Source organism: Pseudorca crassidens, chromosome 8, assembly GCF_039906515.1.
Source record: "Pseudorca crassidens isolate mPseCra1 chromosome 8, mPseCra1.hap1, whole genome shotgun sequence".
Classification (NCBI taxonomy): Eukaryota; Metazoa; Chordata; class Mammalia; order Artiodactyla; family Delphinidae; genus Pseudorca; species Pseudorca crassidens.
This window is the reverse complement of record NC_090303.1, coordinates 101438176-101918769: the sequence shown is the minus strand read 5'-3', so window position 1 is coordinate 101918769 and position 480594 is coordinate 101438176. Positions and strand designations below refer to the sequence as shown.

At 47.3% G+C, this 480594-nt stretch overlaps 3 protein-coding genes, 1 long non-coding RNA gene, 1 other non-coding gene and 1 pseudogene across 21 annotated transcripts; 2 read left to right on the top strand and 4 right to left on the bottom strand.

Moving 5' to 3' along the window:
- Positions 1–7207: 7207 nt before the first annotated feature.
- GALNT11 (polypeptide N-acetylgalactosaminyltransferase 11) lies at positions 7208–62000 on the bottom strand. 5 transcript variants are annotated; one of them, XM_067747526.1, is made up of 12 exons: positions 61809–61998; positions 39796–40128; positions 36544–36667; positions 34690–34856; positions 32661–32786; positions 29975–30224; positions 15206–15323; positions 13680–13871; positions 13072–13290; positions 11562–11666; positions 8151–8288; positions 7208–7923 (listed from the first exon to the last, which is right to left on the bottom strand). In XM_067747526.1, the coding sequence occupies exons 2-12, from the start codon at positions 40088–40090 to the stop codon at positions 7792–7794; spliced, it is 1866 nt and encodes a 621-aa protein (XP_067603627.1). In that variant the 5' UTR covers positions 40091–40128; positions 61809–61998; the 3' UTR covers positions 7208–7791. The 5 variants fall into 5 exon arrangements, with proteins under 5 accessions (XP_067603627.1, XP_067603629.1, XP_067603628.1 ...); XM_067747528.1 differs by having other exon boundaries at positions 13719–13871; positions 61809–61997; XM_067747527.1 differs by lacking the exon at positions 61809–61998 and adding an exon at positions 61277–61391.
- A 3346-nt stretch (positions 62001–65346) lies between these two features.
- Positions 65347–191001, bottom strand: GALNTL5 (polypeptide N-acetylgalactosaminyltransferase like 5). 2 transcript variants are annotated; one of them, XM_067747504.1, is made up of 11 exons: positions 190312–191001; positions 186044–186119; positions 139322–139417; positions 132823–133123; positions 125492–125612; positions 118293–118459; positions 115288–115410; positions 93021–93270; positions 87488–87605; positions 69491–69640; positions 65347–65743 (listed from the first exon to the last, which is right to left on the bottom strand). In XM_067747504.1, the coding sequence occupies exons 4-11, from the start codon at positions 133118–133120 to the stop codon at positions 65600–65602; spliced, it is 1371 nt and encodes a 456-aa protein (XP_067603605.1). In that variant the 5' UTR covers positions 133121–133123; positions 139322–139417; positions 186044–186119; positions 190312–191001; the 3' UTR covers positions 65347–65599. The 2 variants fall into 2 exon arrangements, with proteins under 2 accessions (XP_067603605.1, XP_067603606.1); XM_067747505.1 differs by lacking the exons at positions 125492–125612; positions 132823–133123; positions 139322–139417 and having other exon boundaries at positions 189757–190999.
- On the top strand, positions 83666–84242 carry LOC137228679 (tRNA-splicing endonuclease subunit Sen15-like; annotated as a pseudogene).
- Positions 191002–191098: 97 nt separating the features above from the next.
- PRKAG2 (protein kinase AMP-activated non-catalytic subunit gamma 2) lies at positions 191099–467933 on the top strand. Of its 12 annotated transcripts, none has more exons than XM_067747491.1 (17): positions 191130–191894; positions 270583–270654; positions 276293–276572; positions 364904–365115; positions 409028–409097; positions 429007–429113; positions 445437–445518; positions 446547–446605; positions 450155–450200; positions 451927–451981; positions 452979–453105; positions 455759–455924; positions 456241–456278; positions 460698–460844; positions 463586–463679; positions 463975–464065; positions 467356–467933. In XM_067747491.1, the coding sequence occupies exons 1-16, from the start codon at positions 191781–191783 to the stop codon at positions 464022–464024; spliced, it is 1719 nt and encodes a 572-aa protein (XP_067603592.1). In that variant the 5' UTR covers positions 191130–191780; the 3' UTR covers positions 464025–464065; positions 467356–467933. The 12 variants fall into 12 exon arrangements, with proteins under 12 accessions (XP_067603599.1, XP_067603592.1, XP_067603593.1 ...); XM_067747492.1 differs by having other exon boundaries at positions 191131–191894; positions 429010–429113; XM_067747496.1 differs by lacking the exon at positions 191130–191894 and adding an exon at positions 241675–242518.
- On the bottom strand, positions 358008–358140 carry LOC137229633 (small nucleolar RNA SNORA68). Its single transcript, XR_010945785.1, has one exon. It is a non-coding gene; the product is annotated as a small nucleolar RNA SNORA68 (small nucleolar RNA).
- Positions 455759–473058, bottom strand: LOC137229486 (uncharacterized). Its single transcript, XR_010945698.1, has 3 exons — positions 472786–473058; positions 471034–471073; positions 455759–461812 (listed from the first exon to the last, which is right to left on the bottom strand). It is a non-coding gene; the product is annotated as an uncharacterized lncRNA (long non-coding RNA).
- Positions 473059–480594: the final 7536 nt, after the last annotated feature.

Genomic DNA, 480594 nt, shown 5'->3' with positions numbered 1-480594 from the left:
GTACCACAGTTTATTTATCCGTTCACCTACTGAAGGACGTCTGAGTTGCTTCCAAGTTTTGGCGGTGACAGATAAAGCTGCTGTAGACATCTGTGTGCAGGGTTTTGATCGTATGATAAGAGTATATTTGGTTTTGCAGGACTGCCGACCTATCTTCCAGAGAGGCTGCCCCCTTTTGTGTTCCCACAAGCGGTGAATGAGAGCCCCTGTTGCTTATCTTTTTTAACATCTGTAGAATCTCTAGTGAAGCTGCCACTCTCACGACTGATGCTGGTAATTTCTCTTTTTTTTGGACTAGGGTTTTAACAGTTTGATTAATATTCTTGATCCAGCTTTTGGTTTCATTAATGTTTTTTTCTTTCATTCATTTCCATCCTAATATTTAATATTTCCTCTGCTTCTCTGCTCTTCTAACTTGCTCTTCTTTTCCTACTTTAAAGTGGAAGCTTGTCATTGATTTTAAACTTTTATTCTTTTCTAATACAGCCTAGTTTGTAAAGTTTCCAAGTACTGAGTTAGCTACATCCTACAGTCTTTGGTATGTTGTGTTTTCATCTTCAGGCAGCTGAAAATAGCCCTTTGATTTCTCCTTTGACCTACAGAGTATTGGGAAGTATGTTCTCGGTTGATTTTCAAATATTTGAAGATTTTCCAGGTATTTCTTATTGGCTGATTGATTGATTGCCGCACCGCACGGCTTGCGGGATCTCAGTTCCCCAACCAGGGATGCAACCCAGGCCCTCAGCAGTGGAAGCGCAGAGTCCTAACCACTGGACCACCAGAGAATTCCCCCAGGTATCTTTTTATTACTGATTTCTATTATTGTTATTGATTGCTAATATAATTTGCATGAGGTGAATTTGTATAAGTCTGTATAAAAAGTTTATGGGCATTTCTTTAGTATCCTGGAATATGATCTCTGTTGGTAAATATTTCATGTGTACTCGAAAAGAATGAGTATTCTATGTCAAGTTGGTTAATAGTACTGTTCAGGTTTTCCATATCCTACTGTTTCATCCAGTGGTTGGATGATGTATGTTGATATTTTGAAGTTGTGCTATTACGCATATAAATGCTAGACATTATTTCCTCGTAATGAATTGACACCTTTATCGTTATGAAACGCTCTTTATCCCTAGGAATATTCTTTGCTCTGAAGTCTCCTTTGTCTAATATTAATATAGCCACTCTAGGTGTCTTCCAATTGGTGTTCAACAGGCATATACATATCTTCCCATCCTTTCCTTTTTAATTCACTCGTGTCGTCATCTTCAGAGTGAGTGTCTGATAGGCAGCATATAGTTGGGTCTTGCATTTTTATCCAATCTAACTGGGGGCACTTCGACCCAGTTACAAAAAAAAAAATTATTTTTTATTGAGGTATAGTTGATGTACAGTGTTATATATAAGGTTCAGGTGTCTGTGAGTCGGTTTCTTTTTTGTTATATTCACTAGTTTGTTTTATTTTTTAGATTCCACATATAAGTGATATCAGAGTATTTGTCTTTCTCCGACTTATTTCATTTAGCATAATACCCTCCAAGTACATCCATATTGTTACCAATGGCAAAATTTCATTCTTTTTTGTGGCTGAATAGTATTCCATTGTGGGTGTGTGACCACACATCTTTATCCATTCACCTGCTGGTGGACACTTAGGTTGTGTGCATATCTTGACTATGGTATATAATGCTGCTATGAACATTGGGGTGCATGTATTTTTTCGAATTAGTGTCTTTTCTTCTTCAGATACATGCCCAGGAGTGGGACTGCTGGATCATATGGCAACTCTATGTTTAGTTTTTTGGGAAAGATCCATACTGTTCACCATAGTGGCTGCACCAATTTGTGTCCTTACCAACAGCAGTGGTCCCCAACCTTTTTGGCACCAGGGACTGGTTTCATGGAAGATAATTTTTCCATGGATGGCAGGTGGGGGGATGGTCCAGGCGGTAATGCAGGCGATGGGGAGCGGCAGATGAAGCTTTTGCTTTGATTTGTAAATACCGAAAAGTCCTTGCATCCTTGAGATATATCCCACTTCATCATGGTGTTTGATCCTCTTAGTATACTGTTATTTTTTAAATTAATTAATTAATTTATGGCTACATTGGTCTTCGTTGCTGCACGCGGGCTTTCTCTAGTTGCGGCGAGCGGGGTCTACTCTTCGTTGCGGTGCATGAGCTTCTCATTGCGGTGGCTTCTCTTGTTGCAGAGCATGGGCTCTAGGCGCAAGGGCTTCAGTAGTTGTGGCGCACGGGCTCTAGAGCGCAGGCTCAGTAGTTGTGGCGCACGGGCTTAGTTGCTCCGTGGCATGTGGGACCTTCCCGGACCCAGGCTTGAACCCATGTCCCCTGGATTGGCAGGCAGATTCTTAACCACTGCGCCACCAGGGAAGTCCATGTGTTTTTCTTGATGAGTCTGGCTAAAGGTTTATCAGTTTTGTTATCTTTTCAAAGAACCAACCTTAGTTTCATTGATCTTTTCTATGTTTTTTTTTTTAGTCTCTACTTCATTTATTTCTGCTCTGATCTTTCTTTCCTTCTACTAATGTTGAGTTTTGTTATTCTTTTTCTAGTTCCTTTAAGTGTAAGGTTAGGTTGTTTGAGATTTTTCTTGTTTCCTGAGGTAAGCGCCTATTGCTGTAAACGTCCTTCTTAGAACTGCTTTTGCTGCATCCCATAGATTTTGGATCACTGGGTTTTCATTTGCCTCTGGGTATTTTTTTTTTATTTCCTCTTTGTTTTTTTCATAGATCCAGTGGTTATTTAGTAGTTTATTATTTAGCCTCCACGTGTTTGTGGTTTTTGCAGGGTTCTTTTCTTGTAGTTGATTTCTAGTCTCATACTGTTGTGGTTAGAAAAGATGCCTGACATGATTTCATTCTTAAATTTGCCAAGGCTTGGTTTGTGGCCTAGCATGTGATCTATCCCGGAGAAAGTTCCCCCATGCACTTGAAAGAAAGAATGTGTATTCTGTTGCTTCTGGATGGAATGTTCTATATAAATCTGTTAAGTCCATCTGATCTGTCATTTAAGGCCAGTGTTTCCTTATTGATTTTGTTTGGATTATCTGTATATTGATATAAGTGGGGTGTTAAAAGTCCCCTACTATTGTTGTGTTACTGTTGATTTTCCCCTTTACATCTGTTAATATTTGCTATTATGTATTTAGGTGCTCCTATGTTGGGTGCATATATGTTTACAATTGTTAAATCATCTTCTTGAACTGAGCCCTTGATCATTATGTAATGTCCTTCTTTGTCTCTTGTAACAGTCTTTGTTTTAAAGTCTATTTTGTCTGATGTAAGTAGTGCTACTCTGTCTTTGACTTCCGTTTGCATGGAATACGTTTTTCCATTCCCTCACTTTCAGTCTGTGAGTGTCCTTAGATCTGAACTTAGTCTCTGGTAGGCAGCATATGTAGAGGTCTTGTTTTTGTATCCATTCAACCACTCTGTGTCTTTTGATTGAAACATTTAGTCCATTTACATTTAAAGTAATCATGAATATGTACGTTCTTATTGTCATACTGTTTTTGTAGGTCTTTTTTGTTCCTTCTTTTGTTTTTCTCTCTTGTGATTTGATGGCTATCTTTATATATGTATGTTTTCAGTTACTGATCTCTCGATTTCAAATGCATTTTAACAGTCCTGCATTTGTACTCCCCTCCCCTCATGATTACTGTTTCTGACGTCATATTCTGCACCTAATTATTTTGTGTATTCCTTAACTGCTTATTATGGATATAAATGATTTTACAACTTTGTCTTTTAACCCTAACTTTGTACATGGGTGATTTCCTACCTTTATCTTTGCCTTCACTGATGAGCTGTTTCGTTTCATAATTTTCATGTTTCTAGCTGTGGCTTTTCCTTTTCTGCCTAGAAAAGTTCCTTTAACATTTCTTGTAAAGCTGGTTTGGTGGTGCTGAACTCTTTCAGCTTCTGCTTCTCTGTAAAACTTTCTGATTTCTCCATCAAATCTGAATGAGAGTCTTGTTGGGTAGAGTATTCTTGGTTGTAGGTTTTCCCCTTTTATCACTTTAAATATACCATGCCTCTCCCTTCTGGCCTGCAGTGTTTCTGCTGAAAATTCAGCTGGTATTATGGGAGCTCCCTTGTAAGTAACTTGTTGCTTTTCCCTTGCTGCTTTAAATATTTTCTCTTTAATTTCTGCCATCTCAATTACAATGTGTCTTGGTGAATTCCTCCTTGGGTTAACCCTGTATGGGGTTCTCTGTGCTTCCTGGACCGAGATACTTGTTTCCTTTCCCAAGTTAGGGAAGTTTTTGGCTATTGTGTCTTCAAATATGTTCTCAGCGCCTCTCTCTTTTTTCTCCTTCTGGAACCCCTATAATGTGAATATTAGTGCATTTGTTGATGCCCAAGAGGTCTCTCAAACTGTCCTCATTTCTTTTCATTCTTTTTTTCTGTTCAGCACCAGTGATTTCCACTACTGTCTTCCAGCTCATTGTTCCTCTGTATCATTTAGTCTACTGTTGTTTTTGTTGTTTTTTGTTTTTGTTTTTGCGGTACGCGGGCCTCTCACCGTTGCGGCCTCTCCCGTTGCGGAGCACAGGCTCCGGGCGCGCAGGCTCAGCGGCCATGGCTCACGGGCCCAGCCGCTCCGCGGCATGTGGGATCTTCCTGGACCGGGGCACGAACCCGCGTCCCCTGCATCGGCAGGCGGACTCCCAACCCCTGCGCCACCAGGGAGGCCCCGTTTAGTCTATTAATTCCTTCTAGTGTACTTTGCATTTCAGTTATTGAATTCCTCATGTTAGGTGGTTCTTTATATTTCCTCTGTGTTAAAAGCTTCTAGCTTCTTGCTCTGTGCACCCATTCTTCTCCAAGCTCCTTCATCATCTTTACGACCACTACCCTCAGCTCTTTTTGGGTAGGTCGCCTGTCTCCACGTCACTTAGTTCTTCTTGGTCCTCTGTTGGGAACATGTTCCTCTGTCACCTCCTTTTGCCTAATGTCCTATTTGTATGTATCTTGTAGGTTGGTTACACCTCCCAATCTTGGTGAAGGAGCCTTTTGTAGGAGATACCTATGCGAGCAGCACACTCCCCTCTCCTCACCAGAGCTGTATGCCTTGGGGTTTCCCCCTATGAGGGCTGTGTGGGTCCTTCTGTTGTGGCGGGCTGACTACTGTGGGCAGTCTAGTAGGCTTGGCCCTGCCTTGTGCAGAGGCTGCTGGTTGACAGGGCTGAGTCGCGAGGTGTCTGGCTGCAGACTCCCTGGGGCTGCTCCCTGCCCACAGGTGGGTGAAGCCAGGCCCTGGGGTTAGTGCCAGCCTACGGGTGGACAGAGCAAGGTCCTGCAGTCTGGTTCCAGGGCCCAGGAGTCCCACAGCTGGTATCAGATTGCTGATGGGTAGGGCCAGTTCCTGACAGTTGGCTGCAGGGTCCAGGATGTCCTGAAACTTACGTTGGCCTGCTAGTGGGCAGGGCCAGGGCCCAGCTAGTCCCAGGTCAGGATCTAACCTGCTAGTAGGTGGACTGGGGCCGCAGGCTGCAGGGCTTTGGTTTTCTTTTGGCTGGTGGATGAGGCTGGTTCTGAGGCTAGAGCAGGCCTGTTGACGGGAGGCACAGGGGCCCAGGGTCTTTGACTGGAGGTTCCCGGGTCTTGTGCCTGCACACTGGTGGTGGGGCCAAGTCCTGGGCCCTCTGGTGGGCAGGGCCATGTCCAGGGGCAGCCAGCTCAGGGGGTCTTAAGGCAGCCTGTCTGTTGGTGAGTGGGGCTGTGCCTGTGCCCAGACTTAGCTGCCTGGCCTGAAGTGTGCCAGCACTAGTGCCTACAGGCTGTCCTGAGGCTAATAGCCTAGAGGGAGGATTCCAAAATGGTGCTTACCAGCACCAGTGTCCCCACGATAGAACTAGCTGCCAGAAATGGCTGCCACCAGCATCTGTGTCCCCAGGGGGAGCTCCAGTTGCCTCCTGCCTCTCCCAGAGACTCTGCAAGATCAGCAGGTAGGTCTGACCCAGGCTCTTTCCAAATTATGCTTCTGCCCTGGGTTCCCGGAGCATGTGAGATTTTGCATGCATCCTTTAAGGGTGAAGGCTGTACCTCCCTCAGCCCTCTGTGACTCCTGAAAGCAAGCCCCCTGGCCTTTAAGCCAACTACTCTCTTGGAGCTTGTCTTCCCAGTGTGAGACCCCCGGGCTGGGGAGCTCAACGTGGGGTTTGGACCCTTCACACTCCTTTCATAGGACCTTTACAATTGTAGTTAGTTATTCTCCCGTTTGTGGGTCACGCACCCAGGGTATGGGACTTGACTGCAATGGCGACTCCATCCCTCCTACCTGTCTCGTTGTTTGGTTGTAGTAGCTCTTTTCTGGTTGGTAGGTTCTGGTCTTTATCATCAATGGTTGTTCCGCAAATAGTTGTAATTTTGGTGTGCCCATTAGAGCAGGTGAGTTCAGGGTCTTTCTACTTCGCCATCCTGGCCAATCTCCACCTAACTTAGGAGCTTCCAAGGTGCCACGGGGGCTGGACTTCGTTTCCAAGAGTTGAGGGCCCTCACGCAGGTCGTCTGACAACACTTGGTGAGGCCGTGCGGACACAAGTCAGGGTCAACTGGACCCATTTACATTTAATCAAATTACGTTTAATGTGATTTTGTTGTATTTAATCATCTTGCTTTTTGTATCCTATATGTACCACCATCTGGTCTTTAAAGTTAAATGACAGACAAAATGTTTAGTATAAATACGAACAATATATTATTCTCCAGCATGTTTCAAATTGGTACTTAAAACTGCTTTGTGTGTCCAGATAAAATAACTGAAAAAATACCCTATGAGACTATGTCTCCTCTGAGATGTAATTTTGGTGGGAAAAAACTCACTTTATATTAGGACATTTACAGTATATACAGATGATTCCTAAATTTATATCTCTAACTGAAATACATCTTCTGAAATCCTGACCTCTATATCCAAATAACTTTAACACCTATTTAACAACTCTACCTGGGTGTTTCACAGGTAACTTTAAAGTATTCAAATTCACATACGTTCAGCTTCAGACTCACACAGTTCAAGCTAAGAAACTGAAACATCCCTAAGGTTCGGGCTGCTACCTACCTGTTACTGGTTCATCAGCCGAATCCCTGTGCATTTCTTACCATGTATCACGTACGTAGGATAACTCAGACCAGAGACCCCAATACAAAACGAAAGAGAAGACAAGAAATCCTAGATAATTAAAAGGATCCTTTATTGTAAATGTATATAGTACCATAATTCATCAAAATAATTTATAATAGTTAACTCTCTTAAATATAATCTTATAAATGATGCCTTCTGAAGTTAAACGTAATGTGGATTCAATCAGTTTATTTAAAACTATTTAGAACATGGTATTAGAAATTTAAAAAAAATTAACTGTCATCTACAAAATCTTCTAAGAAAGGAAATCATGACAAGTTCCTGATCAGATAAATGCCACTCCATTATTTAAGGGGATTAAAAGGAAGCATAAATAAATTTGAATAGACATGTCAATTTCCTGGGCTTTATCCTTCTATACAAACCTGACTCTTTAGAGAGTTAATACTGCATTCTGGTTTCCTACCGTAAGTAAGAAATTCCTTAACAGCAGTTGAGAAATGACCTGAACCTCTTGGTGAACCATACTTCTTCACCTCCCGATGGTCCCTCGGGGCTGTGACCTCTACTGTGGCTGCTGTCTCACCTCTGCTAGGGTCCCAGGCGTCTCCGTGTTGAGGCGTCTCCGTGTTGAGGACAAGCGTGACAAATCGCCGTTCCAGCCACAGTGTCCACCCTAACCTTCCAAATGCCACTGCTGTGACGAGGAGCCATCACAGATGGCCATGGCGACAAAGCCTCTGCGACTCAGTGGATCGACCGCTCTCAGGCACTGTCCAACCGACACCTGGTACAGCCGATTATTCCTCTGAAAATAAAGTGGTGGCAAGAAAAAAATACCACCAGTTACTTGCTTTAAGTTAAAAAACTTATTGCCAGAATATGGTAGAGACAGTAATCTAGAAGAGACGTGGAACATTTCACATTACTTACTTATTTGCGGGATGCTACAAACTCAGAACAACCTTCTACAAGGTAAGCAGGACATGAGCCCCTCTGCCGAGCTCCCTCCCTCAGCCTTGTCTGTCTCCTCACCCCAAAGGTCCACTGCTGGGATCCTCCTGACCCGTGGCATTTCATGAGTCGTGGGGGGTCTGATGAGCGAGTCTCTGACATATCCAGGCAAAGGAGATTGTTTAAAACCAATTCGTGCTCTTCATTATAAATCCAAATCTAAGGAAGAAAATGAAAGATCAAAACCTCAAGTTTTGCTTCAGATTCTGAAAAGCAGACGGCACGACACTTCACACATTTGTGGAAGAAGGGATTTATTTTGTATGGTCTCTTGCAGCAGGAACAGACCAGCTTAGAGAAAGTGAGGTGCAATTCCAGGAAGAAATGTGAGCAGTGGCTGAGTTAACTTAATTGACTGTATTTGAGCACAAGATTGTAGATCTTCCCCAATTCCAGGATTTCGCAATTACACAATGCTTTTAATTCTCACACTGTGTAGAACTGAAGGAGCCCAGTGAAGCGGCTGGTTTGCCTTCTGTACAAGGAAAACACATGAGGCTATGATTTTCATATTTCCCTCATCTGTTGGGCAGTGATGACTGTGCGTAAGCTGTCATATCCCATCATCCTGTGGAACAGTATACTCTATTCCTGGCTCATAATAACATTTGCACTGAGATTACAATTTCATTGATGGCCCCAAAGCAGGATTCTCCTTAGACGTGCAAATGATCTTTGAGGATAGTTGTCTTTATGGTGTCTCAGATTATTTTCAAGAACAAAGGCCTGAAACTGGCTGAAATGGCCAAGTGCAATGAATAACTTTATTCTCCAACATGCACCATCACTAAATTGAAAAGGAAAACATTTTCTCCTATCCTCTGAATTATTTTATTCATTACTGCTTCTACCTACAGGCCCAAGACGTATGTGTGCTGCCTCTTGGTACAAAGAGAAGGCTCCCCATTGGCGCCATGACAGCCCCAGTAAACACAGACGCTGGTGCTTTATAATCTCCACACGTGGCTCCGAGCGCTGGGAGTGCGCCACGTGTGACTGAGGAAATGAAATAAAATTACCAATCCAACAGCCACATGTGGCTAGGGTGTAAGTGCAATTCTGTGCAGTCACAACATAGTACGGACAGGAGAGTGTAACTCCATCTCCTCAAACCTCTTGCAGTTTCTGGAACAAATTTCGCCAATCTCATCCTACCACAACCTAAACCACCAAAACCTCACTACAATTTAACACTTCCATGTCTACAACACTGACACCTCTCGCACCCAGACGTGGCACAAAACCCTCTTTAAACCATGTTTTCCAGTATGTTAACACCTTAGATAGCGTGCATGAACTCTCCTAGAAATAAGATGTGATCTATGAAATTTCAAAGGACACACTCTATCCAAAAAGGGCCCAAGTGTTCTTTTCATTCTTGAATGACCCCGTCCACCACTCAGGTGGAAACGTAAGTAAATGAAGCTTGCTTACTTACGACATGTTCTGAGCATTACAGTCTTGAGGCACTACAACTAGGAGATTAGACCAATGTTAGGTTATGCTATTTTATCAGATACAAAGCAGTTTGCAATAAGTTTTCTGCTTATTTTTAGGTTCACTTAATATCGCTGAAAAGACACATAAGTTGAGAATAAATTATTTGAATGACATGAATTGAAATTGTGCTGTTTCCTCTGATGAACTACTAAAAATAAGTTAGGAAAACTCAATTTCACAGAAAACTCTACAAAAGATATTCTGATTCATCCAATGCAGATTTAATGTTCTGGGCCAGAAAGAAGATGCATGTCCTTTGCCATTTCTAACAAATTCATATAGCTTTCAATTAATTCTATATAACTCAAATTCATTCTGTGTAACTGTAAAGTACAAATAATGCTCTAAACAAACAAAATATTACTATGACAAACAATGACCAGAGGTAGGGAAAATGTACAAAGGAGACCACAACAGTATTAGATAGATGATCTCTAAAATCTCTAAAATCATTCCCAGCGTAAACAACTTAACTTCAGCAAGTGGTGCTGGGAAAGCTGGACAGTCGCACGTAAATCAGTGAAGTTAGACCACTCCTTCACACCATACACAAGACTTAAATACAAGACACGATACCATAAAACTCCTAAAAGAGAACACAGGCAAAGGCAAAACATTCTCTGACATTAATTGTACCAATGTTTTCTTAGGTCAGTCTCCCAAGGTTAAAAAAAAAAAAAGCAAAAATAAACAAATGGGACCTAATCAAACTTACAAGCTTTCTGTATAGCAAAGGAAACTGTAAGCAACGAAAAGACAGCCTACAAACTGGGAGAATATATTTGCAAATGATGTGACTGACAAGGGCTTAATTTCCAAAATATACAAACAGCTTATACAACTCAACAACAACAAAAAGAAACAACCCAATCGAAAAATGGGCACAAGGCCTAAACAGACATTTCTCCAAAGAAGACATACAGATGGCCAACAAGCACATGAAAAGATGCTCAACGTTGCTACTTATAAGAGAAATGCACATCAAAACTACAATGAGGTACCACCTCACAGTGGTCAGAACTGCCATCATTAAAAAGTCTACAAATAACAAATGCTGGAGAGGGTGTGGAGAAAAGGGGAACCCTCCTACATTGCTGGTGGGAATGTAAACTGGTGCAACCACTATGGAAAACAGTAGGGAGGTTCCTCAAAAAACTAAAATAGAGCTGCCATATGATCCAGCAATCCTACTCCTGGGCATATATCTGGAGAAAACCATAATTTGAAAAGATACGTTGCACCCCAGTGTTCATAGTAGCACTATTCACAATAGCCAAGACATGGAAACAACCTAAATGTCCATCAACAAATGAATGGATAAAGAAGATGTGGCACATATACATAATGGGATACTACTCAGTCATAAAAAAGAATGAAATAATGCCATTTGTAGCAACATGGATGGACCTAGAGATTATCATACTAAGTGAAGTCAGAAAGAGAAAGACATATCATATGGTATCACTTATTTGTGGTATCTAAAAAAAAATGATACAAATGAACGTACCTACAAAACAGACACAGAACAGACTTGCGGCTGCCAAGGGGGAGGGGAGTTGGGAGAGGGATAGATTGGGAGTTTGGGATTAGCAGATGCAAACTATTATATAGAGAATGGATAAACAACAAGGTCATACTGTATAGCACAGGGAACTATATTCAATACCCTGTGATAAACCATAATGGAAAAGTATAACTGAATCACTTTGCTGTACAGTAGAAATTAACACAACATTGTAAATCAACTATGCCTCATTAAAATAAATTTTAAAAAGCAAACAAAAAACCCCAAAACAATATAATTTTTAAAAAGTCAGATTAAAATCTTGATGTCTGCCCCTCCCTCCTCAAGGCTGACTGCCAGCAGCTTCCCTTTCCTTCATTGAAGGACACTGTCCATGGACTGGCTGAGAGCCCAGAGGCCTGACTCACCTGATTTGGGTCACTGTAGTCACATGCCTTAAGCACTACTAGGCCTCCTTTCTGACTTGGGCGGCCCTGGGCTGCCAGACACTTGTGGGTCTGGAGGTGATAGAGCTGTAAAAGAAGAGATTGCTCTTGACAAGCTGGTAGGTATAGAAAGACCAATGTCAGAAGATGCCTTAGAATGCTAGAAAAGGAGGTTTTAGAGGAAATATGAAAATATTATTCCAGAGGTATGGATTCTAAAGGTCATAAAAAGATAAGCATTTTTTATTACTGAATTCTAGCTTTAGCACATAGGAGTATCACAATAGAGACTTCAAGGTTATAGGCAATTTTAACAATATATGCAGGCAGTGTCAAGTAGAAATTCTACCTAAAGATACAAGTTTACTAATCTACTATAGGGGAGGAAGGAAATTAAATACCATCGCTCCACTAAAATACCTTAAAATGAAACTCAGGAAATAAGAACAAAAGGCACAAACAGACAGTACGTAATTAAATATACATACCTAACTGGAGACAAACATTAAAAATGCCATAGGAATGCCAAAGGTGAGATACATAAAAGAAGCAAAGAGCATCGAGTCTAAGTAAAACGATTAGTTTAAATATTAAATGTGATTAGATATGCAAGGCAAAAATAATAATGGTAAGGGATTTCAACTGTATGGACATACACGGGTACCTATTTTTACTTAAAGAGAAAACACCTAATAATAAGAAACACCTTGATGACTTTTATAAGATAGAACAACAAGATAGGAGAAGGCTCTAGGCTTAATTCTAGCCACTTAAGAATTGCTGGCATTGTGAAAGAACCAGGAGAGGGATGCCTTCTTTATAACAAAAGGGAAATTCGGGCAACAATTACAATATCTACACTTTCAGGAAGCAAATTCTAAGAAATGATTCAAGAAAAAGGTATGATTTTATGGCTAGACATCTAAAATTGAAGTGATATTATAAAACTGAAGAAATTTTATAAGAACCAAAAAGGGAATATCTAAAGAATTGCGGTTGATCAATGGGTTTCTGCTAAGCTCGGATGACTGCTCAGGACGTCGGATGTAAAACCTGACTTGGTACCACCACTTAGACCCTGACCACCCTTCTTCCCTTCCTGTCTGCACTCAGTTCCAGAGCTGAGGCCAGCAGTATACAGCTGCCCCATTTCTCCTTTGTTTTCCTTTTTGGACTGGTCTTTAACAAGTGACTTTTACACTCACTCACATTGCCTTTATTTGTATACTCACATTTATAGCCATCCTCTTGGAAGCCAGCACGTAACTTAGAGAAGCCATGTTCTCTTTAACACAGGCAGGTAAAGGATCTTAATATAAACAGGAAAGATATCAAAATTTCTAAGGTCTTACACCTGAGTAGAGGAAATTCTCCTAAAAGGAATATAATGGAAGGCAAGCCAGGGGCTATCCTTAAATATTTTACGTCTACAATGTCATTTATTATATCACACAACATTTAATGAAACATTTTGCTAGGATCACTTTCTTACCCTTCCACGTTGGAGGACTTTGGGGCGTTTTGGCCCTCTATTGATAAAAATGGGTTGCTGGGGTTTGGCATTGGACCCAGATATCTGCATCTCTGGGTAAATATTATCCAAATACCATTTAAATGATTTACAATTCAACTTCTTCCTCAACTCAACGCGCTCACTGATATTTCCATAGCTTCTGGTTCTCAGATCAGGTCTTAAGGAAAAATACTGCTCCTGAATTTAAAAATGAAAAATAATAGATTTTTTTGTTTAAATGAATCACACCTCAAAAAAGCCATTACAAAGAAAATACTGAGAGCTGCATATGGCAGAAGAGGAGGTGGGAAGGAATACAATGTGCGCAGGGTCTTGACAGGGGAAGCAGGGGGACTGGGTCAGAGCAAAGCCCAGTGAGCAGAGGAGCCAGGCTCTGTGGGAGTCACAGGAGGGGACAGGAGGACAAAGAAACTGAGGAGAAGCACAGTTTCTTCTGGTGCTGGCGACTATATTACCTCTCACAGACTAGATGCTTGGGAAATTTAAAAAGCAGTCACAACAAAAATGAGTGAAAGACTGGGTGAAGAGAAGAGAGAAAAGCAACCAAAGCCAACGGAGTTACTAGCCTTATCATCCATCCTTCTCGGTGAGAGATTTAATCTCACCTTATACTCATCCAACCAGACATGTGCCAGCCGCAGGGAGTTGTGTGTCATGGTGTCCTGGCCCTCTGGAGAGCCATATGGTCTCCTTTTCCGGAAAACGTGTCCAACTCTAGAGCAAGGGATGATGAAGAGCTTACCTCCACACATCCAAATCTGGTCAGAAGCAGAATATGTGTTAATGGTTCCTCACAGTGCTGTGAAATCGATGCACGAATTTTCATGAAACAGGTGTTTGTGAAACCTTGCAAGAGGTTTTATCTTATTAGATATAACTATTCAAATAGAATAAAGTCAAAGTGTGTATTTTAAAAAAATTATCCGTCTTTACGATTAAAAAGAAACAAAACTCTAAAACATTGCAATATTCTTTTACTACCCTGTGTCTAAAATTGTACTTACCATGCGTGTCGTTTTAACACATCAAGGAAGTTGACCTTCAGGACTTAGGGACAAAGAATGCTTACTCATCAATCCTCTAATCTCAGTTCTACAGGTACTTTCTCATGAAACACATACAAACATACACACACCATTTTTTAGAAAAAAAAATTTTTTTATAAAATATACAGAATAACTCTAGATTAAGATTCAGATCTTAGTTCTGGTCTAAATTTTGCCCTTGACTGAGCTACTTTATATCGTTATTTCAATTTTTATGAGACTCAATTACCTTATCTACAAAGATTGAACTAATAATATCTATTATACCTTGCAACTTTCAAATTCTAAAGATTAAGTAGGAAAATACATTTGCAAAAATACGAAATGGCATATGCACAAGGTATTAGGGTATCTGAACGGGGGGGGATCTGTTAGGCAGACCGGGAGATGGGAGGCGGGGAGTGGGGCCCTCTGCTGAGAGAGAGAAATCTGAATTGTTCCCTTGCCCTCTTTCTGCCTTTTCCAAAGACCGTCTTACCACCACAGCTGAGCCACAGACCCCACCCACAGCTGTCATCTGCCCAACCTTAGCCCCTGGAGGGAACGGTATATATAAAGGGTTCAGTAACCTATACGCAGGTGTTGATATCATTTATCTTATCAGCTGGGCTACTCCTGAAAGTGAAATGAGGAGCTATTAATAATCTCTCCAGGAGATCAGGTATGAACCAGGATGGTCTCGCGCAGTCAGGAAAATCTGATGACCCCAACTATATATATCTAGGGTTATCAAATAAGATTAACAAATGGACAAAGAAAGAACAAAACTCTAGATTAAATGCACATGAAGACTTCTTAATACATACCCAACTATTCATTACAACTATCACTTTTAAATTCTTACAAAATAAATGCAAGGCTTCTTATAGGCTTTTGATATTTTGAATGGGTATTATCCACATTATAGATTGTGGTAAAGTAGTATTCATTAAGGAAAATTTGTTAATAAAGACAGGCAAAGAGAATTTACAGAAAATATGGGATCATGAATGAAAATTATATTCCTTGCACACAGTTAATAATCAAGCATGCAAAAAAAAATTTACCCGAAATGATATTTCTAAATTTTCTCCTCCCCAGATATCCATGCCACTGTCATACTGTCCAAGTTCACTGAAATAGTTTCTGTTCATGGCAAACAATCCTCCAGCCATTGTAGGTGACCTAGAAAAGGAAAACAATTATCGTATCAATTCTGTAGTCAATTATCTACGTTCTTGTTTTAAAAAACTCAGAGCAGCTTTAGAACATTACTAATAGAAACTAGATTAACTATTATGAAACATTTTGTCTGATTTATGAGGGAATGAGCTGGACCCCATAACTTAATTTTCTAGATCGCAGTCCCAGGCAAATGAAGGCTACTTTTCTAAGTATCACAAGTACTTCTAAAAATTGATTATAACTACTGTTGACAGAAATCCACCTGAATTATTTAATTCCTTCAACAGTCTCATAGAGCCACGGGGATTAAAAACTGGGCTCCAGGGCCTGCCAAGGAGAGAGCAGACAAACGTCTCACTTTGAATTGGACTCAAACATGTGTTAGACCAGTGGTTCCCCCAGACATTTTTAGCTGTCACAGCTGTGGAGGAGGGGTGCCACTGGCATCTGAAGGGTAGAGGCCAGATATGCTGAACACCCTGCAACACACAGGGCAGCACCCGCAACGGAGAGCTCTCTGGCCCTAAAGGTCAGTCCTGCCACAGTCGAGAACCCCTGTGTTCCTGAGAACTGACGTGGACGGGCTCCCCAGAGCCTGAGGTGGCTTCCAATGACCTCACTGGCCGAACCGCACCGGGGGCGTGGCGTCTAGTGTTCTGAGCGGCCTCCCAGAAGACAAGCCAGTCTCTGCAGGAGAAAACACCGCCCCAGGATGAACGTACCTCCATAATTTTTCATATACAATGTCCAGCATTAAACAAAAATAAACAAGCAAACTAACAAATAACCAGGCAATCAGGAAGATAAATCACATGAAAGAAAAAAATAAGAGAAACAATCTACAACAGAAACAGATGTGCAGGGGTTTCAGATAACAGAGTTATCAGGCAGAGACTTTAACTGTTCAATATGTTCAAGCATAAAAGACTGAGAATTCGGCAGATAATTAGATGCTATCAATAAATGAACCAAATTTATGCATCCGAAAGACAGTTCTGACAAAGACAGAAAAAAAGTCAGCAGCCAATGAGAGATTACCTTCAAAAGAAAAAAAATTAGTTGTTGGCTTCTCACCAGAAACAGTGGAAGCCAGAAGGTTCTTGAATGATACCTTCAAAGTCCTGAAAGAATATACCTGCCAGTCTAGAACTGAACATCAAGTAAAATTAGTCTTCAAAATAATGGTGAATCAAACAAAAAAGTAAACAAACCCACCACTCTTTCCCCAACTTGATCCATGAGAGTCCCCCTGCCCTCCCCTCTCTGCCTTTGCAGTTGATCGTTCCTCCCTTTTCCCTCAGCTTGAAGCATCTATGTCCAGTGTCTGTGAAATGATGTTTTATCTGTGTCTCAGGATAAGAAACGGCAATCATTCCACCAGGTGCTGGAAACTGATTAGCTTTGAGGCAAGGGTTTCTAGGGCCACAACTCAGGGATGTGTATTTAATTACAGGGTCCCCAGAAACCCCTCTCCTGGCTACCACAAGCAACGGCTTCTTTTCTGGTCTTGGGAGCCAGACCTGGACTGTTACCTCAGAGGCAGGGGCCCCAGAGAACACGCTGGGGCTTCCTCTTTGGCCACAGCTGGGCTCCCTTGAGACGTGAAGACTTCTGGCTGTCCTGCAACATGAGCCACAGCGACCCCGGCTCTACCAGCTCACAAGGTGCCTGGTCCCTCTGCCTAATCCAGTCCCCCCCTGAGCCACAGCCTGCTCAGGAATCAGTGGCAGCCTGTGAATCAGGCCAGAGCTTGCTTCAAGCCCAAGAAAAAAGCTGTCTTACTGGTGGAGGCTGGCCTTCCAAATCCTGGAGCCAGCCCTGCCAGCCAGGGGTCATTTTTGCCCTTTGGTGACCACTGTTTTCTTTCTCTGAAATATCTTACAATAGGTGATAATGTCGCTGACTCAAATTTCCATGAAAAGGAAAAAAAAAAAACTACCTCTTGAGTGACGTCCTGGTCTGTTCCTCTCTGAGGAATCTTGTGGGAAAAGAATACTGTTGCTTCTGCTCTGTCTCCACGTTTCTGTTGGGAAAGAAACGCCACCTGCCCTGGGGTGTTGGTGTTTCTGTCTGTGTTGCCATCCCAGCCTGCGGTAGGGGCTTGCGTCTGCGCTGTAATGTCTGTATCATGTCTGGGGAGTCCTTCCCACCTGTCCAGCCAGGGGCTACAACCCCTTGAAGAGGCCTCCATTTCCTTCCGATGATCCAAGGCACAGAGAACACCACCTCCCATGACCCCACCTTCAGGAGCTGTGGTGGCGCATGCATCCATGAGCCTACCCCTGGGCTACCTACCTGGGGCCCACCTCTACCCACAGTCCTGTATAGGAGTTGAGTAAACAGGATATCTCTGAGCCCCTGTCCCCAAAGGGCCGGCCAAGGGCTGCCCGCCAACCTGGCTCCATCAATCCTGCATGACCAAGTGATAGCTGGCGGGCTCTGCTACCCAGGCCCTCTGTACCTCCTACCCTGCCATCTGGCAAGGGATGGGCCCTTTTCTGTGAACTGACAACCTGTGGAAATGTGACCAATTAGTGTGAAATACATGTTTAGCAAACGTTAGGTACTGTAGTTGAACCAATAAATGTGAATCCTTCTGCACGCACGCACGCACACACACACACACACACACACAAAGCGTGAAACAAAGACATTTTCAGAAAGAGAGGAATAATCACCTGAAGGTCCAACCAAAAGAAATACTAAAATGTGTTCTTTAGTCAAAATGAAAATAAATCCTAGATGGAAGCTTGCAGATGCAGAAAGGATAAAAAGTGACATAAAAGGGGAAATATGTGGGTAAACGTAAATGAATAATGGTTACATAAAAAAGTCTTGTAGGGTTAAAAAAAATACACACGTGGGACTTCCCTGGCAGTCCAATGGTTAGGACTCCAAGCTTCCACTGCAGGGGGCCCGGGATGGATCCCTGGGTAGGGAACTAAGATCCTGCAAGCCGTGCGGCATGGCCCAAAAGTACAAAAACACACACCACACCACCACCCCCAAACACGTGTACATTTCAGCAATATAACTTGAAGGGGGATAACTGGAATATGAACATTCTGATATCCTTGCATTGTTTGGAGAAAATACCAATCTATATTACACTTTGATAGGTCAAGTATGAAGGCTGTACTTTCTAAGGTAACCACTAACAGAACAGTAGGTAAGAAACTATAATGTCTAATAATGGGTGGCAGCTGGGAACAGAATAATTGGAATTCAGGCCAAAAGCACGTAAAAGCAGAGAAAACAGAACTTAGAACAGACAGAAAGCAAACAGTACCACTGTAACCATAGACACAAACATGTAAGTAATCAACTAAGCCCTAATTAAAACACAAAGTTTTCCACACAGGCTTCAAAACAAAACAAAAGCAACTACATGCTGCTTACAGGGACACGTATAAATATGTGACCACAGGAAGACTGACAGCAAAAGGGACACTATTCTAGAAGTACAGAATTAAATACAATTCATAATGATAAATGGTTTCATCACCAGAAGATTTAATAATTCTAAACTGTCATGCATCTATTAACAGAGCCTCAAAATATATGAAGAAAATATATAAAGAACTACAAGGAGAAACAGACACACAATTGTAGTGGGAAATTAATATACCATTTTCAATAACTGACAACACGTGAATTAAAAATTAATAAAAATATAGAATATTTGAACAACACAATAAACGACCCAACAAATACAGCATCTCATCCTTAACAACTGCAGAAAACACAAATTCTGACCACAGTATAAGCTAGGATTAAATAACGACTATAAAGTTTCCGTATGCCTGTAAAATAATAAATGCACTGCTAAATAACCTACAGGTCAGAGAAGACATAACAATGAAAATATTTTGAAATAAATGACAGTAGGCCTCTGCTTGTGACCTGGGCCTCTGTTTGTGACCTGCGGAGAAGGGGAGAGGCAGCACGTTGAAAGGAGGGCCTCTGCAGTGTGGAGTTCCGAGTTTGGAGGTTATTACAGAGTACTGAGCAGAGTCCTCTGTGCTATACAATACACCAGAAATACATCTACACGTGGAGCAACTCCTACAGAACACCTACTGAACGCTGGCAGAGGACCTCAGACCTCCCAAAAGGCAAGAAACTCCCCACGTACCTGGGTAGGGCAAAAGAAAGAAAAAACAAGAAAAAACAGAGACAAAAGAATAGGGACGGGACCTGCACCAGTGGGAGGGAGCTGTGAAGGAGGAAAGGTTCCCACACACTAGGAAGCCCCTTCGCGGGCGGAGACTGCGGGTGGTGGAGGAGGGAGCTTCGGGCCGCGAAGGAGAGCACAGCAACAGGGGCGCGGGGGGCAAAGCGGGGAGATTCTCGCACAGAGGATTGGTGTGGACCAGCACTCACCAGCCCGAGAGGCTTGTCTGCTCACCCGCCGGGCCGGGCAGGGCTGGGAGCCGAGGCTCGGGCTTCGGTCGGAGCACAGGGAGAGGACTGGGTGTTGGCGGCGTGAACACAGCCTGCAGAGGGTTAGTGCGCCACGGCTGGCCGGGAGGGAGTCCAGGAAAAGGTCTGGAGCTGCCGAAAAGGCAGGAGACTTTTTCTTCCCTCTTTGTTTCCTGGTGCGCGAGGAGAGGGGAGTAAGAGCGCTGCTTAAAGGAGCTCCAGAGACGGGCACGAGCCGTGGCTAAAAGCGCGGAGCCCAGAGACGGGCGGGAGACGCTAAGGCTGCTGCCGCCGCCACCAAGGGGCCTGTGTGCGAGCACACGTCACTATCCACACCCCTCTTCCGGGGAGCCTGTGCAGCCCGCCACTGCCAGGTTCCCGGGATCCAGGGACAACTTCCCCGAGAGAACGCACGGCGGGCCTCAGGCTGGTGCAACAAATGTCACGCTGGCCTCTGCTACCGCAGGCTCGCCCTGCACTCCGTGCCCCTCCCTCCCCGCGGCCTAAGTGAGCCAGAGCCCCCGAATCAGCGGCTCCTTTAACCCCGTCCTGTCTGAGCAAAAAACAGGCGCCCTCCAGCGACCTACATGCAGAGGCGGGGCCAAATCCAAAGCTGAGCCCCTGGGAGCTGTGGGAACAAAGAAGAGAAAGGGAAATCTCTCCCAGCAGCCTCAGGAGCAGCGGATTAAATCTCCACAATCAACTTGATGTACCTGCATCTGTGGAACACCTGAATAGACGAGGAACCATCCCAAATTAAGGAGGTGGACTTTGAGAGCAAGATTTGTGATTTTTTTCCCCTTTTCCTCTTTGTGTGAGTGTGTATGTGTATGCTTCTGTGTGAGATTTTGTCTGTATAGTTTTGCTTCCACCATTTGTCCTAGGATTCTATCCGTCACTTTTCGTTTTTTTAAAAAATTTTTTTCTTAATAATTAATTTTAATAACTTTATTTTACTTTATCCCCTTTCTTTCTTTCCCTTTCTTTCTTTCTTCCTTTCTTTCCTTTCTTTCTCTTTCCTTCCTTCCTTCCTTCCCTCCCTCCTTTAGACAACAAATTATCCCAAATTGAGGAGGTGGGCTTTGAGAGCAAGATTTATGATTTTTTCCCCTTTTCCTCTTTGTGTGAGTGTGTATGTGTATGCTTCTGTGTGAGATTTTGTCTGTATAGCTTTGCTTCCACCATTTGTCCTAAGGTTCTATCCGTCCGTTTTTTTTTAATAATTATTTTTTAATTTAATAACTTTATTTTACTTTTACTTTATCTTCTTTCTTTCTTTCTTTTTTCCTTCCTTCCCTCCTCCCTCCCTCCTTTCTTTCCTTGTTTCCTTTTCTTCTTTCTTTCTTTCTTCCTTCCCTCCTTTCCTTCCTTCCTTCCTTCCTTCCTTTCTTTCTTTTTTCTTTCTTACTTCTACTAATTCTTTCTCTCTACTTTTTCTCCCTTTTATTCTGAGCCGTGTGGATGAAAGGCTCTTGGTACTGCAGCCAGGAGTCAGTGCTGTGCCTCTGAGGTGGGAGAGCCAACTTCAGGACACTGGTCAACAAGAGACCTCCCAGCTCCACATAATATCAAACGGCGAAAATCTCCCAGAGATCTCCATCTCAACACCAGCACCCAGCTTCACTCAACGACCAGCAAGCTACAGTGCTGGACACCTTATGCCAAACAACTAGCAAAACAGGAACACAACCCCACCCATTAGCAGAGAGGCTGCCTAAAATCATAATAAGGCCACAGACACCCCAAAACACACCACCAGACGTGGACCTGCCCACCAGAAAGACAAGATCCAGCCTCATCCACCAGAACACAGGCACTAGTCCCCTCCAACAGGAAGCCTACACAAGCCACTGAACCAACCTTAGCCACTGGGGACAGACATCAAAAACAACCGGAACTACGAACCGGCAGCCTGCAAAAAGGAGACCCCAAACACAGTAAGATAAGCAAAATGAGAAGACAGAAAAACACACAGCAGATGAAGGAGCAAGATAAAAATGCGCCAGACCTAACAAATGAAGAGGAAATAGGCAGTCTACCTGAAAAAGAATTCAGAATAATGATAGTAAAGATGATCCAAAATCTTGGAAATACAACAGACAAAATGCAAGAAACATTTAACAAGGACCTAGAAGAACTAAAGATGAAACAAACAACGATGAACACCACAATAAATGAAATGAAAAATACTCTAGATGGGATCAATAGCAGAATAACTGAGGCAGAAGAACAGATAACTGACCTGGAAGATGAAATAGTGGAAATAACTACTGCAGAGCAGAATAAAGAAAAAAGAATGAAAAGAACTGAGGACAGTCTCAGGGACCTCTGGGACAACATTAAACACACCAACATTCGAATTATAGGGGTTCCAGAGGAAGAAGAGAAAAAGAAAGGGACTGAGAAAATATTTGAAGAGATTATAGTTGAAAACTTCCCTAATATGGGAAAGGAAATAGTTAATCAAGTCCAGGAAGCACAGAGAGTCCCATACAGGATAAATCCAAGGAGAAATACACCAAGACACATACTAATCAAACTGTCAAAAATTAAATAGAAAGAAAGCATATTAAAAGCAGCAAGGGAAAAACAACAAATAACACACAAGGGAATCCCCATAAGGTTAACAGCTGATCTCTCAGCAGAAACTCTGCAAGCCAGAAGGGAGTGGCAGGACATACTGAAAGTGATGAAGGAGAAAAACCTGCAACCAAGATTACTCTACCCAGCAAGGGATCTCATTCAGATTTGATGGAGAAATTAAAACCTTTACAGACAAGCAAAAGCTGAGAGAGTTCAGCACCACCAAACCAGCTTTACAACAAATGCTCAAGGATCTTCTCTAGGCAAGAAACACAAAAGAAGGAAAAGACCTACAATAATGAACACAAAACAATTTAGAAAATGGGAATAGGAACATACATATCGATAATTACCTTAAATGCAAATGGACTAAATGCTCCCACCAAAAGACACATATTGGCTGAATGGATACAAAAACAAGACCCATATATATGCTGTCTACAAGAGACCCACTTCAGACCTAGAGACACATAGAGACTGAAAGTAAGGGGATGGAAAAAGATATTCCATGCAAATGGAAGCCAAAAGAAAGCTGGAGTAGCAATTCTCATATCAGACAAAATAGACTTTAAAATAAAGACTATTAGAAGAGATAAAGAAGGACACTACATAATGATCAAGGGATCAATCCAAGAAGAAGATATAACAGTTGTAAATATTTATGCACCCAACATAGGAGCACCTCAATACATAAGGCAAATACTAACAGCCATAAAAGGGGAAATCGACAGTAACACATTCATAGTAGGGGACTTTAACACCCCACTTTCACCAATGGACAGATCATCCAAAATGAAAATAAATAAGGAAACACAAGCTTTAAATGATACATTAAACAAGATGGACTTAATTGATATTTATAGGACACTCCATCCAAAAACAACAGAATACACATTTTTCTAAAGTGTTCATGGAACATTCTCCAGGATAGATCATATCTCGGGTCACAAATCAAGCCTTGGTAAATTTAGGAAAACTGAAATTGTATCAAGTATCTTTTCCGACCATAACACCATGAGACTAGATATTAATTACAGGAAAAGATCTGTAAAAAATACACATGGAGGCTAAACAATACACTACTTAATAATGAAGTGATCACTGAAGAAATCAAAGAGGAAATTAAAAACTACCTAGAAACAAATGACAATGGAGACACGACGACCCAAAACCTATGGGATGCAGCAAAAGCAGCTCTAAGAGGGAAGTTTATAGCAATACAAGCCCACCTTAAGAAACAGGAAACACCTCAAATAAACAACCTAACCTTGCACCTAAAGCAATTAGAGAAAGAAGAACAAAAAAACCCCAAAGTTAGCAGAAGGAAAGAAATCATAAAGATCAGATCAGAAAAAAATGAAAAAGAAATGAAGGAAACAATAGCAAAGATCAATAAAACTAAAAGCTGGTTCTTTGAGAAGATAAACAAAATTGATAAACCATTAGCCAGACTCATCAAGAAAAAAAGGGAGAAGACTCAAATCAACAGAATTAGAAATGAAAAAGGAGAAGTAACAACTGACACTGCAGAAATACAAAGGATCATGAGAGATTACTACAAGCAACTCTATGCCAATAAAATGGACAATCTGGAAGAAATGGACAAATTCTTAGAAATGCACAACGTGCCAAGACTGAATCAGGAAGAAATAGAAAATATGAACAGACCAATCACAAGCACTGAAATTGAAACTCTGATTAAAAATCTTCCAATAAACAAAAGCCCAGGACCAGATGGCTTCACAGGCGAATTCTATCAAACATTTAGAGAAGAGCTAACACCTATCCTTCTCAAACTCTTCCAAAATATAGCAGAGGGAGGAACACTCCCAAATTCATTCTATGAGGCCACCATCACCTTGATACCAAAACCAGACAAGGATGTCACAAAGAAAGAAAACTCAGGCCAATATCACTGATGAACATAGAAGCAAAAATCCTCAACAGAAGACTAGCAAACAGAATCCAACAGCACATTAAAAGGATCATACACCATGATCAAGTGGGGTTTATTCCAGGAATGCAAGGATTCTTCAATATATGCAAATCAATCAATGTGATACACCATATTAACATATTGGAGGATAAAAACCATATGATCATCTCAATAGATGCAGAGAAAGCTTCTGACAAAATTCAACACCCATTTATGATAAAAACTCTCCAGAAAGTAGGCATAGAGGGAACTTTCCTCAACATAATAAAGGCCATATATGACAAACCCACAGCCAACATCGTCCTCAATGGTGAAAAACTGAAAGCATTTCCACTAAGATCAGGAACAAGACAAGGTTGCCCACTCCCACCACTCTTATTCAACATAGTTTTGGAAGTTTTAGGCACAGCAATCAGAGAAGAAAAGGAAATAAAAGGAATCCAAATTGGAAAAGAAGAAGTAAAGCTGTCACTGTTTGCAGATGACATGATACTATACACAGAGGATCCTAAAGATGCTTCCAGAAAACTACTAGAGCTAATCAATGAATTTGGCAAAGTAGCAGGATACAAAATTAATGCACAGAAATCTCTGGCATTCCTATACACTAATGATGAAAAATCTGAAAGTGAAATCAAGAAAACACTCCCATTTACCACTGCAACAAAAAGAATAAAATATCTAGGAATAAACCTACCAAAGGAGACAAAAGACCTGTAGGCAGAAAATTATAAGACATTGATGAAAGAAATTAAAGGTGATACAAATAGATGGTGAGATATACCATGTTCTTGGATTGGAAGAATCAACATTGTGAAAATGACTCTGCTACCCAAAGCAATCTACAGATTCAATGCAATCCCTATAAAACTACCAATGGCATTTTTCACAGAACTAGAACAAAAAATTTCACAATTTGTATGGAAACACAAAAGACCCCGAATAGCCAAAGCAATCTTGAGAACGAAAAACGGAGCTGGAGGAATCAGGCTCCCTGACTTCAGACTATACTACAAAGCTACAGTAATCAAGACAGTATGGTACTGGCACAAAAACAGAAAGATCAATGGAACAGGATAGAAAGCCCAGAGATAAACCCACACACATATGGTCACCTTATCTTTGATAAAGGAGGGAGGAATGTACAGTGGAGAAAGGACAGCCTCTTCAATAAGTGGTGCTGGGAAAACTGGACAGGTACATGTAAAAGTATGGGATTAGATCACTCCTTAACACCATACACAAAAAAAAGCTCAAAATGGATTAAAGACCTAAATGTAAGGCCAGAAACTATCAAACTCTTAGAGGAAAACATAGGCAGAACACTCTATGACATAAATCACAGCAAGATCCTTTTTGACCCTCCTCCTAGAGAAATGGAAATAAAAACAAAAATAAACAAATGGGACCTAATGAAACTTCAAAGCTTTTGCACAGCAAAGGAAACCATAAACAAGACCAAAAGACAACCCTCAGAATGGGAGAAAATATTTGCAAATGAAGCAACTGACAAAGGATTAATCTCCAAAATTTATAAGCAGCTCATGCAGCTCAATAACAAAAAAACAAACAACCCAATCCAAAAATGGGCAGAAGACCTAAATAGACATTTCTCCAAAGATATACAGACTGCCAACAAACACATGAAAGGATGCTCAACATCATTAATCATTAGAGAAATGCAAATCAAAACTACAATGAGATATCATCTCACACCAGTCAGAATGGCCATCATCAAAAAATCTAGAAACAATAAATGCTGGAGAGGGTGTGGAGAAAAGGGAACACTCTTGCACTGCTGGTGGGACTGTGAACTGGTACAGCCACTATGGAGAACAGTATGAAGGTTCCTTAGAAAACTACAAATAGAACTACCATATGACCCAGCAATCCCACTACTGGGCATATACCCTGAGAAAACCATAATTCAAAAAGAGTCATGTACCAAAATGTTTATTGCAGCTCTATTTACAATAGCCCGGAGATAGAAACAACCTAAGTGCCCACCATTGGATGAATGGATAAAGAAGATGTGGCACATATATACAATGGAATATTACTCAGCCATAAAAAGAAACGAAATTGAGCTATCTGTATTGAGGTGGATAGACCTAGAGTCTGTCATACAGAGTGAAGTAAGTCAGAAAGAGAAAGACAAATACCGTATGCTAACACATATATATGGAATTTAAGAAAAAAAAAAAATGTCATGAAGAACCTAGGGGTAAGACAGGAATAACGACACAGACCTACCGGAGAACGGACTTGAGGATATGGGGAGGGGGAAGGGCGAGCTGTGACAAAGCGAGAGAGAGGCAGGGACATATATACACTACCAAACGTAAGGTAGATGGCTAGTGGGAAGCAGCCGCATAGCACAGGGATATCAGCTCGGTGCTTTGTGACCACCTGGAGGGGTGGGATAGGGAGGGTGGGAGGGAGGGAGACGCAGGAGGGAAGAGATATGGGAACATATGTGTATGTATAACTGATTCACTTTGTTATAAAGCAGAAGCTAACACACCACTGTAAAGCAATTATACCCCAATAAAGATGTTAAAAAAAATGACAATAAAAAATGATATATCACAGTTTGTGGGATGCAGCTAAAGCCATGATCAGAAGAAAATTTATCATCTTAAATACATGTATTAGAAAAGAAAAAAGGCTAAAAATTTTAAAAATCTAAATATCCAACTCAAGAAGTTAGCAACCTTGATATAATAAAAGTGAAACAGCTTACAGCCGAAAGGGGAGAAAAAGTGGAAAAAAGGAGAAAGCGGTGCTCATAGCCTCATTGTTCAAGGAAGAATGTCAAATGATGCCGTCGAAAGTCAACAGAACGGGGCTTCCCTGGTGGCGCAGTGGTTGGGAATCCGCCTGCCAATGCAGGGGACATGGGTTCGAGCCCTGGTCCGGGAAGATCCCACATGACGCGGAGCAACTAAGCCCGTGCGCCACAACTACTGAGCCTGCTACTCTGGAGCCTGCAAGCCACAACTGCTGAGCCTGTGTGCCACAACTACTGAGCCTGCATGCCACAACTACTGAAGCCCGTGCACCTAGAGGCCGTGCTCTGCAACAAGAGAAGCCACCGCAATGAGAAGCCCGTGCACCGCAGCGAGGAGTGGCCCCCGCTCGTTGCAGCTAGAGAGAGCCCACGTGCAGCAACAAAGACCCAACGCAGACAAAAAAAAAAAAGTCAGAACAAGAAACAGATTTTTTTTTTTAAGTATCAAAAGTAACCAATACAGTAACTAAAAACTCATCCTACAACAATAAAGGGAACATGGGAGTGATGTAAATGAGCTAAATCTTCATTTTTCCAACAGAGAGGCCTATAGTTGGTTTTATGTTGAAAAGAGGACTATGCATATAATTTAGAGTTCAGGAAGTAAGGAATGGAAGACCAAAACTAAAAGTGGTTAAAAGAATTTGCCTCTGGGGAGAAGGACTGAGAATGGGGAGGGAGGGTTAGAGCCAGCCACTTCTCATCCTAAGTTGTTCTATACTGTTTGACTTATTACTGTGAATATATGTTTTTGATTAAAAATATTAAAAATTAAACAATGAAAAACAAATACCCATGAAGATGATGAAATAGGCAAAAACTGGCCACTGCCCTGTAACTACGAATGAGAACACATGTAGCAACAGTCCAAGGAACTTTCTCTTGCACTGGCAAAGGGAAGCTGAAAATGGGGTCAGTGCTCCTGTCTGCCTCCAATCACAGTACGTGAAGTCGTGGAGCCCAGAAACATAGAGCGACAGTCCCCAGGTGCAGCCCTGCTCTCCTGAGAGATGTGCTCCAGCATCTAACTCCCACCTGCAAGGCTGGGGAGCAGAGGGTAGAGACCCGCACTGAAAGCCCTGGTAGGAAGAAGGGTTACAAGCACGTGAAGACTAGAAGAAAACTGAGAGCTGGGTGTGCTTTTTTCACGGACTTCACAAAGAACTGCAACAGGTTCTCTCACAAAGCCTGAGAACAGGAGACAACCCCACCCTGCCAGGAGAGCACCTCAGCCACCTGAGCTGGCCCAGCTCTCTATCAGCCTCCCCTCCAAGTCTGGTTCAGATGAAAGGAAGCTGGCAAGTACCCAAAGGCTAGCTGAGGAGCCAATGGCGTTCTAGTCGCCTGAGGTGTGGGGAAAACGTTATCAACTAAAGGTGAAGACAGGCATGCCTATGACTGGGCAGTTTCACTCCTGTAAGCTAGAAGCCATGAGTAAGAATGCTGACAACAGCACTACTTGTAAGGTGGAAAAACGACTGAAAACAACCCAAATGCCCTGCCCACAGTAAACCGGATAAATGTTTTGATACATGATATAACAGAATATTATACAGCAATAAAAATGAATCAACTATACAATGCAGCACAGAGGCTTTTAAAGCAATACTGACTAAAAGAAGACAGTGATGAGTCCCATGGCTTCCTTTACATGAAGTCCAAGAACAGGGAACTGGACTACATTACATCATTTAGAAATCATACATGGGGGGTACAACTCTCCAGGAGAGCAGGGAAATGATGAGTGGGTCAGGGTAATGACACCTCTAAGGACAAGGGCAGGGGCTGTGACCAGGGAGGGGTATACAGGGGGCATGTGGGTGCTATTTCTTGACTTGGTGGTACTTTCAGTGTTCACACTATAATCATTTATTAAATCGTATGCATGTATACATATATACTTTTTACATATGCTATTTTTTACAGTAAAAAAGTTTTAAAAAGGGACTTCCCTGGTAGTCCAGTGGTTAAGAATCCACCTTCCAGTGCAGGGGATGTGGGTTTGATCCCTGATTGGGGAACTAAGATCCCACATGCCATGGGACAACTAAGCCCACACACCACAACTACTGAGCCTGCATGCTCTAGAGCCGGTGCACCACAACTAGAGAGCCTGCATGCCTCAACTACTGAGCCCATGCGCTCTGGAGCCTGTGTGCCACAACTAGAGAGCCTGCGTGCTGCAACTACTGAGCCCACATGCTCTGGAGCCCGCACGCCACAACGAAAAGACCCCGCGTGCTGCAACTAAGACCCAACGCAGCCAAATAAATAAGTATTTTTTAAAAGCTGTATTAAAAAAAAAAGTTTAAAAGAAAGAGTAGGTCTAAGAACTTTAAAAAGTACAAATACAGACAAACGTCTCTGAAATCTACGAGAAATTTAAAAGAAAACAAAAATAAGGAGAAATAACATATAAGAGATTTATAATATGAGAGAATACGGATGAAAATTGAAAATAATTCACATACAATGACTCAGTAATTGTACGAGTGGGAATCCATCCTAAAATCCTAATTATAGAAAAGGCTTATGTATTAAATGTTCTTCACAGTACCACTCACACTAGCAAAGAACTGAAGATGTGTTAACGACCAATGCAATAACCATGGTATGTGATATAAACAACACAGCACAGGGGGTCCTCCCAGGCTATCCTATGCAACAATTATCTCGGGATATTGTTGACTTCTTCTGCTTTTCTCACTAAGATATAAATCCTTGAGGGCCTGGACAATTTCTTATTCATAAATCTTTCCTTGGGACTTGGCAGAGTACGTAAAATGCGGTAAGCACTCAAAAATTTTTAACGGACAAACAAGTTAAGCCAACACTTTTGCTTCCTGCAAAGAAAAAGGAATTATCTTTGAGTATGTTTCCTCTTTCGGGAATTTTTCACACATACAGGAGAAATCTTACTTTATTGGTGCAGTAGCTCCGTCTGTTCCTCCGAGCTCAGAAAGGGGAACGAGGTCCCATTTGAAGTGCAGCCCCCAGTTGAATCCTCCCCGCACCACAGGGGACGAGCTGTAGGCCAGCGTGTCAGCGCTGATGATGTCGATCACCGGGCACACCACCATTTGCCGGTCCTCCCGGATGGCAGCCAGCAGGGGCTGCAGCCACATCACATTCACCTCACAGTGGCTGTCCAGGAACACCAGGACTTCTCCTGGGGAGGCAAACAATAGGGGCCCTGAGAGCTGCACCACACTCAAGTTAGGTATGGCCACCAGTTCAAGTGCGGATGCATTTACAGGTGTGAAAGGTAACTGCCACCCTTCCAGCCCAAACTATTAAACCGGTACTCAGAAGTCTGTTAGCCAGGAATTCTGTCTGAAGTGCACTGCTATGATTGAAGAACATATGCAAACAATATGCACAACCTGTGAAAAAATTTACATATTCTCCTCAGTAAAAAGATTCAAAATCTCACAGGAACAATTCAGTTCTCTGGACAGCCAGGTATGGAGTGTGGTGCAATGACAGTGGTCAGCTGTGCGTACTTTTAGTACAATTATTGTAATGGAAATATTTATGTTTAGTATGTATTTCCCTGCCTTAGTAAACAGAGATTAGAGAACGTAACTCATTCTCGCTGGTGACACGGACACATGACCCCAGTTATCGATTATGGCTACAACAGAGCGATTCTCAGGAGTGAGAGAAGCGTGCAGCCCTCTCATCACGTCAGCAACACAGCTCCCTTCTCCTTGGATTCACCACTTGACTGCCACGCACTCATTTCTTTTCCTTCCATTTCCCACCCTTCCTTTCTAATCCCCCCAGTCTCATCAGCCACGGGATGCTCTTTTCTTCTAGTCAATAAAATTAAAATCGTAAAGGTTTTATCATGCATTTTTAACTCCTCTTGATACATGTGAGGAGTGAGGGTTTCTTTGATAATCCCAAACTTCTTTGATAACTTAATGGTTATTCTGAACAGCTGAGAAACTTAGAATCTCATCATCAGACAGCATTATTATTTTTCCAAACGTTTATCCATGAAATGTATTGATACAGATTTTATGTGAATTTCATAAAGCACCGGATGCATCCTATTCCAATTAACAGTAGCAGAAATACCTCCAGCAAGAAAGTCCTCCAGGATGACAGTGACTTAGTCATGTCCTTCAAGGCCTCCTGTGAAGGACTTTATGAGGATGTAAAGAGCATACAGCTCACCAGATGTCATTCAATACAGAAAGGCAGAATGTTCAACCTGTACACTATTCAAGTGAAGTGAGGTCAATTCAATCAAGTTTCCTCTGAGGAGAAAATGTATAATAGCTTTTTTTAATTCGAAAAATGTTACTTTTTCAATTAAAGACAATTTAACTAAATGAGGTAAGATAATAACAGTCACATCGAACCTGAGATTGATTTCCCAAAAACTGGCTTATTTTTTGACAGATCCTAAACTATATTTGAACAAGGACCAACAGATCATAAAGAAAAAAACTACATGACTGGGCTTCCCTGGTGGCGCAGTGGTTGGGAGTCCGCCTGCCGATGCGGGGGACGCGGGTTCGCGCCCCAGTCCAGGAAGATCCCGCATGCTGCGGAGCGGCTAGGCCCGTGGGCCATGGCCGCTGGGCCTGCGTGTCCGGAGCCTGTGCTGCGCAACGGGAGGGGCCGTGGCAGTGGGAGGCCCGCGTACCGCAAAATAAAACCAAAACCAAAAACAAAAACTAAATGACTATTGTTACCTGAAAAACAATAAACTCTCAGTAATAATATACTATAACAGTACGATGTTCTGTGACATAATCTTGCCATTCCCTACAAATACCCCACAATTTTCTATCTCGTGCCTTCAATACGTCAAAATAGACTCTAAAGAAGAAATCTCGCCTTGAACTCAATCTGCATATGACTGCAGACTGGATGGAGGGGAGCTACTTCTCATTTTTTGTTAATTGCTCCTGTTCACTGCAGGTTTAAGAGAAAGGAGGGAAGAAGAAAGATTCTAAAAATGAAGTCACAGCTAAACCCAGCGAATGGGACAGTGGGTGTACAAGGAGGGGTGGTGGCAGGAAGCAGTGCCAACCACTTAAACCCCAGTGACTGGTTATCTTGAGGAGAGCAGTATATGGGAAGGTAGGAGATTTTTTTTCACTACTGGGGAACGCCCCCCCAAAGTTCTGGAATTTTAAAATTATCTTGATTATTTTTGCCATATCCAGGCATCACCTGCAGTATTAGATACCTAATATTTTTAAACAAATTCATTTGTTTTAACTGAAATAAATGTATTTTAAAAGGAAAAATTTTTATCAAGATCATAAATGAAAATTAGGATCACCAACCTTCCATAGAGGTAACCGTAAAACGAAATACATTTGAATCAATATAATGTAACTGAAGAAAAACCAGAAAGGCAGACCACTGAGGACTCCAGAGTTCACCTCCTTGGAGCCTGTGCTTTGGGACAACCGGGTTGGAGTTATGGAAAGGCCTTTCCCAAACTGAACAAGCCTCACCTTTCCTGCTGGCAGTGCCCCCTAAAGACACCATTTTTCAGAGACTGACGCAGGATCAGGAGGGCAGGAGACTCAGAGCCCTCATCACTCAACACCCACCAAGAAAGGCCAGCGGGAAGTTCTACCTGTTGCGTGGGCTGCTCCAATCATTCTTCCTCGAATCAATCCCTCACGTTTTGTATTTCTTATTACTTTAATCTTTCCAGGGAGGTATTTTTGGATGTATTCATCTAGTTCTCCTTTCACATCGTCTGAAAATGAAGAGTCGCACAACTGTTCAAACCACATGAGACATATGCACAGACATTTTGCAGATTCTCTAGAGTCGTGGCTGGCACTTGCGACAACAAATTTTTAGGCAAATATAGAATCTTCTTCTGCTTTATTTTAAAAGAAGATCATAGCTTATCTTGGAAGGAAAAAAATGAGGGTTAAGAGTTGGAACACTAGCCTAAAGGAATAGTTACTTAAGTTATAGACTTATCTGTATTTCCATAGCAACTAACACAACGCTTTGCATAAAGAATGTTTGAAATGAGTATGTTGAGTGAATGAATGTTTGGCTGACTGCATATAAATCATATTTAAAACAAAATGATATGTAAATATCTTTTGTTTCAAAGTGATTTATTAAGTCCTACTCCATTTCAGAATAGTTGAGAAACAACTTCTATTTCCCTACCAAGAATTATATAACAGCAGCAGTAAATACATTCTTTTATTAATTTAGCACCTTCCATGGGCACTAAATATTTTTTAAATTCTAGCTCATTTACCTTTAGATTTCATAATAACTTCAAAGATCATATAAGATAATTAAATAAATAATTCTTTCTATAGTTAGTATATAAACCATTGTAAATGATCATGAATTTTCCCTTTTAGAAAATATACCAACAAAATGAAAAATACAGGTTTACTTAAAAAAAAATTCAACACCATAAATTCTAGAATTATACTACTTAGCCAATCTTCTACTTGGTCCAGACTCAAATTCTTGGTTTTTTTAATCATTCATTTTTGAAATTCAATTTTTTTCTATTTCTCCTATGAGATTTCAATAGTTACCAGGGTTTGAGAATTTGCACCCACTGGTCTCAGTGTACATTTCCTCATTTTGTATACTTAAGTATACTTGCATACCAATTCTGTTGTTGATATATAAGAGATGCTTAATAAACCCTTGAGTTGTGAAAAAATATGTAATTGACATACAATTTATCAGTGTATCTCTGCAGGTTACTGTAATGAAAATAGCAGAAGGCTTGGAGTTATGTAGACCAGGGGTCTAATTTCAACTCTACCACTTAACAGCTACAGGATCTTGAGCAAATTACTTAATACTTCCTCCTCTGTAAAATGGGGATACAACCTCTCTCACAAGGTTGAGGACAGCCCTCCATCCTGCTGTGTGTACATGAAATCACTTTTAGGAAGAGTCTATGTTGAATTAAATAAGGGTCTGAAGTATGTACTGAATCATAAAATACTGGCCTTCAGAGATCATCTAAGAGCTATCAGAATGCAATCCACCTTATCTAGAGACAGCTGATATAACAGACTGATGAGATAAACGTAAGCCAAAGCATTATGTCTAGTTAAAAAAGCCAATCTCAAAACGTCACATACTGTATGATTCTGTTTATATAACAACCTTGAAGGGGTGATGGAGCAGTGCAGTCTGTACCTTGACAGCAGTGGTGATTACAGAAATCTACTCATGGGATAAAATGACAAATAACTGTACACACATATTATACCAATGTTAAATTCTGGGTTTTGATATTGTACTATAATGATGTAAGATGTAACCAATGGAGGAAACTGGGTGAAGGGGTACACAGGACCTCTTCGTAACTTACTGTCTATCTATAGTTATTTCAAAATAAAAATACTCTTTTAAAAAGGTAAGCCAAGGGAAAAATTTCAAGGGCCAAATTTCGGTAGCACAGTTTGAAAACAGATTACAAAGACAGTGCAGTTTCTTTGAAATTACCCTATAATCAGGCATTTAATTGTGGTTGGCTCTGTTGCAATTGCGTGCATGAGGGTCCTCCTATCCACTAAATACTGAACGGTCAGCTCTGCTGATGTGGTCAGCACGACAGTGAACAACTGCATAGATCCCACATTGCCAATTACAATAGTCCTTACCGAAGTCACTGTCATCATCCACGAGGATAATTTCGTGAAGAAGCCGGGCTGGCGTGCGGTCTAGGACGCTGTGCACGGTCCGGAGCAAGGCAGAAAAGGCTTCGTTGTAGAAACAAATAACAACACTAGCGACTGGCAGATCCGTCGGGTAAGACCTGTCTTTACATCTGTGAAGACGAATATGGGAAAATTCTGACATTTTAAAAGCTCAAATGTTTTAGGTTATTATTCACTAAACATTAACTGTCCCCTTGTTCGGCCTCTTCCTTACACTATTAACAAGTTTTTAAAAAGCATTTAAGATAACGTGTTTTCTTTTTTTTTTTATATCTTTATTGGAGTATAATTGCTTTACAATGGTGTGCTAGTTTCTGCTTTATAACAAAGTGAATCAGTTATACATATACATATGTTCCCATATCTCCTCCCTCTTGCGTCTCCTTCCCTCCCACCCTCCCTATCCCACCGGGTCACAAAGCACCGAGCTGATCTCCCTGTGCTATGCGGCTGCTTCCCACTAGCTATCTATTTTACGTTTGGTAGTGTATATATGTCCATGCCACTCTCTCGCTTTGTCACAGCTTACCCTTCCCCCTCCCCATCACAATGTGTTTTCTTATTCAAGAGTTTTACATTTGTTAATGATTTCTCCCTCCAGTACCTGCAACTCCGCTTATTTTTAGGTCGTTTTAAAAACTTGAATTTTTTTTTCTTTTTTGGTACATAAAAATGTTTTTACTAAAATCACTGCGAGTTTTTAATGCAGTACTCATAAGCTGATGTTCAGTTTCTTCTCCTCAAAGAGGTTTCAAAAGGAAATAATGGAAATGTGAAATTCTGTATTTGAAAATTTTATTTTTTGCCCAATAATAGAAAAAGATTTGAGTAAACTATGATATATATCAGGATAATGGAAGAGCTTCCATGTAAGCAACTATTTGATAAAAAGGATTAAGTGGCTTTAAGCAGCCACAAGAAAAAACCCCACTAACTTAAACAATAAAATCTGGTATTCCATGCTCTTTCGCATGGCATACAAAGCCTTGCAACGTCTGGGCCCTGCCCACCTCCAGTTTCTTGCCATTCCTCCACTACAGGCAAAGTGAACTGTTTCAGTCCCTTTGACAAATAGTATAATTTTATGCCTCGATCTGTTCCCTATATAGGGTAAAACCTTCCCTTACATCACTGCTCAGTCATCACCCTCTATGAAGCCTTCCCTGGTCATTCTGGTTTGGAGGACCCCATTTCACCAACTCCTATCACAGCCCTCATTCTTGTGTAACTGCAATTACTCACTTCTTTATCTACCTCCCCTGCTAGACTCTAAGCCCTGTGAACCAAGAGACTATGTCTTATTTTGTTTATTTCCAGGGCCTAATAGAGAGTCCAGCAAACACAAAATGTGCTGAAACAGATCTGTGGAATGAATGACTGACTGACCATATGAATGAAAAGCCTTTGAAGAAACAAAAATAATGAAAACAGAAAAGTGAGATGATGAGTAGAATTCTTCACTGATATTAATTCCTTTTCGCCATGAATCCAATAAACAAACATTTAAAATAAACTTATGCTTGGAAGGTTATTTAATTATATGCAGGTAGCACCTCCCTCCTTTTTCCCACGATTTTAAATTTCAAAAGAAACACAGCAAGCTCTAGAACTTTGTCAGTACAATCTCAGACCATGTGGCTTCAAGCATAGTATGAGTGGAAATCTGTCTTAGGTTTTCTAGTATCCTGAATAATAGGCCTAATTGCAAAATATTAACACCACCCCCATGGCTTATTATGCTGGCACTAAAAACACTGTGTTATTAGAGTGATTAGCAGAAACCAATAAGGAACATACGCTGCATTCCTTGTATCTGGCACATCTCTATGGTAGCCCAAGCGGTTACTAATAAGCATATTGAAGGCATGTTTCTGATACCCCAAGTCTCTCAACTCCTGATCACGTTCATTAAAAATCATACCTGCAAAAGAGTGACGTCACAGTCAGTACATTAAATCTGGAAAGGAATGCTACAGTTACTGTTATATTATGATCTTAACTTCTTATAACCAGGTAATAGCCATGTTTCTCAAATCTAGTTTGTCTCCATTTTCAAAAAAGTAAATTGAGGTTTAAGGTCAAATTTTTATCAGTTTAGCTCAAAAAGCAAGTGTACCTTAACCATAAATGACACCTGCTCACTAGCCATAATCTTAAGAATATTTTCAAGAGAAAAACTTACCTATGACCAAGAAAAAAAGAGACTTAATGATGATTTTTCCATAAAAGCAATAGATTATAGAAACCCATATGGACCTCAACAGGCCCCAATTAATGCAAGGTTGTTTTTGGTTTTGTTAATTTTTGTCTAAAAAAAAAAATTTTTTTTTTTTTAACAGCAAGTTTTTATATGAACTCCTCCCCTAAAAAAATTATACTACTGATAAACCTTTCTATAAAGTCTCTGGTAGGAAAGTCCTCCACAGATCTAATCAAGATCATTATAATTTAACATCTTTGCTCTAATATTGCCAGAAATCTCACCTTCACCAAGAACAATAAAGCCTCCTCTTGCTTTCTCTTTGCCACATAAAACCTTTAGCCTCTCCTCACAGAATGACTCCCTTGTAACAGCATTTCTGAAAATCTGGTCATGGAAAACTAATTCCACTGGACATTAATAGACGTTAAAAAGAAAAAAAAGATTTCACAGTCAAATAATTCAGGAAAAGATTGGATTTTAAAAGTCAAGTAAGGGAATTCCCTGGTGGTCCAGTGGTTAGGGCTCAGCACTTTCACTGCCGGGGGCCCAGGTTCGAGTTGAGCAGGTTTCTTTTTTTTTTTTTAAAGAATATTGTTTTATGGATTCCCAGATGTGAGGGGATGAAATACAGAATGCAGTGCTTCCCCAATTATCTTATTTATCCCTATGATTTCTTCTTAGGGTTTTACAGTCTTTGATCCATTCTGAGTTAATTTAATATGACATGAGGTAAGGGTTCAACTTCATTCCTTTGCATGGGGGTATCTATCTGTCCCCGCACCACTGGTTGAAAAGACCATTCTTCCCACATTAACTGCTCTTGGCACCCTTTCTGAAAATCAACTGACCACAGACGTTACTTGTTCTCAGGTATTACTGACCATAGATGCTACTTGACCACAGATGTCACAGAGTGTATTTTCAGACTCTCAGTCTATCCTTTGATCTACTGATGCATATCTATTCTTATGCAGTATCACACTGTCAGGACGTTTTGAAATAGAGAAGTGTGTGTTCTCCAGCTTTGTTCTTGCTCAAGACTGTTCCGGCTATTCAGAGCCCCTTGCAAGTCCTTATCAATTGTAGAATCAGATTTTCCATCTTTTCAACAAAGGCCATTGGGATTTTGATAAGATTTACATTCAATCTGTGGGTTGCTTTGGGTGGTACTGACATCTTAACAGTATTTAGCATTCCATCCATGAACCTCTTTCCATTTATTTAGGTCTATTTTTATTTCTTTCAATAGTGCTGTGTAGTTTTCAGTGTACAAATCTTAGACCTCCTTGGCTATATTATTCTTAAGTACTTTATTCTTTCTGATTCCATTGTAAATGGGATTGTTCCCTTAATTTTACTTTTGGACTGTTTATTGCTAGTGTCCAGAAATACAACTGGTTTTGGTGTGTTGATCTTGTACCCTGTAACTTTGCTGAATTCATTTATTCGCTATAATATTTTTTGTGATCTTTAATAAAGAATTTAGTTTTTCAGGTAGGTAATTTGGGTTTGTCACTTCAAATATCTACAATTCTCTCACTACTTCTTTCACAGGCAAACAAAGTCCATTCAAAATGGTAAACCCAGGGCTTCCCTGGTGGCGCAGTGGTTGAGAGTCCGCCTGCCAATGCAGGGGACACGGGTTCGTGCCCTGGTCCGGGAAGATCCCACATGCCGCGGAGTGGCTGGGCCCGTGAGCCATGGCCGCTGAGCCTGTGCGTCCGGGGCCTGTGCTCCGCAACGGGAGAGGCCACAACAGTGAGAGGCCCGCGTACCACAAAAAAAAAAAAAAAAAGGTAAACCCAATGTTACTTCTTTATAAAAGTTTTACAAAAATTACTATAAACAAAAAAACTAGAAATTTTCCCATTAATGCTTTTAAAATGTCCAAATGGCTGTTTGAAAAAGATTAGAAGGTATATTTTATGAAAACTAAAGTAAGTATTAGCCTCCATTTCCTCATATAATTTTAAATATGTTCAACCTCCTGTATTAGGAAGTGATTAAATCCTAGGAACTGATTTTATTCTTTGAAACTATGAAGTGAAAAAAAATCTGTTTTAACATTTCCTTTATATTCTGTGGATCTTTCAATCTCTCAGAATCTCTTACTATATCCTTTTACTCTTAAATTACTTATTATTTGATGTGTCAATGAAGATCAAAGTTCTTTTTTAAGTTTTAAAGACAAAGTTTTAAAGGGCTCATTTACCCCTTAAAATAAAATTTGCTGAAACCAGGACTCTAAAATTACAGTATTCAGTCTTGCTTCCAAATTGAACAGAATATAATTTCTGAAGAATAAAAAAGTCTCTATTTTATAAACTCCTGTATTTAATAAGTATATTCCGGCACCTGAATAATTCTTATAAGTAGAAATCTTATTAGATATAAGTAATCTCAACTTATTTCCAAACTCAAAGGTTTATGTTCTGTTTTAATTAACTCTGCCTTTCAAAATATGTTAAATACGGTCACTTTTGAACCATTACTTTCCCTTATTAGATAATGCTAGCAATTATAATCCTTCCCCATAGGTTCCACTTTCTCTCTAGCCACTTAATTTTTCATTCTTTCTTTTCTTTTCTTTTTTTCCTATTCTGGACCTCATTAGTTTCTCCCAAGTCCTCATAAAATATTGACGTCAGAACTGGACAAAACAGAATATAACTCCCTACTGAGTCTGCAAAAATCATACGACCTCAGCTAGTTCATGAATGAAATAAATCAGTGCAGAAAAAATGTCACATTTCTAATTCTCTGAACAATACATGATTTAAAGAACAGTTAAACTTCCAATGAGAAAATACTTTGACATACTGCTAGCAAAAATCAAATACACTTACCCAGTTCAGAAGAGAATTTCATGTTGCCTCTTTCTGGATCTTCAATATGATTCTCTATCAGATCATCAATTTTGTTTGCTTTGAACTGTGATTCTAACACTTGACTTGGACCTCGAGTGAAACGGGGATAAAATTTTTTGGGGAATGGTCCATGGGGCCCAGACCCCTTGATGGGCACATTCTTAAGTGGCTGAGTCACTTCACTGAAGTTGAAATAAACAAAAAGCAAAACTGTCCAGGCTGCAGATGTAAAAAGGCATCCATAACAGAAATATCGAACTGTGACACTTCCCATTATAGACCTAGCATAGCTGAAGGCCCATTTTCAGTTTCCTAAAAGAGAAAGATAAATATGTTAGACACAACAAGACACTTCTAAATCAACTACCAAGTTTATGTTCAGTTTTCCAACCTACCAAATAGCACTTCTAAACAATTTACTTAGGACCCCTATGCATACCATTAACCAACAGCCAAATATAAGAAGATATATATATGGATAGCACTGAATAAAAAAATAAAGGGATTCAACAATTAAAACCACAAGCCAACGTGTTAGTACTCAGAAAACTAACGGCAGCAAGATAGCTGACTTACTCATTTGCCCATGTTAATGGATACTTCTTCACCTTTGTTCTGAATTGCTTTCAGTATGCTAATTTTTTTTCAGGTTCTAACTTTTCATAAGGAAAATACAAGTACTACATGCATCATGATAGTATATCTAAGGTCCCTTCTAATTGTAAAATTATAAGACTAAATCTTTTAATCCAAGGATATTAAAATCTGTTATTAAAAATAAGCAACTTGAAAAAATAGATTCACTTTCCAAAGACTAAACCTGCCCTAACGTCCACTCTAGATTCAACAGTTACATTTCAAATTTATAACTGAAAGAGTTCAAATAATTATATTTTCCCTCTCCTTATGATGTCTTATAAACAATATGGCATCGAACAGCAGTTTTTTCCTAAGCTTTCTGATAATATCTGGTCTTCATGAAGGCCTCACACAACCTCCTGAGGAATTCTTTGTAAAGAGCCCAATGCACATATAAAATAGTTTCACTGAACACGAGGGCAGAGAAACCCTATTTAAGTAATGTATATACAGAAAAAATCTACAAAGCAATACTACTTATCCATTACTTCTTATTTCTATAGTATGAAATAATTTAAAAAATAATATTATCATGCCTCCCAAATCAGGACAAAGCAAATCAACATCAGTAAGCTCCAATTCAAAAATTAAGCTGTTTTGGGCTTCCCTGGTGGCACAGTGGTTAAGAATCTGCCTGCCAATGCAGGGGACATGGGTTTGAGCCCTGGTCCGGGAAGATCCCACATGCTGCGGAGCAACTAAGCCCGTGCGCCACAACTACTGAGCCTGTGCTCTAGAGCCCGTGAGCCACAACTACTAAAGCCCGTGTGCCTAAAACCCGTGTTCTGCAACAAAGAGAAGCCACCGCAATGAGAAGCCCAGGTACCACAATGAAGAGTAGCCCCCGCTCGCCGCAACTAGAGAAAGCCTGCGTGCAGCAACAAAGACCCAATGCAGCCAAAATAAATAAACAAAATTAATAACAACAAAATAAAAGTTAAAAAAAAATTAAGCTGTTTTGTTTGTACAGTTATGCTGTAAGCCCAGAAGGCAGTAAATAGCTCAATTTCTTAACGATCTGCCAACCAAGAACTATTATATATTTCACTACCTGTCAATTCAAAAGCTCAAAAAAGAAAGAAAACACCACCACCACCATCCAAACAAACAAAAACTCCCACTACAGTAATACCAAAGGGAAATGACTACAGTACAAAAGGAAAGTCAGGTAACAATGAAAGTACTGTCATGCCAGCTGTTAGCACTTTTAAAATTAAAGACAGGCACAGAAAAAGAACTTTATTTGGAAGTAGAAGAAAATGTTGAATGGAGGATTCAAAACAAATGAAAAATCAAAAGTTGCAACTTTGCAATAGAAATGTTGCAGAAATACAGACTAGAAACATTTAGGTGAAACATTAGATTTCAACTAAAACAGGCATTATAACTTCCTAAAATATTTGCTTGGGGGTAGGAAAAAAGCAAACAACCAACATCGAAAACAAAAGCACTAATTCCTCAAAAGGCCATGAAATTCTTTAGTTCAAGACTAACTGCACAGGCTGCACTGATGCCATAAAGAACTGTGCATCTGAGGAGCCAATCGCTTCTTCAGCTATCTAAGAAGATTTATATTTAGATTGTTTTCCTCAAATCACTCCAGGCCTTCCCAGTTCAACCTGGCCTCCTTGACCCTGAACGCAGAATGGACCAAGAGAGAAAGTCAGCCAATCCCTTCTCCAATCACAAGAAGCCAGACGATGCTATTCAAGGGCTATTCCATCAAGCGGCTCTGGAAGACAGGTGGACACTGACATTTCGTTCACATCCTTCTTCTTTATCCCAAATCCCACCACCATGTTGGGTGATGTCCAGAATCCTTCAAAACCCTAGTTTCCAAATGTCTTGATTCATGTCCCTCCTACAACCTTCACCCACATTCTACTTAAGGGACCCTGCCCCTACTCTTGATTTTATCATCATCCACAACTGATCGACGAACCTCTTAAATATTAAATGAAAACCTCACTCTCTGAGCACAGTCCTGACTCCCCAGCTGTGTTGTTCTTACCCACACTAGCATCTGTCCCCTGGTATCCGCCTGGTTGGCTTCCAGAGCCCCCGTGTATACCAAAACCCACAGACGCTCAAGTCCCTTACTGGCCCTCTTTATCCACGGGTTTCACACCCAGGGATTCAACCAACCACAGATGGCAATTTCTGTCCGCGGTTGGTTGAATCCACAGATTCAAAACCTGTGAAATACGGAGGGCAAACTGTATTATTTATTGAAAAAATTCCACGTATAAGTGGACCCAAGCACTTTAAACCCCTGTTGTTCAAGGGTCACCTGCACTACTATTATTAGTTACTCTTCAATCTCACTGCAGGCACTCAACCTTTCCCTTCTCTCAAAGCTTATACTTTGTTTCTGTCCCCAGCCACATATCCCTTAAGGACTTTACTTCCTTCCCTACCCAGTTTTGAACACGATGTTGGATAATATTAGAAAGTGGTAAGTGCTAAGGAGAAAAAATAAAGCAGGGAAGAGTGATATGAAGTAGAAAAGGGTATGTGAAATTTTAGGTAGATGGTTAGGGAAGGCCTTACCGAGAAGGTGATATTTAGACAAGGCCTGAAGGAAATAAAGTAGTGAGTACTGCAAATACCTGGGGAAGAGCTGTAGAGCAAAAGCAAATGCCCTCAAGAACTGGGGTCAGTTTGCATCCTACAGACCACATGCTGTGATCACAAGACAACTAAGCTGAAAACCAATCAATGACAAAAAGATAACCAGAAAACTCAAAAAATGTCTAAATGGAAATTAGAAGCTATTTAGAACTAAATAGTTGAAAATGCTACTTTTTGAAACTTGTGAGATTCAGCAAAAGCTAAATTTATAGCCTGGGATGCTAATGTTAGAAAATACAGACCACAAACAATGAATTCAGAAAAACAGAATAAGCCCAACAAAAGTAAAAGAAGGAAACAAAAACAGTTACATCAGGAATTAACAGGAAATGAAAATGAGACAAGGTAATAACAAAGCCAAAAGTTGGTTCTTTAAAAGATCAATAAAATTAACAAAGCACTGGCAATACTAATCAAGAAAAAAAGAGAGGAAAAAAAAGATAAAGAGAAAGCAGGAATAAATAATACCAAAAATGAAAAAGAGAGCATAAATATAGATGTGGATTAAAAATAAAAGCATTGTTCATAAATTTAAGTGGAATGGATAAATTCCTAGAAAAATGTAAATGCATAACTAAGACTGGAAAATCAGGAAACTGGGATGGCTGTACTAGTCCTTTTGAATATTAAACCATTTCTAGATAAAAAATTTCTAGACAGTTTTACAAGTGAGTTCTATCAGACATTTGAGGAACAGATGAATAGTCTCATACGACTGCCTCCAAAGAACAGAAAAAGAGGAAATGTGCTCTTGTCTCACTTTCTGAGGCTATTATCATCCTGGTAACAAAACAGGGACAGTATGAGGAAGGAATATTAAAGACAATCTCTGACAGATTATGAAAATCTTAAAGAGAACACTAAAACTGAAACAAATAATGTTTTAAAAAATGAATACATATGAACAAGTTATATTTACTTCAGGAATACCAGGCTGGTTCAATATTTGAAAACCTATTATTATCTACCTTAAAAAAAATTAAAGGAAAAAATGCATATGATTTGGTCAGTGGAGGTTATAAAGAGCTTATTAAAATTCAACACTTAATTCTTAGCAACTAGGAATAGGGAAATCCTTAATCTGACCAAGAGCATCTCTAAATATCTTACAGCAAAAATGATACTCAACGGTGAAATGATGAAGTCATTTTCTTTAAAAACAGGGACAAGATTAGGATGCCCACCATAAATATAATATTGAAGGCAACAGTTCCAAAATACAGGAGTCCCTAGAGTGTTTATTACAAATGCAGATTCCCGGGGCTCTGTGCCAGATGCACTAAACAAGAATTTGCGGAGGTAGCACTAAGCGGTCTACAGCTTTAACAAGCTTCCACAGTTAATAGGTTACCTGTGACGCAGAGACAGATTGGGAACCAAACAACAGATAATGAAAAGACAAGATTAAGTTCTAATCCCATTCTGTCACATACTGGCTATGCAACTTTGGAAAAATTACCAAATTTTCTTAGCCTCATTTTCATCAACTGTATTCCAAGTTAACAATACTGTCTATCTTACTAGATACTTAGAATTAAATGAAATACTTAGAATTATGTAAGATAATATTTGTAAAGCATCAGGCACAATGGTTAGCGCACAAACACTGATTTGCACGGGACCAAGATAATCTCCATAAAAACTGTGGCTACCTTTTGTGGCTGCTTCTTTGCTCACTGTACTCCCTTCACTTAGCATAGTGCCACAATAAATGGCACATAGAAGATGCTGGAAAATATCTACAGAATGAAAGAATATAGGACAAATTCAACACATGTTAACTTTTTCCTCCTCATTAGGTCTAAATTTAAAATATAATATTAAACGTATTTGTGACCATCTGTTCCTTACAATGACCTACAAGTCCCTAATAGTCTGACTATATCTCCGACTACTTCCCTCCTCATTTATTTCATCCTAGAAACTGGTCTCCTTATACGTCGCTAAATGTATTAGGGATTATGCGTTGGTTCTTCCCTCTGCCTAGAATACTTTTCACCCCAGCTAAGTTCACCTCTATTGAATCTTTACTCAAATATTACCTTCTCAACAAAGTTCCATCTAGACTACCATATTTAAAACTGCAACTCAACTGCCAAACACCAGCACTTCCCATCTTCCCTACTCCATGCAGCTTACCACCTTCTTACATACTACATTAACTCCTTGTTCATTACATTTATTATTTATTATCTATCTCCCCCCGCTAGAATGTAGGCTTCATCAGAGCAAGTTTTTTGTCTGTTTTATTTCCTACAGTATCCCCTGAACTTATAACAAAATCTGGCACATAGTAAACATTTAATAAATATTTATTGAAATTAAAGAAAAGATTACTGTAATATGGTTATCAATATGCTTGTAAAATACGGGATTTCAAAACAAATGTTTACTATCCTGTTTGAGCCAAGCAATACCTTAATGCTACACGTGGAGATCATGACTACTTTATGTCAACAACAGTATGACAACTGGGCAGGACAATAGCCATAATTATTATTAGAAAAGGTACAAAAAACAACAGGCTCTCACTGTCCAATTTCACAAATTAAATAAAGCTCTTTGTGATAAAACAGGAGGCTACTTTCTATTTTGTTCACTGCATGATGTTAGGCTACCTCTTGACTGCCAGCACTTATGGGCAAAATGAAAAAGTTTTATCCTGAAGACCTCACCCATAAGATTTGGCCAACTCTGTCCAGATTCTTCACAGAACACCCCCAGCTCATCCTCTCCACAACAACTCAACATCAAGAGTCCTTGTCCTGAACTGTAAAATGTATTAACTTTCAACAATTCTATCAGGTAAAAATTATTATTTTTTTCAAGCCATATTATGGTAATTTTTTTAGAGAAATTGTTTTATGTAGTGAATCATTATACTAAATTAAGGAACCTATAAAAATGAGAGGAATTTACAAAATCAGGTCATTTTTTAAATATAATTAATCATAAATCTTCAGAAGCAAAAGACTTCAGAAGTCCTTTAGACACAGGTCAAGAAGTTAACAACCAAATATAAAAAAAGTGGAAACCAATCAGATGCCTGTTACATAATAAAGTAACAGGTCCCTAACTGCTTAAGAAATTAAAACATCCAAACAAAAATCAAAAGGCTGAAAATTTAATCTAATCTATGCTAACAAATAATGAATCCAGCATCTACACAATAAAGTCTTTTTGCTTCGTACTGTTTGCCATTCTTCCTATATACCCATGGCTTCAACATCCAAGACATGAAAACCTTTAAAAGGAGGGTCAAAGCAAATATTTAAGGTTAGTTAATACAAAACAACTAGTAACCAAACACTTTCAATCATAAACTTAAATAGTTAATAAAGCGAAAACTTCAGCAGTTAGATATCAATGTAATATATTTTTTAAAACTCAAATGAATAAAAGACTAACCACCTGTTTACATGAATTTGCAGTGAGACAAGATGGTATGGTTTCATGTTTTCTCTAGCCATGGTCTGGGAGCTGCTCAGGAACAGGTGCCTTGTAAGCTAAGAGTCAGGGTTTTGCCAGGGAGGTACAGAAGAAGAATGCGGAAAGGTATATGCAATGTGCTGATTAGAATGACAAACCACAGATTTAAGCCAGACAAGGAGAAATGAGAGGATAAGGAAGAATGAAGCAGGATGAAAAAATGTGGATGGGCCAATGATCAGAGATTCCGGTGTGGCTGAATGATTGCTGGAGTTATGTTACCAAAGAGAGTGACCTGGAAAGACTGAATGTTGTGGTTGGAAAATGAGACGCCAACACTCAGATTCTGGAGAGGTACAGTTAATGACAGAAGAATCCTTTCCAGATACGCGGACTGGAGATATACCAATGAACAATTTGCCTATAGTACAAGCATTGTTATACTTACTATAAGCAAACCCCCTTAAGGACAGGATCATTCCCATCTTTCCAAACCCATTATGTTTAGCACAGTATCTAGTGTTAACAATTAACAAATAACTATATAATTTTTAAGGTGTATTTCTGTTCCAAAAGAAGTTACAGGACACTGTTTAGATTCTGTGCAACAAGAAATCTTAGACAAGAGTATAATATGTAAGCAGAGCACATCCTGGGAAATCAATGTTTACTCTGAAGGAAGAGGAGGAGAGGAGGAAGACAGCTAAGCAGTTTACAGACAGTTTCATTGTCATTTTTTTTACTGAACTATAACTGACTTATAATATTATATTAGTCTCAGGTATACAACAGAGTGATCCGGTATTTTTATACCTTACAAAATGATCACCACGGTAAGGTATCATCTGTCACCACAAAGTTATTACAACACTATTGACTATATTTCTTATGCTGTACATTGCATCCCTGTGACTTATTTACTTTATAACTGGAAGTCTGTGCCTCTTAATTTCGTTACCTATTTCATGCATTCCCCCACCCCCCATCCTCTCTGGCAATTACCAGTTTTTCTGTATCTATGAGTCTGTTTCTGTTTTATGTCTGTTTGTTTTCTTTTTTTTTTTTTTTTGCCGTACGCGGTCCTCTCACTGTTGTGGCCTCTCCCATTGCGGAGCACATGCTCCGGACGCGCAGGCTCAGCGGCCATGGCTCACGGGCCCAGCCGCTCCGCGGCATGTGGGATCTTCCCGGACCGGAGCCCGAACCCGCGTCCCCTGCATCGGCAGGTGGACTCTCAACCACTGCGCCACCAGGGAAGCCCTGTTTTCTTTTTTAGATTCCACATATAAGTGAAATCTTTCTTTGACTTATTTCACTTAGCATAATACCCTCTAGGTCCATCCATGTTGTCACAAACAGCAAGGTTCCATTGTTTTTTAATAGCTGAATAATATTCCATTGTGTGTGTGTGTGTGCGTGTGCGTGTGTGTGTGTATCTCACATCTTCTTTATCGATTTATCTATCAGTGGATACATAGGTTGCTTCCATTTCTTGGCTATTATAAATAATGTTGCAATGAACACAGGGGTGCATACATCTTTTCAAATTAGTGTTTTATGTTTTCTTCAGAAAAATACCCAGGAGTGGATCTGCTGGATCGTATGGTGGCTCTATTTTTAATTTTTTGAGGAACCTCCACACTGTTTTCCATAGTGGCTGTTCAAAAACCAAGGCTTTTTTGCTACCATCAGCATCTACTGTTACACCAAAAATGCTCTGTGGCAAACCATTAGGTCACAAAGGTCTAAAATCTCATGAGATCTCACTGAAGTTAAATTCCTGCATCATTATCAGATCAGAGTGAAGGGTATTTCTCAATAGCACAATAGTTGAAGCTAAGAAGACCCATTTTGAGATGCTTTTCACAGTCATCTTCTAGTAACAAAGAACACAGTGCATACCCACTGCTACTCAGTTACGCTCCACAAAGTAGATTATGCACAGTTCACTAAGACAATGCCTATTTTACAGTGTCACTCTACAGATACTTAAAATCATTCCATTAATTTTCCAATCATAGCCTATTAAATGTACTAAATGATCCAACATTTTTCTTCTGAAAATCATTAAATAATCCTAAAGAAAAGGTTAACACTGGGAACACAGTAGGAGCTTTACATGCCAGACACCATGTAAGGTGCCGGGGATTGACACTTCAAGTTCTGCTATTATGCTAAAAAATCAGAAAATACATGTGTTGAGAAGCCGGAGCTGGTGTATTGAATTTAAAATGCTGAGTGAGGGGACCTCCCTGGTGGCGCAGTGGTTAACAATCCGCCTGCCAATGCAGGGGTTCGAGCCCTGGTCCGGGAAGATCCCACATGCCGCGGAGCAACTAAGCCCGTGAGCCACAACTACTGAAGCCCGCACGCCTAGAGCCCGTGCTCCACAACAAGAGAAGCCAGCATAAGGAGAAGCCAGTGCACAGCAACAAAGACCCAACGCAGCCAAAAAAAAATAAAAAGATGCCCTGGGGAAAGGCTAAGTGGGAACGTAGGACAGGCACCCTAAACTCAAGCCCTGATCTGAATGTCTAAACTCCGGGTGTGAGTAGAGTTATCATAGTGTAAAATGCCTACGCAGCAACTCAGAAAAACAAGTTGTTTTCCTCAAAAGTTGTTTTTCTCATCACAGTGCAGATGAGCCAAAAGTTAAAAATTAAAAAACCCCTGAAATCTCACCACTATTGTTTTGCTGTAAATTCTGCTAGCTGTTTTTAATCTTTCTACACTAGCCATAAAATGTTATACTGCTATTTGCAGTTACTGAAAAATAAATTTAATAGATTATGATTAGCAGCATTATGGATAATGTTCTATTTTTCTTCATTTAAAAAGAAATACAAAGAATATGTATTTTTTTAATAATCAGGGTAAAAATTTTCTTAGGAAAAAATTGCCTTTCCTAACTTAAAAGTATAAGAACAAATTTGGAGAGGATTAAATAGTAGAAGGCTTCAAACAAAACATATGGCCTTTTCTTTTAACCTCAGAAGCAAAGGGATTTTAGCATACTTAAAGAAAGAAATATTTTAATTCCATTAATTTGTCAAAAATTTGAGAATAAAATTTGGACACTAAACAAATATTCTAACAGCATGATTTGAAAAACTGGTTTTTCTCTATAAAACATTATCTAGTCTGAAATTAGCATGCCTCTTTGAATATCCATCTTTTTTATTTTTTACTACAAGGCTAATGAGACAATTCAGTTTAACTGAATGGGACAGCCCCCATTTTCCTTCCGTACAAAACAATTTTCATAACATTTAATGAAGTTTAAAATGTCTCTCTTTAAATGTGAAGTATTTACCTTTCAGTAGTTTCTAGCTACTTTCTGATCAGTATACTCTATATTCCAAAGGGTCAAACAGCAAACATTTGTTAGCTTTTTCCTTCAGAGAGACACGTTCATATTTTAACTCAGCTGTAGTCATGTAAGGACAAATACTGATTTACAACACTGCCCTTCCTACATACCCTGTGAAATTACCAGGTGATGACAACACAAAAGTACACATGATTCTTTCTCATTCCTTATCTACTCTGAAGACTAGAAGGAAATATAGTTCATAATTATAAATAAGGCAATTACTGAATTAGGAAAGGTTCAGAGCAAATTCCAGACATCATATGCTCCCTGAGAACAATCCTTTGACCTCTGATATTTGTGAATCTCCTCTCTATAAGAAAATCAAGAAGCATAAATACATGTAACTGTCTATATATTATACCTCAAATGCAGATGAAAACCACATGGTAATACTGACTGGAGGTAGAAGCAAATTTAATTAAACACTAAAGAAAAGAAAACTAAAAGGATAGACAATATGACAAAGTACTTAAAATATCCAAACTCAGGACACCTGTTTGGTCAGTGAATGTGGGCTGGTAGAGGCTGACTATAAGTAGAAAGTAGCAGCTCTCCCTGGTTAAGACCTGTGGCAGAAAATAAGGAGAAAGTGACCACAGCCTCATAAGGGCCTCCGCAAAAACATGTACATCTGTAGTCAGAAGCCAAGTAGATAAAAGAAGCAAGAGAGAAAAAACATAAGCGTGGTGGCAAGTGGCGAGGCATGTCCCCCACCTGAAGCAATTCAAACTCAAAAACCGCAAAAGCTGTTGACCAGCCTCCAGACTGCAACGTCTGACAGAGGGGCATAAAATGAAGAGTACATAAACACAACCCCCCAAACTATAAAACTGTTATTTCTTGTTCCCTTTCTGCCCATAAAAAGGGGGATTAAACCAAAAGTACATCAGATAAAGATGAAATAAATGAACAAGAAAAAAAATGGTTGCTAGAAATAAGTGTTCTGAAATATCCAAACACACACAATACAGACAGCATACATACATCCATGGTCAACATGGCCTCCTACAGCCAGCTTTGTCCTAGGGTCCAAAGACATACTAGCGGAGCTGACTATCCTTAAACCATGGCTATTGAGTGTTTTATTCTGCTAGCACGTCACGAGCCTCTTGGGGTATACAGTGCCAACAAAGTGGTTTATGTACATTAGTCAAATATGCAAATTAAGACTAACAAAACTAGAGCAAAATACTAGTCCACGGTGTAAAATATAACAGATAGGGAAAGAACAATGCTTATCTTTCTCCCTCTTGATTTTAGAGAAATTAAGTAACGTGCTTTAAGCATACAGAGCTAGTTAAGGGGAGAAACTGGATTTGAATCCCGGTGATCTGATGTCTGCCCTGTGTCCTTTAATCACTTTGTAATACCACCTGGCAAGGAACAGACCAGTGATTTCCTATTTGCCACTCTTTAAAAAATATATCATCCAGTGATTTTTTTAACATAAATTTATGTTTCCCACAAGATTCAAGATATCAGTAATTCTCCTCCCAAGCAAGAAGTTCACCTCTCTGGATTTCTATCATCTCCTAAAATCTTGGCCCAGTAATTCTTTACTATTTTGTAAATTCTCAGACTTTTCAGGAGCATCAACTAGCTTGAATGAAGTTACCCAGTCTGCCATTACCAGAAGCACAAGCACAAGGGTTATGTTCTAAACTGTTGCTTTGGGGGTTTTTTTTCAATTTTTTTTCAATTATTTTCTTTTGGCCACACCACGCAGCTTATGGGATCTTAGGTCCCCAACCAGCAACTGAACCCGGGCCCTCAGCAGTGAAAGCATGGAGTCCTAACCAATGGACCTCCCAGGGAATTCCCTGCTTTTGTATTTCAAAGTGAACAGGCTAGGTACTACCAAAAAGACACCGTCAGCAAATCATAATGTGACAGAATCTTCGGCCTTTTTCAGAAAACTCATTTCTGAATGCAATCTACCACCTCAAGAGGTTTAGAAGGCTAACAACTCTAACTGGCAAACAACCAATTTCCACCCTAGCTCATCCTGTTGAATCACGCTGTAGGAAATCAGTACAGCAGACAAAGTCATTTGCCCATCCTCTCGAGCCTTACCAACCTGCACAGGTAGGTCTGACTTCCAACTACCAGCACCTGCAGCTCCAGCCTCTGGAGCCCATCTGCCCACCTGCAGGGTGGGCCCACAAACATGGGGCAATGTGTCCCTCCCAAAGGGCAGCCCTCAACAGCGGACTGGTAAAACAGGCCAGCTCCTTCCCACTCTCCCCATCAGATAACTCTCCACCTGCAATTCTACATGAGCTCCCAGTGTTCCCCCAGCATGATTAAGCTTTAACTGCCCACAGCGGAAACTGGTTTAAAAACATGCCCTTTACTGGCTGACTTTCCTCCCTCTTGCTTCCTCATTCCCATACTGGTGTGTCCTGGGATTACTCACAAACAATTTGGATTTGAATTTATATCTCAGGATTTGCTTCAGGAGGAACTCAAACTAACAGAATCAGGTTTCTGCAGATAAGGGACAATTTGCCAAATTCTTACATGTACTAATTTTTTATTTCTAAATAGAAAATTTAATAAAGACTGAGCTTCTATAGCTTTTGTTGACTATAAAGTACAAAATAATGCATACAAAAAGCTTTCCTGAAGAGTTGCAAGATATTTTTATACTTGCAAAAAAAGAACATTTCAAAGTGATAAGCTTTTCTAAGGAAATCAAAAGCTATCAGGAAATGTAGCTTGAAATCATTGTTAATCAGCTGATAACTACGAAGTATCAGATTTAGCCTACATAATCAACTCTAGATACAACACCAGCTGTCCTGAACCTATGTATGTATGTAGTTCACTCAAGATGATAACAAGTCATAAAGTCTAAGTTGAAAAGCATGCTTTCAGCTCCAACATGAAAAGGGCTTAGAAGGCATCACTTCCATCCTTACAAGAACAAACTGAAAATCAATGACACTTTTGAACCCGTCAGAGAACTAAGGTTACGGGACAAACTACCAACCAAAACCTGGAGACACAGCTGAGATCTGCTTACCTGGAGCAGAAGCTGCAGGAGCTATAAACTGGTGCTGGAGACTAGGTGCGAACTGGCGTGAAAGTGAAAAACTGCAGGGATGCAGATTGGTTTTGGTTTTTTTTTTTGGTGGGGGGGGCGGTTCCACACTTTCGTGGGCTTTACCTCCAGGAATCCCACCATGTCTGCACTGTGAAGGTGAAGACCTCGTGACCACAGCAGGGAGGGGAAGAGTAATCACTGCAAAACATGAAACAAGCCCAGAGTTTCCTTCCTAACAAAATCATATGCTCCTGGGGAAAAGACTGCCAGAGCGTTCTCCAGATTAAGAAAAGGCATTCCTCAGCATTTTACTTTGAAAAGCTAAAGGTGCTTTAAGTGGCAGTTGAATGAAGTTCCTGGAGGGAAGATTCTGCATCTAGCCAGCACTTGCTACATGGCAGCTGCTCACAACTTCATTCAAAGGACTTGAAACTCGGATCTTTGCCTGTTTCCCTCAAATGCTGACTTTAGCCTATCGAAGCACCACAGATGAAGTGACTCCTTTGACAACTGAAAATAAAGGGAAGAACTATGCAGACCAGGTGCCTCACACAGGGCTTGGCACCCAGGTGATGAATAAGTGTTGGCTGAACTGAACGTCTTCCAATCAAAGGCATTTGAGATGTGCTATTCATATTCTACAAAATAGCTTGAATTATTTAGAATGTCAAAACGGGAAAGGGCGTGTGGCAAGTTAAGGAAATTAAAGAGAAATGGGGTATAAATGGAATACTAAACCTTTGAAATTCAAAATAAACAACCTGGTTATAAAAAAAAAAAAAAAGAAAGAAAGAAGGAAAGAGCATTCCTCCCACTCCAGCCCCTCCAAGCCTTCCAGCCAAACCTAAGGGGGGAAACGTAGTCAACAATGGTGAAGGCTTCCAGAAAATAGACTGGGAACTCTGCAGCTACGGAAGGGAGTACATTACAGGGAGGAAAAAAGCTACAACAATGGAGAACACTTGTGAAGGTCAGAGACATAGGCTGAGATTTAATTGGAAGATTGCAGAACTCTTACCCTCCCTGACACTTTTTACCATCACACCAGCAGGGCTCCAAATACCGGTGGGTTACAGCTGAAAGAGATGCAAGACACAGACTCTCTCTGGGGAACGGTGCTTAGAAAACCCCAAAGTCAAGAGGGCAGAGATAAACAAGGGCACTAGAAGAATTTGAAGCCTCTGGCACCTGTAGCTAAGCAAACATTAAACACTGCCAAACCCCTATTAGTTCCTATTACCTGATATATGTCAGTCTTTCAAAAGCAAAAACAACTAAAAAATGCAAGGCATAATAAAAGAGAAAACAGTTTGACAAGACAAAGCAATCATCAGAACCAGACTCAGATGACACAGATTTTGGGATTATCAGACAGATTTTGAAATATCTGTAATTAATATGTTAAGGGCTCTAATGGAAAAAGACAACATGCAAAGAATAGAAGTGAAACAGGCAGGAAGGAGGCAGGGCACAACCTCTGAAAGAATGACATAACCTAAGGACATGACATAAACTGATTAGAACCAAATGGGTCCAAGATGGCAAACAAGTCGACTTTTTCCACTAGACCTTGAGCCTCAGTATATGCTCACATCAGCAAGCTAAATGACACACCCACAGGCACCATGACAGTTCCAAGACTGACCATAAGGATCAAAAAGTGGGCAGTGGCCCAGTTCCTGGAAATCCCCACCTCTTCCTAAAATAGCTGGAATGCTCCTCCCCCTCATTAGCCTATGAAATTACCCACTCCCATACCCTGGTGCCTTTCTCACCTTCTGAGATGGCCCACACTCTGTGGAGTGTGTTTCTCTCTAAATAAACCCACTTCTTACTTATCACTTTGTCTCTCACTGACTTCTTTCTGCGATGAGACATCAATAACCTGAGCTTCATTAAGTCCTGAAACCAGGTGTGTGATCTCAGTTGGAAGACTGTGGGTTTTGGCTGGGTTCGAGTCCTGGCCACGTGGGTTCAAGTCCCAGTCTGGATTCGAGTCCCAGCATGTGGGTTCCAGTCCCAATCTGAGGTGCACACTTTCAGAAGGATAATGTAAACAGATGGAAACTGTAAGAAACAATCAAAAGGAAATGCTAAAAACCAAGAGCACTGTAAAAGCCCTTTCCACGGGCTCATCAGAAACTCCATACAGCCAAAGAAAGAAGCAGTGAGTTTGAATACAGGTCAACAGACACTCTGCAAACTGAAATGCAAAGAGGAAAAAGAATGGAAAAAACAGGACATCCAAAAACTGTGGGACAATTTCAGAAAGTATAACATATACCCATTATTAGAATATCAGAAGGAGAAGAAAAAGAAAAGGAAATAGAAGAAATATTTTAAATAATGGCCAAGAACTTTCCAAAATTAATGACAGACCCCAGGAAGCTGAGAGAACACCAAACAGATTAAATACCCTCAAAAAGCCTCATGTAGGTATACCATATTCAGAAAATCAAAAGACAAAAAATCTTCAAAGAAGTTACAGAGAGTGAAAAACACCTAACTACAGAGGAAAGAGTAAGAATTACAGTGGACTTCTCATCAGAAATCATGCAAGCAAGAAGAGAGCAGAGTGAAATATTTAAAGTAAGGAAGAAACTCCACCACCACTTTACAATTCCATATCCCTCGATATTATAATTCAAAAGTGAAGGAGAAATGAAGGCTTTTTCAGACCAAAAAACCTGAGGAATTCATCGCCAGTAGACCTGTCCTGCAAGAAATGTTAAAAAAAAAAAATTCTTCAAGCAGAAGGAAAATGATACAGGTCAGAAACCTGGATCTACATAAAGAAGAGCATCAGAGAAGGAATAAATAAAATGAAGATAAAGTCCTTTATTTTTTTATTCTTAACTGACCTAAAAAACAACCATTTGTTTAAAGTAATAATAGTAACAATGTATTAGATGATCATAGCACACTGGTAAGTGAATGAGTGACAGCAAGGTCACAGCGGTGGGAAGCACAAATTGGGATTATGCTATTAACAAGGTATCTATATGACACATCAAGCAATATGGTGTTACTTTAAGGCAGATTCAGGTTAATTTAAAATGCATACTGTAAACTCCAGGGCAATCACCAAAAAAATTTTTAAATACGTATAATTGATATGCTATGTGGTAGGCAGAATAGTAGCCCCCCAGGAATATCCACATTCTAATCCTCAGATTAAGGCAGCAGACAGAATAAGGTTGCTAATCACCTGACCTTAAAATACAGAGATTATTCGGGATTATGCGGGTGGGCCGGAGGTAATCACAGAGTCCTTAAGTATGGAAGAGGAAGACAAAAGAGGAGATAAGAATGATGCAATCTACTGGGCCCACTACTGCTGGCTTCAAAGATAGAGGAAGAAGGCCTCGAGTCAAGGACTGTGGGTGGCTTCTAGAAATTTAAAAGGGCAAGGAAATTGATTCTCCCTTAGAGCCTCCAGAAGGTAACATAGCCTTGCCCACACCTTGAGCTTAGCCCACTGAGACCCATTTCAAACCTCTGACCTACAGAACTGTAAAAGAAATTGTGTTGTTTTACACCACTGAGTTTGTGTTCTTTTGTTACAGCAGCAACAGAAAACTAATACATTCTAAGAGAGGAGATAGAGTTGAATCATATAGAATGCCCAATTAAAAGGAAACAGAAAAAAGCAATGAATACAAAATAGTTACAAACATGGAAGATAGTTACTCAACTATATCAATAATCACTTCAAATGTGAATGGTCTAAAAAATACAATATCAAAAGAGAGAGAGTCACAGTGGACAAAACAAGATCCAACTATAAGTTGTCTACAAGCAACAAACTTTAAATATAAAAATTTATGTATGTTAAAAGTAAAGGATGGAAAGCTACACCATGCTAACACTAACCAAAAGAAAGCTGAAGTAACTATATTAACTTCAGACAAAGCAGACTTTGTCGGGTAATTAGGGATAAAGAGGGTCATTATGTGATAATAAAGAGGTCAATTCTCCAAGAAGACATAACAATCTTGTACTTGTTTACACCTAACAAATGAGAGGGTATCAAAACACGTGAAGCAAAACCTGAGAAAAATGAAAAGAGGAGATAAATCCACTATTATAGTTAAAGACTTCAACAACACTGTCAGTAATTGACAGATCGAGCAGACAGAAAATCAATAAGGAAATAGATGACCTGAGCAGCACATCAATCAACTTGATCTGACATTTAAAGAAAACTCCATCCAACAACAGCTGAAAACATATTCTTCTCTAGCCCACATTCACCAATGTAGACCATATTCTGGGCCATAAAACACACTTCAACAGATTTAAAGGAACAGAAACCATACAAAGTATGTTCTTAGACACAGTGGAATTAAACTAGAAATCAGTAACAGAAAGGTTAAAAAAAAAAAAAACCCCAGATATCTGGAAATTAAAGTCTCAAGAGAAATTTTAAAATATTTTGAACTAAATGAAAATGAAAATACAGCTTATTAAAATTTGTGGGATGCAGCAAAAGTAGTGATTAGAAGGAAATTTATAGCATTAAAATGGATTTGAGTTCAAGACATGAGTATGAACCCATGTTTAGCTTAACATGTTAGCTTTAGATACAGATGGTTACACATATACTTCCATATATGTACATATATATGTCCTTGCTTGTCAGATGAGAGGGCCTAGAAGAATGACACCCCAAGTGACAACAAGCATACCTAGTGCCCAAATCTTGGGGTATTTTTTAATAAATTTTATTTATTTATTTATTTTTGGCTGTGTTGGGTCTTTGTTGCTGAGTGTGGGCTTTCTCTAGTTGCAGCGAGCAGGGTTTACTCTTCTTTGTGGTGCACGGGCTTCTCATCACAGTGGCTTCTCTTGTTGCAGAGCATGGGCTTTAGGTGTACAGGCTTTGGTAGTTGTGGCATGTGGGCTCAGTAGTTGTGGCTCGCCGGCCCTAGAGCGTAGGCTCAGTAGTTGTGGCACATGGGCTTAGTTGCTCCACGGCATGTGGGATCTTCCCGGACCAGGGCTCGAACCCATGTCCCCTGAATTGGCAGGCGGATTCTTAATCACTGCACCACCTGTGATGTCCCCCAAATCTTGCTTTCTAACAGCATTCTCCAATAAAAAGAACCAAAGCTCCTTGAAGAAATGACTGACTCTAGGACGGGGAAAGGAAATATACGGAAATATACCAGATGAGCCTGAAGTACCTTGTAGTGCCAGAAAGTAAGGAAGTACCACAAAAAAAACAAGAAGAAACCCACAATGATGGGGGTATGTCAGAGGAACAGGTGGAACCAACTGAAAGAGTTTACAATGGCCATAGCTAAAACAATTTGAGCAAAAAAATAGTGGTATTGCATTATAACCCAAAGTATAAGATAAATATCCATGAGTTCATAGTAATAGGGATTACAGATGGAAAAAGATTGAGCATTAATAGGTTATTTAAAATCTATTAATTTTCTTCATGTCTGAAATTTTCCATAGTAAACCTTTTAAATATATATAAAATAAGTGTATATATATAAATGTGTTTATATATAAATGGGTGTGTGTGTATATATGTATATGTGTGTGTCTGTGTGTGTGTGTGTGTGTGTGTGTGTGTGTGTAGATGTAACCCAACAAACAAACGCTCCTTTGACCTTTACACTACCGTTTTGGGTTCTGTATGTATGTTGGTTTCTAGGGGTTATAATGTGCTTACACGACTAAGTTCTCCACTAATTTTGGTCCATGGACACAGATTCTAGTAGTCTGTCCTTATGAGTTTTGTGTGTATTTGTATATATTAAGTATTTTCTCCTCACTTCTGCTTCCTCCTTATTATTTAACAGAAGATTCATAGGAGATCAACTTAAAAATTTAGTCTGTAGATAACAGAATGTTCACATGGAAATGCACGTTGTAGGCTGTGTATAGATGCAGAGTATCAGAAGGGTGAATTGTACCAGTGAAGTTAGTCTCCTAGCTCTAAGTCCACTCTCTATACTCCAGTGGCTCTCAGCCAGAGCCTGAGATATTTGGCAATGTCTGGGAAAACCAGGACACCACCGGGGTCTTTTGGTAATGTCCAGAAATATTTTTGGTTGTCACAGACTGGGGGATCCTACTAACATGTGGTGGGTAGAGGCCAGGGATGCTGCTAAACATCCTACAATGCAGAGGACAGTCCCCAGCAATGAAGAATTATCTGGCTCAAAATGTCAACAATGCCAAGTTTGAGAAATTCTGTTCTGTAATGCTGGGGCTGGGACTCTACATATAGCATTTTTCCAACTACAGCTGACCCTTGAACAATACGGCAGGGAGGAAGAACAACCCTCCACGCAGTTGAAAATCTGCTTAGACAGTAGGCCTTCCATATCAGAGGATCTGACCAATCACAGATCTTGTTGTACCGTAGTATTTACTGTTGACCAAAAAATCTGCGTATAAATGGACCTGTGCAGTTCAAATCTGTGTTGTTCGAGGTCAGCTGTATTGATCAATGAAACAACCTGGATGAACTCGGAAATACACAGGAAAAAGTCTTCAGTCTCAATAATTAGTAAAGACATGCAAATAAAAATAAGGTACTATTTTCTAACTCAAATTAGCAACATTTTCAGTACTCACTGAAGTACATGTAGTTAAATGATACAGTTACCCGTGATGAAAGTCATAAATTGCAGGGCCTTTTTAAAAAGCAGTTTAACAATGGCATAGGAGCCTTAAAAACCTTTATACACTTTGGTCAGTAATCCCACTTTCTCTAAGAATAAAAATCCTAAAGAAATAATAAATCAAGTGAAAAACTGGGTATATCCTAAAGCAAACTCTAAAAAATTCCATAATAAAGATATAAATAAACCACGGTATATACAAACAAGTACAAAGGCCAAATTAATTTTATATGAAAAACTTGAAGGAAATGCCTTATAGAAGTTAAGATTTAAGTTTGACTTTAAGACTTCAATGGCCAAAAACTGAAATATCTCAAGCAGAGAGCTGAAGTCCTGAGAAACTGCAACATTTGTTTTTAGTTTTCCAAACAGAATACCAAGTAGGAAGGTTGGCTATAATGAATACACACAGCTGGTTAAGGCTAGTGGAAGGTGATTAATTCTATGAGGACAGGCTGGGGCTATGACCCTGAGGATGAGAATTAACTTGTTCTGCATGCAAAAGGAAGCTAACTCATGTCTTTAAGCAAATACACCTTAGGAAGAAAATTCCAGGAACAGTGTGTAAAATGGTTTGGGACAGAGGAAAAAAAAAAAAATCTAGAGCCAGGGAGGCCAGTTAGACTCACCCAGACACATGTAAACACATGTTCACAGCAGTGTTATTCACAGCAGCCAAAACACAGCAACAACCTAGTGTCCATCAACGGATGAATGGATAAACAAACTGTGCTACAGCCACTCCGCAGAGTATTAGCCAGCCATACCCAAGAATGAAGTCTGAGAGACACTACGGCATGGATGAACCTTGAACACATTAGATGAAATAAGCCAAACACAAAAGGGCAAATACTGTACGATTCCAATTCTGTGAGGCCTCTAGAATAAGCAAATTCAGAGACAGAAAGGGCTGGGAGGAGGGGAAATGGGGAGTTAACGCTTAATGGTTTCAGAGTTTGTGTTTAGGGTAAGGGAGAAACTTTTGGAAATAGCGGTGATGGTGACACAATACTGTGAATGTACTTAGTACCTCTGAGCTGTACACTTAAAAATGCTTAGAACAATCAACTTCACGGTATGTGTATTTTACCACCATAATAAAAGAGTAAAAAAATAAAGAAAAGTGAAGATAGAACTCAAATTGCAAAGAACAGCACAGAAATTGTCAAGAGGCAGGAGCGGTGTGGACTACTGTTTCATGACGTTTAATTTGAAAAGCTCTACTGATAACATTAAGGGTAGAGAGAGGTTTTCTGGTTTAGATCTTTCTCAAGGCAGAGTAGACCTTAACATACGGTATATATCTAGGATATCTAGATAACAGCTAAGAGTGTCGTTAAAAAAAAAAAGTCTGGCCTAAAACTCTTATTTGGGGGACGAGAGTAGCATCACAATATTTTATTGGCGCACAGCAGTATGAGAAGCATTTCAAAGTTATAATTTCATCTTACATTTGGAAAACCAACCAACCAACAGCTTTCCTAGCACGAAGTAAAAAGGAATGCTGGACCAAATCTTCTTCGATGATAAAAACACACACAGCTCTTCCATCATGGGCATATTAATATCACTCAAACGGTGAAATCTACCAGTAATGGAGGGTGGAGACTTGATATTTTTATATTTATCCAAACGGCACGTACTTTAAGAGGCTGGGAAATTGTGCAAGACAAATAACCCAATTTCTTCAACAAATACCTTGCAAAGAAAAGGGAAACTGAAGATGCTCATCCACCGAACGCCACGCAAGGACCCGCTCAAATCCTGAGCGGCACAAACCAACCACTAAAAGAACAATTAAAAAAAAATTCCTTTAAGGAAATGTGAACACTGCCCGAATACCGTGGAAACTGAGGGCAGGATACCAGCGAAGTTTTCGCTCTAGTTTCTATACGTTTCGAAAATTTCTGCAACCATTTTCTGGGGCATTTTAGCAAAAAGCGCCGTGGGGCGGGGGAGTGGGTCTTTCTCACGCCGCCCGCGGCCGCCCCCCGCGAGCCAGGCGCCTCCACGGCCCACCCCCGGCCTCCAGGGCCGCGTCGGCTCTGCCAACGCCCCACACACTCCCGGACGCCGGGCCAGCGGCCAGAGACCCCGCTGAGGGCGGCGGCCCGGGGCGAAGCCTCCGACTCTCCGGGCGCTCGGGCCGCGGCCGCTCGCCTGAGGCGCTGAGGGGACGGACGGAGGCCGCGCAGGCTCACACGCCGCCGCCGGGCCATCCGCTACTCACCCCGACGCCGGCAGCGCAGGACCCCGGCCTTTCGGGACTCGGGCTGTGGCATCTTCGCTCCCGCCACGGCCCGGGTCCGAGCCGCATTCGCCGCAGCGGGCGGAGCTGCCGGCAAGCAAACGCAGCAGCGGGCGCAGCAAAGGGCACACCAGCGCCCCCAGCGCTTGCCCACTGCCCGCGCCGCGGCCTCGGCCCGAGCGCGCGCCCGCCGGGGCCACGTGACGGGCGGCCCCGGCCCCGCGCGTGACGTCACCGCCCGCTGCGGGCGCGTCGCGGCCCCCGGGCTCCACACGTTCCCGAGGCCCAGCGCCTGCGGGTGGGCTCGGGGGTCGGTCGCGGGCGGCCTTCGCGTTTTTAACTCTTACATAAATGGGCTCATTGAAGACAAATTCCTTAAACATACTGAAAGATGTGCGACCCCGCTTATGATAAAAGAACTGTAGGTTAAAATGTCAAGGCTTGGCAGAAACTGTGATAAAACCTCACGGGTTGGTGGTAAGGGTGGGAAAGTACAGCGCGCCCGCAGAGCAGCCGCAGGAAGGCACATGGGGTCACGGGGGGCTTGCTAGAAATCCTGACTCTTCAGCCACCTATCAGTAAGCAAAGGATGTTGCAGCCATCAGGCCATGACCATTACAGCCCCCGCCCGCCCGCCCGGAGGTAACTCAGGGTGGAAACGGGCTGTCCGCTGCCAAGCCCCCAGCCACTGTGGCCACCCCCAAATGGTGCACTGAGGATGGGGAAGAACAGGATCCTGGCTCTGGTTGGTTAGGGTGCATAGCAAAGAAATGATCTCAGTACGCCCTGGCTCTTGCAATTCCCATGTATAGGAAAGCACTAAATTCCTTAACTTGCGTTTGATTTTCTTTAACAGTAACCTTTGATGTTCAGACTATCCGATCTTCGTTGCGAAAACTCCTATCTATCCTGTCTCCCCCACCTTACCTCTTCAGAGCAGTCCCGCAGAGCTACCTGAGAGGCTGTGTCCCAGGCTTGAGTCCTCGGTTTTGTCTGCCAAATAAAACAGAATTCTCAACGTTTAGGTTATGCATTTTTTTTCAGTCGGCAGGCCCCATGCCAGACGTACTTAAGTAATCAAAATATGCGTTTTACCGCCGTGGCCAGGTGATTTATGTACACATCAAAGTCTGAAATCAGTGTCCTAAGGTGCAGTCAGTGCAGGAGACCGGCCATTGCTCCACCTTCACCCGACCCTTGTCTGTGTCAGACATTTTATTTGCCATTCTGATGGGTGTGGAGATCTGTTTCTAGCTGTTATTTTAAATGGGTTCATACTGTCCCACCAAATTAATGTACAGTCGTACCATTCCAGAAATTGAAGCTTTGGGTTAGCTCCAATTTTTTACCATTAGAAAGAATGACATGAATATGCTTTTTGCAGTGTAGCATCTAAACCCGGGGTCTTTGAGGCTGGGCATAGGCTAGTCTATGGGCTGTGTTCATCTATCCCTAGATACAGTTGCCAGAGGAAATATAGGAGGCTTAAAATTTGAATTTCAGATAAAAAAAAATTCACTAGCATGTCCCATAGAATATGTGGAATATACTTTACTAAGATATTATTGTTTATCCAAAATTCAAGTTTACCAGGGCATGCTGTACTTTTATTTGCTAAATCTGGCAACGCTAACCCTGGACAAGTTTTAAACTTAGTTTTCTGTTTTATGATATGGTAATAACAATAGGAACTATCTTGTAAAGTTGTGTGGATGACATGAGATAATCTATGCAGAGTACCTACCAGGGGGTATGAAACATAGTGAGAGCTCAGTAATTGTTAGCTCTTATTTTTATTTCATCTCGGTGTGTCTTAGGATAAATTCCTGAAAGTATGCTTTCCTTACAGAATTCTCTGGCTAATGTAAGGCTTGTCCAAGTGTTTGGTCATACCCAAAACTGTTGTGTGAAAAGCCTTGAGCAGGTGAGCAGATACTTTCTCAAATAGCTCCAGGATACAAATCAGATTTTAAAATTTCTATACAAAACCGTAATTGCCACCTACGGGCAAGTATGGGTTTCCTTTCAATCACACCAAGTACTTGGATGTTGATTCTGATTTGTTTTCTATTCCAGAGTCAGCTGAAACAATATTCTAGAGGAGATTGTTTAAGCAACATTCTACATCGCTTCTAAGACTTATTCATGCTATTTAGGACCTGGACTAAATTACATTAAAAAACTAAGACTGAATATTAGGCCCATGGCTCTAAGAAAAAGAACATTTTTCTTTTGGCAAAGCTGATATTTACATCCTTCTTTATGCTTACCAAACAAGAAGATTCTCTGAATTTATACTACAATTCTCTTTTCTCCTTCGGCTGCAGAAATTTTATTTTGTATTTTACTCTAATTTTAATGGATTCATAGGTTTATTACAATCAATTTTTTATTACTTTCTAGAGCAGCTAAGGTATAAACATGGGCCCAGAATATACTAATCACGTGGCAATTACTTTGTGCTGCCAGATTGACCTTTTAAAAGCTCAATCAAGTTACCCTGGCCATCTGTAATATTTGGGCACAGGTTTTTCCCATCTCTTTCCAGCAACAGATTTTATAGAGTACTTTGCCAAATACATGGGTATAATGACATTATAAACTGGTTCTTTTTTCTTTACATTGTATATATTATTTCAAAGAACACAAGCTCCATGAAGGGAGGGATGTTTACCTGCCCCATTGTCAGCTGCATCCCAGCACCTAGAAGGACACCTGGCCTGAGATGACCATTCAGTTGTTGATTAAATGAGCATAATAGATGAGTCAAGTCGTTTTCTGCTGTAAAAAACTAGTTTATATTTTCTCCAGCAGAAGCTATGATTTAGTGATTCTATCCTAAGCCTCCTCCTTTTTACTCCTTTCAATGTATTCCTTCCCTCATTTTCTCATTCTCTTCGTTTTGTGAATTAAATATATTTTTCACTTTTCTAGCTGCCTTCACCAGGGTGAATGCAACAGCCATCCCTCTAACCTGATAGAAGTACTTTAGACACCTGGGAGTGTGTCCACACAGGATGGATATTGAACCTAGTTACCTCTTCCCCAATCCCAGCTAAACAGTTTTCTTGAGTCATGTCGAACACAGATTATCAACAAGGCACACAAGCCAAGAAGTGTCAGGAGAGCTGAAGGCCAGAGCCATAGGAGGGAACACACGTGAAAAAGGCAAAACCAGAAGTAGGGAAGAGGGAATGTCTCCAGTTAACTGAAGGGCCAACAGAAACAAACAGGGAGGCTGGCCTGGAGAGCTGGACCAGGACACCCAGGCAAGTGACTGGACATCAGAAACTCAGGAACCCAACCAAGCAATGTGTCAAGGCCAGAATCTACACTGGCAGCAAGAAAGGAGCTCAATACAGTTGAATGGACCAACCAAGGCTCTCTGAGAATGTCTTTCTGGGGAGGTCACCAGCCCAGGTCACCTATCTGGAGTAGGAATTGAGTTGACCAAGAGTTGAGCAGTCCTTACGGTCTACCAGGACGAAGTGAGCTTGGCAAATAACTGGAGATAACACACTTTATCTCAATCGATTTTATGACAGCCTTAAGGGTGTGACAGCATGCATTTCTAATGCTTAAGGTCTTGCCACCCCAGAAATTTAGTGGCAGAAAAGGCACTTCTGTTGTAGACCATTCTGGTTGTACTTCTTACTGTAGTTCACATAATTTCATGATGTTCCAAACATGTTCTCTTCTCCATGTTGAAGGACTAGGGGAATTTTTAACGCTTTATTCATGAAAATGATTGGTTTTCCTTTCATGAGGCTCTCTTAAGAGGTCTCCAGTTCCGGGAAGACAGTATCCAAATACCACTGAAATGACTTGCAACCCAATCGTTTCCTTAATTCAACACGCTCACTAATATCTCCATAGGCAAGATATTTCAGATTAGGTCTTCGTAAAAATACCTGCTCCTAAATGGAAAGAGAGAGTCATTAAACCAGACAAATTTTTGGTAATCAAATCATGATATCTAACATAGCAGTATGTATTTTCATCTGAACTAAAACAAAACAAAACAACAACAGAAAACCTTCCCTCTGTATGGGGAGGGCAGAGACACACATAGGAGCTGGGACTCACTCACCCCACATATATTCACCGGATGTGCTGTGACAGACCACGATGAAAGTAGCGTAGAGGGACTCAGCAAGTCTAAGTCCTGCTTCTCAAGAGTTCTAGAATCATAGCCGCCTATTGTAGTGTTTCCCCTTTCTCCTACTCTCTCAATGATACTCAAGGACAAAAGCCCTCACTCCCCAATCACTATCAACACCTCCATGGTTTCAGAAATGGGGGTTGGTGACGGCTAAGGGCAAATTGACTCTGGAGGAAGACAACCTGGCTTCAATTTCTGGCTCTGCTATTTATTAGCTATGTGACCTTGGCTGCCACCCTCATGAGACTGTGGTGAGGACTGAACACTTTCATACGTGCAAAGCTCTTAGGAGACTAAGGCTGGCACAGAGTAGGTGTCATGTCAGTGTCGGCCATTATTATCACCACACCTGGTTAGTCTTTTCTGCGTTCTTGATTTAAGGAAGCACCAAGTATGAGTGTCTAATGGACTCAAGCTCTGCCATGTTAAAAGAGGTATTCTAAGTAGACCAAAGCCTCCTTGAAAGCAGAACCTTTGTATTTTCATCTGTGTATTCCCAGTGCCTGGTATATAGCATAGTAATATTGTTGAATGAGAGGAGCTTGCTTACCCAAATTAGCATAGTATGGGCATGCCATGTTGGATTCTCCCCAGGGATCTTTAGGTCTTTGCCATCATGTCTTGCCACTCCTAGTTCCCCAGGGGGGATTGGTGCAGAGAATGGGCCTGAGGGAGGGTGTCCTCGTTTTGGAGTGAAGGCAGAGAAGACCTTAGCCAACATCTCCCTGTCCAAAGCCTGTTTTGCCCAATGACATTCACTCAACTTCCCAACATGCTGTGTCATACAATCCATTGATTTTATGCCAAACATTACATGCTTTTTATATTAGATGGAACTTTTGGTAACTATATCCCCCATGAAATTCAGTAAACTACTCAGTCCTAACTGTGTTCAAGTCAACCATTTAAATGTGACCTCTGGTCACAGAAAAAAAAAAAAAGCTTAAAATCTCTCATAACTAAAGAAATGCAATTTTAAACAATGAGATATCATTTTTAACCTATCAGATTAGAAGAAATACAAAGTTTAATTAAAACTAGGGGTGGAATAGTTGAGGACCATTTGGACATTATTCATCAAGATTTAAGATGCACTAACTCATGGTCCACAAGTTCATGTCTTCAGATTTATTCAAGATATAGCTGCACAAATGTGCAAAGAGATACATGTAAAGGATGTTCATTTTGGCACTGTTAAGGAGTAACAAAAAGCCAAGATGATCAGAATGTTTATCTCTGGGGGCTATTTCTGAATGGAATCAATTTTAAGAGATCCATTCAAAGGAAATATTTAAAAGGACGACATGTTTATCTGCTCTGATTTTAAAAGACTTTGAAAGTATGTTTTTAAATTATACTAATAAATGGAAAAATTACAACAAAATATTGCTGCTCAAATCGAGTTAGGTAAAAGAAAAGGATATATACTCGTGTGTATGTGCATGTTAACAGGAAACTATAGACAGTAATTTAGTGGTGGCTTCTGAGGGGTGAAACTACGGGCTTAGAAAGTTTACTTTTCACTTCATGCTTTTCAATACTGTAAGACAAAAATGTGTATGCGTTACCTTTTTAAAAATATTTTTTTTAAAAATCAGGAAATATAATAAACATACCAAAAAAAGCACATAGAATATAAATGTGCACCTTAGTGAATTGTTGAAAAATCAACCCCAGAAACCCTAAGTCAAGAAATAGAACATAATCAGCATCTCAGAGGCCCTTGCCTTTCCTTTCCTGATCATAATCCTTTCTCTTAGTTTTTTTTCTTTTGTTTTTTTTTTTTTTTGCGGTACGCGGGCCTCTCACTGTTGTGGCCTCTCCCGTTGATGGAGCACAGGCTCCGGACGCGCAGGCTCCGCGGCCATGGCTCACGGGCCCAGCCGCTCTGCGGCATGTGGGATCTTCCTGGACCGGGGCACAAACCCATGTCCACTGCATCGGCAGGCGGACTCTCAACCACTAGCGCCACCAGGGAAGCCCCTTTCTCTTAGTTTGAAGTGCTATCCTGATTATGTATTCATTTCTTTGCTTTTCTTTCTAGTATCGATATCTAATTATCCACACATAGATTACACGGTTTGATTTTTACCTGTTTTTAACTTTATAGAAATGGAAAAATACAGTATATATTCTATTGTGTTTGGCTGCTTTTGTCCACCATTATATCTTTAGGATTTACCTATACTGTTGTATGTATATTTAAAGTTGATTAATTTTCATTGCTATATAGAATTATATCATTAAACATATCATATTTATTCATTCCACCCCTGATGAATATTTGGGTTGTATTCAGTTTTGGCTAACACAAACAATGCTGTTTATAAACATTCTTGTTCATGTGTTCTGGTGCACAAAAGCATGCTTTCTGTAGTGTATATACAGGATGGAATTGCTGGATCATGGGATATTCATGTCTTTTATTACTTGATATTGCCAAACTGTTTTCCAAAGTGAGTTTGTAACAATTAACACTCCCACCCAGTGTCTGAGACTTCCTGTGCTTACCAACACATGGTCCTATCAGACTTTAAAAATGTTTTGCCATGTATGTAGAAATATGTAGAAATATCTCATTGAGGTTTTAATTCATATTGCCCTGATTACTCAACAAATTGAGTATTATTACAATTTAAAATAATAAAGAAATATTAGATCAAGACCAGGACATATAATATCACAGAGAGATTCTTACATATTTCTACCCATGTATCTGAAAGGAGGTCTTGTTGTTACTGTCCAAATTTGTTTGAACTTTCAAATTAAAATGAAGCTGCATCTATATGTTCTCTGTATGTGCATTCTAAAGGTCCCGGCAAGGGGCTTAAACCATGGGGAGATGCACAAATGAAGGGGCCTGGCTTTGATGTAAAAATCTTTGACTGTTGGGCTTCCCTGGTGGCGCAGTGGTTGAGAGTCCGCCTGCCGATGCAGGGGACACGGGTTCGTGCCCCAGTCCGGGAGGCCGGAGCCTGTGCTCTGCAACGGGAGAGGCCACAGCATTGAGAGGCCCGCGTACTGCAAAAAAAAAAAAATCTTTGACTGTTAGAGAAAAAAGGAGCAGAGGTTCTTGTGTGGTCCCCAGACCAGCTGCAGCCGCATCACTTGGGAGGTTGGTAGTGGAGGAAGAGAATCCAAAATTCGCCCATGGGAATGGGGGCAGAGAGAGGTATTTGCCGCAGATGGGCAATCTTTGGGGGAGGAAAACAGATCTAGGGGGAAAAAAAAGCCTTCTCGTGTTGGTTGATTTACTTCTGAGAAACTTGAGTTTCCTTAGAGATTTTAAAAACAAAAAAAAAGAGTAAGGTGCAAGTGCAGCAGCTTAAAATGAACAAATTAAGAATAGCATCTGAAAATGGGTGGGTGAACAGCTGAAGGGTTGCCCTAATTTAAGGAAAAGTACAAAAATTGGTATCTAGAAAGCAGCAGAAGGCTTCTTTGGAGCCAGTCCCTCTCTGTACTCTCACTCATCTTTCCAAACCAGGGACACATCCTTCACCTTGTATTCATCTAGCCAAACGTGCACCAGTCTGAGATTATTATACGCCAAGGCTTTTGCAATTCCAGTGTGGTTTGCAACGTGTTGCTTATCAATATGTCCTACTCGAGAGCAGGGGAGTATAAAGAGTTGGCCTCCACACATCCAGATCTAGACATAAGAAAAATAGAAAACATATTAATGATTAATGAGTGTTTGCTAGTAATAGGCAACTGCTGAACTAAAACAAAAATAACAATAGCTAACATTTATTAAGTTTCTTATTTCATTTGATCCTCGCAACAACCCTGTCGTGTAGGTACTGTGATCATCCCTATTTTACAGATGAAGAAACTAACACATACATTGGTTAAGTAGCTTGCCCAGTGATATAGTGGCAGAGCACAAGGTTCAAACTCAGGAAATCTGGCCCTAGAGTCAGTGCGCTGAATACCAAGTGATCCTGCCTCGCTTATACATGACCAGTTCTGATACTGATTATGTATGAAGACTGACAAGATATTTTATCTTAGGATATTCTCAAACAATATTCTGAGAGTAACATTTTCTGAGGTGATTAAGTATTGCTGGATATAAGCAAGTAATAAGAGAAATAGCAATCATGGCTGAATTCAGTTATTCATCTTTTTTGTACTTAAAACACTTTAAAACACTTATTTTTAATAACTTTTTATTACACAAAAGCAAAATATGACCATTGAAAAACTAAGAAATGTAGAAAAGCACACAGAAAAAGGTAAAAATAACTTTTTGTTTTAACACTTTGTCAGTCAATATTAATCCAAGTATGTATGTGTACCTACATAGATACACAACATTAAGATAACCTGCTTTTCTTCATTTGATATTATGTGAAGTTACTTTAAAAGTCTTGTATTGAAAAAAAAAAAGTCTTGTATTGTTGGACATTTTGGTAGTCTTTGATTTTTATTATTATAGATAATACCACAAAAAATGTGCTTGTAACACAAATCTTATGTATAGTACACTTGCATGACTCTTCTCTTTACTTTAATTCAGTGATTCTTGCATGGTCTCCAGACCAGCAGCATCAGCATCACTAAGGAACTTAGAAATGCAAATCCTTGGGCCCACCCAGACCTACAGAACTAGGAAGTCTGGGTCTGGGGGCACAGTAACCTGTATTTTAACCAGCTCTTTAGGTGATTCTGATGCACACTAAAGTTTGAGAACCACTGTTCTAATTGATCAAGGTAATATATCCCAGTTTTATAGATATTTTCTTAGGTGGATTCACCTAATCATTTAGGGAACAGTAGTAGGAGAATAAGACTCATTGAAAACAATACTCAGAAGTATTATGGTGAAATATATCACTCAGATAGTCAGAAAGGATTATGTTAAAGAAAATGGAAAAGCAGAACTTCTGACATAACATGAGACCTACTGACTGGTGCAGCCAACCTCTAGAGTTCTTTAGAAATACCCAGAAACATCCCCACAGAATGTCTAGAAAAATATCCATTGAATTCCTTCTCTAAAATGGATGGCTCAGTAGAAAAACCCTGAGACCAAAAGTCCAAAGAATTAGGTTCTTTTATCATCTCTGCCACATGCTTATGATCAGACGTATCCTCTCTGACTCTCATTTTCATCTGGAATTGAGAACTAAATAGTTGCTCATTTAAGCTACCACTTGGGGGTGCTTTGTTATGCAGCAAAAGCTAACTGATACTAGCCACCTATAATGTCTTATTTTCTTTTTTTAAAGTGAGAACTTAAAGAAATTTGGAAAATCATTAATATCTGTTTAATAATTAGAATGGATACAGAAGTATCTATTATTATTGGTACATTCTTACATGTTTGAAATGTTTCTGTATTAAAAAAAGAAATCTGGCTATGAGTATAGAATAGAAAACAAAAGTCAAGTAACCAAAGTGATAAAGGAGGAATATAAGTAAAAAATGTATTTAAAAACTTTCTCAAAAATCAAATTGAGGGAAGCTATTGCAATGTAGCCCAGTGTTCATAGGACCCACAAAGTTGTTCTTTTCTTCTTGATTCATTCTCAAAGGGAAACATGATCCATCTGGACGTGCCTTTTGCTCTGTTCTTTAGGTGATGGTCAGCTTTCTTTCTCAGATATACTGCTGGAAGTAGTCTGTCCAGCTCCCAGTTTCTATTATTATTATTATTATTGGAGGAGGAAGAGGACGACAAGAAGGCAGAGTATCCCATTAAGAGTTAATATAGTGTAGTGGTACACAGCACAAACTCTAGGGCCACTCAGTGTGGTTCAAATCCCCTAAGAGCTGTGTGATCTGGGGCAAGTTACTGAAGTTACTCAACCTATTTGTGTCTCAGTTTCCTCACCTGTAAAATGAGAATAATAACAGTACCTGCGTCATGGGATTGTTATGAGCATTAGAAAATCTGATACTTGTAGAGTGCTTAGAGTTCGTGTTTTGTAAATGAGAGTGTATCTCTGTTGTAGTGAAGTGTGGTAGACTGCAAGTGTGGTCACAAATGCTTTTCATTCTTACATGCATACTTAATTGCAATGTAACTGTACTTCATTCCATCAGGACGTGAGGTTTATTTCTCCATCTCTTGAATCTGGTCTTGGCCGCATGATCTGCATTGGTCAACAGGACATTAACAAACGTGATGCGAACGAATGCCTGAAAAGTGTTTGTAGCGCTTTGGGACTTGCCTTCTCTTGCTGCTCTTGGGAGCCTTGTGACCACTTCACTGTGAATGAGCCTCTCTAGCCTGCCTGACAATGAGAGACATATGACCTGGTCATTGCCACTGTTCCACCTATTCTTGGGCCAATGTCCACATATGTAAAGGAGGCCATCCCCTATGAGCCAGCACCAGCTGAGCCTCCTGATGAGCAGAGATGTGTAAGCAATACCAGTAGAAACCAGCCATCCTGGCTAGGACCAAAATAACCACTTTAGCAATACAATGAATTTTGAGGACTTACAACTGATTGTTGTTTTAAGCCACTGTATTTTGGGACAGTTTGTTATACAGCAAAAGCTAACTGATACATGAGGGAACATATTTCTCTTAACCAGTTTTACTCATTAAGTAAATAGGACCTCCATCCACTGAGTTGCTCATTCCAGAAACTTGGTGTGATAGATGGAAATACTGTTCAGCAATATTATCTCACTCTCCATCCCTCACTAAGGGGTGGAGTATATTTCTCTGACACACTGACTTTGGGCTTGTCCATTTGACATGCTTTGACCCGTGGAATGTGAGCAGACACGATGCCTGTGGAGGCTTTAAATACGCTGTGTGGTTTGGCTTGACTTTTGCATTCTTGCTTATCAACATGGGAAGAATATGCCCAGAGTTGCTACTAGAATGATGAGCAGAGCTGACCAAACTCAGAGCCCAGAGCCCAGCCCTGCCAGTGTAAATTCCGAGGCAGAGCCATGCTGGCCAACACAGAGACACAGGAAAGAAAAAAGCAGAGGCTTCTTGCTCTAAGCCAACCAGTTTTGAGCTCGTTTGTAGCAAGCATCATCGTGGCATTAGCTGACTGATCATTGGGTTGTCCATGACACCCCTTTCTCTCGATAACCACGTAGCTGGTCAGTCTCTGGGTTCTGTCCATTCTACTTGTAAATATGCCCGGAATCTGTCCAGTTCTTTCTGTTGCCGTTGCTACTGCTCTGGTTCCATCCATTGTCACCCTTTGTCCAGGTTATTGTAAGAACCTCCTGGTCTGCCTGCTTATCCTCCACTATGAAAGCCTCCACAGCCACTGTCACTGCCCTGCTTAAAACATACCAGTGGCATTTCATTGCACGTAAGACACATCTAAATCCTTACAGGGTCCTGCAGAGTCCTGCCCCTGCCTCCCTCTCCAGCTTCATCTTGCTGTTCTCTCCTCACTCATTCTGGTCCAGCCTCACTGGCCTTCTCCACTGACACATATGGGTTGGAAGGCTGTCCGCTTTCCAAGTCAGTGGGCAGAAACTGGGGCACTACTGAGTCTCTTCTTACTCTTTGTCTGTAATCTGCATTTGTGAGGGGAAGCAGGGGTGCATCATGCGACAAAGCCAGGGTACGAGTTTCTCAGTCAGTCTTGCTGGCCTCACAGTTATGGGGGTGTCTCCCAGATTCAGGCTGACTATTCATTTTAATTTCTAGTGGGATCTCATCTTTTCCAGTCTCAATACATATCTTAGTAGAAAGTTAGGAGAGGTTGCTGCCCAGATACCATTTTAAATTAGAACTCTGGGAGAGCTGTAGCATAAAAGGAGAGGAACGAACATTGACTGGGAGCACTTTAGGTGGCAGAAGCTGTGTTAGATGCCTTATGCCCATAGCTGCGGTGAATGTACACGGTACCACTGCAAGGTGTCTATTATTCTGATCGTTTACACGTGGGGCCTTTTAGACTCCTGAGTGGTTCAACTACTCAGCAAATATTTCTCAACCACTTTTTACATAGTCAAAGTACCAGGTGCTGAGAACGCATGTTGAACAAGTCAGATCTTTCCCTGCCCTCGTGGAGCTTACAGCTGGTGGGAACACACAACTGGCAGGGCCCAGCACAGAATAAAAATGGGGTCTCAGGTTCAAAAAGTATTCAAAGTGTCAAGATGGCAACAGCAGAGCCTTAAGCCAAGTGTGGGGTTCTTCTAAACATGGTACCATGTGCCACCACCCAGGCTGCCTGTCTACACAGCCTGCCCTGCACACACAGACAGGAGACAACTGTGACACAGCACAATAAGTGCTGTCATGGGGGAAGCATGCATAGGAGGGGAATGGATCCCAGACTTGGGTGTGTGTGTCTATGTGCGGGGGGCAGGTAAGGAAGATAAGGTCAAGAAAGTCTTCCCGAAGAAATTACATCAAAGCTGTAGCTATGGATTACGGCGGTGGGGAAAGAGGAAAGTGAACAGAGGCAGGTGATGATTTAGAGGTAGAACTGCCCAGATAAGGTGAGGTCAACGTGGGGCAGGAGAGGGAGTGTGGAGTCCAGGGAGGCTCTCCATGGGGGACGTGTGTGCAGATAACTGGTGGGGTGGGGGAGAGGTAGCATGTCATCCACTCATAGAGGGAACATGGGAGGAGGAATTTGGGTTTAGCATACCTGTGGGACACCCCTGCCATGGTAACTTGTAGGCGATAGACCACACGAGCTTATGACTCAGGAGAAGGAACTGGGAAGGAGCGAGAATTAGTGTCATCAGCATCCGTTAATCATGGGAATGTGATGTGGATGAGGTTATGGAGAAGGTGGAGAGAACAGAGAAAGAGGGGCTTGGGGAAACCCCTTAGGGGTGGAAATTCCGTGCAGATGGGCCAAGAAAAGTAACCCAGGGAGGCAGTGGGGAGCCACGGTCCGAGCAGGGGGCTGGGTGCTGAGCAACTTGCCGAATCCTCTACTGTGTCAACACAGGACAATTGCCTTCAGCCTTTCTCTACTGCAGGCGTGTGGTTTGCTCTCAAATCCCAGCATCCAAGGGATGCAGCAACCTTGGGCCGAATCCGAGCTGGCACCCGTGTCTAAGAGGCTCAGTCTGGAGGGTGAGGTAGGGCAGGGCCCCGGTTCCTGCAGGAGTGTATCTTGCCCCTTGGGGGACACCAGGATGGAACCCTGGGGCAGTGTGGCCAGACACAGCGCAGGTTGTCTGCTCTCTCAGGGAAACAGAAATGCTAATCTGGAGCCTGGTTACGAGGCCTATTCCGAGGTTGGGAGTGAAGCTGCAGCTCCGTGGGCACCCAGCGAGTCATCATGTTCCACGAGCAATGGCAACACTGAGCTCAGGTCAACTAAAACAAATTCAGGGCATTGGAGGCTTCCAATATATGGCCAGCCTTAGAGAGAAGTGACTTAGAAACAGGGTAAACCCGAGCTGGGGGGCGGGGGGGGGCTTAAGATCTGAAGTTGAGTAGATCATACAAGGCAGGAAGCCATAGGTTTGGAGCACACTACTTATGATTGCTGTGAGTTTGGGCAAGTCACACTACCTCTCTGTGCCTCGGTTTCCCCGTTATAAACAGGAGATGATGCTGGTACCTACCTCACAGGTTTATTATGAGGATTAAATGAGTTAACATCTGTAATATTTCAGAGCAGTGCATGTCACACATAATAAGAACTTGAAAATGAAATACATTTTTATCCTTTACATCTCAACTTAAATGCCATTTCTGCCGAGGCAGACACACACCTCCCCTAAGACAAGGCTAGGTTCACCTTTTATATGATCTCACAGTATTCTGTATTTCCCCTTCATTGCATTTATCAGAAATAAAACTAAATAACTACTCATCTCACTCTACCCCAGATATTGATAGAATGGAAGCTTTATGTCATTCGAAACCACTTTTGCTTTGAGTGCTACTGTGTTTTAGCACCCAACACGGTGCTTGGCATGTGACAGGTTCTCAATAAATACTGCTGAAGGAGTGAATGAATGAATGAATGAGGATTGTGTCTTCTGAATGTCCAGCATGTGGCACAGCCTGATGCAGGAGGTGCTCCTTAAACGATGGCTGTGTTGAACACTGAACTTAACTAGAACACTCAAGAGAGCCCTAAACTGAAACGAGATTTGGGTCTGACCACCACACAGGTGTTAGTCACAGCCATGGGAGTTGATGTAGGTATATTATGAAAAGTATTAACAAGGGGACAGCACAGACGCTGGCCGAAGAGAACAGAGGAGCCGCCACAGGTCCTGGTGGCCCTGCCCTGCCGGGTGCTACCACTTTTGTTTCTGGGCCATGGGAAGGCTGAGATGCGGAGAAGGGAGGCGTGATGGGCGGCAGGTGGGAGGTATTTGGCTGGCTCAGAGTAGAGGTTCTTTCCCATCAGATAAGGAAAGAGTGCACTAAGTTAACAACAAGCATGGCTTCACAGGTGCAGAGCGGCTACATTCAGCCCTGAGCCCTGAAGAGCACGTGGGGTAAGAAGAGAGGGTTGACAAGGGAAGCAGTCTTGGGAGCACCCATGTTTAAGAGACACACAGGAGAAATTCCTGTAAAGGAGATTGAGAACAGCTGAGCGATACAAGGTTTTTTTTTTTTTTTTTTTTTTTTTTTTTTCCCTTGGATTTTGCCCTAAAACCCAAGAAAACTTCTGGAAAAGACTGGTGTACCATGTCAAATGCTACAGTAACCTCAAGCACACGGAAGACCAAAAGCCATCCATTAGGGACACGAATATGAAACTGATGACAGTGCCGTAAATGATGTCAGAGGAAGGATGCTGAGGGCCTCCAGGATCCGATTTACTGGAACGAAGAGTGAGAAATGAAGTAGATGCAGGTGTAGCTGATCTTCCCTTAGGAAAAACCAGGTTACTTGGGTAGAGAGGGCTGCTGGTGTCAAGAGAGTGCCTAGCTATTTATTAATTTACATGTTTGTTTATGAAAAGAGAGAGCCAAGCATACTTAAAACGTATGAAGGGGCCATTTGGAATCAAGTAACTGAAAATATTGAAGCAAAGATAATGAGTGCACTTGAGTAATAAGTTTGCTGTTATTTGCTGTCTGGAGGGAAGGTAAAGCCAAGATAAGGAACACACTCACTTTTTTTTTTTTTTTTTACTGTATGATATCACTTGTAATGTGGAATCTAAACAATAATACAAATGAATGTATATGCAAAACAGAAACAGATTCACAGACAGAAAACAAACCTATGGTTACCAAAGGAGAGAAGGAGTGGGGGAGGGACAGATTAGGAGTGTGCGACTAACATATGCGAACTATTATACTATATATAAAATAGATAAGCAACAAGGATTTACTGTATAGCACAAGGAATTATATCAAATACCTTGTAGTAACCTATAACGGAATATAATCTGAAAAAGAAAAACTGAATCACTATGCTCTACACCCCAAACTAATACAATATTGTCAATCAACTATACTTCAATTAAAAAAAAAATTTTTTTTAATGGTGGAATTTTGAATCCCCAAGATTTTGTTTCTTTGATTAGAAGTCAGTATTTTTCTGAAATATTTATTGTTCATTAGTATTTCCTTTAAAAGTCTTAAAATTCATTTATGTATATAATGCAACACCATTCAAAACCTTAGGGATTGATTTTGAAATTGCTGAAGTGATTGAGAAGAACAAATTACACTTAGAAAATTCTGAAAATGAAGAGGAACAAGGGACTCACTCTACCAATTAATAGACTTTATCGTAAAGCTACAGAAAATATCAGTGCACGTGATTGGCTCAATAACTAGCAAATGGATCAGTTGAACACAGAAAGACCTAAGTATATATGATTATTTAATTTGTTAAATGTGTCATGCCCGTTTCTTTCTCTTCATAATTGTCACTTGATTAACAACTTGAAAAAAATGCAGAACTTTAACTCCTATCATGCACCAAAGTCTAAATGTAGTAGAGAATTAAATATAAATAATGATGTCATAAAACTATCAGAAAAAAATTATATAAAAAATGATTGGATTTGAGAATTATAAAAGTTAAAAAGCAAACTTAAAGCAAATATTTTACTTGTTTAAAAGCTTTTAGTATTTAGCCTTTTACCATTATATAATATCTATTTTCTGTTTATTGCTTTTAATCTTAAACGCCAATTTTATGTTAATATTGTCACTTCAGCGTTTCTGGTTTTGTTTATTCACCTAGTATTTTCTTTTTTTAAATTTTATTTAATTTTTAAATTTTTAAATTTAATTTTATTTATTTTTTTATACAGCAGGTACCTATTAGTCATCCATTTCATACACATCCGTGTATACATGTCAATCCCAATCCCCCAATTCATCCCACCCCCACCCCCACCCCCCGCGGCTTTCCCCCCTTGGTGTCCACACGTTTGTTCTCTACACCTGTGTCTCAACTTCTGCCCTGCAAACCGGTTCATCTGTACCATTTTTCTAGGTTCCACATACATGCGTTAATATACGATATTTGTTTTTCTCTTTCTGACTTATTTCACTCTCTATGACAGTCTCTAGATCCATCCACGTCTCAACAAATGACCCAATTTCGTTCCTTTTTATGGCTGAGTAATATTCCATTGTATATATGTACCACATCTTCTTTATCCACTCGTCTGTTGATGGGCATTTAGGTTGCTTCCATGACCTGGCTATTGTAAATAGTGCTGCAATGAACATTGGGGTGCATGTGTCTTTTTGAATTGTGGTTTTCTCTGGGTATATGCCCAGTAGTGAGATTACTGGATCATATGGTAATTTTTGTTTTTTAAGGAACCTCCATACTGTTTTCCAGAGTGACTGTATCAATTTACATTCCCACCAACAGTGCATGAGGGTTCCCTTTTCTCCACACCCTCTCCAGCATTTGTTGTTTGTAGATTTTCTGATGATGCCCATTCTAACTGGTGTGAGGTGATACCTCATTGTAGTTTTGATTTGCATTTCTCTAATAATTAGTGATGTTGAGCAGCTTTTCATGTGCCTCTTGGCCATCTGTATGTCTTCTTTGGAGAAATGTCTATTAGGTCTTCTGCATATTTTTGGATTGGGTTGTTTGTTTCTTTAATATTGACCTGCATGAGCTGTTTATATATTCTGGATATTAATCCTTTGTCCGTTGATTTATTTGCAAATATTTTCTCCCATTGTGAGGGTTGCCTTTTGGTCTTGTTTGTAGTTTCCTTTGCTGTGCAAAAGCTTTTAAGTTTCATTAGGTCTCATTTGTTTATTTTTGTTTTTATTTCCATTACTCTAGGAGGTGGATCAAAAAAGATCTTGCTGTGATTTATGTCAAAGAGTATTCTTCCTATGTTTTCCTCTAAGAGTTTTATAGTGTCTGGTCTTAGATTTAGGTCTCGAATCATTTTGAGTTTATTTTTGTGTATGGTGTTACGGAGTGTTCTAATTTAATTCTTTTACATGTAGCTGTCCAGTTTTCCCAGCACCACTTATTGAAGAGGCTGTCTTTTCTCCATTGTATATCCTTGCCTCCTTTGTCATAGATTAGTTGACCATAGGTGCGTGGGTTTATCTCTGGGCTTTCTATCTTGTTCCATTGATCTATGTTTCTGTTTTTGTGCCAGTACCATATTGTCTTGATTACTGTAGCCTTGTAGTATAGTCTGAAGTTAGGGAGTCTGATTCCTACAGCTCCGTTTTTTTCCCTCAAGACTGCTTTGGCTATTTGGGGTCTTTTGTGTCTCCATACAAATTTTAAGATTTTTTGTTCTAGTTCCGTAAAAAATGCCATTGGTAATTTGATAGGGATTGCATTGAATCTATAGATTGCTTTGGGTAGTATAGTCATTTTCACAATATTGATTCTTCCAATCCAAGAACATGGTATATCTCTCCATCTATTTGTATCATCTTTAATTTCTTTCATCAGTGTCTTATAGTTTTTTGCATACAGGTCTTTGGTCTTCCTAGATAGGTTTATTCCTAGGTATTTATTTTTGTTGCAATGGTGAATGGGAGTGTTTCCTTAATTTCTCTTTCAGATTTTTCATCATTAGTGTATAGGAATGCAAGAGATTTCTGTGCATTAATTTTGTATCCTGCAACTTTAGCAAATTCATTGATTAGCTCTTGTAGTTTTCTGGTGGCATTTTTAGGATTCTCTATGTATAGTATCATGTCATCTGCAAACAGTGACAGTTTTACTTCTTCTTTTCCAACTTGTATTCCTTTTATTTCTTTTTCTTCTCTGATTGCTGTCGCTGGGACTTCCAAAACTATGTTGAATAACAGTGGTAAGCGTGGACATCCTTGTCTTGTTCCTGATCTTAGAGGGAATGCTTTCAGTTTTTCACCATTGAGAATGATGTTTGCTGTGGGTTTGTCATATATGGCCTTTATTATGTTGAGGTAGGTTCCCTCTATGCCCACTTTCTGGAGAGTTTTTATCATAAATGGGTGTTGAATTTTGTCAAAAGCTTTTTCTACATCTATTGAGATGATCATATTCTTCAATTTGTTAATATGGTGTATCACATTGATTGATTTGTGTGTATTGAAGAATCCTTGCATCCTTGGAATAAATCCCACTTGATCATGGTGTATGATCCTTTTAATGTATTGTTGAATTGTGTTTGCTAGTATTTTGTTGAGGATTTTTTTTTTTTTTGCGGTATGTGGGCCTCTCACTGTTGTGGCCTCTCCCGTTGTGGGCACAGGCTCCGGACGCGCAGGCTCAGCGGCCATGGCTCACAGGCCCAGCCGCTCCGTGGCATGTGGGATCTTCCCGGACTGTGGCACGAACCCGTGTCCCCTGCATCAGCAGGTGGACTCTCAACCACTGCACCACCAGGGAAGCCCTTGTTGAGGATTTTTGAATCTATATTCATCAGTGATATTGGTCTGTAATTTTCTTTTTTTGTAGTATCTTTGTCTGGTTTTGGTATCAGGGTGATGGTGGCCTCCATAGAATGAGTTTGGGAGTGTTCCTTCCTCTGCAATTTTTTGGAAGAGTTTGAGAAGGATGGGTGTTAGCTCTTCTGTAAATGTTTGATGGAATTCACCTGTGAAGCCATCCAGTCCTGGACTTTTGTTTGTTGGAAGATTTTTAATCACGGTTTCAATTTCATTACTTGTGATTGGTCTGTTCATATTTTCTGTTTCTTCCTGGTTCAGTCTTGGAAGGTTATGCATTTCTAAGAATTTTTCCATTTCTTCCAGGTTGTCCATTTTATTGGCATAGAGTTCCTTGTAGTAGTCTCTTAGGATGCTTTGTATTTCTGCAGTGTCTGTTGTAACTTCTCCTTTTTCATTTCTAATTTTATTGATTTGAATCCTCTCCCTCTTTTTCTTGATGAGTCTGGCTAATGGTTTATCAATTTTGTTTATCTTCTCAAAGAATCAGCTTTTAGTTTTATTGATCTTTGCTATCATTTTCTTTGTTTCTATTTCATTTATTTCTGCTCTGATCTTTATGATTTCTTTCCTTCTGCTAACTTTGGGTTTTGTTTGTTCTTCTTTCTCTAGTTCCTTTAGGTGTAAGGTTAGATTGTTTATTTGAGATTTTTCTTGTTTCTTGAGGTAGGCTTGTATAGTTATAAACTTCCCTCTTAGAACTGCTTTTGCTGCATCCTATAGGCTCTGGATCATCGTGTTTTCATTGTCATTTGTCTCTAGGTATTTTTTGATTTCCTCTTTGATTTCTTCAGTGATCTCTTGGTTATTTAGTAACGTATTGTTTAGCCTCCATGTGTTTGCGTTTTTTACATTTTTTTCCCTGTCATTGATTTCTACTCTCATAGTACTGTGGTCAGAAAAGATGCTTGATATGATTTCAATTTTCTTAAATTTACTGAGGCTTGATTTGTGACCCAAGATGTGATCTATCCTGGAGAATGTTCCATGCACACTTGAGAAGAGAGTGTAATCTGCTGTTTTTGGATGGAATGTCCTATAAATATCAATTAAATCTATCTTTTCTATTGTGTCATTTAAAGCTTCTGTCTCCTTATTTATTTTCATTTTGGATGATCTGTCCATTGCTGTAAGTGAGGTGTTAAAGTCCCCCACTATTATTGTGTTACTGTCGATTTCCTCTTTTATAGCTGTTAGCAGTTGCCTTATGTATTGAGGTGCTCCTATGTTGGGTGCATATATATTTATACTTGTTATATCTTCTTCTTGGATTGATCCCTTGATCATTATGTGGTGTCCTTCCTTGTCTCTTTTAACATTCTTTATATTAAAGTCTATTTTATCTGATATGAGTATTGCTCTCCAGCTTTCTTTTGATTCCCATTTGCATGGAATATCTTTTTCCATCCCCTCACTTTCAGTCTGTATGTGTCCCTAGATCTGAAGCGGGTCTCTTGTAGACAGCATATGTATGGGTCTTGTTTTTGTATCCATTCAGCAAGCCCGTGTCTTTTGGTTGGAGCATTTAATCCATTCACGTTTAAGGTAATTATAGATATGTATGCTCCTTTGACCATTTTCTTAATTGTTTTGGGTTTGTTTTTGTAGGTCCTTTCTTTCTCTTGTGTTTCCCACTTAGAGAAGTTCCTTTAGCATTTGTTGTAGAGCTGGTTTGGTGGTGCTGAATTCTCTTAGCTTTTGCTTGTCTGTAAAGCTTTTGATTTCTCCATCAAATCTGAATGAGACCCTTGCCAGATAGAGTAATCTTGGTTGTAGGTTCTTCCCTTTCATCACTTTAAGTATATCACGCCCCTCCCTTCTGGCTTGTAGAGTTTCTGCTGAGAAATCAGCTGTTAACCTTATGGGAGTTCCCTTGTATGTTATTTGTTGTTTTTCCCTTGCTGCTTTCAATAATTTTTCTTTGTCTTTAATTTTTACCTATTTGATTACTATGTGTCTCGGTGTGTTTCTCCTTGGGTTTATCCTGTATGGGACTCGCTGCGCCTCCTGGACTTGGGTGGCTATTTCCTCTCCCATTTTAGGGAAGTTTTCGACTATAATCTCTTCAAATATTTTCTCTGGTCCTTTCTCTCTCTCTTCTCCTTCTGGGACCCCTATAATGTGAATGTTATTGCGTTTAATGTTGTCCCAGAGGTCTCATAGGCTGTCTTCATTTCTTTTCATTCTTTTTTCTTTATTCTGTTCTGCAGCAGTGAATTCCACCATTCTGTCTTTCAGGTCACGTATCTGTTCTTCTGCCTCAGTTATTCTGCTATTGATTTCTTCTAGTGTAGTTTTCATTTCAGTTATTGTATTGTTCATCTCCGTTTGTTTGTTCTTTAATTCTTCTAGGTCTTTGTTAAACATTTCTTGCATCTTCTTGATCTTTGCCTCCATTGTTTTTCCAAGGTCCCGGATCATCTTCACTATAATTATTCTGAATTCTTTTTCTGGAAGGTTGCCTATCTCCACTTCATTTAGTTGTTTTTCTGGGGTTTTATCTTGTTCCTTCATCTGGTACATAGCCCTCTGCCTTTTCATCTTGTCTGTCTTTCTGTGAATGTGGTTTTTGTTCCACAGGCTGCAGGATTGTAGTTCTTCTTGCTTCTGCTGTCTGCCCTCTGGTGGATGAGGCTATCTAAGAGGCTTGTGTACGTTTCTACACTCACTTTTTAAATATGTATCATTCACAAAATCGATTCTATTCTCAGACACAAGAATGTGCTTATTAAATTACGAGGTCCTGAAAGGGGGACTATTTCATATGCTTCATTCTCAGAGAGCAATGCAATAAAATGAGAAATAATCAACCGATCAATAAAAAGCACCAGAGGCATGGCTGTTACAAAAATAATGCCTGGGACGGCAGGGTATGGAGGAGTGCGGTGAGTCCCAGCTGACCGCGGGCTGCAGCGATGTGCGCCCGGGCGATGATCACAGCTGCGGCGCCCCCTCATGCGGCGCCCCCTCATGGGCCCCCAAGGATGCCTGGATGGGCACACACTCTAAGTATTTAGAAATGATGGAATTAGATATAGGAGATGCCACCCAAGTTTATATAGCATATTGGTTTACCTGGACCTCATGGAGAGTAAAAGTTGGCACATGAAGTAAACTGTGTGGGATTATCAGATCTCCAGCTCACCTGCCTTCTTGGTACTGAGAAGGACAAGGGTTACAGACAGTGGTGCCTACACCCGTCAGTGCTTCCCTCAGCCATAACAGGATAAGGGAGATCTTGAAGGCATCTCGAAAATTGCAAGGTGATCCAGATTTGCCGATGTCTTTTACTTCCACCATAGTGGAGTCTGACTCCACAATAGTCTGTTACAAACCTACTGATGGATTTATGCTGCCAGATCCTCAGAATATTTCCCTTAGAAGATGACACCTATACTTCCCGATGCTTGCTTTATTCACACAAGATTGGATTGAGACCCCTCAGCCTGATTCATCTTTTATCTCAGACCTAGTCAGGGTTGACTTAGCTGGGCCCATTCCATAAGTTTTCTTTTCAAGAATAAAACTTTCCCAGATAGAGGAATTAATTTTATTGAAAAATACAGGCTAGTTGCTCTAGAACTTTCTCATCTGGAGACAGTTTAATTATAGTTGTATACAAGTTTATGCCTAGGGTGTGCTCAGAAGGGTAGAACATTGCTGAGGCTGCTACCTCTTTCCATTACTCAACCCTCTCAGTGCCATTTGGTCGCTACAGCTAGCCTGGAGTGGCATTTCATGCACACTTTGACACCCGGAGAGTTTCCTTTGTCTGCTTTTTCATCCCCAATAGAAAGTATTCTTTCAACTGCTTTTTTTCATGTTGCAATTACTGTTACTTCCCTCTTTGGTTGACTTTAAATCAAAACTAAAAATATCCTTCTCCAGAGTGTAAAATTCAATGTCTAGATTAATAGGGACCAGAGAATTGCTACCTACATGAGTACTGGGTCTTTTTTTCCATTCTTATTACCACCACCTGTACTGTATCATAGCTAGAATATTATAAGGGAGATAGTAGGGGACAGTGTTAATCTTAAAAACATCTTTCTTAAGTAGACCCAGGTTTTCCACCTTTGTTAATACCTCCCAATTAAGTTGCCTAAAGTATAAACAATTATATGGAAAAGATATTTCAAGTGACATTTTGGGGAATATAATAGTCCAAATTATAAATGACTTAAAAGTTTAAGGCAAGGCTGAGCAAAATTTTTCTGGAAAGGGCCAGAAAGGAAATATTTTAGGCTTTTCAGGTCATATAGGCTTTCTCACAACTTCTCAGCTCTGCTGTTTGTAGGACAAAAATAACCATAGACAGCATCTAAATGAATGGATATGGCTGTATTCCAATAAAACTTATTTGCAAATGCAGGGCCATAGTTTGCCAACCACTGGTCTGGGGAAATAGTCAATAAACATATATAGCTAATGAATGGTGTGTTATGTATCCATTAAAAATTAATAATGAATATACTGAAAAACATGAGAAAATATTTAGTAACAAAAAGCAAGATACAAAAGTGTATGAATGCATACGATTATGGCTATAAATAACACACCAAGTATATAATAAAAAGATGACAAAATAAATTACTAACTGGTTAAAACAGGATGGCAGGGCAGGAAATGCATGACTTTGTCTTTCTTCAATATTTTAGTTTTTCTCTATTTGTATTATAATAAAAATGTTTTTATAATAAAAATAAATTTTATAATAAAAATGTTTTATTTTTATAATAAAATGTTTTTATAATAAAAGTGTTTTAAAATAAATAAATTTTAAAATAAAAAAATGTTTTAAAATAAATAAATAAATAAATAAAAATAATGCCTGGATCAGAAGGGAACAAATGAGTAGGGGAAAAAAAGCAATGAAAATAACAAACTTACAGGATACTGCCAAATAGGGACTTGAAGGAAAAATATATTGCTCTAGATATTCCTATATTCAAAGTAAGGTATCTGAAGCATTATGAGAGAAGACTGTGCTTAAACTAACTTTAAAAAAATGTAGAAAGTAGCCAGCCAAAAGAAGGAAGAGGGAGATAAAATCCAAAGCAGAAAAAAATTGGAAAAACACAAAAAGCAAATCTGGTGAACATCTTAATACATGCTAAGAGAAACGCAGTTCAAAGTATAATCGCTGCAGATGATTTCAGAGAGTATAAAGAGCAGTTAGCAAAATTAAAGTGGAACAATAATGGCTGCCACTTAGCAGCGCCGATAAACTCTTATCTTTACAACAACCCTGTAATAGAGAGAATTTTTTTCTTCATTTTACTTGTAAGGAAACCAAAGCTCAGAGAGAATAGGAATTTAGCCATAAATGAAGCTGTTTTCTCTACACCCAGTTGTCTCTGTTGGAAAAAGAGACAAAGCAGAGAAAAGGGAGAAAAGGATGTGAAGGGCAATGATGGCGAGCTCACAGCCCAGACTTTTATGCACAGTTCAAAATGATCATTATAAAAATCTATTAGAATTCAGTCAAATACAAAAAATTACCTATGATTAACATATGATAAACGTTTGAATAGCTTAGTATTTTCTTCAGACTCTCCAGGAATATCTACTTTGTACCTTATTCTCCACCCCCATTACTTCATTAAATTTCTTTTTTTTTTGGCCACACCATGCGGCTTGCGGGATCTTAGTTCCCCTAGCAGGGACTGAACCCGGGCCCTCAGCTGTGAAAGCAGGGAGTCCTAACCACTGGATCACCAGGGAATTCCCACATTAAATCTTTATAAAATTCTGAGAATGGCATTTTTACTTATTCCTGTTTAACAGATGAGGAAACCGAGAACTAGAAAAATGAATGACCTGCCAAGGATCATATAGCAAGTGAGTGGTAGGGCTGAGCCTCACCCTAAGGTCTAGTGTTTCAATATCATAGGATTTTTTAAAAAATTAAATCTATTATTTTTATTGAGACATAATTTATACACCACCAGAAATCCACGTTTCAAAGGCTACAACTCGGTGATTTTCAGTATTTTCACAAGGTTGTACAATCATCACCACCATCTAGCTCTGGAATACTTTACTGCCCCACAAAGAAAACTGGTACCTGTTAGCAGTCACTCTCCTCCCCCAGCCCCTGGCAACCACTAATTTATTTTCTATTTCTATGGATTTGCTTCGTCTGAACATTTCACACAAATGGACTCATAAATATATGGACTTTTATGTCTGGCTTCTTTTACTTACCGTGTTTTCAAGTTTCATCCCTGTTGTAGCAGGTATCTCAGGATTTAAGAGTTAGGAGAAAACTTATTAGACATCTTCTACCAAATCCTCTCACTTTACAGATGGAGAAACTGAGACTTAACATACCCCATAAATTCAGTGACACCCAAGTCCCCTACCTCCTAATCCTGTGTTTTTTCAACACACTACTAATACCAAGACAATCAGAATAATAAAAAAGAGATTCCACAAACAGATAAAAATATCACATTAATCTGACATACCATATATTAGAAAAAGCATAGGTAAGAAAATCTGGTATCTTGTTAAAGGTTTTGCATTTCTGTGAGGAATCCCGTAAATCATTTACTTCACGCGACACCTGAATGGCGCCAGATGCTTGTGCAGGGAAACAGGGTGTTGTGGCCACAGCATATTACAGGACTTGAAGTTAGATTTTACTTTCTATGTACAAAGGTAACTATTTAAAACAAAAAGTCTTAATTACCCTTAGTGAAAGTTCCAAATTTTCTCCTCCCCAGAGATTCATGCCCTTGTCGTACTGTCCGATTTCATTAAAATAATGCCTATTTATAGCAAAAATTCCTCCAGCCATTGCAGGTGACCTAAAAAGGACACACAAATATTAAATTTATTCCATAAATTCAGTCATTATGGATTTTGGCCAAAGCCATATTAAATATTAGTGATAACAGTTAAAAACTAGAAAACACCCATACTAACTAACACCAAAATTATCTTAATATACATTGAAGTATGTAAAATTACTAAGGTAAAGTCACAACTACCACAAAACAGGCAACAATAGCTTTAACTTAGCTCTCGTCAAATTCTGTAAGCAATCTATTCTAAAACGTTGTCTCGGTGACAGGGAAAATTTTCTTTAGTATGTGAGCTTCCCACAGCGATGATGATTGAATTGGGTAGTGGGAATTTAGAGATCTCCCTTTCTAAAGGCATTAAGTGAATTGCCATATTTACTTCTGGGAAAACCATAATGTTACATAGCATCTTTTTTGGTGGGCCAACAGCAGAGCCCAATAATACCAAACTATGTAGTTTGAAAATAATTACAGATCCATTCATTCATTGTTCCAAAAAGTCTATGTAAAGCCACTATGATGTGTTAGGGATAAATTAGTTAATCAACAAGCAAAGGTGGAAGTAGGGAGACTAGTTAGAGGTTGTGACGGTCCCAGAGGAAGATGATGGCCTCTTGGATAAGGGTATAGCAATGAAGGAGATGAGATGTGGCTGAATTCTGTATAGGTTTTGAAGATGGAGCCAGCAGACTTGCTATGGGTGGGATGTGCAGGGTTGGAGGAAGTTTGGCCTGGATAACCTGGAAGATAGCGTTACCAGGCACTGATTTGTTTGTTTGTTTGTCTGTTTTGACCGCGCTGCAGCATGTGGGATCTTAGTTCCCCAACCAGGGATGGAACCCGTGCCCCCTACAGTGGAAGCGTGGAGTCCTAACCGCTGGACCGCCAGGGAAGCCCCTAGAGTTACCATGCACTGAGACGGGGAATGCTACGGTAGAACGAAGTTTTTGGTGGGAAGATTCAGTTTTGGACATATCTGAGGTGTCTGTTCAGCATGAAAGTGGAGATGCCAGTAGGCAGCTGGATAGGGGAGTCTGGTGTTCTGAGAGAGGTCGGAGCCTGAGAGTCACCAGTATAAGGTGGATGAGAAGCAATGGGTGAGCGAGGGGAGGTGAAGAGGACAGAGCCCTGGGCACCTCAGCAGTGAGAGGTCGGGGAGAAGAGGAGGAATCAGCAAAGGGCATGGAATAAACCAGCGGTGAAGTAGGAGCGAGAGCTGGGGGCTCTGGTGGTCTGGAGGCCATGGGAAGAGTGCCCGTCAAAGAGGAGGGAGAGGCCAGCAGCATGGACACGGCTGACAGGCCACGTAAGACTAGGACTGAGGACTGGACACGACAGTGTGAAGCTAGTGGGGAGGGCAAAGCCTGACTGCAGTGAGCTTAAAGTCGAGTGAACTGTTTAACAGAACTGGAGAGAGTGATACCGACGACTCTTTCTAGGTGGTTTAATACAAAGGAGAGAAAAGGAAAGGGGAAATGGCTGATAAAATAAAATCATTTTATTTTTTTATTTGTGAGAGAGAACAGCATGCCTGTAGTCTGCTAGGAGTCATCCTATCTGGTAACTGGACGAAGCTGGTCCCTGCATGTCCCTCTCCCTGGGGGCCACGAGTGTCGTTGGTAGAAGCTTAAGGCCACGATTTTCCTTGCTTGTTCTAAGTTTCACCCACCTTTTATTTTTGTCATTAGAACTATTGTAAGTAGGGGAAAAAATATATCTTCAGATATGAATGCTAATTCATGGCTAATACCTAAAATTAATTTTTTTCCTTTAACTCTTTAAAACAACCTATTTTTTCTTACATATATTATTATACATTATAATTGTATTATAACATATCATATGTATAATATATATTCCATATGTAATATATACATATATAATCACACAATTGGTATTATACTGATTTTTTTTAATTGAAGTATAGTTGATTTACAATTTTGTGTTAGTTTCTGGTGTACAGCAAAGTGATTCAAATAGACATAGGTATATATTATTTTTCAAATTCTTTTCCATTATAGGTTATTACAAGATACTGAATATAGTTCCCTGTGCTATACAGTAGGTCCTTGTTGATTATTTGTTTTATATAAGGTAGTGTATATATGTTAATCCCAAACTCCTAATTTATTCCTCTCCCACTTTTCCCCTTTGGTAACCATAAGTTTGTTTTCTATGTCTGTGAGTCTGTGAGTCTGTTTCTGTTTTGTAAATAAGTTCATTTGTATCATATTTTAGATTCCACATTATACTGACGTAAGTTTTTTATGGCCTGATTTTTTAAAATTTAACATATTGTGAGAATTTTCCTTTTTAGTTAACTAGCCTTCAAAAATTTTAACTCTATAATATTCTACAAAATATGAATATACTTTTTTAACCATTTCAATATTGAACATTTATGTTGTTTTGATTTTCTTACTAAAATAAATATTGATACAATATATATTTCTGGACCTATCTCTCAACTCCTTAAAGATAAATTGTAAGAAGTAGAATTATTGCATTAAAGAATAAGAATATTTATAAAATTTTTAATTTATATTGCCAAATTTTCAAAAAGCATTTACAAATGTATATATACTAACAGTGTATTAGAGTTCCAAAATGTTACTTTTCAGCAACTGACTCTTAGAAATCCAATTTCCAAATTGAATTTTTACAGCCTAAAAAATACTTAAAATGTGAGATACAGAAATATTACAAAAATTATAAGTCAATTTTTTGGTAAATGGAATATTTCAGCTACTTCTTACTAAAAGTAACTTCATTTTAGATTACTTTGAGATGAACTCAAAAGATTGATGTTTTATTTTTTAAGTTTTTAGTAAATCATGATTTTTACATATTAAGTTTTATTTAAATGAAGTATAACTTTGTTCTTTTTCATCCTGAAGTCTGTAACATTAACAATAGCTACCATTTATACTGATCCCTTCCTCTGTGTCAGGCCTTTAGTTATGTGCTTTACAAGTATTGGCTCATTTAAGGCCCTCAGTAATCCAGAGAGGTAGGTATTATTATTATCATCATCATTTTACAGATGAAGATACTGAAGCTGAGAGAGGTAACTGGCCCAGCTAAGGGCTGCCTTTTTTTTTTTTTTTTTTTTTTGGTCGCACCTTGTGGCATCTGGGATCTTAGTTCCCCGACCAGGAATCAAACCTGTGCCCCCTGCCGTGGAAGCGCAGCATCTTAACCGCTGGATCACCAGGGAAGTCCCCTAACGGCTGCCTTAATTCACAACTCCAGGGATGCTAATTACCTATAGTCTTTGTGAACAGTGCCTTCTGGAAATATGCAGTGCACAGCCTGTGCAGCTGTACATGGCAGCCCTAAACAGCTAACAAGTGATGGCTGGGGCAGAGGAAATATCAGAGTCATACAAAGTTATGTCATACGAAGAGTCATTCGAAGTTATACGAAGGAATCTGCATGTTATCCTAAAGGCAGTGGAAAGACAATAAGCAAGACGGGTGACATGTGCAAAGTGGGGTTTCAAGAAAATTAACGTAGCAACAGAGAGATGGGAATGAAGAGGAGGAGCTGTAGGCCAGACTGTCCCTTAGGGTGTAGAGTCTAAGCCTGGAGCAGTGATGGCTTGGGCCATGAGGACTGTCAGAGAGATGGACAGATGTGATATGAGAATCATCACACAGGACGGGTCTCCTGGAGCTGGTTAATCACTGGATTAGAGAAGGCAATGGGAGATCTGGAAGATGGCTATACGGAGTTCATATGTGGTCATGCTTAATGGCTGCATAATCCATTACAGTTCTGGCATAAAGTATTGATACTATATGATTTCCCAATCATTCCTCCCAATTCTTAGATAGTCTTTATTTCATCCTTGATTTAAGAGGTCAGTTTGCTTACTAAGAGTAGGGGTTCAGGGCAGGGGCAGCTCTTGGGATTAAGGGAAGTACTAAAGTGGAATGGGAATACCCACTTCTGGGAATGAGTGGATAAAAGGATTGCAAGGCAGCATGGGGCTGGAGACCATCAATGTGCAGAAGAATCAATTCACATCTCTTAAAGGAACAAAGGAAATAGATGGTGGAATTGAACCAGGGTTGGAGCTTTGCAGGGCTATCGTGGCAGAAGTGCAGTGGGATGTGGCAGAAGAGAAGAGAATTTATAGATCAGAAAGTCTAGACCACAGAAGCAGAAAGAAAACTGTGAGGGGTAAAAAGAGAAATCAAAGAACTGGACATCTTGATGATGTCCAAGGGTGGGCGTGGGGGGAACAGAGGAGGAAAAAGCCAGGAGGGTCCTGGGTTGTGGCCAAGGAGAGGGATAAGTGGTAATTTAGAAGGTGAAGATCCAGGGTATGGCTGTAGGAATAATATTAAATATCTAACATTTATACAGTACTTATTATGGACAGATACTGTTCTAAGCTTTGATATATGTCATTTAATTCTCATAAGAGCCCTGTGAAATACTGTTATTCTCCAGACATACAGATAAATAAATAAGGTGCAGAGAGGTTAAGCAACTCATTCAAGATCACACAGCTCTAGCTAAATTAAAATAGAGGCAAAGATCAAGGACTTGCTAGGCTATGGTGTTAGAAAATTGACTCATGTGGTTTGTAAAACAAAGAGGTTAACATTAAAGGAGAAGTGAGCCTGGTGTCAAAAGTTATCAGTAAATGTGGGGAGTGATCTGGAGGAAGTCTCTTGAGAAATAACCTCATAAGTGCAGTTAGAAGTCATAACATTCAAATTATTCTCACATTTAGAAATATATTTTCCAAGACTGATATTCCAGGAAAATCACATTCATCTCAACCTATAAAATTACAGATGGAAGCACTTGGATAAATATTTTATACATGAATTTGGCAAAGACATCGACTTTTTCTGGGCTATCCACAGTGCTAGTTTTTTTTTTTTTTTTTTTTTGCGGTACGCGGGCCTTTCACTGTTGTGGCCTCTCCCGTTGCGGAGCACAGGCTCCGGACGCGCAGGCTCAGGGGCCATAGCCTCACGGGCCCAGCCGCTCCGTGGCATGTGGGATCCTCCCCGACCGGGGCACGAACCAGTGTCCCCTGCATCGGCAGGTGGACTCTCAACCACTGCGCCACCAGGGAAGCCCAGTGCTAGTATTTTGATCATTGATAAACATGCAACTTGTTCCTGAGAACCAAGTCCACATTTTAAAGCTGGACCTCTGAAATCAAAGGCATACTAACCATGGTGGTATTCCGAACTGAGGTGAGATGCTCATTCCCAGTGAGCGAAACTTAAAGAAACAAAACCTACCACATTCTATTATTACAGACTTTTAGAAACAAGATAAATAATAAAATATTTCTCTTCATTAAGCTCATGAAATCAAAGTCATAATCTCTGAAAGCTTCCCCCTGCTCCCAACACCTACGTGCTATTTTTCCATTACCAGAAGAAATCTCACCGGATAGGTCTAGTAGGCCCTTCTGGTCCATCCATCTCATAAGAGAAAACATGATCCCATTTAAATTGCAGATACCAGTTGAAAGCTCCCCTGACAACAGGAGAGGGCTGGTATTCCAGGGTCACATAATCAATGACATCTATCAGTGGACACACCACCATTCGGGGGTCCTTGGCAATGGCATTCAGCAAGGGCTCCAGCCATACTTTATTCACTTCGCAGTGGCTATCCAGGAACACCAGAACATCCCCTGGGGAGGCAAGAACAGGCGAGTGTTAGTGCATGTGTAGGAAACACCCGAATCAAGGCGACAAGCATTTGTCCAGCATTTACTATGTGTTTGGCTATTAAGGTGCTTTCAGCTTCACTGGCAGGAGACAAGAAACACATATTTTATATTGTACCAAAAATGCAGGACATCATGTGCCACAGATACACAGAAGAAGCTGGTGAACTGTGGGTAGAGAGGAGTCTGGGGAAAATTCTAAAGAAGCAGATGGAACTGAGCTGACCTTCAATTTTAAAATGTCATTTTATCTCAGCCTTGATTGATCAACCCAATGTTGCAAATGTTTACTGCAAGGAAACCTTCCTTGGTACTTAGTTTGGTGCTTGAGATGCAAAGATGCATAATTATTTTTCCTCTTGAATTCAAGCTTTAGTGAGGGTCTATTCTGCTTTGAGAACATGGGAAAACCTGGCATGGCCAAAATAAAGAATATGTGTGTTAAAATATATTAGGTGGTCTCAAATTAGAAGGGACCTCAAAACTCAGGTGCAGAGGTTAGACTTTTTCTTGTAGCCAACATAAAATCATAGGAACGTATGAAAACATCCTATGTTTAGATCAGAAGACTTAGTATTATTAAAATGTTTTATAATCTCCCAAATCAATCTACAGATGCAATTCAATCCTTATCAAAATCCCACTGGTTCTTTTTACAGAAATTGATCCTAAAATTCATATGGAAAGGCAAGGGATCCAAATTAGCTAAAACAATCTTGATAAAGAAGGACAAAGTTGAAGGATTTCCTGCTGTCAAAACTTACTAAAAGGCTACAATAATCAAAACAATATAATATTGGCATAAGATACTTATAGACCAAAGGTATAGAATTAATGGTGCCGAAATAAACGAAGCATCTATTGTCAATTGATTTCTGAAAAGGGTACCAAGACAACTCAATTGGGAAAGAATCATTTTTTTCAATAAATATCCTGAGACAACTGGATATCTGCATGAAAAGAATGAAGTTGGACCCCCTAACTCATACCAAACACAAATGTTAAGTCAAATGGATAACAGACCTCAAAAGGTAAGAGCTAAAACTATAAAACTCTTAGAAGAAAACAGGCATACATTTTACGACCCTTGAGTTAGGTAATGGTTTCTTAGGTATGACACCAAAAATACAAGCAACAGAAGAAAAAACAAACAAACAGGTAAACTGGACTTCATCAAAACTAAAAACTTTTGTGGTTAAATAGATACCATGAAGGGCTTCCCTGGTGGCGCAGTGGTTGAAAGTCCGCCTGCCGATGCAGCGGACATGGGTTTGTGCCCCGGTCCGGGAAGATCCCACATGCCGTGGAGCACCTAAGCCAGTGCACCACAACTACTGAGCCTGAGCTCTAGAGCCCACGAGCCACAACTACTGAAGCCCACATGCCTAGAGCCTGCGCTCTGCAACAAGAGAAGCCACTGCAATGAGAAGCCTGCGTACCGCAACGAAGAGTAGCCCCCACTCGCCACAACTAGAAAAAAGCCCACACATAGCAACGAAGACCCAACTCAGCCAAAAATAAATAAGTAAATAAATAAATCTATAGGGAGGACTGGTCCATTCCCTGCCATTGGTTACAAAACAGAGCAGGCCCCAAGACTTCTCTGCTCTCTTAGGTTAACTGGAAGTCTTATTAGACAGCGGAAGTTGAAAACAGTCTCAATTCAGCAATTAGAATTTTCAGGCCCCTGTTACAATCCAAGCTTCCCTGCCTGCATGCAGAACCCACCCCCCAACCAGGTGGCCCTGTGGGAGGGTCACTTGCCTTTGCATTAAATCTTCTTAGCTCTTCCTTACTGGTCTCCTTCCCCAGCTTACCCTCTGTGGTTTCAGACCTCACTAAAGCCAAAGGAGGGTAAGAGACAAGTGAATGGGGCAGGGAAGTTCTTTCTTGGTGAGAGAGCAGGGTGCTCTGAGCTGACTCCTTCTATTACGGTGTGGCTGCACGGTGATTTTGAGGACCACCCCCCTTCCCATCCCTGGTAGTCTCTTATCTGCAGTTCCCATAAACTGGGCAAATGCATTCTATCCGGGTGGTCTAGACTCCCACCTCAGCAACTTAGGGTCCTGTGTTCGACCTCTAGCTTCTCCTCTGCTGAGATCTGTCCATCCTTCTAGATAGCCCCATTGGACATGATCTAAGATGATCTTTATTGCTCTCTTACCCAAACATCCATTGCCTGAGCAAACTCTTGCCATCAGAACAGATACTAACACTGAAGCAAATGTCCTTCGTTCCGTAGCTAGCCACAGCCCTTCTTCTGCCCTTTTGATTCTCAGGTGAGAAGCCAACAACCATTCATTTCTCTTCACCCCCAACAGGTTTCTGGTTTTGTTGTACTGATGTCTGAGGATGTGCTGAGCCCCCAACACAGGAAATTCACATCAAGTTCCTCTAACCAGGATTTAGCAAGCAGCTTTCTCTAAAAATCATCTCTAACTCTAACGATCTGATTCAGTGTAGCTGAGTTTGCTTCTCAGATATCTATTTTGAAATTTCTTTATGGTACTGTGTCCGACAACTCACTTTGGAATATAACATCTGTTGTCTTCATGCCTCAATCAAAACTGAGCTAAAAAGAGCCCCATTTTTAAACATATATAGTTTTTTTTTTTTTTTTTACTGTTGGCAGCACACACACTGTTCAATTAACACTTTGCATTTTTCACTTAAAATAGCTTCTATAATATTACATAACACAAACATTTTAAAATCATGTCGGCTAATTTGATAGGTGAAAAATACCATCTGTTTCTCCAAAGAAGATATATAAATGGCCAACAAGCACAAGAAAAGATGCTCAACATCATTGGTCACTAAGGAAATGCAAATTAAAAACACAGTGAGGTACCACTTCATATCTACCAGGATGGCTAGAATTAAAACAAGACAAAAAAGACAGAAAATAACAAGTGTTGGTGAGGATGTGGAAAAATTGGAACTCTCATACGTTGCTGGTGGGAATGTAAATGGTTCAGCTGCTGCGGAAAACAGTTTGGCAGCTCCTCAAAAAGTTAAGAAGAAGTACCATGTGACACAGAAATTCCACTAATAGGAACATATTAAAAAGAATTCAGGGACTACTTCCCTGGTGGAACAGTGGTTAAGAATCCGCCTGACAATGCAGGGGACACGGGTTTGAGCCCTGGTCCAGGAAGATCACACATGCCACAGAGCAACTAAGCCCATGCGCCACAACTACTGAGCCCGCAGCCCGCGTGCCTAGAGCCTGCGCTCCGCAACAAAAGAAGCCACCACAATGAGAAGCCCACGCACCACAATGAAGAGTAGCCCCCGCGTAAGGTTCGGAGCCACAGAGGAGAGTGTAGCGACAGGGGTGCAGAGGGCAAAGCGGAGAGATTCCCGCACAGAGGATCGGTGCCGACCAGCACTCACCAGCCCGAGAGGCTTGTCTGCTCAGGTGCCGGCTTCTGTCGGATCCCAGGGAAAGGGCTGGGGTTGGCGGCGTGAATGCGGCCTGCGGAGGGTTGGTGCACCACGGCTAGCCCGGAGGGAGTCCGGGGAAAAGTCTGCACCTGCCGAAGAGGCAAGAGACTTTATCTTCCTTCTTTGTTTCCTGGTGTGCGAGGAGAGGGTATTAAGAGCGCTGCTTAAAGGAGCTCCAGAGACGGGCGCGAGCCGCGGCTAAAAGCGCGGACCCCAGAGGCGGGCATGAGACGCTAAGGCTGCTGCTGCCGCCACCAAGAAGCCTGTGTGCGAGCACAGGTCACTCTCCACACCCCTCTTCCGGGGAGCCTGTGCAGGCCGCCGCTGCCAGGGTCCCGGGATCCAGGGACAACTTCCCTGGGAGAACGCACGGCGGGCCTCAGCCTGCTGCAACGTCACGCCGGCCTCTGCAGCCGCAGGCCCGCCCCGCACGCCGTGCCCTTCCCTCCCCGCGGCCTGAGGGAGCCAGAGCCCCCGAATCAGCGGCTCCTTTAACCCCGTCCTGTCTGAGCGAAGAACAGACGCCCTCCAGCGACCTACATGCAGAGGCGGGGCCAAATCCAAAGCTGAGCCCCGGGAGCCGTGAGAACAAAGAAGAGAAAGGGAAATCTCTCCCAGCAGCCTCAGGGGCAGCGGATTAAAGCTCCACAATCAACTTGATGTACCTGCATCTGTGGAATACCTGAATAGACAACCAATCATCCCAAATTGAGGGGGTGGACTTTGGGAGCAAGAAATATTATTTTTTCCCCTTTTCCTCTTTTTGTGAGTGTGTATGTGTATGCTTCTATGTGAGATTTTGTCTGTATAGCTTTGCTTTTACCATTTGTCCTAGGGTTCTGTCTGTCCGTTTTCTTTTTTGAGTATAGTTTTCAGCGCTTGTTATCATTGGTGGATTTGTTTTTTGGTTTGGTTTTTCTTTCTTTCTTTTTAACTACTTGAAAAAAATTTTTTACTAATTATTTTTTATTTTAATAACTTTTTTTTAAAAAAAAATCTTTTTCTTTCTTTCTTTTGTTCTCCCTTTTATTCTGAGCCGTGTGGATGAAAGGCTCTTGGTGCTCCAACCAGGCGTCAGAGCTGTGCCTCTGAGGTGGGAGAGCCAAGTTCAGGACATTGGTTCACCAGAGACCTCCCAGCTCCACGTAATATCAAACGGCAAAAATCTCCCAGAGATCTCCATCGCAATGCCAAGACCCAGCTCCACTCAACGACCAGCAAGCTATAGTGCTGGACACCCTATGCCAAACAACTAGCAAGACAGGAACACAACCCCACCCATTAGCAGAGAGGCTGCCTAAAATCATAATAAGTTCACAGACACCCCAAAACACACCACCAGACGTGGACCTGCCCACCAGAAAGACAATTTCCAGCCTCATCCACCAGAACACAGGCACTAGTCCCCTCCACCAGGAAGCCTACACAAGCCACCGAACCAACCTTAGCCACTGGGGGCAGACACCAAAAACAACGGGAAATACGAACCTGCAGGCTGTGAAAAAGAGACCCCAAACACAGTAAGTTAAGCAAAATGAGAAGACAAAGAAACACACAGCAGATGAAGGAACAAGGTAAAAACCACCAGACCTAACAAATGAAGAGGAAATAGGCAGTCTACTGGAAAAACAATTCAGAATAATGATAGTAAAGGTGATCCAAAATCTTGGAAATAGAATAGAGAAAATGCAAGAAACATTTAACAAGGACCTAGAAGAACTAAAGAGCAAACAAACAATGATGAACAACACAATAAATGAAATTAAAAATTCTCTAGAAGGAATCAATAGCAGAATAACTGAGGCAGAAGAATGGATAAGTGACCTGGAAGATAAAATAGTAGAAATGACTACTGCAGAGCAGAATAAAGAAAAAAGAATGAAAAGAATTGAGGACAGTCTTAGAGACCTCTGGGACAATATTAAATGCTGAACCACCATTCAAATTATAGGGGTCCCAGAAGAAGAGGAGAAAAACAGAGGGACTGAGAAAATATTTGAAGAGATTATAGTTGAAAACTTCCCTAATATGAGTAAGGAAATAGTTAATCAAGTCCCGGAAGCACAGAGAGTCCCATACAGGATAAAACCAAGGAGAAATACGCCAAGACACATATTAATGAAACTATCAAAAATTAAATACACAGAAAAAATATTAAAAGCAGCAAGGGAAAAACAACAAGTAACATAAAAGGGAATCCCCATAAGGTTAACAGCTGATCTTTCAGCAGAAACTCTGCAAGCCAGAAGGGAGTGGCAGGACATATTTAAAGTGATGAAAGAGAAAAACCTACAACCAAGATTACTCTACCCAGCAGGGATCTCATTCAGATTCTACAGAGAAATTAAAACCTTCACGGACAAGCAAAAGCTAAGAGAATTCAGCACCACCAAACCAGCTTTACAACAAATGCTAAAGGAACTTCTCTAGGCAGGAAACACAAGAGAAGGAAAAGACCTACAATAACAAACCGAAAACAATTAAGAAAATGGTAATAGGAACATACATATTGATAATTCCCTTAAATGTAAATGGATTAAGTGCTCCAACCAAAAGACATAGACTGGCTGGATGGATACATAAACAAGACCTGTATATATGCTGTCTACAAGAGACCCACTTCAGACCTAGGGACACATACAGACTGAAAGTGAAGAGATGGAAAAAGATATTCCATGCAAATAGAACTCAAAAGAAAGCTGGAGTAGCAATTCTCATATCAGATAAAATAGACTTTAATATAAAGACTATTATAAGAGACAAAGAAGGACACTACAGAATGATCAAGGGAACAATCCAGGAAGAAGACATAACAATTGTAAATATTTACGAACCCAACATAGGAGCATCTCAATACATAAGGCAAATGCTAACAGCCATAAAAGGGGAAATCGACAGTAACACAGTCATAGTGGGGGACTTTAACACCCCACTTTAACCAACGGACAGATCATCCAAAATGAAAATAAATAAGGAAACGCAAGCTTTAAATGATACATTAAACAAGATGGACTTAATTGATATTTATAGGACATTCCATCCAAAAACAACAGAATACATTTTCTTCTCAAGTGCTCATGGAACATTCTCCAGGATAGATCATATCTTGGGTCACAAGTCAAGCCTTGGTAAATTTAAGAAAATTGAAATCGTATCAAGTATCTTTTCTGACCACAAGGCTATGAGACTAGATATCAATTGCAGGAAAAAAATCTGTGAAAAATACAAACACATGGAAGCTAAACAATACACTACTTAATAACCAAGAGATCACTGAAGAAATCAAAGAGGAAATCAAAAAATACCTAGAAACAAATGACAATGATAACACGACGACCCAAAACCTATAGGATGCAGCAAAAGCAGTTCTAAGAGGGAAGTTTATAGCAATACAATCCTACCTTAAGAAAGAAGAAACATCTCAAAGAAACAACCTAACCCTACACCTAAAGCAAATAGAGAAAGAAGAACAAAAACAACCCAAAGTTAGCAGAAGGAAAGAAATCATAAAGATCAGATCAGAAATAAATGAAATAGAAACAAAGAAAACAATAGCAAAGATCAATAAAACTAAAAGCTGGTTCTTTGAGAAGATAAACAAAATTGATAAACCATTAGCCAGACTCATCAAGAAAAAAACGGAGGAGACTCAAATCAGTAGAATTAGAAATGAAAAAGGGGAAGTAACAACTGACACTGCAGAAATACAAAGGATCATGAGAGATTACTACAAGCAACTATATGCCAATAAAATGAACACCCTGGAAGAAATGGAAAAATTCTTAGAAATGCATAACCTTCCAAGACGGAACCAGGAAGAAATAGAAAATATGAACAGACCAATCACAAGCACTGAAATTGAAACTCTGATTAAAAATCTTCCAACAAACAAAAGCCCAGGACCAGATGGCTTCACAGGCGAATTCTATCAAACATTTAGAGAAGAGCTAACACCTATCCTTCTCAAACTCTTCCAAAATATAGCAGAGGGAGGAACACTCCCAAACTCATTCTACGAGGCCACCATCACCCTGATACCAAAACCAGACAAAGATATCAGAAAAAAAGAAAACTACAGGCCAATATCACTGAGGAACATAGATGCAAAAATCCTCAACAAAAGACTAGCAAACAGAATCCAGCAGCACATTAAAAGGATCACACACCACGGTTAAGTGGGGTTTATCCCAGGAATGCAAGGATTCTTCAATATACGCAAGTCAATCAATGTGATACACCATATTAACAAATTGAAGGAGAAAAACCATATGATCATCTCAATAGATGCAGAGAAAGCTTTCAACAAAGTTCAACACCGATTTATGATAAAAACCCTCCAGAAAGTAGGCATAGAGGGAACTTACCTCAACATAATAAAGGCCATATATGACAAACCCACAGCCAACATTATTCTCAATGGTGAAAAACTGAAAGCATTTCCACTAAGATCAGGAACAAGACAAGGTTGCCCACTCTCACTACTATTATTCAACACAGTTTTGGAAGTTTTAGCCACAGCCATCAGAGAAGAAAAGGAAATAAAAGGAATCCAAATTGGAAAAGAAGAAGTAAAACTGTCATTGTTTGCGGATGACATGATACTATACATAGAGAAACTTAAAGATGCTACCAGAAAACTACTAGAGCTAATCAATTAATTTGATAAAGTAGCAGGATACAAAATTAATGCACAGAAATCTCTTGCATTCCTATACACTAATGATGAAAAATCTGAAAGTGAAATCAAGAAAACACTCCCATTTACCATTGCAACAAAAAGAATAAAATATCTAGGAATAAACCTACCTAGGGAGACAAAAGACCTGTATGCAGAAAACTATAGAACACTGATGAAAGAAATTAAAGATGATACAAATAGATGGAGAGATACACCATGTTCTTGGATTGGAAGAATCAACATTGTGAAAATGACTATACTACCCAAAGCAACCTACAGATTCAATGCAATCCCTATCAAACTACCAATGGCATTTTTCACAGAACTAGAACGAAAAATTTCACAATTTGTATGGAAACACAAAAGACCCCGAATAGCCAAAGCAATCTTGAGAACGAAAAATGGAGCTGGAGGAATCAGGCTCTCAGATTTCAGACTATACTACAAAGCTACAGTAATCAAGACAGTATGGTACTGGCACAAAAACAGAAATATAGATCAATGGATCAGGATAGAAAGTCCAGAGATAACCCCAAACACCTATGGTCACCTTATCTTTGATAAAGGAGACAAGAATATACAATGGAGAAAAGACAGCCTCTTCAATAAGTGGTGCTGGGAAAACTGGATAGCTACATGTAAAAGAATGAAATTAGAACACTTCCTAACACCATACACAAAAATAAACTCAAAATGGATTAAAGACCTAAACGTAAGGCCAGACACTATCAAAACATACGCAGAACACTCTATGCCAGAAATCACAGCAAGATCCTTTTTGACCCACCTCCTAGAGAAATGGAAATAAAAACGAAAATAAACAAATGGGACCTAATGAAACTTCAAAGCTTTTGCACAGAAAAGGAAACCATAAACAAGATGAAAAGACAACCCTCAGAATGGGAGAAAATATTTGCAAATGAAGCAACTGACAAAGGATGAATCTCCAAAATTTACTAGCAGCTCATGGAGCACAATATCAAAAAAACAAACAACCCAACCCAAAAATGGGCAGAAGACCTAAATAGACATTTCTCCAAAGAAGATATACAGACTGCCAACAAACACATGAAAGAATGCTCAACATCATTAATCATTATAGAAATGCAAATCAAAACTACAATGCGGTATCATCTCACACCAGTCAGAATGGCCATCATCAAAAAATCTACAAACATGGGTTTCCCTGGTGGCGCAGTGGTTGAGAGTCCGCCTGCTGACGCAGGGGACACGGGTTTTTTCCCCGGTCTGGGAAGATCCCACATTCCGCGGAGTGGCTGGGCCCGTGAGCCATGGCCGCTGAGCCTGCGCGTCCGGAGCCTGTGCTCCGCAACGGGAGAGGCCACAACAGTGAGAGGCCCGCATACTGAAAAAAAAAAAAAAAAAAAAAATCTACAAACAATAAATGCTGTAGAGGATGTGGAGAAAAGGGAACCCTCTTGCACTGTTGGTGGGAATGTAAATTGATACAGCCACTATGGAGAACAGTATGGAAGTTCCTTAAAAAACTAAAAATAGAACTACCATATGACCCAGCAATCCCACTACTGGCATATACCCTGAGAAAACCATAATTCAAAAAGAGGGCTTCCCTGGTGGCGCAGGGTTTCCCTGGTGCGCAGGGGTTGGGAGTCCACCTGCCGATGCAGGGGGCACGGGTTTGTGCCCCGGTCCGGGAAGATCCCACATGCTGCGGAGCGGCTGCGCCCGTGGGCCATGGCCACTGAGCCTGTGCGTCTGGAGCCTGTTGCTCCACGACAGGAGAGGCCACAGCAGTGAGAGGCCCGCGTACCACAAAAAAAAAAAAAAAAAAAAAAGAGTCATGTACCACAATGTTCACTGCAGCTCTATTTACAATAGCCAGGAGATGGAAGCATCCTAAGTGTCCATCGACAGATGAATGGATAAAGAAGATGTGGCACATATATACAATGGAATATTACTCAGCCATAAAAAGAAACGCAATTGGGTTATTTGTAGTGAGGTGGGTGGACCTAGAGTCTGTCATACAGAGTGAAGTAAGTCAAAAAGAGAAAAACAAATACCGTATGCTAACACATATATATGGAATCTAAAAAAAAAAAAAAAAAGATCATGAAGAACCTAGGGGCAAGACGGGAATAACAATGCAGACCTACCAGAGAATAGACCTGAGGACGTGGGGAGGGGGAAGGGTAAGCTGGCTCAAAGTGAGAGAGTGGTAGTGTATATATGGACATATAAACACTACCAAATGTAAAATAGATAGCTAGTGGGAAGCAGTCACATAGCACAGGGAGATCAGCTCTGTGCTTTGTGACCAGCTAGAAGGGTGGGATAGGGACAGTGGGAGGGAGGTAGTCGCAAGAGGGAAGAGATATGGGGACATATGTATATGTATAACTGATTCACTTTCTTATAAAGCAGAAACTAACACACAATTGTAAAGCAATTATACTCCAATAAAAACGTTAAAAAAAAAAAGTTGCCCCCACTCGCCGCAACTAGAGAAAGCCCATGCGCAGCAACAAAGACCCAACGCAGCCAAAAACTAAATAAATAAAATAAAAATAGAAAGAATTGAAATGTATACATGTATACGCATGTCCACAGCAGTACTCCTTACAATAGCCCAAAGAAGGAAACAGCCCAAATGTCTACCAACAGATGAATGGAGAAACAAACTGTATATATGCATACAATGGAATATTATCCAGACATAAAAAAATGAAGTGCTGATGCATGTAGATGAATCTCAAAAACATTATGCTAGTGAAAGAGCCAGACATAAAAGGTACGATTCCATTAATATGAAATATCCAGAAAAGTAAACCCAGAGGCAGGATGCAGATTGTGGGTTGCCAGGGGCTGGGATATGGGGAAATGGGAAGAAACTGCTTAATGGGTGTGGGGTTTCCTTCTGGGGTGATGAAAATATTACAGAACTGCATGGGGTGCTGGTTGGACAACATTGTGACTATGCTAAACATCCCTGAATCGTTCATTTCAATCTTATGTTAAGTATATATCTCACCTCAATAAACAAATAATATCTGGTTAATTTTTAAAAATTTACTGGTGAGGTTGAACTTTTTTTCAGGTGATTAGCCATTTGCAAATGAAATGTTTATATCTTTTGACCATTTAGGTATGGGAGTCATGGTTTGTTTTTTTTTAATGGTTTGGTGTGTACATTTTACATTGTAAGAATATTAACTTTTTATCTGTCTTAGTTATACTATTTCCCCAGCCTATTGTTATTTAATTTTATCATTTTTTACAGTTTTTCATTTTGTGTAGTAAGCTGTTTTTACCTTTTTTTTTAAAGGTATAATTGACATATTAATTTCAGTTGTACAATGTAATGATTTGATACTTGTATATATATTTCAAAATGATCACCACAGTAAGTCTAGTTAAAATCTGTCACTATATATAGTTACAAAAAATTTTTTTTTCTTGTGATGAGAACTTGTAAGTCCATTGGGTTTTGTTTGTTTGTTTGTTTGCTTTACGCGGGCCTCTCACTGTTGTGGCCACTCCCGTTGCGGAGCACAGGCTCTGGACACGCAGGCTCAGCAGCCATGGCTCACGGGCCTAGCTGCTCCGCGGCATGTGGGATCTTCCCGGACCGGGGCATGAACCCGCATCCCCTGCATTGGCAGATGGACTCTCAACCACTGCGCCACCAGGGAAGCCCCAAGTCCATTCGTTTTAAGCTTTGAAATTTCTTCTTTGTAGAACGGGTAAGTATTAATCTGTTTTCTTTTTCTGTTTAAAAATTTCTCTTATAACAACTTAATGGTTTGACTTTTAAAAATAAAATTATTAATCCAGCTAGAATTCATTTGGTGTCTCGTATAAAATGAAGATGAAAATTTTTCTCAAATAACTAATTGTTTGAGGGCCATTAAAAAAGAACCACAACAAAACCCCCAAAAATGCCTTTCTCCCATACTAACTTGCGGTGTCCTCTTTATCATATATAGCGTACATACACTTGGCATTTAAAGATTTAAATATTTTCAACTTTGACAATTTGAATGACCCAGGAAGACCACAAATATAGTATTATAAATTGCAAAATAATTAAAAATTATACTACATGTAAAGTAATATTGAGTTTTTCTGAGTACTAATTAAATTACAAAGCATGTGGGAACAAGCTACCTAGCCCCTACATTTCAATGAAACTTGATTATTTTTCACTCATCCTAAGGCATTTTCTGGGGGAAACTTACACGCTTTAATGAGAGCAAAGGGGTACTGGGGTCCCTCCTGGCTGCTTCCCACACTTACAAGAATATTTTGTGGGAATGTCAAAATATTTATTTAAGTTTATTGCCAGGAAGTGGAGCAGTTGTTTGACTTCTGTTGGCCTCCGGAGTTATAGAAAGGATTGCTCTATTTATTGTTTATAGAGAGAACCTACATACAATCATCTGTATCTTATCTAAAACCCCGTCTTCCCAGATTAAACCAACTTCTCTCCTTAGGATCTGAAATAACTGAAGGGCATGAGGTTCAATCTGGCTGATAAAGGAACTTTCCCATACTTCCTTCCAAAAAAATATTTGTGGAATGTTCAAAACTGAATTACTCACTGAAGTTAAAAGTTGGGAGATATATTCTTCATCTTTCCCTGAGTGGAAGCTTCCTTTCTGCTTTCCTGTAGCAATCTATTTGCACAATTTCTCTAGGGATTGTGGTTTTGCAAGGTTTGTTACCCTATTTTTAAAAAACAACAAATGCTGTATCAATCTCACTCAATATTTTCGGTCTTTTTCTCCTCTTATTTCATTTTATTTTCTGCTTTTCTTTAGTTTCTACATTTTTACATTTAAACATAACTCATTATATTTATTTTAAATATTCTCAGTTTGGTCTCTAAAGCAATCATTTTTAAGGTCTTACATATTTTCACTTTTATTAACCTACATAATATGTTACTGCTCTCTCTTTTTTTTTTTTTTTTTGTATTGATGTTTAAGAATGTGGTGTGCAAAATCTAGTTTGGGGGAATTTACAGAGAATCTCTTTGTGCTTAAGTGTTTGATCAGTTTTTGTACAATATCCAAACATTTCCATTTCATTCACACTATAAATCTGTTAAACATAGCCATTTGGATTTTGTAAAAAGCAATTAAGTGACTATGCTATTTGAATTTCTCTTTTTTTTTTTTTTTGCTTGCTTGCTATGTTTCCATGACCCGGTAGTGTGATGATACTGTTTACTGCAATGGAAACCAGAATTTGTGGGTTTGAGTCCTGAATTATGTAACCTGGGACAAGTCTCTGATCTGTTAGGGAGATTAGCTTCTCTAACTGGGAAATAAGGCTGGTGAGTTCTAAAATCTCCAAGAGACTTTCCACTGGGAATGATCTATATTTTCATTACTTTTGCTCTGTATTTCTCCTAGTTTTATATTATGTATTTTACCATTTTGAAGCATGTAAATTAAATATTTATGTTTTAATTATTTATACTGATCACTTTCTAATAAGCATTTGTTTAATACTTAATGCTTAAAAAAAAAGTGTTCATAATTACCTCATTCAATCATTCCAACAATTACATTAGTTAGATATCTTTGTTCCCATATCATGGATTGGGAAGCTGAGGCTCGGAGAAGTGGCTTGCCCAAGATCCCGTAGCTGGTAACTGGCACCTACCAAACTTGAAACCATGGCTCTGGTTCGAAAACCAGTGCTCTTTGTATTGCTCTGTGTCACCTCCCTTGGATGTTTGTGGCGGAGAGTCAGACACTGCCCTCTGCACGGCTGCCTTTGGAGAAGCTGCTCAAGGGCCCCTCTACCCAAAACCATGTGACCCCTCTGCTCCCACCTGCAAAGCTTCCCGGTCAGCCTGAGCAGCTGCAATTCCAGAAGCAGCTGAACTGTCAGGAAGTCAGATAACTACCACCCTCCAACTCAAAGTCAAGCACCTGCAGAGGGGTCTCTTTCTAGATATATTAGTGTTCTTTACATAAACTTAGTGGCATAAAACAACAAAAATATATTCTCTTACAGTTCTGTAGGTCAGGTATCCAACATAGGTCTCCCTGGGCTAAAAAATCAAGGGGTTGGCCTCCTTTCCGGAGGCTCTAGGGGAGAAGCCTTTTCCAGCTTCTAGAAACTACGCACATTCCTTGTTCCCTTTCATCCATCTTCAAAGCCAACTACAGTGGATGGAGTCATCACGCACATCTCTCTGACCCTCTGCCCACAGCCTGGAGGGTCTTCCAGTCTTAAGGGCTCATGTGATTAGAGTGAGCCCACCTGGATAATCCAGGCTCATTCCCCATCCCAAGGCCCTTAACTTTAATCACATAAGGTAACATATTAACAGGTTTGGGGGATTAGGACGCCTTCTTTGGGGAAGGGCATTATTCCGTCTACCGTATTTAGGCAACAAAATCATCTCATTCTGTGTGAATGTCAAGCAACAATGCGAGCTCTCAACGGCGTGTTAGATTTTGTTAACCTTTTGCTTTTAGGACCGCAGTTGAAATCTACACCCCATCTCTGCCATCTTGGCGGCTTGCTGACCATCCAGGCCAATTCAGTAGAAGATACTCCATTCTCACCCCCAGATTGCCCTGTATTTATTCCCCCAAACTTCTTCTTCCACTGTGGACTACCCTTTTACCCTTTCCACAGTTCTCTTATTTAAAGTGAATTTCCCTACACTAAGTTTTTTTTCCACAAAATTCTCCTACAGATCTTCCTGCCTTATGTAAGCCCGGACTCTCCCTAGAAGATGCTATTTCCCCAGCAACATTCCTGGTAGAAAGTTCCTCCTTTTCCTCCTTGACTGCATGAATCCTTGGGTCCACGGCAACATCGGCATTTCCCAGCTACTTATGGCTGCCTCTGAACCATAACATTTCTGCTCCCACGCAAAAAAACAAAGTCCCCTTTCCTTTAGATTCAGGCCATCTGATTATAGATTCTCTTTCTCACCTTGTCTCCACTTTGCAAAACCCTCACCTTCTAATTCTCCCTGATGGAATTATGCCCCCAGTTGCTGTCATTTTCCTTCCTGCCCGAGGGCACAGCACACGGCTCATCACAGCTGTCTCAGCTACTGCAATTTATTTATTTACTTATTTGTTTATGCTGCCCCATGGCTTGTGGGATCTTAGTTCCCCGACCAGGGATCAAACCCGTGCCCCTTGCAGTGGAAGCGTGGAGTCTTAACCACTGGACCGCCAGGGAAGTCTCAGCTACTGCAATTTAAGGGCAACTTCAGTCATCACGTGGGCAGCAGCACCCACACAGTTGAGTAGACACGTAGCCATGAATATTACAAAAAAAAATCCATCAGAGGAAGGATGACAGAGAGGAATAGGGGCTTGCTGTATTTTTTTTTTTTTTTTTGCGGTACGCGGGCCTCTCACTGTTGTGGCCTCTCCCGTTGCGGAGCACAGCCTCCGGACACGCAGGCTCAGCAGCCATGGCTCACGAGCCTAGCTGCTCCGCGGCACATGGGATCTTCGCGGACCGGGGCACGAACCCGCGTCCCCTGCGTCGGCAGGCGCACTCTCAACCACTGCGCCACCAGGGAAGCCCGGGGCTTGCTGTTTTGTACAGGGTGATTTCTCAAGGCCTCTCTGATAAGGCAACATGTGTTTACAGAGAACTGAACGAAGCGAAGTAACAGGTCAAGCAGGTGTCCGGAAGAACAACATTCCAGCGGGGGAGAATCACACGCAAAGCCGCTGAGATAGAAGTATAGTCGGTATGTTTGAGGAGCAGCAAGAAGGTCAGTGCCGCTGGGGTAGAGCGAAGGGGAGGTGAATAAGTGATGAGGTCAGAGCAATAGCGGGGAACGAATCTGAAGCCTCTACAAGCGATAGAGTGACGTCATGAGAATGCGACTATCAGCTCCTCGGGAAGCTAACACAACTCTAAACCTGCAAGTACACGTTAGCATCGTATGAAAACCGATTACCCATGTTCAATGGGTACACTTTATTTTATGTAAATTGTATCTCAATAGAGTTGATAAAAAATTTTAAAAAGGAATAAATGTTCATGGACAGCACATAGGAGACGCTAGATAAATCCTTGATTGGAGGAGTGCATACATGAATAATTAATGAGGGGTCACCAGCTCTTGCCTGACCTGCCCACATCCCAGGATCGCACAGTTTCTAATCCGGGCGCAAAGCCTAGCCTAGGCAGCCTACATCACAGGGCAGGGGGTGGGGGGCAGCAAATATAGACTGATAGATATAGCAAGCACTGACAAAATTACTATTTATGTCAAGTCAAATTAGATGAATAAGAATACAGTGTATCTGACCAACAAAATTAGATATATATAAAACCTACAGCCAAAAAGAGAAAATTTATTCTTTTCAAATACACATAGATGTTTTGAAACTCTGACCCAGCTTTAAGACACAAAGGAGATCGCAACAAAACAACAGACCAGAAATTCTAACCATGATACACTTAAGCTAGTAATCAGCAATTAAAAGACAATTTAGAAAAATCCCTTATGTTTGGGGACTTCCTAGTAGTCCAGTGGCTAAGACTCTGTGCTCCCAATGCAGGGGGCCCGGGTTTGACCCCTGGTCAGGGAACTAGATCCCACATGCTGCAACTAAAAGAGATCCCACATGCCGCAACTAAAAACCCCACATGCACAACGAAGATCCTGCGTGCTGCAACTAAGACCCGATGCAGCCAAATAAACAAATAAATAAAATAAATGTTTTTTTAAAAATCCCTTACGTTTGGAAACTTTAAAATTCACTTAAAAAAATACCTGGATTACAGAGGAAACCAAAAATGATACCAGTGCCTGGATAGTTTATAGGCCAATTTTATGTAATTTTCCAAATATCTACATAATCTGTCTTATGTAGATATTCAGAAAAAGGAAAAAGAGGAAAAACCATACAGTTCATTCTATGAGTCTAATAAAGCAAAGTATCAATGTAAGAAAACAGTACCAAAAAAAAAAAGAAAATTCTAAGCCTCTCTTAATTTTGAACATAGATGCTGTGTGTGTGTGGGGGGGAAGGGATGGAGAGGAAGTGAGATTATGTATAAAAGGAGTGGGTGTTGTAAGATATTAACATCTAATGAATCTAGATGAGGGTATAGAAGTGCTCTGTGGGTTTGAAAATTTCTAAACTAAAAAATTAATAAGACTTCTTCTCCTTAAAAAAACACAACTCTATGGCAGTGTTACGGGTTGAATTATGTCCTCCCCAAAAGACATATTCAAGTCTGAACCCCTAGTGTCTCAGAATGTGATTTTATTTAGAAATAGGGGGTTGCAGATGTAATTAGTTAAGATGAGGTACTACTAGAGTAGGGTGGGTGCTTAATCCAGTATGACTGGTGTCCTTAGTCACACAGGGAGAAGGGCCATGTGGCCAAGGGGACAGGGACTGGAGGGATGCTGCTGCAAGCCAGCGACTGACAGCCACCACCGAAAGCTGGGAGAAACAAGGAAGGACCCTCCCCTACAGCTTTCAGAGAGACCACGGCCCTGCTGACACCTTGATTTTGGACTTCTGGCCTCAAGAATTGCGAGGCAGTAAATTTCTCTTATTTTAAACCAGCTGGTTTGTGGTACTTTGTTATGGCAGCCCCAGGAAACTAATATCGGTAAATACAATATTTAAGTGAAAATTTAGAATTGTTCCCATTAAAGTTAGGAATAAGGAAAGGATGACCTACTATCTCCACTTCAATTCAATGTTAGAGAGGAAGAGGGAAAATTGTCTATTTTCAGTTGACAGAAAATTCAAGAGAGGGACTTCCCTGGTGGTGCAGTGGTTAAGAATCCACCTGCCAATGCAGGGGACACGGGTTTGAGCCCTGGTCCAGGAAGATCCCACATGCCGAGGAGCAACTAAGCCCGTGTGCCACAACTACTGAGCCTGCGTGCCACAACTACTGAAGCCCGCACACCTAGAGGCCGTGCTCTGGAACAAGAGAAGCCACCGCGATGAGAAGCCTGCGCACCGCAATGAAGAATAGCCCCCGCTCGCTGCAGCTAGAGAAAGCCTGCGTGCAGCAACGAAGACCCATTGCAGCCAAATATTAAAAAAAAAAATTTTTTTTAAGTATCTCATTCCTATATACCAGTAATTAGAAAATGCAACAGGAAGATCCCAAATCACAATTTAAAAAACACAAGAAACCAAGATAAACAGGAATAAATCTTTGCACATGGTATCTATGGAGAAAATGACAAAACATTATTGAAAGAATGTAAAAGTAGATCTGAATAAATGTCCATGAATGGGAAGACATCATCAAAAAGATATAAATTCTCTCCCATTTTAATCTATAAACTCCACGCAATTCCAGTGAAAATCTCAATAGATTTTTTGTGGAACTTAATGGGATGATCCTCAGTTAAGACGATTTTGCAGCATGACATGGAAATATTTGACCTACAAGTTATAAAAACGTCTTATCAAGCTATCCTAATCAAGAGAGGGTGTGATTAGCCTTAGAAATACACAAATACAATAATAGAGAGAAGAGAGAAGCCAGAATTAATGCAGGAATATACAGATGTAAGTGATAGAAGTAGCACTGTAATCTATGAAGAAAGACTGCACTATTTAGTGAATGGCATGGAGATAACTGGTTAGCCATAAAGGATAAATGACGTTAGATTCTTACCTTACACCGTTCCCAGAACAATCAATTCTAGGTAGATTAATAATATAACGTAAAAAAGCAAAATTTAAAAAAATGTAGAATATCGTCATGATCATGGAATAAGGAAGAATCTCTTAAAACAAGACACAAAAATCATAAAGAAAAATATTGATAAATCTGATTTTTTTTTTTGCCTGCATTGTGTCTTCGTTGCTGCACGAGGGCTTTCTCTAGTTGCGGCGAGCGGGGGCTACTCTTCGTTGAGGTGTCCGGGCTTCTCACTGCAGTGCCTTCTCTTGTTGTGGAGCACGGGCTCTAGGCACGTGGGCTTCAGTAGTTGTGGCGCATGGGCTTAGTTGCTCCGTGGAATGTGGGATCTTCCTGGACCAGGGCTCGAACCTGTGTTCGCTGCATTGGCAGGCGGATTCTTAACCACTGTGCCACCAGCGAAGTCCTGATTGTTTTATTAAGTTAAAGCTAGTTGCTAGTATAATAAAACTCCAAAATTTGTAATGGCTCAAATGCAGTCAAAGTTTATTTCTACTCATTTAGTAGTCCAAGGCAGGCTCCTGATTGAGGGGAAGCTCTCCTCCACGGGGTCACTCAGGAACACAAGCTGATGGGATCTCTTCCATCTTCAACCCATGCCCTCCAAAGTCACTGCAGTCAGCTCCACCCTAGTCAGCCAGAAGGGGGAATAAAGTGTGGAGGCAGATAAACCAACTTCCTACAAGCCTTGGTCGGGAAATGTGGTTGAAATATAGTCACAAGGCCATTCCTACTGAAAGGAAGTCAGGAAAGCCCAGGGTAGCTCTGTGTCCACCAAGAGGAAGTGGGTTTTTTGGTGAACTTCCGTTCAACATAAGACACTATCCACAAAGATGGGAAGGTCAGCCACAGACTGGGGAGTGATATTCTCGGTGTATATAATACAGGATTCGTTATCATAAAGGCACCTCCGAATCAGTAACAAACGGACAACCCAATCGAACAATTGACAAAGGATAGGAAGAGACCCAATTCACAGAAAAATCTATAAAAAAATCTACAAAAATATGAAAAAACACTCCACGCTGCTAGTAATCGAGGAAATGCCAAGAAAATAAAGGATACCGTTTTTTGACCAAATTTGGCAAACACTAGAATGATTGGTAACAAATAATCCAGTGTCGGCTAGGCTCAGGGAGAGGGCCCTCTTACACCCTGGGATGGAACTGTGAACTGGTACCGTCTTTTGAAAGACAATTTGGCAGCATCCATCAGAATTTAAAGTAAGAATTCCGGGCTTCCCTGGTGGCGCAGTGGTTGCGAGTCCGCCTGCCGATGCAGGGGACACGGGTTCGTGCCCCGGTCCGGAAAGATCCCACATGCCGCGGAGCGGCTGGGCCCGTGAGCCATGGCCGCTGAGCCTGCGTGTCCGGAGCCTGTGCTCCGCAACGGGAGAGGCCGCAGCGGTGAGAGGCCCGCGTATCGCAAAAATAAATAAATAAATAAATAAATAAATAAAGTAAGAATTCCCTTTTGCCCAGCAGTTCCACTTTTAGCAATTTATCCCAGAGGCATAAGCATTCATTCCCACAAAGGTATATGTACAAGAATTGCCCGTACAACTTTTCTTTTGAGCAATAGTAAAAAGTAAAGATCACCAAATGACAAATGGCTAAACAAATTATGGCAATCCGTTATGGAATCCATATGGAATACCATACAATGCAGTAAAAGAAAAATTGAGGTAAGTCTCAAGTATCATCATGGGAAAAGTTCCAAAACATTAAATTGAAATTAAAAGAGTAAGTCTCAGAACAAGAGAGATAGGACGATTCCATATATTTAAAAATCCTCACATCTATGTGTGCATGTGTGTATGTGTGCACGTGTGTACATACATACACACATGTATATTAATGCATAAAACCAAAGTTCTGAAAAGATACATGCCATGCAGTTTTAGTGGTTTATGTTGCGTTTTGGACAATTAATACGTATTATCTGTGTAGTTAAATGAGAGAAGGTCTCAATCAGGCCAACATAGAAAAAAAGAATCAGATCTTGCTTTTATTTGGCCTTCTACTCAATAAGGAAATAGCCTTGCTAAAGAACAGAGACATTTCCTCAGATTGCCACATGGCCTGAGGAAAGACGCTTAAACATTACCCATCGTCTTTTGTCCTAGTGTAATATTCTGCAAACAACCCTCTGATCATTCGGGTTTCCAGGAAGCTTGAAAGTCAGAATGCTCGGATTCCCCTCGGGACTCAGTCCACTCCCCAGGAACTGCCCTTGGCGAGGATGTGGCTGCCTGGTCCAAAGCGACGCCCCCTCCCTGGGGGGCAGAGGGTGTCCTCGTCCCTGTCTGGTCCCCTTACCTGGGCCAGGTGGGACCTCTCTGCACCGCTCCTGAGTGTGCTGCTCAGACCTCCCTTCAAGAGAACCTGCCAGGGGGAGTGGGGCTGACAGCTTCCAAGGCTTTGGGATCTTCTGCAGTATACACACCAAGGCCATGCCCTCCCAGGGCTCCCAGCCAATCACTAAGCACACTGCGGGGGGGGGGGGCAGGCAGGGGATGAACAAGAGCTGGGCCACTGGGGCACCCATGCAGGACTCCTCCAATGGGCGGTCTTTGCCCTGGGGCTCCCCACCAGCCCCTGGGAGCCTTTCTGGGAGCCACGCAGCAGACTGAAGGGCTTGCAACCTTCCTTTCTTTCCCTGCCTCTTTCCACAGGTGTCAGGCCAGAAGCTTCTGGTCCACGCTTTTCCCTCTCCCCTTTATCCTTCACAGACATTTCTCCGTAAACACGCCTCCCATTTCGTCTTGGCCTCTGCCTGCCAGAGGCCCTGAACTGACACCCTCCTAGCTTCAGAGTTCCCCATAGGTCGGCAGCTGCATCACAGCCCCAACTCTCCCCATAAAGTCTTGCTTTCCGCTCCCCTTATGTGGTTCCCAAGAGCGCCCCAGTGGGTTCCCTGCATGTATTTAAAACTCCATCCCAGAGTTTGTACCTGGGGGAACTCATCCTGCGACAGGAGGCTGACATTATGACCCCTGCAAAAGAATATCCTCTATTTGAAATAACGAATTAACGTTTTGAAGCAGAATCTTCTCAGAGTCAAAAGAAGATTAAAGACTCATATGGCTGAAATATATGGAGACGTGGAGGGTCTCCACGAGGATGATTTCCATACAGACAGGAAGATCTCTGTGATGCAGACACAGGGTCATGTTCCCAACGACATGTTCATACCTGAAGCACATGATGCTCCAATCAGCCTTGCTCGAATCAGTCCCTCTCTCTTTTTGTTTCTTATTAATTTAATCTTTCCCCGAAAAATTTCCAGGTGATAGTCCAGTTTCTCTTTCAAATCATCTGGAAAAAAAGTCAACACTTGACAATTGTAAACTATAAGTACAGAAATTAAACCAATTTCCCACAATTTTCATTGATTCCTAAAAACTATGCTATTCCATAAATGTTCTAACCTTAAAAGAAAATTTTATCAGACGAACATGCATAAAATGTGAACAAAACGTGAACAAAAAGGGATTCAGCATCGAAATCAACTGCAGACATCCTTCTGTGTTTCTAGTGAAATACCTCTATTTTAATAAATCACTATTAAAATTTTAATAGAAAAAGCATGAGTTATGACTCTTTGGGGCAATTTGGCTTTATTATTAATAATCGTGCTCTTAACTCTGTAATAATTCCCAGGGAGGTTATCACACCACTCGAGTCTCAGTTTCCTCATCTGTGAGAAGGCAGACGTACCATATTCCTTGCAGGTCTGCAGTGAGAGGAAGAAATCCACGACCCAGCACAGAGCCTGGTACCTAACGGTCACTCAATACTTGGAGGTTAATATGAAGTCTCTGGTGAGATGGATACAGATGCCTCAGAGGTTTAAACTCCTAAGTCCTAGGAATCTGGATCAGGAGGCTGGGGCGCAACAGAAGCAGGTTCACTGCAGTCTCGTCAGAAGGAGGGATCTCTTTCCTTGTCTTTAAGAAGAGTGCCAGGGCCCTGCTCAGAGGCAGACTGCAGGCCGCACAGCTTTGCTTGCAGGGTAGGGGCAGTGTCTCAGCTCAGATGTCTGCAAACCCCTCCCAACATCCGGGACCCAGAGGAACTCTGTGCGGCAGACCTAGGAGTAAATAAGGCCGTTCTGGCAGTGGTCATTGCTGACATGAAGTAGAGGGTTTGGGTCCTTCAGAAGATGGTCATGTCGTTGGCTTGTAGTCGAGAGGTACCAGGACTATGAGAAAGGTGGACAGTAGCAGGTCAGCTCTGGACATGCCTCTCGTGTAACTCAATGGGGGCAGGTGTCTGGGCCCCTGACCCCTGCTATCCCAAGCTGAGGAACTCCATCAGCAGTACCAACTGCTATGAGCTAGAAAAGACTAGCTACAGTTGAAGAAAGTTCTCCTAAGGCCCACATGAAATCGTTGTGGATTAAAGCAGGGGTACATCAATCCTGAGCTTCATCAGGACACAGAACACCCCATTTCCTGTTTGAGGTTCTGTGTGGGTCCAAGACTAAGCTCCTTGGTGGGGTGGGTGAAATGACCACCAACCAGGTGACCGTGGATCCAGGAGGAGAAGCAGAGTGTCCGGTCCAGCAGTCCAACCATCCCTCAGCCATGAGCAGTGAGTCCTCTGATGCCTAAAGAACATCTGAGGAACCAGGTATGTCTCTGAACTCCTGACATAGATCTGAAAGGCTGTGGGAGGTTCCTTGGTCATCCTGGAATTGCATCTCCATGGCAGGATCCTTGTCCTTCTGGGTGAGAAGTTAGAACTCCACAGTCCAGCAAAGATCCCACCCAGCTCCCTGCTCATGGCTTTACTGGGGCCTTCCTGCCCCACACATGGCCAGATGTGTTGCTCAGGGTACCGGTCAGATAAGGAAGCTGGCCGTCCCTCCACATCCCCTCCTAGGCACAAGACCAGAAATAAACAGTACTGGACCCCTCTGATCTGTGTGGCTCTCACACAAATAATGTCATACGTGATAGTGCCTGGCCAATGAGTGGAACTCCTAAATGTAGCTGACATTAGCTTGAGTTCCCTTTCACTTTTGAGTTGACGCATCTAGTTATTTCTCCGAGGTGAACCTCCCGGGACACCTTCTTTCCTTCCTCTGCCTGTTCCTCTTCCTCCTGTTTCTCCTCCTCTTTTTCTGTCCCGGCCCATAGTGGGTCAGATTCATGGTGGATTAGGTAAACTGTTAGGAAGAAAACTCATCCAATACAGATACATTGCTTCCATGAGAAATGCACCTCACAGGGAACCTGCAGACTTCAAAGAGCTTATCCTTAATCTGGGCCCTCCTGGCTTGCCTGAGGTTTGTACAAAGTTGTAAACTAGACAGCTAATCTCAGATGCTAAATGGAGTTAATCAGATTTTCTTCTACTGTCACAGTTCCTTAAAACCAGTGAACATGGAGGAATAAGCCATTAAGTGTAGTTGGCGTGATTAGAATTCTTTCATGTAAAGTACCTAGATTGTGTCATTTCCCTGCATTAAGCCTTGGAATCGTTCCCCATTTTCTCCAAATAAAATTCAAACAATGCCTTCAAGAGGGGCTGCCTTTTTACGTTTCTGGTTTCAGGCCTACCCCCTCCCTCCTAACACTATACTCACACATAATCTACATCAAATACACAACTATTCCAAACTCACTATGTTTTCTCTTGCCTCTGGGCCTTTATAATGCCATTTCCTCTGCCTAAAATACTTTTTCCTTCCTCTCCATCGATATAAGCCCAACTCAGCCTTCAGACCTCAGTTCAGAGAGCACTTTTTTTAAAAAAATTACTTTATTGAAGTATAGTTGATTTACAATGTTGTGTTAATTTCTACTGTACAGCAAAGTGACTCAGTTATACGTATACATATTCTTTTCCATTAGGATTTATCACAGGATATTGAACATAGTTTTCTGTGCTATACGGTAGGACCTTGTTGTTTATCTATCCTATATGTAAAAGTTTGCTAGATATCACTTCTTGAACGTCATGCGTGACCTTTAAAGACCAGCTTGCCCCTACATTTGTCTCATGGAAGCACTAACCATTCCATTAGCCCAACTCCATAAGGACCGGGACCGGCTCTCACATCGCCACGAGTGCACCAAAATGCCTGCCTCAGAACCCACCGGAAAATGTTCTTTGTATAAAATAACTCAAGTGCCACAGAGATAGCGCTGCCTTCAAAGTAGGTTAGACAGATGATTAGCGTCCTGTCTTACCAAATTCACTCATGTCATCTACCAAAATAATCTCTTCAAGGATATGCTGTGGAGTGAGAGTCATGACACTGGACACTGTCCGAAACAAGGCATTAAATTCTTCATTGTGGAAACAAATGACAACGCTGGCAGTAGGTAGGTTGGATGGGTACCGTTTTTTATGACACCTGCAGGCATAAGCAAGAGGAAGAAAACGATTCATCTAAAAGCCTTAGATGTTTTGAGGACTCATTCAAACACCTTTCTTTATTCATATTTTTTCCTCTTTATTCCTTTAATCAATGATTATGATAGTAAGGTGACAGTACATTTAAAATACAAAAATTAAGATACAAAAATTTCTTTAAACTTTTTATGTTGTTCTAATATTTTCTAAATCATTCCTCCCTTCTTAATGCCAGTAATAATTGCTTTTTCCTGAGACTCTGCTTTGATAATATTAGTTCTGTTTTGAACATAGTATAAACACAAATTATTCCTATATTTTGGTTTCTATCATAAAAACGAATTAATAAGCTTATACGCACTGAAAGTTTCAAATTAACTTTACTGTTCTATCTTCAAAGAAAACCTATGTGCTGTTCTTACATTTGTGTAGTCTATTACAACAAAGAAATGTAACGGACATGGTGTAATTAGATTTCTTCCAAGGCTTTGACAAAAAATGTTTTACTATTTTTTTGTGCACTTGAGAGAAGAATAGACCCTGAATTCTAGTAATATTCGTTTTTAGCTGTTAAGTATTGTTTGGATTGCTATATTATTTGGTTGTGTTTTGAAATATTTTGGTTGTAAATGACAAACCCACTGGAACTAGCTTAAGCGTAAGAAAGAGATTCACTGTAAAAGGACCCAAATGTCCCACAGGACCTAGCCAACAGGCAGGAACCTGGAGCCTCCAAGAGCAATTCTAACCAGAGGCTTGAAAGCCACCTGGACATGCTCCATTTCTGTTCTTGTCTTTACATCTGGGAATAATTATAATGATAACAATAACTACATCAACCTACCTCATAGGTTGTGAAGTTTCAATGAATTAATATATGTAAAATGCTCAGGTCAGTGCCTTGCAGTCAGTATTCTACAAGGCTCATTACATGACTCTTATTCTCTCTCTGCAACCTGGCTTGTTTTCCCTCCTTTACTCCACAGAGTGGGAAATGCGGCTGACGCCAGTGTGTCCTACAGTCCAGCATCCAAGGAGAAACTGCTAAGACTTCCCCCTTCCCCAAAATTCACAGGACAGGATTCACTGGCTCAGTTTGGCTTAGGTGCCCATCATGGCCAGATAGTGGGGTCAAAATAGAAAGTCACTCCACGCACTGCCGCCGTGTGAAAAGGGCGCAGTGGGTAGGAAACCCCAGGGAAGGACGTGCTGGGCAGGCAGTCCCACAGGGATCCTGGACAGACTTTCAGGATATTTATGGATTGATGTCACCTTGGAAGAAGAAGACCTTGTGCTGGTTAACATTTTTATCCAAGAGTAGATGAAGATATAGAAGGCATGCTTACCGGGTGGAAATGGACTCGTGCTTCAAGGAATGAGAATATGAGATGACAGAACCAAGAAAAGACCTGAGAGGATGGGAAAAGGGGGCGAGTGCTGTAGGCTGCACGTGACCTAAAACGTCAGGTGGGAAAATGTCGCCTCACAGAAACAGATAGGATTAAAAGGCTTGCATTCCAGTAGGATCACTGTGTGACCAAAGAGCAAGTAGATGAGACACAGAGACAGAGAGGATGCCTCCAACTAGAGAGAGACGGTGGTCCAGGGTGAACTCAGGCTACTCGGATCAATCTCTAGGATTACATTCAGTCCTGGGTATATCATTTTCAGAAAACTATAAACTGAGTCCCTTCGGAGGAATGGGACAATGATATTGAAGGAGGCTGAAACCACGTCACACGTGGTTACATCCCTAAGAGAAGCCTCATGTGTATGGGTTTCTCTAAAATTAATTGATAGGGGCTTCCCTGGTGGCACAGTGGTTGAGAATCTGCCTGCCAATGCAGGGGACATGGGCTCAAGCCCTGGTCCGGGAAGATCCCACATGCCGCAGAGCAACTAAGCCCGCACGCCACAACTACCAAGCCTGTGCTCTAGAGCCTGTGAGCCACAACTACTGAGCCCGCGGGCCACAACTACTGAAGCCCGCGCACCTAGAGCCCGTGCTCCGCAACAAAAGAAGCCACAGCAATGAGAAGGCTGCGCACCGCAACGAAGAGTAGCCCCTGCTCACCGCAACTAGAGAAAGCCCACGTGCAGCAACGAAGACCCAATGAAGCCAAAAATAAAAAAAATTAAATGCTAAGAGAATAATTCACAATTCATTCTACAAGGCCAACATTACTCTATAACAAAACCAGACAAGGACAGTCAGGACAAATACAAATTCATAGCCCTCACGAACACTGATATAAAATTCCAAACAAAATTTCAGCAAATCAAATTCAATAATATATAAAAAGGATAATGCATCATGACCAAGTGGGGAATAGCCCATAAATATAACCTCTGTTTAACACTAGAAAATCAACATAATTTACCATCTTCACAAACTAAAGATACACACATCTCAATACACAGAAAAGGATGTGACACAATTCAACAGCCGCCTGGTGAAACAATTCTCAGCAAACTAGGAATAGAAGGGAACTTCCTAAACCTGAAAAAGAACATCTATGAAAAGCCTAAAGATAACATCATACTCACTGATGAAAAGCTGAGTGTTAAGAGCAAGAGCACAGCAAGGCTGCCCAATTTCACCTCTTCTGTTCAACGTTATATTAGAGGTTTTAGCCAGTGCAATAAGAAAAAGAAAAGCACGCAGACTAGAAAGGAAGAAGTAAAAGTGCATAGGTCATGCCCATCTACATAGAAAATCCAACAGAGAAATCTTTGTGATCTTGGGCTAGGCAAAAGTAAATTTAAAAATAGAATAGGGCTTCCCTGGTGGCGCAGTGGTTGAGAGTCCGCCTGCCGATGCAGGGGACACGGGTTCGGGCCCCGGTCCTGGAAGATCCCACATACCACAGAGCGGCTGGGCCCGTGAGCCATGGCCGCTGAGCCTGCGCGTCCAGAGCCTGTGCTCCGCAGCGGGAGAGGCCACAGCAGTGAGAGGCCCACGTACCGCAAAAAAAAAAAAAAAGAATAAAATTAAACAATTGAACTCTATCAAAATTAAAAACTTCTGCTTTTCCAAAGGCACTGTTAAAAGAATGAAAAAACAAGCCATAGACTAGGAAAAAATACATGTAATCATCAATATGATAAAGATCTTATACCAAAATATACTAAAAAATTCTCAAAACTCAGTAATAAGAAAACAATCCAATTTTAAAATGGGCAAAATTTAACTTCAATAAAGAAGATACACAGATAGCAAATAAACACATAAATAGATCTCAACATCATTAGACATCACGAAAATGCCAATTAAACCACAATGAGATCCGACTACACGTCTATTAGAATGGCTAAAATTCAAAATACTGGCCATACCAAGTGTTGACAAAGATGTGGAGGAATTGGAAATCTCATTCATTGCTGATGGGAATGTAAGATAGTACAACTACTTTAGGGAAACGGCAGTTTCTTTAAAAATTAAACATACACCCTAAGATCTAGCCATTCCACTTGCAAAATATTTACATAAGAGAAAAAAGAACATCTGTTATGCAAAACTTGTCTTAAGAATATTCATACCAACTTTATTTGTAATAGACAAAAACCGGAAACAATCTGTCCTATCAACAGATGAATGGATAAACAAATTGTAGCACATCCGTACAGTAGAGCGCTACTCAGCAATAAAAAGGAGCTCCTTGCGACAACATGGCTAAATTTCAAAATAATTATGCTGCATAAATTTTATTTATATAAAATTCTAGAGAAGAAAAATGAGCCTATAGCTGAGCAATCTCATTCCAGAAATCTTTACTCCATATATACTAACATGAGGGCATGAAAATATGTGTACAAGAGTGTTTATTACATCATTTTTGAAAAGTTGAAAAATTAAAAACAACCAGGATTTCTATTAATGGGGAAACTGTATATTTATACAATGGATAACTGCTCTCAAGTGTTAAAATGAATGAGGCAAATTTTATGTGTAATGCTTTGAAAAAGTTCTCCACGATATGTTGTTAAGTTAAAAAAAAACACATTATAAAATATAAAAAGTAAAGCCCATTTTCATTAAAATGATATGATTATATTGTATGCTTACTGTCTACTTATAAATATGTGTATGTGTCTATAAATTCTGGAAGGATATACACTAATATCCTGACAGTGATGATCTCTCTGTGTCAAGTGGGGGGAAAATAGTTAGGTGACACCTTATGCATTAAGACAGAAGAAAAATCCCTAGGATCATGTGTGTTTTTAGTTTCCCTTTTTATGCTTTTTTATATTTTCCAGGTTTTTCACAATTAACATTTAAAAGAAATCTGCACCTTTATTAATTACAAGAGGATAAATGGTAATTTTACTGTGCAGAAAATCTGACAGTCGTTTTAATCAAGTGATCAAATTAACTTCACCACAAGTCACTTCACCAGTAATGGGACAAAGAGACATTGTGTGCCTTTTAATACAATGTGCTGAGAAGGATATGACATTCTTTCCATGGTATTCCTATCAAAAATGCATGACCCGGATTTGATCACAAGGAAACATCAAACTCAAATTGAGGAGCATTCTACAAAATAAATGGTTAGATCTCTACAACTGTCACAGTCGTGGAAGATAAAGACTTAGGAACAGTTTCAGATGAAAGGAAACTCAGGGGACAGGAACCCTGCACACAGTCTGTAGTCCTGGGTTAGATCCTTCCAGAAAGAGGACGCTAGTGGGTTAAGTGTAAAAACTTGAATACCGTCTGTACATTCGCTAATGGTATTGTATTGTTAATTTGCTGGTTTTGTTTATTGTTCTGGTTCTGAGGGTATGGACGATGTTAACATTTGGGGAATCTAAGAAAATGCTAGGCAGGAATTCTATGAAATATTTTTGCAACAATTTTGTAAGTCTGAAATTATTTCAAAATTTAAAAGTTGAGAAATAAATGTAATTGGAAAACCAATCAACAAAAAATCTATTCTTCAAAGATTTGTATCAAGTATTTCTCTAGTTCAGTGAAAATAATAATATGAATTTTAAAGTAAGGCAAAGCTGAAATGGAGGGCTTCCCTGGTGACACAGTGGTTGAGAGTCCGCCTGCCGATGCAGGGGACACGGGTTCGTGCCCCGGTCTGGGAGGATCCCACATGCCGCGGAGCAGCTGGGCCCATGAGCCATGGTCGCTGAGCCTGCGCGTCCGGAGCCTGTGCTCCGCAACGGGAGAGGCCACAACAGTGAGAGGCCCGTGTACCGCAAAAAAAAAAAAAAAAAAAGTCCATATTTCCTAAAGCAATCTATAGGTTCAATGCAATCCCTATCAAAATTACAACGGCATTTTTCACAGAAATAGAACAAACAATACTAGAATTTGTGTGGAATTACAAAAGACCCCAAATAGTCAAAGCAATCTTGAGAAAGAAGAACAAAGCTGGAGGACTCACACTCCCTGATTTCAAACTATATTACAAAGCTATTGTAATAAAAACAGTATGGTACTGGCATAAAAAGACACATAGATCAATGGAGCAGAGTAGAAAGCCCAGAAATAAACCCACACATATATGGTCAATTAATTTACGACACAGGAGCCAAGAATATATGATGGGGAAATAACAGTCTCTTTAATAAATGGTGTTGGAAAAACTGAACAGCTGCATGCAAAAAAATGAAATTGGACCTCTATCTTACACCATACCCTCAACTTAACTAGAAATGAATTAAACAAATATAAGACCTAAAACCATAAAACTCCTGGAAGAAAAGATAGGCAGTAAGCTCCTTAACATCAGTCTTGATTTATTTGGATCTGACACCAAAAGCAAAGGCAACAAAAGCAAAAATAAATAAGTGGGACTACATCAAACTATAAAGCTTCTGCACAGCAAAGGAAACCTTCAACAAAATGAAAAGTCAACCTACTGAATGGGAGAAAATATGTGCAAATCATATATCTGATAAGGGGTTAATACCTAACATATGTAAAGAACTCATACAACTCAATATTGAAAAAAACAAACCAATCTGATTAAAAAATGGGCAGAGGATCTGAATAGACATCTTTTCCAAAGATGACATACAGATGGGCAACAGGCACATGAAAAGATGCTCAGCATCACTAATCATCAGGGAAATGCAAATCAAACCCACAATAAGATATCAATTCACACCTGTTTGAATGGCTCTTATCAAAAAGACAAGAAGTAACAAGAGTTGGTGAGGATGTGGAGAAAAGGGAACCCTTGTGTGCCTTTGGTAGGAATGTAAATTGGTGCAGCCACTATGGAAAACCAGTATGGAAGTTCCTCAAAAAATTAAAAATAGAACTGCCATATGACCCAGCAATTCCAATTCTGGGTATTTACCTAAAGAAAACAAAAGCACTAACTCAAAAAGATACATGCACCCCCCATGTTCACATTACAGCATTATTTACAAGCCAAGACATGGGAGCAACCTAAGTGTCCATGGGTGGATGAATAAAGAAAAGGTAATATATATCTATATAGCTATACTATATGTTATATATCTACATCTATATCTATATATATAATTCAGCCATAAAAAAGGAGGAAATCTTGCCATTTGCAATAACACGAATGGATCTTGAGGGCATTATGCTAGTGAAACAAGTCAGAGAAAGACAAATACCATATGCTCTCACATGTAGAATCTCAAACAAACAAAACACAACCCGCCTCCCCCCCCCCCCAAAAAAAAAACAAGCTCAAGATACAGAGAACAGATTGGTGGTCACCAGAGGCAGGGGGCGGGTGAAATGGGTGAAGGAGGTCAAAACGTACAAACTTCCAGTTATAAAATAAATGTCACAGGGATGTAATGTATAGCATGGTGACTGTAGTTAATAATACTGTATTGCATATTTGAAAGTTACTAAGAAAGATCTTAAAAGTTCTCATCACAAGAAAAAAATCTTTTTTGTATCTATGTATAGGGACCGATGTTAACTAGACTTACTGTAATGATCATTTTGCAACATATACAAATATCAAATCATTATGTTGTATATCTGAAACTATGTAATATGTAAAAAAATATATAAGGAGGAACATACATTTTATTCCTGGTGTCTGGCACATCTCTGTAGTTGCCCAAGTTTTTACTGATAATGGAATTAAATCCATATTTTGAATATCCATGAATAAGTTCTGGGTCCAAATACTTAAAATCCTTACCTGCAAGAAAAGGTATTAGTCACATAAGTATAGGTTTACTACCATCACGTTGATAAAGGACAATAACAACCATATCCTGAATTCACTCCTTTTATAACATGTCAGAGTAGTTTCCCTGGAACCGAAACTACTCCCAGATGACAAGGTTAAAATCAAAGTATTCACAGAAATCAAAGCAGATTCCTTAGCAAAGTATGAACAACAAGCTACTCTAGAGTCATTCAGTTTCTCCAGAGAAGGAAGTGCTCAGCCTCCTTGGTCCCATCATGATTTGCAACTGTCGTGTGAAATTATATTAACTGAGGGATCTAGGGAAGGTGGGAGAATGGGAGCTGAAGCCCCTCTCCCAAAACTCCGTTTGAGAGAATAATACAAGATGACAGAGGATAACCCAAACCTATCAGTCATAGCAATAAATGAAGTTGGCATAGATTTCCTGTTAAAAGATAAAAAACTCTTAGATGGTAATAAAAAACGAAATGTAACCATAAACGATAAATAAGATGAACTAACATGGTTAAAAGCGAGAGAACGGTCAAAGACTACAGGAGTCAAAATCATTTTTAAAGCATAGAATTCACGGGAAGGACAATCCAGGTCATTTATACTCACAATAAGTCACAGTAAAGGTTTAATAGTAAAGAGCTTGTAGACATCAAATAATGCTGCAACAAAATACTTAAAGAAAAATTGTTCGAAATATCAATATATGTTGCCACAAACGAACGGTAATGGAAGTTTTTCAGAACAACTCTGAATCAGACAAAAAGTTAGAAACTTGAATAACGTAATTAGTTAAGTTTCCTTAGTAGATTTTAGGTTGTGCTTTGTTTTTGAGAGAATAAACTTTCTTTTCCAATGCCCGAAGGGTGTTTTCCAAAACTGGTATAAATTCTATACTGGATATAAAGAGGATTCCCATCAAAAAGTGACCCCATTTCCCCTCGGTCTTCTTTCTTACACCTAAAAACTCCTTGGCTCTGAAAGGCGAGTGTAAGGAGGCAGGTTGCCTGGGAGCCCCAGGACAGGGGCAAGGACATGGTGGGCTCCTGATTTCTTTGTTGCCTCCCGTAAATCCCAGACAGGGGGCTGTCAAAGGCTGCAGGTGGAACCACTAATGGGCACAGACAAAACAAGCGCCAGGATAAGCCTGTTCCTCCAGCCACAGGGCCAGGAAAAAGGACAACTAACCACAGAAACCCTCTGGCAGCACCCACTCTAGTCCAATCAAGCACCAACGGGAGAACCACACCACCCCCTGTTGGCTCCAGTGGGGAGAGCAAGGAGCGCATCCACCTCTACTCCAAGGGAACAAGGGGCCGTGCTCCTCTCCCCTCAGCATAACCTAGCCTTCCATCCCCCTTCCTGGCAGAAGAAGGCAGTGTTCTGATTACCTGTCTGGATGGTGTGGGTGGGCTGAGCAGGGAGCTGGTCTTCCAGAAGCCTGCCTGGTAGAAGCAGGTGGTGCTCTGATTCTCCCTAAGGTAGTGTCTTGTCAGTGGCGTGCTGAGCCTCCAGTCCCACCTGGCAGCAGCAAGGCTTAACGACATGGTGCAAGGTGAGGCTAGTCACTACGCCATGTACCCACTGCCCCTCATATCCATGGGGGCCCGGGGAGAGCTGAACCTCCACCCTCAATGGCAGCAGGTTGTGCAAAGCAGGATAGTTGATACTCTGCTTACCCCATCTCCTGACCCTGGCATCAGGGAGGCCCACTGGGGAGCTGAACTCAGAGACAACAATGTCATGCAAATCAGCGCCCATTTCCCCAATGGGGCTGCTGAACGTCCCCTCCACCATCCACAGCGTGGCAGTGCCCACGCTCCACGGTTGCCAGGGTGGAGTCGGCAGGCCCAGAAGGAAGCAAACACACCCACCCACCTGGTCCTTGTGCTGCATCTTAACAGAGGTCGGCCTAACAAAGAAGCTTAAACAGGACCCAGAGTTTCATAATCTCCAAAATGTCCAGGATACAATCAAAAATCTCTCGTACAAAGAACCAGGGAGATCTCAAATTGAATAGGAAAAGACAATTGACAGATGTCAATACCAAGATGAATCAGAGGTCAGAATGATCTCAGATCCTAAAGCAGCCATCATAAAAATGCTCAGAAACAGAAAAAGGGGAAATCTCAGCAAAGAAATAGAAGTTATAAAAAAGAACCAAATGGAAATTATAGAACTAAAAATAACCTAATAAAAACTCGCTAGATGGGCTTAATATTAAGTAGAATAGTGGTAACAGAATCCACCTACTCTGAGCAATGGAGAAAATAGACTAAAAAAAAAAATGAAGAGAGTCTCAGGGACCTGTGAACTAACAACAAAAGAGCTAATATTCGTATTATTGGAGTCTCAGAAGGATAGGAGAGTGAGGAATGAAAAAGTACTCTTAAAAAATAATAGTAGAGGGCTTCCCTGGTGGCGCAGTGGTTGAGAGTCCGCCTGCCAATGCAGGGGACACGGGTTCGTGCCCCGGTCTGGGAAGATCCCACATGCAGCGGAGCGGCTGGGCCCGTGAGCCATGGCCGCTGAGCCTGTGCGTCCGGGGCCTGTGCTCCGCAACGGGAGAGGCCACAACAGTGAGAGGCCCGTGTACCACAAAAAAAAAAAAAAAAAAATAATAGTAGAAAAGTTCACGAATTTGGTGAAAGATGGACATCTACAGCTTCAAGAGGCTGAGGAAACTCCCAAGTAGGATACACCAAAGAAATCCATGCCACATCATAATTAAGCTTCTGAAAACTCCAGACGAAAGAAAACCCTCAAAAGCTGCAGATGGAAAGGAGGCAGTACTCACAGAGGAGAGATCTGAATGTCTGTGGATTTCTCGTCTGAATCGTGGAGGACAGAAGGAAGTGAGAAAACATTTTCGAGTGCTGAACAGAAAGAACTATCATCAGCAAAGCCTAGGTCAGCAAAAATATCCTTCGGGAATCATGAGAAAAATAAAGATACGTTCAGATGAAGAAACACTAAGAATTTGTGACTAGCAAACCCACCCTCAAAGAATCGAAAAAGAAAGTTCTGTAAACCAAAAAAGGAAAATCATAGCAGATGAAGGGTTGCAACCTCAGAAAAGAAAAAAGAACATCCAAAAGGGTAAAAAATATACTAGCCTGTGCTCGTGAGTTTCTTAAGTCTCACTCAGTGATTGGAGCAGACACTACAACACCATCTGATGTGGTGATCCATGTACACGGAGGAAATGCTGAAGACAATCGTATTTTAAAATGGAGGATGCTAATGGACTTTGCTTTTTACGCTTTACTGGAAGTGGCAAAACATTGATTCAAGGAGACCTCAGTGAGTTACATACGTATCATGTTAATACCTAGAGCAACCACGAACAGAGCTACACGAAGCAATACATTAAAAGAATACTGGAAGTAAATCAAGACGGGATTCTGACACATGTTCAGGTAACTCACAATAAGGTAAGAAAAGAGAACAGAAGAATGAGAAATGGAAGAAGCAAACAAAAAAATAATAAAATGGCTGACTTAAACCTTAACGTATGAAAAATTATATTAAATGCAAATGATCTAAATATATCAGTTAAAGACATAGACTGTCAGAGTGCATTAAAAAATATGCTCTGGGCTTCGCTGGTGGCGCAGTGGTTGAGAGTCCCCCTGCCAATGCGGGGGACACGGGTTCGTGCCCCGGTCTGGGAAGATCCCACATGCCGTGAAGCGGCTGGGCCCGTGAGCCATGGCCGCTGAGCCTGCGTGTCCGGAGCCTGTGCTCCGCAACCAGAGAGGCCACAACAGTGAGAGGCCCATGTACCGCAAAAAAAAAAAAAAAATATTCTAACAATATGCTGTCTACAAGAAACTCCCCTCGATGTGATGTAGGTGGATTGAAAGTAAAAGGATAGAAAAAGATACATCTTGCAAATAATTTTAAAAGCAGGACTAACTACATTAATGTCAGATAAAATAGACTTTAGAACAAAGAAAATTACTAGAGACAAAGAGAGACAGTATATACTGATAAAAGATCAGCCTACCAGTAATATATGATGATCCTAAATAGAAACATACCAAAAAAGAGTCTCAAAATACATGAAACAAAAACGCATAGGGTTGAAAGGAGAAACAGACAGACCCATGATTATAATTGAGCTCTTCAACACCCACTCTTAGCAGTTGTCAGAACTACTAGCCAAAAACTCAGCAAGGATACATAAGAATTGAACAATACAACCAATCAACCGGATATGACTGAGATTACATATACATAAAACACTTCCCCTAACAATACTGGAATACACATTTTTTTTCAAAGTATCCATGGAGCATTCACCAAGATAGGCCATATCCTGGATCATAAAACAAACCTCAAAAAAACCCTAAAAGAATCGGAATCATAGCGTATATTTTGTGACTACGGCGGAATCAAACTGGACGTCAATTATAGAAAGACAGAACATTATTCAAAACACTTGGAAATTAAACAGTCTATTTCCAAATAATCCAAGAAGAAAGTCTCAAAGGGAATATAAAAATACACAGAATGGAATGAAAATGAAAATTCAACATATTAAAATATGTGGGATGCAGGTAAAGCAATATTATTAAGATATTAATTCTCCCCAGACTGATCTATAGACTCAATTCAATTCCATTCAAAATACCAGCAGGCTTTTTTGTAGAAATTGACAAGCTGTTTCTAAAATATATACGGACAAGCAAAAGACCTAGAGTAACCAAAACAATTTCTAAAAAGAATGAGAATAGCGTTCAGAAACAGATCCAACAAAAATGGCCAATTGATTTTTTAAAAATAAATATATTTATTTTAGGCTGCATTGGGTCTTCTTTGCTGTGCGTGGGCTTTCTCTAGTTGGGGTGAGTGGGGGCTACTCTTGGTTGCGGTGCGCGGACTTCTCATTGCGGTGGCTTCTCTCTTTGCGGAGCATGGGCTCTAGGCGCACGGGCTTCAGTAGTTGTGGCACGCAGGCGCAGTAGTTGTGGCTCACGGGCTCTAGAGTGCAGGCGCAGTAGCCGTGGCACACGGCTTAATTGCTCCGCAGCATGTGGGATCTTCCCGGACCAGGGTTCGAATGTATGTCCCCTGCACTGGCAGGCGGATTCTTAACCAGTGTGCCACCAGGGAAGCCCTGGCCAATTTATTTTTGATAAAGGAACCAAGATGGCAAAAGGAAAGTTTTTCAACAAATGGTGTTGGATCCATATGGAAAAATGAACTATGATCCTTACCTCACAGCATCACAGAAATTAATTCAAAACGGAGTTAATGTAAAACCTAAAATTTTAAAATTTCTATAAAAAAAAGACGATAGAAGGAAATATTTGTGAACTTGAGGTAGGCAAAGATTTCTTAGATAAAACATAAAAAACATAAACCACACAAGAAAATGTGATAAATTGACCACAGAAATTTAAAATCTTGCTTCTTGAATGAAACCACTCGGAGGAGAATGAAGATGCCCGGCATGGTGACTCTAGTCAGCACACTGTTTTATATACTTGCAAGTTGCTAAGAGAGTATACCTTAAGTTACCTCTTGAAGTACTGAGATAACTTTTATCCTTTCCAAAGAAAATGTAATGAATAATAATGGTGAATTATGTGATTATAAATAATCTTGTTTTCAACTGTAGAAATTAGAAAACATTCTCCTCTTGGAATATAAGAATAAATTGTATATTAACAGTAAAAAAAGAAAAACAAGAAAAAAGTTATCATCACAAGAAAAAAAATGGTAACTATGTGTGATAACGTATATTAATTAAATTTATTGTGGTAACCATTTTGCAATATATACATATATAAAAATCATTGTGTTGTACACCTAAAATGAATACAATGATATATATCAATTATATCTCAATTAAAAAAAAGAGAGAATGAAAAGACAAGGCACAGACTTGTGCAAAATATTTGCAACTCACAAATCAAAGGATTTGATACCAGAATATATTTTAAAAGTCTTAGAAATCAGAAGACAGACATCCCAATTTAAAAAGGGACAGAAGACTTGGAGAGACACTTAACAAAAGGAGATGTACGTGGGGCCATTAAGCACATGAAAAGGTGTTCAAAATCCTTAGTTGTGGGGAAATGCACATTAAGGCCACAATGATACCATTACTCACCCATTAGAATGGTTAAAATCTAAAAATCTGACCATGTCAAGTGTTGGCCAAACCTGGAGAAAATGCAATTCTCATCCACTGCTGAAGGAAATATAAAATGGCACCCTTCCTTTGGAAACCGGTTTGTCATTTTCTTTACAGTTAAGCATACAGCTACCATATGACCCATCCATCCCATACCTAGGTATTTACCTGAGAGAAACAAAATATGCTTATACAAAGACTTACATGTTAATACCCATAGTGGCATTGCAATTCATTCCAGAATAGCTACAAATATATTAAAAATACATACTATGGGTCTTCCCTGGTGGCGCAGTGGTGAAGAATCCACCTGCCAATGCAGGGGACACGGGTTCAAGCCCTGGTCCGGGAAGATCCCACATGCCGCGGAGCAACTAAGCCCGTGTGCCACAACTACTGAGCCTGCACTCTAGAGCCTGTGAGCCACAACTACTGCAGCCCACGTGGCACAACTACTGAGCCCACGTGGCACAACTACTGAGCCCACGTGGCACAACTACTGAAGCCCGCGTGCCTAGAGCTCGTGCTCTGCAACAAGAGAAGCCACCGCAATGAGAAGCCTGCGCACCACAATGAAGAGTAGCCCCCACTCGCCACAACTAGAGAAAGCCCGTGCACAGCAACAAGCAACAAAGACCCAACGCAGCCTAAATAAATAAATAAATTTATGTTTAAAAAGACATACTGTATTTTTCTTAAAGAAAATACATAAAAGAAATGAGGAAGATCTCTAAGGAGGAGGAAGAATTGGGGTGAAGTTTTTACTGTACCTATTAAAATTTATTTCTTTGAAACACAGAAAGCTATCTGAAACAGATACAGCAAACTACATAAAAATTGTTAAATTTAGGTGGTAAATATATACAAGCCTGTTTTATTATTTTCTCTGTGTGTATGTGTGTGTGTGTGTGTGTATGAATATATATGAATATATCTGAGAAATATTTCATAATTTAAAATTGAATTGCTCTAAAAAAGGACATTCTCTCACTCTTCCCAGTTATTAAATTTATGGTATATTTTCCCCTTAAAATGGATAACAGAGGAAATCAAAATACTTACCTAATTTTAAAAATGACTTCTGTTCTGTAGTTTCATCTTCATTAGGCCTTTTGACTCTTACATAAGGTCTTGGTATTTGCACTGAGCCATGTGTAGTTTGCAATTTCTTCCCAAGGGACCAAATTAATGGCTTTCCTTTCTCCTGGATCTTCTTCTCCTCATTCTTCACAGGATTACGGTGAAAATAAATACTAAAGATGGCTGTCCAGATCCCAAGTGTCAAGGATCCATAGAGTAAACATTGAATTATAACATTCCTCATTGTAAACCTAGCATTTTTGAAGGTCCATTTTAACATTTCCTAAACCAGAAGGATTTAAGAGAAGCTGTATTAGCTATTTTGATGGTTTAGAGATCATCGACTTGGCTTAAATTCAATTTACAGTGCTTTAAAAACAGGATTATTTTGATATCAGCGCTTATCATATACTTTGATACGAGAAAGTGTATCCTTTAAAAAAACTCTTAAAACTGATATTCATCAGATTTCTTAACATGAAAATGTATAACGTGCTTATAAAACATACACTATCATTTAAAGTCATTGACCCAGACTCCTGAGATCAAACTAAAGCAAACAATGTGAAAGAAGGGTTTCTCATCCCTTCCACCTTCTCGACGCATCTAGGAGTGATGGCACAGGTCTCTGTTTTAAAAAGCTGATTTGACACTAATCAGACTGTTAGAAATGTAAAAACATGCACTATCCCATGGTGGAAAGAAAGTGGGCAGTGAGAAGTGCGGACCCCCCTGATGGGACTGTGAAATGGTACAGCCACTCTGCAATCTCTGCAGGTTGCATCTATACATAGGGAATGTGGAAGTAGTTCCCTCCCTAGAAATACACCCCAAAGAGACTCTCGCCAGGAGACATGTACAAGAACATTTACTGGAGTCATGTTTGTGGTAGAAAGTAGATACAACTCTAGTTTCCCTCAACAGAAGAACTGATAAACTGAGGCTGTTCATTCAGCATTGGAAATGAACCTACTGGAGCGACACGGATTAATATCGTAAAATCTAAAAAACATAATGTTGCACAAAAGACAAGTAGGGTATGATGTTACCTATATAAATTTGGAAAACACGAAAAGCAGTGCAATTGTTTATGCGTACGCTTGAGGGTAGCAAATGTTAGGGGAAAATACCATGCGTGTGCACGGTCTACACAAATATAGGAAAAATACAGGATAGTGATAACCTCTGTGTGGGAGGGCGTCAGGAGGAGGATAAAGAGCTCGGACTGTGTCCTTAATGCTTTTTATTTTGGTCGTGGGTTGTGGGATCTTAGTTCCCCGACCAGGGATTGAACCTGGGCCCTCGGCAGTGAAAGTGAGGAGTAGTAACCACTGGACCGCCAGGGAATTCCCCTTAATGCTTACTTTTTAAAAGTTCTGAAGCAAATATGGCAAAATGAGGAGGTTTGATAAAGCTTGATGACGTGCACACAGAGTGTTCCTGACATTCCTCTCTGTATTTCTCCTATGTTTGAAATATTTCATAATTTATCCAAAAAGAAAGTCTTGAGAGGCTTCCTTTAAAGTTGATAGATTGAATATGTGTGTCTGTGTCCTCTCCCTCCTGACTCAACTGTGAACAAAAATGAAGCTGAAAGCTCTCCTGGGAAAAGAGTGGTAGAGAGAAAAATGCACGGCGATGTCAGTACAGGTTTGGAAGACACACTATTGGCCGTGTGACCATGACTTGGAAGGACAGAGGGAGTCACGGGTGGGCGGAGCGAGGACTCTGAGACAGATACGCGTCTAGCAGATCCCAGGGCAGCTCAGGGTTTGGAGGCCCAGGCTTGTCCGGGGGCATGAGGGGAGGCTTTGGAAAAGGTCACATGCTTCCATGCAGAACAGTCGGCTCTGGACACCCCTCCCTGCACAGAAAAGTCAGACAAGAGTCTGGTAATTTCTTCTCTGGAGAAATGGGACTGCAGAGGCTCAGCCTCCACAGAAGGAAGCTTGAGGCTGAGGTCAGGGGAGTCACCTGGCTCTCTTTCCCGCTTCACGCACAGGATCCCAGCAGCCAGGCTGCTCAACCTGAGGTAGGAGAGGGGAGAATTATTCTGTGATGAGAAGACAGGCCCCAGAGAAAAGCCCCCCTCACAGTGAAGCGTAAGGGGTGCCCAAGAAAGCAGCCGACCCCCCACGTGTCACTGTGAAGACAGGACACCTGTGGGAGGGGGTGAGCCCAACACCCAGAGGTTCCCGACAGCGTGTTACAGTCTCACTTTTCCGCTGGAATGGAATGCTGTTATGGACTGAATTGTGTCTCCCTAAATTCATGTGTTGAAGTCCTAACTCCCAACGTGACGGTATTTGGAGATGGGGTCTTTAGTAATGAAGTTTAAATGAAGTCATTAGGGTGGGCCCTGATCCAACAGGACTGGTGTCCTTATAAGAAGGGGAAGAAACACCAAGGGTGCAGGCACAGAGGAAAGGTCATTTGAGGACACAGTGAGAAGCTGGCCGTCTGCAAGCCAAGGAGAGAGGCTTCAGAAGACACCAACCCTGCTGACACCTTGACCTCGTACTTCTGGGTTCCAGAATTGTGAGAAAATAAACGTCTATCGTTCAAGCCACCCAGTCTAAGGGACTTCGTTGCGGTTGCCCTAGTAAACTAGTACAGACGCCAAGGACTGGCTGAGGTGCTTGAGGGAAGCCTTCAGAAAGAAAGAAAATACAAATTGAACCAGAAAAGGGGAACAGCAAATGAGAGCTTTCGAAACATCAAAACACTGATTTTGATTGTTCAGAGAGAGCTAAGAAGACATTACATTTATGAAACCAGAGAAGCAGGCTTGAAAAAGGAACACTTAGAGAACAAAAAGAGGCTGCTGAAACTTAAGGCATGATCGCTAAAATTAAAAATCATCAGAAGGTTGTTAAATAGCATGAAAGGAATACTCTGGAAGCACAAATAAATGAGAAAGAGGGGAAAAAAATGAGAGATGTGATATTTCATTCTACGAAGTATCGATATAACATCCAACTAGTGCAGAGGGTTCCAAAAGGTGATCAGAGAAAAGAGGAGAAAAGCATCAAATAAATAATACAAACATTTCCCCCAGAACTAAAAGGGCCCATAGGATGGCCAATGCGGTCGATGCAAAAAGATCCTAAAAACTTCCAGAGGCAGGAGAAACAGGTGACATATACGAGAAGGAGAAGCAGAATGAGATCAAATTTCTCAACAGCACTGTTGGGTTCTGAAAAACTGCAGAGAAATGGCTTCAAAATTCTGTTAAATGATATTCCAGCTAGATTTCTATATCTAGTCAAAATTTAATAAAGCTTGAGAGTAGAATAAAGATGTTTTCAAAAACAAATTACACTCCTTGCCTTCCTTTTTGGGAAACTATGTGTGGATTGTAAGTGCCAACAAGACAAAGAATAAACAAAGAGCACAAGGACCCAGGGTAGTGGATTCAACCCAGGAGAGACGCAGAGCAGTCTCGGAGGGCAGGTGTGAAGTGGGCTTAGGGTGCAACCAGCAGAGATTGGAACAGAAGCTGGTGTTGAGCTCCGGGCGCTGCACCCCTACCCCACAAAGGAGATGGGTCCAAAGGATATCAGATTTGATGAATTATTTGGGGGTGGGGAAGTGCAGGTAGATGATCTCTATGATGGTAAAAACTAAGGAACGATATTGATAGAGTGATGAAGATGTAACCACTGATAACTGTATTAACCAAAAAAAAAAAAAAGTCACATAGATTTATTGGAAAATAAGCTAAAAAACATAGAAGCCATGTAAGAAAAATGAAGTCGGTGTATAATATAGATAAACCAAGAAAGAGAAGTCTGAGAATATTATTTAAAATGTGAAGGTAACCGTCATAAGAAACAGATTAAAGAGTCTCTTGTTTTTAGGGAGTTGAACTGGGGTTGGGGTCAGTGTGGGAATTGGGAAGGGCCTGCTGACTTTCTTTTAAGATTTTGTTTTTATTTTATTTTTTATACGTATGTATTACTTTGATAAACGTTTTTGAAGCAAAGATTTTAAAAAAAAGATTGAAAATGAAAACAAAATGTGAAAATAAATCAAACAGCATCAATACTGGCAAACACGTGAACATAGATGCTCCCATCCCTGTCCCTTTAAGTCCCCTGATGTCCTGACTCCTGGGAAAAGTAATCAGTGAAACGAGTCTCATGCTCTCCAGGTCCCTCCTGGGTCCAGGTCCCTCTGGCATGGGTTTTCCTTCTCATGCTCCAATTCTTCCCAAGTGACTTCCTGGCACTGGAACATTTAGCATCATCTCCCACTTTTACCCTTTCTCGGACTCGAGGGAAGAATCTGGCTTCTACAGTTTTGACCTTGGCCCTTCCCTAGGAACAAGCTTGCACATCCACTGTGGTTCTTACTGCTCTTGTTCATGTAGGAAACCCATACTGCTCAACAGAACCCAGTGGCCATAACGGCTCCACGGCCTCAAACCACCAGAAAGAGACCTGAACACACCTGGGCACAATGCCTTAGGCAGTGGTGGGCACCTGTTCCCCCTACTGCCAAAGGCTCACAGCCAAGTCCATGCCCCAGAATGACCTCTGGCTGAGGTAAGCTGCTTTGCCCAAGGTTCCCCCTCCCTGAGGGAACTCACGCTTAAAGACTGGTCGATGGGTGGAAGCCTCTTGTCTCACTTTGGGATGACTCTGAAGGCCCCTCCGGCCCAGAGTTGCCCACGGGACTGGCAGGGGCCCCTCAACCACATCACACTCCAACCTCTTCCTCTGCTTGACCCATTTCCCTCACTTTGGAAAGCCAAACCCACGTCAATAAAGTGCTTCCATGCAAATCTCAGAGTCCGTTTTCTGGGGAACTCGAACTACAAGAGTTGGTAGTAGGAGTGGTCCTGGGAAACGGTCTAAAATGGGGTTTAGGGGCTGGGTCACCCTTAGCTGACTTCCCTGAGGACCCACTGCTGGTGGAAAGGCAGCATTCTGATAGCCCCTTAATGAAGCAGTTTCCTCACTAAAACTTTGCTGTGGTGACCTGGGGTGGAATCCTGGCGGAAAGGAGTGTTCTGGTTGGCACATTTGAGAGATGAGGGCAGGGACTGGTCACCACAAGTACCACGGAATCAGGATGGTTGTAGTTGAGGCTGTGGACGCAACTGAGAAAAGTAATGGAAAGCTGAGGGTTATTCGTCCCCCATTTAAGGCAAAATATCTGAGTCCGAGGGCCTCCTTAGCAGGGTATAAAAAGACTCATCCCTACAACCAAAGGGCAAGAAAGCAGGGCTTGATGAGGGCAGCTGAGCTGCAGGGAAGGGAAGGTTGATTCTCACCTTGGCTAGTGTCAACCCAGGAAAGGAGGGAGACCGAGCCTCGGGATGGGAGTGTATGGGTGGAGACACGCCGGAAACCCCAGACCCACCGGACACTCTGGACCCACAGCAATGGCCCCTCCTCTCCACGAAAGGCTAGCTCTCCTCCTCTCCTTGAAAATAACACAGCGGCCTCCGTTTCAAAAGGCAACACCTGCCCTCCCTCAGGGTCACCTCTCAAGTCCGCTCCTGGCCACCAGGTTAGTAACGAGGACAAAGTCATAACATAGCTTGGCCGGGAATGTGTGAGGCCCCCTCTGTTCTCCCAGAACTGCAGGGCCCAGGCGTCACCACCCACTGGAGTCAGAGGCCTGTGCCTGGGCTGAGTCCTGAGGATGCTCGGTAAAGGGAGGGGACATAAAGCTGGATTCGGGAGAGTTTATCAGTATGGGAGCGTTCCCCTAGGACACAGGATCTAACGTCCTGACAAAGATCCTGGTTGCACAATAAAGGCTCATTGACTGAATGAATAACACTCTAAAAACGAAATATTTAATTATGCAAAGAAAATGTATCGAATGTGTAAGAGAAGAAGATAAGTTCTAACTAGGGGAAATGGATGGAGTAAAAGAACTGAAAAGAGAATGAAGCTGTTTTAACATATTACCACCACATCTTCCTATTAGTGTCTAAATTTTGAGAGACATCTGTTTTGATTTTCTCCAAAACCCAAAAGCAATTAGAAACTAGTGAAAGAAGAAAATAGGTGAGGGGAGGCCACCAAGTTTACTATACAAAACATACACATGAATTCGTATGATAGAATTATTACTGAAAAATAAAATAAATCCATACTCTAGAAAGATTCTACCATACTAAGAAAATTTGGGAAAGAATAGATACATGCATATGTCTAACTGAATCACTTTGCTGCACACCTGAAACTAATACAACACCGTAAATCAACTCTACTCCATTATAAAATAAAAATTTTCTTACAAATTAAAAAAAAAAGAAAATTGGGGGAAAATTTTCTTTAGATATGAACACTTATAAAAATATCCCTCCCCCCCAAATTTCTTATTTTACTAATATCAGTTGTCTTATTTTGCATTTTCTTAAAGCAGAGCTCCTATTAGTTCTCTGGAATATGCACCTCATCTCTCCCCCTCCCGCCCCAACACCCTCCCCACACTCCCACAAAACGCAGAAAACCTCTCCTACCCAGAGATAGATCCCGCAGCTCTGTGATTGGCTCTTCGACTCTGTATTCTCAGAAGGAAACCATGTTCAATTATTTCCTTCACTAAAACTCATATGCTAGAAAAATACAGAATTAAGTTGTTAAAAAATATTTCAGTGATGATTTGTATGTATAGCAAACAAAATTTTAAATGCATTCAAAAAAAAAAAAACCTGAGAGTTAATGAAAAGAATCCAGTAAAGCAAAAAAGAACGCTGCCGGTAGTCACTAACACATGTGCACACGCACACCGAGAAACCAAAGCCCTAAAATAAATCTGGATTTACAGTCACTGAGTTTTAAAGTGTTCGTTTTTAGAGCCAGGAAAACATGACCATGCTTTAGATAATGTCACAACTAATTTTTCTGCAAATAATCAGTATTTGTAATCCCTTGCTTTCCAAGAACAATCTTAATACCGATCTCCATACAAGATCTCTGACTTTCTGATACTACCAAGAGTTTTTTTTTCTATTTCGCTTTTTGAATAAGTAATACGTTCTCTTTGTATAAATCCTAAGAAGTACAAAGGGTGTATGTTTGTGGTATACACTGAGAATTGGCCCTGATTTTCAAGAACTAAAGTTATTACGATGCCCAGTAAGCCTCTAAGGTGGCATAACCCAGCCCGAAAAATCTGATCTTCTTAATCCTAATCCCCAGAGCCAGCATCCCATTCAAGATTCCGTGATTTGATGCACTGCTCCCACTGATTCTAGGTGGAAGGACAGCCCTCCCATCTTTGTTCCCACTTTTCAGCAGACTGAGTCCAGCCACATACCACTGAGAAAACCACTGGCTGCTCTCTAGTTGTATTCTCCAAGCTGAGTCATAGGCGGAATTAGGCAGGAGTCTACACTGAATGATCTGGAAGATGGAATTTTTTCCTGAATGCGCTCTGAGCAAATAACTTGACTGTGCTGGGTACCCTGCCCCGCATGGCAGGGCTCAAAACACAGGCGGCCCCAGGCTAACTCACAAAGCCCTGTGACATCACACAGCTCCTCACCAGCCCCAGAGGCCCCTGCCCGGGAGCTCCAATCAGCGGGCAGGATCCAGGAATTCCAAAGTTCAAAGGGTCTTTCCAGAAAGTCTTAGAATTCTCTCTCCTCAGCTGAGGAAATAGGAAAAACCTAGCATTGGGCAAGTCAAAATCCTAGCCTTCTCTAGGGCAAGCCTTGTTTTTGCCTCTTCTGAAATAAACTTAAGAAAACAAAGAAGTTTTCAGAATACCTCAAGAGACAGAGATAAGCCAAAGAGTTACTGGCTGCCTTTTTATTTCTTACCCTGTATTACTCAACTTTAGATATTAGTACCTGAATTCAGCCAAAGGCTAGCAAAATTTCTTCTTTCTTAACGTGTCTGAGCAGATCCGACCCTCCCCCCATGAAAGGGGCTGACTCAGTGTTTTGCCTGGGACCAGCCATCTGCTGGTATGTGAGAGGAAGGGAGTGGGCTGCGGTTTTGACACCTCTCCTGGGGCAGATACGACAGCCAGTTATAAACCTCCAAGCATGACTTCCAATCTCCTTCAGACAGGCTCTAAGGGAAGGTGCTTTTTTGTACTTTTATAATAATATTAAAAGGTAAGTTTTTATTCATAGTAGCCCCCAACTGGAAACAACCCTAATGCCATCAACAGGAGAATGGATAAATTGTGCTTCTACAGGTAACAGAACGCAAAGCAGCACTGAAATGACTGAGCCACAGAGCCACACAACAGGATGAATGCCCAGACGTGACACTGATAGAAGCCAGACACAGCCTATAACCCTAATTCTATGAGGCTCTAGAAGAGGCAAAACTAATCCAGAGTGATGGTGGTCAGAGTGGTGATTACCTCTGGGAGGGGGCGGGAATGCCTGCTTCTGAGAGAGGCCCAGGGTGAGCCTTTTATAGGGCCGGACACGCCGTATCTTCTTGATCTGAGTGAAAGCCTCACAGAGCCTACATATGCAGTCACTGGGCTGTTCACTGAACATTGTGCCCTCCACTGTGTGCATGTTATAGCCTCACAGCCTGAAGGAAAAAAAAGTGAGTTGGCCCCAGTTTTGGACAAATTTATCACAGGAGTTTTGCAAGCATTGCATGGTTGGTTTGTTGTAATAAAGTCAAATCTTTCCTTCTGAGAAAGGTGCACATACAATAGTTAGAATTTTATTTTATTTTTATTTTTTATTAAGATATAATTCACATAACACAGAATTCACCCTTTTAAAATATAACAGTTCAGAGGTTTTTTAGTATGTTCACAAAGGTGTGGGACCATCACCACTATTTAATTTCAGAACATTTTCCTCAGCTCAAAGAAACCCCATAACACCTGGCAGTCACACCCATTTCCCCTTCTCTCCATCCTCCATCAACCACCTATCTACTTTCTGTCTCTGAGAATTTACTTATCCTGGACCTTTCATATAAACAGAATCACACAGCACGTGGTTCTCGCATCTGGCTTCTTTCACTGAGCATCGTATTTTCAAGGTTCGCCCACACTGCAGCACATGTCAGTACTCCATTCCTTTTTATGCTCAAATAATAATCCATTGTATGAAAATACCACATTTTGTTTATCCAGTCATCAGTTGATAAACATCTGGGTTGTTTCCACTCAGAATGGATCAAAGACCTAAGTGTTAAGAGATAAAACTATAGGACTTCCCTGGCGGTCCAGTGGTCAAGATGTTGCGCTTCCACTGCAGGGGGCCATGGGTTCGATCCCTGTCGGGGAACTAAGATCCCACATGGCACACGGTATGGCCAAAAAAAAAAAAAAAAAGAGAGAGAGAGATAAAACTATAGAAACTCTTAGAACAGGGTAAAAGCTTCATGACATTGGATTTGGTGATAATTTCTTGGATATGACACCAAAGTACAGGCAATGAAAGAAAGATAAATCGAACTACCTCAAAATTAAAAACTTATGTACCAAAGGACACAATTAAGAGTGAAAATGCAACCCACAGAATGAGAGAAAATATTAAATAAACACCTATAAACCATACATCAGGATTGTCCATAGGAGTAGAAAAAGGGGACGTATTTCTCCACCACCTCCTGTTTCTAGTGGGTGAAGGTTTGTTCGCTCCGCCATGATTCTGAGTTGGGTATTCACAGCACTAAGGGGACAAGGGGGACAAAAGGGACCAAAGATGAGCTCTTCCGCGTGCACCAGCATGAATCAGTCGGGCATCATCACAGAACCAGTCACCTCCACAGTGGTGAGGGCAAGAGTATAAGGAATGAGGCAGAAGAGGCGCCCCATACAGGAGGCTGTTAGGAATTGTGTCACATAAACCGGGAGTAGGCAGAAATGAGCAAGCCAACCTTCACTTTTCTTCTCAAATCTCCAGCCTCCCCTCCCTCCTACCCTCATTCTCAGCTGGTGATGGCAGAGAACAGAGAAGCACTCAGATGAGAACTATTGGGTTGGCCAAAAAGTTCATGGTTTTTCCGTAAGATGTTACAGAAAAACCAAAAGAATTTTTTGGCTAACTCAACACCTCATTTTCTTTCCCTACCACCTATTCCGCCAACCACCAATATTTGTATATATACTCTCTGCCTTTTCTCTGTTAGAAAAGGAAAAATGTCCCTGCTCTCCCTGGAGGCAAACCCACTGTTATACTCAGAATCCCATCCTCTTGCCTTCTCAAGGGCTGACCTCAGACTTACGTTTGTCTCATCTTCCTGCATCACCAGTTTCTCCCTCTCCAATGAATCTTTTAGACTGTCACCAAAAAGAACACAAATAACAAATGTTGGTGAGGATGTGGAGAAAAGGGGACCTTTATGAGCTGTTGGTGGGAAATGCAAAAAGACACATGCACCCCAATGTTCACGGCAGCATCATTTACAACTGCCAAGACTTGGAAGCAACCTAAGTGTCCATTGACAGATGAACGGATAAAGAAGATGTGGTATATGGGTGTGTACACACACACACACACACACACACACACACACACACAATGGAATACTACTCAGCCATAAAAAAGAATGCAATATTGCCATTTGTAGCAACATGGATGGACTTGGAGGGCATTACGCTAAGTGAAACAAGTCATACGGGGAAAGACAAATACTATATGAAATCACTTATATGTGGAATCTAAAAAATACAGCAAACTAGTGAATATAACCAAAAAGAAGCAGACTCACGGATATAGAGAACAAACTAGTGGTAACCAGTGGGGGGTGGGAGGGGCAATATAGGGGTGGGGGAGTGGGAGGTACAAACTACTGGGTGTAATAAGATAGGTTCAAGGATGTATTGTACAACATGGGTATTAGAGCCAATATTTTGTAATAACTGTAAATGAAGAATAACCTTTAAAAGTGTATAAATTTTATTTTTTTAACTTACAAATACCCTTCCTTGACCCTTTGTCCCCTTCCAGCCACTGTTCTCTTGGAAAATCTTGGAAGAGGTCTCCATGGGCACTCTCTCCATCCCTCACATCCATTACTCCCTGCAGTAAAAGTTACATGAGGTCTCCAGGCTGGCTCTCCTCTCATTCCTGGGCAAGCAGGAAGACTTATAGCCCTTAGCAGTTTAGAGGGGCCATGCTCCTTGTTCTGGCCAGACGGCTGTGGTCCAGGGGATTTAAGAGTGAGTAAGAGGTCCCCCCCCACCAGCTCTTTTCCTGAAGAGCGACCTTTGAAGTCTGCTAGATGGCATAGCTACAAGATGGAGGGTGTAGATACCACAAGGTATAGTTACAAGATACCGGATGCACAGGAGGCCTAATTTAAGCAACATATGAACATTTGGGTTAAGCCCCTCAGACTTCAAGGGTGCTCTGTTATCCCTGCCTAATCTAATAATACTCTTAACTATACACTCTCCAAATCGACCTGCTCAGTCTCCTATCCCTACCACTTCGTTAGAACACTCTCATCCAAGTCACCAACGAACACCGGCCAAATCCAGTAGTCACTGTTATGTCCTCATCTACTGGCCTCTCAGCAGATACCGCAGGGTTGGTCACTTCCTCCTTTTTGAAACAGTCTCTAAACTTGGCTTGCCTGAGCATACTCTCCTTTGGTTCTTCTTCGCTGGAGTTTCTTCTTTTTCTCAGCCTCTAAAATCGGAGCGCTGTGGGGTTCAGTCCTGGATCCTCTATTACCATTTATTTGCACTTTGTCCCAGATGACCTCAGTGATCCTTAGAGAGGAAATACCATTTGTGTGCACTGACACCCCAATTCATACCCCCATGTCCTACCTCTCCACCGAGTCCTAATATTTATCCAACTGTCTAAGCATCTCAAACTTAACAAATCCAATTAAAATGAAACTTCTAAGCTATAATAGTCTTTGCTTAGCCCATGGCCACCCAGCTAGCGGTTACATTCTGACCTCCTCTAGGTCCCTCGGGGCTTCTCCTGGGTGCTTCTGGATCCTCGGAGTGGGTGTGAGTCATAGGCTGGAAAGTATTCCTCCTTCAACCAGAACATCTCTGCCTTTATCTGATTAGCTTCCACTTAAGGCTTCATTTGAGGGAAAAAAAAATTCCTCATCTAAGAAGCCATCTGCAGAGCCAGTGAACAATTACATGATTCCGGGGCTTCCCTGGTGGCGCAGTGGTTGAGAGTCCGCCTGCCGATGCAGGGGACACGGGTTCATGCCCCGGTCCGGGAGGATCCCACATGCTGCGGAGTGGCTGGGCCCGTGAGCCATGGCCGCTGAGCCTGCGCGTCCGGAGCCTGTTGCTCTGCAACGGGAGATTCCGTTCAGTTTGAAAAATGCCAATATAAGCTCTCTGAGCCTCAGCTGTCTGATCTCTAAGCGGGGAGAGTAGTGTTGACCGCCTAGGGTGGCTGGGTAGGTGAAGTATCTAGAGGAGTTTTTAGGCACATTGTAATTAGAAGAAAATCCACAAGAGGGGAACCGGCGAACAATCAGGGAAGGGCCGTGTAATAACACTGAAGGACGGTCTTTCCAGGGAAACTGGGTAAAGGTCTGACATAAAGTTTGGTTGAGCTATTATCACGGGGATGCTTGCTGTCCATTTATTGCAAAACCAGTAGTAGCTGCCGATGGTGCTTTCCTACCAGCCTGTGAGCTCCAGGAGTGGAGAGGTTATTTCTTATTAATCTTGGACTCCAGCACACAGCTGGGAATCCTGCCCTGAATCTGGGAAACAGCAGTGTGATGTGAAGTGGAGGGCGCCCACTTCTACACCTGCAGGGAAAGGATGCTAAAGAAGCCAAGGTGCAGGACTTCCCTGGTGGTGTGGTGGTTAAGAATCCACCTGCCGATGCAGGGGACATGGGTTTGAGCCCTGGTCCAGGAAGATCCCGCATGTCACGGAGCAACTAAGCCTGTGCGCCACAACTACTGAGCCTGCGCTCTAGAGTTCGTGAGCCACAACTACTGAGCCCAAGTGCCACAAATACTGAAGGCCGTGTGCCTAGAGCCCGTGCTCTGCAAGAAGAGAAGCGACCACAATGAGCAGCCCGTGCACCGCAACGAAGAGTAGCCCCCGCTCGCCACAACTAGAGAAAGCCTGCGTGCGGCAACAAAGACCCGACGTGGCCAAAAATAAATATAAATAAATTTATAAAAATAAAAAAGAATCCAGGGTGTAAAACACTGTGAATCAACTCCACTTCAATAGAAAAAATAAATTAAAAAACCGCTGTAGAGCAGAAATTAACACAACCCTGTAAATCAACCCTACTTCAATGGAAAAAATAAATTTAAAAATTGCTGTACACCAGGAATTAACATAACCCTGTAAATCAACTCTACTTCAATAGAAAAAATAAATTTAAAACACTGCTGTACAGCAGAAATGAACATAACCCTGTAAATCAACTCTAGCCAAATGAAGCTAGTTCCCCTGGATAAGTAATACCAAAATTGCTTTTGGTAGACGTTAATCATTGGCCTCTTGGTGAAATGATCAGTTTTGTCTTCAATTACTCAAAAAACATAAAACTTTGGTTCTGGGATGCCCAAAACATCTGCCTGACAAAGATGCTCTAAAAATGAGAATTACATAAACTCTAGGGCCTTAGGTCAATTATTCAAAATATTGATTATTTAATAGAAACAGTCTATTTGAAGCCTTTTGATGTTGGTAGCTTGGTTCACGTGCCAAATAATAAACTTTTAAACAGCATTATTCACAATAGCTAAAACATGGAAGTAACCCAAGTGCCCATCGATGGATAAGGGGATAAGCAAAATGTGACATGTCCATCCAATGGAATATTATTCAGCCTTGAAAAGGAAGGACATTCTGTCAATATCATAGAGAGAGTCAAAATCATAGAGAGAGTCAAAATCATAGTCAAAATCAATATCATAGAGAGAGTCAAAATCATAGTCAAAATCATAGAGAGAGAAAGCAGAATGCTTGCCAGGGGCTGGGGAAGGAGGAGGGGAGTGGGAAATGAATTGTTGAGTTTTACAAGATGACAAGAGTTATAGAGATGGACGTGCTGATGGTGGTACCACACGATAATAGTATTTTATACCCCTGAACTGTATACTTAAAAGCGGCTAAGAGGAAAATTTTTATGCGCATTTTACCACAAATAAAATTGAGGAGAAAAAGTACCTTAAGGTGATTGATATCCTTTGACTCCTGCTAAGAAAACATCACCCTCACCCACTGTGCTCCTCGTGTGCTTTTTAAAAAGTGGTTTCATTTCCACACCGCACTTTCTGCTTCCTGTCGACGTCCTGTAACACTTGTTAACTTTCACTTCGGGTTTGCTTTGACTGCTCTATTTTGGATGTCATTTTCTTTTTAAGTAAACATTAACCACTCTAATCCATATTTTTGACTTAGTAAAAACAAAAGCAAGAAAACACCATAGCACTTGTTTCCCTTTAATTCAAGTAGATGTCCAGTATGAGATATGTCAGGCTCTGGTGATTTTTGGATTACTTTACTCCCTCTCTCACTTAAGAATAAAAGGGGGAAGTTTTATTAGAAAATACACAGAGCCATGTGCCCCAAAGGACTAGGTCAAACCTACAGGGTGCACACAGCTCCACAGGAGCACAGAAGCAATTCATCGCTCCTTTGGGGGCTGAACAGAGAAGAGCTGTAGAATACGTTTCCTCCTTCCTCTTTTCTTCCACCCGACTCTTATATTCTCTTGGTTCCAGTCAGATACAGGCACCACCTTCTCGCACTGACATGCAGGTCAGCTGCTCCAGGAGGAGGGTGAGACAGAGATGGCTTTCTGCAATGACCTAAAATGATCACTGGTTCCTAGTAATTGAAAGGAAAACTAATACGTGATTTTAAAAATAAAGTTTTCCAATACCATCTTCTAACAGTGAAGTCTTAGGGATCTAGATGCCTTTCATTTTTGTTTTTCTCACTCCCTTCTTACTACCTGTTCATTTTATTGTTTTTCCCTATTTATCCCTTAATGTAAATAGACTCTTTTGTATGTATGATGACTTTCACATACATATATGTGTGTATGTATATATATATATAACTGAATATATATAATATATATTATATATATAACTGAATATATATATATAACAGAATATATATATTCAGTATATATATATAACTGAATCACTTTGCTGTACACCTGAAACATTATGAATCAACCATACTTCAATTTAAAAAAAAAATCCCAGTTGGGAATCAAAACGCGGAAGAGGGCTACCTGGCATCTTGAACATCATTATTGAAATCTATAGCACGGGAAAAACGAACCCTCCTACGTTGTTGGTGGGAATGTAAACTGGTACAACCATTATGGAGAATAGTATAGAGGTTCCTTAAAAAACTAAAAACAGAGCTACCATATGATCCAGCAGTCCCATTCCTGGGCATATATCCAGAAAACACAAAAACTCTAATTCGAAAAGATACATGCACCCCAATGTTCACTGCAGCACTATTTACAATAGCTAAGACATGGAAGCAACCTAAATGTGTCCATCGACAGATGAGTGGATAAAGAAGAAAGAATGAAAAAATGCCATTTGCAGTAACATGGTTGGACCTACAGATCATCATACTAAGTGAAGTAAGTCAGACAGAGAAAGACAAACATACGATATCGCTTACAGGTGGAATCTAAAAAAATGATACAAATGAACTTATTTACAAAACAGAAACAGACTCATAGACATAGAAAACCAGCTTAACGGTTACCAAAGGGGAAGAGGAGGGGGAGGCATAAATTAGAAGTTTGGGATTAAAATACACACATTGCTATATATAGAATAGATAACCAACAAGGACCTACTGTATAGCACAGGGAACTATATTCAATATCTTGTAATAGCCTATAATGGAAAAGAATCTGAAAGGAATATATATATATATTTATATTTCAATAAAAAATTTTTTTAAAGGTAAAAAGAAAAAGTAGTACAATCCTTTTGTGAACGATTTGGCAACATGCAGAGAAGCTGAAGTAAACCAAACACAACGAGCCAGCAGTGCGCCCAAGAGAGGTTCACACGTATGCAGGAGGCAAGCAGAAGACTCTCTGGTACAGTACTGTTTGCTGTGAGGAAAGCGCCAAACAATCTGAATACTTCAGAATAAGAGAATTGGTAAACATATGGTGGTATTCATACAAGCGACAGAATACAGAAGAGAATGACTGACTTGGAGCCACAAAGATAAACTTCAACAGCGTAATAGGAGAAAAGCAGATTGCAAAAGAAAACCACCAGCATCATAACGTCCTCATAAAGCTAAAAAAAAGTAAAATAATAATTTGTATTGTATTTTTTTAAGTTAATTTCATTTTTTTATGGAGGTAATTGTGGATTTACAATGTTGTGTTAGTTTCAGGTATACGGCAAAGTGATTCAGTTATACATACATATATATCTATTCTTTTTCAGACTCTTTTCCCCTGTAGGTTATTACAAAATATTGAGTATAGTCCCCTGTGCTATACAGTAGGTCCTTGTTGGTTGTTTGTATTGTATTGATACACATATAATGCAGAGAAGTATAAAAGTATGTACAGGAGTAATAAATACAAATTCAGAATAATGGTTACCTTATTCTGTGTGTATGTAGAGAGGGATGTACAGAGGGGTCCTCAACTGTATCTACCTTATTTCTTAAAAGATCTAAAGTAAATATGGGGCAAAATGGTAAGATTTGATAAAGCTAGTGTGTGGGTGCATGGGTATTTTTATATTATTCTCTATACACTTTTTATAAGTTTGTAATATTTTGTAATAAAACCAGTGAAAGGTCCTATTCAACTCATAGGATTCACAGAAATCGATTCCTTATAATCCGTAAGATTCTTCGTCATATCTATTAAAAACAATTGCTGTTTTATTTCATTGATGGCCCACAAGAGGGAGACCTAGAACGATTCAGGGACCAGATGAGAAATGTATATAAAGACAACTGGCATCTTGGGGAGCGTGGCCGGAACCCCGCGGAAACCAGGGTCTGTCGAGGCTCTGTCTGGCCTCTGTCTAAGGCAGGACAGACACATTCAGAAACCTGCAGAGGGCTTCCCTGGTGGCGCAGTGGTTGAGAGTCCGCCTGCCGATGCAGGGGGCGCAGGTTCGTGCCCCGGTCCGGGAAGATCCCACGTGCCGCGGAGCGGCTGGGGCCGAGAGCCATGGCCGCTGAGCCTGCGCGTCCGGAGCCTGTGCTCCGCAACGGGAGAGGCCGCAACAGTGAGAGGCCCGCGTACCGCAAAAAAAAAAAAAAAAGAAAAATCTGCAGAGCAACCACTCATGGTAAAGAAGACACATTGCAGGATGCGGTCCTAAAGCGAACGGCGTTTTTAAAAAACACAATTTAACGAGATGTTTGCAGAGCGAAGAGCACGCGACAGCAAGAGGAAACTGGAATAACAGTGCAGGCAAACGTGGGGGCCCACAGTGTCCTCTGGAGCCTGTGGCCAGGTGCTCGGGGTCTGCTCCCCTGGAACAGCACAGAAAACCAGAAACTCCTGCCGCTTACCCAGGGAACACAGGAGAACTGCTCATCTACCTGTTTCTACCACAGCAGCTAGAAACAATACAGCTAGTGATAAGCATGGCTGTCCTATAGCTGTAATTTAAATTTACCATTATGAAGACCCCCTTTAAGATTTAAACTATGTATGATGACTTGCAGTTTTTTCCATTCATATTTCTGCTACTTACTTTATTCATTTGCAATTAGGTGCCCAAGGGTTTTAGTAAACATTGTGGAGGATACATACATTGATAGTCTCTTCACTGGGATCTTGGTAAACCATTACTTCTAGCCGTTACTAGTTAGTGCCTCTTCACCTGTGGGAGGGCAGGGACTCCCTAGTTACCCCAATAGCAATCTTATCTCCAGCAGCAAACGGTCTGCCTGCTACATCATTGGCACTCAAAACATGTTTGTTAAATTAATCTATAGCCAAGTGTCCGTCGATAGATGATGGATAAGCAAAATGCGGTCTATGCATAAATGGAATATTTTTCAGCTTCCGAAAGGAGGGTATTCCTGGTACCTGCTACAACATGGATGAAACTGAGGGCATGAAATAAGCAAGGCACAAAAAGACAAATACTGTGTCATTCCACTTCTATGAGATACTAGAGTCATCAAATTCATAGAGACAGGAAGTAGAATGGAGGGTGTCAAGGCCTGGGTGGGAAGTGGAGGAGGAATGGGGAGTCAGTGTTTAATGGGGACAGAATTTCAGTTTAGGGAGATGAAAACGTTCTGCAGATGATGATGGTGATGGTTGTACAACCTTGTGAATATACCGAAAGCTACTGAACTGCACACTTAAATATGGTTAAAATGGTCAATTTCATGTTATGTATATTTTACCACAACTTAAAAAATATAAGGAAAGAAAATTAATGCAATAGAAGGGACATTGGAGAGGGTGAAATTCCCTCTGTTTAGGGTGGAAAGGCTCTGGGTGGTTCTAAACTAGATCAGTGGGTCATCGTGGCCCCATGGTGGGATCCGCAAAGCAGTGTGATTTGGGGTGTATCGCCTCCTCAGGGGGTCCTTCCGGAGGGAGGAGGGGACGGTCTGGAGCTCTCACCCCACCCCTCCCCCCAAACTCAGGAACCTGAGTCTGGCTCAGGGTGAAGCACACGGGTCCTGCTTCCCCCAAACACAGCCCCCAGGGGTCATCGTTCAGCTGAACACCAAGAGGAGAGGAGACCAGCAGAAACCAAGGGAGAGATGCAAGAAACCACCTCGCGAGTTGAAGTGTCACAAGTGAGCGGGGTCACAGAAACCGCCAAGCAGCCCGAAGGGTAGAGAGGGAAGGACAGAAAGGCCTTTGTGCCGAAGCGCGTATTGTAACTTTCTTCCCGCCGCCCAAACCTTCCCCGGCAAGGTTCCCAGCGGCACAGAATCACTGGTCACACCTGAGGAAGAATGGGTAACAGGGAGGAGACAAGAAAAAGAAACAAAGAACATCTGCAGGAAGAGTGAAAACCTAGCACATCTTCATCTTAAGAGACAGAAGCTGGCTTCTGCAACCCATGCTTCCGTGACTTGGATGTCGCCCCTGAGCCAGGTCCTAGCTTCTAGGACGCAGAACAAAGCGTCCTCAAAGGGAAGTTTATCACAGGGAGAAATCACAGTCCTCCAGAATTCTCAGAAAAAGGCGGCCACCTGCCCAATCCACTGGGAAAGGGTTTTTATTACACAATCATGGAATAACTATGACCCGAGAGCTGGCTTTTATCCCACGCGTCAGGCTGTTGCCCTATGAGGTAAGAGAAAATATGCGTATATATTGGTCTCTGCCCTGGGTTCCCGACACAAAGCTCCTAAAACCCTTGGAATTCCCTGGGTGATAGCAGTGATTAGAAGTTGGGAATATTCAGCCCCAGCTCCCCTGAGAGCACCCTCCTGAGAGGGCAGACAGGCTGGAAATGCAGTTAATGATCCATCATGCCTCTGGGATGAAGCCTCCATAAAAATCTCCAAAGTGTGGCATCTGAAGAGCCTCCAGGTTGGTGAACACGTGGCGGAGGGCTCAGCAGCCCTGCATCCCTTCCCATAAACCTTGCCCTTTGCGTCTCTTCCATATGGCTGTTCCCGAGCTGTGTCCTTTCACCATAAATCGGTAACCTGGTAAGCAGAATGTTTCTCTTGAGTTCTGTGAGCTGCTCTAGCAAGTTAATTGCACCCAAAGTGGAGGGGTCATAGGAATCACTGATGGGCCAGAAACACAGGTGAGAACCTAGACTGTTGTCTGAGGCAGGGACGATCCTGTGGGACCAGGCCCTGAAGCTGTGGGATCTGACGCTATCTCCGGGTGGCTAGTATCAGAACTGAGCTAAACTGTAGGACACCCAGCTGGTGTGGCAGAGAATTGCTCGGCGGAAAAACCCCTACGTGTCTGGGGTCGGAAGCACTGTGAGTGTGGTGGGACAGAGGAGACAGACTGAGGTTTTCTAAAACATGCCCAGAAAGAGAGGGGGACCTGTCTGGCTGCCTTTGGAAGTATGGGCTTCATACTGGGGGGGTCCAGGGTCTCCACCCGAGACATAAGCAACCAGAAACCAGGAACAGCCACTGCCGTGACCGGCCCCCAGTCTTGACGCCTCCTTGGAGATTTAGGTCAAATGATACTTCTTGGTAATGCCTCCCCAACTTCCAGAGTTTGCTTTCTGGCCTCTGTTGCTGCTGGCGTGTTTTTTGTAGTTGCTGCACCAGCAGCTACCTTCCCGGGCTTCTGTTTGCCTTTTCCTGTCAGTCCCCCCCGCCCCCCCCACCCCCACCCCACGATGGACCACGGCTTCCCGGGAAAGCTCTGGTGTTCCTTCACCTCAGGGACCATGGAGCTGAGAGCCTGGCGGCTCAGTGAATCTTGCCGAATGAACCAATGAATGAATGAGAACCGAAGGAGTTAGATTCTTCGATCAGGAACCCGAGAAAAGATCATTGTGTTATGAGCATCACGTTTGCATGATACACCTGGTAGCCAGGAGAACTGGAAATAGGAGAGGTGGTCCAGTTCTTCCTGTCTATCCCCGTATTTGTTCTTTAGGCAAAAGCAGTGCTTTGTGCCTTGAATTTCAGCGGGATTTGCTCCTTTGAGTCCTCTCGTGTGACACACGCTTCCCCAGCTCCCAGGCCAGTCTGAGGAAGGACGCTGCAGGATGTGAGGGTGATTACAACAAGCCCAGCAACCAGACCTTTGGATCCAAGCCTCGTCCAGAAGAATCCCAGGCATCTCGGTGTCCAAACGGCTCCCTGCATCTGATGGGCCCGGGTGGCACAAACATTCTCCCTTCAGCCCTTGAAGAGAGAGCTGTTCAGAGGTGCAGGCTCATGCGGCTGGGGCACCACCGTCTGCATTTCCCTACACCGACCCCCTCGTGGTGCTGTAGCTCAGAGGTGCACAGCCTCCATTCAAGGGGCAAAGGCACCCAAGAACCTCTAGCACAGAATCAAATGATCTTCATTATAACAGCACTTTGAATACACAGACATAAAGGGCTCTAAGTTTACAGAAGTTTGAACTCCTGTACTTTCTCCATTAGAGAAACAACTTTACAAACTAAAGCTCAAAACAATATAAAGCCACGTTAATTTGATGTGAGGGACGATGCTCTTTGGCTAAACCAGACCTCTAATGTTTAATAGCAAAAAAAAAAAAAAAAAAAAAGCAGCTTTAGGTATGGTTTAATGTTTAACCTGCTTTAGTATTTCTGGCTCTAATACTAATGTGGAGGATGCTTTTCTTGTATCAGTATATTGCACAAAATGTCACTATTAACTGAAAGCCTTTGAGAGCTGGTTCAGGATTGTCAGACCTCGTATTTAACCAAATTCTGCCAGGCAGAATTTAAATGGGATGTTATTACAAACCGTAAAACTGTTGCTCATATAACAATAGAGTTAGCACGAGGCTATATTGAATTGTACCTTCAAGAGGTATCTCATTTAATATTGTAGGAATCAGGAACAGGAACTAATCACTAAAACTGGTTATTAATGCCCACAGAAAGAAAAAGACAGTTGTATTGTGGGCACAGGTTGTTGAAGGAAAGCGGCGAAGGCTGGAAGTGAAGTATTCGTGTAAGTTCAAGAACGGTCTGGCCATAACTCGAAGTTTCTTGCTGTTGCGTTCGCTTTGTCTTCAGGTCAAAGTATCCAAACTGAGAGGAAACCTCGTTTTGCTCAGAGACGCAGCTCCTCACTGGGCTTCACTTGCTGCAAAGCTTTATCAACCCGTTAAGACTCCTGCGGCCCTTTTCTCAGGAGCCCTTCCCTCCACCATGGGCATCAAAGTTTCAGTGGATTCATCAGTCAAGAAAGTGACCCTTTTCGTATGAAAACGGCTTTCGACTGCAAAGTATCACGGCAAGAGTTTTAGCATACCAATTCTAAAATAATTTAAGATGCCGACAATATGATTTACCCCAAGTCCTGTGTGTTGGGGGACAATTTCAGGGGCAGGACACAGGCTTCTAATCAAATCTTATCCAATGTCCCCCCGTGGAGAACAGCACCCCAATGCCCTCCTTGGGGTGTGCCGTAGACTGTGTTACCGACAGTGGGGTCCGGCCGCTCGCCGCTCAAAAGCCAATGAAGAGACAAGGTTGGTGGTAAGGGAAGTGAATTTTGGATACTGGCACCCAGGGACAGGGAGGACAGACGCCTGTCAAAAGGCCGACGCGCCCCCACTGACAACCAGGGGGCAAGAGCCTTTATAGGCAGAAGGAGGGGGCTGCGTGCAGAAATAGCGCAGGCGGCTCTGACAGGCATCTTGCAATTGGCCCTGCGGTGGTCTGATCAGCGTCATCTTGGTTGTTTTAAGTACAGTTAATCTTCAGTTCCAGGGTCGGTTTGTTCCCATTTCCTTGAGGCCAGTTTTCTCGGAACTGTGGCAGCTTATGTCATGGCTACAGGCTGGTCATCACGTTAATTTCTTCCACCTGGTGGGGGTTTCCGTATCTACAAGACAGCTCACAGGACAGGGCTCAGAATATTATCTGTAGCCCTTGAGGAGGAACTGAAGGTCCTTGACTTTGCTTACTGACTAAACTATTATTGTTTTGTCCTATTTGTTTTCCTTTGCTTCTGTATCTTCTCACTTCTCTGATTAAACCTGTTCCTCGGCTAAAGTTTTTCCACAGACAAAAAGCAGGTGGACAGCATGAGCAGGGGAGGACCCTAGGGTCCTGCTCTGCTTCATTTGTGTCCCCCCCAAATTCATAAGCGGAAACCGAGTCTTGCAGTAGTAAATTAGACACTTTTTGGACGGAGATTCCAACACTGCCTGGTACTAACTTTATCCCCACTGTGATGATATTGCGGGGTGGGGGGGGCTTTGGGAGGTGACTAGGTCATGAGGGTGGAGCCTCAGGCATGGGATCGGTGCCCTTGTAAAGAGACCCCAGAGAGCTCCCCCTCCCTCTCTGCCACGTGAGGACAACGAGAGAAGACAGCGGTCTGTGAGCCAGGAAGTGGGCTCTCACCAGACACCAAATCTGCCGGCACCTCGATCTGGGGCACCACAGCCTCCAGAGCTGCAAGAAGTAGACATCTGGCGTTTACAAGCCCCCCAGAGTGGATCTGCCCAGAGCAGCCGAGGGCAGTCTTCTCCTGTCCCTGCTCCTCGAGTGGCCCCGGCTGAGCCGGATCAGGCGTCCCCGTCACCACCTCCCTTGCCCAGATCTGCAAGACGTGGGAGAATTAACGTCCCGATGCAGGGAGACATGTCTGTGAGGCACAGGGACAGGCCGAACAGTGCAGAGCCTCCTCCGCAGCCCCCCAGCACAGGTAAGGCCATGTGTGCCTTCCCAGGGTCCCGTGCAGAAGGACTGCCCGTCCAACAAGAGAGGGTCGCCTTCCCGGCGGCTCAGAGCCAGCAAGAAGCTCCCGGAACACTAGACTTATGTAAGTCCCCTCCCACTGCCCCAGTTAACAGTAGTTCAAGGATCTTTGCTGTGTACAAACCATCCAACTCTCAGAGGCTTGAAACAACAGCCGTTCAATTAGCTGGTGTGATCCTGCAGGTTGACTAGACTCGGCCGGGCGTCCACTTCCACGCAGCCTCCGTCAAGGCAGCGGCCGGTGGGCCTTCGGGAGGGCGGGCGGAGCCAGGATTCTGGGTGGCTCTTCTCTAGGCCTCTCCACGTGGCTTCTTCACATGGGTTTGCTTATGCGCAGCAGACTTCTCCCATGATGGCCCAGAGGTCCTGGGAGCACAAGAGAGGAGGCCCAGGTCTGCTACGGCCCAGCGCTGGAACACACAGCATCATTGCTACTAAGTCACAGGAGCAGCCCAGGTGTGGCACGGGCAGGGCGACACGGGGTGTGGAAAACGGGGGGTGGGCGGAGACTGGAGCGCGGAGAAGGGGAGTCCCTGGTGCTCACAGCTGGTGACAGCTGGTATCCTTGCCAAGATTCAAGTTCCAAACTCAGGTCAGCCTAACTTCAAACCCACGTTCTCAATGACTGCCAGGCTGGTCGTAACCCAGGACCTAAGAAGAGAGGGGCGGAGGCTAAACCAGTGTCCAGAGAGCTCAGGCCATCCTGCACTGAGGCTCACAGCCGATGCTGGGTCCACTTTTAAAACAGATTTTAGTTGTGCTCAGAGAAACAGGAAGGAGTGGGAGGCCCCCTGCCTGGGACAGATGGTGAAATGTAACAGATGAAAACACAGAGCCGCTGAAGTCTTATCTGGCTTCTATCCTTTCAGGGACCACGGTCTTCAAACCATGAAGGGCAGAACACACGCCAGCCTGACGGAGGCTGCATGACACATCAGACTTTGAGTCAGAAGACCTGGGGTTTGCCAAGCTCTACCCCGACCAGCTGCTCTAATGGGACCAAACCACACCCACCCTCTGAGACTGTGGCCTGGTTCCTAAGAAGAGAGGAGAAAAACAAGCCCGCAGGGTGTTCTGAAGGCTGAATGAAACGATGTGAGGATTAAGGAGGTATCCTGGATCTCCCACAGAGCTAGGCTCTACCAGGTTAACTGGGTCCACCTGAGGAGATCTTATCCTGTGACATGTTTTCATACTGCAAGCTTCATGATCAGATAAAACAAGGGAAAATTTGCTCCCAGCTTCAAATTAAGAGCTGGCCGGGAGTCCGAAATTTTAAGCTGGGAGCAAATTCTCACTGGTTATATCAGGACAGTTAATGGATTATGGGACCCTTGTTTCTGTTAACCATTCCCTTCTGCTAAAGTCTGACTCCTTCAAGGCTAATCTCATTCTCATCTCAAATTGCATTTCACACTTTCAGAGAGATGTTCTATTTCCGCTGGCCCGTCCTCCAAGTGAGCCTGGGGGCTTCCTGGCCGCCCTGCAGGGCGGCCACAGGACACTAGCTTTCTCTCCCAGTTCTGTGAAGCTGCTTGCAAGTCTGCTCGGCCCTGTGCAGCTGTCCTCTGCTTGGTTTCTGGGCCTCTAGCGGGCAGTCAGGATTTACAAACGCCCTGAAGCCAGGAAGGCGGAATTGAATGTCAGGCTCACTTCCCTACAGACCCCCTTTCTCTGGGTTCTCGGCCCCTCAGGTCCTGGCAATGGGCTTCCTTTCCTTTGCCTTTTATTTCCTACCATTTAGGGGGAAATAAGATCAAGGAAGCCCTATTTTTCTTGCACTCACGCGATTCCACTGGATTCCCGCCGGCTGCCCTGGCCTCCGGGTTCCTTCGGCCCTCAGCTCCTCCCCAGGTCGGCCACCCCATCACACGGCCAAACACTACCGCTTCTGAAACGTCAATCTCAGACACACACCGAGCATCACCTTTTTTTTGGCTTGCGTGATCTGGGACTTTAGTTCCCCCACCAGGGATCGAACCCGGGCCCTCGGCAGTGAACGCACGGAGTCCTAACCACTGGACCGCCAGGGAAGTCCCCTGGCCACCACCTTCTATCACAGCCCACTCGCCTGTACTCCTGTGTCAACAACTGTCCCCCCAGATGAGTCCTCTAGTCCGCAGCCCTCCTCTCTCCCCTTCCTGGCACCCCCATCCTCCTACTTCCCTGCTTCGAGGGGCCTAGATTTCACCGTAACTGCTCCTTTGGGAACCCCCAACCCCCCTGCTCATTTCTCCTTCTGCTGAAGCCCAACTAGGATCAAACCCAGCCACCCCTCACCTACATCCGCTGCCTGTCATCACCGGAGGGACTGCTGAGCACACTCCTTCCACGTCGATTGCCAGTGGGCCCTGGACCAGCCTGACCCTCACTGCTGGACGCTGCTGCTGTGTCCACTTCCCTCTCTCTTAAGTCACACTTCACAGCTGTGCCTCCTAAAATCTGCCCTATCCTCCCCCCACTTCCCCACTCTCACCAAAATCGATAGATGAAATACAGGCCATCAGATGGGAACTTGTCATCTTCCCAACACCAGTCCCATGAGGTCCCTCTGCACCTGCACCAACAACATCCCAAAGGTCCCTCCTGTCACAATGATCGGCCCGTCCTGCTCCTCTGAAGCCCCCCTCCCCAAGTGTACGGGATGCTGGGCCCTCATGAGCTCACGGACCCCACTCCTGACGGCACCCCTTCCCTCCTGCGTTGCCAACTCCCCCCTCAGGTGAACCCGGCTGCCCCCCATCTTCACACAAACATCTTCACGCAAACATCTGCACGCAACCTCACACATCCTTTCAGCCTCCCCTGACGCCATCTCTGCACCCCACTTCCAAGTCTCAGAAAAAAGATGTCTCTACTTGCTGTTTTTTGTTTTGTTTGTTTTGTTTTGTTTTGTTTGGCCATGCTGTGCAGCTTTCGGGATGGGGATCTTAGTTCCCCAACCGGGGACTGAACCCGGGCCCACGGCAGTGAAAGCGCTGAGTCCTAACCACTGGACTGCCAGGGAATTCCCATCTTCTTGCTCCGTCCCCACGCCGCCTTCAACCCAATCTAATTGTGCTTCTGCCCTACCATTTCACTGAAAAGAGTCTTTTAAAGTTGCCCATTATTTCCATGTTTCCAAAGCCAAACGGTCCACCATCTGTGAGCAGTGCGTGGCGGGGTTGATCACTCCACTCCTTTCCTGGAACAGAGCCTCCCCTGACTCGTGGGACAGCCCTGGCCGTGCTCTACTCCGCCCTCCTCACCAGGCAGCCCCTTCTCCTCTCCGTCCTCGCGGCGTCAGGACCCAAAGTTCTGTACCCATCAGGTTTCTCCTCTGTCTGCACCCTTTCCCTGGGTAACTGTCCTGGGTTGAAAAGCGTCCCCGCAAAAATTCCCATCCTCCCGGAACCTGTGAACGTGGCCTTATTTGGAAATAGGGTCTTTGGAGATGTCCTCAAGTTCAGATGAGGTCGCGCTGGAGGAGGGTGGCCCTAACCCAATGACTAGTGTCCCTATAAGGAGAGGGAGATTTGGACAGACACAAGGGAGGATGCCCAGTGATGAGAGGGCAGGAGTTGGGAGTGATGCTGCCAGCCAAGGAACACCCATGATGCAAACAACTGACCAGGAGCTCCAAGAGCCAGGAAGGGCCCTCCCTTGTAGCTTTCAGAGGGAGCACGGCTGTGCTGACACCTTGATTTCAGATTTCTGGCTTCCAGAACTGTACGTGAATACATTTCTGTTGCTTTGAGCCGTGCAGCTTGTGGTACTTGGTTACGGCAGCCACAGGAAACCAATTCAGCAGTCCTAGCCAGTCCCGTGACTCCATCCACCATCTCTGCCCGGCTGATTCTGAAACATCTAACTCCAGTCCAAACCTGGTATCAGAGTCCCATACAGGACTATTACCTGACCATCTGCTTGAGTCGCCTCCTGGATGTCAAAAGGCACCTCAAACTTAACATGGTTAAAAGAGAATTACTGAATACCCCTAAATCTGCTCCCCAAGAGTCCCCCTATTTCGTAAATGAAACCCATGCAGTTTCTCAGCCCTATCTCACTGTTTTCTTGTATCTTTAGCTCTACCATCTTTAATGCAAAAACCTTAATCCAGGCCACCATTATCCCTCAGGTGAACCATTTTCACTCAAGTGAACCGTCATCCCTCCCCTGGACCACTTCCTGTGTCCCAGCTTCTGCTCTTACCCTGCATGTACAGGGCATCCCCATACAGCCGTGGGGGTGATCGTTCTGCAGAGAAAGTCAGATTTGGCCACTCTCAATACCCTTGCAGTAAAAGGCAAACCCTTTATGAAGGACCACAGGCCCCGTGCTGCCACCTCCTGCCCTCCCCTGGTCTTTTCTCTGTCTGCTGACTAGCCTAAGCTCATTCCACCCTCGGGGCCCGGGGATTTGTCCCTGTTCTGCTCCCCCAGGGCATTGCTGGCTTCTTCCTCCTCACTGCTCAGGTGTCTTCACGCTGCCTGACCCCAGCAGCTGAAGCTGCCCCTTGATGCCACGTTGCTATGGCGTCTTCATAGACCCTGGGCACGTCTGAAATGATCTTTACTTGTTTACTTACTTCAGCCATTCTCCCTCTGCTGGAATGATGCTTCTTAAGGACAGAGACTCAGCTTTGTTTCTGTGGCATCTCCACCCACTAGACCAGGGCCTGGGGTCTGTTGGATAGAAGGTTCTCCACATTTATGTGTTCACTGATGGATAAAGTCCATTATGAACAGACAGTATGGAACCAGACTTATCTCTGAATATATAGTTCCATCTGAAGAACAGAAGGAAAAAAATCTCTGCTTGTACAGTGCTTTCCCTGGACTTTGACCTCAAGAAGAAGTGCTTCCTCTGAGAGCCTCCAAAACCAACAAGATAAAACCCAGAGCTGTACGCAGTCAAGGGCATGACTGCCACGTCTGGTGGCCAGCGCGTGCAGCCCACACCTCGCCCACAGCGCCAGGGACGGGGGTAGAATCTCTCAACAAGGGGGCTCCTCCTCCACGAATTAAACCCTCTCTCCTGGGTCACTACCTGGAATTTACAGGGTTCTCAATGTGTACATAGTACTCTGTTCCATTTTATGGACAGCTGCGAGGTCTACAGCAAACATACACACTTAGATACAGACGTCGAATCAAGAAACCTGGATTTATTCCCAGGTTGGCTTCTGACTTTTGTGATTTTTTTTTATAAAGGTCACTTGATTTCTCAATGCACCTGGAGTAAAGCTTGCCCTTGCTTTACAGGGAGGTTGCAAAACCTAAGGAGGCTGTTCCTGAAATGTCTTAGATATTTACAATCACAGGATGTACTTTTAGTCTCCCCTATAGTATCACCAAAGATGTCAGTATCACCAAAACCACTTTATAGGAGAGGAAACTGTGGCAACCATAATATGATCTCAGGCAGGAGTGGCCGTGGGCACCCCGTCAGCAGGTAGGTAGTGCAGGGCTTTGTACTGATCAAGAAGGCTGGTGGCAGTAAATAGGACCTCAGGAGTCCCTTACTCTGGCAATGCATCTTCAGCCGTCCACACCCAAATTTGGGGATATAGTCACGATGCATCCCTCTTCCTGAACAAGCCCTGCTTGTTTATTTTTCTGTAGGAGTCTCCCTTTGTCGCTTCCTTTTCATTCCACATATGGCTATTCTCTTCTCTTTGCTGCATTCCTGGACGTCTGAGGTCTCTGAAACAGGATATATGGAAGTAATGGGTTCCCTGCCTGCAACCTATTGCTTCTATATATCCTGCCCGTTACCACCAAATGAATATTCCCAAAATACTGCTTGGTGTGCTCCTTCCCTGCTCTAAAACTTTCTATGGCTCCCCATCACTTAAAGAATAAACTCCAGACTCTTTACAAATGACCATAATCTGGAAGTGAGATTGCCTTTCCTACTTTATCCTATTTCTCCATCTTGGACAGCCTTCTGCCTTTACGCACCTGCTCTGCCTATGTTTCTCTCTCTCCTCTCTTCTCAATGGCCCTCCTTAACTCCACCCAGATGGTACTGGTCCAACTTGTACTTCAAGATCCAGCCAATAACAACCACTTCTCGCCTCTCAAGCACCTGCAACTCCTCTGAGAGTCAAGCAGGCAGCACCTCCTGTTATGAGTGTGTGTGTGTTCCCCCCCCAGAAAGATTATAGCTCTTTAAAAGGAGACATGGCGCATTATACAGTATTTCATCGATTCTCAGGCACATCTCTTTTGGCATTTTAACAACTGTGAAATCAGGATACATGTGACAGTCGACACGTGTCCTAGTTTAACTGCCAGGGGCATTTCTTTCTCGACGGTAAATAAAACAGTGGTCTGCCAGGCAACACACTGTGTCTTGGGTTCAGTGCTTCTTTTGATTCCCTGCAGCTCCTAGCATGGGCCTTGCACACAGAGGGTGATTTTTACAAGTCTTACTGGTTTGCTTGATGAGTGGGTGTACCTTCAGGTGACCGGCGCAGGCACAGGTTCTGGATACGTGAGAGCCACACCGGCCTCTACAAAGCGCCAATGCTTCAAACCAGAAACACAAATGACAGCCAAAGGGAGCAGGGATTGGGGGCTGCGGCTCAGGCGCGCACGTACTCAGACCAGGCACCTGCCATGGAGGGAGTCACAGAAGGATGGGGACACCCCAGTGGGTCGTGTCAACCAGGCAGGACAACAGATTGGATGCAGCTGCGATGCTGCCCGAGGAGTCCCCCTGGGAGACAGGCCAAAGTCATCCAGATTCACCTCGGTCCAGGGAGGCCAGAGGAACGTGTTAGCAAGACGCAGCACGTGGCTCCACGCTTCAGGGTTGGTTAACAAAGCCCCATTCTAATACTCAAGAAGCCATTAAATGGATTGCTATTGTCATAAAAGGGGACTCGGTGATGGAAGGTTTAGGAGAGAAACAGGCCTAAGGAGGAAACGTCCTCTGCTGGGGGATGTGTGTTGGACCATCATCTGTGCGGAGGGAGGATGCTCCGTGCCCCGCCAGGTATCCCTGAGCTACCTGACGCAGTGCACCTGTCCTACTTAATGAGGTCTTTAGTAGGTGCTGCCAGTGGTGAAAGTTACTTGAGCAATTCTTTGAACAGTAACAGCTATTATTCATAGTACTTTATAATTTACAGATATCTTCACGTCCACTGTTTTCTTTTGAATTTTAAAAAGAACACTTTATGGTAAGATTTTGTTAGCTCCATTTTACAGATTCAGAAACTGAGGCTCAGAGACGGAGCAGAGGAGAAAGGCAATACGGTTTACGAACACCTCCCGGTTTTCTGGGCACATTGGGAACCTCACTTCGTTTTCACAGCAAGCGATTTTGATGCTTCTTATCTCCATGGTTTAGAGGAGGATGCTGAGGTCCATAAGCCTGGCTTGCATGATGGAAACAGGCCCTGTACCCTGGCATCCAGACTCCTTCAGATTCCTTGCTTTTTCCCATGAACATACTAGGCTCCATACATTGTTCTGGGGACACAGAGGCACAAAAAAGGACTGAGATGTGCTCTCCGGCTGCTGGGCATGGTCTTCAGACCCTGGGCTCTCTGTGGCTTCCTGGCTACGTTTGGGTCCAGAGTCGCCCTGACCACAGGCACGCACCACACGGCCCCTCCCTTTCTGGGATCTTGCTGCCTCCCCGGCCCTGCTGCTCAGGGAAACACCCTTTCCAACCTGGAGGGAAGCCCTGTGTGCCTCTACTTTTGGCCACGACATCATGTCCACAGCCCAACGGACTTTAGCTTTCTCTTCCCACTCTGTCCCATTCCAACCCCTGAAGCAAAAAGTAAAAAGACAGATTACCTCCCTAAGTGGGAGAAAGGAAAGGGGGAAGGAGAATGTTGTGGGTTAATGGTGTCCCCCCACAAAGACGTGTCCAAGTCCCAGTCCCCTAGCTCAGAATGTGGCCTTATTTGGGGCTTCCCTGGTGGCGCAGTGGTCGAGAGTCCGCCTGCCGATGCAGGGGATGCGGGTTCGTGCCCCAGTCCGGGAAGATCCCACATGCCGTGGAGCGGCTGGGCCCGTGGGCCATGGCCGCTGAGCCTGCGTGTCCAGAGCCTGTGCTCTGCAACAGGAGAGGCCACAGCAGTGAGAGGCCCGCGTATCACAAAAAAAAAAAAAAAAAAAAAGAATGTGGCCTTATTTGGATATAGGGTCATTGCAGATGTAATTAGCTAAGATGAGGTCACCCTGGTCACCCTGGAACAGGGCCGGCTCCTGATCCAATGTGACTGGTGTCCTTATAAGAAGATGGCCGCGTAAAGATGCAGACGCACAGTGAGAAAGCCACGCGAAGGTGGAGGATTGGGGTGATGCACCTACAAGCCGAGGGATGCCAGAGGGTGCTGGCAAAGCCCCAGAAGCGGGGAAGAGGCCAGGAAGGATTCTCTGACAGGCTGCAGAGGGAGCACAGCCCTGCTGACGTGTTGATCTTGGACTTCTAGGCTTCACAGCTATGGGACAATAAATGTCTGTTGTTATAAGCCAGCCAGTTTGTGGCAGCCTCAGAACACAAATTCAGAGAGGTTTAGAGGTGAATGCCTCCAAATACTGCCCCTGCCCCCAAATCATGAACAAAAGACCAGAAACTACTAGAGTCACGAGCAGTTGATTAGAGGGGCACTCGATCTGGACTTTGAAGAAGAGGTTAAAGGTGAATAAAAGAAGAGTAACACATCAGGGAGGGGACGGAGAGGGCTTTGGGGGCCAGAGGTGGGGCTGTGCTTCAGGGAGCAGAGGTGATGAGGCTGGACGGGCAGGGCAGAGCCTCAAATGCTGGAGGTCTCTAGACTGGTTGCTTTAGGTGCTGGGAAACCAAGTTAGGTTTTAAAGCTGGGAACTGCTATAGTAAAAGCAGTTTTTAAACAAAATGTAGTGGAAAGAAAGAAGTGCTCTGAAGTTAGCACCAGGTTCACATGCTGGCCTCCCCACTCACCAGCTGTGGGCCTTTAAGGAAATTGGTTAACCGCTCTGGGAGTTAGGTTTTCTCGGGCTATAGGAAGGAGATTGAAGGAAAATTCCTGGGAGAGACATGTTTTTCAATACAGTTTTGGATCTTCCCAAATCCCCAAGTAACAACAGGCAGAGCAACAGGATATAAAAAACAAAACCCTTTGCATGACATTTACCAGCTGATTAGGTGCCAGGGTGTCTCCACGAACTCCAAAATACAAGCAGCTGCAACAAACCACGAGCGCCACAAGGCCTGCACGGTATTAGCATCTGCGTGGGAGGATGCAGAGAAGTAACAACAACAGGTAGAAGCCGGCAGACCGATCTGCAGACAGTGGCTGAAACTGGGAGAGGTTCAGCCCATTTTAATAGAGAAGGTGAGGCTCGTGCAGTAAAACCTCAAAGGGCTGGATCCGTCCAACTCTGTGAACTCTTGAAACCGGCCCACCAGGGCTCCTTTCCCAGATAGGGTCCCACGATGAGGAGAAACAGCTTGGAGTAAAATCAAGATAGAGCAGCACGGTGATAACAGAAGTGAAGAAGAGAGAACGTCCAGATAATTGAGAGCCGAGCCAGTACATGTCCTCAGCAGGCTGCCCCATGAAAACAACAGAAGGATCTCTGTTATGTTAAAAAAAAAAATAAAAGAAGCTATTAGCACTAAGCCTTCTCATAAAAGTTCAGGAAAACTAACTTCATATAAAAATTAACAGCAGAAAAATATCAAGGTCAAATCTACTCATACAAAGATACTATTTAGAAAAAGAAGAGGAGTAGAGTAACATCCATACAAACAGTGCACAGGAAAAAACGTGCTCATGGAACGGGGCAGCGCTGCAAAGCATGGTGCTCGTTTCCTATTGGTGCAGAGCCACTCACCACACAATGAGCCGCTTAGAACATACTGGTTACTCTGCATTTTCCATGGGCCAGGAGCCCAAGCACAGGACAGCCGGTCCTCCGCTCAGCATCTCCTGAGGCTGGAATCAAGGTGTTGGCTGGGGCTGTGGTCTGAAATCTGAGGCTCAGGGTCCTTCTCCAAGCTCACTGGTTGTCGGGAGGATTCAATTCCTTGTGGTTGTAAAGCTAAGATCTTTGGCTTCTAGAGTCCCGCCTGCTGTTCCCAGCTACACAGCTCTCTCCAAAACATGGAGGTTTGCTTTCTCAAGCCCAATAGGAGAGTGTCTCTGCCGCTTTGAATTTCTCTGACCTCTAGATTCTCATTTAAATAGTCTCCTGATTTAGGTCAGGCCCACCTAGTATACTCTCTCTTGATTAACTTAAAGCCACCTGATGAGGAATCTTAATTATATCTGAAAAACACTCTCATCTTTGCCATGGAATGCAACCTAATCACGGGGATTTATATCACTTCCTAGTCCCAGGTCCTGCCACACTCAAGGGAAGGGGATTATACATGACATGCACACCATGTGGCTGGGCTCTTGGGGGCTAGCTTTAAAGGTAATTCTAAAAAAGCTAAAAGATGCTAAGAAAATGATACAAGATGAAAAACAACATAAATCAAAACTGGAAAATCTCAGAAATGAGTTGACAGAAATTAAAAAAAACTAGAAATAGAAGAAAAAAACATCTTAGAAATGAAGACTAAACTTGAAGAAACACAAGAATAAATAAAGGCAACAGACAATGAAAAAAAATAAAGACAGAAGGGAAAGGAGGGAAGATTTAAAAATCGAAAAAGGATAAAGATTTGAGATTGTGACAGTATTGAAGATAGACAACGAAGATCCAGCACATGACTAACAGGAGTCCCTGAAGAAGAAAAACAGAGCAAGGGATCAGAACAAATACTAAAAACTATAATTCAAGAAAATGCTTCTAAAGAAAGATTTAAAATTATGTATTGAAAGAGAACACAATGTACCTGGGAATACTGACCCATAAAGATCAACACCAAAGCATATTCTAGTAAAATTACAGACTTCCAGGAAAAAGAAGGAATAGACCTGGAGTATCTAGATAAAAAAGACAAAGTGACTTATCAAGAATACTGAGTTATATGGCTTTTCAGCAGTGATGCTTTCTACAACGAGAGTAACATATTTGAGAAGGAGATGAGCCTCCCTAACAGACAGCACCTGCATCACCTGGCTGACGTGACCATCAGATAACACACAGTGCCTCCTACCACATGGAACAAGTTCACTGTCAATGCACGTTATAAAATGTTATTTACAAAAAACAGTCTGGTGGCTATATGTAGCATGGGCTTCTCTCTGCCTTGCTTCTCGTATTCTGTTTCTCAGGAGTGGGAGAAAATGTCGAGATCAGGCCAGGACTTGATTTCCCAGCAGGTAGGGGCAGCTGTGGGGGAGCACTGAATGGGACCACCCACCATTCCTCAAGAACAACTTAAACCTTACGACAGTTCATCATCCTGCTGAGAACAAATATTTCCCCCACTGGCCTGTTTCAACCCCTGGAACACCACAAAATAAGCCTGTTCCCTTCTCCATCCTGTAGGTGCCCAGGTAAAAGGTAGGTCTTAGATTTTCTCTATTCACCATCTTGCCCTTCCCAGAGGAGGTGAAGCAACAACCAGACTTTCCAAAATGTGGAAACAGGAACAGGAACACACTGATGCTGGGTGGGGTTGCTAGGCAACAGAAGCCATGCCTGGTACAGCCTGCCTCCTCCTCCTCCCCCGCCTCCTTCCCCCCCCACACACACACCTCTTCCTTTCACCCTGCTACAGACTAGTACTAATAATCATAACTAACATTTTTGGGTGCTTACCAGATACTGTTGCAAATGCTTTACATCAATGAACTCATTCATTCCTCACCACAGCCCTATGAGGTAGGCACTATTACTATCTCTGCTTTATGAATAAGATACCAGGAAACTTGCTCACGGTCATATGAGTAGTTAAATGGTTGAGCTAAGATCCAAGCCCAGGCTCTGGGAGTTTGGCTTCAAAGCCTGTGCGTTTCATTACCATCTTCTTGCGGTGCGCGGGCTTCTCATTGAGACGGCTTCTCTTGTCGCAGAGCACGGGCTCTAGGCGCGCGGGCTTCAGTAGTTGTGGCACGTGGGCTCAGTAGTTGTGGCTTGCGGGCTCTAGAGCGCAGGCTCAGTAGTTCTGGCACACGGGCTTAGTTGCTCCGCGGCATGTGGGATCTTCCCGGACCAGGGCTCGAACCCATGTCCCCTGCATTGGCAGGCGGATTCTTAACCACTGCACCGTCAGGGAAGTCCCAGAGGTTAGGTATTGACGTAGATTTGCTGTCGTCAGGACTCACAACCAGGTGGCTCTTACTGGCTAAATATGAGACAGGAAGCTAAACGGGATGGAGATTCCAGGAGCCCGATCCTTACCCACAGTCTCCAGGTTGGGAAATGGGGCCATCACTGCCCATGTGATGAACCTGCAGGAGCTTGGAGAAGGCTCAGCTTTAAAAAACCTCCTCACCTACCCACATGGCTAATGCCGAACTCCAGCATTAGAATTCTTTAAAGGTCTGCTTCCTGTTCCCGTTTTTACTCGTCATGTTAGTGATGCAATATAGTTTTTTCACTGAGCCCACTGGCGGAACAGGGAGGAGCCGAACAGGGAGCAGTCTTCCGTCCTTGGATGAACAGCCTGGAGCTCTTTCTTCAGCCTTCAGTCCCTGGGACACTGTTGTCAGGAGGCAATTCAGGACAGAAGAGCGAAGAGCCAGGGACTGCTCTGGTGACAGTGCCCATAAGGCAACGGAAAACTGGGAGGTGGGAGGCCAGAGTGGAAAAATGAGGCACTGTGGGCTGTTTACTTAGCTTTTATTTTTACCATGGTTATATGCAAATATAACTTCAAGGGTCAAATCGGTTACAAAGTCATTGGACAAAGACATTAAAAAAAAAAACAATGCTCCCAACTTCCTCGAGACAGCAACTACTTAAAATTGTTTTTTACCTGATTCTTAGGTATTTGCCTGCATATCACGTATCTCTGTAGGCTTTTCAAAGTTAAGATGCCCCACTTTTATAACTGATCCAATTCCCAAGGTTGGATATTCAATGACTGTTGAAAGAAAGAAGGACCTGGTGCCACAGTTTTTAAAGCGCTAAACGTGGAGGCCAGTGAGCTCATAGTAGCAAAGCACTCAACAATCATCTAAATGACGGCCCTTCATTACTCAAAGCTTTCACAGCAGGTTTCCCCGGAGCAGACCTGAAATATTCAAGGCAATTTACCGGAAATGTGTATTTAAAATTCTTTCTGAAAATGTTGCTTTTTTTTTCATATTTATAATATCACTTGTGGTAGTATTTGTAGTATCTGGCCTGGGAATACCCCTGGGAGACAGTCTTCGAAATACTACGGCAAAGCAAAGAGGATAGCCTGGAGCACAGGGGCAGAGACCCTCCCTGCAAAGTGTGCTGTATCCTTTAACACTGACTCTCCACATTGCAGGTTCAGCTTCATTAAAATGCAGACCCCTCTAGGAGGCAGGAACCCTGTTCCCGCAGAGCTGATAATGACTTTCCAGCAGTCCTTCCACAGATTAATTTTAATGAAAGAGAAGTGCATGGGTTCCCACCAGGATGTCTATTTCATCTTCCTGGGATCCGGGGGTTTCCTGTTCTCTCCTCCCTTCCCAATCCCGTAACTCACTTTGGAAGGAACTGGAGAAGCAGAGCTAGCCTGTGGAAGTCATTTAACAAGAGCACCTTGCCAACCACGTTGTTGTATAAATTATATAAATCATCATCCAGGATTGACTATGTCACAATCATCATCTCCTACATGATTATTTGGGGTTCCATTGACCTGCTTGCTTCCTATTGACCCATGAGTACATTGTTTTTATTATTACACTGTGTAATTATCTACTGTCTGCTAAAGAAAGTCTCCCCTCATTACACATTCTATCCCCCCAGACCATCAATGGCTTTTCTCCTGTATTTATTCTTCTGGAGGAACTTTAAAAGGACTCATTCCAATTTCTGAAAATCCTGTGAGGGGTGATGATTAGATTCTATTCACTTTATATAGGACTTCGGGAGGTGACGGTGGCTTTATGACAGTGCATCTCCCTTTCCACCAATGTGACCGCCATGCTCTGGAGATGTCTTCAAGTCTCACTGAGGTTCTGTCACTTCCTTTATGCAGGAGCTGCACATTGATTTTTGTAAATCACGTCTTCCTTCCCTTTAGTTTTCCAGCTGGTTTCCTCTTATGTTAAGAAAAGCACTAAGTTTTGAGTATTTTCCAGTCACTCACTTCATGGGATCCCGTTACTAGTTCTAAGCATTTTCAGTCGATTTTAATTTGTTTTCTCGGTTGCTGATTATATTATCAAACAAATTCCTGTCTTCTTTTCAAGATTTATAATGCTTGGTTCATTCAGAATTGAATGAGAATACTTCTCTTGTTTCAGTGATTTTGTTAGGGATGTTTTATTATGTTAAGGAAAAGAACATAAAAAAAGTGAAGCGACGTTTGATTATTGTTTTACTATGGATTTTCTTTATTCCGAGAATTATTCTGGATTTTGTTCAGATGAAGACTTTGTAGCCAGACTTTGGTGTCAGGTCCCATTGAGCACGTGGAACACAAAATGCTGTGCGTCAGAAAGACAAACCTATCAGTGCATAAGAAGGACTGACATTTAAACTTCCAGGAAATTGCAACCGTTTGTGGCATCAATAGGAGAGCGTATGTAAATTAGATTATTCCAGGTGACCCTGGACTATTCCAGGTGGGATGAATGGCATGCCCCTCAACCACCGTTCACGCCCGTCCCTGCCCTCTCTGTGCAAGCCTAGTTGTGGTGACCACATTTCCCAGGTTCCCTTGAGCCCTAACTCCGCACTGGCCTGGCCAACGGAGGCCCTGGAGGAGGAGGAGAGGCCAGAGGCAAAGGGAGGCCAGAGTGTTTCTCCCCCTCATTCTCTGCCTCCTGGGGTGACCCTGGAAGAAGCTGCATGGCCTTATTGGCTCCACTCTCACTGAACAGCCCTCCTTTGATGGCCAAGCGACAGTCAGATGGCCCTGGTTTGGGGGATTTTGGTAGAATCACCTCAAACCACCTCTCCTTCCATTGGAGGCTAGCCCTAAGGGCGGCAGCAGTCAGGGAGTCAGGGTGGGCTTCGCGGGCGTTCCGGCCGTGCAGGTGTGCGGGGTACCGTGCTGGTTTTGATGCTCTATATTAAATTCTCTCTGGCTAAGGGACTTCCCTGGAGGTCCAGTGGTTAGGACTCCGTGCTTCCAATGCAGGGGGCGCAGGTTCGACCCCTGGTTGGGGAACTGAGATCTCACATGCCGTGCAGCATGGCCAAAAATAAACAAATAAAATGAAAAATAAAGTGGCTCTTCCTAAAACAAAAAAATTCCCTCTGGCTGAAAGCCGGGTAGTGGGCCCTGACTAAGCTCGTCACCCCGGTCTGTGTGGCTCTTGGGAGCTCTCGGCCTCCAGCCTGGGTCCCTGACCTCTGCGGCTGGCTTCTGTGCACACTTCTCTGTTATCCAGGTGTGAGCGGGCAGGCAGTCTTGAGTCCCAACACCAGGACTGCTCCTTTCCAGATCTACCCGCTTCTCTACACCAGAGGGCTCGGAACAACAGCTGTGAACCCATCCTCCCTCCTCCAAGCTCCGCAGCCTGCCGGGTGCCCGGCCAGGCTTTAGATGGGCCTTTTCACAAAGCACTTGGCACAGGGAGCGGCCCGGGCTTTGGAAAAGGCGATGGGCTCTCCTCGTTACAAAAGTCGTCCTGATGATGTGCTGATCCCTTAAGTTTTTCTTGCCAGCAGCTTAACCACGACAGTGGAAGCAAAGCCAAGTCCAGTTTTTCTCTGGATGTCAATCAATTCCTCTCCATGGTCCCTGACATCGCCTTTGCAGGCCGTTCCTCTTCCTCTCTGTTCAGCTAGAGGAAGAATAACCACTATAGTGGGTAAGAGCTTGGGTTTAAATCCAGGTCTGCCACCCACTAACTGTGTAGCCTTGGGCAAATTACTTAACCTCTCTGTGCCTTAGTTTTGTCACCTGTAAAATGGGATTAATAGTAGCACCAACTCTTCCCCAGCTTCAGATCTCCCTGACTCCTCACCTCCAGACAAAACCCAATGCCTCGGTGTGCAGCCCAGGGAGCCCCCCTCCCCGTCTCCGCTGTGTCTGGAGCACCCGCTGTCTGCTTCTGGGCAAGACAGGTGCACACACTCGACCTTCCTTGGTTCCCAGAACAGATTTATTTATTTATTATTTATTTATTTATTGCCTCTACGTACAGATGAGGAAAGCAAGCTTAGATGGTTAAGAAACGTGCCCCAAACCTCAGCCGGTGGGAGGGAGAGTTACGTCAGCAGTGTCTGCAGGACCCGAAGTCCTTCGTCCACAACCTGCACCCTGAGGTCTCCACGTGCTCCAGGCCAAACCAAACTTGTTGCAGCTTCCAGAACATTCCATGCTGTTTCCTTCCTGTTTTTTTGCCTACACACTGTTCTCCCTGTTGCATTTTGAGAATTATGAGTAAGCGAGTTTGGCAAAAGCAAGTGGTGTGGACGTGCGAGAGCACGGAGAGTAGACAGGAGGGTGGAAGCAAGGGATGGCGTGAGGCAATCCAAGCTGTATTTGGGTTTTTGAGACGGGGCGGGAATACACCCCCGTGCCCTCCCGTTCCTGAAGGGGGCGCTGTGGCTTTCTACTTGGGATCAGGACACCAAAACCTGTGGTTTCAGCATTTCAGGCTGAGGCTGAAAAGTGCATACAGCAGGCCTGCATCTCATGGACTTAAACCGGGCTTAGCCTGGCACAGAGCCGTTGTCATGGCGACACATCATTACCATGGCGCTACTGAGAGTGGGAATAACCGCCCAGTCACTGACCATCGATCTGCACATCTTTTGTGTCTTCCCCTACGAAACATTTCCCTTCAAGGCAGGTCCACACATGAGAAACCACTTCAGGCTGACGAGAGTCAGAACCCCCAGCATAAATCTATCTTCTCTGCTGGGGCCAAGGGAAGAAATGGGGAGAATTTGCTACCAAAGGTGGCTTATGACAGGGGCCTAACAATTTACCTCCCAGGAGCCCGTGCCCCTGCCCCGTGGCTCAATTTCAAATCCCAGTCACTGATATTCCCACTTCACCTCCCAACTTCCTGATGCTACCTCAGGCCTGGCTTCTCCAGGGTCTGTCCTCACTCTACCTGAGAGTAGAGCTCTGAAAAAACAGTTCCCACAATTTCACAAGTCTTATCGTTTATCCCAACCATACTATTATTATCATTAATGATAAGACTATCATTATTATTACTATTATTACCCTTCCTTCAAGGCTCAGCTCCAGTTTTCAGGAAGCACTCCCTGCACTAAAAGTTAGTAATACTACTTGTGGACCCTAACCCAGGTCTTCTTCCTCCCTTCCTTTTCCCCCAGAGCTCTTGGTCTGTATCACATTTACTCATTCAACAAACACTTATTGACCATCTACAAAGTGTCAGGCACTGTACTAGGTTCTGGACACTGAACAGAATAAACGTCTGTTTGCATACAATAAACACAATACGTAAGTAAACTACGCAGTGTATTAGGAAGGGAACATACGCCAAGGAGAAAAATGAGCAAAGAAGGGAGACGTGGAATGCCCAGCAAGTGGATTTCAGTGTAAAAAAGGTGGCCTAGGAGGCGCTCACTGAGTGCATTAGAGCGGAGAGCCAGAAGAAAGGGGAAACTAGATCACTGGGATTTCAAGAAAAATGACATTGCAGGCAGACAGTAGCCAGTGCAAAGGCCCTGAGGCACAAGGGCGTCTGGCCTGTTGAGCACAGCTGGGCGCACAGCCGGCTGGACCGAGGTCAGGAGCGAGTAAGTGGTGGGAGATGAGGCCAGACAGGAATGGAGGTCTTGTAGATCACTGTGGGTCCACGGGCTTTTGTGTGTGTGAGATTGGAGACTTTGGGGGTTTGGGGCAGAGGGTCACTCTAACTGATGTTTTGAGAATAGATCACAGGGGCTGGGGGTGGAAGTAGAAACCAGTTACCAGGTGACAGATGATCCAGTTTGGAGCAGACTGACACTAAGGAGGTGGTGAGAAGGGGGTGTTCTGGCTGTGCTCTGACGGTAGGACCACCTGGATTTGCTGATGGGATCGGAAGTGTGTATGGAGAAAACAGGCAGAGACAGCTCGGTTTCTGGCTTGAGTAACAGGAAGGCTGGCAAGGCTGTGGTGAGAAGGGAAGACGGTGAGGAAGAACAGCTTAGCGAGCGGGAGGAGGGGGACTTACACTCGGGGGTGTTCAGTTTGAGACCTGCATCTATGAGACCCACAGAGGAGACGTCAGGCAGGCGTTTGGATCTGTGCGTCTGGAGTTCACAGAAAGAGGTCCAGACCAGAGGCATCGTCATGGGACTCATTAGGGAACCGATGATTTCTAAAGCCACAAGACAGGATGAGCACACAAGGGAGAGGAGGTCCCAGGATGGAGCCTTGGGCCACCAGCATGAGTAGATCAGGAGGGACAGTTACGGAGACCAGGAAAAATAGCCATGGAGGTAGAAGGAAAGCCACAGCGTGATGTCAGCAGGGGAAGGAAGTGCTTTGAGGAAGAGGGAGACAGTCAGTGCTGCCGGGAGCTGAAGAAGATGAGGCTGGGGACCGAGGTGATTCAGAAACATGGCAGCCCAGAGCTTCAGGGCAGTGTTGGCTCCAAAGCCAATTGCAGGAGGGTCTGAAGAGGAAAATCAGGGGAAAAGGGGGGACAATAAGGCTAGCCAGCTTTTTGGAGGGTCTTGGTTGGAAAGGGCGTTAGACAAGCGGGCAGCTGGAGGGGGACCTGGTGGGAAGGTGGCGGTAGTGAGAGCGGCCGGGAAAGCACATTCCTGGCGGGGCTGCAGATTCCCAGGAGCTTCAGGTCTCCCGATGCCTGGGTAGGACTCCAGGCCGATGAGGTCAGCATCTTGGGGGCCCCTTGTTCTTTTTTCAAAAGCTTGTCAGGTGATTGCAACCTGTAGCCAAGGTTAAGAAACAACGCACTAGAAACGTTGACGGAGTGGGAAAGGGAGGGAGTCATTGCTTGAGTAGAGGACGGGGCGTCTGGTGAAAAGAAGAGAGTGTCTTTCATGGGGGGAGTGGGCCTGGTGTGCCTCTGTGGGTGTCATCGCCGGGGGGAGCGTGGTGGGAGTTCCCTTCTGAGTGTCCCTTTTTCGGAGAAAGAGGTGAGAGGTTATCAGGGGGAGTGAGAGCGGAGGGGACAGTTGGAGGCTCGAGGAGGGTGAAAGGAGAGAGAAGGCACCGGGAAGTGTCCCGTGGTCCCAGGCAGCACCTTTAAGGGCCTCTTAAGCTTGTGGTCAGTAACTGAAAGTGCGACCACTCAGCCTGGTGACCCTCTCCCTGCAGCGCCACGGTCTGGGCACCTGCTCTGGGGCCAGCAGACCCGACTGAAGTCCTGGCTCTGCCACGTGGTGCTGTGTGGCCGTCTTATTTAATGTCCCGCAGTCTTCATTCCTTTGCTGTGAAATAGTGACAGGACCTTTCGCCGAGGAATGTGTTAGAGGTGAGAGGTCATTGCAAGCACCTGGTCCCCCTTAGGCACATCGTCGTCATAAACGTCAGCTCCTGCTGTAATGGCCAATTACTTCCGGACGGGCTGCAGCCTCTCCAAAGAGCCTGGCTGATCTCCTCTTTGGACGGCGGGGCCTGTGCTTTCTCCTCCGTGTCCATCAGAGAACATGTTATGTGCCGGCCACATGGAAATCACTCGGTCAATAAATGCCCTTGGCAGAAAAATTAACTACTTCGTGAGCATTCGTCACGGTATAAGCTCTGAGATCACTGAAAGTAAGAAGACGGCAAAAGCAAGGTGCAGGTACAGTCTGTTTCCCCAGCCCAGGCAGACCTCGGAGATACTGCAGGGTGGGTTCCAGAGCACATGAAAGCAAGGTATGCCTGTATTCTCTCCTCTACGACCCTCCCCATTTAACTACTGGGATTCTGATCATCTCTGCAAAGTTATAAATAAAATGCATGGTCCACACGTCTTCTACTTACAAGAAAAACATCAGTTCACGTACAACAAAAGCACACATATAACACGGCCATTAAAAGAAGGATGAGAAACGTGACTGGACAACCTGACAGGGGACAGACCAGAGACCCCACGGGGAGCCACGCGTCTTCACGCTGGGCTTCCTGAGGTTGAGCAAGTGCGCCTGTTTGAAGACAGCACTCCCGATTCTGCAGGCGGTATCTTCATCTGGCTGAAATGATTTTTTTTCTCTCTCTGTGTTTCAGAAAATGGCACGTTTTCAGAGCCCTTTAAGACACAGCTTCCTCTGGGCTGGGAGGTGGTCGCTGGTGACAGCACAAGAGCCCGGGTGCTTTCACTCTCTGCCCCCAAAGCCCACTAATGGTGAAACAGAGACGGCTGGGGGCCCCCTATTCCTGGGCTAATAAGCAGTGGCCTCATGGGAAAGGGGTGCTGACTACCCTATTGCCGAAGGGTAGGAAGGAGGTGAAGGTCAGGCAGGTATCAGGGGCCCTGCCAGCCAGCTTCCAGGTCTGCCTGAAGCGTAGGGCTGTCCCTGGTGAGGAGCCGCAAAGACGTACGGGGAGAGGCCAGCCTGGCACCATTCAACGGGATGCCATGTCCGCCGCAGATTCTGTGATCAGAGGGTCAGGGACCCCGGGCTGAGCCCCCCACCTGCTCCCACGCTGTCAGCTCGTGGGCCTTTGCTGCTGCCCACGGGCCCCTGACATGTCCATTCCAGCAGCACAAAGAAGCAAAGCGTGACATCGTCGTGCAAGAATGTGGGTCCTTCCTCCCACGGGCTTCTCTGTGCGTGGGACCTAACAGTGATGATAAGATGCTCATATTAGTAGAGGGCTTCATGCCCTACAAACTGCTGTTACATGTACTTCCTCCTTCAGGTCTCAGAATAACGGGCCAGGTGGGGCACACGCCCACTGTCCAGGCGAGGAAGCTGAGGCAGGGGCGGCCCACGGTGCCAGCAGGGTGGGGGTGGACAGGGGGCCTCAAATCCAGGACCCAGCTTGCTCCGGGGAGGGGTCGAGGCAGTGTGTCAACAGCCGGCCGGCAGCGGAGGGGGCCAGGGCTCGCGGGCTCAGCATCTTCCTCACTGGAAAGGGGTGATTAGAGCAGAGGTCCTCCGAGTCCCCCGGGTTCTGACGCCCCGGGATCCTGTGACAAGGATTATTCTTACACACTCAGCTCACACGTCACAGGTCGGGATGAGTTCTCGGGGAGGCACCGTGCAGCCATCAGGCGCCACGAGGGCACAGCTCTCCCCGCGACCTGCCAGGTTTCACGGTGTGGCACGAGGGCCGCTAGTTCTGTGGCCTCAACTGGAGATGAGCCACATTGAGCCCTCATTAAAGTGGAAGCTTATGGGTATAAATGCAGCTATGGTAACGTCTGATGCAAATTTACATGTGGAACGGGTCCCCCCTGTCTCTTTTCCCTGCATTAACTTTCACGTGGCAAGGTCTGGAATCTAATTTTCTTTTTCTGCTGAGAGCTGCTAAAGGACTGGGGGAGCTTGAGGCTTGGGTGGGTGTAAATTCTGCTCAAATCCCCAACTGACTGTCTTCTTGTAGTTTTTGCTTTAGTCCGGCTGGTCAAATCACAGACGGTCAAGGCCTTTGAGACAGAGAGACTCCCGACATTCACGACAGAACGCGGCAAAGTTGCTGTCCGTCTAGAGTTGGGAGATGGATGCAGTTGGGTCCCAGACAGCTGGTTTTGTACGAGGCCTGCACCCCGGAGGTCTGGCTGCCGTTCCAGGCAGGCCCTAAAGACCGCGTGTTGAGGCCTGCTGTGTGCTCGACTCTGAAGTTGGAGGTTGACTCCAAAAAAATTAAGTCAGTCTTGAAAAAATACAACAGATAAACCTTTCGGCAAACAATAGGAAGCAGCAGTTGCCTAAAATCTTTTTTTTTTTTTTTGCGGTACGCGGGCCTCTCACTGTTGTGGCCTCTCCCGTCGCGGAGCACAGGCTCCGGACGCGCAGGCTCAGCGGCCATGGCTCACGGGCCCAGCCGTTCCGCAGCATGTGGGATCTTCCCGGACCGGGGCACGAACCCGTGTCCCCTGCATCGGCAGGCGGACTCTCAACCACTGCGCCACCAGGGAAGCCCTGCCTAAACTATTTTTATGGAGCAAGGTAAGATATACAAGTGCATCCAACAAGGGTTTATCATTAAGTGCTAAGGGGCGTGGCACAGCCCATAAGTGAGGGCCTGGGTTGAGCGATAGGGCTCCAACATGTCTCTCTGGGGCCACAATTCAACCCACACAGCCTGCTTATGGTCACAGAGCCCATAAGAAGAACCCACTGTGGCCCAAGACCAGCTGTAGCAAGGGGCACTTACAGTCATCCCACCCTCCCTCTTCTTCATCCCCCTAAGACAAGAGGCCCAAGGAACCACGGGGCAGCTGCTCCCCAAACAAGCGCAGAGAGGTGAGCTTGTGCGGTACAAGGCGGGATGCAGTGGCCATGGAGGTGACACCCAACTCTCCTTCCAAAGGACCTGGGCCAGAGGCACCCCTGATGGACAGCTCCAGACCCCCCCACCTCGGGGTCTCCACTGCGTTTGTCCCGAGGCCACGCTTTCCCCAGGCTGTCCCCACGGAGTGACAGAACATGTGGGGTTCTAGAGCTGCCCGTCCCTGCTGGTCAGTTTTCCTCTGACTGCTGACTTTTGCTTGGAGACTCCCCAGCTGGTCTGGTCAAACTTTCTCGGAACCGTGTGGCCTGAGGCTTTTCCCACCCAAACCTGCCTTCCCACCCTCCGTCCACAGGTGTCAGACCTACACCCGGCCTGAGGCTCTCCCCGCCCACCCCTGCTCGTTGCCTTGTATCCTTCGCAGGCATTTCCCCCCTTACACCTCTTGCGTGTCTAATCCCGTCTTGGCATCTACCTCCCCAAGGATTCCAACAGAAACAGGAGCCTCTGAAGTTGTCCGTTTCTTTGTACGAAAGGGAGAGAGAGAGACGAACTGAGTAATCCCTGGGATGCTAGTAATGCCGCCTGAGACAGATCCCGTTTTTCATTAATAAGGGTCAGGGAGAGCACAATTCACAGGCTACTGAGATGTGGACAGAGACTGTGATAAAGGAATTTCACTTTGACCTGCAGCAGAAATTCCCACTGGATTCTTTGTGCCTCTTCTATATACTAAGGATTTTGCTTGGTACTTTCACAAATATGCCATCATGTTTACTCACATTGAGACTTTTTGCTCTTTGCACCTCACAAACTGGCCCTAAATTAATTTTAAAAATAGTTCCCAAATATTTGAGCCATGGGAAAATCATTAGACTAAATATAGAGCTTCCCAATGGACTATTATAATACCATTATTTGTGTCTGTTACCTCGCTCTCAAGGAGAGTGGAAGAGTGATGGAATACAAGGCAGGGTATTTTGTGATCTCATGTAGCCCTAGGACCAGCCATTTTGTGAATCTGAATTTACAAACAGAAAGAGATATTAGGATTAAAAAAAAAATGAGGATGTGAGTAAACCAGAGGAAAGTAGGTTCTTTTGCATCAGATCTTAGAAATTCTCTGAACTAGCAATCTGACCGTTTCTATCAGCTCAACAACCTTGTTTTCTTCTCATTACTCGGTCCATCCCCTAGCCTGGAGGTATCTGGTTACAGTACCACGGAAGTTTAACCAAAAATAAAGAGAACTGAATTATGCCTGTCAAAGCAAATGACCAGCATACACTTGATGGTGCTGGGTCTTAGCTTCTGTAATCACTACTTTTTTCTTGCTCAGGTAACTTGAAAAATTACTAAGGGACATCAATAATCCCAGTCATCAGTATACTTTAATCAGGCTTTCTCCACTTACAAAGGGAAAACTTCTCCTCCTATAGAAGATTTACACACTCCAATTCCATAAACACCCATCATAGATCCTCATCTGAACCCCCATAGTACCAAGAATACCCAATGCCTCTGCTTGAGTTGAGCCTCTGAAAATGGCCCTGGCAACCCACAAGCACTGTTTGGAGTGTTACAACTGCCGAGACTTGCCTTCCTGCAGATACTCAGAATGGGCTTGGGGATATATACCCTGGGGCTGCAGGCCCTCTGAGAGATCCCAGGTCATGAGGGCCAGGGCTACCTGACCACAACGAGGAACGTGTCAGGGGTGGCCGAGGGGCAGAGAGGTTGTGCTGTGACAGCTAAGTAACAGGTACTGGTATTAGTTACAAACGCTGCTTACACAGCCTTCCTTTGCTCCCCTCCTCCCTTCCTGCCTCTCTTTTCCTCTCCTCACCTTGTTCTACAAAGAATAACCTACAGGGGGACCAAAACAATACAACAAGATTAAGTTAATTAAAAGTGAGAAGTCTGTCAGTGAGGACTCTTGCCTCGCAAGAGACAGAAATCCAGCTCTATCTTAAGAAAAGACACAGGGGGAGGGAGGAGGAACTGGTCTTAGGGACAATGGGGACCAAGGCTTCCATGTTCTCCCCATCCTACTTCTCTCTCAGTGCTGTGTTCAATCTCTCAGGCTACTGTCCTTCAATCGGGGTCAGCTCCAGTTAGAATCCCAGGGAAGGGCTCTGATTGGCTGCCCAGGACCACTCCCCCAAGAGGGTGCTTATGATTGGCTGAGCAGGTGGGCAGGGACCAGAACACTGAGTCAGAGGGGCTGCCTCTACCCCCTCAGCTGCCCCTGGACCTATGGCAACTTTGGAACAGTGCTTCTGGGAAATGAGCTCTCCTCTGGGGTGGACGTCACCTCTGAGGGCAGGCCAGATGGACTTGAGAAGGTTACAGGGCGTGTGCCCAGGAAATTATGGACTTTTTGCAATTTTCCAGAGGAATTCAGGAAAGCAAACAGCACTGACCGTGCCACTGCCATGTGCCTGCTTTGGGGACTGACATGGAGAAAAGAATGGAACTTTTTTTTTTTTTGAGGCTTTAACGTTTTTATTTAGGAAAAGACTGAATCTGAAACTATAATGGTTCAATCTAAAGCATCCCTTTTTCAAGTGGAGTCAATTTATGTAAAATATTTTTTCTTGTCTATAAAAAACAAACTGAACAGTATTTTGATTATGAGGAAATACAGACATGTACTTCATAAAAGAAATAGGATGCTATCTATCATAAAAGAAATAGGATGCTCTTTCCCTTCCCCTCTTGCATCTCCCATGCATGGGGCTTACACTCTCCCAGGCATTCTAATGCCTGCATTTCGAGGTGGTTACAAAGTTGCCTGCAGATACTCCACCAGGGAGTGGCAGAGGCAGGTCTGACTCCAGAGGCTGTGCTCCTCCCACCCCTCTTCCCTAAATATGACCGAAAACCCTAGTAGCCATAAAAAAACAAATCGATAGAACAAACTATACAAAAAGGAGCCAATCTTGCATGAAAAAAGGGCAAGATAAATGAAGCCAAAAGGTCAATAAATAGACTGGGAAGAAATGTTTGCAACCCACAGTACTGACAAGGGGCAAATTTTTGCAATATATATGAAGGGTTCCTACAAAAAGACAAGGCAGGAGAAAGGACAAAGAGCACAGACAATCACAGAAAGGGAACCCTGAAGGAAATACGAATGTACAAAGCCATGTTCATCCTCATTCATAACATGAAAAAGGCACAGTAAAACTCCAATGAGACACTATTTTCACCTAACAGGTTGGAAAGTATCACAGAGTTAGAAAATATACTGTATTGGAGAGGGCCTGGGCAGACAGGCGTGGGCATACACTGGTGGTGGGAGCGAAGACCACTCAACCTCTGAGAAGGACCAATTTCCGGCCTATGGAAATGAACCAGGTACACACGCTCTGCCCCAGCAGCTCCCATCACGTGCCCTCAGACCCCTGCCAAATGTGTGAAATGACGTACGTGCGAGCCAGCCCTGGAAGCGGCCTAAATTTCCATCAGGAGGGGACAGCTCAAATACACCTAATGTAATAAATAATAAATCATAATCACGACAAATCGTGTAACGTTTATACAACGGGATAGTATGCGGCCGTTCCCAAGGACGACGCAGCTCCCTGTCAGCAGATACACACAATCCTCCAGACGCGTCCCCGAATTAGAAGCCACACACGGTGCTCTCCCACTTGTGGGGGGAAACGTCTGCACGAGCCACCCTCCCACTCTCCTGCAGGAGGCTGCACACCTTTCCCCTCTCCTCAAACCTCCCACACCTCTCCCTCCATCCGCTGGTGGCATCGTTTCCTATCCCTGAGGAAACCTGAAGTGGTCAGGAAGACCCCACTCCCTGCCCGCAGGCCCGCGTCCTCCCTCTGCCCCTCCTGTCCCACGATGGGCTGTCCTCTACTGGCACGCCTCACCCCTCCGGCCTGCCCCAGGATTTCGCTACTGAAGTTTCTCCTTCTCTTTTCTGCATCCTCAATTCCTTCCCCTGACGGTGACAGGGTCATGACACTGGCAGATGAACATGCTGTAACATCCCCCTCCTTAAAAATGAGACAGCCCTCTCCCGACCCACATTCCTCTCTTGCACTGCCCCGTTTCTCCGCTCCCCTGTAAGCGAAGCTCCCGGGAACAGCCGTCCGCTTTGTGCCACGTCCACTGCCCTGTCCCTTGTGAACCCGCTCCACAGGGCTGCTGCCCCGGCCACTCCTCGCCCATGTCAAGGCTGCCGGGGGCTCCATGTCACCAAACCCCACGGTCATCTTTTTTTTTTTTTTTTTAACTTTTTAAAAAAATTGAAGCGTAGTTGATTTACAATGTCATGTTAGTTTCCGGTGTACAGCAAAGTGATTCAGCTATACATATACACGTATCTATTCTTTTTCAAATTCTTCTCCCATTTAGGTTATTACAGAATATTGGGCAGGGTCCCCGGCGCTAGACAGTAGGTCCTTGTTGGTTATCCACTTTAAATATAGCCGTGTGCACCGCGGTCATCCTGAATACTCTTGTCACTCACAGAGCACCTACTACTCCTTCCCTCCCCAGACACTCGTCTGGTGGTCTCTGGATCCACCTCTCTTGGCTGTCTTCCTAATTCACGGCTGCTCCTTCGTGGACCCTTTGCTCACTCCTCCTTACCTCCCCAACCTCTACCCGGGGTGGGGGCACTGGTGCAGTCCTGACACCTTCTCTTTGCTGTCTACACTCGTACCTGGCTCTCTTCGCGTTTCATGGCTTGAAATGCCAGCCTTTGGTCGATGACTTCCAAATGCATATCTCCAGCCAGATGTCTCCCCTGTCGTTCTGGGATTTTCCCTCAGGTGTCTGGCATCTCAGATTCACTACAGCCAAAAGCAGACTCTCTACCTCCCAGCCCCTCCCGGGAGACGGGATCGTTCCACTTGCTCAGGCCCAAAACTTCAGAGCCACACAGGGCACTCTTTTCTCTCAGACCCCACATCCAATCTATCCGCAATTCTGGGGATTCTGTCTTCAAAATATATTTGGAAGCAACTACTCACCACCCTGCCGCTCCCCCCGTGGTCGGAGCCACAGTCGTCTCTGGCTTGAATGGCAGCGATAGCTCCGCACTATGCTGCCCGGCTCCCTATTTTCACTCTACAACCTGTACACATGACGGCCGGGCTGACCCTTAAAAACTCAAACTCAATCTTGTCCTTCTTCTAGTTGACATTATCCCATCTCACTCAGATAAAAGTCCCCAAACACTAGTCCACCTGTCCTCTTGCCACCTCTGGCCACACTGCCCTCCAGACCCTTCCTAGCAGCCTCCTCCCCAGCTCTGCACCTCGTTCAGCCCCTCAGAGCCGCCAGATTTCTGCTCAAATGTTCAGGGTCAGAGCCCTAGTCGGGGCGGCCTGGCAGAAGCTGGGCCCGTGGAGGGAGGGTCTGTCTGGTGGAGTGGGAGCCACAGGGGAAAGAAACACTGCAAGATGCTGCCCCAGGAGAAACAAGGGAAGACGAAATCCCTGGGGTCCTTCCTCTTCCACTCCTCCAGACCCCAGTCTCCCCGACTGTCTCCCACTGGCCAAACCTGGCCAGACACCAGTTGGCCAAAGATCCTGGGACTGCAGTTCCTGGCAACACAGAGCAGGCAGGACAACAAACATCTGAGAGCAGAGGCAATGACCCCCCAAAGAGCACCCCCACTAGAAAGAGCAAGTCTCCAGACAGGCTGAAAAATCAGTCCCTGGTGAAGGAGTGATTAAACAACACAATGCTCTAGCTGTATCCCATCTTAGACTTGCAACGATAAACAAAAGATTTGGAACCAGCCATCCTGTCCTATGGAGATGTAGGGTCTCCTTGAAGCTCGGCTACAAAGAGCTGCTCTCCTGGCCTTCTAACCACGAGAGTCACAGACAATGCGTCGGCCTCAGCGTGTGTGCCCTGGAGTCTTGGCTGTGAGCCCGCACTGCCCCAAGCCTGCACTGCATGCCAGGGCTTTGGGAGAAGCTGGTGCACCCACCTCCACCAGATGCTGGGAAGTCCTGGACCATGGGTGAATACGCTACAATGGCAGGAAAATGTTCTCTCAGGCTGGTCAAAGAACAATGAACACTGTAATTACACCTTATTTTTTGACCTAGAGGGTAAAGAGCCACAATGAGCGGGGAGAGGAAAAACAAGCCAGGCCTCCGGCACTGTGATGCTCTTGGGAGCGTGTGTTGCAATGAACTAAAATGAGCTGACGCACAGCATTTTAGTCAGAAAATCTCTCTCTCCCCATCCTCTCCCAAGAGCTCATGCAATTCTTAGGAGTTATATTTAGGAACATTTTACAAAGTGCTGTTCTGACCCACATGGCACAGGGAGGGTTGTCAAAAACCACTATGTCCTTGAGAGCCTACTGCCTGTCCGTCCAGAGCCCTTGAACGGAGCCTCTTGTGGGCTCTGTCTGTGCACCAAGTGGGCACTTATCAATTACAGTATAAAGTGCTAAGGTACAAGGACGGGAATAGAGGCTAGCAAGGTCGAGCATGGGTTTAACTCTGGGTGTGGCTGGGCCCTCGTGGGAGGGACACTCTGAGAGCCGGGATGACAACTGTGCATGTTCAATGGGGCTCAGAGGTCAGCAGATCCAAGTCTGTACACACCTACAAATCCAGGACATGACCTGGTGCTCTGCTCCCCAAACGTGGCCAATCCCTAGGAACTGTAAATATATTTTTTCTGGAATCTTGTTGAAAAGCTGTAACTGGCATTCTTTTTTTTTTTTTTTTTTTCTTTTTTTTTAAAGTATACCTTTCAGCACTTTTTTTTCCCTTTGGCCACACCACACAGCATGCGGGATCTTAGTTCCCTGACCAGGGATCGAACCCATGCCCCCTGCAGTGGAAGCGTGGAGTCTTAATCACTGGACCGTCAGGGAAGTCTCTGTAACTGGTATTCTCAAGGCCAGGTCTGGACATCACACAGAGGGGTGGTAACGACGGTGCTGGTAAGCGCCCTCCCGTACAAGTTCACGTTCAGTTTGAACGGCAATATATGAACTTTGGGTCCAGTCTAACAACCAAAGTAATTTTATTCGTTGGGAAATTACTACAATTAATGTGCAATATTTAATCACGTCTGAAATAGACGGGTGAGAGGTCAGGAAGTCAGTCATGAGCCATCGTCAGATAACAGTGGTACGTGTTCCAAATTTCCCAGAGTTCCTCTGTCTGCTTCTGGCACGTTCAAAGCTCAGAACTAAGTTGAGAACCAACAGACACAGACCTCTAGTCAAATCCTGCAGCCCAGGGAGCCCAAACCCATTACCCGGATGGGAGGTTATATAGAGCAGCCATTGGTGGAACCAAGGACTTTCCTCCCAACTAATGCTGTTTCTGTGTTGATTACCCTCAGTCAAGGAAGGGAGCATAATGGCTGGGATTACCTATCCTTTTATTTAGCAAACCGACCCCTCCCCCTGCCCAGTGCTGGGTGGCCACACAGACCCTGCTTGCTGAACCTGTCATTCTTTAGAACTGCCGGGTGTGTGTGCAGACACAGAGCTGATCAAGACAGCAGGCTACTCTCCAGAGAAAAGATGGGAATGACAAGTCTGCCCTTGGGAGAGTATTGCCACAAGAGTTTACCTTTACCTTAATCCAAAGTACTTCTTAGATTCCATGATCGGGACTGCCTCGTGGTCAACTGGTGTTATGGGTGAAGAGCAATCTGGAACACAGAGAGAGAAGTGGCTTGCGTGGGTCCCCCCCCCACCCAGAAAATCAAAAGGGACCCAGGAAAGGGCTGTCAGGAGAGGTGCTGGTCCGGAGCACCTGCCTCCACTTCCCCCCATGGATGGGTATTCATGGTTCCATTTGCACCAGGGAGCACAAGCTGTCACAAGGTTACACAATCAGTGGCCAAGTTTAAAGGGAGATAAAAACCGGAATGTGACCCTCAGTCTGGTTTTCATGATTAGATAACACCCTCTTCGCTTGATAGCCCAGGAGCTATCAGAGCGTTTACAGAGTCGAGTCCAAGCCTCATGGTTTCCTTGTCCCAAGAGTTGCTTTCTTGCACAGAATTGAGTCACTGGTGTCCTGACTACATAGACCACTGTTTTCCCCTCAACTCTATGTCACAGGCACAGAGACCAAGGCAGCTAAGATGTTCAATCATTTGTCCAAGGTCACCCTGACAGAGGTTCCTCAATAATGCTGTCAGCCTTGTGCAAAGCTTTTCAAAAGGAGGGGCCGCATTTTTTAAATGTCATTCCAGAGGACACAACAAATTAAGATCAATGGACAGAAGTTAAATGGATTACAAAGCACTCTGACAGCTAGTCTCAGTTTCCCTCATCTGTAAAATGCCTAGGAGAGTTTTCTTAGGGGATTTTAATAGAAATTAGGTAAGATAATTAATATGAACTACCTAATATAACGTCTGGTATGTAATAGGTAATCAAAAAGTTAATTCCTTTCTTCTTCCTGACAGTGGAACATATCACCACTGAATACAGGAATTCACCAGACACAGATGTCTCTCTACAGACCCTTGTTCGCCAAGATTCCTTCTAACTGTAACATTCCAAGTTTACAGGGCAGACTTTAAATCTATGAGCGCAGCACAAATTCTAAGACTTTCTAAGTTGTCAATGCTCTACTAAGATGACTCATGGTTTCCAGAGTCATTTTCATTTACATGGGATATTAATAGACAAAATGGGGGAAAAAAAGGGGGTGGGTGGGTAGGGACTAGTTAATCTAGAAAACTAGGCTAAGTGAAATTCATCCTGTAAATTCTTAATCCAGGGTTTCATTTATGTTGACTGTTGTACTCTGTGTATTTCACTTCTCTACCAGATTGTAGGTCCTCAGTGCAGCATTTTAAATGGTCTTCTCTGAATGAAGTGCTGCCCTGGCTGGGAAAGAGCTGGCACCATCACAGTGCACCAGTGTGATGACCAGGAGCCCTGGCGGGTACATCCAATGTCCAGGGGATGTTAGTCTGGGGTGTTAGTGGTGGTATAGCAATTACACCAACACATGCGTGGTATAAAACAGGGTTAATAACATCCTCTGCCACAGATGTATTGAAACACCCCAGCAATGGCACCTAGTAGGTGCCCTATATCGGTAACTCTATGAGGAGCCTAGACAAATGATGCCCCAAATGGACACATCTTCAAAACACCCCTTTCCCCTGAGAACCTCTGTCTTAAACCATCTGTGGGGAAGGACCAGGGGTCTTTTGTTTGCTTGTTTGTTTTAAATGCTCAGTTCATCGCGAAATGATACTTTTGAAAGGTTCAATTAAAAAAGGGATTCCTAGAGCAGTAAAATTACACAAAGAGGCACAAGATACAATCGGGACAAAACACACGTCCCCATTAAAGAGGCCTTAGAAATCTTCTAAATGCCATCCCACTCCTCTTACAGATGGCAAAATTGCTCACAGCCACACCGCAGATCAGCGGCAGTGCTGGGAGAGGACTGAACTCATTCTCTTGGAACGTGGAAGCTGGTTCCCTGACAGCCCACGGTCCTGGCTAAACCCTACTTCTCATCCTTCCATCAATCAGAAGGACAGGGCCACACTAGGGTGAGCCAAAATGAGGCCCTTGCCCTGGGTGTGAAAGTTAAGGAGTTGCCCCCAAATCAGTCATGAAGATAAATAATATTTCAATGCAATATTTTGTATAGGCAAGGCTATGCTGTGATAACAAGTAAATATCAAAATCTCAGTGGCTTTAACCCAATTCAATCAAGTCCAATTCAAGTTGAGTTGCCCTCCTCCATCTTACTGGGTGCCACCTGAAACACGTGACCTCCAAGATCATGTGGTCTCCAAGATCATGGTGGGAGGGGAAAAGGGAAATGGGGCAGACATACTAACTCTTCACTGCTTGACCCAGAAATACTACTACTAATGCTACTCGCATTTCATTGGCCAGAATTAATTACACATTCCTATCCTAACTGCCAGGGCACTGGAAAATGTAAACAATCATATAGATATTTGGTGACCACTAAGAGCCTCTGCTTGATTTGGGGGGAAAAATTATATCTATAAACTTCATTTTATACCCCCCAAAAAATCATAATTTTACATAAAGATGGGATTGGTAACAGTGCTAAGCTGAGCAATATTGGAGCCTGAGGAAAAAGGCAAATTCAGTAACGCTGTCTTTATTCAAAATTTTTCTATTTTGTTCAGCATATATTTGATTGCATTAGTTTTGCAAAGGGAGTCATAGGTCAGGGCATTCAGAAACAGTAGACCTCAGGGGTCATTACAGAGATGCTGTGGCTTGGGCATGCCACATTTAGCTACTCGCTAACTGTGCAGGGACTTCCCTGGTGGTCCAGCGGTTAAGACTCCACGCTTCCAATGCAGGGGGCCCGGGTTCGATCCCAGGTCAGGGAACAAGATCCTGCAGGCCGCAACTAAGAGCTTGCATGCTGCAACTAAAAGATCCCGCGTGCTGCAACTAAGATCCAGCGCAGCCAAATAAATAGATAAGTAAATATTAAAAAAAAAATAACTCTGCAGCCAGGTGAAGGAGAGAAGGGGTTTCGGAGGGCATCCCAACGCAATGTGCCCCCTCCATTCTAAGACTTCACTGCTTGGAAGATATATGATCAATGTATTAATATTTTTTCAGAAGGAAAAAAAATGGCTGGTAAACTTCTTCTGACCCCATCTATAAGAAACACACAAATTAAAAAAAAAAATTAACATGTGGAACCCCCAAAAAGGAGAGGGCTCTTGAAATGCAGGCAATATGGTAAAATGTTTTGATTTAAGATTCCCAGGCAGTAAAGTCTGCACTCCAACAAAACAAACTCAGAAAACAAATGAATCTTATTAATGAATGATCAGGCATATTTACTCAAATCAACTGACAAAAGTACCTATTCTAACAATCGCTAGACGAGGCCCTTCAACCATGACAGGCCTCAGGCAAAGCGTTCAGTGTGCGAAACAACAGCGGCTTCCTCATTCTGAATCCGTCCCAGGAGGGGCCTCCCAGTGGCTCCCGGACTTGCCCTCCTGGTTCTCCATCTCTCCTTTTCAAACCCGTTCTCAGGAAATGGAGTGATTTGGATGCCTTGGCAAGTAATCATTGTGATAGGGATTAAAACATCAAACTGAAGAGATGAAATTTAAATGACGGTTGGGGAGTCATTTTGAATGAGTAAGGGTGGGCTTTATACCACGTCACATAGGCTGAAGGTCCACCCTTTTCTCCTTCTAACCAGTGTTTGTAGCATTTAGTGAAATAATGCAGTCAGTCTCCCTGAGTCTCCTGAAATCCTCCTGCAGGCAGCCAGTTAGAAAAAGGTCAAAGCAAGAAATGCCACACCTGTGGGGCAGGGATGGCCACTGGGTTTTTGAAGCCAGGTGCGGTCCCCTCCAGAGCACTGCGACCTTCTGTCCAGAAAGCACTACTCCGGGACCAGGAGGGTCTTCAGTCTGGCTCCATTCTGGACTGGAGAGCCGGGAGGAGGAGGAAGGCAAACCCACCAGAAACCCACCCCTCTAAACCGCGGCACCACCCAGACCGCAGGAACTCGGACGGGAGAGGGAAACAGGGAAGATGGCTGAACCAGGGTTCCTCCTGGCTGGGTGGGGGGCACCGCCTAAGGGGCGGCCCTGAAAGCGGGCTCACCCTTCTCCCCAGGAGAGAACTGTGCATATCTCCGCACCTGGACAGGAGTGAAGGCCACCTCCTCACAGACCCCAGGGCGTTCCCAAAGCGACCTGTGTCCCGTTCTTTCTCGGGTGGCCTCCCCGCCCCACCGATTCTGGGGAGCAGCAGCGCTGACGTCAGCATTCAGGTTGTTCGAGTGACTTTGGGGGCCACTCTATCCTCAGAACCTAGAGCAGGAGCGGAGACGACTCCCGACCGAGCACTCACCTTACTCCCAGCCAGGCATGCAGGGGGCTGGCGGGTGAGGGTCGCGCCATCCTGGGGCCCACCTCGGCGGGTGGGGGGGCGCACCGCCACCCGGGAGAACGCCCCACCGGCCCTTGGCTACGGGCGGTGCCAGACGGGCAACGCGGTGGCTGAGACCGTGGCAGCACGTGGGGGACTCGCGCGGGGTTTACCGCCCTCTCCTCCACCTTTTCTTCCGCAGTCTTAGGAACCCCGCGTTCACGGCGGCGCCGGGTTGCTGACTCCGCGCCCGACACTTACCGCCGATCCCCTGGTGAACCTAAGCAAAGCCGGGTGGGGTGGGGTACGGCGGGGTGGGGGTGAAAACCCGCACTCTGCCCGCTCTCATTGCGCATTCAGGTCCGCACGCCGCGGGGGAGGGCCCCGCGCCGCGGTTTTCCGAGAAGCACGTGCGGGTCAGCGCGCATCCCACAGAAACCCGCGCTTCCGCCGCGGCCGGGTCTGCGGGGCACAGGGCGCGTGTGCGTGTTTCAGGGGGTGAGGCATAAACAGACACTGGGGGACGGCATGAGTCAGGAATCATCTCGGAGCGAGTCCCGCGCCGCCGCGGCCGCAGGGGGCGGCGGGGGTCGGCGGGCGGAGCGGGAGGGCGCGCCGCACGCCGCGCACTTCCTGTTCGAGGCACGCCGCCGTCCACCGCCCCGCGAGCCTGCGTCGGTGCCAGGCCCGGCCCTTCGTTGACCCCTCGGGCCCTCGGGCCCCCAGGCCGCGGCGAGGCGGCGGCACGGAACGGGCGGCTGCCCTCCGCTCCCCGTGGGGCTCCCGCACGCCCTCCGGCCGGCAGGGCGGCCGCCAGAACTCGTGCTCGCAGTCGAGCTTCAGCCCCGTTGCGAAGAGTGTTAGCGCTTGCACCTCCTCTTCCCCTCCTCCCTCCCTCCCTCTCGCCCAGAAAGGAGGACGGACCTAGTTCCAGGCTGCGGGCTGGTTTATTCTCCGGTGGAGGGTCATATAAACATACAAACTGTCTGGCTCTCGCCAGATTTTCCACTTAGGCATAGGCATAGGAGGGCTGCTTCCCAAATTGCCGTGTTTAATTGCACCTGCCTTTCTGATTACCTCTGGGAATCTGTGGGAGGAGCCGAGAGGGTGGAAAATGTTGCTTCGCTTTGCAAAAGGAAGAAAACTTTGTCACCCAGCGGGAGACCTCTGCCACGCGTAGCCCGGCGAGAGACCAGAACCAGGACAGCCTTTGGCTTTGATTTCGCATCCGAAGAGCCCGTAGGAGGAAGAGGACACGTGAACTCGGCGCTCCCGCCGACCGCCACCCCAGCTCCACCTTCCCTCCCCGCGGAAGTCCCCACGCGCTGTCTTCAGGGTGCAAGGACAGTAAACAGCGCGTGCGGCTCACGGCCGACGGCTGGGGCCGGACTGGGAAGGAGAGGACCGAATTCCAGGAACGAGTCACCCGGAATTAACTTCTGGTTAAAGTTATGGGAAGCGCGGCCATGGACACCAAGAAGAAGAAGGATGTTTCCAGCCCCGGCGGGAGCAGCGGCAAGAAGAACAGCAGCCAGAAGCGGCGTTCGCTGCGAGTGCACATTCCGGTGAGTCCCACCCCGCCGTCCCCGGCCCCCCACCCTCGCGTCGCTCCGACCCGGCGCGGAAGCGGTTAACGCGGGACGCCCCGCGCGCGCCGTGCGTGCCCCTCCTGTCACTTCGGGCGGCTTGGGGAAGGGTGGAGGCGCAGGGCCGAGCTGGGCCGCTGTGCCCGGGCTCCATCTCTCTTCCCACCCGCGTGCGAACGGGGCGCGGCGACCGTCTGCGGCGGGGGCGTGAGCTGCGGGGCGGGCTGTGCGCAGCACGGGATCCCGCCGGGTGCGGGCGCTGGGGCGGGGGCGGAGGGGCGGTGCGTAGCGTTGTTTTGTTGAAAAAGGACAGTGTGGACTGCGCTCCGGAGAGGTGGAGCCGCGCGCCGCAGCCCGAGACTGAGGGGAGGGGCAGTGGGTGGGGACAGCGGGGGAGGGGGGCGTTGGCTCAAATGGACACTCCCTGCTCCCCAGTTTCCCTCGGGTGACTCTGGGCCGGGGGCTGGAGACTCCTCTGCAGCCGGCCCCTTTGCCTGACCGTGGGAGCACCTTTCAGGCCCTTGGGGGCTCGGGACTGCCTAAGGCGTGCAGGGCCCTCGCGAACTTCAGCCCTGGCCACGCCGGCAGCCGGCCCGGACTTTGGCGACATCGATCGGTCTGCTGCTTGACTTTGTCCAGCTGGAGGGAGCGGCGGGCGGGGTCGTGCGCCCACCCTGCGCTTTGCCTGCCCAGGTAGCCCGTGGCCCCCAAAGCCTTCCCTAGCCTCCCCGTGGGGGGACGTGCGGCGCAGCCCTTACCTGCACCGGAAGGAAACCCCCAACTGGGTCACACCCCCCAACCTTCACCAACCAAGTAAATGTACACACACACATACACACACACACACACACACACACACACACGAGGGCTCCATGGAAAATGCAATTTTGATCACGGATGAGGCTCTTGGGCACAGGTTGGGGGTGCGCGGTGAGTCCCACCCTCCAGGGCTGTCTCCGATGACACTTGTTAAAGACACCTCCTTAAAGCTAATCCTTCCTGACAGCAGCATGGGGCCTGGGGGAGGGCAGCTGGTCACGCACTTTCTGCTGCGAACCTCCTTAGGCACTTCACTCCTGTGTTCGTTGACCGCAGTTCCTCCTTCCCAGGCCTGTGTGCACACATTGGCCAGGAAGGGTAGGGAGCCCCGGGAGCCCCAGACACCTGATGGGTACTTTAGGGAGCAGCCCCAAGTGGCGAAGGGTGGCCAGCCCTCCCTGGCAGGGGAAAGCTCAGGGAGCAGGTGACTGGACGCCTGCCTGCTGTGTGACCACCAGGGGGATGACCCAAATATGCAGGAATAAGCATTCCTTTGAGTAAACATTCTATATGAAAATGAGATATTCCTGTTTACATTGCTAATGTGAGACATTTTAAGCCATGTTTGTAAATAAAAAGTTAGACACGGGCTTCCCTGGTGGCGCAGTGGTTGAGAGTCCGCCTGCCGATGCAGGGGACACGGGTTCGTGCCCCGGTCCGGGAGGATCCCACATGCCGCGGAGCGGCTGCGCCCGTGAGCCATGGCCGCTGAGCCTGCGCGTCCGGAGCCTGTGCTCCGCAACGGGAGAGGCCACAACAGTGAGAGGCCCGCGTACCGCAAAAAAAAAAAAAAAAAAAAAGTTAGACACAGGTACTCCTGACCTCCCTCGGCAGTCGTCGCTTGGCTGAGCCATTTAACCCCTCAGCTTCTCCCATTTGTCAAACAGATAATAATTCTGCTTTGCGTACCTTTCAGGGATGTTGAAATAAAATAACCCCTGAGAAAGCTCTTACTAATACGAAGTGTTATATGAATGCATGGCTATTACATCTACATCGGAGCACCTAATTTAAAAGAGAGAGAAAAGAAAATGACATTGCCCAGTGCCCAGGCCATATCGTATTTACGTTTGGTGAGGGTCTCAAAGAGGAGTATGTGTGGGGTGCTCTCCAGAGGTGGTGTAGGACAGAATCCAGAACCCGGAAAGGGAGCGCGCGGCCAGGCTGTGAAAGCGGAAAAGCCACGGTATAGTCAGAATACTCCGACCCGCCTTCCTGCTGCTGGTGATGTCTTTGGCTGATTTAGACAACGTTCTTGGCGTGATGCAGCCCTTACAGAAGGTTCTGTTCACTCAATTATTCCACGACACGTGTGCTGTGCTGCTTGATGGGGAGATCCAGGGGGGAACGAGACGGGCTCTGTGTCCACTCTCACAGGGCTTGCGTTTGCTGGGGGGGGGTGGGGACCGAGGGGGTCTCCTCACTAACCAACTAGTAATTACCTGTTGATCCTTGTGCTGGGCTGGGTGAGAGTTACACTCTAGCTGGGAAAATACAGCATTCAGACAGATGTTAGCAGATGACCCAAGGGCACAAGGTGACCAGTGCAGGCAGTACCTGCTTTCAGAGGGGAGAGAAGGGAGAGGCGGCAGTACATGGACATGTTCAGAGAGGCATTAGACCCGGAGGTGGTAGGCAGGACAGAGACATGGCAGGGGTTACCCCTGCCAGGGAACCAGCTTGAGCACCCCCATGGAGTCGGCGAGTTGGAGGACTGCTTCCAACTCCAGGGAAGAGCCCCTTTTCATGGAAGAAAGCGTTCGAGAATCAGAGTAATCAGAAATACATCAAGGTCAGATCAAGGAGAGCCTTGAGGTTGGATCGCATGATTTAGCAAATAAAAATACTAAATGCGGGCTTCCCTGGTGGCGCAGTGGTTGAGAGTCCTCCTGCCGATGCAGGGGACACGAGTTCGTGCCCCGGTCTGGGAAGATCCCACGTGCCGTGGAGCGGCTGGGCCCGTGAGCCACGGCCGCTAAGCCTGCGCGTCCGGAGCCTGTGCTCCGCAACGGGAGAGGCCACAACAGTGAGAGGCCCACGAACCGAAAACAAAACAAAACTAAACTAAATGCCCAGTTAAATTAGAATTTTAAACAATGAACAACTTCTTAGTATATGAATGTGCCAGGCACCATTTGGGATAAACTTATACTAAAAAATACCCATCGTTATCTGAAATCCCAGTTTAACTGGCGTCCTGTATCTTCTCTGGCTGCCCTCCCTGGAAGGTAGGCCCGGGGATGAGGATGTCCCCTGAAGCCACTGAGAAGCTGCAGTAGACGCTGTTGGTGCCCTGTCCCGTGTGCCCGTAGCCCACCCAGCGTTCTCCACAGCCTTGCTGGACAGCTCCGCTCCACACCACAGTTCCTCACTGTGTCTTTCTTGCTCCTGAAGGAACCCTCCTGAATAGGGGCAGTTTGTTCAGCCTGAGTACGGGCTGGGATGGAAATGCTGGGATTGGGATGATGCCCTAAGGGGCAACCCTCAGGCAGGGAGGGGTGCAGGTGGGACTGTTCCCCAGCCTCCCTGTCCCTGGGGTTGATGGTTCTGACATGGGCTCTGTAGGATGTCTCAGAGGGTTGCAGCAGGGCCCAGCCCCCGTTGCCCACAGTGGTGGTCCGATCGTCAATAATGCACCCTTTCTGGTTGTTCTGACTTCCCTGCCTCACTTGCCCTGCTCCCTGGGATAAATGACTGAATCTAAGTTGTTGTCTCACTGTTTTGGGCCGGGGGGGGGGGGGTGATTTAAACTAAGAAGCAATTAAAGGTGACGAAAACAATGCTTTGTGAGAACTCGCTAGCCTGGTGACAGCATGCGCCAGGACATTCGGGATTCTAGAGAGTGACTCCTGGAGGACACTGGCCTGGCGGTCCCGTGGGTGGGCTCATTCGGTGGCGTCCAGTGCCACTCACAGTGGTGAGGCCTCCTGGGACCTCCAATGTCCAAGCAGCTTGTCTTTTTACTGAATTGGATTGTGTCCTTTTTGGACACGATTGGACTCTGTCTCCACCCCCATATCTGGTGCATGAACAGAACCATGACCAAGGATGTTGGGGGGAGTCGTTGCAAACCTTCATCCTAGGCTCTGATTATCTTTAACCATCTTCACTCTGCCTTCCTACCAATAGCGCCTGCTGTGCCATGAGACACCAGAAAAGAGGAATCAGTTTTAGGGGATACACTAGGGACTTGGGTGACAGCGGGTAGTGGAGACCCAGAGTTACTAACTAAGGTAACTTATTCGTTGAATTCTGTCGTAGGGAGAATGGCCCTTGGGCCTAATGGAGGGTGTAACCTTGCTTGATTTTAATCTCAGCTTGGATCACCTTTATGGGAAACCATCTCGGATCTTGTCAGGGGAAAGAGAAGGAGAGGAGGGGAGGGGAGGGGAGAGGAGGGAGGGGAGGGGAGAGGAGGGAGGGGAGGGGAGAGGAGGGAGGGGAGGGGAGAGGAGGGAGGGGAGGGGAGGGGAGGAAAAGGAAGAGGAAAGGCTGAGTGCAGGTTCCTTTGGGGTTGCACTGGGCCTTTAAAAGTAGTGAGATGGGCATAGTGTTCAGAGTCCTGGTGAGTTGGCACCTTGCCTGGGTTCTCTTTCCTCAGCCTTCATCTGTACGGTAAAGTGGGAATAATAATCAAGGTGGTGGGAATGCTTTTAGAAAACACCTCATTAGAAGTCTAGCTGTGTGTGGCGATCTGCTAGCACTTTGCCAGAGAAGCCATTGCTGGGAGTAAGCATGTTCTTTCCTCCTTTTTGTCCGAGAAAACTTATTTTCGCTATTAATGCTGAAATTCATGTATCTTAGACATATTTTAGTTGATGACTGTTGGCTGGGTCGTTGACTGTATTGTTGGTCTCTGGAACTCTTCACAAGCCAGTGACAGAGCAGGAGACCAAGGGGGCAGGGAGGGCTTTGGAGAGAAGGACCCGCACAGGAGCCCGTGGGGACAGAGGCAGCTGGAGGGGGTCAGACTCGATCCGAGGTCGTGGCCCAATATTTACTGCTGGCAGAACGCACAAGTCCCCAGGCCTCTTGGGAGAGGTGCTCCAGAAATCCTTCACCGTCCCTGGAGACAACCTAAAAATAGAGCTAGGGGCAGCTGGCCGGTCCCAGAAGGTTGTGGAGACACAGCTTGGCTTGGTCCTGCCACTAGGGATGCCTTTGCTTGTGGTGTCTCCGGAGGGAGGCCTCACGCTGCTGGAGGCCCAGCGCCCTTCACCTTGGCGATGGGCCGGTGACCAGTAGCCTCCATCCAATCAGATCTGCTCTGCTAGGGCAGTGCATGGTGGGAGGGGCCATCGCCCGGATGTGGGTGGGGATGAGAGCTGCCTTTCTGCCCCCAGGGACTGGAGGACCCAGTGACAGCAGTGCTCACTGCCCAATACACCATCGAAACACCCTGGAGTGAAGCCTCGGTGAAGAGAAAGGGGATGCTGGGCGGCACAGTGGGGGTGTCAGTTTTGACCTTGGCCTTGACCTTGGTCAGTTTGTACCCCTTGAGCAAGATTTGTTGGGTTAGGGTAGTGTTTTTTTTTTTTTTTCCTTTTGTGTATGGCTTTTTTTTTTTTTTTACATCTTTATTGGAGTATAATTGCTTTACAATGGTGTGTTAGTTTCTGATTTATAACAGTGAATCAGTTGTACATATACATATGTTCCCATATCTCTTCCCTCTTGCGTCTCCCTCCCTCCCACCCTCCCTATCCCACCCCTCCAGGCGGTCACAGTACGGTAGATAGCTAGTGGGAAGCAGCCGCATGGCACAGGGCAGTGTTTTTTAAAGTGCAGTTCGTGGACCAGCTTAAGCAGAACCACCCGGTGTTTGTTTAAAATGTAAAATCCTAGGTCTCGGCCCAGAGCTGCTGAATCAGAGTCTCTGGGGAGTGGGATCTGTGGTTCTTTGTTTCTGGTAAGTTCTCCAGGTGACTCCTGTGCCTACAGGGGTTTAAAAAACAATTGATTTCCAACTGCCTCAGCGTAACACTGATCCGTTCTTCTGCCCCGGTGAGTTACTCCATCAATCTGTCCATCCACCCATCTAAGTATCCGTGTGTCTGTCCATCTATCCATCTGTCTCTCATCTGCACTTTTTCAGCTGTCATTGAGAAGAGAGATCCTTGGCTGCTGTTAAACAAAGGTGGAATATTTCTGGCTCCCAAATAAAGATGAATGTCCAGATAGGCCCCCAGCCTGAGTAACCCAATATGAAGCAGCCTGTTAGGCCTCACTGCAGTGTTTCTGGACTTAGCCCTTCCGTGGTTTGGTGCATCTTGGGTGCCCTGAGCACAGGTTCTTAGTTGCTGCACAGCATATAGCGTCTTCCCAGACCAGGGCTCGAACCCATCTCCCCTGCACTGGCAGGCGGATTCCCAACCACTGCGCCACCAGGAAAGCCCTCTTGTGCTAAATTCTTAAAAGAAGTGATTGTGTGAATCCTTCTACGAAAAAACAAAGATTTTATATATGTACGTATCTTCAAGAGTTTTGTGAAGGTGCGGAAGTGTTTTTCCTATAGCTCTTTCTAATAATATTAACCCTCAATAAATGTTAACTCGAAAATAGGAACCTATAACTTAGTAAAAGGTGTCTAAGTTGATGTGGCATTTGAATATCTACAGGAGAAATCTGCAAAAGGGCCCAGAGTATGATACTGGGACCTTCAGGAGTCAAGGTACTCAGTGATAGAGCCCCTGGAACTCTCCTGTGGCTCCGGGGTTCACAAAGGAGGCCTGGGTGCCTCTCTGCAGCTCGCAGAGCATGGCTGACAGTGCGTGGGCTTCCTGCAGCGTGGACATTGCATACTGGCTGAATGCCAGTTAAACACAGTCCAGTGCTGGGCAGGCAGAGAACAGATTTAGGGGTCCCCTTCCTTGAAGACTCTACCTGCAGACCATGCACAGACCAACGTGGACCAGCTCACGTAGTGATCTAAGCAGAGCACATTCAAAACTCGTGGATTTGCAGAATCACGTCCAGTGACTTTGGGCGTACATGCAGGCTGGATTCCGTCTCATCCTCTTGTCCCCACTTTACAGATGGCCCAGCTGAGAACAAGTACGTTCCCCGTTTCATGGTTGGGTGACACTTTATTCAAGTCTAGCCTCTGCTGCCCTGTGCCCACTCTCCCCCAGGACCTGTCTGTGGAGGGTCCAAGATCCTTGTGTAAACCAGGCTCTGAACACTGCATAGTGGCCTAATGATAAATGCGACCATTTACATTCGGGATCATTATTGCACCAAAAGGACGTCGCTAGCTGAGGTTCCAGAAGCAGAAGCAGCAGCCCAGGACAGTGTGTGTTCAATGTTATATCTTTCCACACATCATAAACTCTGGTTCTCAGTGCTTCACAAGTATCTTTCCCTGCCTGTTTTCTTTGAACTGCCCTTCCGAAATAAAACCCAGCAAAACTATTCTGTTGCTGATCTGCACTCAGGGGTTTCCCTTTAGACCAAAGTATGACTCAGGAAAGGACTTGGAAGCACTTCTTACTTGCCAAGGGCTTTTCACCTGCTCACACTTCCTTCACTTAACTTCGACATCAGTTGTGTCCTCTGAAACCATCCAGACAAATAAATGTGCTCTTACATGATGCTGTTTCTTGTCTAATTTCTTCTACTTTTCCTGTCTTGGTATATTCAGCTCACTGCCAGCGCTGTCTATTTCTGGGCACTATTTCACTTTTATGGGGCTGCTCAGGTCACCGAACAGGCCACAGACCCTTGGAAGAGCTGGGTTAGAATCCAGCCCTCTTCTCCCCCAGTCTCCTCCACCCACCCCGCTCTGGCCCAGAACAGTGATTATGAGTACATGTGAATGCCTGTGACTCCCAGTTCTTTCCAGACAGTAACCAGCCTGTCTTGATATCCCAGGACAGCGAACCGAATGTCAGAATGTGGTCAGTGTCTTTAAAATTTGGGACAAAGGCCGGTGAAGTGCTGCGCAGCCGAGTTGAAACAGTCCTTAATTTGCTTGGTCAATTGACCGTGACCTTGCTGTCAGATGGGCAGAGCCACATGGGAGTGAAGCTATACCCCCAAGGGTTAACCACAGGGAATTCTTAGAGAGACCCCACTGCAGGGTGTGTGCAGCTGAACCAGAGGAAATGGTTGAGGGTTAATCAGCCGGGCTTCCCCTCCAGCGGAGGAAGGTTTCTCACGTGTGACTGGTTTAGCCCTGCATCGGAATGGTTAACCCAAATCTCATCTCTTTGTTCTTCTACCTACGTTGAAAATAATTTGATCCCCATCCTTTCCTTCCTGTTGACAGGAAGCCCTTCTCTGCCAACTCATGGCTTGTCACAGACCAATCAGATATCATCCAGGCTCTGGGGCTCATGCCAGGGCCTCTGTGTTTTGATATACTCTGACCTGGCAGCAAAGTTGCTGATGAATGTACAACAAAGACCAATTTGCTCTTGGTCACCCCAGGAGTCCAGCCTTTTTTCCATGCGGCTGAGGCCGGGTCCTAGCTGTGGGAGCCGTGCAGCCCTGCCAGCCTCCTGCGGGGGCCCGGCGGGGACTCGGTGCAGAGCCAGGCGCAGGTGGCACTGGGGTGACCTCCGCTGGTGCTGGGGTTGCAGGAGTAAGGACACGACAGGGCCGGAATTTTAGGAAGTGGGGCCCCAACTACTCAGTTTGTAAAGAAGTGGAGAGCTAGGTTGCTGGGACCGTGTTTACAGTTGGCCACCTTTAGAGCTGGGACTGGGAAACCTGTCAGCTCATTTATGTCTGTTTCCCAGGTCCTGTGCTAGGTGTTGAGGATACAAAGGTGAATAGGGTCATGGGCTGAACTGTGTCCCCCAAAGCTATGGTGAAGTCCTAACCTTTGGTACCTGTGAACGTGACCTTATTTGGAAACAGGGTCTTTGCAGATGTCATCAGGTTACCATGAGGTTAGGCTGGGTCCCTAAACCAGTATGACTGACGTCCTTATAAAAAGTGGGAAATTTGGATACAGAGACACAGAAGGAAGATCACGTGAAGACAGAGGAGAGACTGGAGTGATGTTGTCATAAGCCAGGGAACCCTGGGGCTACTAGAGACTGGAAGAAGCAAGGGAGGACCCTCCCCTGGAGGTTTCCAAGGGAGTGTGGCCCTGCCAGCACCTTGATTTCAGGCTCTGGCCTCCAGAACTGTGAGAGAATTTCTGCAGTTTTAAGTACACACGGCTTGTTTGTGGTACTGTGTTACAGGGGCCCCAGGGACCTCATACGACAGGCTCCCTGCCTGCACAGCACAGCTGCGGACTGTGATTATTCCGATGCGGTTCCCCGGCCGCATTCTTGTCCACAGGATATTGTGTAATGAGCACCCTAGCAGTTCAGACGCTGCTCGACGGGTAGTTTTGTTCATGGTGGCTATGACCGATCCGTACTACTGATGATCAGATACTCTCTGGGACGCCATGTTGTCATCAGATTTAGCTAATACTGATGGAGCACTTGCTCCAGGTGCCAGGCGTGTGCTTAGGTAAGCTGTCTCCGTTTATCTCCAAAACGACCCTGTGAGATACTATTATTGTCACTATCGGTGTTATTATCCTTATCACAGAGAAAGAACTTCAGGCCGTCCACAGCTCACAACTATTGTATTCCAACGTGCAAAGAAAGTTCTGGTGTTTAGTTGGGTTTTCGATGTCCCTGCTCTGCCCTGCCCCAGCCCCAGGGTTTGGATGCCCGTGAATGGTCCAGGCAGCCTGGGGTGGGAGGCAAGACTGCTGGGCAGGACAGACACCACCCCGGTGATGGGCACGCAGGAGAACGAAATACCTGGGCTGGCAAGCTGCCTTCCAGGGGTTTGCCCTTGGGCTTAACCAGGTCTCTATTTGCTTCCTTTTGCATGAAGGACATTGCAGGCTGTTATTTGCCCTCATCTCAAAGATAAATAATCTGCCTTTTATAGTCATAGGTCTTATTCTCTAGCTCTTTCTCAGTTTTTGTTTTTTAAATAACTGAGCATTAGAGTGAACACCAAACCAGGAATCAAGAAATCTTGCGCTGAGTCCTCTGTCCCACGACTGCGGGGCTTCTTCTTACTGAGTTACCAGACATTCGCCAAAAGCCCTTTCTTTGTGTGCCAAGCGCCAGGCAAGGCTGAGAGTAAAACTGCCACCGGGAGGGGCACGGCCCCCACCTTCACAAGGCTCAGAGTCTCCAGGGGAGCCGTGGCACAAGTCACCACATCGGTTCATTTTTGCTACCAAACACCCCCAAAACAGTGACTTAAAACAGCAAACATTTGGGACTTCCCTGGCGGTCCAGTGGTTAAGACTTCACCTTCCAATGCAGGGGGTGCAGGTTCGATCCGTGGTCAGGGTGCTAAGATCTCACATGCCTCGCGGCCAAAAAACCAGAGCATGAAACAGAAGCAATATTGTAACAAATTCAACAAAGACTCTAAAAATGGTCCACGTCAAAAAAAAAATCTTAAAAAAAACCCATTTATCTTCCTCAAATACATATACTGTATAATAATTAATAATATTAATATAATAATCAGTGTATTAATCTTGTTACTATATAATTATATTATAATTATGTGATATTGTTATATATAATTATATATAATATATAATTATATATAACATAATACACACAGATATATATAATTATATGTAATATATTACATGTTATATATTACATTATGTATTACAATTATAACATTAATTATAATCGTTAAATATTACTTTCTAGTAGATACTTACTATATTAAGACCTTAAACAGGTTGACGTATAATTAATATTATGTTTAATAACATATTATCATTAATCACGTAGTTGCTAGATAGTAATTTTCTATGTCATATCTGTAAGCGAGAGGATTGCAGTCTAAGGTCTCCACCGGCTCAGGCACCATGATTGTACGGACACTGCTTCGTCCCAAGGTCGGGTGGGCGTCGAGGGGCTGTGAGCGAGGGGGGGAGCCCAGGTCCTCCCGAGGCTGGCATGTGGTAGGCCCCCCACCCTTTCATCACTGAGGGTGGATGCGCATCAGGGGAGCCGCTGTGCCCTTGGGGAGAGGCCAGTGCCAGGGGAACGGAGAGGTAACTTTTCACCACTCTTCTTTGCTCGTTAAGTGTATTCTGAGATTTCTGAAATGACCTGAGGACACAGGTAATAGAATATTCTCGGCTCCAAGACACAGGGAAATGCTGGGCCACAGTACCAAACTGGGTTTAGGGAGGAACCTGGCCGGGAGTCTTCCCGCCAGGTGCAGAAGTGGCCTGGAGCCTGCGTGGTAGCCTCCGGGAGCAGAGATGAGGCCGCCTCCAGAGTCACGTGACTGGCCAGTGGCAAAGCAGGCAGGAAAACTCGGGTTTTCTCCTCGGGGGAATGTTGGGAAGACAGGAGACCCTTTCTGGTAGGCGGGCATTCGTGGCGCAGGTGAGGAGGGCTTCTGGGGAGCCCAGTCTGCCTGGCCCGCGTGGTGCTCTGCAGAGCTCTGCACCTCGGCTTAGATCAGAAAATGATTTCAAAGCAGCTCCGTTTTGCACTGGCTCGAAATCAAAGCTGTGGGCAGCGGTGAGCCATCGTGGAGTCCTTTCAGCGCGGACCCAGGCTCCAGGCTTGCACTGGCTTCCGCACTCCATCCACACCCGCCTTCTCTAGACGTGGTGACGACAGTTTTCAGGGAAGGTTCAGAGCACAGCTCCATAGGCTTGGCGTGCGGGCACTGCGTTTATGACCATAATAAAATATGACTTAAAGTCGAATGGACATATTTGGTTATATTCCTCATTTAATGATGATTTGCCTCTGAAACGATCTTTGTTACCTTCACCTAAAAATTATTCTTAGCCAATGATTCTGTGCCTCTAGCTTTGGTCCTTCAGTGGTGGGGGAAGGAAAGAAAGCCAGCGGGGCAGAAGGAGAAGCTGGATGGTGGAGGGGTCACAACTGGCCTCAGCTGACCCCCTGGAACTGGGGTGGCCCTTCAGAGTTGTGCCAGATGGGGTGAGTGGGGGCCGGACCCTTGTCTCCTTAGTTAGAACATGTGCTCCTTTGAGGATGGTGTGCCTCTATATCTTCCTGTCCCAACCCCAGGGAAACCATCTCCCATGTGAGCAGCCCTCACGTTGATGCCAATAATGATGGAGAGAAAGTGCAGAAGACAAACAACACCGCGGGGAAGGAAAACAATCTTTGAGAATCCAGGTGCTTAGTTAACTCTACGAACTAATTCCAAAAAAGCTGGGTGAATCAGCTGTTTACAAATCTTACAGGAGTCAAAGACGGAAAGAGAAAAGTTTCAGATAAACCATGTTTTGTTGGTTCGATGAAAGGGTCATTTTCAGGAACGCTACTGTGTTAGTTGTTTTTTCCCCTCCATCTCCTACCTGGGAAAGTTATTTGGGCTTTTTGCTCAGGCTAACTGACTAGTTAGAACATCATAAATCTGGCAGGAGGTATTCTAGATGACACAGGAATCCTTTGAATAGAAACGGGACTAGCGCCTGGACTGAAAGATGCCAAGCAGGCAGGGAGGGAGCGGGTGGCGGGTGGGTCCAAGGCCAGGCACCAGCCCCTCGGCCTCACGACCTTCGAACCATAGGAGGTGGGAGCATCCACCCACTGCGGCGACAGTCTGGACCTAGCTGTCATTTGTGCTAGGTTCTGGAGAACAGAATCGTTTGTGGGAGCAGGGAGAACATGAGGGTTTTCACCTGCTCTGTAAAAGGGGGTGGTGGTGGAGGGCGGTGAGTTTGGGTGTCAGACTTCAAGTTTGCAATTCTCATGCCGTCATTGCTTCTGTGTCCACTTGGGCAGTTTACTGGTGCTTCCCGAGCCTCAGTTTCCTCACCTGTAAGATGTGGACCAGAGTCCCCACTTTGCCCACTGGGCTTGGGGGAGAATGAGATGAGATCCCTGGGTGAAAGCAAGAGGGTGGTACCCTAGGAGTGCTGGTTTCCTCTCCACTACAAAGGGGCCCGTGGGGAAGCCCGTCCTGAGAATATAGCTGTGGCTCCCATACCACTCCAGGGTTTCTGGGATGGTCCCACAGTAGCAGAATTTCATTCCTTTCAGTGCAAGTGATTCTTTAATTGTAAATTCAGTGTAAATTCCTCTTTATCCCTTGTGGCGCTTTGGCTGAATACGTTTACAGATTTGTTCCGCAGGTGTCCTTACTCACAGTGAAACAGTCCAGAGGGCTAAAGCCTTGACCCCAGAGTGAAAGCCAGTGTGAGCCCCAGGGCTTGAGAGGTAGAGCCTTTAACCGACTGTGGTTGGAAGTGGCCTTTGCCAGGAACTTGAAGGCCAAGTCTTGGGAGGGGGCGCTGCTGAGAGTTGAGTGGTGGGTGTGCACATGGAAACCGGCAAGCTCCACCTGGGAGCGGAACACCCCTGGGGACTCCCGCAATCTCTCCCACCTCCCCCGCCATGTGCCTCGGGCCTGCAGGGCCCCAGGGAAGTCGCTGGCTCTGGGGGGGTCGTGTGCTCCCCTGCGTTGGAATGTGACAGCGCAGGAGATGGTGCTGAGCAGGTAGCCTTCTGGGGTTAATGCGTGTCTGTCCTCACCCCCTTGGGCAGCTGCCACTTAGGCTCTCCTGGGGATTTTGCACCTCAACTCCAGAGAGTGAGTGTTGGGGCTTTTGTGGGGCTGGGGTCTGGTCTGGGCTCCCTTTGTGCCTCTGTGTCCTCAGCTCGTTCCAGTATGAGGTGGGACCTACGCCACCTTCCACAGTCAAGGCCTTGGGCGCCGTGGGCCACTCTTGGGTAGAGTCTGTGCTTCTGTTTCTCACCCCCTACAGCGCAGGGATGGACTGGAACGCTGCAGCTAGGGCGGAAGGGGGGAGAGCCAGCGACAGAGCCAGGGAAGGGGGATGGGACGGAGGAGGGTGCGCAGGCAGGGAGTGGAAGTGGAGGAATAAAGTGCGTTTCTGCAAGGGCCAGTGATCTCTGTCCCAAAGAACGAAGGGGAAACACTTTCCGGCCTGTGTTTTTGCCCTCCCAGCTCCGCAGGCACCACCCCCCCACCCGCCCAAAGCTGCTGACAGTGCTGGCTTGTACCCCCTGCCTGCCTCTCTGGCCTGGGGGCGCCTCTCAGGCTGCTAATTAATAGTTCTTATTTAGGGAGGGATGAGAGCCTTTGATGGGGGAGATGGAGCCTCATTAGGGGTTGGAAGGGCCCTCCCGGGTCTAGCATCCCATGATTTTGTGATGCCTGCCGACACTGCAGGTGCCCACCCACTGCCTGCCCCTCCCAGCCATCGGTCCCGGCAGGCAGGGCTGGGGGCCACCATAGAAAGAGTCTTGGACTGCATGGCAGAGGGACGTAATCCCAGTCCCACGTGCCCCAGCTTCATTGACTCGGGCAAAGCTCAGAGCCCCGTCTGCTACCACGAGATGACTGCTGTCTAAGTGGGCGCGTCGTTCAACACGCTGCGCCCTGGACTGGTGAGGGAGGGGGCCGCACCCCCTGGTGCACTACGTTAGGCCACCGCCCTTACCTGGAACAGAAGAGGGTCAGATGGCGTTGGTTTGAAAGGCCTAGAGGATTTCATACAGACCCCAAGGAAACAGGAGGATTCCTTCCCCAGATGGCATCTTTCTCCCACGACCCGGAGAAGGAATCTGCCTTCTGCAGGAGGCTGGCAGGTCTCACAGGCCCACGCAGCCAGCCTGCCCAGCGTGGTCGCCGAACAAGTGGGGACGCAGGTTAGGGGAGGTGAGTCCACTCCGCGGGTTAGCAGCTGAGCAGGCGCAGGAGAGACGCACAGAGTGTCACAAGCCCTCAGCTTCTGACGGAGCCAGGACAGCCCTGGGCCGGCGGCCCTTCTGGACACGAAGCTTGGGTGCCCGGGGCAACCTGCTCCCCCGTCCAGCAGACCTCGCCCTGCCAGCCCTGCCAGCAGCTTCCCTTGGTGCGTGGGTGAAAATCCTGGAGAAGGGCCTGGCTCCGCCTTCAAGGTCAAGATCAAGATTGACTACTGCTGCCTTGTTTTCTTTTGTTTAGAGAACTATAGGTTTCCAAGGGGAGCGAGCAAGCTCACACCTCCTCCGCACACAGCTCTTCCCGCTGAGAGGCTGGGAGCCCGGGATGGTGTCCGTCTTGGTCTCGCTGGGGGCAGCGTCTTGCGTCCTCCATCCCCCCACCAGTGCAGCTCAGGACCAGCTTTGTTGCTGGGTCCCAAGTGAGTGTTCACTGGTACCAGTGGGATCAACATCCCCGGTGGTGCAGCAACACTGCCCCTCACCCGGTGTCCTCGCCCTGCTGGAAGCCTCAGGGGCCTGCTTCTCCTGAATCCTGTCCTGTGACCGACGTGAGAGACGCTGGCCGGCGTCCAGCCCCTCCTCAGAGGATGCTGGTTCTCCGAGCTTTCTGTGGTCTGAGAGCAGCTGAAAACTCCCCTGGGCTGGCGGGGGCCGGGACGGGCTGGACCTGTCGTTTGTGCCCTGGTCTTGCATTAAGTGGGGCTCCTCTTCTACTCCCTGGACTCCTCAGGTGGAATTTCTGTTCCGTTACCTTTCCTTAAAGCAGCCAGCGTGTCCCACTCAGCAGGCACTCCCTAAACACTACCGAGGTGGCTTCTACTGAGGTGACTTCGGTTTTGCAGGTCAGACCAAAGCTTCTCATCTTTAGAAAACTCTCGAGTCACAGGAATGGCCAAAGTGAGTTACGACATCACCTTGTCTCGCAGCAGCAATGGCGTCGGGCGTTGTCATGGTCCAGGACCACCGAGGAGGCAGGACTTCTGTGCCCCTAAATCTCCCCTCCATTCCACACTCCCAGGGAAGGAGAGGGGAGAAGGGGAGGGGAAGGGGTTCTTTAGAATCTCCAAGTTGGGAGGGACGTGGGTATTTAAATGTCCACCAAGGACCACCTAGTCCAATCCCGAGAAGGTATCGTTAAAATACTTGGACTCTGAAACGGCCGGAGGCTCCCAGACACACATACACGCAAATGTCAGATAATCTCCTTACTTCCTGAAGCTACAAGAGGTGTCACCTTCAGCCGCCTTCTCACCAGGTGTCCTGTGCTGGGCTGCTGGAAGAGCAGACTTGGGTGGGGATGGTGACGTGTACTGGAGGTGGTGGTCACACGCAAGGGAGCTTTGGGGTCGACTCCTGGGAGGAGGGGAGGAAGCGGGGGGTGGGGAGGGGCTGAGTGGCGGTGCCCTCCCAGCCAGGGCCCCGGTCCACACTCCCAGGTTGTGCTGGGTTGGTCAGTCACGCATCTCACGAGTGCGGCCCGGCCTTGGGCGGGGTGGCAGCCTTTGGCCGAGGCAAACCTTGAAAGGGGGGCAGCGGGCGCCGTCTTTCTGTAGCACCGCCGGCAGCCGGGAGCAAGCGCTCATCCCTGAAGAGGACCCTCCATGGAACGGGGTCACCTGCTACCCTTTGTCTCCTCCATCCCTTCCTGCCCAGCGATGAGAAACATAGGTCCGAGTTGTGCTGGAAGAGGTAGTCGTGTCCACCTCCACTGCTCCACCGAGGTGGCACCTGGTCTTTGCGATTCTCAAGGTCAGCCTTGAAGGGGAAGAAAGAGGAACGGTGACTAATAAAAAGAGCTGATATTCACCGAGCCGGCACGCCCAAGCACGTGTGTGCGGTGGCTTACCTGAGCCCCACCTGTGAGGTGATGCCCATTCTCCAGGTGGGAAAACCTTTGCAGCAGAGGCCAGGCTCCCAAGCCCGAGCCACCTGGCACCTGAGTGCCTGTGCAGAACCACCGTGCCCCGCAGCCAGATGGTGCGGGCAGGCAAAGTGGCCCCTGAGGACACGCACGGAAGGCGCGGGATATTTCCCTCCAGCTGTTGTTCCAGGCTGATCGCAGACCATAAGTCTGCGGTCTTGCATCTGCAGCTCCACCTTGGGCACAGCGGCCCCATGACGGGCGGACCCGCAGCTCTGTGAACCTCGCTGGTCTGCAGGGAGCCAGCAGCAAGCAAAGACGGGTCCTGAACGTCACCAGCCAAAGGAAGTGGCTTCTCCCTCCTCTGAGTCCTCACGTTGATTTGCATGTGACACCGTGCTTCCCTGGTCCTCCTGGCTCTGGCCAGGCCCCCACTTAGCCACCTGCACAGCCTCTGCTTTCAACCACCCTTCATCTGCAGCAGACGTTCTTTCACAGCAATGATCAGACCTTGGCTAATGGAAACTTGGTGGGTCTTAGGGTTTTTTCCTCATGTTGCTTTCCAAAAATTCTGCTGGTTAGTGTCTTTGGATCCCTAAGAGACCACCTTTCATGGAAAACTGAAGGAAGTAGACTGATGCCCAAGACGCTTGGCTGCAAACAAACAGCTTCTCGTCGTCTGTTTTCCTTTTTTTTGGTCTCCTCCCTTGCATCTCTTTTTTTGCTTCTTGTTTCCTCCTGTTTCCCTGCCCTCTATTTCTTCTCATCCTTTGTTTTGTTTCTTCAGAACTAGATTTCACCAGGCTTGAAAAACCTGCTCTCTGACCCAGTTCCCTTGCCTGTGGTCACTGCCCCGGCCAAGAGGCACCAGCCGAGTCCCTGTGGGGACACTGCCCCTGGTGCTTCGAGGTTCGTCTGCTTCTTCTCAGACTGTGAGGTCACCTTTGAGTGGAATCGTGACATGTACGCTCACCAGACAGTACGTTAGGTATGCCCAGCACCACAGCAGCCTCCGTCACATGTTCTATCATTTAACTCTTCATCAACTCCGCCTGGCTCATGTTATTGCCCCCATTTTTACAGTTGGGGAACCTGAGGCTCAGATACACTGAGCAATTTGCCCAAAGGATGCAGTTGGTGAGAGCAAGGCCAGCGTTTGAAGCAAGCGTGGTTGTCTCCCAAATTTATGCTCTTTCCCCTGCAAGATTTCTTCTCACTCCCCCTCCGAGTCCTAATGGGGTCGGGGTCTGGAAGGCAGAAATGCCTAGTAAGCAGCTGGCGGCTCTAGGAGGCCCCGCCGCTCGCTGGCAGACGGACGTTCCTGTGCCCCGTGTGTGCTCCGAGGACCCGGCCTTGTAAAGATTGTTCCGACGAGCTGGGCTTTGGGACCTGGGTTTCCCACCGTGTCCTTGGCATCCCCGAACCTAAGTTGCTTCATTTGTAGAATAGCAATGAGAATATCCACCTGAGGCTGGTGAGAGAATTAACTGACATCAGAGCACCTGGCATGTAGCAAACCTGAATGAATTATAAAATGTCTCCTCTTTACTTGTTGGCTGTAATGCTGGAGAAGCCCTGAGAGAGCAAACCGTGTAGCGGGGCCTGCAGGGTGGGAGGGCTGAGCTTTGGGTAGAGCTCACGCCAGGCCCACCCTGCTTGGGTTTTCTGTAGCTACTGGTTTTCCTTCTCATAATAATATCTTTCATCTTACTGCATTGCAGCATCCTTTGGGTAATGAAGACAGGTGTAAATAAGTATCACTGGGACCCGATAAATTCTATTTACGCAAACAAGCAAATCTCCTTGGTCCATATTTGGGGGGGGGGCGTGGGAGCTGGGCCCGTTCACAGTCCTTTTTATTTCTTCCGCTTCTTCTTCCCCCCTTCTGCTCCCACCCCTCTTCCCTGATGGCACGTCCCACACGCACCTGATCCTCCGGCTGTTTCCTTGGCGAGTACGTCCCACCGCCCAAAGTGGGGTTTGTGGACCGTGGGTATGTGTGCGGTAGGGTGCGGACGGTGGGGTGTAGACAGTGGCGCTGTGTGTGGTGGGGTGTGGACAGTGGGGTCTGGACAGTGTGCGTGTGGACCGTAGGATGTGGATTGTGAGCGTAGAGCGTAGGGTGTGTGAGCAGTAGCGTGTGGACGGGGGGTGTCTGGAACCCCAGTGCACAGCCTCAGTCTGGGAGGAGCAGAGTCCCACGGCCATCACGAGCCGGGCGGAGAGACCGTGTCCTGCTGGGACCCTGTCCTTTCTTGCAGTGTGCCCTGCACGTCCCCTGGCTCCGTGGGATTCTGTGCTCTTGGCTCTCCCTCGAGGCAGTGGTTTGGCAATCACAGGAGGTGGGACAGGAGGACAGACGGTCCTTGTGCACCGAGGGCAGGAGAATGTGCTCTGGGCCCTGGGAGCCAAGAGAGGTGAGTCTAGTCCCAGCTCGAAGCTGAGATGGGTTCACCTAACCGCCGTGGATCTCATTCTAGAAGGTCTCTAAGGCCCCATGAAGCCCTGGGGCTCAGGCATTGGGTGGTTGTCCTTCCTCCCCTGACAGAGGCCGGATTCCCCTGGCCTGACCCTTGCAGGGAGGGGGCTGCAGGGTTGTCACATGGTTCTGCCTCCATAAGTCCGTGACGTGAGGGGTGGGACGCACACAGGCACTCACAGGGGCCTGTGTTTTGAGCAGGGGCTCTCCAGGCGCTGATGGAGGTCGAGGACCGTGTCCCCCTCAGCCACCTGGAGGGGGCTCCAGCCACCCAGGCACACATGCTTCTTGAGCACAGGAGGGTGTGTGTGCGTGTGTGTGTGTGTGTGTGTGTGTGTGTGTGTGCGCGCGTGCGCGCATGTGGAGAGAGAGACACGTAGACACAGACATGCAGGTACAGACTAGGACGTGGAGAATGAACCGAGTTTAATTTTCTGGAATCTGCACCTTGAATCAAGCTCCTTGTTGGTTCATTTGTAATAGGATCTTTAGAGGAATAAGTGACAGTGACCCTGGGGACAGGACCCTCCTTTATGATCCAAGGTGGGCGTGGCATCGTAGGATGATACGTGAACTGGGGTAAAAATAAGTGGATTCGCCTTTGGGTTTGCGGCTAATCACCCAGGTGTCCTCAGGCAGGTCGCGGGGCCTGGGCCCAGATTCTGCTGTGGTTTGGGGGCCGGAAGTGTCGTGGTTTAGCAGAAGAGCCTGGATTTGGAGTGGGACTATCTTGGTTTGAGTCACATTCATCCCTTCTCATTTTTGTGTCCTGTTTCCTCTGTGGTAAAAGCAGTTGATAATATTAGGTTAAACCATAGGAAATAGCCAGTATTTCACCATTGTTTTCGAGCCCTGGTCCAGGAGGATCCCACATGCCACGGAGCAACTAAGCCTGTGAGCCACAACTACTGAGCCCGTGAGCCCGCGAGCCACAACTACTGAGCCCACACGCCTAGAGCCTGTGCTCCGCAACAAGAGGAGCCACCGCGGTGAGAAGCCCGGGCACTGCAATGAAGAGTAGCCCCCGCTCGCCGCAACTAGAGAAAGCCCGTGCACAGCAACGAAGACCCAACGCAGCCAAAAATAAATTTAAAAAAAATGTATATAAGGGGCTTCCCTGGTGGCGCTGTGGTTGAGAGTCTGCCTGCCAATGCAGGGGACACGGGTTCGTGCCCCGGTCCGGGAAGATCCCACATGCCGCGGAGCGGCTGGGACCGTGAGCCATGGCCGCTGAGCCTGCACATCCGGAGCCTGTGCTCCGCAATGGGAGAGGCCACAACGGTGAGAGGCCCACGTACCGCAAAAAAAAAAAAAAAAAAAAAAAAAAAAAATGTATATAAGAACCATTTTTAAACAGTTAAGTTTCCAACCAAGAATTATTTTATTGGCAACCCTGTCATTTTGATTTTTCCCCCGTTGCTGAAGCAGAGCATTTCTCTTCCTTTTTCTGGACTCTTTCTGGAACCCGGCTGCAGCCCTCTGCGTCCCCTTCATCCAGACGTGGGGCCCGGGGCACAGGGCACGGCAGGCCGGAGCCCTCGTCAGCCTCATTGCAGTCATCACCTATTTTTTAAAAGTTGAAGAGAAAAAGTAGTCATGTCATCACCCCCCCGGTGCGAGCTCTGCGATGGAGACACGAAGGAGTGACCGAGGGCGATTCTGGAGATGCTCCGAGCTCGGGAAGCCCTTTGAGGCAGCCGCCCACCCTCTGAGGGTGAAATTAAATGTACTTCAGAGCTGGCACAAATGGTTCAGAGCCCCTGCCTTCCCGGGGCACCCGCTGAGCCATGGCCAGGCCTCCCTTCTCACGTCACATCTCACCTCCTGGTGGCCACTGATGCTGAGTTGGGGCCCCCTGGGGCCCTGAGATGGGACCGAGGGAGAGCCCGGGGCCCTGGCTTCCTGGGAAGGGGGGGTTGAGAGCTGAGCAACGCCTACCCTCCTGGTCCCATACTCCTTTGGGGGGGGTAGCACTTCTAAGGCGATGGCCTGACGGCAGGAGCCTCAGATCTCCAGGGTCAGCATCTCCACTCCTAGGACAGAGTCTTTATCCCATGAGCTGGCTTCTGGGGACGCCAAGCCTCAGCGACCCTAGTGCATCCCATAACCCATGATGCAGTGCGTCTCAAGTACCCTGGGACTGGGCTGGGCCCCGGGAGCCGCAGTGGAGGAGGGGGGCTCCAGCCACTCCCACCCCTGGGGCTGGGGCTCCAGTTCAGGAGCCTCAGTTCAGTCCGATCCGGCCCCCTTGCAGTCTGCAGGCTTCGTGTGGGTGCTCGGGGTCTGGGCCATCCGTCCACTCCCAACTGTGGACAGCCGCTTTGAGGGAGGCGTTCTTCGAGACACAGGGGAGGAGAGGTGCAGGAGACTGGCGAGGCCCGGCCTCCCTTTTCGGTCTTGCCCCACGGAGGGCCCAGTGCAAGGCTCCTCTGAGCTGCCTTGCGGCTGTGCCTGCTGCCCCTCCTCCAGCTGAGGAGAGGGGAGGCCAGCCCCTGACCTGGGCGGATGCGGAGGCAGGCATGGCCCCAGCTCCCCTCATACCCACGGCCCTGGGGTCAGAGGGGTCTGAGGAAGGAGTGCGTTAGAGGTGACCAGACTGAAGATGCCCTCAGTTCACAAAAGAGAACCGTGCAGAGTAAGACCTGTGGGTGTGAGGTGTGGAGGAGGACCAGTGGATAGGAGGGCTTCCCATCCCTTTTTCCAGAAGCATCCACGCCAGCTCCTTCTGGCACAGGAGACCTCCCAGCGTCGGCAGCCCCAGGAACGTGCTCCAGGCCTGTCTCCTTTAGGGCTCCACGGGGTGCCAAGGGTTAATGGTTAATGGTTTGACAGTGATGATGAAACCAAAAGCCTGTAATTTTTGCTGAACAGGGGAATACGGAAATTTCCATTTGCAGCGGACTCTGGAGAGAAACATAACATCAACATCAGAAAAAAACAACTCGCCCACGACTGAGCTGTGGTGGTGCACATCTCAGGGCCGGCCGGGCCGAGACAGAGGCAGAGGAGCAGCTGCCGTTGCAAAGGCAAAGACTGCAAGGGGGACGAGTGTTTTCCAGAAAAGGGGAAGCTCCTTGGCAAAAGCAGAAGCAACTCGTTTGCCAGAGGCCCCAACTCATTGGCCTCAAACGGGGAGAACTTGTTCTTAGCAAAATGCCCAAGTGCGTTATGACAGCAGGAAAACTCACTCTGGCTCCGGAAAGCTGTGGGTTGGCCTTTCACAGGAAGAGGCACCATTTATTGTCATAAACAGGCTGAACTCTGGCATTTGCTAAGTTTCTTTTTCTTTGCTTTGTGTGTGTTTGTTTTTCGATATTTCCCTACGAGGCCATTAGAAACCTGTCGGATGACGGTTGTCTTGGGGGAAGGGTCTCAAATACAGACGTGAAAGCTCAGAGAAGATAAAGTATTTAACAAAATTCCTGGCTATCGTTCCTGGAGGGACTTGGAGTCGATCTGATCCCCCCTCACTTCTCAGGGTGGAAGCAGGTGGAAGTCATGCCCTTGGGAGGCTGAGAACCTGGCCTGAGGTTGAATGGTGACAGCTCCCCGAGGATTCTGTGAGGTTGTCAGCAGCTGCGAGGGGAGGGGTCAGACCTCACGCATCTTCCCTGTTCTTGGCACCAAAGGAGACACTGACTCAAATTGATCATCCCTCTGGCAGATAACCAGGCGAGGTGGATAGATGGGGTGTGTGTGAAAGGGGCTTTTGGGGGTGCACAGGATGGTGGGGGGGTGAAGGAGTGCAGGACATCTTAACGGTCTTGGAATCCGACCACCCGAGTTCAAGTCCAGGCTTAGGATGCCTTTACTGAGCGCGCACTTGGGCTGGTGCACCCGACCAGGCCGATCGCTTCCAAGCCTCAGCTTCTTGCCTCCAGGTGGAGGGAAACCCCACTTTAGGTGACTCTGAGCACAGGACAAGTGACCTTTGGCCTACTGTCCATTCTTCCCTTTCCAAGATGAAGTAATGTGTTCACTGATCATTTCTTCGCAAGTTAAATAAACAGGCGAATTTGGTCCCTTCCTCCAGGACAGACCTTCCGGTGGTGATGTGGGTTCTCAGCCTCACGGGCACAGCCCACCCAGGACCTGCCCACCGCCCTGCAGCCCAGCGGTGCCCCTCTCTACAACAGCTACACTATCCTGTGGGAAGCGGCAGGGTGCTGGGGGATGGGCCTGGAGTGGGTTCCCCGGACCAGAACACACTCAGCAATAGTAGGTGGGAGGGGCTGAATCCTGCCCGCCCCCAAAATATGTCCCCGTCCTTGCCCCTGTGAATGTGGCCTCATTTGGAAAGAGGGTTGTTGCAGATGGAATTAGTTAAGGTGAGGGAGCCCCTGATCCAGGGTGACTGTTGTCCTTATGAGAAGAGGAGAGAGACCCACACGGAGGGGAAGCCACGTGAGGATGAGGCAGAGATTGGGGTGATGTGGCCAGAAGCCAAGGATGGCCAGCAGTACTGGAAGCTGGAAGAGGAGAGGGAGGATTCTACCCCCAGGTTTGCGGGGAGCCCTGCCGACACCTTGATCGTGGACTCGCAGCCTCCAGAGCTGGGAGAGAACACATTTCTGTTGCTCGAGGCCACCCTGTTTGTGGCTTTGTTAGGGCAGCCCCGGACCATGAATAGAACAAGGTTTCACGTCCATTTTCACCTCCTTTTTTTGCTCTCTGGTCCTCTAGACCGAGACAGAGACCTGGAGAAACTGAGGCTTGGAACGCCTGGACCATGAGCTCCCCCCACCAGGCTTCTCAAGTCTTGAGATCACTTGGATTCTCGCGGACGGGAGGGCCCGAGTTGAAGGAAAACGGTACCTTGCCAGTTGCCAACACGGCGCCCAGTGTGGGAGAGCAGTCTGCGCAGTCAGAAACTTTCCCCGAAGACGCCTCGTCAGGAAACCCTGTCCCTAAGCAGCTTGTCTCCAGGCCTGAGAGCCAGCAAGTGGGGAGTGTGCCTCGCCCCCACCCAGCGCAGTATCAACACCCGTCTCCATCGCAGATCACAAAGAGCTTCCTACACAGTTCTTAATTTTTGTTCAGAACTCCCCGAAGAAACCCCTGGGAAGAGGGCCTGCGGGGAGCAGGAAACCTGGGCCCTGGGCCTGCCCGGACCAGCTCTGCACAGCCGTGGCCCCCTCCCTCCCTCACCTGTGACAGGATGTGAAGATCAAACGGGACGAGGGGTGCAGGCTGAATTCGAACTGACTCTTTAAAGTTATTTATTTTCCTCTGTTTTGTTTTCTCATTTCTAGATCAAAGCATGTAAGGTGTTTGTCCAGGCTTTCTTCTGGGCGGTCGGCGCACACAGCTGCGTCCCTGGGCCTGGGCTCTGACAGCTGGGGCCCCGCAGAGGGCCGCGAGGCTGCAGGCTACTGGCTGCAGGAGAGCAGCCCTGACCTGGGCTGTAGGTGCTCCCCCTGCAACCCATCTTGATCTCACCGCGATGCTGATCTGCACCTGCTTTTCTCTTGACCTGGAATCCATTGGAGGGAAGCATTGCGTGGCAGGGCAGGGGGGTGGGGGTGGGGGGGGTAGGGTGAAGAGGCATTTAAACAGCCTCCTGGTGCTGCGGGCGGGAGAGCACTCGGCACTTTGCCCCTTATAGTTACCAGATCAGCTTCTCCTCACCTTGGGAGAAAAAAAGCCATCTGAGTCTTCAGAGGATGAGCCAGGCCGGGGACGGGGATGGAGATGGGAAGGGTCCAGCGGAGGCAGAGCCTGAGCACAGCCCTCCACGGACAGAGCTGATAACGGGAGGGAAAGTCACCAAGGATGGACTCGCCTAGCTCATGTGTTCACCGGCAGGCCTCCTCGCCCCAGCCAGTTAGCCCTACCTCACCTCGGCCAGAGGGGGCCCACCGGCGGCTCCGGGGCTCCCAGGGGTGCTTTGCCAAGGAGGAACATCCCTGCCAGCCCCAGCTCTGCCGCCCAGTGCATCTGGCGCGTGGCCTATACGATGCTGCTGTGTGCCCCGCGTGACACTAGACATCCAGGGGTGCCAGCTTAGGGCCACGGTCTTCCTGCAAGGTCCCAGGCGTTTCATTTTCCATAACGATTTCAACCCGCTTTCTTCCTTGCAGGCATCCTTGCTCTGCACACAGCAATCCCCTCCCCAACCTCTTACCCCCATGTCCACTTTTATTATTAGGCGCCCTGGTGATTTTGCTGAGAACAGTTTTTTTTTTTTAATTTTTATTGGAGTAGAGTTGATTTACAACGTCGTGTTAGTTTCAGGTGTACAGCAAAGTGAATCAGTTATACATATACAGGTACCTACTCTTTTTTAGATTCTTTTCCCATATAGGTCATTACAGAGTATTCAGTAGAGTTCCCTGTGCTATGCAGGAGGTCCTTGTTAGTTATTGATTTTATATATAGTAGTGTGTATATGTCAATCCCAGTCTTCCAATTTATCCACCCCCCTGCTCCCTCCCTGGTTACCGTAAGTTTGTTTTCTATATCTGTGACTCTGTTTCTGCTTTGCAAATGTCTAGGTCCATCCACGTTGCCGCAAATGGCATTATTTTGTTCCTTTTTATGGATGAGTGATATTCCACTGTATACATGTACCACATCTTCTTTATCCATTCCTCTGTCGATGGACATTTTGGTTGTTTCCATGTCCTGGCTATTGTAAATAGTGCTGCAGTGAACATTGGGGTGCATGTATCATTTCGAATTAGAATTTTCTCCAGATATATGCCCAGGAGTGGGATTGCTGGGTCATACTGAGTGAAGTAAGTCAGACAGAGAAAGACAAATCCCATATGAGATCGCTTATATGTGGAATCTAAAAAAAAAGGTACAAAAAACCTAATTTACAAAACAGAAATAGAGTCACGTGCTGAGAACAATTAAATAAGCAGGTGGGGACTCACATTTGTGTCATTAAAACACGAAGCCCCTTGCAAAAAAACTGACTCCCGTTCCCAACTGTGGGCTCCAGTGGGCCCTCCTCCTTCTATGACCACGGCTCATGGATGAGTCGTGGAAACACCCTAGGGAAAAGTCTAAATATGTAAAATGTATCAGAACATGCTGTTTATTGATACCTGTGGTGATTATAAGGGTAGGATTTATTTTACAAAGATAACCGGAAGAATGCTCAGTTACGCATACACGCGTATACACATACGTACATACACACGTACACACACGTACATACACACGTACATACACGTACATACACACATACACACATGTACATATACACACACGCGTGCATCCATACACGGGCTGAAATGCCGTCTCCCTCTAGTGTGCTGAGTCACTTGCCCTTCAGGGAAAGAGAGGCAGCATTGCAGGTTAGGCTCGTCCAAAACTGCAGCCGTTCACGCCTGTGCAATTTTCATCCCATCTTAGTACTATTTTTAAACCTAAATCTATATTATTTTTTTAAAAAATTTATTTATTTATTTGGTTGCGCTGGGTCTTAGTTGCGGCAGGCAGGCTCCTTAGTTGTGGCACGTGAACTCTTAGTTGCGGCATGCACAGGGGATCTAGTGCCCTGACCAGGGATCGAAACTGGGCCCCCTGCTTTGGGAATTCGGAGTGTTCACCACTGTGCCACCAGGGAAGTCCCTAAACCTATTCTCAAAAGAAAGACCCTAAGACTAGCGGAAATGGAAAACCACCATGGTAAAAACAGATATGTAAGCGCTGGGTAACTGGTATCCATCAGGGTGTCACCTGAAACCATCTCATGGGCTTCACTATTTTGTGCCTGAGCTGGGGGCCTCTCTCCAGAGACCCTGGTGTCCTCCGGCCGGAGGACAGCTCTCTTCTTTGCTCTGATGGCCACACATGTGGCTCTCGGGAGAATCCGCCCCCAGAGTGAAGGGACGGGGCCCTGAGCAGAGACTCCAGGGTGCTTGTGGTTCCAAGGAGCAGATGAACTTGGGCATCCTGAGGGCAGGATCCCTTGGGGTTTTGGAAGGAGCCTGACCCCTTAGGTGAGTCCTTTTTCCCACCACAGTGTTTTGGCAAATGCCTCCCCACTGCCTCTGCCCCCCCCACCTTGGTGATTGGTGACGGGCCCCCTCCTCCATCTGTGAGGAAGGCCAGGGAAGCAGGCAGAAGTCTGAAATGTCCCTCACCATCTTTCCTTTTTTATTTCCTTCTCACCTCTGCTAAACCCCAGTAACTGAATATTCCAGAGTCTCCCAAGCGTGAGTTGTCCCTGACTCTCTCTTCCAAGGTGCAGGTTTCCAGGTGGGCCCGTCGCACCTTTGTCCTTCCTCGGCAGGTGAGGGCAGTGCTTCCCAAACAGGAGCATCACCTGGAGGCTGGGGCTCACCCCCAAGTGCTGGTCCAGTAGGTCTGAGTGGGTCCGAGCATTTGCTCTCCCGGCAGGCTCCCAGGCTGCTGCCGTTACTGCTGGTCCAGGGACCACAGTTTGAGAACCACTGGGTTGGGGGTTGAAGAGGCGCCGGAGTTCTTTTGCAGCTCTTGGTTCTGGTCGGCTTATTCGTCCAGAACACATTGTCTCCATTAACGATTTAGTCATCTGAGAAGGAAATGATTTGAGGCCTGGCCAAGGCAGGCACAGATGAAGAGCAGACGCTCACAGAGGAGGAGAGGTCCATTTTCATCCCAGCAGGTGAGGGGTTAGGAGCAGTGATGCTGCCAGGAAGGAGACTTGTGGGGCAAGGACACGGTTACAGCCAGGGGACAGGAGGGAGGGCGCAAACGCCTCTCGCAGCCCCGCACGGAGAGACGTCAGCTTGCTGTCACCACACAGCAATTCCTGTGCCAGCCGCTGTCCTTCACCGCACCCTGGGGGACTGTGCCTGTCCCCGTGTTATGGGGGAGCTCAGATGACGCTTCAGGGTTCACCTGCCAGACCGCCAACTTAGGCCATATAACCCAAGAGGGAAGTACATATATTTGAAACAAAAGTTTCATGAAGCGAGACCGGTTTGTTTGTCCCACAGATATATTTTTTAATTTATTTATTTTTTTAAATTAATTAATTAATTTTTGGCCACATTGCGCGTCTTGCGGGAATCTTAGTTCCCTGACCAGGGGTTGAGCCCGAGCGCTCCGCAGTGAAAGCACCGTAGTCCTAACCGCTGGACCGCCAGGGAGTTCCACAACAGGTACTTATTGAGCGTTTAGCTGGAGCCAGGCACTGTTTTAGACGCTCCGATCGTCAGTGAACAAAATTGTCAGAAATCCCTAACTCAGGAGCTCACATTCTAGTGCAGAAAAACAGTCAATAGCAAAGGTAAATGTATTTCAGACTTTAGACTGTGACCTACAATAGCCGTAACAACAATAATAACTTACACGTGTTTAGTGCTTGCTTTGTGCCAGGTGCTGGGGCATTTTCTCTTTTGTCCTATTTCATTTTTAAAAAACTGCAGGGGTGGTGGTGGCCCACTTGAAATAACTTTATGATCCGCTGATGGAGAGGGCTGGCGTCAGAAAGCCGCTGAGCCGTCGGGTGGCTTCACCTAGGTGGGGGGCCTTCTTAGTCTCATTCTCCTTGCCCCTCTGTCTGGCCGCATCCTGTCCCTCCTTCAGGTCCCAGGTCCTCTCTGACTTCCAGCCCACTGACTTCACAGAATGACAGGCGCTGAGAGCTGGAGAGGTGTTGGGGGGGGGGGTGACCTTGTGCAATCTCACCATTTTACAGAAAAGTAAACTGAGGCCCAGAGGTCACCGGGAGGCAAAGTAGCTGGTCTCTGAGGTGCTGCCTTAACTCCCAGACCTGCCCTTTTAGCAGGGCCCCACTCCACCCCTGGGCTTGTCCATCCTCCAGAGCGTAAGACCAGCACCCCCCCACATTCTTAGGAAAGACCTGGGGAAGTGGAAGGGTTGATTTCTGGGCTCCGTCTTCCCTGACCTCCCTCTGCCCGCACCCCCCAGCAAGAGTCAGGAGGTCCAGGACCAGACCTTGCGGTCTGAGTTGTTGAGAAGTTTCCCAATGATTGTGTCCATGGTGCCGGACGTGCGGCCAAGGCTGCAGGTTGGAGTGCCCGTGTGGGTGACGGCCGCCCCTCCACTGCCTCTCCATGGCCGCTGTGAGCCTCCCTGGGGCCGAGTCTCCTGTCCCCTCCTCAGGCTCCCCAGCCCGGCTCTGAGAGCACCCTCGCCTTTGATCATGACTCAACAGCAACAACAACAGATGGAGGTGTGAAGGGGTGAATTTCCATCTGCTCTTAACCCCGCAGGCTGCAGTCCAGGTGTTTGAACTGGGTCCAGATCCTCCTGACCTTCAGCCTGCTGACTCCTAGTGAATTTACTTTTTTAGTTTGTTTGGTTATAAGTGGTTTCAAGTTCAGTGTCAGCTTTCTCGGGAGGCCCCACCCCACTGTGGCTAGAGACAGGCTCTGTGATCCCAGATCTGGAAGAAGGAAAAATCTGTTCACCCTCTTTGGAAGCGCACCAGCCAGATATCACTTCAGCGCTGCTCCAGAAATGATTTTTTTCTTTTGATGACATAGTTTATTGAACTCTGGGGAACATGACAACAGGGCAACACAGTTGAAAAACATAGCAACAGCTCAGCCTCAGGATCGCTCAGCCTGACTTTGACACCCCTTCCACGGCACGGTCCTTAGGGTCGGCAGCCCCCCGCCGACACCCCCTGGGTTCCTTTCAGGAACCCCAGAACTAGAGTGAGGTGTCTGGTGTGTCTAAGTGTCAGAACTGACCAAATGAAATACGGCCCTGCTGCTGGGTTCCATTGGCTCTTCTGTGCCAACCTGATGGTTTGTCTTAGGTTCTGGACAGGTGGCCCATCGTGCTGTCTGTGGACTGTGTGTGTGTGTGTGCACGCGTGCGCGTGTGCACGGGCTCCCATCACAACTGGTAAGTACCCAGGGTGTTGCACACTTACGTTCATGCAGGTATAGACACCTGTGTGCGTGCACGAACGTGAAATCCTTTGCACCCGTGTATGTCTGGGTTTTAAACGCCGGTGTATTGGCTCGTGAGCCTGCACGTATGTGGCCAGACTTGAATGAGACGTGAGAAGGAACAGGTTTGTGGACAAGCGTCGTTTTCTAGGTGGGGAGACTGAGGCCCAAAGAGCTGGGGCACGAGTTGTGCCCAGGGCTGCAGACAGCGCCTCCTTGGCTGCAGACTGAGAAGTCCCCGCCCATGGCGCTGCCACGCCTCCTGCCTTTACGAATATCCTTTGATTTCTTCTTTATATTTTCTTTCTTTTCTCTGGTCAGTGTCTGTAATTGGTGCATGACTGAAAAAAGTCCTTACATGTTTGATTCTTTAAAAAAAGGGTTTTTTTGGTAGAGTTTTAAGGTAGATTTTGGTCCAGACAGCACTGGGTGGGAGCTTGAGCACAACGTGTTCCCCTCCTAGAAGATTAGGAAATGACATGATTAATGTGTCTGGCAGCTGCACGTCTACAGACTTGGCACTGGGAGAACCCACGCTTTCTCTTGGTGACCTTGCCTCCAATGAAGTCCAGTGGGACATGCCCAGGGACTGTGCTTGCCCGGGACCAGGGGGACGGCTAAGGCTGCTCAGACCCAGGGCACTGTGGGGACAGGTGAGAGCCCACGGGGCTGGGCCTGGCAGAGCCGCCGGGGCCAAGTCCAGGGGACACCAGGCCCTCTGTGGCCCAGGAAGCCGTGCCCGTGCAGATGGGAGGTGCCTCGGCGCCGCTGACCCCAGCCCGGGACACCATGCAGGTGGAGTTGGCCTCCAGCCTTCTCCTCTGGGTCTGCGTTCAGTGTGTCATGCCTGTCGCTTCTGGAAGTAGGGGAGCCACCTGGAGGGAGAGAGAACCGGCAGGTGAGGTTCAGCCCAAGCCTTCACAGGGCCCCTCTGTACTTCCCGTTCTAGCCCTGCCCTCATGGACATCTCTTCTCTGGTCTCCCTCTTCCCAGGAGACGTACCATTAGCGCCCCTTAAGCGCCGTTGCAGGAGCTGGAGGGCGGGGTGGGGGGAACCAAGGGCTCTGGTCCTGGGAAAGTCTCATGCGGGTCAGCTTTGCAGCTTTAGAACCCCCCCCCCCGCGCCCGCTCTCGGCTAGCCCAGAGAAAACCACAGAGAAAGAAAGATTCCTCTCTGCTCAGGCCCGCTCAGTGGGGGCCTTCTGAAGGCGGGAGGATAAAGAGAAGTTAGCTAGAAATAGCGCTTAATAGGTCAGCAGCATCTTCAAGGGAAATGATAAAGGTGTCAGTGCTTAAAAGCTCACGGCGGACAGAGTGGGAGAAAGAGCCGCGTTTACTCTCTTCTTCTCTCTTCCATCCTCCCATCCTTACAGTTGCTCCCCTTCTCCAAATGGCTCTCATCGTTAAAAAAAAATTTAATGCTTTCTGCATATGTTAATTCTACTGTTGAGAAGTCCACAGAAGTGGACTACTTCTGTATGATTCTTAACCATCTCTCTGCTTCAGTTGTGAAGCACTGTGGATGCCCTGAGAAGCTGGGGTGCAGATGCCAGACGCAGTCAGGAGCCTCGTCTGGGTACCATCCCGGGGACCGTCGGCTACGCACTCCCTGGGAGCTGCCTTGTTTTCCTCGCCTTCTTCTTCCATAATTATATCTTCCTGCCCACTTTGTTCCTTTCCCTCGCATCACCCCTGAATTGGCTCCATCAGGGAGCTGAAGGCCCCTTGAAAACATGTGTGATAGTATTTGAAAAAATACAACTTTCTCCTTAATTCAAAGACAGTTGGTATCTCAGCCCCAGTTCTAAGGGGTGTACGCTCTCCTGTAACTCGGCAGGGGTGGCGGGGGCTGACATGAAGTCCTCCCACGCGGCCCTGGCTGGGAGCCGTGGATGTCACCCTTAGGTCACACCGTCTGTCTGTCTAACCTGTGCTCCTGCGGGGAGATGAGAGCTGGCCCTGGAGGGGTGCCCAGGGCAGGGCTGGGCTCAAAGGAGGGACGTTTGAGTCTAATTCAAACAAGTAGCCGCCTCACATCTAAGTGCTGGCTGCTGGGTGGAGTGGCCCTTATTTCAAGGTGACCTTGCCTGGGGGCCTCTTAGCTGACGGACTGAGCTGGGCCCTTTCATATCAAAGAACCTGCTCCTCTCACTTCCTGCGGGGTTTCCACTGAGGCACGATCCAGCTTCCAGCACCTGAACGCATGAGTCTCCCCATAGTCCCAAGGGAACTTGACCCAGGCCCTGACGGCTGAAACCAGCCCAGCTGCCCAGAGATGTGTCCACCGCCAGGGCACAGCGCCCTCCCAGCTCGGAGCCCAAGGGGCTGGGCAGGGGCCTGGGAGATTCACACTCCCGCTGGGCCCCCCGCCGGGGCTGCAGGGACAGGCAAGCCAGCCATCCCAAGTGACAGGCCCTCCTTTTATTTCCATCCCTGTGGACCCCGCAGGCTTCCCACACTCTGTTCCGGTGACCTCAGCCCCAGGGGGGGAGAAGCATCTGTCTTCTCTGCTGACTCATTCAAACGCACTGCCTTTCTCTTTGGGTGTCTGCATAGAAATGTTCCTTATCTAGTGGGCAGTCGCGAAGCAGAAATACGCGTGGCTGTGAGGTGGGGGGCATCCCCTCACCCACCCCTCAGATGTGGGGTCTGAGGACATTTCATATTTATTTTTAAAAGGGCTCCAGCTCCTGGACCGAAAGTACTACCTAATCAATCATCAGGTTTTGTGGCTGCTGCCACTGCCGACGGAAGGATCTGGAATTAAATCTGTTTTAGCTTCTGCTGCTGTGGTCAGGGCAGCTCGATCTCAGGACGTGCGCGAAATGCCGTTTCTAACATCTTACAGACAAGATTTTGGCACTCTTACTGGGCTTGCAGACTTAGACCTGAGTGTTATACTATGAAGTGCCTCTGAAGGGGACAGAGAAGGCAAAGTAAACAAACTTTCTGAGGGCTTCCTGTTAGGGGTTGAACTGAACAATCAGATGTGTTGAAGTGCTGACCCCGGTACCTCAGAATTTGGTCTTATTTGGAAATAGGGTCTTTGCAGATGGAATTAGTCGAGATGAGGCCACAGTGGAGCAGGGTAGGCCCCTAACCCCATATGACTGTGTCCTTATAAAAAGAGGAAATTTGGAGACAGGGGGACGCCGTGTGTAGATGGGAGCAGAGATGGGGGCGATGCATCCACAGGCCAACACCAGAGGCTAGGAAGCGGCCTGGACGAGGTTCTCCCTCGGAGCCCCAGAAGGAGGCAACCCTGCCGACACCTTGATCCTGGATTTCTGGCCTTTAGAGCTGTGACTCACTGCGTTTCTGTTGCTTGAAGCCACCGGGTGCCGTGCTTTGCCACGGCAGCCCCAGGAGGCTAACACGGGGCCGTGGGGAAGGGGCTGCACTGGAATCCCAGGACTGCTGCGTTTGGTGCTGACCCTCAGTCGCCCCCTCCGCCGCCTCTGGGCCTCAGGAGAGCTTTCCAGGGTCCCTGCCGACCCTCATGTCTGAGTTCCCAGAAGCAGAGGTGATGCTTGTTCCACTGCTACTCCCCATTCATGCTGCTTAGGAAGCCCTGGCCCTTCCAGGTGCAGAAGAGTCCAGAGGAGTGAGGTTTCGCTACCTTTTCAACTCATCAACTACTTCAGCCGCAAAGGTCCCTGAAGTCCTCCTGTCTGTGGACACCGCACGACGCAGACAAGCTCTCCAGGCTTCATTGCATCCACTCCTAGGAAAGGGAAGGCGGAAGTTCAATCTGCTCCAGGTCCCGGACCGGAAGGAATGTGTGAGAGGCCTGACTGACGGCAGCCTCGTGGGGCTCTGACAGTGACCTAGCTGGGGGTACTGGCTGGTGGGATGGGCGGGGCGCCCCAGAAACCTGCACTCGCCCCCTGGAAGTTGTCCACCTGCTCTGCAAAGTATCCATGATGTTGGGATTAGGTAGAATCATGCTGGTAAAAGAGAGAGGTTTTCAGCTCACCAGAGTCCTTCAGACAAGAGTCCCCAAGGACTGTCCCACCATCATCAAGGACGGTCCCCAGAAGGTCATGGGGGATCAAAACTTGTGTAGGGAACAGAGGGGGCAACAGAAAACTCCTGAGTTCCACACACAGGGTTTTGTGGTCGTTGAACTGGGAGGGAGCTGAGAACTGAGGTGGGCGCTGATGACACCAGCTGCGCCGAGCAAGGTCCTCACCCTCTCGTCTTGGGCTCCTGTCCTGAGGGGAAGGTACTGGACTGGAGCGGTGCAGACATGTCTTACCAGCTCCACTGCCTCGACCTGGCCCCAGCCGCCACCGTCTCTTGCTTGGACTGTAGCAGTAGCCTCCTTGCTGGTCTCCCAGCTTCCACCCTTTCACCCCAACAGTCTGCTCTCAACAGGGTGGCCAGAGTGATCGTGTTAAGATATATAGGATCCTGTCATCCCCTGCTAGAACCTTCCGGTGGCTCCCCGTCATTTTCAGGGTTGAAGTCCCAGCCCTTCCAGGTCCAGAGGAGTGGGGTTTCACTACCTTTTCAACTCATCAACTACTTCAGCCACAAAGGCCACTGTGCTCTGCCACGGCTGCTGCCTCAGGGCCTTTGCACTTGCAGTTCTCCCTGCTGGAAAACTCATTCCTGCAAGAATCCACGTGATGAAGTAAGGAAGAGATCGGCTCGCTGACCATAAGGGAAGGCAAACCCTCTCAGTGCCTCTCCCACAGTCCCAGCCCATCTCCCAACCCAGCCCCTTCGTCCTTAAGCATGTTTTGGTCTCCTGTTTTTCGTTTGCCCTCTGCCTGATGAGGGCTGTGGTTGGTGTGTTCATTCAGTGCCTCCCTGATTGGTTCCAAGGTCCTCAGCTGAGTTGGTGATATGCGGGCCGCCCTTTTCTCGGGCTTCACTGAACCAGCCGCTGGGGGTGGTTATCGGCTAGCACGAGCAGACAGCACGGTTTCCAGGGTGAGGAGGGTGCCTGAGCACGTAACACAGGCCCCGATGCAGACACGTGCGCCGTCTGCAGTGGATCTAGCGTGCTCAGGTGCACACAAATGTGCTTTTGTTAGGTGTCACCAAGTTTCCCTCCAAGAGGGTGGTACCGACTTCCACGGCCCGCAGCAGTGGGCGGGAGCGCCTGCTGACAGAGGTGCGGACGTGCCTCTTCATTTCTGCCTCTCTGGTAGGTGAGAGATGGTCTCAGCATTGTTGCTGGTGGTGTAGTTTGGTTGCCGTTAGTACACCTTCTCTCTCTCTTTTTATTTTTATTGGAGTATAGTTACTTTACAATGTTGTGTTAGTTTTACTGTACAGCAAAGTGAATCAGCTAGATGTATACATATATCCCCTCTTTTTTGGGTTTCCTTCTCATTTAGGTCACCGCGGAGCATCGCGTTCCCTGTGCTACACAGTAGGTTCTCATTGGTTAGCTGTGTTATACAGAGTATCCGTCGCATATATATGTTAATCCCAATCTCCCAGTTCATCCCACTGCCCCCTTTCCGCCTTGGTATCCATACGTTTGTTCTTTACATCTGTCTCTATATCTCTTTCTTTTTAAAAATCTTTATTGACACGTAATTCACGTAACAATTTACCCATTTAAAGTGTACAGTTCCGTGGTTTTTAGTGTATTCACAGACTTGCGCCACCACCATCACAGTCAGTTCTAGAATATTTTCATCTCCCCCGAGAGAAACTCTTTACCCTTTAACTGTCTCCTCTCTGTTCCCCCCCGTCCCCCCATCCCAGCCCTAAGGCTGTTAAGGAACCACAAAACAACTCTGTCTCTATAGATTTTCCTCTTCTGAACTTTCACATAAATGGAATCACATAACAACACGTGGTCCTTATGACTGGCTTCTTTCACTTGTGATAATGTTTTCAAGGTTCACCCATGTTCTAGTACAGTCGTCCCTCAGTTTCCACAGGGGGACTGGTTCCAGGACCCCCTTCGGATACCAAAATCTTTGGATGTTCAAGTCCCTCATATAGAATGGTGTAGTATTTGCGTGTAACGTATGCATGTCCTCCCATATACCAGAGATGATCCTTATAATACCTGATACGACGTAAATGCTATGTAAATGAATGCGCAAATTCAAGTTTTGCTTTCTGGAACTTGAATTTTTTTTTCCCGAATACTTTTAATCCGCCGCTGGTTGAATTTGTGAATGTGCAGCTGGGGAGATCGAGGGCCAACTGTATGTATCTATATTTCTTTCCTTTTATGGCTAAACACTATTACAGTGTATGAATGAATACACATCATTTTGTTTATCCATTCATCAGTTAAAGGACATTTGAGGGCTTCTCTGGTGGCGCAGTGGTTGAGAGTCCGCCTGCCGATGCAGGGGGCGCGGGTTCGTGCCCCGGTCCGGGAAGATCCCACGTGCCGCGGAGCGGCTGGGGCCGAGAGCCATGGCCGCTGAGCCTGCGCGTCCGGAGCCTGTGCTCCGCAACGGGAGAGGCCACAACAGTGAGAGGCCTGCGTACCGCAAAAAAAAAAAAAAAAAAAAAAAGGACATTTGAGTTGTTTCTGCCTTTTGGCTATTAGGAGTAATGCTGCTATAAACATTCATGTATAAGTTTCTGTGTGGATGTATGTTTTCATTTCTTGGGTTTATACCCAGGAATGGAATTGGTGCTCATGTAGTAACTCTGGGCTATAACCATCTTACGTTCCCACCGTCAGTGTAAGAGAGTTCCAGCTTCTCCACATCCTCACCAACACTTATTACTGTCTGTCTGTTCATTCTAACCATCCTAGTGGGTGAGACGTGGCATCTCATTGTGGGATTTTTTTTTTTTTTTTTGGCTGCGTTGGGTCTTAGTTGCCATGCACAGGCTTTCTCTAGTTGCGGCAAGCGGGGGCTTCTCTTCATTGAGGTGTGCAGGCTTCTCATTGCGGTGGCTTCTCTTGTTGCAGAGCACGGGCTCTAGGCGCACGGGCTTCAGTAGTTGTGGCACGCATGCTTCCGTAGTTGTGGCCCACGGGCTCTAGAGCACAGGCTCAGTAGTTGTGGCACACGAGCTTAGTTGCTCTGCGGCATGTGGGATCTTCCCGGACCAGGGCTCAAACCTGTGTCCCCTGCATTGGCAGGCGGATTCTTAACCACTGGACCACCAGGGAAGCCCTCACTGTGGTTTTGATTTGCACTTCCCTAATGACTAATGTTGTCAAGTATCTTTTCATGTGCTTTTTAGACATTTGTAAAGCTTCCTTGGAGAAATATCTATTCGTATCTTTGCCTGTTTTTAAGTCGGGTTGTCTTTTTATTATTAAGAGTTCTTTATATATTCTGGATACAAGTCCCTTATTAGATATTATATGATTTACAAATACTTTTCTTCCATTCTGTAGGTTGTCTTTTCACTTTTTTGGTGGTGTCTTTTGAAACAGGCAAGTTTTTAATTTTGATGAAGTCCAGTTCTGTTGTTTTCCTTTGTTGCCTGTGCTTTTGGTGTCATATCTAAGACTCCTCAGAACACCCCAAGTGGACTCATATGTTGGTAGTTTCTTATTAATATTTTAATGAAGCCAGAAGCCCTTAAAGGGGGGTATTTGCTTTCCCAGATTTTCTAGCATTGTCGTCTCAGTGAGATGGGCTTTGGGGCCATTTTCTTTTTTCATGCATTAGACGAGTCGTTCTGTCTTTCAGCAGGTCTTTTCTGAGCATCTACTCAGGGTCTGTACTAGATCAGATGAATCCAACGTCAGCCCCGCTTTCAAGGAGAGCCCCACCCCATTTGTTGGCTGGGATGCATGTCCATCCCAGCACCCTCTCAAGACCCCTACACTGCCACTCGGACCCTCGGGACCATCTCACGGCTCCATGGGAAGGAGATGCAGGTCTTCCTGACAAAAGCATGGAGGCCCGTGGACAGGAGTCGCAGTCATTCCGGGGCCGGGGCTCCTCCTGGGTAGGAGGTGCTCATGGCTACTTGCTGAAGGAATGGGCGGTGCCCAGAGCCCCGGAAGCCACTTGGGATTCCTCCTTTGTTCCAAGGTGAGCTCAAATCCCAGGCTCATGTTGAACCGGATCGTTACTCTGGCATTTTCTGGGCAGGATGCAAAGAGAGGGAAGTAGGGTGAGGCAGGTCCATCACATCTGCTGCACACCTGGAACCCAGCACAGCCCGAGGTGCGTCTGAGGAAACGTAGCACCGGCCTGGCTGCCTTGGGGTCCCCTGGGGCTGCCCACAGGGACGAGCAGGGGCTGGCGTTTGCAGCTGTGCCAGAAGAGGCTACAGCAGCCCAGGTTCTGCCTAAGACCCTCTCAAGATATTTCTGTTGAAATTTGTGTTCGGAAAAGCTGTGCTTCTACCCAGGAACTGGTTTATTTTCTCTTTCTGTAAAACGAGCAGTCTGTAACCCATTGTGGTTTATTTTTCTTGGTCTACAGCAGTGGTTCTCAACTGCACCTTAGTCTCACCTGAGGGTCATTTAAGACTCCCAGGACCCAGCTTCACCCTAAATCAATTACATGAGAAACTCTGAGACCAGGCATTGGGGCTTTTTTTCTTTTTTTGCGGTACGCGGGCCTCTCACTGTTGGGGCCTCTCCTGTTGCGGAGCACAGGCTCCGGACGCGCAGGCTCAGTGGGCATGGCTCACAGGCCCAGCCACTCCGAGGCATGGGGGATCCTCCCGGACCGGGGCACGAACCCGCGTCCCCTGCACTGGCAGGCGAACTCTCAACCACTGCGCCACCAGGGAAGCCTCTGTTGTTTTTTAATTCCCCAGGTGATGTGCATTTGAGGTTGAGAGCCAGTGGGCTACAGTAAGTTTGGAACCAAATGCCCAACTTGACTGTAGTTTTCTCCAACACACCTGCTTTCTCTGGTTTCAGTTTTCCATCTTCAGTTGTTTCTGATCCTGATTTCTGTTGGCTGATGGGCAGTGAAGGTAGCCTTTGGCCTAACCATAGCCTTGCCTGGCTACAGGCTCTGCCATGATGCACATTTGTGATGTTAGGAAAACGTTCTGCTGAATGAATGGATGAGTGAATACAGTAGTGAAAAAGCAGGAGGCTAACTGGCGTTGCAGTGGGGTTTTGTTTATCTCCAAAGTGGTGTTTTATGAAAAGCAGGTTCGATTAGAGGAAGAAGAAGAGATACGTGGAGAATGTTATAGAAATTCTAAAGGGGCCTTGTTGACCTCCTCAATATGTTTGGGAATGTGGTGACTCTGGTATTTAGGTTTAATTTCACTTTAAAAGTTTTGTTTTCACTTACAGTAATTACTTTTTCGTGATAAACACAAATCGTTGGCTTTCTTTGATTAGGGTAAATTTTTACCTTAGAAATGAAACAAAGAGAGAGGAAGGGAAAGTGGGGAGGGGATTTCCTTAGCTACCCAAGAGCTGGAAAATGGAAAGAGGAAATGGGTGAAATTAACAGAGCTGGAAGGAGGGGAGAGACAGAGAAAGAGGGCGTGGGAGGCTAAGCCCGGGGTGGTGGAGGCCCAGATGTGCACACGATCTCCCGGGGCAGGGGCAGCAGGAGAGGTCACCGACCTTTTAGGGTGACCGGCTGTCCCGGATCGCCTGGGACTGAGGGGTTTCTAGAGACATGGTACTTTCTGTTTTAAAACCAGGACAGTTCTGGGCAAACCAAGACTAGTTGGTCACCCTAACTATTGGCTGAGGACCTCCTAGTTGCTTCGTTATTCATTTTTGTTTGGAGGCAATTGGAGGCAGGAAAGCGCAGGGCAGGAGTCCCAGGTGGGACAGGAAGTGTGGCCTGGCTACCGGTGACAAGGATTTGAAGCTCCAGTGTCTGTAGTTCTGAGTATACCTTTACTTAACCCATCTGTTCTAAGGAAGGGATACACCACACAAATCCCCAGTGGAGAGGGTGGAAAGTGAAAGCACTGAGGTCCCGAGGAGGCCCACAGAGAGGGCAGGGCAGGAACGTCCTTCTCCGAGGCAGCAGGCTTGGGCCTTTCGGGCAAAAATCCCATCTCGAACTTGTTCTTCCCCCTAGACTAGGACTGGCTTGGAGGGCGGACTTTGCCCTCCCTCTTCGTGTCCTTATTGCCTGTGTGCCTGGTACGTAAGTGTCCAGTACGTCTTTGTTAAGTCCAGCCAAGTGGAGGCCCACGTTGGGGTGTCTGCCATAGACATGAAGGGTTATGGGTATTTACAGAAAGATCGACATAACCTTACTTAAAATATCGTTGAGGATGCAACACATACAAAGTATTAACACTTAGAGAATAATGTGGAATGAATTTGTTGAAGAAAACCAAAGCACCATGTTATGTTTGGGTTCAGGGCTTACTCTCAGAGAACGGGTCAACCCAGATCGATTCAGATAGCAGAGCAGGGCGAGGAAGCCAAGTAAACAACTTTTTAAATCACAGTAAGTTGGGGGCTTCCCTGGTGGCGCAGTGGTTGAGAATCCGCCTGCTAATGCAGGGGACACGGGTTCGAGCCCTGGTCTGGGAGGATCCCACATGCCACGGAGCAACTAGACCCGTGAGCCACAACTACTGAGCCTGCGCATCTGGAGCCTGTGCTCCGCGACAAGAGAGGCCGTGACAGTGAGAGGCCCGCGCACCGCGATGAAGAGTGGCCCCCGCTCGCCACAACTAGAGAAAGCCCTCGCACAGAAACGAAGACCCAACACAGCCAAAAATAATAAATAAATAAATCACAGTAAGTTGTACTGAGATTTTATAGAGACAGAGAGTAGACGCCGAAAAAGTTGTTTGTTGGCCAGGTTACCCTGGGGTAAGAGATGACCCCAATCCCAGCCATGAGTAGTGGCAGAAGTGTGTTTCTCTCTCATCTCCCCTATCCCAGCCATGAGTAGTGGCAGAAGTGTGTTTCTCTCTCCTCTGTGTGTCCATCACGGGCAGCTGTGACGCCCTGTTTGTTCTGGAAACCCAGGCTGAAGGAGCAGGTCCTATCTGAGTCCTTGTCCCAGGGATAAGAGAGGGAATCAGAACTCAGGAGAGCTCAGCAGTTTGGGGAATTCAGTGGAAGGGCCCCCCAGGACCTGCCTGCCCTGCTATCCTCGACACCACCTTTGTATTAAATGACAGCTTTAGTAAGTGGCAGCTCGTCTTCCAGGCATGAGGACAGGACTAACAGTAAAGCCAGCCATGCCGGGCCTGCGCATGAGTGGTCACTGAGTCATCGCAGGGCCCTGAGGCTGCAGTAGTCCTTTTACAGAGGGCGGGGCTCTGGGCCAGGTTAAGTAACTCACTTTAGGTCACAGAACCAGAGAGTGAGGGACAGATTCAAACTCTGATCCTAAAGCCAGTGGGTTCCCAGCCCTCCCCTCCATCCCCCTTCCTCCCTCCCCCTCCTCTTCCTCCCTCCCCCCTCCCCCCTTCCCCTCCATCCCCCCACCCCTTGCAGCTGCCTGGTACAGTGCTGACTCATGTTTAAATAACTAGGTTATATTCTGGTTGAGAAGATAAGAAAGCCAGTCACAAAATACCACATGGTGAATGATTCTGTTTATAAGAAGTGTTCAGAAGGGGTAAATCCACAGATATAGAAAGTCGATCAGTGGTTGCCAGGGGCTGGGGGAAGAGAGGGGCGTGGGAAGTGACCACTAGTAGACATGGGGTTTCTTTTGGGAGTGATGAAAATGCTCTAAAATTGTGTTGATGCTTACACGGTAGGTCTGTGAATTACTAAAACAGTTCATTAATGCACTTGAAATGGGTTAATTGTATGGTATGTGAATTCTGTCTTGATAGAGCTGTTAAAAAAAGAAAGAAAAAGCAAGTGGGTGCGTTTCCTGGGGCTACCATAACAAAGCACCACAAACTGGGGGCCTTGGAACAGAAGACATTTACTGTCCCCCGGATCTGGGGTCAAAGGTCTAAAACCAAGGTGTGGGCGGGGCCGTGCTGGGGAGGGTCTGTTCAGGCCTCGCTCCTTGGTTCATGCCTGGTCATCTTCTCTCTCTCTACGTGTCTGCATCTGTGTTCAAATTCCCCCTTTTTATAAGGACACCATCATATTAAACTAGGGCTCAGCCTAATGCCCTCACCTTAATCTTGATTACTTCTGTAAAGGCCCTATTTCCAAATAGGGTCATGTTCAGCGGTCCTGGGGGTTAGGGCTCCCACACATTTTTGGGGTGTGGGGACACAATTCAACCCATAACAGCAAGGAGGAGTACTTATATAATACATACCTATAGAGTACCTATATATTACATTCTTCTTTTTTCATTTTTATTTATTTTTTTGTTGGTGCCAATGATAAGTTTAATCTTTCAAGTGAAAATTAGAATTTTGGTAAACACATATCCACCACTGTGAATTTGACATTTTCCCAATCGTTAAAGATATTTCTAGGGCTTCCCTGGTGGTGCAGTGGTTAAGAGTCTGCCTGCCAATGCAGGGGACACGGGTTTGAGCCCTGGTCTGGGAAGATCCCACATGCTGTGGAGCAACTAAGCCCCTGTGCCACAACTACTGAACCTGAGCTCTAGAGCCCGTGAGGCACAACTACTGAGCCCGCGTGCCACAACTACTGAAGCCCACATGCCTAGAGCCTGTGTTCCGCAACAAGAGAAGCCACCGCAATTAGAAGCCTAGGCGCCACAACTAGAGAAAGCCCGTGTGCAGCAACAAAGACCCAATGCAACCAAAATAAATAAATAAATAAATTTATCTTTAAAAAAGGATATTTCTATTCAGTGATTAGATCAGTGATATTAATGATTTGTTTTAATTATTGTATAATAAAATGTATCAACATTTGAAAATTCTGCATAGCTCAGTGAAACAGTATTTTCCAAACAACCCATGCACTGCATCACAGCATCATACATGGAAAAAAGATGAATTCAAAATGCAAAGTAGACCAATGCAGTTCAGTGCAAAACAGTACAAAAGGGTCACTGACATATTTTCAGACTCCACGTTGCAACTAAGAAACTTTAAGAAACTTTAAGAAACTACTACTGGTCGGAGGGCTTCCCTTCCCTGGTGGTGCAGTGGTTAAGAATCCACCTGCCAATGCAGGGGACACAGGTTCAAGCCCTGGTCCGGGAAGATCCCACATGCCGCAGAGCAACGAAGTCCGTGTGCCACAACTACTGAGCCTGCGCTCTAGAGCCCGGGAGCCACAACTACTGAAGCCCGTGCGCCTAGAGCCCGTGATCTGCAACAAAGAGAAGCCACCGCAATGAGAAGCTCATGCACCGCAATGAAGAGTAGCCCCCACTCGCCACAACTAGAGAAAAACCCATGTGCAGCAATGAAGACCCAACGCAGCCAAAAATAAATAAATTAATTAATTATTTAAAAATAAAACTACTACTTGTCGAATTTTGATGCACTAGCAAAGAAGAATATACACAATTATCTGAGAGACTTCTTTTAAAGTTGTTAAACATTTTATAGGTTTCAGCTTCAGTTTTAGTGTTGATTCAATTTTCAGTAAAAGATTGACTGATAGGGAATCTGTGTAGCCAACAAATCTGGATACACAACCTGCCTGTTCTTGCATCTTTCACAGAGACGTCTGCAGGCAGGGGCCCGGGCGAGGGCAGGGGGGCCTGTAGGAAAGCAGCATCCAGTTTAAAAGGACGAGGGAAGGCATCCTTCTTAGAAGGCACCAGAAGACGAGTCCAGCTTGTCTAAGAGAGGACATGCTTGGGGACCGCTGTTATAGAGGGCAGCCTGGAGAAAAAAATTGTTTTGTGCCCCAGTGTGATTTGTGTTGGTGTCAGTTAAATCAGGAAGACTAGGGCTTGTTAAGCACCATCCTGGCCTTCCATCCACCACCTGGGCAGCCCAGAGCCTTCTGTTCCACGGTGCCTTTGAGGTGATTTTAGGTCACAGGCTTTCAGAACCGGAGCACCTGCCTGAGTCTAGCCAAGCAGCTCAGCCCATCAGCACTCGGCTGTCGTTGAACCAAGCCTGGCTTCCAGCTTCAATGGAAGATCTGGTTGCCAGGAACCTTCCAGAGCCTTCCAGAGCCTTGGCAGCATGTCCAGGGACCAAGAGGGGAGCCTTACCAAATGCAAGGACCCTCCAGTGCCTCTTTATTCACTTGTTCCTTCTTCTGTCTCAAACTCTCAGTCTCAACCTTAATCCTTTCACGAAGCTCTTTTTTTTTTTTTACAACTTCTTCCAAAGCAGCCACGTCCTTCCGACAACCGCTATGGTGGCTGCCGTCTACACTGCATGAGGTACTGCACTGACCCTCCGCCTGCTTGTTCCTTGTCTCCACAACCTTCCTCCCAGCCAGGACTGAAGTCCACGAGGTTGGGGGTCTTGTCTTCTACATCTCTTGGGTCCCAGGAATGCAGCATGAGGCTGGTACATGTTTGCAGGACCCCTGGATATTTGTTGTTACGAGAGGGACCTCCAAGAGATAGAGCAGGATCTGTGGTGGATGGTGGAGACCCTGCACAGACCGAGGGGGCCTTGTGAAGGGGCAAGGCCATCCTGTGTGTTTAACTGCAAAGTCAAAGAGGAAAACGGAGGCTTCCCAAGTTCCTCCCTGCTCCCGTGAAGATGAGCGCCCTGACCTCCCGGATGACGGGGCCCCCGCGTCCCAGGTCTGAGGACCCTGCTCCTTGGTCGGCGTTGACCCTGGATGAGACATTCAGGTAGAGACTTGCAGTGTTCAGAATTGCGGGGGTCCCTGGAGCCTCGGGCTGGGGCCTAAAAGTTAACGGGATGGAAGCCAGAGGAGCCCATGCCGGTGGGGGAGGGAGGCTTTGTTGGTTTTTTTTTTTTCTTTTTCTTTGTTTTTATTGAAGTATAGTTGATATGCAATATTATATTAGTTTGATAATTGTACCGCAGGTACATGGTACATAAGAGGAGGGAGTCTTTGTGCCGGCTGAGGCTGGGGTGGGTTCAGAGAAGACCCTATGAGGAGGAGAGACCCGTGTCGGCTTTGAGAAGCAAATACCTGAGCATGTGTAGCTTACTTACCCCCAATCCATCTGTGCTCCTCTGTGTGCCTCATCTTTTCGGCTGCCGGCAGGAATGGCAAATCCTTCCCCTTCTACCCAGTTCTCTGCACCTTCCACAGCTGGGCTTGTTTGGACTGAAGTTGGGGAAAGGCCACTGCAGGCCATGTGAACAAACCCAGCTTTCCAGCAGGCAGGGCTAGGTTCCTCCTTGTCAGGTGCGGGGTGGGGGGGGTGTCAAAATCAAGATCACCTGGGTCCTGGTCCTCTCGGCACCCGGCCAGGTGGCCTCGGGCAAGTCACTGCCCAGTTGGTCACCTGTGATTTAGAGCTCATATATGTGTCAGTTATTTGGCAGTGGTAATTCCGTAACTGGGCAGGTGACGTGCTCCAAACGCAAACGCTCTAACGCATGTGTGTATGGTCAGCGCGCTTCCTTGGAGGAGCTCAAGGACCCTGCTCGACATTCACGGCTCGGGGGCGCTTGTGGCCTGGGAACAGTCTCCACACGTGGGGCCCCAGGGAGTAAGTCTCTTAAGACCTTTGAGGGTCCGGGACGTGGCTAGGAAAGATGGTGAGACTGTTACCCTTTGGGGTGGGAGGTGGTTTGTTTCTGATTCCTCTCCATTGAAATCAGGGCATGAGGTCCCACTGATTCCAAAAGTCTTTGTGGTCCAGGAGTTCTAGAACCGCTAGTTCTGCCTGGATGGAGGTATCCAGTGAGTGGCCGGGTGGCAAAGGAATCTAAGCCCATTGGGCGCGTTAGCAAACACCTGGGTGCTTTGGTAAATATCGGAGGCCTCCGGTACTGGAGGTGGGTGAGGCCGTGTATCCCCTCACCTCCCCTACCCTGACAACCGCAGTACCAGATGATACGTTACACTGAAAGGAAATCTCAGACCAGAGTCGGCTAAGCCCCTATGGATGATTTTAGGCGGCAGGTGCAACCTGCTGTAGCTCAGAGGAAGGCTTGCTGCCCTTTGGCAGGTTCTCTCTGAGCAGAAGCCAGAGGTATCCTTGGGGCGGGACGGGCCGACCTAACAGCAGAGTTCAGCATCAGGTCCCCTGAGGTGGGGGGTGCAGGACAGAAGGCATCCCGGCCTCGAGGGCCGCAGGGGGTGCTGCCAGGCTGGCTGGATTCTCTAACCACTTCTTTCCAGGCTGCTGCAGCCTGTGCCGTCCTCCTGAGCCAGCCCTTCCTCGACACAACTCATTTTGCCAATGAAAAGCTTTAACGTTTCTTGAGCTGATCAAGATGTTCTCTGCCACAGATTTCAATAAGGATGTTCCACGTGCCAAGTCGTCCTCTTCCGCATGTTGATTCCCAACTGGGATATTTTATTTTATTTTATTTATTTATTTTTCTGAAGTATAGTTGATTTATAATGTTTCAGGTATACAATAAAGTGATTCATTTTATATACGTATATTCTTCTTCAGGTTCTTTCCATTATAGACTTTTACAAGACACTGAATATCGTTTCCCTGTGCTATACAGTAGGTTATTGTTGTTTATCTATTTTACATATGAGTGTGTATCTGTTAATCCCAAATTCTCAATTTATTCTCTCCTCCACTTTCCCCTTTGGTAACCATAAGTTTGTTTTCTATGTCTGTGAGTCTGTCTCTGTTTTGTAAAAAAGTTCATTTGTATCATTTTTTAGATTCCACATATAAGTGATATCATATGGTATTTGTCTTACTTACTCCACTTAGTATGATAATCTCTAGGTCCATCCATGTAGCTGCAAATGGCATTATTTCATTCTTTTTTATGGCTGAGTAATATTCCGTTGTATATCTGTACCACATCTTTATCCATTCATTGGTTGATGGACATTTTGGTTGCTTCCATGTCTTGGCTATTGTAAATAGTGCTGCTATGAACATAAGGGGTGCATGTATCTTTTCGAATTAGAGTTTTCTCCAGATATATGCCCAGGAGTGCGATTGCTGGATCCTATGGTAACTCTATTTTTAGTTTTTTAAGGAACCTCCATACTGTTCTCCATAGTGGCTGTACCAATTTACATTCCCACCAACAGTGTAGGAGGGTTCCCTTTTCTCCACACCTTCTCCAGAACTTATTATTTGTAGACTTTTTGATGATGGCCATTCTGACCAGTGTGAGGTGGTACCTCATTGTAGTGCTGATTTGCATTTCTCTAATGATTTGCAATGTTGAGCATCTTTTCATGTGCCTGTTGGCCATCTCTGTGTCTTCTTTGGAGAAATGTCTGTTTAGGTCTTCTGCCCATTTTTGATTGGCCAACTGGGATACCATAGAGGCCACCAAACTGCTGCTGCCCTAACATATTGTGTAGTGAGTGGATACAGGCGCGCTGGCCTCAAGCTGTTTGTAGAAACGGGATTCCAAAGTCAAGTGCCACAGCCACCCACATCCCTGCTTGACCTGGAACATCTTAGATGCTGTTGCCAGTGGATGGTCAAGCCAACGCCAGGCCACGCCCCCTCTCCCGGACTGCCCAGCTTCCGAGTGAAATACAAGTGCAGCTAGTGCAGCCGGAGCCAGACCCTCGGCCCAGGGGGAGCCTCTTGTTTGGTTTTCCCATGCACAGAACCAGTGGCCCCAGGATTGCTGACTGAGTACGTGGACAGGATCGACCGCCTCCAAAAGGAAGGAGGACGAAGGCTTTCCTTAGCAGCTGCTGTCAGTCTGCACGTGCCTCGCGGGTGTGACACGCAGGCCCGGTGGACGCTCCGTGAGGGGTGTGGTTACCCTCCTGCAGTGGCGCCTTGTCACAGGAATGAGCTTGGCACGCAGCGTTTGAGTTTGGGGCTCGCGGCTGAAGGTGGTGCGGGACTTGGCGAAGGGCTTGTGCTAGATTCCTGGACCGCTGAGACTCTCACCCTGGTCTGTCGCACAGGGGCCGGGTGGGGGCACCCTTACTCACGTGTGACCTGTGTTTCTAGTCTTCTGTGTCACAGAGCGAGGTGATACTGTGCATGGTTTGCGATTTTCCTGCCACACCTCCCACGTCACTGGAATTCTTTGACGTCGCCGCTGTGATTTCCTGGCAGCACAGCGTGTGGCTCTGTCCGAGCATCCTCGACAAGACCTCCCCCCTCCTTGCGCCCTCGGGTGGCTTCTGGGCCTCCTCATTGCTGCAGACTCTCTGTGCAGAAAGCTTTGTTTGCAGTTCGGATCTTCTTCAGGGCCAAGCCCCTAAAAGGGGAATTGCCACCTTTGAGAGTGCGAGCACATTCCTCTTATTTTTAATTACACAAGTAATAAGCCTGTGCCACAGAAAACCCAGGAGATACAAATAAGCAAAAGTAAATAGATAAAACGGGGTGGGGTGTGACCCTGTCAGAACTGGAGGGAAATGCACCTGTGATTGAGTCCCCGCGTTGCAACTGGTTTGTCTGTAACCCTGGTGACTTAGCCTCTCTGAACTACAATTTCCTTATTCATACAATAGATAGTAGCTTACCCAGTTACCTACTGTGCAGGTTGAGATGGCGTATGTAAACGCCAGCACGGAAAATACACTCAAGGAACCAATTCCACGAGAAAGGCCGGGTCGTAACCTACAGATGCCTGCGAAGCCTGTTGAGGGGAGGGGGACCCACGAGAACCCTGGGTGACAGTTTAGCACAAGCCCACGAGGTGGGAAGGTTGGACGGCTGTGGGCCTGGCTCTTGTGGGCCTGGTACAGCACCCTGAAGAATTGGGGCTTGTTCTGTAGGTGATATGGAAGTAGTGTTTTCGTTTCTGGTTTAGTTTGGTTTTGCTTTGTCATTTTGGATCTGGTGAAGGTGCTGAGAGTCATGTTTGGAAAGCAGTGTTTAGGAGGATCCATTGGGGGCGGGCGAATCGGGGGGATGGGCCACAGGCAGGAATGTCCCCGAGACCAGTGGTAGGGCCACTGGTCCTACCTCCAAGAGTGCTGACCCTCCACCCTCTCAGGAGAGCAGGTGAAAAAGCTCCGAGCCTGAAGAGGAGCTGTGAGCCTTCAAGGGTCAGTGGAGACTTTGGAAGCGAGAACACGTATGCAGGAGAACACGTATGGCCGTGTTCGTGGTGGTAGCTTGGTGGCCGGAGCACAGTGGTTTGTGCTTCTCCGTCTCTAATGAATAGTACCAGGTACCTGAGACCGGGGCTTGCTGGCGGTCAGAACCGCAGAAAGTCACTCCCGCCCCGTAAGTCATTCGCAGGCGCTTGTCTCTAAGGGTAGCAGACCTTTGACCACTTTGGACGGGGCAGCCCGTTTCCCTGGCACTGCCAGCCATTCCAGGCAAAACTAATTAGGCTTTTTGCCTCAAGCGTGTTTGTATTGCTTTGGAATAAAGCACTCAGAAAATAAAACAAGCCCCGCTAACCCAGCAAGGCGAGTTCCAGAACCAGCTGGAGAAACTATTGTGATTGGCTGGGTCCCCGGTGGACCCCTCGTTCCTGCGCCCAGGGGATAGCTGCAGGGCTGACTCCAGAGCGCCGGAAGTGACGCCAGCTTTTTGCCAAACCGTGAGTTTACGCTAGCACTGCCCTCTGGTTCCAGAATAATCCCTCACATCCCAAGCCGATGCTTATTTTTGTCCAAATGCTTTGCTCACACGTTTTCCCAACAGCAGCCCCGGGAGATGTGCAGAGCAAGTGTGTCTCATTCCGGCTATTTCTTCAGAGGAAGGACTGAGGTTCAGGGAAATGGACCTGGGCTGCTGTCACAGAATATTCGTGTTTAGGTCTGAGAGGACCCAGAGGTCTTTCAGGTGACACCAGGGTGACTGCCACCAGGAAGAAGTTGATTATGAGGCTCCCACGCCACGCAGGGGAAGCACAGGGTGGGTGAGGAGGCATGAAGAGCGGGGGAAGATGTGGTTTCTGTGGGAAGGAGCAGGCGAGGCAGCTGAGCAGGCATAGGACTGGCGAGTTTGAATAACTTCAGCTCTGGGGGCTGTGGGCGCAGGGGCCACCCCTGGTTGTCTGGTCCATGGAGGGGTGAGAGCCGGATGGAAGAGGTGAGGGGGTGTGGGCTCTGCATCTGCTGGTTTTCATGAGAAAGGTGTGCTCCCAGGGGAGCAGTTTACTCTCTCTAGGGATTGGCGAACCCTGGGAGGGCCATCCCTCCAGGGTCAGTGAGGCCTCAGACGTCAGAGCATCAGAATTACAGGAAATAGGACAGGGACGATGTTGCCTTCTAGATGTTTGTTTGCAGGTAGTCTGGTCAGCGTTGAGGGTCTGGGGTTTCAGATGGGAGTTTGATTAGCAGAGCATTTGGGAAGGGCCTCAGCCATCCTTCTTGCCAGAGAGAAAGCGGCATTCTCTGTATTCCAAGAGCGGGGAACCCCAGGGAGTCCAGGTCTCTGAAGCCATCGTGCTGCTTCCCTCTGAAGGGAGACGGGGACCGTGCAAGGGGCTGCGCTGGCAGAGGACTCGGAGCTCAGATGCCATCGACTGTGGCATCATCAGCCTCCCCCGCCTGCATTTGTCCTGCTGCCTTTTTAAAAGACCTTGCTGGGCCCTCCCTCCTGCCCCCTTGCCTGTGTAGTAAGGAGTTGCCTCCGCGGCAGCCCCCGACACGGTGGTAATGACAGTTTGCTGCAGTCCCGTCAATGAGGGGATCTGCCCGTGCACTGCCTGCATCGTGAGCTCCGGCCAGCAAGGCTGCCGCCTGCGCCGTCTCGGGCCAGCCCATGCTGCTGCCATCGCTTGTTGCACTGCTTTGGGGACTGGAACACACCCAGCCGGGTCCCCATCTGTTGCAGACGTGCGGCGGCGGCGGCTCGGAGAGCAGCTGAACCCTAGAAATCGCCTGTGCTGAGGGGGCTGGGAAACCCTCCCTCTCTCGGGGACCTTTGGAGCGAGCGAGGCAGCAGGATTTTTCAGAGCCGGGGGCGCTGTGTCTCCCCCATCACTTGTGAGCCAGCGTTTCCCAGCCCTGCACTTCTGATGAGCACCCGGGAAGAGGAGACCTCCAGGACCACCTGGGGCTGAGTAAGCAGACCTCCCGGAGCTGGATTTCCGCATGCATGGTGATTGTACGTTCGGGGTGGGGGGCGGGGGGTGGAGGGGGGAGCTCTGTTCTCTCATGACGCTTTGTCTCCGCCGTATGCAAGACGGATGCTGAATCCTCGCTTTGTTCCTTGGGAGCTTCTTGTTAAATTAAACACCTCCAGGCCGAACCAAATGTTCCTTCCCTACCTAGGTGCTGTGTGTTCTCTCCTTACGTAACTTTTTCTTGGTGGTTCGGAGATTCACTCGTGAAGGTGGCATGTACGTGCGTGGGCGCATTCATCTGTGTTCCCCGTATGAGTTCGGTCCCCCCTCCCCCTCCCACCCACCTGAGTGCGAGGTCTCCCCACACAGTCCCCCCGCCTGCCTGAAAGTTCCCTAGCTGAAATCTTCAAGTCTGACGGTCCCTGCTTTTCCTCTCCCTTCCCTGAGTCATCACTGATTGAATCTGTCCCAAACGGAAAGGATCGGGATGCTGCAGGGACCCCTGGGCATGGCCCCGTGGTCCCTGGGAAGGCCCTGGACCACATATTCGCGTTGGCTGGTCTCCTGCCCTTGGAGGGTGAGCTGTCGAAAGCGTACTTGTTGCTTTTAACTTCTGGGAAATACATTGAAGAAACAGAAAACAGGAGGAGGGTGGGGAAAGACAGGAAGGGGAGGAAGAGAGGATGGGAGATGTCCTGACCCACGACTGAGCTAAGGCTGGTCTGTTGTCTGCGGGAAGGAGGAGGGTGGAGGCTGAGAACCGGAAGCCTGAACTGGCGCACGGGTCTGCAGAGCCACAAGTGGAGCTGCGGGCTGGACGGGTTGGACCCGGAGACGCGGCCCAGGCTCGACCTCCACCGGCACCGGTGCACGCTGCTTTGAGCAAGCCACATCGGTTTTCCTCTGGGGGTTTCTTCCCCCTACAGTCCCCTCCCATACGCCAGGGGCTGCACTAGTTATGAGTGGCGAGAACTTGAGCTTAGAGTCCCCGATTGCTGGTATTTGAGTCCTGGTGATTGGGAGAGATGGGTGGGGATGGAGTGGGGTTATAGTAGAATGAAGCTTGAGCCTTTGCTTCTGAATTTACAGTCCAGTGGGGAGAAAAGAGACTATGAGACGATTCAAGACTCGCGGGCTGTGGGGAATCAAGCCCTGGATCGTGGCAGACTCTAGGTGATGAAAGACAGGTCCTTGGGGTTGGTCGGGGGCAGGTGGGAGAGGGCTGCACAGAGGAGCTGGGACTCGGCAGGCGCCCCCTGGGCCTGGGGCACAATGGGGTGCAGCAGAGGGTTCTGCCGGAGGCTTACGTGCGAGAGCAGGGGAGATCCCAAAGCATAAACGGTGGGCGGACTCTCAGGTGTGACGAGGTAAGAGGCCTGCTGGAGCCGAGGGCAGGGGCTGGAGAGTCCGCACATGAAGCTTCCTGGGAGTGGGAGAGACACAGGCAGTGAGCTTGAGCCAGCCTCCGTGGGCTCCGCTGACCTATCAGCCAGGTGATCCCTCGCCCTGAAAACAGCCCAGGGAGGCCTCGTCACCCGGCCTCTCAGGACCGGGCTCCTTACCTCTCTAGCTGCTTCCCCAGTTTGCATGGAAACTTCCAAGGGCTCAATCAGTCTAAGGTGGGGTGTTCTGTTTTTGCTTTTGTTTTTACCCACTATTAAGCCTATGAGACAGGTGTAAGCTCCTTTTTACAGAAGAGGAAACGGAAGGTTAAAAGGTTAAATTCATTCAGGGAAAATAACTGAAAATCTAGGATATTTAAGGTTCTTAATCTTCTTGCCTCACCTAAAGTCGCAAGCGTTGAATTGGGAAGAGAAGCCAGGTATCCTGAGGCCTGACTCCCTCTTTATTGAGGAGTTGAGTGGGGGAAGGGGGCTGGGAGACTGAGGATGGGTGGAGGGAACCTCATCCCAGGCCGTGGGCTCCTCTTCAGGGCTGGTCCCCAGGTTGGTATTGAAATCAGATCTTCAGTGAAACAATCTCTTGAGTCCTACGTGCCAGGCGCTGGCCATTCCAGGATGAGAAAGACACGTGGTCTTGACGTCATCAATTAATGGTGCTGAACGGCCAGGGATCCCAGAAGTGTGAATTTTGGGTTCTCATTTCGGCTCAGCTGTTTCTGATTTTTGGTTTTTGGGAGCAGACACAGTTTTTATTTTATTTATTTATTTTTGGCTGCATTGGGTCTCCGTTGCTGCGCGCGGGCTTTCTCTAGTTGCGGCAAGCAGGGGCTGCTCTTCGCTGCGGTGTGTGGGCTTCTCATTGCGGTGGCTTCTCTTGTTGCGGAGCACGGGCTCTAGGCGCGCAGGCTTCAGTAGTTGTGGCGCGCGGGCTCAGTAGTTGTGGCGCAACGGGCTTAGTTGCTCCGCGGCATGTGGGATCTTCCCGGACCAGGGCTCGAACCTGCGTCCCCTGCATTGGCAGGCGGATTAACCACTGTGCCACCAGGGAAGTCCCAAACACAGTTTTTTAAAATTGAGATATAATTGACATACATTATATTAGTTTTAGGTGTACAGCATAATGATTCAATATTTGTATATAATGTGAAATGATCATCACAATAGTTAACATCCATCACCATCATAGTTACAAAAAGATTTTTTTCTTGTGATGAGAACTTTTAAGGTCTCCTCTCTTAGCAGCTTTCAAATGTGCAGTACTGTGTTATTAACTATATCAACCCAGCTGTTGACTAATGGAATCCTTCTTGGATTTTTCCAGCCCCTCACTGCTCTCCTTCAAATGACAGAAACCTTATTCTTCCTTTGAAAGTATTCCAGGAACTTCCCTGGCAGTCCAATAGGTCCCAATGCAGAGGGCACGTGTTCGATCCCTGGTTGGGGAACTAAGATCCCACATGCCACGTGGTGGGGAAAAAAAAAAAAAAATGTATTCCAGTCTCTCCTATCCCAAGACGCTCATCCCCTCCTACCAAACCCCTTTAGCACTTCCTCATATGCTGCCCGTGGGCTAATATAATTTAATGCCTATTCTTTTTGGGTTTTGCATTATTTTGTATTAAGTTGTGTTCATTTAGTTCTTGTAGATTGATTCAATTGATAACTCCCTGTGGTCCGTTGCCCCCCACCCCTGGCACTGTATGGACCCTGTGGCCCATGTCTGGTCATGAAAGCACGCATCTCAGCTCTCATCATGGGTGGTGACTTTAGGAAAGCAGGGCAGGACCCACAGGCAGGTGGCTTGCTGGAGGCTCTAGCTTCCCCCCCTCCTGCAGCCCTTGTGTCTGCCTGGACCAGACTTCTTTCCCAGAGCATGACTTAAGGTCCTAGAGCCCTAAAGCGGTTTAACGAGAGACTGCAGAGCTCTCGCCTCGATGACTAAAATTTCAGTTGAGAGGGGTGTGATCAATTTCCTCTTTAACCCCAGAGCCCTTGGGCCCTGGGCTTGGGAGTTGGACTTGAGTCTGAATCCATGTCCTGCTCTTTACCAGCTGGGGACCCAGGCAAATTATTTCATCTTTCTGCACCCGATTTTTCTTCTAAAAATGGAGATAACAATAACTCAGTAACCACTGGGTTGGATGAAACCAGCTGACCAAGGGCCAGTTCCGGGCACGTAATAGAGGCTCAATGAACAGCAGGCCCTCCCTTTAGGTGGCGGTCAGTTGTGGGGTTCCCCCGCTGAGCCCAGCAGAACCTCTCCAACCAGGACCTTGAAGTGACCTGCTTTTCTGAGGTCCCTGGGTCTGTTCACTTGGGTTATTCATCAGGAAATCGAGGCTGGAGGGCTCTGGGTTCTGTTGGGTTCATGTAGTTCCCCTGCGGCTCCAGTCTGGCCACTTCTCCATCTGTCCTTGGTGACGGACACATCCGGTCCCTCCCCCCGGCCTGCCTGTCCTGTGTGGACAGGTTGTGCCCTCGGGTGGGTCATCTGCGTCTCCTGTTCATCCTAAGATACAGCGTGGTGGGAGGTGGGGAGAGAGTAGGAGAAAAGCAAACCTAGACCTGGGTTTCGTTTTGACTTTACTCTGCGGGCAACGTACGTGCTGACATTTTACTGTCTCATGTCTGCTTTTAAGGGTGGCTTCCACATGCCTGTGATCCTGGCCCAGCTCCTCAGTTAGAGCCTTGCTGTGCAGGTCCCAGTAAAGAAGAGAACAGAAGCCGGCGAGGTGGCCGGGACACAGCAGGCCCGCCGGCTACAGGCAGCACCGCATCTACCCCTGGGGGGTTGGGGGGTCCGGGCCACCCAGGGCTTGCAAGTCAGTGTTCAGCGTTGTCTCCCAGCCCACTCCTACTTCTCTTCTGGGTCCAGGGCTTCCAGGATCGGGTCTCACGGCTTCTTGGATTGAGAATCAGACATGGAATCGAGGGCAGAGGAGAGACAAGAGGAGGCACCTCAGCAGACTCATAATAACCCAAACAACAGACATTCTCCTTGACGGGGAGCTGCACTGACTAAGTCACGTGCAGAGTTTTCACGGCTGCAAGTAAAATTGGGGCCGACACTTGTGGGCATTTGGGGTGGTCTGAGACGTCGGTGGTGGAAGGGGGAACCGGGATGGCCTGTGTTCAGGGGAGGGGTCATAAGGAAACAGACAGAATGTTCTCCTCACCTAGGGTAGGGATGGTGCACGACCCTCCAAATAACCAGGACCAACAAGCAGACTCTTCCATGAACCATAGCGGGTGTGGGACTGTCTCGGGAAGGAAAAAAGATGACAAAACGTGAGGTATGATGCATCAGGGCAAAGAGGCTCCTCCCGCACGGGAGTGAATCTGGCCCTAGGACCTGGCGCTACCGTTCTGGCGCGGGTTGAGGTGGACGCTCCTTTGCTTTATGCAAACCGTGGACACCCGATGGCTAAATCCTGCCCGCCCCATTCTTCTTCTCAAAGCTGGGAGATGTGGGAAGACATTTCTAGAAGTATTTTCACCTGTAAGGATCAGAAGGGTGATTTCTACTTACCCAAAAATCAGCTATAATTTTTTAACTGCCATTACCGTTAGCCCTTCCCTACCCAGCTTTGGCAGGAAACAGGCAGTTCTTAAAGGCGAGTCTCTGGATGATGGAAACTCCTCCCCAGATAGAGCACTTGACTGGCCAGGTGAGCCTTCCTGTCTCAGAGTCAAGACCGAGCTGGTGGGGCGTCTGGACGTGCTCTCGGGGGAGTGTCTGCATTTCATCAGAGAGCAGGACTGATACACTTTTAAGGCCAGGAAGGCAGAGGTGGAAGGGAAACTTCCGGTACCCAGGTGCCAGGGAGAGACCTCCAACAGAGGGGCAGGGCAGCAGCCACTCCTTATGAGCGAGGCCAGGCTGACTCTGGCCCGGCGTGCCGGGGGCTTCCTGATACTGCACGGATCTGGGGGTGGGTGCGGGTAGGGAGGGGCTGGACAGGGCTGAGGGTTCATCCGTTTTGAACCTATTTTCTGCTCAGATTCCCGGAGCCCCCGGCCCCTGGTGGGATTTGCCCTTCGCGCTAAGCCAAGTCCCAAGCCAGACGTTTACCCAGAAGGGCCAGGCCTGGCTCTGAGCTCTGCTACAGGCATCTGTCACCACCCATTCACTCTGAGTCATCCCACACTCAATCTGCTCAAATCACAGAGCCTTGAAATGCGCTTTCCAGTTGGCCTTCCACCACAGAGCGGGGGTGGGGGGGCACTCGGGAAGAAGGAGGGTCCCGGGCGGGGGTGGGACACGCCCAAGTCTGGCCTGGGGTAGAGTCGGGGGGCTCGGAGTGCCTTGCCTGGGGCCGAGAACCCCTTGCTTCCATCCCCTGGGGTAGGGTCAGGATGCCCCTCCCAGCCTCGCCGGCCCCTCGAGGTCTCACTAGCAGCCACCTGGCAGCTCTCCCCGGAGGACTCACTCCTCTTCCAGGCTGGCTGCCTGCACAGGGGGCGCTGGGCCTGGCTTGGGGGCTGGCCAGCTCCGCCCCCGGGAGAGGCTCGGAGAGGGGGCCTGGGAGAGGAGGGGGCCCCAGCTGCTGCCTTGGTCTCTTTCTCCTCCTCATTTCAGCCCCTATTCCCTTCCAAACCCCTGCTGGCTAGATGGGAACCATTCCCCCACTGTCTCCTAAGGGAGGAGAAAAGACTTCAGCCAGAGTCGCAAGTGTTTCTCTAAGCCTGGCCCCCGACCTGCACCAGGGTCTCCTGGGGGCCGCGGTCCCACCCCACCCACTGAATGGAGGTTCCCGGCAGCATCTTCTGTGCCCTGAAGACCAGCTTTGCAGGAGAGGAATCTCTGTGCGTGAGTTGGAATCAGCCTTTTCCCCTCCTGCTCATTTATCTAAAAAGAAGATTCTAGACCTTGCCCAAGGTCCAACCTGGCACCGAGTCTAGCAGTTTCTCCCCCCAAATCAGTTTTTTCTAATTTCACTCATGGAGAAATATAAGGAACTCATTGTGCAATTGCCCCCCAAAAATCCAAAGAATATTTTCAATAATCTCAAATGCCTAGGGACTCTGGTTAATCCAGGGTCCTGACTGAGAGATGCCAGCCATGCCTCATCTGGAATCCTAACTGTCGAAAACTGGAGCCCAGTAACATGCACTTAACAGTGAAGCCAACGTGACGTCACCCGGGCTCTGACACTGGAGGTACTTCAGGACCTCAGCAACCGCCACTCTGACAAAATCTGGAATCCAGTAACTAAAGATGTCCGGTTGAGATAAGCTGGCTGTGGCCACTGTTCCTCATCACATTTCAATATCCACATGTTCTTGGCGCTCGGTGATCCCTACACCTCCTACTTGGCAGGAGGGAAAAGTGTAGTTTATAGAGAGGGGATGGGGAATCATGGCCTCAGCCCCGGAGTGTCCTTGGGCATCCCCTTCTCCACTTCTAGGGACCCCTGCAGGGCTCCCCAAGCTGGCTTCACCCAAGCACTTTTTCTGTCTGTCGCCACACCATCCAGTTTTCTCTCTTCTCTCTCAGGCCTTCAGAGTCCTCTTCTGAGATGAGCTCATCCAATAACCTGCCAACTCAGAGAAAGGGTTAGTTTAAGGAGTTATCTCTCCTGGTTATTTAAATACTGCCTTGATCCGAATAAGGGGTCTTTGGATAGGAAATGTGAGCACCTTTGTAGCTTTGGGACATCTCATATTTGGGGATTTACCTTTGGGAGAAATTGGGCTCTTCGTGTCCAGCAGATCTTTCCTCCTGGATCTGTAGCTACTGTGCGTCTAAACTGGGCTCTGGAAAGTGAAACACTGGCCTTTCATATCCCTGGTAAGGGAAGACGGGACAGCTGTGCCCTATCTGATGTGTGTAACAAGGTGCTTTGGCACCAGGAGGGCAATTGAAACTGGAGGATTTTAGCTAGAAAATAAAGTATGTAACTGGTCTGTAACACACAGCACAGCTGCTTCCTGGAAATTCTACTCCCACTGCTTGAAAAAGCATATTCAGTATTCCAGAATTAGTAACATGGACATCTTCCCTGGATTCTGTGGATTGCTTGTTTTGTTTTTTTCTCCCCTATGGTATAGGGATGGGTGGTGGCTGACCAGTCACTTTTGGGTCAGCTTTACTGACCCGTAGTCTACATACAACGAAATCCGCCAGTTTTAAGTATACAGTTAGGCGGATTGTGATCAGTTTGCAGTCACGTGACCCCTAGCCCAATGGTGATAACGGAACGTTTCCATCACCCACAAAAGGCCCTTCTGGTCCCTCTGCAGCCTGTCCCCTACCCATCCCCCTCTTGAGACTGAGGGTGGCTCTGTGTCTTCCCTATGAATGTCTTCCAGCACCACCACAGACACACAGGGGCTACTTAACAGATGTTTAAAAGGATAAATACGTCAGTGGTTCTAACATATTTTTGAAATCCCCATGAGACGTCTTCTGGTTCCTCCCATTCACGCTCGGTTCTGAAAGATTGTCTAACACGCATGCGTTAATAAATAATTTCTGCATTCAGTCATTCCTGATCTCAGCCTTCTGATCAGCCTTAGATAATCAGTGTCACCAGAGTTGATGAAGAGCCAGCTAAAAGCAGAGACTCACTGTCTTTGTTGCATGTGCTGTCCCGGGCAAGTGTGCAGTTCCCTTTCCACTTTTCAAAAGACTAGAAACGCTGCAGGAGCATCCGTTGCCATTTTTTGTTGTCTCCCATCCTAGACCAGAAATCACTGACCTACGTCGCCCTCACCTTCTTTGGTTTTGGATTTTTTTTTTTTTTGGCAGTAAATGAAGTCAGCACTTGAGCAATTTAGGGGCACACCTGGAGAACACCCCCAAAGGCTTTCTCAGTTTACAGGGACTTTCTGTGTCCCTAATTCATCACCAAGGGCTCAGAGTCCCTTCACCTTGCCTGGCTGAACTGCCCTTTCTCCTGTAAGTTTGGGACCCATCTTGCAGCGATCTGGGTGCCGTTGAATCTGGCTCTTTCCCCTAATCACAGCTCTGAGAGACAAGATGCTATGGTCTACTCACTGGGCTCAATAATAATATTTTGCCCCTAAATAATGGCACCTTACCCATAAAAATCAGTCATTTCTTTTAAAGTAATAGCTAACATTTTCCAAGTAATTGGAAATTACTCATGCGTTATCATAATCTCTTTATATGTTAGTTCAGATGTATTCTGTGTTTACATATTTATATGTTAACTCATAATTTCGCAGGAACTCCTGTGACTCCCATTTTGTAGATTAGGAAACTGAGGCACAGAGAAATTAAATTTCACAAGATTACCTAGTTTTCTGATCATCTGTTGCTATATCACAAACCACCCCAAAGCTTAAGGATATGGCCTGGGATCATCACTGGTCTAGGGGCTGCCTGGCTCAGTCCAGCAGTTCTCCTTTGGAGTTCCTCATACATTTTCAATCCAGTGGCCCCTGGGGCTGGAGTTCTGAAGGTTTCTTCACGCTCCTGTCTGGCTCCTGAGTTGGTTTCACATCCCTTTCTCCATGCTGCTTCACCACGTGGCTAGCTTGAGCTTCCCCAGAGCATGGTGGTCTCAGGGCGGTGGAATTTTTAACACGGCAGCTTTTTTTTTTCCCCAGGGAAGAGTCCAGGAGAGCCAGGGATAAACTTCTTATCACCGAACTCAGAAGTCTCACTAACTCAAGTAGTTATTCTGTGCTTCCAGGTTACATCAAAAATTAAATAGAATAGACACAAACGTAGGTTACACGGGTGCCATTGCTCACCCATCCAGCCAATGTTTGGTGGTCTGACAGCATTGTCTGTTGGTGAGGCTGTGGTGTAAACAGATGCTGTCCTGCACCAGAGCAGAATGACCCAGACCTAAGGAGGGCAGGTGGCAACGTCTGTCAGAAGCCGTGACCGCGTTGCCCTTTGAGCAGCGATCACACGGTCCTAGAAACATGAAGAACATGCAGAGTTTTCACCGTAGCAGCCTGTGACGTAGATGGGGGGTGGTGGAGCTATTGTGTTCCGTGCAGAACACACCGCAGATACCAGAAAACCCTATGAGCCGACTTTGAAAGATCTCCTGGACATACACAGTGATAAACAAGGAATGGAGCAGAATATATACCAGGGAGCCCTTTGTATTAGAAAGGGGGGAAATACTTGACGTCTGCGCTCACGTAAAGAAGCCCCAACTGGATGTGCAGCTAGAAGTGGTCCCTTTGGGGGGGGGGGCGTGGCACGGATGGGGACAAGGGTGGAAGGGCCCAGCTTTTCAATTGCGCATCCCTTTGTTTTGACTTTCAAATCCTATGAGTTTAGTTTTCCGTCCGCACACAAAAAGTTAGTCGGATGACATAGCTGTTGCTCGCAGAGCGCTCACAACCTCGACAGAAAGTTTGTGCATAAACGGCAAATGGACAGTGCTGGAGTGGGTTGATTTTAAATGTAGTGGGGTGAGACATCGTTTCCAGCGGACTTGACAGCAAAGGCGTCATGAATCCACGAGACCCGCATTAGTTCTGAAGGATGAGGAGGACATGAGTGGGTGAAGAGGACGGGTCAGTCCCAGCCGGACAGCGTGGCGCCGGCCGGCGCCTCTCAAACCCCAGGATGGAGGAGGCAAGCCGACCTGCTGGCCTTGACACTGGACCCTTGAAAGCTCCATTGTGAGAGCCACTGGCTTACGGTTACATTCTAGCGACGTATGTTATTTTTTTGTAAATTTACTTATTTATTTAATTTATTTATTTGGCTGCGTTGGGTCTTTGTTGCTGCGCGCGGGCTCTCTCTAGTTGCGGCGAGCGGGGGCTACTCTTCGTTGAGGTGCACGGGCTTCTCTTGTTGCGGAGCACGGGCTCTAGGTGCGCGGGCTTCGGTAGTTGTGGCTCTTGGGCTCAGTAGTTGTGGCTCGCAGGCTCTAGAGCGCAGGCTCAGTAGTTGTGGCGCACGGGCTTCGTTGCTCCGTGGCATGTGGGATCTTCCTGGACCAGGGCTCGAACCCGTGTCTCCTGCATTGGCAGGCGGATTCTTAACTACTGCACCACCAGGGAAGTCCATCAGAGTATTTTAAATTGCAAATTGTTGCAATAAAGGAGGGCTGGCTTCCTGACTGCTACCTTTAATATGGTTTGTGTATAATAACCTTGAACTTGTGGGGGGTCGTGAGCCCCGGTCTGGAGGTGGGGAGGGATACAGGTGTCCCAGGCCGCGTGCAGGCAGCAGAATAACCAGGAGGAAGCAGATGTTAGGCTAGGCTGTGGCCTGGGTGCCCTGGACACCAGGCGAGGAGAGCCGTACCTTCTCCCGCAGGCAGGAGGGACCACAGAAGGTTTCAGCTAACAGGGTCTCTGCTCAGTGCTGCCCTGTTCCCCGGGCTAGGCACACATGCAACAGAGGACCAGACCACATGATCTTCTAACTGTGTCCTTTGAACCATGAAAATGGGGCCGTGTGCAAACTAGAGGGGACCACGCAGAGCCCCTGGAATCCCGCCTGGCACTCTGGTTTCCCTTCTGCCTGTGGGATTTCCCTTTCTTCTTCATGGACCTCCCTGGGGATGCGTTGGTCTCCTAGATCAGTTTAGAACAGATCTTTTGGAAATGTCGGCTCCCCACAGCGGTCCTGGAAGGTCAGAGTCCACTCGCTTTGGACACAGGACCTGGGACGTTGGAGCCCCGTGTTTTGCAAGTAAGAAGGGGTGTCCCCAAGACCTTGTAGGTGCCAACGGCAGAGATATGTGACCCAGAGGCTTCCAGGACCAAGTGACCAAGAGTGGAAACGAAAGGGCTGGTGATACCAGGGGACAGACAACCCCAAGGGGTCCTCTGGCTTAGGAATGTCCCCACAGGACCTGACCCAGAATCTTCCGTGCTTTTTTCAGTGAGAAATAAAGACCCCAAACCATCCAGCAGGGACTAGATGAAAAATGGTGGGAGTTACACAGGGAGGTGTTTCGAGCCCGGTCCCACCCTGAAGGGAGACCCAGGTGGCCTCGGGACACAAGGTACACATGAGGACACTCCAGGGACCAGATCTTCCTGAGAGATGATGGCTTTTACCCTAGGATGTGAGAAGTAGGCTGTTTTTCCCCTTCCTCGAAAAAGCAAAGCTACAATCCCTGTGCTGTGTACCTGACTCCCTGCTGTGGTGGCAGCTGATCTAGAAGTTTCTGCGCTTATGGTGACTTTGGCCTCACACCCGGCATTTCTCTTCCCTCCCCTCCTTATATAACAAGCTGGCCTCTTGAATAGAATGTGTTTGTTGGCCGCAAAAACAAAAACAAAAACCCCAGCAAACTCCTTGTTTGGTTTCGTTAGTGCCGTGGTCTGTGGCCTTGAGTCCCCGACTGGGAGCCGCTAGTTACTCTGTGCCCATGGGGTCTCCAGTCGGGCCCTGGGATTTGTGTCCCCCGCCCTCCAGACATCCTGAGGCTGCCCGGTGACCCCGGCTGCCACCTGCTCCCATCTGGAGCGTGAAGGCCAGAGCCCTCGCCCCGGGGTCTACACTGGACGGCTCGGCCTGCGAGAGGGGACGTGGGTTTGCAGAACTTCCTCCCGGCCCTTGCTGCTGCCTGACCCCAGCTAGCTCTTCCATCTCCAGGTTTATCTTCTCTGTCCGAGATCCCCGCGGCCTCAGGGCCCTGAGTCTGGGCGTGTGCAATACACCTGCTCCCCTGCGTTCCGGAAGGACTCAGAGCCATGGATGCAGGACCAAGTGACCACTCCAGCTCCTGTCCCCACATGGACTGATGACTACAGGCCTCTTGGGGCAGCCCAGGGCAGCCCCTCAGCTAGACTGCAGGCTCCCTGCTGTCTCCTGTAGAAATGACAGGAGGTGGGTGGTCAAGGTCCAGAGTGGTGGGCGATCAGTTGACCGACAGAACTGAGGCCATCTCTGCCTATTTGCTGCTATTACTTTTTTTTTAATTAATAGACTTTTTTTTGAGAAGTTTTAGATTTACAGAACAATTGAGCAGAGAGTACAGAGCGCTCCCTTGTACCTCCTTCCCCTCCCTTCCAGCATCCCCTGTTATTAGCGGTACATTTGTTACAACTGATGAGCCTTTATTAATATACTATTATTAACTGAAAGTCAGCGTTTATATCGGGCTCATTCTTGGTTTTGTACATTTTATGGGTTTTGACAAATGTATAGTGACGTGTATGCACCATTACAGTATCAGAGTAGTTTCACTGCCCTAAACATTCCCAGTGCTTTGCCTGTTCGTCCCTCCCCCATCCCCTGGAAGCTACTTACAGGTGTTTGTCCTGCCACCTCTGGGCCTGACCCCAGGGTGCACCCACCAGGTGGGTGGGTCACAGGGGCAGTGTGACCCATCATGGCCTTGGGGCTCAACCCGGCATGTGGAAGGGAGTCTGCCATCTCGGTGCCAGGAGGAGGGATGGCCTAGAATAGAATTTGGGGGCTGGAAGGCCTTTGGAGGAGCTCCAGGATTCAGACCCAGATACCTCCTATCTCAGGTGAGAAAACCGAGGACCAGAGACGGGATGTGAGTTTCCAGTCAGCACAGCTGGTTGGAACAGAAATCTGTATCCAGGCCTCAGAGAGGGCATAGGTTCAATTCAGCTTCTTTTTTAACAATAGGAGCTAAGTTAGTAAAAAGGACCAAAAAATAAATTTTGCAAAGAGCTAGCCACTTGCCTGTTTTGAGTGTCATCATTAACCTGCCCTGTGGGGGACTCTGGCCCAAGGTGGGGTGCCTGGAACCCTCAGTGGCCACTGGGCTCTGAGGGAGGATGTCGTGTGCCCCCAGTGCCCCCTGTTCTACCCGAGAACTCTGAGTTCCCACGAGGAGCCCCCCGACATGTGCTCTGCGTGTGCCTGGTGTGTGCCCGAGGGGCTCCGGGCAGGCCCTGCCCTGGAAGGAAGGGGAAGTGGGCAGATAGCATCTCCTGGAGCCGCTGATCTCCACGTACCTGCTGCGTTAGGCTTTGACACGCAGCACCTGGAGCCCTTCTCTGCAGAGTGCCCTCCAGCCTTCCATCAGATGGAGGGCGCTGAGGCTTTTGTGGCTCCCTCCCGAAAGTTCCCGGAGCAGCTGCTCACCCTAATGGGCATGACCACAAGCGTGGTGCAATCCCAGGAAGTAACACATTCACGCAAAGCCAGTGGATGACAAAGGGCAACTTGGAACAAGAGCTCTGTCGCTGGACGCAAAGATACCAAGAGAACTGAAATTAGATGATGGCTGACCTTGTATAATAATTATACAATAACTGACACCTGGGTGCGCAGGGCAGCCAGGTCCGTGCTAGGGGCTCCGTCTGTACTATGACTCTGCAGGACAGCTGTTATCACCTTACGTAATGGAAACGTACGCTAGAAGGTCAGAGTCAACTAGAGAGAGCAAGGTGTGATAGAGAACTTGGCTAGAAGTTGCAAGACCAGGAGTTGGTTCTGGCTCGGTCATGACTCTACCACGTGGCGTTGAGCACCTCACTCAAATCTCTCTGGAAACCTGTGAGCCCACCTGTAATGGAAGGGGATCAATTTGGAAGGTCTCTGACATTTTCCAACGGCGACACCCTGTGACTGCGTTATTTCCCTGGTTTAGGTGTCAGGAGACCAGGGAGTCTGCGGTAGGCCTGGACCAGAGGGGCACAGGTGCTGACAGATCCCACTCTGGAGGGGTCTCAGTAGGTGGTTGCCCCCAGGGCTGTAACTGCTGTTCTGGGTCTGGGGTCGCCTGAGACTGCTGGAGTTGGCAGGACCCACGGTGGGTCAGAGCAGCAGTGCCCACTGCTCAGAGGGCCAGGGGAGGGATGGATGTGGTTGGAGGAAAGGGGAGGTGGGAATTCCCTGACGGTCCATTGGTTAGGACTCTGCACTTTTACTGCCAAGGGCGTGGCCAAAAAAAAAAAAATATTCCATCCCTGGTTGGGGAACTAGGATCCTGCAAGCCATGTAGCGCGGCCAAAAAAAAAAAGGGTCGGGGGGAAGGTAAGGAGTTGCCTACCTCCCATCCATGACAGTGACGAGATGTGATTCTCTGTCTCCATCCTGTGTGCGTATTTCTGGGCACAAAGTACAAAGGGAGGTCAGAGGGCTTCGGCCAGGACAGAGGACAAAAGATGGTGTTCGTCCCTGTTCACTGTCGTGACATCTGGAAGGACAGGGGGTGTCGGCTCCCCTCTGAAATCTACCCGCACTGCTTCAAAGCTCCTGTGGTGCACAGTGGTCCAGACTCCTTTGTCCACGACGCAGTAACATGTATATTTTATTCATGTCTATGTGTGAATAATTGAAACAATTTTAGGAAACAATGAGATGCATCCTCATTCTAATTTATATTTGGGTGGTTGTATCATCCACTGAATCGATTTCGTGATCCACTGATGGGTTGGCACTGTTAGTGAGAAAAGCTAAATGCTTCTGGAGCAGCCAGTTCAGCCTGGGATGAAAGTTAGAGCGAATAAAAGCGCCTTCTTCGTTATGCTTACTTAGTGCAGAAGCCCTTGCGTTCTATTCAGGTCCCTGGTGTTTGCTGCTTCCCCTGAACTCTTTGTACTTTTCAGCCTGTAACATGTGGTCACAGCAGGTGGTGACACACAGGTAGGAATGGAAGAAGCTTTGGGCACCTGCAGAAATGTTTAGGAAGAATCTTTTGATAAACGGTTTTATAAATATGGACACGGGGTATTCTCCAGATTCTGAGCTGAAAACTGTGTGGACTTTGGCTCCTGGGCCAAATCCCAGAGCCACATTGGGTAGGTGGTTGAGAGCAGAAAGTAGGTCTCTAAGCCCTGAGTCTTGCATAAGAGCCCCCTGCATGGGGGAGGGTGTGTCTCGGAGCTGCCAGCAGTGCTGTGACCTTATAAACACGTTCCCTGGGTGCTCGATTTAATTCTCATTTAAGTTTTCTGTCCTGTGGTTCGTCTTGAAGCCCAGACCCAAACCATGTGATTTTCCCCCTGTGCCCCCGCTGCCCGTGGGGCGCTGGCAGGCGGGTGGAGAGGCAGCTGTCGGGGGCCATTTGGGTCTGCGGGGCACACCCAGCAGTGTCTCCACTTTCCCTCGTGGTCGCTTGTTTCCTTCATGGAGAGGACTTAGCATGTGGGAGGCCCGAGGACCAGCAGAGTCACCTGGCTGGCTGGGCAGTGGATGGTACCCACAGAGGGTTCAACACCAAGGCTACCACGGTCTCAGTTGGTGATTTGGCGTTTTACTTGCGGGTAAAGAACCCTCCCCAGAAACCCAGCGCTGGTCTTTGCAGGCCCTCCCTTAAGGTTTGTCTTAGTAACATCGTGAAATGTCAGAGTTGAAAACAGCCCTAGGAATTAAGGGCCGGCTGTCCTCTGACAGACAGCCACTTCTGTTTGTCCTTGCTTTCAGATGGGCCAAGGGGCCCGAGAGATCCCATTAGAACGTCCTTCTCTGATCATGAGGTCTTAGTGTTTCCTGTACCCTAGGCTGTCATCAGTCATTTGTGTCTCCGTGTGAATGAGCTTCTTGGCACCTTTTCTAGTGTCGGTTTTGTGTGGGGAAAGACTCCCGTTTGAGTCCTGCCCGTGCGTCCGGCAGTGTGGAGGAGCACGTCCCTGGGTGAATAAGCGTCTCCCTGCTGTCAGCTGACTGTGGTGGGTGGAGGGAGACGGCGGGTGGGTACCACACAGCATCATCACACGCCTGGCGGAAACTCACACCACTTACCCAGCAAGCGACGCGAGAACAATTCTCATCATTCCACAGATGACGCTAGAATGTGATTTCGGGACGTTTCCAACCTGCTGTTCTCCTTTACACATTGTAAATCTTCCGTGACAGTAAAAAATAGGACTGTTGGGGCTGTCTCCTGTTTTTTTACTGAACCTGCAGGAGCGAAGACCTTTCACACCTGTCTTTTCCTCTCATCCATCGATCTCTCTTGGGGATTTATTTCGAGGTCCTTGACAAAGTCAGGGCTCTGTGTGTACAGAGACCCCCTGCTGACCGCGTGGGCCCCACTCCCCTCCCCAGGGGTAGCTGACTGTCTCCAAACTGCCACCTTCCTGCGGCCAGACTCGCTCAAGGTCAGCACCCACCAGCTCGAGGGTGGTAGGGGGAGGGGTCTAGGTTTCTGCATCAGTCAGGGTTCCGGAGACAGAATCAAGAGGAGTAAGAGGTACACATACCTGTATATGCATACACACATCCTACACGTATGTCGTTAATATACACACATGTATATATCCTTAATATATATTTATCACATATTAATATATTAAGTATATGCAATGTATACTTAATATAAATATTAACTAATAGTAACAGTTGTATATATTACATATATTACACATATGTTAAGCTATATCATTATATATTATATATCACAATAGGCTATTAACTGATATATGTTATTTATATTATAAATATAATTATAGTATTAAGATAATAAATATTATATATCAAGGGATTTGTTTTAAGGAATTGGCTCGTGTTGGCGGGAACTGGCAAATCCTGAATCCACAGGGCGGGCCAGCAGGTGGAAACTCAGGCGGGAGTTGATGCTAAGACCTTGAGGCAGAATTTCTTCTTCTTTCAGAAACCTCAGTTTTTGCTCTAAGGCCCTCAGCTGACTGGATGAAGGCCAGCCACATCGTGGAGGGTGATCTCCTTTACTTAAACTCTGCTGATTATAGATGCTCACCTCGCCTACAGATACCTTCACAGCAGCATCTAGCTTAGTGCTAATTAACCCACTGGGCGCTGTGGTCTGGCCAAGTTGACACGTGAAATTAACCATCACAGGCTCTGTGATGGCGCTGGATCATCAGAGCCCAAAGCTCTCTCCTCTGTAACACGACTCTCCTCCCATCACTGGCTTGGCCTAAAACACCACCCGTGGAGACTGGGATTGTTCTGGATTGAGGCAGCACCTGCAACCCCGGCCACATTTGGTGACAAGAGCGCGAAAGACGCCTGCGATGGGCTCTGGGGGGGCTGCAGCAGACCAGGCAGCTCAGCTCCACACCTGTGTCTCCTGGGCCCCCCAGGGCACTTGCCTCCTTCCCTGCTGACCGTGAGCTGACCCAGACCCGCTGCGTCCTCCACCCAGCCTGCCCCTCCCACTGCCTCTATCCGGGAGGAGCTCGGGCTGGAAGAACACAAGAGGCTGGGGCCTAGTCTTTAGTGGTTAGCGGAGTCTGGACTCAACCTGGCCTGGGAACATTTGCCTTTAAGAGGTCACTTTGGGGGCCTGAGCTGGGAAGGTGTGGAGGGAGGGCCCTGGGAATGTGGATTGGGGTCCCCAGGCGTCCCACAGCCCAAGTCCCTGTTCCCTTCTGCACAGCATCCTTGGCTGTAGAGCCAGGAGGCCACAGGTCCTTCCAAGGTTCCATTTACCTCTGGTCAAGCAAAGGCTGCCCACAGGGCAGGGCCTGGCCCCACGGCCTTTCAGCAGGAAGAGAGCCTCTGGGAGGAGCCTGCACTGTGTAACCCCGCTTCAGGATTGCCGGGCTCCGGTTATTAACCAGCCTGCCTTCTGCTTGGGAAAGGGATAAAGACGGCTCTCTAATTATAGGAGGGGCAGCTAGCGTCTTTGCAGAAGCTCCTCACCTGATTTCAGACCCAAGTGGAGCGTGGGAGACTGCCCTGGCTTCCCAGGTCGGTGGTTGCCCCGGGTGACGCCCTTGGCCTCTCTGTGGCCTTGATTGGTGAGGCCGGAGTGCGTCTCGGCCAGTGGTCCTGATGCAACCCAGTTCCGTGTGAGAGCTCACACTATGGGAAGGGCTGTCTTTTTTTTTAACCTTTTTTAAAAATTGAAGTATGGTTGATTTACAGTGTTTCAGGTGTGCAGCAAAGTGATTCAGATACATATATATATATATTCTTTTTCAGATTCTTTTCCATTATAGGTTATTACAAGACACTGAATATAGTTCCCTGTGCTATACAGTAGGTCCTTGTTGTTTATCTAGTTTACATATAGTAGTGTGTATCTATTAATTCTAAACTCCTAATTTATCCCTCCTCTGCTTCCCCCTTTTGTAACCATAAGTTTGTTTTCTATGTCTGTGAGTCTGTCTCTGTTTTGTAAATAAGTTCATTTGTATCATTTTTTAGATTCCACATATAAGTGATATCATATGATACTTGTCTTTGATTTACTCCACTTAGTATGATAATCTGTAGGTCCAACCATGTAGCTGCAAATGGCATTATTTCATTCTTTTTTATGGCTGAGTGATATTCCACTGCATACATGTACCACATCTTCTTTAGTTATTCCTCTGTTGATGGACGTTTAGGTTGCTTCCACGTCTTGGCTATTGTAAATAGTGCTGCTATGAACATAAGGGTGCACGTATCTTTTCAAATTAGAGTTTTCATCTTTTCTAGATATATATCCAGGAGTGGGATTGCTGGGTCATGCGGTAGTTCTATTTTTAGTTTTTTAAGGAATCTCCATACTGTTCTCCATAGTGGCTGCACCAACTTACGTTCCCACCAACAGTGCAGGAGGGTTCCCTTTTCTCCGCACCCTCTCCAGCATTTATAATTTTTAGCCATTTTGTTGATGGCCATTCTGACCGAAGTGAGGTGATACCTCATTGTAGTTTCGGGAAGGACCTTCTTTTGTATCATCCTATCTGGTCTTCACAACATTGCCCTGCGATACAGACGGCATTATAGCCTCATTTTACAGATTGAAAAACTGAGGCCCTTGGAGACTAAAATGCTTTGCTCCATGCCAGAGTTAGGGGAGAGCTGAGGGGAGAATGCAGTCTCTTGACCACTCTGGTCTAGGGCTTCTGAAGCTACTTGTTGTTGAGAAAATAGTTTACTGTCTGGTGCTGCTGTGGAGCTGGAAAGGCCACTGGGTGAGGAATTGGGGACAGCGGTGGGGCAGGATACTCACTTAACACCAAGGAAGGTCAGGCTGCCAGATTTCTGCCTTTTGCACGGCCCAGGGCTTCTTTCTTGGGGGAAAGTCCTGCCCACCACGGGGCCAAAGCACTTTCCCTCCCGCAGTTGGTCAGTAGGCATCACATGGGCACAAAGCCCCAGGGTCGTTGGCCAGGGCAGCGAGGGAGCCCCCAAACAGCTATGTGAATCAATCCTGGGACCACCAGGTGAGGGGAGGTGGGAGGGTGGCCGCAGGAGTGAAAAATAGTGGGGGGTTTTCTCTTTTGTATCAGGAAGCCTCTCAGAGTGCAGTCAGAAACCATGATGTCTTCTGTGGAAAATAAATAATTCTGGAACTTCTCCAAGGGTTAAGTTTAGGCTTTTTCTCTAATTTGTCCCCTGTCCCTCCCCTGTTGCCGAGTTCCAGTGATTCTGGGTTCGTTCCTTATTTTTCTGAGAGTCGTTATGTAACATGAATGTTCTCAAAGGCTCCAAGTGACCATGGCTCTGGTCGCTATCCCCAACGTTAGTACCAAGAATTGCCCGTTTGGTGGTTTTGAGGGATTGAGCAAAAGCCAGTCCATCTGGAGACGCCTCCCTTGAGTATCCCATGTGAGGGCCTCACCAAGGCCTTCGCCACAATTCCAACAGCTCGGGTGCAGAGGAGGTTAGATGGCGGGAGCAACCCCCCATGTTGGTGACAGGGAGTACGGGGGTCAGGGGGACAGGCAGGGCAGGGGCCAGGTACCCTTAGTCTGAGGACGCCGCTCACGGCTTTCCAGAATCATGCTGAGCTGGGATGCACCTGGCATTTGTACTAGCGATCCGTGTGCTTAAAATTGAGGGACCTTAGAGATCACCTGAGAAACTAGAGGGTTAGTACTTAAGAAGCAGACTGAGACACACATTAAGATAGAAAGCCAGATGTGTGTCTGGGTCCCGACCCGCTCAGCTAAGAAGTATCGCCAGGGAAGCAAGGGGCACCCCCTCATCCCTCCGTGGTGGAGCCCACACCATGTCTGCAGACTCTGCCCTGAGCTGGGAGAACAGTGGAGAGTACTTGGTAGTTTGAGAGATGAAGAGAATTATTTTGATGACAAATCCTAGAAGATGAGAAGCATTTTATTCTCAGCCTAGCAGTGCTCCCTTAAACCGCTCCTGACCCCACCTGCTGTTTAGCCCAACAGATAAGAACAGAGAATGTCTGAGCTAACAGGCATCTTCTGAAATCATCTAGTTAAACCCTGTCATCTGACAGATGGAAAACTGGATTCAGACGTGCCCGAGATCTCCCAGATCCCCAGATAGGAAACCACAGAACTGGGCTGGAACCCGGCCTTCTGGCTCTATCTCTATGAACAGGTCGTGTTCTTATGTGCCCGAGGGGTGCGGGCTCGTCGACGCCCAGACAGCGCCCTGGGTCAGCTGTCTGCACCCAGGTAGCCCCAGATGCCGCTGATGGACACTCTTTGGGCTCAGGTCTGCTCCGCAGGGGAGGAACATGAAACTGTCCTCAAAGTGTTCCCTCCTCGGTAGGAGTCTAACGGCTGGTAGTTGCACAGGAATGTTCTGTGGTCACCCTGACGTTTAAAACCCCTGGTTGGCCCTTAGGTGCAGGCCATGGCCCCTGACATTGGCAGCCTTTCTGTTTGTCCTGTGTGTGCACTTTCACCAGGGCTCTTCCTGGGGTAGCCCAGCTGCATCAACAAAGGAGTTTTGTAAGACAAAGCATCAGAAATGCTGAAAAGGCAGAACTATATCTGACCGATACACACCTACTGTCAAGGCTAAGACGGGAGTAAAAGAGCCCTCATTTCTCAAGAATTCACACATCAGTTGGTTGTAAACAGCATAGAGAAATGTTGGGGTAAGTGGCCGGGGAGTGGGTGAGCCGTCAGTAAGACCCCAAACTACACAAAATGCGGGTGATCGAATTTGGTGGTGGGATGATTGATACTTGTCTGTCCTTTGCAACATCAGCATGAAATACTTCTTAAAATTGTTCTATTGAAGTATAGCTGATTTACAATGTTGTATTAGGTGAATTACTTTTAATTAAGAAGTAGACCTTAAAGAGACAGTATCACAGGCTGCCTTGGGAGTGAATCACAGAACTGTACAGACCCTCCTCCATCTGTTCTCTTCCCCTGTGATCTCACTGTGCCAGGGAGACTCACTTTGCATAGAAGAACCCTGTATCTTCACAGCCTCCAATACCAAGCTGCTTTTTTTAGTCTTTTTTTTTTTCAGTTTTTTGGCTGCGTTGGGTCTTCGTTGCTGCACGTGGGCTTTCTCTAGTTGCTGCGAGCGGGGGCTACTCTTCATTGCAGTGCGCGGGCTTCTCATTGCGGTGGCTGCTCTGCGTGCGGGCTGTAGGCACGCGGGCTCAGTAGTTGTGGCTCGCAGGCTCTAGAGCACAGGCTCAGTAGTTGTGATGTACGGGCTTGGTTGCTCCGCGGCATGTGGGATCTTCCCAGACCAGGGCTCGGACCCGTGTCCCCTGCGTTGGCAGGCAGATTCTTAACCACTGTGCCACCAGGGAAGAGTCCCCCGGGTTGTTTTTTGTCACTGGAGCTGAGCCATCCCAAGGCGGTGGGAGGGTTCAATAGAAAGAGCTCTGAGCTGGGAGCGGGTGGACCTGGGTTATAGGACCTGCTTGCTACTGTCTGGTTGTCTGGCCTTGGGCAAGTGGCTTAACCTCTCTGACCCTCTGTATTTTCATCTATAGACTGGGGTGGTACCACTTGCCTTTCCTACTTGTATGGGCTCCTCTGAGGACCAAATGAGGCAACAAATGGAAGTTTTAAGGACATTCTAATGGCAAATTAATGACAGCTCTGCTTCTGAGACCTGACTTTTTTGAGTTACACTTTTGGCTTTTGCCCGAAATTCTGAAGAGGGGCAGGGGTGGAGTATTAAGGTTGGCTCGCATCTTGGGAATTTTCTCAAACCTGGGGCTGTTCTCTTTTGTCTTGTTGCTTTCCTGACAGGCGACTTTATCAGCCCAAATCCTGAAAAGGCACTTTCCCCAGAGACCCTGCTATTTATCTCCGGAGCACGTGGTCAGGGTCTAAAATACAGTGTGTGCAGCTGAGGACCATCCCAGAGGACAGAGCGTCTCTAGGTGCCTCAGTGTGGCCCAGTGAACTGGCCACCCAGCGCCAGGGAGGGTCTGAATGCCTGCCAGTGGGGAGGGAGAATTCAGGATGGCCAGATGTGGACAAAGCAGTGAGGGAGACACAAAGCTCTGGTGGGCGTTTAAACCCCGTGAGCTCCCGGCGCCTGGCCTTCGGGAAGGTCAGCCGAGCTGAGAGGCCAGGTCCCCGTCACTCCACCTGCTAATAGTCTCGTGGCCACCGCTGCAGTCGGGGATTTTCCCACACCAGCCTCCACGGTGCGCACTGTTTCCCGGTGAGCTCGGGGACGTGAGAGCTGAGATTAGAATCGTGGAATGTGGGATGGGGGAGCCTTCCGGCAAAGTCCACTACTGGTGCCAAGGGACTTCTCTGTGGGGATGCTTGACCGAGGACAACGCACCGCGCGCTGCCGTGGTCGCCTGTGTGGCGCCCTCCTTGTCTCGCTCTGGGCGAGACGAGCATCAGGGGACCAGCCGCAGGCCCGCCCAGGGCTCCAGGCAGCCTGGGATGGGAGCGAGACCCGCATCCTGGTCTCGGCTCTTTCAAGACCGCCTTGTCCTGAGTCACTTAACCGCCAGGGCCTCAGTCGCTAGAGCCTGATGGTTCCATGAGGAATAATCGAGTATGTGCAACAGGGCTTTGGTGTGTAGAAACTGCTCTGCTGAACAAAAGTGAGGGTAATGATTGTTTGAAACCGCAGAGGAACGTACTCATTAAAATAGGAGCTAAGCGTCCACACCTGTTTCCTCCTCTTCCTTAGTGACCTGCAGTCTCGCGGGGTCTGCCCGTTCGCGGCCCCTCCTGCCCATCAGCACAGGCGCGCACCCCCTACACGTGCTGCCGGGGGAGGGGCTGCTTTGTCCAGGAGTTGATTCAGTCACTTCTGTACACCTGCTGCCTGTGGCGCAGAATAGCGAGTTGAATGATTTCCCCTCACCCTTGACCGGTTCACAGTTCAGTTAGAGAAATAGCCTGATAAATGGTATTAAGATAGCACAATAAGTCCTGTAATAAAGGTAGTCTAAGGTACTGTGGTAGCACAGATAAGAGAAGAATGAATTCTGCCTGAGGGATTGTATCTGAATTGGGCTTTGCCTGACAGTAGGAGCCAGGATCTCCGGGCTGGGAGCTGGAGGCAAGTGGGCAGGAGGAAAGGGCTCCAAGCTTCAGAGAGATGGCCAGCTCCGTCCCACAGGGACCCAAGTGAAGCGAAGTCTGTTCTCCGAGGAAGGGGTTGTACGGTGGGTGAAGGGTGACCTTGAACTGAGGAGCTGAGACAGCATTCCAGGCAACGTGTCCACAGGCGCACAGCTGTGTTTGAAAAGCTATCAAGATCCTGCCTGGGCTCTTGCTGAAAGAAGGAGACGGGGTGCAGAGCACATCAGAAATAAGGCTGCAGAGGTCGGCACATCCACGGGGCCTGTATTGGAGCCTGCAGGGCCCGGCTGAGAGCTCCTGACTGTGAATCGCCCGTGGGAAGCTGGTGGCTCCCCGCCGGGGCTGCCGGCTGAATCACCGTGACGCCTGCACGGCACCGCAGACCAGTCGACTCTGTGGTGGGATCCAACTCCCAAGGTGCAACCAGCCTGGGATGCTGAAATAAACCGGCACCAGAGGGGCTGAGTCTGGAATCTGCCTACGTAAGAGATTGCCAGCAAGTCCCAGTGGACTAGGTGTGGGAGCCATTGCCTAGGCTATGGTGGAGGCCCTGGGGCTTTAGGGCAGAGGCCAGCATAATGGGGCCACGGTTTTAGGAATCACTGTTCTAGCAGAGGTTTGCAGATAGCTTGAAACAGGCTAAGCTGAAAGATTTGGAGAACCATTAGGAAACCCAAAAGAGAGCTGGGCAAAGGAGGGTGCAGACCTGGACCCCACAGCAAAGGGGTTGGGAGGGTGGAAGGGGTTAAAAGAAAGATTAGGTACACAGAAAACTACAAAACGTTGCTGAAAGAAATTAAAGAAGACACAAATAAATGGAGAGACCTCCCATGTGCATGGATTGGAGACTTAATATTGAGATGGTAATACTACCCAAAGTCATCTACAGATTCAATGCAATCCCTATCAAAATCCCAATGGCATTTTTTTTGCAGATATAGAAAAATCCATCCTAAAATTTGTATGATCTCTCAAGGGACCCCAAGTAACCAAAACAATCTTGAAAAAAAAAAAAAAAGTACAAAGTTAGAGGTCTCACACTCCCTGAGCTCAAAACTTATTACAGAGTTACAATCATCAAAACAGTGTGGTACTGGCATAAAGACAGACATATAGACCAATGAAATAGAACAAAGAGTCCAGAAAGAAACTCTTCCATACGTATATGGCCAAATGATTTTCAGCAAAAGTGCCAAGACCATTCACTGGGAAAAGATAGTCTTTGCAATACTTGGTGCTGGGAAAATTGGGTATCCACATGTGGAAGAATAAAGTTGGACCCTTACCTTATTATACAATATACAAAAATTACGGTAGTTCCCCTTAACCACAGGCGATATGTTCCAAAACCCCCAGTGGATGCCTAAAACCATGGAACTGAACCGTGGATACTATGATTTTTCCTGTACGTACGTACCTAGGATAAAGTTTAATTTATGAAGTAGGCTCAGTAAGAGAATATGCAAATTGCCAGTGTCCCTCCTCTTGCACTTTGGGGCCATTATTAAGTAAAATAAGGCTCATGTGAGCATAAACACCGTGGTACCGCACCAGTCAAACAGATAACCAAGACGGCTACTAAGTGACTGGCGAGGGGGTAGCACATGTACTGTGTGGATATACGCTGGACAAAGGGATGATGATTCACGTCCCAGGCAGGACAGGGCGGGACAGTGCAAGATTTCATCAAGTTACTCAGAATGGCACGAAATTCAAAAAACAAAATGGTGATGAATTGTTTATTTCTGGAATTTTGAATTGTTTACTTCTGGAATTTTTTTTAATTTTTATTTTATGTTATTATTATTATTTTGGCCACGCTGTGAGGCATGTGGGATCTTAGTTCCCCAACCGGGAAACGAACCCGTGCCCCCTGCAGTGGAAGCACGGAGTCTTAACCACTGGACTGCCAGGGAAGTCCCTGGAATTTTCTTTTTTTTTTTTTTTCCCTTATTTATTTATTTATTTGGCTGCATCAGATCTTAGTTGCCGCATGCAGGATCTTCACTGCAGTACGCGGGGTCTTCTAGCTGCGGCATGTGGACTCTTAGTTGCGGCATGCATGTGGGATTTAATTCCCTGACCAGGGATCGAACCCGGGCCCCCTGCATTGGGAACATGGAGTCTTAACCACTGGACCACCAGGGAATTCCCTGGAATTTTCCATTAAATACTTTTGGACCCTGGTTGACCTCAAGTACCTGAAACGTTGGAAGGCAAAACTGCTGATGGGTGGGGGGGGAACTTCTGTAGCTCAAAATGGATCAAAGACTTAAATATAAGAGCTTAAACTGTAAAACTTAAAGAAAACAGGGGAAAACCTCCATGATGTTGGATTTGGCAGTGATTTCTTGGGTATGACACCAAAGCACAGGCAACAAAGTATTGATAAAAATATCAACAGATAAATTGGACCACATCAAAATTAAAAACTTCTGTGCACCACAGGACACAATCCACAGAGTGAAAAGGCGACCTACAGAATGGGAAAAAAATACTTGCAATTCATATATCTGATAAAAGGTTAATATCCAGATTATATAACGAACTCCTACCAACTCAGCAGCAAACAAGCTGGTTAAAAAATAGTCAAAGGGCTTCTTGAAGAGACATTTTTCTAGAAAGGATATACAGATGGCCAACAAGCACAAGAAAAGGTGCTCAACATAATTAATCATCGGGGAAATGCAAATCAAAACCACAGTGAGATACCGTCTCATACCTATTAGGATGGTCACCATAAAAAACAAAAACTAAAATGAAACAAAATAATAGCAAGTATTGGTGAGGATGAAATTGGCACCCTTGTGTACCACTGGTGGGAATGTAAAATGGTGCAGCTGCTACGGAAAAAGTATGAGGGTTCCTCAAAAGTATTAAAAATAAATTACTATATGATCCAGCAATTCCACATCTGGGTATATACCCAAAAGAAATGAAAGCAGGGTCGCAGAGAGGTTTGTACACCCACTGTATTAGTTCGCTAGGGCTGCCGTAACAAAGTATCACAGACTGGGTGGCTTAAACAACAGCAGTTTATTTTCTCACAATTGTAGAGGCTAGAAGTCCAAGGTCAGGGTGTCGGCAGGGTGAGTTTCTTCTGAGAAACTCCTTCTTTGGCTCATAGATGGCCATCTTCTCTCTGTTGTCTTCATGTGTCTTCCTTCTGTGTCTGTTTCCTGATCTCCTCTTCTTATAAGGACACTAGTGCTGCTGGATTGAAGTCTTATTAGAGAGCCCATCCGTATGACCTCATTTTAACGTAATTACCTCTTCAAAGACCCCCTCCATCTGGGAACGCAGGGTTGGCATCGCTGTTGGGTTTTCCGGCTGCGCTGCCTGGCTTGTGGGATCTTAGTTCCCCGACCAGGGATTGAACCCATGCCCTCAGCCGTGAAATACAGTCACATTCTGAGGTAATGGGGGTGGGAACTTCAAACCTATGAGTTTTGAGGGGTATGCGGTTCAATCCATAACACCTGTGTTCATAGCAGCATTATTCCCAGTAGCCAAAGGGTGTGGAAGCGCCCTGTGTCCCATGATGGAGGAACAGATAAACAAAATGTGGTCTATCCATACGATGGAACATTATTCAGCCTTTAAAAGGAAGGAAATCCTGTTACACGCTACAACACGGATGAACCTGAGGACATGCTAAGTGAAATAAGCCCGTCACAGAAAGACAAATACTGTACGATTCCACTTACATGAGGTCCCTAGAGTTGTCACATTCGTAGAGACAGAAAGTAGAATGGGGGCAGGGGGTGCCAGGGGCTGGGGCAGGGGGCTGGGGGGTGGTTGTCAAATGCATATGGAGTTTCAGTTTGCGAAGGGAAGGGCCCTGGAGGTTAGTTGCCCAACAGTGTGAACGTGCTTAACTGCACTGAACCGTACACTTAAAATGGTTAAGATGGTAAATCTTGTGTACATGTATTTTACCACAATAAAAAAGGAAAAAAGAAAAAAACCAAAAGGTTAGGGATGCAGGCAGCTTCTCCCGGTGGAGGACTGCCCAGGTGTGGTTCCTGCCCAGGCATGGAGGTGTCCACCGGGCAAGACACAGGAGGAAAGGGGAGCAGGGTGAGGGTGACGTGATGACTTCATTTTAGACACCACGAGTCTTTGGCGAGCTGCTCCCCCCAAGGCCACCTCTCTGGGCCACGATGTCATCAGGCCTTTCTGACCGCTTTGCCCCAGCGGCCAGCCCTCCCATGCGGCCCTGCCATCTTTCCAGGAGGACACACTTCCTTGGGCCACATTTGCGTCATGAAATGAAGTCCTGAGCGCTGCGGTGGGCTTTGCCCTCCCCCTTTTCTGCTTTTCCTCCCTTGCTCTCTTCCTTCTGCCCTGCGGTCCCAGCCTCTTCTTCCTGCTCCTTCCCCTGGGGGGACGGGAAGGGAAGCTGGAGGTGGGTCAGGATCTCCGAGGGGGGCCAGCACGTCTCCACCCCTCCTTTGACCTTGTTGGCCCTCCGCGTCCTCCCTGGGGCTTGACATTCGAGGAGGTCTCAGGGAGGGGGTGGTGATACACACGGAGAGCCAGGAGCAGCCCTGGACGAGGCCAGATGGGCACCTGAGGGTCCAGGTCACTGACCACGTGCTCTCTTTCCGTCCTAGGACCTGAGTTCCTTTGCCATGCCGCTCCTGGATGGAGACCTGGAGAGTTCAGAAAAGCATCCTTCTCGTAAGGTAAGCCACCTTCCTCACAGCTTCTCACGGCTCACCTGAGGTGCCACTGAGGCAGAACTCCCTCAGCGCGAGCCCAAGACACATCCACCCGTGCTCTCCCCTGTACATCCACCTGTGCTCCCACCTACATGTCCACCTGTGCTCCCACCTGTGCTCTGACCTGCACTCCCACCCGTGCACCTGGCTGCTGCCTCACACCTGCCTCACACCTGCCAGGCTTCACTCCTTTCTCTTCTCTCCTCTTCCCTCTGGGCTCGTCCGCGGCCACGGGACTCCCCAAAGAGGGCAGAGGTGATGCCGAGGATTGACAGTGAGCTTAGCACCCTGAGCGCCCGAGGAGCTGATTAGCGAAGAGAGGAGGTTGGAAGCGTTAGTGAAATCGGGATGTGGAGACCAACTGTCTCCCCCGCAGACGGGAGCCCCTTCTCCCTGCCCGTTCCTCTCCCTTTCGTCCTCTTTCCCCCTTTCCCTTTCCTCTCTTTAACCCACATTCTCCCCTCCCCCGCTGGTCAGTTTTTCCTCCAGAGGAAGCTGGAGCCGTGGAGGGCAGGCAGCCGAGGAGTGCGCATCCCGGGGTGGGTGGGTTGGCCATGGCAAGCAAAGGGAGGTCCAGGTGGCCCGCGGTCAGGGTGAGTGTGCGGCAGACGGCTGGGGCGGCTGCTGGGCCGAGGCTTCGGGAGGGGCTGCCGTGGGCAGTGTCTGAGAGCAGAGACAAGAGCCAGGCTGAATTCTTTGGCCCTGGAGGCTCCACGTCCCTCATCCCACCGGGCTGATGGGAAATGGGAATCTCCATCGTTATTGGGACTTCCTTCCTAGATTGTGCAAAGGTCCTGGGGTCCCATGCAGCACCTACACTTGGGTTTTAAATGAAGGAACTGGACTTCAGGATGGTGGAAAGACTTTCCCACAGTCACAGGGCTGCTTAATAACTGAGCCGGCTTCAGTCTGGGTTTCTTGGCGCTCAGCCCAGTGTGCGTTGCGCTGCGTCTGGACACCCTGACCTGGGGCCAGTGGCGCAGGCCATGCAGGGACGTGTCCTCGGCCGGACAGGAGGCTTTCTGCCCTTTCTGGATCATCTCTGCATCTTTGTACCCTGTGACTGAGACCCCCGTCTCCTAGGGGACTGAAAATCCTCAGGGACTGCCAAGCTGAATGTGGACTGGACACCTGGCGGCCTCCTCTCCCATCTAGGTACACTCAGAGTTCAGTGCAGGGGTCACAGCTGAGCTCCCCTTTATGGGTGTTCTGGACTCAAGGATGCCAACCCTGGGACTTCCCTGGCAGTCCAGTGGTTAGGACTCCGCGCTTTCACTGCTGAGGGCACGGATTCGATCCCTGGTCGGGGAACTAAGATCCCACAAGCCACGCAGCACAGCCGGAAAAAAACCAACAACGATGCCAACCTGCGTTCCCAAGCATCGGTTGATATGGGAGCTGCCTGGTCTTCCCACCTGTCCCCTCTCCTGGCTCCCCTGTTCCCAGAGGAGGCAGCTCTTCGTTACATAACACATCTCGGTACGAGAGCTTCATGGTCACCTTGACTCTGCACAGCTCTGTGTGCAGCTCCTGGGCCAGTATTGGGAGGTAGGTCAGTGCCATCGACGTCCCTGGGGTCATTCAACATCACTGTGGTCACTCTGGGTCAGCCAGCATGGCCTGGTCTGGGGCAGTCTGTGGAATGCCCAGATGCCCACAGGTTTTCCTGTCTGTGTCCCTTGATCCTGGGATGGGGAGCCCGGCTCCTTTGTTCATTTTTCCTGGCAGCTTCCCTTCTGTGTCACCCGGGACAAGATATTCTCTGTGAACCTGTCTCCCCATCGGCAAACCCGGGCTCGTGGCGGTGCTCCCCTTTCCTTATGAGGATTCAGTGAGCTTGTCGTTGGAGCAGACGTAGAGCAGTGACTGGCCTGGGACACGTGCTCAGGGACAGTCTGGGAACGCAGGCGTGGCCTCAGGACACCCCCCACTTCGGAGCACCGTGAAGGGGTGCACCCACGACCCGTTTACCTGAGCCGTCGGGAACGTGGCATCTGGCCAGGCCTTAGACGTGGCTCGGGGCCTCTTGTCCACTGCTGGCCGTGTGCACTGTTCCTCCATTCCCTCTGCCGAGAACGCCGGCCCCTTTCCGTCTGGAGCACGCAGGGACTCAGACCGGAGCCGCGCACCATTAGCGCACTGGCCCCGAGGGCACTGGCCGCGTCCTGCATCCCAGGCACAGCCTCCACACCTCCCCAGCCTGAGTCGGGCTCCACAGACCATCACCTCGAGGTTTTGTCCAACTCGGCCCCCCTTTCCTGGCGCCCTTCACCTTTAACCCCTTCGCCCACACCCATTTCCCTCAGGCTGCCAAGGGGTGCCCGGTGCCCAGCTGTCAGTCACCGTCGAGGCCAGCCCCGCGGACCCCTCGCTCACCTTCACACGTGCAACCCTCCTCTTCGCTTTCCTGCATCCTCGGGGCTGAGACCAAGCACCGGGTGGCCTGGCCCTAGCCCCCGCGGCCCTCCCTGCGGTGGCAGACAGAGGTGGGCCTGGAAGCTCTGCTCGCGGAGGCCTGAGAGCCCGCCGCCGCGTAGCTCTGCAGAGCCGGCAGGCACTCGGGAGGCTCTGGGCCCTTCGTTCACGCCTCGGGAGGCGTGCCCTTATGTTTAGCAAGGTGTCAGTTTACTGCAGCTTGCTAAGAGGCACGGGCTCTGTCCCCAATGGCTGCGATCATGGCGATACCCACGCCACCCCTCCCAACCTACAGGAAGCAGACCCGGGGGCTCAGCGCCACCGCCCCCTCGCCAGGGTCAGGGCGGGAGACACGGGGGACAAGGCCGGGATGGGCCACAGCCACCGCTGTCTGGCCGTGTGGGGAGAGGGCCTGCTTTCTGGAGCCCCCTCCTGAAGCCCGATGGCTGAGTGCCTGGCCCTTTTGGCCTGCAGTTCTGAGCCCGGAATTGGAATCAGTCCTAGTCGGAGAATCCTAGGGCTCCCCTTGCCCGCCAGGTAAGGTTCAAACCAGCACCCAGGCCCTTCGAGACTGCCATTTGGCTCAACCTGCCCCGGTGACCCGTCCGCGGTGGCCCAAGTGAGTGGCTGTCTGTCTGTCCTCCCGGCTCCAGCTCCTCTCTCCCCCCGACCCTGGGACACCTCTGCCCATCGGCCTGTCCACAGCCCGTCGGCTTTCAGCGCCTTCCCTGCTTCAGGGCCCCGTGATGGGCAGTGTCTCCCTCTAAAATTTCTCCCTGTCTGGGCCACTCTCAGGGCAGCCCTGTCTTGCCTGCTGTTCGCCAGGGTCTCGCGGGGACCCCATCCTTGCCCACATCTTGTTCCCTGCGCGCAGTGAGCGTCAGCTTTGCTCAGCAATCCCTCCTCCCTAGGCAGAGCTCACTGTGCAGTGTGGAGGGGATGGGGCAGCAGCGGGGCTGGCCTTCTACTGTGACTCCCTCCCTCTGCCTTCAAGCTTGACCTTGACTCCTCTTCCGTTTCACGTGACCGTTTCTGCTTTTCTCGGGAGGTGAATGGTGTGAGGGTCAAGGCCGTGGGCCTGAGGTCCCGCCCACCACTTACCAGCTTTGGGGCCTTCCCTCAGCCTCCAGCCAGCGCTCTCTCTGAGCTCCGGGCTCAGCGGCACCCAGAGGGTGATGGTGACAGGCCACTAGAACGTCTGCCCTAAATGACCATGTCCCCCCGGCCCCCGTGCTGAAGAGCTCTGTGGTTCCCCCTCAAAGGAGGGTCAGGTTCTCACCCCACGTGGAGTCTTTCCGTAAATCAGCCCAGCCTCCCCGACTCTCCACGTCTACCAAGGGTCTCTTTGTAGCGAATTCGTGACAGTGAGGGCTGACCTCCCAGACGTACCTGCCGTGTACCATCACGTACACGTACCTGCTGTGTACACGTGCTGTGTATCTGTGTGGCAGGTGCTTCCCTTGTGTATATCCTGTCATCTTGACGACCCTGCGAGTCGGCCTAGTGTCCCCATTGGATACATGAGAACACTGACACGTAGGTCACTTGTCACTGCTGGAAACTGAGCTGGGATTCAGACTCCTGTATCTTTGTCCCCAACCCTGACACGTACCACCCTGCCGTGGGGTCTTCCTCCACCCCTGGGCCTGCTGGCCCTACGCCCCGCCCCCACGTCCGCAGGCACACGCCTCCCACCGCTCCAAAAGCTCTGTGTTCATTACTCTTAGGATGCAGAAAAGCCCGAGGAAGCCTGAGTCCCATAGGCCGGTTGGTAGTGGCTGAACCCAGTACTCTAGAGGCAGAGGATCTCAATGCTATTCACACCAAATGGTTAGCAAAAGAAAACCCTGAACTTCTCCATAAGGAGGAGAGCCTGAGTTATATGGCTCTGGGGAAGCTCGGCCTCTGCCTCAGATTCCCACTCGGCGAGGGGACTGGCACGGGGCCAGCCTCTGCACCCCTCCCCGCCTTGGCCACACTGGTCCTTTAACGCAGGGTGGAGGGTCTCAGGGAGAAGGGGGCGTGCGGTTGAGGGTCCCCACAGGGCATCACTTCCTTTAAGGGACCTCAAGCCCAGCTCGGGGGCTCCCTCTAGTGGTGGATGAGCTCACAGGGGTCCCGGTTCCAGGCAGGCACCCCAGTGGATAGAGGCACGGAGACTGCCTCTGCCCTGTGCGCAGTGCACCGGTCGTCACCTGCCGTGCGGAGCCCAGGGTCTCAGTGTGCTGCACGACCCCTGCCAGGCCTCATGCTTGCCCCAGAGCCCAGGGGACACGTCGTTTTTTCCTTTTCTGCTGCAGAGCTGGGTGGGCCCCGAGGCCCTTCTGGCTCCTGTGTTGCAGGCTTACCCGCGGGACGGCAGCAGGTCATGTACAGAGTACAGTTCCTGTGCGTCAGGTCTGCCTGATGCCCCTTCAGACAGCCCTGAGGGGCAGGTACGGCCCCTCATTTCACGCAGGAGGAGACGGAGGCTTAGGGAGTCTACGTAACCTCCAGGGTGGCCCAGAGGCGAGCGGGTCAGGCCCAGGCACTCAGGTGGGAGCGCCAACTGCTACACCCGCCAGCAGGACACGTTCGAAATTCCCTGAGTCCAGTGAGTTTTGAAACCGTCACTACAATTTCAAGCCATCGCCGAAGTGAGCCTCAGAGCTTTGCAGCCTTGTTTGCTTTCTTCCCGGCCTCTGCCTGCAACCCCCATTACTCCAGCGCCGAAGCTGCTTGGAGGTGAAAACCTCATCACTTCCCACGCCAGGGTCCCCTCAGGATGGAGCCCTGGGCCCACTGTCTTTCGGATCAGAGAGATCAGATCTGTAGTCAGACTTCGAGCAGGACAGGCACGAGGTCTTAAGGAGTGAAGGCCAGGAGACGGGACCGCAAATAGGACGCAGGGGGCAGGTGCCGTGTTTCGAGCCTTCTCGGCTGCATGGCTGTCCTCCCCCACCTCCAGAAGACCCTTCCAGAGAACCGGGTGGGGGCCAGTGGGCTCCTGGATGCTGCGGCCCGGCCTGTGGGTGGGTCGTCCCGGGGTCCGGTCCTTCCCCTGGGCCGCCTCTGTCTGTGGAAGAGCGTGGGGCTGTTTCTCGGGCCAGGTGTTGTGGCAGCAGCTGGGTGATGGGGGACAGTGGGAGGGCAGGCACAGGCTCTGAGTGACCTCACCCGTCCGTCTGTCTGTCTTGTCTGTCTGCAGGTGGACAGCCCCTTCGGCTCAGGCAGCCCCTCCAAAGGCTTCTTCTCCAGAGGCCCCCAGCACCGGCCCTCCAGCCCCGTGTCTGCTCCCGTGAGGCCCAAGACCAGCCCCGGCTCCCCCAAAACCGTGTTCCCGTTCTCCTACCAGGAGTCCCCGCCGCGCTCCCCCCGCCGCATGAGCTTCAGCGGAATCTTCCGTTCCTCGTCCAAAGAATCTTCCCCCAACTCCAACCCGTCTACCTCGCCCGGGGGCATCCGGTTCTTCTCCCGCTCCAGAAAAAGTAAGGCACTGATGACTGTTGTTCAGGTGGGTGCAGGGCTGCCAGGGGGCTGCTCACAGCCGCTTGGCCGCAGGGCCACCTGCAGGGACACCAGAGCTGGCCGGGTGGCTGCTACCGATGGTGCTGAGCGTGTGCGTCTGGTCTGTCCTCCAGGAACAGATTTATCTCCAGCGCAACGTGTCTCCACCTGTCGCTTTATCCCTGCACTAATCCACCCAGTATGGCGTGGCTTGTGGGGTTAATGTAAATACCCCGATACTCACAGTATGGCTGTGAGGACAGCCACGTGGAACGCTAGCCTCCAGCCTTCTTTGGGAATCAGCAGCAGCCCACGCCTGGGGCCAGACGGCCCAGCGCTTTCTCTGATCTGCCGTGTGCGGCGGCCCCCAGGGCTTACGGCGTTTGGGGGATTTGAGTGAACCTGTTTCTAGCACATGCTGACTTTTTCTGTCCCAGGCCCTGGGTAGGTGGGGTTGATTTGCTACAGAAACAGGGGAAGCAGATGTATGTTTCAGAGAGAGTTCTTTAGGCTCATGAGTGTTTGTGATCTAAGGATAAAACATTCTCCACTGAGCACCGTTGATCGTATCTAGAAATACGCCAGGGAAACCATAAAGTAGATGGAGTTTATTTTCACCTTTCCCGTGTCTTAGTGCATCTCCCCCTTTTTTGCGACTCTTTCTGATGACATAGGAAGTTCCTATCAAGAATACAATGATTTGGAAAACAAGCTTGCCCTTGGGCATCGCGCCTCCTTTCTCTCCGGGTTGTATTTGCAGGACCTGTAGGCTGGAGCTATTACTCTATCTGCAAGGCCAGCCCAAGCGCAGTTTCAGTCTCCGTGACTTGTAAGGAAAGTGTGGGGATCTTTCTTCTTTAATTTTTTTCGGTGGTTTGGGGTATCGTTCCTAGCACCCCTAAAGGCATCCCCATGATGACTGAACTCATGTGTAAGTGTACACATGTCACAGGACAAGGTGGTCCTCACGCAGACAGTACGGGTGACGTGCAGTTAGGAACTTAGATATGAAGCCAGATAGGGAGGTGTGTCCTAGCACTGACATCCCAACACCCTAGAGAGCATCCCCAGTTTCCTGGACAGGGACCCTGAAATTCTCAAATATGCCATCACACACCACCTCTCAGAGGGGAGGGGATGTCAGACCAGACCTTCACCAGGTGTCCTGTTTCCCCACAGGTGGCATTGTGCCTGGGTTGCTTACAACAGAACTAGGTTGTATGAATTTCCTGGGGCAGCCATTACAAAGTACCCCAAGCTGGGTGGCTTAAACAACAGAAATTTATTCTCTCAGTGCCAGAGGCCAGAAACCAAAATCAAGACGTCAGCAGGGCCATGGTCCCCCCGAAGAGTCTAGGGGAGAATCTGTTCCAGGCCTTTCTCTTAGCTCCTAGCGTTGCTGGCGGTCCTGGGTGCTCCTTGGCTTGTGGAAGCAGCACGCCAGTCTCTGCGTCACCGTCGCTGTCACATGGCCCTCTCCCACCGTGTGTCTGTCTGTGTCTGTGTCTTTGTGCTTCTGCGTCTTCTCTTCTAAGGACAACGGTCATTTTGGATTGAGGGCCACGCTACTTCAGGATGACCTCCTCCTAACTAATTACATCTGCAATGACCCTATTTCCAAATAAGTTCGCTTTCTGTGGTTCCTGGAAGGACATGAATCTGGGGGGGGACCCAGGTTACATTGAAAGCCAAGATCTGCAATTCATGTCCCTGGCTGGGGAGGTGCAGGACTTGTGGGTGTAGGGTGGTCATTCTGTTAAGACCAGGGTCATCTCTTGGTGTTTTTTTGGCTGTGCTGCGTGGCATGCGGGATCTTAGTTCCCTGACCAGGGATGGAACCCATGCCCTCTGCAGTGGAAGCGCAGAGTCTTAACCACTGGACCAGCAGGGAAGTCCCAGGACCAGGATCATTCCTGAAGGCAGAAAGGGGCAGCCAAGATATGGGGTCTGGGAGGCCTGGGGGAGCCAGCAGGTGGGATGCTGGGTCCTGAAGATGGGCCAGATGTTCAGCTTCCCGGGAAGCAGGAGTCCGTGCTGCCCTTTTCCGGTCAGTGTTTTTAAAGACCATTCAGTGTGCTAGAAAGCGCCCAGCTGCAGAGGTGTGTCTTGTTAGGTGCTGTGCAGCAAGTGTGGCTAGTTAAGGCTTCTCTGCTGTCTGGCTGGGTAGCCGTAGGCGGGGCTCAAGAAGACCAGCGGAGTGACTGGGCTTCTTGTAAAGACGCGTTGATTAGGTCAGGGTGGGGTCTCGGCTTCTTCAGAGAAGCTGTCTGGGAGCGGGTGTCCTGGACCCAGGACAGTAGCCCGTGCTGTTGCCCTTGAATCACCGAGCCCAGGTCCTTGACCTTCCCCGAGGACGCGGGAAACCAACCCTGCCCAGCCCACTGATGAAGCAGGAAGGTCTGAGTCTGTGTCCAGGCGGCGTGTGTGCTCTACTCCACGGGGTTCTCCCCTCAGGTCCTAGCCGCCACCTGATTTTTTCACTGGGCTTGCTGTGAGGCTGGCGTGGAGGGCATACAATCTGTCTGCTTTTCCTGCCTGAATCTACGCCCGGGCCAACGTGCCCAGACCACATATTGCTCCCACTGCCCCAGAACTGATTTCACAAGATCGAGCTTGAGAGTAACGTCAGCGGCCTGTATGGCGGGTCTGGGTAAGCAGCTGCCTGTGAAACCCGCTGTGTCCGTTGGAAAGATGTCGTGAAGACGCCATTTGTCACACGAGCCCCCTGGGAGAAATTTCCTGTCTCGGTACCAAGAATAGCTGTGCTTCTGAGCAACTCGATTGTTTCTGTCTATGATGGACACCGATCACGTAACGACCCAATTTTCCCTGTCTGCGTTGCCTGCTGGAAATCTTAGAACCAAATGTGTATGAGGGGCATTAAGGGATACGTTTCTAGCCTGGTTTCTGAATCCATCTTTGGTCCCCATCCTTTTACTTTCCCCACCCCCTCTTTTTTTTAAAACAAGGAAGACAATTTATTGGAAGGATCTGGGTATATTTACAGAATTCAAAGAAGAGCTGAACGCTCAGGACTCAGAAAGGGAAGGAGCCAGGCTGGTTCTGGGGGGCTTGGCAGGAAGAATTCATGGACATCCAGAGAATTCCTAGTGTTCGTGTCTCTCCAGTTACCATTCCAGCCTCCTCATTATGGGATCTCTGATTAGCCCAGTTGGGATCTCTGAACCAGTCGGTTACTGGGGGGCTGGGAGGCAGGATCACGCGGCAAAAGCAAAGGAACCAAGAACCCACCCGGGAAGCGAGCAGAAGTTCCTGGAGAAGAGGCGCAGTTGGCAGCTCTGCAGGCGCCCGTAACACCCTCCTCGTCCACCGCCCAGCGTGTGTGCACACACAGCCTCCCACTTTTACGAAGATTCCCTCGTTGAACTCGGTCCAGTCACCCTACACACAGGGGTTCGAGGCCTTGCTACTTCCCCAGCATCATGTCCAGGCGTCACCACTAAGGATGTCAGCGTGACGGACGGAGTCCTCCATCTTCAAGTAATGAAATTCCCATGTCTCCTCCAGTGCTGTCTGCACCGTGTCCTTCTATCCGGTGCCTTTCAGCCTACACGATGACATAGAATCTATGTCAGTTCTGTCATCAGTTCCGCCTGCAGCCAACCCCTCGGGTGACACTCAAGCTTGGTAAACACTGCCTTCTAGTATTAGGGGAAAGAAAGAGGGAAGACAGAAATTCTGAGCACAGTCATTTTCAAAGGGAAATAAAGGAAAGGGAGATGATTCAGTCTTCAGACACTTCAAGGACAAGAGAGGTAATACGGATGGAGGCTACAGTTCCAGATGCTATGTCTGGTCCCAGGACCAGCGAGTACCCAGGCTGGCTGGGGCTCTGTGCCCGGGTAGGAAAACCAGCCCTCTGTTCTAGAAGGACCCTACCTCTTGGAGGGGCTGCTTGTATGGAGTGGCTGTAGCCTTCCTCTGGTCTCCGGGCCCAGTGGCGTGTTGATTCAAGACACGTCTTGGGGACTCTGGGCTGTTCGTCACACTCCTCCCAGGCCCGCTGTTAGTAGCAAACCTGTTCCCTTAGGGGATCAGGGTCGGCCACCCCAATCAAAGCAATAACCTTCTATACAGCCTCCTCGTCTGATACAGTGGTCGGCATACTCCAGCCTGGGACAAAATCCAGCCTGAATCCTTTATTAATTTGTGTCCCTGAATCACTGAGACACAGTCACGCCCTTGTTTCTTTCCCCTGCGGCTGTTTTCACACGTAGCAGCAGACTTGAGCTGTTGAGCTATCCGAGACCACGTGACCCACAGAGTAGAACATGTTTACGCCTTGTCTAGTTCCCAAGAAGTCTTACGTGACCATGTGGCAGTAGAAGCTTCCAGAAAACAGCAAATCTTATGTCCAAAAGATTTTTTACAACTTGATTGAGGACGACTTTGCCTTTGTAGATGAGGAAAGGGAAGTGCACGTCAGTATGTTCTTGAACTGCAAATAATAAGATGAAAGTCTTTTTAAAAGCAAAAACAATCTTGCGTAGTCAGCAAGGCAGGACCTCAAGAAGGACTGAAGTTTACGTTACTAAGCTTTGCTCCCTAATCATTGATAATAATCAGTGTCTGCTATGCACGTTCGAAGTGCATCGAACGCGAGCATTGTTTTTCTCTGCCGTATGCACGTTCCTTTATTTTACTTACGTGCTTGTAATACTCTACGAATACATTATGTACATCATAAAACACCCCAAAAAATTAATTTAAAGGAAGAGATCAAAATAAAGAGAAATTAAAGTTGCCACACTTCTCTTTCCACATCCAGTGGACCCTTTTGCACACACTCTGGGTTGCCAACTAATCTGTATCCCAGGTTACCCTGGAGACCAATCTCTAGGTGTCCGCACGCAGGGTCCACTTCCTGGGCGAGCGGACAGGAAAAGCAAGATTCTCAAAATTGAGAACTGTAGCAAATTTACTTTTTTTGCTTTCTCCATCTTTTGTTGGCCAATACCTAAAAGCATTTCCACGTCAGACAATTCCTTTTAACGCAACATACAGCAAACACACAGAATCGAGGACAGGACCTGTCACGGCACAAAACTCATATACGCCCTCAGACTCTCATGGGACCAAACTGAAAAGGCTCCACGGGTGGAATTGGTCTTAAGCAGGGCGCAAAAGAAGGGGACGGCAAAGAACGGCAGAGAGAGGACAGAAGGAAGTTCCAGATGGGCCAAAAGACCACAGGCTGCAGGAAAGAGCATGCGGGGAGACAGAAAGAAGCTTTCCTGAGCTGAAGTAGAGAGACTGGGCTCTGAGAGCGCAGCAGGGACGAGGAGGCCCGTTGATGGTGGGGTGATGGTATGAGGACAACCTACGTCACCATTTAAAAAGAAACAAAACTTTAGGTTGACCACAGAGACGGCCGACAACCATTACAGGTCTCTGTAAAGGGAGAACGGACCAAAATGAAGCTGGGAGAATATTATTAGGGCTGCTTGTGTAGACAGTGAGAAAGGCCTGTGAGGAAATGCGGCCACCATCCTAGTCCAAGGTGGCTTGGGACGCAGACCAGAGACCAGGACCACTGGAACGGTTGGCAGAAACAGAGAGGGGTGGAAAAAGAATTAATGGGGGCGTACGAAGGGTAGGCAAAAAAGCAGGAAATGAAGAGAGAGAAGGACAGAGCCCCAAACCTTGTGCATTCTTGCCACCCGTGGGCTTGTCCAGTGATAGAGGTCATTGATACCGGTAACTCAAGACAAACTGCTCCTTGCCCAGGGCTCGCCGAAGCCTCTTCTTCGGGGCCTTTCTCGGCTTGGGGCTGCTGTGCACCAAGATGCCGGAGTGCAGACAGATGCCGGCGTAGGTCACCGCTTCCCAGGCCCAGTGCCGGTGCTTCCGGAGGGTTGGGATGTTCACAAGGACAATTCTCAGGCACAGCAAATAGGATGAAAAAGAAGGCAAGTGACTTCCGGGCCACGGTGTGAGCCCGGGTGCTGGGATCACTCGGGCCGGGTCTGTGGTCCCTCATCGGCCCCAAGTGCCGGTGCAGCGAGAACACGAGCGAGAGGGTGGACACCAGGAACAGGAGGAATGGAACTGACCGCATGATAATTGCGTGAGGTAGAAAAAAAGCGCAAAGAGACGGTCTGTATTCTACCAGCCAGGGTGTCGTTGCCATGGGAACCCTGGGTGGCAACCATCTGCACAAGAATTGACTTCCCGGTTGCTGATGATGATGTCAGACCAGACAGGATCAGGGAGCCCAGCAGCAGCCCGGGCACTGACCGAGAAATCCTGCACTTCAGCCAGAAGAAGATGGGGTGAGAGAAGGATGCTATCTTCACACGGTAGAAGACAGCAGGCCAGCTGGTCGGCCAGAAAGTGAGAGTGTTGATGAAGCTCCAGGAGATTCTGAAATAAAATTTGGAACCAAAACCAAAGGAAGCCAGGAGGTTGCGCTGGAGGGCCGTCCCTTGCAGACAGAACCGGGAGACGGCCAGGCGGGCCACAATCACGTCGCCTGCGCACAGCGTCCGGCAGCGTCCAGCGTCCCACTCCGGCTCAGCACGATGACTGAGGCCGTTCTGCAGCCCGGCAGCCACCGACTCCAGGAGAAAGGTGACCATGCAGGTCCACGTGGGTGAGGGGGACACTTTCTCCAGGCAGACTTCTACTCCGGGTGCCGGGACGCACCCACGGGGAAGCACAGCCTCTCTGGATGAGCCGCTCTGTTGAGACTACAGGCCCAGAGGCTCTCCTTGGATTCATGCAAAAGCGTAGCTACCAGCAAACACCACCATCCCACCACCTCCCCACTCCCACCCCTGCTGGTCCTCCAGGATTTGAAAGGAGGATCCTTGTCAGTTCTCTGGGCGCGCAAATCCCTCCCAGCTCAGTGATACCCTGTCTCTGTTTGCATAACCTGTATTTGCCTGCTCTCTATCAGAGCCAGATGTAGGGAAATGGTAACAGAAGAGAGGCCCCAGGGGTGATTGAAAATACCTGTATTTTGCCCTTTATTTCTCACCATACTATTTCTTTCCTAACTTTTCCTTAAGAGATGTCCTTCACCTCGTTTCCCTCCTGTAACCACAAACCTTCCCTGGCCCCTCATGTCCCGGCTTAATAGTTTATTCCGTTTCCTGTGCGACCCACCTGCCGAGTGGGTGGAGTGGGAAGTCAGTTGTGTGCGTAAGTCTTGGAAGCACTAAGCAAAGGCCCCCTGTTACCTCCAGTGCCTGCTCCTGCTGCCTAAACTGGCGAGCTCCGTACCGGAGTTCCAGGAGTCTGCACTTAAAACATGAGTTTCCCTGATGTGTTAACATCGATGGTTATTTTAATCTGCATAAAAACTCCATGACGTCAGATTTTGACCATTTTCATCAAAGCAGAAACTGAGGCCCAGAGGGGCTGAGTCACTGAGCAAAGGCCGCACTGCTAAGTGGCAGAACCAGGATTTGAACCCACGTGGTGTCCGCTTTTACCTACAGTGCCCTACTGTGCAAGGCTTCCTCCAGCTCCGAATACAAGGCATTGCCCATCCTTGCAGGCCGGATAAAAGCAGCAAAGCTCAGGAGAAAAACCAAAGGAATGAAAGCTCCTTCCCCAGCCCAAGTCGGGGGCTCCACCAGCAGAGGTTTCCCCCCGACCTTCACACGAGAGGGCGCCCGCACCTCACACCCGATTCCTGCTGCGTGCAGCCCTCCAGCTGCTACTAGTTTTCATGGACATCCGCCCACCACCAGGCCTCATCCTTTCCCCCCCGAGAAGGTTAGCATCAGACCCCATGTGGCTCCCGACAGGCCTGTCTGATTCCCCCTTCCATCTTCCCGCCCAGGCCCCTACAAGCCCTGTACCTGGACAGACAAGCACTTGTCCTGCTTCGTGCTTCCAGGGAGTCCGTGCTTTCCCAGTGCCTTCTAGCAGCCACGGACACAGGCAGGAGGGCCTCCCCTGAGCTCAGGGTCCCCGGGACCTTCCTCCTGGCCTCCGCTGGCGCAGGGCCTGCTGTCTCCTGGAATAAACTCAGCACAGGAATGCCTGGGAGCGCTCAGATCATCCTCCAGCCGCAGCCAGGGGAGCCACGGGGTGGCCACGGGTGTGGACCCAGCCAGGTGGATGGTTTCAGGGGGTCCGTACACGTGAGACCCTCCTCCCCAGGTCACGTGCCCCATGGCGGAGGGGCGGCCTGTCAGGGTGTCAGTTCTGCCTGCTGTTACCCTAGAGCATCCGGGTGTGTCCTGTGTCTCCTTGTAAAGCACCTCACTTCCTCTGTGGAATGAGGCAGCCTGTGAATTTCAAGAACATAACTTGGACTTCCCTGAATCTGCTTCTGGAACTGGGGAAGGTTCACAGGGTCTGTGTACAGCCTTGCTCGACAGGGAATTGAGAACACATCAGTTCCCTCACCCGACGAACCCTTCAAGGTTAGTCATTTTATCCCAGATTTCAGCTTCCCGGACATTTGTAGAATTTCCGTCTTCTTCCGGGGTGGGGGGTGGGGGGTCAAGGTTTTCTCTCCCAGGCTGCTGTTCAGACTCTCGGGAGGACAGAGAGGTACACATCTTGTTCAAAGGGAGATGTTTCTCTCGGGAGCGTTTACGTTACCCTGGGAAGCAAAGACCTGGTTTTGGCTTAGTCCCAAAGAGTGATTTTCTAGCTGCGCAGCGGAGTATCAGAGAGCCTGGTGACTCGGGCTCCGAGGACGCACGAGCCCGCAGGTGCACGGGGTGCGGCTTCCTTCTGGGAAGAGCGCTGGAAGCGTGACTGCAGGTGCATGGGGTGCGGCTTCCTTCCGGGAAGAGCGCTGGAAGCGTGACTGCAGGTGCATAGGGTGCGGCTTCCTTCCGGGAAGAGCGCTGGAAGCGTGACAAGGCGGTCAGGCGGTGATTCGTGCAGTGGGGCTGGGGTACGGCTGATGCGAAAGACGACCGGGCCCGACCCCCCTAATCTGGGCCCCTCGGGCATGGCAAGACGGGGAGGAAGCTCGTCTCTGTGCAAACTCTGGACCGTTTATTCTTCCTTCCGCGATGAGGAACACTAATGTCTCTTAGTTTTGAAAGTCTTCTTTGAGAACTGCCTTCACAGCCATATCTATTCTCTAATACTCTTGGTGACGGGCAGGTTTGGTCTTTGGAAGTCAGATTTTCTCTTTGTAAAGAGATCTCTTTGGGCCAGTCATGTTTGGGGTCAGAAGTTGAGGATGAAGCCGCGTTGGTAGAAATGCACAACCGTGAGTCTGGGCGGAGATGTGGCACAGACTTAACCACGGTGCCCAAGGCCGATCGGGGCTCCACCTTCAGCTCAGCTCACCGTTTGGGCCGCAGCAGCTAACTCACCTCCCTCTGCCCTCGGTGCGAAGCCGTGTCCTTCCAACGGGACCTCGCCAACCACACGGTGAGGTTTGGAGACAGTTAGTGGTTTTTCTGCTTCGACTCCTAGTGTAGTGTGGAGGGTGAAACACTTTAATAGAGAGTATGTTTTCAACTTAGATCCTCTTCCTCTTTTTCTCCCTCTGCGGCCCGGTGATTAGAGTCAGGCCACGGAGGACTGCAGGACACCCTGCCCATCCCAGTGTGGCTCCGTAGGGTTGACCCCTGACTTGCTGGACACACTGAGGCATCAGTGCCCACGCAGGTCTGTCCCTTCTCCTCCGTGGCTGTCTAACCTGATGATACTCAAAATAAGGCCCATCACCAGACCCCTGGGGACAGAGGGAGGTCCCAGCTTCAGCACTAGAGGCACCTTGTCCTGTGGGTTACCTTTCAGGGTAACCGTCTTGCTGGACGTCTCAGGAGGGGCAGGAGATCTCTGGCCGTGGCTCTCACCCACCCAATGCAGGAGCTTTTCCATCTCTCTAACAGGCCTGGCCGCCCTGGGGCACCACTGGCCAAACGCTGGCTATTCTAAGCCAGTCCACCAGCTCTCTGGTCAGCCTGAGGTTCTCAGGGAAATCCTGGGCCCTTTCCTTCCCCTGTGACTGTTTCGTCTCAGAGTCTGTGTCCAGCAGAGGCTCGGCTGCGCTCCTGGTCCTGGGATGCTACAGGTGGGGGTTAGCGAGCATCTGGGCTGCAGCGGCTCCGACACTGCCCTCAGACAACCCGCAGAGACCTGGCTTAGAAGAGAATCAAATGCAAACCACCCAAAGGGTGAAAATTCCTGACACTGGGAGGAGGAGACGGTTTTCTGGAAAGTGTGTTACGTGTGGGCCTCACTTCCCCCCTCCCCCCTCCCCCCTCCCAGTGTCCCACCCACCATCACTTCCTCCAGAAGGTCTGCTGTTGACGAGAGCTTTCCTGCAGGCTCCTTCCCACCCCCAGAAAAAGGAGATGGATTTTGACACATGCTGTTGTTTGCATGAGTGATATTCGAGAACAAAGCCTTCCGGGGTTCAGCCCGCCGCTTCCCCACCCTCCGCTGAGCTTGTATGAGAGGTGATGACAGAATCTCTCTTCTTTCCAGAAGATGTTGGTGTAGGCTGGGTGCTCCGTTTGGGTTTGCCGTCGTACCGCTACTCACGTGGCGTCACAGAAGGAGATGAAGTTGAGTGTGAAATTGCCGTTCGGTACAGTTCCTGCAGGTGCATTGGCTGCCCGTAGGCTCTGCACGCATCAGACACTCAGACCATTATGGAAAGAATCGTCCTCCAATGTTAGGAAGGCACCTGATCCCAGCCCACAAGGTCGTAGTCAGCTTCAAGTTAGCGGGTCAGGAATGCAGGGGTCATGTAGGAATTCAAGGCAAGTTATCAGGCCAGGGCTTGTTGGGGGAACTAAGCAAGACAAAGAACTGATTTCAGACAACATTAGGTGGATTTTAAAGACACACAAGTTTCATTTAATCCTTCTAATAACTGTTATGGGTTTAATTGTGTCCCCTCAACAAAGATATGTTGAAGTCCTACCCCCCAGCATCTCTGATTGTGACCTTATCTGAAAATGAACTCATCGATGGTGTAATTAGTTAAGATAAAGTCACACTAGAGTAGGGTGGGCGCCTAACCCATTATGACTGGTGCATTATGAGAAGATGGTGATGGGAACACAGAGACACACAGGGAGAGCATCACGTGACGACAGAGGTAGAGACCGGAGTGATGGGTCTGCGACCCAAGGGTTGCCAGCAACCACCAGAAGCAGGAAGAGGCAAGGAAGGGGCACAGCCCTGCTAACACCTCGATTTCAGACCGTGAGGGAACCCATTTCTGATGTACCTGGTTTGTGGTGCCCTGGTACAGGCAGCAGGAAACCGGTACAGGGACCTTCCATGGGAAAGTGATGCCGTTTAACAGATGGGAGGCTGAGATCCGTGGAGCAAGCTTGGCCTGTGATCTGTCCTCCATCGCAAGAGTACGGTCAGTGAGGGAGGGTGCCGTGTGGCTCAGATGCCCCCCACTCTTCCCAGATGGGGTGAGAAGGCCGGCTGTGAGGCCGTCCAGCTGCTGCCAGTTCCTCGACATTTGACCTCGAAATCATTGGTGATTTTCGAGAGAGCAGGTCGGGTAGCCGGGAAGGGAAAGAAGCCGTATTAGGGGCTGAGGCCTGAGTGGGAGGCCGGGCGGGAGTCAGAGAGACTGGCCTTCTTTCACAGCGTTTGGGCAGAAGGGAAGGAAGCAAGAAGCGTGTGGCGGGACCTCCGAGCTCGTCCACAGCCTGGACTCCCTGCCTCTCCCAGCCCCTCCCTGAGGCTGCTCTGGGACCACGTGATGCGGTTCCCACCAAAGGGAGTGAGGGTTCAGGGCTCCTGCCTAAGACGGTTCCGGGCAGATCAGAGGTCTTTCGTCTGCAGCTAAGGGCTGGAGGCAAGAGGCAGAGAAAGCCGAGGTGGTGCAGGTGCAGGAGGTAAGCAGGCGGATCTGGGGCCTCGTAGGGAAGGCGGCCGGGCCTGCTGCCTTCCGCGTGGGGGCTGTGCCGCGAGCACTGTCCCTGTTGAGGTCACACTGCTGAGGACCCAAGGCTCATTCCTCACTGTGGCAGAAGTGGGCCCATCCCGGCAGAGGCGGGTAGACAGAGCTAAATGGAAGCTAAGGCGTTGCCTTGTTTGCTTCACGGTAGGAGAGACCTGGGCGCATTTGTAGGTGGAGCAGAGATGATGCAGGGGCAGGTGTGACGGGGCAGGGGCATGAGCTGGTGTCCACCTCTGTGATGGCTTCTGTTCTCCACGCTACTGCTGGGTTTTGCTCCGGGGGGACACGTCCCATCTGTCCTCATGGCCCCAACGAGGCCATCTGAACCCCCCAGAACAGCCATCCCCCGAGTCAGCCCTCCGGCCTCTCTGGAGGGCTCGGGGACTCGTATGCATCTCAGTCTCCTGTGGGCCGTAAAGCCCAGGTGTCGTGCCTTCCCTGCGGCTCCCACAAGTTCCCGGGGGCTCGGAGGTGGGGCTCAGGTCCGCTCTGCAAGCCCAGAGCCGGCGTTGGCCTCCAGCCTCCCCGCAAGGCAGCTGTTTGTCCCCGGGCAGGGAGGGACTTGCTCTACGTCCCAGAGCTCAGTAGCGAATGGACACGTGGGAGCTGCTCTGCCCCGAACGCAGTGGGTGCTCAGCAAAGCTGGACTCACCCCTTTCCCGAGGACGCCCTGGAGTTTGCTCCTGAGAAGAGCTGACCTGCCCTCTGACCTCCCTGAGTTAGCTCTCAGTGGTGGCTCCTGTGCGGGGCCCTGGGGAGCCGCCAGCACCATCTTTCTGCGCCTGGCTGGTCCCTACGCATATGTGTGTGTTTTAGAGCGCGGTGCTCCGCTGTGTCAGTGCTGTCAGGTGTCTGAGCCCTGCATCCTCTGGGCCCATCCTTAGGAGTGTCTCCTGCCGGGTGCAAAGGTCGTCTTCAGCTCAGGAGAGGCAGGCGGGTGGCCGGGTGGCCGTGCGGCCCTCGGCTGCCGTGTGCAGCGACCTCCTTTTTCCTCTTCTGCCCCCAAACCCCGTCCCTTGGCTTTCTTTCCCCAAGTTCATTACACGGATCTGTGTGCACAGTCTGTCCCTCACCAGGAGGCTCTGACGGCTGCCCGGCAGCCACTCCCCCTCTTTCTTCATGACAGAACCTGGCTTCACCCAGGGCCCAGCCCCTGGGCACGAGTTACAGATGATCTAACGCACCTTCCCCATTTGGGGACATGCCTGGCTTCCACTTCACCGGGCTCAGGGGGAGCCAGCAAAACACAAGAGGAGCTCTGCGAGGGATCAGAGAAAAGGTGCCTCCCCTTCAACAAAACGAGGTGCCGCCGGAGGACTGATCCCCTCCTTCCTCTGTCTGCGGTGTGAGGCCATGGTTTCCGGGCCACATGGTCCATCTTGTGACCGGGGCCAACACAGAGGACGGCAGGGCAGACAGGTAGGAAGGTAATCTTCATGGAACTGGCATCACGGAGCTCGTTATTTTAGGTAATAAACGTCCTGGTAGTTTAGTCTCTTTTAAGTTATATGTTTCTGTTTCTGTTATAATGCCGCTAAAACATCCTAACTAATTTACACGTCTCCTTGGTGATGGAGGTGAAGTTCCTTCCGATGGCGCGATTCAGGCAAAACTGGAAGAACTAACCTGGAATATTCCAGACCCAGGGCTGGGTGGGGGGAGGACTGGAGCGCAGACAGACTTTAATCCCCTCACCCCCGTGCTATCAGGGGAAACAGCAGGTAAAGGGACAGATGGGGGCAGGGCGGTCTGGGGCGGGGCAGTGGCCAGGGAGCCTTCTCTGTTAAGTGACCACGACTGAGCCAGAGGAGGAGTCGCTGGGGAGGAAATGCGAAGTGCAGATGAAGCCGCATAAAAGCCGCATTATGTATGCCAGTCCCGTTCTCCCTCGACCAAGTGAATAAGCAAGGTTATCAGGCCACCTTTGGGCGAGGTCTTAGGTCTGAGTCCTGCCTCCTGTAAATTCAATTTTTCTGTGTTTTCTCTGTACGGCTCCTTCCACTTGGTTTCTTTTTTGTTTGTTTGCTTACTTTCGAAAAGCTGCCACCTAGCCTTCGACGACTTGAGGCTCTGAAGGGGTGGCCGTCCCCACTCTGCAAAGTCCTGGGGCAGCTGGTCCACCGGGAACCACAGAGCAGAGGCAGGATGTCCGCGTTAAATCTCTCCCACATTCAAGACAAGATGAGGTGATATGTGTCCCCCTTTCACCCTTCTATTCTGAATGTTTCTTTGAATCTGATTTCCCACAGGAAGGTGTGCGGGTGAGCGCGCAGCTCTGCGTCCCCCGGGCCCTGGTAACAGGCCCCTCGAAACTCCGGGGGCTTCTCTGGCTTTGCTGCCGAGTGGCCGCTAGAGGGCGATATAGCCCCACGTGCTGAGCCTGCCCGGGGGCAAGGCAGGACCCGCTGTCCCTGCCTGGGTCTCCATGTTCACCTTCAGTGCCCTGGACTACGGAGCAGGGTCGGGCCTCACCCCTGACCAGCCTGACGCAGCCTTTTAAAGGGGGGAATATTCGTCTAGTGGGTGCTTAATGGGAGCCTGCTGTGATCCCGGGTACTGGGAACACAGCCTCGAACTGCTGAGTCCCTGCGCTTGTGGGACTGCATTCTGCTGGGGGGGAGGGGAGGCGATGAGAGACAGAACCGCTGTGCGGCTCCAAGAAAAACGAAGGCGAAGGGATGAGGGTTGGAGGGGTGCGCTTTCACGTAGGACCGTCAGGAAAGCTGCTTCGGAGGCATCTGAGCAGGCGCGGGATGGAGCCAGGTGTGGCCGGGCAGGGGTGTGGGGCAGGGCGTGCCCGGCAGAGGGGAGAGCAGTGCAGATGTCCTGAGGCAGGGGCAGCCTCCAGGCCTTCAGGGAGCAGCTAGCACGGCTAGAGCCAAGTGGGGAGGGAGAGGGAGGGAGGGGTGGTCGTACAGGATCCCAGGGTCTCACTGAGTGATCCGTCGGAAGGTGCTGGTGAGGGAATCACTTGCTCTTGGGAGCGATCAGTCTGGCGACTGTACAGAGAGAGATGCTGGACACAGAAGTAGGGGACCAGCCGGCGCCCCTGGAATAGACCTGGAGAGCAGTTACGACCGTCTCCCACCTCCTTTGAGACCTCCTCTCGCCCTGCGTTCTCCAGAAAGCCTTGCCTAATTGTTCCTGCCTCGAGCGACCTGCCGGAGCTCTCGGGTGTAACTTATTTTGTTTCTGCCCAGTAGGTGGCCCCTTGTGACGTGCTCCCGTCACCTTCTGTCTTTGAGAAAAGCGTGTGTCCGGCTCTTCACACGCTGACCTCCATGCTCTTCCTCCCCAGTGCCAGGCAGAACCTCAGCAGCGAGGCCCCTGGCTGGTCTCCCTGCCTGAGAAGAGCACCGGCTCTGGGCTGAGAACGAGTCTGGATGTGCCCGTGGGTCTGGATGAAGGATGGACGCCATCCTCACCTGCAAGACAAGGGCTGGCCCGCGTCACGTGGGAAAGGGGTGGGTTATTCCGAGGACCCTGGAGCTGCTTTTTCTGTCCTCTTCCTCCATGGGCTCCTGGTCCAAGAGCTGCAGTGCCCTTTTCCTGCCACCCTCAGACCCAAACCAGCTCTCAGGGAAGGTTCTGGCAAAGGTATTCCAACTAAGATGTACATTATAGAAGTTCAGGGCTACATCCTCTGGGGGTAGTTGACACATATAAGCATATAAATGAGAAGGAGCTTCTAGCATCAAAACCAGATGCGAGGGAATTCCTGGCGGTCCAGTGGTTAGGACTCTGAGCTTCCACTGCAGGGGGCATGGGTTCGATCCCTGATCTGGGAGCTAAGATCCCGCATGCCTTGGTGCGGCCAACATAAAATAAAATAAAGTAAAAGTTAATAGCGATTCTTAAAAAAAAAAAAAAAGATGTGACAGATGCTTTCTTTTGGATCATGTGTTGTTGGCTCCTGGGTTGAGACGGTGGTATTTTGCTAGCTGACCCTCCTCTGAGCAAGAACTGGCATCTTGTCCTACTTGGACAGCTGTCCGCCCCGAGTGATCGCAGCTGCCAGAAGTCAGCCCCACTGGGCACTAGGACGTTATCTTTGTCCTACTGGAAAAAACAGTGTTGAAAATCGCTGACTTGGACAGCAACCTACTATGATGACACCACGGGCTACTCTCAGTCACGACCGTGTGGTGTCTGTAGGACAGGCCAAGAGGAGAAGGTGCTGCACGTACCCTGGGATCTGGGGAGTGGCAGCAGCCCAGCGAGGGCAACGTACAGCACGGGGCGTTCACACGAGGCCACGAAGCGTCATTGCAGCGGTGACCCGAAACGTCTTTGACTGCAGCCCACGGTCAGAAATGCATTGTATGTCGTAATCCAGCCATTTCTCATGAAACAGTGTTTACCCTGGCCTACGTGTGCTATTTTCAGTCCGACCCTCGTTGGTTGTAAGAGCACGCTTTATCTGACCCACACAGTTGGTTGCATGATGGGGCAGGCGTGGGGTGTGTGCGTGCTCTTTGGAAAATACCACCCTAGATGGTCATAAACAGCACGATGGGCCTGGGAACGCCTGCGGAGAGAGTCTGGCTGGGAACTTCAGGGCACGGAGAGTCAGTGGGGTGGTGCAAAGAGGCGTCGGGACTTTGCAAGGAATGAGGAACGGTAGACATTTGAACTGTTGCTAAGACCAACTCACAACCGTGACCGAGGTCGTGTGTACTTTGAACACCCCAAGTATATTTAATTTTCCGTTCGTAGTTAAATTAAAATACTAACCTTCCATCGCTAATGACTACGATTCTGGGCTAGGTCATTTACATCTCGGTTCTTTAAACCCCCGCTCCGGAGCTGTGGGTCTGGAGCAGAGGATGTAATGAGAGCTGCTTGAAATGCGAATGAGTTTCCCAGCGAGGTTTACTGAACTTGTAAAACTTCTGTCCTTTCACACTATCTCTGTGTTAGATCGCAGACAGCTCTTCTTTTCTCTCCCAGCAACTGAAGTTTATTTTTCAAATAGAAGTCTGCTTTCCCATAAAATGCCAAGGGTTTTGTACTGTGTGTGGAGGAATGGACTTGGGCTTTTAAGATTTTAATTAGGAGCCTCCAAGTCTTCAATTCACATGCCAAGGGCACCCCGGGGCGAGAACCTCCTGCCTCTACTCACCCCGGAACCGGACCGGGGCCACAGCACAGCCTGTGAGCCTCGACAGGGCCCGTCCCCCGGAGTCTAGAGCAGGGTCAGACTCAGTGATTTAGTCCCCAGCACTTGGGTCTGGACCTCGAGGCTGGTAACCCTGCAGAACCTCCACGCTGACACCAGTCTTCTCGTGTAAGGAGGCCGTTTCTGTGACCAGCAGGATGGAGCCACTCTATTTAAAACAGATGGAACTGAGTGATGATACGGTTCTAAAGGCGAGGGAGGATCTGAAAAGCCAAGCAAGAGTGGGAAGCCAGCCGGGGGTTGGTGCCGACCCCCCGTGTCCCTCGTGGGAAAGGAGGAGGAGGGCAGCGGGGGGGGGAGGCGGTGGAGGGGGGCACGCAGGGATGTCCCGGTGGGAGCTGTCTGGCTGGCAATATTGGGGGCCAGAGATGCTGTGCGAGGCCTGGCCCTCCCCCCAGCCAGAGGCCAGCCGAGAGGGGAGCCCGGGCACCGCAGCTGCAGAGTCAGCCCCCTGTGCACCAAGCAGGGCAGGGGCAGGTGAGGCGTGGGAATGGGGGCCAACAGCAAGGTGCCAGCCCCCGTGAATGCCGCTGGGTGATGTATGTGCCCTGGTGCCTGGGATGCAAGAGCAGACTCGTCCAGGCACCCCTTCCCCCGCAGCACCACGGTGACAGGAAACCTTTCAGGGCACCAGAAGCAGAGGCTCTTAGGGCAGCTCCACTCACAGGAATCGTCTCTAGCAGGACGTCCTTGACGTCCGGCCCAGCCCACAGATTCTGTCACGTGCAGATCCCTGTGTTCGATGCTCACTGAGTGCCGTTTTCATACCTGCACACGGCCCGTTCTGCTTGTGCTCTAGAGAAGGCCCCGGGGCCGGGGAGGTGGAGAGGCCCCTGGGAGGAGATGCATGGGGAGAAAAGGTGACCTGACCGCTTCCTAGAAGCTGCGCGTGGGTGGCCAGCAGGGAGTTTCACCCCACAACACGCGGGAACCCCCTAAATCTCTCCCCCCGCCCAGTCCTGCGCTAGGACAGGCAGCCTCCTGCTTCTCCCCGGCAGATGTCACTCACCTTTTTCACTCTCCACCTTTGCAGGTCCTCTGGCCTGGGCCTGACTTTCTTTCCTTCCGCACATTTTCTTCTATAAATCAGCGTGTCTTTGGGACTCTTGGTCTGTGTGGCTGTCCTCCCCTGATGAACACAGTGACGTGCAGAGACGGCGTGGCTCACACGGGACCCCAGTGCGAGGTTCGGGGGGGCAGTATGGGGGAGATGGGGATGCCAGTCCTGACACAGGCGGGATCCCGAGGCCTATGGCTCCTGCCTGGGGGGCCTGGAAGCCCCCTGGCCTAGCCTCTGGGCACATACAGGTGATGCACAGACATTTATCACTGATGCAAAAGATGCGTACCCAGCCAAGAAGCTGAGTGCTGTGAACGTGGAGGTGAGAGCTGCGGAAGGTCTCAGGGCTCTCGGGCCCCGTGGGAGCCACCTTGCTGCCTGGGAGGTGATGCAAGGAGAGGGGTCTTTTAAAGCAGGGTCGACAAACTCTTCCTATAGAAGGCCAGGTGGTAGATGTTTTTGGGTTTCTTGTCCACCTGGTCTCTGCTGCCACGACTCAGCCACAGACAAATGTAAACTGTGTTCCAATAAATCTTTATTTATAAAAGCAGGTGGCCGGGGCTTCCCTGGTGGCGCAGTGGTTAAGAATCCACCTGCCAGTGCAGGGGACACAGGTTCGAGCCCTGGTCCGGGAAGAGCCCACGTGCCGGGGAGCACCTAAGCCCGTGCACCACAACTACTGAGCCTGCGTGCCACAACTACTGAAGACCCCGCGCCTAGAGCCCGTGCTCCGCAACAAGAGAAGCCACCTTAATGAGAGGCCTGTGCACCGCAACGAAAAGGAGCCTCCGCTCGCTGCTACTAAAAACAAGAAAGCCCACGTGCAGCAACGAAGACGCAACGCCAAAAATAAATAAATATATTTTTTAAAAAAAAAAACAAACAGGTGGCCCACAGGATTGGCCTCTGTTTGAACAAATCTGGCCATCTTGTCCCCTCTTCGACCTTTCAGTGCCTCCCCAACATGCTCAAGTTAAAATCTGAAGTCTCGCCACCCCTCCACGCTCTGGCCCTTGGCTGGCTCTGACCGCAGCCTCTCATGACCACCAGCCTCCTGCCCGCCTGGTCCTGGAAGACGCCAAACTCGCCCCACCTCCAGGCCCTCTGCTCCGAACACCTTAGTGAGGGATGCCGTGCTGCCTGCAGAGCCCCCTCAGGAGTGAGGGGCTCGGTCCCCGAGCTGCTGACCGTGCCACTAACAGAGGCACCTGTCATAGTGCCATGGCCCTTCCTGAGCCGGCCTGCGCCCCGCAGCTTGTCAGTGAGCAGCTGTAAAGGACCGGCCCCTAACCCCACTCCCGACGGCTCCCAGGGCTGTCCCCGCTCCCGAGCTTTCTGTAGGGCGCTCGCCGGGTCTGTGTGGCCCCTCACCTTCGCCCCTGGCCGACTCCTTCCCCTTCCCTGGTTGTGGATGTTGGTCCCAAGAGCATCTCTGAATTGCATCCCACCAGTTTGCATCTCAAGCATGCCTCTGGGGAAGCTGTACCAACTCCTGTCGCAGGCAGCCGCGCAGGCGTTGCCCCTGCCCTCAGTTCCCGCCCCGACGTCCCGCGGTCAGTGGCCGTTTGAGGGAAGGCAGGACAGAGTGGTTGAACCGACGAACGGGTGCTCGGGGCTGGAGGGCGGGTTCTGGGCTCGGGGTGAGGCAGCCCGTGAGGTGGGAGAGGACGCGGGCCGCTGGGGCTGCTCGAGGCCACTTGTACCAGCGGCCCTGGGTCTGTCCCCAGATGTCATGCGATCCAGAGTCGTGTGCGTTCTGCCCTGTGCCTGGTTGAGGGAGGTGCTCCCTGCTTGCCCGTGCTCCGCCTCCTGGTCCTGAGGCTGAGGGCGCTGGGCCCTGCACTCCCCAGCCCAGGCCGGAGCCCTCTGCGTCCGGGCAGCTGGTCAGGTCTGAATCCTGGGGCTGCGCAGACTTCAGAAAAACGTGACTCATCTTGCCTGCCCGCAAAGAAAGGAAAAGTATGTGTGGCCTCCAAGTTTCCTGAAAAGTTCAGCCAGCACATTGCAGAGGTATGTGGCCTGGCACCCCGTGTGGTCCCCGGGGAGAGTGCCCTCTGCTGGCCACCACGCAGACGCCCCCAAAGGAGCCGATGTGGGCCCCAGGCTGGGCCGGGCTGCAGGGGTCAGCAATTATTCTTATTATTTGGGAGAAGGCACAGAAAAACATCTCCTTTCCCTCAGCAAATTGTAGAGCTCTCTAGTCCTCTAAGGGCTGCTTGGGCGATGATTCTACCACAGGACGCAGTAAAAGGAGGTCCTAGCAAACGCTGCATTCTTGCTTGGATCACTTCTTAATTCCTCTTTAAAAATGAGATTTTATTTTGACAATTTCACACTTACATAAAAGTTGCAAAGATAGTACAAAGAATTCTCACATACCTTTCATCCAGATGCCCCAGTGTTAACATTTTGTTACCACATTTGCTTATGTTCACCCCCCCTTCTCAGTACACATACATTTGTGTGTGTTTATATGAAATCTGAACCATCGGGAAGAAGTTGCAGTCATAATGTCCCCTGACCCCTAAGTACTTCAGTGCACATTTCATAAAAACAGGGACATTCTCCTCACTACGGTTTAATTATCAAAACCGGGAAATTAACATTAATACAACCATGTTCACTGAGCTGCAGACTTTATTCTCGGTTCACAAAGTGTCTCAGTGACATTTTTGGAACAGGAAGCCCCCATCACGTGCTGTGTTTGGTGGTCCTTTCTCCTCGGTCCCTCTTGATCTGGAGCTGCCTTCAATCCTGTCTTTGTGACATTTTTCAAGACTGCACAGGCCAGTTACTGTGTAGACCGTCCTTCACTCTGGGCTCATCTGACGTTTCCTCGGGATTCGATTCAGGTCAGCTGGTTGGGCAGGAGGGCCGTGCGTCTGGCGTCCTGTCCTGGCATCACAGCGGGGAGCACTTGATGTCACACTGACCCATTCTGGATGACACTAACTGATTGCTTGGTTAAGGGAGGTGTCTGTCCCAGTTAGGAAAGTCATTACTTTTCCCTTTATAAGCGATAAATATTTCATGGGGAGCTACATTTAGAATCATTTAAATACCTTCTTTCTCATCAAGCTTTCACTTGCTAGTTTTAGCATCAGTCATTTATTCTTCCTGAATTATTACAACGGTGGTTGCCAAGGTGATTTTCTGATATTATCACTAATTCTACGTTGATTGGTTGGAATTTCTACTAAGGAAGAAATTTTCCTTTTCTCCTTATGTATGTACGTAGGTACATACTCATGGGTTCATATTTTATTCAGCAGGTTTCAGTCTGTCATTTTCATGTTTTGATGCTCCAATTGTCCTGTTGGCCAGCAGGAGCCCCTTCAGGCTGGCCCCTGTGTCCCATGTCTGCCCCCAGCATGCTGTAAGCACTTCTTATTTTCTGGTGCAACAAAACCGTCCCACCTCATCTTGTGCTTTCCCGGCCACAGTCCCTGAATCAGCCATTTCTCCAAAGAGCCCTTGTTACTTTCAGTGGTGAAAAGTATTTAGAAATAAGATCCAAAGTGTGTTCATTGCAACGGAGATGTCATGGCTTCTAAGCCTTCTTGGCAGACGTACTAGAAATACGCTTACGTACAGGAGAGTAGTTGGATTAGATAAAGAAGGTGTATCCACACAGTGGAGTATTAGATAGCTGTAAAAAAATGATATCTTTGAGGTGATATATGGCAAAAGACATGAACAGACAATTCTCAAGAGACATGGAGATGGTCCTTCAACAGTACAGTGAGCACTTAGGCATCAGTAGACAGCCTGTCCCTAAACCCAGATTGTAGGATTCACCTATATTTTCCTCTAGTATCTGTTATGGCTTAATTTAACTCTTGTGTTCCAGAACGTTTTCATCACCCCAAACAGAAACCTCATACCAGTAGCTGTCACTCTCCACCCAGCTCCTGGCTCATCTGCTTTCTGTCTCTGTAGATTTGCCTGTTCTGGACTTTTCATATAAATGGAATCATACAAAATGTGGCCTTCTGTGTCTTACTTCTCTCACCCAGCATATCATTTTGAAGATTTACCCACGTTGTAGCATGTGTCAGTACCTCGTTCCTTTTTGTGGCTGAATAATAGTCCATTGCAAGGATAGACCAGGTTTTGTTTATCCATTCATATGTTGGTAGACATCTGGGTTGTTTCCACCTTTTGGCTACTGTAAGTAGTACTGCTGTGGACATTCACGTGTACACGTTTTTTGTTTGAACACCTGTCTTCAGTTCTTTTGGGTAGATACCTAGGAGTGGAATTGCTGGGTCCTCTGGTAATCCTCTGTTTAACTTAATGAGGAATGGTGAAACTGGTTTCCACGGTGCTGCGCCATTTTACATTCCCACCAGCAATGTATGAGGGTTTTCATTTCTCCACCTCCCCTCCAGCACCTGTTACTTTCCATTTGTTGTTGTTATTATTATTGCCATCCTAGTGGATGTGACGTGGCATCTCATTGTGGTTTTGATTTGTTGTTCCCTAATGACATTGAGCATCTTTTCATGTACATATTGGCCATTTGTATATATGTCTTCTCGGGAAAAATGTCTATTCGTTTTTTAAGTGCATTTTTTTTTTTAAAGAAGGTGTTGGGGGTAGGAGTTTATTCATTAATTTATTTATTATTCAGCTGTGTTGGGTCTTCGTTTCTGTGCGAGGGCTTTCTCCAGTTGCGGCGAGCGGGGGCCACTCTTCATCGCGGTGTGCGGGCCTCTCACTATCGTGGCCTCTGTTGTTGCGGAGCACAGGCTCCAGATGCGCGGGCTCAGTAGTTGTGGCTCGCAGGCTCAGTAGTTGTGGTGCACGGGCCTAGTTGCTCCGCGGCATGTGGGATCCTCCCAGACCAGGGCTCGAACCTGTGTCCCCTGCATTGGCAGGTGGACTCTCAACCAGTGCGCCACCAGGGAAGCCCCAGGTGCATTGTTTTTTCTGTTGTTGAGTTGTAGGAGTTCTTTATATATTCTGGATACTAGGCACTTATCAGATATATAATTTGCAGACATTTTTTCTCTTTCTGGGGGTTGTCTTTTCACTCCCTTAATAGTGTCCTTTGATGTACAAAAATGTCTAATTTTGATGACAGCAAGTTTTTGATGACCACAAATACTTAATGTTCTGCTCCTCAGTACCTGGCCCATGGAGACACTCAGACTTGTTGACATGAAGGATGGGGACAGGTCACTGGTTCCGAGGAATGAACCTCTCCTGGGAGGATGAGAGACCAGGACAGGCCGATGGACAAGGGGACTGTCTCACTGCCACCACGTCAGGAAAGGCTGGCTCAGGGTCTAACAGCCCCTAGGGAGGGGAGAGAAAAGACAGAAAATTCTCTGGAACATCTTTTTTTTTTTTTTTTTTTTAAGGAAAGAATGAGTTTTTAATATCTTTATTGGAGTATAATTGCTTTACAATGGTGTGTCAGTTTCTGCTTTATAACAAAGTGAATCAGTTATACATATACATATATCCCCATCTCTCTTCCCTCTTGTGTCTCCCTCCCTCCCACCCTCCCTATCCCACCCCTCTAGGTGGTCACAAAGCACCGAGCTGATCTCCTCGTGCTATGCAGCAGCTTCCCACTAGCTATCTATTTTACGTTTGGTAGTGTATATATATCCATGCCACTCTCTCGCCCTGTCACAGCTCACCCTTTCCCCTCCCCATATCCTCAAGTCCATTCTCTAGTAGGTCTGTGTCTTTATTCCTGTCTTACCCCTAGGTTCTTCATGACATTTTTTTATTCTTAAATTCCATATATATGTGTTAGCATACGGTATTTGTCTTTCTCTTTCTGACTTACTTCACTCTGTATGACAGACTCTAGGTCTATCCACCTCATTACAAATAGCTCAATTTTGTTTCTTTTTATGGCTGAGTAATATTGCATTGTATATATGTGCCACATCTTCTTTATCCATTCATCCGATGATGGACACTGTATCAGGGTATATGCCCAGTAGTGAGATTGCTGCGTCATATGGTAGTTCTATTTGTAGTTTTTTAAGCAACCTCCATACTGGAACATCCATTTCTGCGTTTCATCTTCTGACCCTCAGGAAGTCCTCCTGCTTGACTGCAGTGAGTCTAGTGTCTTCCCAGCATTTCTCTCCAGAGGAGACGGCTGAAAGACCTCCTTTTCTGGCTCACGGGCCTCTCTCCATGAGGAGAACCTTTCACCCTCTTCCTCACCCTCTGACCCTCCGAGGACCCTCGACCAGCCCCAAGTCACCTAAAGGCCGGGACGCTGGGTTCTAGAACATTGGTGAATCAGCCAATTCTCTTAGATCGTCCCTGAAGGAAGGTTGGGATAAAATGAGAGCCGATGGCGTGGGAGGGGCTGCTGGTTCCAACAGTGTTCCTCGACTTTTTTTTTTTTAAGCATTTGCTAAAGCAGTTTAGCAATTGAGAATGTGCTTTGCTGATTTTTTTCTACTGTAGACACTAATCACCATTTACTAGAGTTTTTGTTGTTTGTGTTTTGTTTTCTCCCTTTTACATTTTGGTTTTCAGTGAAGTAGTTCAATCACGTGGTTAAAAAAAAAAAAATCAAGCAATACAAAATGATCCAGTACTGAAAGGTCCCTGCCCCACTCCTCCAAAACCCAAAAGGGACTTCTTTACATTATGTAGCTCTTCAACTATTGTACAACTTGTCAGGGATAAACCTTGCATGTGGTCTTATCACAGTACTCACTCCCCACATCTTCCTCAATTTCCCTCCGTTCTCCTTTTTTTTAAAAATCCATCAACCTTTTCTTTTGATCATCTCCTGCAGCGTCTTTTTAGCATCCTTTAATCCCCCCCTTACAATTTTAATAAACACAAATACCACATACTATTCATGTGCCGTATGCATCTGTGCTTTATATATATAAAAAGAAGATGTTCCCTCCCGCCCCCAGGAACCCATTTTCACCCTCTTAGGGACAGTATCGCCCCCATGGCAAATGGTGCCTTACGCAGAATTTGAGGTGAGTGATGTCAGTGAGTATGGTAACAGCTGATTCCTTTGGGATAAAGCCAATCTGAATTAGCAAACGATCTGCATTATAGAATATCTTTATTATGTTTCGTCAGCCTCAGGAAATGAACGGGCTACAGAAGTTAACTTTCCAGATATCGGAAACGTAAGCTTTTAAGCACCCAAACATGCGTCTTTTCAAGTGTGAGGTGCGTCATGCATTTTGCGGTTTTCTTATTCAGGAGATACTAAGTATAATTTCACTCTTTATAGATGATCTAGGGTCCTTCCCAGATTGCCCTATGATGGGCGTCCAGCCACCGCTGAGATGTGAAGATCGTTTGTAGACTCAGGGACGGAAGGACTTGGGAGTGGTCTCTCCTACTGCGAGCCTCCTTCCACGTACCGGCTGCGTGGTCTGCAGCAGTGTTTTGCCTTGAATAGCACCCAGGCTCTCCTCCCTCGAAGTTTGCTGCTAAGATGCCGGGGTTCTTTGTGTGTATGGTTGAAAAGAGTAAATGATTAGGAGGAAAGTCCCTGGGCTCTTCATTCGAGAAATGCAGTGCTTGGGCTTTGAGTGTTTGGGCTCAAGAGCAGGGTTCTGTCCCAGTACCTCCGACTCAGTCGAGACCTGGAAGAGGAGCTGCCAACACGTGGTTCTCCCAGTTCAAGTCCAAGTGCCCCGCCCTCTGCCCGATGCAGGGCCCAGGCAGAAAGCCCCGCCCCAGCCGCCGGGGGAGGGGAGGCAGCTTCAGAACCGGGCTCTCCAGGTGATGCCCTCTGAGGCACACGGGGCCCTCTCCGGGCTGCTTTAAGGTCCCGATGATGCCGTCTGTGTGTAAGATGCTCTGCAGCTGACAGGGTATTTTTCCTAATTTATCTTGTTTGATTCCCAAAAACCTCTGTAAAACGGGCTCAGGCTGTGTTATGATCTCTTCGATGGGAGAAATGTGGAAGAATAAACGACGTAGCTCAGAATCGCATGCCGATAACTGAACCTGTATCGCTTTGAGGTGCTGTGTCTGACTCAAGTCTTTTAAACCTTTCAGGGCGTCATCTTGTTGGAGAATATATTTCACCGTTCAAAAGGAACAGATCACAGACACATTTCAACTCAGGCTGGTGGTTCTAAACTGGTGGTTTCCAAAGGATGAAACTGCCAAAGTAGTTGGGGTTCTCCTGGGAGCCCTGGATTCCAGAAAATGGAGACGGTGCTTGGTTGCCCGGGAGATGAGGGCCCAAGTGGACCACACTCGGGCTTCCCGCCAGGTCTGTGAGTTCACGGGTCTCCACCCTTGCCAAGGGTTTTGCACATTCCTCTGGCCCTCTGGCCTTTCTAAGACATAACTTAGAGGGAGAAGGAAACAGAAAAGCCAGACGCTCAGCCTCTAGACCCTTTGGATCTAGTGTTTGAAAGCCCTTGCTCTGTGGCCTTGAGTCTGGGGTTCCCCCTGGGGCCACCTGAAAGCTAGAGTCGGGAGCAGATCTCATCAGCTCTTGTCTTTGTCACCTTCAGAGCCCTTGGCCTGGCGAGAGACCCCAGGGACTGCAGGGCCCACGAGAAGAGATTAAATGAGGTTACCACTGGGTCCTTCCATGGGGCACATGATGCCCCTGAAGATTTCAGGGATAGCGGGGGATCCCATACTTTTGGGGTGCTGCACTTTGGCATGCTAGAAATAATTATTGCCATTGGTTTTCGCTTTTTCTGTACTTTCCTGTATTTTGAAAATTAAGATACCCCCATTGTCACTGGGTTTAGATGTCACTGGTATGAGTTGAACTCTTCAAGCCGAGGTGGTTCATCTTTGCCCAAAAAATCACCCTCTTGTCACTCAAAGCGCCTGTCACTGGCGTTCCCGAGGGAGCCAGGAGGCGTGCATGACCTGGAAGGGGGCCGCTGGTGTGGAGGAGGGGCGTGGGTGCCTGCGTCGGTTGGGGACTGTCACCCTCGGAGCCACGGCCTCATAAACAGCTCTGGGGAAGAGGAAAGGAAGCCCCAAGGAGGTGACACATGATCTCGCTCAGAGTCAAGTGCCACGGTGACCTTTAGAACTTTCCATGAAATCCAACACGGTATTTTGCAACCAGCAGGAGAGCACCAGCAAATCTGCGCTGGCGGGCGCGCAGCCCCCCTCTGCTCCGAGCACCGCCCCCCAGGCCTCTTACATAATGGCGTTTTGTTTGGCTTGCGGCCTTTCAGGGGTCTGGTACTGTTCAGGTACCGTCACATGATCTGTAAAGGGGACTGAGTGCATTTGCAGTGGATGTGTCTTCATTTCCTTTTCCAACATCCCAACCCAGAAGAGGCAGCCTGGGGTCCTAAATGCCACTGGATGGGGGACCGGCCGACCCGGGCTGCCAGCGCAGCCCCGCCACTGGCTCCCGGGGGATCTTGGGCAAATCGTTTTGCTTCTCTGAACCTCCGTTGCTTTTGCTTCTTAAACTGAACAGTGAGGGCTGGCCTCCCTACCTCACAGCCTGGTTGAGATGAACCAAGGAAAGTGCTTTGGGAAGAGCCTGGAAACTCAGTACACACGGAAGGCCCTGGTCTCCACCGGGACGCACCCTCCTGCCGCCAGCCCTGCTCTGCCGCCTGGTTCTGCCTCCTCAGGCCGGCAGCCCTGGACGCGGGGGCGCAGTTGAGGGGTGTGTCTGGAGCCGGGGGTGAGAAGTGGGGAAGGTCTGCACTGGGTCTCAGCCGCTTCTCTCTCATCCAGGCCTCTGGTCACCATCTTGGTGAGATTCTTTGCAGCAGCGCATAACCTAGCACTCAGAGAGGCTTCCGTGACAAGGGAGGTTTGGCCCTTTACATTTTTTCATTACTATTACTTTTATTATTATATGAAAACTGGAAATCCAGAGGCGGGGTGGACTTCAAGGAGGATTGCTCCTTGGGGTGTTTCGTGGGCCGCCCAGCCTGGGCTTCTGATGGGAGGACAGTGGGCCTATCTCCACGGCCACTGGGTCCTCGGCCATCAGGGCCTCCTGCTGCACATGCTGGGGACGGGGCGGGTGGAGGGACCAGCAGATGCTGGGCATCAACTGTGTCCGCACAGACAGATAACAAGTCCGGGGGTCTAGCAGGAAGCCAGCGATAGCCTCCTGGCTCAGTGCCTGTCCCCCACCCCGTGCTGTGAGAACAGGCCTCCGGATCACCACCCAACAGCTGCCAACGGTTGAACTGGTTTACCCGCATCTGGGGTCACCAGGGCCTCCGGGAGAAACGCAGCACGCCACGCAGAGGCAGTGGGCCGTTCCGTTCTTGCATCTGAAGCGGCGGTGAGCGGACACCTGTCTGCAGCCCCCTCAGCACCCCTGCTTCCCCCGCTTCGCGCACCCCCGGCAGGCCCATCTCATAGACAGTCACCTCCACACCTGGCTCTTGACCAGGATGTAGTATCCAGATGTGCAGAGGCCAACACACCTGGTAAAATCCGAAAGATCGGGTACCTGGACCCATTCCCCATCGTCATGCTGTGGGCCTGAGCCCAGAAGATACCCCTTAGGGTCAGTGCAAAGCTTTGGCTGATGGAGGGCAGGGGAGCCATTGGCACAGCCTCCCTGGGCTCCTGGACGGTCAGACACAGGATACGCTGCCCCCAAGGTAACCAGAGAGCGCAGAGCACGGCCCACGTCTGGCCTACCTGCCTGTTTGTGAGCCACCTCTAACGAGTCGTTCAGAAAGTACTGATTGTGTTTCTCCCATCAGGTCAGATCCCCGCTGTCAGGGAGCTTTCCGTCTGGCTGGGGAGAAAAGAAACACAAAATGAAACAAGCTCACAGCACACAGTGTCTCCAGGAAGTATTCTTCAATACCATTTCATTTCTCGAGTTCTCCAGGGTGGTCTTATAGTTGAAAACCCAGAAGAAGAACAAAAACGAAATGCAATTGGAGTTCCCTAAACTTCCGCCGCTCCCCAGATCCTGTAGACCTAGTGTCGAGGCAGTGATCTGGGAAGCCTTGTTCCCTCAGCCTGGGGAAAAGTGCTAAGACATAAAGGCTTCTGCTGCCCCCACTACCTATTCCAGGCTTCCGGGTGTAGCGGCCGCCAGGAGAGTGATCTGTAAAGTAGGCTCCAGAAATACATTTTGAAACACCGCTCCATCTTGGGAGCCACTAGTTCCTTCTTTTTCAGCTCTTCCCTTAAAAAAAAAAAAAGAAATCCCCAAGTGTGGAAAGCATTCCATGAGGACGTATTCCTGCCAGCTGAATCATAGCTGCGTGAAGGAGTTTCACCTCTTGTTCATTTGGGACCATCAGCTGGTAGAAGCCGCGAAGAAGGGGTGGTTAGTCCTCCTGAGAGCGGCCACTGCCCCCAGCCCGTTGGTCAGACGCGCTGAAGGAAGTGTCCTCGGTCACTCAGCCTGCAACACGAGTGTCGCCTCGCCCCGTGCACCTGCACGCATCTCAGTGGTACAAAGGCGTTGTCCCAAGTTACGGAATTTCAGGCATGTGTGAATTGAACAGAGAGACCCAGTGGTAAGAGGGCCGATTGTAAAATGCCTGGGAATTTGGCAAGCCCGTCTGTGCCCGTCGGTGCCCTGAAATGGACCAAGGTTGGAGTGTTTGCCCCACAGAAAGTGGCGGGCCCTACGAATCAGTCCTACCTCTCCCTGCCCCACCCCCCAGCGGGGTACCTGTTCAGGACTTCCCACACGCAGCTGCGTCTCCACTCCTGAAGTCCACTGTCACCTATAGCCTTCTTCTCTGCTCTTGGGTGAAGCTGACCCCGGGAAGAACATTTTGAGTGAGGTCAAAAGCACACGTCGGTGTCTCTTTGGAGCCTTGTGTCCACCGTTAAGGTCATCATGTCGTCTCGTAGCTTGTCTTAGAGCTGCACTTAACCTCACCTCCTTCCATCCAAATCTTCCCAGGATCCACCCTGTGGGACAGAGAACTGCTCTGCGCCCAAAACGACGTTTTGCTCCATCAGGCCACCTCCACCGTGTCCTTTCAGAATATCCTGTTACCATCTCAGTAACAGAACAGTGACCCCAAATGACCTAGGTAGTTCTTTTCTTCACCCTGCCTGAGCTGCCACGTCCTTACTCCCCTCTACGAAGGCACTGAATGTTCCTGTTGAATGAATCCTTAGCGTGTGGAGCCCACAGCTGGGCAGCGGCAGTGAACTCCAGCCCCTCAGAGAGTTATTCAACTTCAAATAAAATGGTGTTAATAATACCTGCCCCCCAGGTTTGTGGGAAGGATGAAATAAAATCATAATTGTGAGGTGACCAGCACTTCACCTGGCATATGGTAGGCACGACACAAATGGGATCTCTTATTTTCCTAATTACAATATAGTTCTTAGAGGACAAGAATGTCTTTGAATTATTCATAGCACTAATCCCCTCCATCAACAACTCTCCTGCACATTTGGTAGAGGTTTAATAAGTACTTGATGAGTGAACAGCCGTAGAAACTGTGTACAGCACCGTCAGACATGCCCAGGTTGCTGTTTATTTCCCACACGAATTTAAACTCATTCTCTTTTAGTCGCTGGACTTTGAAATGTTATCCTTTCTTCCTACTTTATCATAAAGTCCAAGAATCTTGCGTCGGCTTAGACAAAGCCTTTCATTTTCCTTTTAATCGAACATGGTCCTTTCTTACTGGAATCCTTGTTTCGCGATTTTTCCTAAGGAAGTTCTGCTTTGTTTTACTTTATTTTTAAATCAGGAGAATATTTCCATTTCTGTTAAGAGCTGAACTGATTTTTTAAAAAGAGGAATTCTAAATATGAAAGTCCAACACCTACCTTCTTAGACTTTTTCAGAGCTTAATCACAGTAAATTTGGGCTCCCTTTTTTTTTTTTTTTTTTTTGGTTTCACCAGGCCTTAGTTGCGATACGCCGGCTCCTTAGTCGTGGCACGTGAACTCTTAGTTGCAGCGTGCATGTGGGATCTAGTTCCCCCGATCAGGGATCGAACCCGGGCCCCCTGCCTTGGGAGCGCGGAGTCTTATCCACTGCGCCACCAGGGAAGTTCCTGGCCTACCATTTGTCACACAGATATAATCCACTAGTATACTGGAGGACCCAAGTGGAGGTGGGTTTTGTGACTTGTTTTGGAAAACTGGGTTCATCCACAGGCTCAGTGGGTGGTGGCCTGGCCTCTCTCCTTTTCTCTGGACCTGCCAACACTCAAGGCCAACTCAAGCTCTCCTTTCCAAGCAGGACCATGCGATTGCCTCTCTGTCCACCTGTGCTGATGACACTTGTCCATGCTGGCCACTGGCCATTGATCACATACCGCTATTTTATGTAGTTAGTATTAGTAGAGCAGTTTATCTTTGTCTTTCCAAGTCGTTTTCAAATTCCTTGAGGGCATGACACATTTCCTTTGTTTGTTCATGCATCCTGCCTACAAAGATTTGATCACTGGATCTCCATCAGTCCCAGCAGAAAGAAAAGTCATGGCAAACGGCCATTAGGCGTTCAGACTTCTGGAAGGAGACGAAATCCTAATATGAGCAGGTCTCGTCTTGGTTTAGAGGGGAAACTGGGGCCGGAGACCAGGAGTAACTTTCTCAAGGTCACAAAGCCAATTAGTGGCGGATTTCCGTAACTTCCCTTTAGTCTAGTGAAGATATCAGCAAAAGAAATTGAAAATTTTCTCCCGTATCTTTTTTTTTTTTAATTTTGTTTTTAGTTGCAAAACACATACATACTAGAAGGTTTTTCTTTTATTAGATCAGGGGTTTGGCTTAGGATTCAAGGAGGTTAGAATTCCAGTCCTGGTTCGGCCACTAGTTACAAGACTTTGGGCAAGTCACACCCCCTTCCTGAGCCTCAGTTTCCCCATCTGTCACCGAAAGGGGGTTGGATTTGATCCCCTCTAAAATCTCTTTGGGTTCTGTCATTCTGCAATTCTTAGCAAGTCCAGGGCTCAAGAGCCTCCCGTTGAATTCCAGGGGACCCCATGTCCCCTCCTTAAAGGTGGTCTTGCGTCTTTCACCTCAAGGAGCGACGAGCTGAAGTCGATCCAGCGACTTCCAGCCCAGGGACCTGTGGCTTCTCCGGCAAGAAGCAGCCGGAGCCTGCTGACCCCGGGGAGCCCTGGAACACATGAATCAAAATAGTTGTGTGATGTCATGTCATGATGGGAATGTGCTCTGGCCAATTGGTGCCAAGAATTGTCTGGACGGGCTAGTTTCCTTTTACAGTCTTTTTAAAGAGACATCTGCAGACCTGCACATGACCGGCAGGCCTGCCCTCCTTTCGCCTATTTCGTCTTCCCCCCCTTTTTAATTTTAAGGAGGAAAAAGCCCTGAGCGTCTGAGTGCGTGGCAGACCTTAATGACATAAACAGACCCACGGCGAGGCCCTGCGTGTGCTTCCAGGAGCTTCTTGCCTACTTAAGGGCAGCAGCCGCTCTGGCTGCGGGGCTGGAGGTGCAGAGGTGAAGACAGCCGAGTGTCCCTCGGGGAGGAAGCCCTGCGGTGGGACCGCCTGGCCTGTCCCACGGCTGCTAGCCCCGAGGGTGGCCCCTCCTGCGTTTGCTGGAGACCCCGGCCAGGACACCTGGCCTCCCGGGCTGGGGCTTGAGCGCGCGCAGCATCTCTGAGCTCTCGGGGCCCACACCTGCCGGCTGATGCAGCGCCTCTCCTGGCCCCTGGCCACCTGAGGCTGACGCTGCTCCAGCGCGTCCTGGCATGCTCACCTGTCCCCGCTCCTGTGGCCACAGATCCTCATGAAGCGGTTCGGCAGCCTCAGGGGGAACAAGAAACACAAGGACCCAAACCGCAGCACCGCGCGGCGGCAGTCGGAGCCCCATGGCCTTTTTGGTAGGACACTGCCCTTTGCCCAGTTCTCTGCGGGTCCCCCGGGCGTGCGTGTGCATGTGCGTGTGTGTGTGTGTGTGTGTGTGTGTGTGTGTGTGCGCGCGCGCGAGCGCACGCGTGCGCACAGCCTCCTAAGTGACAGCTGCGTGAGGATGTAATTGCTAGGCAGTAGCCAGAGAGACAGATTGATAAGTGTGTCCTTATGGACGGCCCTGCTGCTCATGAACTGCCCAACGGTGCTTTTCCTGAGGCTGTTTTCTCTAACTTGCCCTAATGAGGTTAGTGATCAATTGGACTGTCATTCATTTAGGCAAAACCAGAGGCCTGGGGAGAAGTAAGAATGGATTGGAACTGTTATTTGCAGCTGTTAAGAATGAAATGTGCGTGTATAGAGAAAACTAGTGCTGGGGGTCAGGGAGAAGGAGTTCCTCTGCCCCCCTTTGCCCCATAGGTGTGTAATCAGGCAGGTCAAGGGTTAACTGGGGGGGGGAAGACCGCCTGCCTGATTTGCATCCCCTGGGAGAGAAGCCTGCTCTGTGGTCTCCCTGGCTTCTGGGACCTTCTACAGCTTCTCCCAGTACAGGGGGTTGGGACCTGTGTGGCTGGAATGTGGGATGAAGCGCCTGCAACTCAGTATTTCCAGCGACCTGTGGGTTTGCCGGGGGGGGGGGGGGGGGGGGGGAGGTGCCTTTCCCTGGCTGGAGTCAGGCAGGGAGATTCCAAAGCATTCGGAGCTTCCCGGGGGCCTGGCTGGGGCCTGCGCACCCAGAGTGAGGTGGTAAGCCTTAAGAATCGGAGTTCACCTGCCCTGGACACTACTGCTTGTATGACGTGGGATATTCCTAAACACTCAGTTGTAAGACGGAATAACAGGGCCCTGCTCACACAGCCCGGTGGGAGCAAAGATGGGGAAAGTTGTCGGGTGCAGTAGATTGTGTCCCTTGAGTAGAATGCGACATGGTACCTGGCAAAAAAATACTCGTTATGTGTAGTAGGGAAATGGCTTTGACAAAACATCTGGGCAGTATGTGAAAACTAGAATACAGGCATACCTCATTTCATTGCGTTTTTTTTTTACAAATTGAAGGTTTGTGGCAACCCTGTGTGGTCAGATGATGAGTAGCATTTTTTTAGCAATAAAGTATTTTTAATTAAGGGATGTACATTGTTTTTTAGACATAATGCTATTTTATTGCACACTTAGTAGGCTACATTATAGTGGAAACATTACTCGTCTATGCACTGGGAAACTGAAAAAATTCGCGTGGTTCCCTTTTTTGCGATACTCGCTTGATTGCCGTGGGTTGGAAACCGAACGTGCACGATCTCCAAGGTAATGCCTGTAGTAAGAAAAGAAAAAGGTAAATATGAAACTTGCCGACTACTTCTGGAATTACTTCTGGAAGCCTCTAGTGGACCTAGTGTGATGGTGATGACCCCGGGGAAGACAAGCAAAGGAGACAGCAGCCCTGGAATTCAGGAAGTTTCCTTGTGAAGGAACTAGAGAGTAATATCTAATCGCATTGCGTGCAGAGGTGAATTTCTGGAGGAACACGATGCCTGGCCTGACTGGGTGGGGGATGACAGACTCCCTGGACTTAATTAGATGTGGTTTTTAAAGGAGACTCTTCTTTTAAATAATAAAGTAATAAACATTCATTTACTATAGAATTAAATCCAAACCTGTTATTTAACTGAAAGTCTGTTTTTGCTGATGGGCACAGGTGGGCCCATCGTTAAAAGCCTGTTCTTCGCCAGTGGTTTCTCCCCTTGTGTTTAAAATCTGACCGTCATCCTGTCTCCTCTGCTTCTGAAATCAAAAATAATATTTGCATGTCGACCAGGTTTCACAAGTGCTCACATGCAAATGCCCAGCTCTGACCGCAGGGTCAGAAAAATCAGAGCTGCTTCCAGAACCTTCCTCTGGGATTTGGGAAGCAGCCCAAGTATCCTGATTTTCCTTTTGTGGGGATCCCAGTGGGAGAGCAGTCCAGAGCCGGGGCAGATGGCAGGTGCCGGCTCCTCAGTCAGTGCTGGCCATGGATACGCCGAGTGAAGAAAGCCTGAGACTGTGGACCGAGCATCCTCCCGGTCCCAGCCTGCCACCTACACCTTCCCCACCGGCAAGACCCGTATAACCATCCCTCTCTAAAACCATCCCCATTGCCTATTCGGTGACCTCCGGGACCGGGACAGGGACCATGCCCCCAAAGCAGCGTTCCATCCGTCCTTCTGACCCCGACGCCTCCAAGCATCACAGGCTCTCACTACAGAATCGCTGGCTATGGAATGGATTGAAACGGGGTCACTCCAAGGTTATTCCTGGTTCTCCAGCAGCATTGTTTGAGTTTTTTGTTTTTTGTTTTCTAATTCCCTTCCAGTATCTCTCTCTCCTTCCTGCAGTTATTCCTGTAGCCAGAAGTATTTCAGAGAAGGCCTCTTCTTCCCCCTAAGAAAGCTTCCATGAGGGTTGTAAGAATGTCTGTCTTTTACTCATTCTCCATCTTCCCCAAAACAAGCGAACGTAGGTCGTCGGCGTGATTCCACGTGCTCTTTGGCCTCTTCTGTGGCCCTGTCAGTTTTTTCCGGGAACCACTCCCTGTATCCTCTGCTCCAGTTCAAGGTGGAGCCATTCCTCACGCACGTGCACGCACACACACGCACACACGCACACGCACGCACACACAGCTGTCCCTGTAGCCACTTGAGCAGCCAGAACTTCCACGAGAGGGAACCAAGGCCTGGCAGATCGGCAGTTACTGAGCCCACTTATGTTTGCTTGCGGCTGGCATTTTTGTTTGGAAGTCGTGGCTCTGGCTGGAACCTTGAACACTTCAAGCCTTGTGATAAAATGCCCTGGAAAGTTCTGATTCACGAAGAGCTTGTCCCTTTCAGCCCCAGAGCTTAGCGCCCGCCCAGCTCCCCCTCCAAAGCTAAGAAAAGCACGTCCCACCGCAGGTGAATGTGCGCCGTGGGGTAGACCAGTGACGATCTGAACTTACGCCTTTCCTTTCAGCCTCTTGGGTCAACAGAGATCCAGATTATGTGAACAGAGAGCACGTGGCAATAGTAATAAAAATGTAAAAGGAAGATTAGGAAAGGATTTTGCTAATCAGATAACAGAATTGACTGTAGCAGCTTTTCTGCCCTTTGCAGTTGGAGGCGAGTAATTAAACAAAAGCTACCTGGAGTCTTAAGAGATCCCTTCTGAGGGCCGGCGCTAGAGCCGGGAAGCCAGCGGGTGTGTCAGGACGGTGGCGCTCTCTCCCCAAGCTGCCGGGGTCCAGGTGACACTGGAGACCAGAGCCTGTGGCGAATCTTGTTTTGCGTGGAGCCTCATCCTGGGGATGAATGCACAACCACTTCTGGAGCAAAACCCCAGAGTTCCTCCCGCCCAGCGTCACCCGTCACCCCAGCACTGCCTGTCCCAGTCTGTTGTCCCCTGTTGATGCCAGCGGAGCCCTCGGTTGGCTGTGCCACTGGGGCAAGCGTGGCTCGTTCTTTGCCTTAAGCAGCGGGCAAGGCTGTTGTCCGTCCTGCCTACCGCACTGTGTCCCCCACCCCGGGGTCCTCTGCTCCCTGCCCGGCCCCTCATGGTCTCCGTGCTGCTTCTAGATGCCCACCTGCCTGCCTGGCTCCTGGTGTCCAGATTGGGGTGGACTTGAGAGATCCCAGTATTCATTCAGTCACTCGTTTGAATATATGTATTTAGCTTTTTATGATGGAAAATTTCAAGCATACGGAGAAATAGGGAGAATGGAGTAATGGTACCCATCTTCAGACTCAGCAATGAGAAACACTCTGCCAGTCCCACCAGTGTCTGAGCTGCTCTGTGCCAGCACTGCGGGCACAGACACCAGTCTGCCCTCCCAGGGCAAACCACTGAGGTGGTTTTCTAAATTGTGGTGAAATAGACAGAACGTAAGATTTACCATCTTATTTTTAAGTGTACAGCTCACTGGCGTGCAGTACATTCACACTGCAGAGCAGCCGTCACCACCTGCATCTCCAGAATTGTCCAGCGTCCCCAGCCGAACCTCCGCACCCGTTGAACAACAACTGTCCGTTCTGTCTGCCCCCCAGCCCCGCCCCCCCCCAACTTCCTGCCTCTGTGGACCAACTAACTGCTCCAGGTTCCTCGTACGCGTGGAATCACCCGGTATTCCTCCTCTGTGTCTGGCTTGTTCGACAGCCAAGCGGGTTTTCGTTTGCGACGCCGGGCGGTGGTGAGCCCAGTGAGGAAGAGGCGGGACGAGAAGTTGGCCGGCTGGGCGGAGGGCTTGAGTGACAGGAGGGGTGGGCCATGCAGACCTCTGTGGTACGTCCTTCCAGACAGATGGGAGGCTCAGGCCCTGCGGAGGGAGACCCCTGGGGTGGTCCAGGAGCGCCAAGGGCCCAGTTTGTCTGGCCAGGAAGCAGAGCAAAACACTCAGCGGGAGGACAGGCACAGAGGCTGGTTTACTCACCGTCTCGTGGGCACAGGGCGTGAGATGAAGCCCGTGGGGGTCTCGAGAAGAGCACTGCTGGGCTCTGGGGGCTGGAGACTTGCCCAGGGCCACAGCATCGCGAGGGCAGCACTGGGACTGGAGCCCGTGCCCCACCCCCTCCGCAGGCCCCGTGCCTACCCAGAGCCGCCAACCCCGGCTCCCATTCTCTCTGTGCCCACGCAGAAAACTCTGGAGAGGCAGCACCTCGTTTGCAAGGAGTGGGGATTTCAGAGTCCATAGCGTCAGAGGCAGAAGCACTTGGGGTCAGAGCAGAGCGTTCACCGGTGCTCCTAGGAGGAGCGGTCATCCGGGCTAGAAATCGAATGAGGCCCGGCTCCCCACCCCGCGTCCATCCCGTCCTCAGCCGAGCTCGAGGAGCTCATCGTTCCTCTGCCCTGTTTTCCTCTGTGCGGCCGCCACCAAACGCTGCGCGGCGGGTCCTGGACCAGCCCCCGGTAGATGACAGGTGGAAGGAGGGGCCCAGGCAAGGGCTTCCCGGGAAAGTCTCAGTTAAGCACTTCCGGATTCATCCTCTCCCGGAGGACGCCCTGGATCACCGGCGAGTCAGCCGGTCACCACCTGGCAGGCAGGCAGCCGGGCTGTGGCTCTTGGGTCCCTTCTTCCTCGTCCTGCCCCCAGCAGGACAGACGAGGACCGTTCTCGCCACAAGGTGGCCCGATGGTGGTGGAAACGGTGAGTGAAGCGAGTGCTCACGGGCTGCCAGCAGGAAGCGTGGTTTGGGGAGCTGCTTTCCCTGGGGGGATCCCGGTTCCGAACAGAGAGCCTTGACCCCGGACACGGTGTGTCTGTGATACCAGGACTGAGGATGTCTGAACGTGTCTGAAGATGGTAGGACACGATCGCAGAGCCTGGTGGAATGATAGAGAAATAAGGGAGAAAGAAGGTTGGTGAGAGGGGGTGGACCTCGCATAGTGACCCTGGAAAGTAATGGAGATGCCTCAGGGCCGGAAAGCCTGGCTGGGGTCGTCACTGCCGCTCGTCACCCAGACCCTCCCAGCGGGACCTGGACGAGGGTGGGCCTAAGGACCCAGGGACCTCGGCACCCAAGAAGGCATCGGCTGGGGCTTCCAGCGTCCAGACCAGATTGAGAACCTGGGGCATTTAAGGAGAAGGTGCATTCTGTCGTCAGGTCATAATTTGTCTTTAATGATTGAGAAGGAAAATGTGCACGGTCCAAATCCTCTGGAGAACCCGAGCGCCAAGATGCTTCGGGTACTGCTGCTGCCCGTGGCCCTGGCACTGCTGGCCTCTGCAGGTGACTCCTGATCGTGGCGGTGGTCCAGGGTGTAACCCCCAGGAGGGAGCGTGTCCCCTCCCAGGGAGGCCCCCAATCAGACCTGTGCACGGCCTGTGGAGTCCAGGGTGACTGGCACCCCGGAGCCACGTGCTGCAGTGTGGGTGGGCCTGCAGTGAACCCAGGGTGGAGGCGCGGCGCACACCTGGGGCTCCAGGGCCAAGGGCGCTGCTGAGATGAAGAGGTGGACGTGGCTCAAGGCAGATTCAGGGAGAGTTTTGGTGACTCAGATATAACTAAAATGCTTTGCTGAGAGAGGGAACGAGAATCAGCTAATACTCGTGATTTCACAAATGCACAGCAAATGAGTGATCAAACCGCGGGCGCTCAGCCTAGCCTGCATTCAGCCTTCCTGTGGCTTTCACGTCTGTAATCCGAATACCAAAGCCAAGACCTTTCCTCCTAGAGACGTTCAGCTTTGCTGGGGACCCGAGGCCGAAAGAAGCAGAGGGCGAGACCCTGACTGCTGAATCCTCAGGCCTGGGGGCGCTTGTCTCCCTCTGTGCTCGGCACTCAGGAGAGGGGAGGCCTTGGGAGATCATTCAGATGTGTGTGCGCTTCTGCGAGGGTTTCTGAGAAATCCTCTGTTAGCGTCAAATGCGTGCTTTTCCTTGCAGCAATTCTGTTGACAAATGATCCACTGTGTATATATATTGGGAAGCCGTTTCATGTCTGCCAGTACAGAGCAAAGAAAGAAAAAGAAAAGGCCTGGTATAGATGTTGGGGAGGTGTATTTTTTTTTTATTTAATTTAATTTATTTTTTTATACAGCAGGTTCTTAGTAGTTATCCATTTTATACATATTAGTGGGAGGTGTATCTTTAAATGTAGGTTTTATTGTTATTCAGGCGCGGTGAGGCCGACAGATCAGGAGAGGACGCCACACAACAGGCAGCTGGTTACTCCCAGTTCCCAAGAGGACGCGGGCACGGCAGCCCCGCAGGGAAGCCCCAGGGTCCATCAGGGACAGAAGGAGCGAGGGGAGAGCAGGCAAGGGGCTTCCCGGGAAAGTCTCAGTGAAGCACTTCCGGATTCATCCTCTCCCAGGAACCTTTACTGTGGTCTCCATGGGAAAGGCAAGGTCAGTCAGAGTAAGCAGGTGTAGGATGGGCTAGTTTGGATTTCAGCAGGCGCTGGGGTCCCTAGTTGTCTAGTACCTGCCCCTGGGATGGTCAGGCAGGGGGATAGTACCTCCTGGACTCTGTAAGAACCAGCTGACAGGGTGCTCCCCAGTATGGGCTGTGGACCGGTTTGTTTGCAGATGAAAGGCCACTCCCTGTGAGCACCGGCTCACCCTGGCAGTGGCGGGCTCTCCCCAGTCAGCGAGGCCCCACGTGCCAGAGCGTCAAGACTACAGAAAATGAGAACGTGCAGTCGATACAAGATGCTACTCCCTTGGTTCTCACTTCTGTAACTTTTTTTTTTTTAATTGGAATAGAGTTGATTTACAGTGTGTGTTAGTTTCAGGTGTACAGCAAAGTGAATCAGTTATACATATACACGTATCCACTCTTTTTAGATTCTTTTCCCATATAGGTCATTGCAGAGTATTGAGTAGAGTTCCCTGTGCTGTACAGTAAGTCCTTATTAGTTATCTGTTGTATATATAGTAGTGTGTGTGTCAGTCCCAATCTCCCAGTTTATCCCTCCCCCCCCACCCCCGTGTAACCGTGTTTTTCTACATCTGTGCCTCTATTTGTTTTATAGATAAATTCATTTGTACCCTTTTTTAGATTCCACATTAAGCGATATCATATGATATTGTCTTTCTTGCTCTGACTTACTTCACTCAGTTCGATCATCTCTGGGTCCACTCATGTTGATGCAAATGGCATTATTTCATTCTTTTTAATGTCTGAGTAATATTCCAGTGTGTGTGTGTGTGTGTGTGTGTGTGTGTATGCCACGTCGTCTTTATCCAGTCCTCTGTTGATGGACATTTATGTTACTTCCGTGTCGTGGCAGTTGGCTTTAACTTCTAAGTGTTTGCAACTCCACTGGGTAGCGATCTGCCTGCCTTGAGAGTCCAGTCTCCAGCACAGAAGGGAGGAGGGGCTGGTGTCCCCAAATCCAGACGCCCTGGACTCCTGGGCCTGACGTGCCCAGCAGCTCAGGCATCTGAGGAGCAAGGTGAAGGGCTGTCTGTGCCCGACGGGTCTCCTTCAGGTCCTCCATCCCATCTCCAGGCCTCAGAAAATGCCTGTGAGTGACGGCACACCAGCCCGTGGGGGCCGCCTTCACCCCATTGGTCATCAGCCCTATTCCACGAACCAACCACGTGCCCGCTCTTAGTGTGGCCAGTGGACGTGTGAGGAGTGGGTTCTGAAAACACACGTGGCCGGGGATGCTTTAAGCCACTTTTACATGGAGTCTGGGAGTTGCCTAATTGTGGCTTAATTTCTGGATAAATAAGGTGATGGGAAGGTGTGGCCAGACCAACATAAGGGCCCGTTGGGGATACGGCATCACCTGTGGGCCCTCAGGAGGCGCATGGGTCGCTCCACGTCAGGGTTTCCTTGGAGCAGAGCTCCGCTCGCCGTCCTGACTTCCCCGGGTCTGGCCCCTCAGCCCTGTCCTGTCTGTCTTTTCTCCCTGGTTCTGCACCCGCCTCGGCATCAGACGTGAACATCACGATTCTCGTGGTTCCCACCTGCTGCTCCATCTCCGTGGCTCTCTCTGTTAACGTATTCACTGAACACATCTATTAAGCTCCTACCTTGGGGTGTGGGTCTAGCTGCAGGGGACAGTGGTGAGCTGTATAGATGCTGAGCAAATACGCATAAATAGTAATTAATGTATGATGAAATATTAAAGAGTAAGTCGAGTTGCTGTCAGAAGGATGGATTTCGTTGTGCAGGAAGGCTGCTCCAGACGAGCAGGCTCTAGAAGGTGAGATCGGCACCCAGCGGGTAGGCGAGGGGAGGAGAGGGGAGCAGAAGGGGTCCAGACGGGAGAAGCAGTGTGCAAAGGTCCGGGGCAGGCCGGGCCTGGCACATGGAGGGACGTAAAGGGGTTCCCAGAGCCCGGGGGGATTCAAGGGTGTCTCTGGCACCTAGAAGGTCATCCTCAGTGGGTACCACGCAGCTCAGCATCCCTCACAGACATTCGGGGAAGGTGATGGCCATCACTCCCCAGCTGACCGCCCCTGCTGAGATCAGTGTGGCCGTCACCGGAGGCAGGTCCACGTTTGCAGGATCTGCCTGATGAGTGGCCGGTCTGTCGGCAGCACAGGGAAGGGAACGGTTCCACCCTAGAAAAGCAGATTTTCTCCCAAACAACGCACAGTGGATCTCTTCTGGAGCTTCTGCCGTGCAGCTCTGGCAGCCCCTAATCCACCTCTGCTTCCTGGGAGCGCCAAGCGCCCAGCTAACAGCGGCCCTTGAGGAGTTTGCCTTCATTCCAGGCTTCTCTGGGTCACGTGGCTGAGAAGGGCCCTTCTGGGTCCACGGTTGTCTTCAGAAGATAAAGCGAATCACACCAACTCTACTTTCCCTGCCACCTCCTCCTCTAGGTCCACTGCCCTGGAGATGTTCTCTAGAGAATCTTCCCTGGGCTCTCCAAGACCTGCCTCAGTCTCACTTATGTTTGAATAAAACAGTAACTCAACACAGCGCGTAATTAATCTGGCTGGGCTGTCTTATTAAACTCCTCAGGCATGGAGACTGTCTCATTCTCTCTGCTTGTGACAGATCTCTCTCTCTCTCTCTCTCTCTCTCTCTCTCTTTTAATTTATTTACTTATTTGGCCGGATCTTAGTTGCAGCACACAGGATCTTCGTTATGGCACGTGGGATCTTTAGTTGCGGCACGCGAACTCTTAGTTGCGGCACACGAGATCTACTTCCCTGACCAGGGATTGAATCCAGGCCCTCTGCATTGGGAGCCCGGAATCTTAGCCACTGGACCACCAGGGAAGTTCCGTGACAGATCTCTTGTTACTCTTATTCCTTTTTCCCATGTTCCTCAATAACAGGACCTCGGTTTCATTTTGTGGCAATGCACATGGCTTAATACGGCATGTGACAAAGTTCATCAGTGAGCTCTATGTGGGAATGTTGTTTACACTTATGGGAAAGACTCTTAAAAGGGGGAGAAGTGAATCCCCCTTCATTCCTTTTACCTTTCCCCTGCCTTGAACGTAGATGTGATGGTTGGAGCCCTAGCAGCCATCTTGGATCAGAAGGTGACCACTGAGGATGGAAGACACAGAATGAAGTTAGTGGAGAATAAAGACAGGAGCCTGGGTTAACATTGTGAAGCTGCCATAGTAGCTCTGGACTGCCTGTCTTTCAGACATCCTTTGTGTGATAGAAGAATAAACCTCTTTCTTGCTTAAGCCACTGTTATTTTGGATTTTTCTGTTAAATAAGGACAAACTTAACCCCAACTGATATAGCCTAACATGCAGCTGGATCCGTACCAGGCACTCGGTAGTCACTTGAGGACTGAGCAGGTGATCTGTGAGCTTCTCCCGTGTGTAGGCGTGGCTCCTTCGGACCAAAGATACCGAGGCACAGGCGGGCGAGGGCTGCCCGGACCGAGATGAGGGCCCTGTTTCTGAGGTCATCCCACTGACCTTTGTCCAGCTCCATATTCCCTAGAGCTGTGTGCTCACTCTACTGCAAGCAGACGCTCTTTAAGGAAACTCTGATATTCTAAATTTAGACTAAAAAATATTAGGTCTGTGGATGCCTTATACAAACAGGTCATTTCTTCGGATTGCCCCGTCCTTGTCTGTGGATCTTAAAATATGACTTAGTTTGAGACGATCCCACTGCAGAGAGAGGTGGATGTGTTATTTCAGCTGAAGGTGCAAAGGAGAACTTCACACCCATCTTTTGGGGCCACTGTGGAGAGCTTGGGAGTAGACTGTGAAATCTGGACTCTGTACCCACAGGGCTTTTAAAAAAATATATTACAGTTAATCGTAGACTTTTCTTCTTCCAGTTTTATTGAGGCACAATTGACATACAGCACTTTATAAGTTCAAGGTGGACAGCATAATGATTTGACTCCCAGACGTCATGAAATTACCACAATAAGTTTAATGAACACCCATCATCTGGTATAGATACAAAATAAAAGAAAAAGGAAAAAAATGTTCCCTTGTGATTAAAAACTCTTAGGATCACTCACTTAACAACTTTCAAGTATAACATCCAGCAGTGGTAATTATACGTATCAGGGTGTACATCACATCCCTAGCACTTATTTATCTTATAACTGGAAGTGTGTACCTTTCGACCACCTTCATCCAATTCCCCCCTCTCACTCCCCAGCCCCACTTCTGGTAACCAAAACTCTGATCTCTTTTTCTGTGAGCGTGTTTGTTTGTTTGGTTTTGAAGTATCATTGCCTACAATACTGTGTTAATTCCTGGTACACAGAATAGTGATTCGCTCTTTCTGTGCATTTTTAAATGATCCCCCCGGGCCACCTGGGCCTTGACGTTCCTTTTTATGAAGTTGTCTCTGGTGCACATCTTTGGATAAGCCAGACTCCGCAGGTTAACCCGTCTGATACGTGTATTTATTTCACGTGCGCCAGGCTGGTGCCGAGAATGATGTGAAGACACAGGAGGGGCCTCAGTGGTTTGCGTGTAGGCTGTGGTGAGGGACACCTACCTGGAGAGGGGCCCCCAGGACAGGCGCTGGGGCTGAATGCTCTGGGGCTCCCGTGCGAGTTGGGGTGGCATCTGCTCTGGACCCAGGGGTGAGGCAGGATTGGGGGAGACGTGGGGGCGGGGCAGTCAAGGAAAAGTCTAGAAAGAGAAGATGGGACCAGATTTTAGAAGACCTAGAATGCCAGGCTGGAGGGTGAGCCAAGACCTGGGGCTCCTGGGGGTGTGAGCGGGGAGCATCCTGTTAGGAGGGGGTTCGGGGAGGGAACTGGTGAGCTGGAGGCTTCACAGAGGGGAGCTTGTCCTTCGAGAGCAGAGCCCTCCAGGGCCGCAGCTGCAGCCTCCCCCAGCCTCCCCAGGGCTGCAGGCGTGTCGAGACCCGAGGCAGCCCCCCACTCGCCTGTGGGCAGCCCTGTGGCTCTGAGCCTAATGTCTGGCGGGCAGGTGTCTCCCGGTGGCGGGCAGGTGTCTCCCGGTGGCGGGCAGGTGTCTCCCGGTGCCAGCCAGGTGTGGGCCCGGGTCGCTAGCCTGGAGAACCCGACCTGAGAGGCGTCTGGGGGGGAGAGCAGGGCCAAGCGGGGAGTGCCCGGGCCCTGGCCTGGGTGCTGGGGACATCACTGTGAGCTATCCGTGATGATGTCCCTTGAGTGGCTTCCTCACAGTTCATGTTCAATAATCCTATTAGGGCAGGTAGAGTAAAAGGTAGTGGTGAGCATCTGAGACCCAGAGAGGCCAGGAGACGTGGTGGTTACCATGGCAACCTGCCCAAGAAGAGGTGGGCGTCTAGCATCTCAGCCACCTCCAAGCAGTGCGGGCCTCGTGTCACGGGCCCTCCTGCTGCTGAAGGTGCGTGGGGTGGACCGCTACGCACCCCTCCTCTCCTGCAGTGACATCAGAGTATCCCCTTCTCTGCCGTTCTTCTCTGTCCCCACCCGCTGCTGCCCCCGCTGGCCATGACTCGGGGAGGCTGAGTCAGAAGTCCCCTCTGTCCTCCCTGGTTCTCATTCCTGGGTGACACAGCTGGTCACAGAATAGTGAGAGCTGATCGAAAGGGACAACGGAAGTGGCCCAGCCTAGAGGCGGCCTCTGAGCAGCTCTGGCCATGACCCTGAGGAGGTGCCCAGACGGCGCCACAGAGAGAGAGAGCGCTGTGCCTTCCAGCCGGCACACGGGGATGAGTCACCCTGGGGTACGCTGAGCCTGGCGGGATTACCCTCCCCTCCGCAGCCCTTCCAGGGTCTCCCTTCTCAGGGGTCTCCCGCTACAGCAGGGTTCAGCCTCCCTTCTCCAGGGTCACCCCCAGCAGGGCCCCGGTGGCAGGGGTAGAGCACTTGGAACCCACCCGTCCTGATGCCCCCATCCGGGCGCTTCTGCCTCTGGACTCACTGCAGCCACACGGGCGGGTCCACTCCTGCCAGAGGGTCACTGCTCACCACACACAGATCTACCTCGAATTCCTCCAGCACCAAGCACTTTTGACACCACCTTGTTGATTCTTGGCTAACAATGCAGTACTCACCTGTAAAACCTTGTTCCTGTAAATGTTGCTACAGCAGAAGCTTACAGAAACACGTACAAATCGTAGGAGGTAAATTTGCACGATTTGAACTTACTCGAGTAAAACGTGCAGATTAAGAGACAGAACATCACCAGCACCCCAGAAGCCTCTCCCAGGTCCCCTCAGTCACTCCCCCCGCAAGATGAGCGTTGTCTGGTTTTCAACTTTGTATGACGGGTCCGTACAAAATGTGTCTCTGTCTGGCTTCTTTCCCTGAACGTTATGAGATGCAACCCAGCCCGTGCTGTGGCTGAAGTTCATTCACTTCACTGCTGGGTTGTTGCTCTGTCCTCTGCATAGACCACGCCTCCTCCATCGCCCACCTGCGGGCAGGCACTGGCGGGTCTCCAGTCTGGGGCTCTGACAGTTCCCGGTGCTGCTGTGAACGTTCTTGTAAATCCTCCTGCGTTTCTGTTAGACACGCACTAGGTCTGCGGTAGAAGGGCAGGCATGCGCGCAGCCTTGGTGGATACGACAGCGTTAGCCAACGCGTGTGCCCCGCTTCCCGGGCTAGTCTGTAAGCAGGAGCCGTGGCTTCGTTTCCCTTCCCCGTGCTCCTAACCCAGTGCCTCGAGCTGCACAACCGGCCTTCTCTGCCCGTCATCCAGCTCTGCACAAATGCAGGTGTTTTTCTCACCTGGTAATTGAGACGTAGCCTCCCCAGGAGGCCCCCCAGGATCCTCTCTGAAGGGTAGTGCCCAGGGCCCCATGTCCTGCCCTGCTTCCCCACTAGCAAGGACTCAGGCTCAGCCTGTTAATTGCACACGGTGAAGACAGGGCAGGTGGGGACCCAGTGGACTGGGAGGAGTTCTGTTCTCTAAGGCTGCTTTCGTCCTGGGGCTCAGCGTTTGGGGTTTATTGATGACTGGGAACTGTGGCAGGACCTGGTTTGTAACCACCAGCTGTCGCTATAGCAACTCCTCACTTACACCACTAAAAATAGATCCTCTTCATCCCTGGGAAGAAAAATCAAAGAAAATCAAAGTTGGGGAGGGCCTGTCCGCTCAGCTGCGGGTCCCCAGACAGATTTCAAGGTGCAGCGATGTAGCTCTTGGGGCCTCTTTCACCACCCACCTAAGAGCAGAAAGGGCTGGGGTGGGTGTCAAGTCCATCCCACTGGCATCCTCCAGGCTCCTGGGACGCTGGCATCTCCCCTGCTCTCACCTCATCTGTCTTCTCCTTTATAGGCTGAACTGCAGAATTTAATCTTTAATTATAAAGTCATTTCACTTAGGCTTTATTCAGTTCCTTAATCTTAAATCTTAATTCTTCTCTGGGATTGTAAATATTTTTCAAGGTCAAGGACTTAATTAGTAGGGTGGTATGAGAACTCGAAATCCTGTCCTATGAGAAAGAGTTGAAAGAACTGGAAATGTTGGCGTGGGCAGGAGTGAACTTGGGACGGGTGGGAACAGTCTGCAGATATTTGAAGGACTGTCCTAGTGAAGATGGACTTCCTTGTTCTCATCCCACAGGAACACGGGACTCAACTCCATGGGAAAAGCAATATTTCGCCCCAAGAAAATACGCGCATTTCTTTGTAAAGCATTTTCTTGCGTTTATAAAATCATGAAAGTAGTAAAAGAACATTTCAAAATGTTTGAAAGCTGGGGAGAGCCCCCATGATGACGAGCGCGCACAGCACACGAATACCTTTGCATTAGTTAGTGTACCTGTACCAAGCACAGGCTTTGGAGGTGACTGCTCTGGGAGAGGTACCTGGTGTGGACAGGGCGGGGCCGAAGCCAGCTCCACTCTGTCACCTAGTGGGGTGGCCATCCTCATAGGCGGCTGTGAAGACTCAGGGTGACACCCAGAGCACCCTGCCCCCCACACAGCGCTCAGCAGTGTCGGTTGTTATTGCCAGGGGTGTTCCAGCTGAGGGTGAGTTTTTAAACACAGGATGGGAGATTTACTGAGACTCTCTCTGAGGTCCCGGCTGCGAAATTCTGGCTGGATTAGAACACAGATGTGGGTGAGAATGAGAAATGAGCTTGAAAGTTGGAGTGGTCGGGACCAATAGTGCAGGAAGCGGCCTCCTGTGCACCGGCCAAGGGCAGGCAGGGGCATTAGGGAGACTTGGATGTGGCTGTTCCTAGGGAGACCTCCCCTCTGCTCCAGTGGAACTCTCGCTGCCCGGGAGCCACACACGATGGCAGTCAGTGATATTACCCACTCCTTTTTTTGTTTTTTTCATTTTTCTTATTGTCATAAAACATCCATAACATAAAATGTGCCGTTTTAACCATCTTTAAGTGTCTGGTTCAGTGACATTAAGCACATTCACGTTGTTGTGCAGCCGTCGCCGCCATCCACCTCCAGAATTTTCTCGTCTTGTAAAGCTGAGACTCTGTCCCCAGTTAAACCACAGCTCCCCATTCCCCCTCTCCCAGCTCCCACCGTTCTACACGCTGTCTCTGTGCATTTGACTGTTCTATAAGCTCATATAAGCGGATCGTACCGTATTTGTACTCTCGTGACTGGTGTAGCACGTGTCAGAACGTCCCTCCTTTTTAAGACTGAATAATATTCCATTGTTACGTAGCTGCCACGTTCACTTACGCATCCATCTGTCATGGCCCTGGTCTCTGTCCGCCTAGATGGGCAGTGATGGGCCCCGTTCTTCTCATGCTGGACCAAACTCACGCGCTCGCTTCACGTGGGGTGAAATGAGCGGCCCCACTGCTGCCGGGCCCTCCCGGGGCTGTGTGTGTGCCCACAACAGAGAGGGCCTCATGCCTCCCCTGCTGTGTGATGAAGAGGTGCTGAGGGTCTAGGGGCCTCCTCTGAGGTGCTGCTGGGTGTCGGCCCCCCAAGGGGGTCTGTGGAGGAGGACACCTGCAGCGTGATTGAGGGACAGCAAGCACCCCCAAGGGCCCTCGTCTGATTTTCTCAAGGTGCAAGCTTTAGGTCCTGGCATCATCCTCTGTTACATCGTCCCTCCCAGAGGCCTCTGTGCCTCTTCAGCCTGCGCAAATCAGCACCAACACCTGAGCAGGAGTTAGCTTGTCACACAGAGCAGTGGTGATGAGTGAGGAGTAGTTACTTGGGGTTAGGAAATGTGTCTGGATACTGGGCCGGGGAGGTGGTCTGAGGGCACCAGGTTCTTAGAAGAGATGGTAGAGAAGACGGGAGGGCTTCCAGGAGGAGGCAGCGGGCCTTGGAGACATGCCTGGCCTTCTTCACGAGTGAGTGAGGGCCAGCCCTGCCACCTGAGGGGTCTGGAGGGTTTTCCTGGGCCAGGGACTCTGAACAGCACAGCCCACGGGGGGGTCACCTCTTTCTCGGGTGCAGTGTCCGCAGGAGCAGGGCAGAGCTGACTCGCTGTGGAGACCCTCCTGGGCTTGCCAAGATGATTAAGAAGGGCTCTGGGGGCTTCCCTGGTGGCGCAGTGGTTGAGAGTCCACCTGCAGATGCAGGGGACACGGGTTCATGCCCCGGTCCGGGAAGATCCCACGTGCCGCGGAGCGGCTGGGCCCATGAGCCATGGCCGCTGAGCCTGCGCGTCCGGAGCCTGTGCTCCGCAGTGGGAGAGGCCACAACAGTGAGAGGCCCGCGTACCGCAAAAACAAAACAAACAAACAAAAAAAAGGGCTTTGGGGCCAGAAAGGCCAACAGTTTTATTTGGTTGGGTTGGCTGAAACATGGACCCTATAGAGGAAGGTCTCCAAAGGCTTAGGGAGATTGGAAAGTTGGCCTAGATTCCCATAGAAGTCCTGCTCGCTCTTGCTCTCTCTCACACACACACACACCTGGGATGGTCCAGAGGACACACCCCTTTCACCAAGATGGTGACAAACAGTTTGTGAGGGAGGCTCCTTGATCAGCTCTGTGGTCGCTCCCATCCGAGGTCAGAGATGACAGTGGGAACCGCAGCCACTGCTCTGGGAATCCCAAACGCAGCGGATCCTGGGCGGCAGGGCCGTGTGGCAACACTTAATCCCCAGAGACGAGACGGGCGTGATTACCGCGAAGGACAGCAGTGTCAAAGCAGCAGTAAACGGCCGACTCCGGCGGACCGATGGCTGGTTGATCACGGCGGTCCTGGAGGTGAGGTAGATGGAGGCCTCAATTCTTACTTGAAGATCAATGACGAGTTCCAGGTCAAGTGAACCAAAGCCTAACTCGAATCAGAGCATCATGGCCCCTCAGTTAATCCCGAGGTTTGAGCCAGTTTACAAACCCAGAGCCCCTTGAACGAAGGGGAGGGCGGGTCGCCTTGAGAAAGGACCCCAGGATGCTGCCAAAACTGTCCACTACTGACCTTTCTCCCAGCCTTCCCTGAAGCTGCCTGTGGCCTTTACCAGGGTGAATGCATTGGCAAAAAGGTAATAATTAGACTCTTCAGAGATGAGTGTACACTGACTCTGAGCTGACACCAACCTCCGGAGACCCAGAGTGTTGCTGCGGTGCCCCCGCCCCGGCAGGAGCTTAGGGAAGGGGACGGGGCTGGTGACTCCAGCAGAGAATTTCTCCAGCTCCCTGGGTGGAGGGCGAAAGTCTCCCGTCTGCAGACCTCAGTTTCCCCATTTCTGGAGGCTGAGACCTGAGGGGGGGGGGGAGGGGGGAGAAGGGAGGAGATGGGGCCAGGGCTGTTAGAGGCTGAGAAGTGGGAGCTGGTTAGAGGGTTCAAAGGCATTTGGGGAAGTGAGGAATGTCCTGTAATCAGAACCTGCAGCCCGTGTCTATCTAATCGGGTTGGGTGTGTGTTAGCAGCACGTCCAGAATAAGAAAGTGCTGGATGATATGACAGCCCATGAGCCGGGACTGGTGTTGAGCTGCTGGCTGACGGGGGACCCAAAGTGCCCGCTCTCCGTCCCCCACCCTCGCCAGCACAGAACCCCGAGAGCGTCTGTCCCTGCCCACCAGAACCTTGCTGGTTTCAGGAGAACGGACGAATTCTACCTCCCCCGGGCCGCCGGCAGGGAGAGGCTACAAGTGACTGGGAATAGATGCTTGTCCTAGGCAGGTGTGATGTCCAGGGCAGGAAAGGAGCCCTGGTGTCTGGGGAGGGAAAGACTGGTCAGGGTGGAGCAGAAGAAGGAGGAATTTTCAAACAGTCCTACCACCTTTGCAGCCCCACCCAGCGCAGGTCTTCCAGGCCCCGCAAGCCACATGTAGGGAGCAGCATTTAGCTTTGCTCCGAGAGGACTCATGCGAAGGACAGTCGCGGCGTGCCCCTGGCCAGGATACACAGTCTTTGTGCTACATCCACAGGGGATTATAGATGTCAGAGCAGAAGGAATCTGAAAGGCCCTCATCCCAGCCTCCTGCTCTCAAGTGGGTGCAGCATCGTTGCACCTGTTTTGCAAATGAGGCACCTGGGGCCCAGATTATTTGCACAACACCAAGTAGCTAAATATACCGGGAGTTCCCAGATCAACTTCAATCCCTAGAATAATATTGTTTTGTTTAAATACATACGCAGTTGAATAGGTAATGCTCGTGCGTGCATGTGTAACATTCAAAAAGTATAAAAAGGTAATGGTAAGAAGTAAGCATTCTTCCCCGCTGGACCACAGCCTCCCAGTTTCTCTGCGCAGAGCCAACAGTTCAGAGACAGTCTGTGCACTGACAAGCTTTTTATGTTTTTGTATCATACCGTCCTCCTGTTCTACAACTTGGTTTTGAACCCCTTGGCATGCTGGCAGTCACTTCCTGGTGGCACATCGGGAGGTGCCCTGTTCCTTTCTGTGGCTGTACGTTGCTCCACTGTGTACCGAGCCAGTCCTCCATCAGTGGAGCTGCTCTCCATCCTTTGCTGTAAAAAAAAATGCTGCAACAGACACTGCTGTACATAGTTGTGTGTGCATGTGTGTAAATGTATATAAACTCCTAGGAGTAAAATCGTCAGGTCAAAGAGCACATGTATTCCTAGTGTGACGGCTTTTGCGGAATCGCCCTCCATGGAGGTTGTACAGTGTATACTCTCTAAAAGAGGATGTTCCCCGACATCTCACCACACACTGTGATCAAAGCCTTTTGATCTTTGTTGTGTGGTGGTTTCAGAACTGAGCTACGGGATAGATAACCTTGGTGCTAGAATAGGGGCAGACATGTGGGCGTGAGGACACCATGCATTGATTCGGAGCCCACCCCTCTCCTTGATCCATGAGTTTCCGGGTATCACAGCAGAGATGCCCCTCCCTGTCCCGTGATAGCTCCTTGGGCTACTAAAATATTTCCACACGTGTTGCCCCACAGATCTGCGCGGTGCCCCCCAACAAAGGAGGTAGGGGCAGGGATTCTGTCTCTTGATTTTTACTGGAAACACCACAGTCCCCAAAACACCATGAGCTGAAGTGCCCCCAGCAGTGCCGCCAATGTCAAGGGCAGGCGCAGGAGGCTGCCCACCTGCCCACCGCGCAAGCACACTGCAGCCTGATGGCATCCTCGCAACAGTAGCTGCTATCACGGCTCCCTGTGATTTTCCCGAAGGCGATGGAAGCCGAGGGCTGCTGGAAAACTCCACAACCCAGAGTCGGCTGGCTCAGCCCTCGCCCGCGTCGTCCACTGTACTTTAACCCATGCTGCTGGCCGCCCCCACTGCTCTGCCCCCGTCTGCATGCTCGGGGGTGTGGGCAGCACCCAGGTGATTCTGCCTGAGTCACTCCACCCCCCTTGGGACGTCTCCTGCCCCCCTCCTCCACCCTTTGCGTGCCTCCAGGCCACCTATGGTGCTCCTGTAAGAGGGTTTACTGTAAGGTGCCCTCCTCTGTGCCCCCCCCCGCTCGCCTGCAAGGTCTCCACGTCTTCAGCCCTGAGACCCTCCCACAAACCGTTTGTGGAAGAGATAAATGAAGGGCTCTAGGAAATGCACCCTGCTCTGGATTCCACATCCTTTGTCCTCCAACTCGGGTTCAAGGAACTTGAGGAACTCTGGAGATTTCAGTATTTCTACTCTGTTCCATGGAATGTGACCGTACACCAACGAGATCCCATGTCCCCTCTGGTTACATCCTTCATCTCAGTGTCCCCCTGAGACCTCAGGCCACTCAGCCCCACCTGGCCTCCCCTTCATGTGTCCCACCGGACCTGATGCCCAAAGTTTCTACTCTAAAAAAAATGTATGTGTGTGTGTGTGTGTGTGTGTGTGTGTGTGTGTGTGTGTGTATATACACACACACACACATATATATAATTTGAGATATAATTCACGTACCACATAACTCATTCATTTAAAGTGTACGATTCAGTGGTTTTTAGTGTATGATTTTTCCATAAACACACCTTAAGTTGAAAATATCAAAAGTCGAAATGCATTTAATACCCCTAACTTACCGCACATCGCAGCTTAGCCCAGCCCACCTTAAATGCCCTCAGAGCGCTCACATGAGCCTACAGGTGGGCAAAGCCCTCTAACACAAAGCCTATCTTATGATAGAGTGTTGACTAGCTTGTGTAATTTACTGGACACTGTACTGAAGGTGAAAAGCAGCGTGGCCTTCTGGGTCCAGAGCGGCTGTCTGTCTGTCACGGTTTCCCCTGGTGATCCCGGGGCTGCCTGGGAGCTGCGGCTGCCACCCTGCACCACCACAGAGGATCGGACCGCGTATCACTGCCCAGGAAAAGAGCAAAATTCAAACTTTGAAGTACAGTTTCTGCTGAATTCGTATCGCTTTCACACCATCATAAAGTCAAAAAATCGTCAATCAAACCATCGTAAGGCAGGGGACCGTCTATATTCACAGTCATGCGTCTAGCACCGCAATCCATCTTAGAACATTTTCATCACCCCACGAGGAAACCCTGTACCCCTTAGCCATCACCCACTCCCGCAGCCCTGAGCGACCACAAATGTCTTTTCTGTCTCCATGGGTTTGCCTGTTCTTGTCATTTCAGGGAACCGTTCTCTATGTGGCCTCAGTGACTGCCTTCTTTCACTCAGCCTCATGGTTTTCAAACTTTTCACTCTTTCCCCAAGGCCAGCTGACAAGGTGGGACCGATCAAGGTTGGGGTATGACCAGCTAATGTCCCTGAACTTAGCTCCACAGGAGGAAGGGCGCCAGGGAAACCAGAGTATTAAACGGCAGCGAAGTGAGGGGGAGACATCTTTGCTCTGCTGTCTTGGTCAGATCTGAGTCCACATTGGTTATATCAGAATCTGGGGGATACAAGAGATAACCAACTAATAAAAATAGGTATTAAAAGCTTGCTGTGCTCCAGGCACTAGGCCTAACCGTAGGAGATGTGCCCCCAGGATTTTGCAACGTAGGTAATATTAACATGCAGGACACAGCAGCCAGCTCCCCACCAAGTGCTCCAGCCAGTGCTGGAGGAATTCTGTGAGGACAACAGCTGGGAAGGAGTAGTCAGGGGAGGCTGCAAGGGGGAGGTGGCCTGTGAGCTGGGCCCTGAAGGGCACAGGGCTGGTTGGCAGCCGAGGGGAAGAATTCAGAGCCGAGGTATGTGTGGTGTTTGTACAGGGTTGCCGTGGAGACCAGGGGGACAGGAGCCACAGGGGAAAGGTTGGGCTGGACAACATCTACGAGAGCAATTGAAAGGAAACACCATCGCTTATAGATGTGTGAGGGGGCACCGGCCCGTGGTGGTGAATGCTCCACGTCTGTCCACCCCACACAAACTCCACTTGTACTTGGAGCTTAGAGACGCCCACCCTGCTGTGCCCAGGCCTCCAGGGCAGAAGGTTCTGGATGCCCCCCTATGGTCACGGTGCCAGCAGCCGGCGGGACGTGGAGCGTGCAGCATGGTGGCAGCACCGCTCCTGCGGGAGCTGGCGGTCACCCTGGGTCCCCGGACGGAAGGGAGTGCTCTCGGGAAACAGGTCCAAGGTCACCCCCCGCCACATGGCCACACAGCGTCTCTCCGCTGGCCTCTGGTGCCGGCCCTTTCTTTGGTTGGAGCTCAGTCCTAAATGGAAGGCAGATCCTGAAAGAGATGAGAGGGCGGAGGGGGCAGGAAGGGGGCATTTCTGAGCCGTGGAGAGGGGAGTGGGCCAATGCGAGAGATGGCAGCTCTGCAGGAGGGGGTGCTGCTTGGGTGTGAGGTGGGACAGGGCAGCGTCTAGGGCTCCATACTGCTCCCAGCAGGGACGGGGTGGGGGGGCGCAGGAAGCCCAGGAAGGGGACTGGGAATGGGCGGACCCGGGGGTGGTGAGGGCCCCGTCCTGTGGGCACACAGGGACACATGCCCGCCTAGGCTGCCACCCCTGCCCGAACACTTTAACGACCTGGGCATCTTCCAGACGCTCTGTAGGCTGTTCGTTCTCCACCCAGTTCACGTGCCTGGTGTGGTATGTTTCCAGTTGTGTTCCTTTAATGATTGGATCCCATGCCCAGAACAATAAAAACCAGATACCACTTCTCTTACTCTGGAAAACAGGGACCGAGACTTGGAGGCAGGCTTTTAATTCGGAAGGTGACCCCAGCAAGCAGGGAGGGAGGAGGAAGAGGGAGGGGCCGCGTAAGTGCATTACCAAGGTTACCAGGTGGGTCCAGGCTGGCTGAAGATCACCCCTGGGGGTGTTAACACCTCTGTGCTTCAGGGCTGGGCTCAGCTGTGGACTGGATGGGCACTGGTGGCTTCAGGGGGGCCCTGTCCACACGGGGGACTGTCCGCTACAGGTGCCCTGGAATCACAGGTGGCTGGGGAGTGAGCCCTGGGTCCACAAGCCCTGCCTCACCGGGAGAGACAGTGCCGGGGCCCCCTCTATCTCCCTCTGCCCTTCTATGCCGGTCTCTGTCACCTTTGTCCCCCTCTGGACCGGGTTCCTGGACCTTTCTGTCCAGTGCACATCTCCTAGAGCTTGACAGAACTTTGTTTTAAAAGCAGACGCTCTGAATGTGCGACTTCAGGGTGTCAAGGTCTGTTCTGAGTTATCTATTTTAAGAAAATTGTTTTCCACAAATAGCAGAAAGGACACACACACAAAGCTTTAGCTCCTGCAGACCAGACTCCTCAGCCAGCACCATCGCCTCACTCCGGAAGGCCCGTGGTGTCGGTCTATTAAAGAGAACCTCCTACTTAGGGCACGCGTGGGCTACAAGCGACAGAAAGCCTAACTCAGACAGGCTTGAACAGTAACAGAACCCGGGTAGGAAGTGGAGCCTTGGTGTGCTGTGAGGGGCAGATGTCAGGGTGGAATTCAGCGTTGAGTGACCTCCCAGGAAGGATAAAGGGAGGAAGCAGGGGCGGACAGGGACAGCCCTGGGCTGGACGCAGCTCCGACACTGGGGACCGAGGGGACGGGAGGATGGGTAGTGAGAGCCCCAGACAGCTGCCCATTTCAGAGGAGGCTCCGGCCAGGTAGACGGGCATTGCTGCTTCAAGCGCCACGTCCCCTCCCGCAGGATCAGCCTGCCCTCGCTCCACACCAGTCGTGGCCGTGGCCGTGGCCGGGGGCACGGCCTCGGGGCGGAGGGGAGCGAGGGGTGTGCTCTCCAGCAGGAGGCCTGAGCGGTGCATCTTCCTGCCCAACGTGGCAGCTCGTGCAAGGCGCTGGGCCGGGCCGAGCCTGGGGACGGGCTGCAGGGTTCTCTCCGGCCTGGGGAGCTTTGCCGTCTGGCACTGACTCTGCTTGCATTGCTCAGCTCCTCAGAAGATACACGTGGTCTCTGGGCAACCGTGGGCAGGGGCGACATTTCAGGCGCTTCCCTCCATACCCTGCATTTCCCAAGTTTCAGGGCCTTATGCTTAACAGGGCCTCCGGGACTAGTTGTTGAGGGAGAGAGCAGGAATCTGCTGTGATTGAGAAACCCCTGGTCACCTCCAGGCTCGGCGCTCTGAGCTGCGAAGGCAGAGGGCGACAGGCAGCCCTTTCAGACTCACGAGGCTGGTGCGGAAAAGAGAGAGGACGCGAGTTCTTAAACAGAAAGGGGTGGGGGATCTGAGCCAGCCCGCGCTCAGATCTGGTGAACGAGAACTGGAAAATCCCACTGGGACGTCAGCCTTGGACTCCACGGAAGGGGGTCCCATTGGGTCTGGTATCAGTTGGAGCTCCTAGCCACAGGCCTAGAAATGAGTTCTAGCTTGTTTAAGTGGACCCCCCCAAGGTGTATTAAAGGGTATTGAGGAGCTCACAGAGTCCCCAGGATGCACAGAACCGGGCTGGGTATTCCCAAGACGTGCCCAAAGTCCAGAGCAAGGACACTGGACTCCCACACAGCGCTGGACGTGGACACCACGACCCCGTGCCAGGCCCTGGACGTGCCAGCAGGACTTTTGCACTGCTATGGACTGAATTGTGCCCCCCACCCCGCTCCAACTTCATATGTTGAAGCTCTAACCTTTAATGTAACTGTATTTGAAGATAAGGCTTTTAGGAGATAATTAAGGTTAAATGAGGTCAGAGCAGGGAAACCTAATCCCATAGGATTGGTGGCCTTATAACAAGAGGAAGAGAGAGAGATTTCTCTCAGCAGAACTTGACCATGTTGGTACCTTGATCTTGGACTTCCCAGCCTCAGGGAAGTGGGAGAATAAATTTCTGTTGTTTACTCCACGCAGTCTATGGTGTTGTGTTGTGGCAGCCCGAGCAGACTAAGACAGCCGCCCATCTCTGGAAACCAGGGGACCCTGCTCTGCACCTACTTCTGTGCAGCAGGTGCTGAGTCTGGCCCAGGACGTCCACCCATCAGTCTAGGTCCCATGGGGGCTTGCCGTCGCAGCCCCTGGGGGGCTGGGAAAGTGAGTCTTTGAGCCCCTCTCCCATTCTAGAGCCCAAGCATAGCGAAGATTTGACAGATGCTGGGTGGGCAGAAGAACTGACAAAGCCCTCACAACATCAGGACAGTGCACTTGAGGGAGGTCTCCAGAAAGGTTGGGACCAGCTGCCAGGAGACATCGCCCATGTGGTCATACTCCTTGGTAAGACACCAAGTCTCAGGATGGGTGATGAGCTTTGTAGGCTAAAAAAAACACCCCACTATTTTCAGCACACCAAGAACACATCTATTTCTTTGTTCATAAAAACTACCCAGAGCTAAGGTTTTCTCACCTCCGTGGCACAGATAATGGGCACGTGTGTGGACCAGCATACGTACACCAGCGCTCTACCAGCTGGGCGACACAGGGAACCAGTCCAACAGCTGCAGGGGGATTGCGAGGACGATCTGGAGCGGGGCCAAAGCCCGGCCACCCTTCCCGTAGACCGTGTGTGGAACGGTGTTTGTAACTTCCTGCTCTGTGCCCTTGGATGACCGTTTTCCCACTATTCTCTTCTCTTGGAGTTTCTCCAAAAAGGTTCTTCTTATTAAATTAGAGTAAACTCTTATTTCTGTCTCCCTGCAGGTGACAACAGGGCAACCTCGTTCCTTCTTTTGTTTCCCCAGATTCTTACGGGGCAAGTCACTGCTGCTCTTGCTTACTGCCAACACCTATTTCTAGAAAAGGTTACAGAGGCTAAAGGTGTAACCACTGTCCCTCCCCACACCCCGAACCCTACCCGGCTCGGTATGTGCCCTCACCTGCCCCATAGAAGTGCACATCTTTGAGTCAGTTGCTTGCCTCAGATCTACATGTGTTCTGAAGTGTTTAGAAACTGTTTTCCTTAGAGGAATTCATACCACTAGCTGATAAAATTTTATTAATCTCTGTGCCTTGCAAAATGGATTTCTGTGGAGCCACATTAGAATCTTGGTGATGCCTAAGCCTCAGTTTCCACATCAGCATAATGGGAAACACGCCCCCCCATCTGCCTTTGTTAAGTGATTATTATGCACCTGTTATGTGCAGGACGGGGCTGCATTCAGGTTGTGCTTGGTGGGCTCTGGTGGTGTGAGCCCTGAGCTGATGAGACCAGGGCTGGTGGGTTCAGTCCCCATCTGGACAAGGTGGGCTTGCTCTGCCCAGCCCCCTGCTTCTCTAATGAACGCCCCGGCACACAAAGGGGGCTGGAATGACATGGCATTCTTACCAGACGAAGGTCTCTATCCATTCCCTTGGCAAACGTACTCAACGTCTAACAGTAAACGCTTCCACACGTATCTTCCTGCGATCTCTGAGTTAAAGGACAAGGGAACTGTGGGTTTAGTGTCATGTCTGACCCCTGGGGGTTAATATCAACCTGGCTTGTGTGGTGTTTGTTTCTCTGTTGGTCAGTGGCCCTAAACAGACATGCATACGGCTCTACCTTGGCCCCAAGACATGGCTGGGCTCATGGATTTGGATGAAGCTCTCCCTTAGAAGCCCTTGCAAAATCTCCATCTTGGTGTCCATTTTCTTTGGCGCTTGGAAGCCAAACATAAGCGAAGAATGTTAATAACAGCATTGGGTGTTTAATGAGCATTTACTGTATGTCAGGCACTTTTCTTACGCTGTCTTCTTTACTCCGCACAACGCCACTCTAATATCTATATTCCGATGGAGACATGAACTGAGAAAAAAGAGACTTATTCAAGTTACTCGGCTAGTAAATGGCAGAGCAGGGACCCAAGGCCAGGATTTTCTACCCACACCGGTAAACCCTTCTCTGTCAATGAGAATCCTCTACGGGACAGATGGGGAAAAGTACAGATTCTTGAACTTGACCCCCTAAACTGTGATATACTTGGTCTGGGGTGGGGTCCAGGAGTTTGCATTTTTTTAAATAAATTTATTTATTTATTTTGGGCTGCATTGTGTCTTCGTTGCTGCGCTCAGGCTTTCTCTAGTTGCAGCGAGAGGGGGCTACTCGTCCTTGCAGTGCACGGGCTTCTCATTGTCGTGGCTTCTCTTGTGGAGCACGGGCTCTAGGCGCACGGGCTTCAGTAGTTGTGGCGTAGTTGTGGCACGCGGGCTCTAGAGTTCAGGCTCAGTAGTTGTGGCGCACGGGCTTAGTTGCTCTGCAGCATGTGGGATCTTCCCGGACCAGAGCTCGAACCCGTGTCCCCTGCATTGCAGGCGGATTCTTAACCGTCACACCACCAGGGAAGTCCCAGGAGTTTGCATTTTTGACAAGACTTCTAAGTAATTCCAATGCAGGTGTTGGAGTGACGACACTTACGTACCGTCTTCATGAGTTGGTAGTTGTTGACAGTGGGTGATGGGAAAGTGGAATGTCATGATTCTGTTCTACTTGTCAATGGGTTTAAATTTTCATACCAAAAATTAAAAAAAAAACTGAACTGCACACGTGCAAGAGACCTGGCAACGCGTCCTTTAAAAAACTGCTAATTCACAGTCTGGCTTGCAAGCCAGAGATGTGTCCTGAGAGACCAGAATTAAAGGATCAAGGCTGCCTTGGTAAGGGAGGGATCTGAGCAAAAGGCAAGAAAGTCCGCGATTCTCTCCACTCCCAGAAGACAGTTTAAGGCATGTAGATTTGCAAACTAGCCTATCTGGTTTCTGAAATGTCAGATTCAGAACTCTTTCTTCACTGACACCCCACCCCCAATCCTTCTGGGATTTCTGCACTCGAGTCTTCCTTCTCCAGGTTCAACATATTTTGTTATCCTGCCTTGATTTAAATATCCGGCCACAGAAAGGAGAAATTGGAAACCTCTTCAGCGCCAGAGGAAGGTCTATCCAGCAGGGCGGAGAGTGTTTGTAGAGGGAACACCCAAAGCAGCTTGCTCTCCCTCCCCCATGGCCTGAACACAAGGGCAGCCCATAAATACAGTTTGCTTTTGGGAATCTGCTGAAAATACCCTGTACCCAGATGAGTGATGGAAAATGTAAACGCAAGTGGAACGGATTTGCAGGGTACAGCATTTTTCTTCTCTGAATCATCAAGCTGTGTGTAAACCTCCCCAAAAGATAAAGATTGAGGTAGGAGAACCTTGTCACACCTTCTGTCGGCAGTTGGACACCAGCTGAGCGGGTGGTTGACCCAAGTCCCATTTTCGGTGACAGGAGCCTGATTTCCCCCGGGCTCCCCTCCTGCAGCCGGCAGCCCTGGGAACCATCTCCTGAGTCAGGCCAGCGGGCACCTCCCACCCGCCAGCCTCAGATTGTGGTAGGAAGACACAGAGGTAACGGAGCACCTCATGAACAGTTTTGCTGAGGGTAGGCCTAGAGGCCAGTAGTTACTAGAATTCTGAGCTCATTAATTAGGCCTGTCTTTAAAACAAAAAAAAGAAGAAGAACATTCATCTTGCTTTCCCTTCACAATGTTGGACGGTAGTTGGCTACATGGAGAGCATGAGGAGAAAAGCAATTTGAGCTCTGGAGCCAGGCAGTCCTGGGTTCAAGTCCAGCTCAGCCCAGTGACCTTGACTGAATAACTCCATCTCTTCCTACTGTGGTATCCCAACTTTACAGTGGAGGCAGCTCCGTGCTCTGTGACAGGTGATGGCGGGAGTCATGTCCCAGGGTGTCTGTGGGGCCTTGCCAAGGTCACGCTCTGTACATTGTCCCTCCACGCCCTTTCCCCACCCTTTTAGGGTGTGGTGAGAGTTTTCTTGCTTAATATGACCCTGTCGGGGCCTCCTGTGCCCTTGGGCCACTGCTGCCCTGAGCCTGGGCTTTGCATTACCCCCTGGCCAGCCCGCCCGGAGCCCTGTGTTGCCCTGGGCCTGGGTCACTGGCTGGCCTTGTCTAACCTGGCTCCTGGTCAGGTGCTCGGTCCTCTGTGTGCTCTGCATTTCCCACCGCCGGGGCTCGGGAACCTCTTCCAGGGCCCGACCCAGCCCTCGGGCTCCCAGGGCACAGGCTGGCAGGGTTGGGTGGGGTGCTCCTGTGCTGTTCACCTCTCAGCATCCCCACCGAGAAGAGAGCATTTGGCCTTTGTGTTTCCGCTGCTCTCCCCCCGAGGCAACGGCCGCATCAGCCCTCCACCTCCTCCAGCCTTGGGGATCCTCGGGAGGCTGGCGCGCGAGCAGGGGAAGCACGAGTGAGTTTCTCAGAAGGTCACTCAATGGTCCCGCAGAGCAGCGGGGGCTTCTCCAGCCGCTGGTCAGGATGAGGGACCCTGGAAATGTGGCAGCGGCAGTACCCCCGCTACGCTGCCCCGCGATGCCTACCGACGACCCCAAGGATGGCCCCATCAGGGTCGAGCAGACACTGCTGTTACTCCCCGGACAAAGCCCCCCCAGCCTGGGAAGAGTCTGAGAGAGGGGGACTGGGTTCCAGGGACATGACCCTGTTTTTACCCAGGTGCGTGAGCTTGTCCTCTGATCGACGCTCGGCGTTCTGGGTGAGTGAACAACTCTTGGTCCCTCCCTGAGTTTCACCTGGTGAAACGGAGTGCTTGCAGAGCTGACAGCCGCATCCTCCCTGTAGGTAGACACCTCTGGAGTGTGTATTCAAGCGCCCTTCTCCTTGCGGTCCTGGCCCAGAGGCCGGGGGAACCACAGTGGCCTCAGGGTCAGGTCTGAGCAGTATAAGCAAAGCCAGAGCATGTTCTGGAGGCAGCCTGCAGGGACATCGGCCTGAGCTGCTGTCGCTGCCACAGCTAACGCTCCCGCCAAGCAGGTTTGCATCTTTCTTGTGAATGCATATCTTGGAAGCAAGTGGGGAAGGCTTCCGCCAATGACATTATAAAACCAGTTTGCCTTCCAGGGTGCATCTGAGCGAAGCAGATCGCTGGCGGTTGCACACGCTCTGGCCCCCGTTTTCCCCTTGGTGTCCTCCTGGACTCACCTTTACAGTTTATCAGTGTCCCTCCTGGGACGATGCTCTGACCCTTTCAGGACCTGTTTCATGGCCTGGGGGTGCTAGTGAAGGAGATATTTGGAGGATCTCACTGGATAAAGGCAGTGCAAGGGGGGAGCCTGACTTCCAGGTCCAGGGCCGTGAACAGGTTTTCCGGCTCCCTCACCTCTAACTACTCATTCCCTCCCACAAGGAAGCCTTGGTTTCTCCTTTGGTGCCCCGGGGCCAAGAGGCAGAGAGGCCAGGGGCTCAGAGCCCGGACTCTGGGGCCAGACGGCATGAGTTCACCGCAGCTCTGACTCTCCCCAGCTTGGTGCCTCGGGAAAGTCATGTGATCTCCCGGTACTTCCTCATCTCTCAGGGGCCACAAAGCCTCCCTCAAGGGGTGTGGTGAGATTCAATCAGCTACTGTTTGTAGATCGCCCCAAACAATGCCTGATACAGAATAGCCACTTAACACAAGGGCTGGGGAACATGCGCTTCCTCATCCGTGAGTTTTCAAAAGAACTGATGCTTGCCCTTCCACTAAAGCATTCTAATCGCATCTTTCTAGGATACGCATCCCTGACGTCCAGGCAGCACCCCCACACACTCTCGTGAGCCTTCTTTGCATGCCTCATGCCTTGGCAACACCACTGTGGGTGGCCGAGGCTCAGCCTGCACTGGCCTGGGTCTCCCGCAGACAGCTTCCCTCCAGCGTCCCGGGGGGGCCCCTCTCATACACTGCAGCCAGGACACCGGCTAGGACAGGCCAGGTGGCAGCCTTGTGGCAAGAGCAAGTGCGCCACACAAGCCCAAGGACTCCGGCTGCACCAGGCACCCCGTGGCGTCACAACCCGCCGTCACAGCTGGGGCTGCAGGAAGGTAGGGGGCCCAGGGTGTGACTGCCGGGGAGATGGCTAAGTCACGCCCTGTCCCTGGTCCCCCACTGATGGCATAGGTCATTTTCAGTGCTTTGTAGTTTGCTCTGTCATTTGTGTCCCTGGGCGTCATTGGGAAGGCCTTAATTGGCTTGGAGAAATGGGGCCTTTGACACGGCTTGGTAGTTGAAGCTGCCTGTGAGCAGGGGCTCCCCTTGTCAGATCCAAACCCATTTGGGCTGGTTTTCCCTCTGATGGGGAGCTGCAGCCCCGGGTCACACTGACACTGGCTAAATAGTTTGGTATTGCACCTTCCACTCCAAGGCAAGATGCCGTCTGTTTCTGACCTGCCTGACAGGGCAGTTCCACAGACGTTGTTTCATCTTTACCCTGACCGGCAGGGCTCAGGAGACCCAGACTCCAAGCCTGAAGTCCTACCTCCAGTGGCCCTGATCCTGGCAGTCAGGGGGCACAGCCCTAAGCTGGTGTGTGCAGCTGTCCAGTAAAGAGGCAATAGGAGAGGTGGCGTTGGAGGCCAGCCCCGTCCCTGAGACCCCTGCGGGCCTGAAGCGGACTTAGAGCATGCCCCAGGAGAGCAGGCAGACCTGCGGCCCTTGCTTTAACCCGGGATGGGCCCCAGAGCCTGGGCACTCAGACAGAGGTGGACGTTCACCCAAAGTCTTAGAAGCCCCCGGAGGGCCTCAGGGAGCTGATCGTTTGGACCACAGGATTGGTTTCTCTCTGGGCCCTTGTAAACACTGACTGCGCTGACTCTCACACCCGCTTCTCTCTGCAAAGTCCCGCTTTCCCTTCCTGGGCCTGCAGCTGCTCAGCTGCTGGGCACAGCCTTGTGCCACGTCCCCTTACGTAAGAAGGCACATCAAGAGCTGGCCTGACGGGGACACGTGCCTCCTAAGTCAGGCTCCCAGGTCAGCCGAGCTTAGGAGTCGGGGACAACGTCCCCCTCCATCCCTGCCGGACAGAGAGACACGGCCTCAGCCAGGGAGGTCACGGCGCAGCGCGATAAAGCCGCCAGACCACCTTTCGTGTATCTATAGCATCGTATTAGGTACCCGTGTGCACCGACCCAGCCCCTCACCGCCCGTCTCCCTAAGGAGTGTCTGTCGGGCACAGCTCGGCTGCAGCGGGAACGCACCCGACGGTCCCCAGGGCCAGCGCTGCGTGATGGACGGTGTTGGCAGGGGATGTGCTCTGTGTTCAGTCTGCTGGACTAATCCTGTTTGGGGCTTAGTGCTCGACAACAACTTTACCAGCAGGATTAACTTCTGATTCTTGTACATCTGTGTGTGTGTGTGTGTGTGTGTGTGTGTGTGTTTTATGACCAGACTGAGAAAAGGGAACAAACGCAATCATTTGGGCCCTTCTCTTATCAGCAGGAATGAGAAGGAAACCTGACATCCTGCTTGGACTCTGATACCAGCAGCTTGATAAGAGAACATTTCATCATGTATTTCAGACGCCCGGGGCCTCTGCTCGGGGCAGCTGAAAGTACATCCCAGTTGCCTTTACGTTTTATCAGAACCTTGAGAAATTCTCATTAACCTGCTCATCATTAGAAATGAGTTTGGCATTTGGCTGGTCAATTCAGTGGTGTATCTTACAGTAGATAGTATCTGATACTCAAAAAAAAAAAAAAAAAACCCTCGTTCAGCTCAGGGTTCTTTGTTTCCTGTTGCTGGGGCTGCCAGGGATAGGACTGTTGAGTACTAACTGGACGTGCTGTGTCCGCTGAGTCCTAGGTTCGGGGGTTGGTCAGACTTGGGTTCAAAACCTGGTCCCCACCACTCCGCAGCCTTACTCCTACATCCCTCCCTGCACCCCCAAGCCTTGGCATCCACAGAGGGATTAATACCTCCCTCACCATGGTGCTGGGCTCCCTTAGACGAGACGTGTAGCCCAGCACAATAATGCAGGGGTTCCACAAATGCTCCAGTGCTAGTCTCCTCCCCTCTTTTCCTCTCCTGTGAGATTTTTCTGCTGAATACAAGCCTCAGATAAAGGCAAGCAGCACCCTCCAGAGAAAGTGTGCCTGCCTTTTGTGAACACGTGCATGGACGTTCAGATGGCATCGTCTGTATTAGTCCCAATGGAGAAACTCCCCAGATGCCCACAGCAGTCGAAATCATAAATACACTGCAGTGAGCTCACATGATGGAACGTTCTGTAGCAACGTGAAGAAACAGTCTACAGCCACGTGCAGCAAGTATGGTAAACCTCACAGATAATACGAGCAAGAGGAGCCTGACGTAAAAGAATATGAAACACGAAACAGGCAAGACTCGTATATGATGTTAGAATCATGATTATCTTCAGCGGTGGGTGGTGCCTCTGAGGGGCTTCTGGGACCTGGTGCCATTCTGTTCCTTAACTGAGAGCTGCTTCCACGGATGCACTCACTTTGTGCAAATTCTTCCAGTCGTAGTTAGTTAGTTAGTTAGTTAGTTTTGGCTGCGTTGGGTCTTTGTTGCTGCATGTGGGCTTTCTCTAGTTGTGGCGAGCGGGGGCCACTCTTCGCTGTGGTGCATGGGCTTCTCATTGTGGTGGCTTCTCTTGTTCCAGAGCACAGCCTCTAGGTGCGCGGGCTTCAGTAGTTGTGGCACGCAGGCTCAGTAGTTGTGGCGCACGGGCTTAGTTGCTCCGCGGCATGTGGGATCTTCCCGGACCAGGGCTTGAACCCATGTCCCCTGCATTGGCAGGCAGATTCTTAACCACTGTGCCACCAGGGAAGTCCCAAAAACGTTTTTTAAAACCACGAGTAGCAAGGTGATATGAGAGGAGGAATGCTATCGAGTTCATTTCATCAGTAATACAGATGGAGGAGAGTGGGGGAGCTGTCAACTCCTGGGGCTGGAGCTTGGGAGCAGAATTGCTGCTGTCCAGGCTGGTCCAGATGCTAGCGGGTTGAGAACACTGATTTATTTGCCCATTGGTAAAATAAGTTGGAAACACACCGGAGAAGCAGCGGGGGAGTTCTGCAAACAGATTTTCTTGCTTAGAGCAGCTGCAGAGGGTTATTCATCATGGCAGAGAAGAGCCACTTTTTCCCTTTCCCTTCTGTGCCTCTGGTACCCACTGATGAGTGAGTCAAAGAACTTGAAATGGCATTAAAGAAGGTTGAGCTGCTCTCAGCGATTGTGAGAGACTGGAAGGGAGGGCAGGGTGGGCGGGGGTCTTTCTGCCCAGGGTTCCCTTTCTCTTTGGGCAAACTGGTGCATGCTTCACTGGAGGGAGAAAACAGATCCAGGGAGAAATGAGCGGTGCCAAGGACGCGTAAGGATGCTTGGAGGCAAAACTGTGCCATTGGCAGCTGGACATCCGCTTTACTTTGTTCCAGTTCTCCGGCTGTAACCTCCAGCTTCTGGCCTTGGGGGCTCATCTGCAGTCCTGAACTTGAGGCCCTCCCAGGATACCTCTGGTCTCTGGTCTCCCCCGCTTACCATCATCCCACCCCCCCAATCACATCGCTCATCCTTCACATGATCACAATTAATTCATGCTACTGTCTTACAAATCATTTGGATATTTTAACTTGGGGTTCTTGGGACTGTGAATGCTCCATCCTGAGGACTAAGTTATTAGCAGGTGATTGTTAAAGTTCAGAGTTGCATTTGTCTGTGCACAGAATGGATATGCCGTGCCCTTGATGGGCTTACTAGCGGATGAGGAGAGAAATCAAACCTACATAAGAGATAAGTTAGACAAGCAGATGGGAACGCAACTGGCGAGCCTTCAGGAATGGGCTCGTTGTGTGGATCTGGTTCTCGGGTTCAGGGTGGACCTGCACCCCAGCCTGTCCCCTGTCAGCAGTGATGAAGACTCTGGCTGAAACGTCAAGGTCTACTTTCTCACATCAGGGAGGAGAGCCAATGAGTGCCTTTGGATTGCCCTTTGACAGTGCGGGAGGGGGAGTGGTCTCCCTCCCTTTTGAAGGACAGGGACCAGGGATATTGGGAATGTGGAAGACGAGATCGGGCTAACCCAACAAAAGTTGGCTTTTTCTGAAAATTGAACTGTTAATCATTGTGTCTTTCTTATGACAAAGGCATGTTGTAGAACAACACTGTCCAGTAGAACTTTGTGCAAAATGAAGTGTTCTGTGTCTGTGCTGTCCAGTATGGTAGCCACTGGCCGCCACAAGTATGGACAGTGCACCTGTTCCTGGGGTTGCCGTAACAAAGCACCGCAAACCGGGTGGCTTAAAGCAACGGGAGTTTGTCTCTCATGGTTCTGGAGGCTGGAAGTCTAAAATCAAGGTGTCAGAAGGTCGGCTCCTCTTATGGGCTCTGAGGGAGAATCTTCCAGGCCTGTGTCCCAACGTCTGGCACTTGTTGGTGTTCCTTGGCTTGCACTGCCTCATTCCCATCTCCGCCTCCAACCTCACGTGGCATCCTCCCCTGCGTATCTGTATCCAGATTTCCCCCTTCCTATAAGGACACCAGTCATATTGGATTAGGGCCCAGCCTAATGACCTCATTTTAACTTGATTATCTCTATAAAGACCACAGGGTCCCCATAAGGTCACAGTCACAGGTTTTGGGGGCTTAGAACTTCAACGTATCCTTTTGGGGGACACAGTTCAACCCGTAGCAGCAATGAGGAACTGAACATTTGACTTTATTTAATTTTAAATGTAAACATCCACCCATGGCTAGTGACCGGCTCCTGGGCAGCCCAGCTGCAGACTCTGGAGGGAGAATTTGGATAATTCTGCATTTCGGTTCAGAGCCACCCTTGGCCCAGCGACCGCTCCAGCGGGTGTCACCTGCTGGCTCCAGTGAGGCTTCTTCCCTGGGCAGCAGCCCCCGAGGAGAGAGGGGAAGGGGCCTGACTAATCCCTGACCAAGGAGGATGCCATGAGCCGGCGCTCTGAGGGGCGATGCCAGCTGCTGTCCTCAGACCCACATACCGAGCCAGGGTCTCAAAATCCAAGCTCCACGAGGACGGGGACACTCCTCTTGTGCCCATTGTCTCCAGCACCCAGAACTGAGCCTACCCTTGACGATGCTTAATTCACTCAGTTTAAAAGATTGGGGTGCCAGAGAGAGGGCTGCTAAAAGTCCCCTCCCATTCTCCTTTGGGGGAAAGAAAATATTTTGCAATGACTTATTCAATGACCTCTTTCCTACTAAATATTAAGACAGAGGCCACGTCGCTCCGAACTGCATTGTAAGGTATCAGTGGGACTCTTTTGTGCATCTCGGATGCAGCAGACTATCGGCAGGCATGGCAATCTCCTTCTGGGGCTTCCTGTTTTTGCAGTTTGCGGGCAGTACTTTGTGACAGATGATGGCAGCCGACTACTATCCCCCTTCACCACCCTCTTGCTTCCCTCCCCCCACCTCCCCCAATTTATCTAATCGTCATCGTTGGCAAAGACCAGCCTCGTCTAAGAGCCTCGTCCAAGAGCCACGCCCTCACCGCGCCTACAGCACTGCTGCGTTTGCTCTGCTGTGTACCAGCCTCCTTATCTTATCTTACTTTCATTTATTTATGAATACCTTTTCTTTTTCCAAAAAGGATTTATGCATACTTAATCATATTCTTGCCCTGGGGCTTTAATGGGCTTGTACATTTCTTTCTGTCTCCGCAGCCCGACCCATTATCCCAAGCACAGGCTCTCTGGCTCACACCTTTTTATCCCCGTCCAGACACTTCGCTGTGCAGTAGGTGCCCAGTGAGTACTTAACCATCTCATTGATGGATTATTTCAAAGCAGGAATACCCTGAAAGGCCCCTTTGCCGTGTCTTAACTGAAAAATAAACATCTGCAGCGGGAAGGGAGGAAGCTCTTCATACCGGCCTCCTTCATGCTAGAGGCTGCCGGGACAATGAAAGGGAAATGTTTCTCCCCCGCCTCAACCCCAGTGAATCTGAGGCACCCCCAGGTTCCTCGTGGTAACCCTACCTCCTCTTTCTCAGCAGGGGGCTGAGGCCGTAACCTTGACCGTCAGCACCCAGGCCAGTCTCCCTAAGATCTGCTGGGACTCCTCCAGCAGCAGCCTCGCCCAAGGGAGGAAAGCGAGCTTCGTGGGGGATTTTCTCTAGTCACCAGGCAGGACCTCTGCCCAGAAGTCTTCACTGCAGCTGTGCCCTCGTGATAACTGTTCATTTGGCTCCTCAGCCGCCTCCTCCTAAAACGAGGGTGAGCTTTTCACAGCTGACACCCCAGCTATCAAGGGGGGACAGTTCGGCCCGAGGGGGAGGAGGGGATCAGGGTCAGAGAAAGGGGTGGCCGCAAACATCATCAGCGTGTTTAGGGGTACTGCTCAGGGTTGCTGGGAAGGCTGCTGACTTGGAAGTTGTTTCCTTCTAACCGAAACTCTACCATTTAAGCTTGGTAGTCAGTGCACTAGAGTGTGACCGGCTACAGGACCTTCCACAGAAGTGGGTTTTCCCAGGGACACAGACTGCGTCTCTGGGTGCCCGGGGCAGGTAGGGGAGAGGCCAAGCTCCAGACATCAGAGGCCTTCTCCCTCAGAGACAGGAATTCGCTTGGGTTCGCCTCCCTTTGCACCCCGCCTTCTCTATCCTGGTGCCCCTGGGCCTTCGTGTCTTGGAGGTGGAAAGGCCAGGCAGAGAGGGCATCCAGTTTGGTGCTACTTCAGTGGCTCTGAGGTTCTGATCCGTCAGGACCCGACACCTGCCTTGGCCCGCCTGTCCCCTGGGTCCGGTCCTTGCTTTGCTAATGTTGGGGGCGGGGGCAGTGCCTGGACTTGTTTGGGTCCCACTGACCCAGGTGTGATGGACCGCCTGCCCCACAGCCCCTCTTGCATCCGGCAGCTCCCCGAGGGCAGGTGCCTTTTTCTTCTCTCTCACCAAGAATCTGGAGCCCAGAGGGAGGGGCTGGGCTTGCAGGGGGCAGCCAGCCGGGGCTCCAGCAGGCCTCAAGAAGAAGGCTGCCCTGGATCGGCGCTCACCGCGCTCCGCGGCCGGGCACCGAGCTGGGCGGCTCTCGGGCCCTCTGCGGCCGGAGGACTAGCGAGCTTGGCCCGGAGCGGCCTGCTCCTGCCTCTTCCCTTCCCCTTTGGCTGCCCCTTCGCCCAGTCCTTCCTCCCAGCTGTGTTCACTTCTCGCTGACTTGAAAGGAGAGGGAGGTTTGTTCCAGCCCTGCCCGCACCAGGATCTGCAGCCTGCTTTTCCGACTGGGGGTTTAAAACCTAAGACCCTGCATTTTTTTAAAGTTTGATGCTGATGGGTGGGCGGTCGAGGGGGAGCCTTTTGTAACCTTTCGTAACTGGGGGTGATGGTTTTCAGTACTTAGGCAGGAAAAAGACATGCTTGTTCTGAGTCAGAGGAGGAATGATGACATTCGGAGCTGTATGATGCCCGGCAGGAGGCCCGGCCTGCAGACCAGTGACCGCAGCAGTGAAGAAGGCCTCGCCTTGTCCCCCCAAAGCCCCCCGCGTCCCCACCTGCCCAGGTCACCAGAGCAGCCACTTGGCCACGTCCACATAAGGTCCCATGGCATCATGCTGTCCCAGAGCCCGGTGGGGGGACCCTGCTGCCTCTCCGACACTGCAGGTTACCACACGTGGCACTGAGGAGGCCCCAGGCAGGATGTAGTTTTCTCTGAAAGCACCATTAGCTGTGTCTGAGGCTTGTCAGAGCCACACTCTGAATGGTAAAGAGCAAGGGAAGAGGAGGAGGGGGGAGGGGAGGGGGAGGGTGGGGGAGGGGAGGGTGGGGGAGGTGGAATTTGGGGACTGAAAGAGAACAAAGGCCTGTAGAGCCCCTGGCAGCCCTGGCAGGGGCTGGGAGGAAACCCTGATATGAGGCCAGACTCCTGGGCTTTCAGGGGCGCGCTGGGGACTCTAGCAGGCCAGGCTGGGCCCTGGTGCCGACATCAAGCCCACGCCCTCCGGCCCCTGAAGGGCTGGCGTCGAGTGTGCACGGGGTGGGGTCCACCTCCTCCTCCAGATGAACCCCCGACTCTGTTGAGGCTGGCGGCTGCAATGCCTGTGGTTTCCATCTGTGTCCAGCGGACCAAAGCCTCCATGTGGGCCCGCTCTGAAGGTCTGCATGCTGGGCTGAGGGCTAGGCCAGAGCCCAGGCTTGCAGCTCCCGCTCCAGCCACCATGAAGAGAACAGCTTCCAGCACGCTTTGGGAGCTAAGCTAGTCTGTTCCCAGCGGAGGTATCCCATTCAAGAGTTCAAGTTTGGGGCTTCCCTGGTGGTGCAGTGGTTGGGGGTCCGTCTGCCGATGCGGGGGACGTGGGTTCGTGCCCCGGTCCGGGAAGATCCCACGTGCCGCGGAGCGGCTGGGCCCGTGAGCCATGGCCGCTGAGCCTGCGCGTCCGGAGCCTGTGCTCCGCGACGGGAGAGGCCACGGCAGTGGAAGGGCCGCGTACCGCAAAAAAAAAAAAAAAAAAAAAAAAAAAAGAGTTCAGGTTTGATCCGTCCATTCCACTGATGGCTAAACTGAGCCTCAGGTTACACAGCAGCAGCCTTATGGGCAACAGAGCTGGAGTTGGCGCTGAAGCTTTTGCGGAACGAGTTGAAAGAGGGCTGGGGCTGTGTTTCCCATCAGTGCAAAGCCCCCGGCACAGCGTCCAGCTCGATGCTGGCCCTCAGAGCCCTGCGTGAACACGTTCATGCGCGAACCCACAGAAGGGCCTGTACCCCACGCCTGCTGGGAAGGGCTTGTCCTCGCTGGGAGTCGCTCGACTAATTCACACTGGGGCATCTGCCTTATCCTCCCCAGGAAGCTGGCAGGTGTTTTCTCAGATGGCTTTCTCGGGGAAAGGAAGGCAGAAGAGCACCGAAGGGGACGGTCCTCATGACTCCGTGGTCACGTCAGAGGGCGCAGGTTAAGCCGTGACATGGAAGAACAGGTGACCAGCGCTTTAATTTACACAGCACGGAGCCATGGGACTGGGCGCAGCTGCAGGCTCCGTGCCCAGGGGACACACCCCCCACCCGCCCTCCCCCGGTTATGTCACCGCAGCAGCCTCGCCGGGTGTCATGTAAACGTCACATGACCTTGGCAGGGCTGCCCAGCCAGCACCTCGGAAGCTTGGCTGCAGGAGGCCAGGACCGTCTGGCGCCTCCCTGGCCTCCCCCGCACTGCCAGCCTGATGACCCATTCCTGGTCCTGTGACCATGGCAGGCCTCACATGCACCCAGGGCCTGGAAGAAGGGACAGCCCTCGCGTGGGCTAAGACAGGCAGATTCTGACAGCAGGGACAGTGGGGACGTCCCCACAGGGTCTTTAGGGATGGTGTGTGCATCACACACCCTGACCCCCTGTTCCGGGCCCTTCGCATCCTGCGTGAGGGGTGCGTGGAAGCCGGGCTATGGGGCTACAAGGAGGCTGCTGCCACCACAGGAAAGGGCCGTCGGAGACCTAGGAGGAGAAACAGAGCAATAACAAAGCAATAGCAAAGCTGGGAGGGACTTTGAAAAGAAAGCACTCTGGGTCTGGCCATGCACCAGAATCTTATTCAGCCTTAAAAAAGAATAAATTCTGACCGCTGCGATGACATGGAAGAACCCTGAGAGCATTACTCTCAGTGAAAGAAACCAGCAAGAAAGGACAAGCGCTAGGTGATCCCACTTGTACGAGGGACTAGAGGAATCACATTCACAGAAACGGAAAGTAGATGGTGGGTGTCAGGCCCGGGGAGTGGAGCAGGGAGACAGTGTTTCATGGGGACAGAGTTTCAGTTCTGGGAGATGAAAAAGTGGTTAAGAGTCCGCACTCCCACTGCAGGGGGCGCAGGTTCGATCTCTGGTCGGGGAACTAAGGTCCCGCATGCCTTTCGGTGCAGCCAATAAAAAAAAAAAAAAAAAAAAAAAGTTATGAGCCTGGATGGTGGTGGTGATGGTTACACAACAATGTGAATGTATTTAATGCCACTGAATTGAACACTTTTAAAAAGGGTTCAGATGGTAGATTTTATGTCCTGTGTATTTTACCACAATTAAAAATAACTTTAAGAAAGGTTAGAGAGTTCTGATCAACAAATTATCTTTTTCAGAAAGTTCTACTAACGTATTTGTCAGCTGTTCATAAGTATTCACGTACTTGGCATACAGGTGTCTAAACCAAACCAAACCACAATTTTTAGAAGCAGAAAGAAGTAATAAGGTAAGCCCTGAAGGTGTGCAGAGGCACGGGACCCTCTGCAGGCCTGGAGGGGCTGTGTGGACAGAGCAGGCAAAGGGGGGCTCGCGGGAGAGACGGGAGCCTGGGAGGAGAGGTGGGCGTTTTCAGTCCTGCAGAAGCTGCTCTGGGCGAGCAGCCACATGGCAAGGGCCTCGCCCTTGCGTCTTTGCTCTGGAACCCCCGTGTGGCCCTAGGAGAAGAGCCCCGGGGCCTCCTGCACTGTCCCTGGGCTTTTCTGGGAGCTCAGTCCTACCAGGAGACCCGGGGAAAAAGACGTCACTTGTTGGGGCCGCAGTGCTGCCCTGGGCGAGGCGTGGAATGTGACACCTGCCTCTCCTGCCGGCTCTGACCTTCCAGTTCTCTCCCACTGCCCTGCCTTCCCGGCAGCCTGGAGGGCACCAGAGCCAACACCTCACTCTTTCCCCTGCTCAGCAGGGGTGGCTCCAGCCTGTCTCCTGAGATGACCTTCAGGCCAGAGGGAAGGGTTTCCAGCTGCTCTTTTTAATCGAGCAGGTCTTGGGCCAAGGTGGTGCTTCTGTTGAAAACCTCAGGACTGTCCCTCAGAGCCCACCCTTCATCCTTCAAGGCCCACAGGAGTTGGTCCCAGGTGCCCCCCCGCCCCATTAGCCTGGACCACACAGACAGTCCGTCAAACTCATGTTAGAGAACTTTCATGAACGATCGGGTTTATGGATATAGAGTTTACACACAGTAAAATTCACCCTTTTTAGTGTACGGCTCTGTGAGTTTTGAGAAACATATATAATTATATAATCACAACCACCATCAAGACAGGGAACAATTCCATCACCCCCAAATGTTCCCTCAGGCCCCTTTACAGTCCACTTCTCCCCTCCTCCATTCTCAACCCCTGGCAGCCTATAATTTTTCCCTACCCTATAATTTTGCGTTTCCCAGAATGTCATATAAATGAAAAACTCCAGTATATAGGCTTTGGGGGCTGGCTTCTTTCAGTTAGCAAAGTGCGTCTGTGAATGACCCAGGTTGTTGCACGTATCAGTGGTTCTTTCCCTGTTATTACCGAGCAGTGTTCCATGGTACGGATGCACCAGTTTGTTTATTAATTCACCAGTTGAAGGACATTTGGGTGGTTTCCATTTTCAAACTATGAATAAAGCCACTATAAACGTTTGCATCAGGCTTTTGTGTGAATAAAAGTTTTCATTTCCCTTGTGAGTGGGATTGCCGGGTTCTACGGTAAATGTATGTTTAACTTCATAGGAAACTCAAACTATGTCCCAAACTGGCTGCGCCGTTTTGCATTCCCACCAGCGACGTATGAGAGTTCCTGTTGTGCCACATCCTCCCTAGCGCTAAGTACGGTCAGTTTTTAAGAACATTTTCAGCTAGTCTAAGAGGTGTGTAGGGGTAGCTCATTGCAGTCTGAATGTGCATTGATTCTGATGATTAATGATGTTGAGTATCTTTTACTGTGCCTTTCATCTGTATACCTCTTTGGTGAAGTATCTATTTAATCTTCTGTCCACTTTTCTTTTTAATTGAATTATTTGTTCTCTTATTATGGAGTTTTGAGAGTTGTTTATATATTCCGGATACAAGTCCTTTATCACATATGGGTTTTGCAAGTATTTTTCTCCCTGTCGCTTGTCGTTTTTCCTTTCTTTAACGGTATCTTTTAAAGAGCTTAAGTTTTAAGTTTTGTTGAATCCGACGTATTCATTTGTTCTGTTATGGACTGTGCTTTTGTCGAGCAGTTTGTTGAACAAAGGAGGTGCCGCGTGAAGTCCCGCGAATATTTACTGAGGCGGGTCTGCGCGCCAGGCACCGTGCATGCGGGGGGCACGGTGATAGATAAGCTCACGGTCAGTGGAGGACATGAGGTCTGTAAAGATGGGACTACAGTGTACTGTAACTTTATAATGTCAGAAGGTGCACGGTACCCAAAAAGGAAGAATAAAAAACTCCGGAAACCAGTGAAGGCTTTACAAAAGAGGAACTTAGCCAGCAGGAGATGCTGCAGCTGTGGACTGAATCAGATGATCAGTGGGGGAAAACCCGCTTCCCCAAGCGTAGCATGGGGACCTCAATTCTCACACACCGATTCTAGAAAGCCAGAGAGAAGATGACGTGGAGGCAGAGCGTGCTAACTGGGTACCACTGAGGCCGGGGACCCGGCCCTGCGCTTGCGTCTCTTCCCTGCACCCTCTGTGGCCCCCTTCTCGTGGCGTGTGTAGTAACTGCTCTCCCGCCAGCCTTGAGCTGGTTGGCCACGATTCACAGGGGTGGCGCCTTTTGGGTAAAAATGACCTGGAGAAAGGGGAGCCTGGGGCATCAAAGAGACGGATCGAGCAGGTGAGGTGCTTGGAAGGGGACCTGCGCATAGGGGCTGCCTTCTCCCCATCCGTGAAACAAGCTCTGATGGTGGTGGTTATCGTAGGTCGGCCTCGGGAAGGTGAGGAATTCTAGGCTCCCTGGAAAGACGGTCCCTTTTCCAGTTCCCTCTGGTGGAGTTGTTAGCAGGGAAAGTGCAGGAACGAGGCTGTGATCTTTTAGAAGGTCCTGAGCTCCCAGAGCTGTTCTCGTGTGGTTGTGGTTTGAGGTTCTGGGTTATCTTCAGAAGGACGCAGCCAGGACGTGTGTTTCCATCCTGAGATGCTTGGTTCCCTTCTGTCAGCAGCTTTCTTTCCTCCCCTTCTTCCTCCTCCGAGGAGAGTCTACCCATTCATCCCTGGGGGTTGCGGGGTGCTCTCAGCCCCTCTCTCCGTGAGGCAGATGGGAAGAGCTGGGAGCTCAGAGCAGCCCCATAGAAACAGCACCGGTGGCAGAGGCTCGGCCTGGATGCCAGCCCTGCTGGAGGCCACCCTGGTCTCACACATACCCGCCACCCATCTCACCGGCTTCTCACACCCAGAAGGCCTGGCGGGTGGTGTCAGGTGGTGTGTTGAGTCAACAGAGCCATAGGAGAGCCCCCGTTGGAGTCCCGTGGCAGCGGCCGCCGCCAGCACCCCGCGGAGGGGAGGGGAGGGGAGGGGAGGGATGCCTGCTCTGGCCGGCAGCCACCTGGCCTGCTGGGCGCCAAGCGGGAGGCCAGAGCGGGCATCACACTCACCCACAAGCCGGCTCCCCGGCTCCAGGCCTCAGCCTCCTCTGCCTGCTGGGCAGAACGAGGCTTTGCAAAGTGGTGGTTTGCAAACCGCTCCCGGGCCCACAGGCCGTCAGTCCTGGGAGGGAGGTGCGTTCCAGACGCCCTGGGGGCTGCACATCTGGAAATGACCGCGCACACCTCGGGGAGGGGACGGGGCTCGGAGCCCTTCCTAGGTCCCCATGGCCCATCCTCCCCCTTACTGAGTCCAGCATGGAGAAGTGGGGAGGCTAAACAGCCCAGAAGCCACCCAGAGGGGGGCCACCAAGCACGGCAGGAGGGACCGCGCTCCACGAGCCGGGGGCGCCCGCAGTCTGCGCCAGGGGAGCTAGCATCAAGGGTTCTGAGTGGTTCCAACATACAAATCGCAGAGAGTGTAGGAATAACTCAAGGTACAATTTCAGATTTTAAAAAGTCCACCCTGGGAGCTTCCGAGTGGCAGGTTTCCCCGTCAGCTGGAATAATAAACAGGTGATGGGCAGTGAACAACCAGGAATTCCAAGAGGGGCTGGAGACAGAGCAGGGACAGCCACGGAGGGTTGGTGTCCCAGGCACAGAGAAGGGAGGCCCGCCTCAGAGCCCCTGGTCAGCACGGGCACGTTTTCAGGCAGAGGCTCTGCTGACTCTTGGAGAGGCCCGGTCTTCCCCCTCCCTGTACAGAACTGTAGTCCCGTCTCAGCAGGGCCAATTCCAAGTGTACCCTCAAACCAGATCCACCGATTCACATCACAACGAGTACCGGCAGGCTGGCTTTGCCAGGACAGTTTGCCTGGACGATGCTGTATTATAAACAGGCATCTCAGAGAGATCAAGGTCAGAGAGACTTGTCTGAACTTGCACAGAAGCTAGTCCTGACTAAGGGCGCATCTGAGCAGCGCAGGGCACGAGGAAGGCTCCTGCCCAGAAATATTCGGGCCCCATCTGTGGCCAGTGTCAGAAAGCCTTTCCCCTGCCCCCGGGCACCTCGGCACCAGCCAGCGAGTATGAAACTCCATGGCCTCCTGCTGAGTTACTGTCCTTCCCTTATGTGCTGTCAGGAAATGACAGTCACCACACTGACTGAGGACAGACTGCCCTCCCCCTCTCCCAAACCCAGCATGTCTGAGTCAGGGCTGGCCACTACCCCCTCCACCCTGTGCAGCCTGTGGGCATATTTGGGGTGGCTGGCGGGCACAGGGAGAGGAGCCTGCATGCAGTGGTGTGGGTACCCCGAGTGCCACCCTCCCAGCTCTGAGCCCATGCACCTGCCGTGCCCCCATGGGAACGTGCACTCTTTCCTCTCACCTACACAGACGGTCTCCTGCCCTGACACTCATGCTGGTGAATCAGAGTTTGAACCCTCTCAGAGCTCAGGGAAGGTGCCCGCCTGGATGTCTGAAGACCCGTGTCATTGCCGTGCATGGTCCAGCTTCTGTCCTAGCTGTCGCCTGCGGGCCTGACACATCATCTCCCAGGGCCTGCGTTTCATCATTGCCGCGCATGGTCTAGATTCCGTCCTAGCTGTCGCCCATGGGCCTGACACATCATCTCCTGGGGCCTGCGTTTCCTCCACTGTAAAATGAGGTCGTGAAACATTTGTCCACTAAGGTGACCCACCACCATTTCCACCGCTCCGATTCACTTGGTGGGAGCCACCCTGACTCTGTCACATTTGGCTGAATTAACCTGTGTGGCACCAGAGGCTGCCTCTTACTTTTGTGATTCCACGGAGACCAGCATCAGAGGGCACTGGCGTAGCTATTTCCCTTACATTGTCAAATCCTTAGCAAATTGTTTTTTAGAAGCTGCTTTATATGGGAACCGATTGTTCTAGAATCTCTCCCTCTTACAAAGCCACTGAGGGTTGTTGTTGTTGTTTTTTTTCTCGTCCATTTGCCAAGGATTGCCTTTGAGGTTCCACATCAAAAGGCACATATGCTCTTATCTTTTGCTGTAGTGAAGTAGCTAGGGTTACATTTGGGGGCCACGAAGCAGAACTCGGGCCTCCAGAGGAGCATGAAAAGGGTACGGCTCTTCTAAAGGCCAGGCAGACACCAGAGGCTGGACCAGACTGCTGGAACTGATCCACAGTCACCCCTGTGGATGCCCACGACGTTCCCCCCACCACTGTTTCTGTTTCGTTTTCTTTTGCCGGTTTACCCATGCGAACATCGACACGCTGGGACCAGCTACTGAATAACTAGGTCCAGAATGCTGTTGGGTACACGAAGCCCTGGGAAACTGCAGCGTTTCCTGCGTTCCTTTGAGGAGAATAAGAACCTTAGAAAATGTCCTAAAAGAGTTTGTTTTCTTAGAAGAAAGAATTTTTCACCTACCACGTTGCCATCGTGCTTTGACGGACTCCAAAATGACTTCCGTCTCCAACAGATTTTGGATAGTTTCAATTATAGAAGATTGTAAAACAGACTCTTAGAGTCTATAAGCAAAACTTGCAGCCCCGAACCTTATTCCAAATTAATATATGAACTGAGAGTAAGCTCAGGTATGGCCAGAGTCAAAGCCATTGGGTATAAAGTTATCCAGGCCCATTTCTGGAGAAGAGTCCAAAAACTCTACCCCTGAGAGAGGGGCCCTGGTGGAGTGGATGGGGTAGAGAGGACACCAGGAGAGCATCTTCTAGGAAATGGGTGATTCTGGAGCGTCTGGAGCAAGGTCTCAAAGCAGCCAGCTAGAAAGGAGCGGGGGCCCTTGGGACGAGACGTAATTCAAGGGAGTCTCTGCGTGAGACTGGCCTGGGCTGCAGGAAGAATAGTTTCCATCAGAGGCCAGGCAGGGGGCTTGGAACTCAGAAAGAAGAGAATTTGCTCGCAGAGAAGGGAGCTGTGAGAGAGAGAGGGCTGAGGCCTCATTCCACGGGCCACGAAGAATGGGAACTAGAGTTACTTCAGAAGTCTCTTATCTGTAAAATGAGGAGGTTGGATGGAATGAATGGTTCCGAACTTGTCTGGCCACCTGTATCACCTGGGGAACTTCAGAAATGCAGGTTCCCAGACCCACTCAACAGAATCCTTAGGACCTGAGACTGTGTATTCTCCGAGCTGCCCGGTGACCCTGCTCAGCCGGGTTTGAGAACCGTGGGCCGAGAGCCTCTCAGCTGACCGGGTGACTCAGACGTCCTGCCCAGCATGTTGGGTCAGACTCCGGGGATGGAGACGGGGGACTGCCCAGACCAAGGGTCTTGAGCCAAGCCTTCCCATGGGAAATGGAGGCAGAAAGTTATCCAAAGTTCAGTGGAAAAGTTATGGGGACTCCTCAGGGACACTCTGCTCAGAGCCTCAGAGCAGACCACCACCGGGCTGGGACAGACCCAGGCCACACGCGAGCCGTGCCCGGGGCGGGCGGTCCAACCGCCCTCCTGGGCAAAGGAGAGTGCCTGCTTCTGTTGGCACCCAGGGAGACCCCAGCCCACGGGGGCCGGAGAAGTCTGGTTTCCCCTCGAGTAGAGTTCAAGCCCCTGAAAGTCCAGCTGCCACCGGACATGGGTGGTTCCTTCAAATCAAGAAGGACCTAGAAACCTACCTGCGAGCCTCAGACCTCAGGTCAAGCCTGTGCCCAGGATTCGCCAGGGTCTCAGGTTCGGGCCCGAATTTCCTGATAATGCAGCTTCCTGTTTAGACACGGGGCTCACACTGCCTTTGTAATTCCCAGGCTCCCGTAGGTTACTCTGAGAGACACCGCAGGGAGGAGCGAGGCGGAGATTTCCTTTCCTTCCAGAGTTCCCGCCTCGGGTTACTCCCCCCACCTCCTTGGCCGTCCTGCCCTGCTGAGTCAGTTGGCAGCTCCAGGCTAAATTTCATCCCTTCAGGCATCATGCGTCATTCGGCCTGCTTGGTGGACACAGTGGCGAGCCTGTGGTCTGGGAATTCACAAAGAGGCACAGGGGCCCATCCACGGGCGCCTCCACCTGTACCGCGATGGCGTGTCTGGAGTGTTGCAGACCTTCCTCCTGGACAGGGCCTGGCTCAGGCCAGCCTGTCCTCGCCCCGTCCTCTCCGGGCCTGAGTAACGGATGCTTAGGCCGAGGCTGGTGAGGCCTCAGGGTGCTTGTTGCGACCCTCGAATGGATCCGCTGACCAGCTCTGGGGGCTGCGTCTGCACCTGTGGTCCCATTGGCCTCAGCCCTGGGTGGGAACACACTGGTGTCTGACGGACGTCAGCGGTGCACCTGTACACGAGGACCGCTCTCCACAGGGCAGACCGGACCCCAGCATGTGCACACCCTGCTTGTCTTTCTTCTACTGCCCGGGGCCTTCCGTCCCTCCTAAGGTCCCTCTCTGTGGCATGGTCCCTTAGCAGCAGGGGTCCCTGCCTCTCCCTGGCCGGGGCATTTGGTTTGACACACGCTGTCTGTATCACCATCCTCCCATGACCCTCGTCACCATCCCTCCAAAGTTAGGAACGATACCCACCCCGCCCATCTCTGTGATGCGTAGTTCGTTGTTTTTAAGGCCGCACGTAAGCAAACCCGCATCCAGTGTAAATCGAAACTTTGTTCTTCTCACTCCGCGCTCTTGGCACGATGGTCAGCAAGGACGTCTAAGATCAGGAACAAAATGAATTTTTTCTTTTTCTTTTTCTTTTTTTTTCTGAGCACCGGGTTTTCCCAGTGAGTTTTATTTGGGCAGACCTGGGGACGGGGCGGCCCTGCATCTAAAAGAAGGCGTTGGGCCTCTTGGTGGTGAAGCGTGGCTTGTGCCGGCGACGGAGGGCCCGGCGGGGCAGCGGGAATTGGACCTTGGAGTCGTGGGGCTGCTTGGCTTCTGGTCGGCAGCACTTGCTGGCTGCCGTCTCCTCCCCCTTCACGACCTGGATCGAGTGGGCCCGGGCACGGTGCCGGGAGCCCATGCCTCGGTCTGCAGGTATCAGGAGGGGGGCACTTGGGGAACGAGGGGCCACAGCATCTGGTCCCAGCAGGTACTGGCTACCAAGTGTGTAGAACCTCCAAATCCACTTTGAGGGGCACGGCTGCAGCCCCCCAAAGGCGACAAGATCCACTCGCTGTTAGCATCTCTGTTGAAACCGCTGTTACAAGAAACAGCAGTTCTTGGGTTTAGGTGCTTGGAAAATGAATTTTTTCATGTTGGTTTTTCTTCCTTGGTATTTCAGACCCAGCCTTGTTAGCCAAGTGCTCACATGCATGAAAAGGGCTGGTGCCTAAGGAAGGGGGGAGGGAGGGGGGAGCACATGCAGGTGCACACCACACGGCCATCTTGTCTACCTGGTTTATTTTTACAAAACGGGGTTGGCTAGTTAGTGGTGAGACTAGGCCTGGATCTTCAGGCTCCTGAAATGCAGGCCTGTCCTCTGCATCGCTCTGCTGGCCCCTGTTCGCTTTCTTCCGGTGGCACCGCCGTTCTCCTTTCTCCCCTTCTCTCCAGACGTAGCTCACGCCAGCACAGCCTGGCCCTGTGAAGTCACCAGCTCGTGGCTCCCTGGTGTCTGGAGCCACTGGCCTGGTGTCTGGCGTGGCTGCCAGAGTCGCTTCTGTTCGCTCACTGAGCCTATTCACGGGCCCTGGCTGCAGCCTCGGGAGACTCGAAGGCATTGTTCACTCTCAGAGGCTGACAGAGGCGCTAACAAAGGCCTCAAGGAGCTGGGGAAGGAGGGAGAGCCTTCTCGGAAGAACAAGACAGGGGAAGCTGTGTGTCCTTCTTGGTTTTGTTGCCACAGCTCCGTGCTGTCTGGGCCCATGGGAGAGTCACCTTAATCAGAGGTGGGCCCTTTTCATTCTCCGGAGTTGAGGCCCGGCTCTTCCGGGTGTGTCCGGGGGCGTCCCCGCCCCCCAGCCGTTTCCCCGAGCGCCTCTGGTTTTGGCCTCACAGGCATTTCTCTCTTGGTGCTCATGGAGCGCTGCTGGTGGTGTTGCTGCTGGTTTTCCTTTTGTCCCGTTTCCTCCAGCCAGACTGAAAGGTGGGACTTGTCTGCTGCATCTTGACCTGGCCCATAGCAGCTGGCCAGTCGGACACATGGTTCTCCTGAGAGACTGAATTTGGCAGTTTATCCTACAATTAGGAAATAAATTGGGACTGGAGCCTTGACCGCGGCCTCACGGAAGACTCCAACCCCAAACCATCCAACCAAGCTGCTCCCAGATTCCTGACACACTGAAACTGTGCGAATTAATAAACATTTATTGTTGTTTTAAGTCAAAAAAAAAAAAAAGCAATAAAACAAAAACAAAAAGAAAGAAATTGGTCTCTGTAAAAGGAATGGGGGGACTTCCCTGGTGGCGCAGTGGTTAAGAATCCACCTGCCAATGCAGGGGACACGGGTTCAGGCCCTGGCCCAGGAAGATCCCACATGCCGCGGAGCAACTAAGCCTGTGCACCACAACTACTGAGCCTGCATGCCACAACTACTGAAGCCGGGGCACCTAGAGCCCGTGCTCCACAGCAAGAGAAGCCACCGCAATGAGAAGCCCGCGCACTGCAACGAAGAGTAGCCCCCACTCGCGACCAACTAGAGAAAGCCTGTGTGCAGCAACGAAGACCCAACACAGCCAAAAATAAAAAAAAAAAAAAAAAAAAAAGTAGGTTAAAAGTGATGGAGGATTGTGTCAGCATTACCCCATTTTTCCCTTTATTGTGACACCAATATTCAAAAAAAGAAAAAAGATTTAGGTATATCGTGCTTACCTGGCCCCCTTTCCTTTCATGAGACAGTTTTCCCCCCACTGGTAAAGTGGCATAAGTGTGAGCAGAAGTCCCCTCTCTGGTGAAAATGTCTCTACTCTTTCTGGCTGGCACGGAAGAGAAAACATCTTTGAAGGTACCCATCCTTGCCCCGCCAACGCTGCCCCGCCACCGCGGGGAGCCCCCCTGTCCCTCCAGCATCCCCTCCCGTCCTTCAGCAGCACCAGCGTCCCTCCAGGCACCCATGCTTCCCTCCTCTTGGCCTGTGGAACCACGCTTTCTGGAAGGGTGAGTCGCGCACCCAAAGTGTGATTCTAAGTCTGTGTGTTCCTTCCCTGGACGATATTCCAGTTTAATCACGGCAAAAACAGTCTAGAATTTGGATCCGGCTGTGACCTCTGCCATTCACTCCCTAAAGTGAATGGATCCGTAATTTTTCTAAGCCCCAGTTTCTTCACCTGTGAAGTGGGGTCATAAACCTGCCCCCTTTCTCTCTCTCGGGGTGGGGGGGGGTGGGAGCTGCTAGGAGTGTGTCCCAGCACTTTGTAACCAGTAAGACGGTATCGTAAGACTCCACCCTCTTAGAGATGTTTCAGGTTTCAGTGCAAAGAGGGGGCGAGTTTTTGGTTCTAGGAAAGTTCTTTCCCCGTACCCGAAGCTACACACATTCCGAATCCACACAGCATTTTACCTGTCCCCTCCTCCACCCCCACCCGCCCCCATAGTCCAGGGTATCGTCCTGTTTCCCAGCAGGAATCACCTGCTCTGGGAGGGGAGGAGAGAGGAAGCAGGAGGCCAGGTGGAAAGGTGGATGCATCTCTTGAACTTGGAAAGATTTCCATGAGAGGAGCTTCCCTGAGGGACGCGGAGTTCCATTTGGTTCTACCAGAAACAGACTGTTCCCATCACCGGCTGGAAAGCCCGGCATCTTCTCCTTATCCTGGGCAGCTCCCCGAGGCTGTGTGTGTCTAGGGCGCGTCCTCTGCATCCAGCCGTCCCTTTTGCCCTCTGTGGGGACCGGGTCAGGATCGCCCTGGTGCTCGTGTGGGATGAGTCCTGGGGGACACAGAAGCTGCCGTCGGGGCTTTAAGGAGCCGTCTTAGGTAGCAAGCTACTTCGTCGCAGTCTCTTTAATTCTTCGCACTTGAGAAACGAACATTCTGTCCCAAGAACTAGCCAGGAGTTCCACCAGCTCTGAAAGTCCCCCCACAGTGGCCACTAGGCTTCATCCGGAAGACTGTCGTAAGGGGGACAGCATCCTACAGAGAGAAGGGGAAATGGGGAGAGTTGAGGGGGAGAGCGGGCCTGGGGGGCAGCAGGCCCTGTCCTCCGTCTGGTCGGAGCCGGCTGGGCGCCAGGATCAGGGCGCTTCCAGACAGTGTTAGCCGGCCTCTTGCCTCAACAGCAGAACAGTGGCTGAAAACAGCGATTTTCTGAATAACAAATACATCATTCATGTGGTATTATGCATCATATTGAAGAATAGCAAAGGGCCCACCGTGATCCTCTTCCCTGCCGGCCGTTCCCATCACCAGATGCAGCCCGTGTTTCCAGATCCTCCCAGGCACTCTGGGCGAGTGCAGACAGTGGGATGCAGGTGTACAGGTTCTTCCCCGTCTGTGAAACTCTAAATGGATCCTTCTATGCAGACGGCTCTGCAGTTTGCGTCCTTCACTTACCCCCCTGTCTGGGAGATGAGAAGGACGGTGGGGCTTGCCGTGTTCCGCAGGGAAGAAGGCTGTGGGCGTGCAGTGCGTTATGTAGCCTCTTCCTGCTGATGAGCGCCTGTGTCTCAAGCCCGGCTCTGAAGCACCAGGGAGGTGGGTGACCGCAGACACTGGCTGGCTAGTGCTGACACGAATACGTCTGACGCGCGAATGCCCAGTAGCAGGATGGCTGGGGAAGAGCTTGTGTTTGTAGTCGTGAGAGATGCTGCCGAAATGACCCCTCAGAGGCACTGATTTCCTCTGGCCTCGGAAAATTCCCCCGCGGGCCTGGAGCGGGGTCGCTGCCGGATGGGGACGGGTCTAGACTGAGCCCTGCGAGACCGAGTAGGGTCCACCCCACCCTGGTGCTTGTTGCTGCTGGCTGAGGGTGCGGAGGTCACTGGGGCCGCTTGTCCTTTATGTGAAGAACTCAGGCCCCCGAGGGGCTCCGCCTGAGGGGTCCCTGCGGGTGGTCAGGATGTGGTCAGTGGCACAGGCTTTTGAGCCTAAGAGCCGCCCCCCCCCAGTCCAGCTCTGTTTCCCCCTCTGTTCGGTCTGCAGCACAAACCCCGAATGCAGGGAACACCCCAAAGAAAGCACAGGAAGGGCCCCTGTGTCCAGTGGCCCAGGCGAGAGTTGGGAGCAGGGACCAGGACGTTTCCCGCTGGACCGTGGCGCCTACGTGGGCTGTCACAGGAGCCAGTGAAGGCCACGCCACCACCCCTGGGGCCTGAGGCCCGCGAGGTGTCTGTCCACAAACAAAGCAGCCCGAGGGCTTCCTTCTCCCATCCGGCACAACCCTCTGAGAGGCTCGGGCCCGCCCCAGCCTGGCCCGTGGCCTCACTCCTGCTCCGTGGGTATCACCCACAGCCTGGCCTGCCTGCCAGAGCGCCTGCATCTCCCCCTGCAGAGCTGCTGGACCATCAGATCTCCAGCTGCTCGGGGTCCCCAGTCTCCCTCCTCCCCTCCTCACTCCCCCAGCCCCATCTCCAAACGGGCCTTGCTTCTCAAGACCTTTGGGGTGGAAACTTAGGGGCCTTTGCTCTTAGGGGCCTTTCACGTCATAAGTCTGGAGACCTTCAAAACCGTGGTGACAGCATTCTACTTCCTGCTTTCACCTGGAGCTCCTCCCAGGTCAGCCTGGGGCCCGGGCGGCAGGGATCCCCACTTGGCGTGGTTCCGTGGGATAAGGGGTCCCTGGAAAATGACACTCCTCCTTTACCTGGTTGCTCTCCCAATGCGTCTGCCTGGGAAATATGGGAGGGAAGGTGCCAACTGAGCTTGAGCCCTGGCCCTGCCCCCTTCTCTTTCTCTGCCTGTTGGGGGCCGGCATTGACCAAGCACCTGCCCCTGGCCCAGGACAGCTCTGGGCCGATGATGCGTTTGGGGGCTGGGGGGAGGGGCGGGGAGCGGGGAGAGAATTCCATACTTTACATTTGGTTTGGTGTGAAGCAGCTCGTTGTTCACTCTGGTAGCGCTCGGTACAGACGAAATGTGCTGAGTTCAGGGCTGGGAGGCTCCTAGGGCCGCAGAGTCAGCAGGAGGGAGATGGGATGAGTTAGGCGGCCGCTCTGGGGGGTGTGTGCACAGCGATGGCGTGAGAGGACGTGGCACAGAGCAGCACAGAGAAAGAGCCCCAGGCTGGTGGCTCGTAGGCTGACCAGTCTTTGTCAAGGTCAGAAAGAACGGGAGGATGGCCGTTGGACCATGTCTACTGATGTCTTTGCTTTGGCTTGCGTGATTAAGTATTTTTAAATAACCAATTTAAAATAAAAATTTTATTCAGTTACCTATAAATGTGAGAGATCAGACTCAAATCCGGAGTCTGATCTTAGAAAACAAATCAATATCAGGCAACATTATTGTATTCATTTCCTAGAGCTGCCATAACAAAGTACCACAAACTGGGTGGCATAAAACGACAGAAGTTTTTTTCTCTCACAGTTCCAGAGGCTGGAAGTCTGAAACCAAGGTGTCAGCAGGGCCACGCTCTCTCTGAGACTCTGGATCGAATCCCTCCCTGCCTCTTCTAGCTTCTTTGTGCCTTCTTCCAGTTTTGTTGAGAAATAATTGATATGCATCTCCGTATACGTTTAAGGCACACAGCACGATACTTTGATTTGCGTGTATTGTGAAATCATGATCACAGTGGGTCGGCTAACGTCCCTCATCTCTACAGAAACAATAAAAAGAAAAGAAAAAGGAAAAGAACTTTTCTCCCTGTGACGAGCGCTCGGGATTTACTTTCTTAACAACTGTCCTGTATATCATACAGCAGTGTTGACTACAGTCGTCATTTTGTACACGACATCCCTGGTACTTATTTATCTTATAACTGGTCATTTGTACCCTTTGATCACCTTCCTCCACTCTTCTAGCTTCTGATGGTCGCCAGCAGCGCTTGGTGTTCCTTGACGCATAGAGGCGCCACTCTGATCTCTGCCTGTGTCATCACATGGCCTTCTCCTCTGTGTGTGTGTGTGTGTGTGTGTGTGTGTGTGTGTCAGTGTGTGTGTGTGTCTGTGTCTTCTCCTCTTATAAGGACACTACACATAGAGTTAAGAGCCCGAACTACTCCAGTATAATCTCAGCTTGATTCCATCTGCAAAGACCTTATTTCCAAATAAGGTCACATTCATAGGTACCGGAGGTTAAGACTTTAACATATCTCTCTGGGGGTGGGGGAACGCCATTCAGCTCATAACAATGATCTTATGGTGTAATCAGCTAGGTGTGAGTGAGAAAGGCCCCCAGGATTGTACCAGCCCTGTTGAAGTGGACGGCCTGTCACCCTGGCAGAGTCCTGTCCCCAGCCTCCTTGCAGTTCCTTGGTCACCGATCCCCACCCGCTTCCTCCTGGTTCCTGTCTATCTGAGTCTTCACTCTGCAAGGCTCCTTCCTTCCCCAAGCCGCCCCCGGCCTGCATCTTCATGGTGATTCTCACTGCTGCACACTCACGGTGACCATCTTCACGTGGCACATTTTGACAATAACAGTGTGTCTCGTCTGGTCCCCGGTGTACGTTGTCAGGTGACGTCTGCAACCCTGACCTTTGTCTCTGCTGAATACTTCGTGAACTTCCTTATGTCTCCTCTCGAGTAATATGGGTTCCCCTCCGCGTGCTCTTGGCACCATGCTCTGTAGGGGAGGAGGGGAGATCCAATGGTCTTGGACTCAGTGGCAGAAAATAGCCTCCGAAGTGTGTGTGTAAGAAGTCTTTCACCCCGACAGCTTCTGAACTGTCGGAGCGGTCCCTTCACAGCAAGGCGGCTCTGCCCGCGACTCAAGTCGGATGACGAGGGGATTTCTGGGCACAGCTGATTCTAAGGGATTAGAAGTCATTGTCTACTAGCTTGTCCCCAGTATTCAGAATTTGATCTTTTATATTCCTGCCATTTGAGATTTTTGGCCCTTGTAGATGGAAGCCCCTTTCCCTGTGTCAGCCAGATTTCTAACGGCCCTGTGTGGTTTCCTCCTCAACTTCAGGCCTCTCTTCCTCTCCATCAACACCCACCCAAGTGGTCAAGCAGCACACGTTTCCTCTCGAATCCTATAAGCATGAGCCTGAGCGACTGGAAAATCGCATCTATGCCTCCTCTTCCCCTCCGGACACAGGCCAGAGGTTCTGCCCGTCCTCCTTCCAGAGTTCAGCCAGGCCTCCGTCAGCATCGCCAACACACCATTCTCCCTCCAAATCTGTAAGTCTGGGCCTTCTCCTGGGGGCCGGGCCGCCAGCTATGGGAGGGAGGGCAGAGTCTGTACACAGCTGAAACTAAAGCTGTGCACTCCTGTGACATTTTTGGTACATTTTATCATGAATCACAAACTGAGAAAAAAATGGCGAGGGCACAGTAGGCAAACGGAAACCAAATGAATGGTAACATCTGGAACATGATCAGAAAAAGCTTTTTGCTCTCTTAGCTTCTTCTTTTTTTTTTTTTTGCGGTACGTGGGCCTCTCACTGCTGTGGTCTCTCCCGTTGTGGAGCACAGGCTCCCCACGCGCAGGCTCAGCAGCCATGGCTCACGGGCCCAGCCGCTCCGCGGCATGTGGAATCTTCCCGGACCGGGGCACGAACCCGCGTCCCCTGCGTCGGCAGGCAGACTCTCAACCACTGCGCCACCAGGGAAGCCCTCTTAGCTTCTTTTTAAAAATCAGTCATTAAAAGCTTTCTTTGAATTTATCTTGATTGGGTTACTAAAGTAAAAAGTCATAGGGAAAGCCAAAAAATGGTTTCTTGTAGAAATTTTATTCTAGATTTTAAAGATTTAAAGTCTGACATCATTTGACTTGGGAAGCATCCTGGGAAAGGTGAACCTTTCAAAGCAGAGTGGGATTTGCATCCTTCGGAGGATTGGGACTTGTGGGTGTGGATGGAAGAAGCTGGCTTAGCACCAGCGCTTAAACACTCTGCATTTCAACACCGTGGGCCCTACGTGTGGGGACCACCATCACCGCCCCCTAGTTCGTGTTGGCTACCACAGACCCTCAACATCATTCCTGTGCCCAGCAAGGACACGAGGACCGTATCGCTAGAGTCTATCCAGATGGATGTAACTATTTTATTCAGCTGTGGTGTTAGCTTCCTGCGGCTGCCGTAACAAAGGGGCACAAACTGGGGGGCTTAAAACAACAGGAGGCTATTCTCTCACGGTTCTGGGGGCTGGAAGGGGGCAATGAAGGTTTCGGCAGGACCACGTTCCCTCTGCAATCTCTGAGGGGGGGGAGGATATTTCCTGGCCTCTCCCAGCTTCCTGTAGCCCCAGGATTTTCTTGGATTGGGGCAGCGTCACTCCACCTCCATCTTCACGTGGCTGTCTTCCCTCTGTCTCTGTTTGTGTCCAGTTTTAAACTCTTATGAGAACACCAGTTGTGTTGGATGAGGGCCCAACCTAACTCAGTACGACCGCTTCTTGATGACCTCTGCAAAGACCTGATGTCCAAATAAGGTCGCATTCACAGGTATCAGTGGTCAGGATCTCAGCGTAGCTTTTTGGGGGACACCATCCAACCATAACAGTTGCTACCTTTGGGGAGAAAGAAGATGTGTTTGTCATGCAGAGAACCTACTGTGACTCTTCTTGTTCGTCTGATGATTATTTTATTAGGTGTAAGCTTAGCAGAGTATTGTTTTAAGTGCTGAGGAATAAAATGCAAGGTGTTGTCTCTGCCCTCTAGGGCTTACAGTCTTACTGGGAACAGAATAGCACTCAGATAAAACAGTTAAATAAAAGCGGAAAGTAGGTTGGGTGGGCATCTGGAGTGAAACAAATAGTCCACACTGCAGGGGATGGGAAAGGGAAAAGACTGTGTGGTCTGATAAGGGCCAGGAAGCCTTGGGAGATTGTAGGGTCTAAATTCTAAATAAGGGGAGAGGGGAGGGGAGGGCCTCCTGGAAAAGAAAATTAGCCATGGCTTGGGGTGGGAAGGAGTGTGACGTGTAGCATAGGGTAGGAGCTGGGGTTGGGGGGCTGTCTCTGGGAGGTGGGCATCTGGCAGAGATTGGGGACAAGAGGACCGCTCACTAGAGACGTGGAGAGGTGCAGGCCTTGGCCGCTTACAGCTAAGGGTCCAGGAGGAAGGTCATCCGTGTTCTTGGGTATGAATGAGAAAAGATCTAGAGGTTTCTGTTCTCCCGGGCATTTAGCAAAGAGACTTGGTCATAGAGATAATAGAACAAATATACCCAAAAAAGGAATGATGCGGCAACCCAAAGATGATCACACGCAGGAAGCCACTACTCCCCTCGGGCTGGAGGGACGTGTTGGGAGCCCATCGGATGGGAGGTGGAACCAGTGTGTCTGCCTGGCAGGAGCTGGAACCGCAGAGGAGAAGCAGCCACTGGCCAGAGATGCCATGCGAGGCAGAGGGGTAGAAAGTCTGGCGTCTCCACTGCTTCCTGCCTTCCACCTTGTGCCAAACCTGCCGAGAGGCCAGTGGGCCAGGAGGTCTGGGACAGAAACCCTGGGGGAGGAGGGAGGAGACCGGAGGAGGGAGCGAAGAGGGAAGCGACTGGTCGAGAGGCATCAAGTCTCAAAATGTTGGCTTCTTCTCATGGACCAGGGATAACTGACAGGTTAGCCCCGTGTAAGAAGAGACACTGCATGGACGAGGAGACGGTCATTTCGACTTTAGATCATTTGAAGTGATGGTACGGACGCAGACACAGGGTTTTTCCGTGATTGCAGAAGTTCTGTGCTCGGGACAGCCTCTCCCAGTTTAAGTGAGAGAGAATCCAGAGGGCGTTCTGGGTCTGCCTGCTGTGCCCTGCCCCCACCCCGACTGTGACTAGAAAGTGATATTCTTAACTGTTCATACCGCACAACTACGAAGCTCTTGGTGAAAGCCAGCAAGCCTGGGCCCTTCCAGGCTTTCTGAGGCGGTTCTGGGGCCAGGGAGGAGGGGTTCTCGGCTGTATCCCATACTCAGCGCTGGGCACGGACCCTGTGCCCTGGTCAGAGCCTGCGATTCCACAAACAGACTGGGGGAACTGATAGCACTGTGAAGTTTCAACAACGTGCAGATGTCATGGATGGATAAACATGATGGAAACATACAATGGAATATTATTCAGCCTTGAAAAGGAAAAGAAATCCTGACGGACAATACAACGTGGATGAACCTTGAGGACGTTATGCTAAGTGAAATACACCAGTCTTAAAAGGACAGACGTTGTATGATTCCACTTATAGGAGGTTCCTAGAGCCGTCAGATTCATAGAGACAGAAAGCAAAATGGTGGTCACCAGGGTCTGGATGGGGAGAAATGGGGAGTCAGTGTTTAATGGGGACAGAGTTTCAGTTTGGGAAGATGAAAAAAGTTCTGAAGATGATGGTGGCGATGGCCGCACAACCATATTAATGTACTTGATGCCACTGAATTGTACTCTTAAAAATGGTTAAAATGATGAATTTTATGTTAAGTATATTTTACCACAGTTTTTTTTCATAATTTAGGAAGCCACAGTTATTTGGACTCCATATACCTTATTGTCCATGATCATTTTACAAAGTTCACCTTGTACAGTCTATTAAGAGGTGCTTCTAGGCAATTTGGTAAAATAAGTGACAAGGGGATGGTAGCTGTCTATTTTAGAAACTATATGCAAAATTTATTTTAAGACCCGTTTAGCAGCACATAGGTACAAAACAATTAATGCACTTAGTTTTACCTGTATATAGGTTATAAATACAGTTTTAGAAAACCCTACACATCTGTATACAGCAGTTAATGATAGTAAATCTCTATAGTCTCAAAATATATCATTATGCCCATTTTACCTTCACATAATACATATTTGATTATTCTAATACACTATTAATGCTGATTGAGCAATCCTTTAATTATTATGAATTAGAGACACTTTCGGTTGTATCCTTTCACCACATTTTTGTTAATGATCCAGTCAACACTGCAATGTTTATATAGTTTGAGCTTCAGAAAATCAAATTCAAATCAGAGGGCTTCCCTGGTGGCGCAGTGGTTGAGAGTCCGCCTGCCGATGCAGGGGACACGGGTTCGTGCCCCGGTCCAGGAAGATCCCACATGCCGCGGAGCGGCTGGGCCCGTGAGCCGTGGCCGCTGAGCCTGCGCGTTCGGAGCCTGTGCTCCGCAATGGGAGAGGCCACAGCAGTGAGAGGCCCGCGTACCGCAAAAAAAAAAAAAAAAAAAAAAAAATCAGAAAATCAAAACCAAAACACTTATGTTTTGAAATGATCTGTTTCAAAATTGGAAGACAGTGTTCCCACTGGCTACAGACATTAGACAGGGGCCTTCATCATGTGTAACTTTTATCACACAAGGCCTCCAGGAGCTTCTTCGGCGTGTTGGTCACAGCCTCTGCAGCTGTAGTTTGGCCCAGGTCTCTGCTTTCGGCAGCCCTTGGCAGCAGGGCTGGTGATGGATTCAAGTTCATTTAAGTGTTTCTTTCTAATTGGATTATGTTGACTGTCCTTATGTGCTAAGTTCCTTAAGCGTTTAGCTGATTTCATGCATTCCGTTACTGGCATAATCTTTATAGGGGAATGTGAGCTGCTTAAAGACGTCTATCAGCCCGAAAATATTTAGATATAATTCATCTCTGCCTTTTGGAATAAAAAGATGCTCTCTGTAAACATTGACTTTTATAAAAGCGGATCACTTTTATAAAATCACTTTTATAATCACTTTTATAAACTTTGTTCCCATGAATTTTATTCTAAAATTGGAAAGGGGGTGAGGGTAATGAATTAGTCTTTAGTAGACAGCACTCATTTTATCATTTATTTACTCAGCAAATATTTATGAAGCAACCGCTGGGTGCCAGACACTGTGCTCGGAAAGGCTGATGGGATGACAAGTACATAAGCGGCTCTTATGAGGCAGGGACAGTGTTCATTTTGTTCGCCATTTATTAACAGCACATTATGCAGGGGAGGGGTTCGATAAATAGCTGAGGACTCACTGAACAAAGGAAGGAGCTCCTGTCTATTGGGGGGCCACAAACAGGGAAATAGTCGTAATAGAATATTCGATAGAGCCTGTGTAGTTCTCATGGGAGAAAATCTCCAGTCCAGTGTGAGCACAAACGCCAGGCCCAGGGCTTCCCGGGTGGTGCAGAGGTTAGGGATCCGCCTGCCAACGCAGGGGCCATGGGTTCGAGCCCCGATCCGGGAAGATCCCACACGCCGCGGAGCAACTAAGCCCGTGCGCCACAACTACTGAGCCTGCTCTCTAGAGCCTGCGAGCCACGACTACTGAGCCTGCATGCCACAGCTACTGAGCCCATGCGCCACAACTACTGAGCCTGCGCTCTAGGGCCCATGAGCCACAACTACTATGCCTGCGCTCTGGAGCCCACGAGCCACAACTACCGAGCCCGCGTGCCACGACTCTAACGCCCGCGCACCCAGAGCCTGTGCTCCACAACAGGAGAAGCCACTGCAATGAGAAGCCCACGCAGCGCAATGAAGAGCAGCCCCTCCTCACTGCATCTAGAGAAAACCCATGCGCAGCAACGAAGACCCAGCACAGCCAAAAATTAACTAATTAATTAATTTAAAAAAAAAAACAATCCCAGAGGAAGGAAGTGGACATTTTTTGCAGCAGCAGCAGAGAGCAATAATCAGCTCTGCATTTTAGGGTGGTCCCTCTGGTGGGGTGTGGAAGTTAGATTGGATTTGGGCACAGCAGGGGCTCAGATGAGATGCAGTGTGAAATGATCTGGGCCTGGTGGCAGCTGACAGTGGAAAGAAGGGGGCTGGTGTTAAAACGTAGAGAGCTGTTTAAGACGTCGGATTGAAAGGAGCTGGGGATGTAGTGATTGATTAGTTGAGGGCAGAAAAGAGAAGAATCAAGGACGATTCCGAAGGTTTTGCCTTGGGAAACTGGATGGGTGGTAGTTGCACTTGCTGGGATAGGGAACAGAGGAGAAGGAGAAGCAGGCTGTGTGCGTGTGCTTGTGTGTATGTGAGCACATGGGGGTGTGTATAAGTGGACACACGTGTGTGTTGGCTGGTGCTGGTACAACAGGTGCCCGTGGGATAATTAAGTGGAGGTGTCCAAAGGGCAACTGGATTTGTGAGTCTGGAGCTAAAAATTAAGATTTTAATTAATTTGTTTGTTTGTTTATATTTATTTTTTTGACCGCACCACGCGGCTTGCAGCATCTCAGTTCCCCATCCAGGGATTGAACCCGGGCCACGGCAGTGAAAGCCTGGAATCCTAACCACTAGGCCACCAGGGAACTCCCCTGGAAATTAAGATTTTTAAATCATCAGAATGTAGAAGGTAATTTATGCCATGATAGTAGATGAAATAATCCGGAGAGATGTATGGTAGTTGAGAAGAAAGCCAGAAGAACGTGGGCATTTGAAGGAAAAACAAAGGATGGGGATTCTGAACTGCCTGGAAAGTAGGCAGAAAACCAGGCAAACACGGTATCACAGAAGCACAAGAACTGTATTTCGTTGTGTTTCATGCATTTGGAGGGCGTGATCAGTGACGTTCCTGGCCATGGACCGTAAGGACTGAGGTCATCGGTAGCCTCGGCAGGAATACTTTCAAGGGCACCGTCAAGAGCAGAAGCCGTGTGATGTGGGGTGAATGATTAAGAGGTGAAGATGTGGAGGTCTTTAGTGTAGATGACTTTCCAGAATCCTGACTTCGAGGGGGAAGAGATGGGACTGTAGCTGGAAGAATGGAGGTGATGGTTTGTTCCCATAAGGATTTAAACACTGACAGGGAACGAGTTAGTCGGAAGGGAGCAGTTAAAGATAGAAGGGGAAAAGCAAGCATTACATCTGGGCTTGTAAAGGAAATGGGTGAGTTTCCTTTGGAGGAGGGAGCACACGGTGAGCGTATTTGCCTGGAACCAGTGGAAGAATCATCTTCCGTGGGGTTGAAAACTTGATGTGAAGGCGTTCAAATGATCGGTCCTGATCCCATTTCCTTTCTACAGCAGTCACGCCCGTCTCCCCTCATTTTCTTCTAGTAATTTCACTCTTGACCTGTGTCCTCAATCAGAGTACCTAGAAGCAGAGGCTGAGACGGGGTTTCAGATGCAAGTTTATTTATTAGGAGTGCTCTCAGAAGAAAGCTCTCAGGACCAAGGGAAGGGAAGAAACAAAGCAAAGGTGTGGTTTCACATGAGGTTTAGCCTCAGCCTGTTAACAGGGCAGCTCTGGAGTGTAAACTGCACCAGAATTTGCTCTGCCTCAAGGCAAGGAAACTGGGCTTTTTTTTTTTTTTTTTTAATTTATTTTTGGCTGCATTGGGTCTTTGTTGCTGAGCCCGTACTTTCTCTAGTTGCGGTGAGCGGGGCTACTCTTCGTTGCGGTGCACGGACTTCTCATTGCGGTGGCTTCTCTTGCTGCAGAGCACGGGCTCTAGGCGCGTGGGCTTCAGTAGTTGTGGCTCGCGGGCTCTAGAGCGCAGGCTCAGTAGTTGTGGCATATAGGCTCAGTAGTTGTGGCACGTGGGCTCTAGAGCACAGGCTCAGTAGTTGTGGCACATGGGCTTAGTTGCTCCGCGGCATGTGGGATCTTCCCGGACCAGGGCTCGAACCCGTGTTCCCCGTATTAGCAGGCGGATTCTTAACCTCTGCGCCACCAGGGAAGCCCCCGAAACTGGGCTTTTGTGTCTTCATATGGCGGCGCCCTTAGCTATGGGATGCCCAGGATGAGGGAGATGTACCTGCAGCTGGGATGGGGCCTGTCACCCAAGGACTGTCCTATAAGGAGGTTGCATGTTTGGGCCATTAGCAGCAGCCCCTGTAGCAACTTGGTGTCCCCAAAACTAGTCACAGGGAACCTAAGACACCTGTTGCAGCCTGGAGTCTCCATTCTCCTCTTCTCTTGCCAGCTTGATTCCTGTAACCAACAGGGGTAGGTACTGTATCAGTTTTTCTCTTGCTGAATAACAAACCTCCCCCCAGTTCAGGACAACAACCTTTTATTTAACTCTCCCTTCTGTGGGTCAGCAGTTTGGGTTGGGCATTCTTCTTGGCTCAGCTGTGCTAACGCACACATCTGTGGTCACTTGGCAGGTCACTTGGGGACTGGCTGGACCAGAGTGGCCTCAGCCAGAACAGCTTGTCTCTGTTCCATGTGGTCTCCTCCTGCAACCGGCTAGCCTGGATGTGTTCTCATGACCGTGACGGGGCTCCACGAGACAGGGTGCCCCATACCAGGCTTCTTGAGGCTGGGCTCAGAACCGCCCCTCTGTAGCGCCTCCATCCTGGATAGAATCTGTGTCCTCTCCCCTTGGATCTGGGTTGGGCTTATGACTTGCTTTGGCCCACAGAATGAAATGGAAGTGACAGTCACATTGCAGAGGGCATGGACGCAGGGAGATGGGGAGGATGCGGGCCAGTTTTGAAATCTACCTCCTGTCTTATCACTTGATTCCAGCAGCTGGGTCTGCAGTTGAACGCACAATGTGCTCGAGTCTAGAGGCTCATGTATCTATATTTAAGGAGTCTAATTTAGACGGCTAACCTCTCCGAGAGTAACTTCCTGTTAAGCAGACTGCTGCAGTTTGTGTTCCCCAATCAGTAGAGAATCTAAGGTAGATATTAGTGTGCAGGATGTTTATTAGGAAGTGCTCTTAGGATCAACACCTGTGGGAGGAGGGAAGGAGGGAAGAAGGACAGAGGGAGAAGTTGCGGTGTGGTGCAGTCTCCACGAAGTCCTCTGCAGCCCACAGGGAGCTCCTCAGAGCGGCCCCAAGTTGGGCCAAAGGAGCCAGACCTTTATACCGTCATCACCAGTCATTAGATGCCAGCTGTCCTAGAAGGGACTTGACCCTGGGCAAGGCAGCTCTCTTCAGCCAAGGGCCATCCTAGCTGATAGTTGAGGGTCACCAACTGGCAGATTCCCAACAGCTGGAGGAAAATCCTTCCTTGTTGAAAGGGGATCAGAGTAATACAGGTGACCCTTGAACACCACAGGTTTGAACTGCATGGGTACACTTCTAGGCAGAGTTTTGTCAACAGTAAATACTGCAGTACTGCACAGTCTGAGGTCAGTTGAATCCTTGGATACATGACCACAGATATAGAGGAACCATGTATATGTAGAGCTGACTTAAGTTACACTGGGTTTTCCACTGTGTGAAAGGTCAGCACCCCTAACCCTCACATTGTTAAGGGTCAACTCTACATCACAGCCTCTGATACATGGACTTATTCTCTATTCTTCCAACTTATGATACCAAGATTCTGGTGGGTGAAAATAAGGGCTATCATATTTCTCCTTATGATATAGTTAATAGGTAATTGAACTGAAGAAAAAGGTTCAGGATGGTTGGTTGGGACTGAATGAAAAAGGTTTCATTAGGCCCAGGGGGAGAGGAACTAAAGCCCCAAGCCAACAACCAGCACCAGCATCCCAGCGGTAGGAGTGAGCCACCACGGAAGTGGATCATCCAGCCCCAGTCAAGCCTTCAGATGAGACCACAGCCCCAGCCCAAACCCGACTAGACACCTGGCAAGAGATCCTGCACCAGGACCACCCGCCAAGCTGCTCGTGAACCACTGATCCACAGAAACCATTAAGACAGAATGTATTAGTCCACTGGGGCTGCCATAACAAAATATCACAGACTGGGTGACTTAAACAACAGAAATTTATTTCTCACAGTTCTGGGGGCCAGAAGTCCAAGATCAAGGTGTTGACAGGTTTGGTTTCTCCTGAGGGCTCTCTCCTTGGGTGCAGGTGACCATCATCTCTCTGTGTCCTCACCTGGCCTTTCCTCCAAGCATACACATCCCTGGTGTCTCTTCCTCCTCTTACAAAGACACCAGTTCTATTGGATTAGGGCCCCACCCTTGTGACTTCATTTGACCTTAATTACTTCTTTCTTTTTTTTTTTTCATTTTTGGCCACGTTGGGTCTTCGTTGCTGTGCAAGGGCTTTCTCTAGTTGTGGCAGATGGGGGCTACTCTTCGTTGTGGAGCACAGGCTCTAGGCATGTGGGCTCAGTAGTTGTGGTTCATGGGCTCAGTATTTGTGGTTCATGGGCTCTAGAGCGCAGGCTCAGTAGTTGTGGCACACAGGCTTAGTTGCTCCATGGCATGTGGGATCTTCCCAGACCAGGGCTCGAACCTGTGTCCCCTGCATTGGCAGGCAGATTCTTAACCACTGCACCACCAGGGAAGTCCCCTTAATTACTTCTTTAAAGGTCCTATCTCCAAATACAATCCCATTGAGGGTTAGGGCTTCAACATATGAATTTGGGGGGCTGGGGGGAAACAATTCAGTCCATAACAGATAATAAAGTATTAATTGTTGTCTTAAGCCCCTGAACTTTGGGGTGATCTGCTGTGTATCAAAAGATAACTGATACTTGTTTGATCCCGTATGTGGGGAAGCAACAATTCAGTGGAGTCAAGAATAGATAATAAACTCAGGAACTTTGGGTTCTTTTAAAAAACTGACCATCTTGTCCCTGAATCAATCTCTAAGATCCCTAGTTTTCCTAGTATGAAAATTTGGAAAGAAATCAGTAACCAATTTTCAAGATTGCTATTTGGAATAATTAGCCCCTTTTTTAAGATGGAAAAGCCCTTTTTAAAAATATTTATTTATTTATTTGGTAGCTCTAAGTCTTAGTTGTGGCTCGCGGGCTCCTTCATTGCGGCATGTGAGCTCCTTAGTTGTGGCTCCAGGGCTCCTTAGTTGCGGCACACAGCCTCCTTAGTTGTGGCATGCAAACTCTTAGTTACAGCATGCATGTGGGATCTAGTTCCCTGACCAGGGATCAAACCCAGGGCCCCTGCCTTGGGAGTGTGGAGTCTTATCCACTGCGCCACCAGGCAAATCCCAGAAAAGCCCTTTAAACATCTAAAAATATTTCAAATCACTTGACATTAAGAAGTAGTTAAAAATTTTCTGTGCACTACTTTGTTTTATATTTCTGTCTACCATTTAAAATATCAGGTTATATAACCTAATAAGGTCTTGACGTTAAGAGTATCTGCCCAGAAATGGCAGACTAGCAGTTTCATCATCTGTTACTCACAACAGATTAGATACTTTAAAAATAGTTTGAAAAAAAATTCACATTGTATCAAGGAGTAGGAGCTACAGAGGGAACTGATTCAAGATGGGACTGGTTATCATGAGAGCTGGAACTCAGACAAATGCTGCCTGTGTGTTGGAGTGGCTGGCAGAGAATGTATATTCTCCTAGCTGTCCAGAAGAGGTATTAGCACTAGCATCCCTCCCGTGTTCCTGCAGTGTTGGTGTCCTGACTTCATGAGCGGAAAGAAGGCAGAGCCCAAGTAAGAGAGATGTACTTGGCTGGGAGCTTGGCCCGTTTTCTGGGTCTTTTTGTGGGATTTGTGGTCTGGGTCTGTGGGATTCTCCTTTACTCTGCTCCCCAGGGTAGCTGAGCTCCAAGGAGAGGATGTTGGGTCTTTTTACCTCAACATTTTTTTAACGCTTGATAAATGCCCTGCTTCTGTCACCTCCCCAAGGACCCAAGAAGGAACTCATTCCTTCAACAGTTATTTCCCAAGACCCTATCGTTTGCCTGGCACTGAGTACTCAAAGGTGGCTGAGATGATTCCTGCCCTCAAGAGTCTCCCAGCAAGAAGTAAATCCCGCAGAATCAGGACCCTGAGCTAAAGCATTGGAGGAGCACCTCCCACCTCTTCCCTCATGGGTCACAACCTAACAGATGGGGGATCGCTTTCGAAAGACTCACAGGTCCCACGGCCGTGCCCTTGGCAGTGTTGTGATCACGGAGATACAAGTGTGGGGTAAAAAAATGTAAATCTCCAGTGGTGGATTATTTTGCTGTCTTGGATGGTGGCGTTAAATCTGCCATCACGACAGTGGCCACCTTAGGATTCATCTTGAAATTCCCCCCCCGGAGGAGCAACCCCACCTTCACCTGGCAGAAGCAATGGTTAAAATGTTGGTGTCACGCAGAGTTGGGATGTACGCCGGAGCTAATAGCGAGGATATACGAATAGTATCTCTCCCAGGAGGCAGAATCCATCACGATCATCTGTTTCTCTCGCTTGGGCTGGTGTGAAGGACGTCACCTAAATAAGTAAAAGGCCAAACGTATCTCTGCTGAAAAAAGTGTCTCAGTCATCACCGAGTTCTCTAAGCTAGGGGCAGAAGCCACCTTGCAGAGGGTGGCTGAGTGGGTGTGAGATGACAGAGGATGGACGGAGAACGTGGACAACTTTATCAAGAAGTTTGGCCTGAAGACGAGCTGTGAGCAAGGGCTGTAGCTGGAGGGGGATCCAGAAGGGCATTTCTTTTGAAGACGTGTGTGTCTTACGCATGTGCATATGCTGGCGAAAGGAGTTACAAGTTCCTGAACCTTTGAGGCCTCTCTCCCGGTGCCTCTGGTTGAAAGGAAGTTAGTGTTTACTACACAGGATAGTGATAAGGATCAAATGAAATAATCTGTGTAAAGTTACCCAAGGGCTCCTGAGCTAGGCTTGAATTGAATTGAATTGAATTGAATTGAACCAAGGCAATTGGGTTCCAAAACCCATGCTCTTGCTCTGGTTTTTCGCTACCTCTTGAGACGTCCCAGACTCTCAGCCTATCCATTGCACACTGACTCAGCATCTTAGCCCGTATCCCTAATTCAGGGCTTTGCACACTCTGGCCCATGGGCCAAACCTGGCCCATTGTTTTTGTCATTAAAGTTTTATTAATATGTGGCCACAATTATTCATTTATACGTGTTCTTTAGCTGCTTTCTTGCTACAACAGCAGACGTGAGTAGTTGCAACAGAGACTGGGTGGCCTTCAAAGCCTAAAATATTTACTACCTGACCTTTTTTCAGAAAAAAAAAAAAAATAATGCCAGCTTCTGACTAATCTGTCCCTTTACTACCTCCCAATTAGTTGCTAAGACATCCTGTGCAAAGTGGCAGAATGAGACTAGTCCTCAAAAAGGCAAGAAACAGGCTGTAGAGCTTTGCCCCCACCAAGTGCATGGGGCACATCCCACTGGGGAGGGCAAGTGGGTTAGCCACTAGTCCCCGCCGCGAGAGGCCCAGGAATCAGAATGGCCGAAAAGATGGCAAACTGGCCAATAGGCCTATAGAGCTAGGACCGAAGGATTTGCATTCTCCTCCCCCTCAGAGTGTTATAACAGGATGCAGTCTGCTTTTGGACTGGACTGGGGACGTTTGGAATAATAGGAGTTTAGGTGGAAGGGCCCTTGTTCTTCCCCTTAATCTCCTTGAGTTAGGAAAGGATGCACATTTGAGGCAGGCAGCACAGAGGAGCGTCGTAAACTTCACTGGCTACCCTGGCAGTGGTTTTCAGAGGAGTGCGTTGGTCGACTTGCATTTTAATAGAAGGATGCCTCCAGCGATGAGCTGGAGGTTGAACTTCACGGAGGGAAGATAAGCAAGCCAACCAGAACGTCGTACAATAATCCAGTGAGAGATGACAAAGCACTGAATTATAGCCCCAGGAGTGGAGATTTGGAGGAAGGGATCAATTATAAAAGAATCTGAGGCAGAATAGGCTGGCCTCAGTGATGCCTGGATAAGTGGTATGTGGAAGGAGGGGTCTAGGGTGACTCTCCAGTTTCTGGCATGAAAGGATGGATGGGCTTGTCATCAAATTAGGAAGGGGAAGTAGATCTGGGGATGAAAGACAAGTTCTCTTTGGGGCACACTTTGATTCTTTTGGGACATCAAATAGAGGTATCAAGAGCCTGGACATATAGTCTGGAGTGGAGAAGCAGAGGTTAGAAAAATGATCTTCTTTGTGCATTTCATTTACCATTTATTAAATCAAAGACATCAAGACTAAACAGCTTTACCTGTATAACTGCTGGCGCCAGGAAGAAAACAGTTTCATCTTATAAGGGACACTTTACTAACAGGGTTGTCTGAAAATGCATTTTAGGGGCTGAACATTCAAGAGTGGAAAAATTACTGTACCTGATCATGCATTCAAGATGGGCTTGTCTTGATTTGCATTTAGATGGGAATTCCTTTAGCTCGGAACCAGGATTGTCCCCTAACTCGCAGCACTTAGAAAAGCATTAACTTTAGCTGGTGAAGTATCGTGGGTACAACAGTGACACAGCCATAACACCAGTACTAATAGTGTTCCCTTAATGACTCAGTAGAAATTAGCTGCTGGAGTGGTGGAAAAGTTTAGATGCTTTCCTTGGCATCTCTCTGAGAATGGAGTGCCTGCCCTGTTAATGAATGACGCCCCAATTCTGCAGCAGAGCTGGAGTAAACCTGTTTCAAGGGGGTGTGTGTTGTAACATTTTTTCCACTATGTTTCTTTTTTTTTTTTTTGGCCTCCCTGGGTGCACTGCATGTGGGATCTTAGTTCCCCGACCAGGGATGGAACCCGCGCCCCCTGCAGTGGAAGCGCGGAGTCTTAACCGCTGGATCACCAGGGAAGTCCCTCCACTAGTTTTGAGGCTTAGCGTGGAACCCTAAACCAAGGTTATTTTGAGTCCTGAGTAAGACTGACATCTGCTCATCTTGAGTGTGATTAAAGCAGATGTATATTTTATTCAGAAAAAGGGAAATTGAAGTAAGTAGTTCAGTAAAAAGCCCGCTAAGGCAGGGCTCCCCAGCCCCCCGTACTGCTCCGAGGCCTGTTAGGAACGGGGCGGCACAGCAGGAGGTGAGCAGCTGGCGACTGGGGGAAGCTCCATCTGCAGCTTCCCATCGCTCGCTCGCATCACCGCCTGAACCACCGCCCCTCCCCCACCCCATCCCTGGAAAAATTGTCTTCCATGAAACCGGTCCCTGGTACCAAAAAAGTTGGGGACCACTGCTCTAAGGAACTACAGGGAGGAGATTCTACTATGATTTCTACAGCTCTGCCAATGTTTCCCTCTCTACACACTGTCTCAAAAGCAAATTAAAAGTCCCTCGCTTATAATGTGTTCACTCACAACTTGGTGAGGCTATTCAGTGATCCTGGTTTAGCCTGATTAAGCCATTCCACTTACTTTCTTTGCCTTTAATTTTAAAAATTAGATGCATCTGGAGAAGTATTTCATGCTCTCTCAAAAATAGCATTCCTCTAAGATGAAAAGTTCTGGAGGTCGGTTGCACAACAATGTAAATGTACTTGACACTACGAACTGTGCGCTCAAAAATGGTTATGAAGGGATATTTTATGTTAGGTGTCATTTGCTACAATTAGGATAATTTAAAAAAAATCCTCTAATGATATAAAGAGGAGAATAAAAACTTCCTGTAGTTCTACCACTTCGAGACGGTTAAATTGTGGGGTCGCGTTCTTTGCTTGGCCTTTGTTGTTCCTTTATACACAGATATAGAAATAGACATATCAGAAACGTAGACAATGGAATAAACTGTTTAGCAACTTAGGTTTTCACTTAATATTATAACCAGGCCCCTGTCTTCAATTTATATATTTTGGTTGTCAGGAGAATGTCATTTTTGAGTCTCCTGTTCATAAAACTTGGTGGTTACACAGCATTAACTTTATGCTATTCAAGCTATAAAGCACACTGCCAGGTCTAATACGGTAAACAGCAAATATCACATAGAGCCTGGAGCATGTGTATAACATACCAAAGCCGTTGGATAGACACCATGTTGATATGTGGATACGAAATAGTGCAATTTCGATAGATATACTCACTAACGATCAGATTCTTTTAAGACACTGAGTATACGTCGTACTTTGGTACCTGGAGGTCAGAAGGGTCTTGAGCTTTTGCCTGCCCACGACTCAGCTGCCAGTTTGAGGGGTCAGGTGAGCAGGGCAGTGAAAGGAACACGTTTTACCTTAAGGTCTGTCCTCATTCCTGGACTTGAATCTGACCTTCCACTTTCATTTTGTCTGGCAATTAAGACTGGTTTGGGGGGTCGCCAAATACCAATTCATGTGCACACCCATGCTTCATGACACTAGAATTGGGTCATAATATCATTACGGTTTATTCTTTTCCAGGATGTAAGAATGAATTGCAGAAATAATTTCCCACTAGCTGTGTTTGATGTGTTGGAACATAGCGAGTGGAAAATATCTACTTAATTCATTCAGGATTTTTCCTAGGATGCCCCCCACGAGGCTGTATGCAGCACTTCATGCTGAAATAATCAAAGAAATGATCTTCAAAATAGAGGCCTGGTCTTAGTGGTTCAAGACCCCGTCTCCTTCCTGCTGTCAGGACACGGTTCCATAGATGGGGCTGTGTTTTCACTCCGCCTGTCCACTTGCTCAATCTTACAAACAGGCGATTAAAGAAAAAGTCTGTTTCCCGCTCGGCGTAAACTGTAGACCGCATTCACCGTGTTCATTCGGTTTGTAAACACCTAGTCAGTGTCCACGCAAGGACCCCTATGTTAAGGTATCTGTGTGATGTGAGAGGAAAGCCTTAAAGTCAGCATAAATACTCAACCATTGCCTTTTTATAAGGTGGTAAAAGCAAATATAAAGGCTTTTAGAGCCAACGGCTCCAGGCATGTAGCATGTCATCAGCATTTAGCTTGCTGGCCTGACTTAAATGGAAGGGCGTACACATCACGCCCTCTCCTGAACAAAGCAAAGCCATTTTTAATTTATTTTTCTGAGAATCAGAGAGAAGGCAGAGACAGCACTAGAGCTGGGAGTATATTGCCTGGATAAAATAAACAGACAGTAAAAGAAGGTCTATTCAAAACAAAATTAGAGATAAAGAGACTGCTTTAAAAAAAAACCCACCAAGACCAACGCGAGAAGATCAAGTTGTATTTACAAATATACTTGGTTGAGGGCTTCCCTGGTGGCGCAATGGTTGAGAGTCCGCCTGCAGATGCAGGGGACATGGGTTCGTGCCCCGGTCCGGGAAGATCCCACATGCCGCGGAGCGGCTGGGCCCGTGAGCCATGGCCACTGAGCCTGCGCGTCCAGAGCCTGTGCTCTGCAACGGGAGAGGCCACAACAGTGAGAGGCCTGCGTACCGCAAAACAAACAAACAAACAAATATACTTGGTTGAGCGCATAGAATAAGGTCAAATTTTATTTCCATTCAAACAGCGCTATAACAGGTTGGTTTGGACCCTGGGTGATTGCTGGGTCACCAAATCCCTTCACCACTTAAAGAGTCAAGCGGGGCCTTCATGCAGCTCATTATGGAACCAGAAACCCTATAACCGTTCATTCTATCGCACTCTCTTCCCCTCCAGTCTTATTGAATTAAATTCTGAATTGACTTAGAAGGTTAGCAGCAGTTATTAGGAGAGTCAGTGCCTTATTTCCAGCTTGGTCCTTTGATACAAAAGGGCAGCTGTTGAAATAATATAAACCAGCTCCTTATTCGTCTACACCAGAAAGGACTTATGGAATGATTATAACACACACTGTTTTAGATGCTTAGTGATGCTGGCTGTAGGTTAGTTAAAGAGCATCTTATCACGTGTTCCCCGTTGACTCTGTCCAAGATACTGGCATTCGTTCACTCAGATCCTTATAAGTGCATCTGATCCTTCAAAGATTTATGCTTAGCTGAATATATTGTTGGACTAAAGATACTTGCGTATGAAATGAGCTTTTTTTCTCATTGTCATGCAGCATATTCTGTAGTATCCTCTGTTTTAAACTTCTGGTTATTTCTAATTTTTCTTGGTTCCTCAGACAACATATTTATATTTCTCTGTGGTCATGATAAACAATGATGTACTTATAATTTTTTAAACTTAACCGCAAAAATGAAGCACAATATAGCACTACTAAGATTTTAAGTTTAGCCTGAGTTTTCAGTCATTATAGTTTATTCACTGAAAAAAATCCCAGGGCTTGAAAGGCGCATTATCCTTGGCATATTGCTGTTAACCAGATTTATAAAGTTCGGTTTACCTGTCAGACCGTTTTTATAAAGTTGGGTTTATGTGTCTGAGCGTATCACAGAGAACTGGCAGGCTGTATTTTCATCACATTTGGGTAGTGTGTTTGAGATGGTCTGACTTGAAGTACAGGCTGTACGGGGATGTGATAATTTTTTGAGCTCTTGCTAAATGCTGGTATAGGTGCTTTATGTGTAGTTAACGCACGTGTTCCTTACGACCCCATAAGGCGGGTACAGTTGTGATCCCCATTTTACAGATGAGCACACTGAGGCATAGACAGATTCATGGTTGTGGGACCCATGCAGTCACACATTCTGGGTTTAATGCCCTGTTGTTGTCATAGTCTTGAAATTCTTAATTATTGAGCCAGGGGCCCCTTGCTTTTCTTTGGGACCGGGCCTGGCAAACAGTGTAGCCAGTGCTGGAGTTTTTTTTTAAAGATTTTTTTTTCTGATGTGGACCTTTTTTAAAATTTTTTTTATTTATTTATTTTTTTTGCGGTACGCGGGCCTCTCACCACTGTGGCCTCTCCTAACGCGGAGCACAGGCTCCGGACGCGCAGGCTCAGCGGCCATGGCTCACAGGCCCAGCCGCTCCGCGGCATGCAGGATCTTCCCGGACCGGGGCATGAACCCGTATCCCCTGCATCGGCAGGCGGACTCTCAACCACTGCGCCACCAGGGAAGCCCTGACGTGGACCATTTTTAAAGTCTTTATTGAATTTGTTACAATATTGCTTCTGCTTTATGTTTTGGTTTTTTGGCCTGGAAGCATGTGGGAAATTAGCTCCCTGACCAGGGAATGAACCTGCACCCCCTGCTTTGGAAGGCGAAGTGTTAACCACTTGATCGCCAGGGAAGTCCCAATGCTGGAGTTTAAAACCATGTTCTAGTGCGAGAGCCAAGCTTAGGCCCTGGTGGCCTGCTCCAGGATGTACACTCCTGGCCCTTGCTAGCCCGCCTCTCAGAGTAGGTTCTGGTCCAGGAGATGTAGGTTTCTTCTCCTCCGAGCCAGTCTGCGCACACGCAGTTCGCTGTGGAGCATGAGGGCGCAGCCGTGGGGAGTGATGACTTACGGACGGCTGACGCCTCCCAGGAGGAATCAGCTGGTGTCTCATGGGTTATTTTAAAGAGGAAAATGGAAAGAACGGTGCCTGACAGCGTCCTCGTGGGTCTGATTCCTCCCAGTGGCAGGGCAAGGCTGCCCAGAGACGGGGCCCTCTAACTCCTCGGATTTTGAGCCCTTTACGAGTATATAACTATGGCTGTTCTTTTCTGAAGAATGCAAAGGAAACAACACATAAGGAGAAAAATAAAATATAATTACCTGTTCACGTATTTCCTGAGTAATACCTATAATTTGGGCAACTCCCCTGAGGTTAAATGTGGGAAGAATTTCCTTTTCAAGAGTGAATTCAACAGCAGTGACACAGCCCGAGCTTCTCTGACACCCCACACCCCACCTTGTCTCAATTCTCTGTCTCTGCCACTGTCCCAGACGTCAGACAGAGGACAGGAAAAGTTTGGGAAAAAGCCATAAGGCACAGCGAGCCGCCCTTCACAGTATAGATGCCGGGAGCAAATTTCTCTTTGTTCAGCTCTAGATCGTTGTTCTGTTTGTAAACCTAAGATCCTGCATGTGTCCTCATGTCCTCGGTGTCAGTCATGTTTGAGCCGCCCTGTCCTCCTGGCTGCTCCCAAGCCTGTGTCACCTCGTCTGCAAAGAGCCTTCACCAGCAACCAGAAAGCAGACACCGTAATACTTTGACGAGTTGCTGATAAAGGTTAGGGAAGGAAGGAGGGGGAGAAAAGGTCTGAGCTGCTGGGGATAATGAAGCTTTAAAAAAAAAAATCGTAAATCATCGTTTAAAAATATAAATAAAAATCTTTGAACACTATTTAGGACCACTGGAGGAGAGCAGTACTAAACAAAACTTAATTTTCAAGTTGTATTCTTTTGAGGAGAGTTATAAACAGAAGAGAATACTAAGACTAACCCCCTAAGCCACCCAGGCACTAAAAGGTGTTGGCAAAGGTCTTCGATAAGTTAAGCTCATAACTTCCGGAAGCGTCTGAATGCTATGTACAGCCACACCGTGTGGCTTTTGTGATCCTGTCCACTTCCCTTTATTGGCTTTCTTTTGCTTCCGTAAAGCCTTCACTGCTGTATTGAAAGGCTTCTTCTGATGAATCCTTCTAGTTTTAATGATTACTCTTCTTGAAAAACTCACCTTCAACTGAAACATGGGCTTGGGGACTCTGGCTTGAAGACACAGGGACCTCTGAAGGCAAGGGTGTGAGTTTGTTTGAGATTTACCATACAGACACCCCAGATTCTCGCCCTCATGAGAAGATAAGTCTGCTTTCTGAATACCTGCACAGGGGGTACGGGTTCTGAAAACAGAGATTAAGTAAAGGCCTATATACAGACTGATGAGCACCCCACCCCAAGTCCCCGTTGCCCTGCTTTGCTCCCAGAATGTCGGCGCCGGGCTATCCCCATGACCACCCACCCAAGTAGGAAAATGGATTTGTCTTGAGAGGAAAGACCTGCAGAAACGGCAACTTTGGCTTGCCACTTGTATTTCGCTACAGTGAAGCCCATCGGTCAATGGTTCCCATCCACGCACACAGACCCCTCGACCTAGCTCTTGAGGGCATCCCAATTAAACATGCATCCAAGGAAAACCACGTATTTGAGGAAACCCTGTGTTGTGAAAGGCAGAGACAAAAGCAAACAGAAAAAAAGAAACTTGGAGGAAGCAATTCAAGGGAGTAAAAGAAACTACAGCCATGAAACAAGAGCAGGGTGCTATAAAAAAAAAAGGGAGGGGGGGAGTATTCCATGACCAAGAATTCTAGGAAACTAAAAATATGCAAATAGATTTGCATAGATATTCATCCATACCTGCACTGGAAGGTAAAGTTGAGCACATCTTCCAGAAAGTTGACAAAAGACAAGCATTAAAATTTATTTTAAAAAGAAAGAAAGAAAATGAGAGCATCCGTCCAGGAGGTTCACCCTCTAAATGCTAGGAACCCAGAGGGGAAGAACCAGGGAGACAGGATGAGAATCAGAAGAGAAAAAGGTCCTTGCCCGTGAGTGAAGGGCCTGAGTTTCCAGACTAATGCCCAGTACAAAGTTCACCAAAACAAAAAGAAAGGAAAAAACAGGGAAAAGAAGACCTACACCAAGACACAGCATCATGAAATTTCAAAAAACGACAAGGATAAAGACAGGATCTTAAAAGCTTCCAGAGAGGAGGTGCAAGCAAAGTTTACTTTAAAAAACAAGAATCGTGAGTCAGAACGGCTTCAGACTTCAGAGCAACAGAAGCTAGCAGGCAATGAGGTGCTGCTTTCAAAACGGAGGGGAAATGATTGCAAAATTAGTAATTTGGCAGGACATCAAATTGAAAGCCATTATCAGACATGCAAGTTCCCCCAAAATTACCTCCCCATGTACTTTTTCCTCAGAGAGATACTGGAGCATCTGGTCCTTCATGATATGGGTGTAAAGTAAGACCCAGGCATCAGGAAAGATGCCCAGGCTAATGGGGAAGGGAAGTAGCCATGGGACCACCGTGTGGAGGGTCCAGATTTTGACTGGAACCTGGAGAGCCTGGGAAGATGTCTCCAAGAAAAGAACAAAACCCACAGATCAGGTGATGTGTCTGATCATACTGGTAGCCCGAAGTCACGCAGCTTTGTCATATTGGTAGGTGGGAGTAATTAAATTATGCATGCTCCGCTAATTATGCATGTTCTGCTAATCATTTTATAAGGACCATTTTAATCCTGTTTTCAGACTGAACGTGATTCAAGCTATATTAGTCAACACTGAAATAGCTAAAAATGCCTTGCTCTTTAAACTATATATACATCGAAAAGCATTTAGGCAAAAACCTCTTTTTTTTTTTAACAAGCAAACTTCATGGCAGTTTTCTAACACTGAAACAATCGATGCATGAATGACATGACTGGGATAAATGGTACAGGACTTCTTGGTTTATAAAAGGTAATATAAATGTGTTGATTTACTATATTATGTTAGTTTCAGTTGCACAGCACAGTGATTCAGTATTTTTAGGGTTTATACTCCATTAAAAGTTGTTACAAGATGACAGGTATAATTTCCTGTGCTGTACAATATATTCTTGTTGCTTATCCATTTTATACATAGTAGTTTGTATCTCTTAATCCCCTGCACCTAGCCTGCCCCTCTCCCCTCCCCTCTCCCCACCGGTAACCACTGGTTTGTTTGCCATATCTGTGAGTTTGTTTCTGTTTTGCTATATACATTCATTTGTATTATTTTTCGATTCCATAAAGATGTGATATCATACACTATTTGTCTTTCTCTGACTTATTTCACTAAGCATAATACTCTCCAGGTCCATCCATGTTGCTGTAAATAGCAGAATTTCACTATTTTTATGGCTGAGTAGTATTCCATTGCATATATGTATGTGTGTGTGTGTGTGTGTGTGTGTGTGTGTATACACACATACATATATACGCACCACATCTTTATCCATTTGTCTGTTGATGGACGCTTAGGTTGCTTCCATATCTGGGCTATTGTAAATAGTGCTGCTATAAACATTGGGGTGCATGTATCTTTTCAAATTAGTGTTTTCATTTTTGGATTGTAGCTGTGGTGGGTTCTATTATGATAGTTAAGATTTTCTCTTGTAACAATTGAAGTGTGTTTCTCAGTAAAAATGGAAAGAAATGCCTACCCAAACGATTCAAGGTCATTAAAGCCAGAGGAGCGGGTGAAGGGGCTCCTTTAACTCGTACTAGACTGTGAGTTGTCTCTGAGCTTTGGGCTTTGCTCCCGTGCAGTTCAGCAGTTTTCAACCTTGTTGGTCTCAGGACCCTTTTATACTCATGACTCTTGAGGACCCCAAGGGCTTGTATTTTGTGGGTTTCATCTATGGCTATTTACCATATTAAAAATTAAGACTGAGCAAATTTTAGTTTTGAATTGATCTCAAAAGATCAACAGTAAACTCATTACATAGTATCATAAATATATTTTTAATCAAAAAATAGTGAGAAGAGTGTCATTGCTTTACATTATTGCAAATCTTTTTAATGTCTGGGTTAAAAGACAGTGGGATTCTCATATCTGCTTCTGCATTCGTTCTATTACCATATGTCGTTTTGGTTGAAGTACATGAAGAAAATCCAGCCTCTCGCAGATGCACAGTTGGAAAAGGGAGGAGAGTTTTAATAGCCCCTTCAGGAAATTGTGGGTAGTCTTCTTGACAAGCAGTATTTTCTTAAAGGTTAGTTGCAACGTGGAATCTGAAACCATATTAATGAATTTTCATAGTCTATTTAATAGAGTTTATTCTATTACATTAAAACCCACTGTTCTGTCTTGCACTTTAAGCGGGTCTTTAACCCATGCATGATTTTGTAACATCCTGCATTGGTCATCTGGAAAATGTCAGGTCAATGATTTATGCAGGTCGTCCAAATGTTGGCACACGTCATTCCACAATATCCAAAAAGCTAAATTGCATTTATTAATAACACTACCATCTCCCCTGGAGAAGTCTCTAAGTATTGAGAAGCTGTCACGCTCATTGTGGCAGATACAGCTTCTCCAAAATGCTAATTTTAACTCGAAAACTCAAATTTTATCATTGGCAACAAGTCCGGTCAGTTGTTTTCCTTGAAGTGACAGATCCACTTCGTTCAGTTTGGAAAAAACATCTGCCAGATACCCAAGTCTGAGCAACCACAGTTTTTTAGTTTTTCAACGTTTTATTTGAAAAGGCAGCTCAGTCCCACAAGTGCCTTTGCTCAAGAATACTGTCATAAGTTGGCATGCAAACAGAAGTATTTTATGTGTACTTCTTATTTCAATCACACAGGATATTAAAAAGACATGTACTCAAGGGTTGAGATTTAATAAAATGAATACATTTTGCTGCGCCATCAAAGACACTCTTAGGTGCAGCTGGCTTTTGCCCCAGGAGCAGAAGTTTGGTTGAGTCTGCCACTGCCTTGATGTGGGCTCAGATGTTGGGGTCTCCCCGTGTGCCGACAGTACGGGGCACAGGCAGCAGTGGCTGAAAATCAGACAATGCCCTAGTGTTACTATGAAATGGTTTGATCTTGTAGGCTCCCTGAAAAGGTGGTCAGGACCCTCGGGAGTCCTCTGACCACACTTTGAGACTGTTGTAAGGCTCTGCTATAATCCACAGATCCTTAGGAATGCTAAGGTTATGACCTAAGGTTATGAATCCTAAGGTTATGACCATAACCTCATCCCCTCTTCTGGTCCCAGTTTCAACACACAAACCATCCCCTAGAGGGAAAGTTTTCTTAACCACCCACTTCCCAGCAGGAAAATAATAAACCATTACCACTTTTCTTTTAAATTTTTGATATTTGGGAAAAAAAGTAGAAATACCAAGTCGTCATTATTTTTTTCCACTCCCGTGTGTGTGCGTGTGCGCGCACGTGTGCGTGTGCGTGTTTGTGATTTTCCTCCCAGATATGCAGATCTACATACCTCAGTATACCTTTAAAAATCACCACCAACGTGTCAAGGCAGTTTGGCATAGACTAATACCATTTTCACGGTATTACCTGAAACTTAAAAATAAATGAGCTGAAAGCATTCTTCCCTCAGGCCAAACTTAGTTCCGGACGCTGCGTACTTTCTCTCGGGTGAAAGGAAATTTGAGCATGGTTAAATGAGAAACTTAACATTTCCTGTAACTAGTGTCCCATCCATATGACTAAATCTTTCAACCAAGAGGTGTCAGAAGGTATAGACATCTTTCTTTATTATCTAGTCTATGGCCATAAACTACAATAAAAAATCTTGGCCCCAAACTCACATACACGTATATGTAATTAAGATGGATTTCTTGAAACAATAACTACCCTCAACAACCTGCAATGCAAAGTGATTTTTCTATGATATTTCATTTTCAACTAAGTTAGTCCTGACCCATTAAACTGCTTTCATGAGCCGTGAATGGGTCACAGTTTACCGTTTTAAAAATGCTGGTTTAGACTTGCATTCTTATCTCACATTCAGTAAAATTGAAAAAAAGAAAAAAGACTTGCATTCTTACTTTGTCCTGTTCCGGGTAGAGCAGATGTGCTTGTGGGGCTGTTACCAGGGGCTGTTTCTCTCATCCTGCTGACTCCCCTTATGGCTTCGATAAGAGGACCCTGTCTTCCCACTGAGAGTCTCCCCCTTTTGCCCTGTGAACTCCAGCCCCGGGTCTCTGTCTCTTGGTGCTGACTCTTCTTGTCCTCCTGGACCTGTTTCCCCAAAGTGCAGGGTGAGCCACTGGGGCATGCCAGATGACTTCAGGGCGGTATGAGGAGGAACATTTTTACAGCGATATATTTGTGAATCAGGAAAAAAATATCAAGAATATCCAAACCTATGATTTCATGGAATTTTGGCTAAAGACTAGTTTTTGTTCTTTTTTTAAATTTATTTATTTTTGGCTGTGTTAGGTCTTCGTTTCTGTGCGAGGACTTTCTCCAGTTGCGGCGAGCGGGGGCCACTCTCCATTGCGGTGCGCGGGCCTCTCACTGTCACGGCCTCTCCTGTTGCGGAGCACAGGCTCCAGACGCACAGGCTCAGTAGTTGTGGCGCACGGGCTTAGTTGCTCCGCAGCATGTGGGATCTTCCCGAACCAGGGCTCGAACCCGTGTCCCCTGCATTGGCAGGCAGATTCTTAACCACTGCACCACCAGGGAAGCCCTCTTTTCTTTTTTTTCTTTTTTCCGGTACGCGGGCGTCTCACTGTTGTGGCCTCTCCCGTTGCGGAACACAGGCTCCGGACGCGCAGGCTCAGCGTCCATGGCTCACGGGCCCAGCCGCTCCGTGGCATGTGGGATCTTCCTGGACCGGGGCACGAACCCGTGTCCCCTGCATCGGCAGGCGGACTCTCAACCACTGCGCCACCAGGGAAGCCCCTAGGTTTTTTTTTTAAGTCAATTTCAATAATTGTAGAGTTTGTATGGGGACATGACAAAAATCATAAAAATGGTACCTGACTGAAGTTTGGGAAGCACAGCTGATGAATCAGAAAACCTCTGTCACCCCACCCACTCCTCCTTTCCTGCAGAGAGCCACAAACGCACAGCTACCCTGCTTACATCCTGAAAGGCGCTTCTTGGAGAGCCAGTCAGCATCTGAGGCCTAACAGCTTTATCACGGCATTTCTCCTTCTTACCTCAAACAGGCTCATCCTGCCAATTTCCCCTGATATTCCAGTCTCCTTTCTGTTTATTTCCTAATCCACTGAAATACCAAGTCCAAACTAGTCTTACCTCTGTGATACTTCTCAGACTTGCTTAATTTCTACATTTGTTGTAAAGATATCTGAAATAGTCTCGCTGCTTCCAGGCCCTCCCATATCCAACCCTTTCCACTCTACACAGATATTAAAATCTTTTCATATCGCCAGAAACGGTTTGAGGGAATTGACATTCACTCCTTATATCCTGTGTTTGAAATCTAATTCCATTCCATTAGCTTCCAGTGGTCTCTACCAATCTTTCTTTAACTTCTCTGCCAGGACTCTCCACTCTCTACAAGGACCTACTGTATAGCAGAAGGAACTATACTCCATGTCTTGTAATAATCTATAATGGAAAAGGATCCAGAAAGAATACATACACACACACACACACACACACACACACACACACACATAACTGAGTCACTTTGCTGTGCACCTGAAAGTAACACAACATTGTAAATCAACTATATATCAATAAAAATTAAAAAAAAAAAAAAAAAACCACTCCATTCTCAGCTAAATGCCATTTGCCTGCTGTGTCCTGCAAGCGTCTTTACCTTCAGGGCTTGTCCTCTGCCATAGCTATTCTCTGAGATGCTATATCCTTTCCTTGCTTCCTTCAAAATCTGCCTCAGTACTTCTCTGTAGGACCTCTCTCTCCGAGTACCTTAGCATTTGTGTCCACTATTCAGTTGCTATAGTTTTGTGGGTTTTTTTAAATTTAAAGTACTTCGTAATTTTTTACAGTTACATATGAAGAAATACAGTTTCCACAATTAGACTATAATCTTCACCGAATTAGAATATCATCTCCTGGCGGCAGGGCCTGTATCTAATATAATAACCAAATATCACTTAGAATGTTTTTGGCTGAGAAGTAACAGAAAACTCCCAACTCAAAACGAGTTGAAGGACAAAGACATCTGTTGTCTCATCTTACAGGTCCAGAGGTAGGACAGGCCCCAGGCAAGGTGAGATAGAGGCCTGCTCAGTGATATCACCAAGAACCCAAGCTCTTTCTCTCAGCACTGGCTTCCTCTGAGGGCTGGTCCTCAACAGCAGTCAGGGTTACATGCTGTCTGTGGCAAGAATAGGGGACGGGCGGGGACGTGAACATGTGCACGTGGGCGCTGGCCCTTTTCAACCGTAAGTCCTTCCCTTCAGTCCAAAGGGACTAGCTTGAGAAAGATTGTCACCATCGCGACTTGTGTAAGGAAACAGTATATATTGCAACAAAATTAGTGGGGTATTCTGGAAAGGAAGGTGGTGGGAGAGGAGTGGATGCCAGGCAGGCAACCAATCGTATCCACTACAGTTAAGTACAGCGTGCCACACATGGAGGGTTACACACTGCCGACAATTGAGTCTAAGGTGGGGAATATATACACATATGTATCCATATATATTCATACAGATCATTACGTATGTATTACATAATATTACACATACACGGGTATATATGGTACATACATAATATCACACAGAGCAACAGAAATATCATCTTCTCTGAATAAACAAATAAAATGATATATTTAGATAAGAATCAGAGTGTATGTATAATACACTAAACATGTAAATATGGGTAAGATTATACATTATCAGGGAACTGCAAAGTAAAGGACTAAAAGTGAGAGGCACTAGATCACATGATTACTTATGTAGAAAATCCTAACTCATCAGCAAAACATCCACTAGAACTTACAAGTACATTTATCAAGGTCACAGGATACAAGGTTAATATACAAAAATCAATTGTGTCTTTATGTTAACAGCAAACAATTGGGAAATGAAATTTTAAAAACAGTTTCATTTACAGGAGCGTCAAAAAGCATAACATACCTAGGAATAAATTTAACAAAAGACATGTAAGACCTCTACACTGAAAATTACAAATGATTGCTGAGAGAAATCAAAGACACAAATAAGCAGAAAGATATAACATGATCGTGAACTAGAAGACTCAATATTGTTAAGATGTGACTTCTTCCCAAATTGACCTACAGATCAAATGCAATCCCAACCAAAATTCCAGTGGCCTTTTTTTTAAAAAAAATCCCAAACTGTAATAAAAGATTTAGAGGAGACAAAACAATTTTTTAAATGAACAACAAAGTTAGAGAATGTTCACTACCTGATTTCAGGACTTGCTACAGAGCTATAAGAATCAAGCCAGGAGGGTTTCCCTGGTGGCACAGTGGTTGAGAGTCCGCCTGCCGATGCAGGGGACACGGGTTCGTGACCCGGTCTGGGAAGATCCCACATGCCGCGGAGCGACTAGGCCTGTGAGCCATGGCCGCTGAGCCTGCGCATCCAGAGCCTGTGCTCTGCAACAGGAGAGGCCACAACAGTGAGAGGCCCGCGTACCGCCAAAAAAAAAAAAAACCAGGATGGCCATGATGAAAGTATAGAAATAGATCAATGACCAGAATAGAGAGTCTAGACCTAGACCCCACGTATATGGTCAATTGATTTATTTTTTATTTATTTTATTGAACTATAGTTGATTTACAATGTTGTGTTAATTTCTGCTGTACAGCAAAGCAATTCAGTTTATACATATATATATTTATTTATTTATATTTATATATTCTTTTTCTTACTCTTTTCCATTATGGTTTGTCACAGGATATTGAATATATAGTTCCCTGTGCTATACAGTAGGACCTTGTTGTTTATCCATCCTATATGTAATAGTTTGCATCTTCTAATCCCAAACTCCCAATCCTTCCCTCCCTGCCCCCTTGGCAACCACAGGTCTGTTCTCTATGTCTGTGAGTCTGTTTCTGTTTCATAGATAAATTTATTTGTGTCATATTTTAGGCTCCACATATAAGTGATATCGTATGATATTTGTCTTTCTCTGACTTCACTTAGTGTGATCATCTCTAGGTCCATCCATGTTACTGCAAATGACATTATTTCATTCTTTTTTATGGCTGAAAAGTATTCCATTTTATAATATATGTACCACATCTTCTTTATCCATTCATCTGCGGATGCACATGTAGGTTGTTTCCACGTCTTGGCTATGGTGATGTGGTCAGTCGACTTTAGATGAAGGTGCTAAGGTAGTTCAATGGGGAAAATAAAGTCTTTTTAACAAGCACTGTGGAACAACTGGATATCAGTATGGGAAAAAAGAACCTAAACCCTTACCACACATTATAAAAAATTAAACCAAAACAGATCATAGATCTAATGTCAAAGTCAAAATATAAAGTTTCTAGAAAGAAACACTGGAGAAAATCTTCACAGTCTTGGGGGAGGCAAGGGTTTCTTAGATAGAACACAAAAAGCATGAATCATAAAAGGATGGACTGGATCTCATTGAAATTTTTAAATTTTGCTCTTTGAAAAAGATGGTTAGGAATATGAAAACACAAGCCACAGAATGGGATAAAATGTTCACAATATATGTATCTGACAAAGAACTTGTATCCTAACTATATTTAAAAAAACTCATTGTATTATCTGTTGCTGTGTAACAAATTACCACAAACTTAGCAGCTTAAAGCATGTATCAAGAGCTCACACTTTCTGTGGGTCAGACGTCCAGGCACAGCTTAGTTGGGTCCCCTGCCTCAGGGTCTTTTATGAAACTGCAGTCAAGACATCAGCCAGGGCTGGGATGCATCTGAAGGCCTGACTGGGGAGGGATCCATTTCCAAGATCATGTGGTTGATGGCAGACTGTTGGACTGAGGGCCTCAGTTCCTTGCCAAATGGCCTCTCCAACATGGTAGCTCGCTTCATCAAAGCCAGCAAGGGGGAGAGTCTGCTAGTATGAGAGAAGCCGCAGTCTTACGTAGCCTAATCATGGAAGTGATGGCCCATCACCTTTGCTGTGTTTTGTCTATTAGAAACAAGTCACTAGGTCCAGCTCACGTTCAAGGGGAAGAAGTAGCAGGGTCTTTGCAACAGTTACAGAAACATTAAGCACTATGACACATGTTATCTTTTCAGCTATTTTTAATAGTCATCTATTTTCACTCTTAATAAGCGTGTAAAATCATGATTGAACCAGCTTTAAACTGTCATTATGAACTTAATTGAACTGGCTGAGCAATACTTATTTTTTTAATTTGCACAGTATTATGGGATAATAAGAGTTGTCAACATAATGAAATGTATTTAGCTCCCCAGTAAGTCGTGTTAAACACAAACCTGATAATCAAAGATTTCAATTAGCAAAAAATAAAAACTAATTTGGATTTATTTGTGAAAGGCAAGAGACATACATATTCTAGACCCTGACTAATGAGCTCCACAGAACCAGGATTTGAAGAGTAACAAATAAATGCTATGTGTGTTTAGGGTTCCTACTTCGTATCTTTGATGTGAATTTCTAATCACACCAGATATTTAAATGACTCACCTTCTGTGGTTCCTGGCATATAGCAGATAGTAAATATTTGCTGAATGACTATCTTCAAAATCTTAACATTGTCTACTTTTTGGAACTTAGAAGACAATTTAACAGAAGCCAGACAAAAAGAATTTTGTTTTGGTTAAGTCCATTTTCTTCATCTCTTATTTAATGATACCTCCTTTGAAACAGGAGCTCCTCCTTTGAAACAGTTCAGCTGACTCACTGAACTGTAGAATTGGTTGCCATACTCTCTGAAAAGATCCTGTGGAATAAATGCTCTTTAAAGGAAATCATAAATAAATGTTAGGAAGGAACCAGCTTTATTTTATGCTATCTGAAATTGTTATTTAGAAAACTATCAAAATGAACAAAACCTTCCCCCCAAATATAATGATTAAAATCGATCAGAGGAATTAATAGTTGTGGTGTTAAATATCTTATATTTTTGAGTTTTTATCAAATTTCGACACCACTTTAAAAGATCCATTGTTCTCACTTAACAGAAAGTAAAATTGTAGGGTGACAGCAAGAGCTGGGAAAGCTCTCCGCCAATGTCCAAACCAGGATGCAAAGTGCGGTCCACAGCCTGCAGTCCTCAGAGAGAGTCTGAAAGAGCACAGTCACTTCCTTTTTTCTTCAAAATACCAGCTCCAACGCTCAAGGGAATGTGGGTATAATTATTTCTAAATAGAAATGAGGTCCAGGAAAAGCAGGAGTAAATGGAATGAAATCATCTCTGAACCCACTTATGCTGTTAAAATTATCTGCTTACCCACCATGTTTTTAACTGATTTCCTAATAACAAACGATGCATTTCACTCAACTATTTCTGCAATACCTACTATGTGTCAGATGATCAAACAGGGTCATTCTGCCGCTTCAAAGAGTTTATGGCATTTAGGGGAGACAGAAGAGTAAATCCCAATTCCATGTTAACTGCCTTAGAGAAGCATGTGGGTTCAGAGAAGCAATTAACCAGGTAAGTTGTGAGAAGAGGTCAAGAAGCAGAAGAGGCTGCCTGGTGAGCCTTCTTTTTAAGACTCATTCTTTTTTTTTTTTTAACAGGCAAACCTTGAATTTATTTTAGATCGCATCTTTTCAAATAAAAATTCTTAATGGAAATTTTCTTAAATTAAGATCCCAGGGAAAACCAGAACCAAATGATAAAACGTCTGATGAGTATGAGGGCTGATTTTTCTTTTTTTTTTTCTTTTTTTTTGGCCACGCTGCTTCTTCTCCTCTTAAAGACTCAATCTTAAAGGAGTGAGTAGGACCTAGCCAAGTGACAGAAGTAGGAAGGGAGGCCAGAATATTCAAACTCTTAGTGCCGTGAGCAGGGTATATTCCAGGAACAAAGCATCAGGGCTCCCGTGTAGAGGATGCAGCGGGGGTTAGCAAGCAAAGGTGAAGAAATAAAATGATCAGGTCCTGCTTGGGGCTGAAGAGTTTGCACGACATTCCTAAAGGTTCCTGAGAGTCACTGGATGGTTCTAAACCGAGTAACAAGAACAAGTCTGTGTTTAAAAGGAGCTCTGGCTCCAGGGTAGGGAACGGACTAGAAAAGGGCAAGACAGGAGAAACTGGAGCTGTTCCAACAGCAAGCCTAGCTGAGGAGTATGGTGGAGACAGAGACACCTTGGGCAGTGTCCAAGGACACTGAGATAAACCAAGAGGACCCAGGGACCATTTGCGATGGATGAGTTTGAATTGCCCATAGAAAATTCAAACGGAGATGAGCAGGAAGCAGTCTGGAGCGCAGGAGAGCTCTGAGCTTGGGGCTGAGGCTTCAAGGCCATCAGCACAGGCATGGGGGTGAAGGCTGGCTCGAGAGAGTAGAGCGAGAGGTAGGACGGGGTGCACGCACATCTCCTGCCCGCACGGGTGCAGTTTCCCGTCCCACTTTTGCTACCGCACAGAGGACGTCTTTGCATGGAACCAGAGCTCACAGAAGACAGCAGGGGGAAACATCGATGCTTCTAAATTATTCAGGAGCTCCTTATCCAGTATTTAAGGTTGATTGATTTCTTGCAGTAGCTATTTAAGATTGAAAAAAACAAACAAAAAAAAAGGTAAAGTGAACGCATATCCGACCTCATTGCATAAAGGAAAGCTTTTCTGGCAGTCGTTTTATGATTAAGCTCGCAGCCTGATGTTTTCCCCTTCTGATAGTCATTCAAAACACTGGGCACAATTATGTAAGACAGTCCTTAATCATTTAGTATTTTTCACCAACCAAAAAGTCACACTTGTTATGGCTCCATGTATTGCAGGCATTCTTTCAGTAAAGTTCAACTCTGTTCCCTCCCATCACCCTGGAGTCCGGTCATCCCAGACTGGTTGCAGAAGCTGATGGGGTACAGGTAGAAATACCACGAATCTGCACAAGGTCCAGCAAGGACAACCTGGCAGCTCTCTACCATGATATTGCCAGTTTAGTTCTCGAGGGAGATGAGGTAGCATCGCAGTGCAAGCCCCTTCTTTTTGCATGCAGAACATGGCCTGAGCCCTTCCTCTCTGCTTTCCTCCTCTCCTGGCTTCCCTGCCTGCCTGGAATAGCTAAAATTAACTCTGGCATGTAAGTCTGTTGAGACTTGAAGAGAACATCACCGTGAAAAGGCAACCGATGGCCACCAGCTTCAAATTATTGGTACAAACCAATCCATCACTCATTTCAGCCTGTCGACATTTCTGTGCATGTCTGAAAAGCTTCGCAGGGCTTTAGGTCCCTGAAGTTGACTTCACGTGTCATAGAACAGTGTCATCTGCCTCTTTCTGGTGTCCTGTGACTACGCTCCTTTCTAAGGAAGAAAGCATGAGATGTTTTACAAAGTGAAAACAACCCGTGGAAATAAATTCAGTCTCACTAGAGACGTTTTTATTTTAGTCTACTTCTGTACACCCATCATCAAGTGAGTAAAATTAAGAGAATCACGTTAATTTGTTTCCATTTCTATTCTCTACCAGCGTGGACAGTGATAGGTACAGGACATTTTGGTCTGAGGACCACTTTTGCAGAGTTCACAGCCTCCAGAAATACATACTCCCGCCGGCTGCCCATTTCTGCCTCCCAAGAAACAACTCATCAGCATTACAGTGAAATAGATGGTGCTCCTAATAAATATCAATGAGGGATTTCTTTTTAAAGCGTGCCAGATTTACTGCAGGAAATTCAAGTGTAGACTTTTCCAACATTAGGAGGATCGACACTTCTACTATGTACTACCAAACTTCTTTTTAATTAGACTTTGTGTTTCGAGATCATTGTGGGTTCACATGAAGTTTTTAGAGATAATACAGCAATCCTGCGTGCCCTTCACCTAGTTCCCTCCATGGTAACATCTTGCAAAACTACAGTACAGGAGAAATTGGAACCTTCGTACATCGCTGGTGAAAATGTAAAAAGGTGCAGTCACTGTGGAAAACAGTTTGACGGTTTCTCTAAATGTTTAAAATAGAGAGTTACCATATGACCCAGAAATTCCATTCCCGGATCTATACCTAACAGAAATGAAAACGTACTTCCACACAAACCCTTGTACATGAATGTTTATAGCAGCAATATTCATATTCACAATAGCCCCAAAGTGAAAATTACCCAAGCAGCCGTCAGCTGATAAATGGATAAATAAAATGTGGTATATCCATACAATGGAATGTTTTTCAGCAAGAAAAAGAAATTAAGTGCGAATAAATGTTACAACATGGATGAACCTTGAATACATTATGCTGAGTGAAAGAAGCCAGAGATGAAAGACCACATACTGTATGATTCCATTTATATGAAATGTCCAGAAGAGGCAAATCTATAGAGACAGAAAATAGATTAGTGGTTGCCTACGAGTGAGCATGGGGGTTAAGGGAGTAATAGGCAGTGACTGGTAATGGGTATGGGGCTTGTCTTTGGGATAATGAAAATGCTGTAAACACAGATGGTTACACAACCCTGTGTGTATACTGAAAGTCATATTTTATGTTATGTGAATTGTATCTCAATAAAGATTTTTTTTCTAAATGAGCCCCAGTTGTCGTTTCCTCCACAGAATTAAATCAGCTTGGCTTGACTCATGGGGGAAAATATAGTATGATAACACAAACAGTATTGACTTTGAAACAGTCAAGATACAGAACAGATCCATCACCACAAGGGTCCCTCATGTTGCCCTTTTATAGCCACAGGTACTTCTGTTCCCCCACCCGCATCCCTGACCCCTAGCATCCACTAATCTGTTCTCCACTTCTATAATTTTTTTCATTTCAAGAATGTTCTCTAAAATGGAATCATACCATATATAACCGTCAGGGATTGGCTTTTTTCACTCAGCATACTTCCCCGGACATTCATGCACGTGGTTGTATGTATCAATAGCTTGTTGCTTTTTACTGCTGAGTAGTATTCCACAGTATAGATGTAACATTGTTTGTTGAATGACATCTGTTATTTCCAGTTTGGGCTGTTACAAATGAAGCTGATGTGAACATTCATACATAGGTTTTTGGTTTTGTTTTTGTTTTTAACATCTTTATTGGAGTATAATTGCTTTACAATGGTGTGTTCGTTTCTGCTATAACAAAGTGAATCAGCTGTACGTGTACATATATCCCCATATCCCCTACCTCTTGCGTCTCCCTCCCACCCTCTCTATCCCACCCCTCTAGGTGGTCACAAGCACCGAGCTGATCTCCCTGTGCTATGCAGCTGCTTCCCACTAGCTATCTGTTTTACATTTGGTAGTGTATATACGTCCATGCCACTCTCTCACTTCGTCCCAGCTTACCCTTTCTCCTCCCTGTGTCCTCAAGTCCATTCTCTACATCTGCGTCTCTATTCCTGTCCTGCCCCTAGGTTCTTCAGAACCATTTTTTTCTTTGTTAGATTCCATATATATGTGTTAGCATACAGTATTTGTTTTTCTCTTTCTGACTTACTTCACTCTGTATGACAGACTCTAGGTCCATCCACCTCACTACAAATAACTCAATTTCTTTTCTTTTTATGGCTGAGTAATATTCCATTGTATATATGTGCTACATCTTCTTTATCCATTCATCTGTCGATGGACACTTAGGTTGCTTCCATGTCCTAGCTATTGTAAATAGAGCTGCAATGAACATTGTGGGACATGACTCTTTTTGAATTATGGTTTTCTCAGGGTATATGCCCAGTAGTGGGATTGCTGGGTTGTATGGTAGTTCTATTTTTAGCTTTTTAAGGACCCTCCATACTGTTCTCCATAGTGGCTGTATCAATTTACATTCCCACCAACAGTGCAAGAGGGTTCCCTTTTCTCCACACCCTCTCCAGCATTTCTTGTTTGTAGATTTTCTGATGATGCCCATTCTAACTGGTGTGAGGTGATACCTCATTGTAGTTTTGATTTGCATTTCTCTAATGATTAGTGATGTTGAGCATCCTTTCATGTGTTTGTTGGCAATCTGTATATCTTCTTTGTAGAAATGTCTATTTAGGTCTTCTGCCCATTTTTGGATTGGGTTGTTTGTTTGTTTGTCTGTCTTAAATTCATTTATTTATCTTTGGCTGCATTGGGTCTTTGTTGCTGCACGTGGGCTTTCTCTAGTTGCGGCGAGCGGGAGCTTCTTTTCTTTATGGTGCGCCGGCTTCTCACTGCGGTGGCTTCTCTTGTTGTGGAGCACAGGCTCTAGGCGCACGGGCTTCAGTAGTTGTGGCATGTGGGCTCAGTCGTTGTGGCTAGCGGGCTCCAGAGCGCAGGCTCAGTAGTTGTGGCGCATGGGCCCAGCCGCCCCGCAGCATGTGGGATCTTCCCAGACCACAGCTTGAACCCGTGTCCCCCACACTGACAGGAGGATTCCCAACCACTGCTCCACCAGGGAAGTCCTCTTTGTTTTTTTGATATTGAGCTGCAATAGCTGCTTGTATATTTTGGAGATTAATCCTTTGTCAGTTGCTTCATTTGCAAATATTTTCTCCCATTCTGAGGGTTGTCTTTTTGTCTTCTTTATGGTTTCCTTTGCTGTGCAAAAGCTTTTAAGTTTCATTAGGGCCCATTTGTTTATTTTTGTTTTTATTTCCATTTCTCTAGGAGGTGGGTCAAAAAGGGTCATGCTGTGATTTATGCCATAGAGTGTTCTGCCTATGTTTTCCTCTAAGAGTTTTATAGTGTCTGGCCTTACATTTAGGTCTTTAATCCATTTTGAGTTTATTTTTGTGTATGGTGTTAGGAAGTGTTCTAATTTCATTCTTTTACATGTAGCTGTCCAGTTTTCCCAGCACCACTTACTGAAGAGGCTGTCTTTTCTCCACTGTATATTCTTGCCTCCTTTACCAAAGATAAGGTGACCATATCTGTGTGGGTTTATCTCTGGGCTTTCTATCCTGTTCCATTGATCTATATTTCTGTTTTGGTGCCAGTACCATACTGTCTTGATTACTGTAGCTTTGTAGTATAGTCTGAAGTCAGGGAGCCTGATTCCTCCAGCTCCATTTGTGTTTCTCAAGATTGCTTTGGCAATTCAGGGTCTTTTGTGTTTCCATACAAATTGTGAAATTTTTTGTTCAAGTTCTGTGAAAAATGCCATTGGTAGTTTGATAGGGATTGCATTGAATCTGTAGATTGCTTTCGGTAGTATAGTCATTTTCACAATATTGATTCTTCCAATCCAAGAACGTGGTATATCTCTCCATCTGTTGGTATCATCTTTAATTTCTTCCATCAATGTCTTATAGTTTCCTGCATACTGGTCTTCTGTCTCCTTAGGTAGTTTTATTCCTAGGTATTTTATTCTTTTTGTTGCAGTGGTAAATGGGAGTGTTTCCTTAATTTCTATTTCAGATTTTTCATCATTAGTGTATAGGAATGCAAGAGATTTCTGTGCATTAATTTTGTATCCTGATACTTCACCAAATTCATCGATTAGCTCTAGTAGTTTACAGTATCATGTCATCTGCAAACAGTGACAGCTTTACTTCTTCTTTTCTGATTTGGATTCCTTTTATTTCATTTTCTTCTCTGATTGCTGTGGCTAAAACTTCCAAAACTATGTTGAATAATAGTGGTGAGAGTTGTCAACCTTGTCTTCTTCCTGATCTTAGTGGAAGTGGTTTCAGTTTTTCACCTTTGAGGACGATGTTGGCTTTGGGTTTGTCATATATGGCCTTTATTATGTTGAGGTAAGTTCCCTCTATGCCTACTTTCTGGAGGGTTTTTATCATAAATGGGTGTTGAACTATATCAAAAGCTTTCTCTGTATCTATTGAGATGATCATATGGTTTTTCTCCTTCAGTTTGTTAATATGGTGTATCACATTGATTGATTTGCGTATATTGAAGAATCCTTGCATTCCTGGGATAAGTCCCACTTGATCATGGTGTATGATCCTTTTAATGTGCTGTTGGATTCTGTTTGCTAGTATTTTGCTGAGGATTTTTGCATCTATGTTCATCAGTGATATTGGTCTGTAGTTTTCTTTTTTTGTGACATCTTTGTCTGGTTTTGGTATCAGGGTGATGGTGGCCTCATAGAATGATTTTGGGAGTGTTCCTCCCTCTGCTATATTTTGGAAGAGTTTGAGAAGCATAGGTGTTAGCCCTTCTCTAAATGTTTGATAGAATTCGCCTGTGAAGCCATCTGGTCCTGGGCTTTTGTTTGTTGGAAGATTTTTAATCAGAGTTTCAATTTCAGTGCTTGTGATTGGTCTGTTCATATTTTCTGTTTCTTCCTGGTTCTGTCTCGGAAGGTTGTGCATTTCTAAGAATTTGTCCATTTCTTCCTGGTTGTCCATTTTATTGGCATATAGTTGCTTGTAATAATCTCTCATGATCCTTTGTATTTCTGCAGTGACAGTTGTTACTTCCCCTTTTTCATTTCTAATTCTATTGATTTGAGTCTTCTCCCTTTTTTTCTTGATGAGTCTGGCTAATGGTTTATCAATTTTATCTTCTCAAAGAACCAGCTTTTAGTTTTATTGATCTTTGCTATCATTTCCTTCATTTATTTTTCATTTATTTCTGATCTGATCTTTATGATTTCTTTCCTTCTGCTAACTTTGGGGGTTTTTTGTTCTTTTTTCTCTAATTGCTTTAGGTGTAAGGTTAGGTTGTTACTTTGAGATGTTTCTTGTTTCTTAAGGTAGGATTGTATTGCTATAAACTTCCCTCTTAGAACTGCTTTTGCTGCATCCCATAGGCTTTGGGTCGTCGTGTTTTCATTGTCATTTGTTTCTAGGTATTTTTTAATTTCCTCTTTGATTTCTTCAGTGATCTCTTGGTTATTAAGTAGTGTATTGTTTAGCCTCCATGTGTTTATATTTTTTACAGATTTTTTCCTGTAATTCATATCTAGTCTCATAGCGTTGTGGTCAGAAAAGATACTTGATACGATTTCAGTTTTCTTAAATTTACCAAGGCTTGACTCATGACCCAAGATATGATCTATCCTGGATAATGTTCTATGAGCACTTGGGAAGAAAGTGTATTCTGTTATTTTTGGATGGAATGTCCTATAAATATCAGTTAAGTCCAGCTTGTTTAGTGTATCATTTAAAGCTTGTGTTTCCTTATTTATTTCATTTTGGATGATCTGTCCGTTGGTGAAAGTGGGGTGTTTAAGTCCCCTACTATTATTGTGTTATTGTCAATTTCCCCTTTTATGGCTGTTAGCATTTGCCTTATGTATTGAGGTGCTCCTATGTTGGGTGCATAAATATTTACAATTTTTATATCTTCTTCTTGGATTGATCCCTTGATCCTTCTGTAGTGTCTTTCTTTTCTCTTGTAATAGTCTTTATTTTAAAGTCTATTTTGTCTGATATGAGCATTGCTACTCCAGCTTTCTTTTGATTTCCATTTGCATGGAATATCTTTTTCCATCCCCTCACTTTCAGTCTGTATGTGTCCCCAGCTCTGAAGTGGGTCTCTTGTAGACGGCATATATACAGGTCTTGTTTTTGTATCCATTCATCCAGTCTGTGTCTTTTGGTTGGAGCATTTAATCCATTTATACTTAAGGTAATTATCAATATGTATGTTTCTATTACCATTTTCTTAATTGTTTGGGGTTTGTTATTGTAGGTCTTTTCCTTCTCTTGTGTTTCCTGCCTAGAGAAGTTCCTTTAGCATTTGTTGTAAAGCTGGTTTGGTGGTGCTGAATTCTCTTAGCTTTTGCTTGTCCGTGAAGGTTTTAATTTCTCTGTAGAATCTGAATGAGATCCCTGCTGGGTAGAGTAATCTTGTTTGTAGGTTTTTCCCTTTCATCACTTTAAATATGTACTGCCACGCCCTTCTGGCTTGCAGAGTTTCTGCTGAAAGATCAGCTATTAACCTTATGGGGATTCCCTTGTATGTTATTTGTTGTTTTTTCCTTGCTGCTTTTAATATTTTTTATTTGTATTTAATTTTTGATAGTTTGATTAATATGTGTCTTGGCATGTTTCTCCTTGGATTTATCCTGTATGGGACTCTCTGTGCTTCCTGGACTACTTGACTATTTCCTTTCCCATATTAGGGAAGTTTTCAACTATAATCTCTTCAAATATTTTCTCAGTCCCTTTTTTTTTCTCTTCTTCTTCTGGGACCCCTATAATTCGAATGTTGGTGCATTTAATGTTGTCCCAGAGGTCTCTGAGGCTGTCCTCAATTCTTTTCATTCTTTTTTCTTTTTTCTGCTCTGCAGTAATTATTTCCACTATTTTATCTTCCAGGTCACTTATCCGTTCTTCTGCCTCAGTTATTCTGCTATTGATTCCTTTTAGAGAATTTTTAATTTCATTTATTGTGTTGTTCATCATTGTTAGTTTGCTCTTTAGTTCTTCTAGGTCCTTGTTAAATGTTTCTTGTATTTTCATCATTCTGTTTCCAAGATTTTGGATCATCTTTACTATCATTACTCTGAATTCCATTTCAGGTAGACTGCCTATTTCCTCTTCATTTGTTTCGTGTGGTGGGTTTTTACCTTGCTCCTTCACCTGCTGTGTATTTCTCTGTCTTCTCATTTTGCTTAACTTACTGTGTTTGGGGTCTCCTTTTCACAGGCTGCAGGTTCGTAGTTCCCATTGTTTTTGGTGTCCTCCCCCAGTGGGTAGGGTTGGTTCAGAGGGCTGTGTAGGCTTCCTGGTGGAGGGGTCTGGTGGATGAGGCTGGATCTTGTCTTTCTGATGGGCAGGACTGCGTCTGGTGGTGTGTTTTGGGGTGTCTGTGAACTTATTATGATTTTAGGCAGCCTCTCTCTGCTAATGGGTGGGGTTGTGTTCCTGTCTTGCTAGTTGCTTGGCATGGGGTGTCCAGCACTGGTGCTTGCTGGTCGTTGAGTGGACCTGGGTCTTAGCGTTGAGACAGAGATCTCTGGGAGAACTCTTCACCGATTGATATTACGTTGGGCCGGGAGTTCTCTGGTGTACCAGCGTCCTAAACTCGGCTCTCCCACGTCAGAGGCTCAGGCCTGACACCCAGCTGGAGCACCAAGACCATGTCAGCCACACGGCCAGGTACGTGGGGAGTTTCTTGCCTTTTGAGAAGTCTGAGGTATTCTGCCAGCATTCAGTAGGTGTTCTTTAGGAGTTGTTCCACATGTAGATGTATTTTTGATGTATTTGTGGTGAGGAAGGTGATCTCCATGTCTTATTCCTCCACCATGTTGAAGGTCTCCCCCCACCAGGCCCATACATAGGTTTTTGTGTGAACATGTTTCGTTTTCCCTGGGATAAGTGCCCAAGAGCGCCACTGATGTGTCATATGGCAGTTGGGAGCTTAGATTCATAAGAAACTGCAAAATTGTTTCCCAGAGCGGTGGTATGATTTTGCATCCCCACAGCAATGCACAAGTGATTCTGTTTCTCTGTATCCTCACTGGCATTTGGTGTGGTCACTGTTTTTATTTTGGCCATTCTAATAGGGGTGTAGTGATAGCTTATTGTGGTTTTGATTTGCGTTTCCCTAATGGCTAATGATGTTGGACATGTTTTCATGCGCTTATTTTGCCGTCTTTCTATCTGTTTCAGTGAAATGCCTCCATATCTTTTGCCCATGTTCTGATTGGGTTGTTTTCTTTTTCTCCTGTTGAGTTTTTATTTTATTTATTTATTTTTGGCTGCACTGGGTCTTTGTTGCTGCACGCAGGCTTTCTCTAGTTGCGGCGAGCAGGGGCTGCTCTTTGCTGCGGTGCCCGGGCTTCTCATTGCAGTGGCTTCTCCTGTTGCGGAGCACAGGCTCCAGCCCCACAGACCTCAGCAGTTGAGGTACGTGGGCTCAGTAGTTGTGGCTCATGGGCTCTAGAGCACAGGCTCAGTAGTTGTGGCACACGGGCTTAGTTGCTCCGCAGCATGTGGGATCTTCCTGGACCAGGGCTCGAACCCATGTCCCCTGCATTGGCAGGTGGATTCTTAACCACTGCGCCACCAGGGAAGCCCTGTACATGTTCTCTTAAGTGAATACCTAAGTATTTAATTTTCTTTGTGGTCATCATAAATAATATTGTTTTTAATATCAGTTTCCACGTGTTCCTTGTTAGCATGAACATTGTTAGCACAAATGTGATTGATTTTTGTGTGTTGAACGTGATTGATTTTTGTGTGTTGATCTTGTATCCTGTAACCTTGGCTGCACTAATTAGTCCTAGTTTTGGTGTTTTGGGATTTGTTTGTTTGTTTATCTAGTAGATTCCTTGGGACTTTCTATGAAGACAACCATGTCATCTGCAAATAGGGATGGTTTTATTTCTTCCTTTGCAATTTGTATGCCTTTAATTTTTTTTTCTTCCCTTGTTGCAGTGGCTAGAACTTCTAGTACTGTGTTGATTAAGAACAGTGTGAAAGCACACATCCTTGCCTTGTTCCTGAACTTAAGAGAGAAAGCATTCAGTCTTTTGCTGTTAAGCATGACACAGCTGAGCATTTTTACCACCATGTCTTACAAAATTAGTTCTGTCTTCTTTTCCTCCCCCCACATTTTTTAAGGCAAAGATTAAGACTTAGGGATTGGCAGGACTTCCCTGGTGACCCATTGGTTAAGACTCCATGCTCCTAATGTAGGGGGCATGGGTTTGACCCCTGGTTGGGGAACTAAGATCCTTCATGCCACATGGCGTGACTAAAAAAAAAAGACTTGGGTATTGGCCCAACTGAGATGACAGAGCAGAAAGAAAGCATAAAGGAAATTTAAGTACTTCCTCCTCCAGGCTAGGCTTGCAAGAGTGACAGAACCAAGTTCCTTTGGTGGGGGCGGGACTTCACAGCCTTAATCAGCGCTGGGGAGCTAATCTCTTTATCAGGGCCCTTGCACTCTGCAGTGAGCTAAGGGCCCCCTGCACCTGGGGCAGTCATTGCCTGTAACACAGGAGAGCCTCACGGAATGGGGTGCCTGTCCCCTCTCTGGTTACCCTGCTCTTCCAGGAAGCTCTCGGCTGCCAGCCTCGCTGCCTGCCAACCTGAGTTGGCGATTGGAGAGTCTCAGATACCCAGATCCAGGGTGACAGGAGTGGCCAGGGCCAGATTTAGATTTGTATGTGCTTCTGGCAGTGGCTCCCCAAAGAAGAGAATGGGCTATGAAGAGAGGAAGCACGTTAAAGAGTTCCATGGTGGGTAAAACTGATAGCGACACAGTGCATCTACAGTACGTATATTCCACAGAACAAAATTTTTATTAGGCGAAAGGGATGGGCAATTTAGTCTAAACTTTATAAAGAAAAGCAAGCAATCACTCCCTCACCCACTCCCCTCCACCCCGACCCCCGCCTTTGGGGTCATCTCCCCCTGGGGTCCTGCAGCCTCCATTCCCCTCTCCCTGGCACGTCGCTCCGCCCACCCCGCCCCCACCTGGCAGCGCTCCCCTCGTGCCCCACCCCCCGGGCTGGCCGAGACCACACCTGCGCAGGTTAAACCTGCAGGGACGCGCTGCCGTGGGTGGCGGGGGAAGGTGAGCGGATGTGAGCGGTGGGATGGGAGGACGAGGCAAGGATGAGAAAACGGGCCTCTGCTAATGGCCGGTCGGCGGCCCTGGCGGGAAGGAGGGATGCGGCCAGAAGGGCGCCCCGGCCGCCCTCGAGCGAGCCAGCCCCTGGCTCCTCGGGGTCCTAGTCCCACGGTTCCATCTCGCCGGTCCATACCAACGCGCGAGGCGCCAGGGGGAGGCCGGGAGCGGGCCGTTCCACTCGGGGAGGGCGGCAGGTTAGGCCGCGGCCCGCGCCACCTGCGGCTTGGGGCGGGGGTGGGCCGGAGGCTGGGCCGCACCGCCCGTTCTGTGCAGTGCGGGCGGGCCGGGCCGCGCCGCGCCGCCCCCCGCCCCGCCAGCCGCCCGGGAGGCCCCTCCTCCCAGCGACCCGGCGCGGAGCTAGGCCGGAGCGCTCCGCGGAGCCGCAGAGACCGCCTCCGTGCCCCCGCCCCCCCCACACGCTCCCCGCCCGCCTCCCTGCGCCTCCCCCCAGTCCCCCTCGTCCCGCCCCCGCGCCCCCAACCGCTCGCCGGCCTGCACCCGCCCCCTGGCCGCTCGCCCCTCGGCCCCGCCCCCCGCGTTCGCACCACCGCCGACCCCCGGCCCTCCGGCCCCCCGCGGCCTGCGCCGCGCCCCTGTATCCCCGGCACCCCCGCCCTCCGCCCCCGCGCGCCACCCCCCCGCGTCCCCGCGCCCCCGCCCGCGCGGCCGGGGACGAGCGCGGCCGAGCGCATGCTGATCCCTGTCCTGCTCCTCCTCAGGCGGCGCTGGCGGCGGCCCCGGGACCCGCGGAAGCCGGCATGCTGGAGAAATTCGAGTTGGAAGAAGAAGGTGAGTGCCCCTCGCTGGAACGCGCTTCCGTGTCTACGCCGGGGGCCCGGAGGGGCCGGGGCGCGGGGACAGACGGGGTTCACGCCCCGGAGGCCGCGGGACCCAGCCGCCCACCGCCCGTCCGGCTTCGGGCGGCGCGCCCTGCAGGGGCTGGCGGTGGAGACGCGGAGCCGGCAGAGCGTGTCTGCAGTGGCCGCGGGTGCCTTTCGGTGGCGAAATCTTGCTGGGTTCTAAGGGGAGCCCGCAACCCGGCCATCCACACGGATGGTCGGTCCTTTTGTCCTTACAAGCCGAACTGGAATGAGAGCAAGGTGACGTGCAGTAGTAATTGTTTGTAATGCCACCATACATGTAGGGGTAACCCCCAGATTATGCCTATGGTCCGTACCTTTAAATAACACACAGTGGTTCCCTTATCTGTACTTGTGAAAATACCACCAGCAGGGTGTGTCTTCTTGTCTTGATAGGGAAAGTTCAATAGGAAAAGCGGTGGCGGCTTAGCGAATTGGTTTTGAGTTCAGGTGATCCTGTCATTCCATCGTTCCTGTCTTCTCTTCGCTCACTCGGTATTTTTCCTTTTCCTGCCCCGTTTTCTTTTTCTTACCTGGATCTTATTTTGAAGCTGTTGAAATGTGGGGGGATGAGTTTGTTCTTTGGCAAAATGAATATTTAACGTGGGACTGTGATGAGCTTTCACCTGGATCTTATGTTGAAACTGTTAAAATTTGAAGGGGATGAGCTTGTTCTTTGGCAGAATTAGTATTGAAAATGAGATATGATGAGTTCAAAGTCTAAAGAGAACTTTGTATAAGATGCTTGACAATGTGAGGAATTTAAAAGACCTCCACACTATCTTGTGTTTTTCCGTTATTCGTTTAGTGAGTTCTCTTTTTTCCAAGAGTATTGATGGAATAAAGCCCCTGGAACAAAGCATGTGCCATGTGGATGCTGTGCCCTCTGCCAACTTTACTTTAATGCTTCTGTTTATTTACAGTCAGGCAGTTCCTTAAATAAGCGCAACCACTATGAGAACGTTAAGCCGACAGCATCAGGCCGGTGCCTACGTTTATTTTATGTTTTAGAGTTCCCGCATTTCACAGACATGTTAGCCAGAAGATAACGTGTTCATAGTAATGATCATTAAAAGTCTGCCGCCATATTTATTATTAACAAGCAGTTACATGATACATTGCAGAATTTGACTAGGGCTTAATTTGCACTCTGTCCTACTGAAAAATAATCCAGCGTGTTCAATCGAATCCACCTCATTATTCCGTGATTTTATTATATTGCAGGTCAAACTTGGGGCACTGTCCACGGGGCAGTATGGTGTGCCCCCCCTTTCGTTAAGACTCTGAATATCTAAATCATAGAGTTTTCTTTGTCCCTGATTTCAGTAACAATGAGACTCCATCGCATTTAATCATTTTGCAGATTCACATGGGGGCAAAGGAAAGTAGAGAGCAGATGCTATTGGAGAGGTGCCATAGTTATGGTTTAGAGCATAGGCCCAGCTTCAGACCGTATCTTACCTTCTTATTAAGCTGTGTGACCTTGGACAAGTTACTTAACCTCCCTGTGCCTTAGTTTTCCCATTCATAAGGTGGAGCTAATATCGGGGGTGTTTTGAGGATTAAATGAGATAATCCATGTAATGGTATTTAGTACAATGTAAATCCACAGTAAGCACTTAGTACATGTTAGTTACTGTTACTGTTTAAGTGCCATCTACCATTGTACTGAACTCATGGACTTTTTAAGCTTTTTATTAATGCATCGTCCATAGAGATTTTTCTCAGTACAGGTTTGATGGAGTCTTTTTCCTTACTTGAGATTTATTAATTCAATTATATTGCATTTCTCAAAGTAGATATTTGAGAAATATCTCTATGCCTTATTTCTTTTGCATTGTTTCTGCCAAGGGAATGAGTATAAAATACTAAACCTAAGCGTCTAAGACAAGGAATTTCCCGTTTTCACCCATCTGTTTTTATCGACGTTGCTGTCATTACTCTGAAGCGTACTGAATCCCACAAATGACCCTGTCAGATTTTTCCAGATTCTTAAGGAGGCACAGTGTTAAAAAGCAGTTGTTTGGAAGCCGTTAGCCAAGCCTGAAGGGGTAGTGTTGGCGTGGTTGTCTAAGTGCTGCTTGGTTCCTTTTGAACTTTAGATTGCTTATTCATCCAAACTATGGAAAAACTGACTATCAAGCAGAATCTTACATTTATTCGGGGGAACAATGCGTCCTAACAGTAGGACGTTACACCTTTACATAGTATCCTGTGAGCTGATGTGTTAGCAGCCTACATAATATTGATACCTAGCTGTTGAATAGGTCCTCATTTAATCTTCCAGCTTCCTTCTTATTCACTCGGTGTCATCATTCGTGCATTGCGATCTGGACGCTTTCCTTAGATGGGGATGTAGCTGGTATACATGGAAACACGTGATCGCTAATACTTTTGTTACCAAGTCTTTGCCTATTTCCTAATAAATTCTAACAGATACTCTGTTCGTTAGAAAGGCATTAGTGAAGTTGGGGTAATCTCTTAAAACGTTAATTTGCTTCTGGGAAGAAAGGAGAAATGGTGCCTCTGTCTCCCATGTGTTGTCCAGGTCCTCTTTTGCCTGGGTTCTGACACCAAGTGCCCACCCACTTCTTCCTACCATCGCACCCTGACAGAGGGACCTTTCCAGAGCGTGAATTGACAGCACCACTCCTTTACGGGAAAATCTTTACCACTTTCCTGGGTCTGTGTATAGAATACATGCAGACTTCTCTTCATCTGCAGCCTCACCGCCTCATCCCGGCCGTACACACCAATGATCAGAGAGCTTTCTGTGCATAAGCCCTGCCAGAGAGCTTTTTAAAAGGCAGAGTCTAGTTCTGTGGGTCTGGGGTGGAACCTGGGAGTCTGCATTTCTGCTCAGCCCCCAAGTGCTGCTGCTGCTGCTGCTTCACAGACCCTGCGCTGAATATTGAGGCTCTAGAACAGGCACGGGCAAACTTTTTCTGTAGAGGGCCGGATGGTCTCGGTCTCTGTCCCTGTCAAGACTGCCCAGCCTGCCCGTGCAGCAGCAAAGCAGCAACGCGGTCCAAGTGGCAGGGCTGCGTTCCAGTCAAACTTTATTTACAGCAAGAGGCCAGGTTTGGCCCACAGGCAGAGTTAGCCAGACCCCTGTTCTGTGACCCTTCATGGTCTCGGTGCCTGAGGGTTTACATCCCTTGGAGGGTAAGACCTTCTCTTGCTCCCTTTTTCCACCTGCCAACCTTCCTACATCACAGCTCAGCCCAAGTCTCACCCTCTCCGAGGCCGCTCCCTAAAGCCTTTCTGTGCTTCTCCATAATCCATCTTTCTCTTCCCAGCAGGCGATATGGCGGCACTTCGTCGGTGCTCAGCGGTGTTTTGGTATCTCAGTGACTACATTCAGTGTTTATGTTTCCTTTGTGGGAACGACGGGAGGATGAAATGATTCGGTATCTGCAAAGTGACGCGAGCAGTGCCAGCCCATAGCAGTCACTTTATGTGTTTGCGTTTCGAGTGTTTAATTATATCAGCCACACCTGTTTGTTTTTATCAAGATTAACCGTCTTGAACTTATTTAACCACAGGGCCCAGCACCTTCATAAGCACCTAAACGCAGCCCGTGAGTACCTTCTCAAGTCGATGAGTATTCAGAAACTTATTCATGATTAATAACTCTGTAATTCTGGCACTACCTCAAGAACTTTACGGCCCCTGGGAACCACCTGCGTTATCGCCGCCTTCTTGTCATTCCAGCTGTCGCAGACTCTCCGGTTTCTTCGGGCTTCCAGCAAGTCGCTTCTTCCCAGTCACCTGTCCCCTCTCCCCTCACCACCTGCCCGCTTCCTTCAGTCCAGGCGGTCCTTTCTGTCCGAGCTGTTCCTTCCTCACCTGCAAGGCATTTCCCAAAGGATAAGCTTTTCAGAACTTGCCTCCAAACTTATTTTCCTAGCAAGATTGGTCAAGCTAGTCTGCACGATCAAAAATAGGGAAGAAGTGGGGGCAGAAGTACAAGCGAGGGGAAAGCATTATTTTTCAGTCAAGGATCTTGGAATCGTAGGCCCAGTTCTGAAATGAAGTAGCTGTATTCTTGAATAATCCTTCTCTCTTGGGGCGTTGCTTGCTTGTTCTGTTGTCATTGTGGGTTTTCTCGGTAGACCAAAGCCCAGCATTGGTGAACTTGTACTTTTCCTTCCAGCTTGAAAATATGACCTAAAGCGACCAGCAACCGCTCTACAATAAACCAAAAACGTGTATTCACTGTAACTTGTTCATTCTCAACTGGGGGACATTGCCCTGAAGTGAGCAAAGATTGGTTCTTGTTGGGGGACAAAAAATCTTAGCTATTACAGTGGTTTCTGGCTCTCCAAAGGGCCCCCGAATGGATATACAATGTATCTGTGGTATTAAAGTTTCATGGGGGTAGGACAGTTGAGGGGGCAATGTATAGAAAGGTTGGGGGCGGTGGATAATGAAAACAAGTTTGAGAAACACTGCCCTAACTTACTTAAGGGGGAATGTCTTCCTGTGAATTTGTGGAACCTTTTAAAGTGTCCCGTTATCACTTAGCTTTGATAAGTGAGGCTCAGCTGGGTCCACTTGGCTGATTGACTGTCCTGTGAGGGGTGCTGACCTCTGGTGGTGACAAGGTTTGTGATGGCAGCTTGGTTGCTGGCCGATCGTCTCGTCGTATTAGAGGCTCTGATAATCTATCTTCCAGACTCTTTCCTTCCCTGCTGAGCCTGCATACTTACCTTAGAGAAGAGGTTTATTGTTTCTTGTTTATAAACATAGTTACAGCTTTATGAAATGTTTACAATTAAACGTTTTCTGCTCCGGCTGACCCCTTGTTTGAAAGCTTGCCATTTTCACAGACTTTAGGTTCACATTTTAAAGTCAGGCCTCACTTTTGATGGTATCTCAGATTTGATAAGATAGAGTAGTTGTTTTATAGGCTGCGGGAGGTTTTGTTATCTGAAACGTTAAGACCCCTGACTGTTTTAACCAAGAGAGGAGTGCGCGGCAGGGTTTGAGGATCCGTAAGTGGGACCTGCCACCGGGCTTCTCAAGTCATCAGGAAGCAGGGCCGCGCTGAGTCATGTCCACGATGATGAAGGGACCTCCACGACCTTCCCGCTCATGACTGGTTCTGCCTGCTCATTGGTGAGCCCTCAGCAGCCCCAGCAGGCGGCTGGCAGGAGTCCAGGCCAGCGAGTCAGACTGTCTGCTCCATGGCCGGGGTGTTTCCACCCTACGGCTCTGCGTGGGGTGGGCAGAGCCCTTGCAAAGTTGTTATGCCAGGACCCCTGTGACTTTACATTTTACCTGTGAATTTTAAAGTGGGAAAATTTTGCCACCGCAAAGCATTTGGAATTTATTTGAATAAACTGGAAGGATTTTTGTCCTTTTTCTATGATTATAGTAACCGGCGTATGCTACGTATATTGAGGCACTGTTATAAATCCTTTACATTTATCCCATCTAATCCTCAAAACAACTCTTAAGGGGTAAATATTTTTATCTTCTCTGTTTATAGAGTAGGAGATTAAGAGGGGTTAAATAAGTGACCGTGGGGCGGGGGGAGGACATATCTGGGAAGGTGGGGTCGCCAGGTTTCAAACACAGGCTTTAGACTTGCAGCCCAATAATCCCTTATCTGGAAACCCTCTTTGCATTTCCTTGCTTCCCATTCCTTCTTCAGCGCGTATCCACCACTCCACCCAAATTCCCTGAGTTGGTCACTCGCGGCTCCATTTTGCAAACTCCAGTGGACACTTAATCGTCTTCCCGTTTTGCACTCTTCGTAGGCGTCACCAGGGGTGACCTCTGCTCCCTCCTCCCGCGGAGCACTCCTGGCGCGCTCCTCAAACCTGCCCGCTCGTTGTTTCCTTGAAGGCTCTTACCCTTCTTCCTTTCCGTTTTGTTTTGTTTTGTAGTAGCAGGTGGAGTGAGGGCTGATTCACAAGCCATGCGTTTGAACGTTAGCTATGGGGCTCGCTCCTGGCTCTTCCCCAAGCCACTTGTCTTCTCCTCCTGGGCCCTCCCCCAGGCAATCTCCCTCACTTCCATGGCTTCAGTTACCACCTGCCTGTTGCCCAGTGTTTAATTACCACGATGCTTTAATAACTGATGATGCCCAAAGAGATATCTGCAGCCAGATCTCCCTTCTGAGTATTTGGTTGCCTATTGGATGTCTCTGCCTGAGTCATCGCACCGTCTCTCTGGTCTGTCCCCCTGCTTCTCCCTCGCGCCTCTTTTCTTCCCCCCAACCTAATTCAGTAAGTGCTACCACGTTCACCTGTTTTTTTGTTTTGTTTTTTTAAGAAGAATGACGTTGAGCTATGGCTCTCTCACTCTCCCACACCCAAGCGGTCGGTCCTCTCGCTTTCACCTCCTGAATACCTACCTGTCTCCGCCGTCGTCACCTTTCTATTGACTATTAAACAGCCTAGTCTCTCCAGCATCTACTCTCGCCCCCTCCAATCAACTTTACATGCTGCAATTAGAGATATTTTTAAAAACATGTATCTGATCGTGTCACTTCCGGGCTTAAAAGCCTGCTCTGACTTTCCTTTGCCTTTAGGCTGGAGCCCAGACTTACCTCCTTCTTCCATCTGCCCACCTCACCGCGCACCTCCCTCCTCCTGGCCTCGTTCCTCCGTGCCTGCTGGACTTTGCACAGGCTGTTCCCTCTCCCTGGATTGTTCTTCCCTGTCCTCTTGGCCACCTGCTAGTTTTCTTCAGGTCTCAGCCTACGTGTCACTTCCTCGGGAAAATTGCCTTTCTGGAAGCCCCAGACAGGCCTTCACATATTATCTCATGATCCCTCATGGTTGATGGGGCTGTTAAGGTGAAAGGCATTTATTCATGTTTCTCTGCCATTGTGGAAGCTCTTGTGAGCATGGGGACTGAAAACTTAACTATTGCCAGGTCTCAAAGATATGATGATGACCGAGACCTCGTTTCAGTAAGTGTTTGTCGCATACGTGAACACGTGTAGTTTTTGGAGCTTTACGTTTCACTCTGGCACGTGGGCTCAGTGTACTTCAGTGGTTAATGTTGTTTCTTATAAAGAAATAAGGCAACGAGAGGAAATCCACTTGCCAAGTTTATGCGTGCTAATCAAAGAGCAGTGACAAGGTAGCTGTAAGATGACCCACATATACCTCCCAGATGCACTGAGGCTTCTCCTCCTAAGTGTGAGGTCAAAATAGACTGTGTCCCGCGGCTGAACAACTCAGAGGCAGTAACGGCGGATAGAGACGTGATGACTTGCTTGCGTAGCCTGGTGCCTGAGGAGAAAGTCTTTTAGATCTTTCTTTTGAGGCTGTGATCGCACTTGCACTGATATTAGGGGGAATGAAGTCCGGCTTAACTCGGATACTAAAAGGAGAGTCATTTTGGGGAGGAAACTAATTTGGGAACCTTTCGGTCAAATTTTAGTCACTTTTAAATCTTTTACTTTGTCGCTTCTGTCCCACTTTGAGCTATTTCCTATGTATCTGAGTTTATGTCACATCACTGAGGTTTCTGAACTTTGTTAATAACCTGATTTATTTTATCTTAGGTCGTACTTCGATCATTTGTTTCTAACAGTAAGTTGCTACCAATAAATCGTTATTTTAGACCACATACTATGGAACGCGTAGTTGTTTCATGAAGACCTCCTCGGGGATGTCCGCGTCCACGTTCTCACGTGTGTATTTTTACCTTTGTTGGGCTCTTTTCACAGTGACTCCCGTAGCTTTGAGGCTTACACGTGTGGCATGCCCCCCCTTAAGCTGCATATATAATTAGTGTCGTGTAATTAAGAGCATGAGTCAGACCCAGATTGGAGTCCCATTTCTTCTACTTAATAGCTGTGAGACCTTAGGCAAGTTATTTCAAGCTTCAGTTTCTTCAAGTGTGAGTAGGAAACAATAATAGCTCCTAGCTAATAGGATTATACGTGCATTAAGTAACCTGAATGTAACAGTCACTTGAGTACCTGCTGTGTAGTGCAGTCTCTACAGGTATAACTATGATGATGACCCTAGAAAGGACCAAAAAGGCAACTGAGCGTAAATTTCAAAATCAAGCCACCGTTAGTGCATCATCCGGCGACAGCCATCTGGCTGGTGATGGCTTCGGTGTCTGCACCGTCGGACTCTTCCCCGTGTGGATGTCGTCCCTACCACCCAGTGGACAGCATTTGTGATTGAATGTTTGAGTTTATTTATCCCCATTCCTCAGAATCACTCTGCAAGAAAGATGGTGTTATCCCCATCTTACGAACGAAGAGATTCAGGCCCAGGGGATGCAGGAATTTGCTCAGCGTCACACAGAAGGTGATGACAGTTCTCGTACAGGTTTGGTCTAGATCTGCCCTGTCCTGTCTCCTGCACTCGCTCCCCCTGGAGCCTCAAAGTCCTAGAGTCCCCGTTGGAGAAGACTGGCCTGCTCCCTGACGTACCCGAGGAAAGGACCCAGGCCTGTGAGCTTCTCAGGGAATCGTATATTGTTAGTGCCTTACTCTGCAGATCATCTTTCGTACTCTGATTTGAACAGCACTTACCCATGTTGTAAGAACGCTAGTGTGCTGTACTAGAGGCAGCCAGGGCCCCACCGCAGAAAGATCCGTCGTGTTGCTGAACCCCAGAGATGCGCGTGCATTTACGGACATCTGTTTAAGCGCTGGTAACTGCAGTGAGTCAGGATGCGTCCGAACTGCATGGTGTCCAGATGCCAAAACTGCAGCACGCTGGTGGGGACGCGGTGACAAGCCAGCCTTCAGTGCACCTGCCTGGTGCACCGAGCTGGGCTGCCCCGTTGTGAGTCAACACGGTTTGCTGAATGCGTTCATCTCTCTCTCATCCCCCGAAAATGCTACTGAAATGACAGCAAATCAGAGAGTAGCCTTGCTCCACAAGAGCACAAGCTTAATTCTTGGAAAAGACCAGTTCGGTGGATAAACCTGTGTCAAGTCTGTTCAAGGAAAAAAATGAGTGAAAACGCAAAGTATTAGAAATAAGAGGGGCTTCTTAATTATAAATGCAGAGATTTAGAAAATAACTTGAAAAGAAATCTGAATATGTCAAACTATATCAATATGTTTAAAAATCTTTTCAATCACTTTTGAGTAAATTTTACAAGTTCGTATTTTCTTGGTTAACTATCCCTTTCATCAGTCACCGTAGAAGAAATTAAAAAGTAATTAATTGAATTGTACACTTTAAATGGGTGAACTGTGTGGATGTGAATTATCTCAGTAAAGGCTTTGGGGGTTTTTTAAGTAATGAAAGGTCCTCGCCCTTCCTCTGCCCCTGCATTAGAGGCCTGATATTCAGCCTGTTGATGGGTAGCTTCTGTAAAACCTTCAAGAAACAGTTAAGGCCTAGGTTATCTGAATTAACTTTAGGGCTTAGGGAAAGATGGCGGCTTCCCAGCTCCTTCTGTGAAGCTCGCTCGATCCTGACGTCAGAACCAGAGGATAGCGCGCAAAGAAGAAAACAAATGATTAACCTGGCATTTAGCATACGGGCAGGACTCCTGCAAAAACATCAGCAGGATGAGCCGTGCAGTCTCATGTGACCAAACAAGGTTTTGTCCCAGAAATGCAGGGCTGCAGTTCGTTAAGAAATCCACCGAGGAGTTAATGTCAGCAGATTAAAGGAGAGAAACCTCTGGTCATCTAAGTAGATACTGAAATAGCAACTGATAAAATTCAACATATGTTGCTTTTACAAAATCCTTATTAAGCTAGAGGGAGAAGGAGACTCCTTTAAATTGCTGAAAGCGTGTTTGGCAGAAGTGGGGACTGACATCTGTACACTGCAGTGTATGAAGTAGATGGCTGGTGAGGGCCTGCTGTATAGCACGGGGGGAGAAAAGAAGGTACAGCCTGTTCACAGGACGTGTATTAAGTTAACCTTAGAAATGCATTCCAATGAGCATTAGGCGCAGACACGTACCGTTTGATTCCACTTACACGAGGTACCTAGAATAGTCAAATCATAGAGTCAGCAAGTGCACTGGTAGATGCCAGGGGCCGGGGAGGTGGGCAGGTGGCGGGGGAATGGGGAGTTACTGTTTCACGGGGACAGAGTTTCCGTTTAGGAAGGTGAAAAATCCGGGAGGTGGATGATGATGCGAGTTGCACGACAATGTGACTGTACTTAGTGCCGCTGAACTGTGCTGTTAAATATGGTCACAATAGTAACCATAGATACGGTAGTTGGTTTAACTCCGTTTTACATTATGTGACTTTTACCACAGGAAAAAAAGAAAACATTTTACAAAAAGCAGTGGGCTGGGGTGGCCGCGTGTTGTCCCTGGCATCCCTGTCGTCAAGGTGTTCCTCACCTCGCTGGCCTGCTGGCGCTGGGGGCTGGATCCCTGTGCGTTAACCTTGGTCCTCTCTGTTGCTCCGGCTTGGTACAGTAATTGGGTTCTGTTTCCTGAAAAAGAGGCAACACTGGCTGTGGTTCACAGAACTAAACCCAACGCCATTGTAAAATGGATGGGGCTCACTGTCATTTCAAGGTCACAGCCTTGTCGGGTCTGTGACATTCCTTAGACATTTATTGCAGCTAACTTTGAGCTATTATCTAATCGGGGAAGCTTTGTGCCTTTACTTACCTACACTTTTCCTTCTTTCTTAGTAACTCTTTGCCCCCTTACCTAGCAGAGCATGTGCATGTCCCTCTTCAGTGGACACTTTTGCCCCCAGCACACACAGAACCGAATGCACAAAGCATGGAAAGGGAAAAAAATCTAATGCACTTCATTTATTCTGCTACTTTGTAAGTCCTGTACAATTATATTTAAGCTTTGACTTTGTTAATATTCATGTTTCTAAGCACTTTAAGAAAACGGATGTATATGAGAGTTTCATCTTTTCCATATGCTTTTAACTTCCATATTCCCCTTTTCGCTTATTTCTTGCTTAACTATTTTAAATGGTTTTCTAAATAGAAAAGATTCTATATGAATATAGTAAACTTATGTTTCTAAGTATAGAATAAAGCATAAAAGACAAATTTTAAAATAACTAACCTATTGATAACCTTTTTCGTGGTGGAATTACAATGAAGTGTCTTACGTTAAGTTAAAATTACAGGATTGGAAATAAGGAGTTAGTGTTTTTTGGTTGGGGTGTTTTTAGTGACATTTGGGCAATGTGTAAATTTTGCTTTAGAACGCCTCTCGTCCTTGCACGCTCAGCTCTCTAAGATGGGGATCGAATCGTTACCATGGCCCCTGCCTTTCATGGCTGTGTCTTTCAGTGACATACAATGTAGCAGGCATGAGCTTGTCCTGACACCCGTGAGGAGCTTGCTGGGGACCGTCTGCTGCCTCAGAAGCCGCCGCCTAAAGCAGGTCTATAGCTTTGGCACAGGCACATCAGGGCTCCGAAAGGGCGTCGCTCGCAGAGCACTCGCGGGGGTGTTCACAGTGGAGGGGTGCGGGTGCCTTGAGGGCCTTTAGGGAAGGTGCAGGGGGCCCGTGAACTGAACTTGGAAGGTGGAGGAGGCTCCTGAGGCCGCCATGACAAAGTGCCACAAACCCCGTGGCTCGGAACAGCGGAACTTTATTCTCCCACACTCGGGAGGCCAGACATCCGAGCTCAGGGGCTCCGCAGGGCGGGTCCCGTCTGGAGGCTCCAGGGAGAATCTGTCCCAGGCCTCTGTCCCGGCTTCCGGTGGTTGCTCGTGCTCCCAGGCGTCCCGTGGCTCGTGGCCGCATCACTCCGATCTCTGCCTCCATCGACTTCTCCTGTGTCTGCGTCCGCTCTCATCGGTAAGGACACTGGTAATCGGATTTAGGGCCCAACCTGATAATCCAGGGTGATCTCGTCTCCAAAGACCCTTGTTCCAAATAAGGCCGCGTTCTGACGTTCCAGGTGGACGTATCTTGTGGGGGCCACCATTCAGCCCATACAGAAAGGCAGGTAGGAGTCCAGTGGCCACCTGGGCCGTGCGCCCAGTAGAGGCAGGCACGAGGACACGGGCCCAGAGTTCGGAAGCTGCCTTTGAAAAGGAAGTGTCCACGGGATCCCAGGGTGTGAAACTCCTTGGGGCCGCGGCGTGTGAGGTGCTGTGCTGCGGTGAGGACTTGTCAAGGGTGGTGTGTGAGCAGATCTGCTTGCAGGGAGAGAAACACTCGGCCATGCCTTCCCGGTTAGAGCGCACAGCTGTTTGCACGTAAACTGAGATGTTGCATTTCCCAGGTTGTTCTGTTGACCTTCACAGAGTAAACACCTTAACGTATACTTTCTCCTTCCCAGTAGCACTCTTCAGTAGCTCCCTGGGCTGATGCTGGGTTAGCGTGTGACTAGACGGCGTAACGTCATTCCACGGCGGGTGGCTTTCATAGACCAGTGGCTCAGGTGCCAGCGTGACACTCTGCAGTTACACTTCTCCCCGGGGACGGATAAAATAACCCAACAGTGGGACGCGGCGATACTTTCTGAGCCCCAGTTACCTTTTGAATAACGAGAGCTTGAACTTGCCTTCTCAGGAATTTTAATAACTTATTCCAAACAACCTGTTATTGTTGAATGGTTTTGGTTTTTTGGGGCTGTTTTTCCTTTTTGGTTTAAACTCCAGATACTCTTATTTTCTGTTTCAATGCGTTTCTTCCTTCAGGTACAGTTTGGACTTCATCATAGTTAAATAATACAAATGGTGCTCTCATCAACAAGCTTTACCAAATGTAGAGAAGCAATGACTTTTTTTTTTTTTTTTTTTTTTTTTTGCGGTACACGGGCCTCTCACTGTTGTGGCCTCTCCCGTTGCGGAGCACAGGCTCCGGACGCGCAGGCCCAGTGGCCACGGCTCACGGGCCCAGCCGCTCCGCGGCATGTGGGATCTTCCCGGACCGGGGCACGAACCCGCGTCCCCTGCATCAGCAGGCGGACTCTCAACCACTGCGCCACCAGGGAAGCCCAGCAATGACATTTTTATGGTATTTTACTTTATTCTCCTGACTTTAAATGCTGACACTTTTGTTGTTGATGTTATTGCATCAGTAATAATCTAGCCTTATCATGAACCAAAATACATTTTAGTGTCATTTTGCTTTGCTTGGTCAAGCTTTTTACATTAAAAAAAGATAGTGTTACAGATCCACCTCAAAACTGAGAACCCCAGGCTAATCATGAGAAAAAAACATCAAATTCCAGTCGAAGGGCATCCTCCAGAGTATCTGCCCAGTGCTCCTCAAAACTACCGAGACCATCAAACCAAGGTGTGAAGAGCTGTCACTGCCAAGAGGAGCCCAAGGAGACAGGGCTACATGTGAGGTGCTGTCCTGGAGGGAGAGAAACTAAGGCAATTGAGTAATTGTAACAGACGTACCACACGGATGTAAGCCGCTAGTGGTGAGGGCACACATGTCACCACCTGGGGGCTGGTGATGCTGCAGAGGGAACAGAGGGCCCAGCTCTCCACGCCCTGCTGGCCTGGGGGCTGCAGGTGTGAGCAGGGAAGTCCTGGGGGGCCTGGCGGGGAGTCACAGCCCCAGCGGACTCAGGAGAACGTGGGCCGTGCCCCACACAGCCCCGTCATCAGGGTGGACGCTGCCGGCTGCAGCACTGATCCTGACATGGTTGTCGGATTGTGACTCAGAGTATGGGCTGGATACCGTGAGTCTATACTGAGACAGACAGACCGACAGACACCTCTCCTCTACAGAAATGTTCCAAGTACAGTAAGTTCCCTACATACAAACGAGTTCCGTTCCAAGAGTGCATTCGTAAGTCTAAATTTGTTGTTAAGTCCAACAAAGTTAGCCTAGATGCCCAACTAACACAATCGGCTATATAGTACTGTACTGTAATAGGTTTAGAATACTTTTCACACTACTAATACATTAAAAACAAACACAAAAAAATAAAGAACATCTTTAATCTTACAGTACAGTACCGTGAAAAGTACAGTAGTGCAGTACAACAGCTGGCATCCGGGGCTGGCACCGAGTGACAGGCAAGAAGAGTTACTGACTGGAGGAGGGGGAGGAGGTGGGAGATGGTAGAGCTGAAGGGTCGTCAGCAACAGGAGGCGGAGGGCCAGCTGCCATGTCACTCACGCCCGACGCTGACGGCACAGGGTCCGGTTCCTTGCTGGACTCAGTTCTATCTACCCGGCTGAAAACACGATCCAGCTGTGTCTGGGTAGCAGCTCTTTTTTTCTTATCATAGATGACACGGTGGCACTGGATTGCTGAACGGCTGCTGCAGCCTTCGTGTAGCGTTCGTTGTACGTTAAGGTCCCGTGCCTCCAGCACTAGCAGCGCCTCCTCAAATGCAGAGAACCCCCTTGCCGTTGCCTGCGTCGTGAATCTCTTTGGTTCTTCAGTTACTTCTTCCTCTTGTCTCTCTTCGTCCTTTCTCTGGGCCTGCAGTTCCATCAGGTCTTCATTCGTAGGCTCCTCACGTTGCACAGCAAGGAGTTCAGTGATGTCGTCCTCTTGCAGATCTAGCTCCAGCTTCTCACTGAGGGTCTCTAAGTTGCTGAAGACCTCTTTGGACTCTTCATCCACCTTCTCAAATCCACAAAAATCATGAACAAACTGTGGGGAAAGGTTCTTCCAAACCCCATTCATGGTGACGGCCGTAACCTCATGCCAGGCAAAGTCAATTTTTTTTTATGGCTTGTAGATGTTATAGTCCTTCAGAGATTGTCGCAGGGCTGTTCCTGATTCGTCAGTCGCCTTTACTGCCTGACGCAAAGTGTGACATAAATAATATTTCTTGAAAGTCGCTATAACTCCCTGGTCCATAGGTTGGATGAGCGACGTAGTATTCGGTGGCAGGTGCACTACTTTGACGTTGGGATGCAAGTCATCCATGAATGGGGGGTCGCCCGGAGCATTGTAGAGCGACAAAAGAATGTGGAATGGGACGTTCTTCTCCAAACAATATTTCTCTACCTCCGGGATAAAGTGGTGGAAAAACCAGTCCTGGAAAACAGCCTGTGTAACCCAGGCCTTGGGGTTATTCTTCCACACAATAGGAAGAGAGCCCTTGGCTCTGTTTCTGAGGGCCCTTGGGTTCTCTGAATGATAAACTAAGAGAGGCTTCGCTTCATATCACCGGAAACACTGCCACCAAACAACAGAGTTAGCCTGTCCTTTGCTGCGCTATAGCCTGGCATCAACTTTCCCTCCTTCCTGAGGTAACTTTGGTCTGGCATCCTTTTCCAGCACAGTCCTGTCTCGTCCACATTAAACACCTGCTCAGGTAAATACGCGCCTTCATCAATAATTTCTAGAAGCGTTTCAGGAAATTCCTGGGCAGCTACCGTATCTGCACTCGCTGTCTCGCCGCTTACTTTTACGTTGTGAAGGTTGGCTCCAGTCTTGAACCGATGAAGCCAGCCGTGGCTGGCATTAAAAGATGCGCCCTCTGATTCTTCGCCGTGTTTCTTCTTCAAGCCTTCATAAAGGCTCTTAGCTTTCTCTTGAATCTGCATTAAGCTGAGCGGGACTCAACACTAATGCTGGTCCTGCATCCACACACTGAGACGTTTCTCCATCTCCTCCACCAATTTTCCACGCTTCTTCGATATTACTGTCTGCACAGCAGACTTTACATGTTCCATGATCTTGCCCTTGTTCTTTAGAATCATGCCGATGGTTGAACGACTCATCTTACAAGAATGAGCGGCATCTACCATCTTTTCACCTCGCTCCACTCTCTCAATTATTTTCACATTTGTTTCCGTCGTTATCGCTTGGCCCTTCTTAGCGGCACCGGCTACATCACCACTGTTTTTACGCTTGCTTCCGGACACCCTGGGCTTGAAATAAAGATGCTGTACTCCTGTACTCTATACAGTCCTGCACAGTAAAGTGCGCAAGAGCACAACCACTTGTCGAAGATGCGCGCTCATGACAGTGTACGCCAGACACGTGAACTGACTTTTGTGATTGGACATGTGAAGGCACATTCACCTCTTTGAAAGTTCACAACTTGAAGGTTCACGCGTAGAGGATTTACTGTAATTCATGCAGATGCTTCGCCCTCAGGGAGGTGGGCCGTGACTTCCCTGCCAAGACTGCAGTGTGGGAAGAGGGGGAAGAGTCCCTGTAGGGGAAAGACCCGACAGATCCTGCCTGGGCCAGGTGACCCAGGTGATGAGGTGTGTTGACAGCAGGTGCCCTAGGTACAGTGGGATGCGAAGGCACCTCGCCTTCTGGTCTTCCTGCTAAAACACACAAACCCCAAAACTGAGACCATGAGAAAAACATCATACAAATCCGGAATGAGGGCCGTTCTACAGAATGCCTGACCAGTACTCCTGGTCAAGGTCTTAAGGTCAAGTACTCAAGGTCATCAAACACAAGGAATGTCTGAGAAGCCATCACTGCCTAGGGCAGGCTACGGAGCATGATGACTAAATGTGCTGTCCTGGATGGGGTCCTGGGACAGAAGAAGGATGTTAGGGGAAAACTAAGGCAACCCTATTAAAGAGTGAACTTTTTAGTAATGTGTCAGTGATGGTTCGTTGGTTGTGACAGATGTGCCGGAGGAACGTCAGATGTTATCTTTAGGGGAAATCCGGTATGGGGTGTCTAAGGAACTGCTGTGTCTTCACAGCTTCTCTATATAAATCTAAAGCTATTCAAAATAAAATGTTTATTTAGGTATTTTTAAAAATTAACAGACAAATTAAGATGTTACCCCAAAATATGTTTAACACAAAGCTTACAGTGTTTTAAAAATTCTAAAAGTTCGAATATTTCTTTCCATAGTATTTTAAGATTTTATTTCAGATACTTGTATTGTGATGTTAACATCTATAAAATGTGCACTCCTTTTATGAAAATTCTTGATTTAATTAACAGACAAACTGTCTTGTAAGGGTTCCGTTCTGGGAGATGGAGTGTTACATTTTATTATAGTTTCCCCCTTGATGTCCTTCATTTGCATTTTAGGAGAATGGATTTGACCAGCACTTTGTAAACTTTGTAAGTTAAATGTTAGTGACGCGTGGGCTTGCCTGCACTGGTCCTTTGAGCCTTGTGTCTGCACAGATCCCCTCTGAATAGGCTTCGAGGAAACGACTCATTGAGCAGCCTGGTAGTCGTCCTCCTTGGCCGTGCGGGAGCAGTGATGGCAGAGAAGGACCGGGACTTTGCGTGTGGCTGTCGTGTGAACGTCCCGCATTCCAGTTCTTTCCTGTGCAAGACTCCTGTTTTCTGGGAGATAAACGTTTTGAGAGAAACGGAAGCACGCTGACTCAGATTCCATCCGTCCATCCGTCCACTCACCGACGGCCGCTTACCTGGTTCATCAGCCCGGCCTTGTCCTGTGGTAGCACTCATGACAGTGTAGTGACGGTTAATGCCTCTCCCGCACTGGTCTGTAGTACCTGCAAGGCAGCGGCATGTGTGTTGGGTCCCCAGGGACCCCCAGCCTCCAGCTCCGTGGAAGCTGTTGGGAGCAGATGGCCGTGGGCGCCTCGCCTGCATCCAGGTTCTCCTGTTTGAACAGCTCCGACCGAGGGTGTTCTCTGGCAGCTGGGCTTGTGGGCGCGGGGCAGGAATGTCAGAGGTCATGCCCCAGGGTAACCCCTCACCAAAGAGGGCGGGGTGCTCCTGACTAGGAGGCAGTTCTGAGGTCCATGCGCGGCCTCTCCGGGGTCCCCAGCAGCTGCCAGTCTGCACAGAGCTGTGACCTGCTTCCCGGAGCTCCCTTTTTTGACTCTTTCCTTCCGTCTCACTTCCCCTGGTCTCGGGGTCAGCTTTGGGAGAACCCACACTGAGACCGTATGCAGTAAGTCAGTATCTATCGACGAAATTAATAAGCACAGTAAATGAGTAAGATCCTGACCATTCAAAGAAATTATCATCCAGGAAGAAAAAGGTTATCAGAGCTGTGCAGATCCCATGAATGAGACATAAAGCGACGACTGATGAGAAGTACAGATAGAACATGCGTATTCAGGGGAAGAAGTCGCTGCAGACTTCCCTCCTTACCCTCCTGACTCAGGGTCAGCTCCTGCCTGGTGACCTTGAGCCATCCAGCACCTCACCTGTCGCGTGGCTCACATCCCGGTGCCCTCGTTCTGCCATCCGGTGAGCTGGGAGGACAGAGGTGTGTCTGCTGTGTCCCCTCATGTCTCGACACTGGGACAGTGCCCCGCAGACAGTAGCTTTACAGGTGTCTGTTGGGCCCGTGCGTTCATGGGGAGACTAAGCGGCAGAGTTTCCATGAGGAGAGGGTTGGAGTCGTGGGCACGGATTCAAATCCCACTCCAGTCACTGCCTAACTTGCTGATTTCAGGCCGGTTGCTGAGTCAGCTCATATGTAAAGAAATCGAGGCACACCCTTCAAGGTCGTGACATCAATTAAATGAGGTCATTTCCTGTAGTACCTGGAGTTACAGCACAGAAATGAGCGCTCAGATGTTCACTGCTTTTATGGAGAAGATGGCATTTGAGGTTGGGTTGAAATTGGACGAGAAAAAAGTGGAGAAGGGAGTTTGAATTACAGCAGAAGGAACAAATGCCAGAAAGTGAGATTAAGGACGGTAGGGAGCTTATTAGCAGGGAGCTGTGTGCCTGGACCCGAGAACAGGAAGTAGGGAAATGAGGCCACGGAGAAGCCAGACCACGGAGGTTCGTGAATGCCAGCCTGAGTTGTCTGACTTTATTCCACAAGCAGAAGGGGAGATATCTGAGAAGGGAACTGCCCATGAAGTGATGGGATTATGAACTATGAGTTACAGTACCCTGAAGAGAGGTCAGAAATGAAAATAGAGGTTTGGGAGCGGTTCACATAGTTTATCATGAAATTGGCAAACCAGTCAGCATATACCGCCTGTTTACCACAGTAGGAAATAGAATAACAGGGGTCCTTTCCACAGTCAAGGAACTTGGTTAGCGTCACACCGTTTAACACTTATCTTGCTAATTAGTATGTACAATATAGTAATTTTTTTCTTCTGGGATATTTCCCAGGTAATCTGAATCTTCCCCAAATGAACAGATGGGTATGGGCTTAGCAGCATTGTCAAAGAGGTCTCTTGGAGGTGTATTCCTTGAGTGAACCAGGAGATAGGAGTGAGGTCCTCCTGGGCAGTGGGCAGTGGGCCATTGTCCGGCTACGGGCACAGCTTTGGAGTCACAGTACCTTGTCATTCGTTTTGCCAACTGTCAATTAACTTCTACAGAAATTTAAATAATAAAGGCTACTTTATGTGCATTTGTTCACATCGTGGCTGTTTTCAGGGCTCCTTGTGTAGATCCTTATTTCCATTTCATGTTTATATAAATGATGCCTTCAGATTTTTTAAATTTCCAGTTATTCCTTGCTAGTATATAGAAATACAGTGGCATGTTTTTTTGTTGTTGTTTTTTACTAACTGCATTCTCTGACCTTGCTAAACTCTTTTTTTAGATCTGGGAACTTTTTTGTAGATTCTTCGGTGTTTTCTGTGTAGAAAATCACAGAGTCTGCCAATAAAGACAGTTTTGCTTTTTCCTTTTATATCCGTAGCCTTCATTTTTTTTTCTTGCCTTCTTGTACTAGTGAGGACAGCAGTGTTGATCATCATGAGCGTCTCGCTCTTACAGGGAAAACACTTCTTATTTTCCATTGTCTGTTAGCAGTAGATTTTTCATGCATACTCTTTTTTTGTAATTTTTTTATGCGGTACGCGGGCCTCTCACTGTTGTGGCCCCTCCTGCCGCGGAGCACAGGCTCCGGACGCACAGGCTCAGCGGCCTCCGCGGCATGTGGGATCCTCCCGGACCGGGGCACGAACCCACGTCCCCTGCATCGGCAGGTGGACTCCCAACCACTGCGCCACCAGGGAAGCCCTGCATACTCTTAATCTGATAGAGGAAGTTCTTTACTGTTACTGATGTTTGCCTTTTTTTTCTTTCCTTTTCAGCAGAAGACTCAGAAAGTGGTGTTTACATGCGATTCATGAGGTCACACAAGTGTTACGACATCGTTCCAACCAGCTCCAAGCTTGTGGTCTTTGATACCACGTTACAAGTGAGTGTGCCCAGTTTCCCTGAATCTGGGGTATATTATTTGGTGCCTGCTTTGTCGGGTAAGTTAAATCCAGCAGGACCCGCAGACAGTATCCAGTCCTTTCTGCACGTCAGGTCCTGTGCTGAGGTTTTGTCTGAGTTGTCAGTCGTCATGGCAGCCTTCTGGGGAATGTGCTGTTTTACGGATAAGGAAGCTCATTATCTAGAGTTTGCTCACATTCTAGCATTTAAGAACTCAGCCCACAGAGCTGGTGAGTGACGGGGCCTGGAATTGGCGCTCGGGTCTGTGTGATGCGTGCCGGCCCCAAGCCCTTAACCGCTAGCTGCACCTCCTCCCTCGGCTCGTCCTGAAGGCCTGAGCTATTTAGTAGAACAGTGAAGTTGAAATAATACTGGTTCAAAAGAAAGCATCGCTCAGGTGGGTAATCTCCTAAGAGAAAACTCTGCTGATCTCTTTCAGCAGAAAATTTGAACCTGATTATTTTGGTGTGAAAATTATGCTTGTTGTAACTTGTTTTATACCAATATGACTTACAGTCAGACGTGAAAAGTCCCAAATACTACATTCAATGCGACGACCAGAGTACATCCGGTGTAATAAAATACGTGTGCATACACAGGTATACGTGTGTGCATTTGGTGTATAGATTTACACATCAATCTTTACCAAGCAGGATTGTGTTCACCTGGGCTCCCCAAAAGTAGAGGCTGAGCCAGGAATTCATGGGCAGTGGGCGCTTTAACTGGGCGTCCTGCCAGGGGAGCCCCTGGGGGACTGGGGGAGAAGAGGAAGGGGCAAAGGCCAGGGAGGGCAGCCTCCGCTGATCCCTCAGGGGGACCCCAGCGGGTAAGGTGCCTGTGCGAGTTCACCCTGGCCTCTTTCAGCCTCGTCCAGGGCTGCCCTGGGAGATGTGTGCCCTGGCCCTGCCAGCTCGTCCCAGCGCTCGGGGCCCTCTCCCCAGGCCTCCCCCGCCTGCTCTGCTGGCGCCCCCAGCGGCCCGCCCTGTGGCTCTTCCTTGAGGACGCCTGGGCTCTAGGAGCTCCTTTGCCTGCATTCGGTCTCAGCTGCACAGGATTCTCAAGAATGTAGACATGGCTTAGTTCTTAATTTTATTTTCCAATTTTTTTTTTTTTATAAATTGGCCTAAAATCCTATGACTTTGCTAAATTCACTTCGGACCAGGTAACCTTCAAGGTCCCTTCTACAACTCTGATTCTTTGACACAAAGAGGACAGAGAGGCATCCAGGTGCAGTGTTACAGGAAATACTCTCTACCACGGTAACTACAGACTTCAATAGTAAAGTAACGAGAAATTCTGAATTCCCCAAATAAAGAAGTAGACCAGCCCATCTCACCCTCGCTCCACCCTCCAAAGTCCTGACCGTCGCTTTCCACCAACAGAAAAGCACATGACAGTGCATACGCCCTGCACCTGCTTTCACTCCTGTTCAGCTTTTCCCGTGTTGTAAAATTAACTCTTTTCTGAATTTAGAATTTAGCCAGAGTGAGTAAGACATGAAAAATGTGATGCTTTATGGATCATCGGAGGTCAACAATCCAGTGACTCTCACTTCCCTAATTAGTAGAAGCTGCATGTGCCTGTCTCCTGGAAGTCACGAATCCTTGAGGCTCTAAGCTTTAAAGGAGCTAAAATTGGTTACCATGGAAATGGGGGGGTTGGCACTGGTTACAGCAAAGTTAAAGATGTGTTTGAAAGGGCTGACTCGACTGTTGTCTAGACACAGACAGCAGTGGTGGTCGTGGACGTGTCTCGAGAACGAGGGAAGCGAGCAGGGGAGACACAGCCCGTCCCCGAGACCAGGTGACTGTCCTCTGGGTGGGGTCGTGGCCTAGACGGCTCCCTGTGTGCGCGTGTGATGGGACAGCATGGAGCCACCGAGGAGGGCGGAAAAGACGTTTGTGGAGAATGTGTTTGTTTTTTTTTTAAGATTTAATTTTTTATTTATTTTTGGCTGTGTTGGGTCTTCGTTGCTGTGCGCGGGCTTTCTCTAGTTGCCGCGAGTGGGGGCTACTCTTCGTTGTGGTGCGCGGGCTTCTCATTGCGGTGGCTTCTCTTGCTGCAGAGCACGGGCTCTAGGCGCGTGGACTTCAGTAGTTGCGACACGTGGGCTCAGTAGTTGTGGCTCGCGGGCTCTAGAGCGTGGGCTCAGTAGTTGTGGCGCACAGGCTTAGTTGCTCTGCGGCATGTGAGGTCTTCCTGGACCAGGGCTCGAACCCATGTCCCCTGCATTGGCAGGTGGATTCTTATCCACTGCGCCACCGGGGACATCCCTTAATGTATTTATTTTTAAGTTAAAAAAAAGCAGGTTGCAGAGCAACACTTACATTCTGACCAAGTTACCCTGAGGGCCCAGAGTATCAGAGACACAGCTTGTCTGGGAACCAGAGTCAGCTGTTCACAGGTGGACTGAAAACCGGGTCGCAGACAGTGGAGAAGAGAGGGAGAGAAGGGCCGCTCGCCCCAGGCGGCCGCGCCCTCAGCCTCTAGCTCGGCCTCTGTGAGGCCCGTGGGCCTCCCGCAGGCGGGGCTGTGACGCGCCCCAGGGTCCTGTCGCTCAGTCTCGCGTCAGTGTGAGAGACGGCGCCTTGGTCCTGGTGCCCCGGAGCCCAGTGCACGTCCTAGAGTCGCGTCCCTCCCCCTTGGCCCGCCTGGTTCTCCCTCGGCGTCGGCGGTCGTCCGGAGCCCCGACTGCGGTGTGACTGAGGGAGGGGGTGATGCCCGACTCCCACCGGCTCCCTCACCCAGTGTCGCGGGGTGCCCGGTGCTCAGGCTGGACGGGGCGGACGCCGCCCGCTCGGCTTGCACGGTCACTCGGCATCTCAGCCGAGTTGTTCCTTCCCGACCAGGGCCCCGTAGTAAGCCAGGAACTGTTAATCAAGAGGAAAAGAATTACCTGCCGACGAAGGCATGGCTTTTTGCTCTTTGTTTGTTTGTTCCAAAAACCCAGTGAATCTCCTGCTGGTGCCTGATGGGGGCCTCATTCGGCGTCCCCAGCTCGGCCTTGCGGGGGGCCCCAGGCCCGGGTGGACGAGGGGCCTGCCCTGCCGCAGAGCTGTGTCTTGCTCTGGGCCCCTGTGAAGACTCACTCTGACCGTGTCAGAGCAGCGCTCAGACACAGTGTGTGCCGCTTGCGGAGACCTGCCAAGGGTGGCAGGGGTGCGGGCAGCAGCCTGAGTGGCATGGGGGTCTCTCCGACGCTCCAGGCCGTGGCCTCCCTCACTGGCTGGCTGGCCGATGTCACACCGAGGCGTCTGAAGCATTGCCACTTCCTGCCCATCAGACCCATCAGCACTGTGTCATCGATGTCACGGGACCGTGTGATGTGAGGCCTGTGGGGTGGTCAGCATCTCTGCAGACTGCGTGCAGTCACAGAGCCAGAGGTGAGGGTGTGCGAGCGTGCCATGCAATGTCAAGGCAGACTGCTTCTCGGGGTCCTTGTACGTTGGTAGAGGGAAAAAGCGTGCGCGGCTGACGGCTGCAGGGCCCTGCGATGCTGCGTCTGGAGTTACAGGAATCCAGTCACTCTGGGAGATGCGGTCCCAGCCAGACGGGCAGCTTCCCTGGGGTGTGACGGCCAGCCTCTCCATCTGCGCACTTCCCCAGGGATGCTCTGCTGTGCTTGGCTTGCCAATCTGGTAGCTTCAGGGGCGTCCTCCCTGGGCCTCCTCGGCACGATATCCCTCGCCGCGTGGGTCCGAGAGCCAGTGTAGGGATCCCAATGACATGCTCAGGACTGAGCGGGTAACCACGGTGTGGCCTGCAGCCCCGTGAGCTCCTTGCGCTTGACCTTGGCTGCGACTCCGTCTGTCACCTGACTGACCGTAAGCCCCGCCTTTGACCAGTGACCATGGTGGCATTTGGGGTTCTAGGAATCAGCGTCCACTCAGAGCCAGCATCCGGTCACCCTGGAAAGTCTGCGTCTCCTTTTCCCCAGTGCTCAGTCATCCTAGGAAGTGGGACAGGAGGAACGGCACGTCCTGGGCGGGGCACTGTCCTCGGGGGACCCCGCGCCCCTCAGAACGGGGCTCTGGGTCTGAGAGCGGCTCAGGTCTGGAAGCGGTGAGAGGACAAGACTCCGTGTTGGTGACTCAGGTTGGGGTTTTGGCCCCTGGACTGAGAATTTCTCTTGTTACGTAGATCAGGCAACACTTTAGAGGACCATGCATCTGTCTCACTTCTAGGGATGCTGTAACTGGGTAGCCACGACCAAACCGTCTGCGAATCAGAACATTCTCACCCCTGGCCACGAGCCTGCCCTGCTCCCTCAGGACCTGCCACCACACTGGCATCAGTGAGGCCGTCATGGTGCTGCCCCCTGCAGAGCGCAGCCAGCACGCAGCTTCTCGGGGTAGGGGTCCCCGCACGCAGACATTTCTCAGAAACCTGGGGAGGCTGTGACCTCGGGGCCCTTTGGGGGAAGGTAGCTGAGGGCTGGCTGTGCAGGCCGCATGTGCTGAAATCTCCCTGAGCCTGTGGGTTCACTCTTCCTCGTTAGGCCTCCGAAGTTCTGGCATCTCGGCCTTCTCAAACATGCACTCAGCAATGCCCTGCATTTCAAGGCAGTCAACTCAGAAAGCTTCAGAGCCGTTCCCAGTGGCATGCACTAAACATTAAATCCACATTTCTGGTAAATCCACCTGTGTCAATAAACCCTACCATATCCAGTGTTCAGTTCCCTCTCCTTGGTCTAATATTATTAGAAGCTATTCCCACACTTACTTCCCAGGTTTCTGCAGATATGAAATAGCGGAGCTTTATCGTTGTTTCCATGTGTGAGGCCCCGTCTCGGGGTCAGGCTGGAGTCTGTCCCCAGTCACAGGTCTCGGGGCCGCAGAGGCAGCTGTGGTTGTCTGGGGAATGGAGAACGAGCGACCCCGTGCAAGGCGTCTGCCCAGGAACACTTGCTGCTGGGCTTCCAGGCAAAGAAAGGCCATTCTGACACCACGCAGCCGGCCGTTTCCACTGCCAAGGGAGGCTCGGAGTCGCTCTGGCATTCAGGAATCTCTGCTTCGTCCGAGTCCAGCCCTGTGGCTGTGCTGGGTTCCAGGGCTCCTCCTGCACTCCTTCCAAACCAGTGCCCCGGCTTTCACGTCAGAGACCAGGGAGACTGAGTTCGGGGTGGTGACTCTCCGAGTCCCGCAGAATTACATTTTGTGTTGGATTTGGGAAAGGTCAGCCTGGTAGCTACAAGAGAAGGGCTTTTTAGGGCTGCCATAGAGGCTGCCAGGTTCTCGGTGACCGAGAGTCCCCAGTCGGAGCTTGTCCTTTCCCCGGTGTGTGAGCCCCATCCTCTGGCAGGACTCTGCCCACACCAGATCCCATGTTCCTTTCGCTGCAGTGATAGCTAGTGCAGCAGCCCCTGGCCCCTGCTCTCCTCTGGCGGCTGCAGAGTTGGGCAGGGACACCACGGTCACAGGTGATGCTTGTTCCCTCTCAATGCCGCTGCCTGCCCGGGGTCGCTGGGGATCTGAGTCCCCGCTGACCCAGAGCTCAGCACTGTGTTCAGGCCTAAAGACATGCGCCCGGTCCCAAACCCTCTGTCCCCAGAACCCTGCCTGGTGCGTGCGCTTCTGTATCAGTCAGGGTCCAGTCAGGACGCAGAAGCCATAGCAGCCATTGAACAGAAAACTAACATAAACCAGTGGTAATTGGACGTAAGTCAACTGGGTCACTGACAGGGTAAGTACTGACCTCTGAGGCAGCGTTCTCAGACCTGCAGCTGTAGCATCACTAGGAAATTCCGGGACACACAGACAGACCATCAGGCCACCTCAGACCCACTAAACCGAAAGTCATGGTGAGGCCCAGTGGTCGTGTCTTACCGAGTCCTTCCAGCAGTTCTGGTTCTAGCGCTCTGCGGCTCGAAAACCGCTGCTCTGGGGCATCGTGGAGGTAAGGAAGAGCCTGTGGCGCCTTCCGAGGGGCCGCCTCTGGCTGGGGCTGTGCCTTGGCGGCAGGCGGTGGCGGGAGAGCGTGGGGAGGCCGCTCAGGCGGGACTCAGCCGCTGCTGCTGCAGGAGGGAAGCAGGTGGAGCGGCCGGCAGGCGGGAAGCCCCCAGGTAGGGACGTGCGCCGGGCCGGGCCCTCTCCCCACACTCCTGTGTCCTAACCTCCAGGCGCTGCGGAACATGACCTTACCTGGACGTAGGGCCACTAAGAGGTAATTAGTCACGAAGGCGTCGGTCCCATAGTCCACTGTGATTGGCGTCATTATACAAAGGGGAGATATGGACACAGAATCCTGCATACGGGGAGAGTACCGGTGACAATGAAGGCAGAAATCAGTGTGACGCGTGTGCAAGCCCAGGGGTGTCAGGGCGTGCCTGCACACCACCAGCGGCCAGGTGAGAAGCCTAGAACAGATCTTTCTGCACAGAAAAGGAACCAAGCCTGCTGACACCCTGATCTCAGACTTCCAGCCTCCAGGACTGTGAGACGATCAGTCTCTGTCGTTTGTGCCCCTAGTTCATGGTGCTCTGTTGTGTCCGCCCTCGCGCACCGATACAGGTGGTCATTGGGTGAAGCAGCCCGTCTTCAGCCCAGCCCTCCAGTCCTCGCTGGCCTCCCTCCTGTCAGGCTGCAGTAGAGCCCATGGCAGACTTGAGATGTGGTCCACAGGGCCCCAGTGTCACGAAGCAGAGTCAGAAGGGAGGGTTTGGGGCTGAGAGACAGTAATTTAGTAAATGACGGAGTAGAGAACACATACCATCCCTTCCGAAGAAGTCTGGCAGCGCAGATAGTACTGATAGATATGGTTTAGTGCCTTCAGGTTCTAAATGGTAACTTCTCAGGAGGTATGGAAGGCTCCAGAGTAAATAGAATTGCACAGTGGAATCATCACTTCCAGGACTGGGCGGCGACGGGAACACTGGGAATCATGGGTCTTCCCTCACGATGGCAGTGTGAGGGAATATGCGTTTCTAGCAACATTCTACTAACAACGTTTTCAATAAACTTTTTTAGATTGATAGAAGAGTTGTGAGGATAGTACAGATCGTTCCCATATACCCCACACCCAGTTCGCTCCATTCTTGCCATCTTACGTTAGTATGGTCACATTTGTCACAGTTAACGAACCAGTATTGATACGTAGTTATTGCCTGAAGTTCATAGTTTGTTTAGATTTCCCTGTGTCTTTCCTGATGTCATTTTTCTGCTCGAGGATCCCATCCAGGTTACTGTTAACATTTAGTCGTCACGTCCCCTTAGGCTCCCCTTTGCTGTGACAGTTTCTCAGACTTCCTGGCTTTTGGGAACCTTGACAGTTTTGAGGAGCTGGCCAGGTGTGCTGTAGGCTGCCCCCAAATGGAATTTGTTGGCTGTTTTTTCCTCATGACCAGACTTGGATTATGGGCTTTGGAAGGAAGACCACAGAGGTAAAGTGCTCCTCACGTCATATCAGACCTGCTTACTGCTTACCGCTGTCGATCTTAACCGCAGTCACCTGGCTGCCGTATGTCTATCAGGCTTCTTTACTGTAAAGTTTCTCTTTTCCATACTGTCCTCTTTAGGAGAAGGTCACTCTGCACCGCCCACACGTAAGGAGTGGGGAGTTGAGGGCTACGCAAGATAGTTGGAATTCTTCTGCAAAGGACATGTGTTCCTTCCTTTAACTTATTTATTCAGTCATTTGTGTCGGCATACGTTTATGGAGATATACATATATATATATATATATATATATATATATATTCCATTAGGTTATAATCCACTATTACTTTGTTTTATTGTTCAAATCATTCCAATTGATACGATTTTAATAGTGCCAATGAAAGAGAATACAGGCAAGTGTCCAAATAAGTGGCTGTTTGCCAAACACGGGTGTTTAGAAGAACATGTAGAAAATATAGAAAGACGAGAATATAAGTAAGTTGAAGAAGGGCATGACTAGGAGGGGGCTGCCCAGGGTCCTCTTAATTGGGGTTAGACTCGAGATCCACAAGCGGGAAGCAGGTGCTCACCTGCTTTAGAAGCAAGAAAGATAAGGGTTCGCTCTGTTGCTCAAGATTCATGCTGCAGGTGCTGATAAAGAGGAAGGGAAACTCTTCAGCCCGTTTTGTGCTTTTTCATTATCAAGGAAAATGATCTTCAAAACGGAAAAAGTACAGTGAATGGTGATTAGAAGATCTTACAGCCCAGGATAGGTGTGGACGGTAGGAGGTGCCTCTTTGCTTTCTGATCCCTAGTTTAGTCAGGATGCAGACTGCCAGGATGCAGGCTCTCAGTGGGAGTGGAAGAATGGTGGAGAACAGGTCTGAGGCCTGACGCCTGAGGTTCCAGGTGAGAGGAAAAAGAGTCCTCAGAAAACGGTGGGAAATGTGGTGTCATTCCCAGGTAAGGGGTTTGAATGAATTATTCATAAAGTAATAAAAGTAGTAATCTCTGGAAACCTATCACGAACCGACCCCAGAAAGTCGGGGAGATGAACCCGATTTCCTTTTGGGACTGTTCGTAGATGTGGTAATACCGTGAAAGGCGAATCTGGGTTTCATCTTGACGGTTGACAGAGCCTCGTGCCCTGTCCTGATGGAGAAGATGCAGAAGTGTATCTTGGCAGCTCAGTGAACTGCTGGCTTACGGACCTTAGGGGAACGTCAGTGAAATCGCAGTCTGCCTGGAGCGAGGTTTCTAGCTGTACTGGATGCCTCTCGCGGGCCGGGCCACCTGCTACTGCAGCCAGCCCTGCAGGCGTGGTGGGCGGCACCCCCGCTTCCGTAACCAGCGGGGATGAGCAGGTGGGGAAACGCCCCTGCCTCGCACGCTCGGGGAGGACGATCCCAGTGCCGTGGAGCCCCTGCCAGGCCCCTGTCCTGCGGCCAGCTCCACCACCCTTCACACACTGACACTGGCTCCCCTGCTAGCCTGTGTCACTCCTGCCCCCGGGACCACGTTCTCAAATAAACCACGTGCGAGCCAGGCTCTGCTTTCTGGGTGAGACACTGCTGGGGCGCCTTGAGATTCTTTCACTCTAAGCTCGGCAGCCTCTGGAACAATGACTTGAATACCGACTTTGTTGACCGCATCCTCTGATCGACAGATGACTTGAAACCAGGAGAGAGAGCGAATAATAACCCATATCCAGAAAGAGTCCTCCGTAAGCTGAATTATTCCTAGGCCTAATGAAAGTACCTGCCACCCAGAGCAGTGGGAATTAGAGCGCGTCGCAGAAGAGCATAAGGCTGGGGGTTCAGAACTGTGGCGGCGTGAGGGCGACCTGACGCGGCCCCGCCCCCATCAGGCTCACGCGGGGCGGGACCTGCTGATGCCGACAGCCAGCAGACTGCTAACCCAGAAGCACGGGCCGTGGTTTTAAGCGTCACGCAGTTTAAAAGTGGTACAAGAAGAGCTTACCTGAAAACAGCAGTCCCTGTTCCTTACGCCCTTGTCGTCATACTCCCCAGAACCGACAGTTCAGCTGTTAAATCTGGCGTTCACTGCCACATTACCTTGATTCATCAGTTTTAGACACGTTTTCCTCCCTAATTCGGTAGCTGGGTTCTTTGTTCCTTGTGTGGCTTCCTTCCTCCCCTCACACCCGGTGTCACCATCTCAGTACCGGGGTGCTTTCATTCATTTGACTGTGTCACTGGGCCCAGTGGTTTACGTGGTTACATTTCCTATTTGTACAGTTCAGTGTTGTTCCTGGAGCTTAGAATTCTTCCGTTTTTTATTTTCTTTGAACACCTAAGGCTTTTCCCACCGGCTGACTTCTCAGTAGGATTTCCTGTGCAGCCGGACTTGGCCCACACATTTCCAGCCCTACTTGGAGCCACGCCTGCGGCTCTGCGTCTTCTTGCCCGTCACCGTCACCTGAGACTTTCACGGGTTCATGGTGGGAATTGCCTCCACCCTCTCCTGATTTTTGAACACATGCTTTTCTGCTTTCCTGCTTTATTCTCTCTGTTTTGGCGGAGCACTTTCTCCAGGAGCTTCCGGCCCTAGTGCACTCGGGCTGCATAACAAAACCCCGCAGGCTGGCAGGCTTCACAGGAATTTCTCCCCCAGCCCTGGAGGCTGAGAGTCCAAGACCAAGTGCCGGTGGCGTCAGTTCCTGGCGAGGCCTCTCTTCCTGGCTTGCAGACAGCTGCCTGGAGCGCACGAGAGCTCTGGTCTTTCTCATACGGACACTAATCCCAACCCTGTGGCCTCATCGAACGCTCTCCAGCTCCATCAGGGGGTGCAAACGTCAGGGGGGTCAGGGGGTGCAAACGCTGTCCGTACACGTCCCAGGAAAAGATGCATGAGAGTTAGCTACTGAGGTCGGTTGAGAATTTCGAAGGCGTCCCATTGCTTTTAGCTGCCAGTGTCGCTGAAGAGACAGCTGTCGTGGTTTTTCTCTTCTTTAATCTCCATCTTTTTATGTGCGGTTTTCCCCCTTGGAAGCTTTTGGGGTTTTCTCTCTATCTCTGGTGCTTTCACGCCGGGCGCCTGGTTGTGGTCTTTTCCACTGTGAGCCAGGCACCCGATGGGCCTTTGGACCTGACACACGTGTCACTCGGTCCATGTTCACTGTGCTGTTCATTCCGAGATTCTCTATCTGCTGTTTCCTTTCTTCTGGAACTTCAGTCGGGAGATCTTGGGCCCCCTGAATTGATCCTTTAATATTCTTATCCTGTCTCCTTCTCTCATTACTTTTCTGTTCTACTTCTTAGAAGCTTCTTTGTTCTTAACCCATCCAGTGAGACGTATTCAAAACTAGAAGTTGTGCAGCTGCAACGTTCAAGGTTGTGTCGAGTGGCTCGTAATTAAGAGTGAGCACCGACAGCTGGGGAGCGATCACAGGGGAGCTTCTGCCTCGGGGGGTCTCACTGAAGAGTGTTGGGCCACCGTCTTTTTCATTGGAAGCCCCCAAATGTTCATATCTGTGTAGTTCATTTCTGAAGCGGTTTCTCCAGGAAAATAATCCTTTGATGGTGATGGCGGGTGGCTTTGGTCATGACCTGATTTGAAACAATCTTCCTGTTTGTTTTCAGCCCTGCCCCTGCCCAAGCATCGGAGCCTCCAGTCGTGGGTCCTCCAGGTCGGGGGTATCAGTGGGCTCCTCTCCCCGCCCCTCCCCACGAGGTTCCTCCTCTTGGTCAGCGTGAACCGTGCTCCACCCGCTTCTCGTCCTGGCATCTCCTCGCTCATTTTCCTTCTAGTTTATACTCCCTGTAGTTTGAGAATAACTTTTCAAGAGGAAGAGATGTCAGAGATGTTTCTCTGCCACTTTTAAACCTAAGGAGCCATGAGGGAAACTCCAGGAAGGAGATACATGAGGTCCTGCGGGAGTAGAGGAGGGATTCGCCTCGGCCGGGCATGACGTGGGTAGGTTATGTTGAGGACTTAGAAGTTACAGGCAAACTGGGCTTTAACAGGTGGAGCAGAAGGTAAGTCCATTTGAAGTAGAAGGAACATTGTGACACAGCCAAAACAACGGAAGATAAGTTCACGGACTGAGGAGTCGGCTGGACCGTAGGGGTCAGGCTGGGGCTGCATCGCAGAGGGTCTTGGAGACCAAACCTGAGAAGCTGGGCCCATCCTTGCTCAGGGGAGACGCCGTCAGGTGTTGTGAAATCCATTTGATGAGCTCTGATGTAAAAACTTAGTAAACTGTAGTGAACAGTTTTAAAGAGCTTTAGCTATGCATCAGCATTAATTTTAAAAGCCCCACAATTAATTTAATTATTGAGAATCAGGGTAAAACTGTGTATGGAAAGCAGGGAAGCATTAGAGGAATCAGATTCCCATTTTTGGGGAACACAGATGTGCTACTTGGCATTTAGATTGCCAGAATCTCTTAGCGCGACTAAGGCCGGCTTACCCTTTGTAAAAATCATTTTTATAGGGCTTCCCTGGTGGCGCAGTGGTTGAGAGTCCGCCTGCCGATGCAGGGGACACGGGTTCGTGCCCCGGTCCGGGAGGATCCCACATGCCGCGGAGCGGCTGGGCCCGTGAGCCATGGCCGCTGAGCCTGCGCGTCCGGAGCCTGTGCTCCGCAACGGGAGAGGCCACAACAGTGAGAGGCCCGCGTACCGCAAAAAAAAAAAAAAAAAAAAAATCATTTTTATATTAGACTTTTATTTTCCTCTTTACTTAGCTGATTATCACATTTGGTTGTTTGAAAATCCTATTAAGGGCTTCCCTGGTGGTGCAGTGGTTAGGAATCTGCCTGCCAATGCAGGGGACATGGGTTCGAGCCCTGGTCTGGGAAGGTCCCACATGCCGTGGAGCAACTAAGCCCGTGCGCCACAACTACTGAGCCTGCTCTCTAGAGCCCATGAGCCACAACTACTGAAGCCTGTGCACCTAGAGCCCATGCTCCGCAACAAGAGAAGCCACCGCAGTGAAAAGCCCATGCACCGCAACAAAGAGTAGCCCCCACTCGCCGCAACTAGAGAAAGCCCGTGCTCAGCAACAAAGACCCAGTGCAGCCAAAAGTAAATAAATAAATTTATAAAAAAGAAAAAAGAAAATCCTATTAAAATATAAAATTTTTAATTGGTAACAGTTTGAGCAAATTGCATTATCAGTTGAAAGAAATTTTCAGAGGCACTCAAGGCCCCTAGAGTTTTTCCCTTAGAAGTAGACTGCGCCAGTCCTCTTTCCGCCTGTTGATGGTTCGCTGGTGACACACTGTGCCTTCTGTAATTGAGGAGTTTCCTGAGCGGAGTCTTAAATTGCCCCTCAAACACTCCGTGCACGTGGTGCTGAGAAAGCCAAGCTTAGAAGGTTTCGTCCCTGCAGAGGCTGCACTCAAACCACAGCAGCAGGCAGGGCTGCTGGTCTGGGGACACTGAGACGTCCCCCGCTAAGATGCTGTGAGCACGTCTTGTCCACTTTAGGGAGTTCTGTCGGGTCTCTGGAGGGTGGAATTGTGACTCCCTCCATGACGTGTGGACCTGTCAGCAGTTTGTGTGGCTGAAATTAAAACTAACTCATTCTTTGCTTCTGGTCTGTCAGTAGAGAGTGGAAAATTAAAGCTCTTATTCTTTTTAGCTCTTCATAGCAAGTCTGGTTAGTCCACGCACTTGCGGGAGTTCCCTGGTGGCCTAGTGGTTAGGATTCAGCACTTCCACTGCCGAGCGCCCAGGTTCAGCCCCTGGTCAGGGAACTGAGATCCTGCGAGCCGTGCGGCGTGGCCAAAAAATGAAAAGAACAAAAACAAAAAAAACATGCCCTTGTGAGGAAAGCGCTATCTGTTAGCCCCATCTTGTAGCTAAGAATGTTGAGGCTGAGAGGGTTAAGGACCTGAGCTGACGAAAAGTCAGTCTGTCCAGTTGGTCCTGCAGCTTCGCCCACTGAAACCACTAGGAGGCTTTTTTGCTTCACGCCAAGTAGTTTCCTTAGCATCTGGTTGTTTTATTAATACCTTCTTGTGCAGAAGTGAAGGCACTTTTCACCTTGAACTCTTCATGTCCCCTTTGCCGCTGGACGGCTGCTTCCCTGGGTTTTTCCCTCACGTGACATCAGCAGTGTATCCTCAGGATGACCTGAGGTCAGCACACATCACCACCCCACCCTCTGCGTCCCTGGCCTGTCCGTCTTCGGTACCTGAGAGAGTCAGTGCTGTGCGGGCATTTCCTTGTGTTTTGTGTGCAGAGGCCTTGAAGCCCCTTTCGTAACTAACTTGGAGCATTTAGGGGCTGTTTAAGAGCTTGTAGGCAGCAGGTTAGAGAAGTTATTGTGGGGAAGCAGGATTTTCTCTGTTCCTGAAAGGTCATTACATTGAGTGTTAAAGTTAGGCCCTGCTTCTGTTGGTGTTGCCATCAGTCTGATTGCTGCTCCTTTGGAAGTTAATGTCTCTTCTTCCCTCTGGCTGGTTTTCTCTTTGCTTTTGATTTTTAGCATCTTACCTATGATGTGCTGGGTGTGGTTTTCTTTGTATTTTTCCTGCCTGGGTTCTATCTGATGCTTTTGATAGATTCAGATTTTCTATTGAAAGTCGCCTATTTGAACATGATTTGGAAAATGCCTTTGGAAAAACTCCAGAATTTTGTAGCTCAGTTCATATCTTTCTTTTCTCTCAAGAATTGTAGTTCCCTGAATCCTGCCTGCGTGCTGCCCGCCAGTGCTTTCTAACAGGGATTTGTATGTTTTGTCCAACTCGTGCGGTTGTTTTCAGCTACTTCATCATGGCCAAACCAGAACTTTCCGGAGTGGCTTTTCAACAGCTGTGGTCACTTAGGGTTACGGGAATGATCCTGATGAATGATTTTAATACTGGTTTTCTCTGCTAAATCTGTTATTTTGGAGGAAACAGTAAGCAGTTTGTGGTTTTAAAAGTGCCCCCACTCCCTGCCTACTCCAGCCAGTTAGAAAAACAAGCTAAGCAGATATTTAATGTGTTTCAGAATCCGTTCATCCATGACTTTCCCCCATATTCTTTTATAATATTTTCTAGGCCCACAGTCAAGGATTCCCAGAGCATCATCAAGGTAGAAATAGACCATTCACACCGGCACACCGTCCCTGAATGCCATTTAGTTACACAGTGTGAATATTTTTGTGATTCTTGATACAAGCTGTGGTTCAGAAACCATTTTACCCGTTTGTGGATGCCATTTAGTTACTGTCTGGCTCTCGTGCCCTTGGGTTGGCTCTGCTCACCTCCTCTTCCTAGTTTCCTGCCAGTTTGTTCAACAGATTGATGGAGTCCCTGCCGTACTCAGGACAGTGCTGGACTCGGCTAAGACAAGTGTGGAAAATGACTAATGAGACTCCCCCTCACCCACCAGCCGTCCCTCTGCCCTTGTGCAGGTGAACCAGGCACCTGCATAAGTCATTCTAAATAGAGGCAAAATGAGTCACAGTAAAGGCAGAAACAGGTGCCGAGTTATTACTTCTACTCTGACTTGAAGCTCTAGTTTCCTAAAATCCTCTCTTTTGACTATTAAGTTAACAAGGGGTTTCGGAGTATAGTGGGTGAGAAAATAACCTTTTTCTTTCTTAGTAAAAAAGATAAACTGTACCCCAGAATAAAAAAAATTTTTAAGAGATACACTTCCACTGCCTCAGCTCCATAATATAGAAGTTTAATTTTTTTGCTTGTTTCTCTTTGATCTTTTCTGTGTAAATACATGTTTTATATAATTATAATGCATAATTTTATAGTCTGCATTTTCACTGCCGTAAACCTTTTTTTTTTTACTTCAACATAATCTTCACAGTTATACTATTTGATGCTTTTTTCTCACTGGTATACCAACATTTAACAAGTTTTGCTGGAGGCAGATCTTTCTCCAGTTTTCAGTGTTAGAAATAATGCCACATAATTGAACATCTCTGATTCAGGAATCCTACTCCTAAAATTTCTGTATGAGTAAGTAATTCAACAGAGGAAAAGCTAGTACACAAACTATGAATATTCTTGTGATTCTTGATACGAGCTGTGGCTCAAAAACTATTCTAACAATTCATGGAGCCACCAGTGGTTTTACAACTGCACTTGTGTCGGGCGCTATAACGAAAACATACTGGCTTATTTAGCAGCTGTAAATGGTACTTTAAATTTGCTTTAATTTTCATTTCTTTGAGTATCAGTAAAATTGAACCATCTTCCATATGTTATTTGCTGTCTGTATTTAGAGGTCATTTTCAGCATTGAGCTTTTGGCTTTTAACAAATCATCACCTCTGCTGCCTGTCACGGTGTCCCGGAGGGTGTTTGTCCCGAGGGCTCAGGGAGACACTGTATGTGAACTACTCTGAACAGGGCCCAGCCCATAATAGGCACACAGGGAATGTCTGTCTCAAGAAGATATAAAAGTAGGAATATATGACATCTTTCATTCCTTCTCTTTCTCAACCTCAGGGAAATGAAGGGGGAATGCTTGTTGTTTTGTTATTGAACATATGAAAAACAAATTTTCATTTCAAGTACTTTGATAGAACTTCAGTATTTCTGAATGAACTAATAACCACATATAGGAAAGAGCAAACTCGGAAGTTTGGGGAATTCCCTGCAGGTCCTGTGGTTAGGAGTCGGCGCTTTCACTGCCGAGGGCCCGGGTTCAGTCCCCGGTTGGGGAAGTAAGAGCCCGCAAGCTGTGTGGCATGGCCCGAAAAAAACAGACCTTTGAAGTTTAATTCTTCTGTGTGGTTTTAATTACATAAAGTCTCTCTGATTGCATTGTTTCAGTTTGAAAAAATAATCTCCAATCCCTATATACCTTTCAATATAATACAGAAGCATATTGCTAATGTTAATAAATTCAGTTATTTTTAACTGGTAAGATTTGGTTGAGTGTTTCAGTGGAAGGTATTTTTCTCCCTGCATATATATAGACTAAAAATGCATGTTGTCTCTCTCATTGGTCTTAGGTTAAAAAGGCCTTCTTTGCCCTAGTAGCCAACGGTGTCCGAGCAGCGCCTCTGTGGGAGAGTAAAAGACAAAGTTTTGTAGGTAAGCGGCAGGGGCCGGGGATCTGAAAGCCTGAGTTAGCTCAAGAAGTGCTGGTTTGGAGTGCAGCCTAGTAGACATGTTACCAATCGAAGGACAGCCTTGCTTTTACATCCTGTGCGGTGGGACTGCGAGTGAATTCAAAACATTTATGTACCTGTGTGGAGTTTCTTTGGATTCAGTGCCGTTTTGGCTCTGAAGCCTCCTCGGTGCCCTTGCTGGTCCCCTGGTCCCAAGGCTGAGGCCCGACCCCTCCCTGTCGGTCCCTCCGCTTGCGGTCCTGCCGCGGGCCATCCCCGCTCCCTCCCCGGTGAGCACTTTTCTGACACAGCAGATGAAACGATGGAAACGTGATTGGTAAAAAGCGTTGTTACGCTATTAAAGCGTTGTTACGCTATTAAAAATACCACGTAACTCACAGTACCTAAGCTCCATAATTTTCTCATCTTATGAATCACAGTGGACAATGGGTGTCGTCCCTCTTAGGAGGCATCGCATCATTCTGAAATGGCACTCGGTGTCCGCCGCCCCTCGGGCTGCAGCTGCCTCAGGGGAGAGGTTCACGCCTCTGTATTCCTGATGTCCGGCACACAGTGGGCCCTTCGTAAATTGTGCCTGTGAAAGGCGCTGTTTTTAGGAGGATTCTCAGAAAACAATCCAAGTGCTACCAAAAGTGTCATGTTTCTAGAGCTTATGGGATACTTTATCTTATTTTAAAGTATCCTAAATTATTTACATGTAGCCACAAGTCTTTTGTGATGTTTAATAACATTCAGAAAGTTTTCTCTTGGTGAATTGCCAACTACTGTGATTAATTCCATTAATTACTATCAGGTTTAATTTCAGCTAAATTTGTATATCTTAGTGTGGTGTAGATAATTAACAGATTAACAGTTTTAAATAGTATATGAAGCTGTGCTGGTAGTCTTTAAGGCTGTCTAGTAAATAAATACTCCAGCTTTGCTTATCAGCTGAAATTTTCCTTTAATGTTTTCATAGTTCTACATTTAATATATAATTCTTTCTTCCAGGAATGCTAACAATTACAGATTTCATTAATATACTTCATAGATACTATAAGTCACCCATGGTAAGTGCCAGAAATCCTTATGTCAAGTAAGTGGAGCTATATATTTCTCTGTACGTATTTAGAGCTCTGTGTGTGTGTGTGTTTTAAGATTTTGTGTTTTTCTTTTTTGGTACCGGCTTGGTGGTGCCGGTGGTTGATTTTTCCAAATATATATAATGTGCAGGAAACCTCAGTGTAAATCAGTCTGATATTTGAAGCTTAAGAAGGTAGTCGCAGGAAGTATGAAAGGCAATAGCCTCTTTCTTCAGCTTTCAGGAGTCCTCAGGTTAGTGGGATTCTGTGTGCTTATTTATTGCCTGGATAGTCTATACGTTCCATTATATTTCTGCTCCTTAACGGCATTATGGGCATGCCGTAGTGTTGAGATCTGCCTGGACCCATGAATGAAGGAGGCCCCTGGCACCCTTCCAGACCAGGGGTGGCTGTGCCCAGTGAAGCCCACAGTGGAGATGAGAACAACACAGGCCTGACTCCCGGGCCTTATGCAGTGACCCCTGAAATTTTACAAAAGAAATACACGGACTCTGTGCTTCTAAAGAAGTAAAAATTAAAATTGGAGAAATTCAGTTTTGACATTTTTCTGCCACTTAAGAAAAGACTGCTACTGGCTAATTTTAGTGGCAGATCCCTGGTTCCTGGTCCAACTGTTTTACAAGAGCATAGTTTGAAAACTACATATGGCCTTTATCTAACACTGTGATTTTTGTGATTCTACCAGCTTGTTTGGTGTTTGGTTTTTGTTGGTTTTTTTGAGTTGGTGTTTTTTTTGTTTGTTTTTTTTTTTGGCAAGGTTGGAGAAGGACAGAATTGTATACTTTCTTTATCTAGTACTGTTTTGGGTATCTAATAGGTAAAAGGCAATCCAGTTAATACTGTTTTTACATGTAATGGTCAGTATTGCCCAATAATTAAATTCCTACACAAAATGGAAAAATAAGCTTCTGCTTAAGACATACTCTTAGAAGGAAGTTTTACCAAAGACTTCATAAGTATTCCATATTTATTTCACATGACATACCTGATTTCTTTCTTTTTTTTTTCTGCGGTACGCGGGCCTCTCACTACTGTGGCCTCTCCCGTTGCGGAGCACAGGCTCCGGACGCGCAGGCTCAGTGGCCATGGCTCACGGGCCCAGCCGCTCCGTGGCATGTGGGATCCTCCCGGACCGGGGCACGAACCCGCGTCAACTGCTTCGGCAGGCAGACTCTCAACCACTGCGCCACCAGGGAAGCCCTACCTTTTTTTTAACTATTAAATTCTGTGCTTGAGCGGTGGTTGCTTCTTCCCTGCCACCTACAGAGCCTGCCTTGGTGGCACGTCTTGTTTCTCCTCTCCTGCCCACTCAGTTCTCTCTTTTCTCCCTCCTGACCCCTCTGCTCGTCTCCCTGCGGCTTCTCTTCTTTGGAAATCTGAGTCCACTTCCTCCACGTGCACGTTCTCCTTCAGGTCCTTGGTCCTTGCAGTTGAAATTCAGGTCTTTCAGAATCCTCCTGGAGAACTGCCTCAGTGATGGAGAGCCCTGTGCCATCTCCCTGGAGCAGAATTAGTCACTATTTCAGCGCCCCCATTAACTACCCACACAGCACTTTTCATACTGTATTCTGATTAGTTGCAGGGCAGTGTTTCTCAGCTGGGAGTGACGTTGCCTCCCAGGGGACATTTGACAACATCTAGAGACATTTTTTATCATAGCTGGTGGAAGCGTGGGGCAGTTCTACTGGCGTCTAGCGGGCAGAGGCCAGGGGTGCTGCTAAGTGTCCTACAGTGCCCAGGACGGCCCTACAGCAGAAGCAGCCAGCCTGAAGTGTCAGTAGCGCCAAGGTCGAGAAAGGCTGTCATGGGGTATCTGAGGTTCCTTCTTGTTAGGTAGTTCTTTGAGGTGGAGACTGTATCTTACTCACGTTTGTACCTTACACACACACACCCCTTCCCATCTTGCCAGCGCCGAACACCCCCCGTACCTAAGGGACCCCCGTGTTAGCTGAGTCATGGCCGTGCTGGTGGCTTAGCTAAAGCTCCGAGGCGGGTGTGCAGGCAGAGCACGGGCACCACCTCAGAGCCGCCTAAGTGAGACGTAGACCAGGATGGTTCTACTTCCAGCTGTGAAAACCAGAGCCTCATCTTCCTCAGTTAGGCTTTTTCTCTGTCGTGGATGTTGTTCAGTCACCTGGCACCAAAATGCGGGGGGGCGGGGCGCGGGTTCTCACTTAGTCATTCGTCTCTAGTTCCCCTGTTTTATTATTCTCTCAACCTTTTGGTTCTTCCTTTCAGTTGCCCCTACACTCCCACAGTCACCATTCGAGACCTAACTGTCCTGACACTCGGTTTTGCATCTGGCTCTGGTGCTGTCACGTCGTCCCACTGCTTAAACCCATCAGTGCTGGCCTGGCTTTCTCTCCCAGACACGGAGCCCACCTCGGGTCATCAGTCCCCAGACTCCTCGCTCCTGTCCCCCAGCACCATCTCCTTTCTGTGTTTCGGGAACGTGAGGAAGTCCTTTTCCTCTCCAGGCCCTTACGAGTTTATCTTCTTTTATGTAAAGTCCATTCATCATGCAGAGCCTGGCTGAAATCTACCTCCTGAAGTTTTCCTTGCCTGACCTCTGACCTCTGCTCATCCCTACTCTCCCTGCATCCCTGCACTAAATAAGCCTTTTAGAGTATGCTCTGATATGTACGCCTTCTTGTTGGTGGTTTCTTGCCAGTTGTTGGTAGCATTTCAGTATCGGACTGTCTTAATGTTGCCAAGTGGATTTTAAGCTTCAAGAAGCTTCAGGAAGAGGCCAGGTTTTCCTACTGCAGGGCCCCCAGGAGTCCCAGTGCAACACTGCAGGAGGCAGAGTGACTTTCTTAAGCTGAGCCGCAGTGGAGGCTGCAGCAGGTGGGGAGGCCCTCCGCCTCAGGCTCACAAACACATGGTCCTCACAGAAGCTGAATGTGGAGGGCCTTCTCTCCAGCTGTTTAGGAAGGGAAACAGATTCAGAGACCTTAAGTACTTTGACCAAAAGCGGCAGCCAAGATGCAGTGATGTGAGTGCTTGACGACTCCAGGTGACTAAGTGCTGTACCCACTGCCCAGCCTCCAGGCTCTCCAGACTCAACGCCCTCTCTACCTTTGTGAAGACACCCATGTGGTCCAGGCATAACCTGATCCAGCAACTTAATTAGCACATGATTTAACCAACTGCCCTTTTAAAATTAGAGATGCTAAAAATCTTATGTATCCTCAGAAAGAAGGAATGTGTGTATATGTGTATATGTGCGTGTGTGTGTGGGGGGGGGTGTTCTAAAATTTAAGTGTATCCGAAATTTTCAAATTAAATTAATGAAAATATTGTTGGTTTATGTTTTAAATTTATAAAGCATTTGTCTTCAATGAAAGGTAGAGCACTTTTTGTCTCTCATTTATATTCTAATATTTCTGAATTATCTTGATTGTTTCCATCTGCTGAATTATGGGACTCAGCAGTAGTTATGAAATAGTAATTTCTTTTTTTTCCCTTATGTTGTGTGTGTTAACATTTGTAAGTAAGAGTTTTTCTTATTTCTAGGTACAGATTTATGAATTAGAGGAACATAAGATTGAAACATGGAGGGGTAAGCACTGTTGAGTGTTAAAAACCTTTTAATATGAGGGAAAACATGTTCTACATATGTATAAAATGTTTTAATTTCACAGGTCCTCTTCTCTCTGCTTAATAACTGACTACATTAAGACATTTCTTTCTATATTAATTTTGATAGTATGCCATACTACTATAAATATTACCCACTCTGTTTAGTACACATGTATAGAGAACCTATAACAAGTCTTTAGACTAAGGCTGGGATATAGATGGGATATAGTAACTAGTGCCCGAGTCTCTGGCCCCCAGTCGAGCCACCATTCACCTCTAAGTATTACCTTCCAAATCTTCGCCTTTGTATAGAAAATGCACCAAAGGAATGCCTGAAATTAACAAAAGCAAGGATCTGTTCCTATTTAAATTCAATCATTATTTCTTTACATTATTATTATTTCTTTACAAATTATGGAGACAAGTAGAACAAGTGAAACTTAAACTAGATGATTTGGATAAAATCACACGAAAATAACTTCAAGATTGCTTGCTTTCGTTTGCAGTATTGAAATTCACCCTTTATAATCACAATACCCTTTTCTGAAATGGAGCCACTTTTTAAATTGTAATTTCATGATTGTGAAATTGTTCAGTCTTAATGAGACCCAGCCTGCTGGGTTGGTACAGAGGGGGCAAAGGACCAACCAGTAAGAATATCCTCGATGGGAGCCTGTGATGGGGATCCCTGAGGAAGAAGCCTCTGTAGGGTGTTCGGGGAGAAGCCTGCATTAGACACTGAGGGGCCAACTCAACTCAAGGAAACTTTTTCATTTAAACCTGAGGTTTAGCTTTGTGTTCCCGTTATCTGCTTGGTGTGACAAGCACCCCTGTGACTGGCTGCAAGATCTGAACATCCGTTAGGATGCTCTAAAGAGAGCTGGGCCTCCTTTAATCCCATATGATTTAGAGGTTCCATTGAACGATGTATTTGATTGATGATAGCTTTATCAAGTCAGACCAAACAAAGTAAGTCAACATGGGATCCACATTTTAGCACTGCCTATCATGCAGTGAATATATATATTTTAACACCAAGACAGATACTTTGTAATAAATTCTATTGTATAAGTAATGTCAGACCAAGGTTTAAGTGTATTTACATTTTGATACATGGTATTTGGTAGTAATAATAATAATAATAATGTTGAGATTTTCTTGAATGCCTTCTGTGTAGAAACCTCAGTAAAGCAAATTACAGTTTATCTTTACAAAGATAATGTCTGCATACTAGAAAGATCCCCAGATACAGTAGATCAAGTTTTGGTGTCGAAAATAAAACTTAATAACATTAAAGAACAAAGTTTGTTATAACTTTTACCTTTTAACTTGTGAAAATTAGTTTTAAAGGATTTCATAGTCTTCCTTTGTTGAGGGTGATAGTGACTTGGTAACATTCTAGTGACCTCTGCTGGTATTGCTCTATTATCAGATTTCTTGACTTTTCTTCTGATTTTTACAACATCTATTATAATACTGTTTTTAAATACTTAACTTTTCCACAAAGGCAACATCCTGAAACAGTTTGGAAGTTGTTTAATAATAGCCATGACTATAAGTAACACAATAGTGTTCTGTAAATTAATTCGATTTGGGTTTTTAATCCTTCTAATTATTACCTGTAAATTGAAGGGTATTTTAATTTATGTAATAATTACAAACAGCAAATACGTTACTAATTACATATTTTCTTTCTATAAATACAGAGCTTTATTTACAAGAAACGTTTAAGCCTTTAGTGAATATATCTCCAGATGCAAGGTAAACTTGTCAAGTTTTTCTCCTTTGAAAACATTCCATTCATTCAGATTCATCTGTTTTGTTACCATGGGTGATAGATTTTTTTTGTTTTAATCTAGATAGGGGCCAGCCTCCTTAATATTAAATTCAGTAAACTCAGAGACAGTAGAAATCACAGCCATTGTTGGTCCAAAGGACTGAGAATGAACTAGGAAGATGGTCATACTGAGCAGTTTGAAAGTCCAGATCACCTGCAGCAGAAACCCACTAGGGAGCTCATTAAAGCTGCAGATTTCTGGGCTCTTCTCCCAGTCAGTCTTTGGACGGTTTTAGTGCCCTGGAATGTGCATTAAAACAACTCCCCCAGGGGTCCCAACGTGCACTGAAGTTGAAAAATCAGTCTCCTTAGGCACTGGTCCAGAGGTGGTCAGAGGATGGGGCTGCCCACAAGTGTTGACCCAAGCCTTCTGGGACAGCTCGGATACATTTTCAGAAATAAAAGCATTCTTAAAACTAGTGCACTAGTGAGCAAAAGTGGAATATTGATTTTTATTATTTTATTTCCAAGTCCTAAAAAACAGCTCCACCCAGCACACCTCCTCGTCGGCAGTCACAGGAGAGGCTGGAGCAGCCAGCAGTGGGCAGGCTGAGCACAGAAGTGGCCAGTGCAGGGGGCCCCCGGCCACAGTGCCCTCTGTTGCCAGGGTCGTCCATTAGCTTCCCGAGGGGTTAGCTTCTGTCATTTCTCAAATAAAAGCATCAAACCTGCTACTAAAAAACTGCTCTCCTAGAGATTTTTGTAGTCCACACTTGGATTTGAGGCTTATTAACAGATTACGGAAAACCGAAAATTTTGCTGAGATCTCCAGTTTAAAACTTTTCTAGAACACTGTTTTAGGTCAGTCAACCTTTTAATATTGTAATTTAAAGACACAAAGTACGTTTAAAGCAGGGGTGGTCCAAAGTTTTCTAATTCTTCTTTAAAGCCTCCTAACAACTGTAATGGCTTTTCCCGCAGCCTCTTCGATGCTGTACACTCGTTGATCAAAAATAAAATCCACAGATTGCCAGTTATTGACCCTATCAGTGGGAATGCACTTTATATACTTACCCACAAAAGAATCCTCAAGTTCCTCCAGCTTTTTGTAAGTAGTTTTTAGTGTTTCTAAAGACATAGCTGCATATACTTTAATTTACCTCAAGTAAATTGGCTCCTGTTACCCTCATAGAAGAAATCGTTAGTTTTGAGGTCTCCATTTCTAAACTTCAGTTTCTTAACTCACTACTATTTGAACTGTACATTCTCAAAGTTGATTCCAGTTAAAAAGTAATCACCTTTCAGTGCAAGTAAAAACACTTGGAATTCTCTATTTAAGTGAGAATATTTTATCACCTAAAATGAGGAGAAGCAAAGCAGTTCGCGAGTCAGTCTGATTAAGGAAGTACTTACCCAAGATAGCCTGAGCCAGACTGCCTTATGATGCTTTACTGGTGTCATGGTTGGGGACATGCTCAGAAGTCCTGGCCCCTGGATGGTCTTATTATTTACTGCAGCAGTGATAGAAAAGCCCAAAGCAAATAAAATTTTGACAACAGAATACCATGTTGGTCCAAATCAGGGCTATATTGTCTGTACGTTTTCTCAACTGCATCGGAAATGAGATGGCTTCATAATCATCCAAAACTCAGAACCTCTTCGGTCGGCAGTATTAAAAAGAGGCTCAGAAGGGCCAGAGTGTTCACAGGAGGGCTTCAATTTTTTCCTTTTAATTACATGCACTGAAGTTGAGGTTATAAGTAATTGGTCAGCTAGAACCAGTAAGGGGCCTCATTCATAGTTCAGAAGAGATCATATTAAGAATCATTTTTTTAAAAGAATTTAGTAGACATGAAAAATCTACGTCAAGTTAGCTTTCCTGTCTTCTCCACAGCTTCAAATTAGGAAATAAAGCAGCATTCCAGTGTGGCGTGAAGGAGCCCAGGCTGCTCCGACAGCAGCCCAGAGGGTTTAAGTGATGGGGAGAAATGCCTTGTCCATCAAACCAGCCCTATATTTTAATAGTCTGTGTAAATGTAGCAGTCATCATGTTTAAATAAACACTAAGAAAGAATGTAGGAAGGAGAAGAGTGATTTACAAAAAAGCATGAAGTTTGGTAAAGAGGCAGTCTAGGGAAGAAGAATTAAGGAGGCGGGGACATTGTTGGTCAGACTTCCTGTCTGCCATGGGCTGAACGCATGCAGTCGCCTTGGCACTGAGCTTTAACAGGACCCAGGGCCCAGGACCCAGGGCGGGGCTGTACCAGGCTCTTAGCCCACGTACCCCGTAGAGTCGCCATTTTAAAACAGTACTAATCATGAGAGGAGCTAAACAGTGTTAAGCAGTACGCTGTGTCAGGCACTTCACATGATAAAGCTAATCCTAGCCACCACCCTCTCAGGTAGGTATTTTTATTCATCTGATTTGGAAGCGACAACATTCAGCAAGGTTGCGTAGCTTTGCCACGGTTGCCGGTGGTGGTGGTGGAGCAGCCCTCCCTCTAACAGCTCCGTCTGTCCGTGTCCAGAGGCGGCTTAGATCCTCGGGCTCAGGGCGCCTGGCTCACAGGGCCGACGGCGCCCGGAGGCCCTTAGCGTTTCCGTGGCCGCGCTGCCGACGGGGAGGCACAGCCTGAGAGAGGCCTTTGGCATCTTCTCCTCTACAACAAGTAGAGGAGGTGGCCTCTGCCAGTACTGCCTTATATTTGGGCCAATATGGTAATTAGAATCATGCTGTTAGAATATTCAGCTAGGGATTTTCAGATAAAAATGAAGAATTTTAAATAAACTCCAGAACCTGATTTTTACTGCCTTGAGATCATGTTCCGAGAAAAAGTAGCGTTGCCCTTAGAGACGTCTGACAGTCAGCCTAAGTGTGCAGATGAACAGGGGTTTATCCTGCATCGAGATGGGCTAGATGACCTAATAGGTCTTTCTTTTTTTCTCTCTAAATTTCTAGGATTCTCATGATTTGAATATTGATGAACTCTTTGACTTGAACATTTTGTTTCTTCTAATTGTTCATCTTTTCCTGATAATTATAAGGTACACCAGGAGGATGGAATCAACTGTACCCTTTATAAAAGGTGGATTTTTGAAACCATAGACCTTATTTTGTTTTAGTCAAACATGATCCTAGACTTCTCTCTTCTGACTTCTCCCTCCTCCTTTAAAACAGCCCGTGAAAAGAAAAGTTAACTTTTAAATGTTCTTTTAATTCTGTTCAGTTGGCTTGTTCTTGTTCCTAGTAGACAAAAATTGGAGTCCTCCAATGGAGAATTCAGGGTGTAGAGGTGGGATGGTGTGGGAACTAGCTTAGCAGCTCAGACAGCCACCATCAGACGCTCTGGGTTTGGAAATGTGTGGGTTCTTAATAAACATTACCTAATGATGACAGCAGGACAGTGAATTTAACATGAATAATTTAAGAAGATTCTCGGTGGCTGATGGGTCTTAATTTCCAAATAGACCTGTCGTTCCCTCCTGTCCGGTTTTCCAGTGGGTGAAGAGAAGGAGAAAATGTTACAGTGTTAGTGCTTTGCAGTATTTTTACTAAGTAGTTAAATAAGCATAAACATATAAGCTGGTTTGAACAAAAGACACAGTTCTTGTATGTAACATTTTCATGTTAATTCAGATATCCGGGTGGATTGTTAGAAAAGACTAATTTGTTGCACATAGTTTTTCATCGAATGTGGACATGTGAACACTGAAAAGGTCTGCTCTGGCTCTAGAGCATCTGTGCCCGTCTTCCTGTCTAGATGTCTGATATGCCAAAGCCTGCTTTCATGAAGCAGAACCTGGGTGCACTCGGAATCGGGACCTACCACAACATCGCCTTCATACACCCAGACACTCCCATCATTAAAGCCTTGAACGTCTTCGTGGAAAGACGAGTGTCAGCCTTGCCTGTTGTGGACGAGTCAGGTCTGTGTGCTGAGCCATACCAGTTGAACAGAAACAACGGTTTATCTCCTTAGGGTAAAACTATTGTTAAATGACCTGGCATATCAGATAAGTGGGGAAATGAAAACTTAGACCAAGGAGTACTCAGGAGAATAAGAATTTTATACTGGCTTATTTTCACATTTTCCATTAAGATATGATTTCATGTCCCTTTTAAAATAGTCAGGTTTATTTTGTTTAGCAATATTTAATTCTTAGTGAATATCTAGTTAAGATTGATATTAAATGCTGTTTTTTGTTTCTAAGATATTATTCTAACATACATTTTTATTTTTAGGAAAAGTTGTAGATATTTATTCCAAATTTGATGTAATTGTAAGTATTTTTAATTTTGTTAAACCTGTCATCTAGAATGCATTTAAAGCATATTCATTAGTCTGTTTTTTGTGACTTTTCCTATTTTAACAATTCCTAGCTTCTTTGAGGATGAGGACCTTATCAGAGAATTCCATAGACTCCCCAACAGTAATTGTACTTTTAATATTCATTGGTTTAGCAGTGAATAACATATTAGTAGCATTTTATTTTTTTAACTTTTTATTTTATATTGGAATATAGCCGATTAACAATGTTGTGACAGCTTCAGATGCACAGCAAAGTGACTTGGCCATACATATACATGTATCCATTCTCCCCCAGACTCTCCTCCCATCCAGGCTGCCACATAACATTGAGCAGAGTTCCCTCTGCTATACAGTAGGTCCTTGTTGGTTATCCTTTTCAAATATAACAGTGTGTACTTGTCAATCCCCAAATCCCTAACTATCCCTTCCCTCCACCTTGCCCCTGCCCCGTAACCATAAGTTCATTCTCTAAGTCTGTGAGTCCATTTCTGTTTTGAAAATACATTCATTTGTATCATTTCTTTTTAGATTCCCCATATAAGCGGTATCATCCGATATTTCTCTTTCTCTGACTTACTTCACTCAGCATGACAATCTCTAGGTCCATCCATGTTGCTGCAATGGCATTATTTCATTCTTTTTTATGGCTGAGAAATATTCCATTGTATGTATGTACCACGTCTTCTTTATCCATTCCTCTGTCGATGGACATTTAGGTTGCTTCCATGTCTTGGCTATTGTAAACAGTGCTGCAATGAACATTGGGGTGCATGTATCCTTTTGGACCATGTTTTTCTCCAGATATATGCCCAGGAGTGGGATTGCAGGGTTGTATGGTAGCTCTATTTTTAGTTTTTTAAGGACCCTCCATACTGTTCTCCATAGTGGCTGCACCAATTTACATTCCCACCAACAGTGTAGGAGGGTTCCCTTCTCTCCACACCCTCTCCAGCATTTACTGTTTGTGGATTTTTTGATGATGGCCATTCTGACTGGTGTGAGGTGATACCTCATTTTAGTTTTGATTTGTATTTCTCTAATCATTAGCGATGGTGACCATCTTTTCCATGTGCCTCTTTGCCCATCTGTATGTCTTCCTTGGAAAAATGTCTATTTGGGTCTTATGCTTTTTTTTTTTTGCTGTACGCGGGCCTCTCACTGTTGTGGCCTCTCCGGTTGCGGAGCACAGGCTCCGGACGCGCAGGCTCAGCAGCCATGGCTCATGGGCCCAGCCACTCCGTGGCATGTGGGGTCTTCCCGGACCGGGGCACGAACCCGTGTCCCCTGCATCGGCAGGTGGACTCTCAACCACTGCGTCACCAGGGAAGCCCCTTATGCCCATTTTTTGATTGGGTTGTTTGTTTTGATATTAAGCCACATGAGCTGTTTGTAAATTTTGGAGACTAAATCCCTTGTCGGTCTCATCATTTGAAAACATTTTCTTCCAATCTGTGGGTTGTCTTTTCGTTTTATGGTTTCCTTTGCTGTGCAAAAGCTTTTGACTTTAATTAGGTCCCATTTGTTTATTTTTGTTTTTATTTCCATTATTCTGGGAGATGGATGGGAAAACATATTGCTGCAATTTATGTCAGAGAGTGTTCTGCCTATGTTTTCCTCTAAGAGTTTTATAGTGTCTGGTCTCACATTTAGGTTTTTAATCCATTTTGAGCTTATTTTTGTGTATGGTGTTAAAGAATCATCTAATTTCATTTTTTTACATGTAGCTATCCAGTTTTCCCAGTACCGTTTGTTGAAGAGACTGCCTTTCCACCACTGTATAGTCTTGCCTCCTTTGTCTTAGGTTAATTAACCATAGGTGCGTGGGTTCATTTCTGGGCTTTCTATCCTGTTCCATTGATCTACAGTTCTGTTTTTGTGCCGCTACCATACTGTTTTGATGACTACAGCTTTGTAGTATAGTCTGAAGTCAGGCAGCCTGATTTCTCCAGCTCCATTTTTCTTTCTCAAGATTGCTTTGGCTATTTGGGGTCTTTTGTATCTCCATACAAATTTTAAGATTTTTTTTGTTCCAGTTCTGTGAAAAATTCCATTGGTAATATGATAGGGATTGCACTGAATCTGTAGACTGCCTTGGGTAGTATAGTCATTTTGACAATATTTATTCCATTCCAAGAACATGGTATATCTTTCCATCTGTTTGTGTCTTCTCCAGCTTCTTTCATCGGCATCTTATAGTTTTTGGAGTACAGGTCTTTTGTCTCCTTAGGTAGGTTTATTCCTAGGTATTTTATTCTTTTTGATGCAGTGGTAAATGGGATTGTTTCTTGAATTTCTCTTTCTGATCTTTCATTGTTAGTGTGTAGAAATGCAGCAGGTGTCTGTGTATTAATTTTGTAGCCTGCAACTTTACCAAATTCATTGATGAGCTCTATAGTTTTCTGGTAGCGTCTTTAGAATTTTCTGTGTATACTATCATGTCATCTGCAAACAGTGATTTGGATTCCTTTTATTTCTTCTTCTTCTCTGCCGTAGCTAGGACTTCCAAAACTGTGTTGAATAAAAGTGGTGAGAGTGGGCATCCTTGTCTTGTTCCTGATCTTAGAAGAAATGCTTTCAGCTTTTCACCCTTGAGTATGATGCTAGCTGTAGGTTTGTCATATATGGCCTTTACTATGTTGAGGTAGGTTCCCTCTATGCCCACTTTCTGGAGAGTTTTTATCATAAATCGGTGTTAAATTTTGTCAAAAGCTTTTTCTGCATCTATTGAGATGATCATAGGTTTTTATTCTTCAATTTGTTGATATGGTGTATCACACTGATTGATTTGTGGATTCTGAGAAATCCTTGATCATGGTGTGTGATCCTTTTAATGTATTGTTGGATTCAAATTGCTAGTATTTTGTTGAGGATTTTGCTTCTATGTTCATCAGTGATATTGGCCGGTAATTTTCTTTTTTAGTGGTATCTTTGTCTGGTTTTGGTATTAGGGTGATGGTGGCCTCATAGAATGAGTTTGGGAGTTTTCCTTCCTCTGCAATTTTCTGGAACAGTTTCTAAAGGATAGGTGTTAGCTGTTTTCTAAATGTCTGATAGAATTCACCTGTGAAGCCATCAGGTCCTGGCCTTTTGTTTGTGGGTTTTTAATTACAGTTTCAATTTCAATGCTTGTGATTGGTCTGTTCATATTTTCTGACTCTTCCTGGTTCAGTCCTGGGAGACTGTACCTTTCCATATTAGTAGCATTTTATAATTCTTTGTCTTTTCAGTACATGAGTCACTTATCCGTTACTACAGCATGTGTATGTGTTAAATAGTCATGTTTCTATACCAGAGACATTGATTCATTCTGCCAACAGGCATGTGCTTAGTGCGCAGGTGGATTCCTGGTCACCCACATCCCACTACTTGCTAATTGGGAACAACTGTTCTGAAGAGGACAGCAAATGGCATTATGTAAAGTTCTGTTTTTTATTCCCTGGTTTAAATTTACTAGATTGATTTTGGTCCTACATCCTTCCACTCGATACTTTTCCCCCATTCATTTAAATTCATTTCCTTAAGAGTTTTACATGATTTCTAAGAAAGGGAACTGAAACTTTGATAGCCCCAAACCTGCATACCGTTTTTTTGCCTTAATATTGACCATAGCATTAAGTATTCTTTTGTAGCTGTCTCAGACCCTTTTGTTTCATCTTATTCTGTTTAATATAACAGACACCAAAAAAATAGGCTTATTGGAATTTGGTTGGGTGGGACCCTGTAAGATTAATCAGAACCTTGAGCAGCCATTCCGATCTACAGGGCTTCCTCCCTGATCACCCCCGCAAAGGCTTTCTAGCAAAAGCCTTGTTCCCTAGCCCTGGGGACTTCTCACCCTTTGCAGGTGTTACTCCACCTCTCAAAACACTGTTCATTCAGGGAACATAGGGTAAAAGTGGGGGGATAAATTAGGAGTTTAGGACTAACAGATACAAACTACTGTATATAAAATAAACAACAAGGCCCTACTGTATAGCACAGGGAACTATATTCAATATCTTATAGTAACCTATAATAAAAATATATATATATAAATAAGTCACTTTGCTGTACACCAGCAACTAACACTACATTGTAAATCAACTATACTTCAATTTAAAAAAAAAAAAAGAACCTATAGGGTAAGGATAGGGGAATCTTCTGTAGGACATACAGTCAGAATTTAACTGTTTTAAATGGTTGCTTCATAATAAAGGTACACCTTATAAGCTTTAAATGATTATTGATAAGATGATGAAATAACAGTACTGATGGCATGTCATAAGCTGGTACAGTGGTACTAAGTTATGATAAACATTAATGTTTTTAAGGAACAGGCTGCTTTGAACTAACTTTGGTCATTAAATGTGAATTGAAATGAAGGATATAACTCACTGTTACTTTATTATAGAACCTTGCTGCTGAAAAAACATACAACAACCTAGACATCACAGTGACCCAGGCCCTGCAGCACCGGTCACAGTATTTCGAAGGCGTAGTGAAGTGCAGTAAGCTGGAAGTACTGGAGACCATCGTGGACAGAATAGTGAGAGCCGAGGTAAAGTGGCTGCATCCAGGTCCCTCCCCACCTCCCCGTCTGCCATGAGCACCTAACTAGGAAACAGTGCCCCAGGAATTCTGAGTCACAGGACCAGCCCGTGAGGCAGCCTTCCAGTCCAGTCCCGTGACACAGTCTCCCTGCTCCAGAACCTAGCACATGTCTTGGCACATAGTAGGTCATCTGTGAATGTTCACTGAATTGAATTTCATTTATAAGTCCTGACATCATAGCTGAATCAAATAAAGATACTTTCATGGTTTTAAAACATACTTGAGAAAACAGAAGTCCCAAGAGCTTTAAGTTTCATTAGAGTATTGATGAATTTAAAGCTAAAAATGTGTAATTATGTGGTCTTAACAAGTAAGTCAATAAAATGTATTCTGATCTTTTTTTTTTAAGTTAGACACCCTGCTCCGTCCTTAGCAGAGCTGACTCCCCAAGCTTCAGCTGCCATGGCTTTTACCCTGTTTCACTAGTCTCAACACGAAGTTTTTTCTACTTGAATTTAACATCCATTACTAGTTTTCCAGAGGGTTCTAATTGACTTAGGAATACATCTAAGGTTTTTATTGTTCTTTTGTATATGCCTTTTGAAGATCATAAGCAGAAATAGGTAAGACATTCCTGCCTAATTTTAAGGACAATGGACCACATCCATCTGATGGAATCCTTTATAACAATTAAAAATCGTGTTTAAGGAGAATACTGTTGATATGGAAAAATAATATATTGCTAAGAGAAAGGCCAGTTACTATATATAGTGTGATGCTTCGTGTTAACATAAGTGCACGTGCATAGAAAAGAGACTAGAAAGACTCGCACCTCAGTATTAACACGGCTGTTTCTGTGGAGAACGCCAGCACGCCTTCGTGTTCCCAAGACCTCTGTTTGAGCGCGTGCTACTGTCAGGTAGGAGAAGAAAGTGATTGGCTTGTCCTGGAAGTCCATCTGGTGAGCCGCACAAACTTTAATATGAAAATAGGTTACTGAGGGAAATACAGGTGTAATTAAAGTTTTCTCAAGTTACCCACCTTGACTTTTTTCGTCATTAATTTTTTTCACCATATGACTCCTTGTTGGGGGACAAACCAGTTTTTAGCTTCAACATGTGTGTGTGTATGTGTGTGTGTGTATACACACACACACACATATACACATACACATATATACGCACACACATACACATATATACGCACACACATATACACACATACATATATGCGCACACATACATATATGCACACACATATATACACATATACGCATATATACACATGCATACACACATGCATATATACACACATATATATACATACACATATATATACACACATATTTTATATATATATATAGTATATTTGTGGCTGCACTGAGCAGCTTGTGGGATCTTAGTTCCCCAACCAAGGACTGAACCCAGGCCCTCGGCAGTTTAAGCACAGAATCCTAACCAGTGGACCGCCAGGGAATTCCCAGCTTCAACATATTTTGTTAGGAGAAGGGTATACAGTATCAGCGATGATTTGGTTTATTTATATGACAAATATCACACTAGCTTTTAGAAAAGAAACATTCATAAGTTTAGACTCAGCAACAGATGATAATATTTTTGGTGGTCATTTCTGTCTGACAGAACTAATTCTAAGTGAAATGGTTTCCCCTTGACCTTTAGTAGTTCAAAAGATAGTTATTTATCATTATTAAATGTTAACAACAAAATGTGTCTAGTATAGAATATATAGCATTCTCTGGCCCTAGATGTAAATCAACTTATGATTAAATAGATAACTGTGTTATATCACAGGGTTATTGAAGAACATAACTTTTTCTAGAGAAGCTTTTGAAAGAAATTTATGTTGATTAGCATGAGAAAGATGACAAAGTGATTTCTCTTTTAACCTAAAAGCAAGCTATGATGTCAAAAGCATCACCGGCACAGTATCATTAGAGACGAACTATAAAAATGATATCCCCGCTCCTCCCATCTCCCTCCTGTGCCACCCATTCTGTACCAGCAGGTTTTAACTGTTCAGTGTGGAGAAGAGGATCTCCAGGGTAACCGACTGGCATGTGGTTGCCTCAAGCCTAAATTCTAAAGCTTTTAAATCAGAGAAGCATGATGCTCTCTCCCTCCTTTCCTGTTTTAAGGACACTTTGCTATAGTAATACCTCAGAACATTGTCCACTCACTTATAAAAGACTTTCAAGTAGAAAACAAGATGTGAATGTAATTTATTTCACTTGATCATAGTTGATCATCCTCTGTTATTCTTAATATATGAACTTCATAGAGAAAAGGGAAAATATAATCTAAGAGCAGTGACCTTTTATTTAGTTTCACTGCTTATTTGGACTTCTCTCCCAGGTAAAAACAGTTATCTGATAGTTAATAGAAACCGAGATACAACTTTTAAAAATTAAAAACCGTTTTAGAGATTAGAGCCACATGAAGCAGCTACTGTGATACTTCATGTTTTGAATTTATCTTTCATATATTAATATTTTGAAAATAAAAAACTCAGCAGGACATATCTGGCTAATTTTTCTTAAAAGTAGTCAAGCAAATCAGCATTGCATTTTAACAGAGCCAAGACCATTGCATGGCTCTGTGCACTGTTACTTTCTCTCATTTGTGGGATCTGTTCATTGTATAGCACATGAAAGACTTTTTTTCTAACGTCCATTTTAAACCTTTACTTATTTCAACTTTCACACGTGGCCTCCTTTCCTCTTGTCTGCAGGTCCATCGGCTGGTGGTAGTAAATGAAACAGACAGTATCGTGGGTATTATTTCCCTGTCGGATATTCTGCAAGCCCTGATACTCACCCCTGCAGGTATAAATGCCAGTGTCTGACCTTTACTGTAAGTGCGCAGGAAGCCGGGGCAGGGGCGGGGATGCGGGGCAGCAAGCCCTCCCTCGCCCACCTGCCAGCCTCACCTTTCTATGCAGTACTTTGTAAACCATTTTCATTTTCTTTGTGGTTTTGAAAAGCTTATAGAAAGTATTCTGACTTAAGAGCATCCTGTCGACACCCAGAAGTGCTTAAGTAATCGAGGATTCATTGCCATGATCGTCATAACCTTGCCCATTAAAAAGTGAAGATCTCCTCAGTTTTGCTTTATGTTTAGGACTACTAACTGGAAATCGGGAGGGAAATTCTTTGGGACCTAAGTATTGAAACAATCTACCCTTCAAAAAGAAAAAAAAAGCTTACTAGTAGTGAGTATATAAAAGTTTGACCTACGCAAACTTTTTTCCATTAATAGTGTATGGAAATTACGTTAACTGCCAGACATTGGTGACTAAACTCATTTTCTGCCAGATTAACTCTAAGCAAACCCTCAGGTCACAGTCAGGGAGCCCGTGAGGCAGGGGGAGGGAGGGGCCTTTGGTGTTTCTCCTGTGTCACACGGTTTAATCGTTTAATGGCTGAAGGGGTCCTAAAACCACCAGCCCTCCACTTCCCCTCCCCACCCACACGAAGTACAGACAACCCAGCCTCAGGCCTCACAGATCAAGGCCAAGACAGGAGACTAAACCATGTGCCCTTTGAACTCTCAGAAGTTAAACATTAAAATGTGCCTTTACTAGGGTATTGATTTTTCTTTAGTTCAGAAATCAATCACACTGGCTAAGACTAGTTTTTACAGTTGGCCTATAGCCTGGAGATACCCACCTGAAAAGGAATCCCCATCACCAGCGAGAAACAGATCGCACTGATTAAGTGAGAAGGACAGGGGCGTGCTTCGGGGGGGGGGGGGGTGACTCCCAGCAGGCTGTAGAGGAGCAGCAGCTGGACATTGTTAGAAACGCACAGGTGGGGCCCAGCCCATGTCTGCTGAGTCAGAAACTCTAGACACGGGGCTTGTTGCAGTCATTTTCAAATGTCAGATACGTGAGAACCTGAAATTCATGGTAACCTCTTTTTAATCATTACATAAGTTTTAGTACAGCGTTCGAGTTCAACATGTGTGCACACTACAGAGTGATCACCCCCCCAAGACCAGCTATCATCCACCACCATACAGCTGAGCCTCTCACCCACTGCAGCCACCCCCACCCCCTTCCCTTCTGGTAACCACTGCTGTGTTCTCCACGTTCTTCTGTTGTCTTTGTTCATCAGTTTTGGCTTGGGTCTTTTTAGATTCCACATATGAATGAAACCATATGGTATTTATCTTTCTCTGTCTTGATTTATTTCACTTAGAAATAAGTGAGAGATCTATCCATGTTGTCAAAAATGGCAGGATTTCATTTTTGTTTTTTTTATGGCTCATGATAATCTCTGTAGTCATGAGAAAAGGACTAGAAGATGTGAGACTGTTCACAGCATTACTTGTAATAACCTCAAACTGGAAATAACCCAAATATCTTTGAGCAGAAGAACGGACAGACTGCATTCTGTCCATTAGTGGAATGCATTGATGGTGAACACACATAGCTGTATCGGACAGTGGATGAACCCCACAGACGCAACAGAGCAAGGAAGCAGGACCAATGCGAAGAGTGGGATTGCATTTATGTACAGTTGACCCTTGAACAACATGGGTCCACTTATACGTGAATTTTTTTCAATAGTAGATACTGCAGTGCTACACAGTCCACGGTCGGTTGAATCCACAGACACCGAACTGCGGATATGGAGGGGAATCGTGGATACAAAGGATAAGTTGTGGGTAGCGCCCCAGTGTTGTTCAAGGGTCAGCTGTGCAGCTCCTCTGTGCATGTTAGGAAAAGGACTCATCTCCAGGCAGGCTCATCCCCACAGGCACGTAACTTGGCACCTTCAGAAAAAGATGCCCCTTTTCTAGTCAGCTGGCCCTGGGCCAAGGCACACAGCTTGCCGGGCTGAGTCAGGCCAAATGTCAACTCGCTTCTGTCCCCGTGGCCAAGATTCTTTGTGCATTACCAATTCAGAGTAAGCAATTCTTTATCCTCTCTATGTCTTGGTGTCACAAACCGTAAGAATGAGAATGTTCGCCTGGATGAGTTTAAATTTCCATCCAAATTTGATATTTCAAAAATTCTAAATTATTAATGCAAGTCAGCATGAATGAAAATGCAAAGAGGAAACCTGTTCCACGGCTGGATTTGGAATGTCTGTTACCACAGAAATAAATATTGTAAAGACAGGGATAGTCGAATTAGAATTCTTTGTAGCACGGTGTGTATAACGCTGTTCATTTAGGAAAATCCCCTGTATTCCTAATAACTGGATTACCGGTGAACACCGGGAGCAGCGCTGTCTTGGAAGAGAGGGAGCGCCTCCATCAGATTAGACGCTAGCATACTCGGGTGACCGTGTGGTGCGAGCATCAGACTAGAGGTCCAGCCTGGGCAGTCCAACCCCGCTGTCCCCTCGGAGCTGTGTGAGTGTGGGCCAGCTTGCTGCTCACCTGTGCAGCCTCCGTCCCTCCCTTCAGCTACAGGATAAGCAGCCTGACACAGGCCTAGTGGCCCTCCAGAGATACTCTGGTTGAAACCACAGCCATGTGTGAACGCTGTGCGCCGTCAGACCCCATACCCAGGACAAGCCCCATACCTGGACAAGCCCTGCTGAGTGGATGTTTATGGAATAATCAGTAAGAGATGCTTTTTAAAAGAATCCACTATTATGGGAATAAAAGGTACCGGTGGTTATTCTTTTCACCAGATAATGGACACAATTCCCCATTAAGGATACTGATTTGATATAATAACATCTTCTCTTTTTTAAAAAGTTTTTAGCAGTAGTTCACTGTCCAACTTAATTCAGACTCTCCAAACAAACCTAAGTATCCACACGTGCAGCTAGTGAGTAAGCAGCCTGATGGCAGTAGCTACAATTTTAGCCCCTTATTTTTATAGAGTGTTGATCTCTTTCAAAGTTGAGTGTCTTCTAGTGTCTGATGAGAAAATACAGAATCTGTTGTAATGAAAAAAATGGCAGCTCCCCCTCCCAACCCATTTCAAAATATCCTGGCAAGCTGAGAATAGGTTTTATGTGCAGTTACTGTAAGCATGTTTAATGCTTTTACATTTTTATAAGTATGTACAACAGAAATACTTTGCACCTTCGCTAAAACTTAAATACATATTTCTTTTAAAAACTTTTAGCAGCAGAACCCTCTTCTTTTCCAAATTAAACCTTGCATATTTAGAATTATGATATGCAGGGAATTCCCTGATGGTCCAGTGGTTAGGACTTCGTGCTTTCACTGCCGTGGCCCAAGTTCAATCTCTGGTCCGGGAACTAAGATCCCTCAAGCCTTGTGGCATGGCCAGAAGGAAAAAAAAAAAAAGAGTGCTAGAATTACGATATGCAAAATGGATTAAAAGCGTGCTGCAGTGATGGCAGGTGGGGATGGGGAGCCTGGAGCTCACCTGCTCATTCCCCACGTCTCCTAAGGCTCTGCAGGTGCGGGTAGGTGTCACCAGGCAGAGAACCACCACTGCGCTCATATAGGACATGCACAGCTGCAACGTATTTTTATATGGCTTTGAAACTTTCCTTTCCCATCTCCTAATAGGTGCCAAGCAGAAGGAGACAGAAACCGAATGACAACCGTGAGTGGAGGAGCCCTTGCAGGAGAACTTGAACAAAGATGCTGGGTCACGCTTTGCCTCATGAACACTGACTGCGATAGAACAGAGTCCAATGGCTGAGAATGTGTATCAGGGTTTAGTGATGGGTGTTTTTTCCAGTGATGTTGAAACTAAGCATAAAAAAGAAAGATTTTGTGTTTGAAGATGCGAGCTTGCATTAAAAGACTCTTTTCAGACCGTTGTCTGAAAGATTTCAGATGCTGTATGTCATTAAAGTGCACTGTGTCCTGAATTTCTCTTATTTTTCATTTTAAAGAATTCACTGGTATCTAACAGGTAATATGACATAAGGCGAGTGTGTGGCATATTGAGATCTAGTGCCTTATGTCAGAACAGCGATATGTCATCACTACTGCCCATCGCAGCTGGAGCGTCCTTGTGAACTGACACTGCTGGAGTGTGAACGTCTGAACCTTTACCAAATCAGTTTGTTTTCATTAGATTTGTTGAATAGCTGTAATTTGAATATAAATAATTACTTTATAAAACTTTAATGATGGTTTTATGTGTTAGTGTTCTGTTCTGAACTATAGTGTAAACAAGGCTGATTTACAACAGCTTTATTTATTTTTACTTTCATGCAATTTTTTACACATCCTTTGGTGGGTAAACTTCACCGTACCCATTAATAAACCATTGGTTGCTATTTTAAAAGGGCGAAATTCTCATTAAGTTTGATCTGGAAAGGATATGACTTCTCTAATAGCCGCTGTTAGGTTTTAAAAGCTGAAGTTTCTAACAGCATTTGTGGGAACCTCTCTGTGGGGCTGCAAACAAAGTGCCGGGAAGATGTCTATTTTTCCTTGTGTTTTGACATGAAAATCATGACGTTTGTGTGATTGCTGATGCGATTGTTTTGTAAATTTTACTGTGGCATATACAGTATTGTCATATGGTGAGGAGAAACACAATGTTTCCTAATGTAAGTGCTCTGAAAATGTTGACACTATATATATATACATATATCTCTGTGTGTGTGTGTGTGTGTGAGAGTATAGTTTGGTTTTTTGTTTTGGGGGGTTTTTTTGCAGATTGAAAAATTAAAATAAATCTTACTATCTGCCATCTTGTTACAGAAGTTCTTTAAAATACTTTGTATTTCAGCACATTTCTTTTTTTAACATCTTTGAGTATAACTGCTTTACAATGGTGTGTTAGTTTCTGCTTTATAACGAAGTGAATCAGCTATACGTAAAAATATATCCCCATTTCTCCTCCCTCTTGCGTCTCCCTCCCACCCTCCCTATCCCACCCCTCTAGGTGGTCACAAAGCACTGAGCTGATCTCCCTGTCAGCACATATTAATTAAAATTCTACATGCAGTTTCCCACTTAGATATTTCTCCCCAAATAAAGGAGAACATGAATTCTCATATTCTTTTTTACATCAACAGAAAAAAACCTTAATGATTTGATTCATAAACTTCCTCCATTATTAAATAGAACATATTTAATTAAAAATGGCCATGCAGATTTTCTTGTGCTAGGTGTCAATTTTTTCATCTCCTAGTAGGCCAAATATGAGAGGAGATTTTTGTCTATGTTTTCCCCATAGAAATAGTAGTGGTTGTGACTTAGGCTAATGGTAATACTTGGAGAACAATGAAATATCAGAAAGAGAAAGTTTTTAAAAACCCCTTTTAAAACTCTGTCCAAAAAAAACCCCACAAATACCTAGGAATGAACCTGACCAAGGAGGTGAAAGACATATGCTGAGAACTATAAAACACTGATAAAGGAAACTGAAGATTATTCAAAGAAATGGAAATACATCCCATGCTCTTAGACTGGAAGAATATTATTAAAATGGCCTTACTACCCAAAGCAATCTACAGATTTAATGCAATCTCTATCAAATTACCATGACATTGTTTTACAGAACTAGAATAATCCTAAAATTTATATGGAACCACAAAAGACCCAGAATTGCCACAGCAATACTAAGGAAAAAGAACAAAGCTGGAGGCATAACCCTCCCAGACTCCAGACAATACTACAAAGCTACAGTAATCAAAAGAGCATCGTATTGGCACAAAAACAGACATATGGATCAACGGAACAGAATAGAGAGCCCAGAATTAAACCCACACACCTACGGCCAATTAATCTTCAACAAAGGAGGCAAAAACACATAACGTAGAAAAGAAAGACTCTTCAGCAAGTAGTGTTGGGAAAGCTGGACAGCTGCATGTAAATCAATGAAGTTAGAACACTCCCTCACACCATACTCAAAAATAAACTCAAAAATGGCTTAAAGACTTAAATATAAGACATGACACCATAAAATTCCTAGAAGAGAACATAGGCAAAACATTCTCTGACATTAATTGTAACGATGTTTTCTTAGGTCAGTCTTCCAAGGCAAAAGAAATACAAGCAAAAATAAATGGGACCTAATCAAACTTACAAGCTTTTGCACAGCAAAGGAAACCACAAACAAAAATGAAAACCTATGAAATGGGAGAAAATATTTACAAACAATGTGATCAACAAAAGCTTAATTTCCAAAATATACAAACAGCTCATACAGCTCAATATCAAAAAAACAACCCAATCAAAAAATGGGCAGAAGACCTAAATAGACATTTCTCCAAAGAAGATATACAGATGGCCAACAGATGCATGAAAAGATGCTCAACATCGCTAATGATTAGAGAAATGCAAATCAAAACTACAATGAGGTATCACCTCACACCAGTCAGAATGGCCATCATCAAAAAATCTACAAACAATAAATGCTGGAGAGGGTGTGGAGAAAAGGGAACCCTCCTACACCGTTGGTGGGAATGCAAATCGGTGCAGCCACTATGGAGAACAGTATGGAGGGTCCTTAAATAAAAACAGGGTTGCCATATAATCGTGCAATCCCACTCCTGGTCATATATCCAAAAAGACAAAAACTAATCCGAAAAGATACATGCACCCCAATGTTCATAGCAGCAATATTTATAATGCCAAGATATGGAAGTAAGTGTCCATCAACAGATGAATATACAAAGAAGATGTGGTACATATATACAATGGAATATTACTCAGCAATAAGAAAGAATGAAATAATGCCATTTGCAGCAACATGGATGGACCTAGAGATTATCATACTAAGTGAAGTCAGAGACAAATTATATATCACATATGTGGAATCTAAAAAAGTGATACAAATGAACTTATTTACAAAACAAATAGATTCACATAGAAAACAAACTTATGGTTAACAAAGGGTAAAGTGGGGGGCGGGGTAAGTTAGGAGTTTGGGGTTAACAGATACACACTACTATATATAAAACAGGGCATCCCTGGTGGCGCAGTGGTTAAGAATCCGCCTGCCAACGCAGGCGACACAGATTCAAGCCCTGGTCCGGCAAGAGCAACTAAGCCCGTGCGCCACAACTACTGAGCCTGCGCTTTAGAGCCCGCGAGCCACAACTACTGAAGCCCGCACGCCTAGAGCCCGTGCTCCGCAACAAAAGAGCCCACGGCAATGAGAAGCCTGCGCACCGCAACGAAGAGTAGCCCCCCTCGCCGCAACTAGAGAAAGCCCCTGTGCAGCAACGAAGACCCAACACAGCGAAAAATAATAATAAAATAGATAAAACAAGGACTTACTGTATAGCACAGAGAACTATATTCAATATCTTGTAATAATCTATAGTGGAAAATAAACAGAAAAAGAATATATGTATATACACATATGAATCACTTTGCTGCACACCTGAAACTAACACAACATTGTAAATCAACTATACCTCAATTTAAAAAAGAAAAAAATACTTGGGAAAAGTAAAAAATCTCAAAGCTGCTAAAATAACAGTTTTTAAACTCAAAGTATCTATTGTCACTCCGCCCCTTGCTTGTGTAGCATACGGGAGCGTGCACAGACTATGCACGGTGTGAAGGAGGCATGCTGTGTGTCTTCTGCTTCAGAAGACAGCTGGGAGCCACTTAACGAAGAACCATGTCAGCACTGTCTCCTCCCACGACGCACACACATGTCCTGCAAGCCTCTGACCATCCCCCAAGCGTACCTTTTTGTTTGTTTGTTTAAGGGTTTTGAGTTGTGTGGGCAGGTCAAGCACATCAGGGTGTGGAGCAGATGTGTTACACACAGTGGCCTAAGTGAAGCAACCAAGTCTAGTGGTCAGGCTACAACTAACGAAGAGCCATCATCCTTCTGTTTCCACCTAAGAGTTATTTGTTCCCAGCAAATGATCAAGACTGGGTTACAGAAAACGTGCTTCTCCGTGCCCCTCTAGGAATAAGGAAAAGTGGCACTTGAAGGCCAAGTGAAGGAAGGATTCTAAGGGGAAACGTCTAAACAATTTGAGAGAGAGAACTCACTTTGGAAACCCTTGCAGGACAAGCCTCAAGTGTTTGTAGCGCCCTCATCACCCTGAGGCTCGCTAAGACCCAGCGGGCCATGGGTTCACTTAAGCGCCCACTGTGACTCTGGCCCTCACACTGACAGCACCTCCAAAGACTGTGAACAAAAGTGACGAATCTGAAAGGAAGAGCGTATCAGAAACACCACGTCTGTTCCAGAAATGGAGGGAATCTGTTCTGTATTCTAATCTCTGAGAAAAACTTATAGACGTATTGAGCCGATAACATTTCTCATAACATTTTTTTAGAGAAACATCTTTGCATGAAGAGACAGTCCTCTTAAACCACTGGTTCTCAATCTGGGGAGGTTCTGACCCTAGAGGACATTTGGCAAAGTGGAGACATTTTTGGTTGTCACCACTGGGGGTGGAGAGAGGGGCTGTGTGCTACTGACATGTGGTGGGTAGAGACCACAGGTGCCACAAAACTCACTACACTGCACAGGACGGCCCCCATGACAAAGAGTATCCAGCCCAAGATGTCTGTAGTGGTGAAGTTAGAAACTCTGCCCTAAACGATTAGAATCTTCTTGGTATTGTGATTGTATTTGTTACTTCCTAACTGAATCCACCTGTCTTTGGAAGAAAAACTCAGTGGGCAGCCTTTTTGGGAAAGGAGACAATTCAAATAATCCACAGGCCAATTCCATGGGTCCATATGACCCTCATCACAATCTCCTTCCAAAGCATTTTCACCAAAAAAGGGGCTTTTGCTTTGCTTAATAGCACTCTAAGGAGAAAACTGCTACCCACAGGGAAATACGTGGAAAGTCAATTTCACTCCGTTATTTTATTTTCATAAAGAAATCGAGAACAAACTCTAAATTGTTTCTCACGTAAAATCACCTACAACGCTGGCATAATTGTAAGTCCGTGTATGAAGCACACTTAAAACACCTTCACGAGAAACCACTGAAATTCCACCTCATTGTGGATCACCCCATCTTACTTGTTCCAAACACACTGCATTAAAACTTACCTTTAGATGTCGACCTCAGCAAGGGCAGAGTACAAGTATTCAGCTCTCAAAGCAAACTGAGGTTCCTTCCTGCGGGGCAGCTGGAAGAAATTCAGGTGCCCAGTTCTCTCCAGACATCTCTGCGCCCGAAGCACTGCCGAGCTCCGCACCTCACAGATCAGAAGCTGAAAACTCGCTGAAACACCGGTCCTGACTTCAACCCTGTGTCTCCCTCCCTGGAAAACCTGCACCCCAGGCACGGGATTTCGTCGGCGACCAGAGCAAACGCCTGGTTCTGGCGCACTGAAGACAGAGGCTTGGTGCCACGGCCGTTCCTGCTCGCCACGGTCAGGACTCTAGCATCTCGGATCCCCGCCCTCCCAGCCACAGGACAGCAGAGAAGGCTGGCCAGCGCTCCCGGTGTCACCGGTGCTCGTTCGCCACAGGCCGGGGCCACCTCGCTCATTCCAGTGACCCACTGGTCCCAGGGCGCCTTTGAGGAAGAAACGCTTCCCACCCCCCAGGGGCAGAGCCGCGCCCCTCCAGCTGAGGCCTGTTCCCTCCCGCCGCCTCCTGCGCCTCAGCTCCGGGGCCCGAGGGCCTAGCACCCGAGGCCCGCCTCCCGGCCGTGCACACCTGAGACCTCGGGCTCCGCCGCCCTTTCAACAAGCTCCCCGGCGTCCCGGCCGCCCCAGCGCGAGGCTCCGCTGCCTCGGGGCGGCAGGGCCTCCCTGCGCGGGGCGCCCCCCGCCCCGTCACCGCCCGGTCCCCGCGCCCCCCGCCCCACGCGGGACTCTCCGTCCCCGCACGCGGCGCAGACACACTGGAAACCTCCCTCGAAAAGACAGCACAAAACGACAGCGTTTCGGACAGAGCTTTCGAAGGCGTTCAGATCGGTAAGCCCGAAAAGGGGCCCCTTACAACTAACATTCGTCACAGTCGTCGCACTGCAATTTTAAACCAGAACTCTAGTCACCTCACCTCACCGCTCAGAAACCACCAACGGCCCGCATCCCGACCTCCTCCGCGGGGACGAAGCCCCTCCCACCCCGCCCGCCCGCTCTCCAGGCTCCAATCCAAACCCCGCTTCCCTCTGAAGGCGCCCGTGACGCTCCCCGCCCGCGAACAGACGCCTCCCACCTCCGAGCCTCTCGTGAAGTAGGACTCCCGGAGCCCTACGAACCACGAGTCCTTGCTCCGTCCTGCCTTCTTGCCTGCGCGCCCAGAGCAGGCTTGAAACCACCTGGCATCCACAAGCAGCGGAAGGGCGCTGCCAGGAAGCCGCTGTAAAATCCCTCACCTCTCCTAGCCTGCGGTCCCCTCTGCAGAGTCACTGAGCGGGATACATACATCGCCACACACACTTCCGTGGAAGGGCGCGCCGGGAATGCGCAAGGACTGTGTACGTGTGAGGAGCAGATGCTGCCATCGTTGACATGGTGGTCACCTGAGTCCCTAGGAAGGTGACAAGATCCTATTCGTCTCCGTTCACTTGCCCTGGCACCTGGGAGGTGCTTCCTGAATGTTCGTTCACCCAATGTTTGATGAGCGGTCGGTAAGGGCCAGTACTGATACATCTACTAGGATCGTGGATCTGGTGACGTGCTCCGGTCACGAGAGCTCTTCTCTCGAACTTGCTGGCTTACTTGATAAAGTTAGAAAGATGCCACTAGAAGACGGAGCGTCATCGACAAGCTCAGAGGCGGCCCTCTTCTCTGCCTTAAGCTTCTACGTTCGAGGACTGACACAGGGATCCCGGAAGGAGATGCTGAACGAAGTTTCCTGAGGATAAGGGGGTTCCGCCTTTTCTAACACAAAGGGCACTCCCTTACTGGAGGCCCCCCAGACAGGTGGCCTCATGGGAGGGGATGCCGGAGGGCACAGAGGTCAAGAGCAGGGAACACAGTGGACCCCAAGTGAAGGGCGCTCCCTCCCCCTGTGAGGAGAACAGAGAAAAGGACACCAGCGCCTGCGCAGAGACGAAAATGAGCCTGGCTTCAGGAGCTGGGAGTGGAACAGACCAGAAGAACATGAGTGTAAGGCCAGCCCCTCACGCGCTCACAGAAAGAGCAGAGGATCCAAGGAGCTCGCTCCTGACCCTCTGAAAATCCAGGAAGAGCCACTCCAGGATGTTTCGAGAACTCCGTGCACCATCTTTCTTTGCCCCTTGTCTTTTTTGCCAGCTGAAACAATTTCCAGAAACCGAAGTAACGCTGAGGAAAAACCCCAGGATGAGTCCTCATCAGAAGTGTTGCGTGGAAGCAGGGGCAGAGCTGGGCGGTCCCTGGTTTGCAGGTTTCCAGTAAGCCCGTCTGGAATGAGGGGAATTGGGTGGCTCGTGGCCCACATCATCCCTGCTACTTTTCAGAAACATGTCAAAGAGGAGAGTTGTTTAGTCCTGATCAACGGGGCTTCAATATTAACTTACTGTGCACAGAGCACCTGCCTGGGCCATACCTGTGAACACAACAAATCCCTGTCCTCGTGGGGGGTCGGGGGCGGATTAAGGAAGGAGAGCAACACTGGGCGTCTCATGGGTTTTGCTCCAGCTGCTTCCTCTCCCTGGAATCCCCACCCCAGATTTCAGCTCAGCTAATTCCCTCACTGCCTTAGAGTCTTGCTGAAATCTCACCCTCTTGATGAGGCCTGTTCTGACCACATGGTATTAATAATTACAATCAACACAAATAACAATGCAAAGAACAGAAGGGGGAGGAGCTGCTGCAAGGCGCTAAGTGCTTTCCCCTGGAGCCACTCTGCATGTGTCATCTTCTCAATCCTCACACGCCATCGCAAGGCGGTCTTCATCAGCACAGAAATGTTCACTGGGCCAAGTTCATACCGCTTCAAATTTGAGGACATTGGGACTTGTTAACAGTCCCAACTCCAAAGCCCATGCTCTTAACCCCAGATCTAAACGGCTGCTGTGGGTTGAACTGTGTCCCCCAAAAGAATTTGCTGAAGTCCTCACCCCCAGGACCTGTGAATGTGACTTTATTTGGGTCTTTACAGATGTCAAGTTAGATGAGGTCGTAGTGGAATATGGCAGGCCCTAATCCTATAATATAACTGGTGACCTTATGAGAAGAGAGAGACACACAGACACCAAGAGGACAAGCCATGTAACGGCAGACTGATGTGCGTGACACAGCTAGGTGCTGAGTATGTGTCTGAAATGTTCCATACTAAAAATTTGTTTTTAAGACTTTACAGGGACTTCCCTGGTGGCACAGTGGCTGAGAATCTGCCTGCCAATGCAGGGGACATGGGTTCAAGCCCTGGTCTGGGAAGATCCCACATGCCGTGGAGCAACTATGCTCATGCGCCACAACTGCTGAGCCCGCATGCCACAACTACTGAAGCCCGCACACTTAGAGCCTGTGCTCCGCAACAAGAGAAGCCACCACAATGAGAAGCCTGCGCGCTGCAACGAAGAGTAGCCCCCACTCACAACTAGAGAAAGCCCATGTGCAGCAATGAAGACCCAACGCAGCCAAAAGTAAATAAATAAATTTTAAAGAAAAACTTTGCAAAAACTTTTTACAAAAGTAAAAAGTTTGCTTTCCTTTTAAAGTAATTTTATCTTAACCTAGACATATTAACATTACATAAGTGATAGGATATAGCCAAGAATTAAAAAGCAGACACTTGAGATTTTTCAAGTGGTAACAGAGATTCACTCAGCAATCACTTGAAATGCGTTCACTAGAAACTGGCCACGATTACTAGCATTTCAAAGCTGGCACTCAAAAGTTGCCATATTATAGATTTCAGACAACTTAACACTTAGTGATGAATAATTTAGATTTGTTCATAATACTTGTGCACCTGAAAGTTCTATTTATTATGCTATAGTTGATCCAAATGCTCTTTTTTGGAATAGGCGTTTCTAAGGAATGTGAACAGTTATTGAAGAACAGTGGCTGCTTTCCTCTGTCATCTGCAAATTGTCTTGAATGAAGAATGCTCCCCACCTCTGCTGTGAAACAGAAATGATGGTGTAAGCAAGTGGGGAGCACACCTTGCAGGGAAGTGAAACTATGGGAAATGGCCTCCCCCACAGCAGCTCACCGGCAGCCTCGAACCCTTCTGCTGGTCCACGATCATTTTCAGGTGGGGGTCACTGACTTGGGGAGCAGCCCTCCTCCTCCCCCAGCCCCGTGCTTGGGGCCCTGTGAGTCCACAGCCCCCACTGTCTGCCCCTCCTGCCTCCCTGCCCTCCCAGCCTAGATTCCAGTCCAGACAGCACCAGCCCCCTGCCCCTCTCCTCCTGAAAAGTCGCAGCCCTGGATGGCCTCATGCTCTGCCTTGGCTGACCGCAGCTGTCACTTCTTCATTTGCTTAGTTTTTCATCACCTATCATTAATTCAGCTCCAAACACTCAGCAAGAAATGCTAGTCCCCTCACACTGAGTTCAAAAACATGAGCTAACCCACCTGTGCCCTTGTTCTTAGACGTGTCCCTCCTGGGCCTTGCCATCCTCCTGCCCAGCCTGGACCAGTGACTTTTCTAGACCTGCTGCCTAGCCAGATGCTTGTCGATTTTATTAGTTCTTCCCGAAACCAACATTTTCCTTTGTTGGTAATATTTAATTTTTGTTTTGTATGTTTTTAATTTCAGCTCATTAATTTTCCCTCCTTCTGCTTTCCTTGAGTTTATTGTGTTCTTACCGCAAGTTCTTAAATAGATCACTAAAATCATTAATATTCAGCCTTTTCCGTTGTTCTAATGTAAGCATTTAAGATTAAAATTTCCCTTTTATGGCATCCCATAAGCCTTGACTTGTGGTGTTTATTTGTAGCATTTTTCTTATCATTCAGTTTAAATACTTTCTAATTTCCCTTATGGTTTTTTTTTGACCCATGAATTATATAGAAGTATATTTCCTATTTCCCAAATGTATGGGGTTCTCTTTCTATGTTTTTTGTTATTGATTTCCGACTTAACTGCATTGTGGTCAGAGAATGTGGCCGATGTGAGAAATTCTTGGAAATTTGTTGAGACTTGCTTCATGACCCCACCACATGGCCAGTTTCATAAATGGCCTGAATATATTTCTTTTCGTTTGTTGAGAGCAATGTCTGATAGCTGGTTATTACACAAGTTTGTTAATTCTGCTCCTCAAATCTTTCCTCTCCTCACTGATTTTTTTTTAATATAATAGTGTTTATTTTTACTTGTTGACAGTTTGCTTTATTTATTTATTTTATTTATGGCTGTGTTGGGTCTTCGTTTCTGTGCGAGGGCTTTCTCTAGTTGTGGCAAGCGGGGGCCACTCTTCATCGCGGTGCGCGGGCCTCTCACTATCGCAGCCTCTCTTGTTGCGGAGCACAGGCTCCAGACGCGCAGGCTCAGTAATTGTGGCTCACGGGCCCAGTTGCTCCGTGGCACGTGGGATCTACCCAGACCAGGGCTCGAACCCATGTCCCCTGCATTGGCAGGCAGACTCTCAACCACTGCGCCACCAGGGAAGCCCTCCTCACTGAATTTTAAAAACTATTTCACCTATCAATTACTGAAAGGTATTAAAATATCCTATATGATTTCTTTTTCTCCTTGTAGTTTTGTCAAGTTTTGCTTAATTTACCTGAATAGAATGTTATTGCTTATATAAGTTTAGCATTGTAACATGTTCCTAGTGATTTAAACCTTTTATAATTATTTAGAGACTCTCTATCCATAATAATGGTTTTGCTTTAAAACCTGTTTTAGTTTTGTTTTTTTTTTTAATCAATGTAGCTTCACAAGCTTTCTTTTGGTTAGTATTTGGTATATCCTTTTCCAACATTTACTTTCAATTTTTTGTATATTTTAGATGTTTCTCTTATAATCGTCATATGGATTTTTTTTTTTTTTTTTTTTTTTTGCGGTACGCGGGCCTCTCACTATTGTGGCCTCTCCCATTGCGGAGCACAGGCTCCGGATGCGCAGGCTCAGCGGCCATGGCTCACGGGCCCAGCCGCTCCACGGCATGTGGGATCTTCCTGGACCGGGGCACGAACCCGTGTCCCCTGCATTAGCCGGTGGACCCTCAATCACTGCGCCACCAGGGAAGCCCTGGATAGATTTTTTTTAAAATACATTCTGTCAATTTTTGTCTTTAGAACATTTTAGGTCCATTTGTTATAATTACTGATATATTTGTATTTGGGTTTACTTTTTGTTTTCTATTTTCATGCCCTCATTTTATGTTTCTTTTTCCCTCCTATTCTTTTGATTATTTTTTTCTCATTCCACTCCATTTCTTATTCCATTTTTTCCTTCTGTTTGGAATTTGTTCATATTTCAACACTGTCTCAAATAGATAGGAACTTTTTAAGACATTTAACTATCATGCAGTTACCCCAACTGAACATAATTAACAAAATCCCTTAATATCATGTAATACTCTTCAGTTTCAAACACCCCCAATGCCACACACATTTGGTGTGTTCATATCAGGATCTAAACAAGAGCCACACGTTGGAGTTGGTTGATTTCTCTCTCAGCTCTTTTAAGCTGTAAGAATTCTCTACCCACCTTCCTTTTTCCAGGTCATTTAGTTGAAGAAATCGAGAGGCTTATCCGATAGATCTCTGCACATTCTGGATTGCTGATGTTTCACTGGGTGTCCTTTAGCATGTTCCTCTATCCCAGTAGTTAGACCTGGGGCTTCTTCAGACTCAGGTTTCATTTTTTGGCAAAAACATTTCATAGACGGAACTTGTACTTCCTATTACAAGACACTCAGGCATTGTGTGTTTCCTGACATGCAATTCAGCAAAAAAACCAGAAAGCAAACACTCAAAAACAAGAAATGGAGTGTCAAAAAGCCTCAGAAGGGCTTCCCTGGTGGCGCAGTGGTTAAGAATCTGCCTGCCAATGCAGGGGACACGGGTTTGAGCCCTGGTCCAGGAAGATCCCACATGCCGCGGAGCAACTAAGCCCAGGCGCCACAACTACTGAGCCTGCGCTCTAGAGCCCATGCACCACAACTACTGAAGCCCACGCACCTACAGCCCATGCTCCGCAACAAGAGAAGCCACTGCAATGAGAGGCCCACGCACCGCAACAAAGAGTAGCCCCCGCTCGCCACAACTAGAGAAAGCCCACGTGCAGCAACGAAGACCCAACACAGCCAAAAAAAAAAAAAAAAAGCCTCAGATATTCCACTGCTGCTCCAGTCTGGCATAAACAAAAAAACTTAACATTCCAGAATCTTTAGTCTTATTTTAGACCATCCATTTTCATCTTTCATTTATTTGAAAATAATTAAATAAGCATATTTTAAAAGAAATGTTTATTTTGTGATATATCATGAAAACAATTTTCCTATGTATTCAGTGAAAGAGAAAAATATGACCACATAATACTAACACTAGTCAGTCCAGCAGCTAGCATAAACTTCTATTTTTGGCTCTCTGGAGGTAAGAAAATTTAAACATTTAAAAGATGAAATAAAAATGATTAAAATACACATAAATATTTCATGATGATTTGGTAAAATGGGTTTTAAGTACCATTTCTGAACAATGCACTCCAACTAAAGAAATATCAAAGCTTTATCCTTGGATTTTATCCAATATATGTTGAAAATTTTGGTGGCTCAAGAAATTTTTTCAGCTGTAATTAACAGAATCAGCTTAACTATCATACTGCTTTGGCTATTTAAAGTTCTTTTCTTTCTAGTTAATGATACAGCCAAGAGATGAGTATCGAGAGCAGGTGAAAAGAATTACATTCTGGGGCTTCCCTCATGGGGCAGTGGTTAAGAATCTGCCTGCCAGTCCAGGGGAAACGGGTTCGAGCCCTGGGCCAGGAAGATCCCACCTGCCGCGGAACAACTAAGCC

Excerpts from the sequence above, each read along its gene's own strand:
- GALNT11 (XM_067747526.1), bottom strand. The coding sequence starts at position 40,090 with ATGGGAAGTGTCACAGTTCGATATTTCTGTTATGGATGCCTTTTTACA. Across the intron at positions 15,324-29,974 it reads GGAGCTACTGCACCAATAAA|GTCACCTACAATGGCTGGAG; the intron begins GTAAGATTTCTC and ends TTCCTTTTCTAG. Across the intron at positions 13,872-15,205 it reads ATTTAGAAATATCATTTCGG|ATTTGGATGTGTGGAGGTAA; the intron begins GTAAATTTTTTT and ends GCTTCTGACCAG.
- GALNTL5 (XM_067747504.1), bottom strand. The coding sequence starts at position 133,120 with ATGTTAAAATGGACCTTCAAAAATGCTAGGTTTACAATGAGGAATGTT. Across the intron at positions 125,613-132,822 it reads GAAGTCATTTTTAAAATTAG|GTAAGGATTTTAAGTATTTG; the intron begins GTAAGTATTTTG and ends CTTTTCTTGCAG. Across the intron at positions 93,271-115,287 it reads TGGAGCATCATGTGCTTCAG|GGGATGTTCTGGTGTTCCTG; the intron begins GTATGAACATGT and ends TTGCCTCCCCAG.
- PRKAG2 (XM_067747491.1), top strand. The coding sequence starts at position 191,781 with ATGGGAAGCGCGGCCATGGACACCAAGAAGAAGAAGGATGTTTCCAGC. Across the intron at positions 191,895-270,582 it reads CGCTGCGAGTGCACATTCCG|GACCTGAGTTCCTTTGCCAT; the intron begins GTGAGTCCCACC and ends TTTCCGTCCTAG. Across the intron at positions 463,680-463,974 it reads CCTGATACTCACCCCTGCAG|GACTACTAACTGGAAATCGG; the intron begins GTATAAATGCCA and ends CTTTATGTTTAG.